This window comes from Typopeltis vanoorti, chromosome 1 (genome assembly GCF_054136105.1).
Source record: "Typopeltis vanoorti isolate ZY-2024b chromosome 1, IOZ_Tvanoo_1.0, whole genome shotgun sequence".
Taxonomy (NCBI): Eukaryota; Metazoa; Arthropoda; class Arachnida; order Uropygi; family Thelyphonidae; genus Typopeltis; species Typopeltis vanoorti.
The window spans coordinates 7,240,005-7,816,720 of record NC_143549.1 but is presented as its reverse complement, the minus strand read 5'-3'; the positions used below and the strand labels follow the sequence as shown (position 1 = coordinate 7,816,720).

The window sequence follows — 576,716 nt, the reverse complement described above, 5'->3', positions numbered from 1 at the left end:
TGATCCGAATACATTTTGGAAAATTATGGAGACAACTTCAGTACCGGTCAACATCCATCCATCAGATGAATCAACTAATCTCTGATAACACCTATCAGCTGGTAAACTATAACCCAACAAACAGGATAAAGAATAAAACAGAGAAATTACTTAAGTCCATCACTTCATGGCCATCAGACATGGTTAAAAATCTTGTACCCCATTATGCCTGCTCTCCCAGAAAATATGGTGTCCCGAAAGTACACAAACAAAATGTGCCGCTTCGACCTATTGTGGAAGGAATAAACACATTACTTGGCCACCTGAACAAACAACATGAATGCATACAATTTACTATCGAAATTGAAAATCAGAACTCGCTCCCGTTCCTGGATACACTGGTCACATGTCTTCCTTCAGGCAGTCTATCCTTCACCATCTACCGCAAACTGACACACATTGGCCAGTACGTACATGCTAATTCATACCACCACCCATCACAAAAATATGGAATCATTAACACCCTTAAAAACAGAGCTGTAACAATTTGCTCTAACCAGCAAGCTCTGAAACAGGAACTAAAAATCATCAGTGACACATTTATAAATAATGGCTATAATTATTTTTAAGTATAGCCATTAGAATTAATTATAATTATAGCCATTATAATATATAATGGCTACATAAGAAAGAACACATAAGACACATTAAATATAACCATTTTGGTGAAGCAGGCCTCTCAGATCGCGCTCTCAACACCTTCCACCAAATCGACTGGAAAAGTACCTGCGCTTTACACCATACAAAAACCTGGTATGAAAGAAAATTTAAGGAAGCCTGCGAAATTCTGATAAACCACCCAAATATCAACAATAACAGTGGCACGAAAATTCCAAGAATCTGGATGGCACACATTCAGAATACTTAATATTTAGTATCCAGCATACTTCAAGACTCTAGGCAACCTTCAGCTAATATTGGAAACCATTCCATACCAACTGGTTGGAATTTATATGTATAATCATGGTCAGGGCTGGATTAACCATTAATCAAAATAAGCACGTGCTTGGGGCATCATGGAAAGGGGGACACCACAGAATTTTTGCTTTAGTTAGATGACAAATTTAATTTAAATTAACTTTTAATTAGTTTTTCATTATTTTTATCTTTTCTTACTGTTACTTTGTTTAAATAAATAATGACGTGTAGAAGGCCTAATAAAACTCTAACCACGTGCATGACGGTTCATTTACACCATATCATTACTCATGACGCTTTCTGGCACTACCATTGCGTCAAATGAGGTGATTTTTTATAATTAACGTAACCATTTTATTTTTTTATTTTCCTGTCTGTTTTAGGTTCTTGTTTTAATAAATTATGTCTTATAAAAGGCTCCAGAAGCAAATATAAAACAAATCACATAGTTGTCTCAGAAACGCGCCTCCGGTAAAATGCCTAGCTGTCGCAGAAGTGCGACTCCAGTAAAATAAGAGTTAATTAAAACACGAAAGCACAAAATTCAGCTGTAAGCCGAAAATTAAATTGTTCGTATGATTTTACCTGATATGTGTAACTGTGTTGATTGCCACCTAATATTCAACAAAATAATCTTTTTATTTCTGTATTTAACAGATCCCAAGAACCAAGATCAAACGTGTTCAGTTAAGTGGTGCACAAAAGCAAAAACTATCAAAAAAGAAACAAGAGGAGACTTTGGAATTAGATTCCAAGACTGCAAAGCTGACTGATTTCTTCACACAAGTTCCACAACATTATATACCAATTCCTGATCAGAGCCAATCTCCGTCATCAGAAGTGGACACAAATACCACTTTGATCACTTCAAAATCAAAATATGATGATGTTGGAATCATCAAGGTGTCACAAGCAGGTTCATCTAGCACATGTCTCACTACTGACCTCACTTTGTCTGTAAATTCTCTTGATATCTCTACTGCAAATGTTGATGCAAGTTGCTTTACAAAACATTCTGAGGTTGAAATAATTGCTGAAAATGAAATTTTAGTAGGCCATGGTGGTGGTGAAATGATTCAGTCTGTAAAAGATGAAGTAAATATAGCAAAAGACCCAGGGTTGTGGCTTGATTTCTCTGCTGATAACATGGCTTATTGGACTGCGTGTGGACCCAGTGACTGTCAACACCACAATGGGCCATTTGACAAGTCTTACCGACATTTAAGTAGTGGCAAACCAGTAAGATACTGTTCACAGAAACTTTTTGTTTGGACAAAAGCCAATGGTAAGGAATACAAGAGAGAGTGGTTATTGTATTCACCATCAACGGGATCCTTTATTGTTTTGTTTGTAAACTGTTTGCTCCTAAAAATTTCTCACATTTTGTTACAAGAGAGGGGTTCAGTGACTGGCAAAATACTATTGTAATTGATCAACATGAAAAAAGCGCTACTCACCAAGACTCTATGCTAACATACTTAACTCACAGACAAGGTGTAGGGTTGGGACAACAGTTGGAAAAACAAATTCAGGAAGAGTGTGATTACTAGGAAGATGTCCTGAGGCATGTCATAGCTGTTATTTTAGCAGGTCACATTGCAAAATGTGGAAATTGTGGCAAAAGAAATCCTTCTTATCTGTTCAAAGCCACCTGTGAGGAACTCATTCAGCTGATGGCTCAAAAGGTTCACGTGCTTATTGTTGATGAAGTAAAATCTTCTGGTTATTTTAGTTTGTCAGTTGATTCAACACCAGATCTGTCACATATTGACCAGTTAAGTGTTGTACTTAGGTACTTAAAAGATGGACAGCCTATGGAACGCTTTTTAATCTTTCTGGAAATGAAAAGCCATACCGGTGAGAAAATGGCAAATCAGGTGTTGCAGTACTTACGTAAAGTTTGTCAGCTAAACTTTTCAAAATGTAGGGGTCAGTCTTATGACAATGCTGCTAACATGTCTGGGCGTTATAAGGGGATGCAGCAAAAACTTTTAGAAATAAACAAGTTTGCTATATATGTGCCCTGTGCAGCTCATTCACTAAATTCGGTAGGCCGAATGCTGTTGACTGCTGTCAAGAGGCAGTTAATTTCTTCTCTTCAGTGTGGTTGCTCTATGCCTTTTTTTCAGCCTCAACCAGCCAGTGGACAATTCTTGAAGGTTGTATTGAAAATGAAAATGTCTTAAAATCCCTCTCTGATACCAGATGGGAGGCACATGCTATGGCAACAGCAGCAATTTTGAAATCTTTCCTTCAAATTTTAGAAGTGTTTAGCTGAAGACCAATCACAAAAGGGAAACACTAGAAAAGAAGCAGATAATATTGCAAATAAGATGCAAGAGCTAGAATTCGTTATGTTGAATTTTTGGGATGAGATTTTGCAAAATTTTCATAGAGTAAGCCAAGTTCTACAGAATGAGGATGTCAACTTAAAAAGATGTGCAGATCTGTATGGATCATTAGCTGATCAATTGTGCACTTCACAAAATGAATTTGAAAGATATGAAGCAGCTACAAAGGAAGTGCTACCAGATGTTGATTACAAGGCAGCTCAAACTCGCAAACATATCAGAAAGAAGGTACCCAATGACGGAGATGCTTCAGAAGTATATCTAAATGCCAGAGATAAATTTTGTATCACCACCTTTTACACAATTGTTGACAAACTTGAAACTGAGATGAGAAGAAGAGGAGAGATATACAAAGAAATATCAGAGAGATTTTCTTTTCTAAGTGATGTGCCACATAATGCTACTTCAGTGACTTCATTATCTACTGAAATTGAAAGGTATTTTCAGTGTTGTCAGAGGCTGATTGATGCTTACCCAGAGGACTTGAACAATAATTTCTCAGCTGAGTTTCAGCAGTTTCACTCATATGTGCGCCATAAGTTCAGCGCAACAAAAAATGCATAAACAAGATTCAGTCATGCTGAACTTGATAAAATAATTGTAGAAGACAATATTGAGTGTGCCTTTCCAAATATAGACATTACCTTTCCTATATTTTTAACATTAATGGTCACACTTTGCTCACCTGAACGTTCATTTTCTCAGGTGAAGTATATTAAAAATCCCATCAGAACAACTATGCAACAAGGCAGGTTGAATGCCTTATCTCTACTAAGTATAGAAGCAGATGTGTTACGTGAGATTAATTTTGAGGATCTGATCAAAGACTTTGCAATTAAAAAAAGTAGGAGAAAACTTTTCAAATCTAAATACAGTTGAAGTATACAAAAATAAACATTATTTTCCATCTTACTATAAGTTTTGTTTCATTTTGAAAAATAAAAATTTATTTTATGGTTTATTATTGTTTATATTTTGAATTACATATATATGGGGCACAAAAATCTTTTAAGTGCTTAGGGCCTCTATGGGTCTTAATCCGACCCTGATCATGGTGTTAATATATATATATATATATATATATATAGACTTGTTGTTGCTCCCAATGTAATTTTACAACCAATAGATAATATTAATAACAAGACTCTAGCATTGATGTAGTAAGTTTTTTTTTTCCACCAGAGATCAGACCAATAACGGTTGGTCAGTAACTTTAACAAACCATGTAGATTGTAGTGCAGCTTGTTTCTCTGTATATAGTATATATGCTCTAGAAGATGACCTCGATATAAAGGTCGAAACGTCGAATGTGGATTTTGGTTTATATTAAACTAAAGTTTTACTCAAACACGGTAGTTGTCTCCATAATTTTCCAAAATGTAAGCGTAGAAAGAGATAGCAGGATCCACTTTGTTATATTTTTTGCACACAAGTAACAAACATGCACACTAGATATACTAAAATAAGTTTCACGCCTTAACATGTAACAAAAATGATATAGAATTTATTCAAAACCTCCAATATATTTTCTCCAATGTTATGTGGACATCGTCAGGGAAATAGACTTAACTACACACAAAAGATTAATCAAAATAATGAGTAATAAATTATGCATATATTAGCTTGTGTCTCAGTGGCAGCTAAGGTATATTATTATTATTATTATTATTCAGGCCTCCATGGAGTCAAAACACTCATCGTGGGAGGTCCTTCCTAAGAAACACAAAGTCTATCAAGACTCATTGAGGGGAGGTCCCCCCTAAGAAACACAAAGTCTATCATACCACTCCTTAAACTTGTTGACCGTTCTCGCTCTCACCACTCCATCAGGCAATGCATTCCATGGTTCAACCACCCTCCATGCAAAGAAACCACTCCGCACCCTCTTGCTGACAGTTTCCTTTCGTAACTTCCAGGGATGGCCTCTTGTCATCACTCCTTCCTGCTGTTCAACCAAGCGAAAGAACTCCCCAGTGTCAACACTGTAACCACCTCTCGACAGTTTAAAAGTCTCAATCATACACCTCCTCCTTCTATCCACCAAACTCTGCAGTCCACATTCCCTCAGCCATTCCTCATAAATATCATTGTACAGTCCTGAAACTATCTTTGTTATCCGCCTTTGTACCCTTTCCACAGTTAATTTATCCCCTTCAAATCCTGGGGACCAAATCTGAGAACAATAGTCCAAGTGTGGTCTGATCAGGGTCTTATACAACAGAATGATAACTGTTTTATCTCTGCAAGTCAGCGTCCTTCTCATAATTGCAGCAATCCTCTGTGTTACCTTCACCACCTTTGTAATATGTCCCCTAAATTTCAGGTTTCTATCCAGATCACTTGTCTCCTCTACTTCCTATTCAAGGGACACTGTATAACTCCTTCCATACTCTACGGGAGGAATTATACAGTATCCCATCAATGTTTCCAAAACCTCAAGACCTTACATTTTGCTGCATTAAACTGACACCCCCATTCATTTGCACATCTATCTAGCTTATTCAAATCCTCTTGCAGGGCTGCTGCATCTGCACTATTACTAATAATCCTTCCCAGCTTCGTATCATCCACAAACAACTGAATATTCCCTTGCAATCCACTGACAATGTCATTGATATAAAGATTAAGCAATATAGGTCCCAGTACTGAACCCTGTGGGACCCCACTTGTAACCTCTGCTTCCTTGAAACTGCCCCACCATATGATTGGTCAACTGGATTCAGGATTGGCTGTCCTATCGGACAGCCAATCCTGAATCCAGTTGACCAATCTGACATCCAGACCCATGTCCTGGAACTTAAATATCAGCTTATCATGTGGCACCTGTCAAATTCCTTCGCTAAGTCTAAGAAAATGGCAGTATATGCCTTTCCCTCATCTAATGCTCTTGTAACTTTATCATAAAAGGCTAGCATATTGCTAAAACAAGAGCGCCCCCTTCACAAATCCATGTTGATGCTCACAGATAACATTACCCTCATCTGCCCAATGCTGTATCAGGACCTTCACTTCTTTCTCCAAGATCTTACAAACTACTGATGACACACTAACTGGCCTATAATTAGACACTTCCAGTCTGCTACCGCCCTTATGCAATGGCACTACCTTTCTTCCATTCCATTGGTACCTTTCCTGCAGCCAGACTTTCATTGAAAAGTCAGGTCAAAGGCTCTGTCAGTTCCCTAGCACATTCTCTCAAAACTCGTAGTGAAATACCATTCAGTTCCACAGCTTTATTGACATCCAGAGTACTCAGTATTTGAAACACACTCTCCTCCTGCACCCCTAAACATCGAACTTGCCCTATCCCTCTAGCATTAAAACTGACTCCTCCAGGATGAAATACTCCAATAAAGTGGTCATTGAACAATTCCATTATGTCCTCTGCATCAGTCACTCTATTCCCATTTTTATCCCACAATATCATTCTTCCACAGTCATTTCTCCTCCTACTGGTCACATATCTAAAAAATTCCCTAGGATTTTCTTTGGATCTTAGGGCCAATCTCTTCTCATATTCCAGTTTTGCCTTCCTTACCATACTAGTCACTCTCGTCGCCCGTGTCTTTTATTCTTCATGTATCTGCTCTTTACCTGTCTCCTTATATCTCTTCCATAGCCTCTTTTTCACATGCAGCTCCTGTTTAATATTGTTTGTCATCCACTTTACACCAAATTGTATCCTCTTCTTCACTTGTAGAATACAGCTTACTATTGCTCTAACAAATATTCCTTCACAATTTCCCAAGCACTAATGATATCCCGCCTTCCAATCCCTCCCTCCATGAAACGTCCCAAGTTGATGTCTACGACTATCATAATCACCTGTCTTATAATTCCACATACGTTCCCATCTCTTTGATACTCCTGTATGTCTATTAATTTTCCAAGTCAAAACCATATGGTCACTCTCTCCAACTGGTTGGAGAGATGTCATCTCAGTTATTATCAACTCTTCTGATGCTATAACCAAATCCAAAACTCTTGAACCTCTTGTTCCCTCTATTACATGTTGCCTAAGACATTTGTCCCTCAAGAATTCTAGAAATTCCATTCCCTTATTGCTACATGCATCTTCCTCTCCCCAATTTATGCTACTGTAGTTAAAATCTCCCATAACAATCATTCTTTTTGCACTTGCTAAACTCAACTGTGTAAACATTTCCTGGTCCCCACCCTCTGTGCTCCTGGGTCTGTAGCAACACCCCACTAAATATCCTGTCTTGCCCACCTCTACCTCACACCATATGCTTTCAAAATCATTAGTGTCACTTCTCTGCCTTCCAGTCTCCACTCTTAGAGGACATAGGTCGTCACTTATCATAAGCAGTACTCCACCACCACTCTTTCCCTTCCTATCCTGCCGAAAAATGCTGTACCCAGCAACTTCTATTCCTGTTATTATATCCTCTTCTGTCAACCACGTCTCAGTGATCCCAATAATTTTTGGCCAGGCTGATGCTATCTGCACCACCAATTCCTCTCGCTTATTCCGGATACTCCTGGCATTAGTATAAAGCATATAAATGCCATTGTTTCTACACCCAGCATTATCCCCTCTAGACGCCACTGGGCTTAGTGTTACCTGATGTCGTCCCCCTTCTCCCAAGTACCCATTCCCACAAGAGGCCACCCTGCTACCATCCTCCCTGGGACACACTGACTTGTTCAGAACAGCAATCTCTCCAGATGCCTACGTCCTTCCTCATTCAAATGTAAGCGGTCTCTCGCATGCAATTCCTTTCTGTCCTGAAACACACTCCAAGCATCCACATATTCCAGTCCTCTCTTGTCACACATTCTAGCTATTATGTCATTCAATATCACTGCTCTTCTGCTCAGCTTGTCATTATCATACCCAGGCAACACATACACTATCTTTCCTCTCTGTTATGACATGATATTACACTATTAGAGTTCAAAGGAACATTTATAGTAAGTTGCTTAGATTAAAAAAAAATTAAATAATTATTAATTTAAAAAAAACCCAAAAAACTTATGAACAATCAATATTGATTACGAGGGGGGGGGCTGTTTGATAAATCTGTGCAAAGTCGAAGAGATGGCACCACCAGCATCTAATGAAGTTGTTTTTTAGTTGCTGGCAACTGTTGGAGAATCACACACTAAGCTCCAGTGAGATCTATTACTCTGTGTTTGGCGTTCCTTTGAATCGATGAAGTACCATGATTTGTGAAAAATTGATGAGAAATAATTTCGTATAGTGATTATAGATTACTTTTTGAAAGGCAAAATGGCTCAGGACACCCAAGCTAAGCTTGATAAACATTATGCTAAGTCTGCACCTTCCATTAGAACAGTTTATAAGTAGTTTAGTAACTTTCAAAGTGGCCATATGAGCACAAGTGACACTGAATGTTCTGGATGCCCTGTTGAGGTCACTACTCCAGAAATATTTAAAAAATCCGTGATATGGTGATGGATGATAGAAGAGTGAAGGCGCGTGAAATTGCTAAGGTGGGCATCTCAAATGACCGCGTAATAATATTTTACATAAACATTTACATATGAGAAAACTATCCATAAGATGGGTGCTGCATTTGCTCACACTGGATCAAAAGCGTCAACATGTGAACTGTTGCAAGGACAGCTTGAAGCTGTTTCAACTCATACTTCCCAAAACTTGGATATTGGCATACAGTCTGATCAGTTCAGGTTTGGATGATTTCTTATGTTTCAAGGCTGAGGGAATATAGTGTCAAAGAATTAATATGTCTAGTATACATGTTCCATTAAAGCTATTAATTACAAAACCTCTATGGCAAGGAACATTAGAAATCTGTAAGAAGATATGGTAAGCTACATTTGAAGAAAGCAAATCTGCATAATAGACTTGTGATCTTTAAACATTGTCATACTGCTGATATTATTCCTAATTTTATTAAAATTAAAGAAACCATCCAGTTGCATTCTGCATGGAAGATTTATCAAAAAGCAAGCAAGGCATAGTATATCAAATATGTGGAATGAAGAAAGAGAGTATGCAGTCTCCCATCAATGTATCCCAAACTCCAAGACTTGGCATTTATCTGCATTAAATTGCATCTCCATTTCATTTTCCCATCTATCCAGTTTATTCAAATCCTTTTGACAGGCTACCACTTTCACACTATTATTATTATTATTATTATTATGGGTAACTCCAAAGAGTCCTTAGACTCATCAAGGGAGGCCCTAAACATCATATGAAGAACAACTATTTGGCATTCGCACAGTATCTATCATACTTTGCTTTGAATTCATTTACAGTCATGACACTCACAACAAACACTGGCAGCTTATCCACTCATTCACCATTCTCCAAATAAAAAACCTAATTCTAACACCCTTGCTAACTACACTCTTGCTCATTTTTTCCATGGATGACCCCAAGTTCTCCCATCACCAGACCTGTTCTGAAAAATTTCCTCTGAATCAATCTTGTAAAAACTCTTCAGTAAGATGAAAAGCCAAACGGCTATTTTTCTGGTGACCTTAATTAAAATTAAGGGGATAAAAAATCCCTTGTTGTTTTACAGCCAGTAAGTGAAACTCTGAGATCTAGAACTACGATCTATGAGTTTCATGCGAAGAACTATCGGCAAATCCAAGCGTAAGTGACCACTTGGTAGTACACACCAAGGCAACTCGAAGCAAAGGTGGAGCGATCTCCCTCACTATCCTGGATATTTTCTCATAATGTAAAAACACAACTCCTAGGAGATGGAATACTGTCATTATGAGGAGAGGTCACTACCCAGACCGGTTTCAACTTTTTTTTTTTTTTGTCCTCATAATGTAATGACAGTATTACATCTCCTAGGAGCTGTGTTTTTACATTATGAGAAAATATCAAGGATCATGAGGGAGCTTGTAAAACAACAAGGGATTTTTATCCCCTTAATTTTAACCCTTCAGTAATTTGAATGTCTCAATCATATCACCCCTTTTCTGCCTATCAACCAATTTCTGTAGCCCCACAGATCTTCAACCTGTTCTTGTAAGGTTCATTCCATAGACCAGCTATTATCTTGGTCACTCGCCTCTGGATCCTATCTACCTCCTCCCCATCAAGAAGAAACCCAGGGACTCAGATCTGGGCACAGTCGTCCAGATGGAGTCTTGTCAAGGCTCAATAAAGAGGAACAATAACTTGTTTATCTCTGCTTGTCAAAGTATTCTTTAGTAACCATGTGATCTGATGAGCTGATTTAGCTACTTTTGCTAAATCAGCACATCTAATTTGCTAAATGTGCCCCCCTAAACTTCAACTCCCTATCCACCAACACACCCAAATCTCTGGCTTCGTCAACCTCCTGGAGTACAGTTCTGCCAATCTGATATACTGCTGCTAATTTTTTCACCCCAAAATGCATAACCTTACACTTTACTACATTAAACTGATATCCATTCTCATTAGCCCAGACTTCCAATCTATCCAAATCATCCTGCAAAATTTTGACATCATGTGCATCCACTATTGCTCTACTCAACTTTGCATCATCAGCAGCAAATAAATGAACAGTTCCTCTCAGATCCTTTCCTATATCATTAATGAACAAATTAAATAGCAGTGGTCCAAGAATAGATCCCCGCAGCACACCACTAGTAACAGGCCTTCTTATGGATTCCACTCCTGAATAAACTACTCTCTGATATCTCTCCATCAACCACCATCCTATCCATCCTCATGTGCTGCAGTTTACTGATGGGAATTCCATGTGGTATCCTGTCCAATCTACCCTTCACAAAACCATGTTGTCCTCCATACAGTATCCCATTTTCATCTATCCATTCCTGTATTTTGCTCTTGACTAATATCTCCAAAACCTTGATGATTCCTGATATGGTGATCGTCGATAATTTACAACAGCAGTCTTGGAACCTCCTTTATGCAATGGAACTATCTTCCCCTCTTTCCCAAATTATTAATACAACCTTACCAGCTTCAAATCATCTGCAAATAAGTAAATATCATTATTATTATTAACCCAATGATGAGTCTGTGACTCCCCATGGAGTCAAAGACTCATTATACTGCACCTCAAATGCATTCAAATTCTCAGCAGACACCACGCTTTCAGGAAATACATTCCAATCATTCACAACAATCCATGCAAAATCCTGCTTCTCACAACCCTGCTCACACCTTCCTTATATAACTTCCATGGATGATCTCTTGTTCTCCCCCAATCTCCAACCATTTTATGAAAAACCTCTTCAATATTAATCCTATAACAACTGCTCGTCAATGTTAATCCTATATGCAATTTGCAGAGTCTATTCACTAGACTCTGCAAATTGCATATTGTCAACCTTTCTTGATATTTGATATTCCAGAGATCAGAAACTATTTTGTTCAATCGCCTCTGGACCATCTCCAACGTCTCTTCATCATTTTGAAAACCAAGTGACCAAAACTGTGAACAGTAGTGCATATGTGGCCTAACCAGAGCCTTATATACAATGGAACCAGAATTTCCTCACTTCTACAAGTCAGTATCCTCTGCATCTTTCCCAGAATGCATCATGTTGTTTTTGCAATGTGTAATCTAAATTTTAGATTCTCATTAACCATCACCCCCCAAGATCTCTTATTTCATTCACCTCCAACAATATATGCCCACCAAGAGTAAATTCTACATCCCATCTTTGTTTTCCAAATTTTAAAACCTTTTGTAACATTGAGCTCGCAGCATCCCCACTCCTCTGCCCATTCACTCAGTCTATTTAAGTCTTGTAAGGCTACAACATCGGCTCCACTCCTCATAGTTTGTCCCAACTTTGCATCATCTGCAAACAATTGAATATCCCAATCCAAATTTCCCCAATATGATTAACATACAGGTTAAACAGCAATGGTCCTAAAACAAACTCCTAAGGCACACCACTAGTGATTTTCTTCTTCTGTGATATTGCTCCCTCATGGACAACTTGCTCATACATATCAGAAAGCCAATCTAATATCCAGCACACTACACTAATATCCAACCCTATCAACTCTAGTTGACTATCAACTGAACATGCAGTAAGCGATCAATAGCCTTTGCAAAGTCTAAGTATACTACTGTGTACCCATCTCCCACATCCATTGCCACTGTCACCTTATTATAATAAGTAAGTAGATTACTAAAACATGATCTCCCTTTAGCAAATATATACTGTTCATCAAAGATAATACCATTGGTTTCAACCCAATTCTGGATCCTGGTTCTCACCAGTCTTCAACTTTACCCACAACAACTGACACACAGATTGGTCTATAATTGTATGCTTAACTTTTGTCATGTGATGTACAATCTTGCCTTCCTTCCACTCCTTTGGAACTTGACTCAATGTAAGACTCATATTAAACAAATATATCAAAGCAGATGTCAACTCCCTTGCACATTCCTTCAAAATAAACAGTGATATTTCATCAAGTTCCATAGCCTTATTAATATCAAGTTTGCTTAAAATTCCCATATACCTCTTTCTCACTCACAGTCAGTTTCTCCTCCTCATCCACTGCTCTCAAACTCTCCATGATGTCACATTCACAAGGATGAAAGTCCTTTATTTATGAACTGCCCATTAAATATCTCAACCATATTCTCCTCAGCTGTTGTCCTTATAACATTTTCTCCAATCAATGCCATCCTACCATAATCATTCTTAATTTTGCCAGCTACATATCGAAAGAACTCCCAGGGATTTTTTTTTGTCTTCATTAGCTAATTGCTGCTAATCTTTACCAACTGAGTCACCCTCCTTGCCTGTTCTTTGTATTCCTCATGGAATTGATTATTACCACTCCCTTAAGTTGCCTCCATAATGCCTATTGTCTCTGTATTGCATGCTTAATCTCTTCAGTCATCCATTTCACACTACTTTATTTAACCTTTGGACATTCTCCCTGTTATGGGAGATTTTGTGAGAGTGTTTTGTTGTATTTTTAGTCATTCAGTTGGGAGAAGTAATTTGTTTAAAAAAAATTTTTTAATATGTAATCTACAGATAATAAATGGTGATATATCCAATGATGATTATTAAATGATAACTATGATGAATAGATATCCATGTGTAGAGGCTTAAGTGCTGTGAGGACATCATATTGGAGGCTTAATGGATTGTTTACAACACTCAAAAAGAATTAAAATAGAATTTAATACTTCCTATATGTCGTCCTAGTCACTAGGACATCTATGGGGATTACAAAAAACAGTTAATGTAACATACACACAAATAATAAACAATACTCGTATGTATGTTACATTAACTGTTTTTGTAATCCCCGTAGATGTCCTAGTGACTAAGACGAAATATAGTAAGTATTAAATTCTATTTTAATTCTTTTTGAGTGTTGTAAAAAATCCATTAAGCCTCCAACATGATGAATAGATAATTTAGTGATATGATAAGTGACAGTGTCATAATATAAATTTGTATATCAGATAATTTATTTAATTTGAAGTTTTTAAATTGATGCTTTTCAGGATTTTAATGTTAAGAATAATGTTTACAAAAAATTCTGAATATTACCAAGTTATTTGTTTGCAATGGAAAAAAATTCAGTAGAAACCTTTGATACACAGGATTATATCTTATTTTGGTTGTGTTGATTGTATATGTGGCCATCTGATAATATTATTTATTAGGCAAGCTCTCCCAGGGAGTCAGTGACTCATTGAAGGAGAAGTCTTCAAAGTTCCTACATGTTAACTGATCTTCCTGTTTGTCCATAGTAAGCCAAGTCACAGGGAACTTCATACACTCCTGGGTATGCTAACAGGAAGATCAATTAACATCTGCCTGGAAGAACATAAAAAATACATTCACTACTATTACTATGGCAAGTCAGGACTGGCTGACCCTGTCCAAAGCAATCTAATCCTGTGTGGACACTCCACACAGGATTAGATTGAAGAAAACGAATGTGCTATTTAGTAGTTGTTACAGATCTGAAAGATTATTTTTTGAGTCAGCAATGGCTTTGAAAAATTCTCCTAACCTGAACAAGTATGGTTGCATTAATTTGCAAAAAATTTGGGAGACTGTCATCCTAAGAGCAACTACCACATAGCTGTAATGATCCCCCCCCCCAACATTAGCAGGTGCTATAAATAGGACTTCAGATGTTTTGTACGCTGCAATTTTATTGTTTTATTTACTCAGTGTCATGTGTACAAGTGTGTTGTGCTCTGATGATACTGATTTGAAATTCAGCGAAATTCTGATGATACTGATTTGAAATTCAGTGAAATATAAGCAGTTAATAAAACATCTTTTGATTAAATAGTTTGGTGTTGTTAATATCGTTAAGAAATTAAGTTATGGATAAGTACATTGGTACCTCCTTTAAATGGAAAAATAGCTCCGATGACAGTGATAATACAAAATGAGTTTGTAATGACAGTTTCTGTATAGTTTCTGAAGAGAAAAAAGTAACAAATGTTTCTGTGGAGTGAAATATAAGCAGTTAATAAAACATCTTTTGATTAAATAGTTTGGTGTTGTTAATATCGTTAAGAAATTAAGTTATGGATAAGTACATTGGTACCTCCTTTAAATGGAAAAATAGCTCCGATGACAGTGATAATACAAAATGAGTTTGTAATGACAGTTTCTGTATAGTTTCTGAAGAGAAAAAAGTAACAAATGTTTCTGTGGATTCATTACAAAATCCAGAGAAACAGAGGATTCCCATCAGTTGTAATGTGATGATATTAATACATTGAACGAAAGGAAAGATTTGCTGACTTGCTGGACACTCGTTCAGTTGATAGCATAAGGTAAATACAATTGGTTATTTTGTAAGGATGGAAGTTTGGGGTGTATAATATTATTATTATTATTATTATTATTATTATTACCGTGGAGTCAAAGACTCATCTGGGAGGTCCTTTTATCACACACACAACTCATCATACCGTGTTTTAAACACATTCAAACTCTTTGCAGACACCACATTCTCAGGCAAGGCATTCCAATCATTCACAACTCTGCACGAAAAAAAACCTGCCTCTCACTCCCCCACTCACACCCTCTTTAGACGGTTTCCAGGGATGATTCTGCATTCCCGTCTCCTCACACATTTCAGCCTGCATATCTTTCATAATCCTTGTTCTTCGCCTCATTTCACCACAGTCATACCTAGGCAACACGTTAACTACCCTTCCTGTCACACTATTCTATTTTATCCTTCTAAGCAGCCTTCTGATATCCATTCTGACACACTCTTTGTCCTCTCTCAAATCATTTGTACCTATTAATACTATTAACTCTTTTGCTTCACTCCTGCCTCATATCCAATGCCTCAATCACTCTACTCATTTTAGCACCTAGAAAACATACCTTGTGCATTTTATCCTCCAGCACACCTTTAATAATGGAGTCACCATACAACGCCACTCGCTCATCTTTCGTTAACTCTTTCATTCCATCATTATTTATTTTAATAGTTTTTACCTGAATTTTCTTAATTTCATTCCGCATTCTTTTCATTTCTTGCCTCATCCAATCCAATTCAACTTCCAAATCTCACAACACATTCTCTCTATCATTCAATCTTTTTAACTCTCAACCCCCTCTTCTCACTTTCACTCTCAATCATCCTTCTTTGTGTTCTGTGCTTTTGGTCCAACATGCGTCCAACTTTCGCTATCATTCTTCCCATTTTCACACTCATTCTTCTTTCTTTGTTTCTGTACTTTCGGTCCAACATGCGTCCAACTTTTGCTATCATTCTTCCCATTAATATTTGCAGAGGCACAAACCCTAGGCACAAGCTCTTCACTTCAGAGTATTCACTTAGCATCAGAGTGGATAAATGGATTAATACGTATTAAAGGAGATCAGTCTAAACAATGCCAACAAAAGCAACTCAGAAAGAAAATTTAAGAAAATTGAGATACTAAATCTCACAAAAGTGCAGAAGCAATTATTAGAAGTAAAAGTGAGAATTTGTTGCGACACACTGTAGTAGAACAGAACTCTTTAGTTCACAAAATCACATGCTGTGTGTTTCGCACTGCATAATCATATTGCAAATCATAATTGTCCTTTTGTAGATCATCCAAAATTAATTGATCTTCAGATTCTTAATGGGCTAGATGTGCATACTTTTATGATGGTTATGATCATAAAAGCACATACATTCATGATCCTTACTTTAAGGGCCTCTGGAGCTTATTCATTTAAGATTTAACTACTGGTTCCGAGGATGCACTGCAAGTCTATCAAAGACTGCACATCTATTGCTGCTATGATAAAAAGTATATTAACATGTAGGTATAAGGAGTTAGTGGTGCTGCAAGATTTTTCACTTGGTTATACTATAAATTAAAGATGCCACATCATCATCATCATCAAATTCCTGCCATGTACCCACAAGGGGTGTACAGGATACGATAGTACTACATGAAAAAATTATATCGTTACTAACTTCCTATCTACAATTTTCCTCCAAATCAGTCTGTTACTTGTCAAGACTCCAACATTATCAGATCTTATATTTCTATCGTCTAAGGCACTTTGTACCGTATCAATCCACCTATATCTTGGTCTTCCTCTGGGTCGTTTTCCTGCCAACCTGGCAGAGAACACTTGTTTTGCTAATCTTTCCTTACCCATTCTGTTTAGGTGACCATACCACCTGAGATTAGCTCTGCTAACGCATTCCTGGATGCAGACAATGTCAAGTTCTTTCCTAATATCCTCATTTTTAATATGATATTGCCATTGATGCCATCTGTTAATGCCTCTAATCTTTCTCAGGACTCTCATATCTGTGGTCTCTAGTCTTTGGTCAAGTGTTTTACTTCTGACCCAGCTCTCAGATCCATGAGTTAAAACTGGTTTGAACACTGTCTAATTTAGTGTTCCGACTAATTTCTCTCTTATTCCATATGAATTTATTCAATTGACTTCCCACCATACCAGCTTTGCTGATTCTGTTGTCTATTTCTATATTTAATTTACCATCTTCAGTAAAATTCGTGCCTAAGTAGCTGAAATGATTTACTTGTTCCACAGGTTCTCCATTCACAACACATTTGACATTTTCAATGATTCTGCCTATTTTCATTGTCTTCGTCTTTTTATTGCTAACTTTCATACCATATCTAATACAACAGTTATTCAATTTAGTCAGAGAATCTTGCAGACTTGTATCGGATTTATTTAGAAGTATAACATCATCTGCATAAAGCAAAGAGCTGACATTAACATCTCCAATTTTGATATCATGTTTAATACCACTTTCCTTCATAATGTGATCCATATAGATAATGAATAACAGAGGGAATAATGTACATCCTTGTCTCACACCAGATTTAAGATTAAACCATCTTCCTGTACTTCCTTCAATTCTAACTGCTGACTTACAACTCAAATAAAGAATAAGTATTGCTTGATATAATGCCCCATTGAAACCATATAATTGCAGCGTATTGAATAGCTTCTCTCTTGGCACCTTGTCATATGCCTTTTCCAAATCGACAAAACTTAAATACAGATCTTTGTTATATTCCCATGCTTTCTCGACTATTTGTCGTAAAGTGAAGATCTGATCCTGACAGCCTCTGTTTGGCCTGAATCCAGCTTGTTCTTCACCAAGCTTTTTATTATTATTATTATTATTATTATTCCTGATACCTCCAAGGAGTCCGAAGAATCATCGTGGGAGGAGATCTACAACTGTCTCTACACCTAACCTCTACTACGAATCATCTCCATCAACGCCATCTACCTCCCACTTCCAACACCACCACACTTTTCTTCCACAATTCTTCTCAACCGTTTCTCAAGTATACTTGCATAGATTTTGCCAAGAACACTTGGTAGGGAAATACCTCTGTAATTCTCACATTCAGTTTTATTTCCCTTTTTATATATGGGTACTATGAGAGCTCTACTCCAATCATTGGGAATTCGTCCCTCTGTCCAGGCTTTCTGAACTATGCAGTGCAGCCACTGTAAGACTCTTATACCACCATACTTCAGCATTTCTGGTCGAATATCATCTACTCCAGCTGCCTTTCCACATTTCAAGCCTTTGATGGCTTTTTCTACTTCAAGTATGGATATGTATTCCTGCCTGCATGCCTGGTCAGTGTTTTTTACCACTGTGCTGTCCTCACTGCTTGCTTCATTTAGCAGTTTTTCAAAGTAATTACTCCATACTTAAAGGATATCTTTTATTTCAGTTTTCATGTCACCTTTATCATCTCTAACTCCTTTTACAGCACTCTTTCCTCCATTCCTAAGCTTCTTCAACAACCTCCAGAATATTTTGCCACCTTCTTGATATTTATTTTCTATATTCTTGCCAAAGTCCTACCATGACTTTTGTTTAGCTAGTTTTACACAGTGTTTAGCATTCTTGCATTTGTCTCTATATTCTCTAAGAGCACAAGCTGACTTATTTGACAGGAACTTTTGATATGCTTTCTTCTTTTCCTTCACTGCCTCTTTAACTTCCTGTGTCCACCAGAGAGATCTGATTTTTCTATCCTTGCAGACAACCTCACCACATGCCTCTCTGGCTGAATCAAGCAGTGTTTTCTTGAAGGCCTGTCACTGAATCTCCAAGGTTTGGTTCCTGTTCTCAAACTCTTTCATTTTTTCTTCAATAATCTTTGTGTATTTTAGTCTACAGTTCACATCTGAGAGCTGCTCAACTTTTATTCGCTTTAAAACTTTCTTACATGGTATTCTTTTCAATATGAAATTCAATTTTATCCTGCTCAAGACTAAATAGTGATCACTTCCAATTTCAAATCCTCTGTACACTCTGGTGTCCTGCACCAGGGAGAAAACATCACTATCAACAATAACACAGTCAATGAGACTTTTCTTATTCCTTGCCTCTTCTCTCCATGTGAATTTGTGCACATTTTTATGTTGGAACATGGTGTTAGTAATAACCAGTCCGTGTCCTGAGCAGAAATCCAACAGATATTTGCTATTATTATTAGCTTTGCTCTTTTCTCCAAATTTTCCCAAAATATTTTTGTATGTCTCACAATCATTTCCTACTCTGCTATTTAGATCCCCAACAAGGATCAACTTTTCATTTTTCATTGTGTCAGTTGCTTTTTCTAAAGCCTCAAAAAATTCCTCCACTTCTACCTTAGTAGAACCTTCTGTGGGACCATAGGCACAAATAAGTCTCATTGTCCAGTTCCCCATTCTCATATTTGCCCACATTACTCTACTTGAGACTGACTGCCATTCAAGAAGATTAGCCTCATATTTTGTGTTGAGTACTATGGCTACTCCTTCTTTTCCTTGATTGTCATTGCCTGAATATAACATTTTGTATTTATTGCTCAGAAAGATCTCACCAGTTTTGGTCTTTTTTGTTTCAGTCACCCCAATTATGTTGATCTGGTACTTATCTAATTCCTCAGCTAGCTCCAATTCTTTGCAATTAAGGCTTCTTACATTGATAGTACCGATCTTTAACTCTGGTGATGTTGGGTTGGGGTTTGTTTTTAGATTTGTTCCAGTAGCTGACTTTTCGCTGTTCACCCTAGTTCCCTGTTGAAAACAACGGGGGCCTTGTTTAACCGGGCGACGCCCCAGCCGGCATGAAATTTTGTCATGTTGTACCATCATTTTTTTTATTTTGGTTTAACCAATAAGAATGCAATTTGGTCGGCTAAATCCCAAATTGCCAGCCCATCCTCGTTCGTTCAGTATCCAAGTAGATACCCAACAGGGCACGCCACGCCACCTTCTCGTGGCGTGCCCAACAGGGCACGCCACGAGAAGGTGAGGATTGGACATTAGGTCAGAAGCTTTGGTTGGTTCTCTGCATTACTTTAAAGGCTATGTGGAGGTCTCCTCTCAGTTATACAGCTTTGACCCTTAAGCATCCCTTAAGATGCCAAGAAATTATATTCTTGGTTTCATCCTTTATCCAAGTCTAAGCAAAGTTTGTGCATGAAGTCACTTCACAACTGAGTTACTTGTATATTAAGGCTAATGACTTCACATCAGTTGTTGCCTTAGTATCCAATAATCCACCACACAAATCCATGGGATACTAAAGCAACTGATATGAAGTCATTAGCCTCTGTTTACAAGCAGCCCAGTAGTGAAGTGACTTCACTTTTTCCATGTGTAAGCAAACAAAGTTTGCTTACACATGGATAAAGATGAAACCAAGAATATAATTTCTCATCTTTAATTTATAGTATAACCAAGAAAAAAAAAAAAAAATTTCAACATCTCTAATCTCGAGTATTTTAGTAATAAGGTGTAACACCTTTTGATTACTTGTATATGGAAATATGACTTCTGCATTACTTCAACCTTGATATCACTTCTGGGCCTGGCTTTTACCAATGAGACCTCAATAAAGGATAGAACTGGTCTGGGTAGTGGCCCTTCCCATAAGGCAGAGCATTATGCATGTCCATAAGAATATGTTTGTTGCATTATGGAATACTAAGAGAATTGATGTGAAGTTACGAGCCTCGATATACAAGCAGCCCAGTTGTGAAGTGACTTCACACATAACGTTTGTTTGCTTACATTTGGATAAAAGATGAAACCAAGAATCTAATTTCTTGGCAAATTTAATTTTTAGAGATGGTGGTGCTTCCATATAATGCATTGATCTGATCACACATGGACTATCGTGCTCAAATTTGGTCACCTAGTTTTTGTTGGATATGCAGAGTGGTTGAAGGAATGTGGATTACAGAGTTTGGTGGATAAGAAGAAAAGATAAGATATGGTAGACCTGCAAGTTAGTTAAGGGATTCTATCAAATCAATACAGAAAGAATAACAAAAAGAGTAGATGTTAAGATAGGAAGAACGAGAGGCCATTCCTGAAAGTTATATAAAGATGTGGTAAAGAAGGGTATGAAGAGTGGATTTTTTAAGCGAAGAGTTGCTGGTGAACGGAATGCGCTGCCAGAGTGTATTGGGAATGCAGGGAGTGTGAATAACTTCAAAGTTCATTATGAGAGACATGTTGCTGGTTGAGTGGGCCTCCCACAATGAGTCTATAGACTTCATGGAGGTTTCTGAAATAATAGTAATAATCATGAGACATGATCAAAAATTCTGCATAAATAATAATTATTGTCTTGTGAATCTCCATGGAGTCATTGCTGGAGACTCATTATAACTTCAATTGATTCACCAGCAAAACACTGCACTTCTTTCAACAAGCACTTCCACCGACTCAATCTTCATTCTCACAAGCAAAAAATGTCCTAACACTGTCAACCACACTCTTATATTTCCAGGAATGATCCCTTCATTCTCTCCCTTCCTATCAGGTATAATCATATCATCTCCTCTCAATTATCTTTTGTAAATCACAGATACTTTGTAACCCCACAATCCATTATAACTCCCCAACCTTCAATCTGCAGGTGTGTTCTGTAGAACTCTCACGGTTTTGTTCGCTTGTCTCTGGATCTTCTCCATCATTTCTCCATCCTTCAGAAAGCCAAGTGGTCAAATCTGCATTCAGTAGTCCAGATGTAGCCTTATAAAGACAAATAATAGCTTCCATGTCTGTGCTTCTCAGTGTATAACCTCAATATCTAGATCCAAATTTCTTGTCCACAGTCACTCCCAAATCTCTCACTTCATCAGCTTCCTGTAGTCAGTCGCATCAGTGTAGCACACAGTTTGTGATTTCTTCATTCCACAGTGCACAACTTTACACATGGCTGTATTATACTGGCAGCCACTGTCCTTTTTCTGCAGGATTTCTGTATCTTCATGGACTGTCACTCTTCTTAGCCTTGTGCCATTAACAAAAACAATGAATATTTCTCCTTAAATCATTTCCTATATTGTTAATGGACAAATTAAACTGCAGCAGCCCACACAGTACTCTGCAGTGCATTACTAGTCACTTGCCTTCCTCTGGATTCATTTACTCCATATACTAGTCCTTGATGCCTATCCATCAGCTACCCCTTATCCAAGTAACCACTTCATATCTATCACCATTTGTTCTTTATTTAACAGTTTAATGTGGTTTACTTTTAAATATCTTTCCAAATCTAGCAGTATCATTTTGTAGCCATTTCCTTTGTCCAGCTGAAGTGCATCACATTATTATAAAAGTGAGCAAATTAGCAAGGCAAGACAAATTCCTTTCAACCCATTCCTAAATTCTTCCTTTTACTAACTTCTCCAATGTATTTATTATTATTATCATTATTGTTCCGGCAACTCCAAGGAGTCGACAGACTCATCGAGGGAGGCCCTAACATCAAGAACATCGAATAGTTGTCAAGAACAACTATTCGACATTGACACAGTATCTATCATACCTTGCCTTGAACTCATTCACAGTCGTAGTACCCACAACAGACTCTGGAAGCTTATTCCACTCATTCACCACTCTCCAAGTAAAAAACCTAGCTCTAACACCCTTGTCAACCAAGCTCTTGCCAAGCTTCCATGCATGGCCCCTAGTCCTCCCACCACCAGTCCTATTTTCAAAAATATCTTCTGGATCAATCTTATAGAAACCCTTCAGTAATTTGAATGTCTTAATCATATCACCCCTCCTTCGCCTAACAAGATTGACTACATTGGTTGGTTATTTGTTCCCAATCAGAGATCAAGTTATTACTGTAGTTATGGAGGATCTTCTGATGCTGTTACTAGATCCATTACTTTCAAACTCCCTGGTTTTCTCCATCCCTCACATGCTGTTTCAAGTAATTATCCCTTAATATCAGTATAAATTCCGTTCCCATCTTGCCACATGCACATTTCTCCTTCCATAGTAAATATACCCATAGCTGGAGTTCTCCATTATAATTCCTCAGCCTGTACTCATTGTGCTAATCTGCCAATTGCATGGCATCCACGTCTTCTTTTTCTGGTTTCCCAGGTCTATCTATAGCACCCAGCCAACAATATATTTTGTCCTATTTGTCCTCCACCTCATACCAGATAGTCTCAAATGAACGATCTCCCCCAGATGTAAAATCCTCCTCAACGTCTATATTTGTTGGTTGAAATTCTTTAGCTATTATTAGTAATATCCCTTCTCCTATCCCATTCCCCTCTATCCTCTCTGAAAATGCAAATATCCCTTACATTTTATCCATGTAACTATATCATTTCTATCAACCAGCCTTGCTGCTGATGACAATTTTTGGCCAAGTCAAGTTGATCATTGCCAAAAACTTTTCTCCCTTGTTTCTGGCATTTCAACATATATTTCAACATTCCCTTATGAATTATTTATTTTCAGAATTTTTAATTTCATATTTTCGGACCAGGGTTGACCACCAGATGGGGGGGGGGGATAGCTACTGTATTGCCGTCGGATTGGATTAGATATTAGCTCAGAATACATCAGGGAATTAGCATTTCCTATATGACAGCTATGACCAAGCTGCCAGAGGAGCAGAAAAGGAGTAAAATAGTTATTTCGCAATTATAGACAAATTAGTATCCCAGGAGAAGTCACTGGAGAAGTTGATCAAAGGCAGAATTCAGTAATGTGGATGGGAATGCTATTCTGTGGGAAGAAAGCACAAAGTTTGTGAAAGATAGTTCTTGTAATTTACTTAAAGTGATATATATCTTAATCTTTACATATTTCTTCGTTATTTTTATTATCTTTCCTTACTAATTTACTTAAATTTGCATTGCAAAGGCATTCGACAAAAGGCACATGGAACTCTTATGTAAATTTTAGCAAAAGCAGATGAAAACGAAGCTTGTGATATGGTAAGGATGGTTGATGGAAAGATGTTAAAGTATATCAGGTTTCACTAGTAGTGTTTGGCTAGACTATACTTGGGCTCTTTAAGATGATTTTTAAATCCTTTCCCATGTTAATAATAGGTTGCTGGGCTGTCAAAGCGCATTGGGGTGTCCCCTCAGTGGTGGGTGAGGGGGATGATCAGTGGTACTACTTTGTAGGCTAGGTCCATGGGATCTGCTAACCAACGACAGTTGCAGTCCCCATTCATATTGGGAGTTGGGTGGTTCTGGTGGCCGATTCCGTAAAAAAAAATGCCACTATGTAAAGCATCATGTCTAAACAGAAAAGAAATAAAGCTCAGGTAGTCTCAATATGCCCAGAACGATGGTGTCAGGGTGATGTAGCAGGCCCTGTGGTATCATCAGTCCGTGACTGCTATAAAGAAACTCAACGCAGAAATTGCTTGAATATTGCTATTGGAATGTAAGAGGATTGAATAAATGTGGGAAATTGGCTAATGTGATGAGAGAGAGAGAGAGAGATTGAATATTAGTATACTAGGAATAAGAGAAACCTTTTGGAAAGGATTTAGAGTTGAAACTTCCAAATAGCAAGATATAAAAAGTATATACATCAGGTGGGGAAATATCAAGGAGAGGTGCAGCGTTCATTGTAGAGAAAAAAATTAATAAAAACATTATCCATGTCATCAAAAAATCAGATAGAGTACTGGCAATTCTAGTGAGGCCTAAACCTAGAGATATCCTGATCATTCAAATATATGATCCTACAGAACAGAATGAGGAAGCAGAAATAGATAACATATATGACGAAATAGAATGGTGTATAAAGGAAGTTGGAGGCAAGAAAGATCGAGTTATTTGTGCTATGGGTAACTGGAATGCAAAAGTTGGATCAGAGAGAACATCTGCACACGTGGGTCCATTTGGACTTGGAATTCGGAAAGAGAGAGGACAAAAGCTGATTGATTTCTGTAATAAACACAGTCTCATCATTACTAACACTTATTTTGAGCAAAAACCAACAGCAAGATACAGATGGGAAAGTCTGGATGGAAGATACAAAAATCAATTAGACTATATTGTGGTCAGTAAACATTACTTCAATGAAATACGGAACTCAAAGGTTATGCCAAGTGCTGACAGTTGATCTCATCATAGACTGGTCTTAATGAAGATGAATATTCACCTGAAAACAATAAAAATTAAAATGTAGCTGTTTAACTCTGAGACTTATGTAGTGAAAATAAAAAGAGGAGTTAGACAAGGTTGTATCCTTTCACCAAATCTATTTAACATCTATAATGAGACAGTGATGATAGAGATTGAAAATCAAAAACTAGTAATTGGTATCAATGGTATAAAAGACAACAATCGTAGATATGCTGATGATGCCATTCTAATAGCAGAAAACAGAAACAAATTAATCGAACTACTGCAGCTACTAACTGAAGAAGGTAAAGAATTTGGATTAGATATTATTATTATTATTATTATTATTATTATTATTATTATTATACCACACTCTCAGGCAAGGCATTCCAATCATTTACAACTCTGCACGAAAAAACCTACCTCTCACTCCCCTACTCACACTCTCTTTATACAGTTTCCAGGGATGACCTCTGGTTCTCCCCCGATCTCCCACTATTTTCTGTAGAACTTCTCCAGCATTGATCCAATAACAACCCCTTACCAACTTGTAGGTCTCTATCATATTTCCCCTCTTCCTCCTGTCCACCAGACTCTGCAAATTACATCTCCTCAATCTTTCCTCACACTCGACATTCCAGAGGTCAGAAACTACCTTAGTAGTTTCTGACCAGTCTCCTTTCCAACATCTCTTTATCCTTCTGAAAACCCGGTGACCAAATCTTGGCACAATAGTCCATGTGGTGTGGCCTAATCAAAGCCTTATACAATGGAACAAGAATCTCCCTACTTCTACACATCAGTGTCCTCTGCATCATTCCCAGAAGCCTTTGTGTTGTCTTCACAATTTTGGCTATGTGTCCCGTAAATTTCAGATCTTTATCCACTATCACCCCCAGATCTCTTATTTCTTCCACCTCCAACAATGTATCCTCACCAAGCATAAATTCTGCATCCCATCTTTGTTTTCCAAATTTTAAAACCTTACATTTTGCAACAGTGAACTCACATCATCATTTCTGTGCCCAATCACTCAATTTATTCAAGTCTTCCTTCAAGGTCACAACATCCTCACTACTCTTCATGGTTCATCCCAACTTTGCATCATCTGCAAACAGCTGAATATCTCCATCCAAATCTTCACCTATATCATTAACATACAAGTTAAACAGTAATGGCCCTAAAACAGATCCCTGAGGTACTCCGCTAGTGACTTTCCTTTTCCTTGACATCACTCCCCCATACACAACTTTTTGATACCTATCAGACAGCCAATCTCCAATCCAATGCACCAATCTAATATACAACCCCATCTGCTACAGTTGGACTATCAATTTATCATGAGATACTTTATCAAAAGCCTTTGCGAAATCCAAGTATATCACTGTGTATCCTTCTCCTCTGACCAAGGAAGCAGTAACTTTATTGTAATAAGTAAGTAGATTACTAAAACATGACCTCTCTTTAGCATATCTATGCTCTCCATCAAATATGATACCATTGTTGTCAACCCAACTTGATCCTAGTTCTCACAAGCTTCTGCAACAACTTAACCACAACGCCTCACACACAGATTGGCCGATAGTTTAATGCTTGAGTTCGATCACCTCCTTTATGAAGTGGCACAATCTTGCCCTCCTTCCGCTCCTTAGGGACTTAACCGAGTGCAAGACTCGTATTAAAAAAATATGTTAAGACAGGTGTCAACTCCCTGGCACATTCCTTCAGAATACGTGGCGATATATTATCAAGTCTCACAGCCTTATTAACATTTAGTTTACTCAACTCCCGATACACCTCTTGCTCACTTACAGTCAGTCTCTCCTCACCATCATCTACTGTTCTCAATCTCTCCATGAAGTCACATTCATAAGATTGAAAGACCTTTATGAACTGCTCATTAAGTATCTCCATCACACATTCTGCAACTGCTCTCTTTATACCATTTTCTCCAATCAATGTCATCCTTCCATAATCATGCTTTCTTTTGCTGGCTGCATATCGAAAGAGCTCCTTAGGATTATTTTTGGCTTCATTAGCTAACTGCTGTTCATACCTCTCTTTAGCTACCCTCACCAACCAAGTCACCCTCCTTGCTTGGTCTTTGAAGACCTCATGGAATTGGTTATTTTCACTTCTCTTATGATGCCTCCACAGTGCCCTCTTTCTTTGTATCGCATGCTTAATCTCTTTATTCATCCATCTCACACCTACTTTATTTACCTTCTCACCCTTGAAATATATTTAGACATTGTATGTACTAGATAGTTTTTGAAAATCTCTCAAGTGCATTGATCTCTTTTCCAGCTAACTGTTCATTCCGTGTTAAACGCACAAGCTGTCTCCTGAGCTCTTCATAATCACCCCCCCCCATGTAGTTCCACATATACCTTTTCTCACAGAGGTTCTTACAATGCTGGCAATCACCCAGGTAATCACCTCCTGGTCACTCTCACCAATTGGTGGATGAATATTGACACCTCATTTATAATTACATCCTCTGATGAGATGACCAAATCCAAGACCCTCAATCCTCACGTTCCCTCTGTTACATACTGTCTGAGGTAGTTATCCCTCAAAAACTCAAGAAGCTCATTTTCTTTACTTCCAGTTGCTATCTCATCATTCCATTCTATATTGCCATAATTAGAATCACCCGTAATGATCACCCTTTTCTTATTTGCTTGGCTAATTTATTTATTTATTTCATTATCACCATCACCCATATTTCCTGGTCTATAACAACATCTAACCAAGTATTTGATTCCATTCATCTCTATCTCACACCATACTGCTCGGTCCAAAACCACTGGCACTATTTCCCTCTTGCATCTCTACTTTGTATGGACATAACTCTTTCTCTATGATCAATAGCACTCCCCCTCCCTTTTTACCCTTTCTGTCCTCACGAAACACATCATTCCCTTCCATCTCTATTCCCGTCAAGATCTCACAAAACACATCATACCCTTCCATCTCTATTCCCGTCAAGATCTCGTCCTCATCTAACCATGTCTCACTTATTCCGACAATCTTTGGGTGCACAGACGGAATTAGTGCAACCATTTCATCTGCCTTGTACTAATTTCTTATACTTCTAGCATTTGTATACAAACACAACAGCTCATTTCTGGATACCCACTCGATGTGATCTCTTAATGCTCGACTGGGGCCATTTCCCTTTCTGCTTATTCATTTTAAAATCCTTTTCAATTCCAACTGTTTCCTCTTGATCCCAGGTCATCCCATTCCTTTCTACACATGCTCTGATCTCTCTTGCAGCATCCACCTTTCTCATGCTGTGTACCACTGTCCACCCTGACCCTCCCCGTTTTCCTGTTCCTCTTGCACACCCATTCTCACATTTTCTATACTCATAACACTCACTTCCTAATTCATAACCACCTCTTCAATCTCTGCTAACTTACCCTCCTGCTCTTCCACATCACTTCCTACTTGATCTGATTTATTCTCTCTCACTCTACTCACTTTTCTACATTCCAGGAAAAGTCTCTCTAAGCAACTCGCACTATAACCACTCAAATGCAGCCCATCGCTCCCATACAGCTCACGTCTTTCCTCAAACTCATCCCACACATTAGCAAACTGCATTCCTGTCTCCTCACACATTTCAGCCTGCATATCATTCATAATCCTTGCTCTCCACCTCATCTCACCACAGTCATACCTTGGCAACATGCTGACCACCCTTCCTCTCACACTATTCTCTTTTATCCTTCTAAGCAGCCTCCTGATATCCATTCTTATGCTCTCTTTATCCTCTGCCAAATCATTCATGCCAATTAAAACCATTGACTCCTTTGCTCGCTCCCTCCTTAGATCCAATGCCTCAATCACTCTACTCATTTTACCACCTGGAAAACATATCTTATGCATCTTATCATTCAGCACACCTTTAATAATGGAGTCGGCATACAATGCCACTTGCTCATCTTTTGTTAATTCTTTCGTGCCATCATGATCGATTTTAATATTTTTTACCCAAATTTTCTTAAATTCATTCCGCATCCATTTCATCTCTTTCCTCATCCAATCCAATTCAACTTCCGAATCTCACGTCACATTCTCTCTATCATTCAATCTTCCTAATTTACTAACTCTCTACCCCCTGTTCTCACTTTCACTCTCATTCATCCTTCTGTTCTTCCATACTTTCAGTCCAACATGCGTCTAACTTTCGCTATCATTCATTCTTTCGATTTGTTCCACTTTCGATTCCTTCATCATGCTATTTCAAGTTTCATTCGTTCTCTCAATTTCGTTTTCTTCCACCACTCTTGCCTCACTTTCATCCTTTTTAACATCCATTAAAGACCAGATTTATGAAAATCTCAAAAGAAAGCAGATCCTAGCCAGAAATATTCATAAACAATATGAAAATTGAACATACAACAGGATACAAATATTTAGGCACCTACTTTACTGCAGATAGAAAGCAAGATAAGGAAATAAATATAAGAACAGCCATAGCTAAAGATGCATTCTGGAAAAATAAAGATCTGCTCAGAAGTTCTGTGGGTATCGAGACAAAGAAAAGAATGATAAGGACATTAGTGTGGCCAATTTTTACATATGGAAGTGAGACCTGGATATTCAAGAAGAGAGTAAGGCAACACATAATGTCCTTTGAAATGTAGTGCTATAGGAGAATCTGAAAATCTCATGGACAGAACATGTGACAAATACAGACATCCTACAGAGAATACGAATACAGAGATCTTTATTACAGGAAATAATCTAGAGAAAAATGAGATTGGCAGGACATGTATTGAGAGGTTCAGCAGGACAGAAGATACTAACAATTTGAGAAGGAAAAATTATGGGAAAAGGATCAAGAGACAAAAAATGAAGGACGTGGCTTGAAGATATAAGTCATGAACAGGATCACATGGCTATGCAGAAACAAAAAGAAAAGCCACCAACAGAGAGAACTGGAAGGATATGGTGCTGCACCCTCTCACTGAGGAAGCTACATGAAGAAGAAGATGTTAATAATATTAATATCTATAATATTAAAATAATAATATTAACTCATCGGCCTGGTTGACTGAGTGGTTAGCGTATCTGCTCTCCAGCCTAAAGGCTGCAGATTCGAATCCCGCCATGGGCATGGATGTTTGTGATTGTCTGTGAAAATACTAGTGGTGGTGGTCGGCAGTAGATGGCATTGGTGTAGTTGCGGTTTGTTGTAGTTTGTGGATTGAGTGGTGGAGACAGAGAGTTGTAGAGTAAGCCATCCCTCGATGAGTCTTTGGACTCCCTGGAGGTATCATGTAATAATAATAATAATATAGGAAATAATGTAAGGGGATATAATCTAGTTGTTTACTAATGACAGAACTAAGCAGAACAACAGTTAATGAAAGTGATATCACCTTTATTACATAGGATGACTTAAAATAGATTTAATAATATGGGCAAAGGATAATGGTTATTATTATTATTTTTGCATAACTCCTCCAAGGCCTCATTGCATTAGAGCACTCCACTATACTCTGCTACACATATCTCTCAGTCTCCCTACTACTTAATTCCCCACCTATACACAATGATACTACTACCATCAACACCATCTACTACCCATCTTCACCACAAACAGTATTTTTTATCTGTAAATTGCATGTGTTCTCATGGCTGATTTGCCTGCATATGTGATGAAAAATCCGATATAAAATCTGCTATCTCCTTCTGATGTCTCTGTCTAAATAAATAAATAATAGTAATAATAATTATTATTATTATTTATATGGGTACATCATGGAGTCAAAACACTCCATTAACACAGTACCTATCATATATCTGCTTAGACTTATTCTCTGTTGGGCTCACAACCATTTCTGTCATCCATTCTAGTCATTCATCACTCCAAGCAAAGAACCTAATCTGCATGATTTACTAACCACTCTTAGACAACTTCCTAGTGTGGAAGTTTTAACTAAGAGTGTGATTATTTCTTCTGTGAGTCTTATAGAATATCTTTAGTAACTTATAAGTTTCTATCACATCTGTTCTCCTCTTCCTGAACTCTGCTAAACTCTGCAACCTGCAGACCTTCAATTTATCCTCATTGGGAACATTCCTCAGGCCTGTCACAAGTTAATCTCCACCAATTCTCAGTCCACTAGAAATGAAGTTGACCAAATCTGCACACAGTAGTCAACATGTCGAATCATAGTCTTATAAAGAGGGATAATAGCGTTCATATCTTTGTCAGTGTGTTCTTCAACATCCAAGTAATTCTCTCAGCTATTCTGCCAACTCTTGCAATATGTCCTCTGAATTCCAGTTCTCTATCCACCATCACCTCCTAGATCCCTAGCCTCATTAATTTCCTGTGATCTAATATCAATATGATATGTAATCTTTTCATTCAAAAAGTACATTACCTTACATTTTACAGCATTAAATTGACAATCATTGTCCTTTGCTCACTGTTCATTTATATAAATCATCCTATAAGATATCTATATCACCTTTATCAACTATTGCCCTCCCCAGTTTTTGCATCATTAGCAAACAACTGAATATCCCTCCCCCTGTGAAAAAAAAAATTTCCACTATATCATTAATGTACAAATTAAAGAGTAGCAATCATAATACAGAGCCCTGCAGCACTCCACTGGCCACCCTCATTTGCCTTGATTCCACTCCACCATACACCACCTTTTGATGTCTGTCTGTCAGCCATCCTCCTATCCATTCCACCAACATATCCATTCCTATTTGCTCCAACTCATGTAATAATTTTCCATGCAGTATTCTGTCAAATGCATTTGCAAAATCCAACAGTATCATAGTGTAGCCATTTCTTTTATCTAATTCTGCTGTCACCTTATTATAAAACGTGAATAAATTAGTGAGGCAGAACTTCCATTTTACAAAGCCATGCTGCCCCTTTATAGGGATAAAGTATCATATTCCTATTCCACCAGCTGAATTTTACTTTCAACCAACTATTCTGATATTTTAACCACCATTCCAGAGATACTAATTGGTCTGTAATTTGCTACTTCTGTCTTGAAGCTACCTTTTGTTGGAAATTTTTCCAACAAAAATATACTTTTGGTCTTACTCACACTGATGAGACCTCCATACAGGTCAAAATCGGCCAGGGTAGTGACTCCTTCCCATAATGCATGGCATTATACACGTCTGTAAGGATATGTGCTTTGCATTATGGGATACTAAGGCAAGTGATGTGAAGTCATTAGTCTCTACGTACAATTGCCGAGTCCTGAAGTTACTCTAGGCACACTTGGATATAAAGGATTAAACCAAGAATATAATTTCTTGGCATCTTCAATTTATAGTATAACCAAGTGGAAAACTTCCAACGTCTATTACTAATCCAGAGTATTTTAGTAATCAGTTGTGATACCTTTTGACTACATGTATATGGAAATATGACTTCTGCATTACTTCAATCTTAGTATTATGGTCATCAGTGAGGTATTGTATTGGTGTTAGTTTGAGTGTTCATACCGTGGTCATTAGGTAGTGATTGATCAGATTGATTTTGGAGAGAATTTAGGTGGGAATTAAATTCGAAGCGTTCTTCATTTTGTGAAATATCAAGGTAAGACTTTGATTCAGATGCAATTTAATTGCTATTACTTCGTTTAGCCTACACTTGGTATTGCTGGCAGTCTTTTGTGACTGCGGGATATTCTACAAAATTTCTGCTGGCAGGTGTTTAGACCTGTGGGATTTCTATTAGCACTCATACGCAGTTAAATCGATATGTGCGTACCTGACCTAGACATATTCAATGATTTGCTCGATAAAGAGCCGGCTCTTGTACTTATTCATAAACTCCAAAAGAAGTTCAAGCTGACATGGCCTGCTAGCATGATCGACCCCGACATCATTATCGAGTCACTCGATAAAGGGCTAGCACTCACTTTTATTAAAAAGCTTCTCAAAAAGTTTGAACAGGATTGGCCTGGCTACTTAAACTTATATTCTTTACCCAAAGTCGACATTGAGGAAAATGAAGACTCTCCTCAAATGGAGGAAAAACTCAATCTAGTTGTCTCTACCTCTAATCCTTCTGATCAAGGAGAGATCCACGCTCGAAAGAAGAGAAAAACTCTCGTTGCTGAGCCAACAAATGATGTTGGTATGAACGAGGATGTTCCCATTTCAGATCCCTCTGCCTCCCCCAATGAAAAGGTGCTGCCGATTATCCTAAGGGAAAAGCAGAGATGGACAACACTAAGAACCATCATGGCTAACTTACAAATAAGTTATAGATCTGCTAAAAATGTAGACGAGGGCATAAAAATTCAGCCCGCCACGGTGGCTGATTATAGAAATCTTACAAATGAGCTGGACGCAAGAGGAACACAATGTCACACGTTTTCACATGCCTCCGAAAAAAATCTGAAAGTGGTCCTACAAGGAGTCTCCGAGGATATTAACACAGATGAAATAGTTACTGACCTCAACTTACAGGATCTACCTCCCATAAAGGTCACTAGAATGTTTAGATCAAATAAGACACCTATGCCTTTAGTCTTAGTAGAAATTCATAATATATACAAAGACATATACAATCTAAAATTAATCTGTGGACTCAAATCACCCCAGAACCATTGAGAAAGAAAGCATCTTCTAGGCAGTGCCACAGATGCCAAAAATTTGACCATGCACAGAAGCTATGCAAAGCTCAGTTCAGATGCCTAAAATGTGGAGAGAATCACCCCACGAACACCTGTGCCAAGCCAATATCCACCACAGCTAAGTGCGTTAATTGTGGGGGTCCTCACCCTGCTAATTATAGAGGGTGTATATATCACCCCAAAAACAGATGGAACGATCCAAATAATCAATCTACCTCGTCATCTAGTGCGAGAGTTCCTGAAGCTCAGGCTCCTCAGTCCTCCAAGAGTGAGAACATAACAACAGGTGCTTGCCCATCATTAACTGAGCCCCTTAAGAAAATGAATCTTCAACATCAAGCGAGAACATATGCTGATGTGGCCTGCTCCAAACAGATAGTACAAAACCAGAACCCGGCTAATCCACATTCAAATCTGTCAGCTATTATCACCTCTTCTCTTGCAAATATGCTACAAGAATTCAGCAATTGAAACCAATCACTAAGTGTTAATTAAGATTTTTACAGCAAACCCAATCCATATTATCTGCACTCTCTGATGCATAGGAAAAAAATTGCCCCACATTCATTTAGGATTATCGCTTGGAATGCCAACGGTATCAAAAATGAACTGTTAGAAATCCAGGAATTTAATAATAGATACAACCCAGGTATATTTCTAATCAGTGAAACTCACCTGAGGCCTGCTGACACCCTAAAAATCAGAGGGTATCAGATTTACAGAAACGACAGACTTGGGTATAGAGGTGGAGGTACAGCCACCCTTATCAAAAACTACATCAACCATCATTCAATAACCAACCCTACAACTACCAACCTCGAAATCACAGGAATTAATGTCCTCACAAACTCAATTGGAAACCTTAAAATTTTTTCTGCTTACAACCCTCCATTAAAGACATTATTGACCTCAGATCTGGATGCCATCCTTGGAGTAAAAGGACCGGTCGTCATCGCTGGAGACTTCAATGCAAAACATCCTGCTTGGAACAGTAAATCTACCAATAAAACTGGTCGCATCCTTTCCAGCTACACAGTATCAAACTATGCTGTTGTGGCTGGACCTACCAAACCAACTCATCTCAGTACATCTGTCACTGCTGACATCCTGGATATAGCTATCCTGCAAGACATTAAACTACAGTACAGCCTTAAATCACTAAATGAGCTGTCATTGGATCACAACCCAATTATTATTATTATTATTCAGGCCTCCAAGGAGTCAAAAGACTCATCGAGGCTCACCAATTCTACTGCAATTGGGAGAACAAGAATGCCTGTCTCCTCCCTTTCATTCAGGCATATCGTGGGAGAGATTGTCTAAAGCACTTAGGGATCAAATTGGACCTGTCCCTCATATATGCACACCAGAAGATGTGGAATATGCAGTGACTATCCTCACCCAACAGATTAAGTCCACTATAACAGTTGCAACCTTCCACAAACCTGTTCCCAAGCCTGGTTGCTTGCCTGAGGATATTATGGACCTGATCAGAGAGAAGAATAGAGCTAGGAAGAGATTTCGTAACACTTGCACTCCTCAGGACAAAACAGTGCTTAATAGATTGAATGGAGCAGTAAGAGATGCACTTAAAACTCATAGAAACCAAGTTTGGGATAAAACGTTAGCCTCTATCTCACCTATTGATCACTCTATCTGGGGGTTACTGAGAAACATCAAAAATAAAAACAGATCCCCTCCCCCCCATAATCTCAAACCAGGGTGTAGTCCACACTAATGCAGATAAGGCAGAAGCCATACTAAAGAATCTAGAGGAGCAGTGCAAACCTTCTTATAACAACTTAGATTTCAATTACTTGTACAAAATCCACAGGCAGGTCAGGCATGCATTAAATCTCCCAGATACCAGTGCTGACCATATTGCACCCACATCACCTGTTGAATTATATGATATTATTAAAAACTTAAGAACAATAAAGCCCTTGGACCAGATGGCATCTCAAACAGGGTAATCAAGCTGCTGCCTCGAAAAGCTGTAGTGCACCTGACCGGTATAATAAATACAATTTTAAGATTTCACTATTTTCCTTCCACCTGGAAACTGGCTGATGTAATTCGTATACATAAGCCAGGCAAAGACCCACACCTACCGCAAAATTATCGTCCAATCAGTCTCATCTCCAATCTGGGTAAGATTGTGGAGAAGGTCATTCTCTCATGACTCCAAACCTCAGTAAGTAACCTAAACATCCACCCTAAAGAACAGTTTGGTTTTCGGCAACACTATAGTACTACCCAGCAAATCCACAGAATTGTCGAATACATCACCACCAGCTACAACTGGCACCATTGCACAGGAGCTGTTTTCCTAGACCTATCCAAAGCATTTGACAAAATCTGGCATTTCGGACTCCTACACAAACTTATCTCAGCCGGTATCTCACTAAAAATGGTTCATCTAATCCATTCATATCTTCAGAATAGATCAATACAAGTTAAAATCAATGGTTCTACCTCATCCCAGTGCCATATCTTTGCTGTAGTGCTGCAGGGATCTCTACTGGCTCCATTGCTGTTTTCTGTATACATGTCAGACATCCCACACAATCCGATGTCTTCCATTTTGGCCCTGTATGCGGACGATACAGCAATACTAACCAGATCTCTTAGACCCCATTTCATTACCAGAAAGCTTCAAGAAAACCTTCTAAAGCTGGAGGGTTGGTTCTCCAAATGTAGATTGGAAGTCAACCCCTCAGAAAAGCTCAGCCGTTCTTTTCTCAAAAAGGTCAATGTCTCCTGCAGGAGATGTGTTACTATTCAATACTAAAATTCCCTGGCAGACAGAAACAAATTACCTGGGTGTAATTCTTGACAAAAAAGCTATCTTTTAACCAACACATCAAGTCTACGTGCGCAAAGGTATCTAAAGCCATAGCTCAGATCTATCCCCTAATTAATAGAAATAGCAAGCTCAGCAACAGAATCAAATTGCAGCTATACCAGATGATGATTCGGCCTATAATCACCTAAGCCTCTCCAGCCTGGAGCCACACCTCTAATACTAACATTATTAAAATACAACAAGTGCAGAACAAATGCTTGAGAATGATTCTGAATGCCCCATGGTATGTTAGAAACATTCAACTTCATAGAGATACAAATATTCCCTATATTTTCTCTTTCCTACAATCCTTAGCATCTAAGTTCTTCCTAAAGACGTCCATTCACCCCAACGAATTGGTTCAGCAAGCTGCAGCATACGAGGAAACAGATATATTCAAATATAGAAGACCAAAAGCTGTATTAACCTCCTATAGCGATGCTTAATCTCCATGCCAATCAGGGCAGCAAACCGCTCATAAATTTTATCCTTACTGTAACTGCAACAGATTACATGGAATATGAAAAGCATGTTGCTTCACCCCTAAAGACATAAATGTGAATTGTCAAAAAGGTCTTAGTATCACGGGATTGGCGGACGGTATGCCGTTTTGTGCAGATGGTGGATTTAGGTAGTGGAGGTGGCAAGCTGTGTGCAGTGGACGTTTTGGTCTAAAACTGGTAGTCGTGTTGTAAATTAGTGAGATGTATGGCGAAGTCAAGTGGATTATTATGACGTTCGTGAGTTTCTGATTAGAAAAGGAGTATTTACCTGGAAGTCAAGTCACTAGTGTTACGTTTCGATTAATGTAATATATTTTTCGGGATTTCTGAATGATTTTTAGAGGTAAGCTTTCTTCGTTTTCTCCTATTTTTGCGCTTACATATTGCCTAGCTGGTAGAGTCTTGCGTTCGCCAACGCTTGGCATTGCTGGTAGTCCTCTACGGCTGCGCGATTCACTACAGAATTTTTCTGGCAGGTCTCTAGACCTGCGGGATTTCTATTTGCGCTCATACACAATTAAATCGATATGAGCGTGCCTGACCCTTCAAGCTGAAATGGCCTATTAACATAATTGACCCGACATCATCATCGACTCTCTGGACAAAGGGCTAGCACTCGCTTTCATTAAAAAGCTTCTTAAAAAATTTGATCAGGAATGGCCCAGCTACTGAAACTTATATTCTTTACCCGAGGATGATGATTAAGAGAATGAAGACTTTCCTCAAATGGAGGAAAAACTCAATCTACCAGTGTCTGCTGTACCGAGAACCACCCCACAAACACTTGCATCAAGCCAAAATCCACCCTGGCTAAGTGCGCTAATTATAGAGGGTGTATACATCACCCCAAAAACAGATGGAACGATCCAATTAATCACCCTACCTCGTCATCTAGTGCGAGAGTTCCTGAAATTCAAGCCCCTTAGTCCTCAAAGAGTGAGAACATGACAACAGGTGCTTGCCCATCATTAACTGAGCCCCTTAAGAAAATGAATCTTCAACATCAAGCGAGAATATATGCTGATGTGGTCTGCTTCAAACAGATAGTACAAAACCAGAACCTGGCTAATCCACATCCAAATCTATCAGCTATTATCACCTCTTCTCTTGCAAATATGCTACAAGAATTCAGCAACTGAAACCAATCACTAAGCGTTAATTAAGATTTTTACAGCAAACCCAATCCATATTATCTACATTCTCTGATGCATAGGAAAAAAAATTAACCCAGATTCGCTTAGGATTATCGTTTGGAACGCTAACAGTATCAAAATCAAAGTGTTGGAAATCCAGGAATTAAATAATAGATATAATCCAGATATATATCTAATCGATGAAACTCACCTGAGGCCTGCTGACAAACTAAAAATCAGAGGGTATCAGATTTACAGAAACGACAGACTTGAGTATAGAGTTGGAAGTACAGCCACCCTTATCAAAAACTATATAAACCGTCATTCAATAATCAACCCTACAACTACCAACCTCAAAATCACAGACATTAGTGGCCTCACAAACTCAATTAGAAACCTAAAAATGTTTGCTGCTTACAACCCTCCATCAAAAACATTGTTGACCTCAGATCTGGATGCCATCCTTGGAGTAAAAGGACCGGTCATCATCGCTGCAGACTTCAATGCAAAACATCCTACCTGGAACAGTAAATCTAGCAACAAAAATGGCCGCATGCTGTTTAACCCCTTAACATACAAAGACGTCTGTGACACGTCTTTTGTTTATTGCACCAAAATTGGTTTTGAATTTTGGTTTCACATATAAACACAACCGAATATAGACAATGTTGTGCCTATTTTCTTTCAGCCGAGAAAAGTTGCCAACGGCGTGTATCGGCTATTTCGTTTTCGTTTGCACAAATTCATGATTATTTTTCAAATAATGATGAATTTGATCCAGGAAATCACCCTGGCCCAAAAAATTGGCAGAAAAACGACTGCTTTCTGATTTTTAATTGGTATGTTAAGGGGTTAATTATTCAAGTTCCAATTGCATAGCTGTGGTTGGTCCTTCAATACCAACTCATCGCAAGTCCAATTGGCTCCTCCGACGTCCTAGATATAGTTGTCCTCCAAAATGTCAAGTTGCAGTACAACTTGTATTCACTTGACGAATTAACCTCTGACCACAACCCTATTCTGCTCCAATTAGGTAATCAGAAGGGAATGTTCCCCCTGCTTCAGACCTTCATACCTTGGGAAAAATTATCCAATGTGCTCCCAAACTACTTTGGTCCTGTTCCTCATATTAACTCTAAAGAAGAAATTGATTCTGCAGTCAATAAATTTACTCAACAAATCAATGCAGCCCTAGATAGTTTAGATAGGGCTAAATGGCCTCGCCTACTCCCCGTATACGGGAATAAAAAAGGCGTTAGCTGATTTTTTTTTTAATCAATGCAGCCTTATCATCTATTACCTCAAATACGCCTACTTCTAAGCCTAAAAGACTTCCAGAAGATATTATGAACTTAATCAGGGAAAAAAATAAGGCAAGAAAAAGATACTTTAATACCAGGCTGCCCAGGATAAAAAGTTACTCAACCGGTTGAATAGTGCAGTGAGAGATGCACTGAAGGTCCACAGAAACAAACTATGGGAAGATAAATTAGCTTCCATTTCACCCGGTGATCAAATCGTTTGGAAACTGTTAAGAAATATCAAAAATAAAACTCTTCCTCCTCTCAAATCGGATTTAGGCATAATTCACTCTAATGCTGAAAAAGCCGAAACTATAGTCAAAAACTTAGAAAAGAAGTTCAGCCCTTCACATGATAACCTGAACTTCAATCATATTTATAAAATCCACCGCCACGTCAGATACATACTAAAACAGTGTGATACTCTACCAGCCAACTCACACCTACTTCTCCAGCCGAAATCTACGACATCGTACAAAATTTAAAAATTAAAAAGCTCCTTGACCTGACGGCATCCCTAATAAAGTTATTAAACTGCTACCCCGGAAGGCCATTGTATATCTTACAACAATTATAAATGCCATGTTTAGATTTAAATACTTTCGCTATGCTTGGAAGTTGACATATGTGGTCCCTATTTATAAGCCTGGTAAGGACCTACAGCTGCCACAAAGTTATCGCCCCATCAGTCTGATTTCCAATTTGGGCAAAATCGCTGAAAAAGTCATCCTCTCCAAAATTCAAGTTTCTGTAAACAAGCTAAATATCCTACCTATAGAGCAGTTTGGTTTTCGCAAACTCCACAGCACTACTCAACAGATCCATAGACTAGTTAAATACATTACTACCAGCTTCAACTGGCATCAATACACTAGAGCAGTCTTTTTTGACTTTGAAAACGTCTTCGACAAATTATAGCACTTTGGACTTCTATACAATCTGATTTAAGCCAGCATTCCATTGGATCTGATCCACCTCATTAAGTCCTTTCTTTCTGAAAGATGCATGCAAGTTAAACTAAATGGAGCGGTATCTACCCAACAGCGGATCTTGGCTGGAGTGCCTCAAGGATCCCTCCTGGCACAGATATTTTTTCTCGATTTACATGGCGGACATCCCGCATAACCCGATGTCATCTATCATTGCTCTCTATACCGACGATACAGCAATACTGGCCAGATCTCTTGAACCGCATTTTGTTACAAAGAAACTACAAGATAACATGCTGAAACTGGAACACTGGTTCTCCATTTGGAGACTGCAAGAAAACCCTCAAAAAAGCAGTGCTCTTCTGTTCACAAAAAATTCAACATCTCCCAAAGAAGACATATTTCTATTTAACATCAGGATTCCCTGGAAAACAGAAGCCAAATATCTCGGAGTACTGCTAGATAGAAAACTAACCTTCAGCCCGCATACAAAATCTTTATGTGCAAAGGCATCAAACGTTATCACTCAGCTCTATCCTCTTATCAATAGGAACAGCAAACTAGATATTAAAAAGGTGATAGAGAAACTTATCCTCATAAGATTCCAAGCAGAAACGGATAAGTTAGGAATTTTGCCTAACGAGCAGTTTGGCTTCCGCAAGGCTCATAGTACAGTTCAACAAGTATACCAGCTAGTGGAAATCATTACAAAAGGCTATAATTGGAAACTCCATACAGCATCCATCTTCACCGATGCAGAGAAGGCGTTTGACAAAGTATAGCATCAAGGCCTTCTTTGCAAATTCATAAAATTTAGCTTGCCAATCAAGTTAATAAAAATACTCCACTCATACCTGAAAGACAGATATATATGCAGCTCAGGGTCGGCGAAACGATTTTGTCCAGACGCAGAGTCTTGGCAGGCATACCTCACGGATCTCTTCTGACCCCTCTCCTGTTCTCAATCTACATTTCAGACATCGCTCTGAACCCGAGAACAATGTTCACTGCATTATATGCAGATGATACTGCATTAATGGCAAGATCTCTGAGCCCCAAACTGGCAACTAGCAAATTTCAAATGAGTATACATATACTAAAGAGGTGGCTGGCGGACTGGAGGATCCAAGTAAACCCCCCAGAAGAGCTGAGCCATATTGTTTAGAAGAGAGATAATCGATAGTATGGAGGATATTCATCTTTTGAGAGTTAAGATTCCATGGCAGACTGAAGTCAAATATCTCGGAGTGATTCTTGATAGAAAACTCCTATTCAGCAATCATATAAGACACATTGCCTCGAAGACATCCAAAATAATAGCCCAGCTTTACCCTGTGATCAACAAACAAAGTAAACTAAATACACAAACAAAGTTAACAATTTACAAGATGGTAATAAGGCCGGTCATCACTTACGCATTCCCTGCATGGAGTCACACCGCGAATACAAATATTCTAATTACAGAGATTACACAGCAAGTGCCTTAGGATGATTCTAGATGCCCCTTGGTTTATTTGAAACTCCTAGATCCATAGAGAAGTCAACATTCCTTACATCTCTTCCTTTCTCCTAGATCTAGCTGAGAAGTTCTTTACTAATACAAGCAACCAGACAAATCCGTTGATCAAGGACGCTTCGGAATATAATGAAGCGGAAAGCTACAAATATAAAACGCCAAAATATATCTTAAGTACAGCTGAACACAACTAATTTCACTGCCCTCAATGGCTCACAAACTGAATGGAGTGTTTGTGGCTATAGCTCACAAACACTCCATTCAAATTTCTTTCATTACAGACAAAGGGGAATATAAGAAGCAATTTTGCGTCACCCATCTAGTCAGAAATGTTATTCGTTATTCCTTAGTATCATCTCTCTGACTCCCACTGATGAGACTTCAATAAAGCTCAAAACTGGTCTGGGTAGTGACCTTCCGATAATGCATACGATATGTCCTTAAGGATATGTGCTTTGCATGATGGAATACAATACAAGTGATGTGAAGTCATTAGCCTCTATGTACATCCTGAAGTTACTTCAGGTGCAACCTTTGTTTGCTTACACTTGGATAAAGGATGAAAACAAAATATAATTTCTTGATATCTTTAATTTTGAAGCCACCTTTATCTCATGGAATTATTTCCCCCTCTTTCCATTCTCTTGGAATGCTGCTAGAGCTGAGACTTAGATTAAACAATTTCGTCAGAGGAATTGACACTTCACTTGCATATTCTTGTAGCACATGAACTGACACACTGTCCAGGCCCACTACTGTATTCACATTGATGTTTCCAAATATAATGGTATCTCCAGTTCAAATATCTCAATTCTCACATTGGTCTCTGTCATATTAGTAACTGCAATGTTACCGCCTGAATGATATACCATTGCAAAGTGATCACTTAGTAATTGAACTATTTCTTCTGCTTCTGTCAATTTCCTTCCATCAGCGATGAGTAAAATTAACTTTCCATAATCATTTTTTCTCTTACTTGTTATATAGCAAAGAAACTATTGGCCTGCGTAGCTAATTTTCTATTGAAATCTGATTTAGCCTTCTTTACTATACTAGTTACCCTTCTTGCTTGTGCTTTATATGCTTATAGGTATGCCAATCGCCTTGTTTATATTCCTTCCAAAGTGCTTCCTTTTTTTGCAACTCCTGCTTTATGTTGCTAGTCATCCACTTAATCCCTACTTAGTTTATCCTCCTGCCCCTGGGTATACAATCTGATAATGCCTCACTCAAACAATCCTTGACCACTTCCCATACACTAATGACATTCATTTCATGTAGCTTCTTATGCCGTAACACTGCTCCAAGTTGCCGCCTAAGTTTGTCATAATTGCCAGCTTTGTAGTGCCACATAAACCCGTTCTTGACAGAAAATTCCATGTGATAAATAATCTCCCATGACAAGACTACATGATCATTTTCCTTGATCGGAGGTAGCGTTGCCGTTGTAGTCAGTGATAGATCTTCCGGTCCCTTCCATTACATGCAGTTTCAGGTAATTATACTCTGGTCCCTTCCATTACATGCAGTTTCAGGTAAGTATCCCTTAGTAACTGCATAAATTCCATTTCCATTTTGTCATGTGCACTTTATTCCTCCAAGTCGAGCTGCTCAATGTCAAAAACTCCTCTCCTTTATTTCTGATACTTTTAGACATTTGTGTACATGTATTTTATCATCCTATCTGGCCCACAGTTACCCTTATGTGATGTCATTAACAGCCCATTCAGATTCAAAACCTGAGAAACTGTACCCAGTGCTTCATATTCATTCCTTGATTTATACTCATCTATCCCAGTGGTGGCTATTTCCTCATAGTCATTCCTGTATTCACACTCAATTGTCCCAGTGGTGGCTAGACAGGTGGTTCATTGCTTCCCCCTAATATCTCTAGTTTTCCTGCTTTTACACTACAAACTCTCAGAGAACAACACCTTCTCCAAGCATTTAACCCAAAGCCATTTGAGTGAAGTCCATCAGGAAAATACAGGGTTCTTTTACTAAAATAAAGAGCCAAAAGGGTCTTTATTTTATTCAGATCTTATCAAAATGGACTAATAGAAAGCGAATATATAGACGCTTGGGCAAGCGCCTATATTTTCTACGTAGTCTGCACTAAGGCAACTCGTGAATGCCAGTGACTGTATTCCCATAAGCTCTGTGGTCGACTTATTTTTACGAAACTTTCGTTGTTTCTACATTTGGCTTTGAAATAATGCTTGATATAATATCTGCTTTACTTATATAAATATACAGGTTCTTTTGTTCATTGAATTCATTCCACATATCTATAAACTGCACAATCTTCGTATTAGCAATCATGGCCCTTCTCATTTTTGTCCTATTATCCCAAGGACAGCTTACAGTCTTTACTTTTTATTTTGCTTATTCCAACAACTCTTTTGTATCCTCTGTCATTGTATATTTCTCACCTTTCAAATCATTTGTGCCTGCCAAAACAAACAATTAACTCGTCTCTGCTTTCTTCTACAAACTTACAGCATCACTAACATCCTTTAATTTTGCACCTGGGAAATGGGCTTCTATACAATACAATAGGTGCTCTCCAGTAGCGAACTCAAGATTTAATGTTTGGGCGGTGGGGAGAGTTGAGTAGACAATTTGAGAATAAATACACACTACGCATCACACACGACCTATGACTGAGAATTTACAATGATCGCTAATTCACAAGTATAGAAATAGAAGACACGACACAACACAAATTAAAAAAAAAAAAAAAAAGAATTTTAATTAGGAAAAGATTTTTGGAAATTTTTCTAATGTTTTTTTTTTTTTTTGGGAGGCCAGGGCTCCCTGTGCCCCCCCTCCCCATCTGGGTGTATCACTGGTGCTCTCTGCCAAACAATACTTTCTCTTTTCTCCCAGTTTCTTGCACTTTAATGCTTTTCCCATTCAAATTTGGGAAATTTGTTTTAATCAGAAAAGGGATGAATTGGGAGGATCATATTTCATCCTGTGCTTTTTTTTTTTTATTGCCTCCATAGCGCAATTGAAAGAACGATGGTACGTTGCGTGCTTCAATTAGAAAATTCTTAAGTTGGATTCTCATCATGACTGGAGGAATCTTTATATGGACTTTTTCAATTGAAGGTGAGTTAGCCGATCTCATACAGAAGTAGCAGGGTATTTTGTCCCGGAAACTCAGGTTTTTCATCCCGCATACAAAAAAATCGGCCCTTCAGAACACACGCAATTTACAGACAAAAAATACTACCGGTGGTGGTGATGGTTGTGTGCAGTAGATGGCACTGATGTAGGTGATTGGTAGTAGAGGTTCTGTGTAGTAGTGAAGACAGAGAGTTGTACAATGGGTGTCCTCCCGCGATGAGTCTTCCGACTCCTTGGAGGTGTCACGAATTATAATAATAATCTTTCTTTCTAATTAAAACTAGGTAACATATGTGAGTTTTTTACAGGTATAATTATTTAATTTGTATTATATTAAATAAAAACAAAAATTTTTTAAAAATCTAATTTCTTCTATTTCCCAAACAGAGAAAAACTTGTGAAGATCAGTGGGTAATCAGATTCATCCTTCAAGCATTCACAGCTACCGGGCTGACATTATCAATAAATCAAAGCTTTTATTCAGGAGAGAGAGAGAGAGAGAGAGAGAGAGAGAGAGAGAGAGAGAGAGAGAGAGAGAGAGAGAGAGAGAGAGAGAGAGAGAGAGAGAGAGAGAGAGAGAGAGTATAGATAATTTATTAAAGAGAGTACATATAAAATACCGAGCTCAGCTCCTCCATAGTGCAATTGGAAAAATGACGGCACATCGTGCCCTTTGATTGAAAAAGGCCCGAGTCCGATTCTCGTCATGACGAGAGGAATCTTTATATGGAAATTTTTCAATTGAATGTGAATTAGCTGATTTCATACAGAGGTAGCAGGGTGTTTTTCTCTTAGAACTTGATTTTCATCCTGCATACAGACGAAATGCCTTCAGAATACACGCAATTTACAGATGAAAATACTAGTGATGGTGGTGGTGGGCGGCATTGGTGTAGATCAGTGGTCTCCAAACTTTTTGCCATGAGGGTCACATTGGGTACTTCAGCACTGTTCAGCGGGCCGTAGTAATAAAAAACTCTAGAAATATATGAGTTTTATTGAAAGCAGATAAAAACTGATTAGAGAGTATGTGAGATTAAATTATCGTATATTAATGACAACGAACACAAATTTTTGCTAGTCGTTAGTTTTTCAACCGAATATACACCGACAATTTACATGTAACTTTTTAATTTCGTATAACTTCGAGTTTTTTGTCAATGAATACAGATCGGGAAATTTTGTTTTTATTTCGTTTTTTGCTCGTTAGTTTCATTTTAACCGTATTTTTACAGACTTTTTTTTAGTGTTCTTATTTCGTGCGACATAAATTTTTTTGTTGATAAAAAAGTTTATTCGGATGTAACTTTTTTATTTCGTTTTGAATTCTTTTAAATTGTTTCCTTCGTTAGTCTATTTTAACCGACCTTTTACAGTCAGAAATAAAAAATAAAAAAACTTGGATTACGGTTACTTTTTGCTATTCGGGAATATATTTTGAACACAATTTTAATTAATGCATTTAAAATCTATCAACACCCCGTGTTTTTTTTTTTTTTTTTTTTTTTGCGGATTCTTATTGAAAAATTAGTCCAATTGGCATGTCGGATAAAATCATATCGCGGGCCGCATTTGTCCCGCGGCCCGTAGTTTGGAGACCCCCTGGTGTAGATAATGATGATGATGATGGTAGTGGTGGTTCAGTGTAGTTGATGGATTAAGTAGTGTAGATGGATTGTTGTTGAGTAGATGTCCTCCCTTGATAAGTCTTTGGACTCCTTGAAAGTATCACAAAAAAAAAAAAAATCAGCTAACGCCTTTTTATTCCCGTATACGGGGAGTAGGCGAGGCCATTTAGCCCTATCTAACTTTTGGAGACTGAGGGCAGTTCAGTCTCCACTGGTACCAATCAGAGATAGATGGCCCAAGGCTATCACTAATTAAGCGGTACTCAGTGAAGAGAGACGGCTCAAATGTGCCGCCATCTCGTGGTCCCTAACCCTAACACAATATATTTAATGTCTGAAATAATGTGGGTTCTACGGTCGATTTTCTTGAGTTTACAGGACGAAAAACCCGAGTTTCCGGGAGGAAAAACCTGCTTGCCCGTGCCAGAGATCGACTAACTTGGGAACCGGTCGAAAAAACGCTTAGAAAAATTTTCTCTAGTCGCCGACTAGACTCGAAACCAAGTCTTCCTTCGTGCGGCCAAGCGCCGTGGTTGGCAAACGCCACATCCACTGAGCTACACAGGCTCTAAGTATCACAAAATAAAAAATTAAAAAAAATGATAATAAATAAATAAATAAATAAAAATGAGCTAACGCCTTTTTGTTCCCATATAAAGAGTAGGCGAGGCCGTTTTAGCCTTATCTAACTTTTGGAGACTGAGTGGGCAGTTCAATCTCCACTGGTAGCCAATCAGAGATAGCTGGTCCAAGGCTATCACTAATTAATTGGTACACAGTGAAAAGGCGGCTAGCAAGTGCTGATATTGTGCTCCCTAACACAATATTTTTAATGTCTGAAAATACTGTGTCTGATTTTCTTGAGTTTACCGAACGAAAAACCTGAGTTTTCAGGGAAAAAAAACCCGCTTGTGTACCAGAGCTCAACTAACTCGGGAACCAAAGTCTTTCGTGGTGCTGTCAAGCGGCGTTGAGTGCAAATGCCACTTCTAGTGAGCTACAAGGCTCTAAATGAAAAATAATAACAATAACTAATAATCTGCCATTTAGTTCTCCTAAATCATAACACTGAGATCAGTTTAATGTCAGAATGATGTCATAATGTCAGGATGTTCAAAAGGGCTGGCAGTGCCCTTGCCTTAGTTGTTCAGCAAAAGTCTGGCAAGAGAAACAGTCCCAGAAAAATGGAAAACAAGAAAATAGTGGCACTATATAAGGGAGAATCCAAGTCACTAACATTCAGTTATATGTTACTGTGTATATATATCAGGTGTAGTTGAAAGTGTTAGACAGCTAATTAGAGACAAAACATGAGGGTGTTCAAAAAAAGTTAGAACTTTTTAAATAGCGTACCAACCGGCAAAGAGACTGCACTGTGTCTACAGCGCGCACCTAGCGGCAGGTTTTGAAAACAAACTGCCATTTGCTCCGTTCTGCTATGAGCATTAGCTGTCAAGTTACATCTGCTGAAGAGAGCAGGTGCACAAGCTGTTCATTTTACAGAGACATGTCAGTTGCTTAACCAAGAATACGGGGAGGACTGTATGAGTGGTTTAAGTGTTTTATAAAGGGCAGAATGTCAGTCAATAAAGATTCCAGGCCTGGATGACCTTTCACATCAACAGACGACGACCATGTCAAGAGAGTTCGTGCTGTAATTCGTGGAAATCGCCGTTTAACTGTCCAAGAAGTCGCTGACGAAATGGGCATCAGCATGTAGGATCTTGCCATGAAATTTTGACTGAAAAACTTCAGATGCATTGCGCAGTGCAAAATGCGTGCCGCGTTTGTTGAGTGACGATAGAAAGAGAACTGTCAAACACCAGACATCCATTGTACCCCATCCACTCGAATCTCCGGGCTTAGCCCCAACAGACTTTTTTCTGTTTCCCAAACTTAAAACCACTTTGAAAGGACTTCGTTTCCAAACTATAGAGGAGATTCAGAAAAATGAGATAACAGAACTGCGCACCATCACCGAAAGTACGTTCCAGGAAACGTTTCAACAATAGAAGAAACGTTGGGAACGGTGTATCGCCAGTTGAAGAGACTACTTTGAGGGGGGGGGGGGGGGACAGTGCTAAAAATTTGTAAAATGAGCAAAAGTTCTGTCTTTTTTTGAACACACCTTGTGTAAATCTGGACTGATGAGAATGGAAATCTTTTCAGTGAACAATATGAGTTTGTTAGGTTATGCTTTAGTAACGTGGTTATATTTTATAATAACTAGTACATTTAAAGGAGAAGATGCTTCTACAATGATGTATCTGAAATTTTCACAAGCATTTTGATAGAGTATCACACGATCAAGTACAGTTGAAATTGAGCAGGATGGGGATGAGTAGTCAGAAATTAGTCGCTTGGTTACAAGTCAATAATACTGGCTGATGTTATTCGATGATGATGTTAAATTAGTTAGTTCAATGTTAGGAAAGTTTGACATGATGTTCAACTTAATTTCAATAGTTTGGTGGTTTAGACTATAGAGTGGAGATGTCATTTCGTTGTTACTAAGTGTAAAGTTATGCACTTTGTTAGAGAAGACGGAAATGAGGTTTGTAATATTTGGGAAATTTAGCTTCAGGAAATGGAGGATGAAAGGGATTAGGGATTATTGGTGGATAGGGAACCATCCACCAATGGCTGACACATCATGAAAGTTGTAAGGGCTACCCAGAAAATTGTTGTTATAATACAGATAATGATAAAGAGGGTGATAGTTCCAATGTATAGGATACTAATTAGACCTCATTTGAATTTCTGAGATTAGATCTATTCATATATCTGTATTTGTGATAGGATATCGGATTGAATTTGCAAAAGCTAACACTCTCAAGACTGGAATATTAAGTATGAGGACAGATTGAGGGAAAACAAGATGTCATTACTGTAAAGAGTACACAAGTCATGTGAGTAAGGAAATGAAAAGGAAAATGTTTTGCATGGCAGGTGGTGAATAAGATAAATGAATTTGCCAGAGTGGCATATGGTCTAAATCTTTGACCTTAGTGGGTATTCATATGCCATTAAGGCTTGAAATTTATATTAATAATGTTAGTTACCTGTATTAAGTATTAAAATGAGACTAATTAATTTAATGGGTTTATTTTGATGTTTTATTTTGTATGTATTATTATTAGTGTGGCTCTCACAACGAGCGTTTATCTCCATGGAGATGCATGAGAAAATGATAATAATAATAATACTTTTTGCAAGGCGCTACTTATGTATTGAGGTTGAAAAACATTTATTCTCGTCATAATGAGGGGAATCCTTATATTGGCTTTTTCAATTGAAGGTAAGTTAGCCGATCTAATACAAAGGTAGCATGATTTTTTTCCTCCTGCAAACTCAGGCTTTTCATCCTGGGAATACACAAATTGACTTTCAGAATTCTTCTTCTTCTCTCTTCCATCATCTATGTGGATGATGATGAGGCCGAACGAACTCTTTCCACTCCTGTCTGTCGGGAGAGAGTCCGAACAATTCTGTACAGTTTGGTGTCACTTGTTGTGATTTGATTTTCAGGTCCTCTTTTATTTTGTCTATCCTTCTAATTCTGGCCGTCCGTTGGATCTTTTATGAGTTTCTTCATCCCTTCCTAACAACTTCAGAATTACCAGAAAAAATTACTGTTGTTGGTGATGATGGACAGTAGACGGCGCTGGTGGTAGTACTGTCAGTAGGAGAATAAAATAGTAGAGGAGAGGATGAGATATATTTAGTGAAGTAGGATAGAGTGCCCTCCCACAATGAGTCCTTGGACTCCATAGAGGTGTCATGTAATAATAAAAAAAAATAACAAAATAAAAAAATCAGCTAACGCCTCTTTGTTCCCATATAGGGAGTAGGCGAGGCCGTTTTTAGCCCTATCTAACTTTTGGAGAGTGAGTGAGCAGTTCAATCTCCACTGGTAGCCAATCAGAGATAGCTGGCCCAAGGTTATCACTAATTAATCGGCACGCAGTGAAGAAGGCGACTAGTAAGTGCCTCCATCTGGTGATTCCTAACCGTAACACAGTATTTTTAATGTCGGAAAATAGTGTGGGTTCGACGGCCGATTTTCTTGAGTTTACGGGACGAAAAACCTGAGTAGTTTCAGAGAGAAAAAACCCGCTAGCCTATGCCAGAGATCGACTAACTCTGGAACCAGTCGAGAAAATGCTTAGAAAAAGCTCCTCTAGTCGGTGACTAGATTCGAACTCCTTTTGTCATGTGGTCAAGCGATGTAGAGTGCAAACGTCACTTCCATTGAGCTACACAGGCTGTTATGTAATAATAATAATAATAATAATAATAATAATAATAATAATAATAATAATAATAATAATGTTGCTTGCTTGCAATAATAATACTAAATTCAGTAGAAGTGGAGTTTGCACTCTACAGTGCTTGACCAACGAAAGGCGTTCGAATCTAGTCGCCGACTAGAGGAACTTTTTCTAAGCCTTTTCTCGACCGGTTCCAGAGTTAGTCGATCTCTGGCATGGGCTAGCAGGTTTTTTCTCCTGGAAACTTGGGTTTTTTGTCCCATAAACTCAAGAAAATCGGCCATTGAACCCACACTATTTTCAGACATTAAATATATTGTGTTAGGGTTAGGGACCATCTTCACTGCATGCCGATTAATTAGTGATAGTCTTGAGCCAGCTATCTCTGATTGGCTACCAGTGGAGATTGAACTGCCCACTCAGTCTCCAAAAGTTAGATAGGGCTAAAAAACCGGCCTCGCCTACTCCCTACATGGGAACAAAAAGGCGTTAGCTGCTTTTTTTAAAATATGATGATGATAATAATAATAATAATAATAATAATAATAATAATAATAATAATAATAATAATAATAATAATAATAATAATAAATTCTCTTATAGGGCAAGACTGTTTTAGCCATATCCAACTTTAGAGATTGAGTGGGCATTTCAGTCCCCACCAGTAGTGAATCAGAGATAGCTCGCCAAAGACTATCAATAATTTTAAGCAACAACCAGTGAAGAGACAGCAAACAAGTGCTGCGATCCAGTCGCTAACCCTAACAATATATCTTCATATTTTTATTCCTTTTACGTTGTAGGCCTAGTAACTTGTTACAAAGCTGTCCTTTCGCTGTTCTGATGATAAGGTGGTTAGTCCCGTATACATTCCGATGTGTCCTATGTCTTTATATACGTGTGTTCAAGGGGACAGTTTGCCTGTTATGGGGGACAAAAATCCGAGTTCCGAGTGAAAAAAACCCTACCACCGTATGAGGCCGGCAGACTCACTTTTCTTCGAAAGGTACCAGATAAAGGTTCCTCTCATCACTGACGAGAATCGAACCCAGGTCTTCGTCTATACCGACTCAGCTACGAAGACTCTAACAATATATTTATATCTAAAATAGTGTGAGTTCTAAGGTTTTCTAAAGTTAATGTGGGAAATGATCAGAGTGTACTTGTGAAGCAGGATAGCACAACTAAACACAGATTGCATGACAGAAGGAAAGTGGATATGAGAGAGATGTGGTTGCAGCAAAACAAGATGCTGGAATGCATAAATGTTGGTGCTAATAGAATGGCCTCAAACACACAGGGACTGTTATCTTTGTACACAAATGTAAGGAGTGTTCTAAACAAGAGAGCTGAGATTGTTGCATTGATTGAGACGGTATGCTCAAAGATAACTGGAATAAGTGAAACTTAGTTGTCTAAGAAGATTGTGATGTCAGGAATATAAATGGAAGGAGATATAATTTTCCAGAAAAAATGCCAGCAAAAGTTGGTCGATTGGTAAAGCCTCTGCTACTAATTGCGCAGCAAAACGTTAAGAAAATTTGAGCGCAGTTAGTAGTTAGAAGGGGTTCAATCGTTCGATGCTGTTGGTACACTCTCCCTCGATGTGTCTTTGGACTCCCTGGAGGTGTCCATAATAATAATAATAATAAGTATCTTAAACAGCATGTAATTGAAGCAACTAGAGGCTTTAATGTTTTGGATTTCGTGATAATTTTACAAGATGTTGTTAATGAAGCGTTGACACTGCTGCCTATTGGCGAGAATGATCATGAGGTGCTTGTTTAGGAAATGATGAAACAAGAAAAGGTTACTGTGAAAAATGGATACATGTAGAAGTATAAAGTACGTGATGATAGGAAGCTCTGTTGTCAGCAACAGTACTTTGGGTAGATGAGCTGAGCAGAAAAGATGTTGACAATGCATGGAAACTTATAAGGCTATATCTGACAAAAGCAATGTACAACTACATACCAAGGGCTAAGCGAGTAATTAACAAAGTACATCCTCGAGGGTTAAGCTAAAAAATAGTGGATGAACAGTGAAATCAAGCAAGCTGTGCTGGAAAAGAAAATGTTTTGGAAAAGATAAAGACAGTTGGTGGTGATAGGATCGATGAAGAGTATAAAGTGCAGGCTAGAAATGCGGGGCATGGCAAAGAAAGAAAATATGCACTATGAGAGTATATTGGTTGGACAGGCCAAGGCTAACTCACAGGAATTTTTCCACCATATGGCAAGAGAAACAATAATTATGGCAGGTTGACACTGATAGAGTCATGATAGCAGAATAACAGCTGAAAAGGATATAGTGGAATTTTTGAATGAGCACTTTATCAGCATATATTATAACAGTGCAAATGATTCTGTGCATTATAAGCAAGACAGACAAGTATTAGGAGAATTGGAAGTGAAGGAATCGGAGGTGTGTCAGGTGTTGGTTGGGTTAGATGTTAATAAGGCTTTGGGAATAGACGACTTTAATGCTCTTCATTACTATACCTGGACAACATACACTATCTTCTCTTTCTGAGTTTTTTTCTGTACAACCTCAAGCATGAATCTCAGATCTCTCCCCAGCTGATTTACACTGCCTCTGAAGTCATTCGTGCTCACAATCATCTCATCCACCCTTTCACCTTGCTTAATTGCCATAGTCACACCATCTATCGTTCCTCCAGGCAAACACTCCTCAATGATCCTGCACACTGCGGATCATTGAGTTTCCATACATCACACCTCTTACCACTGTTCCTTGCCTGCTCACGTGCATCCCCCCCCTCTCTCTCCTCTAATACTTTCTCTCCGTGTTCCCCTACTTACTTGCTGTCTTGGCACCTCTCTATCCCTGGTTCCAGCGCTCTGCATTCTTCTCATTCACTCTCCTCTAGTGTTTCTGTTATCTCCTCTTCTATCATTCCCATAACTTTCTCTCATCCCCCCTCTTCTATTCTCTTCTCTTTTCTTCTATCATTCCCATGACTCTCACAGTCCTACTCTGATTCGTCTCTTCCATTCGCTTGATCGCATCTTTCACACTTCTCAACTCATTCCCGAGACAGTGGCGCACCCAGGGAGGGAGCAAAGGGTCCTTCCCCCCCCCAAAATAGGAAACAAACACTAGAAAATTTTCCAAAAATCTTTTCCTAATTAAAATTAATTTTTTTATTTATGTTGTGTCGTGTCTTCTATTTCTATACTACTTATGAATTAGCGGTCACATAAGGTGGAAACATCCTATAGCTCTCAGGAATCACGGCCGCTATGAACGCAAGGTGAACGAGGTAGTGCTCGATTGGAATGCTACTTCGTTTGCCCGAGCTGGGCCAGAGGGGATCACTGCAGATGCTCAGTCATAGGTCGTATGCAATGCGTAGTATCTATTCTCAAATTGTCTACTCAACTTCCCCCCCCCCCCCCCCCCGAGATTAAATCCTGAGTGCGCCACTGTCCCGAGCCATTCCACTTCCTCTTTCAGCACATCTATCTCTGCATGCTCCCCACTCTTGCTCGCCATTCATCCTCCCAACTATGACCATCTCCATAATGATTCAAATTTTCCACACTCCCCCACTCTTTTTTTTTTTTTTTCATTTATATTTCGTTCTTTATCCTCACCCTCTATCGCACTACTCAGGTCGGGTATTCTCCTACCATTGATGCAACGCCGCCGAGGTCTGTTATGCTAATCTCTAACTCACAAAGTTCTTTCCATTTTCCGCATAAATGTATTTCCCATCTCTCGCCTGCGACATATCCAACTGGCGGGATGCATACTACCACAAGCACCGCATACCACAAAATCCCATAATATGCTATACAAAATGTAGTCCTTAAATGTGGGAGGACTTGGTGACACGCCATTAGTAATTTCAGCTGCGGTTATCGCAATCAGGGTGGTTTGAATTTGCAGGATTTTATTCAGTGCAGTGTGTGTGAAATGTGTTCGTCGAGAAAATTAAAGGATATGTGGAAGGAAATTGAAATATGAGACAGTGTTGTGTGTGTATTAGGTGACGAGAATGTAGCAAATGTTAGAGTGGAAATGGTTGGGTAGAAAATTATGTTATGTCTAACGTGCAGCAGTGAAAATAGAGGAGGAACGAAATGAACATTACTAAAGAAATAGCGTGTTTGAATGTTATCCTTCACCGGACAAAGCGTGAAATTTAAAAATTGCAGAAGCGGCAAGAAATTAGCGAAGCTGAAAAGAGAAGAAAGCAGATGATCAGAAAGAATAATAAAGACCGACCAAACAAACAAGAAAAACAAGTTAAGGAGACAATTATATACATAGACTCAATGATGAGGGGAGTACTTGACGAAAGTGTTACAAAATCATGTTTTCCTGCTATGTCATCCGGATGCAAGAAGACAAGTCAAAGGAAATGATTGTCTTTTGGTACAAATGATTTGAGAGGCGAGGTCTTCTCTCAGAGAGAATGTAAAGGAGTTGTTAGAACCAAAACAACACAGGGGTGAAGAGCAAGGTAGGTGAAGATTGTACGTCTCCTACCATGCTATAATAGAGGCGAACTGAGGAGGAGGGCATTGCTAGCTATATGTTTATACATAGATTGTGCAGAAGTAATGATGTAGAATTTGTGGATCTGTGGTTATGTTTGACAGAAAGAAGAATTTGTACATGCTGATGGACTAACGTTTTTGGTATTAGATGTCTGGAGAGACATCTAATACCAAAAACGCCGAGCACGCTTAAGTGCAGATTCAGGAAAATTTAAGCATTTATTATTATTATTAGCCTAAGATCCTTCCCCCCATGTAGTCAGAGCCTCATCTAGGAGATTCTTTTGTTACACACACACAGCTCATCATACTGCACCTTACACGCAATCATTCACAACTCTGCATGCAAAAAAAAAAAAAATTGCTTTTCACTCTCTTTTTCACACTCTCCTTATACAGCTTCCAGGGGTGAACAGGAGGTCACCCTTAATCTGCCAGCTTTTTCTGTAAAATCTCTTCACCACTGATGCTATAATAACCCCTTACTAACTTGTAGGTGTCTATGATATCACCCCTCTTCCTCCTATTCACTAGACTCTGTAGATTGCATCTTCTATTCGACATTCCAGAGATTAGAAACTTACACTCGCCTCTGGACACTTTCCAACATCTCATTCTATTTGAAAACCAGGTGACCAAATCTGTACACAGTAGTCAATTTCAACCACAACATCTGATACACGATAGGTCTATAATTTGATGCTTGATTTCTGTCATCTCTTATGAAGCGCACAATCTTTCCCCCCCCCCCCTTTCCACTCCTTTGGAACTCGGCCCAGTGCAAGATTCATATTAAAAAAAATATGTGAAGGCAGGTACCAACTTCTTTGCACATTCCTTCAAAATACGTGGTGGTATATTAACATCAAATTTACTCAATTCCCCATATACCTCTTGCTCACATACAGTCGGTCTCTCCTCATCATCGACTGCTCTCGAACTCTCCATGTTGTCTCATCCACGAAAGGCCTTTATGAACTGATCATTAAGTATCACAAGTATATCCTCTGCAGCAGTTGCTATACCATTTTCTCCAATCAATATCATCCTTCCATAATCATTCTTTTTTTTGCTGGCTACATGGAAATGATCATTACTACTACTACTCTTATGTTGCCTGCCTAATACCTGGTAGGTCGCATGCTTAAGCTCTTCATTCATCCATTTCACTCCTACCTTCTAACCGTTGGAATAAATTTAGACATTGCTTCTACTAGACAGTTCTTGATATTCTCCCCAAGCTGAAGTGATCACCTTTCCAGCTAATTCCTCCTTCCCTGTGCTACACCTACAAGCCCTCTCCAGAGCTCTTTTTCTCATAGAGGTCCTCACACTGCTGGCAACCATCCAGGTAATCACTTCATGGTCACTCCCACCAACTGGAGGGTGCTTTGACACTTCATTTATAATTACATCCTCTGACGAGATGATCAAATCGAATATCCTCATTCCTCGTGTGCCCTGTGTTACATACTGCCTGAGGTAGTTGTCACTCAAGAAACTCATTTTCTTTACTTTCATTTATCTCATCATCCCAATTTATATTGGTATAATTAAAATCGAACATAATGATCACCCTTTTCTTATTTGATTGGCTAATCTGATTATACAAGTGTGATCGGAAAAGTTCCTGGCCTCGACCACAAATGGCAACACTATCGGCAAGATTTTTTTTTCCTAAGTTGGTATATCTATCATAACCATCAAAATGAAATCTCAAGTCATTGTATCAAGTAGTTTGTTTTATACAGTTGTCTGAAGCAAAAGTGTTGTCTATATCCCTTGAAATGGATAAAACTGAGTATCGTGCGGTTATAAAATTCTTTGTAAAAGAAAGTTTAATGCGAAACGAAATTCATTCGAAGTTCATAAAAGTTTATGGGCACTCTTCTCCTTCGTTTCCGACAATTAAGAAATGGGCTGCCGAGTTTAAACGTGGCCATACTAGCCTTGAAGATGATCCACATGAAGGATGTTCAACAAAGTGTAATAACACCAAAAATCATTCAACAAGTGCACGATATGGTATTAGATGATCGGCGAGTCAAAGTGCGTGAAATTGCTGAGACTATGGGCATTTCAAAAGAACGTGCAGGATATATTTTGCATGAAGAATTGCAAATGAAAACGTTTGCGCAGGATGGGTGCCGCGCTTTGCTCACAGCAGATCCAAAATGCACTCGCATGAAAATCTCTGAAAAGTGCTTGGAGCGTTTTAACAAGAATAAAACTGATTTTGTGCGTCAATTTATTACTATGGATGAGACTTGGATTCACCATTACACGCCAGAATTCAAACAACAGTCAAAACACTGGGCAGAAGCCAGTTGTTCAGCTCCAAAGAACACAAAGTCTGTTCCATCAGCAGGAAAGGTCATGGCTCGGTTTTGGGATGCTAATTTGTTTATTAATTATCTTGATAAGTGTAAAACATTAAGCAGGAAACATTATTCTGATCTTTTTACCAGACTAGACGAAAAAATTCGTGAGAAAAGACCGGGTTCGCAGAAGAAAAAATCATCTTTCATCAGGGCAATGCACCTGCCCACAAAAGTGTTTTGGCAATGGGAAAATTAAGGGATCTCCACTATGAATTGTTAGAAAATTCACCCTATTCCCCAGATTTGGCTCCCTCTGACTTCTATCTGTTCCCAAAACTAAAACTCTTCCTTACTGGTCAGCGTTTTTATTCAAATCAAGAGGTGATTGCAGCTGTAAAGAGGTATTTTGCAGATCTTACGGAGAACCATTGTAGGGACGAGATAATGGCGCTGGAGCATCTCTGGAATTCTGTAATAAATGTATTAGTGTTAAAGGCGATCATGTTGAAAAATAAAAATAATTTTTGAAATTATAAATTCGTTTTGTTGTTAGGCCGAGAACGTTTCAGAACCCTCTTACACAAGACCACATTCATCAAACTACAACATATAATAATCACTACAGAAAAGCCACCAAAAGTTTCTACATACCCCACATGATCTTCAAACTGCCATTCGACGAGAGAAACCTTTCTTCCTAGCTGAAACCTAGTGATGGGATTTCAATTTCTTCCACCTCCTACATTAAATTCAAAGCAGTTATAGAAATTATCACACAGTAATCGGTCTTTGCCTCCAGAAAGATTTTTTTTAAAGAAATCTGTATCAGCATAACTAATGCAAAAACTTTAACTGCAGTTTCTAAGACCTGTGAGGATATCCCATCATTTATTTTTGACCCTAGATAGGCTCATCATTCACTGAGCAAATGATAAAAACAGAAGTACTCGGAAAGGAAGTAGAATGTCTCAAAGATATCACTAGATAATTTCACGTAGAGAAAAATTATTGGAAAACTTGAAAAAGGCTTGAGAATTACTGATATTGCCATAAAGTTTGGAATCTCACCCAGCGTTGTATCCATTATCTGTGCAGCGTTTCAAACCAATGAAATGGGTTCCAGACATTTGTTAAGAGGTCGTCCTTGCTCTACTGCAGAGATTTTTTGTTATCACAAGAAAACGTAATCGATTCACCACAACAGCTCAGCTTGCAAGTCGGCTCCATTCAAGCACAGGTACGCATATATCTCAAAATACTGTGGCAAAACGTCTGCAGGAAGTCCTGTAGTCCCATTATCTACAGCTCATTGTAGAGTACGTTTTCAGTGGTGATGTATGTCTTATCCATAAAAATTGAATAAGACACCAATGAGCTAATGTACTCTATACAGATGAGAGGCGTTGTAATCTTTCCTTCGCTTCTAGACGGAACTTGATCTGGTGTGAAAGTGGTAGTGCTTACCATAGCGAGAATGATCTTGAAAGGGACAGATATGGTAATACTGGGATCATGGTGTGGGGAGGCATTATGATTAATGCACCGAGCTACAAGTGCTGGAAAAAGGGACTGGTAAACGATATTGCATGAGAAGTTCTTCAACGTTATGTTCGATTGTTCAGTGGTGCTGTAGACGAATTCATTTTTATGGATAACAATTCCACACCACATCATACACAAGCAGTGTATATACACTAAGTGGACAAAATTGTGGAAACCTTTTGGAAAAAGGGTATTTTTGAGGTTTGATGGCTCATAACACAACTTTTTTTGGTGTAATACCATAAACTTATATATAAATGGAAAGATAATTTAATCAAGAATGTAATGCAACAAAGTTTATCAAGGATCTTTTATTAGAACAGCAGTTATAAAGAAGAAAAGTGAAACATAGAAAAAATGAGATATACAAAAATTCTCACAATTTGAGTTAATACTTTGTTGGGTAACCTTTATCGTTAATTACGGCCTTACAACGCCTTCCCATGGAGTGTACCAAGTTTTTTAGTTCTGCAGCTGTTATAATGTGAAACCAAGATTGAATTATTGCTTCTGTTAATTGGGTTTTATTGGTGGGTTGCTTCCGACTAACAAGTTTCTTTAGTCGGCTCCATAGATTTTCGATTGTGTTAAGGTCTGGGCTATTCCCAAGCCATTCCAGCAGTGGAATATGATTATTATAATAAGTAACTTAAGTTACATAAGTAACATGAGTAACATGGGAACTTTTCCCAGAGACTATACTTAGTGGAATGTTTCACATTCCACTAAGTATAGTCTCTGGGAAAAGTATCTTGAAACCACTTTTTGCACACAGCAGCACCAACATGACATGGAGCTGAATCCTGTTGAAATATAAATGCTTCATTATCTTGGAAAAGATCACGTGCGGAAAGCTTCAGTTTGGGCTCGAGTATTTCACTTATGTATTTCTGAGCATTTACATTCCCATTAATCACGCAAATTCTGCCCACACCTTTTGATGTCATACAACCCCAGATCATAACACTAAGTAGGTTTTCACAGTAGGTGTAATGCAATCAGGATGCAAATCGTCTCCGATTCTTCTCCTTACGTATTTTATGCCATCACTACCAAACAGGGATATTTTGGTCTCATCACTCCAAATAACACTGTCCCATTGTTCCGCTGTCCAGTTAACATGGGTTTTAGCCTGGTTTAACCTTTTCAGCCTTTGCTTCAGAGATAAAAATGGCTTTTTTGTGGAATTCTAGCATTTAGACCAAATTCCTGCAGTCTGTACCGAACAGTCCTTGCACTCAACTTCACATTATATTGTGCCATTTCATCTTGTAAACACCCAGATGATTTTCTTCTGTCACGTAGGCACAGTCTCTCAATTCTTCTATCATCACTTGCTGTTCTGCACCTTTTCCTGCCTTTACCAGTCTGGTTTTGTAGTGACTGAGTCTCCTTATACTTCTTCAAAAATTAGAAATGCCACCTTTGGTTAAGTTCCGACCAATTTTTCTTCTAATTTCTTGATAACTGTATTTAATAGTACAATTTTACATCGCTTTCTGGGTGATGCAAATCGTCTCCGATTCTTCTCCTTACGTATTTTATGCCATCACTACCAAACAGGGATATTTTGGTCTCATCACTCCAAATAACACTGTCCCATTGTTCCGCTGTCCAGTTAACATGGGTTTTAGCCTGGTTTAACCTTTTCAGCCTTTGCTTCAGAGATAAAAATGGCTTTTTTGTGGAATTCTAGCATTTAGACCAAATTCCTGCAGTCTGTACCGAACAGTCCTTGCACTCAACTTCACATTATATTGTGCCATTTCATCTTGTAAACACCCAGATGATTTTCTTCTGTCACGTAGGCACAGTCTCTCAATTCTTCTATCATCACTTGCTGTTCTGCACCTTTTCCTGCCTTTACCAGTCTGGTTTTGTAGTGACTGAGTCTCCTTATACTTCTTCAAAAATTAGAAATGCCACCTTTGGTTAAGTTCCGACCAATTTTTCTTCTAATTTCTTGATAACTGTATTTAATAGTACAATTTTACATCGCTTTCTGGGTGACCAGTCAACTCTTTGAGCCATTTCCTTAATTTTATTATGTTTTACAAGCTCACTAAATGAAAGAATACAAAAAAAAAAAAAAACCCAACTTGATAGCAATCACATAACACACTGACAAATGTCCTCCTCTCAGCTCCAATACATGACATCAATAGCTGAATCCAACTGTGACCTTACTGGCTCATTGCCAAAACAAGATGACACCTGATTGGCTCGCTAAACACTCATGCTCTTGGTTACATTCAAATGAAGGAAAGCTACTTCGTATCAACCTAAGCAAGTTGTGCTCCATTTTTTTTCTGATTATTTGGCGATAACTTTTCATAGAATAGAGATAATTGAAAAATCTTTGTTGCATTACATTCGTGATTAAATTATCTTTCCATTGATATATAATTTTATGGTATTACTCCAAACAAAAGTGGTGTTATGAGCCATCAAACCTCAAAAATACACTTTTTCCAAAAGGTTTCCACAATTTTGGCCACTGTTGTACGTACTTCTGGAAATAGTGCAGAAGTGATATTGCCATAAACGAGTAGCCAAAAGGTGTCACATATTATCAAAATACTGGATTAGAAATAGTTGTTGGAAGATTTTCTAATTGTTTATACTATAAATTATAAAACACTTCAGGCACAAACTATATTTGCTTACACTTGGATAAAGGATTAAACCAAGTATAGAATTTCTTGGTATCTTTAATTTATAGTATAACCAAGTGAAAAATTTCCAACAATTATAAATTAATTTTCCAGCATCATATATTGTTTAAGGAAATTAACAATATATTTATTAATAAATAAAACTATTTAATTATTATCCTATATTTTGCCGATGTCAAATCGGCATAATCAGAGATTAATACACTTGTATTACACACATGCACAAAGGCACACTTCCTAACAAAGATGAAAAAACCAGAGACACAGGAAGATACTGCCACATTGGTCTTTTAGCTCTCATATCCCATATAAATTTGTTAAAAGGACACAGAGTCTGTATAGTCACATTTCTATGTATTCTTGGTCATTTAGCTAAATGTCTGTGGATGAGGTTTCCCATATGAGGGGGAGACTGATACAACCATATTTGTTTAGGTGGTGAGAGCTGCAGATGATTCAAGGAAAAGTCTCTCTAACTTGAATTTGCTCTGGTGGAGTAAGGTAGCTTTTTTCCAATGGATCCTCTGACGGGTTTGCAGGGCATGGTGTTCTAATCCTGAGTGACTGTAGTGTGGATTCGCATGTAATCTTGATTCCCTAATATACGGATGTTGGCTGTCCTACCTGTTTGTCCATAATAAAAAAAGGTTGCAGCTGCAGGGTACATGGTAAACTCCAGGTAATTCAAGGTTTCAAAGTTGCAACTAGTCTTTGGGGGGGGGGGATAAGAGCTGATAGCTTTCTGTGTGGTTTATAGGTGGTCACAAGGTTGTGCTGGCCATGAAACAAGTAGAAGTTGTGGAGATGGATTACATCACAAGAATTATGAGAACCACCCATATGGATCATCTGAAGAATGCGTATATTCAGAGGCAAAATCTAAACAGGCTGTTATGGAGATGATGGAGGCAGTTCATTTTGAAATTATAGGGACACATTCAGAAAATAACAGAAGAATGATGAACATTGATAATTATCATTCCCTCCCTCCCCCCCCCCAAAAAAAAAAAAAAACACTTCCAAAGGAGAAAAAGAGTAAAAGGAAGAATATTACAGCATGCGCAATGAAAAAAACGTACAGAATAGAATCTGAGAATAGGGAATCGTTGAGAGGTGGGAAAAACCTGTTGAAAATGCAAAAGAAAGCCATAAATCTACCAGAAAATCTCACGCCATTTACAGATGATATTATTATTATTATTGCACCCTCCAAGGAGTCTGCAGACTCACTGTGGGAGGTTCATTCAACTGACAACATATATATCACACCAACTCATAAAATCCTTAACACTCTTTCTTAGTTGAATGAATGACCCATTCATTCTGCATGTAAAATTCTGCTCTTCACACTCCTCTTTATGTCACTCTTACATAACTTCCAGAGATGACCTTTGGTTTTTCCCCTCTTGCCTTCTCTTCTTTTTATAATCTCATCTGAAGTAATCCGAGAAAATCCTCTTACTAACTTAAATGCCTCTATCATATCACCTCTTTTCCTCCTGTACACCAAACGCTGAAATACACATTTTTTCAACCTCTTTCATAGCCAGTAGTTCAAAGACCTAATATTTTCATAGTCACTTGCCTCTGGACCCTCTCTAACGTCTCCATATCGCACTGAAAACCAGGTGACTAGATGTGAGCACAATAGTCCAAGTGTGGTCTGATAAGTGCAGTGGCACAACCACTTCCTTATCCTTACATGATAGTGTGCTTCTTATCATAGCAGCACTACGATGTACTGCCTTTGCAACACTGGCAATATGCCCGCTAAACTTCAGTCAGCTGTCAACCATTACTCCCAAATCTCGAATCTCATCCACTTCCTGCAGAACGGCACCATCCATATAGTACACAGCCTTATATTTCTGCACTCCAAAATGCAATACCTTGCACTTAATGATGTGTAGCTCAGTGGAAGTGGCGCTTGCGTCCTCTGCACTTGAAGTCAGACTTAAGGTCAAGTCTAGTTGCCGACTGGAGGAACTTTTTCTAAGCCTTTCTTCGACCGATTCCCGAGTTAGTCGATCTCTGGCACGGGCAAGCGGGTTTTTTCTCCCCCCGTAAACTCGGTTTTTTTTATCCCATAAACTCAAGAAAATCGACCGTTGTACTGCAATATTTCAGACAGGAACATATCTTGTTAGGATTAGGTACCAAGAGATGGCAGCACTTGTTTGCCAGCCTCTTCATCGGTGGCTGCTATAATTAGTGATAGACATGGGCCAGCTATCTCTGATTGGCTACCGGTGGAGATTGAACTCCCCGCTCAGTCTCCAAAAGCTAGATAGGGTATAAAGGCCTCACCTACTCCCTATAAGGGAATAAAAGGCATTAGCTGATTTTTTTTGCACTTAATGATATTAAAACTAAAATCCCACTCCTTTGTCAAAGAAAAAAGTCTATTCAAATTTTCCTAAAGGGAATTAACATCAGCAGTGCTACTTATAATTCTTTCCAACTTTGCATCATCAGCAAACAACTGAAGATCCATAGTCAGTCTATATGTTATATCGCTTACAAACACGTTTACACAGCAGAGGGCAAAGAATAGAACCCCGGTATCATTCACAGAGCCAATCACGATTCATTTAACCGATGCACTATTCCCTGCAGAGATATTCCCATCTCTGGAGCTTGTATACCAACGTATCATGTGGTAATCTATCAAGAGCTTTTGCAAAGTCCAAGAATATCACTGTATATGATTTTTTCCTTATCATAAAATGCAAGTAAATTACGCAGGACCTACCCTTTACAAACCCATTCTGACCGTCATAAAGCATGTTGTGTCCATCAACTCAATGCTGTATTCTCTCCTTAACCACAAATATAGTTATACAGACTGGTCTATAATTGGAGGCTTTAGTCCTAGAACCATGCTTGTGGATTGGCTATTTTGCCTTCTTTCCACTCCTTAGGAACCCTATGCACTGTAAGACTTTCATTAAATAACCAGATCAAGGGCATGCACATTCCATAAGAATACGTGGTTAATAATGAATAGCTTGAAGCCAGAATGTGTCAGAAAATAGGATTTGAATATGCGGATGCTTAGAGGGAATTTGAGGACAGAAAGGAACTGTATGCGAGAGACCGTATGCATTTGAATGAGGAAGGACGTAGGCATCTGGAGAGATTGCTGTTTTCTGAACGAGTTGGTGTGTCAATACATGGAAATTAGACTTATCAAGGTGGATGGTCTCTTGTGGAAATAAATGCTTAGGAGAAAGGGGAATGCATCGGGTAATGCTGAATTCAGTGAAGTCTGGAGCGGATAATGATAGGTATAGAAACAGTGACATTTTTATTCTTTGTGCTAATGTTAGGGGTATCTCGACTGAAGGAGATGAATTGGTGGCACTGATAGTATCAGCCTGTCCGAGAATTATTGAGATTTGTGAGACGTGGTTGACGGAATATGATATGTTGTCGAGGGAGATTCCCCGTTTTTTTTTTCACCCATTCCTTAGAACTAGCTGAGCCCTCCAATGAAAGATTTTAAGTACAGTGGAACCTCGGTTGTCGAACTCAATTCGTTCCCGAAGGCTGTTCGGAAACCGAATGGTTCGAAAACTGAAACCATTTTCTCATAAGAATTAATGTAAAATGGATTAATCCGTTCCGATGATTGTTTATTTAAACCTTTACAACAGTACTTCATGCATAAGATCGTATACAAAATAATGAAAATGCATAAAATCTTACATAAAAAGAATATACACAATAAATAGGTAGATAAAATAAAAACGAAAATTTAACTTCATTTTAACTATACATCCGGAGGAGAGTTGATGGCGTAAGTGGAAGGAGGTGAGTACCCTTCCATAAAAACATTATTTATTTTTTTAAATTTATTTTTGAGTATTGTACATATTGTTGATTTCGCCATACCGAACTGCATAAATAACAAGATTCGAGACACGAACGCGATTTTCATGTTTGGATATGATTTCTTTTTTCATCTCTATCGTGGTTCTAACAACTTTTCTTTTCGCTTTGCTGCAATCACTATTCTTCTGCAGCCCCATGCGGCTTAATTAATAATAATTTACAAAAAAAAAAAAAAAAAAAAAAAAAAAAAAAAAAAAAAAAAACACAAAGAAAACTCACTGCAAATTGAAGCAGGTGTCTGCACTGAAAGAAGGTTGCCGTAACTGATGCTTTCCCGCCTTACAGCTCAGCATGCATAGCACGTGGTTGTCGTTTGCCTGTTCGGGAACCAAAATTCTGTGCGGAAGAGTCTGTGTTCACTGGGTATCTACAGATACCATATGGTCACTCCAATGCTCGATGATGTTCCACACTAGGCCTCGCCATGTAGTCCTGTTGTTTGCCCTTCTGGTAGCCTCAACTCTCTGAAGATCAGTCACTCCACACATGCCATCCATCCATCTCATTGATGGTCTACCCCTGCCTCTTTTTCCAGGAACTTTACCTTCTATTACTGTTCTGAGAAGTCCTCCTTCCATCCTTTCTATGTGTCTAAAATGTTTTAACTTTCTTCTGTCAATATCCTTAAGGAGCCTTAAAGTTCTACTAATCTTTTCTAACACCCAATCATTTGTACGCCTTTCAGTGTATGATATCCTCAACAGCCTTCTGTAACACCACATCTCAAAAGCAGATATCCGTTTCTTATCTGACTTCTTTAGGTTCCAAGTCTCGTATCCATAAGTTGCTGTTGGAAAAACAACTGCATCCAAAATCCTGCAGATTTTAGACAGGTCTCTGACTATTGTTTTAGCCATTCCTAACCTTTTTCTGACATCTTCTGAACAGCAATTCTTCACATTAATAATGGATCCCAGGTACTCAAACTTGCTGACTTCCTCAATTCTTTCTCCATTAAGATACATTTGTTTCTCAAGAGCTTCTCCGTTTGTTTTTCCTTTGAGAACCATGATCTTTGTCTTGCTAGAATTGAGCTGAAGTCCTCTGTCATTACTGATCTTGTTAACTTTGTCAAGAATTAGTCCTAGTTCTTCCATGTCATTACAAAGGAGTACTGTATCATCAGCGTACCTCAGATTACTGATCAATCTACCTCCTATCGAAATTCCTGTCCTGAGCTCATCCAATGCTTCACGCATGATGTCCTCTGCATATATACTAAATATACTAAACAAGTGAGGAGAAAGTAAACATCCTTGTCTAACTCCTTTTCCAACTTGAAGCCAGTCAGTCAATCCAACACCTGTTCTTACTGTGGCTTCTTGCTCCTTATACAAATTGGCTATCAACCTGATAGTGTGTTGAGGAAAACCCATTCTTTTCATTACTTCCCAGTTTCATGTGAAACTGTGGGAAGTAATGAAACCGGGACGTTTTTTGTTCGGGAACCGAATTGTTCGAGAACAGACGCCCCACTATATGTATTTCTGGCTGCAGATCTACATATGTTCAAGGGCCGGGTTGCCTTATCTGAGGGACGAAAAACTCGAGTTTCTGGGTAAAAAAACTCTCTACCTCCGTATGAGACCGACTAACTCATCTTTAGTCGTAAGAGACTCATGTCATCCAAGAATCCAAGTATTTCCTACCAAAGAGCGTCATCTATACCGACTGAGCTACAGAGGTTCTGGAAGATGATATAACAACATGAATAGAAATAGCAGGGTACAGCATTTTTCGACAGGATAGGAAGGAAAAACCCGGTGGTGAAGTACTGCTTATAATAAGTGATGACTTATATCCTCTCAGAGTGGAGGATTTGAATGGCACTGGCACTAATGGTTTTGAAAGCATATGTGAGGTTTAGGTGGGCAAGACAGGATATTTAGTAGGGTGATGCTACAAGCCAAGGAGCACAGAAGGTGAGGAGCAGGAGTGTTTATGCAGCTGAACTTGGCAAGCGCAAGAAGAATGATTATTATGGGAGATTTTAACTATGGCTATAAATAGGAAATGCATGTAATAATAAGGGAATGCGATTCTTAGAATTTATGAGCGACAATTGTCTTAGACATGTAATAGAAGGAACACAAGGTTCAAGTTTTGGATTTGCTCATTGTATCAGTAGAGCTGATTAAAACTGAGATGGCATCTTTTCCCCTCAGTTGAAGAGAGTGAGCATGTGGTTTTGACTTAGAAGATGAATAGACATGCCGGAGTATCAAGGAGAAGGGAATGTATGTGGAATTACAAGACAGACAATTATAATAGTCTTAGATATCAACTTGGGGCAGTTCCATGGAATTGGAAGGCAACCTTTATACCATCAGTGAAAAAAAGAGAACACAATTTGGTATAAAGGGGATGACAAACAGGAACTGCAGGTTAAAAAGAGGTTATGGAAGATATATAAGGAGAGGGGTGGAGAGCAGATGCATGGAGAATATAAGACTCAGGCCAAGAGAGTGACTAGTAAGAAAGTAAGGCAAAACTGGAATTCGAGAAGAGATTGACCCTGAGATCCAAAGAAAATCCTATGGAATTTTTTTTTTTAGCTTTGTGGCCAGTAGTCAGAGAAATGTTCATGAAAGAAAGACATTGTAGAATAAAAATGGGAATAGAGTGACTGATACAGAGGACATAGTGGAGTTGTTCAATGAACACTTTATTGGAGTATTTCATCCTGGAGAAGTAGGTTTTAATACTAGGAAGAAAGGGAAGGTTCGAGGTTTAAAGGAGAGTTTCAAATACTGAGTACTCTGGATGTCAATAAAGCAGTGGAAACTAGATGGAATTTCACCACAGGTTTTGAGAGAGTATGTGCTAAAGAACTGACAGCTCCATTAACCTGGCTTTTCAACGAAAGTCTTGCTGCAGAAAACATACCAGAGTGGAAGGAAGGTAAGATTGCATAAGGGCAGTAGTAGACTGGAAGTGTAAAATTATAGACCAATTTGTGTTTCATCACTAGTTGTTAAGATCTTGGAGAAATTAGTGAGGCACCATATACGAGCACTGCACTATTACTAATAATATGTTCCCTGATTTTCAGGTTTCTGTCAATCATCACCACCAGATCTTTGGCTCCCCAACATCCTCAAGTACAGCTCCTACAACAGAGCATGCAGCCTCCCATTGAAGTATCCCAAACTTCAAGACTCTTACAGCGTTGGGCAGACGAGGGTAATGTTACCTGTGGGAGTCAAAATGGATTTGTTAAAGAGTGCTCTTGCTTTAGTAATATGATTGTCTTTATAATAACGTGACAAAAGCAGTTGATCAGGGAAAGGCATATTCTACCATTTTTTTTTTTTTTTTTTTTTTTTTTTGGATTTTGTAAAGACATTTGACAGGGTGCCACATGATAAGCCACATAAATATTTAAGTTGTAGCACATGGGTTTAGATGTCAGGTTAGCCAACTGGATTCAGGATTGGCTGTATGATAGGTATCAGAAAGTTGTGTGTGGTGGGGCAATATCAAGAAGGCAGAAGATTACAAGTGTTGTTCCACAGGGCTCAATACTGGGACCTGTATTGTTTAACCTTTATATCAATGACTAAACACCATTACAAATGTTCTGAAATAAAGAATCAATAAGTTAAAAGTTTAATTATTTCTTATTTTGCACAATTTTCCTTAGAAGATTATTCTAAGGAAATTCATAATAATTTATTAATAACTTATACAGAATTTATTAAATGAACATATCCATTTTAAACAAATGTCAAGATTTAATGCTCCAACTATATATAACATTTCAGACACCCAAAGACAATATAAAGATTAACACACAATATATATATATATATATATATATATAAGATGGATACAATTTGATAAAATTTTTATTTTGTAATTAACATATTCATATACTTTCAAAAACAATATTATTAAACAGCAAAAAGCTTCTAGCTTGTCATATCTACAGTATTTAAATTTTATTTGGAGACAAACACCCCTTGAATTTAATAACTTTTTTTTTTTTATTTGATTTTTTTATTTGTATATTTCAACTAGAAAAATTTTTTTTAATAAAAAAAGAAATTTATCTTGTCCCCCCATTGGGGGGGGGGGTCCAGACATGCACAATCAGAAGTCCAGTCTATTAAAATCAGAGTTTACAAAAGTCTCAAAAAAATTGTCCCAGAAACAAATATCAAATATAGAAAGTTATTCTATATAACATTTATTTCACTATAATTTTAAATTCAACAGCATATCTAATTTACTGACAAGTTACAAGTGTTTCACAAAAGGATGTTATTTATGGTTAGTTAACTGTCTGTGTAATGTTATCTTCAAATATTTATGAACATGACAACTACACAGCATGGACAAAAGTGAAATAGACTAGTTACTGTATATTATGCACAACTGAAATCTGCACCATTCAAAAGCCTTTTATTTGGTACATTTATACTAATCAATAAAGTATGTTTCATAAAGCTTTAATTAGAAAGAATGAAAAATCAAATGACTATAGAATACTAATTTAGTAACTTAGGATGTTTACCCAAACCAAACAAAATCAGTATTATTTACTATCTTTAACTGTTAATTGCTTTGTCATTATTATTTATTTTTAAATGTGAATCTGACCAACAAATGGTTGTAAATCCATATATTAATTTAACCTATTCATGCAACATGAATAGGTTAAATTATCCATAGCAGTTATCCAAAAGAATTATCCATAATTCATGAGAAATGACTATACCATATCAGTACATCTATTATTTATAGTGCAGGGAAAAAAAAGTAATGAAAGAGTGTGACAACCAAGCATGACAACTGAAAGATTCATACTTAACACTGAACATACAGATCTGCATAGTCTAGTTCCATGAAGTCTTCAGAAAAAAATTACCATTGTAGGTTTGATTCTAGCCACTGACTAGACTAACTTTTTCTAGAACTATTCCATGGTTACGTGATTTTTGGTGTAGAGAAGAGGGTTTCTCCTATAAGAAACTAGGATTTTTAATCCTACAAACTTAGCAAGAATGACTACAGAATGCAAACCCATAGTACATGCAAATATATACTCATTAAGATTAGGAAGCATTAATTCTTATCTAATATGTCATAGGAATGCATTAACTTCAGCATTGGTAAGAAGTGGAGACAAGTTACCTGCTAATTTTCAATAACTTAAGTCTAAAGAAAAGTGTCATATACTTCCTTTGAAAAAAGTGATGAGAGATTTTAGAGGATTCATGTTATTTATTTACATTGACAATGCATATGAAAACCACTTTTAAAAATTTCCTTTAAAACTTCTCATCATACTTGATATTTTGAACCTTTACTGTATGCAGTTTTTATTCCTTTTGCTTAAATTTGCAAGACATTTTATAAATTCTTGATTAGTAAAGACAGTTGCCTTTAATTTTTTTTTGTGTAATTTCCTCTCTTATTTCACATATACTATCTTTATATACTTTTTGAACATTACAAACACACAAATCAGTAGAAGTAAGGAGATTCTTGTTTCATTGTATAAGGCTTTGATTAGGCCACATATGGACTACTGTACCCAGATTTGGTTATTTGGTTACCTGGTTTTCTAAAGGATGAAGAGATGTCGGAAAGGGTCCAGAGGCAACTGACTAAGGTAGTTTCTGATCTCTGGAATGTCAAATATGAAGAAAGGTTGAAAAGATGCAATTTGCAGAATCTAGTGGATAGGAGGAGATGATATGATAAAGACCTACAAGTTGGTAAGGGATTGTTATAGGATCAATGTTGGAGAGGTTTTATGGAAAACTTTGGGAGATCAGGGGAGAACTAGATGTCATTCCTGAAAGCTGTATATAGAGGGTGTGAGAAGCAGGTTTTTGCATGCAGAGTTGTGAATGATTGGAATGCCTTGCTGAAAGTGTGGCGTCTGCAGAGAATTTGAGTGTGTTTAAGGCATGGTATGATAAGCTGTGTATATGATAATAGGACCTCCCAGATGAGTCTGACTCCATGGGGTCTTGGGATAATAATAATTTCAAGGTTATTATTATTATTATTAACAATTAATAATAACCTTGAAAAGTGTCCTAGGTTAATTTTTTAACTTGATGACTAATGTAATGTAATCATTTGACCACAGCACATGAGTTCTGTAGTCAGATAACCAAATTTTAAATACAAAAAAGCTATGTTAATATATCTGCAACAGCAAAGGCAAGCATTTTCTGTTTAGTGTGCCAAACATTTAGGATAATCTACTTCTGACTGCCATGCAAATATAATAAATTCATTTATGTCTTAAATAAGGGCAGAAAAACTTGGCATTTTTAACTGATTAATTTAAATCTGGATAAATTTTGTGGGATAAACTCTTTCCTTATATGCCTATGAGATGAGTATAAAGAATTCTTTCGTCTCACCTACAATCACAAACTTATTGTGTTTATTTTAATTCAGAAACTTTGAAATTACAACTAAATAAATAAATAATAAATAACAGGTATCAAAAAAGAAAGTACAGGTATACTTGATTTGCACATCCTCATTCATCCTATGTTGAATGTACGTGCTTTCATTTGTAGATATATTCATCTAGTTTCTGTGTCCTATATGCAATTTATTCTTCAGCTTGAACCATTTATGAGGACAGGTATGCTGCTTCAACCACACAACAAACAGCCATATGAATGAAATATATTAAATAATTTATGATTCATATGATTCATTCGTATTTATTGCTGAGTAAACACGTCATCATTAGTATGGTACTTATTTTAAGTGAAAGCAGATGTGCATATAGTTTTAAGCATAGTATTTTCTGCATGTATCACCATAGGTATGTCATGTATCACTCTGGAAGTAGTGAAAACAACCGTCAAAATGGAGTTGGAATAATATTAAACAAAGATGCGAATAAGTCACTGTTGAGCTTCATCCCCTACTCAGATAGGATGATGTTATTAAAACTGAAAGGTCAACCACTAGATGTTAATATTATACAGGTCTATGCCCCTACTGCTGACAAGTGATACTGAAATCGAAGAATTTTATGATCAATTAAAACTAATGAAAAACACAAAAAACATGATGTTAATATTATCATGGATGATTTCAATCTAAAGTTGGGAAAGGTAGAAGTGGAGATGTAGTTGGCGAACATGGACTAGTAACAAGAAATGAGAGAGGAGATTGTCTCATTCAATTCTGCCAAGAAGAGGAACTAATAATCACAAACACATGGTTTAAGCTACCACCCCAAAGGCTATATACTTGGCAATCACCACAGGTTAATAATGGAAATATAGTCAGAAACCAAACTGATTACTTGCTAATTAATCAACAATTCCGAAGTTCTATAAAGAGTACAAAAACCTATCCTAGTGCAGAAACTGCTTCTGATCATAATCTACTGGTGACAGAGTTAAAACTCAGACTGGTAGCTATACTTAATAAGCATCAACAAAAAAGATTTGATTTAGGAAAATTAAAAAACACAGAGATAAAAAACAAATTGAGCCAAGATCTGAATCAAGAGATAGCACTTATCAAGAATGATGACATGAGGGTTGATGAATCATGGAAAAATTAAAATCTGTCATCATAGAGAAATGTATCAATACCTTGTGTCCTGATAGAGCAGTAAAAAAGGAAAGATTGGATAACTGCAAAATTCTTTCTCTCATGAATCAACACAGATCATATAAAAATCATAGTCCAACAAAATGTAAAGAAAGAGAAATTCTACAGGAAAAGAATGACAATTTTAACCTACATGAAAAGTTGAAAGAGACCTCAGGTATATTAAGAAAAAACAACAATGTTCCTTCAAAACAAAAAGGAAGAAATAACTTCCGAAAAGGATGACAAAATACAAGAAAAGGTGAAATATATAGAACTCCTTACTGATAACAGACAGAATACAGAAAATACTTATGAACAGATGGAAGGTCTATGTATTCTAAGATCAGAGGTAAAATGTGTGCTGAACTCAGCAAAAAATGGTAAAGCCTTAGGTCCTGACAGAGTACCAGCAGAAATAGTAAAGTTATTAGAAGGTGACAACATTAATATATTAGTAAAGCTATTTAATAAGATCTATGATACAGGCATAATCCCTCAAGACTGGTTACAATCAACCTTCATGATGCTACCTATTAAGCAAATGCAAAAACTTCTGACTATAGAATGATCAGCCTAATGAGTCATGTTCTCAAAATAGTTCTGAAAATAATTCAAAAAAGAATATACAGAAAATGTGAAGACATCATCAGTGATACCCAATTCGGCTTTAGAAAAAGTTTGGAAACGAGAGAGGCTCTTTTCTGTTCTCAAATCTCATTCCAAAAATGTATTGATCAAAACAAGGAAGCATACATTTGCTTCATCGACTTTGAGAAAGCATTTGACAAAGTCCACATACTAAAATAATTGCACTATTAAAAAGAATTGGATTAGATGGTTGAAAACTTATATTGGAACCAAAAAGGCATCTATTCAAGTTAATGACATTATTACAGACTCCATTTGACATCAAACAAGAAATTAGGGCAGGATGTGTGCTGTCACCTCTTCTTTTTAACATATACTCAGAAGCCATATTTCAAAAAATCTTAAAAGGAAGAGAGGAAGGGATTAATGTAAATGGTAAAATCATCAGTAACATCCGATATGCTGATGACACAGCTCTCCTGGCTGACAATATTCAGGATCTTCAAAATCTTCTGGAGCTAGTGAACAAAGAGAATGAAAAAATGGGATTAAAAATAAATACCACCAAAGTATAAATTCATGGTCATAAGCAAGATATATATTATAATAAGTCATTTCTTTAAATGGGAAACAAACAGAAAGAGTGACAAAGTTTAAATATCTCGGATGCTGGTTAAATGAAGATTGCAATCCAGAAATGGAAATATAAGTTAGAATTGAAATGGCAAGAAAAAATTTTCTCCTGATGAAATCAACACTGTGTCGATTTAAATTTAGAGCTTAGAGTATGCATGGTTAAATGCTATGTATGGTCTGTACTGCTGTATGGTGCAGAAACTTGTACCTTGAAGACAACATCAATAAAAAGTCTTGAAGCCTTTGAGATGTGGTTATACAAAAGAATGTTCAAAATCCCATGGACAGCAAAAACGTCCAATCAGGAAGTACTGGAACAAATGAAGAAATCACGTGAACTTTTAGATACCATAAAAAGAAGGAAAACTGCATATCTTGGTCACCTACTTCATAATGAAAAATATAAGATACTTCAATTGATTATAAAAGGAAAGATAAATGGAAGAAGAGGACAAGGAAGACGAAGAAAATCTTGGCTGGCAGACATCAGACAGTGGATTAGCATAAGCTCTGAGAGTGGCTGAGGATCGCTCAAAATTTGCCAAGGTGGTCACCAACCTCCGATAGGAGATGGGACTCAAAGAAGAAGATTCTCTGCATCTCATTTAAATATTTATATCGTAAAGGTAATTCATATGTTTATGCTTCCAAGCACATATTCACTTTCTGCATCTATTAACTTTATGCTTACTCCCATGTGAATAATTATTTTCAGTTGGTAGTGATTGGGCTTTTCATCCTTCTCAGGAAATGAGTGCCATTCATGATATAAATACAATAAATCATATGGTATCCAGCTACTCATTAGCAATGGGGTATATTAGGCTCATAATTCAAACCACCTATCTCTGCAACTACTTTGGATGATGAGTGGTTTTTTATTATATATTATTATGTGACATCTCCAAGGAGTCCAAAGACTCACTGAAAAAGGACACCTACTCTACCTCTCCGTCTCCACCACTCAATTCACCAACTACAGTGAACCATTATCTACTGCAACTACAATGCCATCTACTGCCCACTAGTATTTTCACAGACAACTACAAGCATCCATGCCCATGGTGGTATTCGAACCCATAGCCTTTTTGGCTGGAAAGCGAAAAAGGCTATGGGTATACACTAACCACTCGGCCAACAGGCCAGAATGGTAGAAGCATGATACTAAGTTGTTAATGAGGAAACCTCCACAGAGCCTTTTAAGGAATGCAGAAAAACAGCTGACTTCTGACAAAATCCAACTTGTCATCTTCTAGTAGTGCATCTAATGATACAGAATGAATGAGGAGAGGCTGGCAATTTGGGATTAAGCTGAAGAAATATGCATTCTGTATTGGCTTAAACCAAAAAGCAATGATGGTACATGATGAAATATCATGCTGGCTGGGCATCATAAGGTTAAATTAAACAAGGCCCAGCAGTTTTTTTTGATCAGGAAACCAGAGCAGTTGTGAAAAGTCAGCTACTGGAACAAACTCCAGCTATCACTAATGGAAATCAAAACAGGCACAGTGTAAGAATTATTATTATTATTATGTGACACCTCCAGGGAGTCTAAAGACTCATCGAGGAAAGGCACTTACTCTACAGCTCTGTCTCCACCACTCAATCCCAACTACAGTGACCGCATCATCTACAGCCACTAGTATTTTCACAGACAATCACAAACATCCATACCTATGACAGGATTCGAACCCACTGGAGAGCAGATACGCTGACCACTCAGTCAGCTATTTTTCATATCAATGGAAAAGATGTGGAACTGACAGAAGAATTAGACAAATATCCTGGATAAATGGTAATTACTGAAAAAGAAGACAGAAACAGATGGAATTGTTCTAAATAACAACTCTATAAGATATTATTTAGGTTATATTTAGGCTATAATGATCAGGAAAAGGTAGGAGTAATAGTAATCAACAGTAAATATGAAAATGATAAATTAGACTATGAGACTTATTTGTGCCTACAGAAGGTTCTATGAAGGAAGAAATGGAGGAGTTTTTGAATCATTGGAGAAGGCAGCTGATGCAAAGAAAATGTTTCTTTGCAATTAAAACATCACACTGGGAAATTAATACCAGACATAATAGAAATATTCCGTGAAAATTTGGAGAAAAGAGCAAAGAAAATAATACTGGTGATGTATTTGCCAGATTATTTTTAGGACATCAACTACTAGTTCTAATGCCATGATTATATCTTTAAGCTTCAGGATACAAGAGTACATATATATATAAATATATATATATATACAGGGGATTTGAAATAGAAAGTGATCATTTAGTTTTGAGCAGGATAAAATTGAATATCATATTGAAAAGAAAAGTATAAGAAAGTTTGAAAAAAATAAAAAGAAAACAGTTTGTCTTTCAGGGGAAAACTATGGACTTAAATATATAAATATTATTAAAAAAACTGAAAGGATTTGGAAACAAGAATCAAGAAGAAGAAACAAGAACCTTGGAGAATCAGTCACAGACATTGAAGAAAACATTGATTCAGACAAGATGACATGTGGCGAAGGTCTGAAGAATAGAAAAATCTGATCTCTATGGCAGATTCGAGATGTCAAACAGCCAGCAATAGAAAGGAAGAAGAAGAATATTAAAAATTCCTAGCAATTTAGGAAATGTGCTCTGATAGAATACAGAGAAAAATGTAAGAAAACAAAGCAGTGTGAAAAGTAGTTAAACAAAACATGGGAAGACTTTTAATAAAAATATTATTATCATCAATATATGACTTCCATCAAGTCAAAGGATTCATCATGTCAACTGGGTTCAGGATTGGCTGTCTGATAGGTATCAGAGAGTTGTGTATGGTGGGGCAACATCAAGGAGGCAGAAGGTTACAAGTGGGGTTACACAAGGCTCAGTACTGGGACCTGTATTGTTTAACCTTTATATCAATGACATTGTCAATGGATTACAGGGAGATATTGTGGACTGCAGAGTTTGGTGGATAGAAAGAGAGGTGATATGATTGAGACTTTTAAACTGTTGAGAGGTGGTTACAGGGTTGACACTGGGGAGTTCTTTCGCTTGGGTGAACAACGGGAAGGAGTCATGACAAGAGGCCATCCCTGGAAGTTACGAAAGGAAACTGCGAGCAAGAGGGTGAGGAGTGGTTTCTTTGCATGGAGGGTGGTTGAACCATGGAATGCATTGCCTGATGGAGTAGTGAGAGCGAGAACGGTCAATGAGTTTAAGTGGTATGATAGACTTTGTGTTTCTTAGGAAGGACCTCCCACGATGAGTCTTTTGACTCCATGGAGGCCTGAATAATAATAATAATAATATTCAGTTGTTTGCAGATGATGTAACGCTGGTAAGGGTTATTAGTAATGGTGCAGATGTGGCAGCCCTGCAAGAGGATTTAAATAAACTAGACAGATGGGAAATGAATGGGGGGGGGGTTTGGTTTAATGCAGCAAAATGTACAAAGTTTGGGACAATTCGATAGGAGGATGCATACTTGAAGGAGCTGTACTGGAGAAAGTAGGGGAGACAAGAGATCATGGGGTGATGATTGATAGAAACCTGAAATTCAGGGAACATATTGCAAAGGTGATGAAGGTAACCCAGAGGATTGCCGAAATACTCAGAAGGATGATGACCTGCAGAGATAAAAAGAGTTATCATTCCATTGTATAAGACCTTGATCAGACCACACTTAGACTATTGTTCTCAAATTTAGTCCCCACGATTTGAAGGGAATAAATTAACTGTGGAAAGGGTACACAGGCAGATAACAAAGATGGTATTAGGACTGCACAATGTTAGTTATGAGGACAGGCTGAGGAAATGTGGATTATAGAGTTTGGTGGATAGAAGAAGGAAAGGTGATGTGATTGAGACTTAAACTGTTGAGAGGTGGTTACAGGGAGTTCTTTCATTTGGTGGAACAGAGGAAAAAAGTGAGGACAAGGGAACATCCCTGGAAGTTGAATGCGTTGAATGGAATGCACTGCCTGAAAGAATGGTTAGAGCAAGAACAATGACTGAGTTCAAGTAGTGGTATGATAGACTTCATGTTTCCTAGGAAGGACCTTCCACGATGAGTCTTTTGACTCCATGGAGGCCTGAATAATAATAATAATAACAAAAAGATCCATATTCTCCTATGCAAAATAAAACTGTGTGTTAAACTCATTCACAGTTTATGCTCTCACTACACTTTCAGACAATGCATTTCAAACCCACCAGTCACTCTCCATGCAAATAAAACCTCCTTCTTCTCACTCCTTTGTTCACATCCTCCTTATACAGCTTCCAGGGGATGGCTCTCTTGCTCTACACTTACATTCCTCTTACTCTGTAAAAAATTTCTTCCTCATTAATCTGGTAACAACCCCTCAACAACTTAGGTCTTAATCACATCCTCTCTCCTTCTTTCGCAAGGTCCTGCAAGTGGCATTCTCTCAATTTTTCTCTGTATCCGATATTCCACAGCCCTGACAAAGACTTACTCTGAACCCTCTCTAATGCATCTTCATTCCCTTGAAAACCAGGAAACAGAACAGGCTATATATGCACATAGTCCATACGTAGCTTGATCAAAGCGAGGTTATGGTTCTCTTATACAAGAGAACCATAACTTCTTTGCTTCTGCATGTCAATGTCCTTCTCATTATTTTCATAATCCAGGAGACCCATTAGTCAAGCAATAGCCATTATTCATGTAATACCAATCATACCTCTCCTTAAACTCATTCAGTGATGAGGCATTCACATCATCTCTGGCAGGCAATTCCTTTTCCACACATTAACTGCCCTCTAAGAAAAAAAATCTGGTTCTAACACTCTTTCTCTTGCACAATTTCCATGGATGACACTTTGTTCTCATCTTTCCTACCATGTACTGAAAAGTCTTCGGTATAATCAATCCCACAAAACCTTTTTAATAACTTATGCTTTTATCATGTCTTCTCTTTTTTGCTTATCAGCTGGTTTTTGAAGACCACAGATCTTCAAACTATTCTCATAGGAAGCAATCCACAACCTTTGTCACTTGCCTTCTAGGGCAGAGAAGAGGATTCTTCATCTATATATACTCCTATTCTCTCTCCAGTAGTTTTCTTATAGCATGTTCTGTTGCAAACAGTTTTGTTGAAATGGAGTCTCTTTTTGTCTGATTCCTCTTTTTATCTCTATTTCTCTTTCTTTACCATTTAAATTTATTACTACTGATCCTCTCTCATGTGAATATGAGTTAATATATAGTAAAAAAAATTCACATTTGACATCTATAGACACCATATGGTCACACCCATACCTCACTGGGTTTTATTATTGTTATTATTACCCCAAGACCTCATGGAGTCAAAGACTCATCTGGGAGGTCCTTTTATCACACACACATCTCATCATACCATGTCTTAAACACACTCAAACTCCTTGCAGACACCACACTCTCAGGCAAGGCATTCCAATCACAAAAAAAACCTGCCTCTCACTTCCCTACTCACGCCCTCTTTATACAGTTTCCAGGGATGACCTCTGGTTCTCCCCTGATCTCCCACTATTCTCTGTAGAACTTCTCCACCATTGATCCTATAACAACCCCTTACCAACTTGTAGGTCTCTATCATTTGGGAGTGAAGTCTTCTGCCAGAAAAAGCAGTAGAATTGTAGATGCCCTTTCCACACAGAGTTAGTTGAACAATCACAAACATCCATGCCCATGGCAGGATTCGAACCCATAGCCTCTTGGCTGGATATAATAACCACTTGGCAAAAGGCTGACAATATATTAATATAAATATAATTTATTTCGAGTCATCAGAATTCAAGGAGAACCAGCCTACCGGTCCGGAACTCGGGGGTTGGGCGCCGTAGATGCCGGGGGTAGGGGTGGGCAGAACTCCCTTTTGAGGCTTCAAAATTCGAGTCATCAGAATTCAAGGAGAACTAGCCTACCAGTCTGGAACTCGGGGGGGGGGGTGCTGTAGGCGTCAGGGGCAAAGCCCCCCTAATGTGTGTGTATATATATATATATATAAAAGATACCTTATCATGATTCTAAATGGTTCTTAATTTTTTCAAAAGTTTTGAACTGATAGTCCTAAAGCTTAATCTTATGTTCGACTCTTTTATGTTTAGAATTTTTGTCTAGCCTGGAGTCTGATGAGAGCCAGATAATACACTATGCAGATTAAATGAAACCAAGTGAGGATAATATCTCTGTACCTGTAGCAAAAACTAATGTGAGAATTGAAGTAAAGAAATCAGAGGTACTTCGTATATATATTGCAAAATTTAAATGCAAACACTGCTGTAGCTTTGGATGGAATATCAGCTCGGGTGTTGCGTGAATGTGCAAAGGAACTGTCAACGCCTCTTACTTGGTTATTTAACTTAAGTTTGAACTCTGGTATGGTCCCTAGGGAGTGGAAGGAAGGCAAAGTAGTTTCTTTCCATAAAGGTGGCTTTAAAACAGTGATACTTAATTACAGGCCAATCACCATCAAGGGAGTGGTGGTAAAGGTATTGGAAAAGTTGGTCAAAGACAAAATTCAAGAATGGGTGGATCAGGATATGATACTCTATAGGGGTCAACATGGCTTTGTTAAAGGTCGACTCTGCCTTAGCAATTTATTAAATTTTTATAATAGAATGACATCTGAGTTGGACAAAGGAAATGGCTACACAGGTACTTCCGGATTTTGCTAAGGCTTTTGATAGGATACCCCATGGAATACTGCTGCGCAATTAGGCAACAGATGGGGATGGATACTAAATTGGTGATATGGATAGGAGAATGGTTCAGACAGAAATACCAGACAGAAGGTGGTGTATGGAGGAGCAGAGTCCAGAATGAGGTAGGTGACCAGTGGTGTGCCTCAGGGCTGTGCTTGGGCCATTGTTAATTAATTTGTACATAAATGATATAGGAAATGGTTTAAAGGGAGATATTCAGTTGTTTGCTGATGATGCAAAGTTGGATAGTGCAATAAAAAATCAAGCTGATGTTGAAAGTTTGCAGGAGGATTTAAATAAGCTGGCAAAATGGGCAAAAGGTAATGGATGTCAGTTCAAGGTGGAAAAGTGTAAAGGTATGCATTTTGGGATTAAAAGATTACCAGCTGTGTACTACATTGATGGAACAGTTGAGGCTAAGAATTGAGGCTAGGGACTTACGGGGGTACTGGTGGATAGGAAGATGAAGTTCAGGGAACACATCACTAAGGTGTCCAAGATTGCACATAGGGTTACTTGGTTATTGAGGAACACACTAACATCCAGAGATAAAGAGATTATTATTCCCCTTCATAAAGCGCTGATACTTCCACATTTCGATTACTGTGCTCAGGTCTGGTCACCTGGATTTCTTCGAGATGAGGAGGTTGTGGAGAGGGTTCAGAGGAGAGTGACTAAGTTGGTGAGTGATGTAAAAAATGCTCCCTACATTGATAGATTGAGAGCTTGTGGATTGCATAGGTTGGTTGATAGGTGGAGAAGTGGGGATATGATAGAAACATTTAAATTACTAAAAGGTTTTTATAAGATTGATGCAGGTGAAATGTTTCAGTTGTGTGATAGTGATGGAAGAACAAGAGGTCATCCCTGGAAATTAAGGAAAAGTGTGGTTAACAAGGGTGTGACAACGAGGTTTTTTTCGCCTGGAGTGTGGTGAATGAGTGGAATGCAGCATTGCCTGACTCAGTTGTGAGTTCTTCGTCTGTAAATGAATTCAAATAGAGATATGATAGATATTGCTTTGATAGTTTGGGTCTCCTGCGATGAGTCTACTGACTCCATGGAGATATCTGTAGTAGTAGTAATAAGAATAATAACAATAATAATTTAAAAAAAAAAATACCTTCATAACACTGCAGTTCAGAACCACTGGAATTCAATATGGATGCATTTTTTTTTTTTAAGACTAGTCGTGAACATTGTTTGCTTACACCTAGATAAAGGATTAAACCAAGAATATAATTTCTTGGGATCTTTAATTTGTGAATTAATTTTCCAAGTCTTACTGATTAAAAATTGCATTCCTTTGTTGCCTGTGTAAAATAAATAATCTCAATTCATTTTCTTTTTCTCTTCTTAGTGTAAAAACTGGAAGTTAACTGCAGCATAAATCCAAACCTGCAATTTAACATTGTTCCCTTTTCAAAATAAATTTGTTCTTGAGGATTATGTTCTTTTAGTACTCATATTATTCAAGAAAGCATATAACTGATCAGCATGACATGCTAGAATTGTGTCATTGTAAACTTCTTATAAGTAACCTAAATGGAAGAAATTTTTAATGTCTTAAGTTGAGGTCATAACTTTGATTGTTAACCTAGGCAAGTTCCAAATTCTGTAACTTGCAAAAGTGCCAAATTAGCTTGAAAAGAGCTAATACAGTAAGAACACTGTAATAGCCAAAGCAATAAAGGTACTGTTATAAAGAATCACACAAAATCTGATTCATAAAATGCATAACCCCTACTACATCAAATAATAAATATATATTATACAATGCCATGTATAATTAGTGATAGTCTTGGGCCAGCTATCTCTGACTACCAGTGGGAACTGAACTGCTCCCTTAGTCTCCAGTTAGATAGAGCTAAAAATCTTATTATTTAGATTTTACATAGAGCTTATTATATAGAGCTAATGCCTTTTATTCTCTTTTAAGGGAATAAAAGGCATTAGCATTTTTTTTAAATGGATGATTTTCTATAAGATCAATATATATACATACACACAAAATCACAGTTCAGGAACCCAGTAACAGACAAAGGAATAAAGTTGTAAAATTAATGAAAAAAGTTACATCTTGGCCTAAAATGTGGGGTGTTGCTACAAACCAGGAAAATGCATGTAGTAATAAGGGGATGGAATTTCTAGAATTCTTGAGGGACAAATGTATTAGGCAACATGTAATATAGGGGAACAAGAGGTTCAAGAATTTTGGATTTGGTCATAGCATCAGAAGAGCTGATAACAACTGAGATGACATCTCTCCCACCAGTTGGAGAGTGGCCATGTGGTTTTGACTTGGAAGATGAATAGACATGCAGGTGTATCAAAGAAAAGGGAATGCATGTGGAATTATAAGGCAGGTGATTATAATAGTCTTAGGTATCAACTAGGAGTAGTTCCATGGCAGGCAGAATTGGAAAACCAGGATATCATTAGTGCTTGGCTAATTGTGAAGGAATATTTGTTAGCAGAAATAGTAAGCTGTATTCCACGAGTGAAGAAGCAGACATAATTTGGTGTAAAGTGGATGAAAATCAATAACAAACAGGAACTGCAGTTGAAAAAAGAGATTATAGAAGAGATATAAGGAGAGAGATGGAGAGCAAATACATGAAGAATATAAGACGCAGGACAGAAGAGTGACCAATATGGTGAGGAAGGCAAAACTGGAATATGAGAAGAGATTGGCACTAAGATCCAAAGAAAATCCTATGGAATTTTTTAGCTACGTGGCAAGTAGGAGGAGAAATGATTGTGAAAGAATGGCATTGCAGGATGAAAATGGGAATAGCGTGACTGATGCAAAGGACATAATAGAGTTGTTCAATGAACACTTTATTGGAGTATTTCATCCTGGAGAAGAAGGTTTTAATACTAGAGGGATAGGGCAGGTTGAGGGTTTAGAGGTGAAAGAGGAGAGTGTGTTTCAAATACTGAATACTCTGGATACCAGTACAGCTGTGGGACTGGATGGTATTTCACCACAGGGTTTGAGAGAATGTGCTAAAGAACTGACAGCGCCGTTGACCTGGCTCTTCAATAAAAGTCTGGCTGTGGGGAAAGGTACCCAAAGAATGGAAGGAAAGCAAGATAGTGCAGCTGCACAAGGGAAGTGTCTAATTAAAATCTTGGAGAAATTAGTGAGGGGTTAAATACAGCGTTGGGCAGATGAGGGTAATATTATCTGTGAGAATCAACAAGGATTTGTTAAGGGATGCTATTGCTTTAGTAATATGACTGCCATTTATAATAAAGTGACAAGAGCAGTTGATGAGAGAAAGGCATATACACTGCCATTTTTTTTTGGATTTTGCAAAGGCATTTGACATGGTGCCACATGATAATTAAGACAGGGTTGCAATTAAGATAGGGTATATGTGAAATTATCGGGCTGGTAAGTATGACAAGCTTAGGAGTTTGATTGGTTCAGTGTCATGGCATGTAAAACTGCAAGGGCTGGATGTTGATAGTTCATGGGAGGTGGTTAAGAAGTGTTTGCAGGAGGCAATGGCTGACTGTATACCTAGAGTCCGAATAATAAATCAAGTAGGGGTTAAATGGATGAATAACATCATTAAGCTTGAGCTGCAAAAAACAAAACAACTGTGGAGTGAATTTAAGGAGAAAGGTGACCGGCAGGCACATGAACGGTATAAAGCACAGGCCAGAAGGGCAACAAGTGTGGTAAGAAAAGCAAAAGCGCATTATGAAAGAACATTAGCCATGCAGGCTAAAGAGAATCCCAAACAGTTTTTTCTATATGTTGCAAGTAAAAGAAAAAATGTATATGGCAAAATGATTTTAAAGAATGCCGATGGTAGGGAGGTAACCAAATCAGTTGATATAGTGGAATTACTGAGCAAGCACTTTGCAAGAGTATGTCATTCAGGTGGTGATATTGTAGGAATGAAGGAACCAACAGCTTATACAGGAATTGTGGTGAACGAAGTGGAGGTGAATAGCATATTACAAAACCTCAATGTCAATACATCTGTGGGATTGGATGGCATAGTATATATATATCTTAGATATATTTCTCCTAGATGAGTCTGACTCCATGAGGCCTTGTTTAATAATAATAATATCACGTACAGCTTGTGTCGTACGTGAAGTGGCTAAAGAATTGTCAGTGCCCTTGACCATTTTGTTTAATTTGAGTCTCGGGTCTGGGTTAGTCCCAAGGGGGTGGAAAGATGGGAAAATAGCTACACTGCATAAAGGAGGCTTCAAGACTGCTGTTGTAAATTACCGACCAATCAGCAGATCAGGAATCATTGTCAAGGTCTTGGAGAAAATAGTCAAGAGGAAAATACAGGATTGGATAGATGAAAATGGAATACTGTATGAGGTACAGCATGGTTTTGTGAAGGGTAGATCATGCCTCAGTAACTTGCTCACGTTTTATAACACAGTGACGGCTGAGAATGGATAAGGGTAATGGGTTTAGTTTACAGTGATTCTACGGGAGCTTGCTAAGGCCTTTGACAGGATACCACATGGAATTCTAATCAGTAAATTGCAGCATATGGGGATGGATAGGAGGGTGGTTGATGGAGCGATATCAGAGAGGGGTTTATTCAGGAGTAGAGTCCAAAAGATGGCCTGTGACTAGTGGTGAGAAACAGGGTTCTGTTCTTGGATCACTACTGTTCAATTTGTTCATTAACGATATAGGAAAGGATCTGAGAGGAACTGTTCATTTGTTTGCTGATGATGCAAAGTTGGGTAGAGCAATAGTGAGTACATAGAATATCAAAATTTTGCAGGATGATTTGGATAGTTTGGAGGACTGGGCTAAAGAGAATGGATGTCAGTTTAATGTGGCAAAATATAAGGTTATGCATTTTGGGGTGAAAATATTAATAGTAGTATATCACAGTGGTGGAACTGTACTCCAGGAGATTGACGAGGCCAGGGATTTGGGAGTGTTGGTGGATAAGGAGTTGAAGTTTAGGGGGCACATTGTAAAAGTGGCTAAATCAGTTCATCAAATCACTTGGTTGCTGAAATATACTTTAACAAGCAGAGACAAACAGGTTATTGTTCCTCTGTATCGAGCCCTGATAAGACCCCATCTAGACTACTGTGCCCAGATATGGACGCAAGGGTTTCATCTTGATGGGGAGGAGGTGGAGAGGATCCAGAGACGAGTGAACAAGATGATAGTAGGTCTATGGAATGAACCTTATGAGAACAAGTTGAAGATTTGTGGGTTGCAGAAATTGGTTGATAGGCAGAAAAGGGGTGATATGATTGAGACATTCAAATTACTGAAGGGTTTCTATAAGATTAATTCAGAAGATATTTTTGAGAATAAGACTGGTGGTGGGAGGACTAGTGGCCATACATGGAAGCTGGGCAAGAGTGTGGTTAGGAAGGGTGTTAGAGCTAGGTTTTTTTACTTGGAGAGTGGTGAATGAGTGGAATAAGTTGCCACAGTCTGTTGTGGGTGCCATGACTGTGAATGAGTTCAAAGCGAAGTATGATAGATACTGTGTGAATATCAAGTAGTTGTTCTGACATGATGTTAGGGCCTTCCTCGATGAGTCTATGGACTCCTTGTAGTTGCCCGTAATAATAATAATAATGATTAAATGATATTTTTGATTGGTGGGGCATTATCAAGGAAGCAAAAGGTTACAAGTGGGAGTTCCACAGGGCTCAGTACTGGGACTTGTATTGTTCAACCTTTATATCAATGACATTGTCAGTGGATTGCAGGGGGATATTCAGTTGTTTGTGGATGATGTGAAGCTGGGAAGAGTTATCAGTAATAGTGCAGATGTGGCAGCCCTGCAAGAGGATCTGAATAAACTAGAAAGATGAGCGAATGAATGGTGGTGCCGATTTAATGCAGTAAAATGTAAAGTGTTGAAGTTTGGGATCCATCGATGGGAAAATGCATACTCGATTGGAGAAAGTAGGGGAGACAAGAGATCTGGAGGTGATGATTTATAGAAAACTGAAATTCAGGGAGCATACGGCAAAGGTGTTGAAGTTAACCCAGAGGATTGCTGCAATACTGACTTGCAGAGATAAAAGAGTTATCATTCCACTGTATAAGGCCCTGATCAGACCACACTTAGACTATTGTTCTCAGATTTGGTCCTGAAACCATCTTTATTATCCACCTCTGTACCCTTTCCACAGTTAATTTATCCCCTTCACATCATCTGCAATGTCAGTTACGAGGATCGACTGAGGGATTGTGAACTGCAGAGTTTGGTGGATAGAAGAAGGGGATGTGATATGATCGAGACTTTTAAACTGTTGAGAGGCAGTTACAGGGTAGACGTTTGGGAGTTCTTTCATTTGCTGGAACAGCAGGAAGGAGCAATGGCAAGGGGGGTTTGAAGCAAGAGGGTTTGGAGTGGTTTCTTTGCATAGAGGATGGTTCAACTGTGGAATGCATTGTCTGAAAGAGTGTTTAGAGCAAGAACGGTCAATAAGTTCAAAGTGTGGTATGATTGCCTTTGTGTTTCCTAAAAACGACCTCCCACGATGAGTCTTTTGACTCCATGGAGGCCTAAATAATAATAATAAAGAAAGCTGTTAAAAAGCTTAAGCCTTTTCATGAAAAGCCATCCATTAAATTGTTGATAAAATAGACACTGTTACACAAACTTACTAAACAGTTGGCTAAATCACTTCCCCTCTCCTCACCCTTCCAATGGGTAACTCTTCCTCCTTTGTAAAAAATTCTGTTCACATTAAAAGTATATTAAAAATTGGTATCTTTAAAACTTCAGATATAATGATAAGCTTTGATATTACTTCACTATTTATTAATGTTCCATCAACTGCGACCATTGATTTAATAGGCTTCCTGCCCCACACATATTTGAATTATTGAAATTTACATACCAGTTGTTATTTTACATAGAAAGGAAAAATATACTAACAGTGTTCCATCCAGGTGTATGTATATTTTTGTATATGTTTGTTTATGTGAGTTCCATTGTCCAGCCAATTTCACAGAGAAAATCAAGCACTCAGAATGGCTAAAACTTAAATCTTTTTGAGATTGAAGATGATGCTATCTAACCACGGTCCCAACATATTAGATATATTTTTTTTAGTAATTTCTATACAGAACACTTAGAGAACCAAATACACAATACAGCTACACTCAAACCATGGGTGGATCTTGGCCATGTAACTCATTTGGTTACATGGCCCAGACACATTAGATATTCAGCATATTTAGGTAGTGAACATCTCAAAATTTTACTTCACAATGAAAAAAAAAAAAAGAAAAAAAAAAGAAGCAAATAACTATCTACATTACGATAACTATCTGAATATAGAAGCAGCATGCTTTTCAAATGTTAACACATATTGGAAGATATTTAATGTCTGGCTCATGTCACACCATAAATCTCGGAGAACATATAAAATCACAATCAAAGTCATCAACAAGGATAATACTCCATCTAATGAGCAGAAATATTTAATAATCCATATGAAATCAATCACTTATCTGTATGACAATGTGGTCCTTGCAATACTTCATGAAATGCTCTCAGTCCTGCTGTATAGCACATTAGTAAATCTATAGTACTATATTAGCATGAATGGGATCTTGCTCTAGAGAAATGGTACTTTATCTAACTTTCTAAAGCCTCAGATCTCCTAATGAAGTACAAAGGAGCACATTTTTCCATTGAACAATAGTTAATGATGATTAATCTTCATAATGAATCTTATTTAGAGAGAGAATAAAAGAGGAGCAGATACTAAAGTAATAGGATATCTGCTTGACCATCAATGAGAACCAACAGCTCAAAACAGCTGTCAGCCCAGCAAAACCCATAATAAAGAGAATCAACAAAGAGTGAATATAAAATAATTACATTAATATAAAACATTAATATAAAATAATAATGGATAAAAACAATAATAACTTTATTAACTTCAACATAAATAATTTTATTCCTTGCTTATTTTTTAAGCAATACAATAGAGAAGAAATAATGAAAACATGTAAGTTTTATAGGGACCCATACACAGGTAAAGAAACAGATACAAATCCTATACTAATTTTAGAAGAGGTTGATACACTACCACCCATTGTGATGGAAGAACTACAGAAAGTCCTCAAGTCAGAAGTGGCATATTAGCAGAATACATAAAATCAGGAGATTCACAGTTTCATAAGGTCAACTGGATATGTTCAATGACATTTTAATTAGAAAAAATTCCACTGCAGTGGCATAAATCCTTGATTATATTATTACTTAAAAAGGGCAGCAGAGATGATATCAATAACTACAGGCCAATCAGCTTGCTATCACAATTATACAAAATGCTTAAATGCATCATATTAAATAGGATCATAAGGTTTTTGGATGATGTACAGCCATATAAACAAGCAGGATTCAGAGCAAGAATCTCTACAAGAGATTATATCCACTCTATTAACCAAGTAATGGAAAAAGCAAATGAATATATAATCTTCCTGCATATTTAGTGTTTATAGATTTTGAAAAACGCCTTTGATTCTCTATATCAGTAAGAAATAATAAACAGCTTAAAACAACAAGCCATCCCAGTGAAGTATATCAGATTATTAAAAACTATATATCAAAATTCAACAGTCATATAAAGTAAGAACATCAGGGAAAAGAATTTGGTATTGGGAGAGGAGTAAAGCAAGGTGATCCTATAACATCCAAATTGTTTTCTTCTACATTAGAAGAAGTCTTTAAGAACGTCTAATCGAAAACTATGGAATTAGGAAAAAATCTCAATCACTTATGTTTTACAGGTGACATTGTTCTTCTACCAAAAAATAAAGATGCTCAGAAAATGCTAAATGAATGACTTTGATAGAGAAAGCAGGAAAAGAAAAGGGTTAAAGAATAATCTAACTAAAACCCACCTGATGACCAATACAGATCAGTTCAAACTAAGATTAACAGATAATAATCATACTGAAGTTGTGAGCACTATATTTACCTGGGTCAATTAGTTAGTTTTAAGGAAAAACAAGATAAAGGAATAAGTAGAAGAATTACACAAGGAAACAAAGCATTTTGCCTGTATAAACATTTATCTGTTAGAAGAGTTCCCGGCCGATGCACCAGGCTATAATTTGCATTACGAGAGAGATCGTGTTTGGTTAGTCAGTGTGTTGTGTTACAGTGCACACAGGTCAGATGGACAACTTCAATGATCTTAGTTGGAGCCGTGAGCTGCTTGATTGTTGGGCTGAACAAGATGGTGATTGGAATTTGACAACAATCCTGGAAAATAATCAGGAAATTGAAGTTTCCCTACTGCATCCAGAGGTGCAGCATGTTTATGTCCTTACAAATTGGAAATATCTTAATTACAATCATTGTAAAGGACCTGATGGATGGTGAGCAGAGCGAGTGTGCAACCAAGCACAAGTTGAATACAAGTGAATTGAGGGCAAGGGGATGAAGAAAAAGTTGGTGTAAAATAAAGCACAAATGTGTTGATAAGATTAATGCATCTGCTCTAATGAAAGCTCATACAGTAGCAGAAAAAAATAAACAACAAGCAAAAAAACGAATTAACCAATATGTATGTGCGGGTGCTAATATAGTACATAATCCAAACAGAGACATGGGATGGAAAGTCCAAATAATTACTGATCATCTGAAAAGTATAAATTTTATATATCACTTGAGAATGATTTTTGTAAATATATGAAGAGGATATCTTAGCAAAATGTGCAAAAAGAACTAACAAAAGTCATCTTATTTTGTATGGATATAATAGATCCTGGTAAAAAGTTTTTATTTTCAAATTTTATTTATTTATTTTTTAATGTGACTCCCACCCACAAAAAGTTGTAAAGCATGGGTGAGCTATTTAGATGAGGTGTTTACTCACTTTAAAATACATTGAAACGAACCCTGAAAATTTAAAAGTTTTCAGGGTTTAAATAGCATTCATGAAATTACTGAGGGGGGGGGGGTTGCAAAAACTGTATCATGAAGTAAATGTCACATTGATTACCTGTCTGCATTTGTTATCTTTATCCTTTCTAGAATGTACCCTTGGTGGGTAGTACAACATACTATTTTAGCCTTCTTATTCTTAATGTGCTTTTATGCTTTGGGTGGACTAAGGATTTTAATTATTCTTTATATGGCCTAGAAACTCTGTTCTAGAGATCAAACAGAATTTTTGAGCCACTTCAGGTCTCCAGTAAGCAAGAAAACTGTGTCATATTAAGCAATGAAATCTCTCGACTGAAAGCCATCACAGACATCTGTGTCTAGATTTGAACCTGTGACCTGTTGGTTGGAGAGCAGATATATTAATGATATGGGCCAACCAGGCGAGCTAATTATCAAAGTTGATTTGATTGTTCCTCATATAAGCATAGAGAATTTTTCTGAAAAATCTTGATTCACTTGGTATGATTTTTCATGTTCTATTGTTGCGTTGGCATTGGTGTAGATAATGATGATGGTAGTTGCAGTTCATTATTGTTGGTGGATTTGAGTGGTGGAGATGGAGAGTTGTGAAGTAGGTGCCCTCCCTCGATGAGTCTTTGGACTCCCTGGAGGTGTCACTTAATAATAATAATAATAATAATAATAATAATAATAATATTTATCTATATGCTTAAAAAGAAAGGTCTTTAATATACGCATTATTCCAGTGTTTATTTACTTATGGAAGGGAGACATGAACAATAAAAAAAAAAGGAAGGATACTCCAAATAGCAAAAGGGATAGAATAAGAAATACTAGAATTAGAGAGAGAGATGAGTGGAGTAGATGATATTGTGAAGTGTTGTAAAGCATGTAAATGGAGATGGGTTGACAATATTAGTAGACTGCCAGATGAAAGGTAGACAAAAGCAAGTACTCAGTGAATACCAAGAGCAGGGTCACCAAAGAAAAATATAGAGGGATGATCTGCAAACGTTTGACATGTGATGGGCATTGGCCAAAGACAAACAGAACTGGAAAGTAAAGAGGGGAGGACTATATCCAGCAGTGGATAGAAAGAGGCTACAGAAGAAGAAGAAATAATGTTATTTAAAATTCTCTTATTTCTTTTAAAGTGCTTCTTAAGACACTGGAACATTTGCTTTATCTGGAAAAACATCAGTTTAAATACTGTTTAGGAAGCAAAGAATCAGTATTATTTCTGGGAAAATTCCAGACAAGTTTCACCCTGTCTGGAAACTTGTTTTTTTTCTTTTTTTGCAAAACAGGCAAACTGGCTAGAACATGCAATTAAGAAACATAATAAGCTGGCCTCATAGCTTCAGACTAATTCCATAATAATAACTAACATACTATTTAACAGTTGATGAGTTACAAAAATCAGAAAGCAACATAAATGTGTCTGTGAAAAGGCAGGAACAGATTATGTGTTTCTTAGCTTATTTTGCTCTGTACACAACCTTCTTTTTTCTTAATCCTGAGATGTTTATTCCCCTTTTAACAACAAAGGGGGATATATTATATACATTTGATTACAAATATTAAATTATTTGATGGTTTAAAAATAATAATGAACAACAATATTTCAACAAATGCCAAAACTGTAAAATATATATAACCAGACTTTTCAAAAAGATGTAAATGTAGTACAAATGGCATAAATTTGGTCAAATTTTGTAATATATAAATAAATGTGGAATTACATACATCTATGTGTTGGCTACTCAATAAAAAAATAAAATAAAATAAAAAATTGCAATATCAACAATTACGAATATCACAGCATTGTTTAAACCACTGAAGAATGGTTTCATCATAAAAAGAGCATTCTTAATGAAATTAAATTAAAATAACATTGCATTTTTTTTTTCCATAAAAAAACAAGAAATACGTTTCTGCCTATTAAAAAAATAAAACCATGTCACATCTTTTCAGGATGTTCTACAATATCACATCTCTAGACTAGTGATGGGTTTGTTGAAAGACACTTAATTTTTGCTATTTCAAGCTGAATGAATTTTCTATATTTAGTTTGCTACGTTTATCTATAATGATAAAAATATCAAATTTTAGATATTTTTATCATGAATTTTTACAAATTTTATTCTTATAATAAATGTACTTCTAAAATATTGTTCATATTGTTCACAACCTTTCTAAAGGGCAATCAAGAGGAATAAACATTTATCATTCAAAAATATAAATAACATCATTGATGATCTTTTAGAGTGGGATACAGATATTCCATTAGAACAAGCTGCTGTTATAATTTGCAGCAATTGAAAGATTAGTCTTATGACTAGGAATTGAATGGAGACAATATGGCATTTCTGCTCCATGGCTACAGGTTACACCTTTCACTATTTCGATGATGGCTTTTACTGTGCCACAAACTGCCACAACAATTCCACAAAATGCCAATAGCAGACTTGGTGATTTATGAAGAGAAAATACTGGCTGAGTTTCTACCTTGAGGTAAGTAACTGCAGGAAGTATGTATGCCAAAGGCACTGCTGCCAGAACCCCCTAAAAAAAAAAAAAAAAAAAAAAAAAAAGAAGTGATCAGTGATGGCTAATATCTAAATTCTTAACTGAAAAGAATTTCCATCAGAGTATAATTTTGATTTTAATACTAGTTAAAAGTACATTTCAGATTCTTTATTGCACATAATTAATTTTATTTAATTCTAGAACTACCATGAAGAGCTAATACATTATAATAATTTTAGTTTCATTTTATTATTTATTTATTTTTATAATGATCTCACAAGAAAGTTCACCACAAAATTTATAACATTGCTGTGTGACCAAGTGGTTAAGTGGAAAAAAAAAAAAGGGAGCAAATAATAAGTTTCTTGAAAAGTCAGGAGATACACAGTTATACATTAGGGAAAAAAAAGTATGGAGATGGTTGTTCCAAAGAACATAAGGCACATGAGATGAATGAAGACGAGAAGTTGGTTTGATATGTTTGGAAGCTGAGCTGTGCATGGATGATGACCAGTGGCTACTCTTGTTTGCAGATGATTAGGAGAAACAAAGAATGGTAATGGCCAATTTATTATTATTATTACTATTATTGCACCCTCCATGGAGTCGGCAGACTCATCGTGGGAGGTTAATTCAACTGACAACATATTTATCATAACGACTCTTAAAATCCTTAGCACTCCTTGCAACAACAACACATTCTGGTAATGTGTTCCATTCCTGACAATTCTCAATGTTAAAAATCTACTCTGAACACTCCTCTTCATCACATTCTAACATAACTTCCAAGAATGGCCTCTGTTTTTTCCCCTCGCTGCTTTCTATTCTTTTTATAATCTCATAGGGATTAATCTGATAGAATCCTCTCATTAACTTAAATGTCTCTATCATATAACCTGTTTTTCTCCTATACACTAAACTCTGCAATCCACATTTCTTCAACTTCTCTCTATAGCCAGCATTCAAAAGTCCTGATATTGTCTTAGTCACTCGTCTCTTGAGCCTCTGCAATGTTTCACCATCACACCGAGAGCCAGGTGACGAGATTTGAGAACTAACCAGTGTTTTATACAGTGGCACAACCACTTTCTTATCCCTACATATTACAGTACGTCTTACCATAGCAGCACTATGACATTCAGCCATTGCAATACTAGCAATATTATTATTATTATTACCACCCCAAGACCTCATGGAGTCAAAGACTCATCTGGGAGGTCCTTTTATCACACACACACAGCTCATCATACCTTGTTTTAAACACATTCAAACTCTTTGCAGACACCACATTCTCAGGCAAGGCATTCCAATCATTCACAACTCTGCACGAAAAAAACCTGCCTCTCACTCTTACTCACACCCTCTTTATACAGTTTCCAGGGATGACTTCTGGTTCTCTCCTGATCTCCCACTATTCTCTGTAAAATTTCTCCAGCATTAATCCTATAACAACCCCTTACTAAATGTAGGTCTCTATCATATCTCCCCTCTTCCTCCTGTCCACCAGACTCTGCAAATTACATCTTCATAATCTTTCCTCATACTCGACATTCCAGAGGTCAGAAACTACCTTAGTCAGTCTCCTTTGGATCCTTTCTAACATCTCTTCATCCTTCTGAAAACCTGGTGACCAAATCTGGGCACAATAGTCCATGTGTGGCCTAATCAAAGCCTTATACAAAGGAACAAGAATCTCCCTACTTGTACACATCAGTGTCCTCCGCATCATTCCCAGAAGCCTTTGTGTTGTCTTCACAATTTTGGCGATGTGTCCCCTAAATTTTAGATCCGTATCCACTATCACTCCCTAGATCTCTTATTTTCTCTACTTTCAACAATATATTCTCACCAAGCATAAATTCTGCATCTCATCTTTGTTTTCCAAATTTTAAAACCTTACATTTTGCAACATTGAATTCACATCCCCATTTCCAATCACTCAATCTATTCAAGTCTTCCTGTAAGGCCACAACATCTTCACTACACTTCATGGTTCGTCCTAACTTTGCATCATCTGCAAACAACTGAATATCTCCATCCAAATCTTCACCTATATCATTAATATACAAGTTAAACAGTAATGGACCTAAAACAGACCCCTGAGGCACTCCACTAGTGACTTTCCTTTTCCTGGATATCGCCCCACATACACAACTTGTTGATACCTATCAGATAGCCAGTCTCCAATCCAATGCAATCTAATATCCAACCCCATCTGCTCTAGTTTGACTGTCAACCTATCATGAGGTACTCTATCAAAAGCCTTTGCGAAATCCAAGTATATTGCTGTGTATCCTTTTCCTCTGTCCAAGGAAGCAGTCACTTTATTGCAATAAGTAAGTAGATTACTAAAACATGACCTCCCTTTAGCAAATCCATGCTGTCCATCAAAGATAATACCATTGTTATCAACCCAACTCTGGATCCTAGTTCTCACAAGCTTCTCCAACAACTTAACCACAACACCTGACACACATAATAAATTTAGTTTAAACCTTTATCCAAGTGTGAGCAAACAAAGTTTGTGCCTGAAAGTATCTTCAGGACTGGGGTAAGGTGGTACAACACCAGGGTACTCCTATCTCAGTATCTCCCATAATGCAAAACACATCTCCTTGCGGATATGTCTAATGTTATACATTAAGGGAAGGGCCACAACCCAAACTAGTTTCAACCTTTATTGAGGTCTCTTCAGTGGGAGCCAGGTCCAAGTGGAGATACCAGGCAGAAGCATTAGCAGGTCATCTCTACCTATAGGAGTTGCCAAATGGTGTGCCACCCTTTTTTAATAAATTACTCTGGATTTAGAGATAGATGTTGAAAGTTTATTTTTCACTTGGTTAGATTATAATAAATTTAGTTTAATCCTTTATCCAAGTGTGAGCAAACAAAGTTTGCACCTGAAAGTATCTTCAGGACTGGGGTAAGGTGGTACAACAATATATTCTTACCAAGCATAAATTCTGCATCCCATCTTTGTTTTCCAAATTTTAAAACCTTACATTTTGCAACATTGAATTCACATCCCCATTTCCAATCACTCAATCTATTCAAGTCTTCCTGTAAGGCCACAACATTTTCACTACACTTCATGGTTCTTACTAACTTTGCATCATCTGCAAACAACTGAATATCTCCATCCAAATCTTCACCTATATCATTAACATACAAGTTAAACAGTAATGGACCTAAAACAGACCCTGAGGCACTCCAATAGTGACTTTCCTTTTCCTGGATATCACCCCACATACACAACTTGTTGATACAGTGTTGGTAGCTTGCTCCACTTTTGCAAGGAGTGTCCTGGTGTTGTACCACCTTACCCCAGTCCTGAAGATACTTTCAGGCACAAACTTTCTTTGCTCACACTTGGATAAAGGATTAAACTAAATTTATTATACTCTAACCAAGTGAAAAATAAACTTTCAACATCTTTCTCTAAATCCAGAGTAATTTATTAATAAAGGGTGGCACACCATTTGGCAACTCCTACAGGTAGAGATGACCTGCTAATGCTTCTGCCTGGTATCTCCACTTGGGCCTGGCTCCCACTGAAGAGACCTCAATAAAGGTCGAAACTAGTCTGGGTTGTGGCCCTTCCCTTAATGCATAACATTAGACATATCCGCAAGGAGATGTGTTTTGCATTATGGGAGATACCGAGATAGGAGTGTTGGTAGCTTGCTCCACCTTTGCAAGGAGTGCCATACAACACCATGGCACTCCACCTTTGCAAGGAGTGCCGTGGTGTTGTACCACCTTACCCCAGTCCTGAAGATACTTTCAGGCACAAACTTTGTTTACTCACACTTGGATAAAGGATTAAACTAAATTTATTATACTCTAACCAAGTGAAAAATAAACTTTCAACACCTGACACGCAGATAGGCCTATAGTTTGATGCTTGAGTTCGATCACCTCCTATATGAAGTGGCACAATCTTGCCCTCCTTCCACTCCTTAGGAACTTTACTGAGTGCAAGACTCATATTAAAAAAATATGTCAAGGCAGGTGTCAACTCCCTGGCACATTCTTTCAGAATACGTGGTGATATATTATCAAGTTCCACAGCCTTATTAACATCTAGTTTACTTAACTCCCCAAACAGCTCTTGCTCACCTACAGTCAGTCTCTCCTCCCCATCATCAACTGCTCTCAATCCCTCCATGAAGTCACATTCACAAGATTGAAAGATCTTTATGAACTGTTCATTAAGTATCTCCACCACACATTCTGCATCAGCTGTCTTTATACCATTTTCTCCTATGAATGTCATCCTTCCATAATTATTCTTTCTTTTGCTGGCTACATATCGAAAGAATTCCTTAGGATTCTTTTTGGCTTCATTAGCCAACTACTGTTCATACCTCTCTTTAGCTACCCTCACCAACCAAGTCACCCTCCTTGCTTGGTCTTTGTAGACCTCATGGAATTGGTTATTTCCATTTCTCTTATGCTGCCTCCACAATGCCCTTTTTCTCTCTTTCGCATGCTTAATCTCTTTATTCATCCATCTCACACCAACCTTATTTAACCTTCTCACCCTTGGAATACATTTCGACATTGCATCTACTAAACAGTTTTTGAAAATCCCCCAAGCTACATTGATCTCTTTTCCAGCTAACTCCTCATTCCACGCTACACCTGCAAGCTGTCTCCTGAGCTCTTCATAATCACCTCACCCCCCCCCCCCCCCTTGTAGTTCCACATATACCCTTTTCTCACAGAGGTCCTCACACTGCTGGCAACCACCCAGGTAATCACCTCTATATGCCCTGTAAACTTCAGTTACTGTTAACTTATCACTCCGAAATCTTGAATTTCATCTACTTCCTGCAGTATAGCACCACTGACATAGTACACAGACATATTTCTCAACTCCAAAATGCAACACCTTGCACTTATTAATGTTAAAACCACTCCTTTGTCCACAGCAAACAACTGAAGATCCCGTCAGTCCACATGTTATATCGTTTACAAGCAGGGGGCCCAAGAACAGAACCCTGGGACATGCCACTGGTTACCCTTCTTTTTTTTTTGAGACACTGCTCAATCATACACAACCTGCTGGTATTGTTCAGAGAGCCATACTCTGATCCATCTAACCAATATACTATATATTCCTATCTTCTGCAGCCTGTACACCAACTTATCATGTGGTAAATCTATCAAATACTTTTGCAAAGTCCAAGAATATCACTGTATATGGTTTCTTCCTTATCCAACACACTCGTTACTCTATCATAAAATGCAAGTAAATTGCTAAAACAGGACCTACCCTTTACAAATCCATACTGACCATAATAAAGAATGCTATGGCCATCAGCCCAATCATGTATTCTATTCCTAGCCAATCTCTCTAACACCTTGACCACAACTGCAGTTATACAGACTGGTCTATAATTAGAAATTTCTATCCTAGAATCATTCTGCCGTCTTTCCACTCCTTAGGAATCCTATCCACTGCAAAACTTTCATTAAATAACCAGGGCATAGCCAACTGTGGTTCCCCATCCTTACAGCCAATTCTCCTAATACTTGTCTCCCTTCTACACCACATCACTTACACCAGTATGATATATGCTGGTAAAGTGCTTGTTCAATAACTCCACTATAACCTTTGCAACTGTTATTCTGCTGCTATGACTATCCACCAGTGTCAACCTGCTATAATTATTTTTTCTGTTGCCTGTCATATAGCAGAAAAATACCCTTTGCCTCACACAACTCAGCCGTCTTATTATTCATTATCTCTGCTCTCCTTCTCAATTCACTATTGTTGTATCTGGATAACACGCAAAAGACTTTTCCAACAACACTATTATCCTTTACCTGCCACAACAACTTCCTCAAGTCTCTATCAACATTTTTTCTGCCCCCAACTAAGTCATTTGAGCCCACAACTATCACTAATTTGAATGCCTCGGCTTTCCTTTTCTTGAATACATCAGCTATTTGCTTCATTGTTCCAACAGGAAAGCATGTTATAAGGAAAGATAATTATGATATAAGACTATCCTTTGATTCTTTCTTCATACTATTAACTTTCTTCTTTTCATTCTCATCAGCCAATCTCTTCTTCAGATGTTTAATATCCTACTCCAGATGTTTCATTTCATTTCACTTTTCATTCTCACTGACTCATGTTTAAGCACTTTTACTATGATCCTGACTCTCGTTCCCATTTCTTATTGCGATAATCTATCAAGACATTTTCCAATATGTTAAAGCTTTACATTATTTCTTGTTTACCCACACAGTCCACAAATCTTTCATATTTTTTGGTGCATATTCTTGCAATGAATCCATTGTGAAAAATTTAAGGCAGAGCTAGATCTGCATATCAATGCATTCTGTAACGCCGACATGCATTTTTTTATGGTCGCCATTTTCAGAAGCCGAAGCAATGCAAACAAACAAACAGGTAGCAAAACACAATATAAACAACAAAATATTCCAACAACACTACTGAAGGACACTTCTATCCAAGCTGAAAAAAGATGCAGCACAATTTATGATAAAAAGCTACACTATACACTTAGTTAAAAACATTTTTTTAGTACAGCTCAAAATTACTGCTACGTTCACTTGTGACATTAGCACCACATGAAAGTACCTATTAAAAACAATAATGCAGAGATAGAGTGCTAATGAGTAGTGCATATGACTGGGAGGCCGTGAGAGAGTTTTTTGGATGATTATGACAGGATAATGCAGATGTAAAAGTCAGCACAAGAAGAAAAAACTGATCTTGGCTTTGAAAATCAGAACATTATGAAAAGTAAGTGGAAATGAAGAAGCTTTCTTCCACATAATAAACTTCTTCTTCTTCTTCTGCGTGTTTCTCCTGTTTCCAATGCAGGGTTTTTCATCCTGCTTGCAGGATGAAAAACCCTGCTGTCCATGCCCAAGACCAGCTAACTTGGCTATGGCTGAGAAAGATCCTTAAGCTCCTCACGTCGTTGACAGGAATCTAATCTAGGACACTCCTTCCCTAGGCATATGGTTGTGAAGAGCATAGCTACTAGGCTAACTGCACTAACACATAATAATAATTATTATTATGTGGATAGTTTGGATCTCCTGAGATGAGTCTCCGGACTCATTGCAAGAGATCCAAACTATCCACACAATTTGTCATACCTCTCCTTGAAACCACTAACAGACAATGCATTATCAACTGACTCTGGCAACCCATTCCACTCAATTACAACTCTCCAAGTGAAAAATCTAGTCCTCATGCCCCTACTACTAACCACACTTTTACTCAGCTCCCAGGGATGACCTCTTTCTCTATCCAAGTGTTGAAACATTTCCCTGCATCAATCCTATAAATCTCTTTAAGTAACTTTAATGTTTCTATGATATCCCCTCTTTTTCTGCCTATGAACTAATTTCTATAGCCCACACATCCTCAATTTATCCTCACAGACCACTCACCATCTTGATTGCTTGCATCTGAATCCTCTCCATGACTTACTCATCCCCAAGAAACCCAGGAGACCAGACCTGAACATGGTAATCCAGATGTGGACAATATCAAGACTTCAGAAAGGAGAATAACAATCCTTTTCTCTACCTGTTAGTGTGTTCTTCAATAGTCAAATAATCTTATGAGCAACCTTAGCAATATACCATTTAAACTTCAACTCCCTGTTTACCAAAACCTCTAAATCTCTAGCTTTATCAATGTAGTACACAGTCTTGTAATCTATTTATCCCCAAATGAATAACTTTACATTTCTCCACATTAAACTGACATCCATTATCTTTTGCCCATACTGACAGCCTATTTAAATCACCCTCTTACCATCACCTTGATTCAATATTGCTCTACCTAATTTTGCATCATAAGCAAATGACTGAATATTTCCTTGCAGGTTATTATTTCCTATATCATTTATGTACAAATTAAACAATAGTGGTCCAAGCACTGAACCTTGCTGCATAATATAATAAGACAGGTCTGTGTTTTGATAGCAATGAAATTCATTAGATAATCCTCACTACACATAATAGTGAAGAGATCATTGTTTAAGATTTTGGAAGATTTTGAATTATTTGAATACTACGAGTACTGTCATCAGTAAAAACTATTAATATGATTTGAAGTTAGACAGAAAGAACAAAAGAGTGAGAGAGGTCAGTGTCATATAGGAGAAAGAGTGCAGGTAAGAATACAGAACTCTGAGGTGCCCCAAACTTTTATAAAAAATTAAGAGAAAGGCATCCACTTTGTTACATAAAAACAATCGATGAAGAAACCTGGTGATTTCATTACAAAAGTCAGGAAGAAAACCATCAGATGGCAGTTTGGTAAAAATACTCTATTGCCAAACAGTAACAAATGCACTGAAAATATCAAGAGCAACTATATGATTTTCTCCAAATTTATGTCTAAAGGTATGTAAGGTAGGCAAGAAAGTTTGTTACCAACGAGAATGGGAGAATCCATAGTGGTCATCATCAAATTCCTGACATTTACCCTCAAGGGGTGTACAGGATATGATAGTACTACATGAAAAATTGACATCATTACTAACTTCCTATCTACAATTTTCCTCCAAATCAATCTGTTGCTGTCAAGGCTCCAACATTGTCAGATCTTATATTTCTATCTTCCAAGGCACATTATTTTCTAAGACACTTTTTACCATATCAATCCACCTATATCTTGCTCTTCCTCCAGGTCTTTTTCCTGCCAACCTACCAGAGAACACTTGTTTTGCTAATCTTTCTTCTCCCATTTTGTTTAAGTGACCATACCACCTGAGATTAGCTCTGCTAATCTCAGGTGGTATGGTCACATTCCTGGATGCTAACAATATCAAGTTCTTTCCTAATATCCTTGTCTTTCCTCGTTTTTAATATGATATTGCCACTGATGCCATCTGTTCACACCACTAATCTTTCTCAGGACCCTCATATCTGCAGTCTCTAGTCTTTGGGCAAGTGTTTTATTTCTAACCCAGCTCTCGGATCCATAAGTTAAAACTGGTTTAAACACTGTCTTGTATACAGCTAATTTGGTCTTTTGACTAATTTCTCTCTTATTCCATATAAATTTATTCAGTTGATTTCCTACCATACCAGCTTTGTTGATTATGTTGTCTATTTCCATATTTAATTTACCATCTTCACTAAAAATCGTGCCTAAGTAGCTGAAATGTTTTACTTGTTCTATAGGTTCTCCATTCACAATGCAATTGATATTATCAATGCTTCTGCCTATTTTCAATGATTATGTTGTCTATTTGATTATGTTGATTATTGTCTTTGTCTTGTTATTGCTGACCTTTATACCATGTCTATTACAACAGTTATTCGATTTAGTCAGGGAATCTTGCAGAATTGTAGCGGATTTATTTAGAAGTACAACATCATCTGCATAAAGCAAAGAGCTAACATTAACATCTCCAATTTTGATATCAGATTTAATACCACTTTCCTTTATAATGTGATCCATATAGATAATGAATAACAGAGGGGATAATGTACATCCTTGTCTGACACCAGATTTAACATTAAACCATCCTCCTGTACTTCCGTCAACTCTAACTGCTAACTTGTAACTCAAATAAAGACTAAGTATTGCTTAATATAATGCCCCACCGACAACACCAATCAACTGTAGCGTTTTCAATAGCTTCTCTCTTGGCATCTTGTCATATGCTTTTTCCAGATCTACAAAACTTAAATACAGATCTTTGTTATTCCCATGATTTCTCAACTATTTGTTGTAAAGTGAAAATCTGATCAATTAGACAACCTCTATTTGGCATGACTCCAGCTTCTTCTTCACCAAGCTTCTCTTCCACATCCTTCTCAACCATTTCTCAAGTATACTGGCATAAATCTTAGCAGGAACACTCAGTAGAGAAACACCTCTGTAATTTTCACATTTAGTTTTATTTCCCTTTTTATATATGGGTACTATGAGAGCTCTACTCCAATCAGCTGGAATTCGTTCCTCCGTTCAGGTCATCCGAACTGCAGTGCAGCCACTATAACACTTTTATACCTCCATACTTGAACATTTCTGTTCGAACATCACCAATTTCAGCTGCCTTTCCACATTTCAGACTTTTGATGGCTTTTTCTACTTCAAGTATGAATATGTATTCCTGATTGCATGACTGGTCAGTGTTTTTATCATTGTGCTGTCATCACTGCTAGTTTCATTTAGCAATTTTTCAAAGTAATTACCCCATACTTCAAGGATTTTTTTCTTCAGTTTTCATATCACCTTTATCATCTCTAATTCCTTTTATTGCACGCTTTACTCCATTTCTGACCTTCTTCTACAACCTCCAGAATATCTTGCCACCTTCTTGATATTTATTTTCTATGTTCTTATCAAAGTCTTCCCATGACTTTCATTTAGCTAGTTTTACACAGTGTTTAGCTTTCTTACATTTGTCTCTAAGAGCACAAGCTGACTAATTTGTCAGGAATTTTTTATATGCTTTCTTCTTTTCCTTCATTGCCTGTTTAAAATTCCTGTGTCCACCAAGGAATTCTGATTTTTCAACCTTGCAGACAACCTCAAAACATGCCTCTGTAGCTGAATCAATCAATGTTTTCTTCAGGGCTTGCCACTAAATCACCAGAGGTTTGTTTCCTGTTCTCAAACTCTTTCATTTTTTCTTGAATAATGTTTGTATATTTCAGTGTACAGTTCACATCTGAGAGCTGCTCAACTTTTATTCATTTTAAAACTTTCTTACATGTTCTTCTTTTCAATACGAAATTCAATTTTATCCTCCTCAAGACTAAATGGTGATCACTTCCAATTTCAAATCCTCTGTACACTCTGGTGTCCTGCACCAGAGAGAAAACATCACTATCGACAATAACATAGTCAATCAGACTTTTCTTATTCCTTGCGTCTCCTCTCCATGTGAATTTGTGGACATTTTTATGTTGGAGCATGGTGTTAGTAATAACCAGTCCATGCCCTGTGCAGAAAAACAAGTATTTGCATTATTTTTAGCTTTGCTGTTTTCTCCAAATTTTTCCAAAATATTTTTGTGTGTCTGACAATCATTTCCTACTCTGCTATTTAGATCCCCAACAAGAACCAACTTTTCATTTTTCATTGTGTCAGTTGCTTTCTCTAAAGTCTCAAAAAATTTCTCCACTTCTCTCGTAGCAGAATCTTCTGTGGGATCATAAGAACGAATAAGTGTCATTATTATTATTATTATAAGTTTCATGGAGGGAGGAATTGGAAGGCCGGGATATCACCAGTGCGTGGGAAATTGTGAAAGAATATTTGTTATCAGCAATGGTAAGTTGTATACCACGAGTGAAGAAGAGGATGCAATTTGGAGTAAAGTGGATGACAAACAATATTAAACAGGAATTGCATGCGAAAAAGAGGCTATGGAAGAGATATAAGGAGATAGGTGAAGAGATGCATGAGGAATATAAGATACAGGCCAGAAGAGTGACTAGTGTGGTAAGGATAGCGAAAATGGAATATGAGAGGAGATTGGCCCTAAGATCCAAAGAAAATCCTAGGAAATTTTTTAGCTATGTGGCCAGTAGGAGGAGAAATGACTGTGGAAGAATGATATTGTGGGATAAAAACGGGAATAGAGTGACTGATGCAGAGGACATAGTGGAATTGTTCAATGAACACTTTATTGGAGTATTTCATCCTAGAGGAGTCAGTTTTAATGCTAGAGGGATAGGACTGGTACGAGGTCTGGAGGTACAGGAGGAGAGTGTGTTTCAGATACTGAGTACTCTGGATGTCAGTAAAGCTGTGGGACTGGATGGTATTTCGCCACGAGTTTTGAGAGAATGTGCTAGGGAATTGACAGTACCTTTAACGTGGCTTTTCAATGAAAGTCTGGCTTTGGCAAAGGTGCCCAGGGAATGGAAGGAAGGTAAGATAGTGCCATTGCATAAGGGTGGTAACAGACTGGAAGTGTCTAATTATAGGCCAGTCTGTGTGTCATCAGTAGTTGTTAAGATCTTGGAGAAAGTAGTGAGGGACCGTGTACAGCATTGGGCAGATGAGGGTAATGTTATCTGTGAGAATCAACATGGATTTGTGAAAGGATGCTCTTGTTTTAGCAATATGCTAGCCTTTTATAATAAAGTGACAAGAACATTAGATGAGGGAAAGGCATATACTGCAATTTTCTTAGACTTGGCGAAGGCATTTGACAAGGTGCCACATGATAATCTGATATTTAAGTTGCAGCACATGGGTCTGGATGTCAGATTGGTCAACTGGATTCAGGATTGGCTGTCTGATAGGTATCAGAGAGTTGTGTATGGTGGAGCAGTTTCCAGGAGGCAGAGGGTTACAAGTGGGGTCCCACAGGGTTCAGTACTAGGACCGATATTGTTTAACCTTTATATCAATGACATAGCCAGTGGATTGCAGGGGGATATTCAGTTGTTTGCAGATGATGCGAAGCTGGGAAGGATTATTAGTAATAGTGGAGATGTGGTAGCCCTGCAAGAGGATTTAAATAAGCTAGATAGATGGGCAAATGAATGGGGGTGTCAGTTTAATGCAGCAAAATGTAAGGTCTTGAGGTTTGGGAAACATCGATGGGATGCTGCATACTCTATGGGAGGAGTTATACTGGAGGAAGTAGGGGAGACAAGAGATCTGGGGTTGATGATTGATAGAAACCTGAAGTTTAGGGGACATATTGCAAAGGTGGTGAAGGTAACACAGAGGATTGCTGCTATTATGAGAAGGACACTGACCTGCAGAGATAAGAGGGTTATCATTCCGTTGTATAAGTCTCTGATCAGACCACACTTGGACTATTGTTCTCAGATTTGGTCGCCAGGATTTGAAGGGGATAAATTAACTGTGGAAAGGATACAAAGACGGATGACAAAGATGGTTTCAGGACTGTACAAGGATAGTTATGAGGATCGGCTGAGAGAATGTGGACTGCAGAGTTTGGTGGATAGAAGAAGGAGAGGTGATATGATTGAGACTTTTAAACTGTTGAGAGGTGGTTACAGGGTTGACACTGGGGAGTTCTTTCGCTTGGTTGATCAGCGGGAAGGAGTGATGACAAGAGGCCATCCCTGGAAGTTACGAAAGGTAACCGTGAACAAGAGGGTAAGGAGTGGTTTCTTTGTGTGGAGGGTGGTTGAGCCGTGGAATGCATTGCCTGATGGAGTGGTGGGAGCGAGAACGGTCAGTGAGTTTAAAGAGTGGTATGATAGACTTTGTGTTTCTCAGGGGGGACCTCCCCTCAGTGAGTCTTGACAGACTTTATGTCTTAGGAAGGACCTCCCTCGAGTAGTCTTTTGACTCCTTGGAGGCCTGAATAGTAATAATAATAATAATTATTATTACGGGGGACTCCAGGGAGTCCTTAGACTCATAGAGGGAGGCCCTAAACATCATGTCCACAGACATTCTCACAGTATCTGTCATACCTTGCCATGAACAAACTCACTCACCATTATAACACCCACAACAGACTCTGACAGCTTATTCCACTCATTTACCACTCTAAAAGTAAAGAACCCAGCTCTAACATCCTTGCTAACCACACTCTTGCCCAGCTTCCATAGGTGTTCCCTAGTTCTCCTACCACCAGTCCTGATCTCAAAAATATCCTCTGAATTAATCCTATAGAAACCCTTTAGCAATTTGAATATCTCAATCATATCTGCCCTTTTCCGCCTATCAACTAATTTCTGCAACCCACAAATCTTCAACCTGTTCTCTTAAAGTTCATTCCATAGACCTGCTATCATCTTGGTCACTCGCCTCTGGATCCTCTCCACCTCCTCCTCCTCATCAAGAAGAAACCTAGGTGAACAAATCTGGGCACAGTAGTCGAGATGAGGTCTTATCAAGGCTCGGTACAGAGGTACAATAACTTGCTTGTCTCTGCTCGTCAAAGTATTTTTCAACAACCAAGTGAGTTGATGAGCTGCTTTAGCTATTTTTGCAATGTGCTCCCTAAATTTCATCTCCCTAACCAAAACACTCCCAAGTCCCTGGCCTCATAAATCTCCTGGAGTACAGTTCCACCAATGTGGTATACTGCTGCTAATCTTTTCACTCCCAAAATGCATAACCTTATATTTTGTTACAATAAATTGACATCCATTCTCCTTAGCCCAGAACACCAATCTATCCAAGTCATCCTGCAAGATTTTGACATCTTCTGCACTCACTATTGCCCTACCCAACTTTGCATCATCAGCGAACAATTATAATTGTTCAACAAAAAAAATTTTTTTCCCTGCTGATTATAATCTGACACTTGTTTTTTACTAATTTGGGTGCGCTGATTTCAAATATCAAACTCATTTTTCTCTATCACGTCAGGTTTTTCTTATATGGCATTTTCTTTTTGCTAATTTGTAAGTTTTTGATAGTTTTAAGGAGGCAGTACTATTTAGAGGATCAAAAAAATCGATTTTTTAATATTATTTTCTGAAAGGAATCATCGGAATTGTTAGCTTCAAGATTAAATGAAAAAACTTACTGGAGCAAGATACGAAGATAACGTTTTATCGTAGCATGGAAAGTAACCTTGTACAATATTTTAAACATGAGTGTGGATTTGTTTACTGTAACAATGTGTCAGGTTTACTAACTGAAATGAGTGTTGTACAATATCATCCAAATGAGTGGCGTTTATTTATCGACAGTTCAAGCAGAAGTCTCAAGTGTGTCTTACTACACAATGAGAATGTATATGGCTCAATTCCTATTGGCTATTCAGTCCACTTAAAGGAAACATATGAGGACATTAAAAAGGTTCTGAAGTTATTAAAATATACAGACCATAACTGGATCATCTGTGTGGATCTTAAAATGGTTAACTTTTTACTTGGCTTTCAAAGAGGATATACAAAGTTTCCGTGTTTTCTATGCTTCTGGGATAGTCGAGCTAGAAACCAACACTGGAGTCAGAAACATTGGCCTCTTAGAATATCCTTAAATGTCGGAGAACAGAATGTTATAAATCAACCTTTAATCGACAGAGAAAAAATCATTTTTCCACCTCTACACATCAAACTAGGTCTTATGAAGCAGTATGTTAAAGCTTTAGATTTACAAGGTGACTGTTTCCAATACATATGTGAAAAATTTCTACGACTTAGTTATGAAAAAATTAAAGCCGGTGTATTTGATGGACCGCAAATTAGAACTTTAATGAGAGACCCAAATTTCATCAACTCTATGAATGAAATTGAGAAAGAGGCCTGGACTTCATTTACGATGGTTGCGAATAATTTTCTTGGAAACAAAAAAGATCTAGTGGAAACAATGCTTGAAAATTTCCAGGCCTAGGTTGCAACATGAACATAAAGCTTCATTTCCTATACAGTCATCATGATAGATTTCCCAAGAATTTAGGTGCTGTAAGCGATGAACAAGGCGAAAGATTTCATCAAGACTTAAAAACTATGGAAGATCGGTACCAAGGAAGATGGGATTCTCACATGATGGCCGATTACTGTTGGAGTATTCAAAGGGATTGCCAAAACAGAACACACAGCAGAAATTGCTACAAACAAAAATTTATTCCCTGAAACTCATGTGTAAGTAAAATTGTTATTTTTTTATAAATATTCTTGTAATTTTTAAATAATATTGTTAAGTAGTTATATATCTAATTATCGGCCTCTCTCACATTCAAAGCGCCAGTACGTGCCGTTACAGGTTTTTACACATTTATTCGTTTACTAACAAGCGAGAGCAGTGAATGCTCTGATTCTGATCTGCGCACTGCTTTGAATAATAGGCTATATCTTTGGGAATTTTTCGAATTTCTTGATAAAAAGTTAGGAACAGATTTTTAAAAGTACATACTTTCAGAAAATAATATTAAAAAATCGATTTTTTTTGATCCTCTAAATAGTACTGCCTCCTTAAAATTATCAAAAACTTACAAATTAGCAAAAAGAAAATGCCATAGGGGAAAAACCTGACGTGATAGAGAAAAATGGGTTTGATATTTGAAATCAGTGCACCCAAATTAGTAAAAAACAAGTCTCATATAAAAGTCAGCAAAAATTGTGTTGGACTGTGTTATCCAGTGCCCCACTGTGATATTTGCCCATATCACTCTACTTGAAATTGCCTGCCATTCAAGAAGATTAGGCTCGTTATTAGTGTTGAATACTATGGCTACTCCTTCTTTTCCTTGATTGTCATTGCCTGAATATAACATTCTGTATTTATTGCTCAGAAAGATCTGACCAGTTTTTGTCATTTTTTGTTTCAGTCATCCCTATTATATCGATCTGGTACTTATCCAACTCCTCAGCTAGCTCCATTTCTTTGCCATTCAGGCTTCTTATGTTGATAGTACTGATCCTGAACTCTGGCAATACTGGGTTGGGGTCTGTTTTAGAGTTTGTTCCAGTAGCTGACTTTTCGCTGTTTGCAGTGGTTCCCTGACGAAAACGGTGGCCTTGTTTAGCCAGGTGACACCCCAGTCAGCATGAAATTCTGTAATGTTGTACCATCATTTAATATTGTAATCACTCCATAGTGGTAATCGCTAATTAACTGATGGTTCTCTGGGTAGTGAAGAAGCTAGTGATTGATGACTTTCTCCATCACCCTCAATATTAAGATAAAAGCAATGGAACAATAGTTTGATGGCTGTCGTCTTAGTTCCACTCTGCCTTCCAGTTTTTGTAATTTGGTGTCTCCTTTTTATGTCTAACAGTATATAAATGGATAGGAAATCTCACTCAACATTATATTGTGGATTATTATTATGGGTATCTCTTGGAGTCAGTAGACTCATCGTGGGAGACCCAAACTAACAAAACAATATCTGTCATATCTCTTCTTGAATTCACAGACGAAGAGCTCACAACTAAGTCAGGCAATGAATTCCACTCATTCACCACCCTCCAGGAAAAAACCTTGTTCTGACACCCTTGTTAACCACACTCTTCTTTAATTTCCAGGGATGACATCTTGTTCTTCCATCACTATCACACAGCTGAAACATTTCACCTGCATTAATCCTATAAAAACCTTTCAGTAATTTAAATGTTTCTATCATATCCCCTCTTCTCAGCCTATCAACAAACCTCTGCAATCCACAAGTTCTCAATCTATCAATGTAGGGAGCATTTTTTACATCACTCACCAACTTAGTCACTCTCCTCTGAACCCTCTCCACAGCCTCCTCATCTCCAACGAATCCAGGTGACCAGACCTGAGCACAGTAATCCAAATGTGGAAGTATCAATGCTTTATAAAGGGGAATAATAACCTCTTTGTCTCTGGATGTCAGTGTGTTCCTCAACAACCAAGTAATCTTATGTGCAATCTTGGACACCTTAGCAATGTGTCCCCTGAACTTCATCTCCCTATCTACCAACACCCCTCGGAATAAAACTGAATCACAAACAGAATAATCAAATTACTCCCCAGAAAAGCCATTTTGCATCTAGTCAATATAATCAATGCCATTCTCAGATTCAAGTATTTTCTCTTAACATGGAAGACGGCGGATATCATGCCAATCAAAAATATTGGAAAGAACTCTCAACTCCCCGAAAGCTATAGACCTATCAGTCTTCTGTCTAGCCGTGGAAAGGTAGGGGAAAAAGTCATCCTTACAAGGCTTCAGACAGCAACAGATACGTTAGAAATTATTCGGGATGAGAAGTTCGGATTCAGAAAAAACCATAGCACTGAACAACAAATACACTGGCTGATTGAATATATCACTAAAGGTTTCAACTGGAACCACCACACAGCTGCGGTCTTTATAGATGCTGCGAAGGCTTTTGATAAGGTGTGGCATCAGGGTCTTCTCTACAAACTCATCAAATTTAATATACCAATTAATCTGGTAAAAATAATTGACACATACCTCAAAGACAGATACATGCAGGTAAAAATAAATGAAACTGTATCCTGGCAGGTGTGCTTCAGGGCTCACTTCTGCCCCCCCCCCCCCCCCCCCCCCCGCTGTTTTCTATCTACATAGCTGATATCCCTCAAAACCCAAGCTCCACAATCACTGCATTATATGCACAGATGATACTGCTTTATTAGCAAGATCTCTCAGCCCCAAATTGGCTATCACAAGATTCCAAACCAGTATTCATACACTGGAGGATCCAAGTTAATCCTCAGAAGAGTTCAGCCATACTCTTCACCAAAAAGAAGGTCCAGACTAAGGAGGACATACCTGCTAGGAATCAAGATTCCATGGCAGACTGAGGTCAAACATCCAAAGTAATTGCGCAACTGTACCCCATGATCAACAGAAGCAAACTGGATACTCGGAACAAACTACTCATATACAGGATGGTAATACGCCAAGTCATCATTATGCATCTCCTGCATGGAGTCATACCTCGAGTACAAATATTCAAAAGCTGCAGAGGATACAGAATAAATGCCCCATGTTCATTAGAAACTTCCAGATTCACCGAGAAGTCAACATTCCCTACATCACATCCCTCCTTCATGATCTAGCAGAAAGGTTCTTCACCAAGACAAGCAATCATCCTAACCCACTGATCATGCAAACTTCAGATTACAATGAAGCAGAATTCTACAAATACAAAAGACCCAAGTCAATTCTATGCTCAGCTGAACATAGCTAATTTCACTGCCCTTCCAGAGCGAGCTTAAAGCTCAGTAACTCTTCACACAATGAACTACCCTCTCAGACAAAGGGGAATATGAAAAGCATTTATGCTTCACCCATCAAATCAGTAATGTTCTGCCTGAGTATTTATATCTCAGAAAGGCCATCAAAATTGGAAAGGCATTCTCCACACTGCTTTTGATATTTAACATGAGAAAACTTTTGAGTGCTGAAAATGAACTGAAATGGCTAAAGCTTATAATTGTAGTTTGGAACTTAGGAAACAACTTGAAACTGAAACATGGAAGGAGAAGTTGAGTGCTGGAGAAATAAACGCTGCATGGGAACTGACAAAGAAATGCATAACAGCATCAATGTGCATTCCAAAGGCCAAAAGGCTAACAAAATAGGTGCAAAATGGATGAATGTGCTGCTCTAGAATGAAATCTGGAAAAAGAAGATACCTTGGAGGAGTATAAAATGAATAATGGTAATAATCATTTACATGAATAATATAAAGAACAAGCCAGGAGAGTGATTCAATAAGGAAAAAAAGTCCAGTATAAGCAGAAATTGGCAGACCAGGTGAAGAAAAACCGTAGAGAATTTTTTTAGATATGTGGCAAGTAGAAGGAAGAATGATCACGATAAGATGTTAATGGATGAAAGTGGTAGAATGCTAACTGCTGCAGTAGACATTGTTGAGATATTCAGTGATCAATTTATAAGGGTGTTCACAGTGGCATCATGAGGAACTTAAGTGTAGAGGACATAGGAGAGGATGGCTTAATTGGGAGTGAGCAGAAGGTATTTGAGGAAATAAATAAACTTGATGTCAATAAAGCAATAGGATTTGATGACATATCACCATGCATCTTAAGGGAATGTTCCAGGGAATTGACAGTAGCATTGTCAAGCCTGTTTAATAAAAGTCTTGAAACAGCACAGTTTCCAAGAGTGAAAAGAGGGTAAAATTGTTACACTACATAAAGGTCGTAATAAGGTTATAGGTTCAAATTATAGGCTGGTCTATATATCTGGAGTTGTGATGGAGGTACTGGAGAGATTGGTGAGAAGTGGGATACAGAAATGGGTTGATAACAGCAGTATTCTCTCTGGTCATCAGCACAGGTTTGTTAAGGGGAGAACATGTTTCATTCACTTACTTATGTACTATAACAAGGTGACAAATACCTTGGACAGGGGGAGATGCATATATAGTAGTGAACTTGGACCATTGTTGTTCACTTTGTATGTTAATGATATTGGGATGGGGGGTTAACTAGTGATATGCAGCTGTTTGAAGATGATGCAAAACTGGGGAGAGCAATGCACAGTTAAGCAGATTATGGCCTTATAAGAGAACTTCGATAGATTGCATGAATGGGCAGGTAAGTGGAACTATCAGTTCAATGTTGCAAAATGTAAGGTTTCGAGATTTGGTAAGCAATGATGGGACGCGTATATACACTTGTTTTTTGAAAAACAGCTTTAAAGGAAGTAGAGGAGATGAGAGATCTACAAGTGATGGTGGACAAGGACCTGAAATTCAGGGGGCTACACTGGACAAGTTGTGAAGATGTCACATCGGATAATGGGAATGATGCAGAGGACCCTGACATGCAGAATTAGAGAGGGCATGAGGCATCAAAGCAGAATTTTTAGTGTAAGTTGTTTAGCATTCTTCTGATGTCTTTCTGTTGATAAACTACAGAAAGAGAGAGTGGTCAGATTCTGGTATGGTAGGAGGTGATTTACCTTAGTCACCAATGCAGGAGTTGGAGGAAAAGAGTGATGGCTTTAGATCAGCTTTGTCTTTAGGTGCTGTAACAGTGGTGCTATCTGGATGAGAGTTGTGGGGTGGAAGCACAGATGAACAGGAGCTGCATCTGATGGCTGAAGCTTCTGTTCTGAAGTGTATCACTCAAGGGACCAGAAGAAACGACTTCCATTTGGACAGGAGGTGAGGTTTCTGCTGTCGGTTTGTGAAGTCAAATTTGGATTTATTGTGATAGTTTTGCATTTACTGTCCTAAGCTGAGTATGAATCTTTGGTTTTTGATGCAAGCCTGAGGCAAGCTAAGTTTTTTTCTTCAACTGCTATGCTACACTTTCTGTTGAAACAGGATTTAGACAGTGAATGAGAATTAGACAGTGAATTTTTGTATAGAATTGGGAATGAACACCTTCATACTGGTGAGGATAATTTCTGCAACTCCCCTGGAACAGGTGTTTGGGTCTGAGGAACAGAAGCAATAGATAGTTGTCTATCTACTTGCCAAGAAATTATATATTCTTGCTCAATCCTTTACCCAAGCGTAAGCAAACAAAGTTTGTGTATGAAGTGTCTTCACAACTAGGCTACATGTGTTGAGGCTTAAGTGCTGTGACGAATTCATGATAGAGGTTTAATGGAATATTATCAGCACTGAGAAAGGATTAAAACTAATTTTAATGCTTCCAATATTTCATCTGTCAAAGAGACATCTTCAGGGACTACAAAAACCTTTTTGTAACAACACACACAAATAAAATACAACAGTGAGTGAAACTAAAGTCCTATCTAGGTGGTGCACCCTCTATGGGCATTTGCAGGTGGCCTAGGATGTAAAGAGGAATCTGATAATTAATGTTTTCCAAATTTTTCCAACCGTATTTGTTTAAATTAGGTTGATTCCTGAGTGAAGATGCAGATTCAAAGAATGGTCTTTCTTTTTTTGAATTTATTATGGTGGAGCGTGGTGTTTTTTTTTCCAGGAGATCCTGTGGGTTGTATTCAAAACATGGTCTGCAAGGCCAGATTGACCATAATCGTGATTGCAGATGTATGACTTGTGCTCTTCTAATCGGATGGTTGCTGATCTGCCTGTCTGTCCGAAGTAAGCCAGTTTACAGGAACAAGGTACTCTATATACTCCCAGGCACTGAGAGAAGACAGATAAGGGTAGCAAATTTATGGTGGGGCTTAAAAGCTGTATAGAGGATGTACTTTTTTTTAACGATCTGGCTATTTTTTCTGATGTGCCACGGATGTAAGGTATGGTGATGGTGTTGTGTCCCTATTTATGATTATTAAACTTTCTTTTATTCTTTCAAGTGAATCTCTATTTTATCTTTATTCAAAACTTAACTATGCACGAGATATTGCAAAATTAAAATATTTAAGCTTGTTCTCCCCTTATGTCCCTAATATTAATATTATACTATGCCGTTCAGGACATTTAGTTTACGATATATAATTCGAAAACAAGGAGCAATTACAAAAATATGTCTGAGTGTGAAACTATTAAGCAGTCGTGACCCTCTATCTCGTAACTTAACACATTAATTTCCTGCGTGATTAGGTTCATACGTTTATCAAGTGGTGCATTAGGCAGCAATTTCAGACAACTGTATTATTAATGAACAAAAGTTTATTTAAAATCTTAAACATGGTACAATTCAATTTCTATTATATAAAACACAATTCAATACTAAGAATAAAATTACAAAATTTTACAAGCGAAGTACAAATATTAGGGCAAAATCCTATATGGGAATTTGCGATCATGCCGTCATAACAGGCTTTATACATATAAATACACACATATATTCCTGGAACAAAATTAACACTTTACTTAACCTTATACTAGTCAGAATACGCTATATTACCATTGGACATTAATGTTTATATTCAGTTTACCTTATCTAACTTACAAAACAAAACAATATAGGTTAACCTATCCTTTTGCTATGCCCATACATATTTTTGACCTTTAAGACACTCTCATATGAAATACCATGCGCATACATAAATCTCTAACACATGAAATCTCTACTTTACTCTTATTCTATTCTGATTTGTACTAAAGTCCTAGTATGCCTTCGACTGTCCAGTAATTAACAATGATTGCAACTATATGCGATTTCAATTGATACAAGATTTTACAGTACCTTTCTAGGACGAACCCTGGTTTTCACGATCTATACCTTTCGTACTTGAATAGAGGATACACACAGGATCTTCTATTCTATCATTATGGAACTCATCATGTGGGCACGGATTTCTGTATGGATTTTCTTTCCCTCGATACGAGTACTGGATGATGAGATACTTAGACAATTCCTTCGTTCTTGTAACTATACGACATTCCTCGTCTCTTGCAATAGGAATACGGGATCGAATTCCCGCACACTTTGTTTTCTTGTTGCATTGGATGGAGATAACTCCTAAGCCATCACTCAGGAAAACCTGTGTTACCTATACGAAAATTTCATGAAGAAACTCTGAGGGAAAAAAGCCTCGTTGGGGTGGTTCCTAACCCTTTTATCTGCATGGCCCCTATCGGCACCTTCTTCAATTTCTTTTCTTCTCCACCTACTGGAGTCGATCTCACTCACCAATTAAAGTAGTGTTTTTCTGCCCAAAACATGCTACAGTTCCTTGCACACAACTCTCACGTGACGACGTCTCACTTCAGGAGTTGACCTTGAGCGATCGTCATTTGTTTTAAGCTAGCCTCTATACTAAATTAATCCCCCTTTTTGAATTTACTTGAATATTTTAATCTCCTTTTTTCAAGTGTTAAACAAGTTTCTCACATACAAATTCTTATCTCTAATCTTCTTTGTTTTACTTAACCTATCCTTTTCATATTCTTTTTTGTAATAAGATTCCCTTTTTCATTATTTAGTTAAACAAACAATTTCTGCTATATTTATTTTACTTGGATGCAAGCATATTTTCTGTCTTTAAATATTTCGTATTAGTTACTTACATAGGATTTTATATTTTTATTTTCTTGTTACACCATGATAACTGAAATTATTACATTCTTGGTTATCAGGGCGTAACAATGGCATTTCTGAAGTCCTTCTGAAGATATGGTCGGAGAATAGGGAAGGACTTGTTTATTTTTTTAATTCTATAATCATCGTAGCCATTGGAAAGGAAGGTGTTGTGTATGTGTTTGAGTTCGGTTGAAAGGGCAGTTTCACTGGAACAAAGATTGTGGGCTCTATTGGTTAGAGTTTTAATAATGCCATATTGCTGAGAGGGGTGGTGGTGGGAGAGTTTGTGAATGTATTGCCTGCATGAGTAGGTTTTCTACATACAGAGAAAGAAAGGTTACCATTAGGAAGGAGTGTTACCGTCTAGGAAGGGTAAACTATTGTTAATTTCCTTTTCCATCATAAACTGGATTCTTGGATGTAGACTATTGAGGTGACTGAGGAAGGAGTCTAATGTGTCTAGGCCATGAGGCCAAATAGAGAACACATCATCTACATATCTTAGCCAGATAGAAGGTTTTAGAGTGGAAGAGTCTATGGCTCATTTTTCAAAATTTTCCATGTAAAAATTGGCAAGGGGGGGGGACTCGTGGTAGTTCCTTCTATTTGTTTGTAGATTTTGTTCTTCCAAGAAAAATAATCAGAATTGATTGCAAAGGAAAAGAGCTCTAAGATATCAGAAAGAAAAACGTTTTTTAAGAGTGTTAAGGTGTCAATTAGGGGAATATTGGTAAACAATGAGATGATGTCAAAGCTGACCAATATGTCTGTATTATTTAAAGTAAGATTTTCAATTAAGTTTTTAAAATGGGTAGAGTTTTTTACATAAGATGTGGTAAGACCAGTGAGGGGAGGTCAGAGAGTTAGCTAGCTGCTGTGACAATTTGTAGCAAGGAGCATTAGTGACATATGCTCCTTTTTTTTTTTTTTTTTTTGCAAAAACATATGATAAGATGCCACATGATGAGTTGATATTTAAGTTGCAGCACATGGGGGTTATATATTAAGTTAGTGAATTGGATTGGAAATTTGCTGTCTGATAATATCTAGGAGGAGGAAGGTCACATGTGAGGGCTCAATAGGGTTCAGTACTGGGACATTTGCTTTTTAACCTTTATATCAATGACACTGTCACTGGGTTATTCATTTATTTGCAGATTATGTAAAGCCTAGAAGGATTATCAATAACAGTGCTAATATAACAGCCTTTCAGGATGATTTAAATACGTTGGACAGATGGGAAAATAAACGGCAATGTCATTTTAATATCTTCTTCTTCTTCTGCAGCTTCTCCCACTTAAGTGGGGTCACTGTTTGTTATGAGTCTCCTCCACACCTTCCTGTCTTGGGCTGTCACCACATCCAAGTTCTTCATCTTCAAGTCCTCTTCTACCAGCTCCTTCCATCTCTTCTTTGGCCGCCCACGCTTCTGCCTTCCTTGCACATCCATCTGCATGACCCTTCTTCCCACATATTCGTCCTCCCTCCTCATCACATGACCAAACCATCTCAACTTTGCCTCGTGTATTTTCGCTCCTAAGTTCGTAACTTTCACTGTTCCCCTGACATAGTCATTTCTCAGATGATCCTTTCTGGTCACACCGCAAATCCACCTAAGCATTCTCATCTCTGCTACTTCCATCCTGCTAATGTTATTTTTCCTCAGGGCCACAGTTTCTATAGCATATGTCATAGCTGGCCTCACTACTGTCCTATAAATTTTGCCTTTCAGATTGATCGGCACCCTCTTATCGCATAACACTCCAGCCATCTCCCTCCAGTTCCTCCAACCTGCTTGTATCCTGCATCCCACTTCCTTCTCACCTCTTCCATCTTCTTCCACTGTCGAACCTAAGTATCTAAAGTCTCTCACCTTCCTGATGATATTTCCTTCCAGCTCCAGGTCTGTCTCCTGGCCACCGCCCACTGCGCAACACATATACTCTGTCTTACTTCTGCTCAGTCTCATACCTCTCTCTTCCAATACTTTTCTCCATCTTTCCAGTTTAGTTTCCGCTTCTTCTCTTGAATCTACACACAGCAAGATGTCATTTTAATATACCGTATATTATTGCATATAATGGGAAAAATTTATGGTAAAAAATACTACTTAAAGTTAGGGGTTCGCATTATATGCGGATCCTAAAAAATATAACATCTTATTCAACTTGCACACACAATATATACTACCTAATGCCTATGCAACCAAATCTACTTGACCCACTCGCATTCGGTGACTGAACGTGCATCGTACCTGAGCATAAAGCTACTTACATTACTAGCTTTATGCGCAGATATGATGGGCGCTCGGTCGCTGAATGATAGAGCACAGTGAGATAGATAGAGCAGAGTTAGGTATATCGGTTTAACCGCAGTTCATTTTAAATATTATTCATTAAACAAACCTAGCCTGAAAATGAGCCAACAGAAACGTAAACATTCATCTTTTGAAGCAGGATTTAAATTGCGTGTTGTGCAGTTCGTAGAAGAACATAATAACAGTGTTGCTATGAGAGAATTTGGTGTAGCAGAGAGTAATATTAGACTTTGGCATAAGCAAAAAGGCAGTCTTGAAAAAATCCCCAAAACGAAACGTGCCCGTTGTGGAGATGTAGCATCCTTTCCAGAACTCGAAGAAGAGCTAAATAAATGGATTTTAATGCAACGACAAGAGGGCATTATAGTAACAAGAAATGCAATTCGTTGTTGAGCTCTACAACTCAAGAATGGTAAATTCAAGGACACACCAGATATTTCATCTTTTCTTGCTTCACCTGGGTGGTGCAACAGATTTATGCAATGCAAAGCATTAAATTACGACACCGAATAAAAATTGCACAGAGTTACCAAAGCAGCTTGAAGAAAAAGTGCAGTCCTTCCATAAATTTATCATAAAATTACGGAAGTGTCACGGATATGAACTTTCCCAAATTGGCAATATGGATGAGATGCCCATGTACTTTGATATGCCTGGGAATCTAACAGTAAACTCAGATGGTGAAAAGGGTGTCTTCATAAAAATAATGGGTCATGAAAACATGCATTTTGCCATTGTTCTAGCATGCATGGCAGACGGAACCAAATCAAAGCCGACAGTGATATTTAAAAGGCTGAAAATTCCGAAGCCTATGAAATTTCCACGAGGTGTCATTGTTGCCGCCAATCAGAAAGGTTGGATGGATGAAGGAGGTGTACAATTGTGGCTGGATCAAGTATGGAACATACATCCAGGTAGTTTGTTACGTCAACAAAGCATGCTAGTCTGGGATATGTTCCGGGCGCATTTAACGGAGGCAAGCAAAGAGAAAGCATGTGAGCTATGTACAGACCTAGCAGTCATACCGGGTGGTCTAACTTCCATTTTGCAGCCACTTGATGTCAGCTTGAATAAGCCATTTAAAGATCACTAACGTGAAAAATGGAGAGAATGGATGTCATCTGGTTTGGTTAAGATGACAAAGGGTGGGAATTTTGAGAGGCCTGAGATCACACTAGTCACCAGCTGAGTTAAAGAAGCATGGGATTCGATACCATCTGAAATGATTCAATGCTCATTTCTTAAATGTGGAATAAGTAATTCAATGGATGGATCTGAAGATCACATCATATATGAAAGCGAGGATGATGCACAACAAAATGGAGAGCATGAAGAATATGATGACAACTGCTAACTGATGAATTTATAAATGAAATGTTTGATGACTCAAAAGACGAAGAAGAATTTAAAGGATTTTGACATTTTGTAATTTTAAAATAAATATTTCTTTCGTTAATCCGTATTGTATTATTTATAATGTTACGAACAAGACTAACAGATTGCATTATATGTTGTCATGGAATTTTAGGGCTTGTTTTCAAACAAAATTTCTAGTTCGCATTATACGTGGATAGCATTATACGCGATAATATATGGTAACTAAATATAAAGTTTTGAAATTTGAGATTCACTGATAGGAGGCTGCATACTCTATTGGTGAATCTATACTGGAAGAAACAGACAAAGCAAAGGATCTTGGGATAATAGTATATAAAAATTTGAAGTTTAGGACTTTGACAAGTAGAGAAAAAATAGAGTGATGATTCCATTGATCAGCTAACATCTGGATTACTGTGTCTAGATCTGGTCATTGGGATTTGAAGAGGTTAACTCCACCTTGGAGAGGGTACAGGGGCAGATAACCAAAATGATATCAGGACTTTACAATTTTGGTTACGAGGATAGATTGAAGGCATGCAAATTGCAGAGTTTGAGAAATAGAAGATGAAGCATACTTATTATTATACAAGCACTTCCATAGAGTAAAAAAATTCATCACGGGAGACCCAAACTATCTACACAATCTATCATACTTCTCCTTGAACTCCTTAACAGACAAAACACAAATGACTCAAGCAACCCACTCATTCACCAGTGAAGCTTGGAAGTTATAACAGACATTTAAATCTGTTGAGAGATATTTAGAATATTAACAGAGGAGAGATTTGTCATCCAGTAGAAAAAGGGAAAGAGGCAAAGGATAAGAGGACATTTATGGAAGCTGCAAAAGGAGGTGGTGAGTAGGAGGGTGAGAAGTGGTGTTTTTGTACAGAAGATGGCTGGACAATGGAATTCATTGCCTGATAGAGTGGTGAGTGTATAGATGGCTAATGGGTTTAAGAAGTGGCATGATAAACTGTGTTGTCTAAGATGGGCCTCCCATGATGAGTCGTATGACATCAAGTAGATTTGGAATAATAATAATATTTTATCCAGTAATAAATATATCAGTATTGTTATTCTATATGTGAGAGGATGTGTTAAATTTACTCTAAAGCAAAGTCTTCTTTAAGGATGTGCTCAAAATTTTAGTCTGTATGTAAATGCAAGTACACTTACATTTAATTGCAACACAATTCCCAAACAGTCAGTTAATGTGGAGAGAGCAAATGTGGCTGCAACAATTATAACAGTAATAACAGAATGCCTCAACAATGAAGATGTCTGCTTTTCTACTGAAATAGCATTTTCAATCACCTGAAAGAAAAATAGAATGTGATAAATAAGTAATTACACATAAAGATGTACATGTAAATATACTTATAATTGAAAGCAGTTTAACGATTACCTGTATTTATTTATGTAGCCACCATAGCGCAAATGGAAGAATAACTGAATATTGCACCCTTCGACTGGAAAAGACCTGGGTTTGATCCTCGTCATGATGAGAGGAATCCTTATAAGGGCTTTTTCAGTTGAAGGTGAGTTAGCCGATCGCATACAGTGGTAGTAGGGTTTTTCTCCCAGAAACTAAGGCAGACAGGGTTAAATATATAATTGGATGCTGCTAGAGTGGGTGTGGCGGGAGAATGAAGAGAGCATGCATTGGAAAATTAGCATGAGTGCAGGTTGAGTAAATATTATGGAGGACTTCAACTATGGGGGCATAGATTGAAAGGAGAAATGATCACTGAGAAGGAATAAAATGGAATTTATACAGCTGTTACTTACCTGAAACAACATGTAATGGAAAAGACATGAGAATCAAGAGTGCTGGATCCAGTTGTAGCATTAAAGAACTTATCAATGCAGCCATTCCCTCCTCTTGGGGGAAAGCAATTATGTGGTCTTGATATGGAAATTGCAAGATGTGCATCATTTTCTGTTAAGAAAGGGCATATGTGAAATTATAAAACAGGTGATTATCAAAAACTGAGAGGTTAGCTTAGAGCAGTACAATGGCATAAGAATTTGGAGGTGAGAGATGCTAGCAGTACATGGGAGATCGTTGAGGGGTGTTTGAAGAAAGCATTATCAGATTGTATATGCAAAGTCAGAAGGGTAAATCAGGTAGGAGATAAATGGATGGAAAACATCATTAAGTAGAAGCTTCAGAAAAAGTTCTGACAAAAATATAAAGAAAAAGTGATGAAGCTTGTGAGAGCAATAAAGAGCATAGACAAGAAGGATGAAGGATGATTGACCAAAAGAAATCTCAAACAGTTCTTTTGATATATCACAGGTGCAAGGAAATGACTATGCTGGAGAATGACTCGAATGAATGCTGATGACAGGGATGTAAAAAAAAGTAAATAAAACTGCGTGATCATTCTGCAAGAATATCTTAGTGGAGATATTTCATCAACTGTGACTGATAGGAGAAAAGAGGTAGCTGAATTGTAGGCACATTAGATTACTTGACATATCGGTGCATGCATTACAAGAATGTGCAAGGGAATTGGCACCTACTCTGACCAAGCTGTTTAATTTGAGCCTAAGTTCTGTGAACATGCCAAGGGAGTGGTAAGAAGATAAAATTATTTCACTGCATAAAGGAGGTGATAAGACAAAGACAAAAGTTGCAAATTATAGGGCTAATCAGCATCTCAGAAGTGGTGGTTAAGTACTGGAGAAGTAATTTGCTTACTTTTTTATAATAAAGTGACAACTGAGTTGGATAAAGAAAATAGATACTCAGTAATACCGTTGGACTTGCCATGTTATTGCATTTTTCCAATAAAATTTATTACAGCAGTTATTCAATTTGGTTAAAGATTTTTTTTAAATTGCCTAATTCTTTTTTAGATCTATATACTTAAATAGAAATCCTTGATATATTCTCATGATTTCTCAAGTATTTGTTTTAAAGTGAAAATATGATCATGTCAACTTCTATTGGCTTGAATTCAGCTTGTTCTTTCCAAGTTTTCCTTTCACTATTTTCCAGATAAATTTAATCTGGACCATTCATCAAGGAAATTCCTCTGTATTTTTCACATTCAGTTTCATTTATCTTTTAAGGGATGAGTACCATGAAAGTTGTACCCGATTATCTGGAATTTGATCTTATAAGCATCATTACTGAACTTCTGAAGTATGCTGCTGTGTATTCAACTGTAAAACATTTATATCTCTATATTTAAACAGTTCTGGGTTATATCACTACTCTAGCCTATTCCACATTAACATTTGATGGTTTTATATCGCTAATATTGATATGTGCTGCTGACTGCATTCTGTTTGAATATTTCCAACTGCTATTCTATTATTTCTTGTTTCATTTAATTATGTCATCAGAAATTAGGCATGAGATATGAAGAGATCTGCAAGTTCTCTCCGAGCAATGCAGACCACAGAAGAAAGTAAACAAAAAAAAAAAAAGCGTGAAGGTAGGTTATGTTTGAACACAAATGCTAGGAGTATCAGGAATAAAAGGGTAGAGTTTGTTGTTTTTTTTTGGTGAATACACTGTGAATGCCACTGATTGTATGCATTATTGAGACTTGACTCTCAGAGAATGATGTACTTATTGGTATCAAGTGTAAATTGTATGGTATATTTAAGAAAGATAGACAAGATAAGAGAGGAAAGCTACTAATGACATTGAATAATTCAAGTGCAATTAGGGACAAAAACTATGACTACAATATCAGTAACAATTTTCGGTGTGGAATCGGAAGACAATCTGGTGTGAGGTGAGGTCTAACAAAGTCAAATAGATGGTGGGTTGTTGTTACAGACCTAGAGAATAACTTACTGGTAATGAAGTGCATCACAAAATAGTCATCCTGCATAACTTTACCTTCTGGGGATTTGGCATGGGAATTTGATTATAAGAGGTATATTTAATGAGAAAGTGATGAAAGCATGTTTCCCAGGTGCGAAGATAAAGGATGTTAGTAAAACTTTTAGTTTGCAGAAGAAAGAAGCGAAAATCAATTATTTTGGCAGACTCAAATGATTTGAGAGGTGAGAATTATGCAATGAGAGAAGATATGAAAGAGTTGCTAGAAGAAGAAAAAATGAAGAAGGAAGTAAAGATTGTGAGTCTGCTGACTGGGTGTGACAGGATTAGTGGCGGCTTGTACATAACCACTGCAGCACCCCAAGGAAAAAATGAAAAAATTAAATTTTGTTTATGTTTATAAATAATAACAATGCTTACAACATTATATAAATGCAATACAACATGTTAAAGGTTACAGCTTATGTTTTGACATTGATTGAATAGTTAACAATTGGAATTGTTCGATTAACACTTTAGATTACGAAACAAATGCACTGCGATCTAACGAAGTGTCGGAATTATCACATTCGGCCAATTGCAACTAGACTCGCCGATATTCGTTTGCACTTCTCACTGCATGTTACAAGTGATTCCAACACTGCTCGTTTGGGCAGTGTATGATATGCTTGCATGCTATTTCTGTGAGATACGAAACTTTTATTACTGGTGCGTGTTCGTGGTGAGGGTAAACTATTTATTGTAAATCTTATTTTATTTTGCTAAAATAACATATAATTATTTATTTATTATAGATACGAGGCTGAATTATGATGAGTGTCACTGTTGAAAATATGAAAAGAATTATATTTTTTCAATTATCGTTACATGAAACAAATGCACTGCGATTTAACGCAGTGTGAGAATTATCATGCCAATTGCAGCTAGACTCGCCGATATTCATTTATACTTGTCATTGCATGTGACAAGTGATTCTGACACTGCTCGTTTGGGCAGTGTATCGTATGCTTGATCGCATTATTTTTGTGAGATATGAAACTTTTATTATTGGTGTTTGTTCGTGGTGAGGGTGAAATATTTTTAATAAAGCAATTTTTTAATATGTAAATTTATTTATTAATAAATTGGTTACTGATTAGGAAAATAAGATTTTTTTTATTTTTTTATTTTGTATATGCAGCATCCCCACTTAAAATTTTCACCGACTGCCACTGGACAGGATAGAACTAAGAAGAATGGCCATGATTGCCAGTGAGTTAATGAGAAGACTGTGCAGGAGGAATATTGTGCAGTTTATAGATGTGTGGAGTGAATTTGATGGACATAAGGTATATGTTAGATGGAATGCACTTAAATGGTTTTGGAGTTAGGTGCTTGAAGAACATGTTGTTCAGTGAGAGTTTGGAAGTGCAAAACCAGATAAACTAGAGATATTGAGGGGAAGAGTGGGGAGCTATCAAGTATCTGTCTAGCTACTCCAGGATAGATAAGTACAAATTAAAAACTTTCAACAACTTCAACAATGATCGATAAGTATGCAGGAATGATTATGAAGAGCTGAGTGCAGTTTCCCAGGTTTCAAATCTGAATGGGTAGGTAATGACATTATGTAAGGGTAACTGTGGGCACAAGGAGAAGTTGAAATGCATGTACAGGACTGCCCAAAATATAAGAAATAAAGGAGAGGAGTTTTTAGATGCCAAAAATTATTGGCACCAGCAAGATCTAGTTGTCAGAGAATGATATAATTACAGGGATAGAATGTAATGGATATTGTATTTTCAGAGAAGAGATAGCAGATATAGTACAGGAGAAGGGTATTATTAATGATAGCCGAAGAACTTCAACCAACAAAAACAGATATTAGGGAAGATTGTAGATCTAATGGAAATGGCTCATTTGAGGCTATCTGGTGTGAGATAGAGGCAAATAGGACAAAATATATTATTGGTTGCTGCTATAGACCTGGAGGTGCAGACGAAAATTCGGATGACATGCATTAGCAGATTAGCACAATAAGTGCATGCCAAGCAATTATCATGGGAGACTTTAACTATTATATAGATTGAAGGGAGGAAAGGCCGCATGGCAAAATGGAAATGGAATTTATTCAGTTAGTAAGGGATAATTACCTGAAAAGCACGTGATGGAAGGGATCAAGGGTTTGAGAGTGTTGGATCTGGTAACCGCATCAGAAATCTATTTATAACTTCAGTAGCAACTCTACCTTCGATCGGGGAAAGTAACCATGCAGTATTGTCCTGGAAGGTTACTCAACATGTGGAAATTTCAGCCAAGAAAAGGTTTATATGGAACTACAAAGCTGGCAATTATGACAACTTGGAGCAGTGCCATGGCATAACAAACTACATGGAATGAATGTCCTTAATGCATGGAAGTGGTCAAGGATTATTTGAATGAGGCAGTATCAGAGTGTATACCAGGGTCAAGAGGATAAACCAAGTAGGAATTAAGTGGATAACTAGTAATATAAAGCAGGAGCTGCAAAAAAAAAGAAAGCACTTTGAAATATAAACAACAAGGTATCAGCATGTCTATAAGCAGTATAAAGCACAAGCAAAAAGGATAACTAGTATGGTAAGGAAGGCTAAATCAGATTGAGAGAGAATTAGCTAGGCAGGCCAAAGTAAATTCAAAAGACTTATTTTACTATGTAGCAAGTAAGAGAAAGAATGATTATGGAAAGATAATGTTACACAGCAGTGTTTTACTCAGTGCTGATGGTAGGAAAGTGACAGAAGCAAAAGAAATAGTTCAGTTACTAAGTGATCACTTTGCAAGAATATATCATCCAGATGGTGACTTTGCAGTTACTGAGGTGACAGAAACTGATGTGAGCACTGAGGTGGATGAACTAAAAGAATGTGTAAGTGAAATGGCAGCGTCTCTGATAAAGTTGCTTAATCTAAGTCTCAGCTCCATGGATGGATAAGAACATGATACTTTATGGAGGACAGCAAGGCTTTGTAAAATGTAGGTCCTGCCTCAGTAATTTATTCACATTTTATATGGTGATAGCAGAACTGGATAAAGGAAATGGCAACAACTGCTGGAGTATACAAAGGCATCTGAAAGAATACCACATGAAAAACTATTTCATAAGTTGGAGCAAATGGGAATGGATATGAGACTGGTGGTATGGATAAATGGGGTGGCTGATAGACATCAGGTGATGTATGGTGGAGTGGAGTCAAAGTGAATGAGAGTAACTAGTGGAGTGCCCAAGGGCTCTATGCTGGTACAACTAATCTTTAATTTGTATATTAATGATATAGCAGAAGATTGGAAGGGGAACATTCAGCTGTTTACTGATGATGCTGTTTGTTCAAGGGAGGGCAATAGTTAAGTATGCATGCAAATGATAGATAAGTATGCATGCAGGAATGATTATTATTATTATTATTATTATTCCGGGCAACTCCAAGGAGTCGACAGACTCATTGAGGGAGGCCCTAACATCATGTCAAGAACAACTAGACATTCACACAGTATCTATCATACTTTGCCTTGAACTCATTCACTGTCGTAGCACCCACAACAGACTCTGGAAGCTTATTCCACTCATTCACCACTCGCCAAGTAAAAAACCTAGCTCTAACACCCTTGTCAACCACACTCTTGCCCAGCTTCCATGCATGGTCCCTAGTCCTCCCACCACCAGTCCTATTTTCAAAAATATCTTCTGGATCAATCTTATAGAAACCCTTCAGTAATTTGAATGTCTCAATCATATCTCCCCTTTTCTGCCTATCGACCAATATCTGCAACCCACAAATCTTCAACCTATTCTCATAAGGTTCATTCCACAGACCTGCTATCATCTTGGTCACTCGTCTCTGGATCCTCTCCACTTCCTCCCCATCACGAAGAAACCCTGGTGCCCATAACTGGGCACAGTAGTCCAGATGGGGTCTTATCAAGGCTCGATACAGAGGAACAACAACTTGTTTGTCTCTGCATGTTAAAGTATTTTTCAGAAGCGAAGTGATTTGATGAGCTGATTTAGCCACTTTTGCAATGTGCCCCCTAAACTTCAATTCCCTATCCACCAACACTCCCAAATCCCTGGCTTCATCAATCTCCTGGAGTACAGTTCCACCAATGTGATATACTGCTGCTATTCTTTTCATCTCAAAGTGCATAACCTTACACTTTGCCACATTAAATTGACATCCATTTTTCCTAGCCCAGTCCTCCAAACTATCCAAATCATCCTATAAAATTTTGACATCCTGTGCACTCACAATTGCTCTACTCAACTTTGCATCATCAGCAAACAAGTGAACACTTCCTCTCAGATCCTTTCCTATATCATTGATGAACAAATTGAAAAGCAGTGGTCCAAGAACAGAACCCTGTGGTAAACCACTAGTCGCAGGCCGTCTTTTGGATTCTACTCCTGAATAAACCACTCTCTGGTATCTCTCCATCAACCACCCTCCAATCCATCTCACCACACCTATATCCATCCCCATCTGCTCCAGTTTACTGATCAGGGTTCCATGTGGTATCCTGTCAAAGGCCTTGGCAAGGTCCAGTAGTATCACTGTAAACCCATTACCCATATCCAGTTCAGCCGTCACTGTGTTATAAAACGTGAGCAAGTTACTGAGGCATGATCTACTCTTCACAAAAAAAAAAATGTCCCCCATACAATATCCCATTTTCATCTATCCAATCCTGTATTCTTTTCTTGACTAATTTCTCTAAGACCTTGACAATGATTCCTGATATGCTAATCAGTTGGTAATTTACAACATCAGTCTTGGAACCATCTTTATGCAGTGGAACAATTTTCCCCTCTTTCCACCCCCTCAGGACTATCCCAGACCCGAGACTCAAATTAAACAAAATGGTCAAGGGTACTGACAATTCTTTAGCTGCTTCTCGTACGGCACGAGCTGGTATGCCATCTAATCCCACAGATGTATTGACATTGAGGTTATACAATAGACTATTCACCTCCACTTCATTCACCACAATTCCCGTATAATCTACTGGTTCATTCATTTCTGCAATGTCACCACCTGGATGATATATTCTTGCAAAGTGCTCACTCAGTAACTCAACTATATTAACTGATTCAGTTACCTCCCTACCATCAGCATTCTTTAAAATCATTCTGCCATATACATTTTTCCCTTTACTTGCAACATATCGAAAAAACTGTTTAGGATTCTCTTTAGCCTGCATGGCCAATGTTTTTCGTAATCCTTTTTTGCTTTTCTTACCACACTCGTTACCCTTCTGGTCTGCGCTTTATACCGTTCATGGGCCTGCCGGTCGCCTTTCTCCTTAAATTCCCTCCATAGTTGTTTCTTTTTTTGCAGCTCAAGCTTAATGGTGTTTTTCATCCATTTAACCCCTACTTGATTTATTATTTGGACTCTAGGTATACAGTCAGCCATTGCTTCATGCAAACATTTCTTAACTGCCTCCCATGCACTATCAACTTCTAGTCCTTGCAGTTGTACATGCCATGGCACTGAACCAATCAAACTCCTAAGCTTGTCATACTTTCCAGCCCGATAATTCCACATGTACCCTGTCTTAATTGTAAATTCCACACCTTTAGCCACCTCCCAAGTCAAGACCCTATGATCACTCTCACCAATTGGTGGCAATGTGGTCATATTTGTTACAGCCAAATCCTCAGATGTAATTACTAGGTCAAGCACTCTCTGACTCCTAGTATTTTCCATTACATGCTGTCGCAGATAGTTATCCCTTAATAACCGCATAAAATCCAATTCCTTCCTCCCGTGTGTCCTCTCCTCACTCCAATCAATGCAACCATAGTTGAAATCTCCCATAATAATTACCCTCCTTCCACTCATTTCTTCTATTTGCTTGTGCATACTGTCACCACCATCTTTTCCATCACTTGGTCTATAGCAGCATCCGATTGTATATTTTGTTCTGCTAGCCACAATCTCACACAAAATGGCCTCAAATGTGCTCTTTTCTCTATTCTGAAATTCAACTTCTATTCTCCTTGGCTGTAGCTCATCAGCTATCATCAACAATACTCCTCCCCCCATTTTATTCTCCCTGTCATTCCTGAACACACTATACCCATCACATTCAATCCCACTAGCTATATCATCTACAGTCAGCCATGATTCACTAATACCAATAAACTGTGGTCTGGAAGTGCCAACCATGGCCAAAAACTCTTCCTTCTTGTTCCTAATACTCCTAGCATTAGTGTACATGAATTTAATATCCCCATCAGCCCCAACCCTACCTTGATGCCTTATATTAACTATCCCATTATGATTTTTTGTCCTTATTCGCTCGGGCATATTATATTCATTCATACATTCAACTGCCTCCCTAAGGACTATATATCCACTCCTCCCCCTTAATAAATCTAGTTTCCCTGATTTTGCACATCCACTACATTCAGCAACACTTTCTCAAGTCTCCTTACACCGTAACCATTCAAATGCAAGCCATCCATCTTATATAGATCCTTCCGCCCATCGAACTCACTCCACACATGAAGAGCTGAGTGCAGTTTCCCAAGGGGAAGTTGAAATGCATGTATATGAATGCCTAAAGTATAAAAAAATAAAGGAGAGGAGTTTTTAGCATTGGTCAGCTCAACTTGGCCAAAAATTATTGGCATCAGTGAGATCTAGTTCTCAGAGAATGATATAATTCCAGAGATAGAATGGTGTAGATATTGTATTTTCAGAGAAGAGATAGCAGAATGGTGTAGATATCTTAAGTGGGAAAAGGACAATGGTTATCAATTCAATATTGTAAAATGTAAGGTAATGCACTTCGAAATGAAAAGATTACACACTTTGTATCAGATTGATGGTACTAGTTTTACAGGAAATTGATGAGGCTAGGGATCCCGAGCAATGGTGGATAGAGATTTGAAATTCGGAGGACATATTGCAAGAGTTAGCAAAATAGCTTAGAGGATTACTTGGATGTTGAAGAGCACATTGACAAGTAAAGATAGGAAGGTTATTATTCTTCTTTATAAGGCTATGATTTGGCCGTATGTTGACTACTGTGCACAGATTTGGTCACCAGTGTTTCTTAGCGATGGCAGGTTGTGGAGAGGATTCAGAGATGAGTGACCAAGCTGGTAACAGGTCTGTGAAATGTTCTGTATGAGGATAGACTGAGGGTGTGTTGGTTGCAGAGTTCAGCTGCCAGGTAGAAGAGAGGGTATATGATAGAAACTTATAAGTTACTAAAGAAATATTATAAGATTGACACAGAAGAAATTTTTCAATACATGGAGAGTAGGGGTAAAACAAAGTGTCACGTTTGGAGGCTGCTAAGCGTGTGGTTGGTAAGGGTGTGTGGACTAGGTTCTTTTCTTGGAGAGTGGTGAATAAGTGGAGTGGGTTGCCAGAGGTGGTTGTGAGTGCCCCAACAGTGAATAGGTTTAAGGAGATGTATGATAGGTATTGTGTTAATGAAGAGAGTGGGTCTCCCGCGATGCATCTTTTGACTTCATGGAGTGTCCATAAATAATAACATTAATTCAGCAAACAATGACTGAATAGCAGTGAAATCTCATGAGTGTTAGACTTAATCAAAACCAAAGGGAGTTTCAGTCAGAGATGTAACTCTTCTGGCTCTTGTTGATGACAATGATCATGCTATATTGACCTGAAAGCAACAAAGCACATGGATGTTTCAATCAGAGAAGGTTATATGCTGAACTATAAAGCAGGAAATTATGAAGCGCATAAATGGTCTAGTCCTACTGGCTGCTAGATGAGAAGAAGATTGGCATGGGAAGCATTAAAAACACTTTTGTGATTTATTTTTATGGAAGTTTTTTTCACTTGGCTATGCTACTAATTATATATTGGGTTTTATCCTTTATCCAAGTGTAAGCAAACAAAGTTTGCACCTGAAGTACTTTCAGGATTGGGGAAACTCGTAGTAAAGGTGGTATAAGTTATCATCACTTGCCTTAGTATCTCCCATAATGCAAAGCACATCTCCTTGCGGACATGTATAATGCCATGCATTAAGGGAAGGGCCACTACCTAGACTAGTTTCGATCTTTATTGAGGTCTCATCAGTGGGAGCCAGATCCAGAGGTGGTGATACTAAGATGGAAGTAATGGAGAAGTCATATTTACCTACCAATAAGGTTGAAACCGGTCTGGGTAGTGGCCCTTCCCTTAATGCATAGCATTATACATGTCTGCAAGGAGATGTGCTTTTCATGATGGGAGATACTAAGGCAAGTGATGAGAACTTATACCACCTTTACCACGAGTTGCCCCAGCCTGAAAGTGCTTCAGTTGCAAACTTTGTTTGCTTACATGTGATTGTCCATAAGGATGACATCAGTTATGAAAATTATAAGTATAAGGTACAGTTCCAGAAGTACAAGTATTACACAGAAAGCTAAGTGTGAGTATCAAAAGAAACTGGATCTGTAGCTATGGAAAACTGAAAATAATTCTATTTTTATGCTGCAAGTATTATTATTATTATTACACCCTCCATGGAGTTGACAGACTCATCGTGGGAGGTTCATTCAACTGACAACATATTTATCATATAGAATCTTAAAGTCCTTAACACTCCTTGCATTACCAGTAAGACTTCTGTCTTCCTGGTAATGAATTCCATTCACTGACAATTCTCCATGTAAAAAATCTACTTCTCATACCCTTCTTCACCAAATTTTTACATAACTTCCAGGAATGACCTCTGGTTCTTCCTTCCTCACCTTCTACACGTTTTATGATCCCCTCTGGATTAATCTGATAAAATCCTGTCACTAACTTAAACATCTCTATCATATCACCTCTCTTCCTCCTATCCACCAAACTCTGCAACCCATATCTCTTCTGTACACCATAGCCAGCATTCTAAAATTCAGATATTGTCCTAGTGACTTGCCTCTGGATCCTCTCCAATGTCCCCAGATCACATGGAAAACAAGATAACCAGATCTGATCACAACAGACCAATTGTGGTCTGACCAGTGCCTTATACAGTGTCATAACCACTTCCTTTTCCTTGCATGTTAAAGTACTACTTATCATAGCAGCACTACGATTTGCAACCCTAGCAATATGCCCTCTAAACTTCAGTCTACTATAAACCATCACTCCCAATCTCTAATCACATACACATCCTGCAGTACGACACCATTGATATAGTACACAGCCTTATATTTCTGCACTCCAAAATGCAACACTTGCACTTATTGATATTAAAACTACAGCCCCCCCACTGTTTTGTCCAAGTAAAAAGTCTATTCAAATCTTCCTGAAGGGATTCAGCAGTGCTACTTATAATTCTTCCCAACTTTGCATCATTAGCAAATAACTGAAGATCCACGGTCAGTCCACATGATATATCATTTAAAACAAGTTAAACAGCAGGGGCCCAAAGAACAGAACCCTAGGGCACACCACTGGTCACCCTTCTTTTTTGAGACACTACTCCATCATACACAACCTGCTGTTATTGTTCAGAGAGCCAATCTCTGATCCATCAAACCAATATACTGTCTATCCCATCCTCTGCAGCTTGTACACCAACTTATCATGTGGTAATCTATCAAATGCTTTTGCAAAGTCTAAGAATATCACTGTATATGATTCTCACTTATCTAACACACTCGTCACCTTATCATAAAATGCAAGTAAATTACTGAAACAGGACCTACCCTTTACAAATCCATACTGACCATAATAAAGAATTCTATGGCCATCAGCCCAATCATGTATTCTATTCCTAGCCAATCTCTCTAACACCTTGACCACAACTGCAGTTATACAGACTGGCCTATAGTTGGAAACTTGTCTTAGATGAATGCTTGTGGAGCGGTACTATTTTGCCCTCTTTCCACTCCTTAGGAACCTTAGCCACTGCAAGATGTTCATTAAATAACCAGGTTAATGGCATAACCAACTGTGTGCACATTCCTTAAGCATACATGGTAATATGTCATTTATTCCCACAGCCTTATTCACATCTAACCCAACCAACATCTGATACACCTCTATTTCTTTCACTTCAAATTTTCCTAATACTTGTCTCTCTTCTATATATTGTACCAGATCATTTATACCAATATGATATATGCTGATAAAGTGCTTGTTCAATAATTCCCTTACATCCTTTGGATGTGGATAGTCAAGGCAGCAGCTGTTAGTCTGCTGCCATGACTATCCACCAATGTTAGTCTGCCATAATAATTCTCCCTCTTGCTTGCCATGTAACGGAAAAATTTCCTTGAGTTAATCTTGGCCTGATTAGCCAATCTCCTCTCACACTGCACCTTTTATTTCCATACCATGCTCGTCACCTTTCTAGCCTTCACCTTATACTCTTCATGGATCTGATCACCATCAACTGCCTTGTACCTTCTCCATAACATTTTCTTTTCCAGCACAGTTTGCTTGATTTCACTGTTCACCCATTTCACTCCCACTCTATTTACTCGCTTAACCCTTGGTATGCAGTCATACATTGCTTTTGTCAGATATTGCCTTATGAGTTTCCATGCAATGTCAACATCCTTCCTGCTCAGCTCATCTACTCAACGTACTGATGCTAACTAGCTACAGAGCTTCCTATAAATCACCTGCTTTATACTTCCACATGTATCCATTTTTGGCAGTGACCTTTTCTTGTTTCATCACTTCCCAAACAAGTACCTCGTGATCACTCTAACCAACTGGCGGCAGTGTCAACACCTCATTAACAACTACATCTTGTGAAGTTATTGCCAAATCAAAAACATTAAAGCCTTTAGTTGCTTCAATCACATGCTGCTTAAGATATTTATCTCTCAGAAATTCCACAAACTTGCTCTCCTTGTTCCCATACACTATTCTTCCTTCCAGTCTATATTCCTGTAATTAAAGTCTCCCATCAGGATCACCTTCTTTTTACATGCCCAACTAATTTGCCTAAGCATTTCACAATCAGTATTATCTGCATTCCCTACAACAGCATCCTATCAGATATACTAACCTGTTTATTTCAACTTCACAACACACAGATTCAAAATCTGTGCATGTACGATCAACTTCCATTCTTTGAGGACACAATTCCTCTGCAATCATTAACTGCACTCCACCTCCTCTTTTCACATCTCTATCCTTCTGGAAAATGATTTATCCTTCTAATTCTATTCCCAACATCACATTCTCCTCAGATAACCAAGTTTTGCTTATTCCAGTTACTTTTGGGCAAACCATCTCAACCAATAACACAAACTCAGCTCTTTTGTTTCGAATATCCTTACATTTGTGTATAAACATAACAATTGCTGTGTGTTTGAGGCCATCCTACCAACACCAACATTCTCTATTCTGGCTGCTATACGACACCTCTCTCTTCAGTTTGATCTCTCCCGTCCACCTGATCCTGACTGTGATTTCCATTCTTACCTGTCTCATCCTCACCTTTTATGCATTCCATCACCTTGTGCTGCTGCAACCACATCTTCAACCTCATATCCATTTTCCTCCTGCTATACAATCTGCTGATTTGTGCTATCCTGTTCCACAGGTAGACTCTGATCTTTTGCTACATTAACTTCTTGACTCTGTGCCTTCTCAGAAAACAATAGCTTTTCTAAATGCCCAATACCAAAGTATAAGAAAGAATAGGTATACTGAATGTGTATGGTTTTTTGGTGTCAGATGCAGAGGAGATTGTTCAATTGATGAGTGCCCATCTCGTTAAGAGTTATCAACCTGGTGTATGCAACATAGAGCTCACTGCTACCTCTTCTACACTGGATGGAAAAAAAACTCAGGTGTATGAGGAGATACTAGAGAACTGATGTGATATTAGCACAGATGCTACAAGAACATTCAGCTGAAGTGGATGCATCACTGATTTCTATTATTGTGGAGGCCAAGCAGCCTGATCTAATGATAACACTTTATTGGTCTTGCAATTACTATATTTTTCATTAATTGTTTATCTATATAGTAATTTATAAGGATGTCTGCTACTATCCATTCAATTTAGATGTTTTATCTACTTTTGTTTATGTTTACTTATGTAATACTTTATTCGTTTTATATCAGAGACTGTAAAATTTCATCTATTTTAGTTCCACATGATATATCCTGATGTTTTCTCCCCCCCTCCCTCCAGAAATTTCATTTCTGATGTTTGAATTTAGTTCATCTTATTTTTCTTTTCTTTTTTATGGATCATAATTCACTTCCACATAATAGAGATGGTTTAGACAGGAAAATTATATAGTTTGATTCTATTATGTTTTGTACTAGGGATGGCTTAATATTATTATTATTATTATATCACACCTCCAGAGAGTCCAAAGACTCATTGAGGGAGGGCATCTAGTCTACAACTCTTCGTCTCACTACTCCACCAACTTTCATCATCTAACACCAATGCCATTTACCACCAACTACCACCACTAGTACTTTCACATACAATCACAACATCCATGCCCACGGCGGGATTTGAACCCGCAGCCTTTTGGCTGGAGAGAGGATATGCTAACCGGTCGGCCAACCAGCTGATCTGGTTGGCCGAGCGGTTATCTTAATATATTATTTTTCTTAATATCTTAATATATTATTTATTATGCCATTTACTTGAACAAAATTTCATATTTTAATGTTTACATTTGAAAGTATTTATTTTTTCATATATTTTCAAATATAAGGCAGTTGTAGTCAGGGTGTTGGAGAGATTAGTTAGGAATACATAACTGGGTTGATGGATATAGCATTCTTTATGATGGTCAGCATGGATTTGTAAAGGGTTGGTCTTGTTTTAGCAATTTACTTGCAGTTTATGATAAGTTAAGAGTGTGTAAGATAAGGGAGAATCATATACAATGATATTCATGGACTTTGTAAAAGAGTTAGATAGATTACCACAAGTTGATGTACAACGAGGTAACCAGTGACATTCCCCCAAGGTTCTGTTCTTGGCATATCACGTGGACTGACTGGAGATCTTCACTTGTTTGCTGATGATGCAAAGTTGAGGAAATCATAAGTAGCACTGCTGATGTTAATTCCCTTCAGGAAGAACCAAATAGACTTTTGACAAAGACAAAGGAGTGAGGTTGTAGTTTTAATATTAATAAGTACAAGTGTTGCATTTTGAAGAGCAGAAATATACTGTGTGTACTATATTGACAGCGCCGTAATGCAGAAATTGGATAAGATTAGAGATTTGAGGATGACGGTGACAGTAGACTGAAATTTAGAGCGCATACTGCAAGTGTTGCAAGGTTAAACATTGTAGTGCTGCTATGATAAGAGATACCCTAACATGTAGGGATAAGGAAATGGTTGTGAAGTATCATGAAGTATTTGCATTTTCAGAATAATGAGGAATACGATCAGGCAACACATCCTTGCCCAGTCCTCAACAAAATTTATGATTTTCTGATGAAAATCCGTCAGAAATTTAGATCGCTCTACATTCCTGAGAGAGACTTGAGTATCGATGAAAGCCTTATGCCATTCAAAGGTAGACTGAAATGTAAGCAGTATATTCCCAAAAAGAAAGTGAAGTATGGAGTAAAATTTTTTATGCTTTGCGAATCGGAAAGTGGATATCTTTGGGATTTCAAACCTTATACAGGAAAGCAAACTGCAATCGAGCATGATAAATATTCGGATCTCCCCTTGTCGATGCGTGCAGTAATGCAGTTACTAGACCCTTTATTGGAGAAAGGTTACTGCATTACAATGGATAATTACTATATGTGTCCTGAACTCGCTGATTTGCTTTTACAGCATCGTACAGATAGTTATGGTACTGTAAATGCAAAAAGGCGAGATATGCCTCCAGATCTGGCTTCAGGAAAGCTATCGAAGGGGGAAATCCGAGCTTATCAGCGAGGGAAAGTCTTTGCACTACGTTGGAAAGACAAAAGAGATGTTTTTCTGCAGTCTTCCCTGCACAATCCATCAACGGAATCCGTGGAGAAGCATGGTTTGAAGAAAGAAAAACCCATTGCTGTGTGTGCATACAATGACACTATGGGTGGAGTCGACAGGTGCGATCAGCAGCTATCATTCTACTCTGTAATGAGGAAACAGCATAAAAAATATTACAAAAAAGTGTTTGGACATGTATTGGATTTTGTTATTTAGAACAGTTTCCTCCTGCACAAGAAAAAATGTTTGTCTACAATAACATATCTAGAATACAGAATAGAAATTGCGAAAGCATTGCTGCATGCACATGCGCCTTCTTCAGCAAGCAGAAAAACAGGAAATCCTGCCAGACATCTGACGTTGAACGCTGCTAACTCCAACCATTATCCCGAAAATCTACCACCAACGGCTAATGAAAAAAAACCTGCACACAAATGCTATGTATGTAATAAAAAAAATATCAGAAAGGAAACAAAAATCTGGTGCCCTGAGTGTAAAACTGCTTTGTGTGTTTACCCTTGCTTCAAGATGTTCCACACTGTTCAAGAATTTTAAATTCTGAACAGTATGAAATAAAGAATGTTTGTTTTCAAGGCCATCAAAATAGTCCTTTTCAGGACTACAAATATTGATAGAGGGATACCCAAATGTACTGTTTCTTTTTTCATCTGGAAGGCTAATTTTTAAGTTCTTTTTATGACACAGAATGATATTTTCGAAGGAATAAAATATAAGAGGAACTGGAAAGAGTATTCCAGGTAAAGTATTTCACCAAAACAATAAAAAATAATGAAATAAAATCTACCCTATATATATATATATATATATATGTGTGTGTGTGTGTGTGTAATATTTTTTTTTTTTTTTTTTAACTTGGGGATATTGTATATTAGGATAACCAAGTTATTTTATAAACTTGGTTATAAATTTCAATATAACCGGAAAGGCAAGATATGCCTCCAGATTTGGCTTCAGGAAAGCTATCGAAGGGGGAAATCCGAGCTTATCAGCGAGGGAAAGTCGTTATTTTATAAACTTGGTAAAAATAATCAAGTTTATAAAATAACTTGGTTATCCTAATATATATATATATATATATAAAATGATAAGCCTTTTTATGTCATGTTTTTCGAAACGTTTTGAAAGTCAGGGGCTACCCTGAGTGTCGAGTCTTCAAAATTCGAGTCATCAGACTTCAGGGGCGGAACCCGCTTTCGAGTTATCACAATTGAAGGAGAACTGGCCTACCATACCGGAACACAGGGGGTTGGGCATAGCCCCCGCCAGTTAATAAATGAAATATATAAATAATAACGGGAACATTTTCACCTTACCAACACTCAACACTGATGTGATATGGGTTCCAAATTTCTTGTTTCGGAGATATATATATTACAAAGTTTTGTAATAAAAATTTCTGCTACAATGGAGTTTGGCAGAATCAACAATATTATTACTACCTTATTTCTGTTTCTCGTGTGGGAGAAAAACAGTAAAATGTCACTCTTATAATTATATGAGATGTTATAATGGCAAAAATATTAAGAAAAAAGTCATTTGCACTTCCTCTTCAAAACACAAAGAAAGAACATTGTAAAGTCAGCCAGTGGAAAAGAAAATACTACATATTTTTCTCCTGTTATCTGATTTTTTTTTCTTGTAGTACAAAGACGAAATCACTGCATAAACATGAAGTCTGCAGGAGGGAAAAAATCTGGAAATTGGTTACATTATAACGAATACAGAAATCATGTCAGAAAAATTATTCACGTAAGATTCTAATCTCAGCAGACATAACATTTTCTTCTAGATTACATGTCTAAAGTAACTGAACCTTTGCTACTATTTCACACTAAAATGAATGGGTATGTTCCCCAAGTGATTTACGTTTGAAACAGCTGTCTTGCGAACAATTTATGAAATAAATTATCTGAAATATCCGCAGACTGATTAGGTATATACCTCCCCCCCCCAAAAAAAAGAAGATTATGAAACGCATATGCACCTTTTCTTTGAAAATAATTCAAATCCTCTTTTTCAAGATAATTGTATGATTTAATTTCTAATTTTTCGATAATAAAAGTGAAACTGGTTATTATAAATTAAGCAATTATTTGGGCATAAATAATGTATAAGCATGTAAACGAAATGTCAGTATTTCTGTTAGGATATAGGTAATTAACAATCGAAAAGGAAACAAGACATTCTTGACATATTCTGCACTACAGCCTGAGGCACTTTAGTGTTCTCCCCTTTCTTCTCAATAGCACTGAGAGTAATAAGCCTTCAACTTTTCCTCCAGCTAAGAGGATATTACCAAGTATTTATAAGACGTAGATTATTTCAGAAATAGCTTCCGGCAGCAGAAGAAGTAATATTTAGATTTTTTTTAAAAGAAAAACAAATAGAAATAATACTACTGAACTTTCTTTTGTGTGGTATGCATATAAACAATTTTGCATGGTGAAAATATAGCATATTATTTCTAAAATTTCACATAATTTCAGCGGACAGTAGAACAGCTGGTTTTAGATTGCAAATAAATGGAACAGAATTAGAAGCTTCACGATACAATCTGATTGCCGTATATCTTTTGTCAAAATGGTAAAATGAAGTAATTGATTTTGAATGCTGTCTAGAAAATCTTTCAAACCTGTATAGAAATTTAGAGTAGTTATGCAATTGAGTTCCAGGGGAGGATAAGGAGGGGGGGGAAGCATTAGAAAATCTTCAAAATGAGCAAAAATTTTAAATCATTCCGTATATGATATTTTTCACATTAAATTTTCAACATATCCACGAGGTTAGGCACTAGATATTATCGTAATATGCATAATACAAATAAATAAATAAATGACGAAGGCGAAGAATCACTGCTAAAATATCATTGCATATAAATTTTTGATACTAAAAAGACACAATCGGAAACCGAGTAATGCAATTTTGCATTTTAACATTTTTTTTTTATTTTGTCTTTATTGAATAACAAAAAATCGTTTCTAAATCTGAAATGTGATGATCCGTATAATGCTATTTGGCTAGAAACGAAAGCAAAAGGACATATTTATTTCAATAAATATTATTTAAAAATATAAATATTTGACATAATATTTTCAAAGCAAACATTTGAAAATTCTAAAATTCGAACAAAAATTATTCAATTATTATACGTAAAGTGAAAGAACAACCAGTGCAACTCTTCCGGTGCATTGATTTGTAGAATAAAATACACCAAAGTTACTATCACTGAACAGATTCATTGCAAAAGCTGATCAGTGGTCATTTCAGGATTGATTTTTTTCGCATATGTGAAATTCGTTTCAATTTTTGGGAAGAGACACAATAAATCATTTTAGAGGCAAGAAAGGTCAAATCACTTAGGAGAGTAAATGAAATTCTAAGCAACACAATAGACGTAAAGACAGGGGGAGGGGACACAAAGGTCACTCAGCAACAGATAATCCACTAATGGCTATAGAATAGCCGTAACGAGATTAACGGTGGAGGAAGGTAATGGCATGATAAAAGGCAGAATACGACGAAGTTTTGATCCATGAAAAAAGCTAAGGAGTGTTGACTATTTCATCCGCACCGGCCGGTTGGGAGGTTAATAGCCATTATTTTTGTTTTTATGTTCAGAGATTTCATATAATGATTTTACTGATCTTTGTATATTATCTTCTGACATAGCTAATACAACATCTACATATAACACTGTTGTCTCTTTTTGTGAGTTTCTGTGGTTATTTTATTTACATACATAATTAAAAAAGCACAGCTGGTAGAGTATATCCCTGATAAAAATATATTCTGCATAGATTCAAAGCACACTAAACTAAAATTTTAATTTCAATCGAGAATAAAGTAATTAAAATTTAAACTAGAAACAAATATAAGGATATTGCAATGTCAATAAATATACCATACTAAAAATATCATCTCATCGATATTTATTATCTTAATGTATACCTGTGGCATAAGTATAAAACAACAAAATTACACAATAACCACAGTGATAAACTTTAATGCAAGTACAGATATTTCGTACAATACATCTTCAGTGTAAGGAAACAGCAAGCAAATCAAAGAACAGGAATACAAGGTACATACAAAAATCAGTTTACCTATTACAAATGGCTGCAACATGCTAGAAATTAATATTAATAAATAATATGAATATGAACTTGAACGTGAATTTCATATTGAAAAGAATAACATGTAAGAAAGTTTTAAAGCGAATAAAAGTTGAGCAGCTCTCAGATGTGAACTGTAGACTAAAATACACAAAGATTCTTGAAGAAAAAATGAGAGTTTGAGAACAGGAACCAAACCTTGGAGATTCAGTGGTAAGCCTTGAAGAAAACACTGATTAATTCAGCCAGAGAGGCGTGTGGTGAGGTTGTCTGCAAGGATAGAAAAACCAGGACTCCGTGGTGTACACAGGAAGTTAAAGAAAAGGAAAGCATATCAAAAGTTCCTGGCAAATAAGTCAGCTTGTGCTCTTAGAGAATACAGAGACAAATGCAAGAAAGTTAAACACTGCATAAAACTAGCTAAACAAAAGTCATGGGAGGATGTTGGTAAGAACATAGAAAATAAATATCAATAAGGTGGCAAAGTCAGGAATGCATATCCATACTTGAAGTAGAAAAAGTCATCAAAGGCTTAAAATGTGGAAAGGCAGCAGGAGTAGATGATATTCGACCAGAAATGCTGAAGTATGGTGTAAAAGTCTTACAGTGACTACTGCATAGTTCAGAAGACCTGGACAGAGGGACGAATTCCTGATGAATGGAGTGGTCTCATAGTACCCATATATAAAAAGGGAAATAAAACTGAATGTGAGAATTACAGAGGTATTTCCCTACTGAGTGTTCTTGGTAAGATTAATGCAAGTATACTTGAGAAACGGTTGCGAAGAATTGTGGAAGAAAAGCTTGGTGAAGAACAAGCTGGATTCAGGCCAAATAGAGGCCGCCAGGATCAGATCTTCACTTTATGACAAATAGTTGAGAAAGAATGGGAATATAACAAAGATCTGTATTTAAGTTTTGTCGATCTGGAAAAGGCATATGACAAGGTGCCAAGAGAGAAGTTATTCAATACGCTACAGTTATATGGTGTCAATGGGGCATTATATCAAGCAATACTTAGTCTTTATTTGAGTTGTAAGTCAGCAGTTAGAATTAAAGGAAGTACACAGGGAGATGGTTTAATGTTAAATCTGGTGTGAGAAAAGGATGTACATTATCTACATGGATCACATTATGAAGGAAAGTGGTATTAAATATGATATCAAAATTGGAGATGTTAATCTCAGCTCTTTGCTTTATGTAGACGATGTTATACCTCTAAATAAATCCGCTACAAGTATGCACGATTCCCTGACTAAATTGAATAACTGTTGTAATAGATATGGTATGAAGGTCAGCAATAAAAAGACAAAGACAATGAAAATAGGCAGAATCGTTGAAAATGTCAACTGCGTTGTGAATGGAGATTCTGTGGAACAAGTAAAACATTTCAGCTACTTAGGCACGATTTTTAGTGAAAAGGGTAAATTAAATATGGAAATAGATAACAGAATCAGTGAAGCTGGTATGGTAGAAAGTCAATTGAATAAATTCATATGGAATAAGAGAGAAATTAGTCAGAACACTAAATTAGCTGTATACAAGACAGTGTTCAAATCAATTTTAACTTATGGATCTGAGAGCTGGGTCAGAAGTAAAACACTTGACCAAATACTAGAGACTGCAGATATGAGAGTCCTGAAAAAGATTAGAGGCGTGAACAAATGGCATCAATGGCAATATCATATTAAAAACGAGGATATTAGGAAAGAACTTGACATTGTCAGCATCCAGGAATGCATTGGCCTAATCTCAGGTGGTATGATCACTTAAACAGAATGGGAGAGGAAAGATTAGCAAAACAAGCGTTCTCTGCCAGGTTGGCAGGAAAATGACCCAGAGGAAGACCAAGATATAGGTGGATTGATACAGTAAAAAGTGCCTTAGAAGATAGAAATATAAGATCTGATAATGTTGGAGTCTTGACAAGTAACAGACTGATTTGAAGGAAAAATGTAGATAGGAAGTAGTAATGATGTAAATTTTTTATGTAGTACTATCATATCCTGTACACCCCTTGAGGGTACATGGCAGGAATTTGATGATGATGATGAAATAATAAAAAAACTAATTTCGACGTTTACGTAAAATGAGACTCTCCCAAACTCAGAAAGACAATCGTTCTGATTCAGGTTAGGTCAATGTAAAAGGGCTCTGAGAAGTGTTCATGTTACTGTGTTTAGTGTCAATACTAGGTTATGCCAAACTAGACTTTTGAGGTTTCATGTATTAAATGTAATATTGATGTATATTAATTCTTTTTCCACAGAATGGCCTGTCAGCCCAAATATGTCAAATTATATTGTTTTTTAACAAGGGATCTGGTAAACACTAGCTAAAAATAGGAGCGACAGTTTGTCTTTTGGAGATGGTAATAGATGAGAAATTTTGTTGACAGGAAAATATGTGGGAACAAGTGATACTTCTTTAAAATTCTACCAATAGGTTCAGAGATATCAGAAATATAAGGGATTGGAACTATACAGTCTGTTCAAGAATCCTTCCGTATTGGAACATAGGATTCAATAATCTGCTAGATTTGATGAGGTTTATAACCGTTTAATTCCATTTAAATTTTTATAGTGAGAAGTTCATGTTGTAAACTTGAGGAAGAGGTGCACATATGTGCTCTATTAATTAATGACTTGATAACACCAATTTTTTGAGAGGTGTGATGAGCAGATTTTAATGAATGTATCTTCCAGTAAAGGAATGTTTCCAATAAAACACTGGCTGACAAAGTGCCAGAGACTGTGTGAGTAAGAAGAATGTCCAAGAATGGACATTCTTCTTACTCACACAGTTTTTCTTTTGTTAGCATTTTCTTTTTCCATAGTGAATTGAGTACATGGGTAAAGACTATTATTCCGATGTAGGAAAGTGGCAAGTTCATTTTCAGAATGAGGTTAAACATGAAAAATGTCATCAACATAATGAAACCAAAGAGAGGTTTGGGTATTAATGGATGAAAACAAGGTATCTTCCAGATGGTACAAAAAAAAGTTTGCCAAAGGTGGCAGGGGGCTACCAATGGCAATGCCTTCAATCTGTTTATAGATCTCATTTTTCCAGCTGAAATATCCTGATTGTATGACAAATTCAAAAATCTTTACATCAGGAGGGAAATCATCATATAATAAACTAATAATGTCAGATAACAAAATGTTGGTAAACAGAGAAACAATGTAAAAGATTACTAAAATATCTGACACTAGTATCTGAATATCTCTCTCTATCCTCAAAATCACTCCTCAGTTACATGTGTTACTAGGTAAAAGCAAAAACGATAAGTTTTTGTTATAATTTATTAGAGGTTTACTTTAAATTTAATGGGAATCTAAGCTAGATATAATGTATAGTTTGCAGGTAGTTCGCACTTGAGAAATTTGTATTTAATGTAATATTTTAGTATAGTTTGTTAGTATTTTTATGTAGTGTTTAAATAATGTCAGAAGCCACAATTAAGTTTGAAAATGGCTTACCGATGAGTCTTTCACCATTCAAGGACTACATTTTACACAGCATACTAGAGAATTTTGTAGTATGTAGTGCTTGCAGCATCTATGCATCCTGACTGTTAGAAATGTGGTGTGTGTGAGAGACCAGGGAGTGTATATCTGTGTAAAATGCAGAAAATGGGATTTAGTGATTTAGAAATTGGCATAACGAAACTCTGCAGTGTGTTACGTCAGAAATGGGTAAATTATTATTATGTGACACTCCAGAGAGTCCAAAGACTCATCAAGGGAGAGCGTGCCATCAGCATCGAACGATTAACCCTTTCCAACTACTGACCACGCTCAAACTTGCTTAACTTTTAGCTTGAGCCATTAGTAGCAGAGGCTCTACCAATTGACCAACCTTTGCTGGCTGGTCCGACCCAAGAGAGACGAGTAGCATAATCGAGGGCGAGGAAAACAAACAGCATGTGAATGAGAATATAAAATTAGGGGGTATGGTGTTGATTGGGAGGATGAATGATGACAGAGTAGGTAATCTGCAGAGAGAGAGAGAGAGAGATGTGCTGAAAGAGAAGTGGAATGTATGAGGAACAACCTGAGAAATGTGAAAGAAGAGATCAGGAGACTTGAAAGAACAAATGCAAAGCAAATCAGAGTGGAAATAAGAGAGCGAATTATGGGAATGATAGAAGGGGAAAGAATAGGAGAACCAATGGAGGAGAGGTTTGCCTAAGGTTAATAGTTGTTCAGAGGTGAAGTAACATCATGAGCAAAAGAGAAATCCTAGTTTTTTTTAGAAGCTGAAGATGCAATGGTTATGATGTGTTTATGCCAGGAGAGGCTTGATGTCAGGGTAATTCCAAGAAGAGAAATCTCACCTTGTCTGGAAATTTGAGTGTTGTCAAAAATAATACTAGGAGAAATTTTTTTTTTTTGTTAGAAATACGATGGAACTGGGTTTTGCTAGCATTGAAATTGATGAGATTGTCGAAACCCCATTAGAGGATGGCTTGGAGATCAGAATTGAGGGCAGTGGTGGTTGATGTTCTGTAGGTTGAGGTGAGTTGTGTAGAGTAAGTTTATCAAATGAAATGGAGGAATGCAATGTATTGGGCTGGAGGTCAACTGAACTAGGTCATTGATATATAGAAGGAAGAGGGTTGGCGAGAGAACAGAACCTTGTTGAACTCTGACATTAGCTGAATGGTGAGAGGATAAGGAACCATCCACCATCACATAGAGTGTGTGAATCCAGACAGAAAGCTGGCAGGCCAACTGTAGAAGTTCTGAGACAGACCAAATGATGGGAGTTTGCTTTGTAAGCTTTTGTGCCAGACCTGGTCAAAATCTCTGGAGATATCAAGTGCAACCACTTGAGATTTACCAAACTTCTTCATGGTTTTTATCGAGAGATGGGTGATATATATATATATATATATATGGGTAGATCTGTTCATCGGCAGTGATGGAATCCATATTGGTCGTCGTTTATTAGCTAGGTGCCTTTGAGGTTTGTAGGAATTGAGAATTGATCGTTTTCTCCATTACTTTAGATAGGACTGAGGTGAGCGACATAGGGCAGTAGTGTAATGGCAGTGATTTGTCACCCTTCTTCGGTTGAATATAGGCCAATCTCCAGGCGGTGGGGTAGATATCAGTGGAGTAAGAGAGTATATACAGGCAACGTAGGATAGGAGTCAGTTCTAGAATACCATCCAGGCAAGGAGACTTGTTTTGTGTCTAATTTGGATGATAATTTTCTAATAACTTTCTGGTAAAAGGATATAGGAGGCATTGTATATTGGGAATCTGGAATGGCTGGGGAGGGGGATGCATTTACCATTGTCAGTTATGCTTGCATTGGAGGCAAAGAGTGAAGCCAGAAGTTGACTTTTTTCTGTGGTTGATGATGCAATAGAGCCACGGGGGTATTATTATTATTATTACCCCAAGACCTCATGGAGTCAAAGACTCATCTGGGAGGTCCTTTTATCACACACACACACACACACACACACACACACACACACACACACACACACACACACACACACACACACACACACACACACACACACACACACAGCTCATCATACCATGCTTTGAACACATTCAAACTCCTTGTTTGAATGTGTTCAAGACACTACACTCTCAGGCAAGGCATTCCAATCATTCACAACTCTGCACGAAAAAAAAAAAACGTACCCCTCACTCCCCTACTCACACCCTCTTTATACAGTTTCCAGGAATGACCTCTGGTTCTCCTCCTATCTCCCACTATTTTCTGAAGAACTTCTCTAGAATTGATCCTATAACAACCACTTACTAACTTGTAGGTCTCTATCATATCTCCTCTCTTCCTCCTGACCACCAGACTCTGCAAATTAAATCTTTTCAATCTTTCCTCATACTCGACATTCCAGAGGTCAGAAACTACCATAGTCAATCGCCTTTGGACCCTTTCCAACATCTCTTCATCCTTCTGAAAACAAGGTGACCAAATCTGGGCACAATAGTCTCCATGTGTGACCTAATCAAAGCCTTATACAATGGAACAAGAATCTCCCTACTTCTACACATCAGTGTCCTCCAAGGCCTTTGTATTGTCTTCACAATTTTGGCTATGTGTCCTCTAAATTTCAGATCTTATCCATGATCACCCCCAGATCACTTATTTCTTCCAACTCCAACAATATATCCTCACCAAGCATAAATTCTGCATCCCATCTTTGTTTTCCAAATTTTAAAACCTTACATTTTGCAACATTGAACTCACATCTCCATTTCCGTGCCCAATCACTAAATTTATTCAAGTCTTCTTGTAAGGCCACAACATCTTCACTACTCTCCAGTTTGTCCTAACTTCGCATCATCTGCAAACAACTGAGTATCTCCATCCAAACCTTCACCTATATCGTTAATATACAAGTTAAACAGTAATGGCCAAAAAACAGACCCCTGAGGCACTCCACTAGTGACTTTCCATTTCCTGGATATCGCTCCCCATACACAACTTGTTGATACCTATCAGATAGCCAGTCTCCAATCCAATATCCAACCCCATCTGCTCTAGTTTGACTGTCAATCTATCATGAGGTACTCTATCAAAAGCCTTTGCGAAATCCAAGTATATTACTGTGTATCCTTCTCCTCTGTCCAAGAAAGCAGTCACTTTATTGTAATAAGTAGGTAGATTACTAAAACATGACCTCCCTTTAGCAAATCCATGCTGTCCATCAAAGATAATACCATTCTTGTCAACCCAACTCTGGATCCTAGTTCTCACAAGCTTCTCCAACAACTTAACCACAACACCTGACACACAGATAGGCCTATAGTTTGATGCTTGAATTCGATCACCTCCTTTATGAAGTGGCACACCTTCTTAGGGACTTGACCGAGTGCAAGATTCATATTAAAAAAATATGTCAAGACAGGTGTGAACTCCCTGGCACATTCCTTCAGAATACGTGGCGATATATTATCAAGTCCCACAGCCTTATTAACATCTAGTTTACTCAACTCCTAATACACCTCTTGCTCACTTACAGTCAGCCTCTCCTCCCCATCATTTACTGCTCTCAATATCTCCATGATGTCACATTCACAAGATTCAAAGAACTTTATTAATTGCTCATTAAGTATCTCCACTACACATTCTGCAACAGCTGTCTTTATACCATTTTCTCCTATGAATGTCATCCTTCCATAATCATTCTTTCTTTTGATGGCTACATATTGAAAAAACTCCTTGGGATTCTTTTTGGCTTTATTAGCTAACTGTTCATACCTCTCTTTAGCTACCCTCACCAACCAAGTCATCCTCCTTGCCTGGTCTTTCTAGACCTCATGGAATTGGTTATTTCCATGTCTCTTATGCTGTCTCCACAATGCTCTCTTTCTCTGTATCACATGCTTAATATTTTTATTCATCCATCTCACAACTACCTTATTTAATCTTCTCACCCTTGGAATACACTTAGACATTGCATCTACTAGATAGTTTTTGAAAATTCCCCAAGCTGCATTGATCTCTTTTCCAGCTAATTCCTCATTCCATGCTACACCTGCAAGCTGTCTCCTGAGCTCTTCATTATCACCCCCTTCCCCCGTAGCTCCACATATACCCTTTTCTCACAGAGTCCTCACACTGCTGGCAACCACCCAGGGTAATCAACTCATGTCACTCTCACCAATCGGTGGATGATTCGACACCTCATTTATAATTACATCCTCTGATGAGATGACCAAATCCAAGACCCTTAATCCTCACGTGCCCTCTGTTACATACTGTCTGAGGTAGTTATCATTGAAAAACTCAAAACTCATTTTCTTTACTTCCGGTTGCTATCTCATCATTCCAGTCTATATTGCCATAATTAAAATCGCCCATAATGATCACCCTATTCTTATTTGCTTGACTAATTTGATAATACATTTCATAATCGGCACCATCCATATTTCCTAGTTTATATCATCCAACGAAGTATTTGATTCCATTCACCTCAATCTCACACAATACTGCCTCAAAACCTCTGGCACTATTTCCATCTTGCATCTCTACATTTTATGGACATAACTCTTTCTCTATCATCAACAGCACTTCCCCTCCCTTTTTACACCTTCTATCCTCATGAAACAGATCATACCCTTTCATCTCTATTCCTGTCAGGATGTCAACCTCTTCCAACCATGTCTCACTTATTCCGACAATCTCTGGGTGAACAGATGCACTTAATGTAACCATTTCATCTGCCTTGTTTCTTATACTTCTAGCATTTGTATACAAACACACCAGCTCATTTCTGGATCTACAGCTAGGTCCACTGATACCACTCACTCGATGTGATCTCTCCATGTTCGACTGGGGCCATTTCCTTTTCCACTTATTCATTTTAAAATCCTTTTCAATTCCAACTGTTTCCTCTTGATCCCAGGTCATTCCATTGCTTTCCTGTCTACACATGCTCATCTCTCGGAGCATCCACCTTTCTCACGCTGTGTACCTCTGTCCACCCTGAGCCTCCCCATTTCCCTGTACCTCTTGCACACCCATTCTCTCATTTTCTATACTCATACCACTCACTTCCAAATTCATAACCACCTCTTCAATTTCTCTCCTGCTCTTCCACATCACTTCCCATGATCTGATTCATTCTCTCTCACTCTACTCACCTCTGTACCTTCCAGCAGCAGTCTCTCCAAGCGACTCACACCATAACCATTTAAATGCAGTTCATCGCTCCCATACAGTTCACTTCTTCCTTCAAACTCATTCCACACATTAACAAACTGTACTTCCATCTCCTCACACATTTCAGCCAGAATATCATTCATAATCCTTGCTCTCTGCCTCATCTCACCACAGTCATATCTAGACAACACGCTGACTACCCTTACTGTCACATTATTCTCTTTTATCCTTCTAAGCAGCCTCCTGACATCCATTCTGACTTGCTCTTTGTCCTCTGTCAAATCATTCGTGCTGATTAACACCATCTACTCCTCTGCTCGCTCCCTCCTTATATCCATTGCCTCAATCACTCCACTCTACTCATTTTACCTCCTGGAAAACATACCTTGTGCATCCTATCATCCAGCACACCTTTAATAATGGAGTCGCCATATAACGCCACTTGCTCATCTTCCGTTAACTCTTTCGTGCTATCACGATTAGTTTTAATAGTTTTTACCCGAAATTTTCTTAATTTCATTCCACATCCATTTCATTTCTTTACTCATCCAATCCAATTCAATTTCCGAATCTCGCGTCACACTCTCTCTATCATTCATTCTTTCTAATTTTCTAACTCTCAACACCCTCTTCTCACTTTCACTATCATTCATCCTTCTGTGCTTCCGTACTCTCGGTCCAACATGCGTCCGACTTTCGCTATCATTCATTCTTTCAATTTTTTCCACTTTCGATTCCTGCATCACACTATTTCTAGTTTCATTCGTTCTCTCAATTTTGTTTCTTTCTGCCACTCTCACCTCACTTTCGTCCTTATTAACATCCGTTACGGTTTTTAAATCACTCGTTTTCTTTTTTACTGATATTTTAACATTCTTTCACCTCTCTTTCACACCATCCTTCTCTTTCGAACGTGCACTCATTTTCCCCGTGACATTCTCGCTACTAACACTTTCTGTCATCAATTTCATATTTGCATTCATCGAATCCTCGTTCAGGTCACACTTCGCACACACCCTCCTTCCATTCTCCCTAAACATCCAAAAATCATTTATGTAATCGAAAGAATACATATAACACACCTCACACTTAACAATGACTGAAATCTAAGTTAAAGTCATGGAATGACAATGCCACCACCATGTTTAATCTGCCGGTTACCACTCTAAAGTGTAATAATAACAACGGATTCATAATTAAGTTTAAGCAAAACAAAATTCCCCACACTAATAATAATGGTAGCGCACAACTTTTACAGCAGTTCTCACTCAAAAAAAAATCATATATACTTAATTATTCCAAGAATACTTATCTCAATCTGGAGCTCTTCTTACACACCATGTATGTTAGGTGTGGGAATAGTGTTGAGCAAAAGTAATGACCAACTGCTTTAGCATGAGACCATAAAGCTTGGCTACCATTTCAAAAGGCTATAAGCTTCCTACTTTTTTGCTCTTTCAAACTCTGTTTTGGAAGCATTGATAGTTTTTGTGCATCTATTTCAGGCAATTCATTCTCCATTCACAACACAGTTGACATTTTCAATGATTCTGCCTATTTTCATTGTCTTTGTCTTTTTATTGCTGACCTTCATACCATATCTATTACAACAGCTATTCAATTTAGTCAGAGAATCTTGCAGACTTGTAGCAGATTTATTTAGAAGTATAACATCATCCGCATAAAGCAAAGAGCTGACATTAACATCTCCAATTCTGATATCAGGTTTAATACCACTTTCCTTCATAATGTGATCCATATAGATAATGAATAACAGAGGGGATAATGTACATCCTTGTCTCACACCAGATTTAACATTAAACCATCTTCCTGTACTTCCTTCAATTCTAACTGCTGACTTACAACTCAAATAAAGACTAAGTATTGCTTGATATAATGCCCCATTGACACCATATAACTGCAGCGTATTGAATAGCTTCTCTCTTGGCACCATGTCATATGCCTTTTCGAGATCGACAAAACTTAAATACAGATCTTTGTTATATTCCCATGCTTTCTCGACTATTTGTCGTAAAGTGAAGATCTGATCCTGACAGCCTCTATTTGGCCTGAATCCAGCTTGTTCTTCACCAAGCTTTTCTTCCACAATTCTTCTCAACCGTTTCTCAAGTATACTTGCATAGATCTTGCCAGGAACACTCAGTAGGGAAATACTTCTGTAATTCTCACATTCAGTTTTATTTCCCTTTTTATATATGGGTACTATGAGAGCTCTACTCCAATCATCGGGAATTCGTCCCTCTCTCCAGGCTTTCTGAACTATGCAGTACAGCCACTGTAAGACTTTTATACCACCATACTTCAGCATTTCTGGTCGAATATCATCTACTCCTGCTGCCTTTCCCCATTTCAAGCCTTTGATGGCTTTTTCTACTTCAAGTATGGATATGTATTCCTGACTGCATGCCTGGTCAGTGTTTTTTATCACTGTGCTGTCATCACTGCTTGTTTCATTTAGCAGTTTTTCAAAGTAATTACTCCATACTTCAAGGATATCTTTTTCTCCTGTTTTCATGTCACCTTTATCATCTCTAACTCCTTTTACAGCACTCTTTCCTCAATTCCTAAGTTTCTTCAACAACCTCCAGAATATTTTGCCACCTTCTTGATATTTATTTTCTATATTCTTGCCAAAGTCCTCCCATGACTTTTGTTTAGCTAGTTTTACACACTGTTTAGCTTTCTTACATTTGTCTCTGTATTCTGTAAGAGTAAAAGCTGACTTATTTGCCAGGAACTTTTGATATGCTTTCTTCTTTGCCTTCACTGCCTCTTTAACTTCCTGTGTCCACCAGGGAGCTCTGATTTTTTTATCCTTGCACACAACCTCACCACATGCCTCTCTGGGAGAATCAATCAATGTTTTCTTCAGAGTTTGCCACTGAATCTCCAAGGTTTGATTCCTGTTCTCAAACTCTTTCATTTTCTTTTCAATAATCTTTCTGTATTTTAGTCTACAGTTCACATCTGAGAGCTGCTCAACTTTTATTCGCTTTAAAACTTTCTTACATGTTATTCTTTTCAATATGAAATTCAATTTTATCCCTATCAAGACTAAACAGTGATCACTTCCAATTTCAAATCCTCTGTACACTCTGGTGTCCTGCACCAGGGAGAAAACATCACTATCAACAATAACATTGTCAATGAGACTTTTCTTATTCCTAGCCTCTTCTCTCCATGTGAATTTGTGCACATTTTTATATTGGAACATGGTGTTAGTAATAACCAGTCCATGCCCTGAGCAGAGATCCAACAGATATTTGTCATTATTATTAGCTTTGCTCTTTTCTCCAAATTTTCCCAAAATCTGAGCTGTGCAGAAGAAAGTGATTTTTAATCGGTGAATAGTCCGCTTTTTTCCCCGTTTTTCTATGTTTTCGAGTGCTAAATTGTTTCTCTGAATACGAGTGTACTTCAGTGGTTGTTTTTTGGAAGTTAGTTGCTGTCGCGATATAATATATTTTGGTACCGTCAGAATTGAACGAGTAATGGTGGAAGACAAAACGAAGCCAAGTTACTGTATTTAGTTATATTTCATTTTATTTAATTATATTTAGTACTTAAATGTTCTGATGTTTGTACTTTTTTTCCTCTTATTTATTAATTGAATAATTATTAAAGATTACGCTACTCGGCAGTAAGAAATGATGGTGGATTCAGCAGCAGTCGCAAGTGGCGTAACGCCAAGTCCTCCGCCATTTAAGAACTCAATTATTAGCAATATCATACGGGACTTTATGGCATGCAGTATTTGCGGCATGTATGCGTCTCGATAATTACATATGTGGCTTGTTAAAGAGAGTGGAGAGCGTATGTGCGCAAAATGCAGGCAGTTGGAGGAAATAAGTACATTAGATATATCGATATCCGACTTTGTTGCTCCAGGAACGGGGAATGAATGTAGGAAGACAAGTAGTGTGATAGGAGAGAATGAGAAAATAATAGTTGATAGTGTGGAAGGTGTGAGTGACTGTGAAAGTTTAGGAGATGGTTTTGTTTGGGAGAGTGAATTTAGATTAAGAGTGACTGACCTGCAGAGGGAGATAGATGAGTTGAAAGAGGAGGTGGAATGTCTTGTGAATGAGAGCAGAAGTATGAATGATGAGATTAGGAGAATGGAAGAGATAAATGCAGGGCAAATCAGAGTAGGAGAGAGAGAGAATTTAGGGAGTATGAGTGAGAGGTATGGGGGTGCTAGAAGAGGAGAGAATGGAAACAGTAGAAGAGAGGGAATGAGAGAGAGGTATGGGAATGCTAGCAGACGAGAGGATGGAAACAGTAGTAGGAGAGACAGAATGAGAGAGGGATATGTAAGTTCTAGAAGTGGAGAAAATGGAAACAGTAGGAGAGAGGGAATGAGAGAGATGTATGGGAGTGCTAGAAGACGAGAGGATGGAAACAGTAGTAGGAGAGACAGAATGAGAGAGGGATATGTAAGTTCTAGAAGTGGAGAAAATGGAAACAGTAGGAGAGAGGGAATGAGAGAGATGTATGGGAGTGCTAGAAGAGGAGAGAATGGAAACAGTAGAAGAGAGAGGTATGGGAATGAAAGAAGAGGAGAGAATGGAAACAGTAGAAGAGAGAGGTATGGGAATGAAAGAAGAGGAGAGAATGGAAACAATAGGAGCGAAGGAATGGTAAGAGGTATAATGTATGGCGACTGAATGATCCGTGGTGTACAAGATAGGATGCGTGAGGAGTGTTTGCCAGGAGGAACAATAGAGAGGGTGGATGAGATGATTGTGATGGTAGGAACGAATGACTTGAGTGGTAATGTAAGTCGGGCAGCGAGAGATATGAGATTTTTGCTTGAGACTGTACGGAAGAAGACAGAGAGAGGAAAAATAGTGTGTGTTGCCTAGGTATGATAATGATGAGCTGAGCAGAAGAGCGGTGATATTGAATAGCATAATAGCGAGAATGTGTAACAAGAGAGGACTGGTATATGTGGATACTTGGAGTGCGTTTGAGGAAAGAGAGGAATTGTATGCGAGAGACCGTTTACATTTGAATGAGGAAGGACGTAGGCATCTGGAGAGATTGCTGTTCTGAACGAGTCAGTGTGTCCCAGGGAGGATGATAGCAGAGGTGGCCTCTTGTGGGAATAGATACTTGAGAGAAGGGAGACAATGTCAGGTAATACTGAACCCAGTGGAGTCTAGAAGGGATAATGCTGGGTATAGAAACAATGGCATTTATATGCTTTATACTAATGCCAGGAGTATCGGGAATAAGGGAGAGGAATTGGTGGCGCAGATAGCATCAGCCTGGCCAAAAATTATTGTGATCACTGAGACGTGGTTGACAGAAGGGGATATAACAGCAGGAATAGAAGTCACTGGGTATAGCATTTTTCGTCAGGATAGGAGGGGAAAGCGTGATGGTGGGGTACTGTTTATGATAAGTGATGACCTATGTCCTCTAAGAGTGGAGAATTTGGAAGGAAGTGAGACAAATGATTTTGAGAGTGTATGGTGTGAGGTAGAGGTAGGCAAGACAGGATATTTAGTGGATTGTTGCTACAGACCCAGGAGTACAGAGGGTAGGGACCAGGAGATGTTTAGGCAGTTGAGCTTGGCAAGTGCAAGAGGAATGATTGTTAAGGGAGATTTTAGCTACACCAGTATAAATTGGGGAGAGGAAGATGCATGTAGCAATAGGGGAATGGAATTTCTAGAATTCTTGAGGGACAAATGTCTTAGGCAACATGTAACAGAGGGAACAAGAGGTTCAAAAGTTTTGGATTTGGTTATAGCATCAGAAGAGTTGATAATAACTGAGATGATGTCTCTCCCACCAGTTGGAGAGAGTGACCATATGGTGTTGACTTGGAAAATGAATAAACATGCAGGAGTATCAAAGAGACGGGAACTTATGTGCAATTATAAGGCAGGTGATTATAATAGTCTTAGACGTCAACTTCGGGAAGTTTCATGGAGGGAGGAATTGGAAGGCCGGGATATCACTAGTGCATGGGAAATTGTGAAAGAATATTTGTTATCAGCAATGGTAAGTTGTATACCACGAGTGAAGAAGAGGATGCAATTTGGAGTAGAGTAGATGACAAACAATATTAAACAGGAATTGCATGTGAAAAAGAGGCTATGGAAGAGATATAAAGAGACAGGTGAAGAGATGCATGAGGAATATAAGACACAGGCCAGAAGAGTGACTAGTGTGGTAAGGAAAGTGAAACTGGAATATGAGAGGAGATTGGCCCTAAGATCCAAAGAAAATCCTAGGGAATTTTTTAGCTAGGTGGCCAGTAGGAGGAGAAATAACTGTGGAAGAATGATATTGTGGGATAAAAATGGGAATAGAGTGACTGATGCAGAGGACATAGTGGAATTGTTCAATGAACACTTTATTGGAGTATTTCATCCTAGAGGAGTCAGTTTTAATGCTAGAGGGATAGGACTGGTTCGAGGTCTGGAGGTACAGGAGGAGAGTGTGTTTCAGATACTGAGTACTCTGGATGTCAGTAAAGCTGTGGGACTGGATGGTATTTCACCACGAGTTTTGAGAGAATGTGCTAGGGAATTGACAGTGCTTTTAACGTGGCTTTTCAATGAAAGTCTGGCTTTGGCAAAGGTGCCCAGGGAATGGAAGGAAGGTAAGATAGTGCCACTGCATAAGGGTGGTAACAGACTGGAAGTGTCTAATTATAGACCAGTTTGTGTGTCATCAGTAATTGTTAAGATCTTGGAGAAAGTAGTGAGGGACAGTACACAGCATTGGGCAGATGAGGGTAATGTTATCTGTGAGAATCAACATGGATTTGTGAAAGGACGCTCTTGTTTTAGGAATATGCTAGCCTTTTATAATAAAGTTACAAGAACATTAGATGAGGGAAAGGCATATACTGCAATTTTCTTAGACTTGGCGAAGGCATTTGACAGGATGCCACATGATAAGCTGATATTTAAGTTGCAGCACATGGGTCTGGATGTCAGATTGGTCAACTGGATTCAGGATTGGCTGTCTGATAGGTATCAGAGAGTTGTGTATGGTGGAGCAGTTTCCAGGAGGCGGAGGGTTACAAGTGGGGTCCCACAGGGCTCGGTACTAGGACCTATATTGTTTAACCTTTATATCAATGACATAGCCAGTGGATTGCAGGGGGATATTCAGTTGTTTGCGGATGATGCGAAGCTGGGAAGGATTATTAGTAATAGTGCAGATGTGGTAGCCCTGCAAGAGGATTTAAATAAGCTAGATAGATGGGTAAATGAATGGGAGTATCAGTTTAATGCAGCAAAATGTAAGGTATTGAATATAATTTCTGGGAAATTCCCATGCTACTCCATTAAAACACTATTAATATGATTAACGGCTATTTTAGCCTGTTTTTGTTTAGGAGTGTCCCTTATATTTAATACATTGACTAACATAACTCAAAAGGGGTATATATATATAATTTAGGACATTACGGGCGAGTGTAGAAGGCAATTATGGCAGAATAAAAAATGTTGAAAAATTATGTACATACCTTGATTTTGGTTTAAAGATGCCTTCTAAATCCAAGCACTTGTGGAAGGGGGGGGGAAGAGAGGGAAAGAACATGGGGATGTACTTGGGACACGGGAAATAAGTTTGGGAACCCGGGTTACTATTAATAATATATATATAAATATATATATATATTATTTTGTTGTGGAGAGAGGGGGGGAAGGAAGGGGAAGGGTATCCTTCCCCTTCCTTCCCCCCCTCTAGCAGACGATGACCGTTTCGGTCCACACCCCGTAAACCCTTGCCCCAGTTTCCACATAAGGATACCCTTCCCCCCCCCCCTCTCCCCACAACAAAATAATATATATATATATTTATATATATATTATTAATAGTAACCCGGGTTCCCAAACTTATTTCCCGTGCCCCAAGTACATCCCCATGTTCTTTCCCTCTCTTCCCCCCCCCCCCCTTCCACAAGAGCTTGGATTTAGAAGGCATCTTTAAACCAAAATCAAGGTATGTACATAATTTTTCAACATTTTTTATTCTGCCATAATTGCCTTCTACACTCGCCCGTAATGTCCTAAATTATATATATATATATACCCCTTTTGAGATATGTTAGCCAATGTATTAAATATAAGGGATACTCCTAAACAAAAACAGGCTAAAATAGCCGTTAATCATATTAATTAGTAAGGTATTGAGGTTTGGGAAACATCGATGGGATGCTGCATACTCTATAGGAGGAGTTATACTGCAGGAAGTAGGGGAGACAAGTGATCTGGGGTTGATGATTGATAGAAACCTGAAGTTTAGGGGTCATATTGCAAAGGTGGTGAAGGTAACACAGAGGATTGCTGCTATTATGAGAAGGACACTGACCCGCAGAGATAAGAGGGTTATCATTCCTTTGTATAAGTCTCTGATCCGACCACACTTGGACTATTGTTCTCAGATTTGGTCCCCAGAATTTGAAGGGGATAAATTAACTGTGGAAAGGACACAAAGACGGATGACAAAGATGGTTTCAGGACTGTACAAGGATAGTTATTAGGATCGGCTGAGAGAATGTGGACTGCAGAGTTTGGTGGATAGAAAAAGGAGAGGTGATATGATTGAGACTTTTAAACTGTTGAGAGGTGGTTACAGGGTTGACACTGGGGAGTTCTTTCGCTTGGTTGAACAGTGGGAAGGAGTGATGACAAGAGGCCATCCCTGGAAGTTACGAAAGGAAACTGTGAGCAAGAGGGTAAGGAGTGGTTTCTTTGTGTGGAGGGTGGTTGAGCCGTGGAATGCATTGCCTGATGGAGTGGTGGGAGTGAGAATGGTCAGTGAGTTTAAAGAGTGGTATGATAGACTTTGTGTTTCTCAGGGGGGGGACCTCCCCTCGATGAGTCTTGACAGACTTTGTCTTAGGAAGGACCTCCCTCGATGAGTCTTTTGACTCCTTGGAGGCCTGAATAATAATAATAATAATAATAATAATAATATTTTTGTATGTCTCACAATCATTTCCTACTCTGCTATTTAGATCCCCAACAAGGACCAATTTTTCCTTTTTCATTGTATCAGTTGCTTTTTTCTAAAGCGTCAAAAAATTCCTCCACTTCTACCTTAGTAGAACCTTCTGTGGGACCATAGGCACAAATAAGTCTCATTGTCCAGTTCCCCATTCTCATATTTGTTCACATTACTCTACTTGAGACTGACTGCCATTCAAGAAGAAGATTACCCTCGTATTTTGTGTTGAATATTATGGCTACTCCTTCTTTTCCTTGATTGTCATTGCCTGAATATAACATTTTGTATTTATTGCTCAGAAAGATCTCACCAGTTTTGGTCTCTTTTGTTTCAATCACCCCTATTATGTTGATCTGGTACTTTTCTAATTCCTCAGCTAGCTCCATTTCTTTGCCATTCAGGCTTCTTACGTTGATAGTACCGATCTTTAACTCTGGTGATGTTGAGTTGGGGTTTGTTTTCAGATTTCTTCCAGTAGCTGACTTTTCGCTGTTCACCCTGGTTCCCTGGCGAAAACAACGGGATCCTTGTTTAACCAGGCGATGCCCCAGCCGGCATGAAATTTTGTCATGTTGTACCATCATTTTTTTATTTTGGTTTAACCAATAATAATACAATTTGGTCGGCTAAATCCCAAATTGCCAGCCCATCCTCGTTCGTTCAGTATCAAAGTAGATACCCAACAGGGTGCACCACAAGAAGGTGAGGATTGGACATTAGGTCAGAAGCCCTGGTTGGTTCTCCACATTCCTTTAAAGGCTATGTGGAGGTCTCCTCTCAGTTATACAGCTTTGACCCTTAAGCACCCCTATTTTAATTTAATTATTACCCAATAGTTTTTAATCCTTAAACACACTACTGTATACATAGAGGGATTCTAATGTAAGCATTCACACTAATGTGATTTTTGAAAGTAATTCCTATTGTTGTTTAATAACTGTACTGGTAATGTCTTATGATACTTAAGAAATATTTATATATTATTAAAAAGTTGATTACTGTGGCACATGTGTGAATTTATAGCAGGGATAACTGACTGCCCACAAGCCAATCTGGATGCAGCTGGTAATAAAACATGAAAATTAATGACAGTGAATCATGCCTTGCACACATGCAGTGATGTGGATCAGTTATACATCCAAATGGAGGACATGGTCATTTGCATCATCTTACCTATCGAGGATTTAGGCCTAGAGTAGTCTGTTCCAGCCTTAGAAGTCATCACTGAATCTCTTAAGAGAGCGTCCTGTTTTTTTTTTCCTAATGGTTTGTAATTTAAGGCTTGTTTTGGTAATCTCTCTGTTTTCATTTTTTCAACGTGTTCCATCCATTTGTGTTTATATATATATATATTTTTCTATTACTGATTCCTGGTTTAATTTTTTCATAATTTCTTTATTTCTTTTGTGATCAAATAAGGTATATTTTGCAGTTTTTCTCTTAAACTTCATTTCAGCTGTTATTAATCTTTGTATGTCTTTTCGTTTTATTGTCCAGATTTCACTTCTATACAATAGGATTGGTAGAGCTAACGTATTGTACACTTTTAGTCTGGTTTGTTTTTGTACTAGGTTTGATTTAAATATAGAGTTAATTATATCTGTTATTTTAAAATATTTTTATTATTATTATTATTACGTGACACCTCCAGGGAGTCCAAAGACTCATCGAGGGAGGGCATCTATTCTACAACTCTCTCTCCACCACTCAATCCCCCAACTACACCAAAGCCATCTACCGTTCGCTACCACCACCACTAGTATTTCCACAGACAATCACAAACATCCATGCCCAGGATGGGATTTGAACCCGCAGCCTTTTTGGCTGGAGAGCAGATATGCTAACCACTCGGCCAACCAGGTTGGCTTTATTATTATTATTATTACCTGACACCTCCAGGGAGTTCAAAGACTCATCGAGGGAGGGCACCTACTCTACAACTCTTTCTCTCCAACAATCCACCAACCGCAACTATCTTCATCTACACCAATGCCATCTACTGCCGACCTCCAGTAGTATCTTCACAGACAATCACAAATATTCATGCCCACAGCAGGATATTTAGGTTTATATCTTTTTCATTTTCATATGTAATTATACATCCTAGGTAGTTAAATTAATTCACCTGTTCTGAAATCTTGTTATCTATTAATATTTTAGTTCTTAGTGGATCTTGTCCTTTAAAGGCCACCGTTTTTGATTTTTCTGTTGATATTAACATACCATAATCTTTGGCTATCTCATTTAGATCTAAAATAGCTTTCTGTAAGTTATCTTCAGAATTTGTAATTATTATTTGGTTATCAGCAAAAAGAAGAGTGTTTATGTTCACAGTAGGAGAAAATTTAATACTTTGATGGAAATTTTTATTCCATTTTATTATTATTTCATTTAGATAAATGTTAAAAAAGTTGCTGAAAGGGGACATCCCTGTTGGACTCCTTGGTTTATCTCTCTTGTATATGATAGCTCTTGATTTAATCTTATTTGTATTTGATTATTTTCATATATACCTATGCTAGCTTTTAGAATATTATTTGGTATTTGTCTTTCTTTTAACATGTTAAATAAAATGCTTGTTTTAACTTTGTCAAATGCTTTTTCAAAGTCAATAAATGTAATATCTGTTTCTAAATTGTATTCTCTTCTTTTCTCTATTATTAATTTTAGGCAGAAGGCCAGGTCTATACATGATTGTCCTTTTCTAAATCCATTCTGTACTTCTGAAAGTAAAGTTTTCAGAATATTTTATTAGTTTGCTATTTAAAACTCTGCTACATATTTTGTAGGAATTTAGTATACTTATACCTCTATAGTCCGGCAGTTAGCTTAGTGGCTATGCGCTTCGCAATCATATGCCTGGGGAAGGAGTGTCCTAGGTTTGATTCCCGTCGACGCTGTGAGGAGATCAAGGAACTTCCTCAACTTCCCAAGCAGTCTTGGGCATGGACAGCAGGGTCCCCCCCCCCCAGTTTATCTGTGGTTTTTCATCCCGCAAGCAAGCAAACCAGCCCAATGAACACACACAGATTACAGTCATGAATATTGTCCTTAGGAGATGCAGCAGAGGAGTGGTGAACCAGCTGTATTAATATGCCAGTAACCCCTCATTAGGAGGGGGGGGGACTCAATCTGTCCTAGGATGGACGAGAGCGATAGGATAGGATACCTCTATAGTTTTTAGGGTCATCTCTACTACCTTTTTAAAGATAGGGATTACAATTGCTTTTTTCCATTCATTGAGGGTTACTAGTTGAATAGATTTTATTTAAAAATAATAGGATTCTTTCTTTGAATCCTGGTCATTTGCAAGTGAAGCAAACAGCAGAAGAAGAAAAGCAGGCACTGAATGATTACATCAAGGAAAGCATAGAACAGATGTTGATTAAAGTTTACAAAGAAAACACAGTGAATGTAGTAGATTAAAAAAAAAAAGCAGTACGAGAAGAAAGAAATTTGAAAAAGATTAGAAGATTGGAAAAATAGCACTCCATGATCAAAATTTGAAAGATGTTGACAGTCGCTTAACTTGGCAATGGCTTTAGCAGGGCAGCATCAAGAAAGAGACAGATGTTAGATACTTGTTGCTCATAAACAAATGGAATAATGGCGAAGATTGAAAAGAGCTGTAACGATTATAAATGCTGACTGTGCAGAGATAAAGAAGAGACAGAGGACCATATAATTAGTTCTTGAGCAAGATTGTCCATATAAACAAAGACATGATCGAGTAGCAAAATCTGTACACTGGAGTTTATGCAGGAAATATGGTTTCCCAACTTGCAAAATCCCTTGGGAACACATAGTTGAAAAAGTCAAGATATTATGGGACTTTAAAATCCAGATAGATGGACATTCTGAACATGATATGCCAGACATCATTGTAGTCAAATAACAACAACATGTGCAGTTTACTGATGTGGCAATACCAGGGGATAGTAGAGTAGAAGAAATAGTTCATGAAAAACTGACCAAGTAGAGGAATCTGGAGACTGAGATTCAGTGACTTTGGAGCAAGAAATCAACAACAATTCCAACTGTAATGTAACTCTGGAGAAAGCAATCTTCCAATTGTAATAAGAGTGTAAGAAACAATACCAAGAACATTTATGAAACATCTGGAAAAGTTGCACCTCCCAGATATAATACCATCTCAAATCCAGCAAATTGCACTTTTAGGGACCTAAAATGCAGTTTGCTGCACTTTTTTGAGGCCTAGGAATTGACTAGATATCTACATTAGGTCCAATTGGATTCATTTGTCAGTCAAATATTTCATTATTCTATTTCATGTTTCTTTCTACTTTTAATTATAATAATTATATATAATCATCATCATCATCATCAAATTCCTGCCATGTACCCTCAAGGGGTGTACAGGATATGACAGTACTACATGAAAAAATTACATCATTACTAACTTCCTATCTACAATTTTCCTACAAATCAGTCTGTTACTTGTCAAGACTCCAACATTATCAGATCTTATTTTCTATTGTCTAAGGCACTTTGAACTGTATCAATCCACCTATATCTTGGTCTTCCTCTGGGTCGTTTTCCTGCCAACCTGGCAGAGAACACTTGTTTTGCTAATCTTTCCTCGCCCATTCTATTTAAGTGACCATACCACCTGAGATTAGCTCTGCTAACACATTCCTGGATGCTGACAATGTCAAGTTCTTTCCTAATATCCTCATTTTTAATATGATATTGCCATTGATGCCATCTGTTCAAGCCTCTAATCTTTCTCAGGACTCTCATATCTGCGGTCTCTAGTCTTTGGTCAAGTGTTTTACTTCTGACCCAGCTCTCAGATCCATAAGTTAAAACTGGTTTGAACACTGTCATGTATACAGCTAATTTAGAGTTCTGACTAATTTCTCTCTTATTCCATATGAATTGATTCAATTGACTTCCCACCATACCAGCTTTGCTGATTCTATTGTCTACTTCTATATTTTTATTATTATTATTATTAAACAAGACCTCATGGAGTCAAAGACTCATCTAGGAGGTCCTTTTATCTTACACACACATCTCATCATACCGTGTCTTAAACACATTCAAACTACTTGCAGACACCACGCTCTCAGGCAAGGCATTCCAATCACTCACAACTCTGCACGAAAAAAACCTGCCTCTCACTCCCTTACTCACACCCTCCTTATACAGTTTCCAGGGATGACCTCTGGTTCTCCCCTGATCTCCCACTATTCTCTGTAGAACTTCTCCACCATTGATCCTATAACAACCCCTTACCAACTTGTAGGTCTCTATCATATCTCCCCTCTTCCTTCTCTCCATATTTAATTTACCATCTTCAGTAAAAATCGTGCCTAAGTAGCTGAAATGTTTTACTTGTTCCACAGGTTCTCCATTCACAACACAATTGACATTTTCAATGATTCTGCCTATTTTCATTGTCTTTGTCTTTTTATTGCTGACCTTCATACCATATCTATTACAACAGCAATTGAATTTAGTCAGAGAATCTTGCAGACTTGTAGCGGATTTATTTAGAAGTATAACATCATCCACATAAAGCAAAGAGCTGACATTAACATCTCCAATTTTGATATCATGTTTAATACCACTTATCTTCATAATGTGATCCATATAGATAATGAATAACAGAGGGAATAATGTACATCCTTGTCTCACACCAGATTTAACATTAAACCATCTTCCTGTACTTCCTTCAATTCTAACTGCTGACTTACAACTCAAATAAAGACTAAGTATTGGTTGATATAATGCCCCATTGACACCATATAACTGCAGTGTATTGAATAGCTTCTCTCTTGGCACCTTGTCATATGCCTTTTCCAAATCGACAAAACTTAAATACAGATCTTTGTTATATTCCCATGCTTTCTAGACTATTTGTCATAAAGTGAAGATCTGATCCTGACAGCCTCTATTTGGCCTGAATCCAGCTTGTTCTTCACCAAGCTTTTCTTCCACAATTCTTCTCAACCGTTTCTCAAGTATACTTGCATAGATCTTGCCAGGAACACTCAGTAGGGAAATGCCTCTGTAATTCTCACATTCAGTTTTATTTCCCTTTTTATATATGGGTACTATGAGAGCTCTACTCCAATCATCGGGAATTCGTCCCTCTCTCCAGACCTTCTGAACTATGCAGTGCAGCCACTGTAAGACTTTTATACCACCATACTTCAGCATTTCTGGTCGAATATCATCAACTCCTGCTGCCTTTCCACATTTCAAGCCTTTGATGGCTTTTTATACTTCAAGTATGGATATGTATTCCTGACTGCATGCCTGGTCAGTGTTTTTTTTTACTGTGCTGTTATCACTGCTTGTTTCATTTAGCAGTTTTTCAAAGTAATTACTCCATATTTCAAGGATATCTTTTTCTACCGTTTTCATGTCACCTTTATCATCTCTAACTCCTTTTACAGCACTCTTTCCTCCATTCCTAAGCTTCTTCAACAACCTCCAGAATATTTTGCCACCTTCTTGATATTTATTTTCTATATTCTTGCCAAAGTCCTCCCATGACTTTTGTTTAGCTAGTTTTACACACTGTTTAGCTTTCTTACATTTGTCTATGTATTCTGTAAGAGTTAAAGATGACTTATTTGACAGGAACTTTTGATATGCTTTCTTCTTTTCCTTAACTGCCTCTTTAACTTCCTGTGTCTGCCAGGGTGTTCTGATTTTTTTATCCTTGCAGACAACCTCACCACATGCCTCTCTGGCAGAATCAATCAATGTTTTCTTCAAAGTTTGCCACTGAATCTCCAAGGTTTGATTCCTGTTCTCAAACTCTTTCATTTTCTTTTCAATAATCTTTCTGTATTTTAGTCTACAGTTCACATCTGAGAGCTGCTCAACTTTTATTCGCTTTAAAACTTTCTTACATGTTATTCTTTTCAATATGAAATTCAATTTTATCCTGCTCAAGACTAAATAGTGATCACTTCCAATTTCAAATCCTCTGTACACTCTGGTGTCCTGCACCAGGGAGAAAACATCACTGTCAACAATAACATAGTCAATGAGACTTTTCTTATTCCTAGCCTCTTCTCTCCATGTGAATTTGTGCACATTTTTATGTTGGAACATGGTGTTAGTAATAACCAGTCCATGTCCTGAGCAGAAATCCAACAGATATTTGCCATTATTATTAGCTTTGCTCTTTTCTCCAAATTTTCCCAAAATATTTTTGTATGCCTGACAATCATTTCCTACTCTGCTATTTAGATCCCCAACAAGGACCAACTTTTCTTTTTTTTTTTTGTGTCAGTTGCTTTTTCTAAAGTCTCAAAAAATTCCTCCACTTCTACCTTAGTAGAACCTTCTGTGGGACCATAGGCACAAATAAGTCTCATTGTCCAGTTCCCCATTCTCATATTTGCCTACATTACTCTACTTGAGACTGCCTGCCATTCAAGAAGATTAGCCTTGTATTTTGTGTTGAATACTATGACTACTCCTTGATTGTCATTGCTTGAATATAATATTTTGTATTTATTGCTCAGAAAGATCTCACCAGTTTTGTTCTAATTATATATAATTATAATATAATAAGAATATAATAATCTTGTTTAACTAACTTCCATCTGGAATAAAATTACAACATGTTGTATAGTATGATGTTTATTTCTGGTTTAATCACATACAGAATAATTTAAGATCTGGAAAAGGTATACGACAAGATGTCCAGTGAAAAGCTTTTCAAAACCCTATATAGTCTATATTTAACTCGTAAGTCAGCAGTTAAAAGTGAAGAATATACAGGAAGATTGATGTAAAATCAGGTATAAGACAAGGAAGCACATTATCTCTCCACTCTTATTCATGGATCGCATTTTGAAAGAAAGCGGCACTAAACCCAGTATTAGAATCATCATCATCATAACTCTAATTATGGGTACAGAGCATATTAGTCTGTTCCAGTCTCATTATCCATCCAGTATCCTTTTTTGAGGTCTACCCTGCCTTCTCTTTCCAACTGGCTTATATTTTAGTATTTGTTTAGGATATCGAGTGTTGATCATTCTGTTTACATGTTCTATCCATTTTTGTTTATAATTATTTAGTTTTTCTTCTATCGATTTTGTTTTTAGTTCATTTAGAATGTCTTCATTCCTTTTTTTGGTCTAATAATGTGTATTTTGCAGTTCTTCTCATAAATCTCATTTCACTTGTTTTTATTCTTTGTTTATTGCCCAAATTTCACTGCCATATAATAATGTGGGCACTGCTAAAGTATTGTATATTTTCAAGCATGTTTCTTTTTGTACTATATTTGGATTGAGTGTTCTATTTATCAGGCCTATAATCTGTAAAAATTTTGAAGTTTTTAACTTTATATCTTTTTCTCCTTTTTCTCTTTCCAACTGGATATGATATTTCATATCCAAGATAACTGAAAGTAAGCATAAAAACTTATTGTTTAATACTGACCATATACAAATATTTTAACATTCTTTGCCTACCAGTTTCACTAGCAAACTGTCTAGCTTTTTCAAGGCGTTAGACGGAAAAGTATCAAAAATACTAGTAAATGCAAATTGCGTTGTAAACACTCTAGTACCTAAGGTTGCACGTTCGCGTGACAGAGACTGAGTGGACTTATTGTTCTTAATCAATAAGTTCTTTATCACGCATGCGTGTTTGTTGTAAATGCATAATGTGATTACTAGCTAGCTGTAGTTCAGATGGATTTAGAGAGAGGATGAGGTTTTTCCATGAACTGTTAAGAATAGTACCCTGGTTTCTGTTGAGGTTTCTGCCAGTTTTTAACACTACTGCGGCTTCCTTGAATAAACAATGTCTATAACCGTCGTCTAAATATGGCATGGAGCTATTTTGCCACTCTATCATGTGGTTAGACGTACAGAAATGATGTGCTAAGCCGGAAATAAGTATTTATCTGTTCTATTATTTTATTATTAATAACTAGTATATTTATTATTAATAACTAGTTTACTTCTAAATGGAGTTTGTCCACAAAATGTCATTGTTTTAGTTTTATCTATGGAAATTTTCATTCCAAACTATTCTACTATAACGTTTAAATTGTTATTACATACATATATTACATAACACCTCCAGGGAGTCCAAAGACTCATCGAGGGTTGCTCTTTGTAAATTGTGTTCATTTTCTAATATTATTACCTGATCATCTGCAAATAATAGAGTATTTATTTTGTTATTCTGGAAAATTTCTACACCTGGGCTGTTTAAGGTGTTCCACTATATTAATATTTCATTAATGTAAATATTGAAGTGTTGGAGGCATACCTGTCTTACTCCTTGGTTTATAGATTGTTTTTCAGACATTTTTTCATTTATTTTATTTCATTATCTCTGTATATATTCAATATTGCATGTAATAAAATATTAGGTATATTTATTCTTTGTAATATATTAAGCATTATATATCTTTTTACTCTGTCAAATGCTTTTTCGAGTATTAGAATGACAGATATCAAATCTAGCTCTTTGCTTTATCCAGATTATGTTGTACTCCTAAACTCATCCAGTAGTCTCCAGGATTCATTAACTCAATAGAATAGAGCTGTAACAAATTTAGTAAGAAAATGAGCAATAAAAAGAACAAAACTATGAAAATAGGCTGAAATACAAAAAAACTTCAGTTCGTTTTCAATAGAGAACATATGGAACAAGTAAAATATTTCAGCTATTTAGGAACAGTTTTTAGTGAAGAGTGTTCAAACCAGTTTTAAGTTATGTTAGAAATCCAGCACTTGACTGATTACAGACCACAGTTTTGAAAAAAATCAGGAGCCTGAATAGATGGTGCCAATGACAGAATCATATTAAAAATGAAGATATTAGGAAGGAATTTCATATTGTTTGCATTCAAGAATGGGTGCGAGAGCTAATCTAAGGTGGCATGGTTACTTAAATAAAATGGGTGAGGAAAGGTCAGCAAAACAGGTGTTTGGTGCCAAGATGGCAGGAACGAAACCCAGAAGAAGACCAAGGTCTAGGCGGATTGATTCAGTTGGAAATGCCTTAGAGGAAAGAAATGTTACATATGACAATATTTGAGTGCGTTAGCACTTAATTTGGAGGGAAATTGTTGATATTAGATTAATAATAATGTAAACTTAATCATGTAGTGCTCTCATAGTAGCCTAATGGCTGATCTCATATCAAGATAGCAGGGTTTTTTGTTCTCAGAAACTTGGGCCAAGGGAAAGCATGTAATTTAAAGGCAACCAAAAGTGGTGAGTAGTGCAGAGTGGGGTACCCTCCCACACTGAGTCTTGGCCAATTAATGTAAGATTTCAAAATGCAAATGTTACTTTTGGATTTCAGTTTTTCTAATTTCATACTGTTCTATTTCTTTTCTTTCTTATTTGTCTCCCATTTTTGTTTGTATTTGTATTTTTTATATTTTCATTTTGTTTGCATTATGTATGTTTCTGCCAATCCTTTGAATTTTGATCCCGTATTACAATTTCCTGCCATTTTCTTTGTATTCTGTTTTCATCTATATTCTTTGTTCTGTTTCCTATAATATAGTGGTGTGTGTGTGTGTGTGTGTAAGAGAGAGAGGGGAGGGGGGAGAATCGCTTTCTTTTTTCTCCACAAAATTCTGTATAACAAACCTTCATTTAGCAAACTACTTCATTTGTCCCTAGAGATTTGTTTCAGCAAACAATTACTGCATTAGGCATCATGTTGGAGATTTAATGGAGTATCCACAGCACTGATAAAGGATTAAAAATTATTTTAATTCTTCCCATATTTCATCTCAGTTGCTGAGATATTTTCAGAGAGTACATACTAATACTTCTAACAAGCATACACAAAGGCAACACAATACTAAATGAAACATGTGGATATGACCCTAAAGTCCTATCTAGGTGGAATACCCTCTATAGGAGGCCTAAGTTTCAAATTAGATCTCTAAAGATTAATGTTTCCTAAATTTGGGAAGTTCGGAAGTTAACTCATTGGGTATTATACAGGCATCTTCACACCATGTGAAGATACATTGGGAGAATTTACACTATTATTATTATTATTATTATTCAGACCTCCATGGAGTCAAAAGACTCATCATGGGAGGTCCTTTCTAAGAAACACAAGTCTATCAAGACTCATCGAGGGAGGTCCCTCCTAAGAAACACAAAGTCTATCATACCACTCCTTAAATGCATTGACCGTTCTTGCTCTCACCACTCCATCAGGCAATGCATTCCATGGTTCAACCACCCTCCATACAAAGAAACCACTCCTCACCCTTTTTCTCAGAGTTTCCTTTTGTAACTTCCAGGGATGGCCCCTTGTCATGACTCCTTCCGCTGTTCAACCAAGCAAAAGAATTCCCCAGTGTCAATCTTGTAACCACCTCTCAACAGTTTAAAAGTCTCAATCATATCACACCTCCTTCTTCTATCCACCAAACTCTGCAGTCCACACTCCCTCAGCCGATCCTCATAACTAACATTGTACAGTCCCGACACCATCTTTGTTATCTGCCCCTTTGTACGCTTTGCACAGTTAATTTATCCCCTTCAAATCCTGGGGACCAGATCTGAGAACAATAGTCTAAGTGTGGTCTGATCAGAGTCTTATACAACAGAATGATAACCATTTTATCTCTGCAGGTCAGTGTCCATCTCATTATTGCAGCAATCCTCTACGTTACCTTCACCACCATTGCAATATATCCCCTAAATTTCAGGTTTCTATCAATCATCAAACCCAGATCTCTTGTCTCTCCTACTTCCTGCAGTTTAACTCCTCCCATAGAGTATGCAGCATCCCATAGACGTGTCCCAAACCACAAGCTCTTACATTTTATCTGCATTAAACTGATACCCCATTCATTTGCCCATCTATCTAGCTTAATCAAATCCTCTTGCAGGGCTACCACATCTGCACTATTACTAATAACCCTTCCTAGCATCGCATCATCTGCAAACAACCTAATATCCCCTTGCAATCTACAGACAATGTCATTGATATAAAGATTAAACAATATAGGTCCCAGTACTGAGCCCTGTGGAACCCCACTTGTAACCTTCTGCCTCTTTGATATTGCACCACCATACACAACTCTTTGATACCTATTGGACAGCCAATCCTGAATCCAGTTGACCAATCTGACATCCAGACCCATGTGCTGCAACTTGATTATCAGCTTATCATGTGGCACCCCATCAAATGCCTTTGCTAAGTCTAGGAAAATGGCAGTATATGCCTTTCCCTCATCTAATGCTCTTGTAACTTTATCATAAAAGGCTAGCATATTGCTAAAACAAGGTAGTTTTATTTCCCACTCTCCAAGCAAAAAGCCTAGTATTCACACCCTTACTAACCACAATATTGCATAACTTCTGGAAGGGGGAGGGGGCTTGTTTTCTCCTAGCTTGTCATATTTTTTTTTTTTTTTAATTTGGTGAACAATCTTATAAACTCCCTTTAGAAACATAAATCAAAGATGCCAAGAAATTATATAATTGGTTTAATCCTTTATCCAAGTGTAAGCAAACAAGTTTGCGCCTCAACTATTTTCAGGACTGGGACAACTCGTGGTAAATGTGGTATGACTTTATATCACTTGCCTTAGTATCCCATAATGCACAGCACATATCCTTGCAGACATGTATAATGCTATGCATTATGGGAATGGTCACTACCCAGACCTGCCATTTTCTTTGTTTCATCTATTTTCTTTGTTCTGTTTCCTGTAATATATAGTGGTGTGTGTGTATGTTTCGACCTTTATTGAGGCCTCATCAATGGGAGCCAGACCTAGAGGTGGTACCAAGGTTGAAGTAATGAAGAAGTCATATTTTCACATGCGAGTTGCCAAAAAGTGTCTCACCTTATTATTAAAACACTCTAGATTAGAGTGTGTCAGTTGTTGCAAATTTTTCCATTTGGTTATACTATAAATTAAAGATACCAAGAAATTATATACTTGGTTTAATCCTTTACCCAAGTGTAAGCAAACAAGTTTACTTACACTTGGACCTGAACTATTTTCAGGACTGGCACAACTTGTGGTAAAAGTGGTATGACTTCACATCACTTGCCTTAGTATCCCATTGGCAACTCGCATATGAAAATATAACTTCTGCATTACTTCAACCTTGGCATCACCTCTGGATCTGGTTTCCACTGATGAGACCTCAATAAAGGTCGAAACTGGTCTGGGAAGCCCTTTCCATAATGCATAGCATCATACATGTCTGCAAGGATATGTGCTTTGCATTATGAGATACTAAGGCAAGTGATGTGAAGTCATACCACCTTTGTATCTTTATTTATAGTATAACCAAGTGGAAAAACTTTCAACAACTTTAGAAACATAAATGTTGCTATTACTTCCTCTCTTTTCTACCTACCAACTTAACTTTGCAACCACACATACCTGTCTTTATTCAACAAAATCTATCATCATCAACTGTCACTCACTTCTGATCATCACTGCCATCTCCTCACCTCAAGAGATACAGATGATCTCATTTGTGGATAGTAATATCAAAGCATTTTAAAGAGGAATAATGACTTCCCTATCTTTGGTCAAGGTTTTCTGTAATGTCCAAGTAATCCATCAAGATATTTTCTTTTGTTCAGTTCTGCCAATGAAAAAGATAGAATGTAATCTTTTAATCCCAAAGTAAATAACTATATGCAGGTAACTATTGTTATACATGCTTTCATTATCTGCATTTTTGTATCCACTCTGATTTCATTTCAGTAGTGCATAAGGGCTATCACTACTTCCTATCCAAGCATGTGGAAGCTTCCACACATGAACCTTGTTTCCTACCTCCAAGTGATGTGTTCAGTGGCTCAGTATTGCCTTGCTGTCTTGTTGATCTAAATGATAGTCTTAGCTGTAAATAACTTCTACACCTCTTTGAGCAAGATGTCTAGCAGGAGAAAAACAAAGGAAACTAAGAGTGAAAAAAAGAATGTGAATAAAGACTAGTGAAGAAAAGGCATAGGAAGGAAATTCCATTTTTTTGAGGTGAAGGTTGGAAGTTCTGAATCAGTTTGAGAGAGAGGTGAAAGTAGTCTCTATGCACTGATATTCAAAGGGCTACAGGACTGAGCAATTCTACAGGATGAAACATTCATGATAATGCTAATACAATTCTTAAGAGCAGTCAAAAGGGAGATTGAAAATATATTTAAATGCTACAAGGATGTCTACAATCAGAATTTGAAAACTGCATGTCAGGTTTCCATTGAGAGATTTTTTGAAAAAATACTCCTATGCATTAATATGTATGAAAAATAAGTGGATTTTCAATTAAATTAATCTTGAAATATCGGAATCTTGCTTGTTTGGGGACATGATGTCTATTATCTCATGTTATATGCTTCCAGTTTGATGATTCAATACACGTGGTTATTCTCAAGAACACAACCCCTGTGTATAATGAAAGTTACCTGTACTTTGCTATATTACATTGATAAACACCATCCTCTGGCCACAGTCATTCTATTTAAATTGCTCTGCAGGATTTATACATCATATTGATTAATCCATTCTATTTTTGCATGATTAGCAAACAACTGGATATTCCACCTTAAATTATTCCTTATATCATTAATACACAAATGTTCATTAATTCTGTAAATGATATTTATTAATTAAAACATTTGTTAAGCCATTCTTAAATTCAACTGCCACTTTTTTATTGCTACAATACACTTCAATTAGAACAGATGATTAATTGAATATTTCACACTGTCTTTAACAAACAGGAGTGAGATTGTTCTTACCTCTCTAGTAACAAAGCATTCAATTGGGTATGTTAGCATAATTGTGACAGTGAAAAGGAGTCTTGCTGCATTTGCTAGATCATCATCCATGCAGTAATTTTCTAAAAGATCTCCTGAAAAGTTTAAAATATATATTTACACAGTGGCAATAGAAATTAGCAATAATGTTAGCGATAAATTATATGAACACCATACTACTAGTGCTTGATATAAGATTATTATCCAACAGATTTTAGTTAAAGGCTGGAGTGCTGCTAGCACTGCCCATTAAAACAAGCAACACTGCACAGTGTTGAACACATATCATGGAGATGTCTCTTTATTTTAGTAAATATCCATGGTATTGCTAGTATTTTCTTTATTCAAGAATATGTAATTCAGTGTGCTTGTTTGCAAATCTTATTACACAATACTGTTTAAAAACCATTTAATATGGCACCAATGCATATGAGAAAAATGGTGGCCAAAGCTTTCCCTTATTCAATGTGTTTAATTTGAGGGACATCATGCAATGTTGTGCTGTTCAATGAGCATTCATCCAAGAGTGAATAATTTATGGTATGAAAAAGAGAGAGAGAGAGAGATTCGGCAATGTTTTGTGAACGAGTAGAAGAAATTCAAGGTGTGGCAAAAGTGGGAGAATAATGTAACGAAAATTAACGATGTAAGGCAGGATAATGAAGGTGTTGTAGAGAATGTAGTGGAAGAAGTGAGCAACAGTGGACAAAATATGAATGAGAATATGTCAGAAGTTGCTGAAGGTAATATGGATGATGAAGAGCCTATAAGGAGAGAAACAGAATGCTTACACAGGCCTTCACAACACAAATTGTTTATCATCATTATCATCAAATTCCTAATATGTATTACTATACTTTCATTATTCTGTACATCCCTCAGGAGTGTACGGAATAATTATGATAATACTACATGAAAATGTTACACCCTTACTAACTTCTGATCAATAATTTTCCTCCGAATTAATCTGTTATTTGTCAAGACTTCAATATTATCAGATCTTTTATTTCTGTCTTTAAGACGTTATTTAACGTATCAATTCATCTATAAGTTCCTCCGAGTCTTTTTCCTGCCCACACCACCTGAAATTAGTCCTACTAACATATCCCAGGATGCTAATAATGGTGAGTTCTTTCCTAATACCCTCATATTTGACATGAATCTGACTTATGAACTTATGAATCTGAGAACCGAGTTCGAAATAAACACTTGAGTGAACTGATGGGATAAATGGCAGTATCCCATCGGTTCACTCAAGTGTTTATTTCGAACTCAGTTCTCAGATTCATAAGTTAAAACTGGTTTGAACAATGTCTTGTGTATAACTAATTTAGTGTTTTGATTAATTTCCTTCTTATTTCCAATAAATTTATTCAGCTGACTTCCTAACTACTAATTCTAGCCAGCTTTACTAATTCTGTGTCAATTCCATATTTAATTTACCATCTTCATTAAACATTGTGGCTAAATAGCTGAAATGTTTTACTTATTCTATAGGTTGGCCATTCAGGATACAGTTGATATCAGTATTTCTGCCTATTTTCAGTTTCTTTGTCTTTTTATTGCTGATTTTCATACCAAACATATTTCAACAATCATTCAATTTAGTCAGGGAATCTTGTAGACTGGTACTGGATTTATTCAGAAGTACAACATCATCTGCATAAAGTAAAAAGATAAGATTAACACCACCAATTCTGATATGAGATTTAATATCACTTTCTTTCATAATGTGTTCCATATACATAATGAACAACAGTGGAGATAACGTGCATCCCTGTTGCACATCTGATTTTACTTCAAACCATCTTCCCGTACTTCCTTCAATTCTAACTGCTGACTTACAGCTTAATTGGAGACTATGTATTGCTTGATATAATGTCCATTTACATGATATAACTGCAGTATTTTAAAGGGCTTTCCTCTTGGCACCTTGTCAGATGCTGTTTTCCGATCAGCAAAACTTAACAACAAATTTCTCAACTACTTGACTTATGGTGAAAATCTGATCCTGATAACCTTTATTTGGCCTGAATCAAGCTTGTTCTTCACCACAATTTTTCATGGCCGTTTCTCAAGTATACTTGCATAAATCTTACCAGAAACACTCTTTAGAGAAATACCTCTGTAATTCTCACATTCAGATTTATTTCCTTTTTCATAGATGGATATCATATCATGAGAGCTCTGCTCTAATCCTCTGGAATTCGGCCCTCTGACTAGGTCTTATGAATTATGCAATGCAGCAAACAGTAAAACATTTATACTTCCACATTTGAGCATTTTTAGCCAAATGTTATTACCCCAGCTGCCTTCCACATTTCAGCATTTTGATGACTTTTTCCACTTCAAGTATGGATATATATTCCTGAATGCATTCCTGTTGGGAAGTGTCTACCACCATGTTCATATTGCTTGTTTCATTTAGCAGTCTTTCAAAGTAATTGCTCCAGCCATCTAGAATATCGTTATTTTCAGTTTTCATATCATCCTTATCTCTGATTACTTTTACAGTACTTTTTCTTCCATTTCTAAGCCTTTATAACAGTCTTCAGAATATTTCTGTCTTCCCACGACTTTTGTTTAGCTAGTTTTACACAGTGCCTTGCTTTCTTATATTTTTCTCTGTATTCTCTAAGAGCAACTCAGCTGTCTTACTTGCCAGAAACTCTTGATGTACTTTCTTCTTTTCACTGCCTGTTCAACTTCTTGAATCGACCATGGAATTCTGATTTTTCCATCCTTACAGAAAATTCACCATGTGTCGCTCTGGCTGAATCAATTAATGTTTTCTTCAGGATATGCCAGTGAATCACCAAGGTCTGGTTCTTGCTTTCAACTACTTTCATTTTTTTCTTCAATAATATTTGTGTATTTGCATCTGCATTCCACCCTAAAAGTTGCTCAAACTTTGATTCATTTGCAAACTTTCTTACACACACTTCTTATTCATATGAAATTCAATTTTATTCAGCCACAAAAATAAATAGCGATTACTTCCTTTCTAATCTTCTGAATATTTTTGTGTCCTGAAGAACCAATTGAGAAAACTTAGTCAATGAGACTTTTCTTATTTCTTGGATCTTCTCTCCATGTGAATTTGTGCACACTTTTATGTTGGAACATGGGGTTAGTAATAACTAATCCAAGTCCTAAACAAAAATTCACCAGGTATTTAACATTATTATTCGCTGTGCACTTTTCTCCAAATTTTCCCAAAACATTTCTATATTATTATTAGTGTTAACGTCTGATCTAATCCTAAAACCCATACCAACTCAATATCACAAGAATTCAAGATTGGTATTATCAACATAAGAAGCCTGAATGGCAAAGAAATGGTGCTAGCCGAGGAATTGGATAAGTATCAGATCGACATAATAGGACTGACTGAAACAAAAACCGGTGAGATCTTTCTGAGCAATAAATATAAAATGTTACATTCAACACTAAATAAGAGGCTAATATGAATGGCAGGCAGTCTCAAGTAGAGTGATGTGGGCAAATATGAGAATGGGGAACTGGACAATGAGACTTATTTGTGTATGGTCCCACAGAAGGTTCTACTAAGGTAGAAGTGGTGGAATTTTTTGAGGTTTTAGAGAAAGCAACTAACACTATGAAAAAGGAAAAGCTAGTACTTGTTGGGGATCTAAATAGTAGAGTAGGAAATTATTGTCAGCATACAAAAATATTTGGGAAAGTTTGGAGAACAGAACAAAGCTAATAATAATGGCAAATACCTGTTGGATTTCTGCTCAGGACATGGACTGGTTATTACTACACAATGTTCCAACACAAAAATGTGCACAAATTCACACAGAGAGAAGAAGCAAGGAATAAGAAAAGTCTCATTGAATATATTATCATTGATAGTGATGTTTTATCCCTAGTGCAGGACAATTTCAAATCCTCTGTACACTCCCTGGTGTATAGAGGATTTGAAATCATAAGTAATCACTATTTAGTCTTGAGGTGGATAAAATTGAATTTCATATTGAAAAGAAGAACATGTAAGAAAGTTTTAAAGCGAATAAAAGTTGAGCAGCTCTCAGATATGAACTGGAGACTAACATACACAAACATGATTGAAGAAAAAATGAAAGAGTTTGAGAACAGGAACCAAACCTTTGAGATTCAGTGGCAAGCCTTGAAGAAAACACTGACTGATTCAGCCAGACAGGCATGCTGTGAGGTTGTCTGCAAGGATAGCAAAAACTAGAACTCCATGATGGACACAGGAAGTTAAAGAGGCAGTGAAAGAAAAGGAAAGCATATCAAAAGTTCCTGGCAAATAAGTCAGCTTGTGTGCTTAGAAATTACAGAGACAAATTTAAGAGAGCTAAACACTCTGTAAAACTAGCTAAACAAAAGTCATGATAGGACTTTGGTAAGAACATAGAAAATAAATATCAAGAAGGTGGCAAGATATTCTGGAGGTTGCTGAAGAAGCTCAGAAATGGAGGAAAGAGTGCTGTAAAAGGAATAAGAGATGATAAAGGTGACATGAAAACAGGAGAAAAAGATATCCTTGAAGTATGGAGTAATTACTTTGAAAAATTGCTAAATGAAACAAGCAGTGATGACAGCACAGTGGTAAAAAACACTGACTCGCATGTAGTCAGGAATACATATCTATACTTGAGGTAGAAAAAGCCATCAAAAGCCTGAAATGTGGAAAGGCAGCAGGAGTAGATGATATTCGACCAGAAATGCTCAAGTATGGAGGTATAAAAGTCTTACAGTGGCTGCACCGCATAGTTCAGAAGGTTTGGAGAGAGGGACAAATTCATCCAGATGATTGGAGTAGAACTCTCATAATACCCATATATAAAAAGGGAAATAAAACTGAATGTGAGAATTACAGAAGTATTTCTCTACTGAGTGTTCCTGGTAAGATATATGCAAGTATACTTGAGAAACGGTTGAGAAGGATTGTGGAAGAGAAGCTTGGTGAAGAACAAGCTCGATTCAAGCCAAATAGAGGTTGTCAGGATCAGATTTTTACTTTACGACACATAGTTGAGAAATCATGGAATTATAACAAAGATCTGTATTTAAGTTTTGTAGATCTGGAAAAGGCATATGACAAGGTGCCAAGAGAGAAGCTATTCAAAATGCTACAGTTATATGGTGTCAATGGGGCATTATATCAAGCAATTCCATTCATGTGTCAACTCCTATCTAGGAGGTTGCCTATCATGATGTGACTCATGGTTAACTATGGATGTAACGACATGTGGTGAGGACGCTATCTCTTCCAGATATTGTCATAAGTATTCATGACTGTAATCTGCATGTGTTCACGGGGCCAGTTTGCCTGTTCAGAGCGACGTAAAACCTGAGTTTTCGAGTGAAAAAAAACCCTCTACCTCCTATGAGACCAGCGAACTCACCTTTAGTTGAAAGAGACCAGATAAAGGTTCCTCCCATCATGGACGGGAATCGAACCCTGGTCTTTTCCGACAATTTAGAAACTATACTATACTAAAAAGCTAAACTTAGCAGTTCAAAACAACTTTTACACCATTTTAAAATGATATATCAGTTGTTACTAGTACAAAGTTATATTTCAAATTTAACTGAAAATCAATTACAGTTTGTTGAAAAAAAAAAAAAACTTTTTGGCTTATCTAAAATAAAATGACTACATGCATTTTATTATTATTATTATGTGACATCTTCAAGGACTCATTGTGGGAGGACACACTACTCCACTACAACTCACTATCTCCCTTACTTAATCTTCTAAACTACATGACATCACCATTAACACAAACACAAAGTGCCATCTACAGTCCACAAAAACCAGCATACACTGCCTGTAAATTGTGTATGTGTTCTCATGGCCGATTTGCCTACATGCAGGATGAAAAACCCAAATTTTCAGGAGAAAAAAAACCTGTTATCCCTGTATGAGAAAAGCTAACTCACTTTCCAAATGAAAAAGACCACATAAAGATTTCTTTCATTATGACCAAAGTTGAACTCAGTTCTTTTCCAATTGAAGGGCGCCATGTAAACTTGTTCTTCCAATTCTGCTACGGAGGTGTTTCAGACAAAACTTATCACAAACCCATGTGACTACATGTATATGTACAGGATATGATAGTACTATATACATGTAGTACTATCATATCCTGTACACCCCTTGAGGGTACATGTCAGGAATTTGATGATGATGATGAGATGATGATATATATACATTCAAAAACCAAAAAATATCATCGCACACATAAGAGGCTGAAAAACCTACATGTAGACAAGTGATCAGGGAGAAAGAAGAATTCTGTTGAAGTGTTTTTAAAAAAGCTGGAATTGCAATCCTTGTGAGAAAATGGTATGAAGAAGGCTGTTTCAAAGAAAAGAGGTAGATGGAATAAAAATGAAAGATGAGAAGTTGGTTTCATAAGTTTGAAGCTGAAAATTACAAGAACAGATACATGAATGATGTCATATGGAGAAAGAACAAGAGATAAGCTAAAAAGAACGATAAAAATAAGATAAACCAGAACTATTACCATTCTGATTATCTGTATTTGCACTTAATTTGATCAACTGTGGATTTTATTAAAACACCTATTGTTTTCTAATTTATACTTTCCTTAGTGCAGTTGCTCCCATCTTTTTTTTCTCTCTCTCTATATATACACATTTCGTCATCATCCATTATCAATCCACTGCTGGATGAAGGCCTTTCCAAAACTGTCTGACCATAGCTCTCCTTTCCCATGCATATCTGATGATATCATCAATTCACTGTGATTTAGATTGGTCATTTTTCCTCTTGTGGAATCCAATAAAATACTTTTTTTTGTCCATCACTGATCTTGTCTTCGAGCAACATGTCCAGCCTATTGCCACTTCAGATGTTTCACTCTTCCTATGATGTCAGGGACTTTCATTTGATTTCTTATCACATATTCCTTTTATGATTCAGTCTTACTTCTTTCCATACTAAATTGTGTTGTTCTTAATTTTTGAATTTCCTTTACCTAGTCTTTATTTGAGTTGTAAGTCAGCAGTTAGAATTGAAGGAAGTACAGGAAGATGGTTAAATGTTAAATCTGGTGTCAGACAAACATATACACTATCCCCTCTGTTATTTATTATTTATATGGATAACATTATGAAGGAAAGTGGTATTACATCTGATATCAAAATTGGAGATGTTAATCTCAGCTCTTGGCTTTATGTGGATGATGTTATACTTCGAAATGAATCCGCTACAAGTCTGCAAGATTCCCTGACTAAATTGAATAACTGTTGTAGTAGATATGGTATGACGGTCAGTATTAAAAAGACAAAGACAATGAAAATAGGCAGAAACATTGAAAATATCAGATGCTGGGAATGGAGAACAAGTAAACCATTTCAGCTACTTAGGCACGATTTTTAGTGAAGATGGTAAATTAAGTATGGAAATAGACAACATAATCAACAAAGCTGGTATGGTAGGCAATCAACTGAATAAATTTATGTGGAATAAGAGATAAATTAGCCAAAACACTAAATTAGCTGTTTACAAGACAGTGTTCAAACCAGTTTTAACTTATGGATCTAGAGCTGGGTCAGAAGTAAAACACTTCACCAAAGACTAGAGACTGCAGATATGAGAGTCCTGAGAAAGATCAATGGCAATATCATATTAAAAATGACGATATTAGGAAAGAACTGGCCACTGTCAGCATCCAGGAATGTGTTAGCTCTGCTAGCTCAAGGTGGCATGGTCACTTAAGCAGAATGAGAAAAGAAAGATTAGCAAAAGAAGTGTTCTCTGCCAGGTTGGCAGGAAAAAGACACAGAGGAAGACCAAGATATAGGTGGATTGATATGGTAAAAAATGCCTTAGAAGATAGAAATATAAGATCTGATAATGTTGGCATCTTGACAGGTAACAGAGTGATTTGGAGGACAATTGTAGATAGGAAGTTAGTAATGATTAATTTTTCATGTAGTACTATCATATCCTGTACACCCCTTGAGGGTATATATCAGGAATATGATGATGACATCTGATCTACATTCACAACATACTCAGACAATGCATTCAATTCATAAACCACTCCATGCAAAGAACCTGTTCCTCACACCTCTGCTCACACCCTTCTTATACAGTTTCCAGCAATGGCCTCTTGTAATATTCCCCTTTCCCATTCTATGAAAAATCTCTTCCATGTTAACCTAACAACAACCCTTGACTAGCTTATATGTCTCAATCATACACCCCAACCCCTCTTCCTCCTATTCACAAGGCTTTGCTTACATTCACTAAATCTGTCCTGATACCTTTGCCAGGAAAGGTTGGTTTATTGGTAGAGCCTCTGCTACCAACAGCTCACGCAAAAATTAAAGCAAGTTTGAGCACAATTAGTAGTTGGAAGAGGATCAATCGTTCGATGCTGTTGGCACACTCTCCCTCGATGAGTCTTTGGACTCCCTGAAGATGTCACATAATAATAATAATACTCCACATTCCAAATACCACTGACCACCTTTGCATCATCTGCAAACAGCTGCACATCACTAGTTAAATCCATTTAAATATAATTAATCTACAAATAGATCAACAATGGTCCCAAAACTGAGCACTGCGGTACACTACTAGTGACCTTCCTCTTTCTGGATACTGCATCTCTATACACAACTTTCTGATACCTATCTGACAGCCAGTCACTGACCTATCTCAGAAGTCTGTAATCCGGTCCCATCTATTTCAATTTCTTGAACAGCTTGGCATGTGGCAGTCTATCAAAAACTTTTGCACAGTGCATTGTGGTTGATCAGTGAATTTAGCGCTCGTTTAAAATGAGTGATTTTTATTGTGTTTTTTCTTTATTGGCTTTATTGGCTTTAGCAATAAAGAGAGGGCATGAAGCAGACAAGATGATAGTTATGGTGGGTACGAATGACCTGAGAGGTAGTATAAATTGGGTAGGAAAAGATTTAAGAACATTATTAGATATTGTGAAGAGGAAAAGTGTCAATGGGAGAATAGTGTGTGTGCTGCCTCGTTTTGACAATTACGAGTTAAGTAGACGAGCAATGATAATGAATGATATTATTGCAAGAATGTGCAGAAAAAGAGGTCTGGAGTTTGTTGATGTTTGGAGTGTGTTTGAAGGAAAAAGGCAGTTGTATGCTAGAGATGGACTGCATCTTAACATGGAAGGACATAAGCGATTGAAGAAGTTATTGTTTTCTGAACAGGTTGAAGTTATTGGGCAGGGAAACTAATATTGAAAAGGTTGAGTGTAAGAGAGAGAAACTTTAGCACTGATTGTGTATTTATTGATCCTTATAGGCAGAATAAATTGCAGAAGAGAGGGGATAAAAATCGGCATAGGACTACGGTAGTTAGTGACTTATATTTCAGTTCAAAAGCCGGTACAAGATCTAGAGGGAATCTGCAATTTTTGTATACCAATGCTAGAAGCATTCGAAATAAGAGAGAAGAATTTTTGGCATTAGTCAGTGAAATCTCACCAAAAGTTGTAGGCATTAGTGAAACTTGGCTGTCAGCAGAAGATGTGGTCACTGGAATTGAATGTGATGGGTACAGTATTTTCAGGGAGGATAGAGAAGATAGAACAGGAGGAGGAGTACTGTTGATGATAGCTGATGTGTTGCAGCCAAAGAAAGTAGTATATCATGATGATAGACATGTGAATGAGAGTTCATTCGAGGCAGTCTGGTGCGAAATAGTGACCAATGCAACCAAATATACAGTTGGATGCTGCTATAGGCCAGGGAGTACGGGGGGAGATATTGAATTCATGCATCAGCAACTTAGTGCAATGAGTGAAGGCTTAGTGATTATTATGGGGGATTTTAATTATGGTGATATCAATTGGAAGGAGGAAATATCACGTAGCAAAAAGGAAATGGAGTTCATACATCTTCTACGAGATAATTACTTGAAACAGCACGTAACTGAAGGGACACGTGGTGTGAGAGTGTTGGACCTGGTTATTGGTTCAGAGGTTATATGCATAAGTAAGGTGTCCTCGTTACCTCCAGTTGGTGAAAGCGATCATGTGGTATTGACTTGGGAGGTTGCAAAATCTGTGGATTTTTCTATTAAGAAGGGGTATGTACGGAACTACAGGTTAGGCAATTATAACAAGCTTCGGAGTGAGCTTGCAGCCATCCCATGGCAGAACATATTGCAAGGGAAAGATGTTAGCAGTGCTTGGGATAAAATCAGCGGGTATCTGAGGAAAGTAATATCAGATTGTGTCCCCATGGTCAGGAGGTCAAACAAGGCAGGCATTAGATGGATGAGCAGTAGTATCAAGCTTGAATTGCAAAAAAAAAAGAAAATGTTATGGAGAATTTACAAGGAGAAAGGCGATCAGGACACCCATGAGCAGTACAAGGCTCAAGCTAGGAAGGTTACCAGCATAGTAAGAAAAGCTAAATCAGATTATGAGACGACCTTAGCCAAAGAGATCAAGGGTAATCCCAAAGAGTTCTTCCGCTATGTGGCAAGTAAGAGGAAGAATGACTTCGGAAGGATAACCTTAGTGGGTGCTGATGGTATTGAGGTGACAAAATCAGATGTAATAGTCGAGTTACTGAGTGATCACTTTTCAAAAGTCTATCACCCAAGTGAGGATATCTCTATACCCAAAGCAATACGTAATGTGAGAATTGAAGCTAAAGAATCAGAGGTATTAAATATATTGCAAAACTTAAATGCAAACACTGCGGTAGGCTTAGATGGAATATCAGCTCGGGTGTTGCGTGAATGTGCAAATGAATTGTCAACCCCTCTTCCCTGGATATTTAATTCAAGTTTGAACTCTGGTATGGTCCCTAGGGAGTGGAAGTTAGGCAAAGTGGTTCCTTTGCATAAGGGTGGCTCTAAAACTGCGGTATTGAATTACAGACCAATCACCATCTCAGGAGTAGTGGTAAAAGTATTGGAAAAGTTGGTTAAAGACAAAATTCAAGAATGGGTGGATCAGGATATGATACTCTATAGAGGCCAACATGGTTTTGTTAAAGGTAGATCCTGCCTTAGCAATCTATTAACTATTCATAATAGAATAACATCTGAGTTGGACAAAGGAACTGGCTACACAGTGGTACTTCTGGATTTTGCTAAGGCTTTTGACAGGATACCCCATAGAACACTGATACACAAATTGGAGCAGATGGGAATGAATATTAAATTGGTGATATGGATAGGAGAATGGCTCAGGGAGAGATACCATAAGGTGGTGTATGGAGGAGCCGAGTCCAGAATGAGGCAGGTGACCAGTGGTGTGCCTCAGGGCTCTGTGCTTGGGCCAATGTTGTTTAATTTGTATATAAATGATATAGGAAACGGCTTAAAGGGAGATATTCAGTTGTTTGCTGATGATGCAAAGTTGTGTAGTGCAATAAAAAATCAAGCTGATGTTGAAAGTTTGCAGGAGGATTTAAATAAGCTGGTAAAATGGGCAAAAGAAAATGGATGTCAGTTCAATGTGGAAAAGTGTAAAGTCGTGCATTTTGGGATTAAAAGATTACCAGCTGTGTACTACATCGATGGAAAGGTACTCCAAGAGATTGATGAGGCTAGGGACTTAGGGGTATTGGTAGATAGGGAGATGAAGTTCAGAGGACATATTGCTAAGGTGTCCAAGATTGCACATAGGATTACTTGGTTGTTGAGGAACACACTGACATCCAGAGATAAAGAGGTTATTATTCCCCTTTATAAAGCATTGATACTTCCACATTTGGATTACTGTGCTCAGGTCTGGTCACCTGGATTCCTTGGAGATGAGGAGGCTGTGGAGAGGGTTCAGAGAAGAGTGACCAAGTTGGTGAGTGATATAAAAAATGCTCCCTACATTGATAGATTGAGAGCTTGTGGATTGCAGAGATTGGTTGATAGACGAAGAAGAGGGGATATGATAGAAACATTCAAATTACTAAAAGGTTTTTATAGGATTGATGCAGGGGAAATGTTTCAGCTGTGTGATAGTGATGGAAGAACAAGAGGTCATCTCTGGAAATTAAAGAAGAGTGTGGTTAACAAAGGTGTCAGAACAAGGTTTTTTGCCTGGAGGGTGGTGAATGAGTGGAATTCATTGCCTGACTTAGTTGTGAGCTCTTCGTCTGTAAATGAATTCAAGAAGAGATATGACAGATATTGTTTTGCTAGTTTGGGTCTCCCGCGATGAGTCTACTGACTCCATGGAGATACCCGTAATAATAATAATAATAATAATTTCCTTAGGAAATTAATGCTTTATTGTATATTAGTATAGATTTTAGTGGTTTTAGTATTTAGTAATATATTTTTATTAAAATATTTCAACAATAAGTATAAGTTTAAAATGGCGCCAAAAATGCACAAGAAAAGTAATGCTAAAAAAGGGTGCCACAGTCAAGAACAATAAGGCTAGCCTCACAAACAAGGTTATTGGAGATGTGGAGGAGATTAATAAAAATGAATTAAAGCAGATCATCAGAGAGACAAAGCGGGAATTAGAAAAAGTTGAAAGGTGTTTAAATGAGCATAGGTAGAAAAAGAAAATTAAGCAGCAAAATAAGAAACGACAAAGCACGGAAACAGGTAAGTCAGGAAATAACAGAAATCAGGTAACTGACGTTGTTAGTAAAAAGAAAGAAGTTATTTGGTATGGTGAGTTTATAAAAAAAACAAGCTATTGATGAGCAAGTTATAACTTCGAGTTTTCCTGGAGCGAAAATTAAGAATATAAAGGAAGCAATTTAAAAACAGAAAAGAAAAGTAAACAAAATTGTAATTGTAGTAGGTACTAACGGCTTAACTAGCAATCTGTTCAGTACGAGAGAGGACATGAAAGGGTTGTTGTAAGAATCTGAAAATCATCAGCATTTTACCTCGATATGATAAAAATGAATTAAGAAGAAAGGCTATGATGGCAAACGATTCAATGCGAACACTGCATGGAAGGAAGGAATGGATGAACTTTTTTGATGTGTGGAGTGAGTTTGATTTAAGATTGGATTTGTATATGAGGGACAGTCTACACCTGAATGCATTTGGTATCAGGAGAAAAACTAATAACTGATGAGACCTAACACAGAGAGTTGCAAAGGGAGGAATGGTGAGAATGCGAGTGTAAGAGCAACAACGTTATATAACTGTGTTAATAAAAGGAATGGCCTTGGGCATGGAAATGTTGACGAAGAGAGAATGAGTCGACTTTGAGTTTGTCCAATTCGGATTCCTCAAACGTTTGCAAAGATGCCTACATGTATAAGGCCTAGTGAAGAACAGAGATCTGCAAGTTGTCCAACTCATGCAGACTGCAGACAAGAGTATAAAAAAGAACATGCAGATAGATTTTATGTCTGTACACAAATACAAGTAGTATCAAAAACAAACGGGTAGAGTTAGTTCCTTGGTCAATATGTTGGAACCTCAGATGGTAGTCATTAGTGAGAAATGGCTATCAGAATCAGACATATTAACTGCTATCGAGTGTAAAGGGTACACTATTTTTAGGAAGGATAGAGAGGAGGAGCGTGCTGCTAATGATATTGGATGACTTGAATCCAGTTAGAGTTGAAACATATGATTGTAGTACTACTACTAACAGTATTTCATGTGGCAGAGAGTTTGAAGCCATCTGGTGTGAGGTGGTATCTAACAAGATCAATTACATAGTGGGGTGTTGTTACAGACTTGGTGGATCAGTTGCTAGTGATGAAGAAATGCATCATGAAATAGACAAGATGAGCATGAAAAGAGTAATCATAATGGGAGACTTTAAATATCCAAATATTCAGTAAGCAGCAGTAGAATCTCATGAGAAGAATGAAAACACATTTAATGCGCTGTTGCGGAACAACTTCCTCAAGCAGCATGTGACAGAAGGAACTCGAGGACAAAGAATGTTAGATTCGATTATAGTGTCAGACGGTGTTTCAGTTAAAGACGTAACTATTATGCCTCCAGTTGGTGACAGTGATCATGCAGTACTCACTTGGGAAGTGACTTTTATGAATGTTCCCTTCAGAAAAGGTTATTACATGCTGAACTACAAAGCAGGAAATTAAGACCAACTGAGGAGTATACTGAGTTTAGTGGAATGGGATTGGTTGATGGATGGGAAGAATATTGACAGTGCATGGGAAGCATTTAAACAAGTGTTAAATGATGCAATATCAGAATGTGTCCCTAGAGTTCAAAGAATAAATAGAGTAGGAGTCAAATGGATGTGTAATCTTATTAAGCAAGAGATTTGTAAGAAAAGGACGATATGGAAGGAATGCTGTGTGCATAAGGATGATGTCCGCTATGAATGTTATAAGCAGCAGGCTAAAATAGTCACAAATGTTGTACAGAAAGCAAAGTCTGAGTATTAAAAGAAACTGGCTCTGTGTGCTAAAGACAACCCACAAGAATTCTACTGATATGCTGCAAGTACAAGAAATAATGAACATGTAAGAATAACTCTTCTAAAGGCAGATGGCGTGAGGGTTACAGATGCAGAAGAAGTTGTTCAACTAATGAGTGCCCATTTTGTTAAAAGCTATCAACCTGGTGTACGCGACATTCAGCTCACTGCTACCTCTTCACTTGATAAAGAAACTCAGGTGCATGAAAATGAGGTATTAGAGCTGTTGCATGAACTGAATAAAAATTCAGCAATTGGGACTGATGAGATATTCCTTTGACCACTGTTTAATGAGTCTCAGAACAGAGAAGATTCTGCAAGAATGCAAAGAATGTATGTAATTTCATTGCACAAGGGTGGTGCAAAGACCAATGTATCCTACTATCAACCAATTAGTATATCAGGAGTGGTGGTGAAGATTTAGAAAAATTGGTTAGGGCTCACATCCAGAAATGGGTTGAGAGTGAACCTCTTATTTGCAATAAGCAACATGGGTTTACTAAGGAAAGGTCATGTTTTAGCAACATGGTCACATTCTATAACAATGTTAACATTGAACTAGACAAGGGGAATGGATACACCATGATAGTTTTGGATTTTGCTAAGGCTTTTGACAGAATACAGCATGGTAGACTATTGCATAAATTGAAGAATATGTGTTTGGATTATAGAATATTAGCATGGATAAGAAACATCGATTTTAACAGAAGCCCTAAACAAAAACAACAACACCTTGAAAGAAGTGTGCTAAAAATAACATTAAGAGAGAGGAAGACAAATACCTGAATAAGATCTCAAACAGGTTTCACAGATATTGTAAAATACATTAAATGGGCTGGCCATATTGCCAGATGCAATGATGGTAGATGGACTAGAGAAATAACAGAGTGGAGATCAATAGATGGAGCAAGACAAAGAGGAAGACCAAGAAGAAGGTAGAGGGATGAACTCGAACAAGTTGCAGGGGTGAGATGGATGAGAGATGTAGAAAACTGAGTGATCTGGAAACTATGGAGAAGATCTTTGTCCAGTAATGGACAGAACCAAAAGGTAAAAGAAGAAGCGTGTATAAGAGGATGACTGACAGATATCAAAAAGTGGTATATGGGGGAGGGGGAGTGAGTCTGCAAGATTTAAGGTGTTCCACAAGGATCAGTGCTTGGTCCACTGTTATTCAATCTGTACATTAATGATATTCAGAAGGATTTGACAAGTAACTTACAGCTATTTGCTGATGGTGCAAAGATAAGTGGGGATAATCAGGAATGGTGCTGACATGAAATACTTGCAGAATGATTTCAACAGGCTGGAATTGTGAGCATGGGAAAATTGATATCACTTCAATATCAGTAAATGTAAAGTCATTCTATTCGGCATGATTAGATAACCAATGTCGTATTATATTAGTGGGATTATGCTTGAAGAAACTGATGAGGCTAGGGATCCCGGAGTGTTAGTGGACAGGTAGTTGAAGTTCAGGAGCCATGTAGCAAAGATTGCAAATATAATTTAAAAGATAATTGCAATGCTCAACAAACGTTCACATGGAAAGATAAGGATATCATTTTGCCTCTTTACAAGACCTTGATAAAACCTCACTTGGACTATTGTGCGCAGGTCTGGTCTTCTGATTTCCATTGTGATTCTGATATATCGGAGAGAGTGCAAAGGAGTGTGTTAAAATTGATATCAGGATTGTGGCATACTGATTATGAAGAGAGAGAGAGAGAGAGATAAAGAATTTGTAGACTGCAGACCCTAGCAAACAGGAGAAAGAGGAGTGATATGATTGAGACATATATTTCTGAAAGGGTCAGACAGGATTTCAGTTGATGTAATTTTTCAATTTATGGATGTGGGGAAAGGACAAGAGGTCATCCTTGAAACTGAGAATGAATGCCGCTAAGAAGGGGGTTTGGGCTAGATTTTTCTCTCATAAATATGATAGCTGGTGCATATAGTATGTGGCCTCCCTCGATGAGATCTTGACTCCCTGGAGGTGTCTCTTAATAATAATAATAATAAAATCCAAGTACAACACTGTATATGCATCTTCCCTGTCCAAGGTATTTGTCACCTTGTTATAGTACGCAAGTTAGTAAAATGATCTTCCTTTAACAAACCCATGCTGATAACCACAGAGAATACTGTTATGAACCCATTTTTGCATCCTATTTCTCACTAATCTATATAGTACCTTCACCACAATTCCAGATATACATATTGGCCTATACTTTGAAGCTACAGCCTTATCACCAACTTTATGCAGTGTAACAATTTTACCCTCTTTTCACTCCCTTGGAACTTGTGCTGTTGCAAGATTTCTATTAAACAGGCATGCCAATGTTACTGCCAATTCCCTTAAGATGCATGGTGATGTGTCATCAAATCCTATCATCTTACTGACACAAGGGGTTATTTATTTCCTCAAATACCTCCTGCTCACTCACAATTAAACCATCCTCCTATAGCCTCTACACTTAAGTAGAGGTAAGCACTGCTTCTGCAGCAGTTACCATTCTACCATTTTTATCCATTAACATCGTCTTACCACGATCATTCTTCCTTCTGTTTGCTACATATCTAGAAAACTATCTAGGGTTTTTTTTTTTTTTTGCCTGATTTGCCAATTTCTGATCATACTACACTTTTGTTTTCCTTACTAACTGAGTCACTCACCTGGCTTATTTTTTATACTCTTCATGTAACAGATTATTAACATTATTCAGCTTGTACTGCCTCCAAAGTATCTTCTTTTGCAGATTTCATGTTCAAGCTCCACATTCATCAATTTTATGCCTACTTTATTCAGCCTTTTGGCCTTCGGAATACATTCACACATTAATGCTGTTATGTATTTCTTCATGAATTCCCAAGTAGCATTTATTTCCTTACCGCTCAACTCCTCGTTTCATACTATAGCTCCAAGCTGTCTCCTAAGCTTGTCATGATCACTAGTCTTATAATTCCACATATATCCTTTCTTGACAAAAGTTTGCATATGGCTAGCCACATGTCTGGAAATCATTTCCTACCTTGGTATTTAGTTCTCTAACAAGGACTAAGTGTTCATTTTTGATTGAGTCAGCTGCGCTCTCTAATCCTCAAGAAATTTCCTCCATTTCTTCCTTGGCAGAAACTTATGTGGGACAATAAGCAGAAATAAGTCTTACTGTCCAGTATCCAATTCTGGTATTTGATCACATCACTCTACTTGATATTGCCTGCCATTCAAGAAGATTATTATTATGTTTAGCATGGAATACTACAGCTACTCCTTCTTTTCCCTGAATGCCATTGCCTGAATATAACATTTTGTATTTGTCACATAGAAAGATCTCATCTATTTTTGTCTTCTTTGTTTCAGTTAAGCCTATTATGCCGACCTGGTGTTTATCCTATACTTCTGCTGATTTACATTTCCTTTCCACTGATGCTTCTTATGTCGATAGTAGCAATCTTGAACTCTGTTGATTGATGTGAGTTGGAATGTGTTATGGGATTTGTTTCAGTAGCTGACTTTTCACTGTTTGCCCTGGTTGTTTAACATATACCTAATCATGTCTATCAGACAGTATATTTTGTTTTCACAACAAATTTCTACAAAGAACAAGTGTTCATTAGAGTCAGTTTCTTTGTTAGGCCTTTTCTGAAAATTATTATTATTATCCAGGCCTCCATGGAGTCAAAAGACTCATCGTGGAAGTTCTTTTTAGGAAATACAAAGTCTATCATACCACTCTTTGAACCCATTATCCAACCACTCTCTCAGGCAATGCATTCCAAGGTTCAACCACCCTCCACAAAAAGAAACCACTCCTTACCCTCTTGCGCACAGCTTCCTTTCGTAACTTACAGGGATGGCCCCTTGTCATCGCTCCTTCCTGCCGTTCCACCAAGTGAAAGAACTCTCCAATGTCTACCCTGTAACTGCCTCTCAACAGTTTAAAAGTCTCGATCATATCACCCCTCCTTCTTCTATCCACCAAACTCTGCAGTCCACATTTCCTCAGTCGATGCTCATAACTCGTATTGTACAGTAAACCATCTTTGTTATCCACCTTTGTACCCTTTCCACAGTCAATCTATCCCCTTCAAATCCTGGAGACCAAATCTGAGAACAACAGTCTAAGTGTGGTCTGATCAGGGCCTTATACAACAGAATGATAACTCTTTTATCTCTGCAGGTCATCATCCTTCTCAGTATTGCAGCAATTCTCTGAGTTACCCTCACCACCTTTGCAATAATCTCCCTGAATTTCAGTTTTCTATCAATCATCACCCCCAGATCTCGTCTCCCCTACCTCCTCCAGTACAGCTCCCCCAATTGAGTATGCATCCTTCCATCGATGGATCCTAAACCTCACGACTTTACATTTTGCTGCATTGATTTATTGCACTGTCTAGTTTATTCAAATCCTCTAGCAGGGCTGCCACATCTGCACTATCACTGATAACCCTTCTCAACTTCACATCATCTGCAAACAACTGAATATCCCCTTGCAATCCACTGACAATATCATTGATATAAAGATTGAACAACAGGTCCCAGTAATGAGCCCTGTGAAAACCCCTTGTAACTTTCTGCTTCCTTGATATTTCCCCATTATACACAACTCTCTGATACCTATCAGCCAGTCAATTCTGAATCCATTTGACTAACCCGACATTTAAACCCATGTGCTGCAACTTAAATATCAGCTTATCATGTGACACCCTGTGCAAACGCCTTTGCAAAATCCAAAAAAATGGCAGTATATGCCTTTCCCTCCTCAATTGCTCTTGTCACTTTATTATAAAAGGCAATCATATTACTAAAGCAACAGGGCCCCTTAACAAATCCATGTTGATTCTCATAGATAACATTACCCTCATCTACCCAACGCTACATATAGTCCCTCACTAATTTCTCCAAGATCTTAGCAACTACTAATGACACACAAACAGAATTATAATTAGACAAAGTCTGCTACCACCCTTATGCAGCGGCACTATCTTACCTTCCTTCCATTCCATGGGTACCTTTCCTTCAGCCAGACATTTATTGAAAAGCCATGTCAACAGAACTGTCAGTTCTTTAGCACATTCTTTCAAAACCTGTGGTGAAATGCCATCCAGTCCAACAGCTTTATTGGTATCCAGAGTACTCAGTATTTGGAACACACTCTCCTCTTGCACCTCTAAACCCTGATCTTGCCCTATCCCTCTAGTATTAAAACCTCCTCCCTCCAGGATGAAATACTCCAATAAAGTGCTCAGTGAACAACTCCACATGCCTCTGCATCAGTCACTCTATTCCCATTTTTATCCTGCAATGTCATTCTTCCACAATTGTTTCTCTGCCTACTGGCCACATAGCTAAAAAATTCCCTAGGATTTTCTTTGAATCTTAGTGCCAATCTCTTCTCATATTCCAGTTTTGCCTACCTCACCATTCTAGTCACTCTCCTAGCCTGCGTCTTATATTCTTTGTATCTGTCCTCCACACCTCTCCTTGTATATCTTCCATAATCTCTTTTTCAACTGCAGTTCTTGTTTGATATCGTTTGTCATCCACTTTACACCAAATTGTGTCCACTTCTTCACTTGTGGAATACAGCTTACTATTGCTGCTAACAAATATTCTTTCACAATTTCCCAAGCACTAATGATATCCTGGCGTTTCAATTCTGCTCGTCATGAAATTGCCCCTAGTTGATACCTAAGACTACTATAATCACCCACCTTATAATTCCACATACATTCCCTTTTCTTTGATACACCTGCATGTTTGTTCCGGAACTATCTCTTGAAATTCCATGGAATATTTTAAAAAATTTTTTATTTAACATGCATTATTTTTTCAAAATTTTCTTCCTGTTTCATTAGAATATAATTAATCTTACCTACCGCAGTTCAATATGCTGCACAAATCACCAAATTTTTTACCAGAGAAAGAAACAGTCTCTTTTACTATTTCATAAAAAAAAGTATCAAGTAGAACTCTTCATGTTAAGCCACTTTACTGTTTTTAGATTTTACCAATTTCAAATAGAATAATAATTAGATCCACCATCCTTCAGACATACAACAAAACTTTCCATTCAGCATCTCCTTGAACATTGAATTAGAACATCTACTCAAATATTTTCCTTTATTTGCTAATCACTTATTGACAGCCTCAACTCTTCCAGTTCAAGGATTGACTTTACTACATTTCCTTATTGGAATCTTTTATTAATATATTCACAATTGTTACATTTTCTAAAAAACTTTCTAAAAACAAAATTCTCTGGTTGCACTCTCAAATTTCCATTCTCTTCCTTGTTAAATCAGTGTAGAATACTCTCTCTCAGCTGTCAATTACCCATCAATCTCCACAGTGAGCATGAAAATTTTCTTTTCTTTTCTTTTTTCCCACTTGGTTAGACTATAATAAATTAGTTTAATCCTTTATCCAAGTGTAAGCAAACAAAGTTTGTGCCTGAAGTACCTTCAGGACTGAGACAACTCGTGGTAAAGGTGGATCAAGCTCTCATCACACCTTGTCTTAGTATCTCCCATAATGCAAAGCACATCTATAATGCTATTTAATATCTCCCATAATGCAGACATGTATAATGCTATTCATTAAGAGAAGGGCCACTACCCAGACCGGTTTCGACCTTTATTGAGGTCTCGTCAGTGGGAGCTAGACCCAGAGATGGTGATACCAAGGTGGAAGCAAAGGAGAAGTCATATTTACCTATACGAGTTCTAAAAGGTGTCTCACCTTATTATTAAATTACTCTGGATTTAGAGAAAGATGGAAGTTTTTTTTTTTCCCCCACTTGGTTAAACTATATGTCGCCTCCGTAGCGCAATTGGAAGAACAACGGTACATTGCGCCCTTCGATTGCAATAGGCCTAAGTTCGATTCTCGTCACGATGGGAGGAATCTTTATCTTGACGATTTCAATCGAAGGTGAGTTAGCCGATCTCATACGGAGTTAGCAGGGTTTTTCTCCCGGAAACTTGGGTTTTACATCCGGCATACAGACAAATCGCTCTTCAGAACACACGCAATTTACAGACAAAAAATACTAGTTGTGGTGGGCGATAAATGGCATTCATGCGTAGTAGAAGTTCAATGTAGTGGTTGAGACAGTTATAAATATCCTCCCGCGATGAGTCTTCGGACTCCTTGGGGGTGTCAGGAATAATAATAATAATAATAATAATAATAAATTCAGTTTAATCCTTTATCCAAGTGTAAGCAAACAAAGTTTGCACCTGAAGTATCTTCAGGACTGAGGCAACTCCTGGTAAAGGTGGACCAAGACTCACGAAGGTAGGTCTGGCTGCCACTGACGAGACCGCAATAAAGGTTGAAACCAGTCTGGGTAGTGGCCCTTTCCTCAATGCATAGCATTATACATGTCTGCAAGGAGATGTGCTTTGCATTATGGAAGATACCAAGACAAGGAGTATTGAGAGCTCAGTCCACCTTTACCAGGAACTGCCTCAGTCCTAGAGATACTTCAGGCGCAAACTTTGTTTCCTACCACTTGGATTAAACTAAATTTATTATAGGGAGCATGCACACTTCATATAAATGGCAAGCAAGAAGTTAGGTGGTAATGGATGACACATTATCTTCACTAGTGCAAAGAGAATATCTTCACAAAGAACAAAAGTTGAAATGATTACAACTATGAGAATTTAGTAAGTACATCAAATCTCAAATGCTTTGCATTTCATTTTGAAATATCAATGATGGACACATTGCAAGTGATAATCATAATCATTACAAAAGCAAAACTAATAATATACTAACCTAGAGAAACAACTGTAAAAAGATTTATTTTAAATTATGATTATTTTTGCAATATTATATACAACAATGATACTTTTGAATTTTGCTAAGGATTCTGACAGAATATAGCATAGAAGACTGTTACATAAATTGGAGAATATGGGTTCAGATTATAAAATATTAGCATCGATAAGAACATGGCTGACTGACAGATATGAAAAAAGTGTGTAAGTCTGAAAAATTTAAGGCCTATATAAAGTCTGGATGTGATTTTTATTTATTTATTTTTTATTATTATTACCCAAACACCTCATGGAGTCAAAGACTCATCTGGGAGGTCCATTTATCACTCACACTTGTTGCAGACACTACACTCTCAGGCAAGGCATTCCAATCATTCACAACTCTGCACGAAAAAAACCTGTCTCTCACTCCCCTACTCACACCCTCTTTATACAGTTTCCAGGGATGACCTTTGGTTCTCCCCTTACCAACTTGTAGGTCTCTATCATATCTCCCTTCTTCCTCCTATCCACCAGACTCTGCAAATTACATCTTCTCAATCTTTCCTCATACTCGACATTCCAGAGTTCAGAAACTACCATAGTCGCTCGCCTTTGGACCTTTTCCAACATCTCTTCATCGATCTGAAAACCAGGTGACCAAATCTGGGCACAACAGTCCATGTGTGACCTAATCAAAGCCTTATACAATGGAACAAGAATCTCCCTACTTCTGCGTCAGTGTACTCTGCATCATTCCGAGAAGCTTTTGTGTTGTTTTCACAATTTTGGCGATGTGTCCCCCTAAATTTTAAATCCTTATCCACTATCACCCCCAGATCTCTTATTTCCTTTACCTCCACCAATATATTCTCACCAAGCATAAATTCTTCATACCATCTTTGTTTTCCAAACTTTAAGACCTAACATTTTACAACATTGAACTCACATCCCCATTTTCGTACAAATCACTCAATTTATTGAAGTCCTATTGTAAGGAACAACATCTTCACTACTCTTTATGGTTCGTCCCAACTTTGCATCATCTGCAAACAACTGAATATCTCCATCCAAATCTTCGCCAATATCATTAATATACAAGTTAAACAGTAATGGTCCTAAAACAGACCCCTGAGGCACTCCACTAGTGACTTTCCTTTTCCTGGATATCACATCCCCATACACAACTTGTTGATACCTGTGAACTAGCCCGTCTCAAATCCAATGCACTAATCTAATATCCAATCCCATCTGCTCTAGTTTGACTGTCAACTTATCATAAGGTACTCTATCAAAAGCCTTCCAAAATCCAAGTATATTACTGTGTATCATTCTCCTCTGTCCAAGAAAGCAGTCACTTTATTGTAATAAGTAAGTAGATTACTAAAACATGACTTCCCTTTAGCAAATCCATGCTGTCCATCAAAGATAATACCATTCCTGTCAACCCAACTCTGGATTTTAGTTCTCACAAGCTACTCCAACAACTTAACCACAACACCTGACACACAGATAGGTCTATAGTTTGATGATTGAGTTCGATCACCTCCTTTATGAAGTGGCACAATCTTGACCTCCTTCCACTCTTTAAGAACTTGACCAAGTGCAAGACTCGTATTAAAAAAAAAATATGTCAAGGCAGGTGTCAACTCCCTGGCACATTCCTTCAGAATATGCAGTGATATATTATCAAGTCCAACAGCCATATTTACATCTAGTTTACTCAACTGCCCAAACAGCTCTTGCTCACTTATAGTCAGTCTCACCTCCCCATCATCAACTGCTCTCAATCTCTCCATGAAGTCACATTCCCAAGATTGAAAGATCTTTATGAACTGCTCATTAAGTATCTCCACCACACATTCTGCAACAGCTGTCTTTATACCATTTTCTCCTATCAATGTCATCATTCCATAATCATTCTTTCTTTTGCTGGCTACATATCGAAAGAACTTCTTTGGATTATTTTTGGCTTCATTAGCTAAACTGCTGTTTATACCTCTCTTTAGCTATTCTCACCAACCAAGTCACTCTCCTTGCTTGGTCTTTGTAGACTTCACGGAATTGGTTATTTACACTTTTCTTAAGCTACCTCCACAATGCCCTTTCTCTCTGTATCGCATACTTAATCTCTTTCATCCATCTCACAACTACCTTATTTAACCTTCTCACCCTTGGAATACATTTAGACATTGCATCTACTAGATAGTTTTTGAAAATTCTCTAAGTTGCATTGATCTCTTTTTCAGCTAACTCCTCATTCCATGCTACACCCACGGGCTGTCTCCTGAGCTCTTCATAATCATCCCTCCTTGTAGTTCCACATATACCCTTTTCTCACAGGGGTCATTGCACTGCTGGCAACCACCCAGGTAATCACCTCATGGTCACTCTCACCAATTGGTGGATGATTTGACATCTCATTTATAATTACATCCTCTGATGAGATGATCAAATCCAAAACCCTTAATCCTCACGTGCCCTCTGTTACATACTGTCTGAGGTAGTTATCATTGAAAAACTCAAACTCATTTTCTTTACTTCCAGTTGCGATCTCATAATTCCAGTCTATATTGCCATAATTAAAATCACCCATAATGATCACCCTTTTCTTATTTCCTTGGCTAATTTGACAATACATTTCACTATCACCACCATCCACATTACCTGGTCTATAACAACATCCCACCAAGTATTTGATTCTATTCATCTCTATCTCACACCATCTCGAAACCACTGACACTATTTCCATCTTGCATCTCTACTTTGTATGGACATAACTCTTTCTCTATCATCAACAGCACTCTTCCTCCCTTTTTACCCCTTCTATCCTCACGAAACACATCATACCCTTCCATCTCTATTCCTGACAGGATGTCATCCTCTTCCAACCATGTCTCACTGATTCCGACAATCTTTGGGTGAACAGACGCAATTAGTGCAACCATTTCATCTGCCTTGTTTCTTATACTTCTAGCATTTGTATACAAACACAACAGCTCATTGCTGGATCTACAGCTAATTCCACTGATACCACTCACTCGATGTGATCTCTCCATGCTCGAATGCAGCCAATTCCCTTTCTGCTTCTTCATTTCAGAACCCTTTTCAATTCCAACTGTTTCCTCTTGATCCCTGGTCATCCCATTCCTTTCCTGCCTACACATGCTCCCCCCTCCTCTTGGAGCATCCACCTTTCTCACGCTGTGCACTCTCTGTCCACCCTGAGCCTCCCCGTTTCCCTACTCCTCTTGCACCCATTCTCTCATTTTCTATACTCACACCACTCACTTGTCGATTCATATCCACCTCTTCAATTTCTCCTGTCTTAATCTCCTGCTCTTCCACATCACTCCCCTCTCGATCTGATTCATTCTCTCTATTCACTTCTCTACCTTCCAGCAGCAGTCTCTCCAAGCGACTCACATCATAACCACTAAAATGCAATCCATCGCTCCCATACAGCTCACTTCATCCCTCAAACTCACTCCACACATTAACAAACTGTACTCCCATCTCCTCACACATTTCAGCCAGCATATCATTCATAATTCTTGCTCTCCACTGACACATGTAAGGGTAGTACTGCTCATATTCAGTGCAAAGATTAATGAAAAAATAATAATAATAAATAAAAAAATAACAGAGTGGTGTAGCACAAGGATCAGTGCTTGGGCCACTGTTATTTAATCTATACATTAATGATACTGAGAAAGATTTGACAGGTGACATACAGTTATTTGCTAGTGATGCAAAGATAAGTAGTGTAATCAGGAATGCTGTAGATATGCAGTACTTACAGAATGATTTGAATTGTGTGGAATTGGCTATGGAAAAATGGATGTCAGTTTAATGTCAGTAAATGTACAGTCATGCACTTCGGCATGATTATATATTCAATGTCATAATATATTGATGGGATTATGATGGTAGAAAATGCTATGGATTTTGGAATGCCGACCTGGTTGGCCGAGTAGTTAGCATATCCACTCTCCAGCCAAAAGGCTGCAGGTTCAAATCCCACTGTGGGCATGGATGTTTGTGATTGTCTGTGAAAATGCTCGTGATTGTGGCCAGTAGATGGCATTCAAGTAGATGATGAGGATGGTATTTGTAGTTTTTGCTGTAGTTAATGGATTGAGTGGTGGAGACAAAGAAATGTGGAGTAGGTGTCCTTCCTCAATAAGTCTCGACTCCTTGGAGGTGTCACGTAATAATAATAATGTTAGCAGATAGCATGTTGAAGTTCAGGGGCAATTAGCAAAGACTGCAAAAACAACTCAAAAGATAACTGCAATGCTGAAACGAACTTTCACATGTAAAGATGAAGACGAAATTTTGCATCTTTACAAGACCTTGATAAGACCTCACTTGGACTACTGTGCTTAGGTCTGGTCTCCTGTTTTCTGTTATCATTCTGATACAGTGGAGAGAGTGCTAAGGAGAATGATAAAATGATATCACGATTGAGGAATACTGGTTATAAAATTTGTAGATTACAGACACTAGCAAACAGGAGAAAGAAGGGTGATATGATTGAGACTTACAAACTTCTGAAAGGTCATACAGGATTTCAATTGATGGAATTATTCATTTTATGGAGGGTGGGGGGAAGGACAAGAAGGCATCCTTGGAAGCTGAGAATAAATGGTACTAAGAAGGGGGGGGGGAGGTGAGGACTAGATTTTTCTCTCATAGGGTGGTGTGTGATTGGAATAGATTGCCACTGGGTGTGTGTGTGTGCATGCTGGCAGTGTAAATGAATTCAAGAGTAAGTATGACAGCTAGTGCGTGCAGTATGTGGCCTCCCTCAATGAGTCCCTAACTCCCTGGAGGTCTCTCTCTTAATAATAATAATCATAACAATAATAATTACACACTGCAATAAAAATGATTAAATTTAGTGGCAAATGTGTATCGAACACTAAGAGAAATCACAGGCTAATTTACCTTGCAGTGATCTCTCTTAGTGTTCGAAGTGAAGTGAAATGCGCTACAATAATTGCCAGTCTGGTTGGCCAAGTGATTAGCGTATCTGCTCTCCAGCCAAAAGGTTGTGGGTTCAAATCCTGCCATGGGCATGGATGTTTGTAATTGTCTGTGAAAATACAAGTGGTGGTGTGGTGGTTGGTGGTAGATGCTGTTGGTGTAGTTATGTTTCATTGTAGTTGGTGAATTGAGTGGTGTAGACAGAGTTATAGAGTAGGTTCCCTCCCTCGATGAGTCCTTGGACTCCCTGAAGGTGTCACGTAATAATAATAATAAAAATAATAAATATGACAGTTATCCATGAATGTGAAAGTCTTACTGATGAAATACTTTTAATGTCATTGATTGATGACAGAACTGGTTGGTGTGTTTTCTTAAGCCAAGTATTATCATTTTACAGCATCTCCATGGAGTCTGGAGACTCGTTGTAGGATAACCAAATCAATCATCATAACCAAAAATCCCATCATACCTCTCCTTATTCCACAGATCTGTGACCATCTTTGCCACTCCTCTCTAAATCTTTTTGACCACCTCCTGGTCTCCAAGAAACCCAGGTGACCAAATCTGTGCACAGTTGCCATATAAAGGGGGTTAATAACTTCCTTATCTTTACTTGTTAGTGCTTTTTTTCAACATCCAAATAATTCACTGAGATATTTTACCAACTTTTGCAATATGCCTTCTTTGTCTTTAACTGTTTGTCCACCATTATCCTCAAGTCCCTAGGTTCGTCAATTTCCTGCAAACCAAAACCATCATCATCAAATTCCTGCTATGTACCCTCAAGGGGTGTAAAGGGATATGACAGTACTACATGAAAAATTTGCATTACTAACTTCCTATCTACAATTTTTCTCCAGATCAGTCTGTTAGCTGTCAAGAGTCCAACATTATCAAATCTTATATTTCTAGGTTCTAAGCCATGGAAAGGGTTATGTGTTCGTCGTACATGTTGATTGGATTTTAATGTTATAAATGCGAACACAGATTGATAAGAAAATAACTATTTATCGGCTTAATTGCTAATATTTCACTGGTATTCTATCCAGCATCTTCAGAGCACTGTTAGATCTTGAATGAAGTAATCTTGCAAAGAAATCATTCATTAAGGGTCTAACATACTAAACTACACAAACAATGAGAAATACCTGCACATCAGCTGAAATTAAAGTCAAACTTCTTCACATATGTATAAAATTGCATTTTTATTTTATGTACCATGTATTTTAATCTATTGTGATCATACCAAGATCGAATTAGAGAATGTCTTAAAAGAGGAATTTGTTAATATTATTTAAGCCTCACTTTAGCTGTATAGAATGATTGTGAGTCACCAGATAGATATTAAGTAACAATTCATAGAAGGTATACAACCACACGTGTCCAGTGTAACACCAGAGGTAGTAGCTTACGCGGAAAGTACGTCGACGCGAATTCCTTGAATACAAGAGTATAACAGCAAAGGGGGTGAGCAAGGGATGAACCCAAAGGGAGAAAAGATATAGGTCGTGTGCAAAGGGGACTCTGAAAAAAGGGGGCGCTTGAATGAAGAATATAAGGGAACGAGCACTGTATCGGCTCTCTCTTGTCTTATCGTTTTCCTGGTTCCTGGTTCAGAATTTAGCCGGTGGTTCGAGTAAGGGAGATGAAGCGTCAGTGTCACGATGTCGGATGGCGAGCTTTCCTGAATGTTGTAGGATTCCATGCAGAGCTGAAGGTGAAATTTTCCAGCCCTAACAGAATCGAGCCCTCACTGAAGAGTCCCACTGAGAGGAACAGAGATGTTTCCTGAGACACAAAGAATCGAGTCCGTGATCGGCAGTAATTATGAAGAAAGCATAGCCCCTACGCTGGTGTAAGGACAGCCAATAGACAAGAGGTAACCAGATGTACACGTGGTGCTGAAGGAAGTCGGAAAAAGTTCGGTAAAGTAGAATTACTCTATTTTGTGTTTAGAATTCCTTAGAAGAGAGAAAATCACTTGTGAATGTAAATCATGAACATTATTCTAAAGAACTTTGTTGACAGACTCTAATTAGATAGTTAGCCTCATTTTGAGAATAAGAAGAATTGTTTGGAAGAGGTCTTTTGTGTTGTATGTGATTGATTTGACATAACGAGATTAGGACTGTAGACTTATAGTAATGGAATAACATTAGAATGATAGTCATTATCTTATGAATAGCTTGCAGAAGGGAATTTTAGCTTAACACCATATCATTTGCTATCTATCCCAATTATCAGTCACTGTGTCTTACATGCTATATAACCTTTGATTTAAATTTCAAGTGTGTCAATCTTTAAACTCAAGTTTCCTTATTTAGTATTCAGATAAAATGAATGCCTGAATTTCTTTAGTGTATTTTGCTTTGATATTCCAATAAACATGATTTATTTGCCTATACCTGAGTCATGCCTGATTCCGATTCCGAATTACCACTTATAAAAATAGAACCTCTTTTGGCGGGAAGGAATTAGAAAGTGTATATAATCATAGATTTAGGTCACGACTGCAATCTGAATCTATACAGCCGTATTAAAGTACAATATAGTGTAAGAACACTTCAGAATCTAGTATCGTCTCCCTGAGTAAGGATCTTTTCTGCTATAGGATACTGGCTGGCGCAGCATAATATAAATTTGCCAGTATCCGAAGAGGAAACAATCCTAGATGTAAGTATATTAGGTCCGATATCTGAAGAAGTAAAATAGCGATTGAAAGATAGAAAGGGAAGATATAAAACAAGAAAAACAACAACATAACAGCACACAGAGTTTGTTACAGTATTGAGGCAACCACAATCCGGTATAACAATGGGACTAGTATGAGCAATTTCAGCGTGCAACACAAAGACTAAAGTCTTAATTAGGTGCCATCTAAGTTGAAAAAAAAAAAAAAACGAGAGGAAATCAGGTATTAATTTGGTCTTAGGATGGCTGTCTCCCAAATCTTTGGTAGATTTATACAACCATACCTGAGGTTTGTAGTATGTTTCAATGCTTCTGTTAATTCCAGACGCAACCTCTCTGACTTATAAAAGCTTCTGTGCAGCACTTTTGTTTTTTTCCAATCGATCCTGTGTGTAGGGGTATCCAAAGCAAGGTCTGCTAGACCCACAGACAGAATTGACTGGAAAAAAACAAAAGTGTTACACAGAAGCTTTCACAAGTCAGAGGGGTTGCTCCTGGAATCAACAGAAGCTTTGAAATATACTCCAAACCTCAACAAATATGGCTGTATAAATCTACCAAAGATTTGGGCGAAAGCATTCTAAGGTCAAATTAATACCTACTTTCTCTCTCGTTTTTTTTTTTTTTTTTCCCTTCAACTTAGATGGTGCTTAATTAGGACTTTAGTCTTTGTCTTTAGTCATTGAAACTGCTCATACTAGATCCATTGTTATACCGGATTGTGGTTGCCTCGATACTGTAACAAACTTTGTCTGCTCTGAAGATGCTGGATGAAGAATACTGGACAAAATATTAGCAATTAAGTCAATAAATATTTATTTTCTTATCAATCTGTGTTCACATCTATGCCGTTAAATTCCAATCAACATCTATGTTCTAAGGCAATTTTACCATATCACTCCACCTATATCTTGGTTGTCCTCTGGATCTTTTCCCTGCCAACCTTGGCAGAGAACACTTGTTTGGCTAATCTTTCTTCTCCCATTCTGCTTAAGTGACCATACCACCTGAGATTAGCACTACTAATGCATTCCTGTATGCTGGCAATGTCAAGTACATTCTTAATATCCTAATTTTTAATATAATATTGTCATTGATGCCATCTGTTCATACCCCTAATCTTTCTAAGGACTCTCACATATGCAGTCTCTAGTCTTTGGTCAAGTGTTTTACTTCTGACCCAGCTCTCAGATCCATAAGTTAAAACAGGTTTGAACACTGTCTTGTATACAGCTAATTTGGTCTTTTGACAAATTTTCTTTTTTTCCATATAAATTTATTAATTGACTTCCTACCATACCAGCTTTGTTGATTCTGTTGTCTATTTCCATATTTAATTTACCATCTTCACTAAAAATCATGCCTAAGTAGCTGAAATGTTTAACTTGCTCTATAGGTTCTCCATTCACAACGCAGTTGATATTTTCAACGATTCTGCATATTTTCATTGTCTTCGTCTTGTTATTGCTGACCTTCATACCATATCTATTACAACAGTTATTCAATTTAGTCAGGGAATCTTGTGACTTCTAATGGATTTATTTAGAAGTAAAGCATGTCCGCATAAAACAAAGAGCAAAAGATCTCCACTTTTGATATCAGGTTTAATAACACTTTCCTTCATAATGTGATCATTTAGAAGATGAATAACAGAGGGGGATAATGCATATTCTTGTCTGAGACCAGATTTAACATTAAACCATCTTCCTGTACTTCCTTCAATTCTGACAGCTGACTCACAACTCAAAATAAGGCCTGGTTGGCTGAGTGGTTAGCGTATCCGCTCTCCAGCCAAAAGGCTGCGGGTTCGAATCCTGCCATGGGCACGGATGTTTGTGACTGTCTGTGGAAATTCTAGTGGTGGCCAGTAGATCGTGCTGGTGTAGTGTAGTTAGAATGAGCTGTAGAGTAGGTGTCCTCCCTCGATGAGTCCTTGGACTTCCTGGAGGTGTCATATAATAATAATAATAAAAATAATAATAAGTAATAGTGCAGATGTGGTAGTCCTGCAGGAGGATTTGAATAAGCTAGACAGATGGGCAAATGAATAGGGATGTTGGTTTAATGCAGCAAAATGTAAGGTCTTGAGGCTTGGGGCACATCGATGGGATGCTACATACTCTACTGGGGGAGACAAGAGATCTGGGGTTGATGATTGATAGAAACCTGAAATTTAGGGGACATATTGCAAAGGTGGTGTAGGTAACACAGATGATTGCTGCAATAATGAGAAGGATACTGACCTGTGGAGATAAAAGAGTTATCATTCTGCTGTATAAGACCCTGATCAGACCACACTTAGACTATTGTTCTCAGATTTGGTCTCCAGGATTTGAAGGGGATAAATTAACTGTGGAAAGGGTACAAAGGCGGATAACAATTTATCCCCTGTACAATGTTAGTTATGAGGATCGGCTGAGGGAATGTGGACTGCAGAGTTTGGTGGATAGAAGAAGGAGAGGTGATATGGTTGAGACTTTTAAACTGTTGAGAGGTGGTTATAGGGTTGACACTGGGGAGTTCTTTCACTTGGTTGAACAGCGGGAAGGAGTGATGACAAGGGGCCATCCCTAGAAGTTACGAAAGGAAACTGTGAGCAAGAGGGTGAGGAGTGGTTTCTTTGCGTGGAGTGTGGTTGTACCGTGAATGCATTGCCTGATAGGGTGGTGAGAGCGAGACTAGTCAATGAGTTTAAGGATGATATGACAGACTTCGTTTTTCCTAGGAGGAACCTCCCACGATGAGTCTGGATAGACTTGAGTTTCCTAGGAAGGACCTCCTGCGATGAGTCTTTTGACACCTTGGAGGCCTAAATAATAATAACAACAATAATAATAATAATAAAATAAATAATAATAAAGATGAAGTATTACTTGATATAATGCACCACTGACACCATATAACTGTAGCATTTTGCATAGCTTCTCTCTTGGCACCTTGTCATATTCCTTTTCCAGAGTCTACAAAACCTAAATACAGATCTTTGTTATATTCCCATGATTTCAGAACTATGTGATGTAAAGTGAAAATCTGATTCTGCCAATTTCTATTTGGCCTGAATCCAGCTTGTTCTTCACCAAGCTTTTTTTCTGCAATCCTTCTCAGCCATTTCTCAAGTATACTTACATAAATCTTACATATCCATTGTATGGATATGTATGCCTGACTGCATTCCTGTTAAGTGTTTTTACACTGTGTTATCGCTTTACATTTAGCAATTTTTCAGGTAATTACTCAATACTTCAAGGATATCATTTTCTCCAGTTTTCATAAACAGTCATGTCACCTTTATCTTCTCTAATTCTTTTTACAACACTCTTTCCTCCCTTTTTGAGCTTCTTCAACAACCTCCAGAATCTTTTCCACCTTCTTGATATTCATTTTCTACGTTCTTACCAAAGTCTTCCCATGATTTTTGTTTAGCTAGTTTTACACAGTGTTAAGCTTTCTCACATTTGTCTCTGTATTCTCTAAGAGCACAAAGCTGACTTATTTGCCAGTGTAACTTATGTGTTTTTTATTAAATTTTTACTTTATTTTACTTATGTTTTTGTTGTGCCAGTTTAAAAAAAATCTTGTTTACCTTATGTTTAATCCCCTATACTGAATCGACTGAAAGGTCTCAACAGAGGGAAATATAATAAATTTAGCTAAATCCTTTATCCAAGTGTGAGCAAACAAAGTTTGCATCTGAAAATTTCTTCAGGACTGAGGCAAGGTGGTGCATCTGTTGGCAACTCATAGCAAAGGTGGACCAAGTTCTCATCACTTCTTGTCTCAGCATTTCCCACCATGCAAAGCACATCTCCTTGTAGACATGTATAATGCTATGCATTAAGGGAAGGGCCACTACCCAGACCGGTTTCGACATTTATTGAGGTCTCGTCAGTGGGAGGCAGAAGCAATGGAGAGGCCATATCTACCTATACGAGTTGCCAAATGGTGTACCACCTTATTATTAAATTACTCTGGATTTAGAGAAAGATGTTGGAAATTTATTTTGCACTTGGTTAGACTATAATAAATTTAGTTTAATTCTTTATCCAAGTGTGAGCAAACAAAGTTTGCGCCTGAAAATATCTTCAGGACTGAGGCAAGGTTGGGCATCTGCTGGCAACTCGTAGCAAAGGTGTCCCAAGCTCCCATCACTCCTTTTCTCAGCATCTCCCACGATGCAAAGCACATCTCCTTGTAGACATGTATAATGTTATGCATTAAGGGAAGGGCCACTACCCAGACCGGTTTCGACATTTATTGAGATCTCGTCAGTGGGAGGCAGAAGCAATGGAGAGGCCATATCTACCTATACGAGTTGCCAAATGGTGTACCACCTTATTATTAAATTACTCTGGATTTAGAGAAAGATGTTGGAAATTTATTTTGCACTTGGTTAGACTATAATAAATTTAGTTTAATTCTTTATCCAAGTGTGAGCAAACAAAGTTTGCGCCTGAAAATATCTTCAGGACTGAGGCAAGGTTGGGCATCTGCTGGCAACTCGTAGCAAAGGTGTCCCAAGCTCCCATCACTCCTTTTCTCAGCATCTCCCACGATGCAAAGCACATCTCCTTGCAGACATGTATAATGTTATGCATTAAAGGAAGCCACTACCCAGACCGGTTTCGACCTTTATTAAGGTCTCGGCAGTGGGAGGGATCCAGAAGTGATGACACTAAGGCAGAAGCAATGAATTTTTTTTTATGAAATTATTTTTCAATGTAATTGTAATTTCAAGATGTAATTTATCTTGAAATTAATTTTCAAGATAAATTTCATTGAAAATATTTTCAGTGAAATTTATCTTAATTTTTGTCTCCCCCCATCTTCCTGCTCTTGCCCTTTGTTCCTACTGAATGTGTAGCAGACTCTAAATTTAATTATTGCCGGCTATACAATGGCGGTATAGCCGGCAATTTCTCACACTCTTCAGTCTGACAAATTTATTTGATTTTATGACTGCACCAGTCAGACTGAATAATAGAGAGTTAAAAATTAAAGAAATGGATTAAAGGCAATACCTAGTCAAATATAACAAGTCGTGACAACATCTAATTAACACGCAGTTTCATAATGTTTTTGTGATAGTGCATTGGCAATGATCAGATCAAATTGTTCTTCAACAAAGCATTTATTCTAATAAAAATTTTTTTAATTACAAACCAGACAAGTAATGGGGAATAAATGTTTCTCTTAGCTTAGCTATCTTCAGAAAGTACTTTGCACAAATATAACATATATATTTCTGCCTACATGGTACTCTAACACACTACTCAGTATTTTACAAATTTAGCAAATACTCTTCCTTAACAAATACATACAATTTTACATATCTAAAATCCAAGAACATCGATATGATGTGCTTACTCACAGATTTTTCTTTATAAACAGTCCTTTACTATGAACAAAGTTTCCATCAGGATATCTCATATCTTTGCCTTGATGTGGATATTTCTTTCTTTGCCTTGGACATTTCTGTACGCTCCACCGCAGTTGTCCTGGCCTGAGTAACAAACAATATCCTTCTTTCCTTTTTTTTTCTTTTCTTCTTCGGCTAGTGGCTGCCAGTTGTTTACACTAGTAGATAACCGGAGAGACTCTGATTTTGCCTGGGATGCTTATCCATCGGACCCCAGTCAGTCGTGCCTGAGACTGCGGGGAGGGCAGCCTGATATATGGTGGGATACATCGGATGACATGCCTTGTGAACTACCCAGAGAACTTTAGGGAGACTCACTGTCGACAAAACTCCAAAGATAAACCATGAGTGTACTCTCAGGATCAAGAGGTACGAGCTACTCAACTTCCAGCCAAGAATGTCTAATCATCTTTCTTTCTCCCCCCTTTTGAGTCCCTTAAAAGTCCTCTCATTCTTTGTTTTGACTCCGAAGAGTCTGAGATCACCCTCCAGTGTGATGACAGCACTCATGTTCTCATTCGCCAAAAGTGCTTGTTTTAGGTTCCTAAATGTTCACAAGTTGTTGCGAACCCTTCATTTCCGATGTGCTCATCTCATTTCTTTCTTAATCTGGCCGGCTAATATCCTCTCTTTTATTTTTTTTATTTGCTGACTCACTATACTAATAAGGCATAATTCCTTTCCTCTGTTTTCAAACAGTATAGTTACACAGGTAATATCGAATACACTACACAAAGTAGATAATTTATATCCAAGAAGAAAAAACAATACATCGTATTTTCTATAATATTTTGATTTGACACCCTTGTAAAATCGAGCTCAATAAGTCAACTAAATTAACTTATCGTGCGAGATTTTACACCAAGAACTTTTGATATATGCTTTCTTCTTTTCATTTACTGCCTTTTTAATTTCCTGTGTCCACCATGGAGTTCCGATTTTTCTACCCTTACAAACAACCTGACCACATGCCTCTCTGGCTGAATGAACCAGTGTTTTCTTAATGGCTTGAAACTGAATCTTCAAGGTTTTGTTCCTGTTCTCAAACTCTTTCATTTTTTCTTGAATAATGTTTCTGCATTTTAGCATACACCTCACATATGAGAGCTGCTCAACTTTTATTTGCTTTAAAACTTTCTTACATGTTCTTCTTTTAAATATGAAATTCAATTCTATTCTGCTTAAGATAAATGGTGATCACTTCCAATTTCAAATACTCTGTACACTCTGGTATCCTGCATCAGGTAGTAAACATCACTATCGACAATAACACAGTCAATGAGACTTTTCATATTCCTTGCCTCTTCTCTCCATGTGAATTTGTATACATGTTTATGTCGGAACATGGTGTTAGTAATAACCAGTCCATGTCCTGAGCAGAAATCAAACAGGTATTTGCCAGCTGTTAGCTGTCAGTTGCTTTCTATAAAGCCTCAAAAAATTCCTACACTTTAACTTTAGTTGAACCTTCTGTGGGACCATAGGCACAAATAAGTCTCATTGTATAGTTCCCCATTCTGATATTTACCCACATCACTCTACTTGACACTGCCTGCCATTCAAGAAAATTAGCCTCGTATTTATTATTATTAAGAGAGACCTCCAGGGAGTCAGAAACTCATGCAGGGAGCCAACATACCACACATACACACACACCAGATATAACATATTCTTGAATTCATTCACACTGCTTGCACTCACAACATCCAATGGCAATCTACTCCAATCATGCACCACCCTATGAGAGAAGAATCTACTCCTCACCCCTTCTTAGTGGCCTTCATTCTCAGCTTCCAAGGTTGCCCTCTCGTCCTTACCCCACCATCCTAAATCGAAAATTTTCATCAATTGAAATCCTGTATGACCCTGTCAGGAGTTTGTAAGTCTCAATCATATCTCTCCTATTTCTCCTGTCTGCAGTCTACAAATTCTCAATCTGTCTTCATACTCAGTATTCCACAATCCTCATATCATTTTAACACTGTCCTTTGTACTCTCTCCAACATATCAGAATCACAATGGAAACCAGGAGACCAGATTAGTGCACAATAGTCCCAAGTGAAGTCTTATCAAGGCCTTGTAAAGAAGCAAAATAACATCCTTATCTTTACACGTGAATGTTCGTTTCAGCATTTCAATTATCTTTTGAGTTGTATTTGCAATCTTAGCCACATGACTCCCGAATTTCAATTTCCTATCTATTAACACCCCAAGATCTCTAGCCTCATCAGTTTCTTCTAGCCTAATCCCACCAATATAATACGACATTAGATATCTAATCATGCTGAAGTGAATTACTTTACATTTACTGACACTGAACTGACACCCATTTTCCCATACCCACAATTCCAGCCAAGTACTGCATGTCAGCAGCATTCCTGATTACCCTACCTATCTTTGCATCATCATCAGCAAATAGCTATATGTCGCTTGTGAAATCCTTCTCATTATCATTAATATACAGATTGAATAACAATGGATAAAGGACTAATCCTTGTGGTCCACCACTAATTACCTTAAATCTTGCAGACTCATATCCCTAGTATACCACTTTTTGATATCTATCTGTGAGCAATCGTCTCTTATCCATGCTAATATACTATAACCCAAACCCATTTTCTCCAATTTATGTAACAGTTCTACCATGATGTATTCTGTCAAAAGCCTTAGCAAAATCCAGAAGTATCATGGTTTATGATAGTATGAAGTATCATTCCCCTTGTCTAGTTCAATGGTAACATTGTTATATAATGTCAGCAAGTTGCTAAAACATGACCTTCCCTTAGTAAACCCAACTTGTTCATTGTAAAGTAGACATTCACTGTCAACCCATATCTGAATGCGAGCATTAACCAATTTTTCTAAGATCTTCACCACCACCACTCCTGATATACTAATTGGTAAATAGTTGGATACGTCGGTCTTTGTACCACCCTTGAGCAATGGAATTAATATCCATTCCTTCCATTCCTGCAGAACCTTCCCTGTTCTGAGACTCATATTAAACAGCCTGGTTAAGGAATGGCCAGTTCAGCTGAACACTCTATTAGCACATGTGCTGATATCTCATCAGACCCTATTCCTGAATTCTTATTCAATTTGTGCAACATCTCTAATAACTCATCCTCATACACCTGCATTTCTTCATATAGTGAAGAGGTAACAGTGAGTTCAATGTTGCGTACACCAGGTTGATAGCTTTTAACAAAATGGGCACTTTCATAAATCTTTCATATTCATTCTTTCTTTTACTTGCAGCATATTGATTGAATTCTTGTGGGTTGTCTTTAGCAAGCGGAGTCAGTTTCTTTTCATACTCAGGCTTTGCTTTCCGTAGAACAGTTGTGACTATTCTAGCCTGCTGCTCATAATGTTCATAACGGAAGTCATCCTTATGCAAACTGTATTCCTTCCATATCGTCCTTTTCTTACGAATCTCTTGATTAATAAGATTACACATCCATTTGACTCCTACTCTATTTATTCTTCGAACTTTAGGTGCACATTCTGATATCGCATTATTCAAGTGTTTAAATGCTTTCCATGCACTCTCGATATTCTTCCCATCCAGCAACTGATCCCATTCCACTGAGTATACTCCTCAGTTGGTCATAATTTTCTGCTTTGTAGTTCAGCATGTAACCTTTTCTGAATGGAATATTCATAAACTTAGTCACTTCCCAAGTGAGTACCGCATGATCACTGTCACCAAATGAAGGCAGAATAGTTACATCTTTAACTAAAACACCCTCTGACACTTGGAAGTTTATTTTGCACTTGGTTAGACTATAATAAATTTAGTTTAATCCTTTATCCAAGTGTAAGCAAACAAAGTTTGCGCCTTAAATTTAATAATAAGGTGGTACACTGGTTGGCAACTCGTACAGGTAAACACGACCTCTCCATTGCTTCTGCCTTAGTATTACCACTCTGGGTCTGCCTCCCACTGACCTCAATAAAGGTCGAAACCGGTCTGGGTAGTGGCCCTTCCCTTAATGCATAACAGTATACATGTCCACAAGGAGATGTGCTTTGCATTATGGAAGATACTGAGACAAGGAGTGATGAGAGCTTGGTCCACCTTTGCTATGAGTTGCCAAGGGATGTATCACCTTACCTCAGTCCTGAAGATATTTTCAGGTACAAACTTTGTTTGCATACACTTGGATGAAGGATTAAACTAAATTTATTATACCCTCTGACACTATAATCAAATTTAACACTCTTTGCTCTCAAGTTCCTTCTGTCACATGTTGCTTCAGGAAGTTGTGTGGTGAATACTATGGCTACTCCTTTTCCTTGACTGTCATTGCCTGAATATAAAATTTTGTATTTATTGCTCAGTAAGATCTAGCCAGTTTTTGTCTTTTTTGTTTTCATTACTCCTATTATGTCACTCTGGTAATTATCCAATTCCTCAGCTAGCTCCAGTTCTTTGCCATTCAGGCTTATTATGTTGATATAGTCTGACCACATAAGCGAGAGGTGTCATTGGAAGACTGCCAAGAAGAGTCAATTCATGTTGAAGGGGAAAAAGAAATAAGGTGATGTACGAATTGGTCACCAACACGCGAAATCACGTGCTTTATACGTAAAATTTTCCAACTGTTATACAAGCAAAATAGTTACCACTTTAAAAACTACAATGATCATAAAAGAGAAGTTAATATTCGGACCTGTAATAATACACACTCATCCCTCAATACGGATTGATTACTCTATTATCAGAATGGATTCTCCTTCTTTTGACATGCACAGAAGTGTCGAAGGGTCTCATGCCTGTGGGCATACTATAGTACCGATCTTGAACTCTGGTGATGTTGAGTTGGAATTTGTTTTAGGATTTGTTCCAGTGGCTGACTTTTTGCTGTTTTCCCTGGCAAAAACAATGGGGGGGGGGCTTGTTTAACTTGGCGATGTCCGAGCCAGCATGAAATTCTGTCATGTTGCATCATCATCATTTTATATTTTGCTTTAAGCCAATAAGAACTATACAACAGTCAGGTCAGAAGCCCTGGTTCGTTCTCTGCATTCCTTTAAAGGTTAGGTGGAGGTCTCCTCTCAATTATACAGTTTTGACCCTTATGTATCACCTCCCCAATACCATCAATATGATACACAATATGCAACCTTTTCAACCCAATGTGCATAAACATTTTGCAACATAAAATTGACAATCATTATCCTTTACTCGTAATACCAGTTTATTTAAATCATCCTACAGGATATCCACACCAACTTTATCAGCTATTGCTCTCCCCAGCTTTGCATCATCAGCAAATATCCCCCCCTTAAATCTTTCCTTATGTCACTGATATACAAATTAAAGAGTAGTGACCCTAGTATCGAACCCCAAGGTACTCCACTAGTCACCATTATTCTCCTAGACTCCATCCCGCTATATACTGCTCTATGGTGTCTGTCTATCAGCCATCCTCCTATCCATGCTACAAGCCTATTTTAGAATAACTGAAATTCTATAACAACCTAGTATTTCAGAATAACTTTTTTTTTTTTTTTGCATATATGACACTTCATTTTATGTGAAAACATTATGAAATTATTACATGATATATACAAGTAAAAAAAAAAAGAAGCAGTGATATGCTATATCACTTAATGTAGTGATACTGGTTATACGACACAATGTGTCGTATAACTAGTGTATGAGGAAGAGTACAGTTAATGCGAGTAGATAAATTGCAGCCAAAAAGTCATCATGAAGATAGAGATGTGGAAAGCAGTTCATTTAAGACAATGTGGTGTGAGATGCCAAGAGGGCAAATATACAGTTGTTTATTAGCACAATGAACTAGTCACTGACTTATTAAATTGTTTACTTTTTTATGTGATGTTTGCCAGTGCTAATTTAATACATTATATACATAACCATTTTCTTGTTCTCTCTAACCAACAGTCAGTAGGTTCAAATCCACGAATGTTGGTGACTGTGATTAGAAGATATGAATTTCATCTTTCAGTGCCCTGATTAAGGAAGGCATGAAATGGCACACAAGGTTCCATGCTTTGATCTATAGCGCAGTTTCTAGATAAGGTAAAAATAAGTAAAAATACAAAAAACTATTTAGCTTTAATAAAAAAATAAAAAAACAAACTTTAAGCAACCTACAGTATCAATGTAATATAGATTTACAAAAACTTTAACGGGTGGGACTTACATTAAAAAAAATATTTAAAAAGTCCTCAATGCTTAATAAAATAGAAAAATTAATTCAGAAAGCAGACAAAAGTTAAATCTGATACCTTGGCTGAATCCTGTAAATGTAGCATAGCCACTGATGCCAAAAATCAACACCAAAACAAATGACACACACATACTGACATGAGTAATTCGATTCCACCGATGTTGTGTAGGATTTTCTAGGGCTTCATAAAGAAGGAAGGAATTGTGATGACACATATATGCTGTCAAGGAAAAAAAAATTATATATTATCATATATCACACTTCAAATATAAATGTTACAAATAATTTATTTTATATCTAACAGATAAGCTTAGGTGTTGATGGTTATTCATGACTTATTTTTCGCGGTATTAACAACATCACAAACACTTTTATCAACAAAGATGTTTTATTAACGCTTATATTTCGCTGAGTTTCAACTCAGCATCATCAGAGCACAACACACTTGTAAACATGACAGTGAGTGAGTGAAACAATATAATTGCAAAAGACAAAAGATCTAAAGTCCTATTTTTGGCACCCTCTAACGAGGAAAAAAAAAAAAAAAAAAAAAAAAAAACAGCAGTTATCCAGGAGTTTTTCTTAGGATAACTGTCTCCCAAATTTTTGGCAAATTAATGCAACCATATTTGTTAAGGTTGGGAGAATTCTTCAAAGCCATTGCTGACTCAAAAAATAATCTTTCAGATCTATAACGACTCCTAAATAGCACATTCGTTTTCCTCCATCTAATCCTGTGTGAAGGAGTGTCCAAAGCGTGGTCTGCCAGTCCTGACTTGCCATAGTAATATTAGCAAATGTATCTTTCATGTTCTTCCAGGCGGATGTTCACTGATCTTCCTGTTTGCCCATAACAGGCCAAGTCACACGGAACTTCATACACTCCTGGGTGTGCTAAAGGGTGAAGTTTATCCTTAGGCGAGCGGATCAGAGTTGCCAGCTTGACATGAGGTTTGAAAGTGGTGCGAAGGCCATGTTTCAACAATACTTTGGCTATCTTTTCTGATGTACCTCTGATATAGGGAATAGAAATGGCCATGTTGTATTCTTGTGTATTAGGGGAGGGCAGAGTAATGGGCCTATGTAGTATTTTATCTATTTTGTAGGGATTGTAGCCGTTGGCTAAGAACGTATGGCGCAGGTATTGGAGTTCAGTGGTAAGAGCTGTATCGTTAGAACAAATGGCTCTGGCTCTGTGTGTAAGTGTTTTTAAAATGCCATACTGTTGGACTGGATGATGATGATGAGACTGTTTATGCAGGTATCTTCCTGTGTGTGTAGGCTTTCTGTAAATAGAAAAAGATAGTGATCCATCTGAAAGGCAGGTGACTAATGTGTCAAGAAATGGTAAACAGTTATTTGATTCTTTTTCTACTGTGAAGTGAATTTTGGGGTGTTGGCTGTTTTTTTTTTTTTTTTTTTTCTCATTTGAGGGCACCAAAAATAGGACTTTAGATCTTTTGTCTTTTGCAATTATATTGTTTCACTCACTCACTGTCGCATTTACAAGTGTGTTGTGCTCTAATGATGCTGAGTTGAAAATCGGCGAAATATAAGCATTGATAAAAGTGTTTGTGGTGTTGTTAATACTGTGAAAAATAAGTCATGAATTTATTTTATAATGGGTTTTCATTGACTGAAACTGTGCAAACTATGAATGGTTTTAATGATTTAAGTACCCCAGAGATCTGACATGGAGAAGTTGTCAGGACTCTGTGATAACTTTCTTGCACTTTTGGTAAATGTATTATTTCTCTTATGACCACATCTTGTTATGTTACTATCATCATCAAGTTTCTGATATGTACCCTCAGGAGGTGTACAGGATAATAATAACTATATGAAAAGTTACACCATTACTAACTTCTGATCAATAATTTTTCTCCAAATTAATCTGTTATCTGTCAAGACTCCAACATTATCAGATATTATATTTCTGTTTTTAAGGTGCTTTTTACTGTATCAATCCATCTATATCTTGATCTTCCTCTGAGTCTTTTTCCTGCCCACACTGACTTTGCTAATCTTTTCTTTCCCATTCTGTTTAAGTGATCACACCACCTGAAATTAAGTCTACTAACACATTCCAGAATGCTAAAATGGAGAGTTGTTTCCTAATATCCTCATTTTTGATGTGAAACTGCCATTTAGGCCATCTGTTCACTCCACTAATTTTTCTAAGAACTCTCATAGAAGTCTTTAATTTAGTTTTATTTCAAACCCAGCTCTAAGATCCATAAGATAAAACTGGTTCGAACACTGTCTTGTGTAGAGCTGATTGACTGTTTTCACTAATTTCTTATTCCAAATAAATTGATACAGCTCACTTCTACCATACTGGCTTTAAATTCTGTTGTCTACTTCCATGTTTAATTTAGCATCTTCACTAAATATTGTGCCTAAATAGCTGCACTGTTTTACTTGTTGTATAGGTTCACCATTCAGGATACATTGGAGGTCTTCAATATTTCTGACTATTTTCATTGATATTCATACAAAACCTATTACAACAGTAATTCAATTTAGTCAGAGAATCTTGCAGACTTGTATTGAACGTATTCAGAACTATAACATCATCTGCATAAAGTAAAGAGAACTATAACACCACCTGCATAAAGTAAAGAGCTAAGATTAACATCACCAATATTGATATTACATTTAATACTACTTTCCTTCATAAAGTGGTCCATATAGATAATAAAACTGCTGACTTGCAGCTTAATTGGAGACTATGTACTGCTTGATATAAAGTCCCTTTTACACTATATAACTGCAGTGTTTTGAAGAGCTTTCATCTTGGCACCTTGTCATGTATCTTTTATAATCAACAAAACTAAAATACAAATCCTGACAACCTCTATTTGGGCTGAATCCAGCTTGTTCTTCACCAAGCTTTCCTTCCACAATTTTTCTTAGCTGTTTCTCAAATATACTTGAGAAACAGCTAAGAAAAGCTAAGAGTGTTACCAGAAACACTCAGTAGGGAAATTATTATTATTATTATTATTATTAAACAAGACCTCATGGAGTCAAAGACTCATCTAGGAGGTCCTTTTATCTCACACACATCTCATCATACCGGGTCTTAAACACATTCAAACTCCTTGCAGACACCACACTCTCAGGCAAGGCATTCCAATCATTCACAACTCTGCACGAAAAAAACCTGCCTCTCACTCCCCTACTCACACCCTCTTTATACAGTTTCCAGGGATGACCTCTGGTTCTCCCCTGATCTCCCACTATTCGCTGTAGAACTTCTCCACCATTGATCCTATAGCAACCCCTTACCAACTTGTAGGTCTCTATCATATCTCCCCTCTTCCTTCTCTCCACTAGTCTCTGCAAATTACATCTTTTCAATCTTTCCTCATACTCGACATTCCAGAGGTCAGAAACTACCTTAGTCAGTCGCCTTTGGACCCTTTCCAACATCTCCTCATCCTTCTGAAAACCAGGTGACCAAATCTGGGCACAATAGTCCATGTGTGGCCTAATCAAAGCCTTATACAATGGAACAAGAATCTCCCTACTTCTACACGTCAGTGTCCTCCTCATCATTCCCAGAAGTCTTTGTGTTGTCTTCACAATTTTGGCGATGTGACCCCTAAATTTTAGATCTTTATCCACTATCACTCCCAGATCTCTTATTTCCTCTACTTCCAACAATATATTCTTACCAAGCATAAATTCTGCATCCCATCTTTGTTTTCCAAATTTTAAAACCTTACATTTTGCAACATTGAACTCACACCCCCATTTGCTTGCCCAATCACTCAATTTATTCAAGTCTTCTTGCAAGGCCACAACATCTTCACTACTCTTTATGGTTCTTCCCAACTTTGCATCATCTGCAAACAACTGAATATCTCCATCCAAATCTTCGCCAATATCATTAATATACAAGTTAAATAGTAATGGCCCTAAAACAGATCCCTGAGGCACTCCACTAGTGACTTTCCTTTTCCTGGATATTGCACCCCCATACACAACCTGTGAAATATCTCTGTAATTCTCACATTCGGATTTATTTCGCTTTTTATAGATGGGTATTATGAGAGCTCTACTCCAAATCCTCTAGAATTTGACGTTCTGACCATGCCTCTGAATTATGCAATGCAGGCATTGTGAAACTTTTATACCTCCATATTTCAGCATTTCTCGTAGAATTTCATTAGCTAATGAAATTCTACCAGAAATGCTGAAATATGGAGGTGTAAAAGCTGCCTTTCCACATTTAAGCATTTTGATGACTTTTTCTACTTCAAGTATTGATATGTATTAATACATAATACTCATAACACTTCAAGTAGAACAGTATTGAAATGTATTCCTGACAGCATACCTGTTGACAGTTTTCTACCATCATGCTGACACTGCATGTTTTATTTAGCAGTCTTTCAAAGTAACTACTCCAGACATCTAGAATATCATTATCTTCAGATTTCATGATACCCTTATCATCTCTGATTTTCGTTTTATACTTTTCCCTCCATTTCTAAGCCTTTTCAACGGCCTCTAGAATCTTTTGCTACCTTCCTGATATTTATTTTCTGTGTTCTTACCAAAATCTTCCCATGACGTTTGTTTAGCTATATTTAAATAGTGCTTCACTTTCTTACACTTTTTTCTGTAATCTTTCAGTGCACAAGCTGACTTACTTGCTAGGAACTCTCAATGTGCTTTCTTCTTTTCCTTCATTGCCTCTAACTTCTTGAGTCCCCATGGAGTTCAGATTTTTTTTATCCATACAGACAACCTCATCACATGCCTCACTGGCTGAATCAATCAATATTTCCTTCAGGATTTACCACTGAATCTCCAAGGCCTGGTTCTTGCTTTCAAATTTTTTTCCTTTTTTTCCCTTTAATGATGTTTGTGTATTTGCATCTACAGATTACCTCTGAAAGCTGATCAACCTTGGTTTATTTAAAATTTCTTACACACTATTCTTTTCAATATCAAATTCAGTTTCATATTGGAAATGCATGTATAGACAAAAAGGGAAGAGGATGACCTGGGATCAAGGGAAAACAGTTGGATTTGAAGAAGGTTCTAAGACAAATAAGGAGAAAAAGAAATGGCTCCAGTTAGCAGAGAAGTCACATCTAATAAGTGTTCTTTCTTTCTTTCATTTAAGGTTACATGGTGGTCAGCATTTTTTTGTTGTTTTTTAATTCTTGTAGGGCTGTATATTCGTTTTTGGATAAGTTGGATTTTGGAGGTTTGGCTTTCGTGAGAACACCGACTACATCCAGTCTCACGTTGTTGGCGATGTGGTTAGGCAGGTTGCGAATTCCACACTCTATTTGGATCATGATTTCTTCAGCAGGTATCCTTTTTGGAGCTAGGGCGAAATTGTGACCACCTAACCTCAACAAATTTGGGTGCATGAAACTGCCCCAAATTTGGGAGACTTTCATTTTGAGAACTTCAGCCCAACTGCCAAGACTACCAAATTAGCCCGCAAGAGGGCACCATTAGGACTTTAGGAACAAAATTAGTTCTTATTTTCTTCCTCATTTGCTTTGTTAGTTCCTTAGTGCACATACCATATCTTTATGTTCCCGAAGATGGCAATGTGACATTGCCGAAATATAGAAGTGATTCATTAAAGTTATCTTTAATTAATTTACTTTATATGCGTTGTCAATTCCGTAAATTAATTACCAGTTATGTCTAACCAACGTATAAGTCTTACTACTAGTACCCTAAAAACTATAGAGGTATCAGTATACTAAATTCCTATTACAAAATATATAGCAGAATCTTAAATAGCAAACTAATGAAATATTCTGAAAACTTTATTTTAGAAGTACAGAATGGATTTAGAAAAGGATGATCATGTACACACCTGGCTTTCTGCCTAAAATTAATAATAGAGAAAAGAAGAGAATACAATTTAGAAACATATATTGCATTTATTGACTTTGAAAAAGCATTTGACAAAGTTAAAAGAAACATATTATTTAACATATTAAAAGAAAGACAAATACCAAATAATATCCTAAAAACTATCACAAGTATATATGAAAATAATCAAATACAAATAAGATTAAATCACGAGCTATCATATACGAGAGAGATAAACCAAGGGGTCCGTCAGTGATGTCCCCTCTCAGCAACTCTTTTTAATATCTAGTTAAATGAAATAATAATAAAACGAAATAAAAATTTCCTTCAGAGTATTAAACTTTGTAATACAGTGAACTTAAACACTCTCCTTTTTGCCAACAACCAAATAATAATTACAAATTCTGAAGATAACTTACAGAAAGCTATTTTAGATCTAAATAAGATAGCCAAAGATTATGGTATGTTAATATCAACAGAAAAATCAAAAACTATGTCCTTTAAAGGACAAGATCCAGCAAGAACTAAAATAGTAATAAATAACAAGATCTTAGAACAGATGAATTCATTTAACTACCTAGGATGTATGATCACTTATGAAAATGAAAAAGATATTAAATGTAAAAATTGCAAAATATATAAAAATAACATGTGTAATTAACTCTCTATTTAAACAAAACCTAGTTCAAAAACAAACCAGACTAAAAGTATACAATACATCAGTCCTACCAGTCTTAATGTATGGAAGCAAAATCTGGACAATAAAACAAAAAGACAAAGATTAATAACAGCAGAAATGAAGTTTATGAGAAAAACTGCAAAGTATACCCTATTTAGTAACATGTGGCGGTGAATTTGAGCTTGCTGAAGAAAGTGATTTTTTTAATCGGTGAATAGTCCATTTTTTTTAGTTTCTGAGAAACTAAATTGTTTCTCAGGAATAAGAGTGTACTATAGTGGTTGTTTTGTTGTAATTGTTTATACTTTTCTTATTTATTTATACTCCCTAATACTTATTTAGCATTTATTTTTGACACTATTTTGAATAATTAACGATTACGCTAGTAGTTCCTCGGCAGTAACGAATGATGGCAGATTCAGATGCAGTTGCAAATGACATGTCGCCAAGTCCTCCGCCATTTAGGCACTCTATTATAAGCAATATAATAAGGGAGTTTGTGGCACGCCGTATTTGTGGCATGTATGCATCTCGGGAATTGGATATCTCGCATGTGAGAGAGGAGAGGGTGCGTATGTGTTTAAAGTGCAGGAAGTGGGAGGAAATAAATGCAGCAGATATCTCAATAACCGACCTTGTTGCTCCAGAAACGGGGAAATGGATACAGGAAGAAGAGTAGTGTGATAGGAGAGAATGAAGAAAAAAATGTGAATGAGAAAATAATAGTTGATAGTGTAGCAGGCGTGAGTGACTGTGAAAGTTTAGGATATGGTTTTGTTTGGGAGAGTGAATTTCAATTTAGAGTGACTGACCTGCAGAGAGAGAGAGAGAGATTAAGGAGCTGAAAGAGGATGTGGAATGTCTTGGGAGAAGAATGATAAGTATGAAAGATGAGATTAGGAGAATGGAAGAGATAAATGCAAGGCAACTCAGAGTAGGGGGAGAGAGAGAGTTTTGGGAATGATAGGAGAGAAATTTGTGAATGATAAAAGAGGAGAGAATGGAATTGGATGTGGAAATGGAAATGGAGAGAATGGAAACAGGAGAGAGAGGTATGGGAGTGCTAGAAGAGGAGAAACTGGAAACGGTAGGAGAGACAGGTATGGGAGAACTAGAAGAGGAGAGAATGGAAAAAGTAGAAGAGATGGAATGAGAGAGAGAGGTATGGGAGTGCTAGAAGAGGAGAGAATGGAAACACTAGGAGAAAGGGAATGGTAAGAGGTATAATGTATGGGGACTCAATGATCCATGGTGTTCAAGATAGGATGTGTGAGGAGTGTTTGCCAGGAGGAACGATAGAAAGGGTGACTTTGGCAGTTAAGAGAGGTGAAAGGGTGGACGAGATGATTCTGATGGCGGGAACAAATGACTTGAGTGGTGGTGTAAATAGGGTAGCGACAGATATGAGATTCTTGCTTGAGGTGGTATGAAAGAAGACACAGAGAGGAAAGATAGTGTGTGAGTGTTACCTAGGAATGATAATGACGAACTGAGCAGAAGAGCAGTAATATTGAATGACATAATAGCTAGAATGTGTGACAAGACAGGACTGGAATATGTGGATGCTTTGAGTGCGTTTGAAGACAGAGAGGAATTGTATCCAAGAGACCATTTACATTTGAATGAGGAAGGACGTAGGCATCTGGAGAGATTGCTGTTCTGAAAAAGTCAGTGTGTCCCAGGGAGGATGGTAGCAGGGGGGACGACATCAGGTAACATTGAGCTCAGTGGAGTCTAGAGGGGATAATGCTGGGTATAGAAACAACGGCATTTATATGCTATATACTAATGCCAAGAGTATCCGGAATAAGGGAGAGGAATTGGTGGCACAGATAACATCAGCCTGGCCAAAAATATTGGGATCACTGAGACATGGTTGACAGAAGAGGATATAATAACAGGAATAGAAGTTGCTGGGTACAGCATTTTTCGGCAGAATAGGAAGGGAAAGCATGGTGGAGGAGTACTGCTTATGATAAGTGACGACCTATGTCCTCTAAGAGTGGAGACTTTGGAAGGCAGTGACACTAATGATTCTGAAAGCATATGGTGTGAAATAGAGGTGGGCAAGACAGGATATTTAGCGGGGTGTTGCTACAGACCCAGGAGTACAGAGGGCGAGGACCAGGAAATGTTTAGACAGTTGAGTTTGGCAAGTGCAAGAAGAATGATTGTTATGATCATCTCTACGACTAGTTGGAGAGAGAGTGACCATATGGTTTTGACTTGGAAAATGAATAGACATGCAGGAGTATCAAAGAGACGGGAACGTATATGGAATTATAAGGCAGGTGATTATAATAGTCTAAGAAGTCAACTCGGGGAAGTTTCATGGAAGGAGGAATTGGAAGGCCGGGATATCATTAGTGCGTGGGAAATTCTGAAAGAATATTTGTTAGCAGCAATGGTAAGTTGTATACCACGAGTAAACAAGAGGACATAATTTGGAGTAAAGTGGATGATAAAAAATATTAAACAGGAATTGCATGCGAAAAAGAGGCTGTGGAAGAGATATAAGGAGACAGGTGAAGTGAAGATGCATGAAGAGTATAAGAGAAAGGCCAGAAGAGTGACTAGTATAGTAAGGAAGACGAAACTGGAATATGAGAGGAGATTATCCCTAGGATACAAAGAAAATACTAGTGAATTATTTAGATATGTGGCCAGTAGGAGGAGAAATGACTGTGGAAGAATGATATTGTGGGATAAAAATGAGAATAGAGTGACTGATGCAGAGGACATAGAAGAATTGTTCAATGAATACTTTTTTGGTGTATTTCATTCTGGAGGAGTCAGTTTTAATGCCAGAGGAATAGAGCAGGTTAGAGGTTTAGAGATGCAGGAGGTGAGTGTCTTTCAAATACCGAGTACTCTGGATGTCAGTAAAGCTGTGGGACTGGATGGTATTTCATCACGAGTTTTGAGAGAATGTGCTAGGGAACTGACAGCGTCTTTGACCTGGCTTTTCAATGAAAGTCTGGCTGCAGTAAAGGTGCCCATGGAATGGAAGGAAGGTAAGATAGTGCCATTGCATAAGGGCGGTAGCAGACTGGAAGTGTCTAATTATAGGCCAGTTTGTGTGTCATCAGTAGTTAGTAAGATCTTGGAGAAAGTAGTGAAGGACCATATAAAGCAGATGGGGGTAATGTTATCTGTGAGAGTCAAAATGGATTTGTGAAAGGGAACTCTTGTTTTAGCAATATGCTAGCCTTTTATAATAAAGTTACAAGAACATTAGATGAAGGAAAGGCATATAATGCCATTTTCTTAGACTTAGCGAAGGCGTTTGACAAGGTGCCACATGATAAGCTGATATTTAAGTTGCAGCACATGGGTCTGGATGCCAGCTTGGATTCAGGATTGGCTGTCCGATAGGTACCAGAGTTGTGTATGGTGGGGCAGTTTCAAGGAAGCAGAGGGTTACAAGTGGGGTCCCACATGGCTCAGTACTGGGACCTATATTGTTTAACCTTTATATCAATGACATTGTCAGTGGACTGCAAGGGTATATTCAGTTCTTTGCAGATGATTCGAAGCTGGGAAGGATTATTAGTAATAGCGAAGATGTGGCAGCCCTGCAAGAGGATTTGAATAAGCTAGATAGGTGGGCAAATGAATGGGGATGTCAGTTTAAATCAATAAAATGTAAAGTCATGAGGTTTGGGAAACATCAATGGGACACTGCATATTCTATGGGAGGAAGTAGGGGAGACAAGAGATCTGGGGTTGATGATTGACAGAAACCTAAAATTTAGCGGATATATTGCAAAGGTGGTGAAGGTAATACAGAGGATTGTTGCAATAATGAGAAGGACACTGGCCTGCAGAGATAAAACAGTTATCGTTTCGTTGTATAAGACCCTGATCAGACCACACTTGGACTATTCTTCTGAGATTTGGTCACCAAGATTTGAAGGGGATAAATTAACTGTGGAAAGGGGTATCAAGGTGGATAACAAAGATGGTTTCAGGACTGTACAATGATAGTTATGAGGATTGGCTGAGGAAATATGGACTGCAGAGTTTGGTGGATAGAAGGAGGAGGTATGTATGATTGAGACTTTTAAACTGTTGAGAGGTGGTTACAGAGTTGACACTGGAGAATTCTTTTGCTTGGTTGAACGGCAGGAATGAGTCATGACAAGGGGCCATCCCTGGAAGTTACAGAAGGAAACTCTGAGAAAAAGGGTGAGAAGTGGTTTCTTTGCATGGAGGGTGGTGAACCATGGAATGCATTGCCTGATGGAGTGAGAACGGTCAATGCATTTAAGGAGTGGTATGATAGACTTTGTGTTTCTTGGGGGGGGGGACTCCCATGATGAGTCTTTTGACTCCAGGGATATGAATGCAGAATTTGGTTTATCAACCAACTTCTGCAATCATATCCCCTCTTTTTCTTCTGTCATAGAAAAAGAGGGGATATGATAGAAACATTTAAGATGCTTAAAAGATTTTATAGGATAGATGCATGGGGAAATGTTTCAGCATTTGGCTAGAGGGACCAGAACAAAGAGTCACCCATGGAATTTGAATAAAGGTGTGGTCAGTAGAGGTGTGAGGACTAGATTTTTTGCTTTGAGGGTTGTAAATGCATGGAATGGGTTGCCAGAGTCAATTGTGAGTGCTTTTTCTATTAATGGGTTCAAGGAGAGGTATGATAGATTGGGTGGATAGAGTGAATCTCCCATAATGAGTCTTTGGACTCCATGGAGGTGACCATGTAATAATAATAACATTAGGAAAATAACATTCGACATTTCGATCTCTGTATTGAGGTCATCATGAGGATAAATACATGTATATAAGATACAAGCAACATGACAATGCGCTATACAAAAGTATAGCGCATTGTCACGTAGCATTAAGATGAATCTAAATGCTTGTGAAAAAAGGGTATATGTGGAACTACAAGGGAGGTGATTATGAAGAGCTCAGGAGACAGCTTGCAGGTGTAGCATGGAATGAGGAGTTAGCTGGAAAAGAGATCAATGCAGCTTGGGGGATTTTCAAAAACTATTTAGTAGATGCAATGTCTAAATGTATTCCAAGGGTGAGAAGGTTAAATAAGGTAGGTGTGAGATGGATGAATAAAGAGATTAAGCATGCGATATAGAGAAAAAGGGCATTGTGGAGGCAGCATGAGAGAAGTGGAAGTAACCAATTTCATGAGGTCTACAAAGACCAGGCAAGGAGGGTGACTTGGTTGGTGAGAGTAGCTAAAGAGAGGTATGAACAGCAGTTAGCTAATGAAGCCAAAAAGAATCCTAGGGAGTTCTTTCGATATGTAGCCAGCAAAAGAAAGAATGATTATGGAAGGATGACACTGATTGGAGGAAATGGTATAAAGACAGCTGTTGCAGAATGTGTGGTGGAGATACTTAATGAGCAGTTCATAAAGATCTTTCAATCTTGTGAATGTGACTTCATGGAGAGATTGAGAGCAGTCGATGATGGGGAGGAGAGACTGACTAAATACCTAAATGCTACCTCTTCACTCCAATCTATATTACAATGATTGCAATCTCCCATAAAGGTAATTCTTCCTTTGTTCACTAATCCAAGCTGCTTACTAGTTTGCTCCTATGTTTCTTCATCACCACTCACCCTAACTAAACTTGCTTAAATTGCAGGCCATTACCATACACATTCACTACAGCTTCTAACATCTACTCTCCTTATACTGCATTTCTCTGTTCACTCGAATCCCTTTCCTTCCCATTTTCTTGTCTATCTTTCATTGCTATTATCCAAGAGCTGAATCCTGTGGCACTTGTTACCTTCCTTTGAAACTGCACTTCCATATACACCTCTCTGGTACTGGTGTATGTACATCTCATCTTCCCATTTCATGTTAAGCTCAACAGCCTATCATTAGTACATCAGTAAACACCTATTCCTCCATCTCCCTTAACTAGAACAACACCAGGTTACTATGTAAAATATGTTAAGGGAATTCATATTCATAATGTTGAAAAACATCACTTAACATATTATCACATAGTAACCTGGTGATGTTCTAGTTAAGGGAGATGGAGGAATAAGTTTACTGATGTTAGCCACAATGGCCTATCATGGATATACGAACACACACACACACACACACACACACACACACACACACACACACACACACACACACACACACACACACACAATGTGTATGTGTGTATATCCGTGATAGGCTGTTGAGCCTAACATGAAATGGGAAAATGAGATGTACATACACCAGTACCAAGAGGTGTATATTATTATTATTATCCGGATCTCCATGGAGTCAAAAGACTCATCGTGGGAGGTCGTGTTTAGGAAATACAAAGTCTATCATACCACTCCTTGAACCCATTAACTGTCCCCACTCCAACCACTCTATCAGGCAATGCATTCCAAGGTTCAGCCATCCTCCACGCAAAGAAACCACTTCTCACCCTCTTGCGCACAGCCTCCTTTTGTAACTTCCAGGGATGGCCCCTTGTCATTGCTCCTTCCCACCATTCCACCAAGTGAAAGAACTCTACCTTGTAACTGCCCTTCAACAGTTTAAAAGTCTCGATCATATCACCTCTCCTTCTTCTATCCACCAAACTCTGCAGTCCACATTCCCTCAGTCGATCCTTATAACTCATACTGTACAGTCCTGAAACCATCTTTGTTATCTGCCGCTGTACCCTTTCCACAGCCAATTTATTCCCTTCAAATCCTGGGGACCAAATCTGAGAACAATAGTCTAAGTGTGGTCTGATCAGGGCCTTATACAATGGAATGATAACTCTTTTATCTCTGCAAGTCAGCGTCCTCCTCAGTATTGCAGCAATCCTCTGAGTTACCCTCACCACCTTTGCAATATGCTCCCTGAATTCCAGTTTTCTATCAATCATCACCCCCAGATCTCTTATCTCTCCTACCTCCTCCAATTGAGTACGCATTCTCCCATCATAAGAGCCCAAACCTCAAGACTTTACATTTTGTTGCATTAAACCGACATCCCCATTCATTTGCCCATCTATCTAGTTTATTCAAATCCTCTTGCAGGGCTGCCACATCTGCACTATTACTGATAACCCTTCCCAACATCACATCATCTGCAAACAACTGAATGTCCCCTTGCAATCCATTGACAATATCATTGATATAAAGATTGAAGAATACAGGTCCCAGTACTGAGCCCTGTGGAACCCCACTTGTAACCTTCTGCTTCCTTGATATTGCCCCATCATACACAACTCTCTGATACCTATCAGTCAGTCAATTCTGAATCCATTTGACTAACCCGACATTTAAACCCATGTGCTGCAACTTAAATATCAGCTTATCATGTGGCACCCTGTCAAACCCCTTTGCAAAATCAAAAAAAAAATGGTAGTATATGCCTTTCCCTCATCAACTGCTCTTGTCACTTTATTATAAAAGGCAATCATATTACTAAAGCAACAGGGCCCCTTAACAAATCCATGTTGATTCTCATAGATAACATTACCCTCATCTACCCAATGCTATATATAGTCCCTCACTAATTTCTCCAAGACCTTAACTACTAATGACACACAAACAGGCCTATAATTAGACACTTCCAGTTTGCTACCACCCTCATGCAGTGGCACTATCTTACCTTCCTTCCACTCCCTGGGTACCTTTCCTTCAGCCAGACTTTTATTAAAAAGCCAGGTCAACGGAGCTGTCAGTTCTTTTGCACATTCTCTCAAAACCCGTGGTGAAATACCATCCAGTCCAACAGCTTTATTGGTATCCAGAGTACTCAGTATTTGGAACACACTTTCTTCTTGCATCTCTAAACCCTGATCCTGTCCTATCCCTCTATGTGGAAGTGCAGTGTCATCACAGAAAGGAAAGTAACAAGTGCCACAGGGTTCAGCTCTTGGATAACAGCAATGAAAGATAGACAAGGAAATGGGGAGGGGGGGGGATGTTGAAAAACATCACTTTCAAAAATTCTTTTTTTACAATTTTTAGATTTGACTACTATTTGGTATACAAACTTCACTACTGAAATAACAAACTTTAGTAAGATGGATTAACCACTGCTTTTTTATATACTGTATATTCTACAAATCATCACTTTGAATAATGTTGAGTTGACATTTAAGCACAATACAACAGCTAGCCCTCTTATAGGCCGGCTTGGATGGCCGAGTGGATAGCATATCTGCTTTCCAGCCAAAAGGCTGCAGGTTCAAGTCCTGCCGTGGGCAGGAATGTTTGTGATTGTCTGTGTGAAATACCAGTGTTGGTTGGCAGTAGATGGTGTTGGTGTTATGGTCAGTTGGTGATTGAATGGTGGAGACGGAGTTGTAGAGCAGGTGCCCTCCCTGGAGGTATTCCATAAACTATTATTATAATAATAATAATAGTTTGTTCCATAAACTATTATAATAATAATAGTTTATGGAACAAACAGTCTAGTTCCTAAAGTTTCACTGAAGCAATTATTCACATGATTAGGATTAAAGATTTAGCTAATGACATAACAGCAGTTATATATTAAACTGGCAATAAATTAAATTCAAGTGCACTGCCTTTCTCACAGTTCACAATTCTCCATTACTAGTGGTGTTAGATTAGTAATGGAGTTCTATAGCCAAAAAATCCCTACAGACAGCCTTAATTATGAGCTATTTTTGCCTGGCAACTAGAATTTTTGAGTTCTTGCTGCTAGTGGAAGAATTTCTTCTGGATGTAGAAACCCTTGATAATTGGTCCACAGAGAATGCTGGGACTAATTTAAAAATATCCATCCTGTAGCATGGTGTGATGCTATCATTCTTAATGGGGTTTACTCCTTAACCTCTCTACCGGCTATGGTGGATGAAATAATGAGACCAAATTGCACTTATCCATGTTATTCAATAGAATTGTATCCAGATTTTGTTGGATGTCTATAGATGTCATGGCCAGTTGGGGTGTTAATATTGTGCACTGGATAAGGATAGCAATTCCAGAATCTTGCTCCAGAAACCAGTGTCATTTTTAAGCCACTCCATAAATTTCGTCTGTTTGTTAGCTGGTTTTCCTGTTGTGATGATTGAAAAATATACAAGCTTCCAAGAGATACGACCTGCCATATAGGTTATAGGTTGAGAGAAACATACAAATGTTTCTCTCAACCTATAACATATTTCATACTGTTAACAATATAAAACCAGTGTATGCATGTATGAAAGTGCTACTTTATTTTATAGTCATCCATTATGCTTCAATAAATTAATAAATGCCCTCTAACATTAAATCACATAGGTATTATATTGTTTTCGTACCAGATGCTGTGTACACCTAAAATGTTTACAAGCCAAGCAGTCACTAAATTAACTCAAACCCCCCTCATGTTTTAACTGATTTTATACAATTATACAACAACTAATTCTCGTAGACAGGCTTATACGTTGGTTATGCATTTCTAAATCACTTAGAGAAAAAAAAAAAAAAAACTAATTATTAATGATGATATGGGAGGATTTTTCTTCTTCCAGAGACTCAATTTTCTCATTCTGTCAAATAGGATGAGAAAACATCCGCAACTGAAGAATATGGCAAACAATTAACATTAATTAGATTTATGTGAAGCTAAGTTACTCCACCTCTGAAAGACCAATGAACTTAACATGTGAGTAAAAAAACAGAATGAAATATTCAATAGCAATTATTAATAAGTAGTAATTACCATAATAATTAAAATATTTTAGGTTTGCTTTTCCAAAAATTCTGATGTCAGATAATAATAATATTTTTTCAAGGTAATAATTTCTGAAGTAGGAATTAACTGCATTATTTAACCAGAGCAAAATTTTACATGCAGCTTACCAAATGCAATAACTCCAATAGATTCTGTTATTCCCCAGTTAGCAAAAGAATAAGCATCATGTGTAACAGGACTAAAAAATAAAAATTTCTAACATAAATTGTCAAAGTTAGAGTGCATATTATCTCAAACAAATACTTCAAAAATTATCAGATTGTAACACATATCATTTTGTTGTCACATTCAATTTTGATATGAAGGGGTCTCAGGATTCGAAGCATGTTGGATCTCCACAGGATCAAAAGAACTGTCCATAACCAAGATAGCAACAAGGCCTCCAATTGTAAGAGAGTGAACATGCAGTTGCCTAACAAGAGATTTTCAGTTAAGAAGGGAGTAGGGAGGATGTGATGGAATTATTATTATTATTATTATTATTAAACAAGACCTCTGGAGTCAAAGACTCATCTGGGAGGTCCTTTTATCACACACACACATCTCATCATACCGTGTCTTAAACACACTCAAACTCCATGCAGACACCACACTCTCAGGCAAGGCATTCCAATCTTTCACAACTCTGCACGAAAAAAACCTGCCTCTCACTCCCCTACTCACACCCTCTTTATACAGTTTCCAGGGATGACCTCTGGTTCTCCCCTGATCTCCAACTATTCTCTGTAGAACTTCTCAACCATTGATCTTATAACAACCCCTTACCAACTTGTAGGTCTCTATCATATCTCCCCTCTTCCTTCTCTCCACTAGACTCTGCAAATTACATCTTCTCAATCTTTCCTCATACTCGACATTCCAGAGGTCAGAAACTACCCTAGTCAGTCTCCTTTGGACCCTTTCCAAAATCTCTTCATCCTTCTGAAAACCCGGTGACCAAATCTGGGCACAATAGTCCATGTATGGCCTAATCAAAGCCTTATACAATGGAAGAACAGGAATCTCCCTACTTCTACACGTCAGTGTCCTCCGCATCATTTCCAGAAGCCTTTGTATTGTCTTCACAATTTTGGCGATGTGTCCCCTAAATTTTAGATCCTTATCCACTATCACCCACAGATCTCTTATTTCCTCCACTTCCAACAATATACTCTCACCAAGCATAAATTCTGCATCCCATCTTTGTTTTCCAAATTTTAAAACCTTACATTTTGCAACATTGAACTCACATCCCCATCTGCTTGCCCAATCACCCAATCTATTCAAGTCCTCTTGCAAGGCAACAACATCTTCACTACTCTCTATGGTTGATCCTAACTTTGCATCATCTGCAAACAACTGAATATTTCCATCCAAACCCTCGCCAATATCATTAATATACAAGTTAAATAGTAATGGCCCTAAAAGAGACCCCTGAGGTACTCCACTAGTGACTTTCCTTTTCCTGGATATCGCACCCCCATACACAACTTGTTGATACCTATCAGATAGCCAGTCTCCAATCCAATGCACTAATCTAATATCCAACCCCATCTGCTCTAGTTTGACTGTCAACTTATCGTGAGGTACTCTATCAAAAGCTTTTGTGAAATCCAAGTATATTACTGTGTATCCTTTTCCTCTGTCCAAGGAAGCAGTCACTTTATTGTAATAAGTAAGTAGATTACTAAAACATGACCTCCCTTTAGCAAATCCATGCTGTCCATCAAAGATAATACCATTGTTATCAACCCAACTCTGGGTCCTAGTTCTCACAAGCTTCTCCAACAACTTAACCACAACACCTGACACACAGATAGGCCTATAGTTTGATGCTTGAGTTCGATCACCTCCTTTATGAAGTGGCACAATCTTGCCCTTCTTCCACTCCTTAGGAACTTGACCGAGTGCAAGATTCATATTAAAAAAAAATATGTCAAGGTAGATGTCAACTCCCTGGCACATTCTTTCAGAATACGTGGTGATATAATATCAAGTCCCACAGCCTTATCTAGTTTACTCAACTCCCCAAACACCTCTTGCTCACTTACAGTCAGTCTCTCCTCCCCATCATCAACTGCTCTCAATCTCTCCATGAAGTCACATTCACAAGATTGAAAGATCTTTATGAACTGCTCATTAAGTATCTCCACCACACATTCTGCATCAGCTGTCTTTATACCATTTCCTCCAATCAATGTCATCCTTCCATAATCATTCTTTCTTTTGCTGGCTACATATCGAAAGAACTTCTTTGGATTATTTTTGGCTTCATTAGCTAAACTGCTGTTTATACCTCTCTTTAGCTACTCTCACCAACCAAGTCACCCTCCTTGCTCGGTCTTTGTAGACCTCATGAAATTGGTTACTTCCATTTCTCTTATGCTGCCTCCACAATGCCCTTTTTCTCTGTATCGCATGCTTAATCTCTTTATTCAGCCATCTCACATCTACCTTATTTAACCTTCTCACTCTTGGAATACATTTAGACATTGCATCAACTAAATAGTTTTTGAAATCCCCCAAGCTGCATTGATCTCTTTTCCAGCTAACTCCTCATTCCATGCTACAACCTCAAGCTGTCTCCTGAGCTCTTCATAATCACCCTCACCCCCTTGTAGTTCCACATATACCCTTTTTTCACAGGGGTCCTTGCACTGCTGGCAACCACCCAGGTAATCACCTCATGGTCACTTTGGTGGATGATCTGACACCTCATTTATAATTTCATCCTCCGATGAGATGACCAAATCCAAAACCCTTAATCCTCATGTGCCCTCTGTTACATATTGTCTGAGGTAGTTATCCCTCAAAAACTGAAGAATCTCATTTTCTTTACTTCCAGTTGCTATCTCTTCATTCCAGTGTATATTGCCATAATTAAAATCACCCATAATGATCACCCTTTTCTTATTTGCTTGGCTTATTTGACTATACATTTCACTATCACCACCATCCACATTACCAGGTCTATAACAACATCCCACCAAGTATTTGATTCTATTCATCTCTATCTCACACCATACTGCCTCAAAACCACTGGCCCTATTTCCCTCTTGGATCTCTACCTTGTATGGACATAACTCTTTCTCTATGATCAATAGCACTCCCCCTCCCTTTTTACCCCTTCTATCCTCACGAAACACATCATACTTTTCCATTTCTATTCCTGTCAGGATGTCGTCCTCTTCTAACGATGTCTCACTTATTCCGACAATCTTTGGGTGAACAGACGCAATTAGTGCAACCATTTCATCCGCCTTGTTTCTTATACTTCTAGCATTGGTATACAAACACAACAGCTCATTTCTGGATCTACAGCAAGTTCCACTGATACCACTCACTCGATGCGATCTCTCCATGCTGGACTGGGGCCGTTTCTCTTTCTGCCTCTTCATTATAGAACCCTTTGCAATTCCATCTGTTTCCTCTTGATCCCTGGTCATCCCATTTCTTTCCTGCCTACACATGCTCTCACCTCCTCTTGGAGCATCCACCTTTCTCACGCTGTGTATCCCTGTCCACCCTGGGCCTCCCCGTTTCCCTGCTCCTCTTGCACACCCATTCTCTCATTTTCTATACTCATACCAGTCACTTCCCCATTCATTTCCACTTCTTCAATCTTTCCTGTCTTACTCTCCTGCTCTTCCACATCACTCCCCTCTCGATCTGATTCATTTTCTCTATTCTCTTCTCTACCTTCCAGCAGCAGTCTCTCCAAGCAACTCACACCATAACCACTCAAATGCAGTCCATCGCTCCCATACAGCTCACTTCGTCCCTCAAACTCATTCCACACATTAACAAACTGTACTCCCATCTCCTCACAAATTTCAGCCAGAATATCATTCATAATCCTTGCTCTCCGCCTCATTTCACCACAATCATACCTAGGCAACACACTGACTACCCTTCCTGTCACACTATTCTCTTTTATCTTTCGAAGCAGTCTCCTGATATTCATTTTGACATGCTCTTTGTTCTCTCTCAAATCATTTGTATCAATTAATACAATTAACTCTTTTGCTCGCTCCCACCTCATATCCAATGCCTCAATCACTCTACTCATTTTACCGCCTGTAAAACATAACTTGTGCATTTTATCCTCTAGCACACCTTTAATAATGGAGTCGCCATACAATACCACTCACTCATCTTTCGTTAACTCTTTCATGCCATCATGATTTATTTTAATAGTTTTGACCTGAATTCTCTTAATTTCATTCTGCATCCATTTCATTTCTTGCCTTATCCAATCCAATTCACGTTCCGAATCTCGCGACACATTCTCTCTATCATTAAATCTTTCTAACTTTCTAACTCTCGACCCCTTCTTATCACTTTCCCTCATTCATCCTTCTTTGTTTTTGCACTTTCGGTCCAACATACGTCCAACTTTCACTATCGTTCTTCTCACTTTCACTCTCATTTATCTTTCTTTGTTTCCGTACTTTCGGACTAACATGTGTCCAACTTTCGCTATCATTCTTCTCACTTTTACTGTCATTCATCTTTCTTTGTTTCAGTACTTTGCGTCCAACTTTCGCCATCATTCATTCTTTTTTCGCTATCATTTATTCTTTCCCATAATGTCCCATAATATTCTTTATTATGGGACAGGTGATTAGAATAAGCATAGGAGGCCGCTCAAAGCAGCTTCTAAGGAATGTCTGAAAGAATCAATATTAGATTGTATACCAGAAAATAAATCAGATAGGAGTAAGTTAGATGAGTAGTAACATTAAGCAGGAGATATAAAACGTGTTATGAACAATATATAAGGAGAAAAGTGACAGCAAGTTCATGAGCAGACAAGGCACAGGTGTCCAAGAATGAGTTCGCTTAGCCTTGCATGGGAAAGGAAAATCCCAAAGAGTTCTTTTGTTATCCAGCAAGTAAAAAGATGATGACTAAACACTTTAACAATTGCTGATAGCAGTGAGGTAACAGAAGCAGACAAAATAGTTGAAATTACTAAGTTACTGCTTCAAGAATCTATCCTCTAATTGATGATATGACTGTGCCCGATGTGATAAAAACTGATGTGGGAATAGAGGTGATGAATTGGAAATACTTAGGATATTGCAGAATCTCAAGGCAAATGCAGCCAGGGGATTAGATGGGATACCATTTTTTATATCAGAATGTGCAGAAAAAATGTCAATGCCTCTGAGAAGACTGTTTAGCTTAATTGTAAGCTTTGGTAGTACAAAGTGAAGGAAGGCAAAATAATTTCAAAGGATTTCAGCTCCAAGACTGAGATAGCAAATTACAGAGGTAAAGGTGCTGATAAAGTTTCTGGGAATTATTATTATTATTGTAAGGGAGTCCCCTTACAATGAACCCATTAACAGAAAAAGCACTCACAACTGACTCTAACAACTAATTCGACTCATTCACAACTCTAGAAGTAAAAAAATGTAGTCCTCCCATCCTTACTAACCACACTTTTTTATTCAACTACCAGGGATGATCTCCTGTTCTAGACCCTCTAGCCAAGTGCTAAACTTGCATCAATCCTATAAACCCCTTTATTAACTTAAATGTTTCTATCATATCCCCTTTTTCTTCTCCTATCAACCAGCTTCTGCAACCCACACACCCTCAATCCTCCCACCACCTCATTCCCAAGAAACCCAGGAGACCAGACCCAAGCACAGTAATTTAGATGGAGAGGTATCAAGGCCTATAAAGAGGAACAACAACTTCCATATCTCTACTTGATAATGTGTTTTTCAATAGCCAAGTAATCTTATGGGCTATCTTAGCAACCTTCACGATATGTCCTCAAGACGTTAACACTCTGTCTACCACCAGCCCTAAATCTCTAGCTTCATCTATTTTATGGAGTAAAGTTTGATCAACGTGGTAATAGATTATATAGCTTGAAATCTATTTATAAATATAAATACAAATGGGATAAATAGTGTTACATTTCTCCACATTAAGATGGCACATCTTTTGCACCTGCTGACAGCCTATTTAAATCATCCTGCAAGCTCTCCACATCACCTTGATTCACTATTACTCTGCCTAATTTTGCATCGCCAGCAAACAACTGAATATTTTCTTTCAGGTTATTTCTCATATCATTTATTATTATTATTACACCCTAATTGGAGTCAGCAAACAGATCGTGGGAGGTTCATTCATTCAACTGACAACATATTTATCATATAGAATATTAAAATCCATAACACTCCTTGAATTAAGAACACATTCTGGTAATGTGTTCCATTCAATGACAATTTTCCATGTAAAAAAATTTGCTCCTTGCCACAATTTTACACAACTTCCAGGAATGACCTCTAGTTCTTCCCCTCTCACCATGTTCTCATTTTATAATCCCCTCTGGATTAATCTGATAAAATCCCCTCACTAACTTCAATGTCTCTATCATATCACCTGCCTTCCATCTATCCACCAAACTCTGCAATCCATATTTCTTAAACCTGTCTCAATAGCCAGTATTCCAAAGTTACGAAAAGATCATGGTCACTCATCTCTGGACCCTCTCCAATGTCTCCACATCACACTGAAAACCAGGTGATCAGATCTGATCACAATAGTCCAAGTGTGGTCTGACCAGGGCCTTATACAGTGGCACAACCACTTTCTTATCTTTACATGTTAGAGTATTTCTTATCATAGCAGCACGATGTGCAGTCTTTGGTAGCCTCAAATTTCTGCACTCCAAAAAGCAACACCTTACATTTATTGATATTAAAACTACAATCCCACTCTTCTGTCCAAGTAAAAAGTCTACTCAAATCTTCCTGAAGGGAATTTACATCAGCATTGCTACTTATAATTCTTCCTAACTTTGTGTCATCAACAAATAACTGAAGATACCCAGTCAGTCCACATGATCATCAAATTCCTGACATTTACCCTCAAGGGGTGTGCAGGATATGATAGATTTACATCATTGCTAACTTCCTACCTACAATTTTCTGCCAAATCAATCTGTTACCTGTCAAAGCTACAATATTGTCAGTTCTTATATTTATATATCTATTGTCTAAGGCACTTTTTACCATATCAATCCACCTATATCTTGGTCTTCCTCTGGGTCTTTCTCCTGCCAACCTGGCAGAGAACACTTGTTTGGCTAATCTTTGCTCACCCATTCTGTTTAGGTGACCATACCACCTGAGATTAGCTCTGCTAACGCATTCCTGGATGCTGACAATGTCAAGTTCTTTCCTAATATCCTCATTTTTAATATGATATTGCCATTGATGCCATCTGTTCACACCTGTAATCTTTCTCAGGACTCTCATATCTGCAGTCTCTAGTCTTTGGTCAAGTGTTTTACTTCTGACCCAGCTCTCAGATCCATAATTCATTATTAAAGGTGTGCTAGAGGATAAAATGCACAAGGTATGTTTTCCAGGCGGTAAAATAAGTAGAGTGATTGAGGCATTGGATATGAGGCGGGAGCGAGCAAAAGAGTTAATTGTATTAATTGGTACAAATGATTTGAGAGAGAACAAAGAGCATGTCAAAATGAATGTCAAGAGACTGCTTGGAAAGATAAAAGAGAATAGTGTGACAGGAAGGGTAGTCAGTGTGTTGCCTAGGTATGATTGTGGTGAAATGAGGCGGAGAGCAAGGATTATGAATGGTATTCTGGCTGAAATGTGTGAGGAGATGGGTGTACAGTTTGTTAATGTGTGGAATGAGTTTGAGGGACGAAGTGAGCTGTATGGGAGCGATGGACTGCATCTGAGTGGTTATGGTGTGAGTTGCTTGGAGAGACTGCTGCTGGAAGGTAGAGAAGTGAATAGAGAAAATGAATCAGATCGAGAGGGGAGTGATGTGGAAGAGCAGGAGAGTAAGACAGGAGAGATTGAAGAAGTGGAAATGAATGGAGAGGTGAGTGGTATGAGTATAGAAAATGAGAGAATGGGTGTGCAAGAGGAGCAGGGAAACGGGGAGGCCCAGGGTGGACAGGGATACACAGCGTGAGAAAGGTGGATGCTCCAAGAGGAGGTGAGAGCATGTGTAGGCAGGAAAGTAATGGGATGACCAGGGATCAAGAGGAAACAGATGTTGTTGCAAAGGGTTCTAAAATGAAGAAGCAGAAAGAGAAATGGCCCCAGTCCAGCATGGAGAGAGCACATCGAGTGAATGGTATCAGTGGAACTAGCTGTAGATCCAGAAATTAGTTGTTGTGTTTGTATACCAATGCTAGAAGCATAAGAAACAAGGCAGATGAAATGGTTGCACTAATTGTGTCTGTGTACCCAGAGATTGTTGGAATAAGTGAGACATGGTTGGATGAGGACAACATCCTGACAGGAATAGAGATGGAAAGGTATGATGTGTTTCGTGAGGATAGAAGGGATAAAAAGGGAGGGGGAGTGCTATTGATGATAGAGAAAGAGTTATGTCCATACAAGGTAGAGATGCAAGAGGGAAATAGGGCCAGTGGTTTTGAGGCAGTATGGTGTGAGATAGAGGTGAATAGAATCAAATACTTGGTGGGATGTTGTTATAGACCTGGTAATGTGGATGGTGGTGATAGTGAAATGTATAGTCAAATAAGCCAAGCAAATAAGAAAAGGGTGATCATTATGGGTGATTTTAATTATGGCAATATAGACTGGATTCAAGAGATAGCGACTGGAAGTAAAGAAAATGAGTTTCTTGAGTTTTTGAGGGATAACTACCTCAGACAGTATGTAACAGAGGGCACACGAGGATTAAGGGTCTTGGATTTGGTCATCTCATCGGAGGCTGTAATTATAAATGAGGTGTCAAATCATCCACCAATTGGTGAAAGTGACCATGAGGTGATTACCTGGGTGGTTGCAAGCAGTGCAAGGACCCCTGTGAAAAAAGGGTATATGTGGAACTACAAGGGGGGTGATTATGAAGAGCTCAGGAGACAGCTTGCAGATGTAGCATGGAATGAGGAGTTAGCTGGAAAAGAGATCAATGCAGCTTGGGGGATTTTCAAAAACTATTTAGTAGATGCAATGTCTAAATGTATACCACGGGTGAGAAGGTTAAATAAGGTAGGTGTGAGATGGATGAATAAAGAGATTAAGCATGCAATACAGAAAAAAAAGGCATTGTGCAGACAGCATAAGAGAAGTGGAAGTAACCAATTTCATGAGGTCTACAAAGACCAGGCAAGGAGGGTGACTTGGTTGGTGAGAGTAGCTAAAGAGAGGTATGAACAGCAGTTAGCTAATGAAGCCAAAAAGAATCTTAGGGAGTTCTTTCGATATGTAGCCAGCAAAAGAAAGAATGATTATGGAAGGATGACATTGATTGGAGGAAATGGTATAAAGACAGCTGTTGCAGAATGTGTGGTGGAGATACTTAATGAGCAATTCATAAAGATCTTTCAATCTTGTGAATGTGACTTCATGGAGAGATTAAGAGCAGTTGATGATGGGGAGGAGAGACTGACTGTAAGTGAGCAAGAGGTGTTTGGGGAGTTGAGTAAACTAGATGTAAATAAGGCTGTGGGACTTGATAATATATCACCACGTATTCTGAAGGAGTGTGCCAGAGAGTTGACACCTGCCTTGACATATTTTTTTAATACGAGTCTTGCACTTGGTCAAGTTCCTAAAGAGTGGAAGGAGGGCAAGATAGTGCCACTTCATAAAGGAGGTGATCGAACTCAAGCATCAAACTATAGGCCTATCTGTGTGTCAGGTGTTGTGGTTAAGTTGTTGGAGAAGCTTGTGAGAAATAGGATCCAGAGTTGGGTTGACAACAATGGTATAATCTTTGATGGACAGCATGGATTTGCTAAAGGGAGGTCATGTTTTAGTAATCTACTTACTTATTACAATAAAGTGACTGCTTCCTTGGACAGAGGAGAAGGATACACAGTAATATACTTGGATTTCGCAAAGGCTTTTGATAGAGTACCTCATGATAAGTTGACAGTCAAACTAGAGCAGGTGGGGTTGGATATTAGGTTAGTGCATTGGATTGGAGACTGGCTATCTGATAGGTATCAACAAGTTGTGTATGGGGGTGCAATATCCAGGAAAAGGAAAGTCACTAGTGGAGTGCCTCAGGGGTCTGTTTTAGGGCCATTACTATTTAACTTATATATTAATGATATTGGTGAAGATTTGGATGGAGATATTCAGTTGTTTGCAGATGATGCAAAGTTGGGACGAACCATAAAGAGTAGTGAAGATGTTGTGGCCTTGCAAGAAGACTTGAATAAATTGAGTGATTGGGCAAGCAAATGGGGATGTGAGTTCAATGTTGCAAAATGTAAAGTTTTAAAATTTGGAAAACAAAGATGGTATGCAGAATTTATGCTTGGTGAGAATATATTGTTGGAAGTAGAGGAAATAAGAGATCTGGGGGTGATAGTGGATAAGGATCTAAAATTTAGGGACACATCGCCAAAATTGTGAAGACAACACAAAGACTTCTGGGAATGATGTGGAGGACACTGACATGTAGAAGTAGGGAGATACTTGTTCCAATGTATAAGGCTTTGATTAGGCCACACTTGGACTATTGTGCCCAGATTTGGTCACCGGGTTTTCAGAAGGATGAAGAGATGTTGGAAAGGGTCCAAAGGCGACTGACTAAGGTAGTTTCTGACCTTTGGAATGTTGAGTATGAGGAAAGATTGAAAAGATGTAATTTGCAGAGTCTCGTGGAGAGAAGGAAGAGGGGAGATATGATAGAGACCTACAAGTTGGTAAGGGGTTGTTATAGGATCAATGGTGGAGAAGTTCTACTGAGAATAGTGGGAGATCAGGGGAGAACCAGAGGTCATCCCTGGAAACTGTATAAGGAGGGTGTGAGTAAGGGAGTGAGAGGCAGGTTTTTTTCGTGCAGAGTTGTGAGTGATTGGAATGCCTTGCCTGAGAGCGTGGTGTCTGCAAGTAGTTTGAATGTGTTTAAGACACGGTATGATGAGATGTGTGTGTAAGATAAAAGGACCTCCTAGATGAGTCTTTGACTCCATGAGGTCTTGTTTAATAATAATAATAATAATAATAATAATAAGTTAAAACTGGTTTGAACACTGTCTTGTATACAGCTAATTTAGTGTTCCGACTAATTTCTCTCTTATTCCATATGAATTTATTCAATTGACTTCCCACCATACCAGCTTTGCTGATTCTGTTGTCTATTTCTATATTTAATTTACCATCTTCAGTAAAAATCGTGCCTAAGTAGCTGAAATATTTTACTTGTTCTATAGATTCTCCATTCACAATGTAGCTGATATTTTCAGTGCTTCTGCTTATTTTCATTATCTTTGTCTTGTTATTTCTGACCTTCATATCATATCTATTACAACAGTTATTCAATTTAGTCAGGGAATCTTGCAGACTTGTAGCAGATTTATTTAGAAGTATAACATCATCTGCATAAAGCAAATATGACATTAACATCTCTGATTTTGATATCAGGTTTAATACCACTTTCCTTCATAATGTGTAATCCATACAGATAAATGAATAACAGAGGTGATAATGTACATCCTTGTCTGACACCAGATTTAACATTAAACCATCTCCCTGTACTTCCTTCAATTCTAACTGCTGACTTACAAATCAAAAGACTAAGTATTGTTTGATATAATGATCCACTTACACCATACAACTGTAGCATTTTGAATAGCTTCGCTCTTGGCACCTTGTCATATGCCTTTTCCAGATCTCCAAAACTTAAATACAGATCTTTATTATATTCCCATGACTTTTCAACTATTTGTCGTAAAGTGAATATCTGATCCTGAAAGCCTCTATTTGGCCTAAATCCAGCTTGTGCCTCACCAAGCTTCTCTTCCACAATCCTTCTCAACCATTTCTCAAGTATACTTGCATAAATCTTACCAGGAACACTCAGTAGAGAAATACTTCTGTAATTCTCACAATCAGTTTTATTTCCCTTTTTATATATGGGTACTATGAGAGCTCTACTCCAATCATCTGGAATTTGTCCTTCTGTCCAGGCTCTCTGAACTATGTACTCACTGTAAAACTTTTATACCTCCATACTTGAGCATTTCTGGTCTAATATCATCTACTCCAGCTGCCTTTCCACATTTCAGACTTTTGTTGGCTTTTTATACTTCAAGATATGTATTCCTGATTGCATGCCTGTTGAGTATTTTTTACCACTGTGCTATCACTGCTTCTTTCGTTTAGCAATTTTTCGAAATAATTACTCCATACTTCAAGGATATCTTTTTCTCCAGTTTTCATATCACCTTTATCATCTCTAATTCCTTTTACAGCAGTGCTTCCCAAACTTCTGGATGTCACGGACCCCTTTGTAAAAATTAAAATATTTCATGGACCCCCTAAAAAAAAATCATAACATAGACATATATTATTATAATATGTATTGTATTTATATTCAATACAAAATATACACAGCGAATTTTGCAAAAATCAAATGTAAATATTACATTTTTAGCATCTTACATATACATTATCCATATTTTTATATGGATAAATATATTGTTATTGTACATTAGCGGTACAAGCACATGAAACGTAAAATGATTATAATAAAGAAAGAATTAAAAACATAAAAGAAGTTTAATAACAATTTAATGTGATGGATGTGTTTCAATACTGCTACACAAAAAGTCAATATCAGGTGAAATATTTGAAACTGCAATTCCTAGATTTCTGCTTTGAAATGAAACTTATATGAATAAGCCTATATTTACTAATATTCATTAAGCGCCAAAATACGCAGGAAGCAAAATTTGTGAAACTGCACTAATGTGTGATTTTTTCCCATTAAAATATAAAAATAACAAAAAAAAATAATAAATAATAAAAATTAAATAAGTTTCTTTTAAGATAAAAAAAATCTACTTAGTCTTAAAACATTTTAAATTTGTTTTCATTATTTCACAGCCCCTTAACAAAACCTATGGCCCCAAAGGGGGCCGCAGCCCACAGTTTGGGAAGCGCTGTTTTACAGCACTCTTTCCTCAATTTCTGAGCTTCTTCAACAACCTCCAGAATATCTTGCCACCTTCTTGATATTCATTTTCTATGCTCTTATCAAAGTCTTCCCATGAGTTTTGTTTAGCTAGTTTTACAAAGCGTGTAGCTTTCTTACATTTGTCTCTGTATTTTCTAAGACTCCACATGATATATCGATTGCAAACAAGTTAAACAGTAGGGGCCCAAGAACAGAACCCTGGGTTATGCCACTGGTTACTTTCCCTTTTTGAGACACTGCTCCATCATACACAACCTGCTGGTATTGTTCAGAGAGAGCCAATCTCTGATCCATCTAACCAAAATATACTATCTATTCCCATCCTCTGCAGCTTGTACAACAACTTATCGTGTGATAATCAATCAAATGTTTTTGTAAAGAATATCACTATATATGATTCTCCATTATCAAACACACTCATCACCTTATCATAAAATGCAAGTAAATTACTGATACAGGGCCTACTTTACAAATCCATGCTGACCATCATAAAGAATGCTAAGTCCATCAACCCAATCCTGCATTCTATTCATTACCAATCTCTCCAACATCTTGACCACAATCGCAGTTATACAGACTGGCCTATAGTTGGAGACTTCTGTCTTAGATGAATGCTTGTGAAGTGGTACTATTTAGCCTTCTTTCCACTCGTTAGGCACCCTACCTACTGCAAGACTTTCATTAAATACTGCAATTTTCTTAGACTTGGCGAAGGCATTTGACAGGGTGCCACATGATAAGCTGATATTTAAGTTGCAGCACATGGGTCTGGATGTCAGATTGGTCAACTGGATTCAGGATTGGCTGTCTGATAGGTATCAGAGAGTTGTGTATGGTGGAGCAGTTTCCAGGAGGCAGAGGGTTACAAGTGGGGTCCCACAGGGCTCGGTACTAGGACCTATATTGTTTAACCTTAATATCAATGACATAGCCAGTGGATTGCAGGGGGATATTCAGTTGTTTGCGGATGATGCGAAGCTGGGAAGGATTATTAGTAAAAGTGCAGATGTGGTAGCCCTGCAAGAGGATTTAAATAAGCTAGATAGATGTGCAAATGAATGGGGGTGTCAGTTTAATGCAGCAAATTGTAAGGTCTTGAGGTTTGGGAAACATCGATGGGATGCTGCATACTCTATGGGAGGAGTTATACTGGAGGAAGTAGGGGAGACAAGAGATCTGGGGTTGATGATTGATAGAAACCTGAAGTTTAGGGGTCATACTGCAAAGGTGGTGAAGGTAACACAGAGGATTGCTGCTATTATGAGAAGGACACTGACCTGCAGAGATAAGAGGGTTATCATTCCGTTGTATAAGTCTCTGATCAGACCACACTTGGACTATTGTTCTCAGATTTGGTCCCCAGGATTTGAAGGGGATAAATTAACTGTGGAAAGGATACAAAGACGGTTTCAGGACTGTACAAGGATAGTTATGAGGATCGGCTGAGAGAATATGGACTGCAGAGTTTGGTGGATAGAAGAAGGAGAGGTGATATGATTGAGACTTTTAAATTGTTGAGAGGTGGTTACAGGGTTGACACTGGGGAGTTCTTTCGCTTGGTTGAACAGCAGAAAGGAGTGATGACAAGAGGCCATCCCTGGAAGTTACGAAAGGAAACTGTGAGCAAGAGGGTAAGGAGTGGTTTCTTTGTGTGGAGGGTGGTTGAGCCGTGGAATGCATTGCCTGATGGAGTGGTGGGAGCGAGAACGGTCAGTGAGTTTAAAGAGTGGTATGATAGACTTTGTGTTTCTCAGGGGGGGGACCTCCCCTCGATGAGTCTTGACAGACTTTATGTCTTAGGAAGGACCTCCCTCAATGAGTCTTTTGACTCCTTGGAGGCCTGAATAATAATAATAATAATAATAATAATAATAATAATAACCAGGTCAGAGGCATAGCCAACTGTGGTGCACATTCCATAAGAATACGTGGCAAATGTCATCCATTCACACAGCCTTATTCACATTTAAACTAACCAACATCTAATACCCTCTGTTTCTTTCACTTCCAATTCTCCTAATACTTGCCTCTCTTCTATATATCATACCAGATCATTTATACCAGTATGATATATGCTGATAAAGTGCTCATTCAATAATTCCACTGTATCCTTTGCAGCTGTTAGTCTGCTACTATAACTATCCACCAATGTTAATCTACTATAATTATTCTTCCTTTTGCTCGCCATGTAGCAGAAAAATTCCCTTAAGTTAACCTTTGCCTGACCAGCCAATCTCCTCTCATACTGCACCTTTTCTCTCTTTACCATGCTCGTCACCTTTCTAGCCTGCACTTTATACTCTTCATAGGTCTGATCGCCTTCAACTGCCTTGTACCTCCTCCATAACATTTTCTTTTCCAGCACAGCTTGCTTAATTTCACTGTTCATCCATTTTACTCCTATTCTATTTACTTGTTTAACCCTTGGTATGCAGTCATACATTGCTTTTGTCAGATACTGCCTTGTGAGATTCCATCCATTGCCACCTTTTCAGCTCAGCTCATCTACTGTACTGATGCTAACTGACTACAGAGCTTCCTATAATCATCTTTATGTACAAATTAAACAGTAGTGGTCCCAGCACTGAACCTTGCGGCACACCACCAGTCACCTGTTTTTACCTTGATTCTGCCCCTCCATATACCACTTTTTGATATCTGTCCAGCAGCCACCCTCTTGTCTCCATAACCAGTGTCATATCCATCCACATTTGATCTAATTTGCCTAACACAGATTGATGTATTATTCTGTCAAATGGTTTACAAAATCCAGCAGAATCACTGTGTAGTCATTTCCTTTATTCAACTTAGATGTTATTAAAGGTTGTAAATTACTAAGGCATGACCTATATTTCACAAAGCCACATTACCCCTCACACAGTATCATATTTTTACCCACCCATTCTTAAATTCTATTTTTAACCAAATTTTCCAGTACTTTAACCACTACACCTCAGATACTGATTGATCTATAATTTGCTACTGCAGTCTTAGAACCTCCTGTATGCAAGGAAATTATTTTGTTCTATTTCCACTCCCATGGAACTTTACCAGAGCTGAGACTTAAATTAAAGAACCCAGTCAGAGGCACTGCCAGTTCTGTTGTGTGTTCCTGCAAAACAAAGCTGATATCCCATCTAATTCCACAGCTGTATTTACATTGAAATTCTGCAATATCCTAAGCACCTCCAATTTATTCACTTCTGCTCCCACATACATCTTGGTAACATAAGTCACAACATTAACCTTACTTGTATTATGTATGATATACCCTTATAAAGTGGTCAATCAGTAACTCAATGATTTTATCTGCTTCTGTCACCTCCTGACCATCATCACTCATCATGGTCAGGAGGTGACCATGATGAGTGATGATGGTCACTCATTAAGGTTAATGATTAACCTTAATGAGTGAAGATAAATACTCAGTAAGGTTAATCATCCATAGTCATTCTTACTTTCTTTTAGTGTCACATGGTGATCAGCATTCATTTTAGTAAAATTATGGAGACTACAGTCTTGTTGCAAATAATTACTTTAATTTCCCAATGCACAGAAAAAAAGAACATAAATGGCATATTAAATTTAGAAACTGTGGTAAATCTGGCCTTTCTGGTCATGCTCTGAATACTATACATGGAATTAACTAGAAAGGCACCTGTTGTTTACATGGCACCAAAATGTGGTATGAGCATCCATTTAAGGAGGCCTGTGAAATTCATACCAACCACCCTAATCTTAACAATAATAGTGGTCAAAAAATCCAAGAATATGGATGGCACATATTCTACCCACTTTGACGAGGTTGCACTAACCAATGCCAAAAATTACTCTTTCTTGTTCCTGATACTTCTGGCATTAGTATATAGAAACTGCTGCATACCTTTAGGCCCACGCCATCATTACTTCCTGAAATGACTACCCTATTCAATATTTTTGCTTGAGAGACCAGATTCCGCACTTGGTCATTCTCACACTCACTCATTCACTCACCTCATGGGTGCCTTCCCACAAACTCAACTGTTTCCACCATAATTTCATAAGTTTTCCTGAATTTGCACTTCAGCATGCTTGGTGAACAAAGCACTGTCTAGACACCTAACACCAAAACCATTTAGATGCAGTTCATCAGCACTGTAAATCCTTCTTTCAGTCAAACACAGACCACAGATCCACAAATTCTGCATCATACATTCTGACCAATCTATGTATGAATTCATTAGCTAGCAATGCCCATTGACTTTGTGCATCCAGATGACATGACTAATATTGTGAATTTTTGCACTAGGGAGACATGATTTTGCCATACTTTCATTAAGTACTCCTCATCACCAAGTCTCCATATATAATTTTCTCTTTAACTTGTTTTTCATATTTGTTCACTAGGTTTTTATTATTACTTCAGACCACCTGCTTCTTTCTCTTCCTTACCTTGCTCAATTTCGTGCTTTGTCCTATGAAGGAGAACATTCAAGCGTGCTATTTCTTTATTTATGTCCATTTCGTTAGAAGATATACTATAAATTAAAGTTATACTATTACTTATAAGTTACACTTAGTTATACTATAAATTAAAGATACCAAGAAATGATATACTTGGTTTAATCCTTTTCCAAGTGTATCTAACAAGTTTGTGCCTGAACTAATTTCAGGACTGGGACAACTCATATATAGAAGCTTATGACTTCACATCACTTGCCTTAGTATCCAATAATGCAAAGCACATATCCTTATGGGTATGCAGTGTTTTTTTTCTGGCAGTACGCAACGGTACACAGTACCAGCACTGTTTTTCTTAAGCTTTTAAAAATTTGCGATTTATTGACAGCAAAATGTATTATAAATATTCTGGTAGATGGTACTGTGTTCACGAATTGAATTTTCAGTTTTGATTACTCATAAGTTGGTATCCAACCAGAAACAGGAAGTTTTATTCACTTCCAATTGCTTCCAATATCAGTTTATCAATTCTATATTCACTCTGCAAGAGGCAGGTGTTCACGTGAGTTTTGAATTAATCTAAATTAAATCAATGCAATCACTGTTCAAAATGAGTATTTTGAACAATGATTGCAAAAAAATTGCAATGCGTACTGCCAGAAAAAAAGCACTGCATACCATGGGTATGCAGTGTTTTTTTTTCTGGCAGTACGCAACGGTACACAGTACCGGCACTATTTTTCTTAAGCTTTTAAAAATTTGCGATTTATTGACAGCAAAATGTATTATAAATATTCTGGTAGATGGTACTGTGTTCACGAATTGAATTTTCAGTTTTGATTACTCATAAGTTGGTACCCAACGAGAAACAGGAAGTTGTATTCACTTCCGATTGCTTCCAATATCAGTTTATCAATTCTATATTCACTCTGCAAGAGGCAGGTGTTTACGTGAGTTTTGAATTAATCTAAGTTAAATCAGTGCAATCATTGTTCAAAATGAGTAAAATAAGTAGTTACTTTATGGCGATGAGTAAAAAAAGGAAGGCTGAAGAAGCAGAAATTGTTGAATCTGCTTGTGATCCTGTGAAACAGAAAACTAGCATTGAAATGATGATGATGAAGGAGATGATGCTGATTTGCCTGAATGTGCTAAGATTTTAGATTCCAAGTATTGGCTAGAAAATCCTGGGAAGCATCTGACATTTGGTGAAGCTGAAATTAAAAAGTTAGCATGCAACTTTCGTTTAAATGAAAGAGAAGCAATTCGTTTCCATGAATATCTTCAAGAAAATGAAGTCCTGGACATACTACTTCCTCTAAAGCACACTTTGGGCACAATTGCAATATCTTCCAGTGAATGTGAAAGGGGTTTATCTCAGACAAATCTTATAGTAACTTCATCTGTGTCATCTCTGCTTGCACGGACAACTTCTGCACTGATGTTCATCAGGATAGTAGGACCTCCTCTCACTCAGTTCAACCCTAGCAAATATGTGGGCTCATGGCTGCTCTGAGGTCTTCATTCTGCAGTTGATACCAAAAGCAAGAAGCAATCTAGAAACGATGAGGGTGGGTACGGAGGATATGTTAAAAGTGTGGAAGTTGCTGTAATAACATCATCATGGTCAGTACCAGCACCTTTTTTTTCGAAAAAAAAAGCACTGTGGGTATGTATAATGCATACCCATATATATATATATATATAAATGGTCACTACCCAGACCAGTTTCTACCTTTATTGAGATCTCATCAGTGGGAGCCAGATCCAGAGGTGGTACCAAGGCTTAAGTAATGCAGAAATCATATTTTCATATACGAGTTGCCAAAAGGTGTCACACCTTATTATTAAAATAGTCTGGATTAGAGATAGTTGCACTGTGGGATACTACGGTAAGTGATGTGAAGTCATAAGATTCTATATACAAGTTGCCCCAGTCCTGAAAATAGTTCAGGCACAAACTTGTTTGCTTACACTTGGATAAATGATTAAAGCAAGTATATAATTTCTTGGTATCTTTAATTTATAATATAACCAAGTGAAAAACTTTCAACAACTAACTATCTATAATCTGAAGTATTTTAATAATAAGGTTTCACAACTTTTGGCAACTCATATAGGAAAATATGACCTGCATTACTTCAACCTTGGTATCTTACCTCCAGGTCTAGTTCCCATTGATGAGACCTCAATAAAGGTCAAAACTGGTCTGTGGTAGTGACCCTTCCTATAATACATAGCATTATACATACCTGTAAAGATATGTGCTTTGCATTATTAGATACTAAGGTAAGAAGTGATGTGAAATCATAAGCTTCTATATACGAGTTGCCCCAGTCCTGAAAATAGTTCAGGTGCACTTGTATATAACAAGTATATTATATAATATACCAATATAATATAACGTACACCAACTATATAATTTCTTGGTATCTTTAATTTATGTTCATTTAATTCTCCTCTATTTCTACAACTGCACATTCAATATTAATTCCAACATTTTCCATCCTACCACCGATACTGTCCACTCTACTAAGACCCTGCATTCTTGTCACCTAATAGGCACTCACTTTTGAAACATTTAATACACACACTCTCTCTCTCACCACAGTTTGAATTTCCATCCATACATCCTTTAATTTTCATGACGTATACATTTCACACACACTGCAGTGCACAAAATCTTGTAAATTCAAATCACCTGACAATGTGGTCTTTGCCACCAATGTTCTACCATGCACTGGCACCATACCGACAGTCATATGTACGAGGTGTGGGCTATTAAATAATGAGACAAGGTGCGCTGTGAATTGTGTACTTGTAGCAGTGGGATGCACTTGCGCCATGAATGATCTTGAAGGTTCTAGAAGCAGCTGAGACAGGAATTGTTCACTGTCCCTCATAGCTAGTCTGTAGGCAGTTATAAAAGAAGCACGTGTGAAGTTGCTTTGCGGGAATAATGTCTAATGTTAAACTCAGGCAGAACATTAATCTCAAATTCCTTGTAAAATTGAAGAAATCACCAACCAAGTTTTGAAATTGTTGCAGGAAGTGTATGGTGATAATGTAATGTCACATGTGTGAATGTTTGAATGACACAATGGATTGAATGGAAGATGGCGAACAACCAGGTTGCCCTGTCATGGCAGCAACCAAACAAAACATTGAGAAAATTAATGATTTTCCCAAGCATTCATGAAGAACAAAATCATGTATGCGTTTTCTTCATGAAGATCTTGCATTGAAAACTGAAATGGAAAAATATCTGGTGAGTTAGTGTGGTTAAAAAAGAGACAAAAGGATAAAATGAAAGAAAAAAAAAGAAGGAACTGAAAGAAAACAGTATCATAAGGAATTCATAGGGAGCCATAATCAGGAGGGCTGAGGGTTTGCACTTCTAAGAGAATGAGAAAAATGATGTTTACTGGGAAAAATTGTTCCAGATTAGATTGAAAGTATTAGAATGAAAGGAAAGGGAGAGAGAGAAATTAGAGTAGTTTTGGCAAGTACATAAGGTAGAAGAAATAGAGGGTGAGTGAAAGAATTGAAAAACTTGCCTGAGTTTTTTTGGGGAGGAAGGGAATTGGGAAAAAAGTGCTTTTTGACTTTTTTTCCAATTTCTTTGTCATGCATCTCATAATTAGTTTTAGTTTTGATATTCCTAAAATTAATTCATTCTCATTAATTTGTGAAACAACATGATTCTTTATATTCAGACAAGCTGTCTTGTTTACAATTTCACTATTCAGGCTAGCATTTCTCTTTAAGGTTCTATTATTCCTGGGATATTTTTGGTGACATTATTATTGTTTTACGCAACACCTCCAAAGAGTCCAAGGACACATCATGTGAGGGCACAACACACAACTCACCGTCTCCTTTACTTAATCTTCCACCTACTATCAGAACAACACTACCATCAACACACAATGCCATCTAATCCCTACTAACATAACCAATAGTAATTTTTGTCTGTAAATTTGCATGTGTCTTCATGGCCAATTTACCTACATGCAGGATAAAAATTTGAGTTTCCATGAAAAAAAGTCCTGATACCTTCATATGAGATTAGCTAACTAACATTCAGTTAGTTAGTTGAAAAAGCCAAATAAAGACTGCTCTTGTCATGATGAGAATGAAACTCAGGTCTTTCTCCAACGGAACAGTACTTTAATTGGTATTTAATGTTACTATTCTAATATTATAGTACTCCATCATTTTCATCCAAGCACGGCCTTGGACTACATCCTCTACAAACTGTTACATGCTGACTCCCTCCAGGTACAACTTGGCAAAGTAGCAGCAGCAGCATTATTTGTAAGTTAATCAGGAAGCCTCCCAAAGTGGTACCAACAGGTTCAGAACTATGTACTATCTGGCAGCCAGCTTGCAGAAACCACTATGCTCTGCATCCTCAAACACAGAAGTTACCCCTTGTCAAATAATTATGGTGTACAGAGCATGAACATAGTGGCTTCCACCTGCACCGCATATGGGAAGATGAGGAGGAGGAGGGGGGGGGGGACTAGGAACCCTACTCTAGAGGCAAAACATGCCAAGTCACTTCATGCTTCTGTGAAAATCTCACAATAACTTTACTTATTATGTTCATTTTTACAGTGTTATGTATACCAGGTGTAAATTTCATTAAGGTGGAATTAATGAGAAATATATGTTTGTTATATGATAAGATAATTTAAAAGTATATATGTAATTTGTTCACACTTAGTAATGCTTTGCTTAGCATTATTGGAGCTGCCATGTGGTAAAGTAATAGTGATATAAAAGAAACTTACATGTAGAGGGGGGTATAAGTATTATAAGTAGTAAATAGTAGTATTATAAGTAGTATATCATATAACGTGTGTTGTAATGCTTAAGGAGTTACATGAAAATAATGCCGTGTGTATATTATTGATGTATGTTTGTTTACAGTGTTCATATGTCACTAATACTGTAGTAATGGCATACATTTTGTCACTTGAGTTTCACTTTGAATCTCAGTAATGAATATGCTTAGTTCTTGTTTTTAGAACAGCTGTCACTGGGTAACAGGAATGCTAGCCAGCAAAGAGCAGGCAAGTAGGGAAGGAGAGCCAGAAAGATCTAATAAAACACTGTGTTAATTTCTCTAATCACAGAAAAGTTTTTAATGCATCTTTAACTGCCACCCAAGGAGCAACTGTGAAGTTAATGATTGAAACACAGTATAAGATATCAAGCCTTTGGAGTTTAGTGAGAATAGTGAGAAGTTAAATGGGAAATAGTGGGAGTTGCAGAGGCCCACTGGACAGGAGAGGGAAAAATCAGCATAAATAATGCAAGCATATATATCTTTCCTTCCTCAGGAAGGAAAGATAACCCTCACAGAGAAGGTGTAGCACTAATCATTAAAAAATGGCTCCTAAACTCAATAGTTGATGTAAAACAAATTTCCTCTAGAAGCATCTCAGTAAGATTCATAGCAAAAGAAAAAGGAATATATATATAGAAATAATAGAAGTTTATACTCCGGACCAGAACAACTTCTTGCAGTTGTTCAATTTCTTAAACAACTGCAAGAAGAAATCAGGCAAACAAGTACAAGAGATATCCTGATTATTATGGGAGATTTTATTATTATTATTTAGGCCTCCAAGGAGTCAAAGGGCTCATCACGGGAGGTCCTTCCTAGGAAACACGTCCATCAAGACTCATCGTGGGAGGTTCCTCCTAGGAACCACAAAGTCTATCATACTACTCCTTAAACTCATTGACCATTCTTGCTCTCACCTCTCTATCAGGCAATGCATTCCATGGTTCAACCACCCTCCATGCAAAGAAACAACTCTCACAGTTTCCTTTCGTAACTTCAAGGGATGGCCTCTTGTCATCAGTCCTTCATGCTGTTCAACTAAGCGAAAGAACTCCTCAGTGTCAACCCTGTAACCACCTCTCAACAGTTTAAAAGTCTCAATCATATCACCTCTCCAACTCTGCAGTCCACATTCCCTCAGTGGAACCTCATAACTAACACTGTACAGTCCTCTGTATTTGTTATACGCCTCTGTACCCTTTCCACAGTTAATTTATCCCCTTCAAATCCTGGGGACCAAATCTGAGAACAATAGTCTAAGTGTGATTTGATCAGGGTCTTATACAACGGAATGATAATTGTTATCTTTGCAGGTCAGCGTCCTTCTCATTATTGCAGCAATCCTCTGTGTTACCTTCAACACCTCTGCAATATGTCCCTCGAATTTCAGGTTTCTATCAATCTCCACATCTCTTGCCTCCTCTACTTCCTTCGGTATATTTCCTCCAATAGAGTATGCAGTGTCCCATCGATGTATCCCAAACCTCAACACCTTCCATTTTGCTGCATTAAACCGACACCCCCATTCATTTGCCCATCTGTCTTATTCAAATCCTTTTGCATGACTAACACATCTGCACTATTACTAATAACCCTTCCCAGCTTCACATCATATGCAAACAACTGAATATACCCCTACATTCTACTGACAATGTCAATGATATAAAGGTTAAACAATATAGGTCCCAGTACTGAGCCCTTGGGACACCACTTGTAACCTTCTGACTCCTTGAAACTGCCCCACCATACACAACTCTCTGATACCTATCAGACAGCCAATCCTGAATCCGGTTGACCAACCTGACATCCAAACCCATTTGCTGCAACATAAATATCAGATTATTATGTGGTACCCTTTCAAATGCCTTCACTAAATCCAAGCAAATGGCAGTATATGCCTTTCCCTCATCTACTGCTCTCATAACTTTATTAAAAAAGGCTAGCATATTACTAAAACAAGAGCACCCCTCTCACAAATCCATGTTGCCTCTGACAGATAACATTACCCTCATCTGCTCAATGTTGTATACGGTCCCTAACTAACTTCTCCAAGATCTTAACAACTACTGATGACACACAAAATGGCCTATAATTAGACACTTCCAGTCTGCTACCACCCTTATGCAATGGCACTATCTCACCTTCCTTCAATTTCCTGGGCACCTTTCCCATTGCCAGACTTTAATTGAAAAGCAAGGTCGAAGGAGCTGTCAGTTCCTTAGCACATTCTCGCAAAACTCGTGGTGAAATACCATCCAGTCCCACAGCTTTATTGACATCGAGAGTACTCAGTATTTGGAACATGTTCCCCTCCTGCACCTCTAAACCTCGAATCTGCCATATCCATCTAGTATTAAAATTTACTCTCCAGGATGAAATACACCAATAAAGTGTTCATCGAACAATTCTACTATGTCCTCTGAATCAATCACTCTATTCCCATTTTTATCCCACAATGTCATTCTTCCACAATCATTTCTCCTCTTACTTGCTACATATCTAAAAAATTCCCTAGGATTTTCTTTGGATCTTAGGGCCAATCTCTTCTCATATTCCAGTTTCGCCTTCCTTACAATACTAGTCACTCTCGTGGCCCGTGTCTTTTATTCTTCATGTATCTGCTCTTCACCTGTCTCCTTATATCTCTTCCATAGCCTCTTTTTCACATGCAGCTCCTGTTTAATATTGTTTTGTCATCCACTTTACACCAAATTGTATCCTCTTCTTCACTTGTAGAATACAGCTTACTATTGCTCTAACAAATATTCCTTCACAATTTCCCAAGCACTAATGATATCCCGCCTTCCAATTCCTCCCTCCATGAAACTTCCCAAGTTGATGTCAAAGACTATTATCACCTGCCTTATAATTCCACATATGTTCCCATCTCTTTGATACTCCTGCATGTCTATTCATCTTCCAAGTCAAAACCACATGGTCACTCTCTCCAACTGGTGGGAGAGATGTCATCTCAGTTATTATCAACTCTTCTGATGCTATGACCAAATCAAAACTCTTGAACCTCTTGTTCCCTCTATTACATGTTGCCTAAGATATTTGTCCCTCAAGAATTCTAGAAATTCCATTCCCTTATTGCTACATGCATCTTCCTCTCCCCAATTTATACTGGTGTAGCTAAAATCTCCCTTAACAATCATTCCTCTTGCACTTGTCAAGCTCAACTGCCTAAACATCTCCTGGTCCCTACCCTCTGTACTCCTTGGTTTGTAGCAACACCCCACTAAATATCCTGTCTTGCCTATCTCTACCCCCACACCATATGCTTTCAAAATCATTAGTGTCACTGCCTTCCAAAGCCTCCACTCTTAGAGGACATAAGTCATCACTTATCATAAGCAGTACTCCACCACCACGCTTTCCCTTTCTATCCTGCTGAAAAATTCTGTATCCTGCTATTTCTAGTCCTGTTATTATATCCTCTTCTGTCAACCACCGCTCAGTGATCCCAATAATTTTTGGCCAGGCTGATGCTATCAGTGCCACCAATTCCTCTCCTTTATTCCAGATACTCCTGGTATTACTATAAAGCATAAAAATGCCACTATTTTTATACCCAACATTATCCCCTCTAGACTCCACTGGGCTCAGCACTACCTGATGTTGTCTCCCTTCTACCACGTACCCTTTCCCACAAGAGGCTGCCCCCTGCAACCATCCACCTTGGGCATACTAGTTTCCCTGCACTGACACAATGACTCGTTCAGAACAGCAATCTCCCCAGATGCCTACATCCTTCCTCATTCAAATGCAAGGGGTCTCTCGCATACAATTCCTCTCTGTCCTCAAACGTTCTCCAAGCATCCACATATTCCGATCCTCTCTTCTGATGCATTCTAGCAATTATATTATTCAATATTACTGCTCTTCTGCTCAGCTCGTCACAATTATACCTAGGAAACACGCACACTATCTTTCCTCTCTGCATCTTCTCTCGTACTACCTCAAGCAAGAATCTCATATCTCTCGTTGCCCAATGTATATGACCTCTCAAGTCATTTGTTCCTACCATCACAATCATCTCATCCACCCCTCTTAATTGCCATAGCTACACCTTCTATTATTCCTTCAGGAAAACACTCCTCAAGCATCCTATCTTGCACACCAGGGATCATTGAGTCACCATACATTACACCTCCTACCATTCCCTCTCTCCTACTGTTTCCATTCTCTCCTCTTCTATCATTCCCATAAATCTCTCTCATTCCCTCTCTTCCACTTATCCTATTCTCTCCTCTTCTATCATTTTAATTCAAAGATTGGTCAGCACTCTGAAGATAAAGCAGAAGTAATGGGAAAATTTGGTCATGGAGAGATGAATGAGAGAGGAGAGGACTTGATTAATTTTTGCAAAATACTGCAACTGTTAATCATAAATGCCTTATTCTACCACAGGCCAGAACACAAATACAGCTGGACATCACCAAACAATGAAATCAAAACTATATAGACTATATAATCATTAATAAGAAATGGAAACATTCCTTCCAACATGTCAAAACATTAAAAAAGATTGACATGGATACAGACCATGAACTACTATCAGCCAAACTAAAAATCAGTTTCAAAAGAAAGAGAATAAACCACCAAAAACAAAAGAAGATAGACATCTCAAAACTTATTGATAGCTTGACAAGATCTATCAGAAAACATTAAAAGAAAAATTAAATATTCTTGCTTTAGATAGTCTTGGAAAAAAGGTAAAGAAATTATTAAAGAAACAGCAACAAAACACTTGGGTTACCAGACAAGAGTAAATAAAGATTGGCTTACACCAGAGATTTGGACTTATGGGAAAAAAATAAAGCCTATCCAAAACTAACCTCTCAAAAGAATATAATGAAGAAAATAGAATATCATACAAAAATATGAAAAAAGAAATAGACAAAAAATGCAGATTAGCAAAAATCACATATTTAGAACAAAAAAGCAGGAATATGTGAAGAAGCACACAAAAAACATGACTTGAAGACCATTTATGAAATAGTTATAGAGATAACTAGAACATACTCACTCAAACCAGTTTCAATATTGCAAAAAGATGGAACCACAACAAGTAGTCATGAAACAATAAAAGAAATATGGACTAATCATTTTAAAGAAACATTTGCAGCTGAAGAAAACATAGATAAAGATGCCTTCAATCCAGAAGAAACTTGTGACACAAAAGGCATCCTAAATGAAGAAATACATAGAGCATCAAACAAGTGAAAAAGAATAAAACACCAAGCATAGACAACATTCAAAAAGAGCTTCTAGAAAAAGGGGGAGAAAGTATAATAAATTACCTAAGGAAACTGTTCAACAAAAAAGAGAGGAAATTTACCAACAGAATGGAGAACAGGCTAGATCATACTCAACCACAAAAAAAGGAGATGTCAAATCTTGCACTAACTATAGACCTATCACCCTTCTAAGCTACTGCTATAAAATATTCATCAGGATTCTTCAAAACAGAGTTAAACATTCCTATGAAGAACAGATGGAAGAAGAGTAAATGGGATTTAGAAATAGTATGAAGCAAAATAGATGCAATTTTCACATTATACAGATTAGCAGATCTTACAAGAGACAAAATTAAAAACTCTACTGCTGTTTTATCGACATCAAACAAGCTTTTGACTCAATAAACAGAAGCAAACTCATTAAAATTCTAGCAAACAGAGGGTTTGACAAATACCTATTAAATTGTATCAAGAATTACTATTCAGAAACACAAGCAATAGTGAATTAAAAAAACATAGAAACAGATCAAATAGCAATTAAAAAAGGAGTTATGCAAGGCTGTCCATTGTCACCATATTTATTTAACTTGTACCTAAAAGAAGTAGTAGACGAAGGACTACATATGTGTGAAGGCATAACTGTAAATGGAAGAAATATAACACATTTAAAATAAGCTGACGACAGTTATCAGCTTATTTTAAATGTGTACATTTAAAATAAGCTGATTTTAAATATTATCAGCTTTTAAATATTAAAATTTAAATATTACTTATTTTAAATGTTATCAGCCTACAGACAGCCAAGAAAAATTAGAAAATATCCTGACCAAGCTGCATCAAAACAAATAACAAATATGATATCATATGAAAATCAATTTTTGTAAAACGAAACTAATTGTAATAGGAAGAAAAAGGGAAGCAATCCAAATGAAAATAGGAAACAATAATATAGAACAAGTAAAGCAGTTCAATTAACTAGGATCAATGATCACTGAAGATCTAGACTATTTCAAAGCCATCAAACACAGAATCAATAATGGATGGATAACAGTAGGCAGGCTACAAAAAATACGGAACAATAAAAGATTAAGCAAAGAACTCAAATTAAAGATATAAAACAATGATAATTCCCACAGTACTCTATGGCTCAGAATGCTGGATCTTAAGAAAAAAAGAAATGGATAAACTCGATGAATTGCCTAAGAAAAATCAATAGAACAAACTGGACAGAAAGAAAAACATATGAAAAAAAGTAAGAGAAGAAATTAACTTTAAAGAAACAATAACTACAGCACTAAATAAGAGCCAACTAAACTAGTTTGGACATGTTTCAAGAATGAACCTAGAAAGACTACCAAACATATTATTAAATGGTAGAATTGAAGGACAGCCCAGCAGAGAAAGACCAAGAAAGAAATGCATGAACAACATTAAAGAAAGCACCCAATTAAACTCCATAATAGAACCTCATAAAAATAAAAATTAAAAAAAAACAGCAGACAGAAAGAAATGGCAAAAATTCATCTTTAAGGAACTCAACCTACCATGAATGGAAGAGAAGAAGAGAGAGAGAGAGAGAGAGAGACAAAAGCAAAGTGATATTTGTTCCAAGGAGCAATATGGAATCTGCAGAAAAGTTTCTGTTATTGAAAGGGTATTTAAAACAGATCAATTAAATATATTCCTGTTTTATTTATGTTTACTTCATAAAATGAGGAAAAGATGCATTCAGGCAACTTGCGTACTGAACAACGAACTGTGAGTATATTGGTTAGTGAGGCATTTTAACTTTATATATTAAGGAATTTGAGAGATAAGGCAGAGAAATTCCTCAATAATTCTCACATTCTGCTTTATTCTCTTTTTTTTTTTATAGTGCTCCATTCTAAAGAATGAAACTATATTATAAAATTACTATTAAAGCATTATTGATCCTTGAAGTCAAGGATACGAATCTGAGACATTCTAACCAACTAAAATAAAATTATATATAATACATTGTTATCTATACTCCATGCCACCTAGAGGTGAAATTGGCAATTTCTCCAAATAGGGATGTATACATGAGGGACAAATGTTTTAGACAACAACTAGTAGAAGGAACATGAGATTCAAGAGTTTTAGATTTGGTAATAGCATCAGAAGAGCTGATTATAACTGAGATGACATCTCTGTCCACAGTTGGAGAGAGTGACCATGTGGTTTTGATTTGGAAGATGAAGGGACATGCAGGAGTATCAAAGAGAAAGGAACATATGTGGAATTATAAGGCAGGTGATTATAATAGTCTTAGATATTAACTTGAGTCAGTTCCATGAAGGGAGGAAATGGAAGGGTGAGATATCATCAGTGCTTGGGAACTTATAAAGGAATATTTATTAGAAGAAATAACAAGCTGTATACCGCAACTATAGAAGAGAACACAATTTGGTATAAAGCGGATGGCAAACAATATCAAACGGGAACTGCAGGCAAAAAAGAGGTTATGGAAAAAATATAAGGAGAGCAGATGCATGAAGAATATAACACTTAGGCCAGGAGAGTAACTAATATGGCAAGGAAAACAAAACTGGAATATGAGAAGAGACTGCCATGGAGATCCAAAGAAAATTCAAGGAATTTTTTTTTTGCTATGTACTAATAGTAGTATAATAATAGTAGTAAAATGATAATACAGTGACCAATGCAAAGGACATAGAGGAGTTGGTCAATTAACACTGGAGAAATGCTAACTGAACACTTCTTCAGTATTAGGTAGAAGTAGGTTTTCATACTACAAGGATAGGGCAGGTTTGAGGATTAGAAGTGCAAAAAGAGAGTGTGTTTCAAATACTGAGTATCCTGGATTTCAATAAAGCAATGGGACTGGATGGGATTTCACAACAGAATTTCAGAGAATATGCTAAAGAACTGACAGCTCCATTGATCTAACTTTTCAATGAAAGTCTGGTCATGGGTAAAGGTACCCAAGGAGTGGAAGGAGGGTGGGATAGTGCCATTGCATAAAGATGGTAGTAGATTGGAAGTGTCAAACTACAGAATCAGTTTGTATAACATCAGTAGTTGTTCAGATCTTGGAGAAATTAGTGAGGATCATTTACAACATTGGATCCGTGAGAGTCAGCATGAATATCTTAAGGGGCACAACTGCTTCAGTAATATGATTACCTTTTATAATAAAGTGACAAGCGTGGTTGGTGAGGGAAAGGCATATTCTGCCTCTTTTTTTTTTTAACAAAGGCATTTAACAGGATACCACATGATAAGTTGATATTTAAGTTGCAGCACATTGGCTTAGATGTCAGATTACTGAAATGGATTCAGGAGTGGTTTCTGATAGATATCAGAGAGTTGTGTATGGGGAGCAGTATCAAAGAAGTAGACGGTTACAAGTGGGGTCCCACAGGACTCAGTACAAATGTTAATTATGAACACAGGCTGAGGAAACATGGACGGCAGAGAGTAGTAAACAGAAGAAGGGATGATTTGATAGAGACTTTTAAACTGTTGAGAAGTAGTTACAGGGTTGACACTAGGGAGTTCTTTCATTTGGTGGAACAGAATGAAGGAGCAAGGACTTGGAAGTTACGAAAAGAAGTCTGAACAAGAGGATAAGGATCTTGTTTGGAGGGTGCTTGAACCATGGAATGCATTTCCTTAGAGCAGGGCTGTAGTGGAATTTTATGTGGCCCGACTATGGGTTTTGATTTTCATGATTAAATAAAATATAAAATAACAATTTGAATCGAATGCATGTTAGATATTTTAATCTATCACTGATCGATGATCTCGATGTTGGTAATTTTATTTGGTGTTTTTACATCACTATATACCCACATAGTTTTCAAATATTAGAGTGTCAAAGAAACGTTCTTACATTGTTTTGTTTCAACGAGCATCCTCTGAGTGCTCATGGGGAAGGTAAACGTGAGATTAGTGCACAATTAGTGTTGTTCATTTGTTCAGTTATCGAGGTTGTGTCACTGATGCTCACCAAATTACTAGATATGTATTGTGATTTATTTCCGTGTTATCTTTAGTAATCCTGTACTTCTTCTTAATAAATTTTATTACAACTTATCGTCAAACAACCATGCCTAACAAGAAAAGAAAAATTGATGATGAAAAGCGAGTGTATCAAAGAAGCCGATGGGAATCAGAGTATTTGATTACAAACAACAAGAATAAAATTCAATGTCTTGTTTGCATGCAAATTTTGTCAGTGCCTAAAGAGTATAATGTGAAATGACACTACACTGCATTACACAGTAAAACATTTGAGATATATATATAGAAGAATCAAGAAGCACCACACGAGTTATTTTGCAAAACACAGCACTAAACAAAGTTCAAGCCTTGCTGCTTCATACACATTAGCATTGGAGTTAGCGAAAGCAAAAACAACTTTTTAATGATGGTGTTTTTGTGAAGAAATATGCAATTGAAATAGTTTAATGAGCTGAAATTAGCTGAGAAGTTCAAAACAGTGGCATTATCTCAACAGACTCTCGCAAGATGCGTACAACACATGGATCAATATGTATCAAAAAAAGTTGCGTGATTTAATAGCACAATGTGAGTACTTTTCATTGGGTGTGGATGAAAGCACTGATCAAGCAGACATAAGTCAACTTTTAATTTTTGTTTGATCTATTCAAGAGAACTTTACTATTAATGAAGAACTCCTCAGTCATATCTTTACATGGGACTACTAAAAGTAGTGATAATTTCGAAGCAGTTCAAAAATCTGTTATGAACTATGGAGGATTCGATAAATGTTCCTGCATTGTAACAGATGGGGCCAAAGCTATGACGGAGACTGGAAGCGGCTTTTGTGGACTACTGAAACAAAATAATGTTAACTGCCCTACAATACATTGCACAATTCACTAAGAAGCACTCTGTGGAAAATTTCTATGTCAAGTCAATGGCATGAAAGTAGCTGTAAAAATAGCTATTATACGAGGAAGTAATAAATCTCTGACTCATCGTAAGTTTCGTGATTTCTTGAGCAAAATGGATGCTGCATATGGTGATTTGCTCCTTTATTCTGATATTTGCTGGTTAAGAGCCAGAAAATGTCTGGAACACTTTTTTGGCTATTCAGAAAGAAATACCCATATTTCTTAAAAACGATATGAAGTCTGACACAACAGAACTTGAAAATCAAATATTTTTATCAGATCTTGCATTTTTAATAGATATGACGAACCATTTGAATGAGTTAAACTTAAAACCACAGGCAAACAATAGAATATTACCAACTTATATGGTCATTTGAATGGCTTTAAAAGTAAATTAAAGCTTTTTAATTTACATTGGCTAATAATAATTTTATTAGCCAATGTAAATTAAAAACTTTAATTTTTAAGAATTAAAAAAATTAAAATTATTATTAGCCAATGGCAACATTGGCTAATAATAATTTTACTTTTTTTCTGAATTGCAAAGAACATTTTGAAGAAATGAAGAATTTTGAAGAAATATCATTTTCAGCTCATGTAAAGTATATTTAAATGATCACTGAGGATATTGAGAATTGATTTGGTGATTTTAAGGAAATTAAAGATATTTCCATTTTTATTCAACCTTTCACTCTCAGCATTGAAAATGCATTTTCAATGCAAATGAAAATTCAATTGAAAATGCATGATCTGACTTTCAGCTGGAATTGTGCGAATTGCAATCAGGCCCATTTTATACTAACAGAAGTGAAAAAGGAGAAGACATTTTAAATTACTACCAATAGAGACCTACCCAAAATTGAGGAACTTTCGACTCGATGCTCGGGGAGCACATATCTTTGCAAAAGCACATTTTCAATGATGAAATTCATTAAATCAAAGTACAGATGTTCATTGACAGATAATTCTCTTGCAAATTTACTGCGATTGACAACTACAAGCATCGAAATTGATATAGGTACTTTAGTAAATGAAGCTGAACTACTGCAGAGCTCTCGCTAAAATGAAATAAACAATTATTGTTTCTTGTTTATTTTAATAAAAACTTTTATAAGCACCATGACTTTTCTTTCTTATGAAATTTACAACGTGCTTGCTAAACCTAACTAACAGTAAGACTCTCCAAGTAATTTAATATATGTACAGTATTTATTATTCTGGATGCGCCCCACGGATAAATCTTTTTTTTTTTTTTTAATGCAGTCATTGGATTACCTAAGGTTGGACAGCCCTGCCTTACAGAGTGGTGAGAGCACGAACTGCCAATGAGTTCAAGGAGTGGTATAATAGACTGTTTTTTCTAGGGTGGGCCTCCCACAATGCTCTTGTGACTTCATGGAGGCCTGTATCATAATAATACCTTTAATGCAGCAATATTTATAGCCTTGCCAGAATCTGCTATCTGTGAAAATAGGCATTAAAATTAGAAGGTGGCAACGACTTGGCTATATATTGCACTATCATCAGAAATACAAATTCAAAAGACTCATTTTGGAATAAGCAGAAGATTTACAAAACCAACCTAAATAAATATGGTTGTGTGAAACCTCCCAGTATTTGAAAAATGGTAATTCTTAGACTTCCTACCCAATAGTCAATGCTAGCTACCCTCACTCATAAATGATCATCTTCCCTAAGATTTTAGGCTTTAGTCAATTTTTATATTGCAACCTAATTCTGTGACAAGAAAGACTATTAAAATCTTGGACTATTAAAACTGTGTTTAATTAATTGTGATGATTTTATTTCATTAAATATAAAGATGAAGTTCGTGAGGGCTAGCATTCAGAAATGGACTGAGGACAGATAAGCATCATCATCATCAAATTCCTGACATGTACCCTCAAGCGGTGGACAGGATATGATAGTACTACATGAAAAATTTACATCATTACTAACTTCCTATCTACAATTTTCCTCCAAATCAGTCTGTTACTTGTCAAGACTCCAACATTATCAGATCTTATATTTCTATCGTTTAAGGCACTTTTTACCGTTTCCATCCACTATATCTTGGTCTTCCTCTGGGTCGTTTTCCTGCCAACCCAACAGAGAACACTTGTTTTGTTAATCTTTCCTCGGCCATTCTGTTCAAGTGACCATACCACCTGAGATTAGCTCTACTAATGCATTCCTGGATGCTGACAATGTCAAGTTCTTTCGGAATATCCTCATTTTTAATATGATATTGCCATTGATGCCATCTGTTCACGCCCCTAATCTTTCTCAGGACTCTCATATCTGTGGTCTCTAGTCTTTGGTCAAATGGTTTACTTCTGATCCAGCTCTCAGATCCATAAGTTAAAACTGGTTTGAACACTGTCTTGTATACAGCTAATTTAGTGTTCTGACTAATATCTCTCTTATATGAATAAGAGTAATATCTAAATATGAATTTATTCAATTGGCTTCCTATCACACCAGCTTTGTTGATTCTGTTGTCTATTTACATATTTAATTTACCATCTTCACTAAAAATCATGCCAAAATAGCTGAAATGTTTTACTTGTTCCACAGGTTCGCCATTCAAAACACAGTTGAAATTTCCAACGATTCTACCTATTTTCATTGTCTTTGTCTTCTTATTGCTGACCTTCATCCCATATCTATTACAACAGTTATTCAATTCAGTCAGGGAATCTTGCAGACTTGTAGCAGATTTATTTAGAAGTATAACATCATCCGCATAAAGCAAAGAGCTGACATTAACATCTCCAATTCTGATATCATGTTTAATACCACTTTCCTTCATAATGTGATCCATATAGATAATGAATAACAGAGCGGATAATGTACATCCTTGTCTCACACCAGATTTAACATTAAATCATCTTCCTGTACTTCCTTCGATTCTAACTGATGACTTGCAACTCAAATAAAGACTAAATATTGCTTGATATTATGCCCCATTGACACCATATAACTGTAGCATATTGAATAGCTTCTCTCTTGGCACCTTGCCATATGCCTTTTCCAGATAGACAAAACTTAAATACAGATCTTTGTTATATTCCCATGCTTTCTCAACTATTTGTCGTAAAGTGAAGATCTGATTCTGACAGCCTATATTTGGCCTGAATCCAGCTTGTTCTTCCACAATTCTTTTCAACCGTTTCTCAATTATACTGGCATAAATCTTCTCAGGAACACTCAGTAGGGAAATACCTCTGTAATTCTAACATTCAGTTTTATTTCCCTTTTTATATATGGGTACTATTAGAGCTCTACTCCAATCATCAGGAATTCTCCCTCTGTTCAGGCCTACTGAACTATGAAGTGCAACCACTGTAAGACTTTTATGCCTCCATACTTCAGCATTTCTGGTCGAATATCATCTACTCCTGCTGCCTTTCCACACTTCAAGCCTTTTTATGGCTTTTTCTACTTCAAGTATGGATATGTATTCCTGACTGTATGGCTGTTGAGTGTTTTTTACTAATGTGCTATCACTGCTTGTTTAGTTTAGCAATTTTTCGAAATAATTACCCCATACTTCAAGGATATCTTTTTCTCCAGTTTTCGTGTCACCTTTATCATCTCTAACTCCTTTTACAGCACTCTTTCCTCAATTTCTAAGCTTCTTCAACAACTTCCAGAATATCTTACCACCTTCTTGATATTTATTTTCTATGTTCTTGCCAAAGTCCTCCCATGACTTTTATTTAGCTAGTTTTACACAGTGTTTAGCTTTCTTAGATTTGTCTCTGTATTCTCTAAGAGTTAAAGCTGACTAATTTTCCAGAAATTTTTGATATGCTTTATTCTTTTCCTTCACTGCCTCTTTAACTTCCTGTGTCCAACATGGAGTTCTAATTTTTCTATCCATGCAGACAACCTCACCACATGCCTCTCTGGCTGAATCGATCAGGGTTTTCTTCACTGTTTGCCATTGAATCTCCAAGGTTTGGTTCCTGTTCTCAAACCCTTTCATTTTTTCTTCAATAATCTTTGTGTATTTTAGTCTACAGTTCACATCTAAGAGCTGCTCAACTTTTATTCGCTTTAAAACTTTCTTACATGTTATTCTTTTCAATATTAAATTCAATTTTATCCTGCTCAAGACTAAATAGTGATCACTTCCAATTTCAAATCCTCTGTACACTCTGGTGTCCTGCACCAGGAAGAAAACATTACTATCAACAATAACATAGTCAATGAGACTATGTTATTGTCTTCTCTCCATGTGAATTTGTGCACATTTTTATGTTGGAACATGGTGGTAGTAATAACGAGTCCATGTCCTGAGCAGAAATCTAACAGGTATTTGCCATTATTATTAGCTTTGCTCTTTTCTCCAAATTTTCCTAAAATATTTTTGTATGTCTGACAATCATTTCCTACTTTGCTATTTAGATCCCCAACAAGGACCAACTTTTCCTTTTTCATTGTGTCGGTTGCTTTCTCTAAAGCATCAAAAAATTCCCCCACTTTTACCTTAGTAGAACCTTCTGTGGGACTATAAGCACAAATAAGTCTCAATGTCCAATTCCCCATTCTGATATCTGCCCACATCACTCTACTCAATATTGTCTGTCATTCAAGAAGATTAACCTCGTATTTTGTGTTGAATACTATGGCTACTCCTTCTTTTCCTTGATTGTTATTGCCTGAATATAACATTTTGTATTTATTGCTCAGAAAGATCACACCAGTTTTTGTTTTTTTTTTGTTTCAGTCGCACCTATTATGTTGATCTGGTACTTATCCAATTCCTCAGCTAGCTCCATTTCTTTGCCATTCAGGCTTCTTATGTTGATAGTACCAATCTTTAACTCTGGTGCTTTCAGATTTGTTCCAGTAGCTGACTTTTCGCTGTTCGCCCTGGTTCCCTGGCGAAAACAAAGGGGGCCTTGTTTAACCGGGTGATGCCCCAGCTGGCATGAAATTTTGTCATGTTGTATCATCATTTTGTATCTTGATTTAAGCCAATAAGAATACAATTTGGTTGGCTAAATCCCAAATTGCCAGCCCATCCTTGTTCATTCAGTATCTAGGTAGATACCCATCAGGGTGCACCACGAGAAGGTGAGGATTGGACATTAGGTCAGAACCCCTGGTCGGTTCTCCACATTCCTTTAAAGGCTATGTGGAGGTCTCCTCTCAGTTATACAGCTTTGACCCTTAAGCACCCCTAAGATAAGGATGATAAGCATGGATTTGTTAAAGGGGAATGTTTTAATGATCTGATTATATACTACAGCAAGGTGACAAATTCACTTGGATTTTTCAAAAGCCTTTGATAGACTGCCACACGATAAGCTGATAACAAAACTGGAAAAGATGCAATTGGATAATAGACTAGTAATATGGATTGGCGATTGCCTGTCAGGTATCAGTAGATTGTGTATGGAGCAGAAGTAACTCAAAAAGTGGAATGCCACCAGCAGTGTGCATTAAGAATGTTTTGAGACCATTACTGTTTATGTTAGTGATACTGGACAGGATTAACTGGCGATATGGAGATGTTTGCAATAATGCAAAGTTGGGAAAAACTATGAGCAGTAGAACAGATGTGATCTTAGCTGAATAGACTAATGAGACAAATGCTTAGCTCCTCATGTATAGTCTACTGTGCATATGCACAATATATGCAGGACTGCAAGGGGATGAGGATAACTTAGAGAGAGAGATCCAGGGAAGTTTCATTAAGTCTATGTCAGGCCTCTAGAATGTGGAATTGAAAGATTGACTGAAAGAATACAATTTGCATAGCCTTGTAAAAAGAAGAAAGAAGTGGAGAGGAGTGTGAAGATACAACCGAAATATATATGGAACTGTATAACAGGAAAGAGAAGAAGCTAGGGATTTGGGGGTGGTAGCAGAAAGAAGGTTGAAGTTTATAGGATATATTGCTAAGGTTACTCATAAGATTACTTGGCTACTGAAGAACACACTAACAAGTATCTTTTGGCAGTGGTAATAACAATACAACCCATTCTGTTAAGAAGGGGTATATGTGGAACTATAAGGCAGGCAAAAACTTGTGACTGTTTAACCTCCCTATGGGCCGAGGTGGATGTGAGACCAAATTGCACTTCTTATCCATGTTATTCAACGGGTATTACAGAATCGTATCCAGATTTAGCTGGACGTCTATAGACGTCAAGGCCAGTTGGGGGTTAATTTGTACTTAAAAGATATAAGAAATAATCTGAAAGGAAACATTCAATTGTTTGCTGATGATGCAAAATTAGGTAATAGTTAATCAAGGTGATATGGAGAGCTTGCAAGATGATTTAAATAGGTTGTAATTATGGCAAAAGAAAACAGGTGTCAGTTTAATGTGGAGAAATGTAAAGTTATGCACTTTGGGATACAAAGATTACAAGCTGTGTACCACATTGATGGAGGTTGTACTCCGGAAAACAGATGAAGCTAGGGATTTAGGAGTGGCAGTGCATAGCTCATAAGATTACTTGGCTACTGAAGAACACACTATCAGGTATCTTTCAGCAGTGGTAATAACAGTACCACCCCTTCTGTGAAGAAGGTGTATATGAGAAACTACAAGGCAGGTGATTATGACAAGCTTAGTAGGAAGCTCAAACCATGGCATAAAACCCTGCAAGGGAAGGATGGTAGTACAGGTATCCCTTGATTAACGCGGTTAATTGATCCCTTGTTGTTACTGCGTATATATATTGATGTTAATCAAATCTAATAATCAATGGTAAAAATTACAATTCGTCCATGATCAATTACTGTATTAATAATTCATTTTATATGGCATTCTTTTTTGGAAAGATAAAAAATGAATGCAAAGTAAATGTTTAATAAATACTTATACCTACATTATTTACTGCAATTTTTTTTTATCAAAAGAAGTTATCACGAGTCATTTGAACAGTTTCAGTTTTTTTCTTATTGGCATAAATTCTACGATAACAAGCAAAATGACTCTCCAGACCCTGGCAAACAAGCAATAAAACAAAGAAAAAAACACTGCAAATATCATACATGATGGTACAAATTAAGTGGATATTGAATCCAACATTATTTCATAGCCGAAAGTTTCAGAGGTTGCAAGCATAAGCCACAGATCACTTTCCTTGGCATTTTCCATAATGCAAAGATCTCACATCTCCTAGAGGACATGTATGATAAATAAGCCTTTGGCTCTCTATTTCAGTAACACATGATGGTTTATTTATTTTCAGTTACAACCTAGAAATTATTGAACAAAGAGTAAAAAAAAAAAAAAAAAACTAAACCATATTATACTGACATCAGAGGTCGTGGTATATCTTTCAGATATAATTTACTGTAAAATATCACAAATCTTTACATAACATATGTTAAATCAAACTGACAGCAAAAAACAGTGCGGAATATCACTCGTAATATGAATTTACAGCTACTCATGACCTCCAAATTATACACTGAATTGTGTAAGAATATTTATATTAAACATCTTGCATGTATCTGTCAGATCAGTTGTGAGCTCTGCAAGGTTAAAGGCGCATTAATCAAAACTCTTGCTGCATACATCAAGGGATTGTCGCAATTCATTTCGCCGTGTTAATCAAATCCTGTGTTAACATGGAAGATAGTTAAGGGGCATCTAGAGGAAGATATTACACTGTATACCTAATGCAAGGAAAGTTAATGAGGTAGGAGTTAGATGGATGAGTAATTAATATCATTATGCATGACCTTCAGAAAAAGAAAATGCTGTAAAAACTACATAAGAAGAAAGGTGACCAGCAAACTCATGAACAGTACAAGGGAGAGGCAAGAAAAGTGACCTGTATGGTAAGGAAAGCAAAATGAGATTATGAAAAGAAAAAAAAAAACTAGCCAAGAGGCCAAAGGAAATTCCAGAGTGTGCTTCCTCTACATGACAAATAAGATAAAACATGACTATTGTTGTGTCGGAAAAAGTGATGAGTCATCCCTTTTTCCCACCCAACATTACGTTACCTCAGAAGGAAGGGATGGGATAAGGACATGCTTATGCCTCCTGATGGGAAATGCACCGAATAATGTCCCAGGAAAATGTAAATAACCAGATGTGTAAATTCTAAACATTGTTAAGATAGCCCATAAGTTTATTAAGATAGTAATTGTGAATGAATTAAAGTAGAAAGTCATGTATTATTACCAAATAAATATATATAAGCTAAGTACAAGTTTTAAAACATGTGAAGACAGTTCGTAGCCACGGCGTCCAATCGGCTGTCGCCGTATGCGTGACGACACCGCCGAGTGAGGGAGCTGCTTCGGAGTACAAAAGTTTCGGCGGAGTTCGAATCGCTCTCTTTTCTCTTATCTCTTATCGCTTATCTCTTGTGTCTCATCTCCGAGGTTCGTCGGCACCTTCCCGTAGGAGAACTATGTAGGGCATGCCGCCACGTGTAGCAAGAATCTCCCCTTGCTATGCATGTTACATCGGTCAAAGCTGCAACTACGTGTTCAAACACATTAGGAGAAAGAGCCGCTGATGAAATCTACGCCAGCGTACAAATCTATGTATGAGTGCTTTCGGTTCGTGTAGAACAAAGGAACAACGAAGCCCGCCATCAGAGGAGGTACAGTGAACAGATCAGAATACCTAGTCAAAGCAAGAATGGTAAGCGAAGATTTTCTTATATTAATGTAGGATTAAAGTATCCGTGGAGTAAAGAAACAGAAATTAAGAACACACGCCATTTACGTGTTGTGCCATAAGAACAGTCTGCAATTTGGACACTTTTGTTTACTGTTAAGAAGAAAACATATTAGGCTCCAGCCGAACGGGAGACCGAGCTCCGGACTGTTTAAGTGATTTAAGAAAAGTAATGTCATATGTTCAGAAAGTAATTAAATGTTAACAGATATTTTGGGGGAGAGAATTAAGTAAAAATAAGTACTGTTGTCCTAGAGAATTACATGTCAGATTTATTCAATTGTCTAATGTTTATATGTAGTGTTTCATGTATGATATTATCAGGTAACTTAATTGTAAGAGTCTGAGGATAGATATATGTACAGAAGTGAGGAATTTATGCCCAGTAAGAGATCATAGTGCAGAAGTTTAAATGTGTTTAATTAAGAGAGGGGAACCCAGACTCTTTTAAGGTTTAAGAATTTAAATAACATGTATACTTGTCTTTGTGAAATAATAAATGTGTTTCCTTTTACATAATCAATTGAGGTTGTCATATCTTCTGCGGATTTGAATTACTGTTTGGAAAATTTCGTACCTTGCATTTAAGGGGGAAACCAATAGTGATATGAGAATAGGGACCACGACTGCATATATCTTGATCCCTACAATTTTCCTTAAGTATTTTAGATAGTGTATCAGAATTTAGTTGCCAGCTGGCGCAGTCTATAATCCATACAAATTTGTCGGCAACCGAAGTCTGATAGTAAGAGATACAAAGTTTAATGTTAAACGTTAAGGTAAAGTAAAAGCCAAATTAAAGATAAAACTTCTAAAACGGGGACATAACACTATGGAAGGATAACCTTAATGAGTGCTGATGGTCACAGTGTGACAGAAACAAATAAAATAGTTGAGTTACTAAGTGACAATTTTGCAAGGATATATCATGCAAGTGAGGTTAATGCTGTGATATATGTGACAAAGACAGAGGAGGATGAATTGGAGATTCTTAGGATACTGCAGAATCTTCATGTAAATAACCATGGGATTAAATAGGAGATCAGCTCATATTTTGTGGGAATGTGCAATGAAACTGGCAATACCTCTGACTAGGATTTCTAATTTAAGTCTCAGCTCTGGTAAGACTTAAATTAGAAAGGCACCAAACAAGTGCAGAAATGAGTGGCCTCCTCTTGGTGTACCCTGAACACTTTAGGTGACTAACTGGCTCATTACACTATTCCTCTCATCTCGAGCTAGCACCCTGGGATGGGTTAGTTTCCTTGCTTGCAATAATCAAGAAAATAGCGTGTCTAATTCTGACTGGTTAGATCAGAAAACATGACCGTTTCAGGCCGTTGTGTCAGATGTAATTTATAGTTGTATCACGATGTCCATAACGTCTTTCATTGATAGAAACAGAATACCCCCATTTTCAATAAAGAAGTGCTTGCTGTTCATCGTTAAACCTTCTTCATCTGCAATTTTACGTTTTCTTGAACCCATTTTTGAAATTATTTTTAACAAATATATATCCTCTGAAAATACTAGTTGATGTTATTGAATTATATTAAAAGACGGACCAGGAACGCGACTGCAAAAGTGCACCAAAATCTCGGTTGTCGTCGGATGAAGTCGCCTTTGTTATCCCCACTCATGATGACTCGCGGCAAGTTGCACGGCAATATCACGAAGTATAGGTATAAAATTATTTTTAATTTATTATTCATATTATAAAATGCGTTGTTTAAATTCAACATACGGACCACATGCCATGTAAGTATGGTCAACCTATTATGGGCCGCCAAAAATGTATGGACACGTTTGGGCTGCCGGTTGCAGGCCCCTGGATTATACTAAGGCTTTAGGTGCTGTGGTAGACAGAGAAGTGAGGGTTACAAAAAATATTGCTAAGCCTGCTAAGTAGCTCATAAGATTACTTGGCTACAGAAAAACACACTAACAGTAGAGATAAGGAAGTTGTTATTAATCTTTATAAGACTGACACGTCCACATCTGGATTACTGTTCTCAGATCTGGTCTTCTGGGTTTCTTGGGGATGAAGAAGTTGTGAAGAGGATTCAGAAGCAAGCAACCAAGATGGTGAATGGTTAGGGGGGGGGGGAGACAGAACAAAAGGTCATCTCTGGCAGATGAGAAAAAAGGTGGTCAGTAGGAATATATGGACTAGATTTTTTTGCCTGGAGAGTTGTGATTGAGTGGAATGGGCTACCAGTGCCAGTTGTTAGCACTTTGTCTGTTAATGGGGTTAAGGAGAAGTAGGATAAATTGTGTGGATAGTTTGGATTTCCTGTAGTGAGTCTTCAATCTCCATGGAAGTGCTCATACAATAATAATAATAATAATAATAATAATATATATATATATATATATATATATATATATATATATATATATATATATATATATATATATATATATATTGGTGAGAGCACTGTTATCAGATTAATGTGTAAGAGATTTTTTTTATTTAATAGAGAATAGAGGGAGACAAGGGTAGAACAACAGACAATTCCTGGAAACTGTTTAAGAGGAAGTGGAAAAGGGATTGAGAGAGGATAATTCGTGCAGAGTGGTTTGCAAATGGAATACATGGCCTGAGAAGATGTGGTCTGTGTGGAAATTGTGAATGGGTTTACAGCACGTCGATGTATTTCTTGAGTGTGCCAACCAGCTATGAGGAATCTTTTGATTCAAAATTCAATTCAATTTAATGGAAATCTACTACTATTCCTACTAATAAAATTGGATTTAAAATAAGACTCTAGAGAAATAATCCCCAGCCAATAGCTATTAATACATATCCGCAATATATATAAGCTGTATTTGCTTATTGAATTATTTGAGTTTTATTTCATTTTTGTTCATTTTTATTTATTACATTGTTCCGTACCAGAGGTCAGGCTGAGATCAACAAGTGACAAGAATAGTAATGGTGTAGCATACTTTAGTGGATCATTATGTGCCACCTAGCATCTCTGAGGAGGAGTGGTGGGGGATCTGGAAGTTCTGATAAACACCTAGAACAAAAATGATATTGAAGCAACTGATACGACCACAAGAAAGAACATAAATTACTTTGATAACTATGCTATTAGTATGCTCTTTCTTGTGGTTATATCAGCTCCTTTGATATCGTTTTTTATCCAGGATGTTTATCAGAACTTGCCAGACACCACCTCATACAATATGCAATCCAGGTGATTTTAATATTATTATTATTATTATTAAGAGGGACCTCCAGGGAGTCAGAGACTCATCAATGGAGGCCACATACTACACACAATGCTTGCACTCACAACATCCAATGGCAAGACATTCCAATCATGCACCATCCTCTGAGAGAAAACCTAGCCCTCACACCCTTCTTGGTGGCCTTCATTCTCAGCTTCCAAGGATGCCCTCTCTTCCTTTTCCCACCCTTCATAAATTGAAAAATTCCATCAATTAAAATCCTGTGTGACCCTTTCAGAAGTTTGTAAGTCTCAATCAAATCACCCCTCTTCCTCCTGTTTGCTAGTGTCTGCAGTCTACCAATTCTCAATCTGTCTTCATGATCAGTATTCCACAAACCTGATATTTTTAACACTCTCCTTTGTACTCTCTCCAATATATATCAGAATCACAATGGAAACCAAGAGACCAGACCTGTGCACAACAGTCCAAGTGAAGTCTCATCAAGGCCTCTGTAAAGAGACAAAATAACTCCTTATCTTTATATGTGAATGTTCCTTTCAGCATTGCAATTATCTCTTGAGTTGCATTTGTAATCTTAGATACATGACCCCTGAACTTCAACTTCCTATCCATTAACATTCCAAGATCCCTAGCCTCATCAGTTTCTTCTAGCCTAATCCCACCAATATAATATGAAATTGGATATCTAATCATGCCAAAGTGAATGACTTTACATTTACTGCCATTGAACCGACACCCATTTTTCCATTCCCACAATTCCAGCCTATTTAAATCATTCTGTAAAAACTGCATATCAGCAGCATTCCTGATTACCCTACCCATCTTTGCATCATCAGTAAATAGTAGTATGTCGCTTGTCAAATCCTTCCCAATATCATTAATGTACAGATTGAATAACAGTGGACCAAGCACCGATCCTTATAGTACACCACTTGTTACCTTAAACCTTACAGACTCAGGTCCCCAGTATACCACTTTTTGATATCTGTCAGTCAGCCATCCTCTTATCCATGCTAATATTCTTTAACCTAAACCCATTTTCTCCAATTTATGCAACAGTCCACCATGCCGTATTCTGTCAAAAGCCTTAGCAAAATCCAAAGGTATCATGGTGTATCCATTCCCCTTGTCTAGTTCAATGGTAACATTATACAATGTGAGCAAATTGCTAAACCATGTACCTTAGTAAACCCATGTTGTTCATTGCAAAGTAGAGATTCAATGTCAACCCATTTCTGAATGCAGGCCCTAACCAATTTTTTCAAAATCTTCACCACACCACTCTTGAGATACTAACTGATCGGCAGTTGGATACATCAGTCTTTGCACCACCCTTGTGGAATGGAATTACCATACATTCCTTCCATTCCTGCAGAATCTTTCCTGTTCTGAGACTCATATTAAACATCCTGGTCAAAGGAATGGGCAGTTCAGCTGAACACTCTTTTAACACACTTGATGATATTCCATCTGTTCCAAATGCTGAATTCTTATTCAATTTGTGCAACAGCTCTAATACCTCAGCCTCATACACCTGAACAACTTCTTCTGCATCTGTAACCCTCATGCCATCTGGATTTAGAAGAGTTATTGTTTCATGTTCATTCTTTCTTTTACTTGCAACATATTGATAGATTCTTGTGGGTTGTCTTTAGCATGCAAAGCCAGTTTCTTTTCATACTCAGACTTTGCTTTCCATACAACAGTTGTGACTATTCTAGCCTGCTGCTTATAACATTCATAACACAGGTCATCCTTATGTAAACGGTATTTCTTGCACATCATCCTTTTCTTACGAATCTCTTGCTTAATAAGATTACACATCCATTTGACTCCTACTCTATTTATTCTTCGAACTCTGATATGGCATCATTCAAGTGTTGTTTAGATGCTTCCCATGCACTCTCAATATTCTTTCCATCCAGCAACCAATCCCATTCCACTGAACTCAGTGTACTCCTTAGGTCATAATTTCCTGCTTTGTAGTTCAGCATGTACCCTTTTATAAATGGAACATTCATAAACTTAGTCACTTACCAAGTGAGTACCACACGATTACTGTCACCTACTAGACGCAGAATAGTTGCGTCTTTAACTGAAAAGTCCTCTGACACTATAATCAAATCTAACACTCTTTGACCTCGAGTTCCTTCTGTCACATGTTGCTTGAGGAAGTTGTCCCACAACAGATCAATAAATGCATTTTCATTCTTCTCGTGAGATTCTACTGCTACTTAATCAATATTTGGATAATTAAAGTCTCCCATTATGATTACTCTTTTCGAGTTCATCTTTTCTATTTGTTGACACATTTCTTCATCACCAGCAACTGATCGACCAGGTCTGTAACAGATACCCGTAATAATAATAATAATAATAATAATAATAATGTAATTAGTCTTTAGATTCCACCTCACACCAGATGGCTTCAAACTCAATGCCACATGAAATATTTTTAGTATTAGTACTATTGTACTAATACTAAATTAGCACAATACAATCATAGGTCTCAACCCTATCTGGATTCAAGTCATCGGATATTATTAGCAGCAGACCCCATCCTCTCCTATCCTTCCTAGAAATACTGTGCCCTTGACACTCGATACCAGTTATTAGGTCTAATTCTGATAGCTCGGTCTCACTAATACCTACAACATTAGCAGCACACCCCCTCCTCTCCTATCCTATCCTCTCTATTCTTCCTAAAGATACTGTAGCCTTGACACTCGATACCAGTTATCAGGACTGATTCTGATAGCTCAGTCTCACTAATACCTACAATCTGAGGTCACAACATATTGACTAAGGCAACAAACTCTATCCATTTGTTTCTGATACTCCTAGCATTTGTGTATAGACATAATAATCTACCTGTTTGTTCTTTTGTATTGTCTTGTCTGCAGTCTGCCTGACATAGTTGGACAACTTGTAGATCTCTATTATTTTCTAATACCTTACACATATAGACATCTTCACACACATATGATGGGTCAGAATGAGACAAACACCAACCCGAAATCGTTCTCTCCTCGTCAAAATTCACATGACAAAGACCATTCGCGTCATTAACACAGTTATATAACTGTTTTAGGTCTCATACCAGCTATTAGTTTTTCTAGACTCCTGATACCAAATGCATTCAGGCATAGGCCATCCCTCTTATACAAATTCAATCTTCCCTCAAACTCACTGTACATCTAAAAACTCATATTCATTCCTTCTACATAGCCTATGCATTAAATCGTTTCCCATCATAGCCCTTCTTTTTAATTCATTTTTATCATAGCGAGGTAAAATACTAATGAATTTCACTTTCTCACTCTTCACTCTCGCCTCTTCCAACAACCCATTCATGTCCTCTCTCATACTGAACTTATCAACAGTTAAATTGTTCTCACCTACTACGAAAGTTTGAATTGCTTTTTTTTGAACTACTGTTTTTGAATTGCTTGCATTATATTTTTAATTTTTGCTCCAAGAAAACTCGATATGATAATTGCTCATCTATAGCATGTTTTATTATAGTGTCACCATACCAAATAACTTCTTTCTTTTTACTAACAACGTCACTTACCTGATTTCTGTTCTTTCCTGACTTACCCGTTTCCTTGCTTAGTTGTTTCTTATTTTCCTGTTCATTTTTCTTTTTTCCCTATGATCATTTAAACGTCTCTCAACTTTTTGCAATTCCGCGTTGTCTCTCTGATGATCTACTTCAACTTTGCTATTTTGGCGGTTAATTTATTTTCGTTAACCTCCTCCATGTTTACAATAACATCGTTAGCAAGGCTAACCTACTTGTTATTGAATGATGTTGAAAGTTTGCAGGAGGATTTAAATAAGCTGGTAAAATGGGCAAAAGAAAATGGATGTCAGTTCAATGTGGAAAAGTGTAAAGTCATGCATTTTGGGATTAAAAGATTACCAGCTGTGTACTACATCGATGGAAAGGTACTCCAAGAGATTGATGAGGCTAGGGACTTAGGGGTATTGGTAGATAGGGAGATGAAATTCAGAGGACACATTGCTAAGGTGTCCAAGATTGCACATAGGATTACTTGGTTGTTGAGGAACACACTGACATCCAGAGATAAAGAGGTTATTATTCCCCTTTATAAAGCATTGATACTTCCACATTTGGATTACTGTGCTCAGGTCTGGTCACCTGGATTCCTTGGAGATGAGGAGGCTGTGGAGAGGGTTCAGAGAAGAGTGACCAAGTTGGTGAGTGATATAAAAAATGCTCCCTACATTGATAGATTGAGAGCTTGTGGATTGCAGAGATTGGTTGACAGGCGAAGAAGAGGGGATATGATAGAAACATTCAAATTACTAAAAGGTTTTTATAGGATTGATGCAGGGGAAATGTTTCAGCTGTGTGATAGTGATGGAAGAACAAGAGGTCATCTCTGGAAATTAAAGAAGAGTGTGGTTAACAAAGGTGTCAGAACAAGGTTTTTTGCCTGGAGGGTGGTGAATGAGTGGAATTCATTGCCTGACTTAGTTGTGAGCTCTTCGTCTGTAAATGAATTCAAGAAGAGATATGACAGATATTGTTTTGCTAGTTTGGGTCTCCCGCGATGAGTCTACTGACTCCATGGAGATACCCGTAATAATAATAATAATAATAAAAATAATAATTTTTATTATTATTATTATTATTACGGGTATCTCTGGAAATTAAAGAAGAGTGTGGTTAACAAAGGTGTCAGAACAAGGTTTTTTGCCTGGAGGGTGCTGAATGAGTGGAATTCATTGCCTGACTTAGTTGTGAGCTCTTTGTCTGTAAATGAATTCAAGAAGAGATATGACAGATATTGTTTTGCTAGTTTGGGTCTCCCGCGATGAGTCTACTGACTCCATGGAGATACCCGTAATAATAATAATAATAATAAAAATAATAATTATTGCCTGCGGTGCTTTTTTTAGCATTACATTTCTTGCCCTTTTTTGGTGCCATTTTAATGTACATAAATACACTATAAAACACTAAAATCTACACTAGAATACTACAAAGCACTAATTTTCTAAGGAAAAACACAATATAAACAGAAAAAATCACCAACTTTACAGGACCACTAAATTCACCGACCAGCCATTATGTATCCTCGAACCAGAATCAAATATTATTATTATTACCGCCCAAGACCCCATGGAGTCAGACTCATCTGGGAGGTCCTTTTATCATACACACAGCTCATCATACCATGCTTTAAACACACTCAAATTCTCTGCAGACACCACATTCTCAGGCAAGGCATTCCAATCATTCACAACTCTGCATGAAAAACACCTGCCTCTCACTCCCCTACTCACACCCTCTTTATACAGTTTCCAGGGATGACCTCTGGTTCTCCCCTGATCTCCCACTATTCTCTGTAAAACTTCTCCAGCATTGATCCTATAACAACCTCTTACCAACTTATAGGTCTCTATCATATCTCCCCTCTTCCTCCTGTCCACCAGGACTCTGCAAGTTGCATCTCCCCCATCTTTCCTCATACTCGACATTCCAGAAGTTAGAAACTACCTTTGTCAGTCACCTCTGGACCCTTTCCAACATCTCTTCACCCTTCTGAAAACCAGGTGACCAAATCTGGGCACAATAGTCCATGTGTGGCATAATCAAAGCTTTATACAATGGAACAAGAATCTCCATACTTCTACAAGTCAGTGAGTGTCCTCTGCATCATTCCCAGAAGCCTTTCTGTTGTCTTCACAATTTTGGCAATGTGTTCCCTAAATTTCAGATCCTTATCCACTATCACCCCCAAATCTCTTATTTCCTCCACCTCCAACAATATATCCTCACCAAGCATAAATTCTGCATCCAATCCTTGTTTTCAAAATTTTAAAACCTTACATTTTGCAACAACGAACTCGCATCCCCATTCCCAATCACTCAATTTATTCAAGTCTTCTTGTGAGGCCACAACATTTTCTCTACTCTTCTATATAAAGGTTGAAACTCTGAGTAGACTGAATATATTTTATTTTATATAAAGTAAAATTATTCTTAAGGTAATTGTCTGCATAACTTTTTATACAATGAAAACTACAAAAGCATGTGAATTACCAAGTCTCCAGTCATTATGTGGCTCAAAATGAAACCAATCAAATCAATCTTTCATCTCCTCTAAGCTATTTGGGAAAGCCTTCCTTCACATTTATGTTGGAGGCTTAATGGAGTGAAACAGCACTGAGAAAAGATTAAAGATACTATTTAATTTTTCCAATATATTGTCTCAGTCACAGAGACATTTTCAGAAATATGAAAATTTCTGAAAATGTCAGAAACTATCTCTCTCACACACACACACACACACACACACACACACACACACACACACACACACACACACACACACACACACACACACACACACACAAAGGCAAAATAAAATGTGTTGACTTTGTGTGTGTGTGCTCTCTCTCTCTATTCTTCATCTTAGAATCTCATTTACAATGGAAAAGAAAACTATTAACAGTCTAGCCTTCCCAGACACGTGGAAACATGCCTGCCTAATGCTAATCTGTCCTTTTTAGTGTACAGTAAATCCACTCATGCAGGCACAAACTTTCTCATCATCTCGCTCTGAACAATATAGTATCATTAAAACTCTAACCAACAGAGCCTGTAACCTTCATTTCAATGAGGCCTCTAATGAAAAATAAGACATCATGCTCTATCACAGCAAATTTAGAAGAGAAAGACTGTTTTTAGAATCTGCAGCAGATCTCAAAAATGCCTAATTGGAATAAATATGATTGCATAAAACTTTCCAAATTTAAATCACAGTTTATATCTAAAGAAATCAACAGATTCCCACAGAGGACACCCTAATTAATCCATGTCTTTCAATTAGTTCTGCGTTGCATTTTGTGTGTGTTACAAGTGTCACATTGCACTCCCCGAAGATGCCTCTGTGAATGAGACAAAATACTGGAAGAAGTCACCAACATTAGTTCTACACAGCACTTAACACATGGATATTTCCTTCCCATTTTCCAAGGATTACAGTCCACAATTATGCAAGAAAAATATTAATAAGTTCTTTCCCTGTTCCCAAAATTCTAACTGGTTCAAAGCTGTTATAAAATAAATAAATAAATGTAATATGAAATTTTCATTCCCTGTGGAACAAAAACTTTCTAATACTATATCATCAAAACAATAAATGCTATTCTATTTTAAGAATGTTGAAATACTTACACACTTCCAGACATTGTTACTGAGCGAATGACAACAAATATCATAATGAAGACAGCAATTAATAAAGACACTAACGATATCTGCAAATAAACAATATATTACTGAATCCAAGAATTAACAGCATAATATGAAAGTTTAAAGACTATTTGCATGAAAAGCAAAAGTTGAACTGTTACTTATGTTTCTTGTAAATCTATCCAATAAATAGCATAATGCTTTTTAGCATACCCAAGATGAGTCAAGTTATTTTGCATTTTCTAACACATTTTATAATTTTTAATTTTTTTAAATTTCATTTTTATTCTTAAACAAACACTTATAGTGTCCGATTAAGAATGTGAACATAATAATTACCGATTACAGAGTTATTCAGGAGGCTTAGCTACAGGCCTCATGGACTAACACTACTGACAGTATGATATTGTGAATTTCCCAGATGAGTCTTTGACTCCATGAGGTCTTGTTTAATAATAATAATAATATAACGAATTCACAAATGTGCATAAAAATAGATTAAAAATAAAAATATTTGGATTCATGAATGTATATATGCACACATTTTAATAACATTTATGAATACAAAATATAATAAATTTAGTTCAATCCTTTATCCAAGTGTAAGCAAACAAAGTTTGTGCCTGAAGTATCTTCAGGACTGAGAAAACTCGTGGCAAAGGCGGACCAAGCTCTCGCCTTTGCCACAAGTTGCCTCAGCCCTGAAGATACTTCAGTTGCAAACTTTGTTTGCTTACACTTGGATAGAGGGCTGAACTAAATTTATTATGGTCTAACCAAGTGGAAAAAAAAACTTCCAAGAATACAAAATATCTTATAAATCAGTATATATAACCAGAATGTGCATGGCACAAAGCATAAATTTGAGTTTAAAGCTTACCTGTTTGAAAAGTAAAAGTTGAAAATAATTTATGTTTCTATCACAAATTCTTCCAATTAATATGCATAATGACTTTCAGCATACCCAAGCTGAGTTGAATTATTTTGTGTTTTTTAACATATTTTGTAATTGTTAATTAAATAGTAGTATTTTATTAATTTAAATGAATTCAAACCTATTAACCAAATTCAAATTCATAATCTGTTACCCTGTCCAAAATATAAACTTTCAACAATGATGCTACCAGGAGTATAAAAAAAAGTCTATGTTCATGCAAATTGTCATACTACAACCAAACAGGAAGATCAGTCTACAAATGTATTTCTGAACATCAAGACCACATTTGGCTCATCAAACCACAGAAATCAAGCTTGGCTCAGCATGGAATGGAATTTAAAATACAAATCATAGAATTCAATGGAAAAGCAAAAATCTTTTACAGAGCTCTAAATACGAAAGGCTATTCAAAGCTATACTGAGGCTGCACTTCACAGACCAAATGTTAATCACAACAATTGCACTACTATCTCAAAAGATTGAGAAACTGTTATACACAACTGAGTTAAACAGATTTGTATTATAATAATTAATTTATCATTTCAGCCCAATAGTATAACAGATGCACAACTACTTGTACACAGGGATTCGAATTTAGCACATGCCCTGTACTGTTTTATTGTTCAAATTCCTTACTGTTATTCTTCGCTCACTGATGATGTCTTACGATAACTAAGATGAAATATTTGTAAAATAAATATTATATTCTTCTGTGCCAGATGTGTGAATGTTTAATTATGGAAACTTCACAAGAAAGTACTATTTTCTAGTTTATTATTATTATTTTATTTTGGTTTATTTATTTATTATTATTATTTTAATAACTAATAATTAAGGAATTGACAGCGTACACTAGAAATATAAATTAAAACAACTTTAATAAATACTTTCCGATATTTCGGCAACGTCACGTTGCCATCTTCTATGGGAACTTAAAGAACAGGTGCACGCAAGTACTACATAACAGCAAATGAGAAAAGAAGCGAGGAAGCAACCGTTTCCCTAAAGTCCTGATGGTGCTCCCTGGCGGGCTATATTGGTAGTTATTGGCCTTTGGGCTGAAGTTCTTCTGATATATGTTTCACAAATTTGGGGCAGTCTTATGCACCCAAATTTGTTGAGGTTTGGCATGTTCCTAAGGGCTGAGGCTGTTTCCATGAATAGTCTTTCATATTTGAACTTGCTGTGGTGTGTTACTGTGGCTTTCTTCCACCTTATTCTGTGGTGGATATCCAGAGCATGGTCTGCAAGCTCAGAGTGGCTATACTGGTGAAATCAGATGTAGTCCTTGTGTTCTGAGATTCTGATATTTGCTGTCCTGCCTGTTTGGCCAAAGTAGGACAATTTACAGCTGCAAGGGACCTGGTATACACCAGGTAGGTCTAGGGGAAGTGGTTGGTCTTTAGTGGAGCGGATAAGGGATGCTAATTTTCTATATGGTCTGTAACAGGCGGTTAAGTCATGTTTTTTTAGGATTTTGTTGATTTTTTCTGAGGTGCCTTGGATGTAGGGGATGGTGATGTATTTAGAGTAATCTTTTTTGTGAAGGGGAGGAGTGGGTGTGGATAACTGGTTTAAGTATTTTTTGGATTATTATTTTTTTTTTTTTGGGGGGGGGGGGGGTAGCCATTGGCTGAGAAAGTGTTAAGGATGTGATTTAGTTCAGTGGTTCGGGCTTGATCATTGGAACAGATAAGTTCTGCCCTGTTGAATAGTGTCTTAATAACTCCATAATGTTGTGAGGGGGGGGGGGGGTGGATTGTTGGTGAATGTGTCTGGCTGTATGCGTGGGTTTTCTATAAACTGAGAAAACCAAGGTTCCATCAGGTTGGTGGGTGACTAGTGTGTCTAGGAAGGGGAGGCTATTGTTTTTCTCTTTTTCCAGGGTGAACTTGATTCTAGGGTGTTGGATGTTTAAGTGTGTTAAGAAGGAGAGGGAGTGTATCAAGGCCATGTGGCCAAATAGCGAACACATCATCAACGTAGTGAAGCCATATGGTAGGTCTTTGTGGGGCTGAGTTTAAGGCTTTCTCTTCAAAAGTCTCCATTGGCCAAGGGTGGGGAAAGTGGTGAACCCATGACTGTCCAATCTATCTGTTTATAGAATTTTTCCTGCCAAACGAAATAGCCTGAGTTCATTGTGAACTGAAATAGGGCTGAGATATCGGGAGGAAATTTAGTTTGGATTAGCTCTAAGGTTTTTTTAAATTTTGTGAATAAGGAGAATACGTCAAAACTGACCATTATGTCATTATGTTGGAGTGTAAGGTTTTCTATACTGGCTTTGAAGTGGGCTGAGTTTTTTTATATGTGATGGTGTATTGCCAGTATAGTGTGAGAGCACTTTGGCTAAATATTTAGCTGGTTTGTAAGTGGGGGGAATCAATGCCATCCACTATGGGACGTAACGGCACATTTTCTTTGTGTATTTTTGGGAGCCCATATATACGGGGGGGGGGGTCTAGAGTTATATGGTTTTAGTCTGTTAGTAATCTCCACGGGCCAAGAAGTAACCTTCTTAAGGAGCCTATGGAGTTTTCTAATTTGTGAGTTGGTGGGATTGTATTCAATGGGGAGGTAAGTAGCTCGATCTAATAGTAAAGCCTTAAGCTTACCTGTTTAGTCATTATGATTGAGCACCACAGTGGCATTCCTCTTATCTGGTTTGGTGATAACTATTTCTTTGTTTTTCTTCAATTCTTGTAGTGACTTGTATTCACTAATGGATATGTTGGTTTTTGGTGGTTTTGCTTTTGTGAGAACACAGGCTACATCCAATCTAATATCGTTGGCAATGTGGTTTGGAAGGTGGCGAATCCCACGTTTAATCTGGATCATGAATTCCTTGGCTGGTAATTTCCTAGGAGCAATGGTGAAGTTGTGACCACGTGACAGAGCGTTGAGTGCTTCAGGCTTCAAGGTAACTGACGAAAGGTTAACTACAGTGTTGGTTTGTAGTTTTTGTTTGGCCATCGAATTCTTTTTTAGTTTATCAAACTTGCTGATATGTCGACTCCGTATTCGGTCGAATTCTTTATTTGCTGCAGTACAGAGGACGTCATGTAGAACTGACCAAAGTTCGTGATTATGCGTATTTGAAAGCTCATCCTCTAGCACTAAAATAGCTCTGTTTATGTCGGCTAGGGAACCGCGTGTAGCGGTAATTTGCTCCTGAAGTAAAGACTGGCTCGCCCGGTTGTAGATATGGAGAGCTTTCTGTGAAACAAAACGGTGCTTAAATTTTACACAATTTGGGATTACCTGGTTATACCCGCCACAGAATAAGGTGGAAGAATGCCACAGTAATACACCGCAGTAAGTTCAAATATGAAAGACTATTCATGGAATCAGCCTCAGCCCTTAGGAACATGCCAAAACTCAACAAATTTGGGTGCATAAGACTGCCGAAAATTTGGGAAAACTGCGGCATTACGGCAAACTGAAGCTGAAGTTATCCAGACAACTGAATCGTCTGACCTTCTTAAAACGCTGCCAGGATAACCAGGTAATTCCAAATTGTGTAAATGTAAATTGTGTTGTAGATATGGAGAGCTTTCTGTGAAACGAAACGGTGCTTAAATTTTACACAATTTGGGATTACCTGGTTATACCCGCCACAGAATAAGGTGGAAGAAAGCCACAGTAATACGCCGCAGTAAGTTCAAATATGAAAGACTATTCATGGAATCAGCCAGATTCCATGAATAGTCTTCTGGCATAAGACTGCCCCAAATTTGGGAAACATACATCAGAAGAACTTCAGCCCAAAGACCAATAACTACCAATATAGCCTGCCAGGGGGCACCATCCGGACTTTAGGAAAACGGTAGCTTCCTCGCTTCTTTCCTCATTTGCTGTTATGTAGTACTTGCGTGCACTTGTTCTTTATTTTAAGTTCCCATAGAAGATGGCAACATGACGTTGCCGAAATATCGGAAAGTATTTATTAAAGTTGTTTTAATTTATATTTCTAGTGTACGCTGTCAATTCCTTAATTATTAGTTATCATGTCTAACCAGCATATAAGCCTTTCAACAAGAATTACGTTCATTCATGGAGATTCCTTCACATGCAAGGCCTGCCATTACGGCAAACTGAAGCTGAAGTTATCCAGACAACTGAATCGTCTGACCTTCTTAAAACGCTGCCAGGATAACTAGGTAATTCCAAATTGTGTAAAACACCGTTTCGTTTTACAGAAAGCTCTCCATATCTACAACCGGGCGAGCCAGGCTTTACTTCGGGAGCAAATTACCGCTACACGTGGTTCCCTAGCCGACATAAACAGAGCTATTTTAGTGCTAGAGGATGAGCTTTCAAATACGCTTAATCATGAACTTTGGTCAGTTCTACATGACGTCCCGTGTACTGCGGCAAATAAAGAATTCTAATGAATACGGAGTCGACATATCAGCAAGTTTGATAAACTAAAAAAGAACTCGATGTTCAAACAAAAACTACAAACCAACACTGTAGTTAACCTTTTGTCAGTTACCTTGAAGCCTGAAGCACTCAACGCTCTGTCATGTGGTCACAACTTCGCCATTGCTCCTAGGAAATTACCGACCAAGGAATTCATGATCCAGATTAAACCCGGGATTCACCACCTTCCAAACCACATCGCCAACGATATTAGATTGGATGTAGCCTGTGTTCTCACAAAAGCAAAACCACCAAAAACCAACATATCCATTATTGAATACAAGTCACTACAAGAATTGAAGAAAAACAAAGAAATAGTTATCGCCAAACCAGATAAAGGGAACGCCACTGTGGTGCTCAATCATAATGACTACACAGGTAAGCTTAAGGCTTTACTATTAGATCGAGCTACTTACCTCCCCACTGAATACAATCCCACCAACTCACAAATTAGAAAACTCCATAGGCTCCTTAAGAAGGTTACTTCTTGGCCTGTGGAGATTATTAACAGACTAAAACCATATAACTCTAGACGCCCCCCCCGTATATATGGGCTCCCAAAAATACACAAAGAAAATGTGCCATTACGTCCCATAGTGGATGGCATTGATTCCCCCACTTACAAACTAGCTAAATATTTAGCCAAAGTGCTCTCACACTATACTGGCAATACACCATCACACATAAAAAACTCAGCCCACTTCAAAGTCAGTATAGAAAACCTTACACTCCAACATAATGACATAATGGTCAGTTTTGACGTATTCTCCTTATTCACAAAATTCAAAAAAAAACCTTAGAGCTAATCCAAGCTAAATTTCCTCCCGATATCGAAGAAAAGTAATTAGTGCATAGGAGATACTTAAGAAAAAATTGTTGACAGCATTAATAAATTGTATACCTCGAGTGAAAAAGATAAAGCAATTTGGAATAAAATGGATGATAAAAGGAATAAAAGGGATACTGCAGAAGAAAAATAGATTATGGAAGGCATATAAAGAGAGAGAGGTGGAGAATAGTTACATGAAAAATATAAGGCTTAGGCTAGGAAAGTGACTAGTATTGTAAGGAGAAAAAAATTAGAACATGAGAGAAGACTGGCACCGCAATCCAAGGAGAATCCCAAGGAGTTCTTTTGCTATACGAGTGCAAGGAAAAATGATAGTGGATGGAGATGGGAATCAGGTGACCAAAATAAATGACATTCTTCTTCTTTTTAGCCATTTTCTATCCACTGTTGGACGAAGGTCTCCTCCACCTTCTTTCCACCTTTCTCTGTTCTTGACAATGGTTGAGCAATTTTCCCCAACAAAATTTGACAATTCATCACTCCACCTTCTTTTAGGATGTCCTTGTTCACCTTCTTTTGGAATCCAGTTCCTAAATATGGTAGGCTATCACTCATCTTCTCTTCTGGATAGATGTCTGGCCCATTTCCATTTCAGTTATGAAGAAGAATGATGTCAGTGACATGAGTCTGGCTTCTTATCCAGGTGTTTCACTTCTTATCTTTTGATGTTATGTCTAGCATCAGCCTCTCCATTTTTCTTTGAGTTGTTGCTAGTTTATTTGCCAGTGCCTTTTGTTAGAGACCAAATTTCACATCCATATGTGATGACTGGAAGTATACACTGTTTAAATGTCTTCCTTTTTAAGCAGAGTGGGACATCATTATTTTGAAAAATGCTTTTCAATTTTCTGAATGTACTCCAGGCAAGTTGAACTCTCCTATTTATTTCCTTTTGGAGTTCACAGTTTAGATCAATGAGATGACCTAAGTATGTATATGGCAGTATATGGTATGTATAAGAGATTCTTTCCAAGAAATTGTTTTCTATTATTATTTTTGGTGTTACAAAAATTAAACATGATTTTAGTTTTTTCTCTGTTTATTTTTAGACCAACTTTTCTGCTTTCATGATATAGGTCTTCTCTCATTATATTAAGGTCCTCTGGAGTGTTTGCAAAAATTATGATATCATCTGCATATCTTAGATATGTTAAGTTTCTATTATTAATTTTTATACCAAGGTTTGTCCAGTCATATTATTAAATATTTCTTGAAGGACTGCTGTAAAGATTCTGTGTAATAGAGAGTCTCCTTATAGGACACCTTTTTCAATTGATATTTTATTGTTACTCATGTGAAGTTGGATTGTTGCTGTTGCAGTGTGGTATGTTTCCTGGAGGAGGTCCATATATTCTCCAGGAACTCCATGATTCTGGAGTGCTTTGATGCATTAGTTTCAATAAAATCAAATGCTTTTTCACAATCAATAAACGCAAAACAGAGAGGCAATTGGTTTTCTTCTGCTTTTTCTATTATTTGTTTTATTGCATGGATATGATCAATTGTGTTAAAGCCTTTACAGACTCTTGCTTGTTCTACTGGTTGATTTTAGTCTAGAAGAGGAGTTAACCTGTTTGTTATTACTTTTGTGAGAATTTTGTACAGATTAGAGAGAATATTAATTGGTCTATAGTTCTTTACTTCTTCATCCTCTTTTTTAAAAACAGTATCAGAGTAGCATTTTTCCAGTTTTCTGTTATCTTCTCCTCTATTAGGCATTGATTTAATAAGTTTGCGACATGGTGAATTATGTGTTCCATCCAGATACTACAGGTTTTATTTCTAGAAGGATAATGAGTGATGAATTGTTTGAAGTGAATATAGAGGATGTATTCCAAATACCGAGTACACTAAATGTCAATAAAGAAAGGGGACTAGATGGAATTTCACCATGTGTTTTAAGGAAATATGCTGTGGATTTGACTATGCTGTCAACTTGGCTGTTCAATGAAAGTCTTGCAATGGAGCAGGATTCTAGAAAGTGGAAGGAAGGTAAGATAGTACCATTGCTTAAGGGTGGTGATACAATGGAGGTATCAAACTATAGGCCTGTTAGTATTTCTTCTGTAGTTGTTAAGATTGTGGAGATATTGGTAAGAACTCATATACAGAATTGGGCAAATTAGGGTAATATTATTTATGCAGGCCAGCATGGATTTGTTAAAGGGTGACTTTGTTTTAGTAATCAGGTTGCTTTTTACATTAGAGTAACAAGAGCAGTAACTCCGCCATTGCCGGTCCCAAGCCCGGATGAGAAAGGAGGACAGTTGTACTTGTGGCTAGCCACCATAATATAGAAAAAACATATTACTACAGAAACCTCAACCATTGTTGGAAAACTGACATAAAACCAAGAGGGAGAAGTACTGAGAAAATGAAGCAAGCCAGTGGAAGCCCCATTGGGAAAGATCACAGGCAGAAAACTCCAAGAAAAAACCTCTTTAGCCCAAAACTTTCAACCAAAATTGGATTTTGGAATATTAGAACTTTGTACGAAAGTGGAAAAGCTAACTTACTAACCAGAGAAATGGACAGATACAAAATACAAATACTAGGTCTAAATGAGACAAGATGGAATGGTAGCAGAGAAATCCAACTAACAACAAACAAATACATTTTATATTCTGGAAACCAAAATGAAGATGACACACATAGCAAAGGTGTAGCATGTCATATTAACAACAGATGCTAGAAGAGCACTAATTGAATGGAAACCAGTTTCTGAAAAAAATCATCAAAGCTAGATACAGAAATGTGACTATAATAAACATATATGGACCAACGAACAATGCAAAAACAGAAGAGAAAGAAGACGTCTATGGCATGCTGCAGAAAGAAGGAGATAGTAATGTGGGATATGAACAAATAATGGGAAAAGAAGGATTAGGAAACTGTAACGAAAATGGAGAAATCCTAAAAGACTTTTGCACTTTCAATGATATGATCATAGGCGAAACCTTATTTAAACATAAAGACATCCATAAACAGACTTGGATATCACCGGATAAGAAATCCAAAAACCAAATAGACCATATTTTAATAAACAGACCTTGGATAACCTCTTTGATGGATGTAAGAGTTTGGAGAGGTGCAGATGCCTTTACAGACCACTTATTGATTGCAAAAATAAAAATGAAACTAAGAAAAATATTTAAAGACAAGAACCAAAGAATTAAATACAATATATCCAAACTGACACACAAGGATACAAAAGATAAATATAAAGTAACATTAAGCTTGTAGAACAACATACAGAAATAGACATTGAAGAGAAGTGGGAAAAAATAAAGAATATATTTAATAGTACTGCCAAAGAAGTTCTGGGAAGGCAGAGTAGGAATCACAAACAACGGATCTTCGAAGAAACCATCAAATTATGTGAAGAAAGGAAAGCTTTATGGAATAAACTTCTGTAAAGTACAGAAGAAAACAAAAGAAATAGGGTAAATGAAAGATACAGGCTTAAAAACGGACAGCTAAAAAAAGTGCAAGGAAAGATAGAAGAGTTTTCCTGGAGGATGTGTGTAAAGAGGCTGAAGCAGCTGCAAGTAAATTTGACCCAAAGAGGTTGTTTGAGATAACAAGAAAGTTAGCTGGGAAGAGTTTTAAAAGAGAAGGGCCTGTAAAACCTAAACAAAGAAAGTTACTCACAAATGAAGCAGACATAGAATAAAGATGGGTAGAACACTTCCAAGAAATTTTAAATGGAGAAATAGAAAACCTTTAACAAGAAATACCAGAAACACCAGAAGAAGAAATACTTAAAATATATACAGGAACTATAACTAAACTAGAAATAACTCAGGCAGTAAAGAAAACAAAAAACAATAAAGCAGCTGGGAGTGACAATATACAGGCTGAACTACTTAAAGCAGATATAAACACTACTGTTGAAATGCTACACCTGCTAATTAATCAAATATGGGAAAAGGAGGAATGGCCAGAAGACTGGAATATAGGACTCCTGGTGAAACTGCCAAAAACAAATATAACACTTTGTAAAAATTGGAGAGGGATTTCACTTCTAAATGTTGTAAGTAAAGTATTTACTAGAATTTTGCTAGAAAGAATGAAACAAGAAATTGAAACTAAACTGAGAAAAGAACAGGCTGGGTTCAGGACAAACAGATCTTGTATTGATCAGATAATAACATTAAGAATAATTGTTGAAGAGTCAATACAATGGTAGAGTAGCCTATACTCTACCTTGTATTGAGCCTATACTTGGGATTCATCGACTTTGAATGTGCATTTGATAGCATAGACAGAAAGACTATATGGAAGTTAATGAAGCACTATGGGATTCCTCAGAAAATCATAAATATAACAAAGAAAACTCACAAAAAATCCAAAATCCAAATAATAAATAATGGCAAACTATCAGAACCATTTGCAACAAACACAGGAGTAAGACAAGGATGTATAATCTCCCTGACCATCTTTCTGATTGTTATTGATTGGGTGATGAGGAAAACATCTGAAGAAAGAATTGGCATTCAATGGGGATGGTAAAATAAAATCAGTGACCTGGATTTTGCAGACGATATAAGCCTTTTGGCACAAAAGCATCAACACCTCCAAAAGAAAACAGATAATTTAAACCAGGAAGCAAATAAATGTGGACTGAAAATAAATCATAAATCATAAACTAAAGTAATGAAGATAAACCCAAAACAAGAATTAATCTTTGAAATACTAGGGAAAACACTGGAACAGGTAGATAACTTTGTCTACCTTGGGATCAGTGATCAGCACACAAGGAGGAACCAAATAGGACATACAAAATAGAATCCAGAAAGCACAGATTGCATTCAGTATGATGAAGAAAATTTGGGGGTCCAAAGAAATAAAATTAAAAACCAAAATTAGACTCTTCAACACTAATATTAAACCAGTTTTACTATACGGAGCTGAGACATGGTCACTAACAAAGGAAAACATAAATAAAATACAGGTCTTCCTCATCTTCTTGAGGAAGATACTAGGAATATATTGGCCAAATAAAATAACAAACATAGACCTTTGGGAGAGAATAGGTCAAACCAGCATCAGAAATGAAATCACTAAAAGAAAATGGAACTGGATAGGTCACACAATCAGGAACCCAGATAAAGAAATAGCAAAATTGCACTAGAATGGAATCCCCAAGGCAAGAGGAAAAGAGGTAGACCCAGGATAACATGGAGAAGAGAACTAGAAACAGAGGCAAGACAGCTGGGATGTTCCTGGAAAGAGATCAAGAAAGAAGCATTGAATAGAGTCAGATGGAAGTCAATGGTTGAGGCCCTATGCTCCGCAGGGAGCAAAGAGGATAGGTAAGGTAAGGTAACAAGAGCAGTAGATGAAGGTAAGGCATACACTGTCATTTTTTTGGATTTTTCCAAGGGATTTGACAAGGTGCCACATAGGTGATTTTTAAGTTACATCATGTGGGTTTGGATATCAGCAGTGGTGAGCTATGGAAATTTTAACAAAAGGCTCGCATCATCGAGCAAAAAAAAAAAAAGAAAAAAGGCCTAACTTAGTCCTTATAATACTTATATTGCGACTTTGTAGAGTGACAGATATGATAATTCCTGTAGGATATCAATCATTAATGCTAGATCTTTTAAAAATTCCAAATTGAGAAGTTGGTTTAAAAAGCCCTTATATTTATTGCTCAATGCAAAATGCTTGCATAAAGCTGGGTAATTTCTCCACACAGCAAGAGCTGTTCGTAAACTGCAAGCTACCTATCGTGTCCAAACACATGGCCGATCTTTAAAATTTCAATACCAAGGTCTTTTGCAATCGTATTTAATTCTCGTGGATTTTTTGGTGATTGATGATAAAAAGCATATAATTTATCCATAAATATTTCAAAATTATTTATTTCTTTAATGTTTTTTTATCGAATCGGGTAATGCTAAGTGTAAATGATGAGTGCAATGCCAAATCACAATGCTGGGAAATATTTGTAGAAGTTTGATTGCAACACCTGATTTGTTTCCTAACATTACACTAGCTCCATCAGAACAAAATGCAATATAATGATTTTTTATATAGTTATCAGAAAATCCATATGAATTTAAAGTAGCAATTATAGTAGCATGTATACATTCCATGGTGATATGTTCTGGTTTTACAAGATTATTAAACAAGAAGAACAAAGGGCTTGCAAATTTCAGAAGAATTTAACAAAGGGCTCTTGCGAGCCCCTTATAGCTCACCACTGGATATCCAGTTAGTAAGTAGACTGGACTGGTGACTGGCTCTCTGATAGATATTGTATATGGGGAAGCAGTATCAAGGAGTAGAAAGGTTATAAGTAAAGTTAAACAGAGTTCAGTCCTGGGACCACTGCTGTTCATTCTTTATGTCGACGATATTGTCAATAATAATGCTGAAGTTTTGGCTCTTCATTCAGTTTAATGCAACTAAATGTAAATTTTTAAAAGTTGGGATCCACAGAAGGGATGCTTCATACTCACTTGGTGAAGTTATATTGTAGGAAGTGGAGGACGCAAGGGATCTTGGGATGATTGTGGATAGAGATTTAAAGTTCTAGGGACATATTGCAAAGGTTGTGATGACATCTCAGAGAATTGCAGCAATGTTGAAGAGAACATTATTATTATTATTATTATTATTGTCCCAAGACCTCATGGAGTCAAAGACTCGTCTGGGAGGTCCTTTTATCACACACACACAGCTCATCATACCGTGTCTTAAACACACTCAAACTCCTTACAGACACCACACTCTCAGGCAAGACATTCCAATCATTCACAATGAAGTGTGCTGGTACTATTGTATAAAGCTTTGATCAGACCACAACTGGTTTTATGGTGTTCAAATTCCAGTAACCAGATATGGTTACTGGAATTTGAAATGGTATGGGTAGTGGCCCTTGCCTTAACGCATAGCATTACACATATCCACAAGGAGATGTGCTTTGCATTATGGGAGATACTGAGATAGGAGTGATGAGATCTTTCTCCACCTTTGCAACGAGTTGCCTGGTGTTGCACTATCTTACCCCAGTCCTGAAGATACTTTCAGGTGCAAACTTTGTTTGCTCACACTTGGATAAAGGATTAAACTAAACTTATTATAGTCTAACCAAGTGAAAAATAAACTCTCATCATATTCACTTGCTGTTGGTTCTTGGAATCAGAAGGTTGCTATGCTGATCCCCTCGAAGTTAAGTTGGTCCATTACTGGTGGCCTGTCTACATAACATTGCTTGGAAGGGGTGAAAATGTTTGATAAACAATTCATTTCTTGTTTACAATTTGAAATGTTTACATGTCTTGTGTTTTTTCATGAAAGTTTTGTTCATGCAATAGAGTTATACAGGCATGTATTAAATTTTGAAGTTTTGTATGCATAATGTCAAATTAGTAAAATTAATTACTGATTATTTTCAGATATTTTCATAACATTACCCTATTAATCACAACGTCGGATAATTCAGTTAGACAGAAGAAGAGACGCTAAGATCCAAATTTTAGATCGTTTAGCAGCTAGAAAAGGTTCAACATCCTAAGGGAAGTATTTTGGATTGAACGAAGCTACCGTAAGAATGATTAAGAAAAATGAAGAGACCATTAGAAAATCTATTCTTTATGGAACAAAATTAGGTGCCAAGTCATCATCGTATACAAGATATATTATAAAAGTGAAAATGGAAAAGGCTCTGGTGATGTGGATAGAAGATTGCTCAGAAAAAGGAATACTTTTAGATGGAAATGTCATCAAACAGAAAGCATTATGGTTTTACAAACAGATTCAGGAAAAGGAGCCAACAACATCAAACAACAATTGTGAGCTTTCTGCAAGCACAGGTTGGCTTACAAAATTTCTCAAAAGATACATGCTTCATAATGTAAAAATAAAAAGAGAATCTGCAGATTAGCCGGCAGCTAGGGAATTTCTTCCTAAACTGTCCAAAATTATTGAAAATGGTGGCTGCACTCCTGATCAAGTTTAGAACAGAGATGATACCAGCTTTTTTTGTAAAAATATACCAAGTAGAACTTATATAACAAAATCACAAAAAAGTGTTGGTGGCTTTAAAGCAGCTATGAATAGCGTGACTATTATTCAGCAGCAATGCTTCAGGAGGTCATATATTAAAACCATTACTCATTAACTGATCCCTAAGACCGTGGGAAATGAAAGGTGTGGATTTTAGCACATTACCAGTGCACTGGAAGGCAAATGATAAAGTTGGTTATTACAAAAGAAATTTTTAATGAATGGTTCCATCAAGTTTTGTACCTAAAAGTTAAATGCTATTTAATGGAAAAAAAAAAACTGGACTTTAAAGTTTTATTGATTATAGACAATGCACCTGGCCATCCTGTTTTAGATCACCTGAATGTGGAATTTTGTTTTCTGCCACCTAATACAACATCGTTAATACAACCACTAGACCAGGGTTGATTGCTACCTTCAAAACTTACTACATAAGAAGTACATTCCAATACATTTTGGATAAACTAGATAAGGATAATTTATGGACAGTTATTGATGTGTGGAAGAAATTTTCTATTTTGAATTGCATCAAGCTTGCTAAGCTGGCATTACCAGAATTGAAAATATCAACTTCAAATGCATACTGGAAAACTACTTGGCCAGAATGTGTGAAAAAGAAAAACCCAGTACCTGCATACAACTGAATATCCCAATATCATCAGATTCGCACATGCAGTTGGAAAAAGATCTGATGATTTTTCATCTGTAGATATTGAAGAATTGATGGTTGACAAGGCTGTTAGTGATGACAAAATAATAGAAGCTGTCCTTGAGAATCTTGATGAAAAAGAAAAAAAGTGATGATGATGATGATGAAGAGATTCCACTCATTGCAGGATTAATTAAAGAAGGGCTTTGAGTGGCTAGTAAATTCAAAGTCATTTTCTTACACATGATCATGATTTGTCTTACACATGATTTGTCAATACAATACAACATATGTTGTATTGTATTGACAAATACAATGAGCTAAACAGTTTAAACGTGAACTGAAGTCATGTATGGTGCGATATGAAGAATTATACAAAGATCTAGTTAAAACAAGATATCAGCAATTAATTACAGAGTTCGGGGCTAAAAAAAAAAAAAAATCAACCACCTTTAGAATTTATTGGAAATCAGTGCTAATTTAGTTCCTTTTACTGAAGAAAATGTTTTGCCATTGCAGTATCAACAGGAAAGCCAAAGTGTTTCAAGTGATAGAAAGGATTTAATTCCAGTCTCACACAAAAGAATGTGGCTACTATCAGAAAGTGACAACAAATAAAATTTAGCTAATAACCATATGTGATATGAATATTCAAGCCTTTTCTGTTATATTCGAGCTTTTTCTGTTTTATTAGTAACACACTATTTTCTTTAAGAAAAATACATATGTATATACTTCAAATAGTATTTAAAATAAAAAATATTCCATTAAAATTAAATAGTTTTATTCAATGATTTTCATATATTTTGTTTGAAAATAACTCATTGTTTGGGATTTCACATCTGGAGCTATTCTTCTATTTTTTGATATGTGCTGTATTCTTTTTTACATGGTTTTCATTTACACAGTTTTATCTGGAACCAATCTACAGTGTAAATGGAGAAATGGGTGTACCTAGATTTCTCAAAGACTTTTGATAGATTACCACATGATAAGTTGATAGTCAAACTAGAGTGAATGGGGTTGAATATTAGATTAGTGCATTGGATCAGAGACTCACTATCTGATAGCTATCAGCAAGTTGTGTATGAGGGAGCAATATCTTGGAAGAGGAAAGTCACTAGTGCTGTGCCTGAGGGGTCTGTTTTAAGTCCACTGATGTTTAACCTGCATGTTAATGATATTGGCGAAGATTTGGATGGGGATTTCAGTTATTTGCAGATGATGCAAAGTTGAGATAAACTATGAAGAGTAGAGAAGATGTGGCCTTACAAGATGACTTGAACAAATTGAGCGAATGGGCACAGAAATTGGGATGCAGAATTTATGCTTGGTGAGGATATACTGTCAGATGTGGAGGAAATAAGAGCTCTTGGTGTGATAGAGGATAAGGATCTGAAATTTAGGGGACACATTGTCAAAATTATGAGGACAACACACAGAATTCTGAGAATGATGTGGAAGACATCGACTTGTAAGGAGATTCTTGTTCCATTGTATAAGACTTTGATTAGGCCACACGTGATGGAACATCATTAGGCCACGCAGATTTGGTCACCTGATTTTCAAAAGGATGAAGAGATGTTGGATAGGGTCCAGAGATGACTTACTAAGGTAGCTTCTGATTTCTGGAATGTCAAATACGAGGAAAGGTTGAGAAGATGCAATTTACAGAGTGTAGTGGATAGGAGGAAGAGCAGTGATATGATAGAGACCTACAAGTTAGTAAGGGGATTGTTATAGGATCAATGTTGGAGATGTTTACAGCAAATGATGGGAGATCAAAGGAGAACCAAAGGACATCCCTGGAAGCTATATAAGGTATAAGAAAGGGTGTATAAGGAAACTATGAGCAGGGGAGTGAGAAGCAGGTTTTTATCATGCAGAGTTTTGAATGATTGGAATCCCTTGTCTGAGAGTGTGGTGTCTGCAGAGAATTTGAGTGTGTTTAAGTATGATGAGCTGTGTGTATGACAAAAGGACCTCCTAGATGAGTCATGGGGATCTTGGGATAAAAAAAATCGGCTAACGCCTTTTCTTCCCGTATAGGTAGTAGGCAAGGCCGTTTTAGCCCTGTCTAACTTTTGGAGACTGAGTGGGCAGTTCAATCTCCACTGGTAGCCAATCAGAGATAGCTGGCCCAAGGCTATCACTAATTAAGCAGCATACAGTGAAGAGGTGGCTCAACAAGCCACCATCGATTGGTCCCTAATCCTAACATAATGTTTTTTTTAATGTCTGAAATAGTGTGGGTTCTACGGTTGATTTTCTTTAGTTTACAAGACAAAAAACCCACCTGCCCGTGCCAGAAATTGACAAACTCGGGAACTGGTCAAAAAAAGACTTAGAAAAATTTCCTCTAGTCGCGATCTTGGGATAATAATTCCACTATATACGGCACTAACTAGACTAGATTGGGATTTATGTACACAGAGTCTTGTCACCTCTTATATGTGCAATCAGAAAACATTACAGTGCAGAATGATTGAGACATATAGAATTGCAAGAGGAGCCTATTAGACAGGTATAGAAAAATTACTGCACAGGGAAACAGATGGTGAGAGAATGAGAGGTCATCGCTTGAAAGTAGATAAAGGTCATGCGATTAAGGAAGTGAAAAGGAGATTTTGGGTATGGTGAGTTATGAATGCTCTAATGGTGATATTTTCAAGGCATTGTGGTCTGTGAGTTTTTGATCTCCTGTAATGAGCTTAAAACAGTATACAGATGGTGCCCTAGTATCAGAAGCAGATGAGGAAGTTCAAATAAGGAGTGCTCACTTAAGCAAAATTTATCACTTGGTACTTTATCGCTTTATAACTTCGTCTATGTAACATAGTGCTATAGTTCGCCCACAGATTAGACCCTTCGACACTTCTGCGCATGTCCCAAAAAGGAGAATCCATTCAGATAATAGGGTAATCAATCCATCTTCTGGAATGAGTTTGTTTATTATTACAGGTCGGAAAATTTAGCTTTTCTTTTATGAACATTGTAGTTTTTAAAGTGTAACTATTTTGCTTGTATAACAGTTGGAAAAATGTACATAGATTATTAACAAAATTAAAAAAAGGTATAGCATAAAACAAAAATTTAACAAAATTTATTTTTAAGAAAGTTTTCTATAAAATAAAAATAATTATACAGAAAATCAGAAATTTTTTTCAAATGAACTTAGATATTCTAAACTTACAATTGAGAGAACTGAGAGACTTTAATGTCCTAAGCTGATTAATTATTTATGACTTGTTGTGATTCTTTTAACAAACCCATGCAAAAAAAAGGTTGGAAAAAAATACCATTATCAAATCCCTTTAATCTTCATAGTCACCTGAATCGCCATCACTTTCACTTAAACTGATCACTAAAGGTTCGCATAATTCTTCAATAATTCTGTCTCTGTCCCAACACATATTTTCCAATTAGGAAAATATTTTCCTTGACATTACATGAGAGCAATATTTCCCCCAATTTTGAACTGTAATACTTTCAAACGCCTGTTCTGAAAGCTTAAAAAGTTTCGACATGTCAATATCCCCAGTTATGTTGTGATGGCGAATGAAACTTTTCATTTCTGCCCAAACATACTCAATAGCATTAGTATCACAATGATATGGTGGTAGCCTCAAACCTAGAAATCCATGCTCTTTGAGCATCGTGTCGAATTTAAATAGTTTAGTTGTGGGCGAGATTCTTTTGACCAAATTAAGCAATTCAATTTTTCGCATATCTGGGGAATGAGAAATGTTATTTGCAGAGAGCCAATCCATAAGAACCTGCTTCTTATTAGACCAATTTGAAACTTTGTTTAATCGAATAGAGTGATATGAAGCATTATCAATTATAACAACAGCATTTTTAGGAAGGTTTGGAATCAGTTTTTCTTCTGTGTACTTTTCGAAGATCGCAGAATTCATTTGCCCATGGTAATCTCCAGTAGTTGAATTGGCTTTGTATAGTAAGTTTGAATTTGGTAAAAAATCCATTTCTCCACCCACACACAAAATTATTATGCGCTGCATAATAATTATTATTCTTCTTTAGACTGCCAACATTTTCCATAAGTTAAATTACTATCAATCCAAGTTTCATCCAGATACAAAATCGATCTTTTCTCCTCCTCGAAATCGTATTGCTCTCAAATACTGCGTTCTAGATAAAACAATGTCACTTCGCCCCATGATAAGTTTCCTTTTATTCTGGGACTTTTTTTTAAAACAAAATCTGATTTCATGAAGTATTTTCCTTAAAGTTTCTCTTTTCCAAGAAAAATTAATTTTTTCTTTAAGCACAGGAATCAATTTTGGAACAGTTGGCACTCTTTTTTCTCGACCATGCAAAATTCGTGAATACTTCTTCTTATAACGTCTACATCAAAATCATTCAAAGCTATGGATTGATGGTTTACTTTTTCTGGCGCTTTTTTTTTAGGAGATTTAAATTTTGGCTTACTTTCACCTTTTGATTCCCTACGAATTCTTTTAACAGTCGATTTGCACATTATTCAATATTCTTTTGCAAGAGCTACTGAAAAGTTTAACAACAGAACTTGTTGACTATACTTGATCCATCATACAAATTAATAATAAAAAATAATGCAAAAAAAGCGACAACAAAAATCAAGCTACTACTAGTACAGCAACAGACACGAAAGCACGTGATTTTGCATGTTGGTGACCAATTTGTACATCCTTCATTTCTTTCTCCCCTTCAGCATGAATCGACTATTCTTGGCAAAACGCCAAGCAGAGATCTACAAACGGTGGGCGTACTATACCACTACATTCGATGAAGACACAGAGGTGCATGAGTAGGAGATTCTAGAGCTGTTCCATAACCTGGATAAGAATTTAGCAATAGGGACAGATGAGTTATCAGCACATATGCTAAAGGAATGTTAGCCAAGCTGACTATTATTATTACGGGCGATGCCAAGGAGTCCTTAGATTTATCGAGGGAGGCCCTAACCATCATGTCCATCACAACTATTTGACATTCACACAATGTCTATCATATTTTGCCTTGAACTCATTCACTCTCATAGCATCCACAACAGACTCTGGCAGTTTATTTCACTCATTCACCACTCTAAAAGTAAAAAACCCAGCTCTAACACCCTTACTAACCACACTCTTGCCCAGCTTCCATGGATGTCCCTTAGTCCTGCCACCACCAGTCCTGTTCTCAAAAATATCCTCTGAATTAATCCTATAGAAGCCCTTCGGCAATTTGAATGTCTCAATCATATCTCCCCTTTTTCGCCTATCAACCAATTTCTGCAACCCACAAATCTTCAACCTGTTTTCATAAGGTTCATTCCATAGACCTGCTATCATCTTGGGCACTCGCCTCTGGATCCTCTCAACCTCCTCCCCATCAAGAAGAAACCTAGGTAACCAGATCTGGGCAAAGTAATCAAGATGGGGTCTTATCAAGGCTCGATACAGAGGAACAATAACTTGCTTATCTCTGCTCGTCAAAGTATTCTTCAGCATCCAAGTGATTTGATGAGCTGATTTAGCCACTTTTGCAATGTTCCCCCTAAACTTCATCTCCCTATCCACCAACACTCCCAAGTCCCTGGCCTCATCAATCTCCTGGAGTACAGTTCCACCAATGTAATATACTGCTGATAATCTTTTCACCTCAAAATGCATAACCTTGCATTTTTCCACATTAAATTGACATCCATTCTCCTTAGTCCATACCAATCTATCCAAATCATCCTACATTCACTATTGCCCTTCCCAACTTAGCATCATCAGCGAACAAATGAACCGTTCCTCTCAGATCCTTCTCTATATCATTAATGAACAAATTAAACAGCAGTGGTCCAAGAACAGAATCCTGCAGCAAACCACTAGTCACAGGCCATCTTTTGGACTCTACTCCTGAGTAAACTACTCTCTGGTATCTCTCCATCAACCACCCTCCTATCCATCTCTCTAATCCTATATCCATTCCCATGTGTTGCAGTTTACGGATTAAACTTCCATGTGGTGTCCTGTCAAAGGCCTTAGTCAGGTCCAACAGTATCACTGTAAACCCATTATTACCCTTATCCAGTTCAGCCGTCACTGTGTTATAAAACCTGAGCAAGTTACTGAGGCATGATCTACCTTTCACAAAAGCATGCTGTCCCCCATACAGTATCTTTTTCATCAATCCATTCCTGTATTTTACCCTTGACTACCCTCTCCAAGACCTTGACAACGACTCCTGATATGCTGATCAGTTGGTAATTTGCAACAGTAGTCTTGGATCCTCCATTATGCAGTGGAACTATTTTCCCCTCTTTCCACACCTTCGGGACTAAACCAGACCTGAGACTCAGATTAAACAACATGGTCAAGGGCACTGATAATTCCTTAGCCGCTTCACGCAAAACCCGTGCCGGTATACCATCCAATCCCACAGATGTGTTCACATTAAAGATCTGTAATAGACTAGTCACCTCCATTCATCACTATTCACGTATAAACTAATGGTTCCTTCATTTTTTCAATGTCACCACCTGGATGATATCTCTTGCAAAGTGCTCACTCAGTAATTCCACTATATTGACTGATTCAGTGACCTCCCTACCATCAGCGTTCCTTAAAATCATTCTGCCATGTACAGTTTTTCTTTTACTAGCAGCATATTGAAAGAACTGTTTGGGATTCTCTTTAGCTTGCATGGCTAATTTCCTTTCATAATCCGTTTTTGCCTTTCTCACCACACTCATTACCCTTCTGGCCTGTGCTTTATACCGTTCATGTGCCTGCAGGTCACCTTTCTCCTTAAATTGCTTCCACAGTTGTTTCTTTTTTTGCAACTCAAGTTTAATGGTATTATTCATCCATTTAACCTCTACTTGATTTACTATTCGGACTCTAGATATACAGTCCACCATAACCTCCTGCAAATGCTCATTCACCACTTCCCATACCCTCTCATCATCCAGCCCTTGCAGTTTTACATGCCATGGCACTGAACCAAGCAATCTCCTAAACTTGTCATACTTGTCAGCACGGTAATTCCACATGTACCCTGTTCTAATCGAAAATTTCACACATTTAGCCACCTCCCAGGTCAAGACCCTATGATCACTCTCACCAATAGGTGGCAACATGGTCATATTTATTACAGTCAAATTCTCAGATGCTATTACTACGTCAAGCACCCTTGAACCCCTAGTATTTTCCATTACATGCTGTCTCCGATAGTTATCCCTCAGTAACTGAATAAAATCCAGCTCCTTCCTCACGTGTCCTCTCCTCCTTCCAATCAATGTTACTATAGTTGAAATCCCCCATAATAATTATTCTCCTTCCACTCATTTCATCAATTTGACTATGCATACTATCTCCGCCATCTATTCCATCACCTGGTCTATAGCAGCACCCAACTGTACATTTTGTTCTGTCTCAATCTCACACAAAATGGCCTCAAATGTGCTCTTTTCTCTATTCTGAAATTCAACTTCTATTCTCCTTGGTTGCAGTTCATCAGCTATCATCAATAACATTCCTCCCCTCATTTTATTCTCTCTGTCCCTCCCGAACACACCATACCCTACACATTCTATCCCACTAACTACATCATCTTCTGTCAGCTATGTTTCACTAATGCCAATAACCTGAGGCCAGGAAGAGCCAATCAAGGCCAAAAATTCTTCCTTCTTGTTCCTAATACTCCTGGCATTAGTATACATGAAATGCAGAGGTCCATTTGTCCCACCCTATCTTGATGAGTTATTCTAACTATCCCATTCCGATTTCTTGTCGTTAGTACTGGCTCTGGCACATTATAAACATTCTTACACTCAACTGCCTCACTGATGTCTTATCCACTTCCTCCCATCCTTAATAGTTCTAGTTTCCCTGATTTTGCACATCCACTCTCACTTCATTCGGCAACACTTTTTCCAGTCTTCGCACACCAAATCCATTCAGATGTAAGCCATCCATCTTGTACAAATCCTTTCGCACATCAAACTCACTCCACACATACACAAACTCCACACCACAATGTCTGCATAACCTGTGCATAAAGTCATTTGCGATTATGGCCCGCCTTCTAAACTCTTCTCTGTCATACTGCAGCAACAGACTATACCATTGATGTATGAATAATTTGATACTTAGATCAGGAAAAAATGTATGATAATCCCATTAAAAAGGAGTAGTGCAAAGTCTGATGCGTGTAAATATACCTATCAGTACCTATGGAGTGATTGTGAAGATTTTAAAGAAGTTAGTAAGAACTCGTATACAGAAATGGATGGATAAAGAAGCTGTCCTTTATATGGAACAGAATGGATTTACTAAACGGAGGGATCATGCCTGAGCAATATGCTCATATTTTATAATAATGCTATGGCTGAGTTGAATAAAGGGAATGGATACACAATGATACTGATGGTTTTTGCTAAGGCATCTGATAGGTTACCACATGAGAGGCTGTTGCATAAATAAGAGAATATGGAATCGAATATAAACAGTACACCAAGAGATTGATGAGGCTAAGGAACTTAGGAGTGTTGGTGGATATAGAGATGAAGTTCAGAATACACACTGTGAAGGTGTCCAAGGATTACTTGGTTATTGAAGAACACACTAACATCCAGAGATAAAGAGGTTATTATTCCCCTTTATAAGGCATTGATACTTCCACATTTGGATTCCTGTGCTAGTCTGGTCGCCTGTATTCCTTGGAGGTTGTGGAGAGGGTTCAGAGGAGAGTGACTAAGTTGGTGAGTGATGTAAAAAATGCTCCCTACATTGATAGATTGAGAGCTTGTGGATTGCAGAGGTTGGTTGATAGGTGGAGAAGAGGGGATATAATAGAAACATTTAAATTACTAAAAAGTTTTTAAAAGATTGATGAAGGGGAAATATTTCAGCTGTGTGATAGTGTTGGAAGAACAAGAGGTCATCCCTGAAAATTAATGGATATGTGAGAACAGGGTTTTTAGCCTGGAGGGTGGTGAATAAGTGGAATGCATTGCCTGACTCAGTTGTGAGTTCTTCGTCTGTAAATGAATTCAAGAAGAGATACGATAGATATTGTTTTCATAGTTTGGGTCTCCCATGATGAGTCTACTGACTCCATGGAGATACCTGTAATAATAATAATAATAATAATAACTAATTAATGATTTGGACAGGTATCAGAAAGTGGTATATGGGGGATGCAAATCTGCAAGATTTAAGGTGAGTGGTGTGCCTCAGGGATCAGTCCTTGGACCAATGCTGTTTAATCGTTAAATATAATAATAACAAGAAAGAGATAATTACCACACAAGACACCTAAACAGATGTTTAAGGATAAAATGACAGAACTGAAAAAAAAAAAAAAAAAAAATTCAGTTACTAGAGAAGAGTTCTATTTCAACAGGATAAGACATTCATATCTAGTACAAGTAAACTGATATTACTTGATAAGAAATGTTATTCTTAGTTTCGTTGACAGTTTATCCTAATACAAAAAATAAGAGTGTACAACTAGTATTTAGGAGTCAGGGTGATATTACAAACAAAGACTGTTGAAATGGAAGTTGTAATTGAAGAAGTATAAGATAAAATAGGCAATATAAGATAAGTAATAAGTAGGCAATGATCAGATGCATACAAAGATCATAGCAGTGCATGGGAAATAGTTAAGGAACATGTGAAAGAGTAATATCAGCTCGTATACCTAACATCAGGAGGGTTAATCAGGTAGGAGTTAGATAGATGAGTAGTGGCATTAAGCATGAACTGAAAAAAAAAAAAAATGGTTGTGGGTATATAAGGAAAAAGGTAACCAGCAAGGCATGAACAGCACAAGAGACAGGCAACAAAGTTGACCAGCATGGTAAGGTAGGCAAAATCAGATTATGAGAAGAAACCAAATGAGCAAGCTAAAGGAAATTCCAAACAGTTCTTTCTCTTTGGAATTTCCTTTAAGTAAGAGGAAGAATGACTATTGAAGGATTCGCTGATGTTTGTGAGGTGACAGTAGTAGACAAAATAGTTGAGTTACTGAGTAACCACTCTTGCAGATGTATATCATACAAGTGAGAAACTTGGAACCATTTCATTCCCTTGGAACTCTGGCAGAGTTCCAAGGGAGTGAAAAGAAGGCAAAATAATTCCTTTACATTTTAGACCAATCAATAACTATAGAATAACACACATGCCACAGTAAATAATATTATTATGTAAATATTTACACATTTTTATTATGTAAATATTGTCATGAGGCATCATCATTACAATTATTGAAAAATAATAGGAATTGAATTAAAAAACAGTAGCGTGCATACTTAAATTGAAATCTCTATACATATACAGTTTCATGTTCATGGATTAAAACTAATGGGTTGAAATTAAAACTATTTAAATTAAATTAAAATATAATAGATAAATTTATTTAATACAATTCAGGATACCAAATTTTTGGAATAGAGAGACAGTCATTCTGATTAAGACTGGGTCTATGAAGTTCAGGACGTTCTTTATATAAATAGAACAACTGTCTCATTATTTCAAAAGTTTAGGAAATTGTTATCCTGAATTGTATTAAATAAATTTATCTGTTATATTTTAATTTAATTCATTTTAATTTCAGCACATTAGTTTTAATCCATGGACATGCGACTATGTACGTAGAGGGATTCCAATTTAAGGATGTGTGCTACTGTTTTTTAATTCAATTCCTATTGTTGTTTGATAACTGTAATGATGATATCTTATGATACATAAGATGAAATAAAAGTTATGGAAACGCCACAGATTTCACTATATAAGAAAATTTAGACCAATCAGTATCTCAGGAATGGTGGTGGTGGTAAAAGTACGGGAAAAGCTTGGTCAAAAAGAGAATTCAGGAATATGTGGATAATAATATGATATTCTATGATGAACAGCATGGCTTTGTGAAGGACTGGTCATGACTTAGTAATTTACATACTTTTTATAATAGAGTGACAGCAGAGTTGGAAAAGGGAATGGCTATATGATGATTCTGTTGGATTTTGAAAAGATACATGACAAAATACCACGTGGAACTCTGCAAATTATAACAAATGGGGGTGAATATGATGCCAGTTATATGGTTATGAGGATTGTTGATGGATAAATACAAAAAAGTGGTATACGGAAGAGCAGAATCAAGAATAATGTGGATGGCTAGTGGTGTGTGGCAAGGTTCAGTGTTAGGACCACTGCTGTGTAATTGTACATACAATATAGAAAATAACCTAAAAGGATTCCCCCACATATAATTTAGCTGAACATTTAGCCAAAACGCTCACACACTATACTGACAACATACCATCACACATAAAAAACTCAGTCCATTTTAAAGCCAGTATAGAAAACCTCTCACTCCAACACACTGACATAATGGTCAGTTTTGACGACTCCTCCCTATTCACTATGTCCCACTCAAAGAAACCCTAGAGCTCATCCAAGCCAAGTTTCCTCCCGATATCTCAGCCCTATTTCAGTTCACAATGAACTCAGGCTATTTCGTTTGGCAAGGAAAATTCTATAAACAGATAGAGGGGACATCCATAGGTTCACCACTTTCCCCACCTTTGGCTAATTTCTTTATGGAGACCTTTGAAGAGAAAGCCTTAAACTCTGCCCCACAAAAACCCACTATTTGGCTTCGATACATGGATGATGTGTTCGCTATTTGGCCACATAGCTCAGATACACTCCACTCCTTCCTAACACACTTAAACAACCAACACCCCCAGAGTCCAGTTTACCTTAGAAAAAGAGGAAAACAACACCCTCCCCTTCCTAGACACTTTAATCACTCACCAGCTTGATGGATCTTTGGTTTTCTCTGTTTACAGAAAACCCACCCATACTGGCAGATACATTCACCAGCAATCCCCCCCCTCACAACAATATGGGGTTATAAAAACACTATATAACAGGGTAAAATTAATCTGCTCAGATGACAAGGCCCTAACCACTGAACTAAACCACATCCTCAACACTTTCTTAGCCAATGGCTATAACCCCAAAAAAATCCAAAAAATACTGAAACCAGTAAACCACAATCCCCCTCCACAATAAAGATTACACCAAATCTATCACCATCCCCTACATCCAGGGCACCTCTGAGAAAATAACCAAGATCCTCAAAAAATATGACCTTACTTCTTGTTACAGACCATATAAAAAGTTGGTATCCCTTATCCGCTCTACCAAAGACCAACCACTTCCCCTAGACCTACCTGGTGTATACCAGGTCCCTGGCAGCTGCAAATTGTCCTACTTTGGCCAAACAGGCAGGGCAGCAAATATCAGGATTTCAGAACACAAAGACTACATCCGGTTTCACCAGTACAGCCACTCTGGGCTGGCAGACCATGCCTTAGATACCCACCATAGAATTGGTTGGAAGAAAACTAAAATAATACACCGCAGCAAGTTTAAGTACGAAAGATTATTCAAGGAACCATCATCAGCTCTAAAAAACATTCCAAACCTCAACAAATTTGGGTACATCAAACTACCCCAAATTTGGGAGACTTACATTATGAGAACTTCAGCCCAACGGCCAAGACAACCAAATTAGCCCACCAGAGGGCACCATTAGGACTTTAGGAACAATATTAGTTTCTTGCCTTCTTCCTTATTTGCAATTGTTAGTGCCTGCGTGCACATACCATATTTTTATGTTCCTGAAGATGGCAATGTGACGTTGCCAAAATACAGAAGTTATTCATTAAAGTTACCTTTAATTAATATACTTTATATGCGTTGTTAATTCCGTAAGCTAATTACCAGTTATGTATGACCAACGTATAAGCCTTGTTACTAGAAGAACCTAAAAGGAAATATTCAGTTTGCTGATGATGCAAAATTAGCCAAAGTAATAGTGAATCCAGATGAAATGGAGCGCTTGATAATTTAGATAAGCTGTCAGTATGGACGAAAGATAATGGGTATCAGTTTAATGTGGAGAAATGTAAAAGTTATGCATTTTGGGATAAACAAATCACAAGCTGTGGAACAAATTGATGAAAATGTACTCCATGAAATAGATGAAACTAGGGATTTGAGTATGGTAGTAAATAGAAAGTTGAAGTTTAGAGGGCATATTGCTAAGGTTGCAAAGGCAGCTCATAGTATTACATGGCTATTGAAGAACACACTAACAAGTAGAGACAAGGAAGTTTTATTAACACAACATATGTCCTGACACAACAGTGTCATGTGTGGGTAAGTGTTTATGGAGAAAGAATTAATCTATTCATACATTTTTTAAAGAGTCAGAGGTTGTACTGGGAAAAACTGAATGGGGAGATTGTCTAAAGAATATAAGTGAATGGAATGAAAGAAAATGATGAGAAGTTTGTTTGGTATGCTTGGAGTGGGACAGTGTTGGCTAGTGACTGCTCTAGTTCTTATAAGGTTAGAAGAAAATGGAGGAAGGGTAGTGGCCAATTTGGAGGAGTAATGCCCTCTAAAGTACCTATAAAAAAGACTGTGTGAAACAGAGAACCTATGGGAAAGTAATTAAAGGGAGTCTGTGAGAAAGGGTCACCTATTAAGAAGATTGCCAACAGATGCACCACCTTGCCTCAGTCCTGAAGATATTTTCAGGTTCAAACTTTGTTTGCTCACACTTGGATAAAGGATTAAACTAAATTTATTATAGTCTAACCAAGTGCAAAATAAACTTCCAACATCTTTCTCTAAATCCAGAGTAATTTAATAATAAGGTGGTACACCGGTTGGGCAACTCATATAGGTGGATATGACTTCTCCATTGCTTCTGCCTTAGTGTCACCACTTCTGGGTCTGCCTCCCACTGACGAGACCTCAATAAAGTTCGAAACTGGTCTGGGTAGTGGCCCTTCCCTCAATGCATAGCATTATACATGTCTGCAAGGAGATGTGCTTTGCATGGTGGGAGATAATGAGACAAGGAGTGATGAGAACTTGGTCCACCTTTGCTACGAGTTGCCAACAGATGCACCACCTTGCCTCAGTCCTGAATATATTTTCAGGTGCAAACTTTGTTTGCTCACACTTGGATAAAGGATTAAACTAAATTTATTATAAGAAGATTGCCCTCTTCTGTATATCATCAAGAATTCTTAGGTTTTAGGTGCACCACCACAAATGTAGGAAGTGTATTCCAAGGTTGGTTGAATCTGAGGCTAATATAGTGTTAGGAGTTCTGCATAAAAGAAGTAATGTTTTAAATAGAAAAGGACACTAAGTTTTTTAGAGACAGAGGAGGCTATGCATGTAATATGCTTGTACCAGGATGAACTGGATGCAATAATCAGCCCAAGAAGAGAAAGCTGATCTTGAAATAAACTGGAACATAATCAAAAAAGTAAATGGATGTTAGTAGGAGCTTCTTGAAGGTATAAGGCAGGACCAAATTTTTATGGCACTGAAATTAAGTAAGTTTTCTTTACCCCATTTGAGCATGTTGAGGAGATCAGCATTTAAGTCATTGGATATGGAAGATCTTGAGGCTTCTATCATATGAGTACTACAGAGTTTCTTGAACGAGTAAGATAAATGAAGAGTGGTCATCAGCAAAACTGTAAATAAGATTTGAAGTCAGATTGATTGATTGAATGACTGATTTCAGGTTGGTGCAAGGACAGCAAAGTTATATTGCACCAGGACATGGATTACAGCAGTACACAGGGTGGTGGTAGGTAAATAAATAGTTACAAGGAGATAAAATAGGGAACAGTATAAAATATATGTACAAAGTTATTAGAACGTATATGAGTAAATAAAATGTATATACAAAGTTTAGTATTTACAATATAGTATCTGCATATTTACAAATCCACAATCAAATGTTAAATGTAATGTTTTATAAAAATTTGAAAAATGTCGTGCAATCATCTGAGTCTGATAACATCTGACTGAGTGCATAGGACTTGGCCAGATAAGCAAAAATGTAATTTCTCTCTTGTGTGAAGTGCTTGCACTCCACCAGAATATGACTAATGGTAAGATGGATGTTGCATTTCCCACAGATAAGTGGATCATCAGTCCTCTTCTATTCCTACACTGACTAGACTAAACCTAACGTTAAGTTCTGGTAATCTCATGTAATTTGTTTGTCAATGCTTACAGCCATGAGTATTGCCACTATACAATTAACTTTGATTTCATAGACTGTATGTGTAGTCATATAAGATATCATCAAATAGTAGGTCAAGAAAGTATGAGCTTATCTAGTATCTGCATCTGCAATGTCATTTTCCTTAATTCCAATGTGGGTGGAAATCCAACTCAACCAAACATCAAAATTAAAGGTTTTCATTTTGTATAAATTGTCTATATAAATTATACACTTCTGGTAGGAGTTTTCTTTGATATGCACAAGTGTGAGCTGAATGGCATGCAAGTCTGCTGTATAGTTATTGCAATTGGGTGAGATATGGTTAGAGAATGTAATGTTAAGGAACACAGGCACACTACCAACAGAGATCGCTGATCCTGAACCATCAATATAGATGAACAAGAAATCTGAGTGGGCTGCCAAAAGGGTGGATGGCAGATTGACAGGTGTGATACAGGACACCCCCTGCTAATATAGAGAAAACTGGTGAAGGCTTTGAACGAGTGATGTGTGAAAACACCAGTAGCTAATCAGATACCATGATGGACCGTGTCCAACCACCAGAGAGTGATCTCCCCCATAGAACTGTAAACCTGCGACCAATAATCAAACATTGAACTTACAAGTGCATGATAAATGCAGAGCACGTAACATCAATCAGCACCCCATTCAGTAGAGGATAGAGTGTGGAGGATGTTCAATACTTTTTTTTGCACTTATCTTGAAGTTGATGAACTTGTGCAAAGAAAGTGAGCTTTCTATCAAAGATGAGTCCCAAAAACTTGGCCTCTGGAACTTCAGGGATAGATACAAGCTTGTCCTATTCTTTAATCAGGATCACAGTGGAGAGGGTGTTTCTGGTAGAAGTGCAGACAGATGGGTTTTTTTCAGCAGATAACTTGAAACCATGACAGCGAGCCCATGAAGAGATATGATCGATTGCTTGTTGAGGTTGTATTTCAATGACCTGATTATTGCAGGAGTGATAGTAAATTGTGAAATCATCACCATAAAGACAATTGCCTATTGTGGGATGAAGATATCAAGTAACTGAGTTCACTTTAATAACAAAGAGGTTCACACTAAAGACAGATCCTTGAGGAAGCCCGTCTTCTTGATAATATGACTGAGATAACATGCTACCAACTTGGACTTGAAACATATGTCTGGAGAGAAATTTCTTAATAAAAACAGAAAGATACTCCCTCAGACCAAGATTGAAGAGGTCCTTTAATATGAAATATCTCTAAGCTGTGGCATAGAAATTTTGACATAGAAAAAGTCAAAGAACACTGAAACCACATGTTTTTAAAGTTTCTAATCTAATACTTTGGATTAGAGATAGATGTTGAAAGTTTTTCCTTGGGTATACTATAAATTAAAGATGCCAAAAAATTATATCCTTGGTTTAATCCTTTATCCAAGTGTAGGCAAACAAAGTTGTGAGTTAAGTAACCTCATGACTGGGCAACTCGAATATAGAGGCTAATGACTTCATATCACTAGCCTCAGTATCCTATAACAGAAATCTGGCTTCCACTGATGAGATCCAATAGAGGTCAAAACGAGTCTGGATAGTGACACTTCCCATAATGCATAGCATTATACATGTTTGTAAGGATATGTGCTTTGCATTATATCGAGCTCCTCCATAGTACAATTGGAAGAGAAATGGAACACTGCACCCTCTAAATGGAAATGATCTGCATTCAATTCTTGTAATGATAAGAATCCTTATACAAGTCTTTACAATTGAAGGTGAGTTAATTGATCTCATATGGAGGTATAGAAAAATCAGGACCCCATGGTGGACACAGGAAGTTAAAGAGACAGTGAAGGAAAAGAAGAAAGAACATCAAATGTTCCTGGTGATAATTCAGCTTGTGCTCTTAGAGAATACAGAGAGAAATGTAAGAAAGCTAAACACTGTATAAAACTAGCTAAACAAAAGTCATGGGAAGACTTTGGTAAGAACATAGTAAATAAATATCAAGAAGGTGGCAAAATATTCTAAAGTCTGTTGAAAAAGCTCAGAAAAAGAGAAAAGACTGCTGTAAAAGGAATTAGAGAAGATAAAGGTGACATGAAAACTGGTAGGAAAAGATATCCTTGATGTGTGGAGTAATTACTTCGAGCAATTGCAAAATGAAACAAGAAGTAATGACAGCACAGTAGTAAAAAAAAAACATTCAACAGACATGCAATCAGGAACATATATCCATGAGGTAGAAAAAGTCATCAAAAGCCTGAAATGTGGAAAGGCAGTAGGAGTAGATGACATTCGACCAGAAATGCTCCAATATGGAGGTATAAAAATCTTACAGTGGCTGCATAGCATAGTTCAAAAACCTAGACAGAGGGACGAATTGCAGATAATTGGAGTAGAGCTCTCATAGTACCCATATATAAAAAGGGAAATAAAACTAAATGTGAAAAGTACAGAGGTGTTTCTCTACTGAGTGTTCCTGGTAAGATTTATTTAAGTATACTTGAGAATAGGTGTTTCAAACTAATTTTAACGTATGGATCTAAGAGCTGGGTTAGAAATACAACACTTGACCAAAGACTAGAGCCAACAGATAGGAGAGTCCTGAGAAAGATTACAGGGGTGAACAGATGGAATCAGTGGCAATGTCATAGTAAAGAGAGAAGCTATTCAAAATGCTACAGTTATATGGTGTCAATGAGGCATTATATCAAGCAATATTTTGATTTGAATTGTAAGTCAGTTAGAATTGAAGAAAGTACAAGAAGATGGTTTTTTGTTAAATCTGACGTCAGACAAGGATGTACATTATCCCTTCTGTTATTCATTATCTATATGGATCATATAATGAAGGAAAGTGGTATTAAACATGATATCAAAATTGGAGATGTTAATGTCAGCTCTTTCCTTTATGCAGATGATGTTATACTTCTAAATAAATCCACTACAAGTCTGCAAGATTCCCTAAGTAAATTGAATAACTCTTGTAATAGATTTGGTATGAAGGTCAACTATAACAAGACAAAGACAATGAAAATTGGCAAAAGCATTGAAAATATCAACTGCATTGTGAATGGAGAACCTATCGAACTAGTAAAACATTTCAGCTACTTAGGCATGATTTTTAGTGAAGATCATCATCATCATCAAATTCCTGCCGTGTACAGAATATGATAGTACTACATGAAAAAAATTAAATCATTACTAACTTCCTATCTACAATTTTCCTCCAAATCAGTCTGTTACTTGTCAAGACTCCAACATTATCACATCTTATATATCTATCGTCTAAGGCACTTTGTACCATATCAATCCACCTATATCTTGGTCTTCCTCTAGGTCGTTTAGCTGCCAACCTGGCAGAGAACACTTGTTTTGCTAATCTTTCTTCGCCCATTCTGTTTAAGTGACCATACCACCTGAGATTAGCTCTGCTAACGCATTCCTGGATGTTGACAATGTGAAGTTCTTTCCTAATATCCTCGTTTTTAATATGATATTGCCATTGATGCCATCTGTTCACGCCTCTAATCTTTCTCAGGACTCTCATATCTGCGGTCTCCAGTCTTTAGTCAAGTGTTTTACTTCTGACCAAGCTCTCACATCCATAAGTTAAAACTGGTTTGAACACTGTTTTGTATACAGCTAATTTAGTGTTCTGACTAATTTCTCTCTTATTCCATATGAATTTATTCAATTGACTTCCTACCATGCCAGCTTTGCTGATTCTGTTGTCTATTGCTATATTAAATTTACCATGTTCAGTAAAAATCGTGCCTAAGTAGCTGAAATGTTTCACTTGTTCCACAGGTTCTCCATTCACAACACAGTTGACATTTTTAATGATTCTGCCTATTTTCACTGTCTTTGTCTTTTTATTGCTGAGCTTCATACCATATCTACCACAACAGCTATTCAATTTAGTCAGAGAATCTTGCAGACTTGTAGCGGATTTATTTAGAAGTATAACTCATCCGCATAAAGCAAAGAGCTGACATTAACATCTCCAATTTTGATATCAAGTTTAATACCACTTTCCTTCATAATGTGATTCCATATAGATAATGTACATCTTTGTCTCACACCAGATTTAACATTAAACCATCTTCCTGTACTTCCTTCAATTCTAACTGCTGACTTTCATCTCAAATAAAGACTAAGTATTACTTGATATAATGCCCCATTGACACCATATAACTGTAGTGTATTGAATAGCTTCTCTCTTGGCACCTTGTCATATGCCTTTTCCAAATCGACAAAACTTAAATACAGATCTTTCTTATATTCCCATGCTTTCTTGACTATTTGTCGTAAAGTGAAGATCTGATCCTGACAGCCTCTATTTGGCCTGAATCCAGCTTGTTCTTCACCAAGCTTTTCTTCCACAATTCTTCTCAACCGTTTCTCAAGTATACTTGCATAGATCTTGCCAGGAACACTCAGTAGGGAAATACCTGTGTAATTCTCACATTCAGTTTTATTCCCCTTTTTATATATGGTAACTATGAGAGCTCTACTCCAATCATCGGGAATTCGTCCTTCTGTCCAGGCTTTCTGAACTATGCAGTGCAGCCACTGTAAGACTCTTATACCACCATACTTCAGCCTTTCTGGTCGAATATCATCTACTCCTGCTGCCTTTCCACATTTCAAGCCTTTGATGGCTTTTTCTACTTCAAGTATGGATATGTATTCCTGACTGCATGCCTGGTCAGTGTTTTTTTACCACTGTGTTGTCATCACTGCTTGTTTCATTTAGCAGTTTTTCAAAGTAATTACTCCATACTTCAATGATATCTTTTTCTCCCGTTTTCATGTCACCTTTATCATCTCTAACTCCTTTTACAGCACTCTTTCCTCCATTCCTAAGCTTCTACAAAAACCTCCAGAATATTTTGCCACTGTCTTGATATTTATTTTCTATATTCTTGCCAAAGTCCTCCCATGACTTTTGTTTAGCTAGTTTTACACAGTATTTAGCATTCTTGCATTTTGTCTCTGTATTCTCTAAGAGCACAAGCTGACTTATTTGCCAGGAACTTTTGATATGCTTTCTTCTTTTCCTATACTACCTCTTTAACTTCCTGTGTCCACCAGGGAGTTCTGATTTTTTTATGCTTGCAGACAACTTCGCCACATGCCTCTCTGGCAGAATCAATCAATGTTTTCTTCCGAGTTTGCCACTGCTCCAAAGTTTGATTTCTGTTCTCAAACTCTTTCATTTTTTCTTCAATAATCTTTGTGTATTTTAGTCTACAGTTCACATCTGAGAGCTGTTCAACTTTTATTCGCTTCAAAACTTTCTTACATGTTATTCTTTTCAATATGAAATTCAATTTAATCCTGCTCAAGACTAAATAATGATCACTTCCAATTTCAAATCCTCTGTACACTCTGGTGTCCTGCACCAGGGAGAAAACATCACTATCAACAATAACACAGTCAATGAGACTTTTCTTATTCCTTGTCTCTTCTCTCCATGTGAATTTGTGCACATTTTTATGTTGGAATATTGTGTTAGTAATAACCCATACATGTCCTGAGCAGAAATCCAACAAGTGTTTGCCATTATTATTAGCTTTGCTCTTTTCTCCAAATTTTCCCAAAATATTTTTGTATGTCTCACAATCATTTTCTACTCTGCTATTTAGATTCCCAACAAGGACCAGCTTTTCCTTTCTCATTGTGTCAGTTGCTTTTTCTAAAGCCTCAAAAAATTCCTCCACTTCTACCTTAGTAGAACCTTCTGTGGGACCATAGGCACAAATAAGTCTCATTGTCCAGTTCCCCATTCTCATATTTGCCCACATTACTCTACTTGAGACTGACTGCCATTCAAGAAGATTAGCCTCGTATTTTGTGTTGAATACTATGGCTACTCCTTTTCGTTGATAGTCATTGCCTGAATATAACATTTTGTATTTATTGCTCAAAAAGATCTCACCAGTTTTTGTCTTTTTTGTTTCAGTCACCCCTATTATGTCGATCTGGTACTTATCTAATTCCTCAGCTAGCTCCTCCATTTCTTTGCCATTCAGGCTTCTTATGTTGATAGAACTGATCTTTAACTCTGGTGATGTTGAGTTAGGGTTTGTTTTCAGATTTTAGTGAAGATGGTAAATTAAATATGGAAATAGACAACAGAATCAACAAAGTTGGTATGACAGGAAGTCAACTGAATAAATTTATATGTAATAAGAGAGAAATTAGTCAAAACATTAAATTAGCTGTATACAAGACTGTGTTCAAACTAATTTTAACGTATGGATGTGAGAGCTGGGTTAGAAATAAAACACTCGACCAAAGACTAGAGACCACATATATGAGAGTCCCGAGAAAGATTAGAGGGGTGAAAAATTGGAATCAATGGCAATGTCATATTAAAAATGAGGATATTAGGAAAGAACCTGTTAACATTGTTAGCATCCTGGTATGTGTTAGCAGAGATAATCTCAGGTGATATTGTCCCTTAAACAGAATGGGAGAGGAAATATTAGCAGAACAAGTGTTCTTTGCCAGGTTGGCAGGAAAAAGATCCAGAGGAAGACCAACATATAGGTGGATTGATACAGTAAAAAGTGTCTTAGAAGATAGAAATATAAGATCTGATAATATAAGGTCTTGACAGGTAATAGATTGATTTGGAGGAAAACTGTAGATAGGAAGTTAGTGATGGTGTAAATTTTTCACTCAGTACTATCATATCTTGTACATTCTTTGAGGATACATATCAGGAATTTGATGATGATGATTATATACAGTAAGAGCATCTACTGGTTGCTGAAACTTTTGTTTCAGTTTAGTATGTACATGTCTGTGTGTGCATGCATGTGTGTGTGTACCACATCGCAATGTAAAAGGTATTTCTTATTGTAGGTTGCAGTCAAAAAAGTTTTAAGCATTGCTGTAGAGCATAAATATATTCAAAAATAATATTCCATTTTAAGTGTGAAATATTATAATAAAAAAAAAAGTGGTTAAAACTATCAATATTAGCACAGTCTGCTAATCCAATATAGATTACTTTATATGTAAACCCACTCTGAAATACAAAAATGTAATGCAGAATCAACCTTAGAATCACTTCTGGGTCTGGCTCCCAGTGATGAGGTCAAAACTTGTCGGGGTAGTGACCCTTCCCATAATGCATAACATTATACAAGTCTTTAAGATATGTGCTTTGCATTATGGGATACTAAAGCAAGTAATGTGAAGTCATTAGCTTCTATGTAAGAACTGTCCAGTCATGAGGTCACATGCAAACTTTGTTTACTTACACTTGGATAGAGAATTTACAGTATAACCAAGTTGAAAAACTTTCAACTTCTGATGGCTAAGTGAATAACACCTTTGTTCTGTACCTCTTGTTATCTAACCTACAGGCTGTGGGTCTAAATTGTGCTGTGACATAGATAAACAAATGCTTTCAGGCAGAGCACAAAAAATATACTCGCACAAGGTACTAGATTTGCCAGCTGGTGAGTAGCCGCAGATTAAACAAAATAAAATATTTTTTATAATGAATGTTTATTTTCTTGATCATCTAAGTAGAGTAATTATTTGGACAATAGATCAAGTGTTAACTAATAAATATTTATTAAGCCTACTAGTTTCACCAAACTTTAGCTGTTGGCATCTTCAGGGTACAAGCACTTAGGTTAAAAAACATTACACAAATATGAATAACTGTAAAATTCTAACGATTATAGTTACAAACTGAAATAGCATTGAACGTGAGTGATACACGTATCACGTGTACATGATTAGCTAGTTGTTGCTAAGGAACGTTCTGTAGTTTGCATTGAAAGTTCATTTCCTGTGTGTTAAGAGATCTAATTAGGGTTTTCCATATCTCTGGGAGTATTACACCCTAGTTCCTGTTAAGGTTATCAACAGAGCGAGCGACTGTAGCTGCTTCTTTAAACATTCGGGAGTGGTAGTCTTCTTCTATGTAAGGGGAACAGCTTTTATCCCACTCAATGACATGGTTAGTTATAGAAAAATGAGGTGACAGGCCTGATATGTCTTGTCTGTTGTTTTTGACATAACCAATGTGCTCCTTCTGTCTAATTTCGAGGCTTCTTGATGTCTGCCCAATGTAACTTGAACCACATGAGCATGGAATATTGTAAACTCCAGCATATTTATAGAAAGGATGGTTATCTTTTGGAGATCTTAGTAGTTTACGAATTGTTTCTATAGGTTTGAATGTCACTCTTATTTTGTGTGGTTTGAGGAGACCAGCGAGCTTGTTGGCGATGCCACTCACATACGGAATTGCGATAGTTTTGATATACTGAGTATCCTCTCACTCTCGTTGTGGTGGTTCAGAGACAGGGATTTTGTTGATGAGTCTTCGTGGGTAGCCGTTCAAATACAGATTATTAGATATCAATGTTAACTCGTCTTGAAGGTCCTTGTTATCTGTTGTGATGCGGACAGCTATTTTCTTTAACATGTGTACTACGCTGAGTTTGTGAGAAATATGGTGAGAGGAGCTGAAATGTAGATAGCAACCTGTATTCGTAGGTTTCATGTAAACTGATAGGTTTATATGGTCATTAATTTGCTTCTTAATTAAGATGTCTAAGAATGGCAGTTGTTTGTCTCTTTCAAGTTCCAGAGTAAATTTAATAGAATGATGAAAGGAGTTGATCTTATTGAGGAAGTCAAGTAGGTCATCCTTGTTAAAGAAAAGAGCTGTCCGCATCACAACAGATAACAAGGACCTTCAAGACGAGTTAACATTGATATCCAATAATCTGTACTTGAACGGCTACCCATGAAGACTCATCAACAAAATCCCTGTCTCTGAACCACCATAATGAGAGTGAGAGGATACTCAGTATATCAAAACTATCACAATTCCGTATGTGAGTGGCATCTCCAACAAGCTAGCTAGTCTACTCAAACCATACAAAATAAGAGTGACATTCAAACCTATAGAAACAATTCGTAAACTACTAAGATCTCCAAAAGATAACCATCCTTTCTATAAATATGCTGGAGTTCGCAATACTCCATGCTCATGTGGTTCAAGTTACATTGGGCAGACATCAAGAAGCCTCGAAATTAGACAGAAGGAGCACATTGGTTACGTCAAAAACAACAGACAAGACATATCAGGCCTGTCATCTCATTTTTCTATAACTAACCATGTCACTGAGTGGAATAAAAGCTGTTCCCTTTACATAGAAGAAGACTACCACTCCCGAATGTTTAAAGAAGCAGCTACAGTCGCTCGCTCTGTTGATAACCTTAACAGGAACCAGGGTTTAATACTCCCAGAGATATGGAAAACCCTAATTAGATCTCTTAACACACAGGAAATGAACTTCAATGCAAACTACAGAACGTTCACAACAACTAGCTAATCATGTACACGTGATACGTGTATCACTCACGTTCAATGCTATTTCAGTTTGTAACTATAATCATTAGAATTTTACAGTTATTCATATTTGTGTAATGTTTTTTAACCTAAGTGCTTGTATCCTGAAGATGCCAACAGCTAAAGTTTGGTGAAACTAGTAGGTTTAATAAATATTTATTAGTTAACACTTGATCTGTTGTCCAATCTAAAATATTTTTTAATTTAATAAAAACAGTTTCTAAACAAAATGTTTTTAAATGACCATGGAAGCAGCACCACTTTATGGAACTCTTACTGACTTACTGAGATATATCAGTAACCACCCAAACTACTACCACATGGATAAAATATATCAAAAATATACACTTTGCATCCATATTATTTCTATAATAACCAAACGTTATATTGGCTTCAATTGGCATGTCACATCTATGTAATTATGAATGTATATAAATGTTAAGGCCAACCGATATAGTGGTAAAAAAAAAAAGGAAGGGAGAGGGTGAAGAGATCTTCAGCAAGTACATTTTTTGTGTGGTAAGGTTTTACATAATTTGTTGATTGCTAATTTTTGGTATTGGACGATAATGAAAGTACAGTTTATGGTCCACCACTTACTGGAGACCTGAAGTTGATTGTGTAGGTAACATGGTTGGTGTCTAAAGCAGGGATCTTGAATTACCTACTAAGCTCACCCACTTGCTACAGGTTTTGTGATTAAAAAGCATTTCTGTATCAATCACAAGTGTTGAAAGAAAACTATCAAAATTAGAAATGAGTAAGTAATGAATGATATATCAACACACACACACACACGCACAATTTAGTGAATATAACACTCACGTATAATAGAAGAGCAGTATAATCAAAATTACATGCTGACACTCATGAAATGTAATTAGAGCACAAACCTTGGAGAGTCGAACAATTGTACGGTAAAGGGATAAAGGAAGAGTTACCAGCATTGTAGCTACAAATACTACAAAATGGCGATTTCCAAGCACTGTATCTCTTGAGACTAGTAAAAAAAAAAAAAAAAAAAATGAAATTTCTAATAATTCTGAAGAAACATGATAAACAGCAAAAATCTAAGCTTAAACTCAAATGAACTGATTTTTGCAAGGTAGAATATTCTATGAGTTCAGCTGTGTTTTGACTACATGAGACTATTATATAAAGCAATTTGATAAACTCCTCTAACAAGTTTTTTCATTGGATTAGAGAGTATATGAGAGAAGAAATCATATTTTTATTTTCATCCATATTTTACTGCAGCATAAGCAAAATATAAAAATTTGCAAATGAAGTAACTTCAATACCAGCTTATTTTCAGAAGCTTAAATTACACACCTGAGGTATGCGGTTTGTAGAGTTGCAGTTGAATTACAACCCTACAAACTGCATCAAAAAGATACAACAGAATTAATCAAATCGGTGATCACGTGGCCAGAGGAAAAAACTAAAAAACTAATACCGCACTATGCCTGCACTCCTAGAATTTATGGCCTGTCAAAAATACACAAAACAAGCACACCACTATGACCGATAGTTGAAGCAATCAACAGCCCTGATTATCACACAGCCAAGAAACTAGTGGCCACACTCAAGGAGTTGGTAGATCATTCTTCCTCCTACATAAAAAATATACAACACTTCATAAATAAAATTAGAAACATCACACTCAACGACAAAGATGTATTAGTCAGCTCTGATATAACTGCCCTTTTCACTAATGTCTCAATTAATGATACTATTCTTCTCTTACAGAATATATTTCTGCACGATATCATGGCCCTCTTTGCTGAAGTACTCCACTCCAGGTATTTTGCATGGCAAAATAATTTTTACCTACAAAAAGAAGGTATGGCCATGGATTCACCACTTTCTCCCCCAACAGATAGCATTTACATGGAAGACTTCAAGCAATGAGCTCTAGATTCGGCCATGTTAAAGCAAATTTGGCTGAAATATGTTGATATTTTCACCATTTTGCCCCATCACGGTGAAATATTACATACATTCCTAAGCCACCTGAACAAACAACATAAACATATCCAATTCACCATCAAGATCAAAAACAACAACTCTTCATTTTCTGGACACACCTGTCAGATGTCTTCCCTCAGGCTGCCTCTCCTTCACAGTCTACTGCAAACCTACACACACACGGGCCAATACATACATAAAAAATCATACCACCATCCAAAACAAAAACTAGGAGTCATCAGCATCCTCAAACACAGAGCCCTAACAATTTGCTCCAATGAACAAGTTCTGAACCAAGAATTTCAAATGATTAACCAAACATTTGTAAAAAAATTGGCTACAATAAAAAAACAGCTCTCAAGATCCTCCATAAAAATGCCATTAAAAGCAAAAAATATTACAAGAACGCCATAGCCATACTATGCATTAGTGGCATTTCAGAAAAAATAGATAGAACATTACTTAAATACAATATTAAGACAACCTTCAAATCACCAGCAAAATTAAGAAATTTACTTAGCTCTGCTAACGATCCTCTTCCATACCTTGCCCACCCATGGGTCTACAAAATTCCATGTACCTGTAACCTACCTTACATAGGTAGGTTATGACACACCATCCCAATTAGAAAAGATGAACAGAAACACTAGATTAAATACCTCCACTATGGTAAAACAGGCCTGTCTACACAATTCAAACATGTCACAGGATTGACTGGAAAGGCACTAAGTCCCCACACAGCGCCAAAACTTGCTTTAATGAACAAGCTCTGAACCAAGAATTTCAAATTATTAACCAAATGCTTGTAAAAAATAGCTACAATAAAAAAAAAAAATAAAATAAAAAAAAAATTAAAAAAAAACAGCTCACAAGATACTCCATAAAAATGCCATTAAAAGCAAAAAAGATTACAAGAATGCCATAGCCATACCATACATTAGGGGTATGGTACTCTACTGGGTTGAAAGAAAATTCAAAGAAGCTTGTCAAGTACTGAAACATCATCTAAATCTGAACAAGAATGATGAATTAATTATTCCAAGAATTTGGAGGATCCATATTCAATCCATATTGCATCCAAAACAATTCCAAACAGAAGAAAATCTTAATATGAATGGACTTTAGAATTTGTTTAATGAATTTTTTTTTTTTTTTTTTTTTTTTTTTTTTTTTTTACCAGTGGTGAGGCTAGGGTAAGTGATTAACCAACATTTAGATTCATCTTTTATATAGTGCAGTGTGTAATCATGTAGCTTGTATCCTGTACATGATTTCCTGATGATGAACTCAATACAGAGGTCGAAACGTCGAATGCTACTTTCTTAATGAAAAGTAAAGTTGTTTCTCTACAAATTCTTCACTATGAAAGAAATACGAGGTGGTATCAAAAAGTTTCGAGATTAGCTCTGTTTACGAGAAATTACTTTATTTATCTATGTTTACACACTATCACCTTCAAAATAGTCCTCTTGCATATCAATACAGTGCTCCCAGCGTTCTTGGCAGTTCTGGAATTTGTCGTCTTCTTTTCGAAGCATGTCAAGCACTTTCTGCGATTCGCGCTGGATCTCCACAATGATGTCAAAACAGTGACTTTTGAGCTGGATCTTCATCTTTGGGAAGAGGGCGAAGTCTGCAGGAGCCAAATCTGGTGAGTAGGGTGGGTGCGGAAGTGAGATCATGTTGTTTCTGGCGAGAAACTCACATGTGAAGAGAGCTCGGTGAGAGGGTGCATTGTCGTCATGGAGCATCCAGTTTTTCATATGCCACAGATCCGGTCGCTTTCGCCGAGTGTCCTCCCTCAGATGCCTTAAAACCTGGCAATAGAACTCACTATTGACAGTCTGGCCCCCCGAGGATGAATTCTCGATGCACGATGCCACGAATGTCGAAAAAGACGATAAGCATGCACTTGGTCAACCTGCGGACCTGCCTCGACTTTTTCGGCCGTGGAGATGATGGGCTCTTCCACTGCGAAGACTGTTGTTTCGTCTCAGTCGTACCTGTACTCCCAAGTTTCGTCACCGGTAATGATCCTGTGGCAGATTTGCCCAGTTTCATGCAGAATTTCACGTTTGTTCTTTGTTCTAACTTGCTGTCCATGATGAAATTGCAGATGTGGTAACACAGGTGGTCAGAATAGCATCAGTTGCACAGCTCCCGATGTATACAAGACGATGTCTTTTGGTATACTGACTTATGAAGGTAGGCACTCCCTATGATTCTGCATGCAGCCTTGTGCTACCATCTGTTGGCGTGTTACAAACCTAGTCTCAAAACTTTTTGACACCACCTCGTATATATTTACACTTGATGATATGTACATACACAATTATTGGTGGTATCTTGGGAACCTTGTCTTTCAAGACAGGTTTTATAGTGCATGCGAAGGTTCTCTGTCAACTCGGAGAACAAGAATTGGGACATTTGCTGGACATACTGTGCAATTTTATTCCTTAGTTCATCAAAGTTTAAAGGCGGATCATGGTGGAATACACATTCCTTCAACATACTTCAAATGAAGCCATCAAGATGAGATGAATGTGAATTCTGTGAACCTTGAAATGAGACTCCTGGGGAAGAGTTCTAATAGTGTTTTCTAGAACCAAGGGATGTGCGACTGGTTGCTCCATCCTTTTGGAATACCTGTGCATAAAATTGAATGTTTTTTGCATGACACATCCTATGCAAATCCTGCGAATGGTAATAAATTGAATCAACACATTCTTGATGTAGCTTTCGCTATTCAAGGTCACTGTTACACCACCCTCTTCAATGAAGTAGAGTCCAATTATGCCATGACCGGAAACAGCACACCATGTGGTGACCTCACTGTGAAGAGGTTTCTCTTGTACAAATCCAGATCTCGAGAAACCAAGAAACTTGTAGGTTTGTTTGTTTGTTTACATCACCGCTTGGAAATGTGCCTCACCTGAGAACCAGACATTATGGAGGAAGGACAGATCTTCATAGACACTGGCCAGCCTGTGTGCACAGTACTCCCACCATGCAGTGCAATTTGTTGCTGTTAAACACTGACCAACCTGAATGACATACAAAAAGGAACCCAGTTCCTTAAGGATTCTCTGTAGTGATTGCCTTGCTATCCCAAGGCAGTCACTGCATAACCAAAATATAGTCAATGCTTCAATGCTGTTCAGAGTTGACTGAGTTTCAGAGACTGTAACACTAGCTCCAGTACACACTTGTGATTCTCATTTGTGTTAACAGTTCGTGGTCTCCCCAAATGCCTTTTGCATTGCAGCAGGACACTCCTGATACGTTGAAACCTTTCGATTAAGGCAATGATGACACTATTGCTTGGGGCACACTTACAGAAATGATGAACAAACTGCTTACAAACATGTCGTAGGCTTGGATCATTTGCTCTACCAACTCCATATGAACAAAAATAATTGTTTTCGCTGTCTCCAGATACTCTATGAAAAATCTCATCTACATTAATCTGGTAATTACTCCTCAACAACTTATATGTCTTAATCACGTCTCCCCTCTTCCTTCTATTCACCAGGCTCTGCAATTTGCATTCTCTCAATCTGTTCTAATATTCCATATTCCACAGACCAGAAACCAACTTAGTCAATCATCCTTTTGAAACATGGCAATTAAATCTGTGCACAGTAATCCATATGTGGCTTGATCAAAGTCTTGTAAAATGGAATCAAAACATTCTTGCTTCTACATGTCAGTATTCTCTGCATCGTTCACATAATAATTAGCAGTAGTAGTACATGACACCTCCAGGGAGTTCCAAGACTCATCTAGGGAGAGCACCTGCTCAATGACTCTCAATCTCTACCACTCAATTCACCAACTACAGTAAAGCACATCATCTACACCAACACCATCTACTGCCCACCACTACCACTAGTATTTTCACAGACAATCCCAAACATCCATATGCATGGTGCAATTCAAACCCATAGCCTTTTGACTGGAGAGCGGATACGCTAACCACTTGGCCAACCAGGCCGGCAATAATCTGCTCTGTTGTCCTCACAATTTTAGCAAAATGTCCAAGAAATTTCAAGTCTCTATCAACCATAACCCCAAAATCCTTCACTCCTCCACCTCCAAAATAACTCCAATCTCCAATAATCCTATATTCTGCATCCCAAATTTTAAAAACCTACACTTTTCAACATTGATCTGACATCCCCCCCCCCAACACACAATCACCCATTCAGACAGTCTATTTAGGTCCTCTTGCAAAGTTACAAGATCTGCTCTACTTCTCATAACTTTCTCCAACTTTGCATCATCTGCTAACAACTGTATATCACCATTTAAGCCTTTTCTGATGTCATTTACATCTAAATTAAACAACAATGGCCTTAAAACAGACCCCCCCCCCTCTGGGACATACCACCAGTGACATTCCTCTTCTGGGATATCACTGGCCCCATACACAACCTATTGATACCTACCAGACAGTCAATCTCCAATCCAACGTAATAATCTACTATCCAACCCCCATCTGTTCCACTTTACTACTAGTTTGTGATGTGGTAATCTATCGAAAGCCTTTGCAAAATCTAAATATACCACTGTATATGCATATCCCTTGCCCAAAGTATTCATTACCTTGCTATAATAAATAAGCAGACTGCTAAAACATGATCTTCCTTTAGCAAACCCATGCTGTCCATTAAAGAGAATTCTACTGCTGTCCACCCAGTTCTGATTCCTTGTTCTCACTAGCTTCTTCTTCAACACCTTGACCAGATAACATGACCAGATAACCAACACCAGATAAATGGATTGGCCTATAATTCAAAGAGAAACAATTTTGCCATTTTTCCATTCTTTTGGGACCTGAGCTAATCTAACACTCATGTTGAAAATGTACGTTAAAGGTGTTAACTCCCTGGAACATTCCCTCAAGATATGCGGTGATATATCATCAAGTCCTGTAGCCTTGTTGACATCAAGTTTACTCAACTGATACTACATCTCCACATGTCTAAATATCACTCCCACATCCTTGACTGTCTTAATCCTTTCTTGTGTACTCACATCTACTCCTGAAACCATGATCTACACTTTTCACATAGTGTCACCCTATCCACCCTGCCTGCCCCTGTTTCCCTATCCGCTGTGTTCCTTCTCTCTTATTCTCGCCACTTTCATCACTCATCTCTCCATTCACAAACTTCACTACCTTACTCTCCTGCTCTTCCACAACACCTCTTGCTTCCTCAGTTGTACATTCACTTCAGTCATTCTCTCTCTCTCTTGAAGCAACAGTTTCTCCAACTGACTCGCACCAAATACATTCAAATGGAGGCCATCTCTTTTATACAGCTCTACCTGCCCCTCAAACTCATCCCACACATTCACAAAATGAACTCCTTTCTCCACTCCCAGAACTCTGCTGGCATGCCAGCATACTATTCAAAATCTCCATTTGCCTTCTCAACTCATCATTATCATAACTGGATAACATGCTGACTACCTTATCAACCACACTGTTATCTTTCACTGTCCTTAACAGCATAATGACATCCCTCCTTACATTCTTGTTACCAGATCATTCTTGCCAACTCTTTTCCTCGCATACTCCTCTTATCCAATGCTTCAACCATTACCTGGAAAACAGACCTTGTGCACCTTTTCATTCACCACATCTCTTATCAAATCTCCATACAATGCCATTCTCAAATCATTTGATATTCCATACTTCCTTACATTCCCATGCAAATCCATAATTCTCTTCAGTTCATAAGTCATATGTTTAATCTCTTGCCTCATCTTTGCCAATTCTGCTTACAGTACAAAATATCAGTACTTTCATTAAAGTTTATCATTATTATTATTCTAGGAGGTCCCTTTTGTCCTTCACACATCTCATATCAAACATATTCTAATTCTCTGTGACACCATGTGACATAATAGACACCATGCTCTCGGACAATGCATTCCAATCATTCATGACTCTTCATGCAAAAAAAAACCTTTGCTCATATCCTCTTATACAGCTTCCAGGGATGATCTTTTGTTCTCCCCCAATTTCCCACCATTTTATGAAAATCCTCTTCAATGTTAATCTATAGCAACTCCTTACTAACTTGTATGTCTCTATCATATTACCTCTCTTCCTCCTCTGTGAATTGCATTGCCTCACTCTTTCTTCATATTCATCATTCTAGAGATCAGAAACTATTTTGGTCAACTGCCTTTGGACCTTTCCCACACCTCGTCATCCTTTTGAAAACCAAGTGGTCAAATCTGTGCACAGTAGTCCATATATATGAACCTAATCAGAACTTTATACAATGAAACCAGAATCTCCTTACTTCTACAAGCCAATGTACTCCGCATCATTCTCAGAATTCCTTGTGTTGTCCACACAATTTAGATAATATGTCCTCTAATTTCAGATCTGTATCCACCATCATCCCAAGACCTCTTATTATAATTAATCAACAATTTAGACAACATCAGCACATATTTAAATATAAAATTTATTTATCTTTCTGCAGCCAACATGAATGACCAATGTTTATCTCATGCCACCTAGCGCAAGTGCTGCTGTGGATATCACGTAATTGTTGTTGTTCCTGGTGTTATTTACATTCATTTTATAACCCCCCCCACCACCACCTCTCTCTCTCTCTAAATCTTTGATCTTGCAGAGTAAGTAGTGACTATCAGCTATCTCATCAAAGGAGAAGTACTCAGGTCATCTATAATTTTTCCATTTTCTATTTGAAAGCCCATACAAAAAAAAAAAAGACTTTCTTTTATATAAATTAAATGTCGACAGAAATTACTGCTTCCATCTTTTCCAATTACAATCTTTTTTTCAAGGTTTAGAGGAGAGTGTGTTCCAAAAGGCTACAGACCCAGGAGCACAGAGGATGGGGACCAGGAGATGTTTAGACAGCTAAGTTTGGCAAGTGCAAGAAGAATGATTGTTATGGGAGATTTTAACTTCAGTAGTATAAATTGGAGAGAGGAAGATGCATGTAGCAATAGGGGAATGGAATTTCTAGAATTCTTGAGGGACAAATGTCTTAGGCAACATGTAACAGAGGGAACAAGAGGTTCAAAAATTTTGGATTTGGTTATAGCATCAGAAGAGTTGATAATAACTGAGTTGACGTCTCTCCCACCAGTTGGAGAGAGTGACCATATGGTGTTGACTTGGTAAATGAATAGACATGCAGGAGTATCAAAGAGACGGGAACTTATGTGCAATTATAAGGCAGTTTCATGGAGGGAGGAATTGGAGGGGCGGGATATCACCAGTGCGTGGGAAATTGGGAAAGAATATTTGTTATCAGCAATGGTAAGTTGTATACCACGAGTGAAGAAGAGGACGCAATTTGGAGTAAAGTGGATGACAAACAATATTAAACAGGAATTGCATGCGAAAAAGAGGCTATGGAAGAGATATAAGGAGATAGGTGAAGAGATGCATGAGGAATATAAGACACAGGCCAGAAGAGTGACTAGTGTGGTAAGGAAAGCGAAACTGGAATATGAGAGGAGATTGGCCCTAAGATCCAAAGAAAATCCTAGGGAATTTTTTAGCTATGTGGCCAGTAGGAGGAGAAATGACTGTGGAAGAATGATATTGTGGGATAAAAATGGGAATAGAGTGACTGATGCAGAGGACATAGTGGAATTGTTCAATGAACACTTTATTGGAGTATTTCATCCTAGAGGAGTCAGTTTTAATGCTAGAGGGATAGGACTGGTACGAGGTCTGGAGGTACAGGAGGAGAGTGTGTTTCAGATACTGAGTACTCTGGATGTCAGTAAAGCTGTTGGACTGGATGGTATTTCGCCACGAGTTTTGAGAGAATGTGCTAGGGAATTGACAGTACCTTTAACGTGGCTTTTCAATGAAAGTCTGGCTTTGGCAAAGGTGCCCAGGGAATGGAAGGAAGGTAAGATAGTGCCATTGCATAAGGGTGGTAACAGACTGGAAGTGTCTAATTATAGGCCAGTCTGTGTGTCATCAGTAGTTGTTAAGATCTTGGAGAAAGTAGTGAGGGACCGTGTACAGCATTGGGCAGATGAGGGTAATGTTATCTGTGAGAATCAACATGGATTTGTGAAAGGATGCTCTTGTTTTAGCAATATGCTAGCCTTTTATAATAAAGTTACAAGAACATTAGATGAGGGAAAGGCATATACTGCAATTTTCTTAGACTTGGCGAAGGCATTTGACAGGGTGCCACATGATAAGCTGATATTTAAGTTGCAGCACATGGGTCTGGATGTCAGATTGGTCAACTGGATTCAGGATTGGCTGTCTGATAGGTATCAGAGAGTTGTGTATGGTGGAGCAGTTTCCAGGAGGCAGAGGGTTACAAGTGGGGTCCCACAGGGCTCAGTACTAGGACCTATATTGTTTAACCTTTATATCAATGACATAGCCAGTGGATTGCAAGGGGATATTCAGTTGTTTGCGGATGATGCAAAGCTGCGAAGGATTATTAGTAATAGTGCAGATGTGGTAGCCCTGCAAGAGGATTTAAATAAGCTAGATAGATGGACAAATGAATGGGGGTGTCAGTTTAATGCAGCAAAATGTAAGGTCTTGAGGTTTGGGAAACATCGATGGGATGCTGCATACTCTATGGGAGGAGTTATACTGGAGGAAGTAGGGGAGACAAGAGATCTGGGGTTGATGATTGATAGAAACCTGAAGTTTAGGGGACATATTGCAAAGGTGGTGAAGGTAACACAGAGGGTTGCTGCTATTATGAGAAGGACACTGACCTGCAGAGATAAGAGGGTTATCATTCCGTTGTATAGGTCTCTGATCAGACCACACTTGGACTATTGTTCTCAGATTTGGTCCCCAGGATTTGAAGGGGATAAATTAACTGTGGAAAGGATACAAAGACGGATGACAAAGATGGTTTCACTGTACAAGGATAGTTATGAGGATCGGCTGAGAGAATGTGGACTGCAGAGTTTGGTGGATAGAAGAAGGAGAGGTGATATGATTGAGACTTTTAAACTGTTGAGAGGTGGTTATAGGGTTGACACTGGGGAGTTCTTTCGCTTGGTTGAACAGCGGGAAGGAGTGATGACAAGAGGCCATCCCTGGAAGTTACGAAAGGAAACTGTGAGCAAGAGGGTAAGGAGTGGTTTCTTTGTGTGGAGGGTGTTTGAGCCGTGGAATGCATTGCCTGATGGAGTGGTGGGAGCGAGAACGGTCAGTGAGTTTAAAGAGTGGTATGATAGACTTTGTGTTTCTCAGGGGGGGACCTCCCCTCAGTGAGTTTTGACAGACTTTATGTCTTAGGAAGGACCTCCCTCGAAGAGTCTTTTGACTCCTTGGAGGCCTGAATAATAATAATAATAATAATAATAATAATAATAATAATAATAATAAATACTGATTACTCTGGATGTCAGTAAAGCTGTGGGACTGGATGGTGTTTCACTACGGGTTTTGAGAGAATGTGCTAAAAATCTGATAGCTCTGTTGACCTGCTTTTCAATGAAAGTCTGGCTACAGGAAAGGTACCCAGAGAATGGAAGGAAGGTAAAATAGTACCATTGAATAAGGGTGGTAGCAGACTGGAAGTATTTAATTATAGGCCAGTTTGTGTATCATCAGTAGTCGTTAAGGTCTTGGTGAAATTAGTGAGGGACCATATACAGCGTTGGGCAGATGAGGGTAATGTTATCTGTGAGAATCAACATGGATTTGTTGAGGGGCACTCTTGCTTTAGTAATATGATTGCCTTTTATAATAAAGTGAGAAGAGCAGTTGATGAGGGAAAGGCACATACTGCTTTTTTTTTTGGATTTTGCAAAGGCATTTGATAGGGTACCACATGATAAGCTGATACTTAAGTTGCAGCACATGGGTTTGGATGTCAGGTTGGTCGGCTGGATTCACGATTGGCTGTCTGATAGGTATCAAGGAGGCAGAAGGATACAAGTGGGGTTCCACAGGACTCAGTACTGGGACATGTATTGTTTAACCTTCATATCAATGACATTGTCAATGGATTGCAAGGGAATATTCAGTTGTGAAGCAGTGATGTGAAGCTGGGCAGGATTATTAGTAATAGTGCAGATGTTGCAGTCCTTCAAGAGGATTTGAATAAACTGGACAGATGGGCAAATGAATGAGGGTATTGGTTCAATGCAGCAAAATGAAAAGTCTTGAAGTTTGGGGTACGTCGATGGGAGGCTGCATACTCAATTGGAGAAGCTGTACTGGAGAAATTAGAGGAGACAAGAGATCTGGGGATGATGATTGATAGAAAACTGAAATTCAGGGAGCATATTGAAAAGGTGGTGAAGGTAACCCAGACGATTGCCGCAATACTGAGAAGGACGCTGACCTGAAGAGATAAAATAGTTATCATTATCAAAGAGTTGTATAAGACTCTGATCAGGCCACACTTAGACTATTTTTCTCAAATTTGGTCCCCAGGATTTGAAGGAGATAAATTAACTGTGGAAAGGGTATAGAGACAGATAACAAAGATGGTTTCAGGACTGTACAATGTTAGTTATGAGGATCGGCTGAGGGAATGTGGACTGCAGAGTTGGTGGATAGAAGAAGGAGGAGAGGTGATATGATTGAGACTTTTAAATTGAGAGGCAGTTACAGGGTTGACACTGGGGAGTTCTTTCACTTGGTGGAACAGTGGGAAGGAGCGATGACAAAGGGGCCATTCCTGGAAGTTACAAAAGGAAGCTGTGAGCAAGAGGGTGAGGAGTGGTTCTTTGCATGGAGGATGGTGGAACCATGGAATGCATTGCCTGATAGAATAGTGAGAGCAAGAATGGTCAATGAGTTCAAGGAATGGTATGATAGACTTTGTGTTTCCTAGGAAGGTCCTCCCATGATGAGTCTCTTGACTCTATGGAGGCGTGTATTATCATTATTATTATTCACGTTTGAGTGATTAACACTTGACATTTCAACCTCTATATTCAAGGTCATCAACAGAAAAACATGCAAATGAACAGAACACAAGATATATGACACCACACTTGCAGTAGTAATGTAGTGGGTAGATTCAGTAAGCTGAATCGAACTACTACATTAATTGTTTAAACTAGCCTGACCTCTTATGAAAAAACAATCAATGAATAAATAAACAAAATAAAACAAATATTTAAATAAAATAAAAAATTTTCACATGTATTAGTAAATATACAGATGATAATTTATTTTAATTATAAAATAAAAAAATTACAATGGAACTACATCCAATGCATTTCTCTAGTCCTGTTATCTTAAAGGTTTCTTGTGTTGGGGTTCTGCCATCATGTTCTGAATGCTATATAGCTTGTAGATGGGTCTTTCATATTCTTAGAATTACTAATCTTTCATTCTTGTCAAGATTAGGATGACTGTGCACCCTGTTCCTATATATAGGGTAAGTTGAAAGTGCATTGGATTTTGTAACCCTCCCACCCAGCAAGGTAATGTTGGGGGATTTTTGGATGAGTTGAGTATACTTTTTAATTTTGCAGGAGGTCTGAAATTCTCTTAATATTGTATTTATGTACTGTTGTATCCATTTTTTTTTCTGATATTCCTTCAATGTATGATATGGTTATGGTATTTCTGTAATCTTTTTCACCTTTCACGCAAAAGAAAAAAGATTGCATGATCTTATTAACTTTTTTTTTTGGTTATAGTCATTTTTTTATATAAAGGTTTGACTAATAATTTCATATTCCTTCTTCAGTGCCTACTCATCAGAGCAAATTTTAGGGCTCTATTTTTAAGTGTGCTAATGAGCCCTAGTTTTTTGTTGAATGGTAGTATGACTCTTTGTGCATGTATTGGTATCTAGGAGTAGGATGGTTTGCAATAGATCCCATTAAGGAAAGAGCCTGAGGGAAGACATACGACAAGTGTGTCCAGAAAAGGAATAGAGTTATTATTTTCAATTTTGATGGTAAATTTGATATGCTTATGTTGTTTGTTCAGGTAGTTTTTTGGCAGCTGTGGGGTCAAATGACAAATATATCGTCAACATATATGAGCCAAGATTTGGACTTTAGACTTGCTGAATATAGAGCTTGTTTATGTGTGGTTCCCACCTATGAAATATTAGAAACCTATAGTAGATTTTAGCTCAAAGTCTTCCATGTAAAAGTTACCTTGGGGGTAAGAGAGAGAGAGAGAGAGAGAGAGAGAGGGGGGGGGGGAAATGGTGAGTCTATGGCTACTTCTTTTGTAATTTTGTAAAAATTATTTTGTCACAATTATTTTGAAATACCCAGAGCAAAGTACATAGGCAAAGATATCAGGTAGAAATTTGTTCTGCACTTCTCCAATTACAGGAAGTTGGGATGTTATTATTATGATTTTTTTAAGTACACATGTAATTCATTAATTTTTATTTAAATATACAACAACACTGTACTTTTTTTCCCCACAGATTCCAAAAACAATGGTAGCTCATGTTTCATAACTCTCTTCATGTAGTATTTCATCATTTAAACTAATTATTTCTTATTAGTTCTTCATTAAACAAATATGGTTTCATAACAAACTAGAAATTTTTGTGGGTAATTAAATATATTTATTGACTGTCACATAAGTTCCCATGCATTTATTCATTAACAGCTATAGCAATTGTGTCTATTTCTTCATAATAAACTTTGAATATTTCTAAACCTACTTACAAAAATCTACATTATGTCATCCTAAAAGTTATTTACTATCTCCAATAAATAATTTAGACTTCCCTATGGTAAACTTACCATTGAATAACCTCATGAACACTTTTGTTACTGTATCACCTATAATGATGTTATAGCTGATCATTGCTAAAAAATAGAAATATAAAATAGCTAGTGAATAACACCATCAGTATATGTGTGTGTAAATACACACACATATTTAAAAAAAAAAAAATCATTCTTATATTCTTTAAAATGCAAGAAAAAAAAGTTCATTATCTTTCTTCTATTCCCTATTCCTACAAAGAAAAAAATCCACCTATTTTGCCATTTAATATAATTTTCTTTCTGTAAAAATTAATTCAAATTTTAATTAAAATTGTTAGAATTCAGAAATTATTGGAATAGAGGCATACCTAAGACATATGGCATAAATTTTGGATTTGAATTGGTTTAGTGTGAAGAGACTTTCATTTGAAGAGACTGCTGAACAGAAAAGTAATGAGTGCAGAGAATAAATTTAAGCAAGTAAGAAGCAATGTGAAAGGGCAGAATAGTAAGGAGAGAGGAATTAAAGTAGCGCTTATGGAGAGAGAAGTGGGTAGCAAGAGTATCAAAAATGAGAGATGGGAATGAGAATGGGGTAAATAATGGTAGTGGTTTTCAGAAGTATGGTGTGAGATATAGGTGAATACAATGAAATATTTAGTAGAATATTGCTACAGACTTGGCAACGTGGGGGGTAATGACCATGAAAAGTATAAGCAAATCAGCCAAGCAAATAGGAAAAAGGGTGATCATTATGTGTGATTTTAATTATTGCAATATAGACTGGAAAGATGAGACAGCAACCAGAAGTAAAGAAAATTAATTTTTTGAGATTTTGAGGGAAAATTATCTCATGCACTATGTAATAGAGAGCATGCAAGGATTAAGGAGCTTGGATCTCATCATCTCATCAGAGGATGTTATTACAAATGAGGTGTCAAATATCCTCCCAGTTGGTGACCGTGAGGGGATTACCTGGGTGGTTGCCAGACATGAGAAGACTTCTGTGAAGAAAGAGTATGTGTGGAACTACAAGGTTGGTGATTAAAAGAAGCTCAGGAGACAACTTGCATCTGTAGCATGGGATGAGGAGTTTAGTGGAAAGGAAATTAATGCGGCTCGGCTGATATTCAAAACTTATCTAGTAGAAGCAATGTTTAAATGTATTCTAAGAGTCAGAGGATTAAAAGTAGATGTGATATGAATGAAGAGATTTAGCATACAATACAGAGAAAGAAGGCATTATAAAAGCAACACAGGATGAGTGGTAATAATCAGTACCATGAGGAGTATAAAGAACAAGCAAGGAGGGTGACTCGGTTGGTAAGGGTAGCAAAAGTGTAGTATGAGCAACACTTAAGTTAATGAAGCCAAAAAAAAACTCCAGGAAGTTCTTTCGATGTGTTACTAGCAAAGGTGATTATGGTGTGATGACATTGATTAGAGAAAATGATATAAGGATAAATTCTGTGAAGCATATAGTTCAGATATTAAACGAGCAGTTCATAAAGGTCCCTCCTCCTTGTAAATGTGACATCATGGAGAATTTGAAAGCAGTAGAAGAGTTTCAGGTAGTTTTTTTGGCAGCTGTGGGGGTCAAATGAGGAGAGGCCGACTGCAAGTGAGCAAGTGATATATGTGGAATTGAGTAAACTAGGTGTTAATAAGGCTGTGGAAACACCATGTATTTTGAAGGAATGTTCCAGGGAGTTGATATCTATATCTACGTTGCCATATTTGTTTAATATGAATCTTACACTGGGTTAAGTTTCAAAGGAAATGGAGGGAAGGCAAGATTGTACTGCTTCATAAGGAAAGAGACAAAACTCAAGCATCAAATTATAGGCCAATCTGTGTATCAGGTGTTGTGGTTAAAATATTGGGGAAGTTAGTGAGAACCAGAATGCAGAATTGGGTTGACAACAGTGTTTTGCTTTGATGGACAGCACATATTTATTGTCATGTTTTAATAATCTACTTATTTATTACAATAAGGTGACAGGTGCATTGGACAAGGGAGGAGATGAATACAAAATAGTATATTTAGATTTTGCAAAGGCGTTTGATAGATTACTATAAGGTGATAGTCAAGCTAGAGCAGATGGGGTCGGATATTAAATTGGACTGGAGATTGATTACCTTACAGCAGTGTTTCCCAACGTTTTTTGGATCATGCCCCACCTCAATGCCTCAAAGATTTTGATGCCCCCCCCCCCCCTCTAGCATAATAGTCAGCCAAGCTCTGAAAAAGTATAATATAAATATGTACTTTAAATAAAAAAGGAACACAGGTAAAACTATTTTTAATTTGACTTTCTTCAATGAATATAAATTTTATATTACACTTTGTATATTATAAAACATAAATCGAACTGAACTCAGGAAAATAAAATCCAAGTTAATGCGATCCTTGAGCTTGATGTCTGCTGCAAAGAGTTTTTATTTGAGGTACTAATTTAGTCATTTTCAATCTCAAATCCCCATGGTTTGTGATATCCAGATGATTTCTTTTTTTTTCAGTAGCAAGTCACTTACAGCACTAACGCCACATTCAACTAAATATGACAACGGGAAGAGCAACAGTATTTTTTTTTTGCAAAACTAGTTGAATTTCGGTATTTCATTTCTGTCTCGTCAGAAAGCCATGCCATTGTTCCCTTTATGTTGAATAAAGTTCTAATAGACTCATAATTTTGCTTTTGTGAGAGTTCTTCTTGATACTGTATTTATGTTGACTGCTGTACTAGTGATGTCAGCTTTTTTCTCAGAAAGTCAGGTTTGCAACATCGACAATTTATCGCCGACAATGGTGAGTTTATTGAGTATACTGGTGAGGAATGCAACATCATTTTCTAAGTGCCCCCCTGTGGGGCATACGTCCCACGTTGGGAAACACTGCCTTACAGATATCAGATAGTATATGAGGGAGTAATATCCTGGAAGAGGAAACTCACTGGTGATGTATCTGAGGATCTGTTTTAGGACCATTGCTGTTTACCCTGTATGTTAACGACAATGGGGATGATTTGAATGGGAATATTTAGTTGTTTGCAGATGATGCAAAGTTGGACAGAAATATTTGATAGAAATTTTATATAATTCACATATATTATATATTTAATTACAATTTTTGACATTTGAATCTTAGAAAGTAATGCTCATAGTCTCTAGTGTAGGATATCTATATTAAAATTCAAATATCCCACAAATATATATTAATTAAAGTTCAAAAGTTAATAATGCATCATCATCATCATTAAATTCCTGACATGTGCCCTCAAAATGTGTACAGGATATGATAGTACTACATGAAAAATTTACATCATTACTAATTTCCTACCTACAATTTTCCTCCAAATCAATCTGTTACCTGTTAAGACTCCAATATTGTTAGATCTTATATTGCTATCTTCAAAGGCACTTTTTACCATATTATTCCACCTATATCTTGGTTGTCATCTGAGTCTTTTTCCTGCCAACTTAGCAGGAAAAACTTGTTTTGCTAATCTTTCCTCTCTCATTCTGTTTAAGTGACCATACCACCTGAGAGGAATGTTTTAGCATATTACCTGTGCTAACACATTCCTGGATGCTAACAATGTCAAGTTCTTTCCTAATTTCTTTTTTTTTTTTTAATATGATATTGTCACTGATGCCATCTGTTCATGTCCCTAATCTTTCCCAGAACTCTCATATCTGAGGTCTCAAGTCTTTGGTCAAGTAATATATGTGGTTTGGTTCCACTTCTAACCCAGCTCTCATTAATTGATCTGATTAATTTCTCTCTTATTCCATATAAATTTAATCAGTTGACTTCTTACCATACCAGCTTTGTGATTCTGTTGTCTATTTCCATATTTAATTTACCATCTTCACTAAAAATTGTGCCTAAGTAGCTGAAATGTCTTACTTATTCTATAGGTTCTTTTCAATATTTTCAATCCTTCTGCCTATTTTCATTGTCTTTGCCTTGCTATTGCTGACCTTCATACCATATCTATTACAACGGTTATTCAATTTAGTCAGGGAATCTTGCAGCTTGTAATGGATTTATTTAGAAGTATAACATCATCTGCATAAAACAAAGAGCTGAGATTAACATCTTCAATTTTGAGGCAAGAGTGTGGTTAGCAGGGGTGTTAGAGCTGGGTTCTTTACTTTTAGAGTGGTAAATGAGTGGAATAAGCTGCCAGAGTCTGTTGTGGGTGCTATGACGGTGAACGAGTTCAAGACAAGGTATGATAGATACTGTGAGAATATAATCGCATAGTTGTGTGGACATGATGTTTAGGGCCTCCCTCGATGAGTCTAAGGACTCCAGGAGTCGCCCAAAATAAAAATAATAATAATATCAGATTTAATACCACTTTCCTTCATAATGTGATCCATATAGATAATGACTGACAGAGGGGATAATGTACATCCTTGTCTGACACCAGATTTAACATAAAACCATCTTCTTGTACTTCCTTCAAGTCTAACTGCTGACTTACAGCTCAAATAAAGACTAAGTATTGCTTGATATAATGCCCCATTGACACCATATAACTGCAGCATTTCGAATAGCTTCTCTCGATACCTTGTCATATGCTTTTCCAGATCTACAATACTTAAATACAGATCTTAGTTATATTCCCATGACTTAACTATTTGCCGTATAGTGAAAATCGGATCCTGACAGACTATTTGGCTCTCTTCCACAATCCATCTCAACGTTTTTCAAGTATACTGGCATAAATTTTACCTGAAACACTCAGTAGAGAAATACCTCTGCCATTCTCACATTCAGTTTTATTTCCCTTTTTATATATGAGTATTATGAATGTTCTACTCCAATCATCTGGAATTCATCCCTCTGTCCAGGCCTTCTGAACTATGCAGTGCAGTCGCTGTAAGACTTTCATAGCTCCATACATGAGCATTTCTGATCAAATATCATCTACTTCAAGTATGGATATGTATTCCTGATTGCATGCCTGGTCAGTGTTTTTTACCACTCTGCTGAAACTGATTGTTTCATTTAGCAATTTTTCGAAGTAATTACTCCATACTTCAAGGATATCTTTTTCTCCCATTTTCATGTCACCTTTATCATCTCTAACTCCTTTTACAGCACTCTTTCCTCCATTTCTAAGCTTCTTCACAGCCCCCAGAATATCTTACCACCTTCTTGATATTTATTTTCTGTTCTTGTCAAAATCCTCCAATGACTTTTGTTTAGCTAGTTTTACACAGTGTTTAACTTTCTTACATTTGTCTCTGTATTCTCTAAGAGCACAAGCTGACTTATTTGTCAGCAACTTTTGATATGCTTTCTTCTTTTCCTTTACTGCCTGTTTATCTTTCTGTGTCCACCATGGAATTCTGATTTTTCTATCCTTGCAGACAACATCACCACATACCTCTCTGGCTAAATAATCAAATATTTTCTTCAGGGTTTGCCACTAAATTTCCAAAGTTTGATTCCTGTTCCCAAACTCTCATTTTTGCTTGAATAATGTTTGTGTATTTTAGTCTACAGTTCACATCTGAGAGCTGCTCAACTTTTATTTGCTTTAAAACTTTCTTACAAGTTCTTCTTTTCAATATGAAATTCAATTTTATCTTGCTCAAGACTAAATGGTGATCACTTCCAATTTCAAATCCTCTGTACACTCTGGTGTCCTGCACCAGGGAGAAAACATCACTTAATGATATTTATCAATAATAATATAGTCAATGAGAATTTTCTTATTCCTTGCCTCTTCTCTCCATGTGAATTTGTGCACATTTTTATGTTGGAACATGGTGTTAGTAATAACCAATCCATGTCCTGAGCAGAAATCCAACAGGTATTTGCCATTGTTATTAGCTTTGCTCTTTTCTCCAAATTTTTCCAAAATATTTTTGTATGTATGACAATCATTCCCTACTCTGCTATTTAGATCCCCAACAAGGGCCAATTTTTCATTTTTCATTGTATCAGTTGCTTTCTCTAAAGCCTCAAAACATTCTTCCACTTATTAGAACCTCATTAGAACCTTCTGTGGGACCATAGGCACAAATAAGACTCATTGTCCAGTTCTCCATTCTGATATCTGCTCACATCACTCTACTTGATATTGCCTGCATTCAAGAAGATTAGCCTCATATTTAGTGTTGAATACCATGGTTGTTCCTTCTTTTCCTTGCCTGAGTATATAACATTTTGTATTTATTGCTAAGAAAGACCTCACCAGTTTTTGTCTTTTTTGTTTCAGTTATCCCTATTATGTTGATCTGGTACTTATCCAATACCTCAGCTAGGTCCATTTCTTTGCCATTCAGACTTCTTATGTTGACATTACTTGAACTCTGGTGATATTGAGTTGGGGTGTGTTTCAGGATTTGCTCAAGTAGCTGACTTTTCGCTGTTCACCCTGGTTCCCTGGCAAAAACAATGGGACCGTGTTTAACTGGGCGATGCCACAGCCAACATGAAATCTGTCATGTTGTTCTATCATTTTGTATTATAGTTTAAGCCAATAGTTATACATCCAATCTGCATCACGAGTGAGGATTGGACATTATGTTAGAAGCCCTGGTCAATTTTCTGAATTCTTTAAAGGCTATGTGGAGGTCTCTTCTCAGTTATACAGCTCTGACACTTATAATGCAGTAGTTGAAAAATTGTTTTAAACATTTGTTTCTTTCTTTATACCATGGGCAAGATATTTTGAGATATTACTTTTGTCTTTGGCTACTGAAATCTTGCTTACATATGAAATAAATTTATTTAAATTAGATATGTAAGCAAGACTTTAAGTAGTCACATGAATCCACTGCTACAAACTAGTGGGTGAATTGGGAAAGTATTTATTTATTTATTTTTTTTTTTTACTTTCTTTCATATATACATAATCCTATCAACTGCACCATTAGTGAAGTACTTCCTTAACTCTGAGTGGTTTAACTTTTAATTTCAAAATAAAAAGAAAACACCTGTGTGTGTATCTGTAAATTATACAACATAACGCTATCTATAATGTACCTTTTTCTTCTGCTGTTTTCATTTCATTAAATGTTTGACATGATTTCTAGCCACAAGACCTAAGCGTAAATACATGACTAAAGAACATCTTTTTTTAATTATTATCTATTGGCACTTTCAGGAAGTCAGACATTGTTATTTTTCCTAACCTCCATGTTGTCACAAGATTCATTGTGGGAGGTCAATGCTAGACAACCTAATCCTTTACCCAAGTGTAAGCAAAAAGGGTTATTAAAACATCTGGATAAAGGATTAAACAATATAATTTCTTGAAGAGCAACTTTATAACCAAGTGAAAAATCTTTCTATAACTATCTTAAATCCAGAGTATGTTAATAATAAGGGGATACCTTTTGTGGTAGTTGTATATGGATAATATATGATGCATGAATTCAACTTTTGTGTCTTCCTAGGTCACCGATGACACCATCCTTATCACTCAACGAAACTTTGCATCATTAGCAATATTATTATTATTATTTGATAATAATTTGGGGGTGTTTTAGGATTTTCCCCAGTAGCTGACTTTTTGATGTTCACCCTGAGTGGAAAGCCCACTCAACTAGCAAGATGTCTATCATAATGAGCTTTGAAGTTATTTACACCACATGCACACAAAATGCACCGAGGCAAATGCATTCCACTCACTAATTACTCTCCAAGTAAAAAATTTACTCCTCACACAGAACCTTGTAGTATCAAGATTCTGTACTTGGTTTCCTTTTTTTTTGTAGACTCAGACATGCATCACGTTTGTTAATCATTTTCCTATAAGTGCCACAAGCCTATTTTGCATACCAATTCTTTTAAGTTTGTACAATAACCACTGTATGGAAACCTGTCAGATGACTTAGTAAAATTATCATTTGTTCATATAACCCATCTGTTCAAGTCAACAGATGGGTTATAACTGATACAGAACCTGTAGGTTCTGTATCAGTTATGTCCCTTAGCACTAGGATAATAGGACCATATAATTTTTCATCCAAACTAGGCAACTTTTTTGAGAGTGGAGAGGGGGCTAAACTAATTAAAATTACATAATATTTTGAAAGATTTACTTATTGACTGACATATCGGTTCTATTATATTAGTGAATGTATAAAACAGTTCTATTAAAAAACTATTTTCAAAAATAAAATTCTTTCTAAAGAAAATAAAAACAACATATGTCCATGCGCATAAAAAAACACACACATGTAATCATTACATTGATTATCTAAACATTAAAAAATAACATGAGCAGAATAATTGTTCTTGGTAAATATTCACATACTTTAATCGGTATATCTATCTATATTGACAATGTGTGTGATTAGTATTTTTCTGAAGAATGTGTTTTTTTCAATATGATCTAATTATTTTTAATTTTTTCATAAAACTGCTTGCAATCTTCTTCAAAGTTGCATTTTATGATTAATAAATTTGAGTTTGTTGACACTTTCAATTGACTCTTCTCTGTAGACCATAATATATTTAATATAGAAAATAATCTCTCTACAGGTACGGAGGTACCTGATAAGCACAGAGCAATTCTACTAAATGGAGAAATATTCTTAATTCTCTTTTTTTTTTTTTGTATTGCAATGTGCAAATATTTCCATCCACTCAAATATTTTCAGAGATACTGTCTTTTTGCTCCATTCAGAGTACCTTTCTTTAACAAATATTTTTACAAGACAAAAATTCATCAAATAAGTTGTCTATTTATGATTCTTTTAAGTGTTTTATTAAGTTTAGATACTGCAAAATCATAGACCTCAATTTTATTCTATTAAGAATATAAATTTAAAATCCAATTAAAAACTGAAATTCCATCAAAAGCCTATCATCCTGCATGCTAAGATATTCTAAAGCCCAATTACAAAATTTGAAAATTAAATCTTGTACACCATAAATTTTTACTCTCATCGCTTGATTTGTCCAGTTCTTCCTGTTCAAGGTCTTTATTTTTATTAATTGCAATCTGCCAATATTTTCCACTGACATTGCTGAATGGTGGCCTGGCAGCCTAGTATGTCTCACAGGTTGCGACAAAAGAATCACACTTGCAGATTGAACTGGCTGGTACACTAAGTGGATGGTAGGGAAGCAATGTCAAATACTTCAATCACCCTTATCTAAAGGAATTAACTGTCTCTAGCTGCTGATATCCAGGAGCACTTTGTTTTATCAGCAAGCATTCTGCATGCACTCTTTAAAAAGAAGTGTTACATTCCACAAGGAAAAAAAGAAAATAGTGTTAAAAAAAATAGCAAATGCTAAACCAGACAAAATGATGGGAGAATAGATGTAAACCAGGACAGTCGAAGCCTCACTGAGACATACAGTCACTCTAATTATCACCCCTCCCCCAAACTTAGCATCATCAGCAAATAACTGGATATCACAAAAGACCAAGTATAGAACACTGTAGTACATCAATCATCTTCCTCTTTCCCTTATATATGGATGTTTGTGATTGTCTGTGAAAATACTAGTGGTGGTGGTTGGAGGTAGATCACATTGGTGTAACTGCAGTTCATTGTAGTTGGTGAAATTAGTGGTGGAGGTGGAGAGTTGTAGAGTAGGTGCCCTCCCCTCAATGAGTCTTTGGACTCACTGGAGGTGTCATGTAATAATAATATATAGCATCTCTATATATCACTTTCTGAAGCAACTTAATATCCTATCTGTGCCATCACAAGTTGATTTTGCATATCTATCTCTGAGTTTGTATAACAACCTTTCCTGTAGTTACCCTGTCAAATATTATGGCAAAATCCAGATGCATTGTGGCACATCCATGTCCCTCAATACTAACTCTGATGTCACTCCACTTAAATGTCAGCAGACTGCTACCTTTAATGATGCCTTGCTATAAAGGATCAAGCTATCTACACACACTTCTAGATGCAGATTCTTTTGATCTGCTTCTTTACTATCGGTATCCTAATGACTAGTCCAGAGATACATATTAGTCTATAATTAGATATCAGTTCAAGCTTGACCTCATATAATGAAATTATCTTACCTTATTTTATTTTTGCTCATTAGGAATCATGCTTGTGTTGAGATATAAATTAAACATCTAGGCTAGATCCTTTCCAATCTCACTACCATATTTACATCAACCTCTTGCAATATCATAATACCTCTATCTAATCCACCTTTACCTTTTTTTATAGAGTTCCATTTAGCTTCCAGATGATTAACAGATTTCTATACCTTGTCAAAGTGATTTCTTAATGACAGCTATTTCTTGATTATTTGACACATTCACCATCTCTAGTCATGAAGTTATCCTTCAAAAGTCCGTTGTCCTTTTACTAATCACACAAGTGAAATACAGCAATGGATGGATATGAATAAAATACTCTCCAGTGGATAGTATGTCTTTGTAAAAGGTAGAACTTGTCTTAGTAATTAACTCACATTTTATAACAGGGTGACAACAGAATTAGATAAGGGAAATGGCTACACCATGATAATGCAAGACTTTCAAAGGCATTCACAACAGAAGACCACATGGAAAACTATTACAAAAGTTGTGCGGAAAGGCTTATGTGTTTGTCACACATGTCGATTGGATTTTAATACAGATGCGAACACAGATAGATAAAAAAATAACTATTTATTAACTTAAATGCTAATATTTTGCTGGTATTATATGCAGCACCTTCAGAGCACACAATCACAGTTTGTTACAGTAGCGAGATAACCACAATCTGGTGTAACAGTAAAACTAGTATGAGTAATTGTAGTATGCAACACAAAGACTAAAGTCCTAATTAGGTGCCATCTAAGTTTAAAAAAAAAGGAAAAAAAAAAAGATATATTAATTTGGTCTTAGAATGACTCTCTCCCAAATCTTTCATAGATTTATCCAGCCATACTTGTTGAGGTTTGGAGTATGTTTCAAGGCTTCTGTTGATTCAGCAACAAATGGGAATGAATATGAAGCTGGTGGCATGGATGAGGGTGGCTGACAGACACAAAAGTAGTATATGGAGGAGTGGAATGTAGGAGAATGAGAGTGAATAGTGGAGTGCAAAACTGGATAAGACAAGTCAGAGAAGTTGTTTCTGGAATCAACAGAAGCCTTGAAACATACTCCAAACGGATCTAGGGTCGGAAAGGATCTAGGGTCGCCATAGCATGTGGCGGTGAATTTGAGCTGTGTAGAAGAAGAAAGGGATTTTTAATTGATGAAAAGTCCGTTTTTTTCCGCGTTTTTCTACGTTTTTGAGTGTTAAATCGTTTCTCTGAATACGAGTGTACTTCAGTGGTTGTTTTTTGGAAGTTAGTTGCTGTCGCAATATAATATATTTTGGTTACCTTCGGAATCGAATGCATATCGGTGGAAGACAAAACGAACCTAAGTTTTCATTACTGTATTTAGTTATATTTCATTTTATTTAGTGTACTTAAATGTTTTGTTTTGCTTGTAATTGTTTGTACTTTTTTTCTATTTATTTAACGGAATTTATTAATTGAATAATTAACGATTACGCTACTCGGCAGTAAGGAATGATGACGGATTCAGCAGCAGTCGCAAGTGGCATATCGCCAAGTCCTCTGCCATTTAAGAACTCAATTATTAGCAATATCATAAGGGACTTTGTGGCATGAAGTACTTGCGGCATATATGAATCTCGGGAATTAGATATGTGGCTTGTGAAAGAGAGCGGAGAGCGTATGTGCGCAAAATGCAGGCAGTTGGAGGAAATAAGTGCATTAGAAATATCGATATCTGACTTTGTTGCGCCAGGAATGGGGAATGAATGTAGGAAGACAAGTAGTGTGATAGGATAGAATGAAAAAAAAAAAAAAGATATATATGAATGAGAAAATAATAGTTGATAGTGTGGAAGGTGTGAGTGACTGTGAAAGTTTAGGAGATGGTTTTGTTTGGGAGAATGAATTTAGATTAAGAGTGACTGATCTGCAGAGGGAGTGAGATGAGTTGAAAGAGGATGTGGAATGTCCTGTGAATGAGAGCAGAAGTATGAAAGATAAGATTAGGAGAATGGAAGAGATAAATGCAAGGAGAATCAGAGTAGGAGAGAGAGAGAATTTAGGGAGTGTGAGTGAGAAGTTTGGGGGTGCTAGAAGAGGAGAGAATGGAAACAGTAGAAGAGAGGGAATGAGAGAGAGGTATGGGAATGCTAGCAGACGAGAGGATGGAAACAGTAGGAGAGATATGGAAGTGCTAGAAGAGGAGAGAATGGAAACGGTAGGAGAGATGGAATGAGAGAGAGGTATGGGAATGCTAGAAGACGAGAGGATGGAAACAGTAGGAGAGACAGAATGAGAGAGATGTATGATGGGAGTGCTAGAAGAGGAGAGAATAGAAACAATAGGAGAGAGAGGTATGGGAATGCTAAAAGAGAGAATAGCAGTAGAGGAGAGGGAATGAGAGAGACCTATGGGAATGAAAGAAGAGGAGAGAATGGAAACAATAGGAGAGAGGGAATGGTAAGAGGTATAATGTATGGCGACTCAATGATCCGTGGTGTTCAAGATAGGATGCATGAGGAGTGTTTGCCAGGAGGAACAATAGAAAGGGTGGCTATGGCAATTAAGAGAGGTGAAAGGGTGGATGAGATGATTGTGATGGTAGGAACGAATGACTTGAGTGGTAATGTAGGTCGGGCAGCGAGAGATATGAGGTTTTTGCTTGAGACTGTACGGAAGAAAAAAGAGAGAGGAAAAATAGTGTGTGTGTGTTGCCTAGGTATGATAATGATGAGCTGAGCAGAAGAGCAGTGATATTGAATAGCAATATAGCAAGAATGTGTGACAAGAGAGGACTGGTATATGTGGAAGCTTGGAGTGTGTTTGAGGAAAGAGAGGAATTGTATGCGAGAGACCGTTTACATTTGAATGAGGAAAGACGTAGGCATCTGGAGAGATTGCTGTTCTGAAAGAGTCAGTGTGTCCCAGGGAGGATGATAGCAGGGGTGGCCTCTTGTGGGAATAGACACTTGGGAGAAGGGAGACGATGTCAGGTAACACTGAGCCCAGTGGAGTCTAGAAGGGATAATGCTGGGTAGAGAAACAATGGCATTTATATGCTTTATACTAATGCCAGGAGTATCCGTAATAAGGGAGAGGAATTGGTGGCGTAGATAGCATCAGCCTGGCCAAAAATTATTGGGATCACTGAGACGTGGTTAACAGAATGGGGATATAATAACAGGAATAGAAGTCGCCGGGTATAGCATTTTTCGTCAGGATAGGAGGGGAAAGCATGGTGGTGGTGGGGGTACTGCTTATGATAAGTGATGACCTATGTCCTCTACGAGTGAAAGCTTTGGAAGGAAGTGAGACAAATGATTTTGAGAGCATATGGTGTGAGGTAGAGGTAGGCAAGACAGGATATTTAGTGGGGGGTTGCTACAGACCCAGGAGCACAGAGGATGGGGACCATGAGATGTTTAGACAGCTAAGTTTTGCAAGTGCAAGAAGAATGATTGTTATGGGAGATTTTAACTACAGTAGTATAAATTGGAGAGAGGAAGATGCATGTAGCAATAGTGGAATGGAATTTCTAGAATTCTTGAGGGACAAATGTCTTAGGCAACATGTAACAGAGGGAACAAGAGATTCAAGAGTTTTAGATTTGGTTATAGCATCAGAAGAGTTGATAATAACTGAGATGACATCTCTCCCACCAGTTGGAGAGAGTAACCATATGGTTTTGACTTGGAAAATGAATAGACATGCAGGAGTATCAAAGAGACTGGAACTTATGTGGAAATATAATGCAGGTGATTATAATAGTCTTAGACGTCAACTTCGGGAAGTTTCATGGAGGGAGGAATTTGAAGGCCGGGATATCGTTAGTGCGTGGGGAATTGTGAAAGAATATTTGTTAGCAGCAATGGTAAGTTGTATACCACGTGTGAAGAAGAGGACACAATTTGGAGTAAAGTGGATGACAAACAATATTAAACAGGAATTGCACGTGAAAAAGAGGCTATGGAAGAGATATAAGGAGACAGGTGAAGAGAGGATGCGTGAAGAATATAAGACACAGGCCAGAAGAGTGACTAGTGTGGTAAGGAAAGCGAAACTGGAATATGAGCGGAGATTGGCCATAAGATCCAAAGAAAATCCTAGGGAATTTTTTAGCTATGTGGCCAGTAGGAGGAGAAATGACTGTGGAAGAATGATACTGTGGGATAAAAAAGGGGAATAGAGTGACTGATGCAGAGGACAAAGTGGAATTGTTCAATGACCACTTTATTGGAGTATTTCATCCTAGAGGAGTCAGTTTTAATGCTAGAGGGGTAGGGCAGGTTCAAGGTTTAGAGGTACAGGAGGAGAGTGTGTTTCAGATACTGAGAACTCTGGATGTCAATAAAGCTTTTGGACTGGATGGTATTTCACCACGAGTATTGAGAGAATGTGCTAGGGAACTGACAGTGCCTTTAACCTGGCTTTTCAATGAAAGTCGGGCTTCAGCAAAGGTGCCCAGGGAATGGATGGAAGGTAAGATAGTGCTATTGCATAAGGGTGGTAACAGACTGGAAGTGTCTAATTATAGACCAGTCTGTGTGTCATCAGTAGTTGTTAAGTTCTTGGAGAAAGTAGTGAGGGACAGTATACAGCACTAGGCAGATGAGGGTAATGTTATCTGTGACAGTCAACATGGATTTGTGAAAGGCGCTCTTGTTTTAGCAATATGCTCGCCTTTTATAATAAAGTTACAAGAACATTTGATGAGGGAAAGGCATATACTGCAATTTTCTTAGACTTAGCAAAGGCATTTGACAGGGTGCCACATAATAAGCTGATATTTAAGTTGCAACACATGGGTCTGGATGTCAGATTGGTCAACTGGATTCAGGATTGGCTGTCTGATAGGTATCAGAGAGTTGTGTATGGTGGAGAAGTTTCAAGGAGACAGAAGGTTAAAAGTGGGGTCCCACAGGGCTCAGTACTAGGACCTATATTGTTTATCCTTTATATCAATGACATCACCAGTGGATTGCAAGGGGATATTCAGTTGTTTGCAAATTATGCGAAGCTGGGAAGAATGATTAGTAATAGTGCAGATGTGGTAGCCCTGCAAGAGGATTTGAATAAGCTAAATAGATGGGCAAATGAATGCGGGTGTCAGTTTAATGCAGCAAAATGTAAGGTCTTGAGGTTTGGGAAACATCGATGGGATGCTGCATACTCTATGGGAGGAGTTATACTGGAGAAAGTAGGGGAGACAAGAGATCTGGGGTTGATGATTGATAGAAACCTGAAGTTTAGGGGACATATTGCAAAGGTGGTGAAGGTAACACAGAGGATTGCTGCAATTATGAGAAGGACACTGACCTGCAGAGATAAGAGGGTTATCATTCCGTTGTATAAGTCTCTGATCAGACCACACTTGGATTAATGTTCTCAGATTTGGTCCCCAGGATTTGAAGGGGATATATTTGAGGTTTGGGAAACATCGATGGGATGCTGCATACTCTATGGGAGGAGTTATACTGGAGAAAGTAGGGGAGACAAGAGATCTGGGGTTGATGATTGATAGAAACCTGAAGTTTAGGGGACATATTGCAAAGGTGGTGAAGGTAACACAGAGGATTGCTGCAATTATGAGAAGGACACTGACCTGCAGAGATAAGAGGGTTATCATTCCGTTGTATAAGTCTCTGATCAGACCACACTTGGATTAATGTTCTCAGATTTGGTCCCCAGGATTTGAAGGGGATATATTAACTGTGGAAAGGGTACAAAGGTGGATAACAAAGATGGTTTCAGGACTGTACAATGATAGTTATGAGGAATGGCTGAGGGAATGTGGACTGCAGAGTTTGGTGGATAGAAGGAGGAGGTTTATGATTGAGACTTTTAAACTGTTGAGAGGTGGTTATAGGGTTGACACTGGGGGAGTTCTTTCACTTGGTTGAACAGCAGGAAGGAGTGATGACAAGAGGCCATCCCTGGAAGTGACGAAAGGAAACTGTGAGCAAGAGGGTGAGGAGTGGTTTCTTTGCATGGAGGGTGGTTGAGCCGTGGAATGCATTGCCTGATAGAGTGGTGAGGGCGAGAATGGTCAATGAGTTTAAGGAGTGGTATGATAGACTTTGTGTTTCTTAGGGGGAACCTCCCCTCGATGAGTCTTGACAGACTTTATGTTCTTAGGAAGGACCTCCCACGAGAGTCTTTTGACTCCATGGAGGCCTGAATAATAATAATAATAAAGAAAACCTCAACAAGTATAGCTGTATAAATCTACCAAAGATTTCGGAGACAGTCATCGTAAGACCAAATGAATATATATATATATATTTTTTTTATTAGGACTTTAGTCTTTGTGATGCACACTACAATTACTCATACCAGTCCCACTGTTACACCGGATTGTGGTTGTCTCGCTAGTATAACAAACTGTGTTTGTGTGCTCTGAAGATGCTGGATATAATACCAGCAAAATATTAGCATTTAAGTTAATAAATAGTTATGTTCTTATCTGTGTTCGCATCTATACCATTAAAATGCAATCAACATATTACAAAAGTGAAAACAAATGGGAATGGATATGAAGCTGGTGGCATGGATGAGGGTGGCTGACAGACACAAGAGTAGTATATGGAGGAGTGGAATGTAGGAGAATGAGAGTGAATAGTGGAGTGCAAAACTGGGTATGACAATAACTGATAAAGGTGATGTAGATATCTTGCAGGAAGATTTCAATAAATTGGCAATAAAGTGACCTGATAGTGAATGAGAGGTATATCAGTTTGTGTATGTACAAAGGATAGTGTAGGTCTCCTGCAACGAATCTTCTGACTCCATGGAGATACCCATAAAATAATAATAATAATAATAATAGTGAATGAATTCTCTCAGATTTCATTTTGGTCTGCTCAGTCAACTTCATTTTAGTCTGATTTTGCATTTCACAAAGTGGCATTCACTTTCCTTGCATGTGTTGTTTGTATTGTGTCTGGGCCTTGTTCATTCCATTTTTACCTATTATTATTAATATTTTTTTTTACTTCCCTGCAATTTATTCTCCTTCTTAAATAATATTAAATCAAAGATAATTTTAAAAAGGGGAAAAATATTACCTATGAATGGATAAACAAACTGTATTACAGTAAGAAGATAAAATCCAGGTTTTCCAAAGGCTGCCTGAACAAGGTCCTGAAATAAAGCCAAAATATTAAAACATTTATATTAATGTTATTATTTAAAAGAAATACAAATATGCATACATGCACACACACACAAATAAATGGAATTTTAAAAACAAAATATTTCTTACTTATATAAAAATCTTATTTTTAAGTAACTTTTTTTCCATTTCTTCTCTTCCGTCTAAGACAGGGTTGAGTCTTCCCTTGAGCAGGATCTTCCAGTTTTCTCTTGTTGTTCGAAAAAGTTCCTTATATGTTCTGCATCCCAAAATGTTCTTTACTGATTTCAGTCAGGTAATTTTGGTCTTCCAGGTCTTCTTTTTTCATCTGGAAAAGTATTGATTAGGATGTTAAGAAGTCTGTCTGCATCCATGCATATAGTGTGGCCAAACCATCTCAGTTGTTGTTTTCTAATTTTTTCTATTATTGTCTTTTTATACAATAATTCTTGTCTGACTGTGCTGTTTGTTTTCTTTTCTATCCAACTTGTTCTATTTATTTTTAAGCATTTAATTTCAAATTCCAGTAGTTTTTTCTCCTCTCTTTTCTTAACTGTCCATGCTTCTGCTCCATAGATTACTGTTGGTATAATTATTGATTCATATAATTTGATTTTGGCTTTTTAGATATCTTGTTTGTTTTCCAGATTTTCTGTAATTTTCCCATGATGGTCCATCCTATCGCTATTCTCTGTTTGATTATTTCAAGTTCATCTATTGTTTCTCTTAGTTTTGATCCAAGATATATGAAGTTCTATTTGTCTAATTGTTCTCCATTTAGGGTGGCTGAGATGATAGTTCTGTTCTTCCCTATTTTCATCACTTTTGTTTTTTGTATATTTATTGTCATGTCATATGTTTTACAGGCTTTGTTTAGTTTGTTTATTAACCACCGTAGTTCATTTGGGATTCTTGCAATAAGGACGAGATCATCCGCATATTTGATATTATTTATGTTTAAACCATTGACAATGATTCCAGGCTCATTGTCTATTGCCTTCTTTACAACTTCGTCTAGATGTATATGTTGAAGCGGCATGGGGATAATGGACATCTTGCATTACTCCATTTTGGATCTCTATGGGTTCTGTTGTGAGCGTGTCCTTTTTAATTACTGCATTTGTCTTAGAGTAATATTTTATCAGAAACTACATTATATATTTATCTATTGCTTTTTCTAGTAGAACTTTAAGAAGGATTTCTCTATTGATGCTATCGAAAGGTTGTTTAAAGTCCACAAAACAACAATATAGTTCTTTATGGTCTTCCCAGCTGAGCTCTGCTAGTCGGTGCAATGTGAAAATCTGGTCTATTGTTGAATAGTTTCCTAGGAAACCAGCTTGTTCTATGCCTATCAGTTCTTCATAATTCTTGTTCTATGCCTATCATTTTTCCATTTATCTTAATATTATTATTGCACCCTCCATGGAGTCAGCAGACTCATCATGGGAGGTTCATTCAACTGACAATATATATATCATACTGAATCTTAAAATCCTTAACACTCATTTCATTAACAACACATTCTGGTAATGCAATTCCATTCACTGACACTCCTCCATGTAAAAAATCTACTCCTCACATTCCTCTTCACCACACTTTTACATAACTTCCAAGGGTGACCTCTGGTTCTTCCCCTCTTGCCTTCTACTCTTTTTCTAATTCCATATAGATTAATCTGATAAAATCTTCTCACTAACTTAAATGCCTCTATCATATCACCTCTTTACTTCTTATCCACCAAACTCTGCAATCCATATTTCTTCAACCTCTCTCCATAGCCAGAATTCCAAAGTCCTGATATTGTTTTAGTCACTTGGCTCTGGACCCTCTCCAATGTTTCCACATTACACTGAAAACCAGGTGACCAGATCTGAGCACAATAGTCCAATTGTGGTCTGACCAGTGACTTATACAGTGGCACAACCACTTCCTTATCCTTACATGTTAGAGTATTTCTTTTATCATAGCAGCACTATGATGTGCAGTCTTTGCAACACTTGCAATATGCCCTCTAAACTTCAGTCTACTGTAAACCATCACTCCCAAATTTCTAATCTCACAAACTTCCTGTAGTATGTTCTGTCAATATAGTACACAGTTTTATATTTCTGCACACCAAAATGCAACACCTTGCATTTTGGTGTGCAAACAAGTGAAGACCCCAAGTCAGTCCACAAGATATATCGTTTACAAACAAATTACACATCAGGGGCCCAAGAACAGAATCCTGGGGCATGCCAATGGTTACCCTCCTTTTCTAAGACACTGTTCCATTATACACAATGTGCTGGTATTGTTCAGAGAGCCAATCTCTGATCCATATAACCAATATACTATATACGAGGAGGGGAGGTGGGGCCAGAAAAGTCCCGATAAACACCTAGAACAAAAATGATATTAAAACAACTCATATAACCACATATCTTAAAACACTTTAACCGAATGTTTCATCAAATTGTAATAATAATTTGTTCTTTTTCTTTTAAGATATTATTAGGGGCAATTCCAAGGAGTCCTGAGACTCATCGAGGGAGGCCCTATACATCATGTCAAGAACTATCCAACATTTGTGCAGTATCTGTCATACTTTGCTTTGAACTCATTCACAGTCATGACACAGCCTCTGGCAACCTATTCCACTCATTCACTACTCTCTAAGCAGAAAAAAACTTAGTTCTAACAGTCTTGCTAACTAGACTCTTACTCAGTTTCATGGATGGCCCCTAGTTCTCCCATCACCAGACGTTGTGAAAAAATTTCTTCTGAATTAATCTTATTATAACCCTTCAGTAATTTGCATGTCTCAATCACATCCCCTCTTTTCTGCCTATCAACCAGTTTCTGTAACCCACAAATATTCAACCTGTTCTCATAAGGTTCATTCCAATGACCTACTACCATTCTCCTGATGAAGATATATAAGATATGTCAGAGGTTCTAAAGAAATTCAAAAGGCACAGAAGTACTTTTTCATGCTGTAAGAAAAGTCTGCAAACTGAGATTCATGAAACTTTGTGAGAGACTTTAGGGGACTGTGCCCTAGAATATCTGACAGTTGCCATATGGGTGGTCAAGTATAAAACATCCTGAGACAACAGATGCACCCCCCCCCAGGTCAGGAAGATCTTCCACAGAGATCACACCTGAAAACATCAATGCAGTGCATGCCATGATCCTTGGTGATAGACAAATACCAGCCAAAAGCATTGCAAAGACTCTGGGAATATCCAGGGAACAAGTTGGAGTCATTATCCACCAACATCTGGACATACAGAAGCTCTCAGTGAAGTGGGTTCCCAAATGTTTGAATGTTGACTAAAAGACAGAACATGTGCTGTCATCTCAAGGGATCTGGGGTCATTTTGAGATATCAGGTGCAAATTTTTGGGCTTGCATTATGACTTTTGATGAGACATGGCTTCATCAGTATGACTCAGAGACCAAACAACAGTCAGAGAAGTGGAGACAAAGATTCCTTTCTTTCATGCTTACATGGTGATCAGAATACATTATAGAAAATTATGGAGACAACTACCATGTCATAAAGTAAAACTTTAGTTTAATATAAACCAAAATGAATCGATGTTTCGACCTTCATATCAATGTCATCATCTGGAGCATCTAGAGAGAAACAAGCTGCACTACAATCTACAAAGTTTGCTAAAGTTACTGACCAATCATTACAACTATTATTGGCCTGACCTCTGGTGGGAAAAAAAAAATCTTTGCTAATTGACGTTTCGACCTTCATATCAAGGTCATCATCTGGAGCATCTGGAGAGAAACAAGCTGCACTACAATCTACATGGTTTGCTAAAGTTACTGACCAACCATTACAACTATTATTGGCCTGACCTCTGGTGGAAAAAAAAAAACTTTGCTACATCAAAGCTCGGGTCCTATTATTATCTATTAGGTTACAAAATTAAATTGAGCTAAATTACAAAATTAAATTAAATTAAAGGAGAGCAACATGTTTATATATAAAATAAAATTTAAAAAAAAATGTGATTATACATATAAATTTCAACCAAATGGTATGGAATAGTTCCAATAAAAGCTGAAAATTGCTTAAGAGTCCTAAACTATGCTAGATACTAAGTAGGTTGAATATTGCTATCCAAATTCTTGGAATTTTTATGCCACCATTATTTGAGGTTAGGGTGGTTAATCAGAATTTCACAGGCTTCTTTAAATTTTCTTTCATACCAGGTTTTTGTATGATGTAAAGAGCTGGTACTTTTCCAATCAATTTCGTGTAGTGTGTTGAGAGCGTGATATGAGAGGCCTGCTTCACCAAAATTGTTATATTTAATGTGTCTTTTGTGTTCTTTTTTATGTATAGAGATTGTACGTCCAGTTTCACCAATATAAGGTAAGTTACAGGTGCAGTAGATGCAATAAACTCCAGGATGTGCCAATGGGAGGAGAGGATCCTTAGAGGAGTTGAATACATTTTTTAATTTTATAGGTGGTTTAAAAGTGCCATTGAGATTATAATGGTGTAGGATTCTATTGATTTTTTCTGATAACCCTTTAATGTATGGAATGGCTATGGTTTTACTGTAATCTATATTCTTTTTTTGATGAAGTTTTATGAAGAACTTTATTAATAGTATTTTTGTTATAGCCATTATTTATAAATGTGTTGCTAATAATCTTAATTCTTGTTTAAGGGCTTGTTGATTAGAGCAAATTGTTATAGCTCTGTTTTCAAGGGTGTTTATGACTCCAAATTTTTGCGGTGGGTAGTGTTACACCTGATATCTTGAGAATATAATATCCTCAGTTATCATGGTGTAACATAAAAAATAAATAACATAAATAAAAACCCCTGCATAAAAGGAATAATTTAATTAATAAAATATTCTTGCATCCAGTACAAATTGAATGAAATGTAAAGGTCTATTGTATAGTTAAGATAACAAAAGAAAGGAATGTATTAAGACTAAACAAGAAATTTGTATTAAATAAGTAGCTAACTAAGAATTAATATAGTAATGCGATTAAGAATGAAAGAGTTAAGTACATAAGTATAAAAGAAATACGCTATGTAAGAGGCTACAGATTAAGCATTAAGTAGAATTCTGAGAAAAGGTTTAAAAGGGGGTTAAGATAGAGGCTAACAAGAGAAATAACGGAATATCGCTTAGGGCCTATACCCGAATAGAAACTTCATTACGAGTTGCCAATCAAAATGATGTATGGTGGCAAAATGCTACCCAATTGGTAGACAGACGGAAAATAAGTAGGAGGCGGGAAAAAGAAGTAAGAAAGGGCGCCGTTAGGGGAGCAGCTATAAAAGGGTTGGTAACCTCCCCAAACGGGGCTTTTTTCAAGGAGTAGGCTCTTTTGGGTTTAGGAGAAGACATTTAGATAGTCAAGGAGGCTTTAGGCCTTTCTGCCAGAGGAGAAGAAACGTTTGGATAGTCGCGGTGGTTTTAGTTTGGTTTTCTAGTGGATTTCACGGTGTTCCTGAGTGGAGAGATATGGCTTATATCCTCATGCCACAACAAGGAATCGAAGGTGAGCGGGAAAGCTATTCCTGTATTCCTATGTAGAAAGCGAAATATGCCATGGAGTCATAGGAAACTGTGAAGATGTCGATGTCCTCGTTTCGGATAGTACAGCCGACCGCGCAGATGTTTATATAGCCCTGAATTGCAAGAAGTTATGCAAGTAAGTTCGATCAGTAGAAGGTAAAGGCCCGTAAGTGAAGCTAAAGAAAGGTATTGTGAAGTTTGTCTTATGTTAACTAGAAGTTGTTTGTGATAGGTACTATTGTCTTAATACGGAACTGTTAAAGTGATTAGGGAGAAATTATAATAGGACTTTAGAATTTGATAGAGAGTGTTAAAAGTAAGCTAGCTAGTGTTGATAATTTGTGAATAATTAACTGTCCTAAGAATCTTGAGTGCCTACTATATTGTAAAAGGAGAGTTAATGACATAGTTGTGTGTTAATGAAGTAAATGGTTTTGTTAATATTGAGTTGGATTAGTGTGAATTGAGTAACCAAGTAGCCTGAGGAATTTGAATGCCTAGTGTGATGTGTAGAGAATCGAAATTGTCATAAGTATGTGCTAGAGTAGTTAATGATTTTGTTAGTGTACTTGAAGTTGAATAATCTAATAGTGTGTGGTAATCTAATTTATCCATGTTAAGTGAATTCATGTTTTTGTATGAAATTTTGTGGCGGCATGATCGTAGTAACTTTTGTCGAATCATAGCCCAACTACTTGTATTAAGCTAATTTTAGTGTGTAAGTAATTTAGTTGAGTATTTTGATATGTACCATGTTTAGAGAAATAATAAACCTTTTGTTTAATGATAAAAAAGTTGTCTGATATCGCTAATCCAATGCACCGCTTAGAAACATTCGAGCCTAATCACGCGGGGAATTAATGTTAAGAAACGGGAAGTTTAAGGAATTAATGTTAAGTAACAAGAAATAGTGTCACGACTGCAATAGTTACACTTTCTGATATTTGAGTTCTTTTTCTCTGTTTATGTATAAAATATCCTAAACTAAATATCCCAAAGGGCGCAGTTAAAATACAAATACTAGGGATACTACGGGGAGCAATAACTCAGATATTAGTAGAAATTTTGGTGATGTCTTGAAAGTAGAAGTTAGAAGAATATAGACGAAGGCAATTTGTGAGACAAACACAAAATCGTAAGATAGAATAGGAACATAACAGTAGTGATATGAGTTAGCATGTATATATCAGCCAGTATGTGTCGATTTGCAGTAAACCGTGAAGGATAGACTGCCTGAGGGAAGACATATGACCAGTGTATATTGTATATCCAGGAACAGGAGCAAGTTCTGATTTTCAATTTGATAGTAAATTGGATGCATTCATGTTATTTGTTCAGGTGGCTAAGGAATACGTTTAATGTTTGTTGACCGTGTCGCCAGATAACGAAAACATCGTCAATGTATCTAAGCCACACTGTAGGTTTTAGAATAAAGGAATCGCAAAAGCTTCCATATAAAAGTTAGCAATTGGGAGGGGTAGGGGAGTGGTGAGCCCATGGCCATACCTTCTTTTTTTAGGTAAAATTTATTTTGCCACACGAAGTAACCGGAACGTAGTAAGCTGACAAAGAGGGTCGTAATGTCGAGTGGAAATTTGTTCTGTAGGAGAAATGTGGAAGCTTTTGAGCAAAGTGTTACTTTTGATGCCTGCACTTTCTTTTTCTGCAATGCATCAGTAATTTGCTTCATTGTTCCACCAGTGAAGTGTTCCACCCAATGATATACGACTATCCTTTGACTCTTTCTTCGTAATATTAACTTCTTCCTTCTCATCAGCCAATCTCTTCTTTAGATGTTGTATCCTCTCCCAGATATTTCATTATCACTAACTCTTGCCTAAGCTCATCTACTACATTCCCGACTCTTGCTTCCATTTCTAATCGATCATGAAACTTTTCATATATGTTAATGCTTTCCTTCTTCTCATTTAACTAAACAGTCCACATATTTTAATAGATACATATAGCAATTTTTGCAATCCACTGAAAAATCCAAAGCAGAACTTGATCCTCGTACCGAAGCTTTCCATGCCACACATGCATTTCTTTATTATTACGGATATCTCCATGGAGTAAGTAGACTCATCGTAGGAGACCCAAACTATCAAAACAATATCTATCATACCCTCTTCTTGAATTCATTTACAGATGAAGAACTCACAACTGAGTCAGGCAATGCATTCCACTCATTCACCACCCTCCAAGCAAAAAATCTAGTTCTCACACCCTTGTTAACCACACTTTTCCTTAATTTCCAGGGATGACCTCTTGTTCTTCCATCACTATCACACAGCTGAAATATTTCCCCTGCATCAATCTTATAAAAACCTTTTAGTAATTTAAATGTTTCTATCATATCCCCTCTTCTCCGCCTATCAACCAACCTCTGCAATCCACAAGCTCTCAATCTATCAATGTATGGAGCATTTTTTACATCACTCACCAACTTAATCACTCTCCTCTGAACCCTCTCCACAACTTCCTTATCTCCAAGGAATCCAGGTGACCAGAATTGAGCACAGTAATCCAAATGTGGAAGTATCAATGCCTTATAAAGGGGAATAATAACCTCTTTATCTCTGGATGTTAGTGTGTTCTTCAATAACCAAGTAATCCTATGTGCAGTCTTGGACCTTAGCAATTTGCCCTCTGAACTTCATCTCCCTATCCACCAACACCCACAAGTCCGTAGCCTCATCAATCTCTTGGAGTACTATTCCATCAATGTGGTACACAGCTAGTAACCTTTTAATCCCAACAATGCATAACTTTACACTTTTCCACAATGAACTGATATCCATTATCTTTTACCCATTTTGCCAGCTTATTTAAATCATCCTGCAAACTCTCAACATCAGCTTGATTTTTTATTACACTTTTTTATTATATACTCAAAACACTCACCATTGTCGGCGAGGGAGGGGCATCAAAATCTTTGAGGCATTGAGGTTGGACATGATCCAAAAAACATTGGGAAATACTGGTTTAGATGGAATATCAGCTCGGGTGTTGCGTGAATGTGCAAAGAAATTGTCAACGCCTCTTACTTGGTTATTTAACTTAAGTTTGAACTCTGGTGTGGTCCCTAGGGAATGTGGTCCCTAAGGAAGGCAAAGTGGTTCCTTTGCATAAATGTGGCTCTGAGTAGTTAATTACAGACCAATCGCCATCTCGTGAGTGATGGTAAATTTATTGAAAAAGTTGGTTAAGGACAGAATTCAAGAATGGGTGGATCAGAATATGATACTCTATAGCGGCCAACATAGTTTTGTTTAAAGGTGGATCCTGCCTTAGCAGTTTATTAACTATTTTATAATAGAATGACATCTGAGTTGGATAAGGGAAATGGCTGCACAGTGATACTTCTGGATTTTGTTAGTGCTTTTGACGGATACCCTCACCCCCATGGAATACTGTTGTGCAAATTAGAGGATGGGGATGGTTACTAAACTGGTGATATGGATAAGAGAATGGCTCATGGAGAGAGATACCAGAAAGTAGTGTATAGAGGAGCAGAGTCCAGGATGAGGCAGGTGACCAGTGGTGTGCTTCAGGGCTCTGAGCTTGAGCCGTTATTGTTTAATTTGAACATAAATGATATAGGAAATCACTTGAAAGGAGATATTCAGTTGTTTGCTGATGATGCAAAGTTGGGATGCAAAGTTCTCACATTAGTTATTGCTACAGGTACAGAGATATCCTCACTTGGGTGATAGACGTTTGAAAAGTGATCACTCAGTAACTACTATTACATCTGAATCAGTCATCTAAACACCTACCATCAGCACCCACTAAGGTAATCCTTCCAAATTTATTCTTCCTTTTACTTGTCACATAGCAGAAGAACTCTTTGGAATTACCCTTGATCTCCTTGGCTAAGGTCTTCTAATAATTTGATTTAGCTTTTCTTACTATGCTGGTAACCTTCCTAACTTGAGCCTTGTATTGCTCATGGGTGCACTGATCGCCTTTCTCCTTGTAAATTCTCCATAGCATTTTATTTTTTTGCAGATCAAGCATGATACTACACATCCATCTAATGCCTACCTTGTTTGTCTTCCTGACCATGGGAATACACATTCTCATGATCGCTCTCACCAACTGGAGACAACGAGGTGATAGACCTTACTTATGTATATGCTCTGAACCTATGACCAGATCCAACACACTCACACCACGAATCCCTTCAGTTATGTGCTGTTTCAAGTAATTTCTCTTAGACGGTGTATGAATTCCATTTCCTTTTTACCATGTGATATTTCCTCCTTCCAACTGATATCACCATAGTTAAAATCCCCCATAATAATCGCTAACCCTGCACTCATTGCACTAATTTGCACGAGTTCAATATCACCCCTGTACCTCCTGGCCTATAGCAGCAATCAACCGTATATTTGGTTGCGTTGGTCACTATTTCACACAGACCACCTCAAATGAACTATCATTCACACATCTTTCCTCTTGATATACTACTTTCTTTGGCTGAAACTCATTAGCTATCATCAACAGTACTCCTCCCCCTGTTCTATCTTCTCTGTCCTCTCTGAAAATACTGTACCCATCACATTCAATCCTAGTAACCACATCTGCTGACAGCCAAGTTTCACTAATGCCTATAACTTTTGGTGAGATTGCATTGACTAATGTGAAAAATTCTTCCCTCTTATTTCAAATGCTTCTTGCATTAGTATACAAAAATTGCAGATTCCCTTTAGTTCTTGTACCAGCTTTAGAACTGATATACATTCTACTAATTTCAGTAGTCTTACGCCGATTTTTATCTACTCTATTCTTCAAATTATTCTGTGAAAAAGGATCAACAAATATACATTCACTGCATAAGTTTCTCCCTCTTACACTCAACCTTTTCAATTTTAATTTCCCTGCCCAATTACTTCAGCTCGTAACAGTAACTTCTTCTTCAAATGCTTATGACCTTCCACGTTCAGATGCAACCCATCTCTTGCATACAGCTGGCTTTTGCCTTCAAACACACTCCAGACCTCTTTTTTTTTGCACATTCTTGCAATCATATTATTCATTATCATCGCTCATCTACTTAACTCATAATTGTCAAAACGAGGCAGCACACACACTATCCTCCCTTTGACACTATTCTTCTTCATGATATCTGACAATGTTCTTAAATCTTTTCCTACCTGATAAATACTACCACTCAGGTCATTTGTACCCACCATAACTATCATCTTTTCTGCATCATGCCTTCTCTTCATTGCTAAAGTCATTCTCTCTATTGTTCCGCCAGACAAACACTCTTCAGGCATACCGCTCTGATTATCCTTAATCATTGAATAACCATATATTATACCATTCATAACGTCATTCAAACCCAAACAAGAGTCACTCACAGCCTCATTTTCTACACTATTCAGCATGACTCTCAATTTCATTACTTTCCCTCAACACTCTTTTACTTACTCCTTCAATTTCACAACATCTCATATCTTATAGACCTCTTGTGCTTTCATTCTGTTGACTCCCAATCACTTCAATACTATTCATTACTTCATCATTCATCAAAGACTCTCCCTTACTTAAACCTGTTCTAGTTACTTCAGCTAAAATAATCTTCACAGTCCTAATTTCTCTATTCAACACATTTAACTCGGTCTTAATATCCTGAACCTCCTTACTGATCACTTCCAATTCCTCTTGCAAGAGATGAAGGTCGCTTTTCAGTTTCATGAACTCCTGCCGAAACTCTTCTGATACGGTCCCGATGTTTGTTTGTTTCCATTCCTAATCGCTCTAGTCTATCTAGACACTTCTTACATACATTAACGTTTTCATTCTTCTTGTTCAGCCAAACAGTCCACAGATGAAAACATGAAGAATGAAATGTGAAAAATCTTTCACATTTTTCGGTGCATACATATAGCAGTTTTTTTAAGGAACAAAGAGAAAAAATATGAGATGTTTGAGATGTTCTAGGTAGACATATTGTTGTTATCAACTCTCCACAGAAGTGCTTTACAGGTGAAAAATGTAAAATTCCCAACTGAGCTCCTGGAGACCATTATTTACAGATGCCATTTTCAGAAGCAGTAACAACAAACAAGTAGCAAAACACAATATAAACAACAAAAATTCCAATAACAACAACAACACTACTGAAGGAGACTTTGTATCCAGACTGAAAAAACAAAACAAAAGAATTTATTGCAAATTGTGCTGAAAAAAAAAAATGCAGCACAATTTGCAATAAAAAGCCACACTATACACTAATTAAAAACACTTTCTTTCGCACAGCTGAAATCTACTGCTACATTCACTTGCAACTCTAGCGCCACACACTTTTTTCACAGTCACCCTTAATCTAATGAATAGATAACACCACTATCAGTGATCATTCCATTAATACTACTATTAAACACACACACACACACACACACACACACACACACACACACACACACACACACACACACACACAGATCTCTGTCATACTATTAAGCACACGAAGACTGTGCAATGGAACTAGATACTACATATTCAACACCTACTGCAAGAACTTACTGAAGAAACTATTTTGACTGGCCATGGCAACAAAGAAAATGTATCGGTACAGGATTCTATGATATGCCTTCAAGCCAAGATTGGATTTCTCAGTTTGCTATGCACTCACTATGTCTATCAATAAAATACAAATACAAACATTCAAAGTTACCTTATTGGACTTGAGAAGTGACTCTTCAGTCATCGTATTGTCAAAAATTAGAATATTCCATGCACACAATGAAAACAACATGCAAACAGAGGTCACACAAATGATGTAGATTAAGGGTGTCTCCTAGGAAGATACATGTGCAGGCACCGAGTTCAGTTTGAACTGAAAATAGTACATGGAACAGTTTCAAACATGATAATGAGCTCATACTTCATGATAAGTGCAGGTGCTAAATCAAAAAACTGCACTATAGACAACTATTCTGGAGCAATGAATCTTGCTACCATTTGTTTCATTAGATGGGATTGATGAAGAACTGCTCTAAATGGAACTGTTAGAAGCAAACTGGTAAACTATAAGAGCAGGAACACATTCCAACTCTACAGTATAAAGATCAATATGTTGGTATTGGATGTTTTTTCACAGTGCGAAATTTATCTCCCAGCATATTTTATCGACACTACCATTTTTATTTTATTTTATTTTATTATATAAGAACACACATACAAGAACCTATAGCAATCAATGCTATGTGGGAGGTGCAGATAAGGGTTGAGAAAGAAAAAACCTATTGACATTCCTCTTAAAGAGCTGTAAGTTGAAACTGTTGGGAAACACATCATGGGGAAGGCTGTTCCAGAGGACAGAGGTAGATCAAATAAATGAGGAAAAGGAGATGTTATTGAAGAGTTCAATTAGTTTGCAGTACAACTGCAAGCTCATTGAACAGCTGCAGCTCTTGTTTTTAACAGGCCTAACAGCAAGTGGAGGAATGATGTTTGCCAATTCACTGGAACATGGAAGTACCTGTAGAAGAGACAGAGCTGAAACACTGTCTGTAATAGAGATTGAAGTGAGCCAGTGAAGGAATGATCATTAATGAGATGAATTGCTCTCCTCTGGACAGCACCAAGAATTTTTAAGGAGGCTCTAAGTGCACCACCCTAAATATGTGAATAGTATTCTATGGATGGGCTGATTTAGGATTTATATAGGGTTAGTAGCTGGGTGGGTGTAAAACTCACCACATCAACAGCTGAGGAAGCTGTCTGGTGATGTGTGTATTACTGAGGATGAGAGAAGGTGAGCTGAGACCTATTTTGCAAGAGAAAAGGGGGCTGCATTTTGGCAGCATTGAAGGTTACCTTTATCCCACTGATGGATGGTATGGAGATCAGTATTTAAGGCAATGGTTTCAGATGATCTAGATGTAAGGGAAGTCTGGGAACTATGTGGTTTGTCAAAGGAGTAGGATGAATGAAGAGTGCTATCATCATCAAAGTTATGGATAGGATTTGTAGTGATTGAGAGTACATTAATGTATAAGAGAAAGAAGGTAGGTGAGAGAACAAAGTTCTGAGGCATTCCTGCATTGGTGGCAAAGCTGAAAGAGAGGGTCCCATCGACCCATGACATGCAATGAACGACCAGAGGAGAAGCTGGCTATCCAGAGGATGGCAGGTAGACTGAAGGAAGGCAGTTTGCAAAATAGGCCTTGATACCAACACAGTAAAAAGTGCTGGAAATGTCAAGGGAGATAGTGCACATTTCTCTGAATCTCTCGATGGCATGTGTCCAGTGGTGAGTGATTTAGGCTAAGATATCAATCGTGGATCTGGATTGGTGGAATTCATACTGGTAGTTGCTGATTAACTGGTGAGCTTCTAGGTAATGAAGTTGACCACCAATAACTTTCTCTATTATTTGGAGAGGAATGAGATTATGGCAAGTGGTCGGTAGTTAGACAATAGGCTTTTGTCTTCTTTTTTGGAATGGGTTGGATATATGTTAGTTTCCATGAGATGAAATAGATGGCAGCCGAGTACAGCAGATTAAAGAAACAAGAGAGAGAACAGGTGTTATCTCTGAAGAACAACATTTGAGTACAATAAGAGATGCCATCAGGACCAGATGACTTTGTAGTATTCAGCATGTCTAATATTCTTCTTATGCTTTCTGCCAAAAGACCACAGGAGGTATATGGTGCTCAGTTGCTAGTATGGAAGGAGGTGATTTATCTTCTTCGTGCATGCAGGAGTTAGAAGAAAAGAGTGATTCTAAGGGGTCAGCTTTTTCTTTGGATGCTGTAACAGTAGTGCCATTCTGGATAGATGAGAGATGGGAGCACAGGTGAGCAGAAGTTGCATTCAGTGGCTTTTGCAAGGGTCCAGAAGGCATGGCTGCTATTTGGATAAGAGACAAGTTTTCTGCTATTGGCTTTAAGTTGAATTTGCTGATAATTGATTTACATTTATTGCATGCTGCTGCATAAGCTGAATATGAAACTTGGGTTTATGAGGCAGTCCGCCTCTGGTGAAGTTTTTCTTCCACTGTTTTCATACATCTTCTGATGAACTATGGCTTGGAAAGTGGATGAGAATTTTGGATGGAATCAGGGATGAATGCCTTCATGCTAGTGTGGATAATTTCTGTGACTCGCTTACAGGTATCTGGGTCAGAAGAATAGAAGCAATACTCATGACATGGAAAAGAAGAGTAGTTGTTCCGAAGGTCAATCCACTTGGTACTTTTGTAGTACCAAAGGACACAAGGTTGGGTGTGGTCAGAGAAGGAGAATTCTGTGAGACTGAAAACTTGCATAAGATTGTAGACTTAGTTGCTGAGAGGAGAGGTAATTTCTCAGTGTATCTGGAAGGTGAACTAGTTAAAAAAAAATAAAAGATCATTGGGAACATGGAGGAGATTATATGGAATTCAGGTAGGTAGTTGCATGGTTTGACTAGACAACTGTTTATAGCAAAAACTTCCACAAACATCCAGCTTGATTGGTAGTGTTGGAGAAGGAAAGCCATTTGGCATTGCAGGACATTCAGGTCACCTAGGACGATGACTATGCTTTTTGGATAGCTGGATTATAATGGATTAGTTTCATAGAGAGGAAGGTGAAGAGGTCTTTGGGATTTTTCAGAGTTTGGAGACCAGTAAATGCAGCAGATGATGGTACTAAGTGGGACAAAGAAATTTTCAACCAGAGGAGATCAAAAGCAGGGAATTCTAAATTTGGCAGGCAATGTCAGGCATGCATGTACAAAGGATCAGGTGCCAACTTTGTGGTGAAATGAATTCTGAAGATTATAATTTGGGCATTGAAGATGATGTAGCTACAATTTGGATTTCTGTTAAGAGAAGGAGGTCTGATTTGGATGTCTGTAAGTGGTGATGAACATCGTTTATTTTGGATATGTTGCAGATGTTTTTGTAAAGTGAATGTGGAAATGTTTTTTTTTTTCTGGTAGAGATCCTCTGGTAAGTTAGGAATATTGTATTTGTGCCAATACAAATACAATATTCGTATTTGTATAACGAATATTTATATTCATTATAAATATATATTGCATTTTGAAAACTGAACACTCAACCACACTTAAACCAACAGTTTGGCCCATGATCCAGACACATTAGATACACTTTGGCACATCTTAACAGCCAACATCTTAAGATAAACTTCACAGCAGAAACAGAAAGTTACAATTGTCTTCCCTTTTTACATGCACTAGTGACTCAACTTCCCAATAGCTCATTATCCTTCTCCATTTACAGAAAAAATATTCATACAGGAAAATATTTACATCCACAATCACACATCTCACATACCACCACCACCCATCCCAGTATGGCATCCTGAAAACACTTGATTACTGAGTCAAGGCCATTTGTTCAAATGACACAGCTTTTGAAACTGAGCTCAGTGACCTTTGTAACACCTTTTTAGCAAATAGCTACAGAAAGTACAAAATAGATAAAATATTGCACCTGCTATCCTTTGAACACCAAATACATAGAATCATAACAAAACCATTCCCATCCCATATGTTAAGCATACATCAGAAAAAATAGCACAAGATTTCTGCAAATAGGGTATCCATGTCACTTTCAAACCTTTCATTCAGCTAGCTACCTTCATATGTTCTCCTGAAGATCAACTGCATCCTCTTGAACATCCCAGAATGTATAAAATTCCTTGTGCCTACAGTTTGGCTTACTTTGGACAGACTGGTAGATCAGTTAAAATCCACCTTGAAGAACACAATAATTACATCTGCAATTATCTGTATGGCAAACTGAGATTGGCAGACCATGCTTCACCTGATGCCTGATATTCCTTCACATAGGATCAGATGGAGGAAAACATCTTCACTACATAGAAATTACTATAGGCCTAAGAAAATATTTTTAGAATCAGCATCAGCTATGAAGCACTCTCCTAACCTCAACAAGTATGGTTGCATTAATTTACCTGAGATCTGGGAAACATCGTTTTAAGGCCTGATGGTCTAAGTTCTCTCAAGCTATCAGGTCTAAAAATGACCCAAAGAGAGTGCCATGTAAGGACATTAGGTCTATTGTCAGTTACAATTTAAATGGTGTGTTCCAGTGAAATATCAGTGAGTTTAATATTTTTTTTCTCTTTCTTGGTGTCGTTAATACTGTAAAACATTATTATGAATCTGATGAGGTTCTTCTCTGCCAAGTTCTTCATAATACATTCCCTCAATTTATTCCTTGTTACCAACATGTCAAGGTCCTAAGACAGTCACTTACCTCTGGATCCTCTCTAAGGTTCCTTGCTTCCAAATATCCAAGTGATCAGATCACAAGCAGCCTGATCAACACTTCTTATTATGTAAGCAGTTTTTTTAGTAACTTTTACAACTTTTTTGTTTATACTTGACTCACTTTCTATTATCCTTTTTTCTCAGATTCTTTATTTTTAATCCACCTCTTCTAACCTGGCTATGTCAATACAATATATCTCATTCCACCTTCTCTGAAAATTTCAAAAATAAAAATTATTTAATTAATTTATGTTTTTAATAAAATTAAAAAAAAAAAAATCTAGAATAGAATCTAACCACAATAAAATGCAATAAAGCTTTCTTCTATTTCACATAAAACAGTTTTTACCTACTATACATATACTGAATGAGTTCATGGAATCAAAAAAGATGTTCATTTGAATTACTAAATTTAGTGAGTTTTAGTAACAAAAAAGCATAAAGTTAAAAGGTAAGTCAAAAGACAGAAAAATTTACTAGGCCCAAATAACTTCATGTGGGACACTTCCATAATGTATCCAGTATCTCAGAATGATGGAACAAATTACACAAATATCCAATCAATTCATTAATTTTAATAAATAGTGCATGTAAGAGATTTTTTAAGTTGTAACCAATCTTATATAATATAAACCAAAGTTTGTGAAAATCCTTGGCTGTAGAAATTTTTTACACTAGAATATTATATTTTCCAAACATAATGAGTTAAAATGATTGAAACCTAAATAAATAAATGTCTAAATACCTGATATGTTGTAGCTCCAACAATGTTGCCACCTTTTACTAAAATACATAACGAATAATCTGTTGCAAGAGCGATTACAAATAGAAGAATAATTCCAAGGCCAAATCCTGCTTGCTGAAGAGCATAAGGAATACCTAAGGAGAAAAGAAGACGGAAACAAATTAAGCATTTTGATATTTTCTTTTTCATCACTCATGATGAAAATACTGTCTGGCTGTCAGATAGGTAACAGAAAGTTGTATACGGGGGTGCAGTATCTCGAAAGAGAAAGGTCACCAGTGGTGTGCCACAGGGGTCAGTTTTGAGGCCATTGTCATTCAATTTGTATGTTAATGATATTGGGTTGGGTTTAACTAGTGATATCCAGCTGTTTGCAGATGATGCAAAACTGGGGAGAGCAATGCACAGTCAGGCTGATATTAATACCTTACAAGAGGACTTGAATAGATTGCATGAATGGGCAGGTAAGTGGAACGATCTGTTCAATGTTGCCAAGTGTAAGGTTTTGAGATTTGGTAAGCAACGATGGGATGTAAAGTATACACTTGGTGGGAAAACTTTAACAGAAGTAGAGGAGATGAGAGATTTTGGAGTGATGGTGGACAAGGACCTGAATTCAGGGGCCACATTGCACAAGTTGTGAAGACATCACATCGAATAATTGCAATGATGTGGAGAACCCTGATATGCAGAAATAGAGGGGTTATGATTCCATTGTATAAGGTCTTGATCACCCCTTATATGGATTATTGTGCACAGATTGGGTTGCCAGGTTTTCATGGTGATGAGGATAGGTTGGAAAGGGTACAGAGAAGATTCACAAAGATAGTCAGTGGTCTTTGGAATGTGGAGTATGAGAACAGATTGAGAGAATGCAAGTTGCAGAGCTTTGTGAATAGGAGGAAGAGGGCGGGAAATGATCGAGACATATAAGCTGGTCAGGGGTTGTTATCAGGTAGATATGGAAGAAATTTTTCATAGAATGGGAGAAGGGAGTAGAACAAGAGGCCATTGTTGGAAACTGTACAAGGAGGATGTGAGAAAAGGAGTAAGAAGCAGGTTCTTTGCATGGAGGGTGATTCAATGAGGTTGGATGAGCATTGTATGCAATAGTGAGTACCTCCCACGATGAGTCTCTGACTCCATGGAGGTCGAATGTTGATAATTCTTACTGGCGTAAACCAAATTACAAAATGATGGTACAACATGACAAAATTTCATCCTGGCTGGAGCGTCACCAGGTTAAATAAGACCCGTTGTTCTCACCAGGGAACCAGGGTGAACAGCGAAAAGTCAGCTACTGGAACAAATCTGAAAAAACACCCAAACTCAACATCACCAGAGTTAAAGATCGGTACTATCAACATAAGAAGCCTGAATGGCAAAGAAATGGCGCTAGCTGAGGAATTAGATAAGTACCAGATCGACATAATAGGGGTGACTGAAACAAAAAAGACAAAGTGTGGTGAGATCTTTCTGAGCAATAAATACAAAATGTTATATTCAGGCAATGACAATCAAGGAAAAGAAGGAGTAGCCATTGTATTCAACACTAAATACGAGGCTAATCTTCTTGAATGGCAGGCAGTCTCAAGTAGAGTGATGTGGGCAAATATCAGAATGGGGAACTGGACAATGAGACTTATTTGTGCCTATGGTCAAACAGAAGGTTCTACTAAGATAAAAGTGGACGAATTTTTTGAGGATTTAGAGAAAGCATCTGACACAATGAAAAAGGAAAAGTTGGTCCTTGTTGGGGAACTAAACAGCAGAGTGGGAAATGATTGTCAGACATACAAAAATATATTGGGAAAATTTGGAGAAAAGAGCAAAGCATATAATAATAATGGCAAATATTTGTTGGATTTCTGCTCAGAACATGGACGTTATTACTAACACCATGTTTCAACATAAAAATGTGCACAAATTCACAGGGAGAGAAGAGGCAAGAAATAAGAAAATCTCATTGAGTATGTTATTGTTGATAGTGATGTTTTCTCTCTGGTGCAGAACACAAGAGTGAACAGAGGATTTGAAATTGAATTTCATATTGAAAAGAATAACATGTAAGAAAGTTTTAAAGCGAATAAAAGTTGAGCAGCTCTCTGATGTGAACTGTAGACTAAAATACACAACGATTATTGAAGAAAAAATGAAAGAGTTTGAGATCAGGAACCAAACTTTAGAGATTCAGTGGCAAGCCTTGAAGAAAACCTTGATTGATCCAGACAGAGAGGCATGTGGTGAGGTTGTCTGCAAGGATAGAAAAATCAGAACTCCATGGTCAATGCAGGAAGTTAAAGAGTCAGTGAAGGAAAAGAAGAAAGCATATCAAAAATTCCTGGCAAATAACTCAGCTTGCGCTCGTAGAGAATACAGAGACAAATGTAAGAAAGGTAAACACTGTGTAAAACTAGCTAAACAAAAGTCATGGGAGGACTTTGGCAAGAACACAGAAAATAAATATCAAGAAGGTGGCATAATATTTTGGAGGTTGTCAAAGAAGCTTAGAAATGGAGGAAAAAGTACTGTAAAAGGAGTAAGAGATGATAAAGGTGACATGAAAACTGGAGAAAAAGATATCCTTGAAGTATGGAGTAATTACTTTGTAAAACTACTAAATGAAACAAGCAGTGATGACAACACAGTGGTAAAAAACACTGACCAGGCATGCAGTCAGGAATACATATCCATACTTGAATTAGAAAAAGACCTTCAAAGGCTTGAAATGTGGAAAGGCAGCAGCAGTAAATGATGTTTGACCAGAAATGCTGAAGTATGGTGGTATAAAAGTCTTTCAGTGGCTGCACTGCATAGTTCAGAAGGCATGGACAGAGGGACAAATTCCCGATGATTGGAGTAAAGCTCTCATAGTACCCATATATAAAAAGGGAAATAAAACTGAATGTGAGAATTACAGAGGTATTTCCCTACTGAGTGTTCCTGGCAAGATCTATGCAAGTATACTTGAGAAACGGTTGAGAAGAATTGTGGAAGAAAAGCTTGGTGAAGAACAAGCTGGATTCAGGCCAAATAGAGGCTGTCAGGATCAGATCTTCACTTTATAACAAATAGTCAAGAAAGCATGGGAATATAACAAAGATCTCTATTTGAATTTTTTAGATCTGGAAAAGGCATATGATAAAGTGCCAAGAGGGAAGCTATTCAATATGCTACAGTTATATGGTGCGAATGGGGCATTATATCAAGCAATAAATAAATGACAAATATAAAGTAAGCATAAACAAAATTAACACAAATCAAATTAGCACTAGTTCTAATTAATATTACATACAAAAAATTTCATAACAATTTTTGATTATTTAAATTTTTTCCTTAATTAACAGCTGACAGCATGTAAGTAGCCAAAATTACTAGTCTGAAAAAAATACCATCAGAGAATTAAAAGAACTAACCTACAATTCCAGACCCAATGATGCTATTTATGTAGTTAAAACCAGTCTGATATAAACTGCTTGTTTCTTCTTTATTAGCAGAGGGTTCATCCTAAGAAAAATGCAACAGTATTGAAAATATCCTAACCACACATTACATTATTAGTAAGATTTAAAACAGAATTTGATGAGAGATTAAGAAAAACATAACATCAATCTTAATTAAGTAGAGTGAAATTGAAATCAGTTGTTAGCATATTAATGAAATTGTCTTTTGATAATGAAGTCATTCACATTCCTTCTTAATGTTTCATTTGGTGTAGTAGCAGAGGTGGATCAAATGGGTATCAGACCTGGTGGCTGCCAGGGACCCTGAGCTTGGAGGGAAAAAAAAGATTGAAGCAGAATAGCATTTAATACCATACTGGCATTAAAATTGGTTAGAACTATATATAAGAGGCCTTATGCATATATGTGCTTCAAATTCTGAAAAAATATAACTATAGTGTAAGCTATAGTTATTTTTTAAGGGTCCTTTAAATTTTACTGCCGGGGTTCCCAAGCTGGCTTAATCTGTCACTGTGTAGTGGTTAAGATGTCTGCTGCTCATACAGGCAGCCTAGGCACCATTCCTAACTTTGAAATAATCAATTTTCTATTCGATGTTAATCATATTAACCTCCTCAATGTTAATCGTATAACAACCCCTTACCAAATTGTACGTCTCTCTCATGTCACTCCTCTTCCTTCTATCCACTAGACTGCAAATTGCATCATCTCAGCCTTTCTTCATATTCAACTTTCGAAAGATCAGAAACTATTTTAATGAACTGCATCTGCACCCTTAGAAAACCAGGTGACTAAATCTCTGCACAGTAGCACAAATCGGCCTCATCAGGGCTTTATACAATGGAAACAGAATCTCATTTTCTTTATGTCCGGTTACTATCTCGTCATCCCAATCTATATTGCCACAATTAAAATCGCTCATAATGATCACCCTTTTCCTATTTGCTTGGATAATTTACTTATACATTTTCTGGTCAATACCTTCTACATTAACAGAGTATTTCATTCTTTTCACCTAAATCTCACACCATACTGCCTTAAAACTACTATTTCCCCCCATTGCATGGCCATAACTTTTTCTCTATCATCAATAGCACTCCACCTCCCTTTTTACCCTTTCTATCTTCATCATACTCTTCCATCTGTATTCCTGTCAGGATGTCCAACCATGTCTCACTAATTCTAACAATTTTGGGATTAACAAACTCAATCAATGCAACCATTTCATTTCCTTTGTTTCTATACTTCTAGATCCCTGATGAACTGTTATATATAAATATAACAGTTCATCAGGGATCTATAACAAGTTTCACTGACATCACTTATTAGATGCGACTCCTCCATACTTTCCTTCAGCTATTTCTTTTTCTCCTTACTCATCCCAGAACCTTCTTAAAATCCAACTGTTTTCTCTACATCTCAGGTCATCCCCATCCCTTTTTGTCTACACATGCAACATCATCTTCGTGAATCAACATTTTTCACACTGTGTTCCCCTGTCCACCCTGAGTCTCCTGTTTGTCATGTTACCCACTTCTTCATTCATAAGCACTACTTCAATCTCTCCTTCATTACTTTCCGACTCTTTTGCATCACATCTTATTTGCTCAGATTCATTTTCTGTGCTCCCTTCCAGCATCACTCTCTCCAAATAACTCACACCAAAACCAGTGCAGTCTAATACTCTTATAGAGCTTGATTTTTCCTTGAAACTCATTCCACACATTAACAAACTGCACTCTTTTCTCTTCACACATTTTTGCTAACACATCATTCATAATTCTTGCTCTCCACCTCATCTCATCACATCACTGTCATACTTGGGCAACTTTTATATATAAATATATAAAAGTTGTCCTTCTTTTATCCTTCTAAACAACCTCCTATTATCCAATCTTACATTCTCCTTGTTCCCAACTCCTTTCCTTGCTTACTCCTCATACACAATGCCTCAATCACTCCATTCATTTTACTTCCTGGAAAACAAACCTTTTGCATCTTCTATTTTATCACAACTCTAATAATCAAATTGCTGTACAACACTACTCAAGAGTATTTCGTTATCTCTTTCATAGTGACATCGTTTGTTTTCATCTTCTTCACTCTTCAAAACATATATCTACAATTCTCTTCATTTCACTCTACATCTGTCTCATCTTCACCAACTCAGTTTTCAAATTTTATGTCCTATTTTTGCTATCATTCACTCTTGCTATTTTATTGCCAGTCATGCACACTTTTGGCTGTCAACACTGCTATCCATCTTACTGTTAATTGAACTCAGTTTTTCAATGTCATTATCACCTGCTTTATCATCAATCAAACTCTTTTCCTCACAATCACATCCACACACATGCTGAATATTTGCACAATCTTCAATGGCTGTGTCAGTTGCCATGTTCCCTACTCGTATTTTATTATTATTATTATTGTAAAGAGTCCAAAACTCATCGCAGGAGGCTCAAACTATCCACACAATCAATCATACCTCTCCTTGAACCCATTAATAGAAAATGCACTCACAACTCACTCTGGCAACCCATTCGACTCATTCACAACTCTCCAAGCAAAAAATCTAGTCCTCACACTTCTACTAACCACACCTTTATTCAAATTTCCTTCTTCTAGTTCCTCTAACCAAGTGCTGAAACATTTCCCCTCCATCAATCCTATAAAACCCTTTAAGCAACTTAAACGTTTCTATCATATCATCTCTTTTCTCCTATCAACCAACTTATACAATCCACATATATCCTCAATCTATCCTCACAGGGAACATTCCACAGACCACTCACTAATTTGGTCACTAGCCTCTGCAGGCTCTCCACTACTTCCCCATCCCCAAGAAACCCAAGGGGCCAGATTTGAGCACAGTAATTCAGATGTGATCATATCAAGGCCTTATAAAGAGTAATAACTTTCTTATCTCTACATGTCAATGTGCTCTCCAATAACTAAGTAATCGTATGGGCTACCTTAGTAATATGTCCTATAAATTTTAACTCTCTGTCTACCACCATCCCTAAATTTCTAGCTTCATCTATTTCCTGGAGTACAGTGCCATTAATGTGATACACAGCTTATAATCTATTTTTCCCAAAATGCATAACTTGACATTTCTTCAAATTAAACTGATACTGTTAAATTTTGATTAATTGAAACTTAAGAATTTCATTTATCATCATTTAACAAGCAAAACCCTGAAAAGAATATACTTGCATCCAAGTATATGTTATATGTATATCTGGACAAATATAGAATACATTATTACAAAGAAGAAAGGAAATTGTGAATAATTAAATGAAAGAATTCTTACTAGATTGTCTAATGTCAGTGATACTTTGTAAATATATAATAATTTTAAAAATAGATCTCTCAGGGGACCCTGTAACCCATAGAGAGCGCGTCCCATGGGTGGCGGATAGGGGAGCCCACCATGTGTGTGTGTGTGTGTGTGTGTGTGTGTGTACATGCGCGTGCGTGCGTGTGTGTGTATATATATATGTATGGTGGGGTGGTCCGAATATACTGAATAAGGACTCGTGGACCAACAGGGCCATAAGGGGCAATCATCTTGATTGTAAGGGAAGCGGCACTCCCATGGACCCCTAGCTGGATCTATCCTCTCCTTCTTCTACTGTGAGGAAGATCCACTTACTTTAATCTTTCCTATAAGGCCTTATAGGAAATTATGCATAAATGGATGTAACACTTTCAAAGAATGAAAACAGAAAGATTACCAAAACAAGCCTTAAAGTACAAGCCATTAGGAAAAAGAAAACCAGGACGTCCTCTTAAACGATTCAACAATGACTTCTAAGGCCGAATAGGCCATGCTAGGCCTAAATCCTTGATACGTATGATGATGATGAAAAATAGATAATACACTGAATTGTTGTAAGACTTACATGTAAGTTAATGTGAACAAAAGGTCAAAGTACAAGGGCATGTCAACGGAATAAAAGGTTGCCACAGGCGGTATCAGCTGCACATGGCACGTGGAGTGGTAAGCAGTCAAAACGAAATTCAATGCTACGAAGCGAGACCCACGTGGGAAGAATTCTACGCGACAGGTGAACAACGAAGGTTATGGAGAGTGTCGGTAGGGAGATGGTATAAAAGGATTAGGAACCCCCCACACACACACACACTCTCTCTCTTAGGCTTTTTGGGTTTCTTGCAGTAGTGAGCGTCTCTCTTCCGGAACGTCCAGACGAAGGGTCAGCGGGACTGCTCGGACTCCCGTAGGTAATAGTCGGAAATGCCGTGCATCAGTTGATAAGGTTACGTACCCTAAACCTTATAATGGAAGAAATTATATCTATATTGAAGACAGGCAATCCATGGGAAAAGCTCAGTATCTCGGTAAGGAACCTCACGGAATCAGAATTGCCAGACGCCAACGAAGTCCCTGGAATAGGCTTCATATGCTAGAAACGTATGGACCTACCAATGACCGGAGAAATCCATGCCATAACAACGACTCAAAGGAAATCATATGAGGAACAAGTGCCAAGAGCCAAAGGAGCAAGTATAAGAGGACCATGTGTACGGTAAAGTTGAAAGTTCTTTGTCTAGTATTATGTATAAGGATAAGAAATTAACTGTAAACTGAGAATCAAGGACTTTGATTAAGATAAGACAGGACTGTAGCATGTTGATATTAGTTAGAAGAAAGTGAGATACCTCTTGAATGTGTTGAGTTAATATTTAGGTTTTAATTGAATATTAAGATGATCTAATTTGAGTATTAAATTAACTCTTGAAAATTCATGTTAATATTGTTGTCTAAGATTATTAGGTTCTTAATCTTATAAAGCAATGTTTCTTTGATAATCTTATTTACCGGGGATGCATGTGAATTAGTTTGTTTAGCATTGAATTGATCCTGATTGAATGTTCTTTGTATTGTACGATAATTAATGTATTTAATAAACCTTTTGCTATCTTTAAATCCAATTGCCCAAGTTTAGAATCCGATGCACCACTCACAAAAAGTACGAATCTAAGCGGGAGGAAACAGGTTGTACTTTAGGTCACGAGTGCAAACCAATGGTCATTAGTGTATATCTGAAAATTCACTTCTTGATTAAGATTTCCTTTCCTTAATCTAATAGTTCTAGGTGGCACAGCATAAAAATATAAATTTTCCTAGAGCTTTAAGAGAGGCAAGATTTCAGAACCTTTGACACCTCGGATTTGGCTCGACCCTGAGGCAATTCCTTTGTGTTTCAGTAGTACCACATGACACCCTAGGAAAGACTTATTGTAGAATACGTATATTGATAAGAAATTAAGAAAATAGGACACAATGTAAATGGCACAGCCGATAGGATTGTGAATTAAGCAATTAAATTTAAATTCACATGTGAAGTAGGTTTCGGATTCTAACCAGAATATTAAACAAAGCAAAGGTTGAAGTTAAGAGTTTAAGAGTTGGTTTAGTATACTATTGTGTTGACTTAGATTGCAAGTATGTCAAACCCCAATAGCAGTTCAGGAATGAATAATGACGAATTTTTTAGATGCATTAACCCACAACAAGTGTTCCCTCAATTCTCAGGGGAAGAGACAGATGATGTCATTGCTTTTTTTAGTTATGTAGAAGAGCTAAGAAAGGCTGGAGGGTGGACAGACTTTCAGTTACTGGTCCTACTCCACAGCAAATTGGTAGGAAAGGCCAATGCCTTCCTATGGTCCTCCCCCATACTAAGAGAAACCCTAGAGTATCAGAGGTTTAAACAAGTGCTTATCTATGAGTACTAAAGGAAAAAGGGGAGCTCCAAAGCATTAAGGGAATTATATAATTGCTTACAGGAGAATGGCAAAAGTGTAAATAGCTTTCTGAATAGAATACCATGAGAATTTCATCCCCAAAAGAAGGAATCCATCTGAAGTGGCTGGCTTTCCAACAATTTAGAATTGAATTATGTGATGAATTAAGGGGGGTTGATATTTAAGAAAAGGGCTAAAAATTTCGATAGATGCTTCCATCTGGCCAGAGAGAGAGGATATTAGAGGAAATGGTTCAAACCTTCCTGTTGAGGCTTCAACTACGGAGGGAGTTGGGGACACATGCCCCCCCCCTCTTGTAGGTCCTGAACACATGAATATTTCTAATGAGGTCTCTGGTTTTCTGAATCCAGTTAAATGCCATCAATGCGTGATGAAAGAGAAATCAGAAACAATAGACCTGCAAGAATATGTTGTAGGGATGGGGAATCATAGCTCAAAACATAATGGATTGGAAATTGGATCAGAAAACTAGAGTTGTTCAACATTAAGTATGAAGGAAAGAAACCTAGTTAAAACCACTTGTAAGCTAACCAAAAAGGGTGACTCAAATAAACAGGAAGAGTACAAATGCAAACTGTCTCTGTAGCAGAAGTAGAAGGAAAATTGCTCCTGTCTCTGGTAGAAGGTTTAGTTGAGGGAGTCCCCTGCAACTTTCTGCTTGACACTGGAGCTCACATATCCATAATTCCAATGCAGTTAGTTAAAGCATTCCGGACTACAGACCCTGATAACTTCACAGAATTGTGCAGCCCTATTAAGATCATGGGAATTGCTAGGGTTGAGCTCTGCTCAGCACTGAAGGTTAAGGTAAAGATCACCATACCACTTCCCGGTCAACTCCACACATGAATTGTTGGTCCTTCCTGAAATAGCAGACACTAGTAATCAGGTCATACTGGGCCTTGATTTCCTTGAAAAAAATAAGTTAATGTGTGATTTTGCTAGTAGAACACTGCCTTTATGTGGGAAGAAGTATAGGCCAGACTTCAGAACGAGGAGTGCTGGTGAGATAAGCGAGGCTATGGAGATCGAGATGAAGGATTGTAACGAGGGCTCAAGCATGTGGAGGAATAAGCTAACCCAAGATGCCACTAAGCAGTCAAGCTCAGAGCAGGAAAGGGTTCACATCTAAAAATTTTTTGAGTTAGTGTTCCATCGATATCCAAGAGTATTTATAGAAGAAATCAGTTCGCTCTCCTATACCAACAAGGTCCAACATACTGTCCAAATCATATCTGATGTACCAGTGTACGTAAAGCAGTATCAGACACCCCTCAAACATATGGACAAACTCCAAAGCTATTATTAGAAGATGAGAAGGTGGGGATTATTGAACGATCAAATTCTAGATGGAATAGTCCATTTATCCTGGTAGAAAAACCGAACGGTGGGTTGTTTGTCCTGGATTTAAGAGATAAATAAGGTCATCAAACCTATAGACTTTCCTGTATGCAAGATTGAGGACTTACTGATTGGCCTGGAGGGAGCTAAGTACTTCTCTAAGTTAGACTAGATCTGGCTACTTCCAGATTCCTTTGAGGAAGGAAGACAGAAAGTACTTTGCCTTCACCACAAGATGGAAAAGTATCAACTGTGTCGACTTCCTCAGGGGGCCAGGAACTCAGTCATGAGCTTCCAAAGTTTGATGAACTCAATCCTATCTGATATGTTAGGAGAAAGGGTTATCTGCTTCCAGGACTATCTCCTGGTTTACTCATCTTGCATTAAGGAGCATTGTAGATTGCTAATGACAAGACTAAACATACTTAACTCTCCCTGAAGTGCTTGAAATGGCAATTTTTTCTCAGGCAAAAATTCCCACCACTATACGACAGGTTAGGAGGTATTTGGACATAATCAACTTCTACAGGAAGTTCATTCCCGAATGCTCGAAATTAATGGAGCCTATGGTTAGACTAACCAAAAAGGGAAAAAGATTTGAGTGGAGAAGGGGCAACAGCATGCGTATCAACTATTAAATTTGGCTTTAACCAGATCACCGGTGCTGACCTATCCTAGGCTGGGTCAAACATTCTACCTCTCGGCAGATGCCTCTAAAGACACGATTGCCTCAGTTGTGGAACAGAGGGAGGGAGAGGGATTTAATCCCATCGCTTTCATCAGCAGGAAACTTTCCTCTTCTGAAGTGAATTATTCCGTGATCAAAAAAGAAGCGCTTGCTATTGTTTACGTTTTGAGAAAGTTTAAATATATGCTATTGGGGCAACAAATTATCCTGCGTCCTGACCACAAACACCTCTGTCATTCATATCTTCGATAAAAGACAAGAATCAAAAATCTCATCCAATGGGCATTAGAGATGCAAGAATTCAACTTGGAGGTGAAATATATTCCAGGCTCAACAAACGTGGTTGCAGATTATCAGTCAATATCTCTAGACACTACACATGAAGATAGTATTAGCTCAGAGAAAAAGAAATTTTCCTCCGTATTCAAGGCAGATGAGCTGGGCAAGAAAGGAATCGCACCTCTAGAGTATCAAGTCTGGGATAAACCTCGCATAATCAAAGAACAAAGAATGGATCCAGTATGGAGAGGAATGTATGAAAGAGTTTTAAGAGGAGAAAAATCCCCTGACAACCGATCGTTCCATCACACCTTATACATTGACCAGGACTGTCTCTTGTTGTCCAAGCAGAGCGTCACGGGGAGATGAAAGGACAAGATTCTAGTTCCAGAAATCATGATTCCTGGGTACTCTATACTCTTCATGATTCCAATTTAGCAGGTCACCAGGGAATGCATAGAACATGGAACAGAGTACGAGACAGATACATATGGAAAGGGATGAAGGGAGATGTTGAGTCATATGTCTTCTTGTCACTTGTGCCAGCAAAAGTCTGGTGGGTAAAGCCCCTCTCCAGTCGTTCCCAACCCCCACGTGCCCTTTTCAGGCAGTAGCCATGGATATTGTGGGTCCTATCACCAAGAAGGGGAATAGGTACATACTGGTGGTCATAGACATGTTCTCCCGATATCCAGAGGCTGTAGCACTTAAGGACCAAACTGCACGAACTGTAGCTAATAAATTTTTTAAGCTAATTATTTCCAGGTATGGAGGACCAGAGACACTCCTGTCAGATCAAGGCTCCAATTTTACAGCTGAAGTCATCCTGCAACTGTGCAAGTTGTTAAAAATAAAAAAAACCGTTCACCACACCTTACCATCCCCAAGGCAATGGAATTGTGTGAAAGGATGAACAGGACATTGAAGCTTACCCTATCCAAGTTAGCAGATAACCAGATTTCAAATTGGGATGCTTTCTCAGCGCATACCTTATTTGCATGCAGAACTGCTTTACACACTGCCATTAAGGAGGCTCCTGCTGTAGTCCTTTATGGTTTTGAACCCACCTTTCCCACTGATTTCAAGAACTCTCCCAGACATTGATGACTATGTGAATAGCCTGATCATCGATAATAAGATGGCATATGAGATGGTAGTCAGATCTAGCGAAACCTGCTCCCAATGGGCAAGAAATTATGCAAACAGATTGAGAAAATACTGAACCCAGGTAACCTTGTACTGTTAGAACAAAGCTCTGTAAATAAAAGGGGGGGTAAGTTTGGAAGGAGTGTGGCCAGGTCATACGAGATCCAGGAAAAATTGTCCCCAGTAACGTATAGGATAAAAGAGAGATCCAAACAAGGAAAAACCTTGGTAGTTCACTCAAACAGATTGAAACTGTTTATAACCAGATCTGACAGGTTAGTATGTCAAGGGGATTCACTGGAAAGCATGTACAGGAGGAAGAGGAACACTCTTCACAAAGAAGGAGGTTTTAGCATGAAATCTACAGTAGGTAAGAGAAGTAAGAATGGTTGTCAAGCAGATGAAGAGAACCCCACCTCAGGTTACCATTACAATAGACACAATCTGCATGGAGAATACACCGGGACAAATAACATGGACGAACAAGCATCAATCAAGGTGAGAGGAGAGAAATACCTTAGCGGAAATGGTATGGATGTGTCAAGACAAACTAAATACAATTTGAGACCTAGATACAATGGCAGAGTGAACCCATCCAGAGAGGTAAATTACACTCACAGCAATTTACATGATAAAAGAAAAAACCTTGGATATTTCTTTAATCAAAACAGCTCACTGTACGGAGAAGGGGAAAGGAACAGGAAACTTTTGATGGACATCCCCCCCTGGAATTGAAATGATGGACACATAAGAAAAATTTTAAACAAAAAATTTTTTTAAAGGGAAGGGGGAACCTTTGTTAAATTTTGATTAATTTAAACTCTTAAGAATTTCATTTATCATCATTTAACAAGCAAAACCCTGAAAAGAATATACTTGCATCCAAGTATGTGTTATATGTATATCTGGGCAAATATAGAATACATTATTAAGAAAGGAAATTGTGAATAATTAAATGAAAGAATTCTTACTAGATTGTCTAATGTCAGTGATACTTTTAAAATTATTATATATTTACAAGTATCACCGACATGAGACAATCTAGTAAGAATTCTTTCATTTAGTTATTCAAAATTTCCTGTCTTTGTAGTAATGTATTCTATATTTGTCCAGATATACATATAACAGGGGCGGCTCGTCTATAGGGACTGGGCCCTTATATTTGTATAAGTAGCCCAATAATTGTAGTTTTAAAAAATATGGTTCTTGTAATTATTATTTTTTGATCTGTTTCAAACATGTTTTATTGATTAATAAAAAAAAAATACTGTAGTATTTTGTGGCAATATTGTATGATACTTAGTACAGTCTCTGTCGCCAGCCACAGTTGGCCCTATTTTATACGTGTAGAACACAGAGCATGTATGAGCACACTAGCGATCGTATTTGTTTACCGGGCGCAACGCTTATCTTGGGGCCAGTTTAGTCTGGCCCAGTCACTGTGTTGCACGTACGTACATAGCATGCAATTCTTTGATTGTGAACCACGTGCACTAGCAATCGTGCTTGTTTACTGGGCACAACACTTATTTAGAGGCCCACTTAGTCTGGCCCAATCACTGTGGTTGTACGTAAACAGCGTGCAATTCTTTCATTGTCTTATTATTTATTCTCGTTGTTGATCTGTTTTATTGTTTAATAAAAAAATTACTGTAGATTTTTGTGGCAATATTGTATAATGCGACTTAGTATGGTATCTGGGGCCAGCCACGGCTGGCCCTATTTTATATGTGTAGAACCCGGCATGTATGAGGTACGTGTAGTAGTGTTCATGTTTGTTTACCAGGCACAACACTAATCTTGGGGCCTGTTTAGTCTGGCTGAATCACTGTGTTATGTAAATAGCACGCGATTCTTTCATTGTCTTATTATTTATTCTCATTGTTATTCTGTTGTATTGTTTTTAGCGTGTTTAATTATTGTTGTCATTTTTTGTTATAATTTATTTTAAAGTTTAAATTTTTATTACGTCCATAAACAATATATTTTAACTGAACAAAATCGATAGTTTATTGGAAAAACGTTTCTCATTTTTCCAATTTAAAAAAAATTAATAGCTCAATGAATCAGTGGAATCTGACTAAACATTACTGTAATAGAAATAATAACTATAAATCAATAATAGAACCACTATATAAATATAAAAAAAATTAAGTTGTTTTTGGCCCCTGGTCCCACCTGTTTCCATTGTCACCAGCTGCCACTGCATATAACACATACTTGGATGCAAGTATATTCTTTTCAGGGTTTTGCTTGTTAAATGATGATAAATGAAATTCTTAAGAGTTTCAATTAATCAAAATTTAACAAAGGTTCCTCCTTCCCTTTAAATACCCATTATCTTTTGTCCATACTGACAGCCTATTTAAATCGTCCTGCAAACTGTCCACACCGCCTTGATTAACTATTACTCTAATTTCACATCATCGGTAAACAACTGAATATTTCCTTTATCATTTATGTACAAATTAAACAGTAGTGGTTCCAGCACTGAACCTTGTGGCGTACCTGTCATTTGTTTCTGATTGGATTCTGCCCCTTCATATACCACTTTTTGATATCTGTCCAGCAGTCACCCTCTTATCCACATAACCAGTGTCATATTCATTCCCTTGGCCATAATTTGCCTAACAGAGTTCCATATGGTATTCTGTCAAATGCTTTTGCAAATTTAAACTAATATTTAAGCAAGCCTCGTGGTCCATTAGAATATCACATTTCCTACATACCCATAATGGTTCTTTTCTCTTATTCAGCATGGTGAATGTAGAATGTGCATGTGAGAATTTGTGGATATTTATGTAGAGAGGAAGCCTCTTTACATAAATTTTTACATGAATTTTTGAAAAATCCATGCCGGTTACTTTATTTATCTTTCGTGCCAACCTATGCAATTAATTTGCCTTTCACCGCCATGTTGTATCAGTGTGCTAACAATAACAACGAAATTATGATTGCAATGCCTAAGAAAATTATACAAGCACCACTCCACACTCAAATATCTCACAGTAACACTCAATCTACAAATCAGACAATACTGGCACACATTTAAATATAAAATTTACTTATCTTGTGCAGCCTGCATGATGAACAACAAATGTGAATTGGGTCCATGATTTGTTTGCACGAGAGAGAGAGTATATACTTCTCCCACAGAATACTTTGACTCCATGAAGGTCAGGTGTTAATAATCTTCTACTTCCTTTCTTCTTCTAGCCTTTTTATAACCATTTATGGTTATAGGCATTCTCCATTTGCACCATGTTTCTCTGTTGAAGGTTTCCTAATGCCAATATTCTTCTTCAGTCATATCCACAGTCATCTTTCCAGCTTCTCTCTGGTCATTCAGATGGATGGACATAATCTATCACTGTTCATCTGTGCAATATATCCTACCATTCTCCATTTTAAACTCAAAATCTCTTCCCCATATCTCACACTCTGTTTCTTTTCTTATATGTATTTTGTTTTTCAGTTTGATGTTTCGCATGGTTCTCTCTCCATTCTGTCCAGTATTTGTTTGGTTATTGGTCATGTCTCTGGTCCATACCTCATAACTGGAATGATGCAATGGATGAAAAGTTTGGCTCTATTTTCTGGTTTTATTTTAGTGTGCAGGATTATTTTCAGTTTGCTAAAAACCATTCAAGCCCAGCTGAATTCTCCTTTTTATTTCTTAATAAATACTTCTATTTCTTAATGTAAAGGTTCATTCAAGGTATACATATTCTTGTACTTGCTGTATGTTATTATTGTCTATTGTTATTTGTACTTCTATCTGGTTATCTTCAATATTTGTCGTTATTTTAGATTTTCATAGTTTATGTATAATCCTACTTGGTTTGATACTGTGTTTCATTCAATCATCTGGGTTCTCTTTTGGTGTTTACTATTACTACTTACCATCAGCATATCATAAATGAGTGTTTTTTACCATCAATATTAATTTCTTGTGACTCCAATATAGTTCACTTAGGGCATATTCTAATACTTCATTGAATAATTTGGGTGAAATAGTATCTATTTGGCATCCTCCTTTATTATTTGGAACGGGCTGCTGTGTTCATTTACAAGGATGCTTTTTCATATATTTTGTTTATTAGCTATATATAAGTTTGACTTACTCCATATTTCTTCATTGATAGTTTTTCTACTCAATTAAAGGATTTTTTTATAATCGATAAAACCTAGGTACAATTAAGTTGCATTCTCTGCATTTTTCTCTTAACTGATTCAATGTCTGCAGATGGTCGATTGTGCTAAACCCTGATTCCTGCTTGTTCATTAGACCGAGCTTCATTCAATAATCTTGTGATTCTGTTTTTTATTATTTTTATAAGCAGTTTATACACAGTGACAGCAAGCTTATAGGTCTCCAATTTTCTATCTTTTTCTTATTAGTAGTTTTGAACAAAACTATGATAGTATTGTTCCAACTGTTTGGTATATCTTTGTATTTTAGGTTCTATTTATTAAATAGATTTTATAGTTCTCTATGATTTTATCTGCTGCTTTCATCATTTCTACTATAATTTTATCATCTCCTGGCATGTTATTATTTTTCATATCTTTCAATGCTTGTTCAATTTCGAAATTTCACATTTCTGGAATACCTTCCGGAACAGGCTACTACTTACCTATAAACCTGGAAAGGAAGAAGAAGAGGAATACTTTCCTCTTCATGCTCTTCTGGCTTCCATGCAATAGTGTTTTCAACAATGCTTATGGTATTATACACTTCTACACAATATTGTCTAGCCCTTTCTACTATACTTTTTTATCTTTGATATCGTGTCCATTTTCATCTGGTAATATTAATATTTCTTTTTTTCTCTGTTGTGAGATTGTTTCGTAGTACTTTCATATTTTTGTTTTATCTATTGTTTCTTGTATTATTCTTTCTTCTATTTTCTTTTCATCATTATCACCAGACCTCCATGAAGTCAAAAGGCTCATCACAGGAGGCAAACACAGTTACACACAAAGTCCATCAAGCCATGCTTTAAACTCATTCAATGCATCTGCATTCACCGCATGTCAAGCAACACATTCCACCAACCAACTACTCTCCATGCAAAGAACTTACTCCTTATGCCCCTGCTCACACCTCCTTATATAACTTCCAGGAATATAGTTTTGTTCTATCCCCTTCCCCAATTCAACGAAAAATTTCTTCTACATTAACCAAGTACAGATGAGGGTAATGTTATCTGTGAGAGTCAACATGGATTTGTTAAGGAGTGCTCTTGCTTTAGTAATATGATTGGCTTTTATAATAAAGGGGCAAGAGCAGTTGATGAGGGAAAAGGCATATTCTGCCTTTTTTGGGGGATTTTACAAAGGCATTTGACGGGGTGCCACATGATAAGCTGATATTTAAGTTGCAGCTCATCTGTTGATGTCAGATTAGTGAACTGGATTCAGGATTGGCTATTTGATAGGTACCAGAGAGTTGTATATTGGGGGAGAGGGCAATATCAAGGAAGCAGAAGGTTACAAGTGAGGTTCCACAGGGCTCAGTACTGGGACCTCTATTGTTTAACCTCCATATATCAATGACATTGTCAGTGGATTGCAGGTGGATATTCAGTTGTTTGCAGATGATGTGAAGCTGGGAAGGGTTATTAGTAATAGTGCAGATGTAGTAGCCCTGCAAGAGGAATTGAATAAACCAGACAGAGGGGCAAATGAATGGGATTCAGTTTAATACAGCTGTATGTATGCAAAGTCTTGACGTTTGGGATACATCAATGGGAGGCTTCATGCTTGAAGGAACTATACTGGAGGAGGTAGGGAAGGCAAGGGATCTGGTCGTGATGACTGATAGAAACCTGAAATTCAGGGAACATATTGCAAAGGTTGTGGCGGCAACCCAGAGGACTGCTGCAATACTGAGAAGGATGCTGACCTGCAGAATAAAAGAATTTTCGTTCCATTGTATCATGCTCTGATCAGACCACATATGGACTGTTGTTCTCAAATTTGGTCCCCAGGATTTGAAGAGGATAATTTAACTGTGGAAAGGATGCAGAGACAAATAACAAAGATGATATTAGGAGTGCACAATGTTAGTTATAAAGACGGGCTGAGGAAATGTGGATTACAGAGTTTGGTGGAAGGAAGAAAGAAAGGTGATATGATTGAGACTTTTAAACTGGTGAGAGGTGGTTACAGGGAGTTCTTTCACTTGGTGGAACAGAGGAAAAAAGCAAGGACAAGGGAAATTCCCTGGAAGTTATGAGCAAGAGAGTGAAGAGTGGTTTCTTTGCATGGAGAGGGTGACTGAACCGTGGAATGCATTGCCTGATAGAGTAGTGAGAGCATGAATGGTCGATTAGTTCAAGGAGTGGTATGATAGACACTGCATTTTCTAGGATGCCCCTCCCACGATGAGTCTTCTGACTCTATGAAGACCTGAATAATAATAATAATAATACTAACCCAATTAAACATCTCGATCATAAGCCCTCTAATCCTTTTATTAACAAGGCTTTGCAAACTGCATTCACTCAATCTGTTCTCATATCCAACATACCAAAGAACAGTTAGTCGTCTCTGGACCATTTCCAACTTTTCATCACCATGAAAATCAATGGACCAAATCTGTGCACAATAATCCATATGAGGCCTAATCAAGTCCTTGCACAAGGAAACCAGAAACTTTTTATTTCCACAAGTTATAGTCTCTGCATCAATGCCATAATCTGATGTGATGTCTTCACAACATGTGCAATGTGACCTCTGAACTTGAGATTCTTGTTCACCATCATCCAAGGTCTCCTATCTCCTTAACTTACTCCAAAACTTCCATCAAGTGTATGATGAATGATGAACGCCACCCACTATTCGGCCAGACCGTAGTGCCCCAAAGACTAAGATCCCGACAAAGCTTCCTGGCAACTGTTGAACCACCTAAAAACCTCCCAGAGACAAGACTTCAACAATGGTTTGCACTGTATCCTGAAAATAATACTGGTATTCCAATAGTTGAACATCTTCCACGTGGTGTCCACTTGGACTGGAATACTTGGAAAAGCCTCAACAGACTGCGAACGACAGGACACTGCAAACAAAACCTCATCAAATGGGGCTACTGCACTGGCCCAGACAATTGCGAGTGTGGGACGACCCAGTCCATGGAACACCTTCTTGCTTGCCCCTTTCTTCCATCACCTTGCAAAAAGAGGACCTTATATCCTGCACAGAAAGAGCAGTTGATTGTGCAAGATACTGAAGGAAAATCTGACTATATCTATTGTATATAAGTTATGTATAGTTTCCTTTTTTCATGTTTAATTATTATTTCCCTGTATAATTCACCTACCAAATCTAAGCTGATCTCATTGTAATGTATCCTAATTTGGTGTAAATCATGTTGTACCACCTACTTACTACTGTACTACTTGTGTTTGGATACGAAATAAAAAAAAAAAAAATCAAGTGTATGCTATGCACTCTGTTGTTACATATCAAATTTCAGAACCTTACACTTGGCAACATTCAATTGACAGTTCCATTCTGGTGCCCACCCATACAATCTATTCAAGTCCTCCTGTAAGGCCACAACATCTGCTTGATTTCTCATCACTCTCCCCAGTTTTAATTAGAATTTCATAATATTTTTATTCTTATACAATGAAAGTAATATATTTGTTGATCGGTGAGTTTTCTAATTTCAGTTTCATTGTAATTTTTATTCATTTTAACTGGTTTGGAAATCCTACTCAAATTCGATAACCAAACATGGAAACCACTCAAGCCACTCAAGACGAAATTCATCACTCACCTCAAAACGATTACAAACATCCAACCCCACAGCAAGTTTCAAATCCACAGCTCATTGGTGGAAGAGGATATGCTATATAGTCAGTTGTTAACAACATGATATTTCTGATTACAGTTTATTTTTGAACTGAGAAGTAATTAATTACTTACTTCAGTTTGGGAGTATGCATCTATATATATATATATATATATATATATATATATATATATATATATATATATATATATATAGATGTTTATAAATATATATATATATATTTTTTTTTTTTTTTCAGTAAAGAAGACTAAATATAAAATTGAAAATTTTAGTGTTATAAAATACTAGTATTGCACCTGCAGATGGCAATTTAGCTTATGCTGATTTACATCACGATGATGATAGGATTTACATAATTTTTATCATTTTCTTCAATATAATTACTCAGAAGTGAACATATGATCTTAAACTAGCTTTGTAAACGATAGCAGCATACAACATGTCTTCTGTATGTAGGAAAAGTGGAGTCATTTTCAAAATACACATGTATTCAATAACTGAAACACGTCACCTTATGAATTAGTTCAGATAAAAAATATATCACCTGGATGGATGACTAAATGGACAGAACAGAAAAATAGTGAGCAGTTAGAAGAATAAATACTCTTAAATATTGTGCCCTTTCTCCTTAACTATTCTTAAATATTTTATTCTCCCTAATAACTATTCTAACCATCCTATCCTAGTTCTCTAACAATTAATATTCCATCTACATTAATTATCCTAACTATTAAAAGTTAAAATAGTTTGTAGGAATATGTAAATAGTTAAATTAGTTGGATATAACTATTATCCTTAAATATGGTGCTTTCTCCCTGACCGTCCTATCCCAGTTCTGTAACAATTAATATTCCATCTACAGAGGCTGCAGTAAGAAAGATTATTATTATTACTACTATTATTATATATAGACACCTCCATGGAGTCAGACTCATTGCAGGAGACCCAATCAATCCATATAATCTATCATACCTCTCCTTGAACCCATTAACAGAAAAAGCACTCACAACTGACTGTGGCAACCCATTCCACTCATTCACAACTCTCCAAGCAAAAAATCTAGTCCTCACACCCCTATTGACCACACCTTTATTCAACTTCCAAGCAAGGAAGACCAGAGCAAGGGATGACCCCCTTGCTCTGGTCTCTCTAACCAAATGCTGAAACATTTCTCCTGTATCTATCTTATAAAATCATCTAAGCAACTTAAATGTTTCTATTATATCCTCTCTTTTTCTCCTATCAACCAATTTCTGCAATCCACACACCTTCAATATATTCAGGTCACTCACGAATGAATCCTCTACACTAATTTCCACATCTCCAAGAAACCCAGGGGACCAGACTTGAACACAGTAATCAAGATGTAGGCATATCAAGGCCTTATAAAGAGGAATTACAAACTTCCTTATCTCTCTACTTGTTAATGTGTTCTTCACTAGCCAAGTAATCTTATGTGCAACCTTAGCAGTATGTCCTCCAAACTTAAACTTTCTGTTTACCACTACTACCCCTAAATCTCTAGCTTCATCTATTTCCATCAATGTGATAAACGGCTTGTAATCTATTTATCCCAAAGTGCATAACTTTACATTTCTCGACATTAAACTGACACCCATTATCCTTTGCTCATACACTACACACCATGCTGCTCATAGAGGGCTACATGGTGTGTAGTGTTTGTAGAGAGCTCCTGAACAGATAAGTGTTATTTTAAGTAATAATTGGTAAATTTGCTTGAATCTTATATAGTATTATTTACTTTTCGGATCATAGCGTGTCTGGGTGATTTTTGTGTGTTTTTTGAGTTTCCAATTAGTAATTTGATAGATATGATTATTTGTGCACATGGCGTCAATTAGGAGGAATACAATGGCGTCCAGGTTGCCATCTGTGTCTAAAAATTTTAATTTAAAGGATTTTATTCAGTGTACTGTTTGTGAAATGTATGCCTCGAGGAGAGTGGTTGGAGTCTAGTTAGATAACGATAGTGGAGTGAATACGTGCAGAAAGTGTAAGGAATGTGAAGATTTAAAGAGTGTTTCAGGTCATGAGAGTGATATCGTTGTTGAAATTGCGAATGTAGAAAATAGTGATATATGCGAGGTATGAATAGTGATATTTGCGAGGTAGTACCAGATAGCTGTGAGAGTGGCGTTGAAAGTGAGAATGAAGGTAAACATACAGAACGAATGAATGAATTGATGGATAATAAAAATGATGAGACAGATGCAATGAGTGAGATCGCACGGTTACGTGGAGCAATACATGGCAAATCAGCAACTGGAGCGTTGGCAAAAATGTTTACCGAGCGTAAACATTTTTGTAAGAGTATGATAGTGAGTGTAAACAAAATGAAAGAGCGAGTGTTGTACAGAGAATCTTTAGTAAGAGGTGTGATAGATGAGAGTTTAACAAAATTGTACCAACCTGGTGCAAATGTTGAGGATGTAAGCGAGTCAATTAGAATGCAAAAACAGAGGGTGAAAGAATTGATAGCAGTAGCAGGAACGAATGATTTGAAAGGAGACAAAATGGCTATCAGAGAGGATTTGAAGGAATTGCTTAAGGTAGCAAAAGAGAAGAGAGAGAGTTAGGATAGTGAGTCTGTTTACTATGACAGTGAAGAGTATAGAAGGAGGGCCAAAATTGCTAATAATTTTATGCGCAGATTATTCAGGAGGAGTGGTGTGGAATTTGTGGATGTGTGGAGTGAGTTTGATGGGCGAAAGGATTTATATAAGATGGATGGTTTACATTTGAATGGATTTGGCGTACAGACTTGAAAAGGTGTTGTTGAATGAAGTGGATGTGCAGAATCAGGGAAACTAGAGTTATTAAGGGGGTAAGGGAAGTAGATATGCAGACTTTGGGGAGACAGTTGAGTTTATGAATGTGTGTAATATGCCCGAGCGAATATGAAGGACAACAAATCAGAATGGGATAGTTAGTATAAGGCATCAAAATAGAGATGGGACAAATGGGCTTCTGCAATTCATGTATTAGGGACAAGAAGGAAGAATTTTTGGCCTTGGTTGGCACTTTCAGGCCACAGGTTATTGGCATTAGTGAAACATGGCTGACAGAAGATGATATAACTAGTGGGATTGAATGTGAGGGGTAAGATGTGTTTAGGAGTGACAGGGAGAATAAAATGGGGGGAGGAGTGTTATTGATGACAGCTGATGAGCTACAGCCAAGGAGAACAGAAGTGGAACTGCAGGATAAAGAAAAGAGCACATTTTGGTGTGAGATTGAGACTAGAAGAACAAAATATATACAGTTGCGTGCTGCTATAGACCAGGTGATGGAATAGATGGTGGAGACAGTATGCATAAGCAAATAGAAGAAATCAGTGGAAGGAGTGTAATTATTATGGGAGATTTCAACTATGGTAACATTGATTGGAAGGATGAGAGGGCACATGGGAGGAAGGAATTTAATTTTATGCAGTTATTAAGGAATAACTATCTGCAACAGCATGTAATGGAAAATACTAGGGGGTCAGAGAGTGCTTGACCTAGTAATTGCATCTGAGAATTTGGCTATGACGAATATGACCACTTTGCCACCAATTGGTGAGAGTGATCATAGGGTCTTGACTTGGGAGGTGACTAAAGGTGTGGAATTTAAAATTAAGACATGGTACATATGGATTATTGGGCTGGTAAGTATGACAAGCTTAGGAGTTTGATTGGCTCAGTGTCATGGCATGTAAAACTGCAAGGGCTGAGTGTTGATAGTGCATGGGAGGCGGTTAAGAAGTGTTTGCATGAGGCAATGGCTGACTGTATACCTAGAGTCCGAATAATAAATCAAGTAGGGGTTAAATGGATGAATAACACCATTAAGCTTGAGCTGCAAAAAAAGAAACAACTGTGGAGGGAATTTAAGAAGAAAGATGACCGGCAGGCACATGAACAGTATAAAGCACAGGCCAGAAGGGTAACGAGTGTGGTAAGAAAAGCAAAAGCAGATTATGAAAGAACATTAGCCATGCAGGCTAAAGAGAATCCCAAACAGTTTTTTTCAATATGTTGCAAGTAAAAGAAAAAATGTATATGGCAGAATGATTTTAAAGATTGCCGATGGTAGGGAGGTAACCGAATCAGTTGATATAGTTGAATTACTAAGCGACCACTTTGCAAGAGATATCATCCAGGTGGTGACAGTGGGAATGAAGGAACATATAGCTTATACGGGAATTGTGGTGAATGAAGTGGAGGTGAATAGTCTATTACAAAACCTCAATGTCAATACATCTGTCGGATCAGATGGTATACCAGTTGTGTTGTATGTGAAGCGGCTAAAGAATTGTCAGTGCCCTTGACCATTTTGTTTAATTTGAGTCTCAGGTCTGGGTTAGTCCCAAGGGGGTGGAAAGATGGGAAAATAGCTACACTGCATAAAGGATGCTCCAAGACTGCTGTTGTAAATTACAGACCGATCAGCATATCAGGAATCGTTGTCAAGGACTTGGAGAAAATAGTCAAGAGAAAAATACAGGATTGGATAGATGAAAATGGAATACTGTAAGGGGGACAGCATGGTTTTGTGAAGGGTAGATCATGCCTCAGTAACTTGCTCAGGTTTTATAACACAGTGATGGCTGAACTGGAAAAGGGTAATGGGTTTACAGTGATTCTACTGGACCTTGCTAATGTCATTGAGAGGATACCACATGGAATTCTAATCAGTAAACTGCAGCATATGGGGATGAATATAGGGTTGTGAGATGGATAGGAGGGTGGTTGATGGAGAGATATCAGAGAGTAGATTATTCAGGAGTAGAATCCAAAAGACGGCCTACGACTAGTGGTTTACCACAGGGTTCTGTTCTTGGACCACTACTTTTCAATTTGTTCATTAACAATATAGGAAAGGATCTGAGAGGAAGTGTTCATTTGTTTGCTGATGATGAAAAGTTGGGTAGAGCAATAGTGAGTGCACAGGATGTCAAAATTTTGCAAGATGATTTGGACAGTTTGGAGGACTGGGCTAAGGAGAATGGATATCAATTTAATGTGGTAAGGTTATGCATTTGGGGTGAAAAGATGAGCAGCAGTATATCACATTGGTGGAACCGTACTCCAGGAGATTGACGAAACCAAGGATTTGGGAGTGTTGGTGGATAGGGAGTTGAAGTTAAGGGGGCACATTGCAAAAGTGGCTAAATCAGCTCATCAAATCACTTGGTTGCTGAAAAATACTTTAACAAGCAGAGACAAACAGGTTATTGTTCCTCTGTATCGAGCCGTGATAAGACCCCATCTAGACTACTGTGCCCAGATTTGGACGCCAGGGTTTGATGGGGAGAAGGCTGGAGAGGATCCAGAGACGAGTGACCAAGATGATAGCAGGTCTATGGAATGAACCTTATGAGAACAGGTTGAAGATTTGGGGTTGCAGAAATTGGTTGATAGGCGGAAAAGGGGTGATATGATTGAGACATTCAAATTACTGAAGGGTTTCTATAAGATTAATTCAGAAGATATTTTTGAGAATAGGACTGGTAGTGGGAGGACTAGGGGTCGTACATGGAAGCTGGACAAGAGTGTGGTTAGCAAGGGTGTTAGAGCTAGGTTTTTTACTTGGAGAGTGGTGAATGAGTGGAATAAGCTGCCAGAGTCTGTTGTGGGTGCCATGACTGTGAATGAGTTCAAGGCGAGTATGTAGATACTGTGTGAATATCGAATAGTTGTTCTTGACATGATGTTAGGGCCTCCCTCGATGAGTCTAAGGACTCATTGGAGTTGCCCGTAATAATAATAATAATAACGGCCAATTTAAATCGTCCTACAAACTCTCTGTATTGCCATGATTCACTATTACTCTGCCTAATTTCGCATCGTCATCAAACAACTGAACATTTCCTTTCAGGTTATTTCCTATATTATTCATGTACAAATTAAACAGTAATGGTTCCTGCACTTAACCTTGTGACACACCACTAGTCACCTGTTTTTGCCACTATTCTCACCCTCCATATAACTGATTTTTTTGATTTCTGTCCAGCAGCCACCCTCTTATCCACTTAACCAGAGTCATATCCATCCCAATTTGTTCTAATTTGCATAACAGTGTTTCATGTGGTATTCGGTTGAATGCCTTTGCAAAAATTCAGCAATTTTGTGGTGGTGATAGGCGGTAGATGGCGTTGATGGAGATTATTCGTAGTAGAGGTTCGATGTAGTGGTTGAGACAGTTGTAGGTGTCCTCCCGCGTTGAGTCTTCGGACTCCTTGGAGGTGTCAGGAATAATAATAAAATAATAAAAAGTTAGTAAATTAATAACGCATGACCAGCCCTTCACAAAGCCATGATGACCCTCATACAGTATCATATTTTTTTTATCTACCCATTCTTGAATTCTCTTGTTTACCAATTTTTCTAATACGTTTACCACCATGTCTGAGATACTGATTCTTCTATAATTTGCTACTGCAGTCTTAGAACCTCCCTTATGCAAAGGAATAATTTTGATCTCTTTCCACTCCCTTGGAACTCTACCAGAGTTGACACTTAAATTAAACAGCTTGGTCAAAGGAATTGCCAGTTCTCTTGCACATTATTGCAAAACCCTGTTCCTATATTAGTGTCTGTCACATAGGTTGAAGCTGTAACCTCACTAGGAAGATATATACAGGGTGTTCGGGATAAATTTGACATATTTATAATTAATTATATTTTTCCGTAAGTTACATGTATTAACACACACTTCTCTTCATTTAAAAGTTTGGACCCTTCTTCATTCATATACAAGATGTCAGAAAGGATGGATAGCTGGAACCCACCTGAATCATGGAAGAGAATAACTTGTATCATGATGATTCGTGCCCGCCATCAAAATAAGGATATTACGACTGCTGCCCAATGCTCCCTGAATACAGTAAAAACAATCAGGCATGAACTAGAGACTTGCAATGGTGACTACGAGGATGTAGCAAGAAGAAAGATCCCTAGCAGACGATCTGATTGCGTTCGTACAGCAGAATTCCTCGCAAATCTGCAGGAACAGGTGTTGAAGAACCCTGGCATTGGAATTCGGGCTTTGTTCGTGGAGTTGCTAACTGTAGTCAAGCCCTGGATAACAAGGGTAGCCAATGGTAGGCCGTATGTATGGCAGCAGGATTCGGCCTCTTGCCACACCTCTGGGAAAAGTCAAAAATGGTTGTCTGAAAATTTCTACGACTTCACCAGTCCAAATGTTTGGCCTCCAAACTCCCCAGACCTTAACTCCATGGATTATTTTGTATGGGGCGCAGTTGAAAAAGACACCAATCGCACTTCCAGTAATACAAAAGCCCAGTTAATGGATAAAATTAAAACAGTTTTTGCGGCCCTTCCCAGTGTAGCATCAGCTTGTTCGAGGTTCCGAAGCAGAATTGAAGCTGTGATCGATGCTAATGGTGGTTATTTTGAGTAAATCTTGTTGATAGTATTGTAATTAACTCTGCCTGTAATGTTTTTTTGTCAATTCATTAAATTTAATAGATACAAAGAAGATTTTCTTTTTCCTTACGAAACTGTCAAATTTATCCCGAACACCCTGTATATGTTTGCAAAGTGGTCACTTAGTAACTCAACTATTTTCTCTGCTTCTGTCTCTTCGTGACCATCATCACTCATTAAGGTTATTAATGAAAGTGGTAAGTTGAAAGTGGCGCTAGCGTCGCCGTAGCACGTGGCGGTGAATTTGAGCTGTGCAGAAGAAAGTGATTTTTAATCGGTGAATAGTCCGCTTTTTTTCCCCGTTTTTCTACGTTTTTGAGTGCTAAATTGTTTCTCTGAATACGAGTGTACTTCAGTGGTTGTTTTTTTGGAAGTTAGTTGCTGTCGCGATATAATATATTTTGGTACCGTCGGAATCGAACGCGTAACGGTGGAAGACAAAACGAAGCTAAGTTACTGTATTTAGTTATATTTCATTTTATTTAATTATATTTAGTACTTAAATGTTCTGATGTTTGTACTTTTTTTCCTCTTATTTATTAACTGAATAATTATTAAAGATTACGCTACTCGGCAGTAAGGAATGATGGTGGATTCAGCAGCAGTCGCAAGTGGCGTAACACCAAGTCCTCCGCCATTTGAGAACTCAATTATTAGCAATATCATAAGGGACTTTGTGGCATGCAGTACTTGCGGCATGTATGCGTCTCGTGAATTACATATGTGGTTTGTTAAAGAGAGTGGAGAGCGTATGTGCGCAAAATGCAGGCAGTTGGAGGAAATAAGTACATTAGATATATCGATATTCGACTTTGTTGCTCCAGGAACAGGGAATGAATGTAGGAAGCCAAGTAGTATGATAGCAGAGAATGAGAAAATAATAGTTGATAGTGTGGAAGGTGTGAGTGACTGTGGAAGTTTAGGAGATGGTTTTGTTTGGGAGAGTGAATTTAGATTAAGAGTGACTGACCTGCAGAGGGAGATAGATGAGTTGAAAGAGGAGGTGGAATGTCTTGTGAATGAGAGCAGAAGTATGAAAGATAAGAATAGGAGAATGGAAGAGATAAATGCAAGGCGAATCAGAGTAAGAGAGAGAGAGAATTTAGGGAGTATGAGTGAGAGGTATGGGGGTGCTAGAAGAGGAGAGAATGGAAACAGTAGAAGAGAGGGAATGAGAGAGAGGTATGGGAATCCTAGCAGACGAGAGGATGGAAACAGTAGGAGAGACGGAATGAGAGAGAGATATGGAAGTGCTAGAAGAGGAGAGAATGGAAACGGTAGGAGAGATGGAATGAGAGAGAGAGGTATGGGAATGCTAGAAGACGAGCGGATGGAAACAGTAGTAGGAGAGACAGAATGAGAGAGGGATATGGAAGTGCTAGAAGTGGAGAAAATGGAAACAGTAGGAGAGAGGGAATGAGAGAGATGTATGGGAGTGCTAGAAGAGGAGAGAATGGAAACAGTAGAAGAGAGAGGTATGGGAATGAAAGAAGAGGAGAGAATGGAAACAATAGGAGCGAGGGAATGGTAAGAGGTATAATGTATGGCGACTCAATGATCCGTGGTGTTCAAGATAGGATGCGTGAGGAGTGTTTGCCAGGAGGAACAATAGAAAGGGTGGCTATGGCAATTAAGAGAGGTGAAAGGGTGGATGAGATGATTGTGATGGTAGGAACGAATGACTTGAGTGGTAATGTAAGTCGGGCAGCGAGAGATATGAGATTTTTACTTGAGACTGTACGGAAGAAGACAGAGAGAGGAAAAATAGTGTGTGTGTTGCCTAGGTATGATAATGATGAGCTGAGCAGAAGAGCGGTGATATTGAATGGCATAATAGCGAGAATGTGTGACAAGAGAGGACTGGTATATGTGGATGCCTGGAGTGCGTTTGAGTAAAGAGAGGAGTTGTATGCGAGAGACCGTTTACATTTGAATGAGGAAGAACGTAGGCATCTGGAGAGATTGCTGTTCTGAACGAGTCAGTGTGTCCCAGGGAGGATGATAGCAGGGGTGGCCTCTTGTGGGAATGGATACTTGGGAGAAGGGAGACAATGTCAGGTAACACTGAGCCCAGTGGAGTCCAGAAGAGATAATGCTGGGTATAGAAACAATGGCATTTATATGCTGTATACTAATGCCAGGAGTATCCGGAATAAGGGAGAGGAATTGGTGGCGCAGATAGCATCAGCCTGGCCAAAAATTATTGCGATCACTGAGACGTGGTTGACAGAAGGGGATATAACAACAGGAATAGAAGTCGCTGGGTATAGCATTTTTCGTCAGGATAGGAGGGGAAAGCGGGGTGGTGGGGTACTGCTTATGATAAGTGATGACCAATGTCCTCTAAGAGTGGAGAATTTGGAAGGAAGTGAGACAAATGATTTTGAGAGCGTATGGTGTGAGGTAGAGGTAGGCAAGACAGGATATTTAGTGGGGTGTTGCTACAGACCCAGGAGCACATAGGATGGGGACCAGGAGATGTTTAGACAGCTAAGTTTGGCAAGTGCAAGAAGAATGATTGTTATATGAGATTTTAACTTCAGTAGTATAAATTGGAGAGAGGAAGATGCATGTAGCAATAGGGGAATGGAATTTCTAGAATTCTTGAGGGACAAATGTCTTAGGCAACATGTAACAGAGGGAACAAGAGGTTCAAAAATTTTGGATTTGGTTAGAGCATCAGAAGAGTTGATAATAACTGAGTTGACGTCTCTCCCACCAGTTGGAGAGAGTGACCATATGGTGTTGACTTGGAAAATGAATAGACATGCAGGAGTATCAAAGAGATGGGAACTTATGTGCAATTATAAGGCAGGTGATTATAATAGTCTTAGACGTCAACTTCAGGAATTTTCATGGAGGGAGGAATTGGAAGGCCGGGATATCACCAGTGCGTGGGAAATTGGGAAAGAATATTTGTTATCAGCAATGGTAAGTTGTATACCACGAGTGAAGAAGAGGAAGCAATTTGGAGTAAAGTGGATGACAAACAATATTAAAAAGGAATTGCATGCGAAAAAGAGGCTATGGAAGAGATATAAGGAGATAGGTGAAGAGATGCACGAGGAATATAAGACACAGGCCAGAAGAGTGACTAGTGTGGTAAGGAAAGCGAAACTGGAATATGAGAGGAGATTGGCCCTAAGATCCAAAGAAAATCCTAGGGAATTTTTTAGCTATGTGGCCAGTAGGAGGAGAAATGACTGTGGAAGAATGATACTGTGGGATAAAAAAGGGGAATAGAGTGACTGATGCAGAGGACAAAGTGGAATTGTTCAATGAACACTTTATTGGAGTATTTCATCCTAGAGGAGTCAGTTTTAATGCTAGAGGGATAGGACTGGTACGAGGTCTGGAGGTACAGGAGGAGAGTGTGTTTCAGATACTGAGTACTCTGGATGTCAGTAAAGCTGTGGGACTGGATGGTATTTCGCCACGAGTTTTGAGAGAATGTGCTAGGGAATTGACAGTACCTTTAACGTGGCTTTTCAATGAAAGTCTGGCTTTGGCAAAGGTGCCCAGGGAATGGAAGGAAGGTAAGATAGTGCCATTGCATAAGGGTGGTAACAGACTGGAAGTGTCTAATTATAGGCCAGTTTGTGTGTCATCAGTAGTTGTTAAGATCTTGGAGAAAGTAGTGAGGGACCGTGTACAGCATTGGGTAGATGAGGGTAATGTTATCTGTGAGAATCAACATGGATTTGTGAAAGGACGCTCTTGTTTTAGCAATATGCTAGCCTTTTATAATAAAGTTACAAGAACATTAGATGAGGGAAAGGCATATACTGCAATTTTCTTAGACTTGGCAAAGGCATTTGACAGGGTGCCACATGATAAGCTGATATTTAAGTTGCAGCACATGGGTCTGGATGTCAGATTGGTCAACTGGATTCAGGATTGGCTGTCTGATAGGTATCAGAGAGTTGTGTATGGTGGAGCAGTTTCCAGGAGGCAGAGGGTTACAAGTGGGGTCCCACAGGGCTCAGTACTAGGACCTATATTGTTTAACCTTTATATCAATGACATAGCCAGTGGATTGCAGGGGGATATTCAGTTGTTTGCAGATGATGCGAAGCTGGGAGGGATTATTAGTAATAGTGCAGATGTGGTAGCCCTGCAAGAGGATTTAAATAAGCTAGATAGATGGGCAAATGAATGGGGGTGTCAGTTTAATGCAGCAAAATGTAAGGTCTTGAGGTTTGGGAAACATCGATGGGATGCTGCATACTCTATGGGAGGAGTTATACTGGAGGAAGTAGGGGAGACAAGAGATCTGGGGTTGATGATTGATAGAAGCCTGAAGTTTAGGGGACATATTGCAAAGGTGGTGAAGGTAACACAGAGGATTGCTGCTATTATGAGAAGGACACTGACCTGCAGAGATAAGAGGGTTATCATTCCATTGTATAAGTCTCTGATCAGACCACACTTGGACTATTGTTCTCAGATTTGGTCCCCAGGATTTGAAGGGGATAAATTAACTGTGGAAAGGATACAAAGACGGATGACAAAGATGGTTTCAGGACTGTACAAGGATAGTTATGAGGATCGGCTGAGAGAATGTGGACTGCAGAGTTTGGTGGATAGAAGAAGGAGAGGTGATATGATTGAGACTTTTAAACTGTTGAGAGGTGGTTACAGGGTTGACACTGGGGAGTTCTTTCGCTTGGTTGAACAGCGGGAAGGAGTGATGACAAGAGGCCATCCCTGGAAGTTACGAAAGGAAACTGTGAGCAAGAGGGTAAGGAGTGGTTTCTTTGTGTGGAGGGTGGTTGAGTCGTGGAATGCATTGCCTGATGGAGTGGTGGGAGCGAGAACGGTCAGTGAGTTTAAAGAGTGGTATGATAGACTTTGTGTTTCTCAGGGGGGAGACCTCCCCTCAGTGAGTCTTGACAGACTTTATGTCTTAGGAAGGACCTCCCTCGAGAGTCTTTTGACTCCTTGGAGGCCTGAATAATAATAATAATAATAACTTTATACGGAATAAAATTTTCAGAAAGTTAAATGTAATTGAAATATTAAAGAATATATAAAATATTTCTTAAATTTTTTAAAATACCTCTTAATTTTTTTTTTTTAAATATTCCTTTCTTTGTTTTTTTCACATATATCCATGTGTGATTACTTTTACCATGATGAATTTTTCCCCACGATTAATTGTCCAGACACGATCATAACAGTATAAAAATAAATTACACACACACACACATATATATATATATATATATATATATATATATATGCAGTTGCTCATAGGCTTTGTACAACTACTATAGACCTAGCACAGCCAAAAGAACAGGCAGGCTTTTGAAGTGGCTTTAGTACAATGGACCATATTTGAATTCTACAGCAGATTATTGAACAGTATAATGAATATCAGTTACATTATGTCTTGGTTTTATTGATTATGGGAAAGCCTTTGATTCACTAAAAACTTGTGCAATACTTAAAGCATTACAAAACTAACAAGTGGAGGAGCCATACATCAGAACTATTAAATCAGCATACACCAATGCTGATTTGATGCAATTCATTTCAATGGAAACATCTCCACTGTGGAAATACAGACAGGTATAAGACAAGGTGACACAATCACTCCAAAATTCTTCACAGAATGCCTAGAAGAAATATTCAAACTTCTTGATTGGGAAGGGAAAGGTTTGAAGATAAATGGAAGATATTTAAGACAAATTTATGCTTTGCAGATGACACTGTTATCTTCACTTCAACTGTGCATGAATTACAGACTCATATCCATGAACTCCAAATTGCTAGCAAAACAGCTGGACTAAAAATAAAGCTAAAGAAGACCCAAGTTATGTTTAATAGCTATGTCCAACCAGAAATAATAAAAATCGATAATGAGAAATAAAAAATAGACCATTACATATACTTAATTCAGAATTTGATTTCTGAATTAATAAAAATTCAGAAATCAAAGAGAGGAAAGTTTCAAGAGAGGAAAAATAACCACGACATCGACCAAATCATGGTGGATTGATGATATCATCAGATCTGCAAAAGTGACAAGGAAAAGGAGAGCCATGGACAGACAGTTTGGAGTAATTTTGGAAAGGCCTTCATCCCATTCAGCAGAGGATCGACAATGGCTGATAAACTCTTGATTCTTGAAGAAGGTGGGCTTGAACTATGCAGGTCCACTTGTATGCAGATTTTTTTGAATAAATATATTGGAAATTTTTTTGGACATTTGCACAATGTGAAAAAATTAGCAGACGAACCGTGTAGCCTAGAATTATCGAAAACAATAAGGAAAAGTTAGGTATCTCACGAATACATAAAATATATGTAGATGTAGATACTAGTCTATTTTATCATTTACTACCATAAAATATACAGAAATCTATTATAAAAAGTTAAAATTTCAAAACTTCTGCACACAAATGCTTATAGACCACACATGGCCATTTGCAGTCAAGAGAAATGTAAACAAACATAAAAATGCAGTATTAAATAATAACTGCATAAAATTAGCTGTTATTAGTTAATTAGCTAAATCATTTATCATAAAATAAAATTTTATAATTCATTCATTAATGTATAAGCTAGGCTATCGTGAAGCAATCATATCGAATACACTAGGCTACCATAAAGCAATCATATTACTGCTTCTTCGTTATCAATGCAAGAATCGTTATATCTGTAAATAAATATGAATAATTTCTTTTTCACATTATCTTTTCATTTTTGATGTCTAGTGTTATAATATGTATAACATCTATAGTGTTGTAGTATAACATCTATAGTGATATAGGGTTGCCAGATTTTGAAAAACCAAATACGAGACATGGGTCACCCATGTCTCATATTTAATTCATCATTAGAATTAAAAGAATGATGATGCTTTATGTCATAGTTATTTCGACAGCAATAACATTTCTTTCATTTCTGGTATTCAGTTTTACAAAATAAGTATCAATACTTTTGGAAATGGAACTTGAAATGCTCAATTTGTGTTTCTGAATGTTAATGTGTTGTGTAATATCCGATCATCCCCCATGTGCAATACTAAACATTCGTCTGCAGATTTTGCATTCAACTTCGTTATGTTTCCTTTTGCAATAAAATTCCATTCTTTCAAAAATAATCATCATTAAAAATGCACTTTTGTTTTGACATTATTAAGGACTTAATAACAAAATTTAATTTACCTTTGTATAATTAATAAAAAAAATTAATTTACCTTTAATTATATATTGTATGTATTAACCAAATAGTGCACATTTGAAAAACAAGAGATGTTACTTTTTAAGAATTGTTGAAATAACATCCACGTACTGTACCGATACTGCACCGCACAAATAAGAACTTTTTGAAAATAAGCAAATGCAATATATCTGTACAGAAGTATAAATAAAATGCTTTATGTATAAAAAAATGTATAAAAATCGTCGCCGATTCCAATGAAAGGAATCGTCGCCGCCATAAACACAATTAATTTCCTCGCATTCTCAATTTTTATAGCTTACAAATCAATTTAAGTTGGATTACTCGAAAAGAATACTGAAAATTATAATTGCTTAACATAATATTTAGAATTTTATCTTTTCATTAAAATATAGTATATTAGGCTGTCCTGAATAGTACCATAAGGGACAACAAAATTCGAGTTAAAATACGAACCATCTGGCAAGCCTAGTTTTGTATCATATAAGACAATTCTGATGTAGGTAGTGACAGACATAAACAATACTAAACAATAATAATTTGTTTAGTATTATCCTGCAGAAAACAATATTAAACAAATTATTATTGTTAAGTATTGCACATCCACCATGTGCAATACTTCTTCTTCTTCACGTTATTCCCGCTTCCTATGCAGGGTCCACGTGTTACTTAGATGCGACCACCTGTTAGTACTACTCCCAACCGACCCGTCGCCTGGTCTGCCGCTGGAGGGGATATATATATTTTTTACTGTAGAGGTGTATGTTCACGGGGCCGGTTTGCCTGTTTGTGGGATGAAAAACGCCAGATAAACTGGCGGAAAAAACCCTACTGACCGTGCCCAAGACCGGCTAACTTGGCTATGCCTGAGGAAGATCCTCAAATTCCTCACGTCTACAACGGGAATCGAACCTGGGACACTCCTTCCGCAGGCATATGGTTGCGAAGCGCAAAGCCACTAGGCTAACCGCGCGGCTCACCATGTGCAATACTAAACAATAATAATGTTTAGTATTGCACATGGGGGATGATGGGATATTACACAACACATTAACACAAATTGAGTATACTTATTTTGTAAAACCAAATACCAGAAATGAAAGAAAAGTTATTCTGCCGATAAACTTACAGTATCGATAAATACATTACATTTCTGTAAATGTATTTTCACTTTCCTCATGATTTTTTCAATAACATTTTCTTTTCTCTAACTTACTTTATTGTAAGAATACAGTATATAATACATATAACATACAAAATATGTGTTAATCATATTTGGCACAGATAGCATCAGCCTGGCCAAAAATTATTGTGATCACTGAGACGTGGTTGACAAAAGCGGATATAACAACAGGAATAGAAGTCGCTGGGTATAGCATTTTTCGTCAGGATAGGAGGGGAAAGCATGGTGGTGGGGTACTGCTTATGATAAGTGATGACCTATGTCCTCTAAGAGTAGAGGCTTTGGAAGGAAGTGAGACAAATGATTTTGAGAGCGTATGGTGTGAGGTAGAGGTAGGCAAGACAGGATATTTAGTGGGGTGTTGCTCAGGAGCCCAGGAGCACAGAGGATGGGGACCAGGAGATGTTTAGACAGCTAAGTTTGGCAAGTGCAAGAAGAAGGATTGTTATGGAAGATTTTAACTACAGTAGTATAAATTGGAGAGAGGAAGATGCATGTAGCAATAGGGGAATGGAATTTCTAGAATTCTTGAGGGACAAATGTCTTAGGCAACATGTAACAGAGGGAACAAGAGGTTCAAGAGTTTTGGATTTGATTACAGCATCAGAAAGTTGTTGAAAGTTTATTTTTCACTTGGTTGGAGTATAATAAATTTAGTTTAATCCTTTATCCAAGTGTGAGCAAACAAAGTTTGCGCCTGAAAGTATCTTCAGGACTGGGTTAAGGTGGTACAACACCAGGGCAACTCGTTGCAAAGGTGGAGCAAGCATCTCCTATAATGCAAAACACATCTCCTTGCGGATATGTCTAATGTTATGCATTAAGGGAAGGGCCACTACCCAGACTAGTTTCGACCTTTATTGAGGTCTCTTCAGTGGGAGCCAGGCCCAAGTGGAGATATCAGGCAGAAGCATTAGCAGGTCATCTCCACCTATAGGAATTGCCAATTGGTGTGCCACCCTTTTTTAATAATTTACTCTGGATTTAGAGAAAGTTGTTGAAAGTTTATTTTTCACTTGGTTAGAGTATAATAAATTTAGTTTAATCCTTTATCCAAGTGTGAGCAAACAAAGTTTGTGCCTGAAAGTATCTTGAGGACTGGGTTAAGGTGGTACAACACCAGGGCAACTCGTTGCAAAGGTGGAGCAAGTTACCAACACTCCTATCTCAGTATCTCCTATAATGCAAAACACATCTCCTTACGGATATTTTACCACCTTAACCCAGTACTGAAGATAATTTCAGGCGCAAACTTTGTTTGCTCACACTTGGATAAAGGATTAAACTAAATTTATTATAGCATCAGAAGAGTTGATAATAACTGAGTTGACATCTCTCCCACCAGTTGGAGAGAGTGACCATATGGTTTTGACTTGGAAAATGAATAGACATGCAGGAGTATCAAAGAGACGGGAACTTATGTGGAATTATAATGCAGGTGATTATAACAGTTTTAGACATCAACTTCGGGAAGTTTCATGGAGGGAGGAATTTGAAGGCCGAGATATCATTAGTGCATGGGAAATTGTGAAAGAATATTTGTTAGCAGCAATGGTAAGTTGTGTACCACGAGTGAAGAAGAGGACACAATTTGGAGTAAAGTGGATGACAAACGATATTAAACAGGAATTGCATGCAAAAAAGAGGGGCTATGGAAGAGATATAAGGAGACAGTAAAGAGAAGATGCATGAAGAATATAAGACACAGGCCAGAAGAGTGACTAGTGTGGTAAGGAAAGTGAAACTGGAATATGAGAGGAGATTGGCCCTAAGATCCAAAGAAAATCCTAGGGAATTTTTTAGCTATGTGGCCAGTAGGAGGAGAAATGACTGTGGAAGAATGATATTGTGGGATAAAAATGGGAATAGAGTGACTGATGCAGAGGACATAGTGGAATTGTGCAATGAACACTTTATTGGAGTATTTCATCCTAGAGGAGTCAGTTTTAATGCTAGAGGGATAGGGCTGGTTCGAGGTTTAGAGGTACAGGTGGAGAGTGTGTTTCAGATACTGAGTACTTTGGATGTCAGTAAAGCTGTGGGACTGGATAGTATTTCACCACGAGTTTTGAGAGAATGTGCTAGGGAACTGACAGTGCCTTTAACCTGGCTTTTCAATGAAAGTCTGGCTTCTGCAAAGGTGCCCAGGGAATGGAAGGAAGGTAAGATAGTGCCATTGCATAAGAGTGGTAACAGACTGGAAGTGTCTAATTATAGGCCAGTCTGTGAGTCATCAGTAGTTGTTAAGATCTTGGAGAAAGTAGTGAGGGACTGTATACAGCATTGGGAAGATGAGGGTAATGTTATCTGTGAGCGCCAACATGGATTTGTGAAAGAGCGCTCTTGTTTTAGCAATATGTTAGCCTTTTATAATAAAGTTACAAGAACATTAGATGAGGGAAAGGCAAATACTGCAATTTTCTTAGACTTAGCGAAGGCATTTGACAGGGTGCCACATGATAAGCTGATATTTAAGTTGCAGCACATGGGTCTGGATGTCAGATTGGTCAACTGGATTCAGAATTGGCTGTCTGATAGGTATCAGAGAGTTGTGTATGGTGGAGCAGTTTCAAGGAGTCAGAAGGTTACAAGTGAAGTCCCACAGGGTTCAATACCAGGAACTATATTGTTTAACCTTTATATCAATGACATTGCCAGTGGATTGCAAGGGGATATTCAGTTGTTTGCGGATGATGCGAAACTGGGAAGGATTATTAATAATAGTGCAGATGTGGTAGCCCTGCAAGAGGATTTAAATAAGCTAGATAGATGGGCAAATGAATGGGGGTGTCAGTTTAATGCAGCAAAATGTAAGGTCTTGAGGTTTGGGAAACATCAATGGGATGCTGCATACTCTATGGGAGGAGTTATACTGGAGGAAGTAGGGGAGACAAGAGATCTGCGGTTGATGATTGATAGAAGCCTGAAGTTTAGGGGTCATATTGCAAAGGTGGTGAAGGTAACACAGAGGATTGCTGCAATTATGAGAAGGACACTGACCTGCAGAGATAAGAGGGTTATCATTCCGTTGTATAAGTCTCTGATCAGACCACACTTGGACTATTGTTCTCAGATTTGGTCTCCAGGATTTGAAGGGGATAAATTAACTGTGGAAAAGGGTACAAAGGCAGATAACAAAGATGGTTTCAGGACTGTACAAGCATAGTTATGAGGATCGGCTGAGGGAATGTGGATTGCAGGGTTTGGTGGATAGAAGAAGGAGAGGTGATATGATTGAGACTTTTAAACTGTTGAGAGGTGGTTACAGGGTTGACACATCGGGAGTTCTTTCGCTTGGTTGAACAGCGGGAAGGAGTGATGACAAGAGGCCATCCCTGGAAGTTACGAAAGCAAACTGTGAGCAAGAGGGTAAGGAGTGGTTTCTTTGTGTGGAGGGTGGTTGAACCGTGGAATGCTTTGCCTGATGGAGTGGTGGGAGCGAGAACAGTCAATGAGTTTAAGGAGTGGTATGATAGACTTTGTGTGTCTTAGGGGGGGGGGGGGACCTCCCTCGATGAGTCTTGACAGACTTTATGTTCTTAGGACGGACCTCCCACGATGAGTCTTTTGAAATAGTTTTATTTAATTATATAAACAACAACTATGAAACAAATGCAAATTGTACGTAAACTTCATTGCACATAATGCATAAATGTTTTAGGCAAAATAAAATAAAGTACATATTTTAATCTTCATCACTGTCTTCAAAACGAACATTTCATAGATGTTCTTTATTTACGAGTGGCCTGACATCATCATCACTTGAAATCTCTTGGACATCATTTGTATCATTCTCATTGCATACTTTGGCTGCTTTAGTTATGAAGTCAGTAAATAAAACCTTGCTTACCACTATGCTGAAAATATTTATTAAGTTCATAATATGAAGCTAAAGAAATATAAGACAAATATCCAATCTCTGATGAATTTTCCGGGGCATTCCATTGACGGATCATCATCCGTAAAATAACTTCCTAACTTTCTTGCCAAGTCCAATCCTTCTTCTAATTTCTTTAAACTGAATTCTTTAATGGATTCATCACAATCAGAATCTTCAGCAGAACTTTTCCCACCATTTGGTTCGACTTCATCTATTAATTGTACCAGTTCCTCCTCATTTAAATCTATTTCCTTATCAATTAATTCACTAATTTTGTTTTCAACCATATTCCAAAAGCCCTCTAAGTGGCCATTACTATAAAAATCAATTTTTTACATTAAAAAAAAGCATTATATATTGTATGTAAATCACCAGTAAATAAAGTGCTCAGTTTGAAATTAACACACTTATGATTTTTAATGTGCTTTCCTGCAGAAAATGAAGACAATTTTCAACAATAAACACTTTATATCGTAAACAATTGATGTACATGTGTGTGCTAAACGGTATTTCCTCTATATAAATTCGCTACTTATAATTATATGCATGATAGGGGCTGAAGCAAATTTAACGAAGATAAAATTTGATTTTTAAGTCGCACAGTGAAAAATATTTGAAAAGATAAAGGGTTATTACAATCTGTAGACAGTGTTTTCATCGAAACTGCATTATATAAGTAACGCGTTGAACAAGGGTTACTACAATTTATAGACAGTGTTATATCGAAACCGTGTTGTATAAGTACCGCGTTATACGAGGGTTACCTGTAATTAGAAAAGAAAAAAAAACTGCAATGATGTGTTATTCTAATCAAACTTTTGCATGTTTGTGATAAGGAGAAGCTATCTGCCTATAGAACTATGGCACAAGTTTCTCTAAAAACAAGAATAGCTCCAAGATGTATCTTAAGATTGAGTCACGAGGTTTGTAGTTCCCCATATATATTCTTTCCTCACAGAAGTCTTCACATGGCTAGCCACAAACATGTGATCACTTCATGATCACTTGCACCAAATGGAGGGAAGTGCGAAACCCCATTCACAATTACATCCTCTGATGAAATGATCAGATTTAAAACTCTTGATCCCCGTGTGCCCTACTTTTACATGCTGTTTGAGATAATAATAATAATAATAACTATCTTATTTCCTCTTCCTTTTACCCTCTTTTACCTTGCACTGTTGAGGGTTTATTAATTATCAGACCTCAAACTGTTCACAGGATAAGGTGGTCAGCACTACGCCCCGGTGTATCCTATATCCTGTAGTATTGAGTTCTCAAGGCTGGTTTGCCTGCTTTGCAGGATGAAAAACGCCAGGATAAACCCTACTGTTCGCCCAAGACCAGCTAACTTGGCTATGGCTGACGAAGATCCTTCAGCTCCTCACGTCACCATTCATCACTAGGAAGCTAGTGTCGATTCCTGTCACCGACAGGAATCGAACCTAGGACACTCCTTCCCCAGGCATATGGTTGCGAAGGGCACAGCCACTGGGTTAACCATGTGGACATTATTATTATTATTATGTGATAAATCCAGGGAGTCCAAAGACTCATTGAGGGAGGGCACCAACTCCACAACTCTGTCTCCAGCCAATTCTTCAACTACAATAGTCATCTACGCCATCTACTGTCACCACACTAATATTTTCACAGACAATCACAAACATCCATGCCCATGGTGGGATTTGAACCCGTAGCCTTTTGGCTGGAGGGCGTATATGCTAACCACTCGGCCAACCAATTGTCTCTCAAGAAATTCATTTTCCTTATTCCCAAATGCTCTCTTCATTCCAATCTATACTGCCATAATTAAAATCACCTATATAATCAGCCCTTCTTTGTTCATAATCCAACTTGCTTATACATTTCTTCATCGTTATTCTCCACATTTCCTGGCGTGTTGCAACATCCAACTAAACATGTCTTCCACTGAACTTTCAACTTCACACAACACTGCCTCAAAACCACAGCCACTATTTCCCTCTTTCATGTCTGTGTTATGTGGACATGATTCCCCTGCTATTATCAGCAGCACTTTCCCTTCCTTCTTGTCCTTTCAATTTTTTCAAAAAAAAAAAAAAAAACAGTGTACCCTTCCATTTCTATTCCTGTTAGGATATCATCTTCATTCAATCATGTTTCACTTATTCCAATGATTATGGAGAAAACAAACTCATGTGAAACAATTTCATCTTCCTTATTTCTGATACTCCTAGCATTTGTAAATAAACACATTGGTAAGCTTTTAGGTCTATAACCAGTCCAACCCAAACCACTTGTTAGTTGAGATTAATCCTCCACACTTGCCCAATCCTGTTGTGTTTGTATACAAATGCTAGAAGTATAAGAAACAAGGCAGATGAAATGGTTGCACTAATTGCGCTGTTCACCTAAAAATTGTCGGAATAAGTGAGACATGGTTGGAAGAGGATGACATCCTGACAGGAATAGCGATGGAAGGGGTATGATGTGTTTCGTGAGGACAGAGGGAGTAAAAAGGGAGGGGAGTGCTATGGATGATAGAGAAAGAGTTATGTCCATATAAAGTGGAGATGCAAGAGGGAAATAGTGCCAGTGATTTTGAGGCAGTATGGTGTGAGATAGAGGTGAATGGAATCAAATACTTGGTGGGATGTTGTTATAGATCTGGTAATGTGGATGGTGGTGATAGTGAAATGTATAGTCAAATAAGCCAAGTAAATAAGAAAAGGGTGATCATTATGGGTGATTTTAATTATGACAATATAGACTGAAATGATGAGATAGCAACTGGAAGTAAAGAAAATGAGTTTCTTGAGTTTTTGAGGGATAACTACCTCAGACAGTATGTAACAGAGGGCACACGAGGATTGAGGGTGTTGGATTTAGTCATCTCATCAGAGGATGTAATTGTAAATGAGGTGTCAAATCATCCACCAATTGGTGAGAGTGACCATGAGGTGATTACCTGGGTGGTTGCCAGCAGTACGAGGACCTCTGTGAGAAAAGGGTATATGTGGAACTACAAGGGAGGTGATTATGAAGAGCTCAGGAGACAGCTTGTGGGTGTAGCGTGGAATGAGGAGTTATCTGGAAAAGAGATCAATGCAACTTGGGGGATTTTCAAAAACTGTTTAGTAGATGCAATGTCTAAATGTATTCCACAGGTCAGAAGGTTAAATGAGATAGATGAATAAAGAGATTAAGCATGTGATACAGAGAAAGACGGCACTGTGGAGGCATCATAAGAGAAGTGGAAATAACCAATTCCATGAGGTCTACAATGACCAGGCAAGGAGGGTGACTTGGTTGGTGAGGGTAGCCAAAGAGAGGTATGAACAGCAGTTAGCTAATGAAGCCAAAAAAAATCCTAAGGAATTCTTTCAATATGTAGCCAGCAGAAGAAAGAATAATTACGGAAGGATGACACTGATTGGAGAAAATGGTATAAAGACAGCTGATGCAGAATGTGTGGTGGAGATACTTAATGAACGGTTCATAAAGATCTTTCAATCTTGTGAATGTGACTTCATGGAGAGATTGAGAGCAGTTGATGATGGGGAGGAGAGACTGTAGGTGAGCAAGGGATGTATGGGGAATTGAGTAAACTAGATGTTAATAAGGCTGTGGGACTTGATAATATATCACCACGTATTCTGAAAGAATGTGCCAGGGAGTTGACATCTACCTTGACATATTTTTTTTTAATATGAATCTTGCACTCAGTCAAGTTCCTAAGGAGTGGAAGAAGGGCAAGATTGTGCCACTTCATAAAGGAGGTGATCGAACTCAAGCATCAAACTATAGGCCTATCTGTGTGTCAGGTGTTGTGGTTAAGTTGTTGGAGAAGCTTGTGAGAACTAGGATCCAGAGTTGGGTTGATAACAATGGTATTATCTTTGATGGACAGCATGGATTTGCTAAAGGGAGGTCATGTTTTAGTAATCTACTTACTTATTACAATAAAGTGACTGCTTCCTTGGACAGAGGAAAAGGATACACAGTAATATACTTGGATTTCGCAAAAGCTTTTGATAGAGTACCTCACGATAAGTTGACAGTCAAACTAGAGCAGATGGGGTTGGATATTAGATTAGTGCATTGGATTGGAGACTGGCTATCTGATAGGTATCAACAAGTTGTGTATGGGGGTGCGATATCCAGGAAAAGGAAAGTCACTAGTGGAGTACCTCAGGGGTCTCTTTTAGGGCCATTACTATTTAACTTTTATATTAATGATATGGGCGAGGGTTTGGATGGAAATATTCAGTTGTTTGCAGATGATGCAAAGTTAGGACCAACCATAGAGAGTAGTGAAGATGGTGTGGCCTTACAGGAAGACTTGAATAGATTGAGTGATTGTGCACGGAAATGGGGATGTGAGTTCAATGTTGCAAAATGCAAGGTTTTAAAATTTGGAAAACAAAGATGGGATGCAGAATTTATGCTTAGTGAGAATAAATCGTTGGAGGTAGAGGAAATAAGAGATCTGGTGGTGATAGTGGATAAGGATCCAAAAATTAGGGGACACATCACCAAAATTGTGACGACAACACAAAGGCTTCTGGGAATGATGCGGGGGACACTGACGTGTAGAAGTAGGGAGATTCCTGTTCTTCCGTTGTATAAGGCTTTGATTAGGCCACACATGGACTATTGTGCCCAGATTTGGTCACCGGGTTTTCAGAAGGATGAAGAGATGTTGGAAAGGGTCCAAAGGAGACTGACTAGGATAGTTTCTGACCTCTGGAATGTCGAGTATGAGGAAAGATTGAGAAGATGTAATTTGCATAGTCTGGTGGACAGAAGGAAGAGGGGAGATATGATAGAGACCTACAAGTTGGTAAGGGGTTGTTATAGGATCAATGCTGGAGAAGTTTTACAGAGAATAGTGGGAGATCAGGAGAGAACCAGAGGTCATCCCTATAAACCGTATAAAGAGGGTGTGAGTCGGCGAGTGAGAGGTAGGTTTTTTTCGTGCAGAGTTGTGAATGATTAGAATGCCTTGTGCCTGAGAATGTGGTGTCTGCAAAGAGTTTGAATGTGTTTAAAACACGGTATGATGAGCTGTGTGTGTGTGATAAAAGGACCTCCCAGATGAGTCTTTGACTCCATGAGGTCTTGTGGTGGTGGTAATAATAATCCCTTTTATCACTGCTTACTATATGCTTACTATATATGTCTGCTTAGTCCCAATTACTATACTCACAATCCGATCTATTCTATATCTACATTGATCATTCCCATACAAACCGTATTTTCTAGTGTATAAGATGCACTTTTTTACCTTAAAAATTCATCTTAAAAATGGGGTGCATCTTATATAATGAAGGTAAAGATTGTTTCCTCTTATCAAAGTCATATGCATTCCCTTTTATGTTCCAAGATCTTTGTAGGTGGTTAATGGTGCAATCAAATCGATGCGTGACCTTCACGTGACTTCTAGCGCATCATTGGCTAAGAACGGGGAGTCCCTATTCAAGTTTCATAATATCTTATCCGAGTAATCAGTTACCGATGTTTATCAGTATTGAGTTGACGTGTTGAGATATTTTGTGTTAGGTTTTTTCCAGAAAATCGTATTAAATTTCTTGGGTGCGTCTTATACACCGGAAAATACAGTACATTCACTACCCTTTCAACATCTCCATTTCCCTGTTCCTCTGTTTCCACCATACCACTTTCCTGATCTTTCAATTCACCTCTTGCTCTTGATCTCTTACTTGCATCACACACACTAGACTTCCATCTAGCAACAGTTCTGGTTCACTCACTCCAAAGCCTAAATGCAATCGATCATGCCTGTATAATTCCGTTCTTCCCTCAAAGATATGCAATATATTCACAATCTGCACTCCCTTCTCCTCGCATAGCTCTGCTAGCATGCCATTCATGATTCTGGCTCTCCATCTCAGCTCATCATCATCATACCTTGGCAGCAAACCGACAACCTTTCCCACTATACTGTTATCTTTCACTCTCCTAAATAACTTCCTGATATCTGCCCTTACATTCTCCTTATGTCCACTTAAATAATTTGTCCCTAAACTACCACTAATTCTCTTGTTCGTTTTCTCCTCATGTATAAATTATTACTATTACTATTTGTTACACCTCCAAGGAGTCCGAAGACTCATCGAGGGAGGACACCCACTGTACAACTCTCCATCTCCACCACTGCACTGAACCTCTACTACCCATCGACTACATCAGCACCATCTACTGCCCACCACCACCACAAGTATTTTTTATATGCATGTGTTTATATGCGTTTTAAATTGCGTGTGTTCTGAAGGGCCAATTTGTCTGTATGTGGGATGAAAAACCAGAGTTTCAGGGAAAAAAAACCTGCTGCCTCCCTATGAGATCGGCTAACTCACCTTTAATTGAAAAAGTCCATATAAAGATTCCTTCCATCATGATGGGAATTGAACTTAGGCCTTTTCTAATTGAAGAATGCAATGTACTGTCATTCTTCCAATTGCGCTATGGAGACGCTTAAAGCAAGAATTATCTTGCTCATTCACCCACCTGTATAGCACATCATAGGATTCTCTCATTAACCAATCCTCTAACAATGGAATCTCCATACACTGCTGTTTTTGAATCACTCTTCACCTCTTTTATCCTTTTTTTCTTTCATTCTATTGTTTTGCACACTTTCATTTGTATCCACCAAACGTCCAATATCATTCCACACATTCTTCATTTGATTTTGAATAACCATTTCATCAAATCTTGCATTCTGACAATTCCACTCTCTGTCACTACAGTAGTCTCACTACCCTCATTCTGTTGTACCTTACTTCCATATTATCATTTATACTTCATTTCACTCCCTTTTTAACTTTTTAATATTTTTCCTGATTGTTTTATTTATTTCTATAAGTTCTATTGCATTTTGCTTTCATTTCATTTTCCTTCTCCAATTAGTTGTTTTCTTTTCTTCAACAGCTTTTTTGTTTTCTCTGATAGGTTTTTAGTTTTAACTTAAGTTCTGCTTTAACTCATGTTATTTCTTTGACAATATATTTGTATAATTATATTTTTGCAATTTCTTCTTGGTATAATTTTTTTGTTGGATACTGATGTATCATTATTTATCTTTAGGTATTTTGTTTTATTCTGTTTCGTCGTGCAATTTTTTTCTTCTATTGTTATTTTCCCTCTAACTACGAAGGTGGTCTGAAAAGTTCTTGGCCTAACAATGAAAAAACGAATTTATAATTTCAAAATTATTTTTATTTTTCAAAATCTCCCCTAAGACTAAACATTTATTTCAGCACCCAGCATAATGCTCCAGCACCATTATCCCCTCCATGTAGTGGTTCTTGGTAAGATCTGCAAAATACCCCTCTACAGCTGCAATCACTTCTTGATTCAAACAAAAATGCTGACCAGTGAGAAAGAGTTTTGGGAAGAGACAGAAGTCAGAGGGAGCCAAATCTAGGGAATAGAGTGGATGTTGCAGCAATTCATAATGCATATCCCTTAATTTTTCCCATTGCCTGGGCAGGTGAATTATCCTGATGAAAGATGATTTTTTTCTTCTGCAAGCCGAGTCTTTTCTCACGAATTTTTTCATCTAGTCTGGTTAAAATATCGGAATAATATTCCCCGATTATTGTTTTATCCTTTTCAAGATAATTAACAAACAAAACTCCTTTAGCATCCCAAAACACTAATGCCATGACCTTTCCTACTGATGGAACCGACTTTGTCCTCTTTGGTGCTGAACAACCGACTTCTGTCTACTATTTTGACTGCTGTTTGGATTCTGGTGTGTAATGGTGTATCCAAGTCTCATCCATAGTAATAAATCGACACACACAAAATCAGTTTTAATCCTGTTAAAACGCTCCAAGCACCGTTCAGAGATTTTCATGGGAGTGCATTTTTGATCTCCCGTGAGCAAGCGTGGCACCCATCTTGTGCAAAGGTTTTTCAATTGCACTTCTTCATGCAAAATATATCCTACACATTCTTTTGAAATGCCTATAGTCTCAACAATTTCATGCATTTATACTCGCCGGTCATTCAATACCATATCGTGCACTGATCAATGATTTCTGGTGTTGTTACACTTTTTTGGACATCCTTCATGTGGATCATCTTCAAGGCTGGTACAGCCATGTTTGAACTCGGCAGCCCATTAATTGTCAAAAACGAAGGAAAAGAGTATCCATAAACTTTTATGAACTTCGAATGAATTTCTTTTGGTGTTAAGCCTTCTTTTACAAAGAATTTTATAACCACACGAAACTCAATTTCATCCATTTCAAGGGATAAGACAACACTTTTGCTTCAGACAGCTGCATAAAACAAACTACCTGAGAGAATGACTTGCAACACATGGAGTCTTAAGACAGATGTACCAACTTGGAAAAAAAAATTTTGCCAATAGTGTTGCCATCTATAGCCGAGGCTGAGAACTTTTCAGACTCTCGTATAGATTTACACTTACAAATTTAATTTGTTTCTGACTGCAGTTTGTATCTTGAAACCCAATTTTCCATTATATCTCATGGGAAATCAATTAATCCGTTCCCAGATTCAAAAATTAAAAAACTATTGTCAACTAAATGAAGAAAATGCAAAGAAATGGAGAATGAGTGAGAAGAAGCATTTTTACACTATAACATGCATTTTGTATACCATTGCATATTAATTTTTATTTATGAAATCTTTGGTTTTACATGATTAGTATGAAAATCATCTTCCATTAAATTGTAAAAAAAATCAATTTTCTTTTGGCTGGTTTTGTGGTTCAGAAATTTTCAATTTGTTGTCATCAGTTGCTTCTTTTTGTCTCTTAGGTGAGGGAGGTTTAAAAAACCTATCCAACATTGACTGAATCTGTTGTTTCCTTAACACCCTTCTAAAGTGATTAATGACACTGTCATCGAAGATACTGATGGCTCTAGAAACAACACCTTGATTTGGATGCCACTTGTTAATGAATTCTTGCAATTCGCCCCAGTGCTGCAAGATTTTTTTATGTCACTTGTTGGAATTGCTCCCTTTTTGTTGCTGTCTTCTTTGTCCTCTAAAGACATTTGCTTTTCCTCCTCATCCCTTTCTTTTTCGTGCTCTTTTCTTAACTCCTGTAGCTCTTCAGTGGTCAGCTCAACATTGTGCTCCTCTACGTCTGCTTCATCAACTTTCAAATGCATGGTCTTGCCCAGGGAGACAACTATATCTACAATGTCAATTTCACTTTCAGGTCCTTCCAATGCAGTTCCTCGGACACAGTCGGGCCATAACTTTTGCCAGGTTGATTTTAGAGTTCTCACAGAAAAATCTTCCCATGCCTAATAAGAAGCAAACAATGAAGAACATTGAAGTCATTCTTCCAGAATTCCCTGAGGGTTAATTCTGTGTCGGTGATAACTTCGAAACATCTTTGGAAAAGAGCTTTGGCATAAAGCTTTTGAAGTTGGAAATAACATACTGATCCATTGGTTGTAGGAGTGGTGTGGTATTAGGAGACAAGAACTTAATTTTGATGAAATTAAACTCTTCATCCAAATCTTCTTCCAACTGTGGTGGATGTGCTGGAGCATTGTCAATTATAAGAAGAACTTTCTCAGGCAGACCCTTTTCTTGTAGATACCATTTCACTGTGGGAGCAAAGACCTCTGTCATCCACTCACAGAAGAATTGCCTGGTTACCCAGGATCTGCTGTTACCTCTCCACATAACGGTGAGTTTGTGCCTGTTAACTTTCTGCTTTTTAAAGAACTCGAGGATTTTCAGAGTGGTAAACCATCAGAGGTTTTATCTTCAGGTCACCACTGGCATTGGCACAAAAAAGCAAAGTTAGTCTGTCTTTAATAAAATTAGTTTAATCCTTTTTCCAAGTGTGAGCAAACAAAGTTTGCACCTGAAAGAAAGTATCTTCAGGACTGGGGTAAGGTGGTACAACACCAGGGCCCTGAAGATACTTTCAGGCGCAAACTTTGTGTGCTCACACTTGGAAAAAGGATTAAACTAATTTTATTATACTCTAACCAAGTGAAAAATAAACTTTCGACATCTTAGTCTGTCTTTCATTGGCTTGTGTCCTGGCAATGCCATTCCTCCTTAGTGATGAACATTCTCTTAAGCATTTTCTTCCAGAAAAGCCCAGTTTCATCGCAGTTGAAAACTTGTTCTGGTCTGTAACCTTCTGATTCCATCAGTGTCTGAAATTCCTTTATGAACCTTTCAGCAGCTTATTTGTCAGCACTAGCACCTTCTCCATGTCTAACAACACCATGGATACCAGTTCTATTCTTGAATTTCTCAAACCATCCTTTACTAGCTTTAAACTCTTCACCGATGTCTTTGCTACTGCTAGTGGATGGCAAGTTCTGAAAAGATCTTTGTAAATAGTTTGAGCTTGTAAACAGATCATGTTTTGAGATACACTATCTTCCTTTCAGTTGCATTAATCCAGAAGAGTAGTAAAGTTTCCATTTCTTCCATAACTTTATTTCTACAAGATGACATGATAGATACTCCTTTAGTCACATCCAGTTCCTTATAAAAATCTATTTTCTTGACAATTGTAGCTATGGTGGATTTGGACAAGTCATACTGCTTGCACAGATCACTTTGCCTAACTCCTTTCTTGTATTTTTCCACAATCTCTTTCTTAATTTCTATTGTGATTTTCTTCTTCTCTTCTTTCTTGGTTTTCTTTGGCTCCACGTTGAAAATAATATACTGATCAGTGAAATGATACTTATCTGGTAGTTTATTTAGAAAATAAACATGAAGCTGCAATAAAAACACGTCACTTATAAAAAGAAACACATACAGTACTGTTGGATTCTAAATGAAGAGAAATGAAAATTATTAATACTTCTTTCAGAATCCAACATAATCCTCCATGTCAAAGGCAAGACTTGTAAATATTATTTATTGTTTATCTCTTGCTTATAGTGTGTCATTCATATAACTGCCTGGAATTTTGTTTATTACTATTTAATAATATAATCTTAAGTAATGTAATAGTAATAAAAAAGACTCTGTATAAAAATGTCATTCAATTTATTCCTATAATAATATTGTAAGAAACTGTACATATATATTTAATGTACCCTATGTGAACTATGATGTTTTTTTTTTATTTATCATTACTGAAAGAGAAAGTAATTTTATGTAATTCTTCTGATTGGATTTGATTGGCTGTTGTCAAGGAAACAGAGTTAATTTTAGATAGCGCGTACGTGGAGCGTGAGCTACGGTATTCGAAGGGAGAAGAAGTTGATATAAGCTGAACGAGCTAGAACCAGATTTTGGCAGGAAGAATGAACGTATTTAAATGGGAGAATGAAGGAAAACAGGAGAAGCATTCAGGACAGCATGGAGTGAAGTAATGGGTGGCAGTAAACGGAATTTGGAAATGCCATAAATAAATTAAGAAGGGACCGGGAAATTAATAGGCAATTAGGAATATTTCTACGGAATTCTAAAATTATGTTGAATTCCAATTGTTTTGAGGAAGAATAGTGCAAAGCTGAAATTAATGCATAGAAGAAAATAAGGAATAAGTAGATTACCTAAAACGAGTGCGTCAAGACTTGTGAAGCTCTATGTTTAATATTTCAGTTATATAGTGAAGATTCCTTTTGAATAGTGTTACTTAAAAGTGATAGTTAACTTCAGTTTTAAGTGTGCCTATAGTGAATCAAATGTGCAAAGGATGTAACCCGGTAAGAGCAGTCCATTTTTTTATATTTCAGCGTGAAGAAATAAGAGTTAGCTCCACCCGATATATCTTAACATTACCTGTGGCGTTCTACTAAAATTTAGCCGAAGTATGGAGCTTTAAAGTGTTTCTCACTTGAAGTGATAACTGTCTCATAATTGAATTAAGTGTTTGTTGACTAAGAGAGAATTAGAGAATTCTACTTTAAGAATATTTACTGTAAGATTCTGTAATGAACTGTGTGAACATTGAACTGTGTGAACCATTTTTAATTAATCGGAAGAATGTAAAATTGACAGCTGGATGTCAGATGCCTAATGTTTTATATTTGTTATGAGTATTTGAACTAAGTTGATTTGCATTATCTTGTTTTCAAAGTTATATGTAATGTACATGTTATGTAACCCTGCATTAAATGTTTTGTTTTATTGATTCCAATTTGGTGTTTGCCTGATTTTTCTTCATTGCACCATTCATAAAGTTTATTGGACCTTGCGGAAGCCTTAAATATTAATTTTAAACTCGCCTGTAGAAAAGTGAGATTGCTGAAGTTAGTTGATGGTTGATTCCACTATATTATATAGACTAATCTGAATATAGGGTGGCACAGGATAACATAAATTTTTCTATATTTGGATTAGTAATCAACCAACAATTAATTAAGATAATAAAAAAACAGATAATTTAAATAAGAACTACGTTCTAACAAGATGGCGGATTCAGAGCCAGGATGTACGATCCAACAGTACACATAATAAATACAAACCTAAAAAAATCTTCATGAAGTGTATTGTTTGTTTACACAAATACCGAAATAGATACACAAAAAACTAAATACGTACAGAGTTCATTGTATTTCAGATAAATACGATATAGTAACAATCGTTACACTAGAGATGATTCAGCACATGCTCAGCTAAACGTGCATAAAAAAGTTAAAAAAAATTATAATGTAAAACAGGCTTTAGTTCATTTGAAAAGAAAAGCATCGCAATTTGTATCTAGAGGTCGTTATAGTATATAAGTTAGTAAAACATGATCTCTCTTTAGCAAATCCATGCTGATAACCACAATACTGCTGTTATCAAAGCATTTCTGTATCCTAATTCTCACCAATCTCTCTCTCTCTCTCTCTCTCTCTCTCTCTCTAGTATTTTCACCACAACTCTGGATATACAGATTAGCCTATAATTTAAAGCCACAGTCTTATCACCACCTTTATGAAGTGGAACAATTTCACCTTCTATTCACTCTCTTGGAACCTGTGCATTGAACATTAAACAGGCATGACAACGATACTGCCAATTCTATGGAGCATTCCCTTAAGACAGGGTAATATGTCATCAAATCCTATTGCATTATTGATATCAATTATATTTATTTCCTTATACACCTCCTGCTCACTCACAATTAAGCCATCCTCTCCTATGTTCTCTACACTTGAGTTTCTCATGACTTCACTCTGATGAGGATGAAAACACTTATAAAATGATCACTGAATACTTCAATGTCTTCTGCAGCAGTTACTGTTCTACCATTTTCATTCATTAACATCATCTTACCATAACGATTCTTCCTTCTACTCGAAACATATCTAAAAAACTCTCATTTTTCTAGGTTCGATTTGCTAATTTCTGCTCATACTACACTTCTGTTGTACTAACTGCAACTGATTATTACTATTATTCATCTTGTGCTGCCTCCAAAGTGCCATCTTTTTCCAGATTTCATGCTTAATCCCCACATTCATTGATTTTACACCTACCTTATTCAGCCTTGTGACCTTCAGAATACATTCATAATTGACTTGAAAGAAATACATAACATATTAATGGTATGTATTTCTTTGTCAGTTGCCAGGCAGCATTTATTTCCTTAATGCTCAACTTCTCATTCCCCAGCCTTGAACTCCACATATATCCTTTCGTCACAGAAGTCTTCATATGGCTAGCCACAACTCATGTGATCACTTCATGATCATCTTATCAACTGGAGGGAAGTGCAAAACCACAGTCACAATTACATCCTCTGATGAAATGATCAGATTGAAAACTCTCCATGCTGTCTTAGTTAGATAATTGTCTCTCAAGAAATCAAGAAATTCATTTTCCTTATTACGAAATGCTATCTCTTCATTCCAATTTATACACCATAATTAAAATAACCCATAATAATCACCTTTTATTTGTTCACTAATCCAACTTGCTTATACATTTCTTCATCACCACTCTCCACATTTCCCTGCCCTATACCAACATCCAACTAAATATGTCTTACTGTCAACCTCCATCTTATAGCACACTGCCTCAAACCCATTGCCACTATTTTCCTCTTTCATGTCCATGTTATGTGGACATAATTCCCCTGCTATCAACAACAGCATTTCCTCCTTCCTTCTCCTTTCTGTCTCAAAAATAACAATACCCATCCATTTCTATTCCTGTTAGAATATCGTCATTCAACCATGTTTCACTTATTCCAATGATAAGGTGAACAAACTCAATCAATAAAACAATTTCATCTTATTTCTGATATTCCTGGCATTTGTAAATAAACACAGCAGTTCACTTTTAGGTCTATAACCAGTTCTGCCCAAGCCAACTTGTTGATTGTTATTTCTCCACCAAACCTTCCCTTGCCCAATTACCTTTATTTATGCTTACCATATATGTCTGCTCAGTCACAATTACTCCCTCTTGCATCCCTATCTATTCCATTCCTTTGCTGATCATCCCCCAAAATACATTCACTACTACTTCAAACACCTCTTCCTATATCTCCCTGTCCACCTAGGCTCTCCCCCATTTACCAGTTCCTCTTGCACTGCCACTCTCCCTTCATCTCTCACATTACCTTATGAAGCTGTGAACTTCCTTATTTTGTGTTCTGCGAATATGATGTCTTCTTCTTCTTCAGGACTTTTATTATTCTTTGCTGACTCGAGGGGTGTCCATAATATATTTTAATTATCTCTCCTCTATTGTATGGTACTATTCCTTGCTTATTTTTCAATTTTAGAATCCATTTTTTTCATTTCATGTTACCCTTGTTTGATCATTTTCAGAGATTTTCAATTTTTGGAAACTTCAAAAACTTACTTTAAGGACACGTGATTTCTATTATGTACTGAACTGTTCTTAAATTATATTTATTATATTTTCTGATGTCATTTTTAATTTCTTTTTCTAACTAACTTTCAAATTTCCACAAATTGTATACTGCCTTTACTACTTCTGTGTCTCCATTTTCTTAACTGCCCCCTCCCCTTTTTTTAGATCAAGTATCCCTTAAAGTAAGCTTTTTCCAAAGTTTCGAAATTTCCAAAATCTGATTAGGACAAGACAGATATGAGAGATCAATCTTCGCCTAATCAGTTTTCTTCACCATGAAGAGTGAAATGCAGCAGTGTTTTGTTTTTATGAATCTTCTATGCTGAGAAATGTTTTTTTAATATCAGAAAGGAAACTGAAATAGAATGATATATCCATATTTCACCAAACAGAAATGTCTTCAGAAAATTCCAAAAGTGACTGCTTGCCTATTTCCTACCTGGAAAATTCAGACAAAGCCATAAAAAAAATGAAGTTTCTTTACTCCATAAATAAAATTTTTTCATTAGATGTTTTAAATAACATAATGCAACAGAGGTTTTGTTTAAGAGAAAAAAGTTTTCTCAATACAAAATGTAATTCTTGCATGCTTATATATAAATTAAAATAATTAACAAATATATCCCTCATAATTTTTTCTGTTTTTAAAAAATAACCAACAATAACCAAAATACCATACTAACTTTAAAAATATCTTCAATAGCATTTATAGTTCATGTGCTGTTACCCTATATGAAAAATAAACAGATGACTTTTTTTTTCATGTTATTTTTGTAGAAAGTCTGAAAACACACAATCCTTCATATGCAATTTGAATTTATTTCCTATAAACATCTAATTAAAAACCCATAAAATTTTATCATATCAGCATTACAAAAATCAATACCTCCCAGCAGTGGTAAAAGTAAAACACACATTTCCTTGTAACAATCTTTCATTAAAGGTTGTTTTAAAAACCTCAACTTGACTTCATTAGTTCTATAGAAATTTTATAGTACACCATCAATAAACTGTGTTATTAAAAACAAGTACTATTAATTGACAAACAACAATAAACCAATAGGACAAATCCAGTTTTACCAATATGAGCTGCTTGTCATCGTGTGGGGTATTAGCACTCCCTGTTTCACCTTCCTGAAAATAATTGTAATGATATTAGTGTTTATTTTAATATACAATTTACAAATAAAATGGTATACAAATTTACAACTTTTGTTTTTATTATATAATAATAACAATAATAATAGTGTGTATGCGCATGCCTAGTCTAGCCATGAAAGGGTTGTCTGAAGAGACAAGAGTGAAGAGTGAGAAAGTGAAAATAGTAAGTATATTACCTCGATATGATAAAAATGAATTAAGAAGATGAACTATGCTGGCAAATGATTTGATAAATAGGCTATGTAGAAAGAATGGATGAGAGTTTTTGGATGTGTGGAGCGAGTTTGAGGGAAGATTGGATTTGTATAAGAGGGATGGTCTACACCTGAATGCTCTTGGTATCAGGATACTTAAAAAAAACTAATAACTGGTATGAGACATAACACAGAGAGTGAAGGAAACTATTATAATGACAGGAATGATTCAGAAATGAATGTAAGAGCAACAATGTTATATAATTATGCTAATGATGGGAATGGGCATTATCATGGAAATGAATATGAGGAGAGAACGATTTTGACTTTGTGTTAATCTGGTTCAGACCTGTAGAACATGTGCAAAGATGTCTACATGTATAAGGAACTAGAGAAGAATAGAGATCAATAAGTTGTCCAACTTTGTCATGCAGACTGCAGACAAGAGTATACAAAAGAACATGCAGGTAGATTATTATGTCTATATACATGAATTTATATACATGAATGCTAAGCGTATTAGAAACAAAGGGATAGAATTTGTTGCCTTGGTCTATATGTTGGGACCTCATATTGTAGGCATTAGTGAGATCTGGCTATTAGAATCAGACCTACTAAATGGTATTGAGTGTAAAGGGTACAGTATTTTTAGAAAGAATAGACAAGATAGGAGAGTGGGGGGCATGCTGCTAATGATATCGGATGACTTGAATCTAGCTAGTATTAAGATCTATGGTTGTAGTACTAGCAACAGTCAATTTGAAGCCATCCGATGTGAGGTGCAAACTAACAAGATCAATTACATAGTGGGGTGTTGTTACAGACCTAATGGATTGGTTGCTAGTGATGAAGAAATGCATTACCAAATAGAGATTTAAATATTTAAATCAATATCCAAATATTGGATGGGTAGCAGTAAAATCTCATGGGTGATAAAATGAAACTAAATTTATTGAACTATTGTGAGACAAGTACCTCAAGCTGCATTGGGACAGAAGGAACTTGAAGTCAAAGAGTGTTAGATTTGATTATAGTATCAGACAGTGTTTCCATTAAAGATGTTAACTATTCTGCCTCTGGTTGGTGACAATGATCATGCTCCTCACTTAGGAAGTGGCTAAGTTCATGAACGTTCCATTCAGAAAAGGTTACATGCTGAACTAAACAAGAAATCATGAAAAACTGAGTAGTATGCTGGATTCAGCAGCATGGTATTGGTTGCTGGATGAGAAGGATATTGAGAGTGCATGGGAAGCATTTAAAAATTCTTAAACGAAGAGGTATGAGAATGCATCCTGAGAGTTCAAAGAATAAATAGGATAGGACTGATATGGATGTGTGATCTTATCAAGCAAGAGAATCATAAGAAAAGAATAATGTGGAAGGAATACCATGTGCATAAGCATGATGTCAATTATGAAAATTATAAGCAGCAGGCCAGAAGAGTCACAACAGTTGTAAGGAAAGCTAAGTCTGAGTATGAAAAGAAACTGGCTCTGCAAGCTAAAGACAACACACAAGAATTCTATCGATATGCTGCAAGTATGAGGGTTGTTTGAAAAGCTTGGTAAAAAAATATGTTAAACACATTTTTTTGGAAAAAATCACCTTTATTTCTCAACATAGTTTCCAACGAAGTCTACACATTTGGTCCAGCGTGTTTTCCAATTTTTTTTATCCCATCTCAAAAGTAGGATTTGTCAAATTGACAGCCTTGATGACATCCTTGTTCAAAGAAAATTTTTTCCCACTGAGTCAAATTTTCAAATTTGGGAACAAGAAGTCACATGGGGACAAGTCCAGAGAATACGGTGGATGTGGAACCAATTCGAACCTCAATTCATGCAATTTTGCTATTGCGATGGCCTGTTGGACAGTGCATTTTCTTGTGAAAGAGCACTTTTTTGTGTGCCAATCTTGGCCATTTTTTCTTCAGTTCTTTTAAACAGTTCAACAATGACACATAATAGACTCCTGTTATTGTCTTACCCTTTTTCCAAATAGTCTATCATGATAATTCCTTGGGAATCCCAAAATACAGTGGTCATCACCTTCCCAGCTGACAAAAAGGTCTTTGCTTTTTTCAGTACTCTTTCACCGGGCGCTGTCCACTATTTTGACTGCTGCTTGAACTTAGGTGTGGTGGTGGATCAAAGTTTCATCTATGGTCACGAATCTATGCAAAAAATCCTGCGAATTGTGATTAAACATCGCCAAACACTGCATTGAAATGTCTTTTCGCATGTATTTTTGATCGACAGTCAACAATCGTGGAACCCATTGCAAACAGCTTTTTCATGTGCAATTTTTCGTGCAAGATATTATACACCTGTTCAGTCAAGATGCCTACAATCTCAGAAATCTCAAGCACTTTCACTTGGTGGTCTTTCATAATGATACCATGGATTTTGTCAATCATTTCCTTCGTAGTGACCTCAGTCAGGCGTCAGGAGCACGCGTCATCTTTGATGGACTTACAACCACGTTTAAACTCATTTATCAAAGTAAATAGTTGTTGGAAGTTTTTTTCCTTTTATCGGGGCCCTTCCCTTAATGCATAGCATTATACATGTCCGCAAGGAGTGATGAGAGCTTGATCCACCTTTACCACGAGTTGCCTCAGTCCTGAAGATACTTCAGGCGCAAACTCTGTTTGCTGACACTTGGATAAAGGATTAAACTAAATTTATTATTTAACAAAATAAATAGTCTTTAATGCTGGTGCAGAGTCCCTATGAACTGCATCTAACTCGGCTTTGATCTGCACAGCCGTCCACTTCTTCAAAGAAAAGTATTTTATCACTGCATGAAACTCGTTTTTACCAATTTTTATAAAAAATGTGAACATGGACATTTTAAATGCTTGCCAAACGAGAACTACACATTGCAAGTGGCTAAAATTTTGCCAGGGGTCATGAAACAGATGATATGTGCAGATACTGGTATGAATGAATGAACGAATTGTGTCACCGTCTATTGTAAATTTACCAAACTTTTCAAACACACTACATAAAAGAAAGAATGAATATGAAAGAATAACTCTTCTGAATGCAGACAGTGAAGATGCAGAAGAAGGTGTTCAACTATTGAGTGCCCATTTTGCTAAAAGCTATCAACCTGGTGGATAAAACATTGATTTCACTGTCACCTCTTTACTGAATGAAAAAACTCAGATGTATGAAGAGGAGGTGTTAGAGCTACTGCATAACCTGAATAAGAACTGATCAATAGGAACTGATCAGATATAAGCACAGGTGCTAAATAGTATTCGGCAGAACTAGATATTTCTTTGACCAGGTTATACAATTTGATTTGAGTCTGAGAAGAGGAAAGATTCCCCAGGAATGGATAGAATGTGTGGTAATCCCATTGAGCAAGGGAGGTGAAAAGACGGATATAACCAACTATCGACCAATCAGTATCTGGAGTTGTGGTGAAAATTTTGAAAAAATGCTTAGGGCTGACATTAAAAAATGGGTTGACAGTGAATCTCTATTTTGCGATGAACAGCATGGATTTACTAAGGGAATGTCATTTTTAGCAACTTGCTCACATTCTATAATAATGTTACCATTGAACTGGACAAGTGGAATGGAAACACCATGATACTTTTGGATTTTGCTAAGGCTTTTGACAGTATACAGCAAAGACTGTTGCATAAGTTGGAGAACATGAGTTTAGATTATAAAATATTAGCATGGATAAGAAGATAGCTAACTGACAGATATCAAAAAGTGGTATACAGGGGATGTGTCTGCAAGATCTAAGTGGAGTACTACAAGAATCAGTCCTTGGTCCACTGTTATTCAATGTTTACATTAATGATGTTGGGAATAATTTGACAGACCACATATAATAATTTGCTGATGATGCAAAGATTAGGGTAATCAGGAATGCTGCTGGTATGCAATACTTATAGAATGATTTGAATAGGCTGGAATTGTGAGAATGAGAAAATGGATGTCAGTTCAATGTCAGTGAATGCAAAGTCATGTACTTTGGCATGATTAGATATCCAATGTCATATTACACTGGTGGAATTATCATTGCGACACCTCCAAGTTGTAGGGTGAGGGAGGGCACCTACCCTACAATTCTCTGTCTTCACCCCCCAATCCACCAATTACAATGAATCACAAATACCATCATAATCTAAACTAACGGCATCTACCGTCCACCACCATTAATATTTGAACAGACAAACACAAACATCCATGCCCACGACAGGATTCGAGCCCACAGCCTTTTGGCTGGAGAGCGGATATGCTAACTACTCAGTCAACCACGCCACCACTAAGAAACTAATCGAACTAGGGATCATGGAGTGTTAGTAAATAGCAAGTTCAAGTTGGGGTCATGTAGTAAAGACTGCAAATACAAGTCTAAAGATAATTGCAATGGTAAAACAAACTTTCACATATAAAGATAAGGATGTCATTTTGCTTTTTTACATGACCTTGATAAGACCTTACTTGGACTATTGTATGCAGGTCTCGTCTCCTAGTTTCTGTTGTAATTCTGATACAGTGGAGAGAGTCCAAAGGAGAGTGTTAAAAATGATATCAAGATTGTGGGATACTGATTGTGAAGACAGACTGAGAATTTGTAGACTGCAGAAACTAGCAAACAGGAGACGATATGATTGAGAATTACAAACTTCTGAAAGGGTCATACAGGATTTCGGTTGATGAAATTTTTCATCAACCAAAATGATGTAATGTTATGGTATTGAAGTTAGTAAAAGACAGAATTCAGGAATGACTGGACATGAGTATGAAAGTGCTCTGCAAGAGCACTTTCTGTGATGAGAAAGGTCTTTCCTTAGTAACTTGTTCCATTTCCATAATTAGATAAAGGAAATGACTACACAGTGATACTGATGAAATTTCCAAAGGAATTTGACATGACACCATATGAAACTCCATTACATAAACTTCAACAAATGGGGATGGTTATGAAACTAGCTATTTAGATAAGAGAGTGGCTAATCAACAGTTATCAATGAGTAGTATATGAAGGAATTAAATCCAAAAGGCAGGTAACTAGAAGCATATCACAGAGCTCAGTATTTCACCTACTGCTGTTTAATTTGTACACCAATCGCACATCTAGGAAGCATGCTAGTCAATGAAAATGATGTACAGCTCCTGTAATGACTGGCAGCTGCTATCCAAAGGATAGCAGCTGCCAGTTCAACATGGATAAGTGCAATGGCCATGCACTTTAGAATGAAGAGACTGGATCTTGTATACTACACTGATGAATATAATACATGAAAATGAATTACAGGAAATTGATGAGAGCAAGGATTTGGAAGCAACTGTCAACAGAAATTAAAGTTTAGATAACATATTGCAAAGGTAAAAAAAAAAAAAATCATCATTCTCAGCTATTCAGGAAGGGTTGAGTGTTCAATGGATTCTTTTTCTCCACTAGTTTCGGTCCTCTCCAACTCTCCCAGTATTGCCATCTACTGGAATGAGGGCAAGCCAACTGGATTTTCAATACATACCATTTTCTTCTTAGTCTTCCTCCTGCCTTGGTTGTCCCCCAACCCTGTCATAAAGAAGGATATAAAGCAGTCTTTTTTGATACATTCTGACTATATAACTAAACCACTGTAACTGTCTTTTGTGTAGCTTATTTAGGACATAATCAGTGTAACCCAACTATCCCCTTGTTTTATTTTTATTTTTTTTTCCCAGTCCATTTTGAGTTTATTCTTCTTGAGCACTTTAATTCAAAGCCTTCAAAGATTGCACCTTGATAGTTTTCATATGACTTGGATCTTCAGTAATCAATGATCCTAGATAATTGAAACTGTCCACTTGTTATATTTTTTATTATTTCTTGTAACAATGACATAATTTTTATTTTAACGAGATTCATTTCCAAATTGTATTTGTTCATGGTTAGATTTAGATTAGAAATCATTGACTTTAGGTCTCTTATCAGAACAATATCATCTACATATTTTAAATGAGTAAGTGATGGTTCTTCTATTGACAGTTACTCCCAAGCAATTCTCCAACCACCTTTCGAAGGAACAGGTTGAACAAGTAGGGACAGAGGGGCAGACCTGCATGACTGCCCTATAAGATGGAATTTTACATCATCATCAAATTCTTGCCATGTACCCTTAAGGGGTGTACAGGATATGATAGTACTACATGAAAAAAATTACATCATTATTAATTTCCTATCTACAATTTTCCTCCAAATCAGTCTGTTACTTGTCAAGACTCCAACATTATCAGATCTTATATTTCTATCGTCTAAGGCAGACTGAACCGTATCAATCCATCTATATCTCGGTCTTCCTCTGGGTTGTTTTCCTGCCAACCTAGCAGAGAACACTTGTTTTGCTAATCTTTCCTCGCCCATTCTGTTTAAGTGACCATACCACCTGAGATTAGCTCTGCTAATGCATTCATGGATGCTGACAATGTCAAGTTCTTTCCTAATATCCTCGTTTTTAATTTGATATTGCCATTGATGCCATCTGTTCACACCTATAATCTTTCTCAGGACTCTCATATCCGTGGTCTCTTGTCTTTAGTCAAGTGTTTTACTTCTGACCCAGCTCTCAGATCCATCAGTTAAAACTGGTTTGAACACTGTCTTGTATACAGCTAATTTAATGTTCCGACTAATTTCTCTCTTATTCCATATGAATTTATTCAATTGACTTCCCACCATACCAGCTTTGCTGATTCTGTTGTCTGTTTCTATATCTAATTTACCATCTTCAGTAAAAATTGTGCCTAAATAGCAGAAATGTTTTACTTGTTCCACAGGTTCTCCATTCACAACACAGTTGACATTTTCAATGATTCTGCCTATTTTCATTGTCTTTGTCTTTTTATTGCTGACCTTCATACCATATCTATTACAACAGCTATTCAATTTAGTCAGAGAATCTTGTAGACTTGTAGCAGATTTATTTAGAAGTATAACATCATCTGCATAAAGCAAAGAGCTGACATTAACATCTCCAATTTTGATATCATGTTTAATATCACTTTCCTTCATAATGTGATCCATATAGATAATAAATAACAGAGGGGATAATGTACATCCTTGTCTCACACCATATTTAACATTAAACCATCTTCCTGTACTTCCTTCAATTCTAACTGCTGACTTACAACTCAAATAACGACTAAGTATTGCTTGATATAATGTCCCATTGACACCATATAACTGCAGCGTATTGAATAGCTTCTCTCTTGGCACCTTGTCATATGCCTTTTCCAAATCGACAAAACTTAAATACAGATCTTTGTTATATTCCTATGCCTTCTCGACTATTTGTCGTAAAGTGAAGATCTGATCCCGACAGCCTCTATTTGACCTGAAACAAGCTTGTTCTTCACGAAGCTTTTCTTCTACAATTCGTCTCAACCGTTTCTCAAGTATACTTGCATAGATCTTGCCAGGAACACTCAGTAGGGAAATACCTCTGTAATTCTCACATGCAGTTTTATTTCCCTTTTTTATATGGGTACTATGAGAGCTCTACTCCAATCATCGGGAATTCGTCCCTCTGTCCAGGCTTTATGAACTATGCAGTGCAGCCACTGTAATACTCTTATACCACCATACTTCAGCATTTCTGGTCGAATATCATCTACTCCTGCTGCCTTTCCACATTTCAAGCCTTTGATGGCTTTTTCTACTTCAAGTATGAATATGTATTCCTGAATGTATGCCTGTTGAGTGTTTTTTACCACTGTGCTGCCATCACTGCTTGTTTCATTTAGCAGTTTTTCAAAGTAATTACTCCATACTTCAAGGATATCTTTTTCTCCTGTTTTCATGTCACCTTTATCATCTCTAATTCCTTTTACAGCATTCTTTCTTCCATTCCTAGTTTCTTCAACAACCTCCAGAATATTTTGCCACCTTCTTGATATTTATTTTCTATATTTTTACCAAAGTCCTCCCATGACTTTTGTTTAGCTAGTTTTACACAGTGTTTAGCATTCTTGCATTTGTCTCTATATTCTCTAAGGGCACAAGCTGACTTATTTGACAGGAACTTTTGATATGCTTTCTTCTTTTCCTTCACTGCCTCTTTAACTTCCTGTGTCCACCAGGGAGTTCTGATTTTTTTATCCTTGCAGACAACTTCACCACATGCCTCTCTGGCAGAATCAATCAATGTTTTCTTCAGAGTTTGCCACTGAATCTCCAAGGTTTGATTCCTGTTCTCAAACTCTTTCATTTTTTCTTCAGTAATATTTGTGTATTTTAGTCTAAAGTTCACATCTGAGAGCTGCTCAACTTTTATTCACTTTAAAACTTTCTTACATGTTATTCTTTTCAATATGAAATTCAATTTTATCCTGCTCAAGACTAAATAGTGATCGCTTCCAATTTCAAATCCTCTGTACACTCTGGTGTCCTGCACCAGGGAGAAAACATCACTATTAACAATAACACAGTCAATGAGACTTTTCTTATTCCTTGCCTCTTCTCTCCATGTGAATTTGTGCACATTTTTATGTTGCAACATGGTGTTAGTAATAACCAGTTCGTGTCTTGAGCAGAAATCCAACAGATATTTACCATTATTATTAGCTTTGCTCTTTTCTCCAAATTTTCCCAAAATATTTTTGTATGTCTCACAATCATTTCCTACTCTGCTATTTAGATTCCCAACAAGGACCAACTTTTCCTTTCTCATTGTGTCAGTTGCTTTTTCTAAAGCCTCAAAAAAGTCCTCCACTTCTACCTTAGTAGAACTTTCTGTGGGACCATAGGCACAAATAAGTCTCATTGTCCAGTTCCCCATTCTCATATTTGCCCACATTACTCTACTTGAGACTGACTACCATTCAAGAAGATTAGCCTCGTATTTTGTTTTGAATACAATGGTTTTACTTGTTTCAATGGGGGGGGGGGGTGGGGGGGGGGGGGGGTGGGGGGGGGGGGGGGTGGGGGGGGGGGGGGGTGGGGGGGGGGGGGGGTGGGGGGGGGGGGGGGTGGGGGGGGGGGGGGGTGGGGGGGGGGGGGGGTGGGGGGGGGGGGGGGTGGGGGGGGGGGGGGGTGGGGGGGGGGGGGGGTGGGGGGGGGGGGGGGTGGGGGGGGGGGGGGGTGGGGGGGGGGGGGGGTGGGGGGGGGGGGGGGTGGGGGGGGGGGGGGGTGGGGGGGGGGGGGGGTGGGGGGGGGGGGGGGTGGGGGGGGGGGGGGGTGGGGGGGGGGGGGGGTGGGGGGGGGGGGGGGTGGGGGGGGGGGGGGGTGGGGGGGGGGGGGGGTGGGGGGGGGGGGGGGTGGGGGGGGGGGGGGGTGGGGGGGGGGGGGGGTGGGGGGGGGGGGGGGTGGGGGGGGGGGGGGGTGGGGGGGGGGGGGGGTGGGGGGGGGGGGGGGTGGGGGGGGGGGGGGGTGGGGGGAACTAGAATTAGAGGATAGGGTGTTTTATCAGCCCTCCGCATTCGGCTGACTTTAATTGGGCTAAATCCCTTAAGTTGGAGGTCTGCAGTGAGGTCTTCTATTTGTAATGTTTCAGTTACTCCCCTTAACACTACTTTTAAATTTTTTTCACTGTTGAGTGCAAAAGTGTGATATGGCAAGTTGTTGTCGTCTAGAAATTTGGTCATTTTTCTGTAATCTGATGATGTTTTAGGTTGTATGCGAATCCCTTCTTCTGTGTTTGTGGCTTTAATGAAGGTGATATCTGAAGATTTCAGTGTGGATGCAACGGACGTCCAGTGCTCCTTGGCCCTTAGGACGACTGGGGGTACCCTTTCTTTAATTACATTATCTGGTTCTATCTCCACTGTTTTGGGTGTATCTGCAGTAGAGGAGATTTTCCTTTTCTTTTTGACTGTTTGAAATTCTGTGTTGGTTTTCACAAACTGCGGAGTATTCTCCTGAGATGCAGCATTCTCTGTATTCGTGGAGTGACTTGATTCTGGTTCAGTCAACATACTTCCTTCATTAGAATCATCCATCCTATCTTCTGTGACTGCTGTAGGGGGGAATGTATCTAAGAGCTTTACTTTCCCTGGCCAGTTGTCGCTCAAAAGTTTTCCTAATCTTAGGAATTCTTTGTAAACTTCTTCAAATATGCCTTCATTGAGAGGTTTTGTCATGATTAACAGAAGGCAACAACTCTATTAAAATAAAGTTTGAGAAGTGGGACCTAGAGCCCAATGTAAATATCCCGTAGATCAAGTCGATCTACCAGCAAAGGTAGTAAATGTTTCACAGAATGAAGAACACTTACCTCTATATATAAATATCCCGTAGATCAAATCGATCTACCAGCATCAGTAGCAAATATTTTACAAAATAAACTTTTCTTTAGAAAATCATAACAACTATTTAAATCACTGATCACATATATAAACACTTGGCAACCGCCTGATCTACCGAAATTTCTCCTGTGGTTGCTCCTTAACTTCATTTGTTATTGAATCGTGTAAGAGTGAGGTGTTTGTTTCAAAAATAATTTTTTAGTGTGACTTTTCGTGTTTTCATTATTTGAGTGTAGTGCAAGTAAAAAAAAAAAAAAACTTTGTAAAATTGTAAAAAAAAAAAAAAAACTGATAAAATTAAAAAAAAAAAAAAAAAAGTTTTATTATTTATCATCCTTTAACCCTTTAACAGGCAGAAAATCCAGAGGTTCAAAAACTTCAAAAGTACAAAATTTCTTTTATTTGCCACCTAACTTTTATTTTTTATTATTATTATTTTTTGTGCCCCCCCCCTCAAATATAATTTGCCTAGGAACCCCAACTATCCTTAATCCGCCACTGCATATATGTAAATATTTGAGAGATCAATAAAAAAAAAAAAAAAAAAAAAAAAAAAAACATTAAAATTATTATTATTATTATTATTATTATTATTATTTATTTATTTATTTATTTATTTATTTATTTTATTCACATAATTTTGATACACGTCAAAACAAGATATCATATAAACAATAATTTGACTGGTGATACAGAACAATTCAGATTCTACTCAAGAATCTAAGAATAGTCCGTCAGGTAGCGTCGTAAAATATGGACTGCTCCAAGTAATGCTGTTTTTTGTAGGTCATATGGGGTCACTTCGTTGATGTTTAATTGCTGTAAATAGTTGGTTAGCTTCTTTGAAGTTGCACCAAGTGCACCGATAACTATTGGGATGACTTTGGTGTGTTTAAGCCACAGTCGGCCAACTTCGATTGCGAGGTCTCGATATCTAATAATTTTTTCCGGTTCATTGTTGTTGATGTTGTTATCACTGGGTACTGCGATATCAATAATCCAAACCTGTCGATGTTCGATAATTGTGATGTCAGGTCTGTTGTGTTCCAAATGCCGATCAGTTTGTATTCTAAAGTCCCAGAGAACATTTGCTATTTCATTTTCCAATACCGTCTCTATTTTATGCTGCCACCAGTTATCAGAAGTAGGAAAGGCATATTTTTTGCATACATGCCAATGAACTATTTTGGCCACTTGATCATGGCGGTATTTATAGTCAGTTTGAGCTATTTTGCTGCAGGCACTGATTAGATGTTCTACAGTCTCATCTTTCTGATCGCATAATCTGCATTTGAAGTAATTATTGAAGTTCAAAATTTTTGCTTTTATAGCATTAGTTTGTAATGCCTGTTCTTGAGCTGCTAGAATAAATCCTTCTGTTTCTTTTTTAATATATCCATATTGTAGCCATTGCCACGTCTTGTTCACGTCAATTTTTTTCTCAGTATCTCGAGGAAATTGGCCATGCAAGGGTTTATTTTTCCAACGCACATATCGGTTATTTTGTTGTTCATTTTTGTAATCTGATTTGTTTCCTGTTGGTTTTAGAAGGCCCTCTTGTATAATTGCTTGAAGCATTGGCTCAGAGCTGTTGTCGATGTAACTTCTTAAACAAATTTCTTCTTCTTCATCCACAGTCTGTCTCACTTGCAGCAGACCTCGTCCACCTATTCTCCTCGGTAGGTACAACCGGTCAACATCACTTCGTGGATGTAATGCATGATGCATAGTCATTAGTTTCTAGTTTTGCGGTCCAGTTTTTCTAGGTCTTCTTTTGTCCAATCTATTATGCGAGCTTTGTATCGGAACACTCGTATAACCCGAGAATTCGTTGCTCTAACTGTGTTTAATCCATTTAGTTTTGTTTCAGAATATTTCTAACTCTTTTGATGTATTTTGATGCTGCCTGTTGTTTAATTTTCGAGTGCAGAATATCATTGGCTTCTAATATTCCTAAGTAATTATAGTGTTCGTTAGCTGAAATTGCTTTTATATATTTCTCCTGATCAAAATTAAAACTGCTAGTGTCATTAATTTTTCCTCGTTTAAGATATAAAATTGCGCATTTATTTAAATCAAATTCCATTTTGATGTCCTTACTGAAAATACGAACTGTGTTCAATAATGAATCTATTTGTTGGGCCGATTTTCCATATAATTTCAAGTCATCCATATACAACAGATGGGAAATTTGAATATTACATTTAGGAATTTCATATCCAAGTTTTGTTTTCTTCAGAATCGTAGACAAAGTTATCAAAGAAATGTTGAAGAACAATGGTGACAAGGAATCACCTAATTCCACGTTTAATGCTGATATCTCCAAATCGTTCATTATTCACTATTAAAGTTGTTTTTCATGATTTCATAGCAGCAGCCAGAAATTAACATATGTTTTTGCTAATTCCAAATATGTTTAGTGATTTTAGGATCAAGGAGTGTGGGAGGGATTCGAATGCTTTCTTGTAGTCTACCATGCCATGTTTAAGTTACTCTTTTCGTCTTTTTGTGTTTCTGAGAATCATTTTATTAATAAGGATCTGGTTTTTTTGTTCCTCTAGATTTTTGAAAATTGCCTTTTTTGTGCAATTGGATAAATCTGATTATCTGATAAGTAGTGGTATATGGAATTTACTATGATTGCGGTGAACAGCTTAAGCTTTTAGTTGGTAGGCATGTTATTGGACGATAGTTACTTGGGTCTGCACCCTTATCCTTATCTTTCATGAAGAGAAAAGTGCGCCCAGATATCATCCAGTCTTCCGCTTAGCCTAACTGCAACAAATAATTAAATTGTTCTGCCATTCGATCATGCAGACTAGTTAGATGCTTTAACCAAAATCCATGTAGTTCGTCTTTGCCAGGTATACTACAGTTTTTTTAATTTTTTAGCTTGATCAGCAGTTCTTTAGTGATAATGGCATTTTGCATTTGTTTTTGTTTCATTTCTGATTGTATTTCATTAATCCATGAGGCGTCTTTATTGTGTTCAATAGGACTATCCTAGATTGACTTCAAAAATTCGAGTGTTTCTTCTTTTCCTGGTGATCGATTATTTGCATTTGTATTTCTCTGGACAGACTGAAAGAACTGACGTTGGTTCAGTCGAAATTGCATATTTTGAACATATTGGTTTTTTCTTGCTTCTTATCTTTTAATTTTCTATGAAGTCGCTGTAACTCTTCGTTTTAGCTCTTCGGTAACTTCAGCAATTGTTTTGTTGGCCAAATTATATGTGATAATCAGTTTGTTTTTGATGTTATTATTTTTCAGCCGTCCTTCTTTAAAACTCTTTAAGTTGCTCAGATCAGTTCGAAATTTGTTGACTTTTCGTTCTAACCGGATTTTCCATGGTGCAGATTGTTTCATCTTCGGCTTTTGCTCTTTCGGTTGGCAACTAAGCTTCACTGAAATGATATAGGCTCTGCTATATAGGAGCTGATTTGTTTCTTTTATACTGTTGGTTGTGATGGTTTCAATGACAGCATTTGCGTCTAAGAGGAGAATCTTAGATTGCTGTAAAGCTTCTAATGGTGGTAGTCTCATACGGTCATTTATGGAGTTTATATCTTCCAATATCCCTGACTTCATTTTACATTGCACTTCTGTCAGAACATTCTGATGTATGTCGTCAGCTTGATGTTTAAGTTGAATTCCAAAGTTTGATATGGCTACCTCCTAATGATTTGCTGTTATTGGGGATGTTGGTATATTATGTAACTCTTGCAGCTCAAGTTCAGTAAATATTTTGTTACGGAAAATGAAATTCTTTTGGTCCATAAGTCTTTGTTCTGTTATTGCAGATTCTGGGATTTTTGTTTCTAAAATAAATGCACACGCTTCCTGAAACCTCGTTTTTCTGGTGTTGATCTGTAAAAACATTTCATAAATTTTCTGTTTCCTTCTACAGTCCATTTTTCACGTTTGGTTCTTCTAGTCGCTTTTCAGCTTCCTGCCCTGATTGCTCTCCTGGGCAATCAGGGCAGTCATCAAGGACTGCATCTGATGCAGTCCTTGATGACCGGATATCGACTGATCTGGTCTGGATCTCTTCTTTCTTTTCACCATTAAGATAGGGGATGGAACACTATTAATCTGGCTCCTCAGTTGAGACCTGTCTGACAAGGGTGACCCTGCTGGCAGCTATGCTACAGCCAGAATAGCTTTCAACATCACTGAAGCACGCAAGTCCCACCGCCAAGACAAGGCCGTGTTCCTTCAGGGGATTATTATTATTATTATTTTTTTTATTTTTATTATAATTATTACGTGATAGTCTAAAGACCATCCTCGATGATCTTTAGACTAGCAAACTAGTCTAAAGATCATCGAGGGAGGGCACCTACTCTACAACTGTCTCCAACACTCAATCCACCAACTACAGCGAACCGCAACTACACCAACAACATCTACTGCCCACTACCACAATAAGTATTTTCACAGACATTCACAAACATCCATGCCCATGGCAGGATTCGAACCCACAGCCTTTTGGCTGGAGAATGGATATGCTAACCACTTGGCCAGCCAGGTATACAAGTGTAAGCAAACAAAGTTTGCATGTGAAGTATCCCCACAACTAGGCCACTTGTATATATAGGTAATGAGTTCACATTAATTGCCTCAGTATCCCATAATGCAAAGCATGCATCATTTTATGTATGCATTACACTATACATTATGCATGTCGGTAAGGATATGTACATTGTATTATGGGACCCTGAGGCAATCAATGTGAAGTCATGAGCCTCTATATATAAGGAGCCCAGTCGTGAAGTGACTTCACGTGCAAACTGTTTACTTACACTTGAATAAGGATTAAACCAAGAATATAACTCCTTAGCATCTTTAATTTATAATATAACCAAGTGGAAATTATATATTTAGTTCAATACCCCATCCAAGCGCAAGCAAACAAATCCTGCGTCCAAAGCATCATATTCATCAAAATAGCAAACTATGCTATCTGTCTTTTGCTCCAAACAGCTAATAACCATCCTTTACAACTCGATATAATTAAGGGTTCCTACGATTTCTAAATCTCAGAATAATAAGTGAGTAGGACTTAAAAAAATGTGCATCTTTCTAATCGCGAAACGTGTTTCGTTTAGAAAGAGCACGTGGTTATTATACATTCACACTAGTCTGCATTGCAATATTGTTTAGTCTTTTGACGATACTCTTTAACGCTGAGCAGTTTCATTTGTTAAACGATGTTAGCTATCGATGGTTGACGAAAAACGTCGACCCAATTATAAGGTAAGCAAAATAGAAAGCTACATGACGTTTAAAATTTCTTTGAATATTTTAAAATAATATTCACATACCATTTATTCTTTTATATTTTTCCAACTGAAAAGTTGCACCTGCGATTACAATACACTCTAGCGGTCAAAGCTATAAACATGTTTGTTACTTTTTTTCAAAGGGCTATCCTGTAAAAAACTAGTCTAATTAGCTCAGTGATACACACTGTGTATCACTGAGCTAATGATACTCGATCACGTATAGAAATATCAATATTTAATTCAATGATAAGTAGTAGTTTAAAATCAAAAAGTAAATATTAGAAATAAATTCAATCTTGTTAAATAATATATCAAATATTTTGCTGTGTACTTTTCACCGTACGTAGTTTATAGGCGGGAAATTTGTTGCGAAAGTTCTTCTGTACAAGAAGGCGAAGTTCACATGTTGGAACTTTTATTGTTTATTATAAAGAAGAAGTAATTAAATAAATTTAACACTAAGAAAAAGAGAAAAAGAAAAGGAATGTTAACTAAGAAAAAGAAATTTTCCTTTTTCTTAGTTAACACTAAGAAAAATGAAAATTTCGCATCTAAACAGCAGAGTAGGAAATTATTACAAAATATATATACAAAGGTGTTGGAAAATTTTTGATAAAAGAATAAAGCTAATTAATAATAAAGGAAAGTTAAATTGGTACATCTCTCATAAGCATCCAAGTGAAATTGCAAGTCATTCTATCAAGTAGTTTGTTTTATACAGCTGTCTGAAGCAAAAGTGTTGTCTGTATCCCTTGAAATGGATAAAATTGAGTATCGTGCGGTTATAAAATTCTTTGTAAAAGAAGGTTTAACGCCAAAAGAAATTCATTCGAAGTTCACAAAAGTTTATGGGCATTCTTCTCCTTCGTTTTCGATAATTAAGAAATGGGCTAGTTTAAACTTAGCCGTACCATCCACGTGAAGGACGTCCACCAGAAATCATCGATCAAGTGATCACGATAAGGTATTGGTTGACCAGCGAGTCAAAGTGCGTGAAATTACTGAAACTATATGCGTTTCAAAAGAACGTGTAGGATATATTTTGCATGAAGAAATGCAAATGAAAAAGTTTTGCGCAAGATGGGTGCCGCGCTTGCTCACAGCAGATCAAAAACGCACTCGCATGAAATCTCTGAACAGTGCTTAGAGCGTTTTAACAAGAATGAAACTGATTTTGTGAGTCGATTTATTACTATGGATAAGACTTGGATTCACCATTACACACCAGAATCCAAAGAGCAGTCAAAACAGTGGACAAAAGCCGGTTGTTCATCGCCAAAGAAGACAAAGTCGGTTTCATCAGCAAGAAAGGTCATGGCATCGGTGCTTTGGGATGGTAAATGCGGTTTGTTTATTAATTATCTTGAAAAGGGTAAAACAATAACCGAGGAATATTATTTCGATCTTCTACCGACCAGACGAAAAATCGTGAGAAAAGACCCGGTTTGCAGAAGAAAAAAAATCATCTTTCGTCAGGACAATGCACCTGCCCACAGAGGTGTTTTGGCAATGGGAAAATTAAGGGATCTGCATTATGAATTGTTGGAACACCCACCCTATTCCCCAGTTTTGCTTCCTCTGGCTGCTATCTCTTCCCAAAACTAAAACTCTTCCTCTCTGGTCAGCGTTTTTCTTCGAATCAAAAGAGGATTCGAAGAAAAACGATTGCAGCTGTAGAGGGGTATTTTGCAGATCTTACTGAGAACCACTACAGAGACGGGATAATGGCGCTGGAACATCGCTGGAATAAATGTATTAGTCTTAAGAGAGATTATTTTAAAAAATATAAATAATTTTGAAATTATAAATTCATTTTTTCATTGTTAGGCCGAGAACTCTTCAGACCACCCACATATGTTCAAGGACAAAACCAAATTCCGTACATTGCATGACAAAAATTTCTCAGTTCAGTTTTCGATAATGATGGGGTTATTGTAGGTATTCTAATCACGAAACGTGCTTTTTTTTTTTTTTTATGATGACTGCATTAATCATCTGAATATAGCCCGTGAAAGTTGCGATGATCGAGGTAGTGAATCAGTAAAGGCTTCAGACAACAAAAACAAAAATTTTACGAATAGATTTTTAACCCGTTCGATAAATCATCAACTGCGTTGTAGTGGATTATGAAGTGATTCGGAAACAAAAGCATCTTTGAATCCGATTCTATTGTCATAACTCGAATTCTACGATTAACTAAATGAATAGTAATTTAATTTTAGTAATCGCCTTCAAAGTGATCTCGGCGGACGAATGGATGAATTTTGGAACTTTACACGCTTTCCAGTCATGGAAAATTGTCAACCGTTTATAACGATTGACCTATTTTTCTTACTATTTTCTGCGATTACAAATACGATCCACTTAGTTTGTTTGCAATTTTTGAGATTTGTTACCGCCTCCATTGGTATTTAGTTCACGTACTGTCGTTTTCAAAAAGTTAAACGTCCGTCATTTCGTAAAAGTATCTGAATTTCTTAACGTGTTTCCCAAATTCAGGTTGAAAAAATTTAAACTAAATGTCTTACCGATATGTAATATTTTCTCTGCCTTGAAGGAAAGAAAGAAAAACTCATTCCAGTTACCAGCAATCGTATCCGGATGAAAGGATAAGTTTTAAGCTTAATGCTAAAGTTATGGCCTACTGAAAGTGGAAAAACAAACTTGTTTGGTTTGGAATATGCGGAAACACGAATTATGGAATCACAAATAACGTCCGGCAAAGCCTCAAATACAAGATAAACATAATACACATACCCCCAGGTAATAATCTACTTAGCTTTCTTCATGAATTAGAAGCATGACTAAGCGGCATCGAACCCCGTACAACACATACGCTCAACCTAATAGGAGACATTAATATAAATACTCTTGACCACGCCTCTTCAACCACTAGCACATACCTTGATATACTAAGTCAGTACAACATAAATCCTACCATAAACTCCCCCAAATAAGAGAAGAAATATTTAACAATTCAGTAACATAATCATTCATTGATCATATGAACACAGGGGCTCCCATCCATACATATACCTCATCAGTAATTAACACCAAGATCGCCGATCACTATTTTGTCTCAGTTTCACTCCAATATGCCACCTCCTCCCCGAAACACTGAAAATATCTACTAGACAATTCAAAATCCGCTGTCATAGTAAGAGTATGGTCGAGACCCTATAAAAAATACAGACTAGAATTGCCTACTCAAAATAAATTATCCTGCAACTTTATACGAGAAGTTCCAACTGATGTTCACAGAAATATACAAAAAAGCAACAAAGCGTACACAAACGAGGCGAGAAACCGACAATAATCCATGGATAAATGGCGACATACTAGACAGTATTACATGAAATGAAATCGATTGAAAAGACTAAAAAAGTCACCCAGTAACACTAATCTACAAACATTATACAAAAGCACAAGAAATCAACTAACAACAAAAATTCGTCGGGCAAAAAAGACACTACTACTTCCAAAAATTCATGGGATATAAACAAACATGGGCTATACTTAACGAATTATAACACACACACACACACACACACATACAAATTCAGCACAAGATTTTATTGCAAAAAGCTTCGGTCAGGACACAAACCAAGAGGAACTAGCAGACTCATTCAACCACGCATTCACAAACAATCTCACACAACTCAAAAAAGATAATCTGCCAAAGATCAACAAAAAATTACCAACACAAAGTCAACAGTAAACCATGTATTTTCCACCAGTAACCAAAAAGGAACTGGAGGAAGCGCTCTTACAGCTAAAAACAAAGACCACTCCAGGAATAGACAAAAGAAGATTCACAGGCAAAAGCTCATTAAGTCGGCTGAGGCACCTGGTGGTAAAATTTACGGGGCCGCTAAAATTTCTACATTTGGAAAAGTTTACATTTCTCTTGCAGCCTTTTGTGGCAGTATTGAATTCTTCTTTATCTTCTTTTAAAAATAGTAGAAACTGTTCCAATTCATCATCAAAATGCATAATATCTACAGCGTTCTTACAGATTTCTTTTAATTTTTCCACATAGCTTGGGGACCCCGCCGCCACCAGGTACGACACTCGTTTGATTCCCCTCTGTTCACAGACCTTTTAACACGCTCTAAACAAATAAATCCTATACTTCTGAGACTCGTGAACATAATATTCGATAGCATTATGTATTATTCCACGACAACTAAAAACTGCGATAATTATTTCAATTTACAAACTTGTAGAAGAAATGATACACAGAACTACAGACCAATAGCTAACCTACCAGTCTTCTCAAAAATTCTAGAAAAAAATAATAACACCCACTAGACTACCGAACTGTTTACAGAATTACAACATTATCTCAAAAAGTCAATACGATTTCCAGAAAACATAAAGCACTACAACCGTATTAGAAATCTCCGATGCCATAAACAAAGTTCTCAGTTAAATACGCTGTTCTTAGGCTTCTTGACCTAACTAAAGCTTTTGATACACTTGAACATGGCATACTGTGGACCAAACTATACTCAGTCGGAATAAGAGAAGCACAGCATACATTGTTCAGTAATTATCTCTCAAACAGAACACAGGTGACAAAAATAGGCACAAATTACAGTCGTGCCTATTTAAAATAGGAACGACTGTTATTAATTAATGACTGTTTTAATGAACTGTTATTAATAAAAAATGGAAAATATGGAAGATTAATAAAACACGGAGTTCCATATTTTTATTTTCCATAAAAACAGAAATAGAATAAAAATAAAATAATAAAAAAATGAAAATAGAATAAATGGCGTCCAGAACCGATTTACCAAATGCATTCTACATCATTTAAGTAGTAGAATATAAACATTTGAAAATACAGTATAGCAAAGCGATTAGATTATTATATCTGTACACGAATGCTAGGAGTCAGTAGTATATTCAAGATTTAATCTTGGTGGTGGTGGTGGGGGGGCTGAGTTGAGTAGACGATTTGAGAATATACACTACGCATCGCATACGACCTATGACCGCAGATGTAGAAATAGAAGTACCGTAGAAATAGAAGACGTGACACAACATAAATACAAAAAAAAAAAAAAGAATTTTAATTAGGAAAAGATTTTTGGAAATTTTTCTAGTGTTCTTTTTTTTTCCCTTTTTCTTTGGGAGCAAGGGGCCCCATGGTCCCGCTCTGGGTGCGCCACTGCTAGGAGTATCAGAAACAAAGGGGTAGAGTTTGTTGCTTTGGTCAATATAGTGAGACCTGGCTGTCAGAATCAGACATAGTAACCGGTATAGAGTTTAAAGGGTACAGTGATTTTAGGAAGGACAAAGAGGATAGGAGAGGAGGGATATGCTCAGTGGTGAGATATGGAAATTTTAACAAAGAGCTCGCATCGTCGAGCAAAAAAAAAAAAAAAAAAAAAGCCGCATTTCACACCAAAACTTTTATTAATCTAGCTTGTGTACAAATGCCAATCAAAAAGTATGAAGGGACAATCAACTTATAAAGGATATCATTTTTAAACAAATATTTCATGATCTAAACATGAAATATTTGCTCACAATCATCTGTGTTAATTTATCTTACACAAGAAAAACAGTTTTTAACTATCAGAATACATTGCAATAAGAATAAAATCTTTTATAATCGCACATATGAAATAGTCCGCATTTTTTATAAACAAAATAAATTTCTTTTGTTTGCACTAGAAGTTTTTATGACAAACGATCTGTAAATAATAAATATTATCTAAACACAATAATATTGAAGTACGTTATATTTCTGTTTTGTTTTTATACTTCAAGTGATAATCAACGGTACCAATCAAGGGGCATTATTTTATAGTCCTATTTATTTATATGCGATTACCAAAAGTGAATTGTTATTTGCAAAATGGTGGTAACAGTAACTATAATATTTTATTCAATAAAATCACTTTGTTAGGTTAGCGTATGAGTCTTTTGCTTAATATATTTCAAAAAAGTATGTTTGTTTGTTTTTTTGAAAAAAAAAAAGTAAACAAGAAGACAACGGGCTCGCAAATTTGAGAAAAAATTAACAAAGGGCTCGGGCGAGCCCCACGAGCTCCTTATAGCACACCACTGGATGTGCTGTTAATGATATCGGATGACTTGAATCCAGTTAGAGTTGAGACCTATGATTGTACTACTAGTACTAACAGTATTTCATGTGGTAGTGAGTTTGAAGCCATCTGGGATGAGGTGGAATCTAACAAGATCAATTACATAGTGGGGGTGTTGTTACAGACCTAGCGGATCGGTTGCTAGTGATGAAGAAATGCATCACCAAATAGAAAAGGTGAGCGAGAAAAGAGTAATCATAATGGGAGACTTTAATTATCCAAATATTGATTGAGTAGCAGTAGAATCTCATGAGAAGAATGAAAATGCATTTATTGAGCTGTTGCGGGACGACTTCCTGAAGCAGCACGTGACAGAAGGAACTCGAGGTCAAAGAGTGTTGGATTTCGTTATAGTGTCAGAGGGCGTTTCCGTTAAAGATGTAACTTTTCTGCCTCCGGTTGGTAACAGTGATAATGTGCTAATCACTTGGGAAGTAACAAAGTTTATGGATGTCCCATTCAGAAAAGGTTACATGCTGAACAATAAAGCGGGAAATTATGACCAACTGAGGAGTACGTTGGATTCAACAGCATGGTATTGGTTTCTGGATTGGAATAATATCGACAGTACATTGGGAGAATGTGTGATGAGAGTTCAAAGAATAAATAGGATAGGAGTGATATGGATGTGTAATCTTATCAAGCAAGAGATTGATATTTTGGAAATAATTTGGAAATAATATCCTGTGCATCAGGATGACTTCCGTTAAGAAAATTATAAGCAGCAGGTTAGAATAGTCACAACTGTTGCACGGAAAGCAAAGTCTGAGTATAAAAAGAAACTGGCTCTGCGTACTAAACACAACCTAGAATTCTATCGATATGCTTCAAGTAAAAGAAAGAATAATATGAAAGAATAACTTTTCTAAATGCAGATGACATAAGGATTAGAGATGAAGAAGAGGTTGTTCAACTAATAAGGGCCCATTTTGTTAAAGGCCTTTCACTGGATGAAGAAACTGAGATGTATGAGGACGAGGTATTAGAGCTGATGCTGCACAAACTGAATAAGAATTCAGCAACAGAGACTGATGAGATATCAGCACATGTGCTAAAAGAGTGTTCAGCTGAACTGGCTATTTTTTTGACCAAGCTGTTTAATATGAGTCTCAGAACAGGGAAGATTCAACAAGAATGAAAGGAATGTACGGTAATTCCACTGCACAAGGATGGTGCAAAGACCTATCTATCACCCAATTAGTACCTCAGAAGTGGTGGTGAAGATTTTGGAAAAATTGGTTAGTGCTCGCATTCAGAAATGGGTTGACACTGAATCTCTACTTTGCAATGAACAACATTTGTTTACTCAGGAAAGGTCGTGTTTTAGAAACTTGCTCACATTCCATAACAATGTTATTACCATTGAACTGACTGGACAACGGGAATGGATACACCATGATGCTTTTGGATTATGCTAAGGCTTTTGACAGAATACAGCATGGTAGACTGTTGCATAAGTTGGAGAGTATGGATTTCGATTGTAAACTATTGGAATGGATAAGAGGTGGCTGACTGACAGATATCAAAAACGGATGTACGGGGGGTTGTGAGGCTGCAAAATTTAAGGTAACCAGGGCCGACTCAGTCGTCTCTTTATCAGGCCTCATAACGAAGCCCAGCGCTCAGAGCGGTCCCGCACTTTCAAATTTCTAAGAAAATTTGATAACAGAATTCGTGATATTCATAGATGTATTGATATGGGAATATTTAAATTAAATTTACGAGTATATTGATTCTTTGTCCTTTTATTATTGCCAGTACCCGATACCGGCAATGATAAAAGGCGCTGGCAAATATGAGGGGCCCCACTATAACGTTTTTCGAGACCCCGCAAAACCTTCAACTGGCCCTTAAGGTAACCAGTGGTGCACCACAAGGATCAGGGCTTGGTTCACTGTTATTCAATCTGTACGTTATTAATATTGGGAAGAATTTGACAAGCGACATACAGCTATTTGCTGATGATTCAAAGATAGACAGGGTAATCAGCAGTGCTGCTGATATGAAGTACTTGCAGAATATTTTGAATAGGCCGGAATTATGGCCAGGTGAAAACAGGTGTAAGTTCAATATCAATAAATGTAAAGTCATTCACTTCGGCGTGATTAGATATCCAATGTCGTATTATATTGATGGAGTTATGATTGAACAAACTGATTGGGCTGGGGATCTTGGCATGTTAGTAGATAGGAAGTTGAAGTTCAGGGCCATGTGACAACGATTACAAATACAACTCAAAAGATAATTACAATGTTGAAACGAATGTTCACATATAAAGATATGGATCTTATTTTGCCTCTTTACAAGGCCTTGATAAGACCTCACATGGACTATTGTGCGCAGGTCTGGTCTTCTGGTTTCCGTTGTGATTCTGATATATTGGAGAGAGTATTAAAAATGATATCAGGATTGTGGAATTCTGATTATGAAGACAGATTGGAAATTTGTAGACTGCAGACACTAGTAAACAAGAAAAAGAGGGGTGATGTGTTTGAGACTTCTGAAAGATTCATACAGGATTTCAGTTGATGGAATTTTTCAATTTATAGAGGGTGGGGAAAGGACAATAGGGCATCCTTGGAAGCTGAGAATGAATGCTGTTAAGAAGGGAGTGAGGGCTAGATTTTTCTCTCGGGGGGGGGCGTGATTGGAATGGATTGCCATTGGATGATGTGAGTGCAAGCAGTGTGAATGAATTTAAGAATAAATGTGATAGCTGGTGCATGTGGTATGTGGCCTCCCTCGATGAATCCCTGACTCCCTGGAGGTCTTTCTTAATAATAATAATAATAATAATAATAATCACTGAGTGATGTTGGAAGAGAATTACGATAAATGACATGATCAATGAAGCCAGGGGATTCTTATTAAGGACAACACAGCTCTCTAATTTGTATATTGACTAGATAAAGAATGATTTAAGGTCTGTGTGTGGGGGGGGAGGATACCCAGGTGTTTGGCCATGAAAAAATGGATGTCAGTAAATGTAAAGTCATTTACTTCGGCATGATTAGATATCGAATATCGTATTATATTGGTAAGATTATGCTTGAAGAAACTGATGAGGCTAGGGATCTTCGAAAGATCCCTAGCTTCATCAGTTTGGATAAGAACGATGTCCACCTACAAAGTCTTGAAGAATACTCTGAGGACTTCTATGGCAATAATTATAACAGAACTTGTAAATTATATCGTGCAATACTACATTGGTTTCTATAAATTAAGGATCAAAGAGAAAAATTACCTCAAAAATTTTTTGAGATAATTCTTTTTTTTTTTTTTTTTGCAATTCGATGGAAAGCAGTATGATATGAGATGTAAAATATACACCGACAAAATTTTAAATAAATAGTGTTGCAGTAAAAATGGCACATAAAGTCTTACAGTGGTCAAAAAAAGAGGTCAAAATGAGAAAGTGCCTTAATTAATAAGGTTTGTGGTTACCTAACAGCAATACAGCTCTCATAATGATGTTAAATTTCTTATATTTTGCGTATAATGATGTCAGGAGTTCAGTTTGTAGTAACAAACATTTCTCTGTAAACCCCTTCCCCCCAAACCTTGATGGTCTGAGGCTCTGAAGGTTTTTTGGGGGGAGGGGGTTGATAGCAACAACCATATACCAAAAACATCTCAGACATGCTCAATGGGGTTAAATTCAGGAGACCCGGCTGAAAATTAATTCACATAACAATAATTCCAACAGATCAAGTAGTACAACAACACAGACTGCTGTGCGCAGGCTTTAAAATAAGATCGAAGATAAGAACTGCTGGATGCCATGGGATGAAGACAATTAAGTGGTTTCGCTTAAAAGAGGAGAGTGTGAGGAATCGTTTTAGGGAGAGGGTGTTAGAGAGGATTTCGGATGGACTGGAAAGTGTACAAGATTGGTGGAAACATAATTCAAAAGTAATCCTGAGTTGTGCAATTGAGGTACTTGGTGAGACATCTGGAAAGATTAAAGAGCAGAAGGAGGGTTGGTGGTGGAATAATAATGTACAAGTGGCAGTGACAGCTAAGAGGAAGGCAAAGCAGAAGTGGGATGAGTCAAGAGTGGAAGAGGACAGAGAGGTGTACAAAGAGAGAAAGCAAGAAGCCAAGAGAGTTGTGGCACAGGCGAAGGCCATGGCATATCAAGATCTGTATGATCAATTAGAAACAAAGGAAGGACAGAGAAAAATTTACCAACTAGCGAAATGTAGAAATAAAGCAGCAAAGGACATCTTACATGTGAGGCAGATCAAAGATGCTGAAGGAAGAGTATTATGGAGGGATGTGGACATAAGAAACGGATGGAAAATATACTTTGAGGGACTTTTGAATGAGGAAAATGCAAGGACTCACAGAGGAGATGGGCAGCCTTCTGAGGGGATGGTGCAGAACATCAGTAGAATGAAAGTGACAGAGGCCATGAAGAGGATGAGGAATGGAAAATCGGTGGGCCCCGACAGAATTCCAGTGGAGGCATGGAAGGCACTGGGGGAAGAGGGAATTGACCTGCTGTGGGACCTGTTCATGAAAGTTTGCCAACAGGAAAATATACTCGAGAAATGGAGGGAGAGCACTCTTGTTCCCATCTACAAGGGTAAAGGGGGATGCACAAGACTGTAAAAATTACAGAGGAATAAAGTTGATGTCCCACACAATGAAGATCCTAGAAAGGGTTCTTGATGATGGTAGATTGAGGAAGGAGGTGGAGATTGCAAAGGAACAATTTGGCTTCATGCCAGGTAGATCAACAATAGATGCTATCTTTGGGTTACGACAGATGATGGAAAAATATCGAGAGAAACAAAGGGAGCTACATCTGGTATTTATTGATCTGGAGAAAGCATACGATAGAGTGCCAAGGCAAGAAGTCTGGAGGTCTCTGAGGGAGAAGAAGGTGCCGGAGAAATATGTCAGGTTGGTGCGGGAAATGTACAGAAATGTGAAGACAAGTGTTCGGACCTGTTTGGGACAGATAGAAAGTTTTCGTGTAACAGTTGGCTTGCATCAAGGGTCAGCATTAAGTCCGTTTCTGTTTAATATTGTGGAGGTGGTAACAGAGAAGGTGAGAGAAGATGCGCCTTGGACAATGTTGTATACAGATGACATCTTGCTGTGTGCAGATTCAAGAGAAGAAGCGGGAACTAAACTGGAAAGATGGAGAAAAGTACTGGAAGAGAGAGGTATGAGACTGAGCAGAAGTAAGACAGAGTATATGTGTTGCGCAGTGGGCAGTGGCGGCCAGGAGACAGATCTGGAGCTGGAAGGAAATGTCATCAAGAAGGTGAGAGACTTTAGATACTTAGGTTCAACAGTGGAAGAAGATGGAGGAGCTGAGAAGGAAGTGGGATGCAGGATACAAGCGGGTTGGAGGAACTGGAGTGAGATGGCTGGAGTGTTATGCGATAATATGATGCCGATCAATCTGGAAGGCAAAATTTATAGGACAGTAGTGAGGCCAGCTATGACATATGCTATTGAAACTGTGGCCCTGAAAAAAAATAACATCAGCAGGATGGAAGTAGCAGAGATTTGAATGCTTAGGTGGATGTGCGATGTGACCAGAAAGGATCGTCTGAGAAATGACTATGTCAGGGGAACAGTGAAAGTTACGAACTTAGGAGCAAAAATACAGGAGGCAAGGTTGAGATGGTTTGGTCATGTGATGAGGAGGGAGGACAAATATGTGGGAAGAAGGGTCATGCAGATGAATGTGCTAGGAAGGCGGAAGCGTGGGCGGCCAAAGAAGAGATGGAGGTAGCTGGTAGAAGAGGACTTGAAGATGAAGAACTTGGATGTGGTGACAGCCCAAGACAGGAAGGTGTGGAGGAGACTCATTACAAACAGTGACCTCACTTAAGTGGGAGAAGCTGCAGAAGAAGAAGAAGAAGAAGAAGAAGAAGAAGAAGAAGAAACAATAGTTCCAAATTTCTGGACGTCCTGCTGCCCAAACATCGCATTGTCACCAAAGTCTGCCATTACCTCCTCACTTTCTCCTTTTTCCCCTCAAAAGTATTATCTTGTGCTATCACTTTAAAAGTGTTTCTAGTCTATATGAACTACAAAGGGTGTTTTTAATTTTCGATTGATTTCTAAGAAACGCATGGCTTAAATGAACTCCCTGTGGATTCCAGGGAGTAACTCAACATTTGATTCTCTTTCTTTGCTTGAATGCAATTTATCTCTCAATAAATCAGGTAACGATTTTTTTTTCAATTTAGATATTTAGAATCTTCTTCCATCGTCACTTTTCTAAAAACTTTAAGAAATATATGATATAATCCCAAAAAGAATGATATCATGTAATTTATTGATGAATGAACTCAAACTTCAACGAAGCCATTTGGATCAGACTTGGGATCTTCGAATTTTATTAGATAGGAAGTTGAAGTTCAGGGGCCATGAGGCAACGATTACAAATACAACTCAAAAGATAATTGCAATGTTAAAACGAACGTCACATGTAAATATAAGGATGTTATTTTGCCTTTTTACAAGGCCTTGATAAGACCTCACTTGGACTATTGTGAGCAGGTCTGGTCCCCTGGTATCCGTTGTGATTCTGATATATTGGAGAGAGTACAAAGGAGAGTGTGCTTTGTCATCTATGTCCAAATCGCCATCTATTATCAAATTTTCGCATAGTTTTTCTTCCAATATCCAAAATGTGATTACTTAATAGCAAAACTATATCAGAACTATAAAATGCTTAATAATAATGTGAAATAATTGATACAGGGTTTAATAGGTCGTGATAATATATGATAGATAGTTAAAACCATTAACATTTTCTAAGCCTTTTTTCGACTTCTTCCCGAGTCAGTCGATCTCGCACGGGCAGGCTAGTTTTTCCTCCCGGAAACTCAGGTTTTTTGTCCAGTAAAGCCCACAATATTTTCAGATATTGAAAATATTGCGTTAGGATTAGCGACCACGAGATGGCGGCACTTGTTAGATGAATCAAAACTGACTGCCCTACTCCCTATACGGGAATAAATAGGCGTTAACACTGATTTGATGATATTGATAATTATCAACTGTAAACTATTCATATATGAATGATATATGAAATTATTACATAGTTCCTATATATATTATAATATAGGAACGATTTAAACACACACACACACACACAAAAAAAAAAAAAAACGGGTATCGTGGGGAAAACATAGGACATATATCGAGAAGTTTGGAAATTAGACAAAAAAGAGAATATTGGAGAGGTTAATAACAATAGGGAAGATATCTCATGGCCTAACTTTCCACTTCTAACATGCTCGCCACATTGCTGAATGAGACAAGAGCTCCATGCCTTGCATTGAAGGCAATTTCAAAGCTTGCAACATCAAAGAGTGTTACGAAGTTATCCACTCAGAAGGCACACTGAACAGAAACTGAACAGAAACCAGGGAATGATATTTTGATATATTTGAAAGTCACTAATTAGATCTTTCCACATGAGTTAGACTAACTTTTCTTCCGCCAGTCATGTATAGCTACCGAATAATGACTGACTCGCGCCTTCTATGCTTTACATATTTGTGAGGCTTTTTAAATTGGATAACATTTCCTATATGTTCGGTTTTAGTTATATTATGGTTCATGTCAGGTTAGGTTAGTATTTTTACTGTATTCTTACTGTATTTTTTGGTACTTACTAACCCAGGGGAAGCAATTAGCATACATAGCGAAAATAGTCGGGTGAGCTATCTATGTTATGATGACCTATTAAACCTAGTGGCAGTTATCTTTATTGAAATTCGTTTTTTGGTCGAAAAATATACATACTCATCATCATCAAATTCCTAACATATACCCTCAAGGGGTGTACAGGTTATTATGATAGAGCTACATGAAAAACTTGCATCATTACTAACTTCAAATCTACTATTTTCCTCCAAATCAGCCTGTCAGGACTCCAGCATTATCAGATCTTACATTTCTATTGTCTAAGGCACTTTTTACCGTATCAATCCACCTATATCTTGGTCTTCCTCTGGGTCTTTTTCTTGCTAATCTGGCAGAGAACACATATTTTGCTTGTCTTTCCTCTCCCATTCTCTTTAAGTGACCATACCAGCTGAGATTAGCACTGCTAATACATTCCTGGATGATACCATTGTCAAGTTCTTTCCTAATACCCTCATTTTTAATATATTGCCATTGATGCCATCTATTCACACCCCTAATTTATTTCAGGACTCTCATATTTGCGGTCTGTAGTCTTTGACCAAGGGTTTTACTTCTAACCCAACTGTCGGATCCTTAAGTTAAAATTGGTTTTTGTACACTGACTTGTATATAGCTAATTTACTGTTTTGACGGATTTCTCTCTTATTCCATATACATTTATTCAGTTGATTATCTAGCATACCAGCTTTGTTGATTCTGTTGTATATTTCCATATTTAATTTACCTTCTTCACTAAATATCGTGCCTAAGTAAAGGAAAAGTTTTACTTGCTCTATAGGATCTCCATTCACAATGAAGTTGATATTTTCAATATTTCTGCCTATTTTCATTGTCTTTGTCTTTTTAATGCAGACCTTCATACCATAACTATTTACAACAGTTATTCAATTTAGTCAGGGAATGTCGCAGACTTCTAGCGTATTTATTTAGAAGTATAACATCACCCGCATAAAGCAAAGAGCTGAAATTAACATCTCCAATTTTGATATCAGGTTTAATACCACTTTCCTTCATAATGTGATCCATATAGATAATGAATAACAGAGGGGATAATGAGATACTTATCTGACACCAGATTTAACATTAAACCATTAATTCCTTCAATTCTAACTGCTGACTTGCAACTCAAATAGGGACTAAGTATTTCTTGATATAATGCCCAATTGACACCATGCAACTGTAGCGTTTCGAATAGCTTTCCTCTTGCCACCCTGTCATATGCCTTTTTCAGATCTACAAAACTTGAACACACATCTTTGTTACATTCCAATGATTTCTCAACTATTTGTCTTAAAGTGAAAATCTGACCCTGACAGCCTCTCTTTGACCTGAATCCAGCTTGTTCTTCACCAAGCTTCCCTTCCGCAATTCTTCTCAACCGTTTCTCAAGTATACTTGGATAAAATTTACCAGGAACACTCAATAGGGAAGTAACTTTGTAATTCTCGCATTCAGTTCTATTTCCCCTTTTTGTATATGAGTACTATCAGAGCTCTATTCCAATCATCTGAAATTCTTCTCTCCATCTATGCATTCTAAACTATGCAGTGCAGCCACTGCAAGACATTTAACCTCCACACTTCAGCATTTCTGTTCTAAATATCATCTACTCCAACTGCCTTTCCACACTCTTTTAATGGTATGGTTTTTTCTACTTCAGGTATGTATTCCTCATTGCATGCCTGTTGATTGTTTTTTACTACTGTGCTGCCACTGATTGTTTCGTTTAGCAATTTTTTGAATTAATTACTTCATACTTCAAGGATATCTTTTTCACCAGTTTTCATGTCATCTTGCCATTCAGGCTTCTTATGTTGATAGTAACGATCTTGAACTGTGATATTCATTTGGGATATGTTTCAGGATTTGTTCCAGTAGCTGACTCTTCGCTGTTTGCCCTCGTTCCCTGCGAAAACAACGGGGATCTTGTTTAACTGGGAGCCATCCCAGGCTGCCTGAAATTCTGTCATGTTGTGCCATCATTTTATATTGTGGTTTAAGCCAATAAGAATACAGTTTGGTCGGCTTAATCCCAAATTGCTAGCCCATCCTTGTTCTTTCAGTATCCAGATAGATACCTAACAGGGTGTACCACTAGAAGGTGGGGATTGAACATTACGTCAGAAGCCCTGGTCGGCTCTCCTCATTCCTTTAAAGGCTATGTGCAGGTCTCCTCTCAGTTATACAGTTTTGACCATTAAGCAGCCCATTTACATATTAATCACTTAATAATAATACTTAATACTTATCAGCTATAATACTTAATGAAATGTGGAACGATAGAAAAAAAAATCAGCTAACGCCTTTTTATTCCCGTATACGGGAGTAGGCGAGGCTATTTAGCCCTATCTAACTTTTGGAGACTGAGTGGGCAGTTCAATCTCCACTGGTACCCAATCAGAGACAGATGGCCCAAGGCTATCACTAATTAAGCGGTACGCAGTGAAGAGAGACGGCTCAAATGTGCCGCCATCTCGTGGTCCCTAACCCTAACACAATATATTTAATGTCTGAAATAATGTGGGTTCTACGGTCGATTTTCTTGAGTTTACAGGACGAAAAACCCGAGTTTCCGGGAGGAAAAACCTGCTTGCCGTGCCAGAGATCGACTAACTCGGGAACCGGTCGAAAAAAGGCTTAGAAAAAATTTCCTCTAGTCGCCGACTAGACTCGAAATCAAGTCTTCCTTCGTGCGGCCAAGCGCGGCGGTGTGCAAACGCCACATCCGCTGAGCTACACAGGCTCTATAGAAGAGTAAAAAATTTACATATTGATAGAAAAATTATTATTGGAACGACAAGAGAGTCGTTTTAAATAATTTATTCCCCTATAAGGGAATAAAAGTCATTAGTTGACTATTATATTACTATTATTATTAATTTGACATATTCTGTGGTATATAGCATACAGCGTGATATCATATCGTATATTGCTCCCTTCGACTGGAAAATGCATGGGTTCGATTCGTCACGAGAGAAATCTTTATGTGGACTTTTCATTTCAAGGTGAGTTTGCCGATATCTTATGGTGGTAGCAGTATTTTTTCTCCTGGAAACTCGGGTTTATCATCTCGCATAAGGCAAATCGACCATCATAACACACGCAATTATTACAGACAAAAATATTGTTGGCGATGTTGATGGGCAGTAGATGTTGTTGCTGATAGTTGTATGTAATAACATACATGAAATATGGTGCCATTCCGCAGTGAATTCAGTTTAAAGAATAATTTTCTGTTTTTCGGATGACTAATCATATCCAGCCTATCAAAAATAACAAACGAAAAATGCAACAAAAATTTAGAAAATCAACAACAGAATTAAAAATATATCCAAATTTTCCAAAAATAATAACATCAAATTGTTTCTAATCACGAATTTCCATATCCATATCCATTTAAAAGACATCTGAGGTATCACTGTTATATGCCACCACTAACAGGCATCAAAACTGGAGCTCCTATTCCTAATTGAACCTAACCGGAATCCTTCACTATAGTCCATCCCACCTATTCGAACTACAACTTGTATGACTCATTCTGCAAAACAAACAAACAAACAAAAAGACCTCTTTTAGCTCTAACCAAAGGCTTCCTTAGCTCACTTTAAAACTTTCACTTGCTGTCCTTACAGCTCCTTTCTGACAACTACACTGGCCTATTTAACTACTTATCACCAAAAATCGATTTCATTCAAACTAATTATCCAAACTGTGATAATTAGTACGAAGTACTAATGCTTGGTACTAAGACATTAAAGTCCCCACAGAACTTTAATGTACATAGCACAAATTGGCTCTCCTGCTCCAACTTCACAGATTAAGCTGGAAGGGAAGCTGAATCATTTGCCATCAGTCATGACCTTTCACAAATAGAATTTGTGATTTATCACAAGCATGAGGATTGTCTCGTACCAGAATACAAGACAATCCTCAACATTATTCCAACAACACTGAAACTTTTCTTAATCAGGTCTCATTGCAAATACACTACTGTGCATATTTGCTCCTCTCTTGGCAACTCTGATCATAAATTTATTCAAATTTTGTTTCCTACGGATCGTTCGCCTCCTAGTAAGTCTAAGTCTTGTACCCTAGAGCATGAAAATATTACCACTGGGATGATCATTCTATAAATCTGTAAGTGGGGGTCACCTATTGTCCTCACATCAGTACTTTCAAATGTGATGGAAAACGTTATTAACAACCATCTAATTGACCACCTGAAGATCCACCAATTAAATATCGATGACTCATCTAGTTTGCGCACTTTCTTTGATTACCTCCTTGCCATCTCACCCCCCACCCACCTTTAGACATAGACCATGGAAAGATTTGGGGAAACTTATGTTGTCGCTATCGATATCCGAAAAGCATTTGATCTTTTTTTAACATTAAAGCCTCCTGAACATGCTACCATTTTTTGGCCTCCCTGCGACGAATGGACTGCCAGCTTTCTCACTAGTTATCAATTCACGTCACAGTGGAAGGCTTCCTTTCATATATCCTCTGTTCAAAAAGAAATAAATTTTCCAAAAATAGAAGAAACTAGTGGCACCACTTGTTGTATCTCTTTTGTTGTCGAAAGCGGCCTTCTCCGAGCGACTTTTTTTGGATGCCCCCTCTTCTGGTGGTCTCCACTCTGTCCCCTGGCTGTTTGTATCGGGCTCATACTCAAAACACCACGTTTCCTCACCAGTAACGATCGTTTCACGGAAGTTTGAGTCCTACGAGCAGTTTTAATGAGGTCCTTGCATTGTTCAAATCGATACATTTTTTGGTCGTCAGTCAACTTGTGGGGAACAAATCTCGAATTCAATTTACGAAGGCCCAAATTCTCGGTCAAAATGTTGTGTACAGTTGATTTTGGAATCCCCAATTCGTCTTCAATCAATCTCACGGACGATTTCGGGTTTCTTTGATGAAATCACGCACTTTTTGGATGTTAACTTCGCTCAGTCCAGTTTTTGGACTGCTCGGCTTTTCGTCGTCCTCAAGCATCTCACGACCACTTTGAAATCACTTAAACTACTCGTAAACTTGAGTACGGGATAAGCATTCATCACTGTATGCTTTTTGAAGCATTTGATGCGTTACCATCAAACGTTTACCAAGTTTAACACGTTCATTGCCGACCACGCGATATCGCGCGATGCGAGTTCTCACCAAACGGCCGATCACGTGTTATCGCGTGGACGTCGCTAACTAAATAAAAAAAAAAAAAAAAAAAAATTGGCCACCACACGAAATTCCAATTTTCAGCTTGGCAATGAAAGTGTTAACACAAAAGTCAATCGCAGCTCTCTGTTTGAAGCTCATTTTCCGAACATTCGTCGAAACACGAGTGAGCATGTGTTTCGACGAATGTTCGGAAAATGAGTTTCAAACAGAGAGCTGCGATTGATTTTTGTGTTAAACTTGGTAAACGTTTGACGGAAACGCATCAAATGCGTCAAAAAGCATACGGTGATGAATGCTTATTCCGTACTCAAGTTTACGAGTAGTTTAAGTGATTTTAAAGTGGTCGTGAGACGCTTGAGGACGACGAAAAGCCGAGCAGTCCAAAAACTGGACTGATCATCCAAAAAGTGCGTGATTTCATCAAAGAAAACCGAAATCGTCCGTGAGATTGATTGAAGATGAATTGGGGATTTCAAAATCAACTGTGCACAACATTTTGACCGAGAGTTTGGGCCTTCGTAAATTGAATTCGAGATTTGTTCCCCACAAGTTGGCACTATAACTCGGCTTCTAATGAAATAATGTCTTTAACAGTTGACACAACACTAATGAAGGTTGTTGCCGCTTTCGACAGCAAAAAGATACAACAGGTGACCAATTAGTTTCTGCTATTTTCGAAAAGTTCGGTTTCTTTTTGGACAGATGGTGTATTTCTCTATCATTGCTGGAGAGACTTACAGACTCACTTAAGTCACTTTCCCATAGGAACTCTGTTTCTGCATTTTGCCTCTTCTATATATACACTTTCATGGACATTGTTACCAGTAAACTGTCCCCTACCATTCCTCTACTTATTTCTAATCATATAAGAACTAGAGTAGTCACTAGTTAACACCCATACAGAGTCCATCGCCGAACATGCCATACCGAATGAAAATCATTCTTCTTTCATTCCATCCACTGCTGTTCTGTGGAACAATCTTGTTTATAGAATTGAATGATATAATCACGTAATCACAAGAAAGATATTTATTTAACCAAATATTTCGGTCTGGAAATAGCAGACCATCGTCGGTGGTATTACAAGAACAGTTTAAAAAATATACAAGCTAGAATACTAACAATAGATCGTTGAAATTAGAACATGCCGCGTGATGTTATATCACTAAGTATGAAACGAAATATTTTGAAGTAGAAACATGATTGAATTTGCTATTAAAAAAAAAAAAAAAAAAAAAAAAATTAATGAGTAATCTTGATTAGGCTTTCCCAGATTTTTGATATAGATATGCAGTCATTACGATTCAGGTTGGGATGATGGAGCAAGGCCTCCACGCTTTCCTTGAACAAACGTTCGAACCTGTAACGGGATCTATGTAAGAGGCGCGTCTTGGATTTGGTTAAATAAATATCTTTCTTGTGATTACGTGATTATATCATTCAGTCTTATGTCGCAAGTATCCTTAAAACAACAAATCTTGTTTATACTGTTTTTTTCTCAAAATACAGCCCGCAGCTCTTTGAGAAACTTACTTCGTGCTGTAGTGTTATAGGTTTTGTGATGTTTCATGTGTAGGTGTGAAAAACAATCAGATAATGTCTTTTATTCCCTTATAGGGAGTAAGTGAGGCCACTTTACCCCTTTGTAATTTGTGGAGTTCGAGTGAGCAGTTCAATCTCTGACGGTAGTGAATCATATAGCCGCTCCAAGTCTCTCCCTAATTATAAGCGACATCCGATGAAGCGATGACTGACAAATGTCTCCATATCATGGTACCTAACCTTAACAAGATATGTTATAATCTGTAATAGGTTGGTTTCTCCTATCGAGTTTCTCAAGTTTACAGAATGGAAAATCTGAATGTTCTCATTGCCAGGAAGAAAACCCACGTTTCCGTGCTAGAGACCGACTCGAAAATCGGCCAAAGAAAGGCTTAGATAAACTTTCTCTAGTTAGCGACTAGAATCGAGTGGTGATATTTTTCGGGCTGCCTAGCACATAGGATGCAAACGTCTCTTTCACTGAGCTACACAGGTGGAGTTCAGTATAAAAATAATACATATATGTGTATACCATTTGATATATAACAGGAAGAAGTGGGCAGTATATAAGATATACAGAAACACCACTCTAAGAATTTCGTATTAATGAGAGATTTTGATGTAGTAGCTCTACAAGTAAAAGACACAAAACAGTTGGAAATTTTCGAATTGCTGCCATAAATAAAATACACACAAAATTAGTTTTGCAAACAAACACAAACTGCTCCTTAGTAGCATCTTCAGTCAAGTTCGCAAAAGCATAAGATAAAAATTCGGGCGTATTTAATACATGCATGATGCACTTTGAAGAAAAATGCGTCTAACTTCCAATAAGTTCGTGAACTTATTGGAAGTCAGTATGCATTGTTTTAAACTAAGCTTAGAATGATCACTCCCATTTTTCTGTTCTGAATGCTCAGGTACAGGAAAAGTGGATCTAAAAAGCTTGGCCGACGTTGCTTGTAATTTGGTATTATTAACTCTTAATGGTGTAATTTTTTTGTACAAACTGTTGTCGTTCAACCCATTTCAATGAACAATCTAGGTGGTCTTTGTTTAATCGAAGGAAGAGAGCTAATGATTTTGACAGGAAGGCATTTTTGTAGAAAAGTAATTGAATATTTGTGGTATGACTTATTATATGCTTTTATTGATGTTATGGCTCTAATTACCAACAATTTCACGTGTATATTGACTAGACCTAGAGTTGCAGTTTGTATTTCGTGGAAGAATATTGTGTATGGCTCATACTGTGAAACCGATACGTATGTCGCAAAGAATCTATGGATTTTATCTGCCCACTCTCCATGGTATGGGATTTTGTGAATTTTGTACCACAATCGAGAGGCTAAGTATATATAGAAATTCTGGCTTTGGCTCTCACAGAAAGATACCTTTTTAACATGTTGCTAATTTTTTGTATATCGTTTTATACAATTCTGTTCACTGATTTACATAAATATCACGGGCTAAAGTTTTGATTCCTAACAGTGGTAAGTAATTTTTTCTCGACATCCCTGTAGGTATTTCAAGTTCTTTTTTTGCAGTTGGCAATTAACACACATTGAGATTTTGTCAGATTTAACTAACTTGTGAGCTGATGCCTTCCCGAATGAATCCAATATTCTTATTGTTTTCTCCATGGAGTTTTCACTTTCTAGAGTGAGTGTTAAATCATCGCCGTAAGCTAACAATTATGCTTCACTTTCTCCATGAATATTATTTCCTTGAATTGATTTATTTGTATTTATTGCTCTAACTTAGTGGTTGAAGTGCTAATACGAAGAGGATCATAGAGAGAGAGAGAGAGAGAGAATCACCTTGCTTGCTGTAGGGAACAGTTGATATGGAAAGATGCGGAGAGGTTTTTTTTTTTATTCTGACAAGGCTCTCTGCATTCTCATAAAAAAGTTTCCTACCAGCTCTTGAAATTTGCTTCAAAACCAATTTCCTTTACTACTTCGAAGATGTACCCATGGCTCCCAGTGTCAAATGCTCTTTCAATGTCTAGACAGTAATATTCATGACCTGTTGGTCAATTGATAGTACTCAATATACATATCTCAGATGTATTATGGCATTTTACTATGCATGAAGGCGCAGATAATGCAAGTTTCTATAGGAATTTCCATATTACGTTTGTGAGAATGTTTGAAATTATTTTATAATCTATATTTAACAATGTTATATCGCTCCATTTTTAGTATCCTTCACTTTTCCTGGATGGAAAAATTTTGGTATTAAGGTGACATATCCAATGTAGCCAAAAAAAAAAAAAAAAAGGAAAAAAAAGAAGTCAAATGCCAGAGATTGTTATAATTACTGAAGCAATGCTTTAATTTCGCATGCAAGTAAAGTCATGCTAAAAGTGATACCAAAGATTGGAGCCTCATGTGAATAGAGAAATGCAACAGGAACAGACATGCTTTAGGAGAGGCTGAGGAGGCTAGAGACCTAAAGTTCTATGGAAAGAACAAGAGAATTTCAGGAGCAAGTATTCATCTGTTTTATTGATTATAAGAAAGCTTTCGATTGTGTGAATCACATCAGACTGTGGACTGTAATGAGATCAATGGGAATACCTGAACATCTAATTCTCTCGATAAGAGAGCTGTATGAAAACCAAGAACCTTCAGTGAAAACGGTCTTTGGAGAAACAGACAGTGTTCGAGTGGAAAAAGGGGTGCAGCAGGGTTGTAAACTGCCACCCTAACATTTTAATATTTATAGTGAATATGTTATGAGAATGGCTGATTTAGACAAAGATCCAGCTGGAATTAAGATTAGTGGCAGAAAAATAAATAATATAAGATATGCAGATGATACAACCCTCATAGTAGAAACTAAGGAATATCTGGAGTGGTTGATTGTATTGGTTAACACGAAAAGTAACAAGGTGGGCTTAATTTAAACATCAGCAAAAGAAAATCGGCCATCGAACTCACACTATTTTCAGACATTAAAAATATTATGCTAGGGTTAGGGACCACGAAATGGCGGGACTAGCTAGCTGCCTTCTTCACTGCGTCCTGATTAGTTACTGATAACCATGGGCAAGCTATCGCTGATTGGCTACCAGTGGAGATTGAACTGTCCACTTAGTCTCCAAAAGTTAGATAGGGCTGAAACGCCCTCGCATACTCCGTATACGGCAACAAAAAAAAGGTGATAGCTGATTTAAATTTTTTTTCAAAACAAAAGGGATGGCTTCTGGCAATTTAAATTAATTTGTAATAGAGGGAGATAAAATAGAAATCGTTGAAAGTTATGATTTACTGAGGTCCAGAATCAGAAATGATGGTAAATATGAAGATGAAATCAAAAGAAGAGTAGTCATGGGAAAGAAATTGATGTTAAACCTGTCAAAAATTATAAAAGATAGAAGTGTGAGTTAGGCCACGAAAGTTGGAATTTTCCAAATTGTCAAAAGTTAGAATTGCTTGCTAGTATTTTCAATAGAGATGTAAAAGCTGGATTATTAAGAAGAAAGATAGAAAACAAATCGATTCATTTGAATTATGGGTGTGAAGGAGACTTAAGAATCCCATGGACTGCAAGCATAATCAATGAGAAGGTTTTAGAAAGACAGAAGTCCATTAGGAGGCGATGATTGCTTAATAGAAGTTGATGTAGTTTGGACATATTATGCGATCTGATGAATCATAGGTTAAGGCAATTATGTTGGGGAAGATTCAAGGAATGACAAGAACAGGAAGACCACAAAAGAGTTGGATGAACAATGTAAAAGAACTTATCAACTTGAACTTACAATTACTGAATTAAAGGACAAGAGGCCGAGTGGAAAGGAGAGCATTTGTTCACAGAATCATCAAGATTATAAAACAACTGGCAATCCAATGTTGAAAATTTCTGGTTTTATTCTAACATTTAAATAATCATTCTCATAAACAAATTTTCAAACTTTTGAAAATACAATTTATAAAATTCGCTGGTTAGACCATCTATTCTCTGAAATTTTCTTGTTGAAAGATGCCTTGTTGTATTCTTGCTATCTGCAACTGTAATGGGGCATCAACCTCTTCTGCCTCTCTACAGGTTAACTTGGATAAAGATGACATCAATTTATTGCATTCGATGGTATCTCATTCTTTTCTGTAAATAACGCTATTAAATGTCCCGAAACACCTTCCTTAAATCTGCATAATCTTGTAATTTTTCCCCTTGATAATGCAGTGCATTCATAATCCTCTTTAATTATTATTTCTTTCAAACACCCAAAAGCGCTTAGACTTGTTGATAGTCACTCACCTTTCATTGCTTTTTATTAAAGTTCTTTTATTTTATTTTTAACAGACATATTTCTGTTTTTACTTGTTTGCTTGATCTGTCTGAGTAGTATAGGCTATATATGCCTTTTTTGATATTTAGATTTAATATTTCACATGCGTTTAATGCATTTTCACGTTTTTGTGCTTCCGCTATTATTTTTCCACTTCTGTATTAAATTCCCTTTCCTCGGTTAGCTTTTGATATAATTTCAATAACGGACAGTTCCAATTATTAAATCCATTTTGTTTTTCCTTTTGGGAAAATTGAACTTTGGCCCCTATCATGTGGCGATCATTGAAGACAACTGAAGTATTCTACCATGTGATCTATCTTTCTTTCTTGCAGTCTATATTTCCAAAGCTGAGGTCCCCCATAATAATCACTCGTCTTGTACTCATTGTACTAATTTGCTGATATATGTCGTCCAGATCACCCGTGTAACCATCTGACCTATAGTAACAACGGTATATATTTCGCCTTACTGATCTTGATCTCAAGATCAGTAAGGCGAAAGACTGTTTCAGTTAAATAGCTACCGTCCTCTTATCTCCTATTCTTTTTGGCTGCAAGTCATCTGTAATCATCAAAAACACCCATCCAATTCCTATCGTCTCTATCTTCCCTGAAAATACTAAATCCTACAACTTTTGTGGAGGTTACACAGACCAATCATCAAAACTTCTCCCGCTCTTTCCTGATATGTCTAGTATAGGTACCGTATATTTTCGCGTATAATGCGATCCACGTATAATGCGATCTGTTAATCTTGTTCCCTAACATTATAAATAAAACAATACGAATTAACGAAAGAAATATTTATTTTAAAACAAAATATCAAAATCCTTTAAATTCTTCTTCATCTTTTGAGTCATCAAACATTTCATTTATAAATTCATCTGCAGGCATTGCGTCATCAGTGTAGCAGTTGTCGTCATTACCCTGTCCTCATTATCTAAATTCCATAATCATATAATCTTTGTAACTCTTCTTTGCACCCTTTCCACAGCTTCGTTATTCCCTTGGAACCCGGAAGACCAAATCTGAGCACAGTAATCCAAGTATGGTGTTATCAAAGCCTTATAAAGAGGCAAATACAAAATACCTTTGCAAAATCCAACGAAATAATCATATAGCAGTTTCCTTTGTCCAATCCAACTTAACTGCCACTCCATTATAAAAAGTCTGTAAAGTATTAAAGCATCACCAACCTTCCAACGCCATGTTGACCCTCAAAAACTATCATGTTTCTATCTGCCCTTTCTTGAATTCTCTTTTTTAACGAATTTTCTAGTACCACCACGCCTGAGATACTGATTTATCTATAATTTGCTGCGGCAGTCTTAAAACCTCCCTTATGCAAATGAATTATTTTGTTTTCTTTCCACTCCCTTTGAAGTGTACCAGAGCTGAGCCTTAAATTAAAGAGCCTGGTCAAAGGCAATTGCATTCCACAATTTCAATTACAGGATCTCAATTATATTAATATAATTGAGATCCTGCAATATCCTACGAACCTCCAATTCATCAATTCAATAGTTAAGTAGTCTTATTACGTAGTTACAACAGACCTGAGTTAAGAATGAGGAGTTAGACAAATGCATTCTCACCATACTTCCATGAAGATCTATATCCCATGACTTTTGTTCTGACACCATAATTAACAATAAATCCAGGTTTCTGATCCAAACCGATTGAAGTGCAAGCTGGAACTCTTATTACCTTTTGTACCGTTATATGACTCTATATTGCCAAAAACTCACAGCCGTTTATTTGAATAGATTTGGCATCAGGAGCCTGGATTTATTGTTAATTGTGTTGTGAAAGAAAAAGGCAGGGAATCTAGATATTCATGGCAGTATGGTGAGAATGTGTGTCTAAGTCCGGGCTATATTATTCGTACATGACAATGACATGAATATAATTGAATATGGCTATGCATCACATATGGTAAATGAGTGAAACTAAATTTTGGTTTCAGACATTTGTGTCTGTAGACGTTCAAGAGAGTGTTACCCAACAGAGCCAGCAGAGGGTCAATGTAAGTATATGTAAAAGCCAGGATGTAATTTCTCCTTTCTATACACATATGCCAGGTTAATCAGAAATAAACCAGTACAGTTCGTTGTCTTAGTAAAAATGTTTTGGACTTAGGTTATTGTCATGAATTAAACCTAGATATCAGAGTCAGATCTAATAACTGGCATGAAGGGTGTAGTATTTTTAGAAATTACATAAGAGACAGGAGATGAGCGGCATACTACTAATGACATCAAACGATTTGTGACCAGATAAGATATAAACTGATGAAAACAATAAAATATTCCATGAAGCAGTTAGTTTGAGTCATCTAGGATGAAGTTGAGGCTAACTGGATAAAATATATGATGAAGTTTGTTTACATTACCGAAGACGAATTATCTGCATAATAAATTTATTTTTTTCTGTGCTATGTGTGTAAGTCGTAACTTCGTCGGATGCCACTTATAGTGAGTTATTGTCTTAGGCTTGCAATCTCTGAATGGCTACAGGTGGAGCTTGATCTGCCCTCTCAGTCTACAAAAAGTTAGATAAGGCTAAAATTCTCATGGCCTACTATAAGAGAATGAAAGGTGTTAGTTGATTTTTATATATATATATATATATATATATATACTTTCCCCTTGAATTATGCAGGGTTAGGGGCGCCAACCCCCTTTGGTGTTCCAAAACCCATGTGTAACTTTTAATTCGCCAAAAACTTAACTACTAATAGCCTGCAGCTGATTGAAAGCTTTACCAATAAGATAAACAGTCGATTATCACACACTTTGTAGGTTATATTATTATTATTATTATTATTATTATTATTATTATTATTATTATTATTATTATTATTATTATTATTATTATTTCTCAATCATAGATTCCGTAGCATCCTAACACAGAAAAAAAAAAAAAAAAAAAAAAAACATAATAACCAACTGGTGTCATCCTCAGATAAGCTTACATTTAAGCTTCGAGGATGAAAGGAAAAAAAAATTAGTTCTCATCCAAGATGTATCATATGTAACCAAATGCATGTAATGTACGTATCACAAGAAAACCAATGTATGTATTATATGTAAACCAATGTACGTAATGTAAATATCATATGTAAACAAATGAATGTAATGCATATAATAATTGTAGCAAATGTATGTAATGTATATAATAACTGTAACAAATGTATGCAATGTAAAAAAAAAATTATTTTAAAAGTAAATCATGAGTTTACACCGTATGTTTGTGAAAATAAGTACACATAATATTCAGATTGCATACGTGTAAATACTGTTGTATAATCACACCTTTTCAAACTTGAAAAAAAAAAAATAGTAAACCACAACATGTAATATTATACAACTTATGTAACTCTGAACAATATAATTGTAAATTATTATTATGATTGTTATATAAAAAAAAACTGTTATCATCATTACTATTTAAATCTCATTATATGTAGCATAAAGTGCTGAACCTTGTAAAATAATATACTGAATAGATGATCATTGTACATATGTAAATTTTTGAAAGAACAATAAAAAAAAATTTAAAAAAATTATTATTATTATTATTATTATTATTATTATTATTATTATTATTATTATTATTATTATTATTATTATAACCACGCTACCGACCAAGACGTCTATATACGTCAAGGTTATCATGGATGCGAAGTGCATATTAAAATTGCAATACTATTGATATTACATTGAAATATATGTACATTGAAATACTATTGATATTACATTGAAATATATGATGGATACGAACCGCATGAGGATGCGTATTTGACCCATAATGGCCGGTAAGGTGGTTAAGAGAGACCTCCAGGGAGTCAGGGACTCATTGAGGGAGGTCACATACCACACTCACCAGCTATCATATTTATTCTTGAATTCTTCACACTGCTTGCACTCACAACATCCAACGGCAATTCATTCCAATCACGCACCACCCTATGAGAGAATTATCTAGCCCTCAGCACCTTCTTAGAAGCATTCATCCTTAGCTTCCACGGATACCCTCTTGTTCTTTCCCCACCCATCATCAATCAAAAAATTCCATCAATTGAAATCCTGCATTCCCCTTAGGTTTGTAAGACTCAATCATATCATCCACTCTTTCTCTTGTTTGCTAGTGTCCCCAGTCTACAATTCTCTTCAGTATATCAGAATCAGAACGAAAACCAGGAGACCAGGCCTGTGCACAATAGTCTAAGTGATGTCTTATCAAGGCTTTGTAAAGGTGCAAAATGACAACTTTATCTTTATATATGAGCATTTTTCAAAATTGCAATTATCTTTCGAGTTGTATTTGTAATCGTTGCCACATGCTCTTGAACTGACAGTGCGTACGTAATGAATGTGTGGGAATTCCCAGCCACAGTGGCGAACAATATTGTTTTTGTGAAAAGAAAAAATATTTCTATGATGCTTACTTTGGTGGATAAGGCATTCTTATTGAAGTTGTTTAAGTAAGTGGGGAATCGGTTGCAGATGTTTTACGCAAGCTTCAAACTCGGGATGAAGAAAGGTCGAGGTCCTATCACTCCTGCCAGACTGCAGTCTCTAATACGACGCTTCTAGAAAACTGGAAATTTGTCATATCGACCTCGGACATTCAGACCAGTGTTATCCGAACACCGTACCCGTGCTGTGGTATCACAAATGAAAGCCCTAGCGGCACAATCAACAAGCGTGTAAACAGTGCACGGGCATAGCCAAAACGTACGTATTCCACATCCTTAATGGTGAATAAGCATCAAAATCACCAATGTAAGCATGGGGGGGGGTGGGGGGGGGGGGGGGTGGGGGGGGGGGGGGGTGGGGGGGGGGGGGGGTGGGGGGGGGGGGGGGTGGGGGGGGGGGGGGGTGGGGGGGGGGGGGGGTGGGGGGGGGGGGGGGTGGGGGGGGGGGGGGGTGGGGGGGGGGGGGGGTGGGGGGGGGGGGGGGTGGGGGGGGGGGGGGGTGGGGGGGGGGGGGGGTGGGGGGGGGGGGGGGTGGGGGGGGGGGGGGGTGGGGGGGGGGGGGGGTGGGGGGGGGGGGGGGTGGGGGGGGGGGGGGGTGGGGGGGGGGGGGGGTGGGGGGGGGGGGGGGTGGGGGGGGGGGGGGGTGGGGGGGGGGGGGGGTGGGGGGGGGGGGGGGTGGGGGGGGGGGGGGGTGGGGGGGGGGGGGGGTGGGGGGGGGGGGGGGTGGGGGGGGGGGGGGGTGGGGGGGGGGGGGGGTGGGGGGGGGGGGGGGTGGGGGGGGGGGGGGGTGGGGGGGGGGGGGGGTGGGGGGGGGATCATTGTCCTCAAATCCACTGATTATTCACATCTGAATCTAATGTTTTTTTTTTCATTCATCTTAAAGTCAGAAGACCAAATTTGTGGAGTTTCTCAAATGGGATCGAATCAATGTCTTGTATAACAGATGAATAGGAGCTCGATAGCACTTGGTCAATTGCTAAGGGCGCCAATGGCAAGATATTTTACATTATCAAAACTGTTACACTATCACTAATAATAATACTACTACTGCTAATAATAATAATAATAAATAAGCCCCAACCAGGAATTTGGGAGGGATGTTCAAAACCCGGCTACTCTACTGTTACATAATGATACAACTACCTCTTTGTCACGACGGAGGTTCTTTTCATTATCCCCTTAATCCCATGTGCCATCTTCAACAACGTCAATTAATAAAATTCTTCCTGCAACTCTTGTGATGAATTTATGTTATTTAGAGTTATCTTTTTAAAAAGATTCCTAACTGCAACAATGCTAAGAATAAAGGCTGGTCGATTGGTAGAGCCTCTGCTACTAATGGCTCAGGTAAGTAAGTTTGAGCGCGGTTAGTAGTTGGAAGGGGACCAATCGTTCGATGAGTCTTAGGACTACCTAGGGGTGTCAAATAATAATAATAATAATATCATAACAATCAAAGAAATAATCAAAAAGAAAAAAGAAGCCTATCACAAATGGTTAAGCAGTGAAAGATTAGAAGACGAAATAGAATATAAAAGAATAAGAGCTATAGCTAAAAGAGAAGTCAGAAAAAGACATAGAGAATCATGGAATACATTCGTTTCTAATGTAGAACATGATTTATATAAAATAAGACCCAATGTATATAAGATTTTGAAACACCTAAATGCAGATACCAAAGAAAACAAAATTAAACACTAAATTGAAATGAGAAGAATTTCTAAATTACTACAAAGAACTGTGGACAGACAAATATTTTAAAAAAGACAACTGGCAAACAATTAACGAAAATGAAAAGGAAATAACTGAAGAAGAATTAGAAATCAGCCTGAAAGAAACAAGAAACGGAAAATCACCTGGAGAAGATAAGCTAGGTTCAGAACTATATAAATACGCAGGAACAAGATTCAAAGGAAGACTCTTATTATTTTTAAATAAAATTTACTCAACTGGTATCCCCCCAATAGAATGGAAAAAAGCAATTGTGATTCCTATCTTTAAGAAAGGTAATAGAGATGACCCTAAAAACTATAGAGGTATCAATATACTAAATTCATGTTACAAAATATACAGCAGAATCTTAAATAACAAACGAATGAAATATTCCGAAAACTTTATTCTAGAGGTACAAAATGGATTTAGAAAAGGACGATCATGTATAGAACCAGCCTTCTGCCTAAAATTAATAATAGAGAAAAGAAGAGAATATAATTTAGAAACACATATTGCATTTATTGACTTTGAAAAAGCATTTGACAAAGTTAAAAGAAACATATTATTTAACATATTAAAAGAAAGACAAATACCAAATAATATCCTAAAAGCTGTCACAAGTATATATGAACATAATCATATGCAAATAAGATTAAATCATGAGCTATCATATACAAGAGAGATAAACCAAGGGGTCCGACAGGGATGTCCCCTCTCAGCAACTCTTTTTAATATCTACTTAAATGAAATAATAATAAATTAGAGTAAAAATTTACATCAAGGAATTAAACTTTCACCTACAGTTAACTTAAACACTCTCCTCTTTGCAGACGACGAAATAATAATTACAAATTCTGAATATAACTTACAGAAAGCTATTTTAAATCTAAATGAGATATCCAAAGATTATGGTATGATAATATCAACGGAAAAATCAAAAACTATGGCCTTTAAAGGACAAGATCCAGCAAGAACTAAAATAGTATTAGATAACAAGATCTTAGAACAGGTGAATTCATTTAACTGCCTAGGATGTATAATCACTTATGAAAATGAAAAAGATATAAACATAAAAATTGCAAAATATTTAAAAATAACAGGAGTAATTAACTCTATATTTAAACCAAACCTAGTTCAAAAACAAACCAGGCTAAAAGTATACAATACATTAGCCCTACCGGTCTTAATGCATGGAAGCGAAATCTGGACAATAAAACAAAAAGACAAACAAAGATTAACAACAGCAGAAATGAAGTTTATGAGAAAAACTGCAAAGTATACCCTATTTGATCACAAAAGAAACGAAGAAATTATGAAAGAATTAAACCAAGAACCAGTAATTGAAAAAATTAAAAAAATAAACATAAATGGATGGAACACGTTCAAAGAATGGAAACAGAAAGATTACCAAAACAAGCCTTAAAGTACAAGCCATCAGGAAAAAGAAAACCAGGACCTTCTCTTAAACGATGACTTCTAAGGCCGGAACAGGCCATACTAGGCCTAAATCCTTGATACGTATGATGATGATGATGATAATATCATGCTTGATATTCTTAGTTAAGGATAGCAGGCTTGTTCGCCTGGTACAGACTGTTATACAGTACGGTAAAACAGTCTGTATGGTATTATAAGCTGGGACGGCACTGTGACACCATACTGATAATTCTAATTGATTTTGAAAATAAATTAATATTAATTATTAGTAATTAACTTATTAATTAATAAATTAATAACCAATATCGAACATGCATGGAGGCGTTACAGTGAACTCCAAATACACGTTATTAAATATCTAACACACAGGATACAACTGTTATTAAAGTCTGATAATCAGTATGTAAGAATTAAATTTATTTCTGCAGGAAAACAGGCTTGAAATATATAATTACAAAATCACACACACACAAAAAGAAATAATATATGAGCACTTTATTAATTTGAGCACAAAAACCTTTAATAGTTTACTTCTCTTAATAAGGAACGAAACCAACAGTTGGTTTTAGACCAGAAATCTCATCAGAAGGATACTTAAATTTCCTTAAGAATATTGATAACGTGTTTAGAATAAATGGACAAAGTGAGAAAGTAACCAATGTCAAAATAATCAACTAGTGATGTGCATATTTTTATTTTGCGTGTATGTATTCTATCCTCCAGATGTTTTTCTGGATTGCCAGTTTTTGTGTACTTGCGTTATTTGCTTTGTATATTGATTGTGTAATCATTTTATAACCCGGAAAAGTTTACGACCTCGTTTTATAAATTTGAAAAATAAAATAAAATGCAGTGTGATGTGATGAATTTTATTTGTATTTGCAACGATATATTTATGAATTATATATTTATTTATTTGATATAAATACATTAAATATAATATATATAATTTAAGTATATAATAAAATTTTGGAAGTCATTTAGGACAACAAATAAAACAACTTTTGTTAATTAAAAATTGGTGGAAGAAGATATTCTCCTCTAAACATTTGGTTTCTTTTCTTTTTTTTTTCTTTTTTCTTTCTTTTTTTCTTTTTTCTTTTTTTTTTTTTAAGGAAATACTTTCTTGAATAGGTTAGTTAATTATTAATTGAAATATTATTTATCTTTCTCCATATTTTAATACATCATTCTGCATTTTTGTCTATTCTGAAAATGATTTCTATTTGTTTTGGCTTTTTAAGGAATGGGATGAATCAACAGGCGTTTCTAACCTGGTGTTCAATACTCACCTTCTCGTAGTGCACACCATTAGTAATTATCTATCTGGATACTGATTGAATGAAGATAGGAATTAGCTGACCAATCAAAACAAAATGATAATAAAACGCAATAGAATTTTGTACCATCTATTGCATAGTAGGTTAAACAGATTCCCCTCCACGCAGTTTTCGTCTGGAAACACATGAAGATAGTGAAAACAGGGCTGTGGAGTCGGTACATAAAACCTTCGACTCCGATTCCGACTTCGACTCCTCAATTTATGGTACCTTCGAATTCGATCCAAGTTTTCTAGCCATTTCTCCATTTAAGCATACGCGGGTGGTCTGAAAGGTTCTCGGCCTAACAATGAAAAAACGAATTTATAATTTCAAAATTATTTTTATTTTTGAGCATAATCTCCCTTACCTGTAATACATTTATTCGATGCTCCAGCGCCATTATCCCGCCCTTGTAGTGGTTCTCAGTAAGATCTGCAAAAGGCCCCTCCATGGCTGCAACACCTCTTGATTCGAAGAAAAACGCTGACCAGAGAGGAAGTTTTAGTTTTGGGAAGAGACAAGTCAGAGGGAGCCAAATCTGGGGGAATATGGTGGATGTTCCAACAATTCATAGTGCAGATCCCTTAATTTTCCTATTGCCAAAACACTTTTGTGGGCAGGTGCATTGTCCTGATGAAAGACGATTTTTTTTCCTGCAAACTGGTCTTTTCTCACGACTTTTTTCGTCTAGTCTGGTTAAAAGACCGGAATAATATTCCCCGCTTATTGTTCTACCCTTTTCGGGATTAATAAACAAAATGCCGTTAGCATCCCAAAACACCGATGCCATGACCTTTTCTGCTGATGGAACCGACTTTGTCTTCTTTGGCGCTGAACAACCGGCTTCTCTCCACTGTTTTGACTGCTGTTTGGATTCTGGTGTGTAATGGCAAATCCAAGTCTTATCCATAGTAATAAATCGACGCCGAAATCAGTTTTATTCTCCTTTAAACGCTCCAAGCACTGTTCAGAGATTTTTATGCGAGTGCGTTTTTGATCTGCTGTGAGCAAGCGTGGCACCCATCTTGCGCAAAGTTTTTTCATATGCAATTCTTCATGCAAAATATATCCTGCATGTTCTTTTAAAATGCCTATATTCTCAGCAATTTCACGCGCTTTGACTTGCCGGTCATCCATTACTATATCTTGCACTTGATCAATAATTTCTGGTGTTGTTACACTTTTTGAACATCCTTCACTTGGATCATCTTCAAGGCTGATACGATCACGTTTAAACTCGGCAGACCATTTTTTAATCGTCGAAAACTAAGGAGAAGAGTGCCCATAAACTTTTATGAACTTCGAATGAATTTCTTTTGGTGTTAAACCTTCTTTTACAAAGAATTTTATAACAGCACGATACTCAATTTTATCCATTTCAAGGGATGCAGACAACACTCTTGCTTCAGACAGCTGTATAAAACAAACTTCTTGATAGAATGACTTACAGTTTCACAGGGATGCTTATGGTAGATGTACCAACTTAGAAAAAAAAAAAAAAATTGTGCCGATAGCGTTGCCTTCTATGGTCGAGGCCGAGAATTTTTCTGACCAGCCTCGTAAAAATGATGGATAGAGGTACACTGTTATATAAATCAAGTGGATAATAAATCTAACATTAATTCAAAGCCGAATACAGAAACTATAAACGTTTCTTACGAAATATGACCAGAGAACTTACGGGAATACACGCGCCAGCATTTACGAGTTGCCCTAGCCGGATCTTATAGGAAGCATGATCGCTTTACCCAAGCGTCCATATATTCGCCTCCTACTGGTCAATTTTTCTAAGGTTTCACTGTCCTGACAGCTGTTTCGAACTGATTGGTTCTCCTCAGAGACCAGGCAGAAAGCTTAAGAGAGCAAAAATTTTCGTTCAATACTAAGGAACTCGAATTGTCGGAGAGGTGTATTTTTCGTAAGCGAACTCTCGGTCGGTGCGTTAAGTATTCACTAAAATAAGGACATATATTATGATATAATAAAGGTATAATTTTGCATTTGCATCCCAGAAATGAAGCCTTTGGCTCTTTATTTTAGTAAATAAGGAAGTACACTATTCTTCACTGCCATTTCAATTATGTGCTTTTAAACTTTTCTGGCTTCATTATTGCGATAACTTTGTCAGATGTAAAGATCTTGGTAGTTGTGTTTGGTCTCCAGTCGATTTCTTATCTTTTTATTTTTTTAGCCTGAAGTAGAATTGCTGTCCTTCTCATTCACCGCCTCTAACACTGGGATGAAAATGCTGCAAGTGTCTTTTTTAAATTTGATGCTGTTGTAGGTATACATTTTTATCAGAACTACAAAACCTACTAATTTTTGCATCACATGCGTTTTCACAATAACCATCTTCTATAATACATTGACTCACATTATATTTCCCATCTGTTGTTATTGTAAAATATTCAGAAACACTTATTTTGAAACACTTTGTTGACACTTTTTTTTTTGACATTACGATTTTTTTTCAGGGGATGCCGCTTTCATTAATATAATCATAAATTACCATAAAATATGTTTTATTTCGAAATTTGAAAAGAACTTGAAATTAAAATATATCCTGAAAATATAACCTCAAAAAAATTTGTCAATTAAATTATTATCTGAAAAATAGGAAATTTTAACATATTATTTATATTACAATTTAAATTCATTAGGAGTCGGAGTTGGTACTGACTCCGACTCTGACTCTACTAACCAAGAATTGCTTCTGACTCCAACTCCACACCTCGGAGTGAGAAGTCGACTACTGGAATAAACTCCAAATCATCACAAGCAGAATTGAAGAACACACAAAAGTGATCCAAGTACTAATACTTGACATAATTGTTTTAATTGTTGAAAAGTTGAAAATGCAAATCCCTTCTAAAATTTCGGCTGTATAACAGAAAGACAAAACAGGATTTTTTAAGTTAATTGTTGTTTATGTTTCAGACCTTTCTAGCGAGTTAGTGTTAAATTTTTTAGGAAGAAAATTATACGAAATGGCACTGTCAAATAACGTGACTCGCATCTTCGGAACTTTTTTTAGAGATTGTTTAGTTCAGTCTCTTAATGTACCTTGCAATAGTATTGCTTCTTCTTTTCATTATATCTAGCAAGGCCACTTTCAGTGCTTTTAAAAAATAATCAAAACTATCAATACTTATCTTTAGAGTAAATATTTCCTTGTTACATTTTTATTGATTTTTATTTTTACCATTGGCATCAATATTATCAGCTCTGCTAATGTTTATTAGCCCTCGAGATATCAAGGAAAAACAAACACTACCGCAGAGTAAATACATTATTATTTATTATTATTTACCCTCTTTTCTTTACCATAGGTACACAGAATAACACACACCGGTAAACACACTGCCATTCTTTCAATTGCTGACTACGAATAAAATACCTACAAGAAGCATAATAATTGCCCTTGTATGTGAGGATTAATTTTATTTATTTATTTATTTTGATATTCCGATAGAAACATAATTATTATTATTAAACCTCCAGGGAGTCATGGACTCATAATTTCTACAAACTAACGTTCAATGTTAAAAATACTTTACGCGTTCACCTTCACCTAGCTACTTCTTATAAGAGGAATATCAAATAAAATAAAAATAAGTAATAACAATGCCTGATAACTAAGGTGTACAAACATGTAATGAAATATTTTAAAATTTGTATAATATAAAGTTTATTTTATTATTGTTAATTTATTATTATTATTATTATTATTATTATTATTATTAGTGGTGGTGATGTGCAATTCTCCTGCAGTAGAAGATTCATCGAGGGAGACATTTTCATATAAAAAATGCTATTACAACATCAAATTATCTCAATAAAAGAGAGTTTCATCATGGGGGTTTACTCTGACGTATTTGTCGTAATATATCTTAAATTCATTCACATTCCTTTTCATTCACTGGATATTCGCAGATTCCATTCGCACACCATTCTTAAACTAAAAATAAAACAAAACAAATTAAAATAAAATAAAAACTTTTCACTCTATTATCCAGGGCCATCCCTTTCAGGGATCGTCCTGGATACAAGTCCTTGTTTTCTCTTCCCTTTGTTCTACCATTTGAAATATTTTCTCTGTATCCATAAGATAAATACACTGCTTGGAAATAAGTCAACGGACACCACTACGGGCAAGGTGCATCGTGTCATGTAACGAGTCACATGTTTACGAGAAGGAAACTGACGTAGTTTGAAAGAGACGTTGTGATTGGATGCCATGTTGCAGGCCTATCTGTTCGGTAAATTGTTGACAAACTGGGCCATCCCGGATCAGCAATCCGTAAACCTTTGTAGCACACTATGGTCATGTTCGGTGACCATATTGTGCTACGAAGGATAACATGCAAAAACTGCCATTCGTCGGGCCGACACGTTCAATGCGGAGTTCGGGCATCGACTAGAACATGAAAACTGCACAAAAACATTCAGTACCGAGGCTTACAGCATGGGTTTCCATGATAGGATCGCAAAATGCAAGCCTCACATTACCCGAACCAACATGAATAATCATCTTCAGTGGAGCAAAGAGTGCGTACAGTGGGACGGGGAAGCTTGTGAAGCTGTGTTATGTGTAACGTTACATCCTTTATCAAGCAGACGGACTGGTGTGGGTGTGGCGGATGCCCGGTGAACGTCTCTTACTAGAGTGCGCAAACCTCAACTATTTGGAGGTGGCGATGTGATGGTATGGTCCTGTTTTCCTGGTTTGGCCTGGGACCTCTGTTTGTGGGGCCCCGAACATTGATCTCCGAAAGTATCTGAGCATTCTGGACAATGCTTCCTACTTTGTAGTGTTTCTACGAAACTAGCGATTGTCTCTTTCATCAAGACAATGCACCGCGTCATAAGGCTGCTGCTGCTGTAATTGCGTGGTTTATGGTCATCAACGTCACCATACTTGTGTGGCCTCCAGAGAGCCGTGATCTCAACCCCATTCAACATCTGTGGGATGAACTGGAGCGTCGGGTGAAGTCAAAGGACGTACACTCCACAACAGTTCAGGACCTCATTACATGTGTACAGGAAGAATGGTCCAAAATTCTCATTGATCGCTATCCTACGCTTGTGAAAAGCATGCCCTGTAGGATTGCTGAAGTCAAAAGGCGGTCCTACATCTCATGTAGGGTGCAATAGCTATTTGTTCCGCACACTATGTTGTCCATTGACTTCTTTCCAAGCAGTGAACAGTTTAACGTTTTAAAGCCAATTCGTCTTAAATCTGCAGAATACAACGACAAATCAACCTTCACAACTAACATTCCTCAATCCGGAAATAATTTTTGTCATCTGTCGTACATCTTCTCCAAAGTCGCTTTATCTTCTTCAAATCCTGGACGAGATCTAAGCACAATAGTCCACATGAGATTTATCAGGGGCTTATACAATGGAACCGCTACAGTTTTATCTCTAGTGATCACCATCATTCTCGACATTGCTGGCAATTCTCTGAATTGTCATTGCGACTTTTGCAATATGTCCCTTTAATTTCAAATTTCTTTCCACTACATCCCAATATCCCCACACCCAAATATAGTTCCACATTCAAATATAACTTCACGTGTGAACTTACACTTAGCGACATTACACTAGTATCCCCAATTGTTTTCCCATATTTCCTACTTATTCAGATCTTCCTGAAGGGCTACTACATCGTCTTTATATCTAATAATGCTCCATAGGAAGGACTGTTGTTAGGATATATATTGCTCCTAAGAAAGAACTATTTTGCCGACCTTAATTTAAGACAGTATGTGAAATTAAGAACAAAACAAAAAGAAAAAGATGTTCTTATTGTTGAGATATAATTTTGTCGTTTTTGCCTCATCAAATTCTGGAGCACTGGCATTGACTGAGTTGCTTACTGGGTTACCAGAATCATGTCCATATTCACATATGGATATGAAGACATATGGAAATAGAAAGAGTTACTTAATAAAATTCTACATTTTATGCATCCTTTATAAATAATATAAATAAATAAATATTTTATAAAAGTATACCGTTACTTAGATAATTTATTTGCCAACAAACAAATAAACAAACAAACAAAAATCCATTCAGTGTATACTTTTTTAATAAAAATAAATTTCACTGAACGATCTGTGTGATCCATTAAGCGTTTCCGTGGGCAAAAGAGTTTTGTCATGACGTGAGGAATCTTTATATGTTCTTTTTCTATTGAAGTTGAATTAGCCGATCTCACACGTAGGAGCATGGTTTTTCTCCCGGAAACTCGAGTTTTTCATCCCACATACGGAAAATTGGCGATGAGAATACCCACAATTTGCAGACAAAAAACACGGTTGGTAGTGGTTGGGAACGGTAGATGGCGATTTGTGTTGATGTGGTAAGTAATGTCGTTTTGTGGTCGGAGAATTACGAGGTAGAAGAGAATCGTGAGTTCTGTAGTAGTGTGCCCTCTAGATGAATTCTTGGATTACTTGGAGATGTGACATAATAATAATAATAATAATAATAATAATAATAATAATTTTTTTTTGCGTACATACATACATTTTATTACATGTGATACATACATTACGGACATATGATACATATCTTTCATACATTTGATTACATATTAAACATGCATTACGTGCATTTGATTCCATATGATTCATACATTACAGTGGCGCACCCAGAGGGGGGGAGGGAGATCTGGCCCCCAAAGAAAAAAGAAAAAACACTAGAAAATTTTCCAAAAATCTTTTCCTAATTAATTAAAATTCATTTTTTAAAATTATGTTGTGTCGTGTCTTCTATTTCTATTCTATACTACTTACGAATTAGCGACCATTGCAGATACTCAGTCATAGGTCGTATGTGAGGCGTAGTGTGTATTCTCAAATCGTATACTCAATACATTACATGCATTTGATTACATATGATACATACGTTGATTATATATATTTTTTAAAAAAAATTAATCCTTTTTTTATTATTAAAATTATGATTACATATTTACAAAAGGTTTAATTTTGATTTTTTTTGTAACAATGAAATTCGTACAGATTTTTTTTTCTGTATAATGTATTAACAATAATAATACAGCATTTATTCATTAAACAATGAGTTACATATACAGTATTTACAATTTTGATTTTAATTTCTTTAAGCGCTGTTAAGTACAACACTTAAATGTGATACATGGATATTTTTCCCCTTTCTTTTTATTGATCTTCGATGATATAAAATTTCTCAGATTTCATCCTCGAAGCTTATTTGGTAAGCTTATCTGAGGATGACAACAGTTAGTTATTATTTATTGGTTTGTTTGCTGTGTTGGGAAGTAGACTGATGTTTAATAGGTTTGATTCCCACTACAGCCATTGATTGAGAAATTCGTCCACGCGCGCGCGCACGCACACACACGCACGCACGCACGCACGCACGCACACACACGCACGCACGCACGCACGCACGCACGCACACACACGCACACACACATACACACACACACACACACACACACACACACACACACACACACACACACACACACACACACACACACACACACACACACACACACACACACACACACACACACACACACACACACACACACACACACACAATAACCTTGGAATGTCTTGATGCATCGCTGAACTGTAAGCCTGAACTAATATATAGTGTTTCATTAAGTTAGTAAGGTGTGTAGGAGGCGTGTTTCTTGTTAATAGTATCTCCTTAGGGCTCTTTGGAACCTTACAAACTACAATAGCCTGAGGCTATTGTAGTTTGTAAGGTTCCTGTATTCAAAAGTTAATTTCTTTAGCATGTCTCGGATGTAGAAGTTTCGCGTGGCCTTTCCGTAGTGAATATTGTATTTATATGTGATATAATTAGTTCTCTGAGGTCTTGTTTTACGGTATGTATTTCTGACTGTCCTGTAGTTGGCATCGAAATAATGTTTTAGCAAAGCTGCGTAGTGACATAAGTGTTTTGCTGTCAATATTTTGTGTTCTGACATTGCAGTGTATATAAAGTCGTTATTGTCTCTTTGTTCCCAAAAGATCAGTTTTATCATTTTATCAAAAATATACATATCTTAGTATATTTTGGCATAGTGCTTTGTATATTAGTATTTTTAGGCATCTGGGAACTATGTCTTTTAACGCGTTCATTGCCAATCACGCGATATCGCGCGATGCGAATTCTCACCAAACGGCCGATCATGCATTATCGCGTGGACGTCGCTAACTAAATAAAAATATTAAAAAATTTGACCACCACACGAAATTCCAATTTTCATCTTGGCAATGAAAGTGTTAACCTGTAGAGTTTGCCAGTTATTGTTCGCAGTTTGTTGTGTAGATGGTTTATGTGGCTATTCCAGTTCATATCTGCATCGAAGTAAATTCCAAGGTATCGTATTGTTTCAAACTGAGTGATTGTAGTGGTTTTACTGTTCTGTGTGTTTTTTGTTGGAGAGTGGATGTTGGATGGTTATATATTTGTTATCAACTGTTCTAGTCAGTGGATTTCTGAATATCATTAATTTTGTCTTATCTGAGTTTAGGTGTATGGAATTTTTGGTTTGCCCGTCTATGAGCAGATTTATGTCATGTTTCATATTTGTTTGGGCTATGCTTGCTTATTATGTATGGATATCTAGTTTTCCGGGAGCGAAAATTAAAAATATGACAAACGTAATTGAAAACCAAAAAAGAAATGTAAAAGAAATGGTAGTACTGGTAGGTACAAATAATTTAAGTGGTGACAAACATAGTATGAGAGAAGATATGAAAGGTCTGTTGGAAGAAACGAGATAGAAATGTGAAAGAGTAAAAATTGTAGGATTACTACCTAGATATGATAGTACTGAGTTAAGGAGGGGGAATGATAGCAAATGATTTCAAGCGCAGGCTATGTAGAAGATATGGATGTGGGGTTTTAGACGACTGGGGTGTGTTTGATGGCAGAAAAGATTTGTATAAGAATGATGGCCTGCATTTGAATTCATTTGGCATCAGAAGCCTGGAGAAATTACTTCTTGATATGAGACCCAATGCAGAGAGTCAGGGAAACTAGACCATCAAGGGAGGAATGGGAAAAATCTGTGTGAAAGTTCAGCTATGGTATACAAACGTGATAAAGATATAAATGCCTTTGAACATGGTTATGTATGTGGCAAAGGAGTGGGAAAATATGCTTTGGGTTCGGACCTTTTAAGTATGACTGGGGAGGGAAAACAGAAAATTCTAGAACAAGAACAAATACATTGCATATCTAATTATAAGAATAGGCTAGGCCTTAATTTGTTATGTCTATACACAAATGCCAGGAGAATTGTGGCCTAAAATTGTTGGCATTAGTGAAACGTGGCTATCAGAATCAGATATCGTAAGTGGGATCGAGTGTAACGGATGTACTATTTTTAGGAATGACAGAAGAGATAGGAGAGGAGAAGGAGAGCTTCTAATGATATCAGATGACTTAAATCCAGTTAGGGTAGAAATAAAAGAAAACAATGATGGTAACAATGTCCCATGTAGCGATGAGTTTGAGTCTATTTGGTGTGAAGTGGAGGTTAACAGAATGAAATATATGGTGGGATGTTGCTACAGACCTGGCAGCTCAGTTGTAGAAGAAATGCATCGCCAATTTAGCCTTATGGCTACCAAGCGAATGATCATTATGGGTGACTTTAATTTTCCAAACATTGATTGGATAGAAGATAAATCTCATGATAAGAAATAAGAGGAATTTATTGAATTGTTGCGAGACAAATTTCTCAAGTAGTATGTGAAAGAAGGAACTAGAGGTCAAAGAGTGTTGGATTTTCTCATAGCTTCAGAAGGGATCTCTGTCAAGAATATGGCTATTTTACCACCAATTGGTGACAGTGATCATGAGGTTCTTTCTTGGGAAGTATATACTTGTATTGAAGCTCCGATTAAAACAGGCTGCATGCTGAATTACAAAGCTGGAAATTATGATCAACTTAGAAGAATACTATCTTTGATCCCATGGTATCCGTAACTGAATGGAAAAAATGTCAGCAATGTATGGGAATCTTTGAAAAAGTGCTTGAATGAGGTGGTATCTCAATGTATCCCCAGTGTTCGAAGAATAAATAGGTTGGGAGTGAAATGGATGTACAGCCTTATTAAGCTAGAGATCCACAAGAAGAAGATGATGTGGAAAGACTATCGTGAGAATAAGAGTGAGAGGAGTTATGAAATACAGGGTGTTTCAAAATGAATGACCCGATTTCATTTGTGATTCGTGGTTGCAGAGATATACAATTTTCAAATCGGGACATTCTCTTTGAAATACCCTGTATATAAAGCTCATGCCAGAAAAGTAACGAGTATTGTGAGAAAAGCTAAAACGGAGTATGAAAAGAAATTGGTCATGCAAGCTAAAGGCAATCCAAAAGAATATTATCGTTATATCGCAAGCAAAAGAAAGAATGAATGTGGAAGAATAACTTTATTGAATGCAGATGATACACGAGTGTCGGAAGCTAAGGAGATTGTTCAGTTAATGAGTGCTCACTTTGCTAAGATATATCCACCAGGTGTATATATCATGGTGATTACGTTAGAGGAAGAGTTAGAGGTTCATGAAAATGAGGTTGAAGAGCTCTTGCATAACCTGAATAAGAATTTGTCAACAGGGACAGATGGAATATCTGCCCAATTGTTAAAGGAATGTTCAGCTGAATTGGCTAGGCCTTTCACACATTTGTATAACTTGAGTCTCAGCTCAGGAATGATACCAAAGGAATGAAAGGATGTATGATGGTTCCATTGCACAAAGGTGGTGCAAAAACTGATGTGTCTAACTACCGACCTATTAGTATCGCTGGTGTGGTAGTGAAGATTTTAGAGAAGTTGGTAAGAACTCGCATACAGAAATGTGTAGACAAGCATTCTGTACTCTGCAGGGAACAGCATGGGTTTACTAAAGGAAGGTCATGTTTTAGCAATTTGCTCATATTTTATAACAATGTTACGGCCGAGTTGGATAAAGGGAATGGATACACTATGATAATGTTGGATTTTTCTAAGGCATTTGATGGGATACCGCACGATAGGCTGTTGTGTAAACTGGAGAATGTGGGATTGGAACATAATCTATTGACTGATCAGGAGATGGTTGACAGACAGATATCAAAAATTGGTATACAGTGGATGTGAATCTGCCAGATTTAAGGTAACCAGTGGTGTACCTCAGGGTTCAGTCCTTGGGCCATTATTGTTCAATCTGTACATTAATGATATCAAGCAGGGTCTATCATCAGATTTGCAATTGTTTGCTGATGATGCGAAGATAAGCAGGGAAATCAATCAATAAGGAGGTGAGTGACCGATTGAATGGGTTTGACATATGGTGCTTGAAAAAAAATGGATCGGATCAGCTGGACGGAAAGAGTAAGCAATGAAGAGGTTCTTAAAAGATTCAAGCTGAAATGAGACTATATGTCTAATATCCAAAGAAGAAAAATAGCATTTGCAGGACATTTGTTGAGAGATTCTTCTGGAGAGCTCCCCAGAATCGTATTGCAGGGGATGGTGGAGGGAAAAAGAGGAAGACTACAATAGAAAGACTACATCAAAGGCTGGACGGGGAAGAGTCTTACAAAAGCAAGAGATAGGAATGGAAGCGGACTGCTCATCAGCTGCATTCGAATTCGAATATATATATATATATATATATAATTTCATCAAAGCTTGATTTGCTTCCTCAGTCTTAAGAAAAGGCGGTAATATTCCAATAATTCGAGCCCTACCCAAAGGCCTATGAGTTGTGGAAATACTTTCTGAAAATGAAAACTGTGAGAACAAAGCGGCCTTTTGCAGGTGCCCAATTTTTAATCCATCTAATTCGAATGCTTCTAGATGTTTTTTCAATGTATTAGGGATGGCGCCTAAAGCACCTATCATTATGGGAACAACTTTCGTTTTCTTTTGCCAGATTCGTTCAACTTCGATTTGCAAATAGCGATGCTTTGTAATTTTTTCATTTTCTTTGTCGTTAATCCGACTATCTCCTGGTACTGATATGTCGATAAACTTAACACCCTTGTTTTCACTTTTTTCAACCACTGTGATATCGGGTGTATTACATTCCAAGCTTTTGTCAGTCTGGATTTTGAAATCCCAAAGTATTTTAGCTTTTTCATTCTCAATCACTTTCTCGTGAACTTTATGCTTCCAATAGTCTTTAGATACTTTAAACCCATACTTTTTACATAAATGCCAGTGGATTTTCTTAGCTACGTCATCATGCCCTTCACGGTACTCAATTTGTGCGATTTTGCTGCATCCACTTATAATGTGGTCTACCGTTTCTTTCTTTTCTTTGCACAATCTAAATTTATCGTCTTCTTGAAATTTTTGCATTTCTGCCTTCATAACGTTGGTTTTAGTGGCGTATTCTTGTGCTGCAAAAATTACCGATTCTGTTTCTTTCTTTAGAGCTCCATTTCTCAACCATTGCCAGGTCAAGTTGCTGTCAGCGCTGTCCTCTATGCTGTGAAGGTATTTTCCATGCAATTCCTCATTTTTCCATCTTTCAATTCTCACTTTTACTTGGTTGGTTTTGTATTCCAATTTTGTCCCTGGGTTTAAATAAACGCTCTTTCCTTACCTCAATTAGAAAATTTTCCGTTGTTTGCTGCAGATAATCAATTAAATTTTGTTTTTCATCTTCAATAACTTGCTTCACTAGTAATAATCCTCTACCTCCTTTTTTGCATGGTGCATTTTCATTAATTTTCACGTTTTTCGGTCTAAATCTTCCATCTCTAACTGGGTCCATTCAACAATGCCTGCTGAATATCTCAGAAAAGGTATGGCCCAGTTATTAATTGCTTTTATCAAATTTCCAGCATTAAGCATTGACTTAAGGAGTTTTCTTAATCGTCTTATGTATTCTGCTCTAGTTCTTTCTTTGATCTTGTTGTGCAGAATTTGTGATGCTTCTAAAATTCCCAATTTGTAGCTGTCTTTGAATTTTATTGCTTTGATTATCTGACCATTGAACAGATCGATTTCATTCAGATCTTCAAATTTTCTTCGTTATTCCAGCAATTGCACATTTGTCTAAGCCAAAATCCATTGATATCTTGACTGAATATGTGCACAGTGTTAAGCAATGATCTGAGTTCATTCTCTGATTTTGCATACAACTTCAGATCGTCCATGTATAAAAGGTGAGATATTTTTGCACTCTTTTGCGCAGTTTTATAACCATGAGCAGTTTTATTTAAAATTCTAGTTAAGGGGATCAATGACAATATAAGCAATAGAGGAGATTAGAGGAGATAATGAGTCGCCTTGAAAGATACTCTTTTTTATGTTTACCTCTCCAATTTCTTCTCTATTCAGAACCAACGTTGGTTTCCAGTTTTTCATGCTGAATTGCAAATATTTTTGTACGTTTTCGCTAATACTTAATAGTTCTGTGCATTTTAAAATCCAACTATGAGGCACTGAATCAAACGCTTTTTTATAATCTATCCAAGCCATATTAAGGTTGGTTTTTCTACGTTTGCAATTTTTCAGAATCATTTTCTCAATCAGCAATTGGTCTTTTGTGTCTCTTGAATTTTTGCTGTTACCTTTTTGTTCAATTGGGAGAAGAGCATTTGCTTTAAGATAGCTGTATATTTTATCAGCTAGTATGCCTGTGAGTAGCTTAAAAGTTGTTGGCAGGCAGGTTATTGGTCGGAAGTTTTCTGTGTTTGGACCTTTTTCTTTATCCTTTATTATCAAAAACGTTTTCCCTGCTGTGAATCACTCTTCTTTCATTTTTCCTTCTAAAACATCATAAAATTGGTTAGCAAGTCTTTCGTGTGAACCTGTTAGATATTTCAACCAGTAGCCATGTAATTCATACTTCCTGGGCATTGACCAATTTTTTATTTTTTTAGCTTGCTTTTGAACCATTTCAGTTGTTATTTTCAATTGGTCCATTTTTCGTTCTTGAGATTCGTTCGTAATTTGTTCAATCCACTTTGCCTTGTTATTGTGCCTCTTAGGGTTGTCCCGTCGATTTTTCCAAAACTTAAGTGTATTTTCTTTGTCTCTGGTATTTATATTTATATTTTCTTTAAGGTTATCATTCCTACAGCAATCAATTTTCTTGTAAAACTGGTGCTGATTTGTGCGAAACATCGAATTTTGCTCGCGCTGTTCAATGCGTGCACTGTATCTTCTTATTTTAGCTGCAACTGCAAATATATGTTTTGCTTCACTTCCTTTAATACTTCATCAATAGGTCGTGTTCCAGTATTATATCACTTTATAAGGTTATTTGGGATTCTCGTGGTTTTCAACTTCTTTTCCTTAAGGTTTTTCAAATTGCTCACGTCTGCTCTGAGTTTAAGAATTTTATTCTCCAGTCGATGCTTCCATTTTGGTTCCTGAGCTTTACTACTTTTGGGTTTACTAATCTTATATCCTAATTCAGATGTTATTACGACGTAGGCTATTGAGTACATAAGTTGATTCATTTGCCCAATAGTTCCAGTAGGAATATCCCTTGCAGCTTTATTGGCCTCTTGTACGAGTTCCTTCAGTTTTTGTTGAGGTATTAGTCTCAATACTGGAAGCCTAACTTGTTCCTGGTTGCTGTTCATTTGCTCGATAATTTTTCTTGCGAGTTCTTATTTCTTATGTGATGGCTTCTTTTCAACTATTTTTATATTTTCAAAATTTTCAGCATTCTGCACGTTGGAATCTGGTTCTGCTCTATTCAATATCTTGCATTTTGATAATGAAGCTGCATTGCTGCATCAGCCTTTCGAATGAAATTTCCGAATTTGGGTGTCGTTCAAGCCAAAGTTGGAACATGCGTTTCTGAAAACTGATTGGTTTGAACTGTAGAAGCACTGCATGACTTGTCGATTTTCAGCCATGCTCCACCTTTTCCTAGTAATTACTTTCGAGTTCTGTGGATCTTGCTCCTGTAGCCCACTTATCACTGGCTGTCCAGGAAGCCTAGCATCCAGTGCGGTCCTTGGTAACCCGCGCGACGACCGATACGGTATAGCGTTCTGATTTGTCTTCACCATTTTTAACTGGGGGTGGGCAGGTGCATGAGATGAAAAATAGTAAATAGGACAGAATCACCCCTAGCCCTTGAATGCTCTAATAGCATTAGGGGGGGGGGGGAGAAGCAAGGTGGAAAGAAATACAGAGGGAAAGAAGAGTAGGGACCAGTCTATAGATAATATAACAGGTGTATATTACATGAAGTAAGGCGTGGTCCAGCTTCAGGTGCCTCGGGTTCGCAGTGCCCGTACTCACTAGAGTGAGCACACACACACACACACACACACACACACACACACACACACACACACACACACACACACACACACACACACACACACACACACACACACACAGTTTACAGTGATAGTGTACTGTTTTCGCTTAAAATAAGTTCAGTTTTACAAATTATTTCATGGTTGGAAACACCTGGGTATGAATCCTCTATGACGAGAAAAACTTTTATCTGGTATTTTCAATCAAATGATGAGTTAGCTAGTCTCATAATTGGGTTTTGTTTCTTCAGGCAAACTAATCCCTACGAACGTCATATCTACAGGCATAAATACTTGTCCTTCGGGGATGAAGTAAAGGAATGGATAGCCGGCTGCATTAATTGCCTAACATCCATAATTCGTTGACGCAACCCGTCTTGAACGGACGAGAATTGTAGGATGACATAAATATATCCAACTATGTTGGATAGATACTGGCACTGATAAAATGGAAGTGTTTAAACGTTTCTTCTTCTTCTGCAGCTTGTCCCACTTAAGTGGGGTCACTGTTAATGATGAGGCTCCTCCTCATCCTCCTGTCTTGGGCTGTCACGATGTCCAAGTTCTTCATCCCCAGTCCTCTTCTACCAGCTCCCTCCATCTCTTCTTTGGCAGCCCACGCTTCCTCCTTCCTTGCACATCCATCTGCATGACCTTTCTTCCCACATATTCGTCCTCCCTCCTCATCACATGACCAAACCATCTCAACCTTGCCTCCTATGTCTTCGCTCCTAAGTTCGTAACTTTCACTGTTCCCCTGACATAGTCATTTCTCAGACGATCCTTTCTGGTCACACCGCACATCCACCTAAGCATTCTCATCTCTACAACTTCCATCCTGCTGATGTTATTTTTTTTCAGGGCCACAGTTTCCATAGAATACGTCATAGCTGGCCTCACTACTGTCCTATAGATTTTGCCTTTCAGATTGATCGGCACCCTAAGTGTTTAAGCGTTTAATTGTTGAAAACGAAGGAGAAGAGTGCCCATAAACTTTTATGAACTTCGAATGAATTTCTTTTGGTGTTAAACTTTCTTATACTGACATAGAGGTAGCTGGGGTTCTCCTCCCAGAAACTCGGGTTTTTCGTCCGCAAAACAGGCAAACTTGCTATTAGAACACGTGCAATAAGGTTAAACTATCATTTTCCCTCGAAAGTGGTTTCGAAAGGTCTACGCATAAGCGTAAAACATGAAGGAACGATGATTGAAATATCCGTGTACTAAAATTGGCCCTAGCTAGAGTCTCGTGCGCATATGAATGAGTACGGCCGTGCGTATACTGTAGTGCTTAAATCAAGACCGAAAAATTAAAATTACATAAAAATTCTTTAAGTAACTGTATGAGAGATCTACAAATATGGCAATCATATTTCCCTTTGAGAATATCCAGGTATATTTTTCTAGTCGATATGTTTTCTAAAATAAATTTTAATTAGTAAATACAGCAGATATAAATAAATTAAATTGCAGAATTGCAATTTCCTATATACATTTCTTTTTCTTTAGCCTAATACAGTAAATTAGAATCGTTCCTACACTACCGCAGAATAGTACGTGTGCAACAGTAATTCCATCCATCTACACTACTTCTCGTTCGCCCTAGACGGATTGAGTCCTCTAATTAGAGGTTTTATGTAACTTAATGCAGCAGGCTTGCCATTCCTCTACTGCATCCCTATAAGGGTAAGTATTTTTTGATTGTACATCTGTGTGTTAACCGCGCAAGTTTGCCTGATTTGAGATATAAGAAAACCCAAGTGTCCAGAATGAAAACCCTCAACGCACGTATGAGACATTAAAGCTCATCTTTAATTGAGTAGTCCCAATAAAACCCAAGAGAATTTTTCTGTTAGTTCTCGTTAAGCTCAGTACCAAATAAAAGAATGAATGATTATGAGAAGCAGTGGCGGCTCGTGGCTTTAAATCGTGGGGGTGTTGCAACTTTCAAAATATACATACACACTGTAGGTACAGTGTATACGTGTTTGGATAAAATATCAAAATTATGGTAAAAATTTAAAAAAAAAATTAAACATGAAAACATATTGTTTATTATCGATAAAATTATACAATTTCGTATAATTCAAAATTACTTAAAAATAAAATCCATTATCATAACCCAATAATGTTCTAAAATAAAAACTATAACAAATTTTATGTCTTTAATTGTAATGCTTATAGAGAATTTTTACAGGGAATGTTTACAAATATTTAAAGAGCCGGAGTAAACACGATAAGCACTACGAACACTCTACTACAGGCGCAAAATGCATATAAACAACATTGAAACTGCGCGACGGACAGTGCCTCATTACGCTAATAGCTCGCATCTCACTATGATGTGCATATGCTTGCGCACGTAGCAATATGACATTGTGGTAAACACAGTGCTGTAGGCGTCCTTCGCCCTCGTAAGTGCTACAAGATGGATTTTTATTATTTTTTATCCAAAATAAGAGAATTGTATAGGATTGTTGATGATAAAATTAAATATTACAAGCAAATATAAATAAATTATAAATATATTTATATATCGAGAAAAATTGGGGCTGCTGCAGTTACACAGTGCCTATGCACAAGCCGCCCCTGATGGGAAGATAACTCTGCTGAATAGAGATGGCACAAGAGTGATCAAGGAAGAAATTATTGTGTTGTTCAGTGATCATGATGCTAAGGTTATTCATACTGATGGGAATGATACTATTCTAAGGAAACAGGAAGTTGAGGAATCAATACTTCAACCTGGTTCCTTGAAGGTGAATGAGGTAGAAGTCTATAATTGTTTATGTCATCTTGGTGTGAATAAGGTTATTGGACTATATGGAATTTCACCACGTGTTATGAAAAAATGCACAAAGGAATTTACACTTCCGTTGACTCTGTTATTTAACATCCTTACCGGCCATGACGTCTGTAGACGTTCAACAAAATCTGGATACGATTCTGCAACACCTATTGAGTAACATGGATAAGAAGTGCAATTTGGTCTCACTATTTCATCCACCACGGCTGGTAGAGAGTACTCAACAATCCCTAATGAGTGGAAAGAGGACAAGATTGTTCCATAGCACAAAGGTGGAAGCAAAACGAATGTTTCGAATTACAGACCAGTTTGCATTTCTGGAGAGGTTGTTAAGGTCATGGACAGACTGGCTGCGAATAGAATACAGGATTGGGTGGGAAAGGAAAAGATTCTGTATAGAGGCCAACATGTATTTGTTACTTGTTATTTGGAAGATCTTGTTTTACAAATTTACTTAATTTTTGTAATAAGGCGACTACCATTCTGAATAGGGGTCATTCATATACACTTCTGAATTTTACAAAGATATTTGACAGTCTACCACATAATAAACTGATGTATAAGTTACGGTAAATGGAACTGGAAAATCAGTTGGTTGATTGAATAGCAAACTGGCTTTCTAATCAATATCAAATGGTGGTGTGTAGAGGTGCCATGTCTCTCAGCAGCAGAGTTATCAGTGAAATCCCACTAGGGCCACTACTGTTCAGTTTGTTTGTTAATGATATTGCGAGTGGTCTGCAATCTGATTTGTAGCTGCGATGATGAGCTGTGAAAAGTTACTAGGTATGATGCAGATGTACTGGTGCTTCAGAGCGATTTGAATAAAGCGGCTGTGGACAGACAAGTGGGGATGACAATTTAAAACCAGTAAATGTAAGGTTTGCAATTTGGATCTCAAAAACGTAAAGCTGAGCATCATATTGGAGATGATGTGTTACAGGATGTGGGGAAAGAGTGTGATCTTGAGATATTTGTGGATAAAGAATTGAAGTTCAAGGGACATATTGCGAAAATAATAAAACCGCACAAAGAAATGCCGGTATACTAAGTAGAACACTGATAAGTAGAGATAAGGATGTGGTCATTCCTCTGACAAGGCTTTAATTAGACCACATCTAGACTACTGCGCATCGATTTGATCACCTGCATTCGTAGGTGAGAAGCAAGCTGTGGAAAAAGTTCAGAGGCAAATAACAAAAGCAATATCGGGATTGTCGAATACTGATTATGAGGACAGGTTGAGATAATGTAAATTACAGACGCTAATCGACAGACGGAAGAGAGGCGATATGATTGAGACATAAATTGCTAAAGAATGCTATCAAATATATACCGAGGATATATTTCAAAGGGTTGAAGGAGGGAAGGGGAGAGACAAGAGGTCATTCTTGAAAATTGTATAAAGGTGTGGTGCGTAAGAGAGTGCGGCATTTTTGTGTGGAGAGTGGTTGGTGAGTAGAATTTATTGCCAAATGAAATGGTGAGTGTGCAGACATTGAACCAATTTAAGATGAGGTGTGATAAACATTATCTCTGTTAGAATGCATCTTACTATTGCCTCCCTCGAATGAGCCTTGACTCCAGAAGATGTTTGTATAATAAAGATTTCTCGTTCATAGACAAAATTCGAACTCACTTCTTTTCAACCAAAGAGCTTCGTCGAAATTGATTGAACAGAGGCAATTGTATAATATAAAATTATACTATAATTTTATCTATAATTTATAATGATTATCACCATCATCTTTGTCGTCGTCATCATCATCATCATCATCATGCTTTTCAAGAATTTAAGCCTAGAGTGGCCTGTTTCGGCCTTAGAAGTCATCTTACTTTATAAATATTAATATTTTTATATATAAATGATATGCATGAATAAATAATTTATAAGATGATAAAATTATCCTCTAACTAAGAATATTAATGAAATCGTAAAATAGGTTTTTAAAACTGGCAGAAGATGTCTTAAGAGTTGATAAAAAATATGTCTGAAAATCACAATGCGATTTCTATGAAAACCTTTTCTTCTGCAAAATAAATAAACTAGTCAACCGACCTCATAAAGCAGGTACTACCGTATTTTTTAGACGATAAGACGCATCCCAAATTTATGAGATGATTTTTAGAAAAAAAAATGATTTTTTGTTAATAATATATTATTAATATATTATATGGATGTTTGTGACTATCTTCCACCTTCATACATTCATTCACCCAAGTATAGATACACTCTCCCAATATGGACTGGGTCAGCATGGGAGTAATAGACCAAACCTCCCTCAATGGGAGAGACATTCATCCTGCAGTGGGTAGAAAAATAGACTGTTCATCATCTTCATCATCATCATCATCATCATCATCATCATCATTATTATTATATGTGAAAAACTTACAACACATATGTGTAATGGCTGAATTTTTCATACTTCTGTTTTGTGGTATTATTGGTGTTTAGCAGTGCTGTAACGAGGGCGTGGAGAAAGAGACACTCTCCACGGGCCCAACTAGGTTTGGGGCGCAAAACGTAAAAAATAAAAATAAATAAATAGATATAAAAGTCTGCTATTTTATATTGCAATTTTAAATTTCGGCAATATGCTGCTTTAGACACACAAATTCTGCAACACACTGCAACTTATTTTGATGGGGTTAATAGTAAGTATTTAACATATTGCATTGAGTAAAATTTAACTTGTTACATTTACATTTTTAAAATTTTTTGTTACTTTTGGTTTAGAGGGCGCAAGTTAGATGCTTGCCACAGGCGCTTCATACCCTCGTTACTGTATTGATGTTTAGGATACTTGAAGTAGGTCTAGAACATTACAAAAAAGGCCTTCATGGTGGAATAACTTTTTTCCCCCCACTGTAGCACAATTGAAAGAGTAGCGGAACATTGTGCCCTTCGATTGGAAAAGACTGGGTTCGATTCTCGTCGTGACGAAGGGAATCTTTATATGAGTTTCTTTCATTTGAAGGTGAGTTAGCCAATCTCATAGAGTGGTAGCAGGGTGTTTTCTCCCGGAAATTTTTTCCTGGAAACTCAGCTTTCTCATCCCGCGTACTGCCAAATCAGCCTTCAGAACACACACAATTTATAGACAAACATGCTATTGTTTATGATGATAGGCGATAGATGGCGTTGATGGTAGTAGTGTCGTAGTTGGAGAATTAAGTGGTAGTGGAGAGGGTGAGATGTATTTAGCGAAGTAGAGTAGTGTTCCCTCCCACGATGAGTCATTGGACTCCCTAGAGGTGTCACGTAATAATAATAATAAAATCAAAAAAAAAAAAAATCAGCTACCGCCTTTTTGTTCCTATATAGGAACAAAACGGCCTCGCCTACTCCCTATATAGGGAGTAGGCGAGGCCGTTTTTTAGCCTTATCTAACTTTTGGAGACTGAGTGGGCAGTTCAATCTCCTCTGGTAGCCAATCAGAGATAGCTGGTCCACGGCTATCACTAATTAATCGACAAGCAGTGAAGAAGGCGGCTAGTAAGAACCGCCATCTGGTGGTCCCTAACCCTAACACAATATTTTGAATGTCTGAAAATAGTGTGGTTCGACAGCCGATTTTTTTGAGTTTACGGTACGAAAAACACGAGTTTCTGGGAGGAAAAACCAGCTAGCCCGTGCCAGAGATCGGCTAACTCTGGAACCGGTCGAGAAAAGGCTTTTAGAAAAAGTTCCTCTAGTCGGCGACTAGATTCGAATGCCTTTCGTGGTGCGGTCAAGCGCTCTAGAGTGCAAACGCCACTTCTACTGAGCTACACAGGCTATAATAATAATATTAATAATATAAAAATATTCACAAACTTTAAATTTCATTTACTATTACCATAACTTGTACCAGCAGCATACAGATCGTCTTCATTCGTCTCGTTACTGTCGCTTTTCGTATTATTGTTTGAACTATTGTTATCACTTTCTTCAATCTTCAGTATCATCCATCGCATTACTTATGCCGCATTTTTTAAAAGACTTAATAATCGTCTCGTCCCTTCAAATCCGCATACGTTCGCCCACTAACTACTATTAACGCCGGTAAAGTTTTCGTATGTAAATTCCCACATATGCCGCGAAACACGTGTTTGGCTTGCATCGAAAACGTGGGGATCCCAGACTTTCCCAGTATCACCTACCTTCGGACCATAAGACGCACCCCAATTCTATGTCTCTTTCTCTACGTAAAAAGGTGCGTCTTATGGTCCGAAAAATAAAGTAGCTGCTAAGGTTATAATTCCACCTAATACCAATACCCGATGCTCAAGGGAGCAAAAATCCTGACTGTGATTGTCGTCATTCGTAAATTTGGTGACGGTAACATTTCATTGTTAAAATACTTTTTTCTTGACATTTGAAGTATGAAAAATGAATTAATAGAACTCATTTGAGCAGTCGTTCATATATGTGTATGTGGGGTAATCAACAACAACAACAACACACACACACACAAATTTACATGTTTATGTTTTTTTTTAATTAAAAAAATTTTTTTTTAATAACGCAAGGTCAGCAAAGATCATGCTGCACCATATCAAAAGTCATAGTAGTAAACAAGGTAAGGCAATCACAAATATCCATGCACGCAGTAGAATTCGAACCCTCGACCTGTTGGCTGGAGAGCAGTTACGCTAACCACTCGGTCAATCAAACCAGTGTGCATGCGTATGCGTGTGTGTGGATCAGTGGCGCACTCAGGGTTTAATCTTGGGGGGGGGGGGGGAAGAATTGAGTTTACGATTTGAGAATACACACTACGCATACGACCCCGAGCATCAGCAATGATCGCTAATTCATAAGTAGTATAGAAATAGAAGACACGACAAAACATAAATAAAAAAAAATGAATTTTAATTAGGAAAAGAATTTTTGAAAATTTTCTAGGGTTTTTTTTCTTTGAGGGGGACAGGGCCCCCCTCTAGGTGCACCACTGGTGTGGATGGTTGAATCATCAGCCTATAAACAATGCTTGAACTTATGAATATTTGGATCCGTGTGCGACTTAAGGAACTGAGACTTTCAGCCGAAGCTGATGTATCTGATTATATAATAATAATGCTAGCATGCTTTTTTTAAAATCAGATTTAATTTCTTTGCGTTTTTTTAATCTGGCAACACAGGTCGACCAGCAGTCAAAATGCAATTAACTCGCCTAATTGCAACTGGTCTTATAGCTTTAGTTGCTCAGGCAACTAAAGCTGTAAATATTAGTTGCATTATGTCACTTAATAGGCAGTAATATTAATAAAACATATGCTTAGGGAAAAGAAATAATCGTTTATAGGAATCGCCTTTTTAATATGTAAGCTTTGATATCCCAGAAGGGATTTCGAATGCCACTAAAATATTTATGACTTTTCAGCAATTAGACAATAGGTTATTATTATTATTATTATTATTATAAATTGTGGCACACACTAAAACAATTACTTTCTTTTTCTTATTCTTATTATAAACCTCCATGGAGTCAAAGACTCATCGTGTGAGCTCCACTGTTATACACACAGTATGATCAGCCTATTCACGCGAAATTATTATTATTATTATTATTATTTATTATTATTATTATTATTATTATTATCATCATCAGCAGCAGCAGCAGCAGACCTCAATGAAGAGACTCGTAGTGGGAAATCCACTCCCATGGTGATACTTCATAAAATATTTAATTACACCCCCCCCATCAGACAATGTTGTTTTCATAATTATAATAGTGTCGGGCAAGAAGTGCTTTAGCAGCTTTTAGTTCTAGGCTTTTAGAGCCCTTGACAAATTCATATCTAAGCGTCTTTTATAGTATGATGGAGGGAGCTGGTAGAAGAGGACTCGAGGATGAAGAACTTGGATGTGGTGACAGCCCAAGACAGGAGGATGTGGAGGAGACTCATCATCAACAGTGATCCCACTTAAGTGAGAGAAGCTGTAGAAGAAGAAAGAAGTAAAATATCCCGCTTCAGGCGTCCTTGGCAACTGCCCGCAATGTCAAAGCGTTCATATGCTTCTGGCTTTAGTGATGAATTGATACCAAAATAACTGAATTAAATCCTGTTTTCCGGAAGCCCCACATTCGTTGTGGATTCTCATTTTATCAAAAAAAAAAAAAAAAAAAAAAGAAAAAAAAAGAAAAACATTGGTATTTTTATGTAGAATCGTTTAATTTCTATTTGAGAATCCCCCTAGCGCGCGCAAACACACACATATACAATTATAAAAATCAGGTGGATATTAGAAATTTTAAATAATGCTGGATCAAATATCCACTTGATTTTTATAATCACAATCATAATAACATGAATGCCTCTTATGCAAACATCGTTCCACATGGCTGTACAACTAAAACAACTGGAGAATAACATAGAAAGCTGTTGGAGCAGATGAAAGGGAGGAACGGAAGGTACTGTCATTGCTGCGTATGAAGTCATATGCTGTTGCGCGAACTGGTTGCGATCTGCACGATTTGATTTGCGCTGTGTGTGTGTGCACTGACAGTTGAAGTGCCTTTTCGGTTTCGTTGTCGAAAGAGTAAAATCGTTTTCCTTTTTGACAACATGCTTGTTTATTGGTGTTTAGAGATGTATTAACGTAGGTTGTTTATAAATAAAAATCTCTGAATGGAATTATTTGCAGTAACATTCATCATGGCATATCTCTACATATATGCATTTGCTGCTTAATTTTGCTTAATGAGATCCAGCTTATCTTAAATTTTTTTTAATATATATATTATCCTTTTGCATACCCCTGTAACAGGTATTTTTCAAAACTCATTTTGAAAATAATAATTAATTGCTTTTAGTGAATATGGCAGCAACGGAAAATACGTATATTTTGGATCGAAAGGGTTCCACCGGATCATCTGTGAAGGTAAGATGTATTACCATTTTGATTACATAGGACCTAATCATGCTAGGAGACAATTTTCTGTATAACAGCTAATATGAAAATATTCAACTTAAGAGTGTATTTAGAAATTTTGGAGCGGAATAACATCATATCGTTTATTTATATTTATTACAAACGTGCTATGACTCATTCAAGATTTTAAGTTTCGGATGTTTGGTAACTTCTGAATATACAGTATATTAGGTGTATATTGGATATATAACATAAAGATAACAGAGCAAGATAATAACATGCATGCAGCATAAATAATAAAAATGAAATGATGATAGATCAGCAAGAATGGTCTGTCAAGGTTGCTGGAAATGGGTGAAGACATATTTAAAGAAATTTGATAGGAAAAAGAATATTGAAATGCTGAAAAATATTCTTTCCAGTTTGTAGAATGCTTTTGTTTCAAAGTTAGCCCCCCCCCCCCCAAAAAAAAAGAACACTCATAAAGTCCGAAGGAACATTCATCACAATTAGAACAGCGGGTTTAGGACAATCCATATGGCATGCTTATTAAGAAGTGTATCTATTTTATATAATAGAATTAAATCGTATTTATGTCTGTGGAAATAAAACTTGAGAATGAATGATATGATATCCAAAGTATGTTGCAACATGTTGAAAAAAAATCAGTCATTCTAAGAATTTTCTTTTGAACCCTAGGTTTTAAAATGCCTGAACAACTTAAGTATCAAACTTGAGGTAATTTCTGACAATTGAGATTGAGGTTATTGAGACCACTGAAGATAATTTTAAAATATTTGAGTACTTTACCATGTACTGTATCATACTGCTATGAGATTGGAAGGACAAGGGTGTATCAGAATACTCAGCACCTTAATAGCATAAGCATGTTAACTGATTTTGAGTAATTGTATAATAAAACTATTATTTTCACATCTATAAAATAAGATATAAGAACATTTCTCCATGGTAAATTTAAAGATAATTTAAAATACTTATTTTAAAAAAAAACAGGATTTTTTTTATTATTATTACATGACACCTCCAAGGAGTCCAAAAACTCATCCAGGAAGGGCACCAACTCTCCCTATCCACCAAATACAATGAACCAAAACCATCCTCTACACCAACGACATCTATTGCCCACCACCACTAGTATTTTCACAGACAATCACAAACATCCATGCCCATGGCAAGATTTGAACTTGCAGCCTTTTGGCTAGAGAACAGATACGCTAACCACTCGGCCAACCAGGCTGTCAATTTTGTAGCAAAAATGTAGCATTTACTATATTAAAAAATTTTCATATTATCAACAAAGAGTGGTAATTGAATAGTTGGGGAAAAAACTTGAAGACATCACTGATAAAGAGAAACAGTTATATAAACAGTCAGCAAATATATATGAATAAGTGCTTTCAATCTTAATTCCTTTAATTTCTAGTTGTGCAAGTAGCTGTAAAGCCATATTTCTTGAAAATCCAAGACGTTGAAATGAAAAAGAGAAGGAATTATACTTTCAAACTTTAGAAAAGTCTGTATGAATGATACTTACCTATATATCTACTCTACCTGTTTAGTATTCTCAAGGATTGAGTGTGTGTGCTTAACCACCTTACCGGCCATTATGGATCAAATAAGCATCCTCATACACTTCGTATCCATCATATATTTCAATGTAATATCAATGGTATTACAATTTTAATATGCACTTCGCATCCATGATAAACTGGACGTATATATACGTCCAGTCTTGGCTGGTAGCATTGTTAACAAAGAGATTAGTAGTTGCAGATAATAATGATATTATCAATTATCTGATATTAATGCAATTTGTGTTGTTGTTGGATAACAAATTTAGGACATGAAAGCAAAATAATACAACCATAATAATAATAATTATTATTATTTTAGAAATAAGTTATTATATTAAATAGGTATTTAAAAAATGTTTTTTTTTTAAACTTTAAACTTGGGATGTAATGCCTGACTTAACTATGGATTTAATAAAAACTGAGAAATTATATACTTGGTTTTAATCCTTTACCCAAGGAAGGCAAAACAAAGTTTTGAAAATGAAATATGTTTACATCTAAGCTACTTGTATATAGAGGCTAATGACTTCGCATCACTTGCCTTAGTATGTATCCCATAATGCAAAGCAATGCATCCTTTTAGACATGTAAAATGCTATGCATAATGGGAGGGACCACTAACCCAGACTGGTTTCAACCTTTATTGAAGTCTCATCAGTGGGAGCCAGATGTGGAAGAGATTTGGTTTGCCACTAGTCAAGTCACAAGACAAGGGGACCCAATATCACTAAGCATCTTAATCACACATCTGAGAAGAATACTAGATAAGATTAAAGAAGAAGGTGGAGGCATTTCAATAAATGGCATGAGAATAAACTACCTCTGCTTCGCAGATGGCATTGAAGAAGACGCAGCAAGGCTAGAACAGACATTGCAAATGCTATGCACAGAAGGAAAAAGATATGGACTAAATGTCAACTTTGAAAAAACCAAAACAATGATATTCGGACAACAGGAGTTACTGAACAGAGTTACGATAGACAGATTTCAACTGGAAAATGTGGAACACTTCACATATCTTGGATGTTACATGATACATGACTTGGACCCCAAAAAAGATATAAAAAGTAGAATAGCCAGAGCAACAACTATTTTAAAAACCATGGACAAAAAGTGGAAGTACCGAGCTATAAAGATGCAAACTAAACTGCACATTGTAGAAACCTGTATCTTCAGCAGCATGCTCTATGGATGTGAGGCCTCGGTACTCCTGAGAGAATCTGAAAGGAGGATATTAGCATTTGAGAGGAAGTGCTATAAAAGATCTTGAGAATAAGCTGGATTCAGAAAGTGAACAATGAGGATATCTACAGACGAATACAAATGAAAATACAAACAAATACAGACGAAAGAATGCGGCGATGACATTATCAAATGGTGCAGAAACTCTATACACAAACTGAGTCATCTTGCACAAAATAGAATGCAATGGAAGAATCATATCAAGATCGCATCCAGACACCTACGGGCATTGGACCCATGGTTGTTGATGATGATATGTGGAAATATGACTTCTGCATTATTTACCTTGGTATCATTTCTGGGTCTGGCTCACACAGATGGGACCTCATGAGGGTCAGAACCAGTCTGGGTAGTAATTCTTCGCATAATGCATAGCATTATACATGTCCGTAAGGATATGTAATCTACATTATGGGATACTAGGGCAGGTGATGTGAAGTAATTGACCTCTATATATACGAGTTGCCTAGTCATGAAGTTATTTCATGTGCAAATTTTTTTGTTTACACTTGGATAAAGGATGAAATGAAGAATATAATTTCTTGTCATCTTTAATTTATTCTTCTAGGGCTGCTGTAAATGATTTAGCTGAAATGGATTTTCTTGTCTGAATTCTCTTTTTTATAGGAAATTTCATATTTGTTCCTGATTTTCCAGATTATTATTATTACGTGAAGCCTCCAGGGAGTCGAAAGACTCATTGTGGTAAGGCACTCTACTCTACTTTGCTAAATACATCTCATCCCCTCTCTACTACTACTTAATTCTCCACCTACGACACTACTATTACCAATGCCATCTACTGCCCATCATTACCAACAACAGTATTTTTTGTCTGGAAATTGTGTGTGTGTGTTTGTTCTGAAGGCCGATTTGTATGTATGGCAGATGAAAAACCCAAGTTTTTGGGAGAAGAAACTCTGCTTCCTCCATATGAGATTGGCTAACTCACATTCAATTGAAAAAGCCCATATAAGGATGCAGTTTGAATTTTTATATACATATGGCTAAGTATATCAATGTAATTTTTTTCAATTCCTTGATTTTTAAGGGCTTCTAAAATAGCTATTATTGAGATTGAAGCATAACACACTTTTGATAGATGTTTACTTTCTGATGTAACTGGAGAATGTATTGTGACCAGAGAGAGAGAGAGAGAGCACTTCTGTGTGATGGCTGTGTAATAATAATTAACATTTGTTTGCTCATGCCTGGTTAAAGAATTAAATGCTTGTCAAGCATAATTTACTTTCTAACCAATAAATTAAAGATACCAAGAAATTATATACACTTTTGGTCCTTGTTGGGGATCTAAATAGCAGAGGAGGAAGTGATTGTCAGACATACAAAAATGTTTTGGGAAAATTTGGAGAAAAGAGCAAAGCTAATAATAATGGCAAATACATGTTGGATTTCTGCTCAGGACATGGACTGGTTATTACTAACACCATGTTCCAACATAAAAATGTGCACAGATTCACATGGAGAGAAGAAGCAAGGAATAAGAAAAGTCTCATTGACTATGTTATTGTTGATAGTGATGTTTTCTCCCTGGTGCAGGACACCAGAGTGTACAGAGGATTTGAAATGGGAAGTGATCACTATTTAGTCTTGAGCAGGATAAAATTGAATTTCATATTGAAAAGAATGACATGTAAGAATGTTTTAAAGCGAATAAAAGTTGAGCAGCTCTCAGATGTGAACTGTAGACTATTCACATCTGAGAGAATAGTCTACAGTTCACAAAGATTATTGAAGAAAAAATGAAAGCGTTTGAGAACAAGAACCTTGGAGATTCAGTGGCAAACCTTGAAGAAAACCCTGATTGATTCAGCTAGAGAGGCATTTGGTGAGGTTGCCTGCGAGGATAGAAAAATAAGAACTCCATGGTGGTTAAAGAGGCAGTGAAGGAAAAGAAGAAAGCATATCAAAAGTTCCTGACAAATAAGTCAGCTTGTGCTGTTAGAGAATACAGAGACAAATGTAAGAAACCTAACACTGTGTAAAACTAGCTAAATAAAAGTCATGGGAGGATTTTGGAAAGAACACAGAAAATAAATATCAAGAAGGTTGTAAGATATTCTGGAGGTTGTTGAAGAAGCTTAGAAATGGAGGAAAGAGTGCTGGAAAAGAAGTTAGAGATGATAAAGGTGACGTGAAAATAGGAGAAAAAGATATCCTTGAAGTATGGAGTAATTACTTCGAAAAATTGCTAAATGAAAAAAGCAATGATATCACAGTGGTAAAAAACACTCAACAGGCATACAGTCAGGAATACATATCCATACTTGAAGTAGAAAAAGCCATCAAAGGCTTGAAATGTGGAAAGGTAGCAGGAGTAGTTGATATTTGACCAGAAATGCTAATGTATGGTGGTATAAAAGTTTTACAGTGGTTGCGCTGCATAGTTCAGAAGGCCTGGACAGAGGGACGAATTCCTGATGATGGAATAGAGCTCTAATAGTACCCATATATAAAAAGGGAAATAAAACTGAATGTGAGAATTAAAGAGGTATTTCCCTACTGAGTGTTCTGGGCAAGATTTATGCCAGTATACTTGAGAAACGGTTGAGAAGAATTTTGGAAGAAAAACTTGGTGAAGAACAAGTTGGATTCAGGCCAAATAGAGGCTGTCAGGATCAGATCTTCACTTTACGACAAATAGTTGAGAAAGCATGGGAATATAACAAAGATCTGTATTTAAGTTTTGTTGATCTGAAAAAGGCATATGACAAAGTGCCAAGAGAGAAGCTGTTCAATACGCTACAGTTATATGGTGTCAATAGGGCATTATATCAAGTAATATTTAGTCTTTATTTGAGTTGCAAGTCAGCAGTTAAACTTGAAAGAAGTACAGGAAGATGGTTTAATGTTAAATCTGGTGTGAGACAAGGATGTGCATTATCCCCTCTATTATTCATTATCTATATGGATCAATTATCAAAGGAAAGTGGTATTAAGCATGATATCAGAAGTGGAGATGTTAATGTCAGCTCTTTGCTTTATGCAGACGATGTTATACTTCAAAATAAATCCGCTACAAGTCTGCAAGATTCCCTGACTGAATAGAATACCTGTTGTAATAGATATGGTATGAAGGTCAGCAATAAAAAGACAAAGACAATGAAAATAGGTAGAATCGTTGAAAATGTCAACTGTGTTTTGAATGGGGAATTTGTGGAACAAGTAAAACATTTCAGCTATTTTGGCATGATTTTTAGTGAAGATGGTAAATTAAATATGGAAATAGACAACAGAATCAACAAAGCTGGTATGATAGGAAGCCAATTGAAGAAATTCATATGGAATAAGAGAGATATTAGTCGGAACACTAAATTAGCTCTATACAAGACCGTGTTCAAACCAGTTTTAACTTATGGATCTGAGAGCTGGTTCAGAAGTAAAACACTTGACCAAAGACTAGAGACCGCAGATATGAGAGTCCTATGAAAGATTAGAGGCGTGAACAGATGGCATCAATGGCAATATCATATTAAAAATGAGGATATTAGGAAGGAACTTGACATTGTCAGCATCCAGGAATGCATTAGCAGAGCTAATCTCAGGTGGTATGGTCACCTGAACAGAATGGGCGAGGAAAGATTTGCAAAACAATGTTCTCTGTCAGGTTGGCAGGAAAATGACCCCGAGGAAGACGAAGATATAGGTGGATTGATGCAGTACAAAGTGCCTTAGACGATAGAAATATCATCATCATCATCATCATCAAATTCCTGCCATGTACCCTCAAGGGGGTGTACAGGATATGATAGTACTACATGAAAAAAATTACATCATTACTAACTGCCTATCTACAATTTTCCTCCAAATCACTCTGTTACTTGTCAAGACTCCAACATTATCAAATCTTATATTTCTATCATCTAAGGCACTTTGTACCGTATCAATCCAACTATATCTTGGTCTTCCTCTGGGTCGTTTTGCTGCCAACATGGCAGAGAAAACTTGTTTTGCTAATCTTTCCTTGCCCATTCTGTTTAAGTGACCATACCACCTGAGATTAACTCTGCTAACACATTCCTGGATGCTGACAATGTCAAGTTCTTTCCTAATGAAGAAATATAAGATCTGATAATGTTTTTCTCCAAATCAGTCTGTTACTTGACAAGTAACAGATTTGGAGGAAAATTGTAGATAGGAAGTTAGTAATGATTTAAATTTTTCATGTAGTACTATCATATCCTGTACACCCCTTGAGGGTACATGTCAGGAATTTGATGATGATAAGAAATTATATCCTTTATCCAAGTGTAAGGAACAAAGTTTGTGCCTGAAGTATTTTCAGGACTGGGGCAACTCATATAAAGAAGCTAAGACTTCACATAACTTGCCTTATTATCCCATAATGCAAGGCACATTTCTTTGTGGACATGTATAATGCTATGCATTATGGGAAGGGTTACTACCCAGACCGGTTGCAACCTTTATTAGGTCTCTTCAGTGGGAGCCAGACCCAGAGCTGATACTAAGTCCTTATATCCAGTGGTACTCAATCTTAATGACTACACAAGTAAGCTCAAGGCCTTACTATTAGATCAATCCATTTACTTCCCTATTGAATATAATCCCACCAACTCTCAAATTAGAAAAGTCCATAGGCTCCTTAAGAAGGTCACTTCTTGGCCTGTGGAGATTACCAACAGACTGAAACCCTATAACTCTAGACCCCCCCCCCCCGCATATATGGGTTCCCAAAAATACATAAAGATAATGTGCCATTACGTCTCATAGTAGATGGCATTGATTCCCCCACTTACAAACTAGCCAAGCATTTAGCCAAAGTGCTCTCACACTATACTGGCAACACACACCATCACACATAAAAAACTCAGCCCGCTTCAAAGCCAGTATAGAAAACCTCGCACTCCAACATAATGACATAATGGTCAGTTTTGACGTCTCTTCCTTATTCACGAATGTCCCCCTCAAAGAAACCTTAGAGCTAATCCAAGCTAAATTTCCTCCCAATATCTCAGCCCTATTTCAGTTTACAATGAACTCAGGCTATTTCGTTTGGCAGGAAAAATTCTACAAACAAATAGAGGGGACAGCCATGGGTTCACCACTTTCCCCACCCTTGGCTAACTTCTTTATGGAGACTTTTGAAGAGATAGCCTTAAACTCAGTCCCACAAAAACCTACCATATGGCTTCGCTACGTTGATGATGTGTTCGCTATTTGGCCACATGGCCCAGATTCACTGCTCTCCTTCCTAACACACTTAAACAACCAACACCCTAGAATCAAGTTCATCCTGGAAAAAGAGGCAAACAATAACCTCCCCTTCCTAGACACACTAGTCACCTGCCAACCTGATGGAACCTTGGTTTTCTCAGTTTATAGAAAACCCACCCATACAGGTAGATACATTCACCAACAATCCCATCACCCCCCCCACACACACACACACGACAATATGGAGTTATTAAGACACTATTCAACAGGGCAAAAATAATCTGTTCTAATGATCAAGCCTTAACTACTGAACTAAATCACATTCGTGACACTTTCTCAGCCAATGGCTACCCCCCCCCAAAAGAATCCAAAAAATACTTAACCCAGTTATCCACAACCCACCATCCCCTCCCCTTCACAAAAAAGATTACTCTAGATCCATCACCATTCCCTACATCCGAGGCACCTCGGAAAAAATCAACAAAATCTTAAAAAAACATGACTTGACCACCTGTTACAGACCACATAGAAAATTGGCATCCCTTATCTGCTCCACTAAAGACCAACCACTTCCCCTAGACCTACCTGGTGTATACCAGGTCCCTTGCAGCTGTAAACTGTCCTACTTTGGCCAAACAGGCAGGACAGCAAATATCAGAATCTCTGAACACAAGGATTACATCTGATTTCACAAGTACAGCCACTCTGGGCTTGCAGACCACGCTCTGGATACTCGCCACAGAATAAGATGGAAGAAAGCCACAGTAATACCGCAGCAAGTTCAAATATGAAAGACTATTCATGGAATCAGCCTCAGCCCTTAGGAACATGCCAAACCTCAACAAATTTGGATGCATGAGACTGCCCCAAATTTGGGAAACATTTATCAGAAGAACTTCAGCCCAAAAGCCAAGAACTACCAATATATAGCCTGCCAGGGGGTACCATCAGGACTTTAGGAAAACGTTAACTTCCTAGCTTCTGTTCTCATTTGCTGTTATGTAGTACTTGTGTGCACTTGTCTTTGTAATAAGTTCCCAAGAAGATGGCAACGTGACGTTTGCAGAAATATCGGAAAGTATATATTAAAGTTTATTTAATTTATATTTCTAGTATACGCTGTCAATTCCTTAATTATTAGTTATCATGTATAACCAGCGTATAAGCCTCTCAACAAGAATAAGTCCTTATAAGGACTGGCTTAAAGGGACGAAGCAAGAATGTTTTTCATCTTCCCCGTTATCTTTAGAGGACAGTGTAGAGATAAGGTGTTATTGAGCTATTAAAGCTCTGATCATGGCAGGAGGGTAACAGCAATAGCCAAGCCTTATGAATAAGTAAAGCCATCTCTAAAAATTCGGACGATCCCTAGGCCACTCAATTGTGGGTGAAAGACCTTCCATCTCAGAGTTGGCTCCACTCAGTGATGGCCTTCCACCCAACACCACCACCGAGCAGAACTGCTCATATTCCGAAGAAAAGCATTCACCGACAAAGCCCCTCACCGGGCCGTGCCAGAAAACACTTTCTCTGGAGACTCAAATTGCTCCCTTAAGGCAAAAACCTTAAGAGAGCGTACTCATATTAACAATAGCCGAGTCTCAGTTAAAACTTCATTGGCTACAGCATTGCCATCCATTACCTTCCAATGGTGATACTAAGGTTGAAGTAATGCAGTAGTCATATTTTCATATATGAGTTGCCAAAAGGTGTCTCATCTTATTATTAAATTACTCTGGATTAGAGAAAGTTGTTGGAAGTTTTTTCACTTGTTTATACTATAAATTAAAGATACCAAGAAATTATATACTTGGCTTAATTCCAAATACCCTAGACCTCTTCCTGACCAATGACCCATCCAAATACATGAATGTAGAGGGCTGCTAGGCAATTCTGACCACAACCTAGTGCTCATCTTCTCCCCCCATGAAACAATGCTTACACAGCCACTCCCATACAATAGTAGTTTGGCATTATAACAGTGCCAAGTGGGACAGCCTCCGCAACTTCTATGCCTCATTCTCATGGTTAGACTATTGCTTCCGACCTTCCAACGCAAACACATGCACTGAACTCATAACTAAAGTAATCCTCACTGACATGGAATCATACATTCCCCACAGTACACTGACCTGCCATTCCCTAACTAATCCCTCATTTTCCAAAAGATGCACCAAGGCAGTACAAATAAAAAACCAAACATACCATCACTGGCTCAGATCATGAACCCCATCCTCCTTTAGAGCTCAAGCCTGAAATAAATGCAAAAAAAAACAATCAATGCTTCCAAAACAGAGTTCAAAAGAGCAAAAAGCAGGAAATTAGCATGGTCTCTCGGCAACGCAATCGGCTGTAACTTCTGCCCAACACTATTCCCACCTCTATTATGTCCAGATGGCTCCATTGCATCATCTCCTACAGAAAAGGCCAATCTCCTAGCCTCACACTTTCTTCCAATGCATACATAATCAACAATGGTAAATGTCCCCCAACCATTCCAGATGGCTAACATATCCTTTTGCCAGAAATAGATCAGCAATATACTGTCTAAATTAGACACAAAAAAGTCTCCTGGCCCTGATGGCATTTCCTCCAATTGTCCTGAAGGTTTGTGCACCAGAACTGTCTCCTGTCCTATGTCGCTTATATATACTGTCTTACTCCACTGGTATCTATCCCACAACCTGGAAATTGGCCTATATTCAACCCATTCCCAAAAAAGACAAGTTACTGCTTGTCTTTTTTTGGGAATGGGTCCAACTACCATCCCATTTTGTTACCTCAGTTCTGTGTAAAGTAATGGAAAAAATCACAATTCCCAACTCCTACACTACTTTGAAGCTACCTGTCTAATAAATGATTGCCAGTATGGATTCCGTCGCTGCTGATCAATAGGAGATCTTCTCACATATATCGCCCATCTTTGGTCAAATACCATGGAGAAGTTTGGCGAATCACAAGCAGTTGGACTTGATATTTCCAAGGCATTTGACCAGGTCTGGCACAAGGGCTTGCTAAGCAAACTGCCATCGTTTGGTCTATCTCAAGACCTCTGTTACTGGATTGCAAGCTTTCTGTCTGGACGCTCACAAATTGTGGTAGTTGATGGCTCCTTATCCTCTCACCAATCAATTAATGCTGGGGTTCCTCAAGGTTCTGTCCTCTCACCAACTGTCTTGATACAATATATCAATGACCAACTTCAGCTTATCTCCAACCCAATACACAGTTTTGCAGATGACAGCACATTGCACTCCTCCCTTTCTTTTGATAAACCTTACTACACACAACTCACCTCAACCTACAGAACTCTCTCCCTTGATGAGTCTTTGGACTCCCTGTAGGTGTTAAATAATAATAATAATTTCTTGGTGTCTTTAATTTATAGTATAACCAAGTGAAAAAACTTCCAATTACTTTCTAACCATATGAAAATACTTGCAGTTGTCTCTCATCAAGATTATTTTCATATTATGGTGATACCATTTTGCTAATTATATGTGGAAAAAAGTATGTTTTTTTTTTTTTTCCTCCCATTGGTTTTTGGTATCTCTACCTATCTAGCTCTTATTGATGATCTTAATAATGGTTGAAATCAGCCTCCTTATCCAAGTGTAAGCAAACAAAGTTTGCATCTGAAATATTTTCTGGACTGGAACTTTGTTTGCTTACACTTGTATAAATTATTAAACTAAATTTATTATAGTCTAACCAAGTGGGAAAAAACTTCCAACATCTTTCTATGAATCCAGAGTAATTTAATAATAAGGTGAGACCTTTTGGCAACTCATATAGGTAAATATGACTTCTCCATTGCTTCCACCTTAGTATCACCACCTCTGGGTCTGGCTCCCACTGACGAAACCTCAATAAAGGTCGAAACCGGTCTGGGTAGTTTTCCTTCCCTTAATGCATAGTATTATACATGTCCACAAGGAGATGTGTTTTGCATTATGGGAGATATGGGAGATACTAAGACAAATAGTGATGAGAGCTTAGTCCACCTTTACCAAGAGTAAAGTTGCCTCAGTTCTGAAGGTACTCAGGCACAAACTTTGTTTGCTTATACTTGGATAAAGGATTAAACTAAATTTATTATTGTAAGATTCTTCCCGTAATGTATGGCAATTTGCATGTCCTAAAGGGAGCGATGTGCTGTGCATTGAGATATTCAGACAATTAGAAAATTGAGAAAATTAGACAATTGAGAAAAGAATATATGATGTCAACAGCATCTGTGCACAATGTTTGTTCATGACTGGATAAAAGATTAAAACCAGAATATAATTCATGTTACATATAAATTGCTTGCGAACCTTGACTTCTTGGATTTACTTAGACTCCTTGGAGGTGTCATGTAATAATAATAATATTTAATCTATGAGCTACCATGATGTACAAGTGGGGCCTGCATCAATCCCCAACATGTGACTGTGTTGCTGATCAGTTGACAGTCAATCATGACTGCCCACTGTGGGGTTTTCAAGGCATATTGATGGACCTGTTCCAGGCTACCTTGGAAGCAATCCAATGGATTAGAGACAGTTTGAACTTAAATTTGATATTTAGCATATAGTTTTAGTATATATATATATATATTAAAGATACCAAGCTATTTTAAATATAAACCTGTTTTTTTTACTCCATTTCCCAAGAAAGCAAACAGACAAGTCGGTCAAGTTTGCACCTGCAAGTGTTGCAAGTCTAGCTGATCCTGCACATAGTGCAAGTCAAGGCAACTCGTCGTAAAGGTAGAATAAGCTCCGATCACTATTCTTAATATTTACTCTTAATGCAAAGCACATCTCCTGGAGGAGGTGTATGATGGTATGTATTATAGGCAAGGGGCCACTACCCGGACCAGTTTCGACCTTTATTGAGGTCTCGTCAGTGGAAGCCAGGCTAAGAAATACTAAGTTTTAAGTAATACAGAGCTTATAAATATTTTACCAAAATAAGTTACCATGACTTGTCTGTTTGCTTTCTTGGGAAATGGAGTAAAAAAACCAGGTTTATATTTAAAATAGCTTGGTATCTTTAACATATATATACTATACCTAAGGTAAAAAACTTTCTACATATATATATATATATATATATATATACACACACACACACACACACTACAAACCCAACCCATACAAAATGCATGTGTAATAAATAATAAATGTAGATCATTATAAAAGTATCATTTCACAGCTTGGTCAAAGGAATGAATTAATGTATTTATTGCAGTTTTAATTATCCTTTTAATTTGTAAATCACAAGATGTCCTTATTTATTTATTTAAATAAAATATACATTTTTGATTTAAAAAATTGTCCAAAATACAGTTGAGTTAGATAAAGGGAATGACTACCTAATGACAATGATGATACTGCTGGATTTGCAAAGGCATTTGACAGAATACCCCATGGAACTCTGTTATGTAAATTAGAACAATGGCAATGGATGTGACATGTGATATGGATATATAGGTTGTAGATGGACATATACTTGAAAGTAGTGTATGGGGAAGCAGAATCCAGGAGAAAGCTGGTGACTAATAGTGTTCTGCCAGGTTCTGTACTTAGGTTATTATTGTTTTAAAGAAATAATTTCATGGGAAATATTGTTTTTTATTGATGCTGCAAAATTTAGTAAGGTTATAGTTAATCAAGTTAATGTAGAGCTTTAGGATGATTTACATATGCTGCCAGTAAGGATAAAAAAGATAAATGGGTGTTTATCAATTTAATGTGGAGAAATGTCAAGTTATGCATTTTGTGACAAATAGATTATTAGCTGTGTACCACATTGATGGAATTGTATTCTGGTAAATTGATGAAGCTAGGGATTTGGGGGTAGTAATAGCTAGAGAATTGTAGTTTAGAGGGCATATTGCTGAGGTTGCCAAGGTAGCTCATACTTAGTTATTGAAGAATACACTAACAAGCAGAAATAAGGAAGCTATTCCTTTTTATAAGGCCTTGATATGTCTATATCTGAATTATTTCCTTATTCCCATAATTCTACAGCAATATATATATATATATATATATATATACACATGCTTATATATATATATATAAGCAGTTAAACAAAATTGTAAGCAATATGCCTGTACAAAAATTAGGTTCCACAAAGCAGCATCTACATAGAAACAGAATTGCTGCAGAGGACACAGCAACACACAAGGTTAAAGGTTACAGTAGTACAAAAATTGTCAACAATACAAGTTAAATAAACAAAATGCATGTGCAAGACACCAAGCTAAGAAATGCAGTATAAGTTAAAATTACAACAGATGTTTTTATAGCCATACATAAATAGGCAAAAATGAATTATTATACAATATGCATGCATTAAAATAAAATTTGGCAATGTGGTATCTACATATAAACAAAATTACAAGAAGGTTACATAAATATACAAGGTGTTCTACAGCAATACATAATTAGTAAAAAAAAATAGTAAATAATATGTATGTGCAAAAGTTAAGCTGGGCAATGAAGTATCTACATATAAACAAAATTACTGCAGCATTTAAGACAGTATATAATTAGACAACAATACAAGTTAATAAACAAAATACATGTACAACACCAAGCCAAGGAATGCGGTATCTACATATGAGATTGCTACAATAAGATTACAACAAATGTTATTACAGATAGAGTTAAAGAGGAATTATTATACAATATGTATGCATAAAAATGAAGTTTAGCAGTTTGGTATTTACATATTAACAAAATTACAACAAGGTAACACAAGGCTACAGAAATACATGATTGGTCAGAAATTAAACTAATGAATAATATTTACATTAGTACTCAATTCCTGCATATATATATCACAAAACATCACATATTTTGTAATATATACGTACAAAAAGTTAAGTGAAGCAATACAGTATTTATGTATAAGCAAAATTACAGTCAAATGTATTTGTATAAATTAATTCTTTGTAAAAAATTAAAAACATCGTGCAATCTGCCCAAGTCTGTCAGCATCTGCCTGAGTGTATATGGTTTGGTCAAGTAGGCAAAAATTTCATTCCTCTCTCATGCAGAGTGCTGGCACTCTACCAGTATATGATAAATAGTGAGATGTGTATTGCATTTTTCACACATGGGAGGGTCATTAGCTCTCAGTAAATAAGAATGTGTAAGATGACTGTGACCTATGCAGAGCCTAGTGAGAACAACTTCCTCTCTTCTCTTTATTCGTTGACTAGAATGCCAGTGCTTAATTTCAGGTTTAATGTCATATAATTTGTTTGTTAATACTTCCTGCCATGATGACTGCCATTGAACAATTAGCTTTGATTGTATAAACTGTCTGTAGTCTGCATATGGTACTGTCATACAGTACGTGGAAACAGTTTGAGTTGATTTAGCAGCTGCAACCTCATTTCCCTTAATTCCAATGTGGCTGGGGATCCAGCACAACCGAACATCAAAATTAAGAATTTTAATTTGGCGAAACAGCTGTAACATCTCGCAAAGTACTGGATGTGGATTATACATAGGAGAGGAGATAGCCTGTAAAGAGCTCAATGAGTCTGTATAAATTATACACTTTTGGTAGCAGTTTTCTTTTATATGAACAGGTGCAAGCTGAATGGCATGTAACTCTGCTGTATAATTTCTGCAATCAGGTGGGATCTGGTTGGAGATAATGGTATCAGGAAACACAGCAGCACAGCCAACAGAGGTATTAGTTCTTGAACCATCAGTATAGATAGGCAAGAAATCAGAGTGTGCTGCTCTGTGTGCATTAAACAATTGTAGGTAGACAGATGATGGAGTATGAGATTTCTGTAGCTGACAAAGTGAGAGGTTGCAGGAGGTGTGCAAACCTGCCATGGAGGGATGCTGTTATGTTTAGCGTAGGCAATGTTGTCAACATTTATACCAAGAGCTTGCATAGTCTCTTTAAAGCGTGTACCAAAAGGACATATGGAAGTTTGAAGTGTGTGGTATTGAGCTTCCCAGTGCAGAGAAAAGAGACTAGTCCATATAGGATGATCTGGGAGAGACTTTATCTTTAGAGCATAATTAAGAGACAACTGTTTCCGTCGAAGTGATAGAGCTGGTTCATTTGCTTCAACATAAAGACTCTGAGGGGAGGGGGAATTGCGAAAGGCACTAGTAGCTATCCATATACCCTGATGATGGATGGAATCCACCCATCTCAGGTTACTCTGTGTTGCAGAACCATAGACTTCAGACCCATAATCCAGCGTTGAACATATAAGTGCACGATAAAGATGGAACAGTGAAGCTCGATCAGCACCCACTCATGTGCGAAGAAGGTTAAATGCTCTATTGCACTTTTCTCTTAGTTGACGAATGTGTGCTAGAAATGTAAGTTTACATCAAAGATCAGTCCCAAAAACTTGGCTTGTGTAACTACTTACTGGAATAATAGTGCATCCCATTCTTAATTCAGGATCTGGGTGAAGAGTGCATTTTCAACAGAAGTGTACACAGACACTTTTTTTCTGTTGAAAACCTAAACCCATTACTAAGAGCCCACAGAGAAACATGATCAATTGCTTGCTGAAGTTGTCTTTCAATTACCCTCATGTTACGGGAGTGGTAGTAAATTGTGAAGTCATCAACATATACAGTGGTGTGTACAGTGGGAGGAAACTGTTCAGTGATGAGTTAATTTTAACAGCGAAAAATGTCTTGGGGAACACGCTGTTCTTGATGATATGATCGAGATAGCGTATTTCCAACTCTGACTTGTAAAATTCATCTAGAAAGAAAGTTTTTAATAAATACAGGAAGGTATCGTTTAAGACCCAGGTTATAGAGGTCTTTTAATATGCCATTTCTCCAGGCTGTGTCATAAGCTTTTTCCATGTCAAAAAAAACAAACATGGTGCTCTTGCTTCAGAAATGCATCTTTTATACAAGTTTACATTTTGAAAAATTATGGAGACAACTACCGTATTATAGAGTAAAACTTTAGTTTAATATAAACCAAAATCAACACTCGAATTTCATATCAAGGTCATCCTCTGGAGCATACACAATATATACAGCTGCACTACAATCTACATGGTTTGCTAAAGTTACTGACCAATTGTTACTACAATTATTGGCCTGACCTCTAGTGAAAAAAAAAAAAAAAAAAACCCTTTACTACATCAAAGCTAGAGTCTTATTATTAGTATTATTATCTATTATTATCTATTAGGTTACAAAACTAAAAGTTGGGCTGAAGAGCAACAAGTTTATATATATACAGTAGTATCTCACTAATTCGACCTAATAAAAACCATGCTCGTTCGGATTAGTGAATTTCCCCCCAAGAGACAACAATAACTAGTGTTTTTAAGACAAAAATAATCAAATTCTAATGCTACATCAATTTAATTCTGTAAATAAATGAAGTAACTGATAGAAAAAAAGCTACTATACTGTAATGTAAAACTTAAAAAATAATACAGTACACAAGTTTATTTTAGTAAAAAATTTAGTTTGTATGTACTGTATTGTTGAGGATTCTGATTTAATAAAATTGCATACTTCAGTACATAACTTAATTTGCATAAAAAATATCACTTTCTTGTACATAACACAAAAAAAGTTTCACAAAATAATACAAAAAAAAAGTTTTTTATTTCTTTGTAAAAAAGTCATTGATTTTCTTTTGGAAGCTAAACTTTTTTTCGAATGCTTCTTCTCGGAGCTGCATTAGCAATAAAATTTTGTGGAATGGCTTATCATTCTGCTTAGCCCATTCTATATGCATAATAAAATTAGTTTAATCCTTTATCCAAGTGTGAGCAAACAAAGTTTGCGCCTGAAAGTATCTTCAGGACTGGGTTAAGGTGGTACAACACCTGGTGTTGTACCACCTTAACCCAGTCCTGAAGATACTTTCAGGCGCAAACTTTGTTTGCTCACACTTGGATAAAGGATTAAACTAATTTTATTATACTCTAACCAAGTGAAAAATAAACTTTCAACATTCTATATGCATGTTAAAACTGTCAACTGCCTCTCATGTTTTACTTTTTTTTTTTCCCCTGAGTTCTTTATCATCATTATCATTGTCTTCTAATTCATTCTGCAGTGTCATATTTATAATTTCAGCATCTGATTTGATTCCGAATTCACTTTCGGTTCAACCTGTAATCCATTCTGCAACACATCTGCTTGTGAAATTTCAACATCTGGATTTATATTTTTAACCAAATTATGAACGTTTTGAATTTCCTCTTTTTTATGTATCACCATAGTTATACTGTACTGTAATACTAATAAAATAAATAATTATTACATAAAAATAATACTACACAAAATAATAATACATAATAATAAATAAATCTTTTTTTCCTCTTTCAAACCGCAGTTCAAATTACTGGACTGTTTGGACTAAAGAGATTCGGATTAGCGAGATACCACTGTATATATATTTAAAAAAAATAAATAAATAAATGTGATTATACCTATAAATTTCAACCAATTGGTATGGAATAGTTTCCTAAAGTCCTAAAGTATGCTAGATACTAAGTGGGCTGAATATGTGCTATCCAAATTTTTGGAATTTTTATGCCACCATTATTGTTGAGATTAGGGTGGTTAATCAGAATTTCACAGGCTTCTTTAAATTTTCTTTCATACCAGGTTTTTATATGATGTAAAGAGCAGGTACTTTTCCAATCAATTTCGTGTAGCGTATTGAGAGCGTGATATGAGAGGCCTGCTTCATCAAAATTGTTATATTTAATGTGTCTTTTGTGTTCTTTTTTACGTATATGGATTGTACATCCAGTTTCACCAATATAAGGTAAGTTACAGGTGCAGTAGATGCAATAAACTCCAGGATGTGCCAATGGGAAGAGAGGATCCTTAGATCAGTTGAATATGTTTTTTAATTTTATAGGTGGTTTAAAAGTGGCATTGAGATTATAATGGTGTAGGATTCTATTGATTTTTTCTGATAACCCTTTGATGTATGGAATGGCTATGGTTTTACTGTAATATATATATTTTTTGATGAAGTTTTATGAAGAACTTTATTAATAGTATTTTTGTTATATCCATTATTTATAAATGTGTTGCTAATAATTTTTAATTCTTCTTTAAGAGCTTGTTGATTAGAGCAAATTGTTATAGCTCTCTTTTTAAGGGTGTTAATGACTCCAAATTTTTGTGATGGGCAAACTTTACTCTATAACACAGTAGTTGTCTCCATAATTTTTCAAACTGTATTCTGATCACCGTGTAAGCATGAAAGAAAGAATTTATACAAGTTCCTAAAAGAACCAAATGGTCTAAAGTTGAACAATGTCTACTGAACCCACATTGTGTATTGGAGAGAAGATTGTTGCTTTCTAAATAACAGAGAAGTCTGGCATTAACCATTTTTTCTAGTATCTTACAAAGACAACTGGTCAGAGCAATGGGTCAATAATTATTTATTTGTGTTGGATCTTTTCCTAGTTTTAAGATAGCAATGACAATTGACTTATGCCAAGAATTTGGAAACTCTTCCTCTGCGAGTATTCTATTGTATAGTAAGAGAAGGAGATCCATAGAAGATGATGGTAGATGTTTTATCATTTCATAATGGATGTCATCAGGTCCTACTGTACTGAGGTGAGATAGTAGGAGAGCTCTTTTTAGTTCCTCCTTAACAAATGGCTGATTGTATGGCTCAAGAACATTGGTAGAAAAATTTTGCACCTTTGTTTTTCTTGCTGTTCTTTCAAAATTAAAAATTCAGGAGGATATGAAGCTGTTGCTGAGATTCTGGCAAAATTTTCTCCCCGAGTGTCTGCAATGGCTTTGGGATCAGCAATAACACTTCCATTATGGTCTAAGGTAGACAAACAATGTGTTCTATATCTGCTTTAATTTTCCGGATTTTATCCCATACAATTTTTGGACTGGTCATTTGATTAATTGATGTAGTAAATTGGATCCATGATTGCTTTTGACTCTGATGCCTCACATATTATGCTTTGGCTCGAGCACGCTTGAAAGCTATAAGGTTTGATGTGGTGGAATATCTACGAAATATATCCCGTGCTCTGTGTTGATTTTGGCTGTCTGACATTCTGGGTTCCACCAATTTGGATAGGGTGGAAACCAAGATGATGTTTTTGGGATGGAGGCTGTTGCCACCTGGACAATGCACTCTTATATATTTTACTGCTTCATTGATAGGCGTTTGACTGATGGCATCAGCATTAAATTTTGCAAGATGAGAGAAAGTGTTCCAGTCAGCCTGGTCCATTTTCCATAAAGGTATCCGTGTGGGTGAACATGGTTCCTGTGAAGACATTGTAAAAAGAACAGGAAAGTGATCACTTCCATATATGTTCTCTTCAATGTTCCACGTGAGCAGTGGAAGAATGGAAGGGGAGCAGATTGTAAGATCAATTGCAGAATATGAACGGATAGGCATATGAAAGAAAGCATTGAGTTTATTATTTAAAAGGGAGAGGTTATTATTAAGAATTCTTTCAATGATTCGACCTCGTCTATTAGTGTTGGCAATTTAATGGTTACAATACTCTACCCCATAGAGTATTGTAACCATTAAAGTTACCATCAAAGGTATGGGTTCAGGTAGTTGCGAGATAAGGTTATCAAGATCAATTTCATTTAACTCAGCACTTGGTGGTAAATAATTTGAACATACTGTAATAAGAAATCCCACAGAGAAGCGAATCGCTACTGCTTCCAGAGAATTATTAAGTTGGACCTGATGGAAAGGAATATAACTGTCCACTAGGATATGTACTCCTCCATGAGCAGGACCACCTCCAGTTTTATCCTTGCTTACAACAGTGAAATTCCTAAAGGTAGGGTCCTCATTGGGTCTTAAGTACGTTTCCTGTAGACAGAAACAGAAAGGTTTGTTTCTGCAACAAAATTTTAATATCATTGATATTCTGGCAAATTCCACAACAGTTCCATTGTACAAATTTTCCTGTTGTTTTAGTTTTATAGACTTGTCTGGTTTTCGGGAAGTTGAGGGCTTACCATTTTCATATTTATATTTATCAATTGTTTTGGGGAAGTATGGACGACCAGTGTCCATCTCTTCCTCTGGTAGAGTATTCAATGTCTGATGTGTTAGGGTCATTTGGTAAGTTTAGTTTACTTTCACTGTTTAGAATGAAGTATCCATTTTTTCTGTGGGAATATCTGGTGGTTTATCTATAAGTGATATCTTTGCCATAATTTTTTCGACAAGTGGGTTTTCATCGAGTGGGATCATTTTTGGAGTTGTCTCTGGAGGAAGGTCATGGGATTGATGCACTCAACAGAGTACTTGTGATCATAAAGTGCAAGTATGGTGAAACAGACATACAAGTTTGAGTTGCTACTGTCACTCTCTTAATTGTTACCTTCTCAGCATAAGAGGATATCAGAGCAGGTGTGATAGTGGCTAGCTTTCTTTTTGCATCCTGGTATGTTATGTTTTGCTCTGTTTTCATTCTTTGTATTTCTTTTTCATCTTTCCATTTCTGACATGCACGAGAGTAAGCTGGATGATCTCCATGACAATTGACACATTTAACGTTTTTTGCAGAGCATGATAACAAATCTTGCTGTGCAAAAAACGTTAAATGTGTCAATTGTCATGGAGATCATCCAGCTTACTCTCATGCATGTCAGAAATGGAAAGATGAAAAAGAAATACAAAGAATGAAAACAGATAGTAGAACCATGACCATGATCGAGCACAGGTAGTAGAACCATGACAGGCAGTTTGGGCATGTCCATATCTCTGACATTTAAAGCATCTCAGTGAGTTAGGGATATAATTTCTAACAGGACAGCTGAAATACCTTGCTTTTACAGATGTTGGAGGCTTAGGTGTATTAAAAGTAAGGATGATGTTCTTGGTTGGACCATCCCTACGTATCAGGATGCTCCTCACACGTGTCACTCCTAATCTTTAAGTTCTGAACATATCTCCTCATCAGGAACATCAAGGAGATCCCATTCTGATATCACTCCTGTATAGGAGTTAAGTGTTTTATGAGGTGTTACTGTGATTTGTATTCCATCCATTGTTGTTGTTGCTCTCAGTAGTTTCTCGGAATGTTGTTGACACAATGTTTCCACAAGGACATCACCAGAACGCAATTTCTTAACAGTTTTGGAGGTCCTGCTAGTCCTTCTAAACATTTTTTGAATAAAGAAGGGTGACATTTTCCTTATTGGTTTTTCAACTGTAGCATGAATGATTAAAAATGTTGGGACATTTATGTTAGCATCATATATCTTTTGTTTCTTACTTCTGTTTCCATATGCTGTCTACGTTATCAGTACTTGATTGGGACTTTATTAGGGCCTCCTGAAACATTTGAGAATGAAGGATTCATGCTGAAGAAGTTTTGGGTTCGGTGCCAGAGCTCCCCACACATGGGTGCTCACTGCCTGCAAACAGTGACTGCACTCAGGAGTGGAATGTCAGGGCTACCCCGGTTGCTATACCAGCACTACGGCAAGCTTAGGATTCCGACCCCAGACCATGGAGTGAGAGACCTTGCTGCAACCCTGTTGACCCTTGCAGCAGGCAAGCCCACTAGCCGATTGATCCTGCCCATCTTGCCGAAGCAGGGGCCAAAGTAGTGCAAGACTACCAGGATCCTCCTTTCTGGATGTCCATGGGTTGCATCGCATGGCAAACACAGCTGCAGGGCATTGGATCCCAGTGATGGTGATCTGGAAAAAAGGATAGTGAAAAACACTCAGGAGAAGTAGAGCTAAGAATATGGGAAGAAGAGCAAAGAAAAAGAGGAAGAATGAAAAGGGCCAGTACCATCACTGGGAGGTCCCCTCCTCCACAAACAGTTGCCCCACATAGAGAAGCAAAAAAGAGAAGGGATATCATAAAAACATATAAGTAACTTAAAGTGGAGGATAGGATGATACAGGGAAAATGTTTCAGCACTTGACTAGAGAAAGCAGAACAACAGGTCATCTGTGGAAGTTGAGCATAGTGTGGTTAGTAAAGATATGAGGAGTAGATTTTTTGCTTGGAAAGTGGTGAATGAATGAATGGAATTGGTTGCCTGAATCAGTTGTAAGTGCTTTGTGTGTTAATGGATTTAAGGAGATGAATAATAGATATTTTAGATGTTTTACTACTATACCTAGGCCCCCACAATTTAAAGACTATATTATATGTAACCTGGATATAATTTCTATAACTTGCCATATGCAGTATGTATGCATCCTGTTGTTTAAACATGTGACAGGCATGAGATAGGAATGTATATGTATGCATGAAATGTAGGCAGTGGGAGGTGCTGAGAGACATAAGTGTCTCGATCTCGGGATTTAGCAGCAGCAGCGGAGATAGTGCTTTGGAAATGGATGATTTTCAGTTTGTGGATGCCAGAAGTATGTTGGAGGATGAAGACAAAATGTTCAAGACCTACATATAGATTTAACCTTGGACAGTTTAGTGGATGGAGATTATTTATCTGATGGCCATGATTGTGTTTGTGAATGTCATTTGGAAGCAAAATGCATGGGAAAGGAAATAGACCCGCTGAGAAAGGAGATGAAAGGAATGAAGACTGAGTTGAGTAGGGTGAATGAAGATCTTGGGAGAATAGAGAAGAAAGTGAGAGAATGGGAGAGACAGTGGAAGAGATGAAATTACTAGAAAGATGAGAGAGTGTGAAAGCAAGAGATAGAGAGGAGAGTGGGAGAGAAAGGGACAGAGAGAGAGCGAAATTGGAAGCCATCAGAGATGCCAGTGAGAAAAGGATGTTTGAAGTGTTATATATGGAGATTCAATGATTTGGGATGTGCAGAGTAAAGTGCCAGAGGAGTGCTTGCCTAGTGGATTGATAAAGAGTGTGACAATGGCAGTGAAGAGTAGTGAAAGTGTGGAAGAGATGATAGTAATAGTTTTGATGAATGACCCGAGAAGCAGTGTAAATTGTGTGGCATCAGATTTGAGGTTGATGCTAGACATAGTGCAGCAGACATGTGTCTGAAGAAAGATAGTGAGCATGTATGGAGATTCATTATTACTGCCCCAGTATGATAATGTGGAGTGGAAGAGAAGACCAGTGATGAAGAATGAGATGATAGTAAGAATGTGCAGGAAGAGAAATCTGGAATATGTGGATACATTGAGTACATTTGAGGATAGAGGAGAGCTATATGCAAAAATTTGCTAAATGCTAAATTTGAATGCAGAAGGGTGCAAGCATTTGAAGAGATTCTTGTTTTCTGAGTAAGTAAGTACAAGGGTGGTCTGGTCTGAAAAGTTCTCGCAAAAGTTGTCTGCAAGGAGATGTGCTTTACATTATGGGAGATACTAAGGCAAGTGATGAGAACTTAATACCACCTTTACCACAAGTTGCCCCAGTCCTGAAAATGCTTCAGGTGCAAACTTTGTGTGCTAACACTTGGATAAAAGATAAAACCCAATATATAATTAGTAGCATAGCCAAGTGAAAAAACTTCTATAAACTCGACTGAAGAAGATGAAGCAATTTGGATGACAAAAGTAATAAAAGGAGGATTGTAGTAAAATAGAGATTATGGAAGGCATATAAAGAGGAAGGTGGAGAGCAGTTGAGTGAGGAATAAGGCTCAGACTATGAATGTGACTAGTATTGTAAGGAGAGAAAAGTGACACTTTTCTCTCAAATCGAAGGAGAAAAATGATAGTGGACAGATTATCTCACTGGGTGGAGATGGGAATCAAGTGACCAAGCAGCTGACATAGTTGAACTGCTTGGTCACCTGATTCCCATCAAGTGACCAAGCAGTGTGTTAGAGTGTTCCATCCTGGTACTATAGGCTTTATTCCTAGAAGGATAATGAGTGGTGAAATGTTAGTGAATAAAGAGGATGCATTCTGAATACTAAATACACTAAATTTTAATAAGGCAGGGAGACTAGATGGAATTTCCCCACGTGTTTTAAGGGAATGTGCTTTGGAATTAAAACTTTGCCATTAACTTGGTTGTTTAATGAAAGTCTTGCAATGGAGCAGGTTCCTGGAGAGTGGAAGGAGGGTAAAATAATACCATTGCATAAGGGTGGTGGTAGAATGGAGGTATCAAACTATAAGCTTGTTTATATTTCTTCTGTAAATGTTAAGATTTTGGAGAAATCGGTAAGAACTTGTATACAGAATTGGGCAGATGAGGGTAATATTATTTATGCAGGCTAGCATGGATTTGTTCAAGGGCACTCTTGTTTTGTAATCTAGTTACCCTTACAATTGGTTAACAAAGGCAGTGGATTGGGACAAGGTATACAGTGTGATTATTATTATTTTTTTTTTCTCCCCAAGGCACATGACAGCATACCACAGGAGAAGTTGATTTTTAAGTTGCATCATATGGATTTGGATATCAGGTTAATGGATTGGATTGGATTGGTGATTAGCTCTCTGATAGATATGAGAGCTGTATATCAGAGTATCTGATAGGTATCAGAATTGTATCTGGCCTGGTTGGCCGAGTGGTCTGCATATCTGCTCTCCAGCGAAAAGGCTGTGGGTTCGATTCTTGCCATGGGCATGGATGTTTGTGGTTGTCTGTGAAAATACCAGCAATGATGATGATTGGTGGTAGATGGCGCTAGTGTAGATGATGATGATAGTTGGTGAATTGAGCAGTGGAGACAGAGTTGTAGAGTGTCCTCCCTGGAGGTGTTATGTAATAATAATAATATGAGGGAGCAATATCAGGGAGAAGGAATGTTACAAGTGGAGTTCTACAGGGTTCAGTTATGGGACTATTGTCAGTCAATCTATGTAAATGATATTGTCACTGGACTACAGGGAGATGTTCAATTTTTTCCAGATGATGTGAAAATTGGGAGAGTTATTATGTTTTTGCTCTTCAAGAAGATTTGAATAATCTGCAAAGATGGGCAAATAATGCAACTAAATGTAAGGTTTTAATATTTGGGATCTACAGATGGGATGCTTCATACTCACTTGGTGGAGTTGTACGGTATATACCATATATTACTATATATTCACAATCACCCCCAAGGAATCTTGGGATGATTGTGAATAGAGATTTGAAGCTCCAAGGACATGTTGCAAATAAATAAGGATTTGAAGATATCTCAGAGAATTGCTGCAGTGTTAAGGAAAACATTGACTATGAGAGATAAAAGTGTGGTCCAATGTATAAAGCTTTGATCAGACCACATCTGGATTTTTGTGCTCAGATATGGTCACCAGGAATTGAAAGGGATGAAGTAATCTTGGAGAGGGTGCAAAAACAGATAACAAAAATGATATCAGGGCAGTACAACATCGATTATAAGGATAGACTGAGAGGGGGAGGTCATGCAGAGTTTGGTAGATATAAGACAAACGGATGATATGATTGAGACATTTAAGTCGTTGAATGGTTATTATTTTATTAACACTGAGGAGATTTTTGATATAGTAGAATGAGGGAAAGGTGCAAGGACAAAGGCCATCCTTGGAAGTTGCAAAAAGAGGTGGTGAGTAAAAGGGTAAGAAGTAGGTTTTTGCATGGAGACCGGTAGAAGCAATGGCATACATTGTCTAAAAGGGTAGTGAATGTGCAGACTCTGGATGATTTTAAGGAGTGGTATGATAGACTTTGTGTTGACCTCCACGATGATGAACCACCCTCCATGCAAAGAAACCACTCCTCACCCTCTTGCTTGCAGTTTCCTTTCGTAACTTCCAGGGATGGCCTCTTGTCATCACTCTTTCCTGCTGTTCAACCAAGCAAAAGAACTCCCCAGTGTCAATCCTGTAACCAGGGCTGGCGGAAACGGGCATGCGGGTGTCGCTACGAAGGGGCGTCGGGGCACAGGTCATAAGTTCATTTTTAAGAAACAAAATTTTTATCATAAAAACAAAAAATTCTTAGAATGATCAATATTAAAATAAATAAGGCCGGATACACCGAATAAAAATTTTTAAAAAATTGTATGTTGCTGGCTGTTTACAATTTTGCAGTGAGAGCAGGCTAAATGCTTGCCTCCAGAATCTAAAGTGAAACGGTGAATGGTTTTTATGCGCAGGAACGAATTTTCGTACAAAACATTTGTTGCTACGTAACCAGTCATATGGTACTGTAAAAACTCGATTGTAGCTTAAATATTCCAAAGCACGTTACATTCGATTGTTTACTTAGGTTAAGTCCCATATGAATATTGTAAAAATAAACTTTGTTTGTCTCTGTATATTTTGTTTTAGATGTTATTGTAAATAACGCTCTGGAAGTTAACTGTATATACTGCTTTAATAAGAATATGTTAGAGTGTTAAAAACAAAGGCAATGTTTATATCGCCGAAGCTGCACGTAATAGCTCTACATAGCGGCATTAGAAAGATTGTCATAAAATTTGTTTATGAGAAAGGCTTGCAGGCTCTAAGTGTAAACATCTGCTAAGTCAGTCAGAAAGGTTCAAAAAACTTTCCGATGGCCGGCAACTTACAATTAAAAGAAAGCAGAGGAGAACAAAAGGCATGCCGAACTTGAAACTTAAGACGAAAGAATCATACTGATTCTTTGGGGGTTGCCAAATTTCATGCAAGGTCTCAGAGGAGGTATAATAAAAAGGGACTGAAGCAAACAGAAGGGGCTGCACGGATCCAGAGATTGCTGCAGAAGTAGAGGGGGTCCAGTTCCAGAGACGTCCACAAAGAGAAAGGAGAGGCTGCCCGGTCCCAGACGTTGCTGAAGAGAGACAGAGCTGCTCGGTTCCAGACATCGTCAGAGAGCATCACAGATCCAGACGTTGGTTGAGAGAGGAGTTTCCCGCCTCTAGAAAGCTTCTCAGTTCGAGATGTCGCTAGAGCGAAACAACTTCTAGGCCACAGACTTTCAAATTGCCAAAAGGAGAAGTCCCAAACGCCGTAGAAGAGAAAAGTTTCCAGTCTAGAGGGATCCTGATTTACAGTTGACAACAGTTTCATTTTTCTTGGAGGCGGAATTTTAAGTTTCTTAGAGGTGGCAATTCAAGCTACTTGAGACGGCAGTTGTCCAAGCATTTTCGGCAAGCCCAAGTAGAGGAGAAAAGGCGAGGCAAATTTCCCGAAGTACCTTCGCTCGTAAGTTTTTCTTTTTGCCGTGGCAGAATAACATTTTTCCGGAACTGTACGAGTCCCGCTACATTCCCAATTGATATAACCGAAGCCAAAATTCCACATGAAGATCTGAGATGAAAGAATTGCCATAGAATTTTTAGTGAAAGACTTTTGACTAATTGTGGGATACAGAGCCTTTGTAAGTTCAAAACTTTTATATAATTCCTCTTATAGTTGTATTAGAAAGACTTTTAAGATATATGTTTAATGTTTAATAAGGTTAAGAAGTGTCCTTAAGAGAATCAATTGGCATGTTAGAAGTTGATATCAAAATTGTAAAGATAACTCAACAGAGAGATTTAGGTAACCTCTTTGCGAGTAAGCTTGGAGTTTAATAAGTAATATTTGTAAACTAATAGTAGATAACGTTTTGTGTTAAAGAAAGTATTTTAAAGTTGAAGAAAAAAAGTTCTAAATTTTGCTAAAGAGTTTTTATAGAAGGATAGAGAAAGCAATCTCTCTAATGTTTAAATTCGTGTACATTTCATATTAACATAAATAAATGTTATTTGACTTTCTTGTAAACATAGCACGTAATAATATAAACGAGAGATTCTGAGAGAGAGAAAGCGCGCACAGCTACATTAGAATAATGGAGAATAAAGTATAAAATAAAGAAAAAAGACATCACAAGTAATTAATAGAAATTACAAGTATACAAAGTTAAAATAATAATAAAATTTTGCAATGTTGCAGTAATGACAGGATAGCAACAGTAGATTAATAACAGTACGCATCTCAATAGGCTATAGTTCACCCACCAATTAGAGATCCTTCGACACTTCTGCGCATCTCATAAAAAGGAGAATTCATTCCGATAATAGGGTAATCACTCCGTATTGTGGGATGAGTTGTTTATTATTACTGGTCGGAAAATTAACTTCTCTTTTATGATTATTGTAGTTAACTATGTTGCTTGTATAACAGTTGGAAAATTTTCCTATAAAGCATGTGATTTCGCATGTTGGCGACCAATTCGGACGTCCTTCATTTCTTTCTCCCCTTCAGTATGAATCGATTATTCTTGGAAAGGTGCGAAGCAGGGACCTACAAACGGTGGACGAACTATACTGACAGTAGCGCATTGCGGACTCTTGTTTCGTCTCTGTGTCATATTGTGTAATAATTTCTTGTCGGTATAAAATAGAAATGGAATCAAAAATTTAAAAAAAATGTTATCTGCACAAAATCGTAAGCATCATGATGCGAAAGAAGCAGATATTAAGAAACAAACTGGGGCTCTTAATAAATTTGTTAAAATATTAAAATATTCTGATGCAGATTGTAACCAACTCGATACATCAGAAATCAGAGTTGACGAACTGTACACATCATCCAGTTTGAATGAAAGTACTATTACAACTGTTGAACAAGATAACAAGATGCAGGATTTAAGTGAAAAACAGTTAGGAGAAGATTTAGTTGTAGTTGACCACGAAACTAACACATTGTTAGTCTGTAAATTTAGAAGATCCAGGTGAATGGGGAAATATTGATGAATAATTACGAGTTGTTTTAATTGAAATGGGGCCTGTTCAAAAGAAAAATATAATATATCCCAGAGATACATATGGTCGTAAATTGTCCCCAGGATTTGAAGGGGATAAATTAACTGTGGAAAAGATACAAAGACGGGTGACAAAGATAGTTTCAGGACTGTACAAGGATAGTTATTCGAGGATCGGCTGAGGGAATGTGGACTGCAGAGTTTGGTGGATAGAAGAAGGAGAGGTGATATGATTGAGACTTTTAAACTGTTGAGAGGAGGTTACAGGGTTGTCACATCGGGAGTTCTTTCGCTTGGTTGAACAGCGGGAAGGAGTGTTGACAAGAGGCCATCCCTGGAAGTTACAAAAGGAAACTGTGAGCAGGAGGGTAAGGAGTGGTTTCTTTGTGTGGAGGGCGGTTGATCCGTGGAATGCATTGCCTGATGGAGTGGTGAGAGCGAGAACACTCAATGAGTTTAAAGAGTGGTATGATAGACTTAGTGGGGGGGGGGGTGGGGGGGGGGGGGGGTGGGGGGGGGGGGGGGTGGGGGGGGGGGGGGGTGGGGGGGGGGGGGGGTGGGGGGGGGGGGGGGTGGGGGGGGGGGGGGGTGGGGGGGGGGGGGGGTGGGGGGGGGGGGGGGTGGGGGGGGGGGGGGGTGGGGGGGGGGGGGGGTGGGGGGGGGGGGGGGTGGGGGGGGGGGGGGGTGGGGGGGGGGGGGGGTGGGGGGGGGGGGGGGTGGGGGGGGGGGGGGGTGGGGGGGGGGGGGGGTGGGGGGGGGGGGGGGTGGGGGGGGGGGGGGGTGGGGGGGGGGGGGGGTGGGGGGGGGGGGGGGTGGGGGGGGGGGGGGGTGGGGGGGGGGGGGGGTGGGGGGGGGGGGGGGTGGGGGGGGGGGGGGGTGGGGGGGGGGGGGGGTGGGGGGGGGGGGGGGTGGGGGGGGGGGGGGGTGGGGGGGGGGGGGGGTGGGGGGGGGGGGGGGTGGGGGGGGGGGGGGGTGGGGGGGGTAGTGTAGCATTACTTATAGAGACTTTTCATTTAAATAAGTTTTTGATTAATATGTACCATTACTTAGAATGAATAAACTTTCATGTTTTCTTTACCCAAAATACATGTCTGATCCTTCAAGCCAATGCACCACTTGCTATGAGTAGAACCTGTATAAGTTAAAGTGTGGGAACTGGTTACGACTGCAATATATAAGTATCATAAGAGTTTGTTTGTATTAGATTGCTAAATCCTGCAATAGTCTGTGGGATGACTCTCTGATAATATTAATTCTATTGTATAGGAATTAAGATGGCGCAACTAAACAAATAAATTTTCTTAATTCCGAAAAAGAGTTGACTTCGGAATTTCAGCCAGTGAGAATTTGGCTCTCTACCTTGGGGCAATCTCTTTGTCTGAAAGATTTGCACACGAGTTCAATTAAGAGTGAGGCCACAGAAAGGTTGGGATACAGTTGGGATTCAAGTGTAAGTAAACAAAGTTTACTTACACTTGGATAAAGGATTAAACAAGAATATATTTTCTTGGCATATTTTATTTACAACCAAGTGAAAAACCTTTTATAGTATGTAGCAACATCCCACAATATATTTTATCTTGTTAGCATTGACTTCACATCAGATAGCCCAAGTACACTGCTATTGGTGGTATTGTTACTATTATTGCTGACATGAGTTTCTATCTTAGCTGGACTAGGTTAGAAGTAAAATAATTACGAAATGAATAGATGGCATCCCCCATGAATTCTCCCCCCCATGAATATATGGGGGGGGCTCTTCCTCTTGCACCTAACCCCTTGAATTCTGGGCTGGTAATTCTCCTTGAATTCTGATGATTCGACACTCGGGGGTTACCTTGGCTTGTCTACCCACTCCCCCCGAATTCTGATGACTCAAATTTTGAAGACTCTACACTCAGGGGTGGGAGGGAGGCTACGTTTGCTTGTATTGCTTATAAGTTATAAGAATCTTGATATCGGTTAAGTTTATCTTTTGCATTTTTTAAATAGCAATTTGAATGCGTATCTATTTCAATTGCCACGATGCGATGTTGTTCCACCTGGAAGCAATACCTGTCCACGCAACAGTAATAATTTTTTTGTCTCTTCATTGTTCTAATGGTCAACAATGAGTTTGATTGTTATAATCCTGAAACGATATATCATATAATAACAAATTGCTGGACAAATATTTTTGTCACGTAACAAAAAACATTTCAAATTTTGGCTTATCTTTTTATATATATATAATATATATATATATATATATAAAATATAATCTTCATTATATATATATTTATAATAAAGATTCATATATCTCATATATGATTCATATATATATATATATGTGTAATCTTCATTGTTAATATTTGAAGAACACATAAATGTATATGCAAAAAAGTAGTATTATCAAAATTTTAATTGAAATACAATGTAGAAGATGAATTATGCAGCACTTAGTGCTGAAATTTGTAAAAATTACCAAGTTGGAACGTCACTAAAGATGATTATTGTAATTGTGTAAATATTTTAAAAATCAATTTTTTAAAAAAAAATTATTATTATTATTATTAAGAAAGAAGACCTCCAGGGAGTCAGAGACTCATTGAGGGAAGCCCCATAATACACACACCAGCTATAATACTTATTTTTTCTAGAATATAAAAATTCTAGAAAAAATAACACCCACTAGACTACCGAATTGTTTACAGAATTACACCATTATCTCAAAAAGTCAATACGATTTCCAGAAAACATACAGCACTACAACCGTATTAGAAATCTCCGACGCCATAAACAAAGTTCTCAGTTAAGTAAGCAGTCCTTAGGCTTCTTGATCTAACTAAAGCTTTTGATACACTTGAACATGGCATACTGTGGACCAAACTATACTCAGTCGGAATAAGAGAAGCACAGCATACATTGTTCAGGAATTATCTCTCAAACAGAACACAAGTGACAAAAATAGGCACAAATTACAGTCGTGCCTATTTTAAATAGGCACGACTGTTATTAATTAATGACTGTTTTAATGAACTGTTATTAATAAAAAATGGAAAATATGAAAGATTAATAAAACACGGAGTTCCATATTTTTATTTTCCATAAAAATAGAAATAGAATAAAAATAAAATAATAAAAAAATAAAAATAGAATAAATGGCATCCAGAACCGATTTACCAAATGCATTCTACATCATTTAAGTAGTAGAATATAAACATTTGAAAATACAGTATAGCAAACGATTAGATTATTGTATCTGTACACGAATGCTAGGAGTCAGTAGTACATTCAAGATTTAATCTTGGGGGGGGGGCTGAGTTGAGAAGACGATTTGAGAATACACACTACGCAACGCATACGACCTATGACTGAGCATTTGCTATGATCGCTAATTCATAAGTAGTGTAGAAATAGAAGACGCGACACAACATAAATACAAAAAAAAAAAAAAAGAATTTTAATTAGGAAAAGATTTTTGGAAATTTTTCTAGTGTTCCTTTTTTTTTCCCTTTTTCTTTGGGAGCAAGGGACCCCACTCTGGGTGCGCCACTGCTAGGAGTATCAGAAACAAACGGGTAGAGTTTGTTGCTTTGGTCAATATAGTGAAATTTTATGGAAAATATTTTTATTTTCCATAAAAATAGAAATAGAATAAAAATAAAATAATAAAAAAATAAAAATAGAATAAATGGCATCCAGAACCGATTTACCAAATGCATTCTACATCATTTAAGTAGTAGGGGGGGGGGGGGGCTGAGTTGAGAAGACGATTTGAGAATACACACTACGCAACGCATACGACCTATGACTGAGCATTTGCTATGATCGCTAATTCATAAGTAGTGTAGAAATAGAAGACGCGACACAACATAAATACAAAAAAAAAAAAAAAGAATTTTAATTAGGAAAAGATTTTTGGAAATTTTTCTAGTGTTCCTTTTTTTTTCCCTTTTTCTTTGGGAGCAAGGGACCCCACTCTGGGTGCGCCACTGCTAGGAGTATCAGAAACAAACGGGTAGAGTTTGTTGCTTTGGTCAATATAGTGAAACCTGGCTGTCAGAATCAGACATAGTAACCGGTATAGAGTTTAAAGGGTACAGTGTTTTTAGGAAGGATAAAGAGGATAGGAGAGGAGGGGATATGCTCGGTGGTGAGATATGGAAATTTTAACAAAGGGCTCGCATCGTCGAGCAAAAAAAAAAAAAAAAAAGCTGCATTTCACACCAAAACTTTTATTAATATAGCTTGTGTACAAATACCAATGAAAAAGTATGAAGGGACAATCAACCTGTAAAGGATATCATTTTTAAACAAATATTTTATGATCTAAACATGAAATATTTGCTCACAATCATCTGTGTTAATTTATCTTACATAAGAAAACCATTTTTTAACTATCAGAATATATTGCAATAAGAATAAAATCTTTTATAATCGCACATATGAAATAGTCCGCATTTTTTATGAACAAAATAAATTTCTTTTGTTTGCACTAGAAGTTTTTATGACAAACAATCTATAAATAATAAATATTATCTAAACATAATAATATTGAAGTACGTTATATTTCTCTTTTGTTTTTATACTTCAAGTGATAATCAACGGTACCAATCAAGGGGCATTATTTTATAGTCCTATTTATTTATATGCGATTACCAAAAGTGAATTGTTATTTGCAAAATGGTGGTAACAGTAACTATAATATTTTATTTAATAAAATCACTTTGTTAGGTTAGCGTATGAGTCTTTCGCTTAATATATTTCAAAAAAGTATGTTTGTTTGCTTTTTTGAAAAAATAAAAAACTAAACAAGTAGTCAACGGGCTCGCAAATTTGAGAAAAAATTAACAAAGGGCTCGGGCGAGCCCCCACGAGCTCCTTATAGCTCACCACTGGATGTGCTGTTAATGATATCGGATGACTTGAATCCAGTTAGAGTTGAGACCTATGATTGTACTACTAGTACTAACAGTATTTCATGTGGTAGTGAGTTTGAAGCCATCTGGGATGAGGTGGAATCTAATAAGATCAATTACATAGTGGGGGTGTTGTTACAGACCTAGCGGATCGGTTGCTAGTGATGAAGTAATGCATCACCAAATAGAAAAGATGAGCACAAAAAGAGTAATCATAATGGGAGACTTTAATTATCCAAATATTGATTGGGTAGTAGTAGAATCTCAGGAGAAGAATGAAAATGCATTTATTGAGCTGATGCGGGAAACTTCCTCAAATAGCATGTAACAGAAGGAACTCTAGGTCAAAGAGTGTTGGATTTCGTTATAGTGTCAGAGGGCGTTTCAGTTAAAAATGTAACTTTTCTGCCTCCGGTTGGTGACAGTGATCATGTGCTAATCACTTGGGAAGTAACTAAGTTTAGGGATGTTCCATTCAGAAAAGGTTACATGCTGAACTACAAAGCAGGAAATTATGACCAACTGAGTAGTATGTTGGATTCAACAGCATGGTATTGGTTGCTGGATCGGAAGAATATCGACAGTGCATTGAGAGAATGTGTGACGAGAGTTCAAAGAATAAATAGGATAGGAGTGATATGGATGTGTAATCTTATCAAGCAAGAGATTCGCGAGAAAAGGATAATTTGGAAATAATATCCTGTGCATCAGGATGACGTCCGTTATGAAAATTATAAGCACCAGGCTAGAATAGTCACAACTGTTGCACGGAAAGCAAAGTCTGAGTATAAAAAGGAACTGGCTCTGCGTACTAAACACAACCCAGAATTCTATCGATATGCTTCAAGTAAAAGAAAGAATGAATATGAAAGAATAACTTTTCTAAATGCATATGGCGTAAGGATTAGAGATGAAGAAGAGGTTGTTCAACTAATAAGGGCCCATTTTGTTAAAGGCCTTTCACTGGATGAAGAAACTGAGATGTATGAGGACGAGGTATTAGAGCTGCTGCACAAACTGAATAAGAATTCAGCAGCAGAGACTGATGAGATATCAGCACATGTGCTAAAAGAGTGTTCAGCTGAACTGGCTATTTTTTTGACCAAGCTGTTTAATATGAGTCTCAGAACAGGGAAGATTCAACAGGAATGGAAGTAATGTAGGGTAATTCCACTGCACAAGGATGGTGCAAAGACCTATCTATCACCCAATTAGTACCTCAGAAGTGGTGGTGAAGATTTTGGAAAAATTGGTTAGTGCTCGCATTCAGAAATGGGTTGACAGTGAATCTCTACTTTGCAATGAACAACATTTGTTTACTTAGGAAAGGTCATGTTTGAGAAACTTGCTCACATTCCATAACAATGTTATTACCATTGAACTGACTGGACAACGCGAATGGATACACCATGATACTTTTGGATTATGCTAAGGCTTTTGACAGAATACAGCATGGTAGACTGTTGCATAAGTTGGAGAGTATGGATTTCGATTGTAAACTATTGGAATGGATAAGAGGTGGCTGACTGACAGATATCAAAAACTGATGTACGGGGGGATGTGAGGCTGCAAGATTTAAGGTAACCAGGGCCGACTCAGTCGTCTCTTTATCAGGCCTCATAACGAAGCCCAGCGCTCAGAGCGGTCCCGCACTTTCAAATTTCTAAGAAAATTTGATAACAGAATTCGTGATATTTCGTAGATGTATTGATATGGGGAATATTTAAATTAAATTTACGAGTATATTGATTCTTTGTCCTTTTTTTATTGCCAGTACCCGATACCGGCAATGATAAAAGGCGCTGGCAAATGTGAGGGGCCCACTATAACGTTTTTCGAGACCCCGCAAAACCTTCAACTGGCCCTGAAGGTAACCAGTGGTGCACCACAAGGATCAGTGCTTGGTTCACTGTTATTCAATCTGTACGTTATTAATATTGGGAAGAATTTGACAAGCGACATACAGCTATTTGCTGATGATTCAAAGATAGACAGGGTAATCGGGAATGCTGCTGACATGCAGTACTTGTAGAATATTTTGAATAGACTGGAACTATGGCCAGGTGAAAACGGGTGTAAGTTCAACATCAGTAAATGTAAAGTCATTCACTTTGGCGTGATTAGATATCCAATGTCGTATTATATTGATGGAGTTATGATTGAACAAACTGATTGGGCTAGGGATCTTGGCGCGTTAGTAGATAGGAAGTTGAAGTTCAGGGGCCATGTGGCAACGATTACAAATACAACTCAAAAGATAATTACAATGTTGAAACGAATGTTCACATATAAAGATAAGGACGAGGCCTTGATAAGACCTCACTTGGACTATTGTGCGCAGGTCTGGTCTCCTGGTTTCCGTTGTGATTCTGATATATTGGAGAGAGTATTAAAAATGATATCAGGTTTGTGGAAATCTGATTATGAAGACAGATTGGAAATTTGTAGACTGCAGACACTAGTAAACAAGAAAAAGAGGGGTGATGTGTTTGAGACTTACAAACTTCTGAAAGATTCATACAGGATTTCAGTTGATGGAATTTTTCAATTTATAGAGGGAAAGGACAATAGGGCATCCTTGGAAGCTGAGAATGAATGTTGTTAAGAAGGGAGTGAGGGCTAGATTTTTCTCTTGGGGGGGGGGGTGCGTGATTGGAATGGATTGCCATTGGATGATGTGAGTGCAAGCAGTGTGAATGAATTTAAGAATAAATGTGATAGCTGGTGCATGTGGTATGTGGCCTCCCTCGATGAATCCCTGACTCCCTGGAGGTCTTTCTTAATAATAATAATAATAATAATAATAATAATAATAATAATAATAATAATAATAATAATAATAATAATAATAATAATAATCACTAAGTGATGTTGGAAGAGAATTACGATAAATGACATGATCAATGAAGCCAGGGGATCCTTATTAAGGACAACACAGCTCTCTAATTTGTATATTGACTAGATAGAGAATGGTTTAAGGTGTGTGTGTGGGGGGGGAGGATACCCAGGTGTTTGGCCATGAAAAAATGGATGTCAGTAAATGTAAAGTCATTCACTTCGGCGTGATTAGATATCGAATATCGTATTATATTGGTAAGATTATGCTTGAAGAAACTGATGAGGCTAGGGATCTTCGAAAGATCCCTAGCTTCATCAGTTTGGATAAGAACGATGTCCACCTACAAAGTCTTGAAGAATATTCTGAGGACTTCTGTGACAATAATTATGACGAAACTTGTAAATTATATCGTGCAATACTACATTGGTTTCTATAAATTAAGGATCAAAGAGAAAAATTTTTGAGGTAATTCTTTTTTTTTTTTTTTTGCAATTCGATGGAAAGCAGTATGATATGAGATGTAAAAGATACACCTACAAAATTTTAAATAAATAGTGTTGCAGTAAAAAATGGCACATAAAGTCTTACAGTGGTCAAAAACAAGAGGTCAAAACGAGATTAATAAGGTTTGTGGTTACCTAACAGTAATACAGCTCTCATAACGAGGTTTCTTATATTTTGCTTATAATGATGTCAGGAGCTCAGTTTGTAGTAACAAACATTTCTCTGTAAACCCCTTCTCCCAAACCTTGATGGCCTGAGGCTCTGAAGGTTTTTTTTTTGGGAGGGGGGTGATAGCAAAAACCATATACCAAAAACATCTCGGACATGCTCAATGGGGTTAAATTCAGGAGACCCGGCTGAAAATTAATTCACATAACAATAATTCCAAATTTCTGGACGTACTGCTGCCCAAACATCGCATTGTCACTAAAGTCTGCCATTACCTCCTCACTTTCTCCTTTTCCCCCCTCAAAAGTATTATCTCGTGCTATCACTTCAAAAGTGTCTCTAGTCTATATGAACTATAAAGGGTGTTCTTAATTTTCGATTGATTTCTAACAAACGCATGACTTAAATGAACTCCCTGTGCTTTCCAGGGAGTAACTCAACATTTGATTCTCTTTCTTTGCTTGAATGCAATTTATCTCTCAATAAATCAGGTAACGATTTTTTTTAAATTTAGATATTTAGAATCTTCTTCCATCCTCACTTTTCTAAAAACTTTAAGAAATATATCATACAATCCCAAAAAGAACGATATCATATAATTTACTGATGAATGAACTCAAACTTCAACGAAGCTATATAGATCAGACTTGGGATCTTGGAATTTTATTAGATGGGAAGTTGAAGTTCAGGGTCCATGAGGCAACGATTACAAATACAACCCAAAAGATAATTGCAATGTTAAAACGAACGTTCACATGTAAAGATAAGGATGTTATTTTGCCGTTTTACAAGGCCTTGATAAGACTTCACTTGGACTATTGTGCGCAGGTCTGGTCTCCTGGTATCCGTTGTGATTCTGATATATTGGAGAGAGTACAAAGGAGAGTGTGCTTTGCCATCTATGTCCAAATCCCCATCTATGATCAAATTTTCGCATAGTTTTTTTTTCCAATATCCAAAATGTGATTACTTAATAGCAAAACTATATCAGAACTATAAAATGCTTAATAATAATGTGACAAAAGATAATTGATACAGGGTTTAATAGGTCGTGATAATATATGATAGATAGTTAAAACCATTAGTTTCGCTCAGAAATGACAGTGGCTTCTTATGAGTTAGGAAGATCAAAAAATATAGAGTAAGAAGTAAACATGAACCATTACATAACTAAAAAAAAAAAAAAACCCGAACAGTTAAAGAGGGGATGGATTAAGAATATGATACTGTGTGAGGAGGGGTGGAACGCGACTGTGTTCGGGGTCGGTCATGCCTTAGTGATTTACTAACTTTTTATAATAGACTAACAGCTGAGCAGGATAAAGGATGACACTAGTTGTGAGGGATATGACACTAGTTGTGTAAATGGGGGGTGGATGGCTACTGAACAGATATCCAGAAGTGGTATAGGGAGGAACTTAACAGAATCCAGAATTAACACACACACACACACACACACACACACACACACACACACACACACACACACACACACACACACACAGGCTATTGTAATTTGTAAGGTTTCTGTATTCAAAAGGTAATTTGTTTGTCATGTCTGGGATGTGTAGAAATCCTTTCCGAATGTGATTATTGTATTTATATGTGATATATTTAGTAGTCTGGGGTCTTGGTATATGGCATGTATTTCTCACTGTCCTGTAGTGGACATTGAAATAATGTTTTAGCAAAGCTGCATAGTGACCTAAATGTTTTGCTGTCAGTATTTTGTTTTCTGACATTGCCATGATTATAAGGCCGTTATTGTCTCTTTGTTCCCAAAAGATCAGTTTTATCATTTTATACTGTAACGACATTAATCTATTTAGTTTGTAGGGTACACAGAAAGTATATGTTGTGCTACCATATCTTAGTATATTTTGGCATAGTGCTTTGTACTGTATATTAGTGTTTTTAGGCGTGTGGGAACAATGTATTTTAACCTGTAGAGTTTGCCAATTGTTCGGAGTTTTTTGTGTAGATGGTTTATATGGCTATTCCAGTTCATATCTGCATCGAAGTAAACTCCAAGGTATCGTATTGTTTCAACCTGAGTCATTGTAGTGGTTTTGCTGTTCTGTGTGTTTTTTTATATTGTAGAGTGGATGTTGGATGGTTATATATTTGTTACCAACTGGTCAAGTAAGTGTATTTCTGAATATCATTAATTTTGTCTTTTCTGAGTTTAAGTGTATGGAGGTTTTGGTGAGCCAGTCTATGAGCATATGTGTTTGGACTATGCTTGCGTTATCATGGATGGATATTATTACTGTATCGTCTGCGTAGTGGAAGATCTTACCTTTGAGAGGTAGCTGATTAATATCGTACGTGTAAATGTTGAATAAAGTTGGGGAGAGTACAGCTCTCTGCTTCGGTTTGACCCGATACATGCGATATGCTTTCTATTTTGAAGGTAGTTTGTAAACCACCTGTGCAGAGGCCCATCTATTCCAACACACACCTCAGCTTTTCTAACAAGGTTTGATGTGTGAGTGTATCGAATGCTTTAGTTAGATCAATAAAGACTACCATGGCAATTTTGTTTTTGTCTAAGGCGGTATTAATTACATCTGTAAAGTCTTCCAAGAGAGATGTTGTTCCCTTATTTTTCTGAAAACCATATTGTGTTTTGGGGATAATATGAAAGGTCTCTGTGTATGCTGTGAGTTTCTTCAGTACGATCCGTTCCATAATTTCATTGATATTGGTAATGTTGCTATGGGTCTGTAATTGCTGATTAATTTCTTTTACCATGTTTATATATGGGTGTGATTATGGCGGTCTTTAACATACTTGGTATCTGTCCCGTTTTAAATATTTTATTTATTAAGTTTAGTAGGATAGGACTTAAACTAGTTGCATGTTGCTTTATATCTTTAGGTCTTATACCATCAGTTCCTGGGCCTTTGTTTGGTTTGATTTGATGTATTGCAGAGAGAAGTTCTGCTTCTTTTATGGTTGGGAACCATAATGTCTGTTTTGATCGTGGTCCAAGTGGAGGGGCTCGTTTTGTGATTGGGGGAATATTTCTGTGAAGTTCTTGGATGGAGTCTGCAAAGTATTGGTTAAAGTCATTTGCTAGTTGTTGGATAGGTTTTGCGTCTTTCATGAAGCTGTGTTTTATGGTTTCTGAGGCAGTGGTGTTGGGAACAGAATCTAGCATTTCATTAATCAGATGCCAGGTTTGTTTCATGTTGTTTTGTGCGGAGGTTAGTTTGTCTCTGTAGTAGCTTCTTTTTGCATTTCTGATTTGTGTTGTAAGGCGATTCCTTGTTATCTTATATTCAGTTTTTAAGGTTGTGTTATTTGGATATCGCTTTAATTCTTTCCATAAAGCGTCCTTTCTGTGTATTTCTAGGATTAAGTTTTGTGTTATCCAAGGATTTTGTGTTGTTTTTGATCGAATGTGGAATTTCTTTGTAGCTTTCTTATATATTTCCTCCAGTGTGAGTTTAATGTTGTTGTATAAGATATCTTCTGAATCTGATGCCAGGTGTTCCCAGTCTGTTTTTCTTTTTTCATCGACAAGGAGATCGGAGTTCATAACGGCCGTGAACAGCAAGTCGAAAGGCACCACGCCTGCATCACGTGTACGAGACAGGCAGGACCTGACCAATGCAGCGCGAGAAAAAAAGGTAGCTGTTGCAAAAATAATGGAAGAGAAACGTCACAGTGGAGACAAAGCATGGCCAATCAATTACAAAGAAGGGATACTAGTGCGAAAAATCAAAGTCTGTAAATAACCAAAAGTAGAAACCTAATTCGAAACACTACATAGGGAGCATGTGGGACCGTATGGTAAAAAGGAACTTTCACAGAACTTTCTACACCCGCTATCCAAAAAGAAACCGAACTTTTCAAAAATAGAAGACACTAGTGGCGCCATCTGTTGTATCTTTTTGTTGTAGAAAGCGGCAACCTTCATTAAGGTTGTATCAACTGTTTATGACATTTGTTTCACTAGAAGCCGATATATAATGCCAAGAGTAACAGCGTGTTTCGACGAACGGTCGAAAAATGAGTTTCAAACAGATAGCTGCAATTGACTTTTGTGTTAAACTTCGCAAACGTTTTACCGAAACGCATCAAATGCTTCAAAAAGCATACGGTGATGAATGCTTATCCCCTACTCAAGTTTACGAGTGGTTTAAGCGATTTCAAAGTGATCGGACGCTTGAGGACGACGAAAAGCTGGCCGTCCAAAAATTAGACTGAGCGAAGTTAACTTCCAACAAGTGCGTGATTTAATCAAATAAAACCGGAAATCGTCCTTGAGATTGATTGAAGATGAATCGAGGATTCCAAAATCAACTGTGTACAACATTTTGACCAAGAGTTTGGGCCTTTGTAAATTGAATTCGCGATTTGTTCCCCACAGGTTGACCGACGACCATAAAATATATCGAATTGAACAATGCAAGGACTTCATTAAAACCGCTCGTAAGGACTCAAACTTCCTTGAAACGATCGTTACTGGTGATGAAACGTGGTGTTTTGAGTATGAGCCCGAAACAAAGCGCCAGAGTGCTGAGTGGAGACCACCAGAAGAGGAGCATCCGAAAAAAAGTCGCTTGGAGAAGTCAAAAGTAGTAAAGACAATACTGATTTGTTTCTTGATTCCAAGGGAATTATCAACAAAGAATTCGTTCCACCTGACCACCCGGTCAATGGTGAGTTTTATCTCGAAGTTTTAAAGCGATTGATAGCGAGAATTCGTCGCGTACGGCATGAATATCGTGACGACCGACCGTTCGTTAAAACACATTGTCACTCTTGGCACTATAACTCGGCTTCCAATGAAACAAATGCCATAAACAGTTGAAACAACACTAATAACTGTTGCCGCTTTGGCCAACAAAAAGATACGACAGGTGGCGCCACTAGTTTCTTCTAATTTCGAAAAGTTCAGTTTCATTTTGGATAGAGGGTGTAGATACATTAACAAACTCATAACCGATATCAGATCTAACCTTAGTGATGTTCACTTCCACCTTCGTTTTTCAAAACCTCACATACTCTTCTTGACAGAAACTGAAATCTCAACCATCTCAAACTCTGCTCATCTCTGTTTTCCCAACTACACATTCTTTAACTCCTTTTGCCTCAGAGGTGGGGTCTGCGCATATGTTCCCTCCGATATTCCATGCCAGAGGGTATTCAAATTGAATCTCGAAATTTTGCCCTCCTTTGGCTAAAATCATTCTACCAAATTCATATGCTGTCTCTACCGCTCTCCTAACGTCGCGACGACTCTGACCTCTTCAATCACTTTTCCTTAAATGTTGATTTTCCTCAATACAGCTCTCCAAACATACATCATCATTTATGTAGACCACAATGTCCATAACAGTTTACTTCAAATTCTCTTATTGCCTCCCAGCTAACTTTCTTCCAAAATAGTTCAAGAGAAGAGCGGGGGTAGCACAACTGGAGCCGATCAACTTTTGCTTTTCTGTTTATAGAAAAGCCTAAAATAGCCGCAAGCAAACCATCATCTTACTCCGAACGATTTCTATCTTGCTTTGTATTCACATTTTGTAACCTTAAATACATTCGTTTCTATTCCAACTTTTCACTAACATCGTTACACACATAAATTGCAGTCTCCAATTAACCAGCGCTTTGGTTTTTTGGTGCCTTTTTATTTTTCCCTATTCTATTAGCCTACGTTATGCAGACTTGAAATTAGTCATAACATCATAAGCGACAGGTATTTTACAATGTTTTACCGTTGGATTAGTCTCACTTTATTTCTCTTTTGCTGAAATTAATATGGAAAATCATTAACTCTCTATACCAGGGGTGACCACAACGTAGCTCGTGAGCCGCATGCGGCTGGCGTCTACGCGACACGCAGCTCTCCACGCCCTACCAGCAAAAAAAAAAAAAAAAAAAGAGAAGAGATGACAAAAAAGAGGAACAAAATTAAAAAAAAAAGAGAGAGAGAGAGAGAGAGAGAGAGACAGGGTTAATAAAAATTACTGCAATAAAAAAGTTTTTAATTCTAAACACATTAAATGACGTTTAGTTTGAACAATTAGAATACTTTTAAAGTCGAAGCAACAGTTATTGTCGTAACACACTGCTCAGTTAGCAATACATTTTTAACTGAGAGCCACCTTACTATGCAAAACCATGGTACGTCATTAGGAATCGCGTCACAATTCAACTCATCGAGAAAGCTTTTGTCGGTGTGTTTTAGCACTTGAACGAATAAAATTGACAATTCTTAGAACTACTTCCATTACGTGTTCAAATTTAAAACACTCGGCAACTAGATGTTCTCTGTAAATAATGCAATGTACAGGTAGGAAAGCAGGATATGATTCATCATTGTGAAAACGAGCTCCTATGAGCCCTTTATTTTACCTCTCACAGCTGGAGAACCGTCGGTTGATATGGTCGCGATTTTTTCACGCGATACCGAAGCTTTTCTAAGTGCAACATCAAGAGCTTCTTTGATGTCAGAACCGCATGTTGTATCTTTCAACGCTATCAAGTCCAATAGCCCTTCCTTGACGTCCTGGGAGTGAGACACAAAGCCGACAAATGTAGCTAGTTGTGGTTTGTCCTGAATATCTGTAGATTCATCCAAAGTCAGACTAAATGCAGCACAGGTTTTCAAGTTATGGTGTAAGTTATTTACAATATCAGCACTGATAACGGAAATTCTCCTTTCAATGGGATGCCTGGAGACTGACATCTGTTTAATCAGCTTAAGTGGTTTTTTTTATTATCAGGTCTAAAACCGAAATTATTTCTGCAATATTCTTCTTGACAAATTTTCCTTCGGTGTACGGCTGTTTATCCTGTGCAATATTAAACCACAATATAAAATGATGGCACAACATGACAGAATTTCATGCAGCCTGGGATGGCGCCCAGTTAAACAAGATCCCCGTTGTTTTCGCAGGGAACGAGGGCAAACAGCGAAGAGTCAGCTACTGGAACAAATCCTGAAACACATCCCAAATGAATATCACAGTTCAAGATCGTTACTATCAACATAAGAAACCTGAATGGCAAAGAAATTGAGCTAGCTGAGGAATGGATAAGTATCAGATCGATATAATAGGTGTGACTGAAACAAAAAAGACAAAAACTGGTGCGATCTTTCTGAGCAATAAATACAAAATATTATATTCAGGTAATGACAGTAAGGGAAAAGAAAGTGTAGCTTTAATATTGAACACAAAATACGAGGTTAATCTTCTTGAATAGCAAGCAGTGTCAATTAGAGTGATGTGGCCAAATATCAGAATGGGTAACTTGACAATGAGACTCATTGTCAAGTTACCCATTCTACTAAGTGCTTTGGGACTATAGTCCCAAAGCACTTAGTAGAACCTTAGAAGGTCTACTAAGGAAGAAATTAAGGAATTTTTGTTGAGGCTTTGGAGAAAGCAACTGACACAATGAAAAAGGAAAAGTTCTTCCTTTTTGAGGATCTAAATAGCAGAGTAGGAAAAGATTGTCAGACATACAAAAATATTTCGGGAAAACTTGGAGAAAAAAGCAAAGCTAATAATAATAATAATGGCAAATAACTATCGGATTTCTGCTCAGGACATGGACTGCTTATTACTAACACCATTTTCAATCATACAAATGTGCGTGCATAAATTCACGTGGAGTGAAGAGGCAAGGAATAAGAAATGTCTCATTGACTATGCTATTGTTCATAGTGATGTTTTCTCACTGGTGTAGGACAACAGAGTGTACAGAGAGTTTGAAATTGGAAGTGAGCACCATTTAGTCTTGAGAAGGATAAACTTGAATTTCATATTGAAAAGAAGAACATGTAAGAAAGTTTTAAACGAATAAAAGTTGAGTAGCTCTCAGATCTGAACTGTAGACTAAAATACACAAATATTATTCAAGAAAAAATGAAAGAGTTTGAGAAAAGGAACCAAACCTTGGAGATTCAGTGACAAGACCTGAAGAAAACATTGATTGATTCAGCCAGAGAGACACGTGGTAAAGTTGTCTACAAGGATAGGAAAATAAGAACTCCATGGTGGACACAGGAAGGTAAACAGGCAGTGAATGAGAAGAAGAAGAAGAAAGTATATCAAACGTTCCTGGCAAATAAGTCAGGTTGAGCTCTTAGAGAATACAGTGAAAAATGTATGAAAGCTAAACCATCTGTACAACTAGCTAAACAAAGGTCATGGGAAAAATTTGGTAAGGACATAGAAAATAAATATCAAGAAGGTGGCAAGATATTTTTGAGGCTGTTGAAAAAGCTCAGAAATAGAGGAAAGAGTGCTGTAAAAGGAATTAGAGATGTTAAAGGTGACATGAAAACTGGTGAAAAAGATATCCTGGAAGTATGAAGTAATTATTTCAAAAAATTGCTAAACGAAACAATCAGTGGCAGCACAGTAGTAAAAAACAATCAACAGGCATGCAATGAGGAATACATACCTGAAGTAGAAAAAACCATACCATTAAAAAAGTGTGGAAAGGCAGCTGGAGTAGATGATATTTCGAACAGAAATGCTGAAGTGCGGATGTTAAAAGTCTTGCAGTAGCTGCACTGCATAGTTTAGAATTCCTAGATGGAGAGAAGAATTTCAGATGATTGGAATAGAGCTCTGATAGTACTCATATACAAAAAGGGTAAATAGAACTGAATGCGAGAATTACAAAGTTACTTCCCTATTGAGTGTTTCTGGTAAATTTTATCCAAGTATACTTGAGAAACGGTTGAGAAGAATTGCGCAAGGGAAGCTTGGTGAAGAACAAGCTGGATTCGGGTCAAACAGAGGCTGTCAGGGTCAGATTTTCACTTTAGGACAAATAGTTGAGAAATCATTGGAATGTAACAAAGATGTGTGTTCAAGTATTGTAGATATGAAAAAAGCATATGACAAGGTGGCAAGAGGAAAGCTATTCAAAACGCTACAGTTGCATGGTCAATTGGGCATTATATTAAGAAATACTTACTCTTTGTTTCAGTTGTAAGTCAGCAGTTAGAATTGAAGGAAATAATGGTTTAATGTTAAATCTGGTGTTAGATAAGGATGTACATTATCTTCTCTGTCATTCATTATCTATATGGATCACATTATGCAGGAAAGTGCTATTAAACCTGATATCAAAATTGGATATGTTAATCTCAGCTCTTTGCTTTATGCGGATGATATGATACTTCTAAATAAATACGCTAGAAGTCTGCAAGATTCCCTGACTAAATTGAATAACTGTTGTAATAGTTATGGTATGAAGGTCTGCATTAAAAAGACCAAGATAATGAAAATAGGCAGAAACATTGAAAATATCAACTGCATTGTGAATGGAGATCCTATAGAGCAAGTAAAATTTTTCCATTACTTAGGCACGATATTTAGTGAAGAAGGTAAATTAAATATGGAAATATACAACAGAATCAACAAAGCTGGTATGGTAGATAATCAACTGACTAAATGTATATGGAATAAGAGAGAAATCCTTCAAAACACTAAATTAGCTATATACAAGTCAGTGTACAAAAACCAATTTTAACTTATGGATCTGACATTTGGGTTAGAAGTAAAACACTTGATCAAAGACTAGAGACCGCAAATATGAGAGTCCTGAAGTAAATTAGGGGTGTGAATAGATGGCATCAATGGCAATATCATATTAAAAATGAAGGTATTAGGAAAGAACTTGACAATGGTATTATCCAGGGATGTATTAGCAGTGCTAATCTCAGCTGGTATGGTCACTTAAACAGAATGGGAGAGGAAAGACAAGCAAAATATGTGTTCTCTGCCAGGTTAGCAGGAAAAAGACCCAGAGGAAGACCAAGATGTAGGTGGATTAATACGATAAAAAGTACTTTAGAAGATAGAAATGTAAGATCTGATAATGTTGGAGTCTTGACAGGCTGATTTGGAGGAAAATAGTAGATTTGAAGTTAGTAATGATGCAAGTTTTTCATGTAGTACTATCATAATATCCTGTACACCCCTTGAGGGTATATGTTAGGAATTTGATGATGATGAGTATGTATATTTTTCGACCAAAAAACGAATGTCAATGAAGATAACTGCCACTAGGTTTAATAGGTCATCATAACATAGATAGCTCACCCGACTATTTTCGCTATGTATGCTAATTGCTTCTCCTAGGTTAGGAAGTACCAACAAATACAGTAGAAATACTAACCTAACCTAACATGAACCAAAATATAACTAAAACCGAACATATAGGAAATGTTATCCAATTTAAAAAGCCTCACAAATATGTAAAGCATAGAAGGGGGCGCGAGTCAGTCTTATTCGGTAGCTATACATAATTGGCGGAAGAAAAGTTAGTCTGACGTATGTGGAAAGATCTAATTAGTGACTTCCAAATATCTCAAAATATCATTCCCTGGTTTCTGTTCAGTTTCTGTTCAGTGAGTTCTGAGTGGATAACTTCGTAACACTCTTTGATGTTGCAAGCACTGAAATTGCCTTTAATGCAAGGCATGGAGCTCTTGTCTCATTCAGCAATGTGGCGAGCGTGTTAGAAGTGGAAAGTTAGAACCTCTCCAATATTCTCTTTTTTGTCTAATTTCCAAACTTTTAGATATATGTCCAATATTTTCCCCATGATACCCGTGTTTTTTGTGTGTGTGTGTGTGTGTGTGTGTGTGTGTGTGTGTGTGTGTGTGTGTGTGTGTGTGTGTGTGTGTGTGTGTGTGTGTGTGTGTGTGTGTGTGTGTGTGTGTGTGTGTGTGTGTGTGTGTGTGTGTGTGTGTGTGTGTGTGTTTAAATAGTTCCTATATTATCAGTCATCAAATCAGTGTTAACGCCTATTTATTCCCATGTAGGGAGTGGGGCAGTCAGTGTTGATTCAGCTAACAAGTGCCGCCATCTCGTGGTCGCTAATCCTAACACAATATTTTCAATATCTGAAAATATTGTGGGTTTTACTGGACAAATAAACCTGTTTCCGGGAGGAAAAACTAGCTTGCCCGTGCGAGATCGACTGACTCGGGAAGAAGTCGAAAAAAGGCTTAGAAAATGTTCCTCTATCTTCGACTAGATTTGAGTTCATATCTTCCTTCGTGCAGTCAAACGCCGTAGGGTCCAAACATCACTTCCACTGAACTGCACAGGTTCTCCTATATTGTGAAGAAGGGGACGGTCCATGTTGCACTGGTTGTCAACAGAGGCTGCACTATAGTTCGCCCACCGTTTGTAGGTCCCTGCTTCGCGTCTTTCCAAGAATAGTCGATTCGTGCTGAAGGGGAGAAAGAAAAGAAGGATGTCCGAATTGGTCGCCAACACGCGAAATCACGTGCTTTATAGGTAAAATTTTCCAACTGTTATACACTCAAACCAAACAAAGGCCCAGGAATAGATGGTATCAGACCCAAAGATAAAAAGCAACATGCAACTAGTTTAAGTCCAATCCTACTAAAAATAATAAATAAAATATTTAATACAGGACAGTTACCAAGTACGCTAAAGACCGCCATAATTACACCCATATACAAACAAGGAAAAAGAAATTTAATCAGCAATTACAGACCCATAGCAACATTACCAATTATCAATCAAATTATGGAGCGGATCATACTGAAGAAACTTACAGCATACACTGAGATCTTTAATATTATCCCCAAAACACAATATGGTTTTCAGAAAAATAAGGGAACAACATCTCTCTTGGAAGACTTTACAGATGTAATTAATACCGCCTTAGACAAAAACAAAATAGCCATGGTAGTCTTTATTGATCTAACTAAAGCATTTGATACACTTACACATCAAACCTTGTTAGAAAAGTTGAGGCATGTTGGAATAGACGGGCCTCTTCACAGGTGGTTTACAAACTACCTCCAAAATAGAAAGCATATCACACGTATCGGATCAAACCGAAGCAGAGAGCTACCAGTAACCTGTGGAGTGCCACAGGGAGCTGTACTCTCCCCAACTCTATTCATATTTACAAGCGCGATATTAATCAGTTACCACTCAAAGGTAAGATATTCCAGTACGCAGACGATACAGCAATAATATCCATCCATAATAACGCAAGCATAGCCCAAACAAATATGCAACATGATATAAATCTGATCATAGACTGGCTCACGAAAAACTCCATACACCTAAACTCAGAAAAGACAAAATTAATGATATTCAGAAATCCACTGACTCGACCAGTTGAAAACAAATATATAACTATCCAACATCCACTTTCCAACACAAAAAAACACACAGAACAGCAAAACCACCACAATCACTCAGGTTGAAACAATACGATACCTTGGAATTTACCTCCATGCAGATATGAACTGGGATAGCCATATAAAACATCTACACAACAAACTCCGAACAATAAGTGGCAAACTCTACAGATTAAAAGACATAGTTCCCATACGCCTAAAAACACTAATATACAAAGCACTATGCCAAAATATACTAAGATACGCGATTCCCAGCGCATTTATTAACCCATTACACTCTAAGTCGGTGTTAACTTAGAGTTTATTCTTTTTCCGCTTTTTTTTTTCCAACGCAGACACATAATGAGCAAGTTTGTTCAAGTCCCCCCAGGACGAGAACACTAGAAATTGAGGTGCCAGTTTTAGAGGAACCTGGAGTACTAACCAAGATTCTCAAGGAGACCGTTGGGACGCAGAACATCTACTCCTTCACTTCATATGGGGGTGGAAAGTACCTCGTAGTAGTGAAAGACGTCGATTCTAGGGATAAACTTTTAGAGGGTTTCTCTGTACAAGGGAACCATATAACACCAGTCATGGTAGCGAGCCAAGTGAGGACACTCAAAATTGATAGGTTCCCTATGGAGTACATCCAAGCCAGTGAAGACCTGCTGGTACAAGTCTTTGCTAAGTGGGGAAAGGTGAGCAACATTAAGCACCCCATTTACATATTAATCACTTAATAATAATACTTAATACTTATCAGCTATAATACTTAATGAAATGTGGAACGATAGAAGAGTAAAAAATTTACATATTGATAGAAAAATTATTATTGGAACGACAAGAGAGTCGTTTTAAATAAACAAACATTATATTGACATAAGAAAATCGACCATAGAACTCACATAATTTCAGTAACATATACTGTTAGGGTTGGTATCAGATGGCAGCACTTGTTTGCCTGTGCCTTCATTGGTGGCCGCTTATGATGTGATAGTCATAGGCCAGCTATCTCTGATTGGCTACAGCTAGAGATTGAACTGCCCACTCAGTCTCCAAAAGCTATGTACTATTAAAAGGGTTAGTCTACTCCCTATAAGGGAATAAAAATCATTAGTTGACTATTATATTACTATTATTATTAATCTGACATATTCTATGGTATATAGCATACGGTGTGATATCATATCGTATATTGCTCCCTTCGACTGGAAAATGCATGGGTTCGATTCGTCACGAGTAAAATCTTTATGTGGACTTTTCATTTGAAGGTGAGTTTGCCAATCTCTTATGGTAGTAGCAGGATTTTTTTCTCCCGGAAACTCGGGTTTATCATCTCGCATAAGGCAAATTGACCATCATAATACACGCAATTATTACAGACAAAAATATTGTTGGCGATGTTGATGGGCAGTAAATGTTGTTGATGATAGTTGTATGTAATAACATACATGGAGTATGGTGCCATTCTGCAATGAATTCAGTTTAAAGAATAATTTTCTATTCTTCGGATGACTGATCATATCCAGCCTATCAAAAATAACAAACGAAAAATACAACCAAAATTTAGAAAATCAACAACAGAATTAAAAATATATCCAAATTTTCCAAAAATAATAACATCAAATTGTTTCTAATCACAAATTTCCATATCCATATCCATTTAAAAGACATCTGAGGCATCACTGTTATATGCCACCACTAACAAAACTGGAACCCCTATTCCTAATTGAACCTAATTGGAATCCTTCACTATAGTCCATCTCACCTATCCAAACTGCAACTTGTATGACTCATTCTGCAAAACAAACAAACAAACAAAAAACCTCTTTTAGTTCTAACCTAAGGCTTCCTTACCTCACTTTAAAACCTTCACTTGCTGTCCTTACAGCTCCTTTCTGACAACCACACTAGCCTATTTGACTACTTATCACCCAAAATCGATTTCATTCAAACTAATTATCCAAACTGCGATAATTAGTATGAAGTACTAATGCTTGGTACTAAGACATTAAAGTCCCCACAGAACTTTAATGTACATAGCACAAATTGGTTCCCCTGCTTCAACTTCACAGATTAAGCTGGAAGGGAAGCTGAATCATTTGCCATCAGTCATGACCTTTCACAAATAGAGTTTATGATTTATCACAAGCATGAGGATTGTCTCGTACCAGAATACAAGACAATCCTCAACATTATTCCAACAACACTGAAACTTTTCTTAATCAGTTCTCATTGCAAATACACTGCTGTGCATATTTGCTCCTCTCTTGGCAAGTCTGATCATAAATTTATTCAAATTTTGTTTCCTACGGATCGTTCGCCTCCCAGTAAGTCTAAGTCTTGTACCCTAGAGCATGAAAATATTACCACTGGGATGATCAGTCTATAAATCTGTAAGTGGGGTCACCTATTGTCCTCACATCAGTACTTTCAAATGTGATGGAAAACGTCATTAACAACCACCTAATTGACCACCTGGAGATCCACCAATTTAAATATCGATTACTAATCTAGTTTGTGCATTTTCTTTGTACAGATTACCTCCTTGCCATCTCACCTTCCCCCCCCACCTTTGGACACAGACCATTGAAAGATTTGGAGAAACTTATGTTGTCGCTATCGATATCCGAAAAGCATTCGATCTTTTTTTAACATTAAAGCCTCCTGAACATGCTGCCATTTTTTGGCCTCCCTGCGACGAATGGACTGCCAGCTTTCTCACTAGTTATCAATTCACGTCACAGTGGAAGACTTCCCTTCATATATCCTCTGTTCAAAAAGAAACCGAAATTTTCCAAAAATAGAAGAAACTAGTGGCACCACTTGTTGTATCTCTTTTGTTGTCGAAAGCGGCTTTCTCCGAGCGACTTTTTTTTGGATGCCCCTCTTCTGGTGATCTCCACTCAGTCCCCTGGCTGTTTGTATCGGGCTCATACTCAAAACACCACGTTTCCTCACCAGTGACGATCGTTTCACGGAAGTTTGAGTCCTAAGAGTAGTTTTAATGAGGTCCTTGCATTGTTCAAATCGATACATTTTTTGGTCATCAGTCAACTTGTGGGGAACAAATCTCGAATTCAATTTACGAAGGCCCAAACTCTCGGTCAAAATGTGGTGTACAGTTGATTTTGTAATCCCCAATTCATCTTCAATCAATCTCACGGACGATTTCGGGTTTCTTTGATGAAATCACGCACTTTTTGGATGTTAACTTCGATCAGTCCAGTTTTTGGACTGCTCGGCTTTTCGTCGTCCTCAAGCATCTCACGACCACTTTGAAATCACTTAAACTATTCGTAAACTTGAGTACGGGATAAGCATTCATCACCGTATGCTTTTTGAAGCATTTGATGCGTTTCCGTCAAACGTTTACCAAGTTTAACACGTTCATTGCCAATCACGCGATATCGCGCGATGCGAGTTCTCACCAAGTGGCCGATCACGCGTTATCGCGCGGATCGCTAACTAAATAAAAAAATTAAAAAAAAATTGGCCACCACACGAAATTCCAATTTTCAGCTTGGCAATGAAAGTGTTAACACAGAAGTCAATCGCAGCTCTCTCTTTGAAGCTCATTTTCCGAACATTCGTCGAAACACGAGTGAGCATGTGTTTCGACGAATGTTCGGAAAATGAGTTTCAAACAGAGAGCTGCGATTGACTTTTGTGTTAAACTTGGTAAACGTTTGGCGGAAACGCATCAAATGCGTCAAAAAGCATACGGTGATGAATGCTTATCCCGTACTCAAGTTTACGAATAGTTTAAGTGATTTCAAAGTGGTCGTGAGACGCTTGAGAACGACGAAAAGCCGAGCAGTCCAAAAACTGGACTGAGCGAAGTTAACATCCAAAAAGTGCGTGATTTCATCAAAGAAACCCGAAATCGTCCGTGAGATTGATTGAAGATGAATTGGGGATTCCAAAATCAACTGTGCACAACATTTTGACCGAGAGTTTGGGCCTTCGTAAATTGAATTCGAGATTTGTTCCCCACAAGTTGGCACTATAACTCGGCTTCTAATGAAATAATGTCTTTAACAGTTGACACAACACTAATGAAGGTTGTTGCCGCTTTCGACAGCAAAAAGATACAACAGGTGACCCATTAGTTTCTGCTATTTTCGAAAAGTTCGGTTTCTTTTTGGACAGATGGTGTATTTCTCTATCATTGCTGAAGAGACTTACAGACTCACTTAAGTCACTTTCCCATAGGAACTCTGTTTCTGCATTTTGCCTCTTCTATATATACTTTCATGGATATTGTTACCAGTAAACTGTCCCCTACCATTCCTCTACTTATTTCTAATCATATAAGAACTAGAGTAGTCACTAGTTAACACCCATACAGAGTCCATCGCCAAACATGCCATACCACATGAAAATCATTCTTCTTTCATTCCATCCACTGCTGTTCTGTGGAACAATCTTGTTTATACTATTTTTTTTTTTTAAATTCAGCCCGCAGCTCTTTGAGAAACTTACTTCGTGCTGTAGTGTTATAGGTTTTGTGATGTTTCATGTGTAGGTGTGAAAAACAATCAGATAATGCCTTTTATTCCCTTATAGGGAGTAAGTGAGGCCACTTTACCCCTCTGTAATTTGTGGAGTTCGAGTGAGCAGTTCAATCTCTGATGGTAGTGAATCGTATAGCCGCTCCAAGTCTCTCCCTAATTATAAGCGACATCCGATGAAGAGATGACTGACAAATGTCTCCATATCCTGATACCTAACATTAACAAGATATGTTATAATCTGTAATAGGTTGGTTTCTCCTATCGAGTTTCTCGAGTTTACAGAATGGAAAATCTGAACGTTCTCATTGCCAGGAAGAAAACCCACTTTTCCGTGCTAGAGACCGACTCGAAAATCGGCCAAAGAAAGGCTTAGATAAACTTTCTCTAGTTAGCGACTAGAATCGAGTGGTGATATTTTTCGGGCTGCCTAGCACATAGGATGCAAACGTCTCTTTCACTGAGCTACACAGGTGGAGTTCAGTATAAAAATAATACATATACAGGGTGTTTGGGATAAATTTGACAGTTTCGTAAGGAAAAAGAAAATCTTCTTTGTATCTATTAAATTTAATGAATTGACAAAAAAACATTACAGGCAGAGTTAATTACAATACTATCAACAAGATTTACTCAAAATAACCACCATTAGCATCGATCACAGCTTCAATTCTGCTTCGGAACCTCGAACAAGCTGATGCTACAGTCTCCCTGGGAAGGGCCGCAAAAACTGTTTTAATTTTATCCATTAACTGGGCTTTTGTATTACTGGAAGTGCGATTGGTGTCTTTTTCAACTGCGCCCCATACAAAATAATCCATGGGGTTAAGGTCTGGGGAGTTTGGAGGCCAAACATTTGGACTGGTGAAGTCGTAGAAATTTTCAGACAACCATTTTTGACTTTTCCCAGAGGTGTGGCAAGGGGCCGAATCCTGCTGCCATACATACGGCCTACTATTGGCTACCCTTGTTATCCAGGGCTTGACTACAGTTAGCAACTCCACGAACAAAGCCCGAATTCCAATGCCAGGGTTCTTCAACACCTGTTCCTGCAGATTTGCGAGGAATTCTGCTGTACGAACGCAATCAGATCGTCTGCTAGGGATCTTTCTTCTTGCTACATCCTCGTAGTCACCATTGCAAGTCTCTAGTTCATGCCTGATTGTTTTTACTGTATTCAGGGAGCATTGGGCAGCAGTCGTAATATCCTTATTTTGATGGCGGGCACGAATCATCATGATACAAGTTATTCTCTTCCATGATTCAGGTGGGTTCCAGCTATCCATCCTTTCTGACATCTTGTATATGAATGAAGAAGGGTCCAAACTTTTAAATGAAGAGAAGTGTGTGTTAATACATGTAACTTACGGAAAAATATAATTAATTATAAATATGTCAAATTTATCCCGAACACCCTGTATGTGTATACCATTTGATATATAACAGGAAGAAGTGGGCAGTGTATAAGATATACAGAAACACCACACTAAGAATTTCGTATTAATGAGAGATTTTGATGTAGTAAAAGAAAAAGACACAAAACAGTTGGAAATTTTCGAATTGCTGCCATAAATAAAATACATACAAAACAAAATTAGTTTTGCAAACAAACACAAACTGCTCCTTAGTAGCATCTTCAGTCAAGTTCGCAAAAGCATAAGATAAAAATTCGGGCGTATTTAATAAGACGCGAAATCGACATCGTAATAATAAAGCAAAGTTTCCTGTTGACGTAATCTGATCATAACTAAATGTAATCTGAGATACAAGCAGCAAAAAAGGGGAAGTTTATCATATGCATAAACATTAAAAATCGAAGTGTAAAAATGAATATAAAACTAATAAAAATTAAATAGAATTAACAACTAAGAAAAAAAAATAAAAAATTTCAGCAATTAAGAAAATAATACATCAATAAAAACGTGATGCCTGAATAAAGTAAGAGGAGAACCGTTGCGTAGCAATTAAGGGATCTCATTGAAAGCTGGGCGAAGAAATGAAAAAAACCAGTAAGTCATGCAAGGAAAAAGAAATATATAAGATGAATGAACAGCATTACTGCAGAAGAAAAGTGAAGTTATGAAATACGCGAGTAGATTGAAAATGAATGCAAGTAGGAAAAATAAACAACGCATGCAAGGAAATGCAATATTGTAGGAAAATCAGACGATAGATGATAAAATAATCAAGTAATATCTTTACAGATCCAAATGATAAAAAAAATGAGAGATGACAATATTTGATGAAATAACGGACAGGACTTACAAATAAACGTAATTGCCAAGACAGATGATTCAATAATAATCTACTCATGGTTATATGTAATCACAGAAGCAAGCAGTGAACTAAATGCCTCAAAACAGAAAAATCTATCGAAAACAGAACTCTTATTACGTCAAAGAAAGATGCCAAGAAATTATACTCTTAATTTATTCCTTTATTCAAGTGTAAGAAAACAAAGTTTGTATGTGAAGTATCTCTACGATTGGGCTACTTCTGTATAGAAGCTCATGACGCCACACCATCCCACAATATAAAGCACACATCATTTTGAGTGCAGGGGCACGCCAAGGGTATTTGCCGCCCAGGTGCAAACTTTTATCGGCCGCCCCTAATACTGCATTGTATAATCCAAATTAGATATTAGCTACATAAAATTCCACCCTATCAATGGTGCTGACCGGGTGCGGTGCACACACCTTGCACCTTCGGGCGGCGCGCCCTCCCATAATGTGTATACACCCTGTTTGGGTGTATACACATTATGGGTAGGCGCCATTAGCAGACCGGTTTCAACGTTTGTTTGGGTCTCATCAGTGGGAGCGAGATCGAGAATTCGAAATATACACCCAAAAGAATGTGTGCTTTGCATTAGCCGCTATATAGAAGTTTGGCTCTAACCTCAATGCTCTCAAAAATAATGAAAAGTCATTAATAGCCAAATGCTTCAAAATTTGAAGCCCCATCAGCTACTTAATGGTCATCAGCATGGATTTCTGTGATTCTCGTTCTTGTTTCACAGCAGACTTCCTCGTTAACCTAACCTGACCTACATTTGGGCCCAAGCGATGGAAAAGTTTGCATAAACTAAAGTGGTCACTCTTAATATTTCCAAAGCATTTGATCGAGTATAGCATCTAGATCTCCTAGCCAAACTACCATGATTTCCTTTCATCATATTTCTCAGTTAATGCTGGTGTACCCGAGGGCTCAGTAATCTCACTCATGCTCTTCCTTCTATACATTAATGATCTTCTCTGGAAGAGATCCAGTCATATTCATAGCTTAGTTGATGATAGTATCATCCACATGTCTTTTTCATTTTCAAAATCTACTTGTGCTCAAGAAACTCATTCTTCAAGATCTTTAAACCATATTCTAAGCGCTGATCTCCTTTCCATTGGAGATTAATGTTTTGGATCTCCATTGGAGATCCTAAATTCTTATAACCTGGCGAACTTTAATGCGACTAAAACGAAGTTCTGTTTGAATTATACAAAGAAAGACCATTCTACTCTCTCACTCACTACTGTCTGAGCGGTTAGCCTAGTGGCTTTGCGCTTCGCAACCATATGCCTGTGGAAGAAGTGTCCTAGGTTCGATTCTCGTCGCTGAGGTGAGGAGCTTAAGGATCTTCGTCAGCCATAGCCAAGTTAGCTGGTCTTGGGCGTGGACAGCAGGGTTTTCCTCCAGTTTATCTGGGGGGTTTTTCATTCCGCAAACAGGCAAACCGGCCCGGTGAACACACGGATCTACAGCCATAAATATTTAACCCCCATGAGGGGACTCAACTCGCCCCAATAGGGACGGGGAAGAGAAGGGAGGAAACTCCATACGAATAAGTAAAATTAAACTCACTACTGACAATATATTCTTACCTTCAGGAGCAATTTCTTCTCTTTAGATTAACTGTCACATCCGATCTCTCAAGGCCTGCACTTAAACATTTCAAGTCCAAAGATTATTCAATCTTCAAAGTGGTATCATTTTCTATTTCAAACAGTACTTCTTGCCTGCTCAATTCCTGACACGCAATTTGCTGAACTCTAGGTGCTGTTCCAAAATCTGGGATGTTACACCGAAATTTCCCTTCATAATGCTTGATTATATGCAGATGCAAGCAGTTTTGCTTAATTATACAGGCACCTCCATTGAGTCCGAAGACCCATGGCAGAAGACCCAAACTACCTACAAAATCTATCATACCTCTCCATGATCCCATTAACAGGCGATGCACTCATCGACTCTGGCAATCCATACCACTCATTCACAACTCTCCAAGCAAAAAATATAGTCCTCTCACCTCTACTAACCACATATTTATATAACTTTCCCTTTTAACATTTCCCTGCATCTATCCTATAAAATCTTTGAAGCAACCAAAATGTTTCTATAATATCTCCTCTTTTCTCCTATTAACGAATTTATGCAATCTACATGCCCACAATCTATCCTCATAGGGAACATTCCACAAGCCACTCATCATCTTAGTCACCTGCCTCTGAATCTTCTCCACTTCCTCCTCATTTCCCAAGAAACCCAGGCGACCAGACTTGTGCACAGTAATTCAGATGTGGGCGTATCAAGACCTTATAAACAGGAATAATAATTTCCTTATCTTTATTTGTTAATTTGTTCTTCAATAGTCAAGTAATCATATGGACTACCTTAGCAATGTGTACTCTAAACTTTAACAACATGTCTACCACCAGATCTAAATCTCCAGCTTCATCTATTTCCTGGAGTACAGTGCTATCAATGTGATAGTCAGCTGGTTATCTTTCTTCACATTTAGAATGATAATAATTATCCTTTGCTCATACTGACAGCCTATTTAAATCGTCCTGCAAGCTCTCCACATCACTTTGATTAACTACTATTCTACCTAATTTCGTATTTTCAACAAACAACTGAATAAAGCCTGTGTAGCTCAGTGGAAGTGGCGCTTGGTCGCTTGAAGTCAGACTTAAGTTCAAGTCGAGTCGCCGACTGAAGGAACTTTTTCTCCCGGAAACTCGGGTTTTTTATCCCATAAACTCAAGAAAATCGACCGTAGTACCCACATTATTTCAGACAGTAAAATATCTTATTAGGGTTAGGTACCAAGAGATGGCAGCACTTGTTTGCCAGCCTCTTCATCGGCGGCAGCTATAATTAGTGATAGACATGGGCCAGCTATCTCTGATTGGCTACCGATGGAGATTGAACTGCCCACTCAGTCTCCGAAAGCTAGATAGGGTATAAAGGCCTCACCTACTCCCTATAAAGGTAATAAAAGGCGTTAGCTGATTTCTTTAACTGAATATTTCCTTTCAGGTTACTATCTATATCATTATATACAAATTATACAGCAATGGACCCAGCCCTGGACCTTATGGCACACTATCAAGAACTTGTTTTGTCTCGATTTTGCCCCTGAATACACCAATTTTTAATATCTTTCCAACAGCCACACTCATATCCACTTAACCAGTATCATAACCATCCCAATTTGTTCTAATTTTCATAACAGAGTTCCATGTAGCATTCTGTCAAATGCTATTGCAAAATAGTCCGTAGCCTTTCCTTTATCGAACTCAGCTTTTTCTCTATTATAAAAGGTTAGTAAATTACTAAGGCATGACGGGCCCTTCGGTAAGCCAAGTTTGCCCTCATTTAGTATTATATTTTTATCTACAAATTCCTGAAATGTTTCTAGTACTTCTACCACCACTACCCCTGAGATACTGGTTGGTCTATAATTTTCTACTACTGTCTTAGAACCTCCATTATGCAAGTGACTTATATTGCCCTTTTTCCAATCTCTTGGCACTCTACCAGAGCTGAGACTTCAATTAAAGATCACAGTCAGACGCATTGCCAGTTCCCCTTCACATTCTCGCGAAACCCTAGCTGATATCCCATCTAATCCCACAGCCGTATTTACATTGAGATTCTGCAATATCCTAAGAACCTCCAATTCATCCAACTCTGCTCCCATATTTGTGTCTGTCACATAGTTTAATTCAGTAACCTCACTAGGAAGGTACATGCATGCAAAGGGATGAGTGCAAAATTTATCTGCTTGCTTCTGTCTCCTCGCGACTATCATCACTCGTTAAGATTAATCTTCCATAGTCATTCTTCCTCATACCTGCCACGTGATGAAAGAATTCTTCGGAATTTCCTTTGGTCTACTTGGCTGTATTTTTCCTTATAATCTCTATTTGGCCTTCTTTGCTATGTTGGTCATCTTTCTTGCCTGAGCCTTTTATTGTTCATTACTTTACTGGTCACCTTTCTGAGGAGAGTATATATACTCTCCTCAGCATTTTTTCTTCTTCTGCAGATCGTGCTTAATGATGTTACTCATCCATCTAACCTCTATCCGATTAACCCACAGATTTAAGCTTTTCTTAAGCTTTGACTAATCATCTGCCTTGTAGTTAAACAAATACCACTTCTTGAAAGAATATTCCTCATGTTGTAGAATCTCCCAAGTCAAAACTGCATGGTTACTTTCAAGAATTGGGGGCAATATTTTCAACTTGGTTCTGGATAGCTCTTCCGATCCTGTGACCAGGTCCAATACTCTCCTACCTCTAGCCACTCCATCACATGCTGCTTCAAGTAACTATCTTTTAGTAAGTGTATAAACTGTATTTCCTTCCTACTATGTGCTCTTTCTTGCTTCCAGTCTATATCTCCATCAGCTATTAGCCAAGTGTCACTAATACCTATAACATTTGTTGAGGTTCACTAACTAATGCCAAAAACTATCCTTACTGTTCCTGATATGGCTGGTATTAATATATAGAAACTGCAGCATCCCTTTAGGCCCCCACCCAACTTTACTTCCTGAAATGACTATCCTATTCAATATTTTTGCTTAATAGATTCCGCCCTTGGTCATTTTCAGTCACTCGCTTCATGGGTGCCGTCACAAACCTTTCACTTTAATTGCTTAAGTCTTAGTGAATTTGCTTTTCAGCATGCCCAGTGAATTAACCTCTCTCTCTCTCTCTCTCTCTCTCTCTCTCTCTCTTTCTCTCTAGACAGCTGAACCAAAACATTTATATGCAGTCCATCAGTATTATACCAATCCTTCTTTCCATCTAACAGAGACCACAGATCCATAAATCCTACATCATTCCTTCTGCCGTCTCTGTGAAGACTAATTAGCTAGCAACGCGCTCCTCCTCAGTTCGCCTCTATCATAGCGTGGTAGGAGAAGAATAATCTTCACATTCTTGCTCCTCAGTTTTGCCTCTTACAACTCCTTACATCCTCTGTCATAGAATATTTCTTGTTTCTAAAATAAAATCATTTGTGTCAACTAATAACCAATTTCCTTCGACTTACCTGTTTTCATCCGGATGGCGTCGCTAATAAAGTGAAATTTTACACCCGAGAAACTGGATTTTGTCACTCTTTCGTTATATCCTTCCCTGAACATTGAGACTCCATACATAATTTTCTCCTTAACTTGTTTTTCTTGTTTGTTCGGTCAGCTTTTATTATTCTTTTGGACCACCTGATTCTTTCTATTTTCAGCCCTGCTCATCTTCTGCCACTTATGCAATTAATTGAGACCCCTCTCTCACCACTTTCCTTTATTCACTTTCTCATAGATGTTCTTCTTTCAGCATCATGTCTCTCCTTCTACACGAATTTTCATGGTTGCTACTCCTCTGAACTGGTGACATCCATTTACGGTTCAGCTCCAAACTCATCGAATTAACTTATCCTCTGTTTTCGTTTCTTACACCTCTGCTCTTTAGAACAGTTTTTACCGAACTATCTTCCCCAATTACTATGACCTTCAGGTTTTCAAAAAGTATATTAACATATAAGTCTCTTCTGTCTTTCACTTACTCTCACATGACAATATTTTGTGTGGAAATGATATAAAAAAGCTGTAGCTGATAAACTCATACCAACCACTGATTTAGAAACCTTTATGCAGATATACCAAAATGTCAAAAAAAACAAAGCGTGTATTTCACAATAAGACTAGTCAGTAATTGTCAATAGTGTTGCTCACAATGGGAAAAACGAAGGATCTTATGAAGTTCCCTAAAGGACATATTGTGGGTGCCCACCTGACTGGCGTCACTATTTTGAAAACAGCAGAGCTGACTGGTTTTTCAAAAGGAGAGATTTCTGAGGTGTTTGATCCTTGAAAAATAACAACCCAAATTGTTTGTCTAAGAGGCGAAACTGTCTGTCGGGAAAGCGTTTGCTGGTTGTCTGAGAGCCTAATATGGACAAATGGAACTTCCTTTGTACAGCAATTGACTGAAGCATGTAATCAAGACGCTCCTGACGTATATTTCACCGAGATATACGTCAGGAGCGTCTATTCAGCAGCATATATTCAGTGTTGTACTAGCAGCAAGCAGTCGCAAGCACGCTATTTCGATGCTCCCATATTTTAAGTTGCAAAGTAGATCTTTTCTTGTGAATTAAAATTTAAAGTACATCAGTGAACTCCGTTCTTCAAGACGAACACATAGATGTAAAAACAGTAAGTATCTGTTAAGTAATAAGTAAATTATAAGTATTCAAAGTTCGAAGTATACGTTGGTTAACTATGCGAGACGAGAAGAAAGGAGGACGCCATATTAGAAAATACAGCAAGATCGTCAAACAAGAAGTATGAAGTGCTACAAATGCCAAAAAGACCTAACGGGGGAAGAAAACCACGTAACATGTAGGAACTGCCAAAGAAACATGCATTTTTTATGTTCAGGATTGTCCGAGACTACCTGGCAGCGAAAATCAAACAAGAATCGTGACGAGTGGAAGTGTCCCCATTGCAGAGATAACAAAGGAACGTCGCCTTCTACCGAAGACGGAAAACAGCCAACGCAGAAAACAACCGCAGGCAGTAAACAGCTATCAACAACAGAGGGAATTAAAAACAAAGAAAACAACAACGGAAACCCAGGTGAGCCATCTTTAAATGCATTACTAGAAAATAGATTACAAAACCTAAAAGACTGTTTAATCGATTTTGTTGGAGAACTATTTAAAAAACATACCGCACAAATTACAGAAAAATTTAACCAATACGAGGCATTTATTAAATTTAATAATAGCTCGATAGAAGATATGTTACAGACCGTTAGAAAAATTAAAAACTGCGTCAAAGAGCTAACTGAAAGACAGCATAATTTAATTAAAGAGACAACGGACCTACGGCAAGAACTAAACTCTCTAAAGCAACAGTACGAGCTCTCAAACCAACAGCAGCACAAAAATGACATCCTCATAAATGGTCTCCCAGAAATAGCTACGGAACCTCTAAGAGACACTGTAATACAACTAAGCCAAAAAATCGGCTCCCCCATTGAACCAAGAGCATCCAGTCAGTGCATCGGTTACCACAAAAAAGGAAAAGAGAAAATAATACCCGTCCTTCTCCCGTCGTAGTGCGACTCACCAACAGCCTAACAAAAACTACACTTATAAAAGCTAGCAGAATTAAAAATCCAGTAGTAAAGGATCTGAAAGGAGACCACGACAACACCCCAATATACTTGTCTGAATACCTTACTCCACACTATCAGAAAATATTCTACCAAGCAAGGAAAGTAAAAACAGAAAACAATTACCAGTTTATATGGATAAGAGACAGCAAAATATTCCTTAGAAAGACACAAGACTCAAAACCAATCGAAATAAAATCCGTAGATGACCTCAACAGGCTGTCACATTGAAAGGAATATTGACAACTCTAAAGAAGGACCAGCACCCCAACCAACATGAATGCACACCATCAAGCAGACGTAATCACCCCGGAACATGATAATTGCCACATTCTGAAATCAATATCAGAATGGAAACAACTGACAATCCCCAAAAAAGGACTATCTATTCTCCACATCAACATCAGAAGCATTCAAAAATACTGGCTGACCCTGCAAGCTTATCTGAAGGAAGATATAGACGAAATAGACATTTTAATACTGACTGAAGTATCTACGACAAACGAAGAGGCATCCTCCTACCAAATGTAACACTTCCAACAACACAAACACTGCAGACAAACAAAACGAAACGGTGGTATATTAATATTTACCAAACATAAACTAGAAGTAACAGAAATAAACTATAAATTAGAATACGCAGAAAATATATGCATCGAAATTAAAAACATCAAACAAGAAAACTCCCTGATATTAAACGCAATATACAGACCACCCAACTTAAGCACCACAAAATTCCTAGAAGAACTAAACAGATGGCTCTCAGCCACGAAAGTAGGCACCACAAAATACTTGATAATAATAGGAGACATTAATATAAACATTAGGAACATAAATAACAACACAGAACAATACCTAGACCTATTATCGGCATACAACATAACCCCATCCATACAGTCGTATACACGAGAAGAGATAGTCGGAAACACAACAACCTCTACCTGCATTGATCATATAAATATAAGGGGACCTCCAAACAGCAACACAGCAGCCGTCATAACATGCAAACTAGCAGACCATTATTTCACAGCATTGCAGTTACACACTGAACCAGAACCCATAAAAATCACTGAGACTACAAAACAGTATCATAGCATTGTAAACGAAGCAATAGTGAACGATGAAATCAGAAAAACAGACTGGACGCAGATAGCATCTTTAGACTCTGCTGAAGCTGTATATAATAATTTTAAACTTGCATTTAACAAAATATACAACAAAGCATTAACAAAAATAAAAATACGCCCCCAAACGAAACAAAATCCATGGATAACAGACAACATACTAACAGACATACAAAGAAAAGATGCCCTATGGAAACAACTTAAGAAGTTACCGAACAATATCGCTTTAAAAGCTGAATACAAAAGAAAACGGAATCTCCTAACAACCCAGATTCGAATGGCAAAACGAAACTATTACAGCAACAAATTAACAACAGCATAGAATGACATAAAGGAAACCTGAAACCTGATTAATGAAATGCTGGACAATATACACTGAACCACTGCCACAGAAACAATAAAACACAGCTTTGCCTGCGACCCCAAATCCCTCAAACAGTTGGCAAACAAATTTAATCAGCACTTCGTGAACTCTGTCCAAAAGCTACAAGAAACAACCTTTCCTCACACAAACACAAACAGTGAAAAAGAAACATAATAAGTAATTACAGACCCATCGCCACGCTGCCTGTAATCAACCAAATCATGGAGCGCATTGTACATCAGAAACTCTCCACATACGTTGAAAAATTTCAAATCATACCCAAAACAGAATATGGCTTTCAAAAAAATAAAGGAACAGCAACACTCCTGAAAGACTTCACAGATCTAATAAACGCTGCATTGGATAAAAACAGAATAACATTAGTGGTATTCATTGACCTAACAAAAGCATTTGACACACTAACACATAAAACCTTGTTAACGAAACATACCCATATCGGAATTGGAGGTCGTCTACTCCAGTGGTTTAAAGCATACACGAAAAACAGAAAGCACATCACACGTATAGGATCAGCACACAGCAAAGAGGTACATGTAACCTGTGGAGTACCGCAAGGAATTGTCCTATCTCCCATTCTATTTAACATATACACACACGACATAAGCCAACTCCCCCTAAAAAGTAAAATCTTCCAGTATGCAGACGACACTGCCATAGTATCCATTCACAACACTGCAAAAATCGCTTACAAAAATATGCAACACGACATCAATCAAATCACTAACTGGTTAACCGAAAACGGCATATATATAAATCCTGGAAAAACAAAGCTAATGATATTCAAAAACCCCCAAACCCTGCCCATAGAAACTAAATATCTCACTGTCAAACATTCATCCTCCTATGCAAAGTGCAGAACCTAAAATCACAACCATCTCACAGGTGAAAACAACACGCTGCCTTGGACTTCACTTCGATGCAGATCAAAGTTGGAATAGCCATACAAACTACCTACATACCAAGCTTAGGATAATAGCAAGCAAACTATACAGATTAAAAGACATTGCCCCAACCCACATAAAAATACTAATCTATAAAGCATCATGTGAAAACATTTTAAGATATGCAATCACATCATACGCATTCTGCACAGACTACAGACTTAACAGGCTACAATGGTTGCAAGATAAAATGATAAAACTGATCTTCTGGGAACAACCCACTCTTATGCAGGAAGCATGGACAAAACACAAAATATTTAAGGTGAAACACTTACGCCACTACACAGTCATGTTAAAACACTACTACAGCCCAACATATAGAGTAACCAGAACAACATATCAAATAGCAAGACTACAGTCAACAAACTACATAACATATAAGTACAACAATCAGCACAGCAAAGCCACCCGAAACTTCTACGTACCTGACATGATAAACAAACTGCCATTCGACAACAGAAACCTAGGAACATACAGAGAGCTGAAACAGGCACTATATAAATATTATAGCGAGAATGAAAATTAGAGCAATTCCTGTTTCTCTCTCCCCCACCACACATGCACACACACACAAACCACGACAACCCGCCCTCTCAAAAAAACTACCACTACAAGAACACAAAGAAACCAACACACCATGTCTAAATACAACCCTATTTACACAAAAAAAAAAAAAAGAGTTAAACTGTAATAGCAGTCAAAGTCTTTCAAACACATACCAACAAACAGTAAAATCAACACCTGGCTTGTGACCACTATAGGAACACAACGACGAAACCACCACCCTCTGTCATCTATTATCTTCCTCAGATAAGCTCTGCTAAGCTTCGAGGAAGAAAATTACTAACTTGAAGTATCTGTTATACACACTTGTAACGCGTTATAAATATTATATACATATAATTACTACAGCAACTATGTATGCAATTCATCTGAGACATAAAAAAAATAATAAAAAAATTCTGTATAATCCTTATTGTAAATACTGTAAATATTATTATTGTATGTAACTTATACTGAGACATAATAAAATGTAAAAAAAAAAAAAAAATATTAATATTATTATTGAATTGTGTGTGTATGCTGCATTACTGCATTGTATCGTGAATTGTGTGCACATTGGTGCCAATCCATATTCAGCTAGTTTAAAAAAATGTATATCCATATTTATAAAATGTACTCTGCATTTTGTATATCGAATTTTCGTACTGTACAGAAAAGATATGTTTTTCATTGTGTGTGTGCAGACACTCTGTGTGATAGTAAACCTTATCATTTTCATTGTAAAAACAAATATGTCGTTTATAAAAAAAAAAAAAAAAAAAAAAAATTATTATTACTATTATTATTATTATTATATCCTAAATTCAAAAATTCTGTATAAACCTTATTGTAAATATTGTAAATATTATTATTGTATGTAATTTATACTGAGACATAATAAAATGTTTAAAAAAAAAAAATTATTATTATTATTATTATTATTATTATAATTTATAATTATATTATACAGTGGGTGATCGGTTAACGGACTGCGAACGAATCGGACAACGAACACTTTCGCGAAAGATTTTTATGTTCTGACAACAAACACATGTTCGGATAACAAACACCTCACAGAACAAACTAAGAAGAAGCGACGCTGGTGTAAGGTTTGTAGAACTGTATTTTACTGCCATCTATGAACGGTTTCTGGAACGAGACTTTGACAGTTGTATAAATAACCTTTTGGTGCGCTAGTTGATTTCTGTTCTCTGAATTTTTGTAAGTGCTTTTCTGAACTTTTTATTTAAATAAACGGCCTAAAAAGAGTGGAGTGTCAAGAACTGTGCTCACCACAGAAACCAAGCAAGAGATAATAGCCAAGGTAGGGAGTGTGCAGAAGATGTCTGATGTTACTAGGCAGTATGGATTGAACAGGTCTACAGTAGGCACAATCTTAGCTAAGAAAGATATAATCAAGAAGATTCAAGCAGCTAAAGGAGTAACGAAAATCACATCTGAGAAACAAAGATGTGTCATTCAAGAAAAAATGGGGAGATTGCTTTTAGTTTGGATAAAAGAAAGGGAAATGAAAAGAGATGTTACTAGTATGACTATCATTCAAGAGAAGGCTAGAGAAATTTTTGAAGAAGTGAAGAAGCAAACTCCACATTCGTCACATGAGGAGATAGAATGTCAAGACTACCACTGGATGGTTTGCAAAGTTTAGAAGGAGATCTGGCATTAAACATTTGGTAATGCACGGTGAGTCTGCTAGTGCAGATAAAGAAGTTGAGACGTTCTGTCTCAAATTTCAAGAATTCATTAAAAAAGAAGGATATTGTCCACAAAACATTTTCGATTGTGATGAAACTGGTTTATTTTAGAAGCGCATGCTGAACCGTACCTACATCACGAAAGATGAGAAAAAAATTCCTGGGCATAAACCCATGAAAGGCTGATTGACGTTACTTTTGGGAGCTAACGCTCATGGTGATATGAAGCTTAAACCGCTTCTTGTCTATCACTCTGATGAACCTAGAGCATTCAACAAAAATTCCATAATTAAAAAAGACTGCCAGTGATGTGGAGATCGAATGAAAGGGCATGGGTCACGCAGGTTCTTTTCAAAGAATGGTTGTTTAAAAGTTTGTGCCCCACACACCAAGGATTACCTTCAGACCAATGAATTGTCATTGAAAGCATTATTATTGGTATTGGACAATGCACCAGGACACCCAAAAGACCTTGAAGATAATTTGCTGGAAGACCTTCCCTGGTTGACAGTTCAGTTTCTTCCTCCAAATACCACTTCGTTGATTCAGCCAATCGATCAGGAGGTTATTGGTGGTTTCAAGAAATTGTACACTCGCCCACTGTTTCGTCGATGTTTTGAAGCATGCCAGTTCTCCTCAACGATGACATTAAAAACGTATTGGAAAGAAAAACTTGGTATTCTTGAAGCTATCCGGCTCATTCAAAAGGCGTGGTCAGAAGTCACTCAAAGACAGTTGAATTCTGCTTGGCAAAAGCTATATCCATCCTGCATTCAGGGAGATGGAAATGATGTCCCTGAAATTATGGATGAAATTGTGACAACTGCTAGAGATCTGGAATTGGAGTTGAATGAAGATGGCATTGAAGAGCTCATAATGGAACATGAAAATGATCTGACGACAGAAGAACTCCGAGAACTCTTGAATGATGAACACCAAGAAACTCAGCAAGATATGTTTTCTTCAGAAAAAGAGGAAGCCGAAAGAGGACCAATGCCGGCATCTGCTATTAAAGATCATTTGAAGAAGAAGAAGGATGTCAGAACAACGGTCTTAGAATGGCACCCAAACCAGGTTGACGTCAATAGGCTTGGGGATCTCTACAACGACAATGCTATTAATCACTTCCAAAAAATCCTGAAGAAGAGAGAAAAGCAATTGACATTGGGCAGATTCTTCAACGGTCCACAAACGGAAAAAAACATGACTGATGAAAATGCAAGACTGTATATGTATGTATTATTGTTATTGTAAATAAACGTAGTAAGAAATTATATAATTTTTTATTTATTTTTTCGGGTTTCCAGAACGAATTAATCAAATTCCTATAAAAATCTATGGTAAATCGATGATCGATTAACGAGCAATTCGGGTTGCGAACACGAAATCCTTGTTCAGCCATTTAGGTGATCGAATTAGGTTAATTTAATAAGCAGTGAACTTCTAAGGACTTCCATTCTTCTACATATTGATCATTTTCAATAGGATAAAGTTAGAAGTGCATCCTCATCTTGAAGGTATTGATGGAACTTCGTCAGGACATTTTCACTGCATTTTTTAATACCTGTTGTCGCATGTGTATGGCCAAATAGCATGCATCATTATAAGAATGATGATATTTATACTCTCTTAGCGTCTTCTCATTTAGCCAAAATAGTACATTTTCATTTATTATTGGAATCTGTTGCGTCTATTGTTTCCCAACACTCCAAATTGCTTGTGTTTTTTTACGATAAATCATCAAGTGTCAATGTATTTCTGGTCCTAGACAAAAGTGAAGTTGTATCGCCATCCAACGATACGCCTTTAGCCATAATTCGCATTTTGGTCGGCAAACATGCATGATGCACTTTGAAGAAAATGTGTCTAACTTCCAATAAGTTCGTGAACTTATTGGAAGTCAGTATGCATTGTTTTAAACTAAGCTTAGAATGATCACTCCCATTTTTCTGTTCTGAATGCTCAGGTACAGGAAAAGTGGATCTAAAAACCTTTGCCGACGTTGCTTGTAATTTGGTATTATTAACTCTTAATGGTGTATTTTTTTTGTACAAACTGTTGTCGTTCAACCCATTTCAATGAACAATCTAGGTGGTCTTTATTTAATCGAAGGAAGAGAGCTAATGATTTTGACAGAAAGGCATTTTTGTAGAAAAGTAATTGAATATTTGTGGTATGACTTATTATGTGCTTTTATTGATGTTATGGCTCTAATTACCAACAATTTCACGTGTATATTGACTAGACTAGAGTTGCAGTTTGTATTTTCGTGGAAGAATATTGTGTATGGCTCATACTGTGAAACCGATACGTATGTCGCAAAGAATCTATGGATTTTATCTGCCCACTCTCCATGGTATGGGATTTTGTGAATTTTGTACCACAATCTAGAGGCTAAGTACATATAGAAATTCTGGCTTTGGCTCTCACAGAAAGATACCTTTTTCACATGTTGCTAATTTTTTGTATATCGTTTTATACAATTCTGTTCACTGATTTACATAAATATCACGGGCTAAAGTTTTGATTCCTAACAGTGGTAAGTAATTTTTTCTCGACATCCCTGTAGGTATTTCAAGTTCTTTTTTTTTGCAGTTGGCAATTAACACACATTGAGATTTTGTCAGATTTAACTAACTTGAGAGCTGATGCCTTCCCGAATGAATCCAATATTCTTATTGTTTTCTCCATGGAGTTTTCACTTTCTAGAGTGAGTGTTAAATCATCGCCGTAAGCTAACAATTATGCTTCACTTTCTCCATGAATATTGTTTCCTTGAATTGATTTATTTGTATTTATTGCTCTAACTTAGTGGTTGAAGTGCTAATACGAAGAGGATCATAGAGAGAGAGAGAGAGAGAGAGAGAGAGAGAGAGAATCACCTTGCTTGCTGTAGAGAACAGTTGATATGGAAAGATGCGGAGAGGTTTTTTTTATTCTGACAAGGCTCTCTGCATTCTCATAAAAAAGTTTCCGACCAGCTCTTGAAATTTGCTTCAAAACCAATTTCCTTTACTACTTCGAAGATGTACCCCATGGCTCCCAGTGTCAAATGCTCTTTCAATGTCTAGACAGTAATATTCATGACCTGTTGGTCAATTGATAGTACTCAATATACATATCTCAGATGTATTATGGTATTGTTATTTTTCTTCGTTTTACTATGTATGAAGGTGCAGATAATGCAAGTTTCTATAGGAATTTCCATATTATGTTTGTGAGAATGTTTAAAATTATTTTATAATCTATATTTAACAATGTTATATCTCTCCATTTTTAGTATCCTTCACTTTTCCTGGATGGAAAAATTTTGGTATTAAGGTGACATATCCAATGTAGCCAAAAAAAAAAAAAAAAAAAAAGTCAAATGCCAGAGATTGTTAGAATTACTGAAGCAATGCTTTAATTTCGCATGCAAGTAAAGTCATGCTAAAAGTGATACCAAAGATTGGAGTCTCATTTGAATAGAGAAATGCAACAGGAACAGGCATACTTTAGGAGAGGTTGAGGAGGCCAGAGACCTAAAGTTCTATGGAAAAAACAAGAGAATTTCAGGAGCAAGTATTCATCCGTTTTATTGATTATAAGAAAGCTTTCGATTGTGTGAATCACATCAGACTGTGGACTGTAATGAGATCAATGGGAATACCTGAACATCTAATTCTCTCTTATCGAGAGAATTACCTGAACATCTAATTCTCTCGATAAGATAGCTGTATGACAACCAAGAACCTTCAGTGAAAACGGTCTTTGGAGAAACAGACAGTGTTCGAGTGGAAAAAGGGGTACAGCAGGGTTGTATACTGTCACCCTAACTTTTTAATATTTATAGTGAATATGTTATGAGAATGGCTGATTTAGACAAAGATCCAGCTGGAATTAAGATTGGTGGCAGAAAAATAAATAATTTAAGATATGCAGATGATACAATCCTCATAGTAGAAACTAAGGCATATCTGGAGTGGTTGATTGTATTGGTTAACACGAAAAGTAACAAGGCCGTCTTAATTT

The 576,716-nt window shown here is 37.3% G+C and overlaps 1 protein-coding gene across 1 annotated transcript; it reads right to left on the bottom strand.

Annotated features, from left to right (window-relative positions):
- Positions 1 to 89,423: 89,423 nt before the first annotated feature.
- LOC150109763 (putative sodium-coupled neutral amino acid transporter 11) lies at positions 89,424 to 548,568 on the bottom strand. The gene is made up of 13 exons (XM_090396214.1): positions 548,242 to 548,568; positions 429,262 to 429,315; positions 376,573 to 376,663; positions 373,157 to 373,290; positions 355,533 to 355,608; positions 338,496 to 338,561; positions 324,695 to 324,801; positions 284,443 to 284,522; positions 233,084 to 233,154; positions 216,797 to 216,958; positions 175,256 to 175,368; positions 122,178 to 122,315; positions 89,424 to 93,993 (listed from the first exon to the last, which is right to left on the bottom strand). Exons 1-13 carry the CDS (start codon positions 548,566 to 548,568, stop codon positions 93,715 to 93,717), a joined length of 1,698 nt encoding a protein of 565 aa, XP_090252340.1. The 3' UTR covers positions 89,424 to 93,714.
- Positions 548,569 to 576,716: the final 28,148 nt, after the last annotated feature.

Coding starts and splice junctions, on each gene's coding strand:
- LOC150109763 (XM_090396214.1), bottom strand. CDS start 548,568: ATGTCAGTCTCCAGGCATCCCATTGAAAGGAGAATTTCCGTTATCAGT. Junction 373,291..376,572: donor CATTGGGTCTGGAATTGTAG/GTTAGTTCTTTT, acceptor TTTTCTCCTTAG/GTATTCCTTATGCTCTTCAG. Junction 324,802..338,495: donor GTTCATGAGGTTATTCAATG/GTAAGTTTACCA, acceptor TTTTTTTACTAG/TCTCAAGAGATACAGTGCTT.